The following is a 576,716-nucleotide window of genomic DNA, read 5'->3' as shown; positions in this document are numbered from 1 at the left end:
GAAGGTCCGCAGATATTGTAACTGCTGACTGTTAAGCACAAGGAGTGCTGGGACATTTACTTTTATGTTTATTTGCTTATTTCTTCTTCAGGGTCCATAGGGATCCACAGGGATACAATGTGGAAATGTAGTTGGAGTGATCCAGGCACCAAACAGTTAAGCTTTCAACTTCCATAATGCCTCTGGTCCTCCTCCGCATATACCCCGCCCCTGGCCACTGGCAACCTCCTGCTGAGGTTTTCCCACATCTGGGTTGCTCCTCCTATCCTCCTCTGTGTATGAGACTCACAGCGACCACTATCATTGTTGTGCTGAAGCTGCTGGTCTCAGGAGGCTTGGGTCTAGTCTCCCTGTATAGCTCTCCCGAGAGGTCAGGTTATACAGTGCTCAAAATCCTACCTTGTGTTTTTGAGTAGTTGATTCAGGGCCCATTGCAAGTATATTTGTATATGCATTGTATGTGACTTTTGCCAGTTCTGCTGTGTTGTTGCTGCCTTTATTTTCTGTACTCTCAGATATAACTATCACTACTATTTCTACTCAACCCTTTGATACAGGTGTGTTGGTGAATATTTTTTTTTTTTCAAATTGTACTTCACATTTATTGTTATTTGTGAAGGCAGTCACATTTGCACTTATTTTATTATGTCTAAGAATAAGGGTAGACAGAAAACTGATGCCCCGGTGCTGGTTTCATGTAAAAGTTGTTTGGCAGGCTTGTACCCTCAGGTCTTTATACAGGATGGTTTGTGTGCTGTCTGTTATAAAGAACCACCTCACCAGTCTAGTCTACCAGCCCCTGTACATGAGCCATCTTGGGTGTCCTCCTTGTCTCAGGTTATGGCACAGCTAGTGGACCGTTTTACTACTCCCACGCTGCCTCTCTTAATGGAATACCCACAGCAGTTACAGCCTGCTATGTTTGTTCCCCTTGTCATCTTTCCTGGATGGATGTTTATGCCCACTCAAGTCAGGGTATTGCTCAGTCAGCTGCTGCATTTCAACAAATGTTGCAAGCGAACAGACCAGTAGCCACTAAAGCACCTAAGCAAACGATATAATTTTATCAGTCTGCTCAGCATGTAGATTCAGACGCATCATCGGAGGAATCAGATGATGCGCCAGGTTCTTCTCAAAGGGTCTATCTCAGGAGAGGAGGACCATCCTTCTACAGTGGATGATCCTTCTTTGGTGAGAGCAGTCAAATCAATCTTAAATATATAGGATGATGAGCCAGCTCCTATACCTAGGGCTCCAGTGTTTAAATGCCAGAAAGTGATAAAAGCTGAGTTTCCTAAGTCTGAACAGCTCACTGAACTTATGGAAGAAGCATGGAGTAACCCGGATAAATGGTTCCATGTTACAAAAAGATTATTGTTATTGTATCCTTTCCCACCTACTGAATGTACTAAGTGGGAGGTCCCTCCTACTGTTGAATGCTCATGTGACACATTTAGTCAAGAGTGCTATGTTGCCTATACTGTCAGCATCCTCCATTAAAGATCCTACAGATAGAAAACTTGAAACATGTCTTAAATCTGTGTTTTCATTGTCTGGAGCTGTTTCCTCGGCCAGCTATTGCTGAGGCTTGGGTATCCAAGGCTGTTGAAGAATCGACGGGGGCATTGGAGGATACTCTACCAAATGCTACCAGAGAACAGCTGTCATATATCTTCCACATACAGGAAGCGGCCTACTATTTGGGAGAAGCTGCAATAGATGCTGGGCTCCTGGCTTTTAAAGCATCGGCAGCTTCGATTGTTGCTCGTAGGGCCCTTTGGTTAAGGTCCTTGAAAGAAGATATGGGATCCAAAAATGCTCTGGAATCCTTACCTTTTTATGAAAACTTTTTGGAGCAGAATTGGATAAGAAAGTGGCTTCTCTGGTAGCTTCAAATGTACAGGTCTGTCATCAACAGCTACTTCAAAGTCTAGGCAGTCTTCTTTTTGGTCCTTTTGCCCTCAGGGAAGAGCAAAAGGACAGTCTTCCTCCAGACTCTTTAGTTCTTGCAGGACCACCAAGCAGCAAGCTAAGAGGTCCTGGCCCGTCAGACGTCCAGCCTCTAAGCAGGGTGACAAACCCTCTGCCTGATGGGGCGGGCCTCCTCCTGGGGGATCCCAGGATGTGAGGCTGACTTCTTCAATTTGCGGACCACTGGTATCAAACAATAACAAATGCCTGGGTCCAAGAACTGGTCTCTCAGGGGTATGCCCTCTCTTTCCGGAGGCATCCTCCTCAGAAATGTTTTTGCACAACTACCCCATCAGATTCTATCAAGGCCTTGGCCCTCCAGGAAGCTATTTGCTCCCTGCTGAGGGCAGGGGTGATAATTCTGGTTCCTGTGGGACAACAAGGAAGGGGTTATTATTCCAATCCAATTTTTGTTCAGAAACCAAATAGGTCTCATAGACCTATTCTAAATCTGTAAACCCTCAACAAGTGTATCCGTGTACCCAAGTTCCATATGGAAACTCTTCGGTCAATTATTTTGGCGATGAAATCTGGGGATTTTATGGCTTCCCTGGAAATTCAGGATGTGTATCTGCATGTGCCTATTACCCCATCCCACCAACAATTTCTTAAGGTTTGCTGTCCTGGAACAACATTACAAAGTTTAGGCACTGCACTTTGGTCTTTCAACTGCCCCTCGGGTCTTCAGCAAAATAATGGTGGTTATGACATCCTACCTCAGGCGTCAAGGAATCAGAAAACTGCCATACCTGGATGACCTTCTGATATTGGCACAGTCTCCAGCTGTTCTACAACACCATCTCCAACTGACCATTGCCTGCCTACAGAAGCATGGCTGGATCATTAATTGAAAGAAATCTTCTCTTTCTCCAAATACAGCAAATGGTACATCTGGGGGCACTTTTGGATTCTCAAGCACAAAGGGTGTTTCTGCCAGAGGACAAGATTTTGGACCTAATATTGTGAGTATGCAAATTGCTCCGCAAGCGAAAGGTATCGATTCTAGCAGTGATGCAGGTCCTGGGGTTAATGGTATCCACCTTCGACATGATGGAATATGCTCAGTTCCACTCCAGGCCTCTACAACAATTGATCATTTCCTGGTGGAACGGGTAGTATCCTCTAATATGGTCCCAAAGGATCCTTCTCACTCCAGAGCTACGTCTCTCTCTCTTGTGGTGGCTACAAAAGGCTCATCTGGACAAGGGTCGCCCATTTTGGATTCTAAATTGGGTGCTCCTCACCATGGATGCCAGTCTTCATGAATGGGGGTGGTGACAGGTCATCATACCTTTCAGGGAAGACGGATAAAGCAGGAAAGTCACTTGCCCATAAACATTCTGGAGCTGTGCACAGTATACAAAGCACTCATCCTGGCACAGGACCTACTCCAAGGCAGGTCGGTCTAGATCCAGTCCGACAACGCGACCACAGTAGCCTATCTCAGTCACCAAGGAGGCGCACAAAGTCATGCAGCAAAGAGGGAAGTGACAAACATTCTGATCTGGGTGGAACATCATCTTCTGGCTATCTCTGCAATATTCATCCCGGGAATCCTTAACTGGGAAGCAGACTTCCTAAGTCATCAGGACATATATGCTGAAGAGTGGGCTCTCCACCTGGGGGTTTTTCAACTCCTAGTGAACAAATGAGGCCTACCATACTTGGCCTCACGTCACAATCACAAGGTCCCCAGGTAAGGGCCCAGAACCAGAGACCCTTCAGCTACCTTTGTGGACGCACTGGCAGTAAGATGGGACTTCAAGCTGGTGTATCTCTTTCCTCCAATTTCTCTCCTCCCAAGGGTCCTCAGGAAATTCAAGCAGGAAGGCGGAACAGTGATACTAGTAGTTCCTGTTTGGCCCAGATGCCATTGGTTCACCGACATACGGAATCTATCCATAGACACTCCATTTCCTCTTTGTTCTTCCTTCTCCTCTTTCCTTCTCATGCCTTGGGCTTATTTACAAAACTAAATGCCTGTGGCCAGGGGCGGGGTATATGTGAAGGAGAACCGGAGGCATCCTGGGAGCTTAACTGTTTGGTGCCTGGATCACCCCAATCACATTTTCCCATGGTATCCCTGTGGACCCTATGGAAGAAAAAGAGTTAACAAAGGTAAGTCTACCATAACTCTTATTTTTCTGTCGTCTGCCTGTGTGTATCCAGGCCTATGCTCACGTATAAAAGGTGCAGTGTTTACTGCCATTAAAAAAACACTGCTTCACCAAGTACCTGCCTGTCTGGAGTTCTCATTTCTATACCCCATGTTACAAAGGACAATGGAATATTGCATCACATAAGCTGTTTTACTGCTGTCACTTTAAGAGGGAAGCGCCAAATCCTCACAATTGTAAACAAAGGAAAAGTGGTGCTAAGTAGTATAGAAAAGATGATAAAAAAATAACTATAAAGTAACTAGATGAAATGGTTTATACTATAAGGGTAGATGTACTAAGCCTGGGAGAGAGATAAAGTGGACGGAGATAAAGTACCAACCAATCAGCTCCTAATTGCTTGTAAAGTGACAGAAGCTGATTGGTTGGTACTTTGGGGTCTATTTACTAAGCCTTGGATGGAGATAAAGTGCCAACCAATCAGCTCCTAACTGTCATTTTTCAAACACAGTCTGTGAGATGACAGTTAGGAGCTGATTGGTTGGTACTTTATCCCTCTCCACTTTATCTCTCTCCAAGGCTTTGTACCTCTCCCCCAAAGGATGAATAAATAATTCCTGGTATCAGGTGAAGATATGAATCCAATGTACATCAATGTAAAGAACTCTGCACTAGTTAGTAATGAGGAGAGAGCCTCCCTACTGCAAAGGACCATAGACAGCATGTGACTATACATAGCAGCTATTCTCATTCTCCATGCTACAAAGATACTATTACCTGACAGAACCATAACATTAGGAATGTATTTGTCAGGAATGGTTATTAGAGCCATGTAGATCACTCATAATATGTCCAATCAGCAGGGGCATATCTGTAATGGCTCCAGGGTACTCGATGCCCACACTGCACCCACTACAATTTTTTACCCGGTGGCTGCTGGTGCCATTTTTCCGGTGATTACTTTAAATATCTGGCGCCCGCATCCTATTTCTGAAGAAATTGCCAGAAATATAGTGAATGCACAGAAAATAGCTAAAAGTCTGCGACTCTGCCAGAGACCTTGTTACCTTCTGCACATGCGCCTTATTTTCGGGTTGAAAGGGTCACCTATCATTTGTACACCATTATGCGCCTATTTATCAAATCACAAGGGGTCTATTTACTAAGCCTTGGAGAGAGATAAAATGGAGAAAGATAAGTCCAAGCCAATCAGCTCCTACTGTACTGTCACTTTTCAAACACAGGGGAAGAGATGTACTAAGCTCTGAAAAGTGATAAAGTGGAGAGTGATAAATGACCAGCCACTCAGCTCCCAACTGTCATGTTACAGGCTGTGTTTGAAAAAATGACAGTTGGGAGCTGATTGGCTGGTGGTTTATCACTCTCCACTTTATCACTTTTCAGAGCTTAGTACATCTGGCCCACAACAGCCTGTAAACTCTCTCCGAGGCTTAATGAATAGACCCCAAGCTTATTGGTGGGATATCCCCGAAAAATTACCAGAATGAAGACACCAGAAAAAATAATAGTAATAAAATAGTTTATTTTTCTAAGAAAGCGATAGTCCATTTATATTCACAATAAATTACAATTCAAATCCAGATTGTAGGTTCTGCTACAATCTGGATTATGCAAGCAGGATAGGTTTTGGCATCAGCATAGGCAGCAGAGGAAGTTCTTCAGTCTACTATGGCTGTAGCCCACCTGAATGTCCTCAAAAAAACGCAGGTTGTTTTCCTCAGCAACTGTCTTCTTCTCTCTTATATAATATAAAAGATCGTCCTTTTCTTTACTACTAACGTTCCCTTTAATATTCAAAATGGTCGTCAGATGCTCTTCCCTAGTGATTAAAGTGTTTGTGGTTAGGCTACAAGTATACATCATATGAATCAGATAACAAAATTATTTAAGGGACCGTTTCACAAAATAAAGATAATTTTTCATTTCAAATGATTTGATGCAAACACATCTTATGTAAGGTGTCAGTAGATAGCAATCACTCAGTGGCAGCAGTCGCCAGGGGAGGATGTGTGGTCCAGGGTCCCACCTGGACCGCCCCTTATGCTATACGGATGCTGCCGCAGTGGTAGTGGGCAGAGAGAAGAGTTGTTACAGGTGGGGGCGATCGCTGACCTGCCCCCCCCCAACTGACCCAGTAAGTAGTATACCCGCCCCCCCCTAACAGCGCCCTTGTTTCCACACTATTTACAGGGCTTAATATATATTACTGAGCCCTGATTAGAGAACATTTCATGTCCATTCTACTAGCCACATCCCTGTTTAAGAGAACGCTATAGTAGAATAATCTGATGCTGGAAGTTTCACACCTCTGCAAAGTGTGCTCGTTGTGGGCAATTTTGATGCACCACAAGAAACTTATTACAATTAATTGCGCTAGTCCAGATATTGGTATTCTAATCAATTCAAAAATACATACGAATAATTATGCTAGTCTAAAATAGAATATCATATATTCATTAAGAGAAGTCTGGTTTAAAAATAACACATTTAATTGTATACTACAGATAAAATCTACTAAAACATCCCAATAAATCGCAATTAAATCACATTAATACAACCTAGACAATAAATTGCACTTATAAATCATAAAATATCACTTTTAAAATCAAGAATGCAGTGCTAGTAATTGACAAGACACAATGGACCTCATTCAGAGGCGGTCGTTAGTTGCAAGCGGTCGCACTGAATCAGGAAGGCCGCTTGCATCCTGAACGGCCGCCTCCTTGTCGATCGTTAAACTGTGGGTTACCACCCACAGCTTAACGACCGGCCAGGTTGATGGTCACGATGGTGATCACCATCGCGACCATCGGTGCTTACGACCAGACCCTAAGGTTGGGTCTGAGCACTTGTAAGCCCCAGGGAGCTTTCTGCTCTGATGGAGCAGGAAGCTCCCCACTGACATCACTGATGATGTCAGTGTGGCCGCCCACAAAACGATAGGCGTTCGTAAAGGAACGCCTCCGTTTTGGAAACCACCCCCCCGGCCCGCCTACCAAACGGGGGCAGCTGTCGAGTTTCTCTGTCGCTCCAGGGCTTGCGCACGCGCAGTGCGGCCGCTGCTCGTGCGCAGGCCAATCCATCGAGTCGGTTACAAGTGCATCGGCGCTCACGACCGACTCTGACTGAGGTCCAATGTATCAACAAATAATCTTATTGAGACACACTAGACAAATAGTATTGCTTTGTGCACATGAGATAATACCGGATTCTAAAGGCCCCCATACATCAGCAATCTTGCAATTTGCAATCGATTGTGTATAAAAATCTTTCCCTTTTTCAATTGATTGCAGATTGCAGAATTGCCACAATCGATTGAAAAAGGGAAAGATTTTTATACACAATAGATTGCAAATTGCACGATTGCTGCAATCAATTGCTGATGTATGGGGGCCTTAAGATGATTTGTGATCCATGTGAAGCTTCACTAGATAGTGGCTGTCCAGATTGCAGCTCCACAGGCCACAGCTATTTAAGGAACCAGTGGTAGTGGGGGTGAGGAAATATCTATGTATTCACCTTAAGTCTGGGTGCTCATAGGCAAAGCATGCCGTTGTTGTCTCTAGAGATTCGTGGTCTTCGGCTGTCAGAATTTCGGTTATCAAATTCAGTGGATTAGAATCCTCATCCTCATCTGGAACCTTCATAGGAGAAAACTCATTATCTTAACGAGAATAGACACTTTAATGGGCATAACATATGTGCATGCACTACTAAGAAAACATTTATATCATAAAGCAATAATAGTAACTAAAAGGGGGTGATTCTCAGTTGGGAAAAAAAAATCAAAAACCAAAAAAAAAGGAACTTTATTTGGACAAAGTTACTTGCTAATTTTGCGTTGCTCCCAACTGGGGCCTATTTATCATTTAATATTTTTTGCAACATATTCCCACAAATATTAGGTTTTACCCCAATGTATGAAGGAGGAACCACAGCAGGTATCGCCATATCTGCTGTGGTACCTCCATTTCTGATAGCAGCAGCCCCCATAGGGGGATGTAATGCTGTCAGATTTACCAAGGTGTGGAATCCCAAAAATGACCAGGAGTCGTTTCTTCTGTAGACCCCTCTGGTAAAGGCTGCCGGACATATATGGTCAGTTGTGCTGTGTGGAACCTGATAAAATAGTGAAGTGACCACTAATGCAAATCACTCCACTCCTAACACATCGCAAGGACGGGCTCCTTTCAGAGCCCCTGTACCTGCATGTGTATATTAATACATCCAGGCAAATGTTGATTTCTTATTGCCGCGATAACTGATAAATCTACCGCTCAGTGAGCTGGAGCTATTGCTGTCTTCCAGCTGGTATTCACCATGACAACCATTTCATGGGAGCATTTATCATCTCCAATCCCCCACCTTCCCCTACACACACTTCTTACTGCAGTGACTGCAAACTAGGGATTAATGTTGAAGCTGGAGAGTGCTACTGCACATCCTCCATGTTGGCTCCTTTAGGGAGGCTTCCCAAAATGGCCGCTGTCACGGTCTGTAGTTCCGAGCATGCATGGCGCCATCTTGTGGTTCCTTATTGCGTTGGACCTGTAAACAAAGTTGATACCTTGCGGAGAGCACTCCCTATCTCAGCAAAGTTCCATTTTTGTTTGTATTATCAGGAAAAGCTGGTCCAAAAGCAGATACCACCTATACTTTTTTCCATCTTGGGAAGTTTGTTGTGTGGAATACACTTTTCTGACCGCTCACTGTATTAGATTTCTTTTACGCATCGCTATTTACCAATGATACGGACCAGTATCTGATTTCCTTATCTTGTACCTCTTCTGAATTCATAGTACTGGATTTTTTTTATGGTGACTATATTGCTAAAAAGAGTCATGCCTTTATTACATATGATATCGCATAGAGGTATTGTGCTCTGACCGTGGTGCTGTTATATTTTAATTAGTGCTTCTCAGTTCACTGTATACCCTTCTATCATATGTTGCATATTTGTACAGTACTCTGGGTAAACATCTCTATCCAGAATATCCAGATTCTTCCTTTGCTTTTTTTATTTTGGTCAGAATGACTATCTTTTTCCCCAGGAACTATACCCGTGAGGTTATATACGCACAGTTGTTGGGATTTTTGTTTGCACCATATTATTTTAATATATATTGATATTAAAAGTTATATACAGTGCCTTTTTCATCTGTCTGATGTACAAAACATTACATTTTTGCAAGATTTTGAGTGTTTTAGGTCTTTAAAAATCTTAGTTCTTTATTTTTAATAATATTTTTATTATACATTTAAATATATTTGTGGATTATTTTTTTTTTTATTATTATAATTTTTTTTAGTACTTACCAAATTAGAGACAAATTCCTGCAATTTTTTGCTGCCTTTTAAAAACATTTCTTTTATACTTATATGGGATGACTTCTTGGTGGAGCACTTGAAAAATGATTGAATGTACAGAACAACAAGTCTGTGGTATATAAGTGTAATAAACATCTGTTGGGGAAAATATATATTTATTAATGTATTATTTAATACAAGTATTTTAATATTTGGGTTTTTTTGTTTTGACAACAAAGCACAAAAGAAAAATGGAAATGCACAATTACCCAAAGTAAATGTCAAGCACTTGTTTTTCATTGTGTTTGTGATGTTATTGCATTAGATATACTGTATGCTTAATATTTGTAACCCCATCATTTAAAGAAATTAAACACCCAAGGATAAATCTAATAGGCTGCAGCTTTACGAGATTGGCGAGTCCCGTGCAAGACTGCTCAATGTTTTAAAGTAACAGTGTTTTAATAGGCAAAATCAACCTGGTTTTGCCTACTAAAACATGGCTATTTTAAAAAATCGGGTAGTGTCGCATAGGACTCGCCAATGTTTCAAAGCTGCAGCCTATTACATTTATCCCCTAGTCTGCTCAGCAACAGTCTTGCACTTGGCCTCTAGGAAGGGTTTTTGAAACAATTATTTGGCCTCTCAGCTAGAGAATACTGACCTAATGCTGACCAGCACTGGGCCCCTCATAAAACCCCTGATCATTTGGTACAAAGGTAAAAATTATTAAATTTAGACTCCCCACCTATTGTGGCACTACAAGTATACATGTACATTTGTAGTGCTACATTTGTGTCCAATGTAAGTAGCCCCCAATGAACATTTGAGTACAGTTTTCAGAGACATTTTGACACTAGACGGGGAGAGTTATATACTTTGGTCATAACTCACTTTAGGTGACATAGTGGACCATGTATAAAGGCAAAATCATGTGGAAATGACTATTTTCACTTTTTAGGTATTGCGGCTATTTACTAAAAGCTGAACGCAGGAGATGTCGGTGATATATCTTACATTCAACTAAGTAATGCAGAATAACTGAATAACAGAATCATTTATCAACCTTTGTAAAGCTAATTTTGACCCCAATAACTAAAACCATCTTGTGATTGCATTAGCAATTACAACCTATAGAATTCAGTATTGCCGGAGAAAGGTCTGTCAAGACATACAGCACGCCAAGGTGATACTGAGGGGGTATGGCCAAATTCAGGAGGTGTGGCCACACTTACTGTGAAAGAGAGTATCTGTCCCTATAAATGCTGGTTTGAACAAGCCTGGGCCAAAGTAATTTAGTACCTGTCCCCCCCTTCTCTTGGTGCTCCTGGACAGAGAGGGATCTTCAGATCCTGTGTTTAGAAATAAATTGGTGTATTTTATTTACATAGTGCAAAACCCTTTAATACATTTTAATAAGAACAGACAATTGGGATTAAATCCAGCATTCAGTTTGGTCATGTGCAGGTGATCAGATTTATAGCAACAACAATTTGCAGGGACAATTGACAGTTTTGCCTTTATATTCTGTCATTTTTACATTTTTATAGTGACTGGTTATAGATTTTAAAAATGAATGGCAGCGTAAATGGTAAATGAATGTGCTCCATGGTTCATGACAAGATCACTAACATAGCTGGACCCAAGAAGCAGGACTGGCTTCACAATTAGGAGAACCTGGGCAGGTACCTAAAATGAATGAGTGAGGCAATGTCACTCGGAATGTTTTTGAAATGCCCCCCACAACCACCAGCGTAGTACCCACATATGGAGCCATAGCTCCAGGGAGTCACTGTGGTAGCTGGTGAACCCCCTGTGTGCGCCAAAAGGGGACGTGGCCTTGTGGCACACCCATGGTTTAATCACCCTGGGGCTGGGCCCAGCATTCGCGGAGATGCTGGTCTGCCCCCAGAGAGTCTCCCTGCACAGTCGGCTCCTCCTCAGTGATTGGGAGCTAGAATGTGCACACTAACGTCAAAGTGCCGCTTCTGGCTCATGCTCACTGAGAAAGAGTTGGCATTTAGGTGTTCATCCCTCAGCATGTGACACCCGGTGCAGTCTGCACCCCTCTAGTAATGCCACTGATAGCTACTGACATGAATGAGAAGCAGCCAATATCATCTTTTATGCGAACCCCTGGGGCTAGCGCCGGCCCTGCCAATAGGTGCGGACTTACTAGTGCGTAGTTGACGAAAAGTGCTTTAAGTTGGTGAATGTGTCCCCATTTTGTGGGAGTGGCTCACACAGTCTCTTATTTAGTGATAATTGTTATCTATCACTTTCCTACTCTATTTTTGAATAATTTTAAAATGAATAGTAATAAGTAATTTGTTTACTTTACCCTGTTGTTTTGCAGGTCTTCATTTTGCAATGTGCCTCGAAAGCGCCTGAGAATATATTCATAATTAGTGCAGTTTTTCTTAAAATGATTTTGGAAGGCTTCCTAAAATACAAAACACAGCTTAAAAATGCATGATAAATGTGGATATTTCTGTATAATAATATCAGACTACATAGTACTTGTTACAAATTACAATACAGTGATGCCCAATTGCCATATGTAGTTTGTATTGAAAGGTTTAGCTATATAGTGGAAAATACTGTACCTTTATTTCTGGCTTTAAAGCATTAAACATAAGGTCAGTCCCTTTGTTCTCACACTGTCCAAGAAGTCGCTGTATTTCTGTCTCTTGACAATCGTTTCCCAAATCTTTGGCTGTAACTCTGCATTGGAGGGAAACACAGATGGAGGTGCATGCAGTTAAGTTTTGTCATTATGTTATTACTGATGATTTAGATGAAGTTATGTTTACTCAGTGTAATACTGCCCTCTAGTGACAATATATTATGCTTAATGCTATTAATGATTATGCTAATTGTGAGTGGTATAAATATTGAAGTTTGTTGAGAATAAACCAGAGGGATTTGGAAGTGCAAGTTGTTTTCATTTCACCTCCCGGGTGGTATGCATACAAATGACTAATGACTGACTGCATATAGAGAGCTAAGGGCAACAGAGGTGGGTCTATTAAGATTCTCCTTTATCAGCATGGAGGTCCCACCGAGATCCCCAAGTTTTATCGGTGATGGACATTGAGATATGGAGACGCAGAAGTACAGACTCTAAAACCGCTCGGTGAGTAGGCTTCTGCTCTGCTCTGTTCCTCCGTGTCTTCCTATCTGTCATTAGGTATGCTTTGGGATAATTAAAATTATAAGCCTCAGTCATCAGTTTGTCTTTTGTCTCAAATATGCTTTTTTTTTCTTAATGTTTAAATTTGAGAATGATGCGGTGATTGAATATATATGCTTTGTCACAGTGTCAGCAGTATGGTAAAAATTAACTGACTTGTGGAACGGAATACTGTTTTTGTTTCATGGTTATTTATGTTTGGAAATGATTGTGGGAGAGGAGAACAGAAATGATGTCTGAACATTTGTGAGGAATGAAAGATCTTTGCCCTTATATCAATGTGTTGTGATGTTTGTTAAGCTTGCTGACTTACCTAGTAGTTAGTTTAAATTATGTATAGTTGGTAGAATAAGTTTTATTGTATACAGACATTTGGGAAGAGAGAAGTGATATTTTTATGTTTATTAGGCTGTTATTTTATGCCAGATCAAACAGATATAGTGAGAGACTGGTATGGAATAATTGCTGCAGCAGAAAATAAATTACATTCTTGTTTCTACTTCAGCGTCCATAGAAGGTCCACAGGAAACCTTGGGGTATAGGTGATGACGAAGACATCTGGGCACCATGCAGTTAAATTTTTTCTGTTATACCCCACCCCCGGGCCAGAGGCTCCTCAGTTTAGTTTGGTGCCCGGCCGGAGTCGGGTCACTGTATTGCGGTGCGGCTGTTGCTAACAGCCCTGAAAATGTCAAGTTTTTCTAAGTGGTCAGAGTGAACAGTCCAGTGGAAGTTCGTACGGCTGCATCATTACCCCGCTGGTGCTGAGACACCGGTACTGATCCATGCCTCTCGGCGGGCCTCAAAAGTCTTAGTTAGCAGGGACTCTGGAGGAGTCCTAGACTGCGGCTGGATGCTACAGGGTGCAGGTAAGCGACACACACCGCGGTGGTGCATGCCGAGATACAGTCTTTTTCCTCTAGGGTAGGTGGACACCCTGGGGATGACAGCAAGTGTGGCCAGGCACTGAGTCCTGTATCCACACACAGCCACGTGGGACTTGGGACTGGACTTCTGCGGAATAGTCCAGCATCCCAGGGTTTAATCGCTGGCCAAGGAGGCTCCCCATGAGTTCTTCGACAGTCATTCTCCTGACTCTGATCTCCACAGGCAGTGAGGAGTACGGGCCCCCCTACATACCTCTTCTCTGGTTGGTGGTTAGTGTATGTAGCACTTTTGTCCTGCTAGACGCGAAGTCTCTGTAGTTGACTTAAGGAAGTGCCATTAAGTGCAGGTATTATTGCTTTCTGCATTTGTTTGCGAATGTATGCTAGCACTGTCTGTCTGTTTTCTTTGCTAAAAACTATCATTCTTTTGTTGCTATCCCTGTACCTATTCTGCTATTCTGGGCCATAAGCATGGGTGTGGAACAAGTCACAGCTGAGACTCAGTCTGGTCAAAAGTCCAGGAATGATGATGTTTGTCCATGAAAGATGATGTTTTGCCTCTTTCTGAGACCCAATTTTGACGGGAAAAATCTGAATTTGGCGGGAAAATCTGAACTAATCCGAACCCGCTCATCTCTAGTTAGGGCTAGGGGGTAAATAGGACAGGGGAACACTACTTACCATTCCCCTGTCGGTATTGTAGCCATCGGGATGCCATTGCCAGTATACTGACAGCCGGCATTCTACACGTCGGTATATCATATCCAACCCGTCTCCAATACATCTCCCATACTGCTCACTCTTATAGGACTCACTACCCCCCCTTTCTGACCATCAGTCTTTTCCTATAGTCATATAGCAAGGCCTATCCCTACCTGATTCTACTCTGACTGCGCACTGCCAGCTACCTACCCACCCCTCTCATGACTATGTAAGCTTGCTGCATAATTCCAGGGGCAGCTCATTCTCTAGTCGGGGCGGTTTTCATATTTCAGTGCACTAGAAACTAATTACTGGTTGCAAGCTTGATAGTCATTGCTATGCTTTGGAAACAGACCTGTATTTAGAGTATATTTTTACATTAGCGTTGTACTGTTTAGCTGGCTGCTGTTTATAAAATAGTGTAGTGTTAGCACTGCTAATAACAGTAACTTGGTTTGGCAAGTAGTAAACACAGTAGTAATAAATACAGTCTACTGTAGCTGGATATATTTCAGTTCTTCAAGTGTGAACTTTTTGGGTGAGGCCATAGAGCCTATGGGAAAGTGCCCACTCTAACAAACACAGTGGTAGTGGAGGCAAAATGCTGACAAACCTTGGTGCTTGGATGGTGCCTGCCATGCTAGGTGAATATAGCAAAGAGGATAGGTAATATCATCCATAATTATTATTAGGCAGGCTCTGATATGATAGAAAGAAAAGAGAAAACAAAAAGAACAAAATAGTGTAGTAGTTCGTAACAAAGTCTCTCATATAGAAAATTGGGACATGAATTTCGTCCCCTGAATATGAACAGTGGAAATTATTGTACCGCACTCACGTTAAGGTGTATTTCTCTTCTTATTTTCCCAATTGGATCTTACAGAGTTTCTTCCCATCCTAGGGTTGTTCACCTTCATATCACTATAAAATCGCACTTTATTATTTCCTTTATCTCGAAGATATTTTTTCTTTTTTTTTTATCATAAATTCTTTTTCATTCTTTCTAATAATCTCTTCCTCCATTTCCTTAAAGTCAGGTAAGTCTGAGGAGGGTTCTACCATAATCCTCAATGATTCTATTTCAGTCTCTAAGTCTTTTAGTTCATTGTTTCTTTCCTTAACTATAAGTCTCATCAATCCTAATGAGCATGAATCTTATATATGGAGCCACTCCTTTTCGAAACTGGAGGATTTTGGGGGGAAGGACGGCAACTTATCAATCCTTAACCTTCTTGATATAATGTCCTCTGACAAATACCACTCTAGAGATATGAGTTCCCACCATACTTTATTCTCTCTAATGAGAGCATGTTCCTACTGCAAGTAGAGAATGTTCAACGTAGTACATGACATTTTAATTCTTCTTATAAGAAATCTTGTAAACAGAAAGAAAAGAGAAAACAAAAAGAACAAAATAGTGTAGTAGTTCGTAACAAAGTCTCTCATATAGAAAATTGGGACATGACTTCCTCCCCGGAATATGAACAGTGGAAACGATTGTACCGCACTCACGTTGAGGTGTTATAGATTCCTCGTATAAAGGTATCTTTACCTGGGAAGTCTTGTCACCACTGTGTAGTTAATCCAGCAATAGTGCTCACCATCCATGCAGTGTGTGAAATGAGGTATGAAGAGACGGGCATACCCCAACTCACATTGAGGAATAGGACTACCAGTCTTTAAAGATACCTTTATGAGCATATGAATCCACTATCAGTGTGAGTTGGGGTATCAGGGAAATGTCTAGCACTATTTTCATGTGATCAATCTCCCTTCTCATCATTATGCCCCCCAAAATGAGGAGAAGAGGGCCCAATAAATCATCTTGCCTACGGGACACCACAAGGTCTTAATCATGCCCCTGTAGTTCATCAACAGCAGCAATGTCAAATTAATAACATCCCTGATTTTGTGAGATTTATTTCTATTGGTAGATTGATTTTAATGGAATTATCTAATAACAGTAATTACCTTAGAATGGAGCAATTCTTTACAATCCTCACCCCTATGTCAATTCCATTTCCTGAAATGAGCCCATCAACTTTTTCTTTCAAAAAATATTCATACCTAAATAAAAAAACACATCATTATAAGTGCAGTAAACAGATCACTTTTCTCAACCATTTTAAATTGTCCGAAATATCAACAGTAGATGCAAAATAATGTGTTAATCTAAAATGGGAATATTGGTTGGGCCCACAATATTGCTGTATCCACTGTGTAAGCAATGGGTACACTTATAGGGGTATTCAATATGGAGCGAAAACTCAGTTTTTGCACAGATGACGTCATTTTCGCAGGTTTTGGTTTTACACTGTATTCAATTTCAAAGACTTTTCGCAGGTTCGAAAAGTCTTTGAAAAAAAAACAGGGATAACTTTTCACCGCTGAATAGGTGGCGAAAAAAAGTGCAGAATTGGGGTTTAGGGGTGCAGGCTTAAAAAAAAATAGCCTGCAACCCTGGGAATGACATTTTAAAAGTAACGGTGTCAAAAAAAAGTAAAAAAAAAAATAGGGACACCCCAAAAAATTGTTTAACAATAGGGAAATAGGTTCAGGGCTATTTAGCAAGTATGCGGCAGGTGTTTTCTAGAATAGATTATTAGCGACAGGTGCATAGTTGCAGAATTTTTTAAAACTTACTTTAGGGACATAAAAATATGCTAGTACCCATGTTCATATACCCCAAATTTGATGGGACCACTTAAAAAAACGAAAAAAATAACCTAAGTGCTCTTCTGCAACACTTCTTCAATGTTGGGAAAAAAACACCTGCTGCGGCTATTTAAATCCCTGACTCTCATTTGCAGGCTAAAACGGGGTTACCCATAGTGATCCCCCATGTTTTTTCAGTTTTAGGGGGGTCCTACAATTTATTCCAGATAAATTTCATTTTGTTTCACAGATCCCACTTCGCAGGTTCCCGTTTTCATAGGTTTTTTTATTGAATACGGGGATAAAGCGGGCGTGCACCTGATACTTTATCCCAGAAAAATCTCCGATGTGGAGCGAAAAGTCCAGCATGAACTTTTCGCTCCCATATTGAATACCCCTGTTAGATGCCAAAACATTATTTCACTTGTAGACATTATACTAATTTTATTGTACAATATAATTACTTTGGTACACTAATAGACACCTAAGGACTTTCCCACATTTTTATGATATGGTCCTAATGGGATCTGATGCAGGTCACACGGCCTGGGACTGCAGTCATTTGAGCTGCTGTGACATCACTGGCATGAATTCTAGCGATGTGAAAAAAAAGATGTCTCCAAGTCATGTCCCTGTAGAGTGTAAGGATTAATAAGTATATAGTTAACTCGGTAAATGTCCAGTTGAGTGCAACTCTGGTATTTTCTCATAGCCAAAAAAGCATATGTTGCATGACATATTCCTGAAATAAGAACTGTAAACAGACTGTGGAAACTCAGAATTATATTTAGCGAATGAAAATGGAGAAAAAAAAGGGATGTATAACGAAAATTTCCATTTTCTAGTCAAAACAGCTACATTTCTATTCAGCACTAACACCTACATTATCTACAGGCTGACCACATACAAGCTAAAGGAACTTTCAGTTCATTATTCCATTCTGTCTCCTCAGCTGTCATGTAACACTGAAATACTGTATAACAAAACCCACAATATGCTGTAAGGTGATTTATATTAAAAGATACAAATAGCATGACATGTATTGTATATATGGAAGTTAACATTTCAGAGTATATCATTATTAAATCCTGCCATTAAAAGGGAGTCTTTCATAGCTTATCATGGTGGCTAAAAGGACAATAGCTGATAAAGAAGTATATATTATGGTTACTTAAAAATTGAGATTAGTTTGCTAAGACATTTCTTTTTGGATTATATAACAGAATAGTGTTGCTGATCCCTTTCAAAGTGGTGTGTATTGACAGTTTTACCAGTATCAGTGTCATTTAATCCAAAGAGGTGGTGGTGTCATTAAAGAGAGACTTCTCCTTTAATCTTTTATACAACACTTTTAACTTTTTATTTATGTTTGTTTTACTTTTTTTTTTTTTACACTCTTTTTAAAACTTTTAGCAAACCTTGGAGAGAGAGATAAAGTTGTGAGTACCAACCAATCAGCTCCTAACTGTCATTTTTCAAACACAGCCTGTAACATGTAAGTTGGAAGCTGACTGGTACTTTATCTCTTACAATTGTATCTCTCTCTAAGCTTTGATAAATACCCCCTTATCTTTTATGTAATACTCCTCTGTCACAGTGTAATGGAGATGTGGCATCTTCACATGATTACTGGGGCAGTAGCTACTGAGGAACCAGTCATCATTTATGCTTTTGCAGCAAATTACATGGCCCCTATCACAGTTGTTTACTTCCATAAAAATCTATGTGCTATGCATTCATACTGTGTAATTCTGGCTCATCTTCAGAGATCCCAGTCTGCAATATCCCTTTAGGTAGGTCCGGCGCTATTTATTGTTTTAGTAACAATTTCTTATATAACTGGGTAGTAACAGACAGACATAAAGGTAAGAGGGCCCTGCTCGCAAGCTTACAATCTATAGGGAAATAGGTGTTGATACACAAGGATAGGGGCTACATATTGCAAATTGGTCCAGCCAGATTGCAGAGGTTCCTGGTGAGCTGTATGATCCAGTCACACAGTAAAAAATTGGCTTAGGGTTAGGATGATGTAAGAGACTCTTGGCTCTATTTATTAACATTATTTTTACTAAAATAAAGTAAAAAGGGTGTTTTCACACCCTTTTCACATTATTTTAGTATCACCTAAAGTTACTAAAGGGCAATTGGAGTAGAATTCATAAAATTCTACTCCAAGTGCTAATTATCACTTATTTGTAGTAAGCAGATCACATTTCTCATAATTGTAATGTGATCTGGCCAAAGTTACTCAAAATAAATTGTGAAAAAATACCAGACAAAGCCATGTGATAATAACGCCACCTGGAGGTGGCGTTATCCAGGGTCTCCCCCGTCCCCGGACTCCTGCTCTGCTCTAACAGGCAAAGCAGAGCCCGGAGCTGGCCCCAGTGATCAGCTGATACACTGTAAAAAAAAAAGAAAAAAAATTAGTAAAAAAAAAAAAAACCCAGAGTCCAGGGCCAGTGATCGGTGCTCCGGTGATGCCTTCCCTCCAGTCAGCTGGTCTCCCATCCTTCAATGGGGCCCGGTCGTCACCTGGCTGGGTCCCAGTGCAGGATGGGATGTCAGCTGACCGGAGCCACGGAGGATATCACGGGAGCACCGATCACCGGAGGCAAGTGTAATTAAGGGAGGGGGTGGTCATGATCATGATCATGGGGGCGGGGATTAGTGGCGGCCGGTCGGCGCATGCTCGGGCACTTGTCGCTGTATTTTTTGCAAAAATACCGTGATAAGGCTGCAGATGGGATTCGCAGGGACAGAGGGATTTTTAGTAAATTCCTGTGATATGGCCTGAATTCGCAATGCGAATTCAGTCGGTAATATCACACTACAATCTCCATTCAAAATGCGGATTGTAGTAAATAGAGCCCTTATGTGAGGTTATGTGTGGACTGTAAGAAGTATATATTATGGTTACTTAAAAATTGAGACATTTCTTTTTGGATTATATAACAGAATAGTGTTGCTGATCCCTTTCAAAGTGGTGTGTATTGACAGTTTTTACCAGTATCAGTGTCATTTAATCCAAAGAGGTGGTGGTGGCATTAAAGAGAGACTTGTTATTACATATGGAAAGCTATGAAGGTTATGTAGGTGGTTTTGGAATCTGATAGGCTTGTCTGAAGAAGTGAGTTTTCAGGGAATGCTTGAATGTTTGGAGACTAGCAGAAAGTCTTATTGTGCGTGGGAGGCTGGGGTGTATCTATAATGGGTGCATGGGTTTGTGGTGCACACGGTCCCCTGTCCAGTCCAGGGTGTGGCCCACACCACACACCCTGCATCCATTTATTCAGTAGATAAGAAATAAAAAATAAACAGCGCTAGCGTGGGAGGTGTTGTTCTAAGTGGGGTTCAGGAAATCACCCTGAATATTACTAATCTGTAACAAATATATTAGCATCTGGCTTGGTTAAAAAAAGCATTTATTCCATCATATATAAAACACAGTATTGATAAACTGCTCCCTGCATTGGAGTAGTAATATAGCTGCACAAATATGATATCACAAATATATATGTATCAGTCAATTGACTCTGATGTCTTACTCATAAGGGAGGCACTCGTGTGGGTATTAGACGTTAGTCTGTAGATTCCGGAGAATGTTCCAGTATTAAAAGAGACGTTACCAATCCTGGTTAGCAAGATGTCCTCGCAATAATGTCCTCCTATGGAGGGATATTCCGGTGGTGTCTCAGAGGAGAAATATGTACTGGTCCGGATCCTGTTGGAGTGTCCACAGTGATTTTAAGTCCTCCCAGAGTAGATTCAGCATAGGGATATCAGTAGGCACTGCACATGCACGATGTAGTTAGCAAGCTCAACGCGTTTCTGTGTGGAAATGCCCACACCTTCGTCAGGAGCGAGTGTGTAGATGTCTTTGACTGTGCCAAATATTTATACCTCTTAAATGAGTAGATCAGAAACAGATGTGCAGATTATCTAGATCAATTAACCAAGCCAGTGAACAAAAGACAATAACAGTACATAAAAATCTCTCTGAAGGCAATCATAATATGAAGTTATATATGTTCCAGTAAAAACGAGTAGTTTAAAATACTTAAAATACTATTTTTCATTATATCGCTATTGTGGTCATGTGACTTCAGTCCGATCATGTGACCAGTGACGTGGGTGAAGTGTAATGGGTCCTGATCGTGTCATATACTCACAGCCGTGACGTACAGTCACTTTACACCAATATACCCCATTCATTTGGGGTGGAGACCATTGCTACCTGTTGATCGAGAGATGGGAGCCTAACACAGGAACAAAAATCATTTTTGTTATCTTCCATATCCTTTATTCTTTCTCACAACTATTTTCTTTTTGATAATGTTTATTTTCTTCAAATCATGGGGACGGCCATGGGGACCAGATTTGCGCCGAGCTACGCCAACCTATACATGGGGGAGTTTGAGGACCTCCATGTGTGGTGCGGCGACTTCGGCGCATCTCTGGTCTTTTATGGCCGTTACATTGATGATCTTTTTATTATTTGGGATGGGGATTTTTCTTCAGCTGAGTGTTTTGTTTCTTCTTTAAATTCTAACACCTTTAATCTCACTTTTACTTTTACTTATGATAGAAAACGCATTGACTTCCTGGATGTGACCCTCGAAGCATTTGGGACCAGAATACATAGTTCCAATTTTATTAAACCGATGAATACTCAATCTTACCTTCATTTCCAAAGCTCACATCATAAACCATGGAAGGTGAACATCCCCAAGGGGCAGTTGATGCGATTACGCAGAAACTGCTCCTTGGATGATGTATTTAGGCAACAAGCTGATGAAATGTTGAAAGCCTTCAGACTGAGAGGTTATCCAGAGGGCATCCTTAATAAAGCTCTGAGAGAAGTTTTGGAGATGAATAGAATGGATCTTTTGATTCCGAAACTTCCTCATACAAAAAAGGACCAAACTCCAACTTTGGATCCGGCATTTATTTGTAAATATACATCTTGTCACAAAGAGATAAGTGATATCATTAGAAGAAACTATAAACTTTTGGGATATGATAATGTTTTGAAAAGTGTTCTACCAAAAACGCCACGCATTATTTTTAAAAAGAACAAATCCTTAAAAAACATATTGGCTCCTAGCCACCTTAAAACTGCTAAATCCACTGATGCACACATCAGTGGATGGCTAGGAGCCAAAATTGGAGTGGCCTCTTGGACGCTCGCATAGCTGTGGTAACCCACAGCTATGCGAGCGTCCAAGAGGCCGCTCCAATTTTAAGTAGGCCGGGCCTGATTCAGAGCGAGTGCTCTGGTCAGAGCGTCCGACTCTGAATCAGGCCCAGAGTCTACTGCTGCGCTCAGTGCGCTGTCAGTCGCCGGGTAGAGAGGAGGGGGCCCCAGACAGAGACTGCACATTGGTGCCCTGCTCTCTTAATATGCCCCTGGTGAGAGGGCATTCCACAGAGTGGGTGCAGACCAAAAAAAGTCCTGTAACCGTGCATGGGAACAAGTAATGTGTGTGGTTGAGAGACGCAGATCTTGTGCAGAGCGGAGATGTCAGGTTGGGATATATTTTGAGATAAGTGAAGAGATGTATGTAGGTGTGGTTTGAATAATAGCTTTATGTGTAAGTAAAAGTATTTTATATTGAATACGGTAGAAAACTGGTAACCAATGGAGGGACTGACAGAGTGGACCAGCAGACAATGAATGTTTGGCGAGGAATATCAGCCTTATAGCTGCATTCAAAATGGATTGTAGTAGTGAGAACCTGTCTTTGGGAAAACCAGTAAGGAGACTATTTGCACTAGTCAATGAGGGATATAATGAGTGCATGGATTAAAGTTTTTGCGTTGTCTAGTGAAAGATCAGGTCAAATTTTGGATATGTTTTTTAGATGTATGTAACATGATTTTGAGACAGATTGAATGTGGGGCGCAAAGGACATTTCAGTGCCGAGGATGACACATAGGCAGCGAGCACTGGGGTGGGGTTGATTGTCGAGTTATCAACAGTGATAGAGATATCAGGTTGGTAACTACTATTGGCCAGTGGAAATATAATTAATTGTTTTGGATATATTAAGTTTGAGGTGGCGAGATGACATCCAAGATGCGGTAAGTGGAGCATGCATTGCAGGGAGAAGCATTCCCCAATTCCCTGGCAATGTAGCTTTCTACTCTGTGAGTCCCGGCATCTCCTTTCTGCGTCTTATCACATCTCCTTCCCTTCAGTCAGCTACTTCACATTCTTATTAATTTACAATGCAGTCATACCAGGGATTCAAACCGAGCAGCTCAGTCATATCACCATTAAAGCCTTTTGCTATTATAATGGAAGCCAGTGAATTCTAACAATATCAAGCTACTTCACATTCTCCTTAATTTAAAATACAGTCATACCTGGGATTCAAACCTATCACCCCACACATTGTAGTCAGACACTTTACCAATGGAGCCATTTGCTGCTGCATTAGAAATGTGGGAATGCTAACTATATGAGGGCGCCAAACACCCTTAAACCGGCCCTGCCTTTAGGGTTATCAAATCAATTAAATAAGATGTCCAACTTGTAGACAGGAGCAGCGCAATTATATTTCCAGTAGGTGTTAGGCAGTGTGGTGACCTAGATTCATTTGCAAGTGGCAGTAAAGGAGATATACCCCCCACCAAATTACTTTGGAAGAGAGCGCGAGTATTTTTGGTGAAGTGGGTTGGGTTAATCAAGGTGGAGGTGTAGCCGAGTATTTCACTTATGGCTCAGCATTTTAAATATGTGAGTTATGTTATCGGCACTAGATATTAAAAAACCCTTCCCACAAAATGAAATCTCAGGGTTTATAATGGGGCACACCACTGGGGCCTTCTCACAGCAGGTATGGGACCATCCGTCCATGGGATGCAGTCGGGAAGCAGACAGTCGAAATGCTGACCGCCGGCTTCCCAACTGTCAAATCCCGGCAAGGTACTAATGACAGGCGTTGAAATCCTGACGCCTGTCATTAGACAACATTGGGCTTAGGTTTTAGGGCTCCCGGGGGGACTTGGGGTTAGGCACCCCTGGGGGGAGGTTAGGGTTAGACACTCCCCCGGGAGACTTAGGTTTAGGCTGTAAGGAAGGGGGGGTTAGGTTTAGGCACTAGGGAGGGAGGTTAGGGTTAGGGGGGAGTAAATACTTACCTTTGGAGCTGTCGGGATCGTCACTGCTGCCAGTCTTCCGGCGTCGGGATTTGAACTACCGGACCTACCGATCCCCCGTCCACCACCATTTAGAAAAAATTTGATCACTTTATAATGGATACCGTTTTGCTGCAAAATTTCTAAAAAAAAAATAGGCATTGGGGCACAAATTATATACACAGGTACGTCGCACACCTTGTTCACTGTTTTTGTATGTGACTTAACTTGCCTAGCAACAGGGTGATCACACGAGGGGCCAGGGGAGCAGCCAGGAGAAGGTGTAGCTGCCCAGATGCTCTGGGCGGCTTTACACACTGCAGGGTTCTTGCCCAGAGCATCCTGTGGCAGAGCAGAGATAGTGGCTGCAGGATGCCATTCCAGACACCATGCTAGCCAGATGCAGGGGCCGCAGGGCAGCGATGGGCCCTGTGCTCTGGGCGGCGGCACTGCTCGCACATCATTATTAAAAATAAAAAAAATAAAAAGAGTTGGGAGAGCCAATAGACAATCATTTTGATTAACTTTATTAATATCTTTTAGGTGTAGAACTAATATAATTGCATAGGATTGGAAATATACAATTTCTGATGCTTGTTACATCAAGAAGGGTTCATTGTCTATCTGTAGCATTATAGTTCACATTCATCGTCACATCCTCAAGTGCTATAAAGCAACTTGAGGATGAGAATATAACCTCGTCATATTCTTAGAATCCTCAATTCAAGGAAAAGCGGTCATCTTATTGCTGGCGATCAGCAAACTACGTTTTTTTTTTTTATTAAAAACAAATAAATTGTATTTTGCAACATGAGTGCACAGCAAGCGATATTATAACATGAGAAGTAGCTACTGTCAGTATTAACAATGACATAAATGCAAGCACAAATGTATAGATTATTACCTGGTCACAAAATGGATTAACTCCTCCAAATAGAAAGATTTCAGTGTAGAGTCTAATGTTTTCCCGAGGTCTTCAACTTCTTTGCATATGCTAGCTGCTCTCTACATTTGAAAGACAATATATGGGATCAAATGCCAATATATAACCTTTGTTACACAGAACTAGTTAGATAACTCACTGCGGGGGCCTATTCATCATCGGAGGCCGTATGGCCCCCGATGATTAAGTAATGAACTCGCTGCGAGGGATACTTAAGTATCTAACTCGCAGCGGGGGATCAATTCATCATTTGCTCCGGTGCAGGGACAGCTGCTCCGGAAAGCAGCTGTCCCCTCGGTTACTATCGCAGCTACAGGTGTAGTTGCGTTACTTACCTCCACCCTGTCGTCACGCATGCGCACAGCCGCCGGGGAGGTAGTGAGGAGGTGGCGGAGGGATCCGCTCTGTTCCCTCTTCACATCCCCGGAACTCCTTCCCATAGGAAGGAACGGGGATCCGAGAACAAGCGCCATCTGAAGATGGTGCTTGTTCTTGGAAGCAAACTCCGAAAACTGCAAATTCCGTAAATCACTTTTTATCTCCTCCACATCCTCTGTACTCTGAATATGGCTCTTACAAAATAGTACCCATGGTAAGCCTTATGAAAATCTAGCAGAGGATTACCACTAACAATTAACTTACCACATAATTTTATGGTAATTTGGACATGTACTATTGAGCCTTTTTATAAAGGGGGGACTGTGTGCAGTGGCGTAAGTTCATCCCAGACGCCCGGAGGCGAGTTATAATTTGGTGCCCCCCAACCGTCACAGCCACTGACACTGTAACGTAACAATGCGCATGCAGACAGGCTATAGATAGACTAAGCTAGCAGCTGATGGTCTGACATGGAGCTCTCCACTAGTGTATGGTGGCTTCTCAGGTTCCGGGAAGAGGTGCCATGTATTGGGTGGCCATGACGGTTCACTCCGGGTACACAGTTACAGCCCTAAGTGGGGTGAATATATTGTGGGCATTGGGGGAGGTGCCCCTTCAGAGCTGGAGCCCGGCGGCAGGCGCCTCCATTGTCTCCCATAGTTCTGCCCCTGACTGTGTGCCTACTAACATCGGCCTCCTCTGATAGTAGGACAAGGGATAGTCACCACATGATTTGGGGGAGTGATAACACCAATGAAGGCATGGTCTCATCAGGTAGATGTGTGATATATCCTCCGGGGGAATGTGTAGCACTGGGGAATTGCTAGGCCTAGGCCATCCTCAATCTCCCTCCTCTCTCCTATAAACGCACTTAAATTGTCACACCATTTTCAGTATGGGCATACGTCTCTATATACATGGAGCTGGCACTACAATGCCCAGTACTGGTACAGCCCCCTTGATTACGAAGTGTCCCTCCCCAATCAGCATAACTGGGAGGTGACAGTCACAAGCAACTTCTCTGCTTTTATAAATTCAACTTTTGACATTTGTTACCTCTGAGACATCATTGAAATAATACTGAATTTCTGGCTGCGGGTATGAATTCCACACAATTTCACTCTGAAGGATTTCCACAAGTGCTTGGAGAATTTTCTTCTGTAATGGGAACATGAGGCAATGAATCACTGTGTCACAAATAAAACAATAATTATGTATTATCATTATTATGTACTATATTTACGCCCATAATTAGCAATCTGTGTTGTTGGACTACCGGGCAAACGCCTTGTTTCCAGGAGTGTCCCCAGTTGGCGTATGTCATGTGTACTTTTCTTTGCTGATGATATTACAGTATTATACATTGATGCTTTTTGTACTGTATGATATAACATTATACTTGATGACACAATTTAGTTGTTTGCTATTTTTCAGTCTAACTTTTTCGGTATACATTCAGACATTGTTATCCTGACTAGGGATGAATGCCATGTCTAGACGCCTGTCATTTGACCGATGTCGGGAGACCGGCGCCCAGCATCCGCTCGATCGGGATGCCGTTCGCCGCAGCGGACAGCTGCGGTGGGGGAGGGTTAGGTTTAATGCTCCCGGGGGGGGACTTAGGGTTAAGCACCCACCCGGGAGGTTAGGGTTAGGCTAGGGGGAGGGAGGGTTAGGCACCCCCGGGGGGAGGTTAGGGTTAGGCACCCCCCCGGGGGACTTAGGTTTAGGTGGATGGAAGGGGGGGTTAGGTTTAGGCACTTAGAGGGTGGATTAGGGTTAGGCACAGGGGGGGAAGGTTAGGGTTAGGCACCCTAAAGGAGGGTTATGGTTAGGGGGTAGATTAGGTTAGTTAATACTTACCTAGGGACCATCGGGATTTCTTCCCCTGTCAGCCAGACGCTGTCGGGATTTGAACCGGGATTTGAATTCATACCGATTCCAACTTTTTCACCAAATCAGAATTAATGCCATCTTTAAAGGTAAAAGTATAGTTGCCGACTTTTTTGGGGCAGCCAGGTCGCTGATGCGAGGGCCATGACGTGACCATGTAAACTGGGAGGGGGGCATAATGGTGCACTTGTGTCATAGTGATCCCACTCCCACTATACAATGCCGCAATTACTAGCATTGTGAAACAGGGCGTGGATCACAATGATATGATTCGGCGCAAAAACGCCTCATCGCCCATCCAGACTGACAACTTTCTGCAGAGGTGTGTGGCCAGTCTCCGGGAGACTTGCCCACTCTTCGCGGCTTCCGGGAGAGCCAACCAAGATTCAGGAGTCCCCAGGACTAAAGGTGAAAGACACACACCTCTGATATCTAAAATTTTCCATATGAGAGCCACCAAAATAATATTCTAGGGCTAAGGAGAGGTTTATTAAATGGACAAACGTACTAATGCTATCAAAACAGGAGTTTCTACCAACAACGGGTTACAAAAGGTTATGCAGCACTAATTCTTCCGCTATAATATCTGTTCTATTATCATATCACCATCTGTTCTATTAAGGGATAGATTCAATTAATGCTCAGGGTTACGGCTCCAATTGAATAGGTGCAAGCAGAGCTTTGGCCGCAAGGTAAACCACGCGGCTAATTGACTCTGCCCCTATGTGTGTGACATCCAAACTCTGCAGAAAGAGGCCTTGGGCTGCCCAGCAGCTCCATGCAAGGCCATGTCCCCTCTTCAGCGCGTGCGATGTCCCTGCTCCCAAATGTTGTGTGCCTGCTTACTTCGGTTATTAAAGCCGAGGCACACAGTAACTCCAAAAGATAAATCCAAATCCACGATCAACAGAAGGCACACAGTTTAATTGAAATTGTGTTATTAACGTGGGTCTGTGGGTGAGTATAAAGTTTCATTACACTTGCCTACTCTCCCGCAGCGATCCCGAAAATCACGTGGTGCTTCCGCCCTTCCGAAAAAGTGGGCATGTCTCCCAGAGCCAGCCGCCACCCGCCCACATCCGCTACTTGCCGGGTGAAGTGGACAGACTATGCGGCAATTGATGCTGAATTGCGTTATCGTAATCGCGTACCCTGCTGTGCAATGCCGGTATCCTCTGCATTGTATAGCCCTCTATGGGGTGGCACCCCTGTTCGACTGCATTGGTCGAACATGCCTCGAGCCGGCCCTGTCCTCAGTAAAAATACAAGCGGTGCTCTGACCATAGTCAAACACACATAAAACTTCAGAATAGGTGAGGTCAGTATCATCTTAATATTAAAATCAAACTGTAAAAAAAGTGAACTTACTTTTCCAAAGGATTCTATCTTTTTCCCAGTGTTTTGAAACCACTTTTCAAATAGCATATGATCAAATTCCTCCGACATATACTGGGATTTGCACAGCCTGCAAGTAAATGTAGACATTATTCTATAAATAGAATACCAAACTTTGTGATTTTAATAAATATAGAGCTGAGCAGTCCTCCTGCTGATTATAACTGAGATACTTCATTTACAGGGAGATGTATCAATTATTAAACCAAGCCCTTTATACCCCTTTTACACTAAAATCCCGGGTTCTTAAAGACAGATATAGAAGAGAATGGAGGGAGATAGGTCTGAGGACCTTAGCGAAGGGCATTTTCAGTGGAGAGGGCATAATTCAGATTGAAGAGGTCGAGCAGAGGTTGGGAAAAAAGGAAAGTGGTCACACAAACCTCTCAAGGAACTTTGAGGCACAAGAGGGGGGAGAGGGATAGAGCAGCAGTAAGAGAGGGATTCTTCCCGTATCAGTTTTATAGGAACCTGCTATCAGCTGTTGCAGGATGATGCTCCGTCCACTACATAACTCTCAGTCTGAGGCTTCTGTGAGACCTGGGAGGTCCAGATGGGAGGGGTGAGAGGTGGCGCTACATATCACTGCATAAAGTCGCAGTGCCGCGGCTGAATTAACGCATTCATAGCTAATTACATCATCACACCCTTAGCCCTGACCGGAACTAGCAGGGGTATATATGGGAATCTCCTTGAAATTCCTGGAGAGTGATCAACTATGCCTGAAATAATAAGTTCTGCTGTGAGCATTATGACGAATTGATTGGCTACAGTTCGCTTTATCCTTATCCACTTCAGATTTGGGGACATAATGGGTGAGAAAGTGATGCAGATTGAATAGAAAAAGCTCTCTGACTCTAATCAAATGCAGCTTAAAAGGAATCAGAATATAATTGTAATCATTTAATTTTAAGATTGAACTGATGTATGATTACCAAATTAGTAACAAAATACGTGTGACTAAATGGCTCTAAAACAAAGGGCGAGCACAGCAGTCGCAAGTGGGTTGATGTTCCCCGACTGCGCATGCGCCGCCTCCGGTGTGCGCATGCACGAGCCCCGTACTGCGACGGCAGCTCTGTCGCAACGGGTCTCGCTACAAGAAGGAGTGGCTGTCGATGCTGATTGACAGCTCATCCCGTTTTTCAGGCGGGGAGGGGGGGTGGCTGCACAAATGCAGGCGTTCCCTTAGGAACGCCTGGCATTTGTGGGCGGCCCTACTGACAGCACTCGTGATGTCAATAGTGGACTTCCTGCTCTATTAGAGCAAGAAGTTCACTCAGGCTTGCGAGACCTGAGACCCTACCACAGGGTCTCCTCGCAAGCCCAATGGTCACGATAATTGCAGCCATCACCAGGCCGCTCGTAAAAGCTGTGGGTGGTCACCCACAGCTTAGCGAGCGGCCTGGAGGCCAAAAAATATAAATAAATCCCCTCCCTGATTCAGAGCGCCTCTGAATCAGGCCCAAAGTTCACTATTAAAATATCTTTCAGTGAGTGTATATAAAAAAACTGCAACTATTGGACCAGCAGCAAATGTGCCCGGTGCATATGTGCTTGGCAGGGCCAGCGCCAGATAAGAGAGGCGCTCTCCCTGTTAGTTCTTGCTGCTGTTGGTATGTTCACCATGGCCATTCCCCGTTAGTGTAGTGTGGACCGCACTGTGTTTGTTTGTGTCGTGTCTTTGTTCTATATATGTAAGGGGCACTGCATTGGGGGGGGGGGAAACTAATAATGGGGGCACTATATTAGGGGCACTGCATAGTGGGGACTACTACTTGGTGCACTATATAATGGGCACTATTGGGAGGACTACTACTGGGGGCACTATATAGGGGGCACTGCATAGGGGGACTACTACTGGGGGCACTGTATAAGGGGCACTACTGGGGGCACTGCATACGGTGCACTATATTGGGGGCACTGCATATGGGGACTACTACTGGGGGCACTATATAAGGGGCACTACATATGGGGACTACTACTGTGGGCCATACTTGCCTACCCTCCCGATTTGATCAGGAGCCTCCCACAAATCGGGTGCCCCTCCCGGGAAGGCAGGCAATCCTCCCGGCTGCCAGCGACCCCTCCTATCCCCCCGCACTTACATGTAAAGCCCCCGCAGCGGGGGACGGCGGTGACGCCATTCACGTGGAATCGCGTCATTTTGGCCCTGCCCCCTGCTTCACACTGCCTGTAATATTGACAGTGTGTAGCGGGGCCGGACCAAAATGATGTGATTGCATGGCTCCGCCCCCCTCCCCGCCCGCAACACTCATCGACTGGCTGGCCCCGCCCCCATTTGCTGGCCACGCCCCCAGTCATGCCAATCTAGCTGCTCCCTCCCGGAAGGGGCAGCCAGATTGTCGGCAAGTAAGCTGTGGGCACTATATAAGGGGCACTGCATAAGGGGACTACTACTGAGGGCACTATATAAAGAGCACTGCATAGGGGGTACCACTACTGGGGACACTGTATAAGGGGGACTACCAGAGGGGGCACTGCATAGGGGGACTACTACTGGGGGCACTATATAAGGGGCACTGTATAGGGGGGACCACTACTGGGGGCATTATATAAGGGGCACTGCATAGGTGGGACTACTACTGGGGGCATTATATAATGGGCACTGCATAGGTGGGACTACTACTGGGGGCATTATATAAGGGGCACTGCATAGGTGGGACTACTACTGGGGGCATTATATAAGGGGCACTGCATAGGTGGGACTACTATGGTGGGCATTATATAAAGGGCACTGCAAAGGTGGGACTACTACTGGGGGCACTGCATAATGGGGACCACTACCGGGGCTCTAATGAGTATTTGGCAGTCACTGTTACACTCTATGCATTATCTGACGCTCACTGTTAGGCTCTATGCATTATCTGGCGCTCACTGTTACGCTCTATGCATTATCTGGCGGTCACTGTTACGCTCTATGAATTATTTGGTGGTCACTATTACGCTCTATGCATTAACTGGAGGTCACTTACGCTCTATGCATTATCTGGCGGTCACTGTTACGCTCTATGCATTATCTGGTGCTCACTGTTACGCTCTATGCATTATCTGGCGGTCACTGTTACGCTCTATGCATTATCTGGCGGTCACTGTTACGCTCTATGAATTATTTGGTGGTCACTATTACGCTCTATGCATTAACTGGAGGTCACTTATGCTCTATGCATTATCGGGAGGTCACTGTTACGCTAAATGCATTATCTGGCGGTCACTGTTACGCTCTATGCATTATCTGGTGCTCACTGTTACGCTCTATGCATTATCTGGCGGTCACTGTTACGCTCTATGCATTATCTGGCGGTCACTGTTACGCTCTATGAATTATTTGGTGGTCACTATTACTCTCTATGCATTAACTGGAGGTCACTGTTACGCTCTATGAATTATTTGGTGGTCACTATTACGCTCTATGCATTAACTGGAGGTCACTTACGCTCTATGCATTATCTGGAGGTCACTGTTACGCTAAATGCATTATCTGGCGGTCACTGTTACGCTCTATGCATTATCTGGTGCTCACTGTTACGCTCTATGCATTATCTGGCGGTCAGTGTTACGCTCTATGCATTATCTGGCGGTCACTTTTTAAGCTCTATGAATTATTTGGTGGTCACTATTACGCTCTATGCATTATCTGGCGGTCACTGTTACGCTCTATGAATTATTTGGTGGTCACTATTACGCTCTATGCATTAACTGGAGGTCACTTACGCTCTATGCATTATCTGGCGGTCACTGTTACGCTCTATGCATTATCTGGCGGTCACTGTTACGCTCTATGAATTATTTGGTGGTCACTATTACGCTCTATGCATTAACTGGAGGTCACTGTTACGCTCTATGAATTATTTGGTGGTCACTATTACGCTCTATGCATTAACTGGAGGTCACTTACGCTCTATGCATTATCTGGAGGTCACTGTTACGCTAAATGCATTATCTGGCGGTCACTGTTACGCTCTATGTATTATCTGGCGCTCACTGTTACGCTCTATGCATTATCTGGCGGTCACTGTTACGCTCTATGCATTATCTGGCGGTCACTGTTACGCTCTATGAATTATTTGGTGGTCACTATTACGCTCTATGCATTAACTGGAGGTCACTTACGCTCTATGCATTATCTGGAGGTCACTGTTACGCTCTATGCATTATCTGGAGGTCACTGTTATGCTCTATGCATTATCTGGCGGTCACTGTTACGCTCTATGCATTATCTGGCGGTCACTGTTACGCTCTATGCATTATCTGACGGTCACTGTTACGCTCTATGAATTATTTGGTGGTCACTATTACGCTCTATGCATTATCTGGAGGTCACTGTTACGCTCTATGCATTATCTGGTGCTCACTGTTCCGCTCTATGCATTAGGGGGTACTGTATAAGGGGCACTACTGGGAGCACTGCATAGGGTGCACAATATTGGGGGCACTATATAGGGGCACTGCATATGGGGACTACTACTGGGGGCACCATATAAGGGGCATTGCATAAGGGGACTACTGCTGAGGGCACTATATAAAGGGCACTGGATAGGGGGGACCACTACTGGGGACACTGTATAAGGGGCACTGTATAGGGGGGACTACTACAGGGGGCACTGCATAGGGGGACTACTACTGGGGCACCGCATAGGTGGGACTACTACTGGGGGCATTATATAAGGGGCACTGCATAGGTGGGACTACTACGGGGGGCATTATATAAGGGGCACTGCATAGATGGGACTACTACTGGGGGCACTGCATAATGGGGACCACTACTGGGGCTCTATTTATTATTTAGTGGTCACTGTTACGCTCTATGCATTATCTGGCGCTCACTGTTATGCTCTATGCATTATTTGGCGCTCACTGTTACGCTCTATGCATTATCTGGCGCTCACTGTTATGCTCTATGCATTATCTGGCACTCACTGGTACGCTCTATGCATTATCTGGCACTCACTGTTACGCTCTATGCATTATCTGGCGCTCACTGTTATGCTCTATGCATTATCTGGCACTCACTGGTATGCTCTATGCATTATCCATCGCTCACTGTTACGCTCTATGCATTATCTGGCGGTCACTGTTACGCTCTATGCATTATCTGGCGGTCACTGTTACGCTCTATGCATTATCTGGCGGTCACTGTTACGCTCTATGCATTATCTGGCGGTCACTGTTACACTCTATGAATTATTTGGTGGTCACTGTTATGCTCTATGTATTTTCTGGCAGTCACTGTGATGGTCCCTGCATTATATGGTGGTCACTGCAATGTTCCCTGCAATATATGGTGGTCACTGCGATGTTCCCTGTATTATATGGTGGTCACTGCGATGTTCCCTGTATAATCTGACAGTCACTTCATTACAAATGCTACTTTATTTGCTGCAAAATGCGAAATGGTTTCTGCCATGGTGGTAAATGGAATAATAATGCAGCTGTCATTATGTTATATTTTGTATGTGTTACTGATACAAATGTTCCTGGTAGTTTGTGTTTCTGTAGATAGCAGCCATTCCACCAGGCACAGAGTAGGTGGAGATCATGTTCTTAAAGAAGATCCAAATGGAGACCACCCCCCCCATTACCGATGTGTAACCTATTTTGCTGATAATGTAAGAAGCTTCCTAAGGGTGTAAGTGGTGGTCTATGAGCCCCAGTAAAACTCTATTAAGCTGCCCATCCACTAGGCGATTATACCTAGCGATGGAGTGATAACGACGCTCCATCGCTTGGTAATTGCTCGCAAATCGGGCAGTAAAATGTTAAAACCGACCAGCGATGCACGAGCCCGCTGGTCGTTTTTAACATCAATCATCGCCCCAACATGACAATCAACCTGACAACCGCCGTCAGGTTGCCATGTTCTCGGATGATTGATCTGCATACACTGAACATCTGAACGTTCAGTGTATGCACTTCACCCCGCGGGAGATGACGGCGCCATGTTCGTGCCATCGTCCCCTGCATCACTAAATGGATGGGCAGCATTAGATTGACCACCAATCACCCTGCTCCTACCTAAGTGTCCTCCTGTATTGCTTTGACACATTTATTCTAAGTATTTTTATATGGTAATCTAGACACCATAGGCAACAAACATGTAAATGTTTGTTGCCTAAAGACTGCAACCCGGTAATAGAATTAGATCACATGACTGAAAGCGCTTGTCACATGATTTGCTTAAATTCTGCCGTAGGATGATGCCCCATTAACATCTGAGCCCTCTACAATTATTTGCAGCTGGTTGGTTTCCTATCAGTACTACTGTGACGTGTATAAGGGGCACTACTACTGTGACATGTGTATATAAGGGGCACTACTACTGTGATATGTGTATATAAGGGATTCTACTACTGTGACATGTGTATATAAGGGGCACTACTACTGTGATATGTGTATAAGGGGCACTACTACTGTGACATGTGTATAAGGGACTCTACTACTGTGACATGTGTATATAAGGGACTCTACTACTGTGACATGTGTATAAGGGACTCTAATACTGTGGCATTATGTATATAAGGGGCACTACTGTGTACCGTAACATGAATAAGGGGCACTACTGCGCGTCATAACATGAATAAGGGACACTACTATGTGGTGTAATGTGAATCGTGCACTACGTGCTTTGTAATGTTAATAAGACTGAGCTGCTGTGAGGCGTAATTTGAATTGGGGGTCCTTATGTGTTGTCAAGCCCTTTAATTGTGAGACCACACCTCTTCGGGGCACGCTGTCCCTTTATAGAATATGGGTGGGAGGGCGCAAATTTATAGTTTGTAGGGGGGCGCGGAACACCGTAGCACCGGTCCTGGTGCCCGGTTTACTCTAAGCAAAAGAAACTTGTTAAAATGTGCACAAAGTCATAATATATGCATGAGCAATGAAGACAGCACCTATCAGAGACAGCGGTGCACTTGCAAACAGCCAATCACAAGTAGTTCTCTAGTATTATTGATTGTGACTGTCATCCTCAGCTGCAAATATTTAGACTTTCTCACCATTATATGTGTCTGTTTCCATGGCGGAGATGTACGAAGCCGTGGAAAGAGATAAAGTACTAACCAATCAGCTCCTAACTGCCATTTTTCAAACACAGCCGGGAACATGACAGTTAGGAGCTGATTAGTTGGTACTTTCTCTCTTTCCACTTTATTACTCTACAAAGCGAGGAAATCTCCACCCCTGGTCTGTATGTGTTTGCATATACTATACAGGGCCTATGTCAGACCACCCTCCCTTCCCTAACTCATCTATCCTGGCACAAGAGGGCATAAGTACACTGATTTCACAGAAGGTATGCTTCTCACACTGTCATCACTCTCATTGTGTACCAGCCCCCAACGTTTCCTACAATAACATTGCTCACATCCTATCTCACACAGTTTAGAATGCCCTCCTACGGAAAGTATGTACAGCTTTTGGCAGCAGCTTTTGAAATCCAAATAATCAGCCAAATACAATTTGTGAGGGAGAGGGAAATTCCCAAACCACTGCAGCCTAGTCTGGGGGAAATTCCCAGTCACCAGACTGTTTCATTTTCTGTTTACATAGCTCACCAAATAGGTTCAACATACAGTATCACGCCAATATTTGCACACTATATTCCAATCTCCTTATGTCTGAGTGCTGACAAAACTGTTACATTGCACAATAAAGGTGAGCTTGGTAAACACTGAGCGATGTGTACCCAGCCGATATGTCGTCCCGACGGGCTGACATTACGAAAGGGTTCCCGAATTTCTGACTGCCCCTTCCTGAGAGGGAGCAGCCAGATTGACAAATCAAGGGGGGCGTGGCTGACATTTGTGGGTGGAGCGGGGGCGTGGCAACGCTATTACATCTTTTGGCCCCGCCCCCGCTACACAATGCCGAGATTACCGGCAGTGTGAAGCAGGGGGTGGGACCAAAATGACGTGATTCGTCGAGAATAGCGTCACCGCCCCCCCCTGCTGAGGGGTATTCTCTTATAACCACGGACGGGTGCCGGAGGGGTCAGGCTTGCCTGCCTTTCTGGGGGGACCACGGCACCCGATTTCCGGGAGACTCCCGGCCGAATCGGGAGGGTGGGCAGGTATGTATAACTGATCCTGGGTACATATCGATGTAATGAACGACGGAACAATCCCTCGTTCTGCCCTTCATTAACATGCATGGAGCGGCAAGTGATTTCGTCATGGTTAATGTGCAGCACATAAAGCCTGCCGGTGTTGTATGCGACTGCGGGAGCGCCCATATTGTGCATACACACTGTCACCATATTGGACAAATCGTAATAACAATGTCTCAGTGTGTCCCCAGCTTTACTTTTCAGACTCATGTAGGGAAGTGCTTGGCAATCATTGCCCACCTGGCTGCCCATTTGCGTTATTTATACCCCCAGCATTTGCAAAGCAATATGAGATGTGGCTGTTAAATTAGGGGACTGTAATTGTAAAAAATAAACCATACTGCGTGAGTTAAATGAGAGTGGGGGACAATGACCGTGGACTATCCCAAAACATTTTTGCAAGTTTCACCCCTCTTGCACAGATAGTTTGCTGTCACACAGCATTCGAAGAAGTTGTGTTTTTTCCTGTGCGTCATAAAAATGCTTAGTTCAAGAGTAGAGCGACGTGTTAACTTGAACATTTTTAGTTAAATTGAACAAAACGCCCACCAAATCTTTCCGTATGCTAACCGAAGCTTACGGGGCAGATTGTGTGTCCCATGCATGTTTGTGTTTGAGTGGCACAAAATATTTAGTGACGGTTTGTGAGGATGTCGAAGATGATGAACATCCCGGAAGGCCTTGCACATCAAAAACGAATGAAAATGAGGAAAAAATTTAGAAAATTATTTGAATCTACCATCGAAATGGTAGCAGAAATGGTAAACAGTGAGAAAGAAACTGTTGGTAAAGTTTCGCATTAAGATCTTAACATGACAAAGGTTTGTGCTATGGTGGTTCCAAGGCTTCTCAATGGTGAGCAGACAGAAAATTGAAAGCAAATTTGTACAGATTATTTGGAACAAATGGAAGCGGATTTGTATTTATTAGAAAAAGTTATTACCTGTAATGAAACATGGATCTTCCAGTACAACCCTGAGACAAAATGCCAGCTCATTCACTGGAAAACACCGTCATCACCAAGAATGAAGACAGCATGTCAAAGGCAGCAAATCCAAATTCAAAGCCATGTTAATTGTTTTCTTTGATATTAAGGGTGTTATTATGGGAGACGCTGGGCTCTATTTATTAACATTATTTTTACTAAAATAAAGTGAAAAAGGGTGTTTTCACACCCTTTTCACATTATTTTAGTTTCACCTATAGTTATTACAGGGCAATTGGAGTAGAATTAGTAAAATTCTACTCCAACCCCTAGGTATCACTTATTTTTAGTAAAGCAGATCGCATTTCCCATAATTGTAATGGGAAATGTGATCCGACCAGAGTTACTAAAAATAAATTTAAAATAAATACCGGGGGAAGCCCTGTGATAATAACGCCATCTGGAGGTGGCGTTATCCAGGGTCTCCCCCGGTTAACGGGCTCCCACTCTGCTCTAACGGGGAGAGCAGAGCCGGGAGTTGGTCCCTGTAATCAGCTATGTGGTCTAAACAGACCGCAAGCTGATTGCTGTAAAAAAAAGAAAAAAAAAATTGAAACATATTTTTTTTACTTACCTGAATCCAGGGACCGGTGATCGGGCCTCCGGTGATGGCTCCTCTCCGGTCAGCTGGTCTCCCACAGTGCACTGCTGCCCGGTCATCAGGTGATCGGGTCCCAGTGCAGTATGGGAGCCCACCTGATCGGGAAGCCCGGAGAAGATCACCGGAGGCCAGGAGGATGCAGGTAAGTGTAATGAAGGGAGGGGGGGGTCGCGGGGGTCCGCGATCGCTGGGGGCGGGGCTTAGCATCGGTGGGGGGTAGCAGCAATGGTGGGTCGGCGCATGCGCGGGCTCTTAGTCGCGGTATTTTTTCCGAAAATACCGCGACTAGAGTGAGGATGGGATCTGTCCCTGCGAGGGATTTATAATAAATCCCTGTGATATTGCCTGAATTCGCAATGCGAATTCACTCGGTAATATCACACTACAATCCGCATTCAAAATGCGGATTGTAGTAAATAGAGCCCTCTGTACCAGAATTCGCAACAGTGAATCAACATTACTACAAACATGTTCTAGCAACTTTGCCAGAGTTGTAGAAAAATGGTTTCATCCTCAATCAGGACAGTGCATCGGCCACCACAGCTCTCTCTGTGAAGCAGGATTGGCAGAGAAACATATTGCAGTGCTAGAACACCCTCCATACTCGCCAGACCTAGCACCGTGTGACTTCTTTCTTTTCCCTAAAGTCAAATCTGTACTCAGGAGAACTTGTTTTACATCAGTTTCTAAGGTAAAGAAGAAAACAACGGAGCTGTTGAGACAGCTTACAGATAATGAGCTACAACACTGCTTTGACCAATGGAATTAAGAATACAGCAGTGTGTGGATGCAGAAGGTGAGTACATAGAAAGGGAAAGGAGTTAAAATGTACTTAATATAATTAAACCTAATTTATAGCATCAGTCTCGTTATTTAGTAGCCACACCTCGTACATTTGTAATAAATGCAGTTGCTATTAAATAAAACGTTTAGGTACCACTATATATGAAAACAATAACTCTGCTATAAACAAGATTTTTTTAAAGAATTACACAATAATAGAAAGATTTTTCGATATATAGTTCTCACATATTACAATAGAAAAAAAATAAAATTGACCATAACATTATAGTCCACATCTGCTTTCATTTACAGTACAGTCATACAGGAATAGACTTTCTCTTTTTGCTGTCAGGGTCCTACTGTGGTGCTTGGGGCTAGAAATCCCTAGGACACTGCTTTTCCTAAGTGTCTACTTATCACCAAGTTGCATTACGCTGGGTACACACCTGGTCGATTGTTTGGTAAGTGCGTATGCACTTACCAAACAGTCGGCCAAGGTGTATGGCCAGCAGAGCCATTTATATATGCCCACCCACTTGTGATGTTATATCCATGGCCGCTGCAACTGACATATTGAGTGATCGGCGGGTTTGTCCATACAGACTGGGAGCTGAAACAATATATCCGCTACACATATAGTCATCGACTGTGCTCCAGGGCCGATCAGATATGTACACACCCGCCGATGCACCATCGATATATCCAGCTTTACAGAAGTAATTTTTTTAAGTACCGCTGAATGTCACTGTGGGTATGTTTTTTGGGATACTAGAACCTCTGGTTGAAAACCACTCATGTGGGGCCATTTCTAGGTGCAAAAGATAATTTCCAAAAGTGCAAAGCAGTAGATCATGCAAGGATTTGTACAGTGGCAGAACTCCCGGAGGTAATGGCAGCATATGTGGGCCTGTGCCAGGTGTGTGTGGGGAGAGGGGGGGTTTTGCGGAGAGGGGAGAAATACTGGCACCTGCAATCCTGGATCATTTGCACACTACATACCCATTCCTGGGAATAGCCTCAAATGGTTGGCCGGGGAATGCAGGAGGGGGGAGCGGAGGAATCAGTTGATACTGACTCTAGTTCACAAGATTCTCTCTGAACACTTTTTCTCACCTATCTCCTATTGCTGTGGAAGCAGCAGGCAGCACAACACAGTAACTGAATGCTTGGAACTTTCTGACATTTTACTCTGGTTCCTCTGGAGGTGATGAAGGGGGAGGTCCATCAGGGAAGTTCTGGGGTGCTACGAATCATCATGGCCCTGGTCCCTGTTGTATGATGCCACAGTTTTCAGGGCAACTTTAGTGCATTTCACCGAGTTCTCTTTCATGTCATGTAGGCGAGACCTTGATGATGTGATTTGCATCATCAGGTCATTCGTGCGTTGCATAAAGATGTGATTCCGAAAGGGAGTTTCAAAGTAGCTGCCTATGCTTTATATTAGACTGTATGCTACACTACACTTCATTATAAACAACCAACAGTAATAATATTACACTAGCTAGAGAGAATACTCGATAACATTGGCCCACTCCTGTCTTCTGTTTGTCTCCCCCTTCCCTGTAGAGTACACTGTTAGCCAGGGGTTCCCAACCACGGTCCTTAAGGCACACTAACAGTCCAGGTTTTAAGGATAGTCATACTTGAGCACAGGTGTCTTAATTAGTACCTCAGTTATTTTGATTTAACCATCTGTGCTCAAGCATGGAAATCACTAAATCCTGGACTGTTAAGGCTCATACACACTTAACGATATGCTCCATGAGTGTTAAGTGTTAAACCTTGTTTGCCCGGGCTCTCCCGGGCAAATGACTTTGGGCATACGCACTGAACGATATCGTTCAGCTACGTCACCTTGCCACATCCCTGAACTTGCAAGTCCTGCAAGTTCGGGCGATGGAAGACATCATTAATGATCCGCGGGAGTTCGCATCGTTAACACACACATGAACGATATGGATGATATGAACGATAACGATATTGTTATCGTCCATGTCGTTTACTTTATTGTCTAGTGTGTATGAGCCTTTAGTGTGCCTTGAGGACCGAGGTTAGGAAACACTATCTGACTCTGGTCCTGATTCAGAGAGGGATGGAATTACAGAGCAGCACGCAAGCCATATTGTTTGCACAGTTCATAGTGGAAGCCAATAAGCCATATCTATATTGTTTGCATAGGTCACACTAAAAGCCACATTGTTTGCATAGGTCACACTGGAAGCCATATTGTTTGCAGAGGTCACACTGGAAGCCATATTGTTTGCAGAGGTCACACTGGAAGCCATATTGTTTGCAGAGGTCACACTGGCAGCCATACTGTTTGCTTATTTCACAATGTAAGCCATATTGTTTAGACACAGCCCTGTTGTGCATAGCATAACAACACAAGTCAAATCAGAACTCACCTTCTTTGTAGACTCTTGGCCCTTTTATACAGCAAAACATGTTCTTCATAATTTAATTGTGTATCTGACAAAGAGGTTAGGTGGATACACATGTAATCACACAAGCATGTCAAACAACTGGCAGACATATCATTTGGAAGCAGATCCAGTTTAGTTATGATCTCTGACAATTTTGTTTTAAGTTCATCCAAATGATTTACTAGACACCCTTTATTCATTTCTCTGTGAACAAACTTTGGCATGTGCTTCATGATGTAGTTTTCAAAAAGAACCTCCAGGTCATTCTGCCATTCACGTGGGATCCAGTCAGGCGCGCTGGGACATTTTTCCTGCTTAGCCCATCTGATGCAGACAGCGACGGACTGAAGCCCTGCAGACTGGCTGTTATCTCCATCAAGGGCCTGGATCACAGTCTCCCACATCTTCTGAGCTACCTCCTTATATAATTCGCTTCCGTCCTCTGTGCCATTCTGCTCCAAATTATAGATGAATAAACAGGCATCGCAAAATTGCATTTTGGTCATGAAACGCCTGAAGTTTTTATCTAGAACAGAATTAATAATTAAATATTAAATATCGCTGGAAAAGCAGTGTATTGTTTACAAAACATCTGACATACTTGCACAACTGAGCATATGGGTTGTGCTATGTGATGTGCAGAGTGGTTGGGCAAAGGGGTAAGTAACATAGATGTCAGGTCTGGGTTATATTTGAACCCAGGGTGGATGCAGGAGAAGAAATAGGAATGGGTGTGCAGTATAGAAATGCAGCAGGTTTAATTGAAGTATTATTATTCACAAAATGGTAGTAAACAGGTAACTGGCAGTAAATGATCAAGTCCGAGTGATGTGAGGCAGAAACAAAAGTCTTGGCAGAAAAGCAAATCCAAATAGTGCAGCTGAAAATCAGTGACAGGCAGAGAAGCAGCAAGTCCAATGGAGGGGTTGCTGCATACTTGCCTACCCTCCCGATTTGGTCTGGAGCCTCCCGAAAATCGTGTGCCGCTCCCGACCTCCTGGGAAGGCAGGCAATTCTCCCCTCCTATCCCCCCGCAATAACCCCTGCAGTGGGGGGGGTGACGTGATTCGCATCATTTTGGCCCCGCCCCCTGCTTCACAATGCCTATTTTATTGTCATTGTGTAGCGGGGGCAGGGCCAGACTGATGCAATCGTGTTACCCTGCCACGCTTACAAGTGCTGTCACCCGCATGGCCACTCCCCCTTGTCCCGGCCACACACCCCATCCTGACGATCTGGCTGCTCCCTCCCGGAAGCAGCAGCCAGAAAGTCGGCAGGTATGGGTTACTGAGGAACAGAAGTCTGTGTTATAGGAGTGGGCTCTGAATCCGGAGAGCTGACGGAGTCACAACAGTGAGGTAAGTATCAGGGTATAGCAGGGTAGATGCGGGTATCCAGGAACAGCCTGAGAAGGAGACAGAGCAGGTAACGAGTCACAGCTGGGACTGCAATAACAAACGAGCTAGGGAGCACAGAGACCTCTCACACAGCTATGCTGTGTATACATTGCACTGACAACTAGAGGGTGTGCTGAACACCCTTAAGTACCATGGGAATGTACATGATTGGCTGCTGAGAGTTCACACCAGAAGCTCCGACCTAATTGGCCCATTCAGGTCACATGCCCAAAACCAAGATGGCGGCGCCCAGCCGCCCCAAGCGTGACATCGCTGCCAGTGTCACCTATCACCACTTGGCCTGTACCTTTAGGACATCCATGCTCACCTCGCGCCAACTTCCAGAAACCAGCACCCCCACCGGTAGGACTGCGCCAAAGCACCCGCACAGGCAGAGACCACGACTCACCAGGTAAAACAGCTCTGGTCGTGACAATAGATAGGCAATGTGGTCTGTAGTGAGGCTGAGATATGTATTGGGCAGTGCAATAAGTCTGGGAGATGGATAATGCAATGTGACTGATAATGAGCTGTGTAATAGGGCTTGACATGGAGACCCCAAATCTAGGAGCCTACTTAAGGCTACATCTGGTCTTAATATCATGCTTGCCGTCTTATAAATTCTCCTCCCCGGGAGAAGCCTGGGGAGGAGAAACAGGTGGGCGGAGTTGGGATGGGGCCGGTCGGCTCGCTTCTTTAAGCCTCACCCCCTTGCAGGAAATCGCCACGAATGTCGGATATTTTAATTACAGGGCGAGGCTAAATGAGGCGATTCTCGTATAACCGCATCTTAGGCCCCGCCCCCAATGCACGGACCCGCCGAACTCACTAGGAAGTGAGCAGAATGCGGGAGAAGTGCCTACCCTTCCGGGGATGTTGGGGGTTACCCGAAAAATCAGGAGACTTCGGGGGGGTAGGCAATTATGCTTAATATGGCTCTAAACAGGGCAAAATGTAAAGGGGCCTATCCATTAGCAGATGTTTTTCTGAAAGATGAAAGACAAAAGATATACCTTGAAAATTCCAGTGGGCCCCTTAAGAGTTGAGAATAGTGGTAATTATCATCAGCATCAGCTAGAGAGGCATAATTTAAATAATATAAAAAATAAAGTAAGGCTTCTAGAATACAGTGTTAAACATAATACTGTTTACTGTAGATAACTTTTTTTTAGACATATCAAAGAAGGGTGTTTGAAGACATGGGGCTCTATTTATTATCACTTCATTTCTACAAAAGCAGGTGATAATGAACATTTTCACCTGCTTTTGTAGAAATTAAGTTTTCAGGCCATTTATCAAAAAGGTAATGCAGAAGATATATGGCCCGCTGTCCCCTTACACTGGTATGGGGACAGAAATTAATCAAGCCCCGAAAAATACAATATTTTCTGAGCTTGACTACGGGAGCATTCGCTATCTTCAGTCACGGGGTGCGAAGAGGGATCCTTTTTTATCCCTCCACCCCTGTCCGGCTATTACCGCTGGACGCCTGGGCTTTTATGCGCCTGCGTGAACTCTAGGTCATGCAGGCGCACTGGTTTCACAGCTCTGTAAGCAGCAGTGAAAAGATTCACTCTGGAGCAATTATGAATTTCTCCTTCGCTCGCATCGAGTTGCAATGTTAATTATCGGGGTATCACAATGAATAGACCCCAGAAACATTTTTGATACAAACTGAAGTCTAAAGCAGGACATTCCCTTTAAATCTTTAGTATTTATTAAATAAAACATTTTCATTGTATGAAGGTTTTAAAAATAAGGGAACTCACGCATGCGCCCAGCTGCAAACACTAGTGTAGGACAGTGCAATACTCAGTGGTCCCTGCAACATTTTTTATGAAATCAGTAATACATTTTTGTTGTACTGTTTGCTGCAGTGGGGCTCTCAGTGATGCCTACAAATGGAAGGAAGTGAGTCTGTAGTAACCATGGGGAATATGTTTCAAGCATGCCAACGAGTGGAGAAGTGGACCAGTGGAGAAGTTTCCCCTAGCAACCAATCAGCTCCTAGTTATCATATTTTACAATGAACTTCATACTTTCCTACTCTCCTGGAATAGTCAGGAGGCTCCTAAAAAATCATGTGGCGGTCCTGGGTGTCTGGAAAAGTGGGCAAGTCCATTTACCCAGTGATAATGACATTGTGTGTCAGGGGCCACGATGATGTGATCACATCACCACGCCTATCGTACCACCCACTTTCCCGTGACACGCCCTCATGCTGAGCTGACAGAGGGGGCAGAAATGAAAAAAAAAAGTACAGAAGTAAACTTTTAATTAATTAATTAAGCAGGCCTTAAATTCAGCAAAAGGACAGTGAGCATATTGAAAAATCCCCTGCACAAGCACTGCGGGACAAATGCCACAGAAGTGCTGTGGGACCGGGACCACAGTATCGTGAGTAATCTAGGCTCCTGGAGACCACCCCTGAGTCTTGTTCATTGTTAATCTGTTGCTACTGCATCTAGCATTGGTTTATAATACTGACTAAAAAAAGATACAAAGTAATCGATTCCCAACACCTTACGGGGATATATAAGGTTCTCACTATGGAGAGCAGGATCCTGCATTAATCACATTACCCAATCGGAGAGATCTCTCACAGTGAGGACTGATTACTGTACCAGACTACATGCTGTAGTAATAACCTATAAAAACATTGGACATTTATTATTCACTTTTTCTATGTTGATCTTTTTTATGTGAAAGTTTGTTTTTACATTTGACTCATTCCACTTTTTATTCTCTCATTTTTTGTATTTTATTATCCGTTTTATCATTATATGCAAGTGATATTTTAATTAAGGTATAGGAATAAATACTGTGTTAATTTTATCCTTTTGCGCTCATTTCTTCCATATCTTTTTCTTATCGGTGCTCACCTTCCGGCAAGAGCCTATTTCTAGATATTCATTTCATTTACACAAAAAATATTTATCAACCCAAAGTGTTTTACATTTGCATAAAAAAAATATATATATATAAAATAAGCTTAACAGAAAGGACAACTAAGCATTTGGGTTGTATTTTTTTTTTATTAGCAACTAAAGGGAAGGGTTCATTGTGTCAGCAAAGTGCTCTCTTATGTACAGCAATAGCATCAGTGCCACTTGCTCTAAACAATAATGAACTTTCTAACAAGTGGAAAAACACTAACAAAATGAAGATTTTTACTTGCTTCTCTAATTAAATGAACTGAAAGATCTGCAGTTAATACAGCCTCAAAATGCCGCCTAAATTTGAAATAAGATGATTTACAACTTATGTTTATTCATTCTGTCAGCAATAAATCTTTTCACCTGTGTGCTGAATAATTTAGATAACATGTATTAAGTAAACCAGAAATCAGATTGGCATGAGTTCTCACAATCCTAGTTGCTATCAGGGCTTGCTGGGACACGTAGTTACCCCTCATCTGAGCCTGCACTAGGCTATGAATGTTGTAAACAATAAATGCCGCGTATTAGACATGTCCGCCCTTACCTGTGGATTTGCATTGCTCACTCCACTCAGAAATGAATTCCTTTTTTTTCTTCGGAATTACAAGATCCTTAAAAAATTCTTTCATTTTAATTACAGTGGAGGTTCTGTTGGGTTGGCTTCCAGCAAGAAGATGATCACGTTCTGTCTGAGGAGCATCTTTGCCCTTAAATATATTCATGCATTTCTTTATGTATTTCTTTTTGCTGGCCATGTGTACAGATGCATGTGAGGTAAATGGGCTGTAATACACGTGTGGATTTGTCGCTGCTCTCCCTGGAGTTTCTTCTTGTACAGTGCAGGTGCAGCTTGCCAAATGCTCTGTTTAATGTCTGTAGAAAGCGAAACCTAAATTCCCACAAGGATGCGCCACACCCATTAATTTGTATTTCATGAAGTAAAGAGTATAAAGTACAGTTTGTAGAAACTGTGGACTTAAGGTAAAATCCGACACTTCTCCTTTTTGTCTCCTAACTACTTATTTTGTACTCCAAAAAGCGCTCAGAAATGGTGGTTTTTTTAGTTTTTTTTGTTTGTCTTTGTTTTTTTTTAATGGCTGAACTATGTCAAGAATATCTATTTAAAACTTATCCAAAACTTTTAGTATTATACTTTTATTTAAGATTTTATAAAAAAATTAAATTTATATATATATTTTGAAACACATAACAATAACATCTATTTTTATTATATCGGTCAATCGATGATCGGAACTTTGATTTCCCCAGTGGCTGCTCCTCTGAGCAGCCGCCAGCTACACTGGGGGGTTCGGGGGTGGTTAATTTACATTTCCCCGGCAGCTGCTTCTGTCTGCAGATGCCAGGTGGGAGGTGTGGCCGGACTGCCAGATGCCCGATGGCAGACACTGGGGGAGGGTGCAGGGATGCAGAGGGGCTTGGAGGAAACCCCCCTCCCCAGCCCACACCATGACCTCAGTAGAAATAGTAATATAATAGAATTTTACTAGTGCTGCGTGTTCTTCTCAGTATCACAAATAAAATAGTTAGTACCACCTGTGAATCTTTTAACATGTGTCAGCCAGTGATAAATGCACCTGTGTACCAACTAGGAGATCTGGAAAACATGCACTGTAAAGATTGCACTGCTATAGACCATCAACAGGGTGACTTATTAATACTGTATAATGATAGAGTGCATAATAAAGCTGGATAAGTGCGAATTATGCCCTCTTCATATACTGGCCACACTTGCTCTAAAATCAACCATTTCGAGCCCCCCCTCTAGAAATCCTGCGTTTGACTCTGCTATGATCTGATTGCTATGGACAACATCTCCACTTGTCCTCTGTATAAGCTAAGATATATTTCTTTTTTTAAATCTTTTATTTTAAAGACACTACATGACAGTTAAAGATACAGTAAGTATCAAATATCAAAAAGTGGGATACAAAATATTATAAAAAGTAACATTCAGAGGATCTCACCAATCTTACATTACAACATAACAACAACTTGTACAGTAGTCATGTTTACATTTTCTTACAGAACAACAGATATTCCAAAAATGAAACAATGCGTCAGAGACTCTTGTTAAAGCAAAAATAAATAAAAAGAAAAATGAGAGGAAACAGAAGTTAATTGTATAAAAATCAATAAAGAAAAAGGAAATAATGGGTGGGGGAGGAAGAAAGATAGGATATGGCAGTGCTGAGACACAATAAGAGTATCACAGAGAGGCTCCTGGCAGGAAGAAGTGTGAAAAGTAAACCAAGGATTCCATACATGTTGGTATGCGGACACAGTATTGTTTAAAAGGGAGGTAATGTAATCCATAGAGGAAACATACCATCATCTGTTGATTAGAGCAGTTTTGGAAGGAGATTGAGGCGATTTCCAGTGTTTAGCTATTAAGAGTTTAGAGGCATTATACATATGTACAATCATTTTATTCTCAACTTTTGACGCCGAACGTAAGGGCTCATGAAGCAAAAGTACAAGCGGGTCCATGGGAACAGCACATGAAGTAACCGCTGACATTAAATTTACTGTCATAGACCAAGACTGTTGGATCACAGGGCAGTCCCACCAAATGTGGAAAAAAGAGCCCACCATGCCACAGTTGCGTCAACGCTGATCAGAAGAATGTGGATACAAACGATGTGACCTTTCAGGAGTTAAGTACCATCGGGTATATACTTTGAAAGCTGTTTCTCTGATGCTGACACTAATGGAAGCTTTAGCAATCCGCTGTCAGATGCGGGACCATCCCTTATCGTCCAATTGTAACCCGAGGTCACGTTCCCTGGCTACTTCAAAAGTTTCTTTAGGGGGTTGTTCAGGAGCTATGATAGCATGCTATAACACGGCGAGAGCACCCTTACGTCCCACAGAGTACAGGCACTGGCGTTCAAACGGGGTAGGCCGGTGGAGATTCCTGGAATGGCATTGGGTTTGGATGAAATGGGTAATTTGTAAATAGGGGTAATGAAGTGTGGAGGGGAGGTTAGAGCATTCCTGAAGGTCTGCAAATGTGGGTGGAGCAAACTCTCCAGAAAAAAGCAAAAAAAGCGTAATCCCAGAAGAGAGCCAAGGTGCTGCCCATCTAGTAGAAAAACCCGGGGGGAATAGAGGGTGTTTCCAAAGAGGTGTTAAGGGAGACGGGTAGGATGTCAGTGAGAAACGTCTATTAATTGCGTCCCAAGTCGACAGTGTAAATTGGATAGAAGGATGAGTGTAGGTCGAGGCCGGTTTGTGAATACGCGGTAGCCAGGGGAGAAAGTCTACACCCAAATTTGGGGATGAAGCACTTTCGATATCTACCCATTTCTTGGTACGAGGAGGAGAGTGCCACAAGATGATATGTCTCAATTGGGTGGCATAGGAATAGTTCTGCAGCTAATGAAGGCCTAAACCGCCAGTATCCGTAGACTTGGACAAAGTCAAATGGCTCAAGTGTGTTTTTTTGCCCCCCCAGATAAACTTCCCAAACAAAGTTTGCAGGGACTGTAGTACATGCATAGGGACTCGTACGGGAAGTGTTTGGAATAGATATAAAAGTCTAGGGAGGTCGTTCATTTTCACTGCATTTAACCTACCTACTCAAGATATGTACAATGAGTTCCAGGTTGATATGTCCTGCTTTAGCCTCTGAAGAAGGGGGGTATAGTTTGCATGATATAAATGGGAGTGCTGTTTTGTGATATAGATTCCTAAATATCGAATCTTTGTGGGACGCCATTGAAATTTATAGGTGGATTCCAAGCCAGCCCTAATTTGACGCGGGACATGCAGGGAGAGCGCTTCAGACTTTTCTTCGTTAACCTTGTAACCTGAAAGAGCACCAAATTGGTGCTACTCCTGAAACAAGGATGGGAGAGACACAGTCGGGTTGGAAAGTGTGAGTAGCACATCATCAGCAAATAGCGATATCTTATACTGGTGACACACCAAGGATACTCCAGTGATATTAGGATTAGTTCTAATGCGTGCAGCGAATGGATCGATGCAAAGTGCAAACAACAGAGGCGAGAGAGGGCATCCTGCCTAGTCCCATTTCCCAACCTGAAAACTTCTGAACAAATACCATTAGATGTGATCATAGAGAATGGATGTTGATAGAGAGACTGGACAGCGTGTAGAAAACGATCACAGAAACCAAATGCTTCTAACGTGTAGAACAAAAACGGCCAGGAAACCTAGTTGAACGCTTTCTCTCCGTCAATCGCGAGAATCACCGAAGGTAATTGGGAGCGATTGATACTGTGGATAAGATCGATAGTTCTACGAGTATTGTCCAGTCCCTGGTGATGTGGTATAAAACCTACTTGATCCGGATCAATTAATATAGGCAAAATCTCATTTAGTCTGTTCGCCAAAATCTTGGCAAATAATTTGATGTCTGTGTTCAAGAGGGAAATGGGTCTGAAGTTAGAGCACAAGGTATGGGCCTTGTCAGGCTTAGGAATGACAATGATTTTGGATTTGGTAGATTCAGAATGGAAAAGAGACCCCTCTAAGATATAATTAAATAGGTTTGTTAGACGAAGGATTAAAGTGGTCACAAAGGATTTGTAATAAATCACTGGGAAGCCATCTGGGCCAAGGGCCTTCAAAGACTTTTGGGTTTTAAGAGCCTGAGAAACTTCTTCTATTGAAATATCCCAATCAAGAATAAGTGCCGTGTGGGAGCTAATGGATGGGAGGTTACATGAAGCAAGGTATTCCTTACAGTGCCGTGCAGATGTGGAAGGATCAGAGGATGTGGGCAGATTATATAATGCTCATAGTACACTTTGAATGTCTGATTAATAACTTTAGGATCATAAGACAATCTACCTGAGCTATCTTTCAGAGAAACTATTGCTTGAGCAGCACTTTTAGCTCTCAATTTATTAGCTAACAGGGTGTTCGTTTTGTTGCCTTTTTCATAAAATTTCTGCCCAAGCCAGCAAAGACTTTTTTCAGTTTTTTTCAGCTAAGATATTATGTAGCTCACCTCTGGCCTTATCAAGTTGTCGCAGTATCGAAGCAGAATGAGTGCGTTTATGTTCTGCTTCCAATTGTTGAATCCGACCATTCAAAATCCTCCCTAATCACTGCTTTATGTGCCTCCCACACTGTCCCCATAGAAACATCAGGGGTAGAATTGGTCTCAAAGCGGCGAGGAGGAGAGGAGAAGGGAGATGAGATCAGAGATGTATATGGGGGAAGATTGGGTGAGGGCTTTGTAAGCGAGCGTGAGAACCTTAAATTGGGTTCTAAAAGGGAAGGGGAGCCAGTGGAGGGCTTGTAGGAGGGGAAGGCAGATGTAGAGCATTTGGAGAGAAAGATAAGCCATGCAGCAGCATTAAGGATAGACTGGAGAGGAGAGAGATGAGATTTGGGGAGGCCAGATAGGAGGAGGTTACAGTAGTCCAATCTGGAGGTGACCAGTGAGTGTATGAGGGTCTTTGTAGCATCCTGGGTGAGATAGGGTCTGATCTTAGAAATATTTTTGAGATGGAAACGACAGGACTGCGAGAGGTTCTGGATATGTGGTTTGAAGGAGAGGGATGAGTAACTCCAAGACAGCACACCTTGGGACTAGATGAGATAGTTATTCCATCAATTGATAAACAATCCAGGGTTTTTGAGAGAATTGTGTTGAAATCACCCCTTAATATGACCTGTGGCAGAAATTCTGGAGCTCTAAAAAGAAGCTATGGAAAAAAGCAGACTGACCTGAGTTTGGAGCATGCACTGTCTCTGAGGTGATGTCTTTTCCACTGATGTGACCCTTCAACATGAGGAAACGGCCATTCTCATCATGGAGCCAGTCAAGCAGCTTAAAAGGAACAGAATAAAGGAATCAGGATTGCTACCCTGCAACGCTTGGATCTATGGCTCAAATAGTGAGCTGCTGGGAACCGTCAAGTAGAGGGATGACCCGCCTGCTTAAAATGTGTCTCCTGCAAAAAAAAAAAATGTCACCACAGTGGGAATGGACATAAGAAAACAACATAGAGCGCTTATGGGGAGGGGAGGGAGAGAGAGAGAGAGAAAAATAAAAAGAAAGAAAGAAAACTAAAAGGGAGGGGTGGAGGAAATGATAACAGATAAAAGAACCAAGACATAGAGATATGCTTCCAGGGCCATGAAATATAGCAGAAGTAGCAAGCACAAACATATTAAACATAGAACAGTCAAACACTAGTGTAATAAGAATTACAAAATGGAAAGGATAATTAGGCGGTACCCAAACGATGGATTCCCAGGTGTACGGGGGCATATAGCCAACATAGCATGGCACAAAAGGGAGGCATATTCAGTGACAAAGCCACCAAAACCCACAGGCATCAGCACGACAAAATTAGGTATGTATAGATCACAACATTTCAAGTAATTGGATCATCTTCTCCAACAGTCGAAGAAGGGTCAGGAGGAGCAGAGCGCAGATGCAACTGTTGGAGCAATTATTTGCCTTCATCTGGGGATCGGTTAACATGTTGATGACCTCCAATCTCCACAAAAAGATGAAAAGGGAATCACAAGCGGTATTTGTAGCCATGTTCTCGGAGGGCAAGTGTAACTTCCCTGAGATCCCTACGTTTGGCTATGGTAATAGGGGCAAGATCTTGAAAAATTTGAAGTTTCAAAGGTTATGAAAGCAGCATTACGGCTCACATATAGAATTTGTTCCTTAGTACGAAAGGACAGAAAACATAGGACCACATCTCTAGGAGGCTCAAATTCTTTAGGTTTGGGGCGTAGAGCACGGTGTGCACGTTCAATGCCTATATCTAAAGGGGACAGGGAAGGCACCACTGAGTCGTTCTCTATTCTCAAGATCCTCATTCTTCTCCTTCATAAAATCAAGTTCGCGGCTAAGATATTCCAAATCTCTGCAGGTTTCAGATTGGAAGGTAGAATGCTGGGAGGTGGTGGCTTCTAACAGTGTAGTACATTTATCAAGAACGGAGATGTTCTGCTTCAATTCGCCTACCAGCTTGTGGAGTTCAGCGATAAGGGTGTTGTTAAGAGTCACAAGCAGGATCCTGAGATCTGAGATATTTTTCTTAGTAGCCGGTGCTTCCTCTTGGTCCATGACGGAGTCAGTGGAGTGGCAGGGGGAGACAGATTGAGAATTGGTGGATCCCGATTTATCCTGTTTACTAAAATGATGTGTGATTTGCGGCTTGAGCCTCTTTCCTCCCCCTAGGTTGGGTTTTATTCATGTCGATTAAAAAAACAATGACGTGTTCCAATAATACAGCTGATGAAGGGTAAACTTGCTAGGAGAAAGAAGCTCAGGAAGCGACACTCAATGACTAGCAAGGCATTGGTATGGTGAAATATAAAAAAACAACAACAAAAAAACCAGTGGTACTACTGTTGAAGTCTGGGACATCTCACCCTGGCAATGGAAAGTGAGTAAAATGAGAGTGCAGCAATAAGAGAGCCATGGTAGGGATACAGTATCCAACAGAGGTGAACACCAGAAAATTGAACAAGCTGGTGGATACTGCCCAGATGCTGCTGACATAGAAAAATAGCTGTGCTCTGAATAACAGTAATTGGTGAAGTGCACAGTACCTGGATTGGAGAAGGATGTCTGGATGGATTCCACTGGGGAAGACAGCAAGCTGCAGCTCAGCAGGACATACTGTAGGCAGCTGCTGAGATCCAGAGCCTCAAGTCGGAGTTCAGTGGGTGTGATATCCTAGGTGACTGGTCCTGCAGATCCCTGGGGCCTCTGAGTAGGCGTGTGCTGAGAGCTGGATTGATAGGGAGCACTGCAGCAGCAGATCCACAGCAAACAGGAGCCACAGGCCCAGCTGATAAGGGCACAGCCACCCGGCAGCAGAGGAGGGGGAAACCTGGATGAGCAGGAGCCACAGATGAAGTGAGCGGAGATGCAGCCACCTAGCCGGTAGAAGCAGGAGCTCACGGGGGGGTAGCTGTGAGGAGTCTCAATGCTCCCGCGATTGATAGGAGGGGGGGCTTCTGTCTCAGGCTGGCACTTTAGTCCGTGACTGTGTGCTGCGGGACAGGCTGCCACATGTAGGAAGAAATGAAACTAAATAAAATCTAGGATGATATATGGAATGGGATATAAATGAGCAAAGTGATACTATGTAAATATCGGCAATGTCTGACACACTGTAAACTTAATATGAACCATGAAAAAAAAGAGATCTAAAAAGCTCCTTATAAGTATGAAACAAACAAAATTAAATGACGTTAATGACAATGATGTTTAAAACTCCTTGGATATATGTGTGTGTGTTTGTTCAGGAATCCCGCATCTGTGAACTTTAAAGACTGAATCCGGAGCACCGGTTGACTCACCCTACCTTTCCCTAACGGCAGCAAGGTCTGAGGTGTCCTGGCAGTTCTTGGAGCAGGTGCACTCCGCTGTATGCTCGGTATGTCCTGCTTCTGCTGGTCCAGGCTGTGCCTTTCTCCCTGGCTCTATGCTGCAAGCCGGAATTGGGAGTCTTTGCCGCCTCGTGCGTTCACGCTTGCTCAGTCTATGACGTCAGTACGGGGACCCACTTACACCAACGCGTTTCGTCACTTAGTGACTTTTTCAAGGTGTCTGCGATGTGGAATTAGCCTCCTTAAATCCCTGGAGAAATGTTCTAATTCGCTCCTTTGTTGGGATTTTCAATTAACGGCTTAATTCCTTCTGAAATGTCACTTCTTGCTAAAATTAATCTTTATTAATATAAAAAGTATGTTTTGGAAAATATATATATATTGATGATGTAGTAGAAAAAATATGTAAATATAAATAAAATAAAATAAAAAATAAAAATAAATAAAAATATCGGATATGGTGGAAAGTAATAATATAATGATAATAATAAAATGTGAAACTACAAATAAAAATTCTATTAAAATTAAAATTAAAAGGAGCTGTAAGTAATATTTCATTTAGGATACCAATCAAGCACAATAGTATGTACAGATTATTGCCAGGTTTTGAATGAAAAAGGTCAACCGTGGTTATATAAAAATTGGGCTGATTTTGTCTTCGGAATTCTTCAGACCTTAAGGAAAGCTCCTAAGTCAAAATCAATGTTTAGACTTTTTGGGTGGAGGGGGCCCATTCTGTAGATCCATTCTGTTTCACATTTTGAAATTCTTTCTATAAACTGGCCTCCTCTCCAATCCCTCTCTACTCTTTTGATTGCTAGGAATTTTAATCCTCTTGGATTCTTCTGATGGTGCAGTAAAAAATGGTTTGACACACTGTGTGCTGTAAAGCCTTTTTTGATGTTAATGATATGTTCTCCTAATCCTGTCTTTAATTTCCTAATGGTACGACCAATGTATTGTAATCCACAAGGACATTCTAATAAATAAACAACACCTTCTGTATTACAACAGAGGTTTTGTTTTATTTCAAATTCCAAATTCCTAGTGTTGGTGCGAAAGGTTTTCGTTGCTTTCGTACTGTTAGTTCCAGTTTCTTTGCAAACCTTGCAATCTAAACAGAAGTGGAATCCCTTCTGAAGTCAGGTGGAGGATGGTTTTTCTGGTGGTATGCAACTGGCTGTTAGCATGTTCTGAAGAGTTTGTGCTCTCTTGTACACAATTTTTGGTTTAATCGGTAATAAGTCCTTTGTATCTGAATCTAATTTTAGTAGATGCCAGTGTCTTTGTTAGTGGCTTTGTTCTAAACCTTCAGTGTAGCTATTATATTGTGTAATAAATAAGATGCTGTTCGGATTTTCCTTCTTTTTCTTGTATAGTAGTAGATCTTCCCTGTTCAATTTTTTGATCTTTTCAAGGCTGATATCAATTTGTTTCTCTGGGTAATCCCTCTCAAGAAATCTTTGCTTTAAAAGTTCCGTTTGTGTTATAAATTCTTCATTCTTTGTGCAATTTCTTTTTATTCTTTGAAACTGCCCTCCTGGGATATTTCCAATCCATTTGGGATGGTGGTTGCTTGATGAGAGTAGATAGTTATTGCAGTCTACTTTTTTGAAGAAGGTCCGCATGTGTAATAAGTTCTCCTCTATATATATTTCTAGGTCCAAGAATTGTATTGACCTCTTGCTGTAATTGTGGGTGAACTCAAGATTAAGGTCGTTGTTATTCAGATATTCCAAGAATTGCATTAAAGTGTTTTCATCTCCTTCCCAGATAAAGATGATGTAATCTATTAATCTCTTCCAGTGTCTCAAGTGATTCTGAAATGGGTTATTATGCCAAATGAAGTCGTCCTCCCATTTGGCGATGAAAAGATTTGCGTAACTGGGTGCGAATCGACTACCCATCGCGGTACCGGTTACTTGTTTGAAAAATTGGTTCTGATGCCAGAAATAGTTATGGTTGAGTATGAATTCTATACTACTCATGATGAAATTAATTTGTGGGTTTGGAAGATCCGATTTTTGATTTAAGTAGTGATAAGTGTGAGCACATCCGTCAGCATGACATATATAGGTATACAGTGATTTCACATCACAAGTCACTAAAAAGAAGGAATCTTTCCAGATAATACTATTCAGATCTTGTAGTACTGCTGTGGTGTCTTTGATGTAGCTTGTTTGTTGAGTCACTAGTGGTTGTAAAAAGATATCTAGATACCCTGACAGGTTGGAGGTTAGAGATTGTATTCCAGACACTATCTGTCTGCCTGGTGGATTGTGTGGATCTTTAAGTAATTTGGGCAACTGATAAAACACTGGTATTCTTGGTGTAACGATGTTCAGGTATTCGAACTCTCTCTTATTCAGGATACCTATGTTAAAACCTTCTTCCAGGTGTTCATTTAATTCCCTTTTGAACTGTTCCGTGGGATCTTGTTCTAATTTCTCATAGGTTGTGTTGTCTGATAAAAGTATTTCTGTTTCAGTTATGTATGAATGCTTGTCCATAATTACAAGCCCTCCACCCTTATCTGCTCCTTTGTTGATGATGTCTTTGTTTTTCTTAAGTGTCTCTAAAGCCTTTTTTTCCCCTTTGTTTAGGTCCATCTTCATCTTTGGTTTGTCGGGTATGTTCTCTATATCTGCTTCAACAAGACATTGGAAAGTTTCCAGAATAGGTCCTTTCATGTGGCTTGGAAAGAAATTGCTTTGTGGCTTCAATTGTGTATGTTGAATCTCCAGTTCTCCGTTTAAAGTGTCCGTATGGTTTCTAATGATAGGATTCTTTAGGAAGTATTTTTTTAAACAGAGTTTCCTCATGAATTTATGTAGGTCTATATACATTTCAAACTTGTTAGGGGTAGATTGAGGCGCAAATTTGAGACCTTTCTTCAGGAGATTCAGTTGATCTTTGGTAAGTTCTATTGAACTTAGGTTAAAAATTCAGTTTGTTTCATGATTCACGGTTGATGTGGTGTTGGTACCTGCTACATGTGAATGGGATCTTCTATGTGACAATCTCCTTCCTCCTCTTTTTCCTCTTCTATTGAATTTCTTCGTAGTTTCTTCCACTGGGGGATAATACCTGGGTCTTCCACAGTTTCCAGAAATTCTAAAAAATCTTCTGTTGAAGATAATCTGGTTCTTTTCTTTAAGCTGGCATTTTCTATAGGAATATTAATTGAATCCCGATTTGCAATTCTCTGTCTTAACTGGTACGCTTCTTTTTCATTGTGTTTGATGGCTTCCTTCTTTCCTGTCTCAAATGCTGTTCTTGATCTATTGTTCTGTGAATTCTCTCTCGCTTGGTGGGTTTTATTGTAACTGAAATTTCTGTGGTTGAAAGGTAAATAGGTTCTGTTCCTCTGTGAGTAAACTGGGGTTTTGAGTAGATAATTCTTCTGTGTTGCACGTGTTTGTTGTGTGAAATTGTCTTTCTTAGGTGGTTGCTTTTGTTCAATATCATTCCTGTTAATTTTTCTGCAAATTGTGGGGTCGTACCTTTTCTTGTCCTCCAAATCTCTCCAGAATTTCCTTCTCTTTCTTTCGTTAATGTCTCCTTCCATTTCATCGATTTTATTGTTGGTGAATTGTATCAGTTTTTTGTAGTCCTCCATGTTTTTAACTGGTTCATATTTCTTTATTTCATCTTGTGTGTCTTGTAAAGATTCACTTCTGTCTTTGATAATTAGTTCCATAAGTTCTGTAGATGTTTTGTCCAAAATTTTGTTCCAATCCATGTAGAACTGACTATTGCTGGGGATGAACGTGGGGTTCTTTTGTATTTGCAAACCTCTCGGTATTAGATTGCAATCTATATATCTTCTTAGTGTGGTAATCTCCCACCATTGTTTAGCTTCTGCTATACACAATTTCTCAAACTCTAGGAAGCGGGCACAAAATCCCTTTTCCTTGTTAGGTAGATCATTAGCTTTAAGGTCTAAGCTAAAGAAATCATCACTGATAACATTTCTATGAATATGTGTGATATCCGACATAGTTGATAATTAGATGCAGCACCAATTTGATACAATGAAGTATCCTCAAGATTACATACGTGTTGTCGTGCGCTCCTAATGTTGTTCTCAGCAGCTGTTTAATATGTTAAATCAGTGAAACTGATTATAACTCAATAATTTTTCTGTATGTTTAGACGCGCTTATAGTGATCTTTTGTGCCAATAAGTGGTTAAAAGAAATTAAACTAAATAAAATCTAGGATGATATATGGAATGGGATATAAATGAGCAAAGTGATACTATGTAAATACCGGCAATGTCTGACACACTGTAAACTTAATATGAACCATGAAAAAAAGAGATCTAAAAAGCTCCTTATAAGTATGAAACAAACAAAATGAAATTACGTTAATGACGAAATAAATACAATGATGTTTAAAACTCCTTGGATATATGTGTGTGTGTTTGTTCAGGAATCCCGCATCTGTGAACTTTAAAGACTGAATCCGGAGCACCGGTTGACTCACCCTACCTTTCCCTAACGGCAGCAAGGTCTGAGGTGTCCTGGCAGTTCTCGGAGCAGGTGCACTCCGCTGTATGCTCGGTACGTCCTGCTTCTGCTGGTCCAGGCTGTGCATGCGCAAAACGACATAAAAATGGCCGACATGGCCATTTTCCAGCGCTGACACCGGCGCCGACTCCGGAAAGAGGTAAGTATAATATGGGTGCAAGGTGTGCACACACTGCACCCATTATAAATACGCCCCTGCAATCCTTAGTGATTCAGTCCCTCAGTCCATGCCCAGCAGAGAAGCAAGGGTTTCCCAACCAGACACAGACAATTTGTGTATGCAGACGCCCACCAGCCTGTCTTAAGATGCCCACTTGCGCACGTCATCTCCAGGAAGTGTATGCAACCATCGGTACATTGGATACCATCGGATGCGTTTGCGGCGCTTGAGGTTGACTATACCCTGCCGCAAGCACTGCGATCACTTCAGTGTGAAATACAACCAGGTGATGTGTACTATGATGCTGCCTGTTAATTTTGCACGCCTCTGAAACGGCGTTGAGACGCTGAGGCATGCCTGCGTTCGCACCTCCAATCTCCCATTTCTAGTGGCCAGTCCCTGTCACCACCCACAAACGGCTTCTCCTGTCACTCACTCTGCTGGGCTGTCTTTGCGCAACGAGTGACTACTTCCCGATCTCTCGCACTGGTTCGCACACGCGCAGAAAGCGACAATAGGCCAGCTACAAGCGAATGCATCCTAGCGAGCGGGTCTGAATCAGGTCCTTTGTGCACATGTTGGGGCCCTTAAAGTGTAGTTACAACTGAAGGTTAAATTGCAATGTTGCAGCATTGATATATAAAGTAAGGTCATACTTGTCAACTCCCTCATTGTCAGGGAGACTCCCTGACATAGCAGCAATCTCCCTGACTCCCTGAAGAGCCTAGTAATCTCCCTGATTGCACCTTACCCCCATTATGAAACTGTTATATAAGGAAAAAAACAGAGATATATACATTCAAATGGGATCATTAGTATCATGTCCCTGCATTGGATATAAGGCACAATGATCCCTATGGCTATATGCATTTTCTGAAGAGTATCAGTGTGTTTTCATCAACAAGTAGATCTTACTAACTGCTTTGGGCTCGTTTACATTTGGATGTAAATCAAGTTTGTGACACGCCCCTCAGATGTAGCAGGACACGCCCACTTTACTGCCGCGCTCATAGGTGCTGCTTTCACACTCTCCCTGAAATGCTTATTCAAAAGTAGGAAAGTATAAGAAAGAGCAGTGTCTCTATATCACCCATAGAAGTTGTGTGTAATAATGGGCTCTCTCACCAGATCTGAGGACCTAAATCTGGATGCGGCTTCCCCTCCTAAAGGAAGCCACAGCAAACAATTGGACAGGACTTTCTGCTTGGCTTACTATGTGGCACTACAAGTTCCAGCCACTCTTCTATTTTTTCCTCTGCTTCTCTCTCAGCTGCTTATCACTGTGCAGTGGCGCCCCCTCAGCTCTCCTCTCTCCACAGCTCCGACTCATCTTTTTTTTTTTAAATCAACTTTATTTTAAAATGACACTGGCTTCAACCCCTTTCAAAAAATGGCAACTGTGGGGTATCACTGGAAGATGTACTAAGCTCTGTACTAAAGTCGATTAAAAAAAAAAAACAGCTCTAGAAAGTGATAAATTAGAGAGTGATATACCACCAGCCACTCAGCTCCTAACTGTCATGTTACAGACTGTGGGGCCTATTCATCAACACTAAAATAAAGTTTTTAAGGACATTTTCCTTAAATAACGTTATTTTAGTATTCATGTAGCCACTTAGCACAGGAGATATCACAGATATCTCCTTGCTAAGTTCCCCTGCGTTAATTTCCACACTCCCCATACATTAGTACATTAGTACATTAGTATGGGGATGTGGAAATTATGGTATTCATCAAATTCCGAAAATTATAAATTTTCGGAATTTGATGCAGTTACTATTCGCCACTGTGAGGTGGCGAATAGCAGAATCGACTTACCTGTATCCGCGTGTGCAGGTCCCCCGACGAGTCCCTCCGGCGCTCTGCTCCGTCCTCAGGCTCCGGAGGCTGGTCGGACATGTGTGCTCCCCAGCAGAGCACAAGAAAGTTTAGAAAAAAAAAAAAGTAGGTTTTTTTTTTCTAGTCTGTCATGTGGTCTGCTGGGAAACCACATGACAGACCAGCAGGACGGAGCCGGAGGCTGCTGCGCGGACAGGTAAGTCGGAGGGGGGGGAAGGTGAGCGGAGGGGGGAGGGGGGTGGGGGGGATCGGGAGGGGTACGAAACTTAACGCATCTGTAGGCAGTGCTGCGCATGCGCTGGTTTTACAGATGTAACAGCGCATGCGCAGCACTGTTTCCAGCTGCGATACGGTAGTGTAGGCAGGGAAAAGTATCTATTTCCCGAAAAGCTGTCATCGCAAAAATGACAGCTTTTCGGAATAGATACTTATGGAGAGGTGGAATGATGAATTCCACCTATAATTAGCTAGAACTCCATGAGAGTTCTAAAGCTAATTATCTCTAGAGACTTTTTAGGTTTAATGAATAGGCCCCTCAGTTTGAAAAATGCCAGGAGCTGATAGGTTGGTAATTTATCACTGTAAAATTTATTACTTTCCAGAGCTTAGTACATCTGCCACAAAATGCTAAAATAAACTTAAACATACTGTGGTGAGAGGGGTTGTCTCTCACCTGAATTGCCCACATTCTGGTGGAAACAGTTCCCTCCAAGGGAGGCTGGAGTGAAACCTGTGTGTTCTGCATTAGCAGAGGAGGTGTGGAATTCCAGGTTTTCACATTTACACAGACCCAGCTGGAATAATCACTGGAGTACAGAAAGGGTTTAAAACTCCCACACACCTGATGCTTCTTGCTCCTGATGCCGGACAAACTGGCAAGGCGATAGGCCTGGGGGTGGTGGTTAGCATTAGGGTGCCAGGACCTGGAAGGTCCAAAGAGATTGTGATCACAGACATAAGCACAAGGAGTGCTGGAACATATACTTTTATGTTTGTTTGCTTATTTTCTGCTATGTGCCTCTGTGTATCCAGGCCTAACCTCATGTATGCTAAGGTGCAGTGTCTGCTGCAATTAAAAGACACTACTTTACCAAATACCTGCCTGTCTGAAGTCCTCATTTTTATACCCCGTGTTACAATACTTTTTCTCATAATTATTTTTGGATGTATTTATCAAAATGGCCCACTATTGAAGGTATATTTTGTTTTGTACGTATTATTATATCATCAGCAATTTATCACTTGATTACCTCTTCCACTTTGTGCAGCGGACCAGTGGTCTCCTCTTCTTGGTTACCGCCAGCCCAACACTCTCAGGGATAGGCATAAAACGTAATTGTGTATAGTTGTTTACAGGGATTGGCTGGTCCCCACTATAGGATATAATGCCACCTCAATGCTTGACAAATTTCCTGATTCCACCAGACCAATAGAAGTCTACGAGGATGGTGGGAAGCACCGGTATATGGGTTAAGGTCTTCGTAAAATAAAAAAAAATGAGAAAATCTGACCCAAGCAACAGGGTTGATACCGCCTGAATGAAGAGCTCAGACGCGGCATTACCCTTTCTAGTGCTGTGTCTGAGCGAGGTCAGCCCCCGCCTCTCTCAACCAATGAATGGCTCCCACCATTAAAATGATGGGAACCGTTCATTGGCTGAGAGGTGGAAGGCTCACCTTTCTCAGCAAATGAACGCTCAGCGGCGGGGTTTCCATGGTGAAATCCCGCTGCTAAGCTTTCATTCGGGAAGTACCGTTCTTATAGAGCTGTACTTAAGTACGTGGGTCAGCGCTTTTCGTTTTTTTATTTTGCCAAGTCCGGGGATGCCTACTTTGGACCGTAGAGAACACGAACTTCGCGAAGGAGACTGTAAGTATGGATATTTTTTCACAGGTACTCTATGGATATTCTACATGGAGAAAAGGACCGATGCTACAGGGATACATAGGTGAGTATGTGTGCATGTGTGTGTACATGTGTGAGTGCATGTATGTTTTATAAGCTTATACTTTGTACAATGTGTGTGTCCTGTGTTTATTTTAATATTGCTTTGCAGTGGAACTACAGGTACCAGCAGGCCCGTAATGCCCTGAATGCTGGTACTTGTGGTTCTTCAAGTACCAGCATATGGGGGAGGCTTGCTGGGACCTGCAGTTCCACAGCAAAAGACAATATTTTCAATGATTTGAAATGCACTAAACTACATAATCAACCCGGCACCCACCACCCAGGGGTGCCGGGGATAGCCCTGGGCTGTCAGCCTAGTCCTAAGGTGCCCTGGAGAGGAGGACCGTATGCATTTTTTCCCCCCTGTATTTTCAGAGCCCAGTGCTGGTTGCGCAGAATACAGGGGACCCCTACGTCGTTTGTCCCCCCGTATTTTGGCAACCAGGGCTGGTTCTGACTAGCCCGGTGCTGGTTGTGCTTACATCGTTTATCCCCGTATGTTGCACAACCAGCCCTGGGTCATTAAAGGCCCGGGGCTGGTTGCTCTTTGGGGGGGGAGGGCACGCCATTTATTTTTTAAAAACACTTTTATTTACTTTTTTTTCATAGATGCATGGATGGCTCTCACTGAACCATCCCTGCATCTGTGTTTATTTTATTACAGACAGATGCATGCATCACGGATCTCCCCATGTGTGTATCAGTGTTTTTTTTTAAATGACACCGCTCGGGTGGTCGGACGCACAATGTATCGTATCGTGAGATCGTGTGTACATCGTGTGTCAATAGTGTGGCCGGGACTGCCAGGGAGCTGCCGGGGAATTCAAGGGAAATCGAAAGATGAATCTTATCTTGTGCTGGTCGTACTAGTGTATGGCCAGCATAAAGCTGGGTACACATCAGATGATGCATACACACTTGCCAATGCCGGGTCCGATGTGGGGAGGGATGAGCCATGCTGCATTGTGCAGCATGACATCGTTAGCGACATCCTCATCGGCCCTGCATTAAGGCCGAAGGGCAATGTCGCTAACGACCCACAGGAGCGCGCATATCATGGGTACACACTAGACGATGTACCCGATACGGCACTCCGATCTGCGGGATTGGACGACATATCGTCTAGTGTGTACCCAGCTTAAGGCCCTTGTAGACAGACGGGAACAGTGATTCCAAAAAAACATTGTACAAGGTTGTAAAGTACATATTAACTATGTAACACTGATTACACAACACAGGTCTCTATTTAATCACAAAGACAACAACGTTAAGTCTTTGTTTGCTAATGGCTATGTAAAAATTTATAAATATGCTGCCACAGGCTCTCCTTCTGTTTCCAGCGCGGTGTTGGCATGCTCAATGAGTTGGAAGGTACAATGCAGGAATTATCATGTGACTGGTATATTGGATAGATGGGCCAGGGCTCTCCAGATGAAAGCTTCCAAACGCAAAGCTTCAAAGTCTAATTAACAACGATAGCAGCTTATACATGTAAAGTTCTGATTAATTAAAGTGATAACAAAAATAAGAACAGGGCAGCATATTGAATGACAATACACATCTCTGAACATTGAAATATCATGTTGTAGGTCTTTATAATTGTGAGGGGTTGACGGGAGATGAATAGAACAATAAAAAAGAAAAAGAAACAAATAGTGGGGGGGTGGATTGATCATGCTGAGAGAACTTACATACCAGCGATAACATAAATTTAAAGAAAAAGCAAAACATTGAATAGTGTCAAACACTGCATAAAAAAATATTCTCATTAGCGAAATTTGTCAAGGGTATAACATTTCTTTAACGATATTCATCAAGGGTGAAAATACAGTAGGGTAACCTCTTTAAGAAATGTTTTAACTGTATATATTTTTGTGGAACTGGAAGATCAATTTAAAGCTTCCCATTCATGCATGCGCCATTGCATAAAAGTTTGACTGATGATGCGGTAAGACAGTTTTGCCGACGGTATTTTCTGGGTAAATCTTGGTGACAGGAGGTTTTCTATCACTGCGGTAGACAGAAATAGGAAACCACTGGTATTTAATAGTGCTCCAGCCAATCAGCTCCCAACTGTCATCTGTTTGAAAAAATGACAGTTGGGAGCTGATTGGCTGGAGCACCATTTATCATACGCAATAAGTTTTATCACACGTTGTGAATGATAAAACTCGTTGATAGATGAGGCCCTAAATCTGCTAAATAGTTGTGACTTAAGCTGGGTACTGTGACAGATACATTGGCTGATCAATTGATCGGCCAATGTATCTGCTGCCCGTCGGGCAGTGTGTACTCGCGATATGTCGGTGAACGCTGGTGTTCACCGACATATTGTATTGGCGGTGCTGCACAGCCGATGGACAGATATGTCTGCAGACATATCTGTCCATCAGCAGGTGTGTACGGGCAGTCTGCAGACTGCCCATACACACACAGCGGCAGCCGCGAGGAGGGGGGTGGGACACGCACCCCCGCCCACCAGGACACGCCCCAGACATGCCCCCTGGTCGCCGGGACCCACAGCAAGACACAGATGATGGCCGTTCAGTGTGTATGATCGACCATCACCTGCAGATATATCTGTTAGGTATGTACCAACTTTTAGGGTATACTGTCTCACCTTCAGTTGATTGATCAGATAGAGAGAAATTACATTTTTCAAACTCTCCTCCCAAGAAGAGATACGCCTTAAATAAGAGAATTGGCATGCCTGAGCATTACATAGCAAGCTTATATTAAGAGGGAGTTAAGTTTAAGGCGCTATATTCTGCATGATTGTTATGCTGAAATGATTGCCTGTTCTACTGATGCTGATCGGCGATCAAAAACGCTAATCCGCGGACATTGATGATGAACATTCATGATAGATGATCCATCTGAGAATTGGGGATCCCCAACTTGCCGATGCTGACCATTTTTGGGTTGGAATCGGGGAATCTCGAATTCCCAGACCCTGGCAGAACGTGGAATTGGGGCAATGCTTTGCAGATGTATGGGCACCATTACTCTAAACCTCTGGATTGGTCATACTACCCCCTACATGATTAACTAAAGGAACTTGCCCCTCATTACCATCTGCTGGATTATTTACTTTGATAACAATTTACAGCCCTCTTCTGTTTGGAAGATCTGTCAGGGGCAGAACTATGGGAGACACTGGAGGCGCCTGTTGCTGGGCTCCAGCTCTGAAGGGGCACCTCCTCCATTGCCCACAATATATTCACCCCACCTAGGGCTATAACTATGTACCCGGAGTGAACCATCACGGCCGCCCAATACACGGCACCTGGGAAGCCACCATACACTAGTGGAGAGCTCCGTGTCAGACCATCAGCTGCTGCCTCTGTCTATCTATAGCCTGTCCCTTCTCAGTGGTGTTGCTGCTCCTCAGCAGCTTCTTCTGTCAGTGTGACATTTCCGGTGGCCCCCTCACCCACAACTCTCATTCTCACTCCTCCATGGCATGCCTATATTCTGTGTGCAACTGCGGGTGTATCTGCTTGCAAAATGCTACTTTACAGTATCAGTGGCTGTGACAGGGAGGCATCAAATTATAACTTGTCTCCGAGCAGTGGCATCCCTACCTATGCACCTGATGCGGATAGGAGTGTGCAGGTTAGCAATACGTACCGGCAAAAGGGAGTGTGGCCTCGTGCCACTGGGGTGGGGCCTCATGGGTTGGGGCGGGGCCACACACCTGAACCCCGGTATTAGTCTCTCTGGGGGGTCCCGGAGGTGTGAGCTGCCCCCGGGGACCAGTGTATTTGTAGTGCCAGCTCCATCCCTGTGACAGGAGCCGAGTGCTGCACGTAATTCTACAGTGTAGCACCTGGCTCCTGTCACTGAGGGGGGAGTCTGCACTTTGGTGTCACCCCTTGGCGGGTGACACTCGGGTGCAGCACACACACCCTCTTTGTGATGCCACTGCCTCCGAGCATCTGGGAGGAACTGAGATCTGTAATAGATGATTTTGTTACTGGTCTGATTTACTCTGATAATTTACTCTGCACTCTTTGGTCCCTGTATTTCTTCTCACTTTTTCCCCCTCCATCTGTGACAGAGTTTCCTTTATGGGCACTCGCTATATCCATCCCAGAACCATATTCTCACAGTGTCTGGCAGCGACCAGCAGGTGCGCAGGGGGGGGAGCAGGTACTAAGTACCCGGGCCTGGGTCTGTTGGAGGGACCCAGGCTATCTGTTGAGGAAGACAAATGCCTCCCTTTGCAGCATGTGGTACCGGTTTGCGGTGGCATACATAGTATGTTACATATGTTTTGGAAAGGGGCATGGACACACCTCCTGGATTTGGCCACAAACTCTCAGTATTACCCGTGGTCCGCAGATTTCTCAATGGCCCTTGCGACCGGGACTACATAGCTTGTCCTATCCTAGAACGTCCAGGTGTGAACAGAGGGTCAGTGCTTGGTGTGCATAAGTCAGTTCATGCTACATAACATATAAGTGCTGAATTTGTTCTGAAAATCGGGTGGGGGAGGGGGAGATGCATTCATACAAATTGCTGGCATTCTTTTTCAATGTACAATTAGGTTGTGAGATATAATATTTTTCAAACTTTACTCTCTGCCATGTAGTCACCGATGCTTGCCATGTAGACACCGATGCTCGCCATGTAGACAACGATGCTCGCCATGTAGTCACTGATGCTGCCATGTAGTCACTAGGGGTGTGCACCGGCCCCTTTTCGTGTTTTGTGTTTTGGTTTTGGATCTGGATCTTTCTTCGTGTTTTGGATCTGGATTGGTTTTGCCAAAACCACCCTTCCGTGTTTTGGGTCCTTGGTTTTGTGTTTTGGATCTGTATTTTTTTTTAAAAAGCATAAAAACAGCTAAAATCACAGAATGTGTTGGTTTTTCTGCTCCTATGCTATTATTAACCTCAATAACCTTAATTTCCACTAATTTCCAGTCTATTCTGAACACCTCACACCTCACAATAGTGTTTTTATGTCCAAAAGGTTGCACCGAGGTAGCTGGATGACTATGCTAAGCGACACGAGTGGGCGGCACAAACACGTGACCCATCTAGGAGTGACACTGCAGTGGCAGACAGGATGGCAGTTAGAAAAACTAGGCCCCAAACTGTACATAATGCAAAGAAAAAAAAGAGGTGCAAGATGGAATTGTCCTTGGGCCCTCCCACCCACCCTTATGTTGTGTAAACAGGACATGCACACTTTAACAAATCAATCATTTCAGCGCCAGGGTCTGCCACACAACTGTGGCTGAAATGATTGGTTCGTTTGGGCCCCCACAAAAGAAGCTGGCAATTAATCTGTCCCTGCACAAACTGGCTCTACGGAGGCAAGATGTCATCCTCATCCTCCTCATCCACCGATTCCTCACCCTCTTCAGTGTGTACATCCTCATCCTCACAAAGTATTAACTCGTCCCCACTTGAATCCACCACCACAGGTCCCTCTGTACCTTCTGGAGGCTGGTCTCCCTGGAAGAGCTGATAATTCATTTTGATGAACATCATCTTCTCCACATTCTGTGGAAGCAACCTCCTACGCCTTTCGCTGACAAGGTTCCCGGCTGCACTAAACACTCTTTCGGAGTACACACTGGAGGGGGGGCAACTCAGGTAAAATAGAGCCAGTTTGTACAGGGGCCTCCAAATTGCCTCTTTTTCCTGCCAGTACAGGTATGGACTGTCTGACATGCCTACTTGGATGCTGTCACCGATGTAATCCTCCACCATTCTGTCAATGGTGACAGTATCATATGCAGTGACAGTAGACATGTCAGAAATTGTTGCCAGGTCCTTCAGTCCGGACCAGATGTCCAAACTTGGTCCTGCCTGCCCTGCATCACCGCCAGCGGGTTGCTTAGGATACCTAAGTTTTTTCCTGGCAGCCCCAGTTGCGGGAGAAAATGAAGAAGGAGCCGTTGACGTGTCACGTTCCGCTTCAGCTGACAGTGTGTTCACCAGCAGGTCTTTGCACCTCTGCAGGCTTGTGTCGGCCGGAAAGAGAGACACCACATAGGCTTTAAACCTAGGATCGAGCACGGTGGCCAAAATGTAGTGGTCTGATTTCAACAGATTGACCACCCTGGAATCCTGGCAAAGCGAATGAAGGGCTTCATCCACAAGTCCCACATGCCGAGCGGAATCGCTCCGTCTTAGCTCCTCCTTCACTTTCTCCAGCTGCTTCTGCAAAAGCCTGATGATGGGAATGACCTGACTCAAGCTGGCAGTGTCTGAACTGACTTCACGTGTGGCAAGTTCGAAGGGCTGGAGAACCTTGCACAACACGGAAATCATTCTCCACTGCGCTTGAGTCAGGTGCATACCCCCTCCTTTGCCTATGTCATAGGTGGATGTATAGGCTTGTATGGCCTTTTGCTGCTCCTCCATCCTCTGAAGCATATAGAGGGTTGAGTTCCACCGCGTCACAACCTCTTGCTTCAGGTGATGGCGGGGCAGGTTCAAGAGTGTTTGCTGGCGCTCCAGTCTTCGGCACGCAGTCGCTGAATGGCGAAAGTGGCCAGAAATTTTTCGGGCCACCCAAAGCGTCTCCTGCACGCCCCTGTCGCTTTTCAGAAAATTCTGCACCACCAAGTTTATTGTGTGAGCAAAACATGGGACGTGCTGGAATTTGCCCAGATGTAATGCCCGCACAATATTGGTGGTGTTGTCAGATATCACAAATCCCCAGGAGAGTCTAAGTGGGGTAAGCCACTGGGCGATGATTTCCCTCAGTTTCTCTAAGAGGTTGTCGGCGGTGTGCCTCTTACTGAAACCGGTGATACACAGCGTAGCCTGCCTTGTAACGAGCTGGCGTTTCTGAGATGCTGCTACTGGTGACGCTGCTGCTGTTGCTGCGTAAGGTGATACATCTACCCAGTGGGCTGTCACAGTCATATAGTCCTTAGTCTGCCCTGTTCCACTTGTCCACATGTCCGTGGTTAAGTGGACATTGTGTACAACGGCATTTTTCAGGACACTGAGGACACTTTTTCTGACGTTTCTGTACAGTCTCGGTATCGCCTGCCTAGTGAAGTGGAATCTAGACGGGATTTGGAACCGGGGACACACTACCTCCATCAATTGTCTAAATCCCACTGCACTAATGGCGGATCCCGGACGCACGTCTAACACCAACATAGCAGTCAAGGCCTCAGTTATACGTTTTGCTTCAGGATGACTGCTGTCGTACTTCATCCTCCTCGCTAAGGACTGTTGGAGGGTCAATTGTTTAGTAAAAGTAGTGGTGTTCCTACTTCCTCTCTGGGATGATGAACGACTCCCAGCAGCAGCAACAGCAGCAGCGGCAGCAGTAGGCGTAGCAATGCAGGATCCTCCGGAGGAATCCCGGATAGGAGAGTCAGTCATGCCAGTGACATGGCCTGCAGGACTACTTCCGATCCTGACTAAGGAGGAAATTGACGAGGAGGGAGTTGACGGTGTGGTTTGCAGGCGCTTGGATACAACAGGACAACGGGATTTAGGTGTCCCTGGACTGCTTACTGTCTTAGCCAAAGTTTCTGAACTTGACAGTAACTTTTTATGAACGCGCTGCAGGTGCCGTATAAGGGAGGATGTTCCTAGGTGGTTGACGTCCCTACCCCTACTTATTTCACCTTTACATATGGTACATATGGCAAGACAGTTGTTGTCCGGATTTGGATAGAAATATTGCCAGACCAAAGAGGTGGAATGTTTGGTCTTCTGCCCAGGCATGACCGTGATGGGCTTTTTCATCCCACGGACAACAACTGTCTCCCCCGGAGCCTGATTTAAACAAACCACATCACCATCAGAATCCTCCTCGCCAACTTCCTCCTCAGCGCCAGCTACACCAGTATCCTCATCCTGTTGTACTTCAACAGTGACATCTTCAATTTGCATATCAGCAAGTGGACTGTGGGTGCTCCTTTCAGCACTTGCAGGGGGCGTGCAAATGGTGGAAAGAGCCACCTCTTCCCGTCCAGTGCTGGGAAGGTCAGGCATCGCAACCACCACCACACTTGGACTCTCCTTGGGGATTTGTGATATCTTCTTAGAAAGCACAGTTCTTCGCTGTGCTTTTGCCAGCTTAACTCTTTTGATTATTTTAGTGGGAGGAGGGCTTCCATCGTCATGTGAAGCTGAACCACTAGTCATGAACATACTAGGGATTGACCTTAGCCGTTCCTTGCCACTCCGTGTCGTAAATGGCATATTGGCAAGTTTACGTTTCTCTTCAGCTGATTTAAATGTCTTTTTCAAGGTCATTTTCCTGAACTTTGCCATTTGGGATTGTATGTGCCCTCTACTATGACATTGGGCATCGGCCTTGGCAGACGACGTTGATGGCATGTTATTGTCTATGTCATGACTAGTGGCAGCAGCTTCAGCACTAGGAGGAAGTGGTTCTTGATCTTTCTCTATTTTATTTTTATCGGAGAAAGTTTGGTCCTCCATTTATGTTATATCAATTTGATATATACGTGCGGCTAAACACAGAAAATAATTTTTTTTTTGGTTTGGACTGGAGTGTACTTTCGGGGGTTACAGTACCCTTAACGGTCAAGCCAGCCGGCCCTTTACTTATGACACAGGCGCACGCTTGGCACTACTTTGTTGATGCACGTGCGGCTACTGCGCACACAATTCACAAACACAGAAAATAATTTTTTTTTTGGTTTGGACTGGAGTGTACTTTCGGGGGTTACAGCACCCTTAACGGTCAAGCCAGCCGGCCCTTTACTTATGACACAGGCGCACGCTTGGCACTACTTTGTTGATGCACGTGCGGCTACTGCGTACACAATTCACAAACACAGAAAATATTTTTTTTTTTGGTTTGGACTGGAGTGTACTTTGGGGGTTACAGCACCCTTTAACGGTCAAGCCAGCCGGCCCTTTACTTATGACACAGGCGCACGCTTGGCACTACTTTGTTGATGCACGTGCGGCTACTGCGCACACAATTCACAAACACAGAAAATAATTTTTTTTTTGGTTTGGACTGGAGTGTACTTTGGGGGTTACAGCACCCTTTAACGGTCAAGCCAGCCGACCCTTTACTTATGACACAGGCGCACGCTTGGCACTACTTTGTTGATGCACGTGCGGCTACAGCGCACACAATTCACAAACACAGAAAATATTTTTTTTTTTGGTTTGGACTGGAGTGTACTTTCGGGGGTTACAGCACCCTTTAACGGTCAAGCCAGCCGGTCCTTTACTTATGACACAGGCGCACGCTTGGCACTACTTTGTTGATGCACGTGCGGCTACTGCGCACACAATTCACAAACACAGAAAATAATTATTTTTTTGGTTTGGACTGGAGTGTACTTTGGGGGTTACAGCACCCTTTAACGGTCAAGCCAGCCGGCCCTTTACTTATGACACAGGCGCACGCTTGTCACTACTTTGTTGATGCACGTGCGGCTACTGCGCACACAATTCACAAACACAGAAAATATATTATTTTTTTAGCACTTGGGGGGAGCACCCCTGATGGACAGTGCACCCCCTGGACAACACTACAGCACCCCTTTAGGACTGGGACACTGCACAGGACTTTGGAGTGGACACAGCCCCTATGGAGAACTGACTGCACAACACAGTCCAGCCAGCCCCTATGGACTTTGAAGTAGTGGACACAGCCCCTATTAACAACAGCAGCACAGCACAACACAGCCAGCCCCTATGGACTTTGAAGTAGTGGACAACAGCAGCACTACACTACACTACACTACACAGCCCTAACTCCCACCCTCCCTCTTCACTGTCCACAGCCGAGTGAGAAAATGGCGCCGACGCGGGTACCTTATATAGGATCCAAAACCCGCGAGACTCGGAAGGCGGGATGATGACGTTTTGCCTCGATTTCAGATCCGAGTCAGGCGGGAAAAGTCGAGCCTGACTCGGATCGGACTCGGATCGGGGGGGCTCGGGGGGGTTCGGATTTCAGAAATCCGAACCCGCTCACCCCTAGTAGTCACCTGTGAAAGTATTTGCTGTTTCAAACTAGGGATGTGCAGGCTCGGTTCTACTCGGTTCCGTTCGTTTTTTTTTACCGAATCTTATTGGGTTTCAGCTGTCACGAGTTTTGGATAGCCAATAAGATTCGGTAAAAAAAACGAACAGAACCGAGTAGAACCGAGCCTGCACATCCCTATTTCAAACATGCGCAAATGCGTCCAGACTGGTGTGAAAAGCAACAAGTTCAGATATACCACTTCCAGCCATTGTCGCCGGGCAGCTGAGTACCACTCAACTTCTACTGGCAATATTACAAAAGTATATTTTAGCAATACAAGATTTAGTATCTCTGCAAAATCTCTGTTAACACCACATTATAACCTAAATGACTAACGATATCTTGCTTACTGCCACTTATCTATCAAGACTAAGGGGTCTATTTACTAAGCAGTGTTAGGAGACAGAGTGAAAAGTGATAAGGTGCCAGCCAATCAGCTCCCAACTGTCATCTCACAGGCTGTGTTTGAAAAATGACAGTTGGGAGCTGATTGGCTGGCACCTTATCACTTTCTTATCACTTTTCACTCTGTCTCCTAACACTGCTTAGTAAATAGACCCCTAAATCACATCTCACAACTGCCCTTATGTCAGTGAGACTGTACTGTAATGCTAGTGGCCAATGCGGGTGTGGTTTGGGTGGACCAGGAGTGGCTTACGGTGCATATCCACTACACGAGTGCAGAACGACTGTACGATTGCAACATCGTAATCGTTCAATTGTTCATCATCCTGTGCAGTGGATATTGTACCCACTCTGAACAATATGTCGTTCAGTACAGGCACCCTCCCTCATCCCCGAACATGCACAAAGAGGTGATATCGGCAGGTTGGCCTGCATGTTCAGGCGATGACAAATGCTGACAACGACCAGCGGGAGCGCGCATTGCTGGTCATTGCCGGCATATTCACTGCACGATTAATGAACAATAACGATGTCGTAATCGTTCAATCGTTCATTTTTATTGTGTAGTGGATATGCTCCTTTAGACTTATTTGCCCATACTGTGGGATGATCTTATTTGTGTGGTTTCCAATTTAGTGGTTTAATGGGCATATGTATCAAAGCTTGATGTGAGATAAAATTGTGAAATATGTATCGCCAACCAATCAGCTCCAAACTATCATTTCTTAAACACAGCCTGCAAAATGTAAGTTAGAAGCTGATTGGTTGGTGATATATATCTCACAATTTTATCTCACATCAAGCTTTGATACATATGCCCCTAAATGTTGGGAGCAATGCTAAATGACTAAACATATTTTAATTATTTTGTGAAGTGGTTTCGGCGCTTCCTGTGATCTAATGAAAGTTTTTTCTTTTTGGTATTTCTCTCCACAAAAATATATGAAAAATAAAACCGTATCAATATTTTATCATGTTTTAATGTTACACTATATATTATCCACTTCACAATACAATTATCCTTTTGAGGGGCCTTGCTCAAAGCTCCTGCTGTTCCTGGCTGCATTCTGGGTCTATCGTTAGACTTCGCAGGGAACGTAGTGCCAGCCTCTTACACTGTATCCCATATCTTAATTATTGACAAGTAAATGTCTGACTGGCTATTTAAATTTCGCTCTCTCCTGTGCTCCCTTATGCTGATGTAATTTTCAAAGGGGAGATGTACTAAGCTCTGAGCTGTGATAAACTGGAGAGTGATAAATGAGCAGCCACTCAGCTCCCAACTGTCATGTTACAGGCTATGTTTGAAAAAATGACAGTTGGGAGCTGATTGGCTGGTGGTTTATCACTCTCCACTTTATCACAGCTCAGAGCTTAGTACATCTGGCCCCAGGTCTACTATGTTACCCTCTCCGCACTACTACTGCTATGCTTTTATTTATTCTTACTGTTTCTCCCTCTTTATAGGAGCTTTTTCCAGTCCTTAATCTTCCTTTGTACTCTTCATCAGACTTTCCCATTGCCTCTGACACATTAGTCTCCCCTGACATTCTTATAACTTTTTCTCACATAACATGCAATAACACCACACTGGGGGTGTGGTCAAATCACATGGGGGAGTGGCTTCTTAAGAGCTAGTTTGTTATTACCCCCCATCCCTGCCCTCCATTGCCACTGTATGTGGAACAAATATCCTAAGTATCCTGGTAATCAGGGCTAAAGTCAAATTGAGACAGGAGTATGCATATGGGAGCTCTAGTATCAGACAAGAGCAACTGTGTGTCCAGCGAGCTCCAGTATCAGACACGAGCAACTGTGTGACCGGGGAGCTCCAGTATCAGACAGGAGCAACTGTGTGGCCGGGGAGCTCCAGTATCAGGCAGGAGCAACTGTGTGGCCGGGGAGCTCCAGTATCAGACAGGAGCGACTGTGTGGCCGGGGAGCTCCAGTATCAGACAGGAGCAACTGTGTGGCCGGGGAGCTCCAGTATCAGACAGGAGCAACTGTGTGGGCGGGGAGCTCCAGTATCAGACAGGAGCAACTGTGTGTCCGAAGTTTACAGGAGGCTATAAAACAAAGAATGTGCAAAGATAATAGGCTTTGATCAGACTAATCAGCAGACAGAAAACATATACAACTGGGGGTCTGAGCACCAACTAGCAATATCCTTTATTGTATAATACATGTAGAGTTATATTAGTATAGTCTGTGTTATCTAACATAAAACTGTGTCTACACACATTGTAATTTAATCAATTCCTTTCTTTTATGGCCAACGTTCATTGTTTGTTTTGTGCAAACAAGAATGCAGTAGTATCATAGGCACACTTCCAATTATCCCACAGTCGGTATTTCTAAGGGTTTGAAGGAGTAAAGCCTGGTCAAGACATGTCCAGGAGGAGTGATCCTTATCTTTAGCAGTGAGAAGTTTATTGGTGACCTTGGTGACGGCAATCTCCATGAAATTAAGGTAATAAAAGCCAGATGAGGGTGTGGGAGGCAGCTCCATGAGGGTGTGGGAGGAAAAGGAAAGTGAATATATGTCTCAAGAGTTTGGAAAAATAGGGGAGACAAGAGATGGGGCAAAAGTTAGGCAAGATATTGGTAGAATGGGTAAGACAAGGGCGTGTTTGTAGGAGAGTGAGGTTAGAGGGGTGAACAAGGTGGGAGCAAGCATTGAGAAAGAGGGAACGGTGATGGTAGGAAGGAATGGAGTATAGGGGGAAGGTGGAAGGGGAGGAGGATGAGAGGAAGGGAAGAACTTCATTGCGGGAGGTAGAGAAGGAGGAAAATGTGGGTTGGCCAGTATTAAGAAGTGGGGAAGATTTTGGGAGGAATTGCCCAGATAGATAGAAGCAAGTAGAGTTAGCAGGATTCAGCTGCGTGGAAACAGTTTTGGAGATAGCATGTCAGTCTAGAGAGTCAAAGTTGTGGTGTGCGCCATTGCAGATTAAGAGTAAGTGCCAAGGCAATGGTGTCCAGAGTAGATGTTTGGGTGGAGTAGGTAGGTGTAACATTGCTGGGACAGGAATGGGTGGAGATAGGGGAGCTAAACAAGTCAAGGGAAGAGAACAAAGTGTAGGAGTTGAGGTTGTCAAGGTATTAAAGTCACTCAAGGGGTGTGTGACTTTTCAAGAATGCATCCTTGAAAAAGGCTGATATCACGCCCAAAACGTGTTCACCACACACCCTCTGGCAAGAGATACAGGTGACTATACCCACATCCGGAGCCAGACAGCAAAAGTGTACAAGTCTGTGAAGTGTATGTTTCAACATTCAGCTGGCACTGTTTCATAGACTCTGGGGGTCACAGGCAGATCGTGTCAGTCACACACTGCTGCATATTCACAGACTCACTCTTCCACTACCACTTGGCCCCTCTGGATCTCTCCCAATAACCTCTGCACCTGGACTCTGCTGCTCGTACACGGCTGCTACTCATCTTCAAGACAGGCTCTCCCCTGTTACCCAATTCCCTTCTCCTAGTTTTGTGCTGTGAGAGTGCTCTCTGCTGTGAGGATCAGGTGAGCCATAGAGATGACAGGAAGAAAGGACACCAGCAGAGAATGCAGGCACCCTTCCATTAGCAGGGAGCCCCATGCAATAAAGACAGCAAAGGGGCAGGTCACGGGTACTGGAGGTCTCAGCTTCTAGAGTGGACCAGGCCGCATGTGATAATAAGGGTCCAGTGCAATAGGTCCGATAGGAAATATCTTGAAAAGTACCCCCTGAACTCCAGAGCGACAGGATGCAGGTGCCACAGCTAGTATGGCAGTCATGTTCTCCAGGCACAACGTGATGACATAATTTTTATCAGCAGTCATCTTTATTATATATATATATTCCAATACATTATGTGTCAATAAACACACCACAGGTGCAGCGCTACGATACACCCCCTCCTCTTTTCTATTAGATCGCATTGGATTTTGATTACCTTATTATCTTTTTTTTGTCTGTTAGAGGCTGTAACATATGTTTTTGTTTTATGTAATATGTGTACTGTGAAAGCTGTTGCTACTACCCAAGGGATGGAATTTTTTAGTTTTTTTTGTAAAGTTATATTCTATTAAAAAATATGTAATTTTTAGATATATGAGTTTTTGATTCTAAATATTTTTTTATGTATACATTTTTTTTAAGGGGGCGATAGACCTACTACACGTTTATGGTAATTACACAGTGCCATTGGGTATAAGAAGGCTCCCTAGGTAAAGTGCAGAAGGCCTTGGTAGCACGGGGCATGCCCATTCCCTTTCGCTAATGTCCAAGTGTTTTTTTTTAGTCTTGTGTTCTTGCCTGATGTGCGTGCCCTTTGATTGCATTCTTCACTGTACTTTGTCTTTTGTGTAAAGAATAGTAGCTAGAACATTTGGGTATTATTAACTAGATAGGGTAGTGAGCAGACCTGACCTGTAAGTTTTTTCTGGATGGACTGAGGGCGTTCCTGTAGGTCAGATGAGTTGTCAGGTAGGCACCCATCGCTTCAGGGTGTGAGGGAACATAGGTAATTGCTGGTCATCTGAGGTGCTAGCACTGAGGGCGGGATGTACTAACATTGTGCGGTACATCCTGCCAGACATCGCATCCCTACTGACCGCATATGTACTAACAAATGCGATCAGTACCGCAAAGGACAGCTCTTCTGATAAGCGCTGTCCTTTGCGATCAGCTCCGCAACCTCTACATCAGGGTTTATGAGCCAGGAGTTCACCTGCGAATGCGCAGAGTGACGCTGCGGCTGCGGGGTATGTTGGGAGGGATCCTGTCGGATCCCTCATACCAGCACGATGCAGTAGAAGCCTATAGGCATCTATAGGGTAACACCCCGGGGCCCACCCAATAGTACATATGGAAAATGCGGTAAAACACAGAAACTGAGTTTTTATTGCATTTTCCATTTAGTACATCCCGCCCTCAGTATGATGATAATACGACCCATCTGCTGAATAGATTATTTTCTTTGTTGTCCATGTCATACCATTGTGTGGTTTCTTGGGGGACTATTTACTAAGCAGTGTTAGGAGACAGAGTGAAAAGTGATAAGGTGCCAGCCAATCAGCTCACAACTGTCATCTCACAGCCTGTTTGAAAAATGACAGTTGGGAGCTGATTGGCTGGCACCTTATCACTTTTCACTCTTTCTCCTAACACTGCTTAGTAAATAGACCCCTTGGTCCTCATCTCTATCTCTTCCCTAGAGGCAGAGCCGAATTTACAACTCATGGGGCCCTAGGCAAGATAGCAGTTTTGGGGCCCCCCTCCCTCAAACAATGCATAGTACTATATTTTCATTCCTGATTTATGCCCCTGTACAGCACCCTGAAGAAAAGGTCCGCCGCAGCACAGACCCCCTCTCCCCTCACAGCACAGACCCCCTCTCCCCTCACAGCAGAGAAACCCTCTTCTCTCACAGCACAGGCCCCCTCTCCCCTCACAGCACAGAACCCCAATTCTCTCACAGCAAAGACCCCTTCTCCCCACACAGTACAGATCCCCTCTCCTCTGACAGCACAGACCCCCTCTCCCCTCACAGCACAGAACCCCATTTATCTCACAGCATAGCCCCCTTCTCACCACACAGTACAGATCCCCTCTACCCTAACAGCACAGACCCCCTCACCCATTTACAGCACAGACCCCATCACAGCATAGACCTCCTCTCCTCTCACAGCACAGACCCCCTCTCCTTGCACTGCACAGACCCCCCTCACAGACCCCCTCACAGCAGAGCCCCTCTCCTTGCACAGCATAGACCCCCCTCCCCTCACAGACCCCCTCACCCCTCACAGCACAGAGCTCCTCCTTTTACAGCACAGACCCCCTCACCCCTCACAGCACAGACCCCCTCACCCCTCACAGCATAGACCCCCACACCCCTCACAGCACAGTCCCCCTCTATAAGCACAGACCCCCTCCCCTCGCAGAATAGACACTCTCTTCTCTCACAGAGCAGACTTCCCTCCCCTCACTGCACAGACCCCCTCTCCTCATAGCACAGACCCATTCCTCTTACAGCACAGACACCCTCTCCTCTCTCAGCGCAGACCACCCTCCCCACTTCTCACAGCACTTTTCTTCCCTCCCTGGCAAACGTACCTGCAGTGGATTTTTTGTATTTGCGCTGCGTACCTGCATGGCAGAATGGTCATGGCTCCTCGAGTGGCTCTTCTCTGCCAGTGGCTCCCAGTCAGTGTACTAGTTGTGACCTGAGGTGATGATGTCACGTCGCCCTTAGCAATGCCAAGCCTCCTGAACAACGGGGATGGGGCAAGTAAGTGACAGTGACATGTGACTCACCGTGACCATCTACTAGTACTTGGCCTAATGATAGGGCCAGCCCTGACTGTAGCTCCACCTCCTCCTCCCCCGCCTCCTTCCCTGTGGCTGTGCTGCTGCTTCCATACTGTGCCAAACTTCTATACTGTGGCAGCCACAGTGTGGTTTGCGTCCTCTCTCCCGGGCTGGAGGCAGTGCAGCAGGTTCTCTCCAGGGCCGGGTTTTAGGGGGACCCGATCACAGGCCCCTTGGGACCTGCCGGGCCCTAGGCAGCTGCTTAGGTTGCCTAGCAGTAAATCCGCCCCTGCCTAGAGGGAGTTATCTGATCTGTGCTTCAGAACAACCAGTAACACCTCACCGGCCAGGAGGAGCGAGTGGAAGGAGGTAAGTGTACGGCTACCATGCCACACAACAGCTAAGTGTACGGCTACCATGCCACACAATGACCACCCACAGCTATAGCGAGCGTCCATGATGATGGTCGCGATGGTCAAGACCATCGCGACCATCGGGCTTGCGACGGAGACCCTGCGGTAGGGTCTCGCTGCCGCAAGCCCTGGAGTGATTTTGGCGCTATCAGAGCCAAAATCACTCCCACTGACATCACTAGTGATGTCAGTGGGGCCGGCTTCAGACGGTAGGCGTTCCCATGGGAACGCCTCCGTCTGGCCACCACGCCCACCAAAGGGGGCGTGCTGTCAATCATCGACAGCACGCCCCCTTTGGTGCGAGACCCGGAGCGACAGCTTGGCTGTCGCAGTCCGGGTCTCGGGCATGCGCACGACGGAGCTCCCTCCGTCGTGCGCATGCGCAGTGGGGCAACATCGACCCGTTTGCGAGCATCCTTTGCTCGCGAACGGGTCTGAATGACCCCCAAAGTCCTCCAACTCTCATGCACTCTGGCATCCCCAAGCAATCTCGCCTGGTCTGCCACCGGAGCCCTCTCATGAGAACCCCTTGCCCGCAATTTCCCCACTCTCACCTCCGCTACTCTCTTGCTTTCTACTCCGATGGGGTTAGGATAGCGCAGCTGCTCTCCTTATTCTTGGGCCCTTCTGACACTCACTAAGCTGTATGCTATCGCAGGGGCTTGCTGACAGCCACAGACAGTCTTGCCCAGTTGGCCACCGAGACTTCGCTCTGGGGGCCTCACTCTGCCATCTTGCATTGCACTGGTGAGAGATGTCTCCTCTCCCCTCCCTGCAGCGCACTCTTCCAATCTGTCAGAGCTCTTCCAATGACATTAGCAGTCCTGTCTTCTGCCACCATCTTGAGTAGCAGCTTGTGGAAGGCCCCATATACGAGTCCAGATTGCGGCTGGCCGATCTAACCCCTGCCAGCTGTGAGTGTTACAAAAAGATATCGGAACCTTTTGATCGCGAAAAGCCCTTTCGTGGCGATATGTAATATTTTTTTTTTCACTGCTTATCTTTGCAATATTGAGGACTTTTATAAATATCAAAATGCTTTAACTTGATATATAGCTTTGGCTACACTTGGACACAGGGGCAAAACTATGGGAGACAATGGAGGCACCTGCCGCCGACCGCCAGCACTGAAGGGGCACCTCCTCCATTGCCCACAATATATTCAACCCACTTAGGGTTTTAAATATGTACCCTGAGTGTACCGTCAAGGGCAGCCCAATACATGGCACCTCTTCCCGGCATAGGCATGTATTCAATTTGAGCCAAGCCGTGATAATTTAACGCGGCCCGGACTTAACGCTGCCTTCGCCTGTTTTGTAGGCATTAAAGTATCGCGCGTGTGCCCGCGTATCCCCGTATTCAATTTGAAATTAGGCGAAAACGGGACCCGGCGATACTTGGATTGGCGTTAAAAAAGCGGGAATTTTCGGGAAACAATCCTAGGACCCCCCTAAAGATGTCCAGACATGGGGGATCACTATGGGTACCCCCATTTTTGGCTGCAAAAGAAAGTCGGGTTTTTAAATAGCTGCGGCAGGTGTTTTTTTTCCCGACTTTGAAGAAGTGATGCAGAAGAGCACTTAGCTTATTTTTTTCGATTTTAAAAATGGTCCCATCAAATTTGGGGTACATGAAAATGGGTACTAGCACATTTTTAAGTCCCAAAACACATTTTTTTAAATTTCTGCAAAAATGCAACTGCCACAGCTATTTGAAACTCCGACTTCCTTCAGGAGTTAAAAATGGGGGTACCCATAGTGATCCCCCATGTCTACACATCAATAGGGGGGTCCCTAGAATATTTCCCGAAAATTCCCATTGTGTTGTACCTGTAAAAAAAATTTGTAAAAAGTTACAAAAAAAATGACATAAGGTCCCCCCCAAAAGCCAAACCAGCCCCAGGCTTGCCAGCCAGTGGTGGTTTCTAAAAATATGGGGAACAAAAAGTGTAGGGTTCCACCGTATTTTAGAAACCAACCCAAGGCTGCAGGGACCAGTTCTGGTTTTAAATATAGGGGTAAAAAAAAACGTGGGGATCCCCCTGTATTTAAGACCAGCACCAGACCCAACTGACTGGGGTGTAATGCCACAGCCCGGAGACCCAATCACTGGGGCTCCAGGTCCAAAGCATTAGCACCTCAAATCGGTCAGTGCAAGCCGGTGATCTCGGCGGAGTCGGGGACCCCCCAAAGAAGGGTCCCCCCCCCTCCCGAGCATTACAGGCTTACGCTGAAGCCCGGGGCTCTTCCCCATACCCCTGGCTTGGTGGGTATGGAGGTAATGGGGGGCCAAATAATGTAAAACTAATGTGTTTTACAGTGGATCTACAAGTGCCAGCATGCCTGCCATTTTGCACTTGTGGAACAACAAGTGCCAGCAGACATGCGGCACCTGTAACTTCACTGTAAAATAAATAGTTAAAAAAAGACAAAACACACACACCGTGACAGTATAACTTTATTACACACACCTACCCATTCACACAAACTTACCTATACCAGATGTATCTGTCCCCTTGTCCATATCCTTAATACATGGCTCTGCAAAGAAAAATTCATACTCACCTATATCCTGGCGCTGGTCTCCGCAGTAATCCAGGTGCTTGGCAAAACAAAAAAATGAGTTTACACGACCCACGCAACTGCTATCAGTATGTGTGTTGCCACACATACTCATAATTCCCGAATGCCAGCTGACGGAACATACACGGAGCTGGCAGTCCCGAGAGCCAATCAGCGGCCGTGCTGACTGCAGAGAGACGCTGATTGGCTCCGGCTACTGTCAGTTCCCACGTGGTGTGACTCGCCCACGTGGGAACTGTCAGTCTCTTTTCCGAGATCACCAGCTTGTGCTGACCAATTTGGGGTGCTAATGCTTTGGACCTGGAGCCCCAGTGATCGGGTCTCCAGGCTCTGGCATTACACCCCAGTCAGTTGGGTCTGGTGCTGGTCTTAAATATAGGGGGATCCCCATGTTTTTTTTTTACCCCTATATTTAAAACCAGAACTGCTCTCTGCAGCCTTGGGTTGGTTTCTAAAATACGGTGGAACCCTACACTTTTTGTTCCCCATATTTTTAGAAGCCACCACTGGCTGGCAAGCCTGGGGCTGGTTTGGCTTTTGTCATTTTTTTTCTAAAGTTTTACCCAGTTTTTTCACAGGTTAAACAAAACGGGAATTTTTGGGAAATATTCTAGGGACCCCCCTAAAGAAGTGTAGACATAGGGGAGGACAAAGGGTGCCCCCATTTTTAAATCCTGAAGGAAGTAGGGGTTTCTAATAGCCACGGCAGGTGCATAAATACGGCTTTGAATAAGGTGATGCAGAAGAGCATTTAGAAGTTTTTTTAGGGCAAAACAACTATGGGCATCTAATTTGGGGTACATGAAATGGGGTTCAGCATATTTTAAAGTTGCTAAAGTTTCTTTAAAAAATCGTGAAAAAACCCACCTGCCGCAAACACCTGCAATCAAAAAAACACTTGGGGCATACTTGGGGACCCCCCCAGAGTCAAGTTCGCTATGTTTTAAGTTTGTCCCCCAACTTTTTTTTTTTCGCCCCCTTTTTCAAAGTAAATTTTTGGGGTGTCCTTAATTTTTAAAAAACATTTTTTTGACACAGATTACCTTTGGGGGACTGTCTGAAGGCTGCGCGGGGGTTCCCGAAATGTTGCACCCCAAAACCCCAATTCTGCACTTTTTAACGCCTGCCATTCATAGGCGATACTTTACCGCCTATTACATTGCATTGAGGCGGAAAGTCTTTCGAATTGAATATGGGGTAAAACTAAAACAGGCAATAATGACATCATCGGCGGTAAATTACTGCGAATCCGGAATTAACGCCTCAAATTAAATATGGCCCATACATAGATAGATAGATATGAGATAGATAGATAGATAGATAGATAGATAGATAGATAGATAGATATGGGATAGATAGATAGATAGATAGATAGATAGATAGATAGATATGGGATAGATAGATAGATAGATAGATAGATAGATAGAAATGGGATAGATAGATAGATAGATAGATAGATAGATAGATAGATAGATAGATAGATAGATAGATATGGGATAGATAGATAGATAGATAGAAATGGGATAGATAGATAGATAGATAGATAGATAGATAGATAGATAGATAGATAGATAGATATGCACCATATTTATTTTCCTTTTGGGGGGGGGCACCAAATTATAACGTGCCTCCGGGTGCCAGGGATGAACTTACGCCACTGCTTGGACATATACAATTAAAAAAGTTTTTATGTACAAAGCTATTAGCAGTTGCACTTCTCCATTATATTACAGAACTTCACAGGAGAAAATCATACTTATTCGATGTGGCTGTTTCACAAGGTGTAACCAGACCCACAAACCGTTCAGGTTATTAGAATTGCACCATCTGATACAGGGACTTTTTATTTTGCACATGTTTAGTAACATAAATAAGACAGTTCCTGCTTTTGGTTATTTGGCCTGCAAATGAGTACAATAGGTGTTCTGTTATTATTACACAATTAACATGGGGGATTTCTACCTTGTACTTTATTTTGCTTAAAGAGAATGACCTTCATTGATCGGATCTGCTGTGGCTGCAATAGCTTTTAAAAAAAAAAAAAGATTTATTACAGCTTTATTTTATATTGCCAACTGTGAATTCATGCAGATGACAAGTTTTATTTCATATTATACAATTGATAATAACTTTATAACTATAAGGGCTTCTCTTTATAACCAGACCCTGAAGCCAAAAAAAGCTGTCACCAAGTCTCGATGGCAAATCATGCAGAAGCCAATTTATGTCTGATTTTGCTGGTTCCTGTACCCTGCAATCCTCTGATCACTATCACCATCTCAGGATGGCAAAAGCAGCGGTGATCACTTAAGTATTTTACATTCAGATGGCATCGGATCTATTATTATATTTTATTTATTTATATGTAACCATAAAGTATCTGTAGCGCCGCACAGGGAAAATTACAAAAAATATACAAACATTGCAATATATTTAAACAGGGTACTCAAACAATAAGATTTCTATACAACTGAGTGACAGATTATAACTGCAGCACTCTGTGGGGTATATTTACTAAAGTGAGGGTTTTTGGAAGTGGAGATGTTGCCCATAGCAACCAATCAGATTCTACATAACATTTGTCTAGCACCTTCTTGAAGATAATGGACGGGATGTACTAAAGGCAAAAATGCGGTAAAACCCCTGAAAATGCTGTTTTGGGGGCTTTTACTGCATTCCCCAATGTACTAAGCACCGGAATGCATCGCTTCGTCCTGATGAGCAATGTCACCTTATCCAATAGAAGCCTATGGGCTTCTTATCGGGATGCTCCCCCTGGCAGAGACCTGATCGGATCCCTCCAATCACCCCTCATGCCACGCGTACTTCTGCGCAAGTGGAGGACGACACCAGAGGGACTTCTGGGTGTTAAACCCGGAAGTTCCTCTGTCCGGAGCCATCGCAAAGGACATGTCTTATCAGGAGAGCTGTAATTTGCGATATTCTTGGTACACACCACAGTGTACATATCAAATAGTGCCCGTACCTAAAATATAACTATGTATTCTGATTACCACAGGCTTCAGAACAAAATCCACCAGGCAATGCACCACCTACTATCACCACGTCCTCCGGTCACATAACCCATGCTCTAAGGCAGTTTCCCAACCACGGTCTTCAAGGCACACTAACAGTCCAGGTTTTAAGGATAGCCATACTTGATCACAGGTATCTTAATTAGAACCTCCCTCAGGGTTGGACTGGCCCATAGAGGTACAGGGGAAATCCCCGGTGGGCCCCACTGCCAGTGGGCCTACCCCTGTCCTCTAGGTGTCAGGTTTCAGACACAAATTATAAATTGTTACACTATTAGACAGTCAGTTACCTGGTGGAGCAGGACCACCTGATTAACAAGGGGGCTTGGTTCACTTCTATAGAATCTACACCAAGATTTGCCTAATGGTTAACCAACTGTCTGTGGTGGCAGGCCACACCCCCTCTGGTGGATGACCACTCCCCTTAAGCATGGGGCCTTACCACTGATTATCCCGGTGGGCCCCTCATGCTCCAGTCTGATACTGACCTCCGTTATTTTGATTTAACCATCTGTGCTCAAGCATGAATATCACTAAAACCAGGACTGTTAGGGGTATATTTACTAAAGTGAGAGTTTTTAGAAGTGAGTTTTAAAAGTGATGTTGCCCATAGCAACCAATCAGATTCTAGCTATTATCTTCTAGAAGGTGCTAGTTAAATGTTAAGTAGAATCTGATTGGTTGCTATGTGCAACATCACTTTTAAACCTCACTTCTAAAAACTCTCAATTTAGTAAATTTACCCCTTAGTGTGCCTTGAGGACCGAGGCTGGGAAACACTGCTCTAACGTGTTATATGGATTTTCTCCCACCTTTCTACATCAATCACACACTGATTACTGCAAGTGTCCACCTACACCAGATTCTTCTAACATCTGTTTAGTCTCAGGTGCTGCGCTCATATACCGACAGCTAGCATCCACTCCCCCAGATTACCCACATCAAGATCTCAACTAACAAACACAACACTTCTTCCATATAACCCTCCTACTAATCCCCCCTGACCGACATCCACATTTTCTAGTTAGATTCATTATTTTTTAAATCAACCCAGCCAGATCTGGCATTAAAAAATCTAGCAATAAATGAGGGGGGCGGTCTGCGCTTCACAATTGTGGTGTGGTGGTGGGGTTAGGGTGGGGGGACTGTGAGGGAGGTGGGATGAGGAAATGGTAGGTGCAGCAGCGTGAATACAGGAGTACCTGTGCCTGTTGGTTCAAACGGAGGAATATGTGGTACACGTGCGCTCCTAAGGGTGTGTGTGTGGGAGAAAGGGAAGGTGAAAGAAGGGGGGGAGGGGAAAAAAAGGAGGGGGGGTTATGGGATAAGAAGAGAGTGGAAATGTGGGGCTGTTGGGGATATGGAAGTGTGGGTATGTGGCTGTTGTGTAGATAATGTTTGTGGGTGTACATGGGTGAATACAAATGAGGTAGACAATAAGTGTAGGATCCAACCTTTTATTGGGTAAGGCACAAAGCTTCCCTGGGTAGTTCCGTTATATGGTGCGGGGATTAGCAGATAAGTATTGTGATCCACGGTTGGGGAGCGGGTGTATCCTTTCAGGGGGCTCCTTTCTGTGCGGTCCTTAGTCCTGCACGTTCCCCTGCTGGACCTATGGTCTACAGTCTTACTGAACCGGGATGTGGGGTGTGAATAAAGTCCAGTACTTAGTGCAGTAGCGGCGTCCCGCTCTGACTCTGGGATCTTTGTACCTACCGGTAGGTGTGGATTGTCCTATGGTTCTTTGCAGCTTTGGCTGTGATCCCAGGTGTTAGCCGGATGTTACGTGCCACCTCCGCGAGCCCGCGGGGTATCTGGCAGCTGTGCGCCCTTCGACGTTCTTTGGTGGTGTGATGCGATGTGGAGAGCCGCGTGGTGGGGTTGATCCATGGTCCCGTGGGGTCAATGGGTGGTATTGGGCACAGTGATGAGGCTGGTGGCGGGGACCAGGCTCTGCCTTGCGGCATGGTGCTGGATCCTCTGCAGCCTTTCTTTGTGGTGTGGTAATGAGTACAATGGTCAGAGTTCTGGTGGTTGATGGGGGGGTGCTGATTCTCCAATGCGTTTCAGCACTGGTGCCTTCTTCAAGGACTCTTATGTTCATGAAGCTTCACATCTATTAAGTGATGAAGTTGCCTATAAAAAGCTTAGTGGGGATCCGACTAAAGAATTTCTGAATGAGTTGTAGGTTATCTTAAATAAGGGGCTTCAAAATGGTAGCATAACCCTAGAGGAATATAAAATGGCTACTATCACATACCGAAAATCCACAAGGATATGGAAAGGCCTCCAGGTCGTCAAATAATCTTAGGTAATGTGTCATCTGTCTACATATGAGAATCTACACATATTGTAAAAGCTATGAATTAAATTGAATGTTGCCCCCTGCATCTCATAACACCCAACCTACGCCATGTTACCACAGTCCCCTGTATCTCACAAAAGCCTCCTATTTCTTACTCCTGCCCCCTGCATCTCATAACTGCCTCCTGCTTCTCACTCCTACATGTCACCAGTGTCACCACGACCTCCCTGCTGCTGCCCTGCAGCTGTCTGGGGCCCGGCCAATGGGAAGGGCTGGAGGATCATGGATGAGAGATTTGTATTGCAGCTACTGTAAGCATTATCAGCAGTATGTCATCGGGGCTGGGGTACCTGTGCATATTTCCACAGCCGCCATGCACACCTCTCCTCAGCTGCCGAACATGGTAATGAGCAGTGATCTCTTTGCACAATGTACCCTGTATTTCCTGGTCTTCCTGCTAAGCTTCCTCGCCGTGGTGCCCCCGTCCGAGAACAGCGCTGACTTCCATGGGAGGTTCCTTCTATTCATTAAGGGCGTGTGGCTGAGCAGGAAGATCACGCTGTAGAGGGAGCACTTCATGGTGGAGTGGTGGCCAGAGTCCGCCTGCAGGTTTGTTTTCTGTGACTGCTTCACTCCTTTCTTGACCAATGCTGTATAGAATAAGTAGCGCACAGTCAATATAAAAATTAAATATAATATAAAATATAATAATATAAATATACATCACACAGTTTTACCATTCCATTTCTAAAACTTCACAATCAGCTCCTCTCTCCTTACTGGAGTCACTTCGCTGCCTCTGCTCTGCTTCTAAAGGTCTCATTTCTACCCTGCATCAGTTGTTGCTGTCTCAAAACCAACCACTAAAAGATCTACACGAAGAGCATCAGAGAGGTACGCGGTGGAGACAATGGACTCAGAGAAATGACTCAAAATTCGAACTAACCTAGCTAAGGCGTCACTTTCCATTAGTATAAAGGAAAATTAATTTAAAATGTATTATATTTAGTACTGGCTGCCGACACTCCTCTGCTCCATATTACCTGACTCCTGTGTGTTGTAGGTCGTGCAGATGGAGAGACGCCCAGCTGCACATTTGGTGCACTTACCCCAAACTCACAATTTTATCCTTACACTCTATTACTGGCATACAGATTCCCAGTGCCAAATGTAATAGTGCGAGACACTTTGTAAACTTGGCCAATGTAATAGAGTCTGAGAACAGGCAAAGTCGCATGTTTTTATTAGACACACTCTCACGATTAAAACTCTCATCTAGATGTTTTCCCATTTTGAAGATAAAACTCCACCAATGTAATAGTTTGAGAATTTACTGCTAAACTCACATTTTGTAATCTCTCACCTTATTACATTTGGCCACTTTACTCACTGATTCTCAGGCCCCTTCCAGATGTCTCACGATACCCCCGGTGACTTGTTCTCCATACCTTACATGTGGCTAAATGCCAGTTTGCATCCTCTTGGAAACAAATTGAGTCTCCTTGATACACTGCCACTATTTATGGCATTTGTCTGACTTATGCAAAGCATTACTGCTAGGGTCCATAATACACCTGAATGATTTACAAAAAACCTGGTCCCGTTGGACTAACCACCTTAAGGCAGAACCTCGTTTGTCTACTGCTTAGATTTCTCAGCAGCCAAGTGAACCCCCTCACAAGACATCGGTTTATCCCTTTCTCCCTGGTAGCCCTTCTCCAAAATTTTTAGTAATATTGCACTGTACCCTTTTTTGAATGGCTCATTATTTTAATTTGTTATCAATAATTGCCATAATTGCCAAGTTGTGTTAACTGTATGTGATATATTCCATGGGGATGTCGTTGGCATCCCAGTGGTCGTGATGCCAGCACCGAAATCCCGACACCAGTCAGAATCCCGGCACCAGCATTCCGACCACTGACAGCCCGGTAAGTATGAGGGTTAGGGTCAGGCACAAGGGGGAGGGTTAGGGTTAGGCTGCGGGTGGAGGGTTAGGATGCTTACATTTAGGCTGTGGTTAGGGGGTGGTTAGCTTGAGGCTGCAGGGGGGGAGGGTTAGATTTAGGGTTAGTGTTAGGATACTTACCTCCAGGTGTCAGCATTCTCACCTAGCCGGGATTCTGACGTTGGTATTTTGAGCGCTGGGGTCATGAGTGCCGTCAACCCGTACCCAACCCATTCCTAGTGTTCATTCCTTGCACCGTTGTCTCTAATCAACCCCCAGCAATCCCCTCTCCTTTGCCTCCCTCATCCCACCCACATATGACCTATTCCTTTGAAATGTTTTCATATTATTGCTTCCTTGTTTTACTTTTTCACGCCTTGCTACAAAAATAATTAAAACTTAATAAAGTTAATTAATATAACGGTTTAAACCACTTAATTTAAACTAGAACAAATACATAACAATGGAAAATCATGTATGCACATTGGCGGGTATTGTACCCTGTGATACACAAATAGAAAACATACAGTGGTAACAATAAAGCAGTTTCTGCTTCTGGTTATTGCTGACAGGCAGATGAATACAATAGGCGATTGTTGAATCATTGCTTAATCCAGATTTGAGAAGTTAAAGACAATTGTGCACCTGTTACAGCATTTGGATGGAGATTTTGTACCAGGACCCAGTGATGAAAGTGGCAGGAAGGAAAATGTACGTGGGTAAAGTTTGATAGCATTACAATAGAAGCATTAGAGGAAGTGGTGGCATAGCATATCATTGCATACAGGCCCAATGCGATTACTGCCTGAACCTTGACCATTATTACATTGTTTTACAAGAATGGCCTACATTGATCACAATAATGTATTACATGTTTATTTAACATGGACAACTGTAAATGAAAGGATATACATTTTTTTTTATTATTTCACATTTTACAATTGAGAATACATTGATTACCAACATTTACTTGAATCTTTTTTGGCTGAAAAACAACATTACCGGGTTCGTTGAAGTACTGTAGCAAGGAGAACATTTATCAAAGTGCATATTTTCTTGCAGTTGTAAACGTGCCAAATATTTTGTGATTTGGAGGCTGCAACTATAAGCGGCATGTGGTTTATATCAAACTGCCTGTAAATACTGGATGAAAAGCATCTGGCTTTAACCCCTTTATTTTATAAACACCCAGGGTCTATGTATCAAATAATATTTGCGGGATATCCATCGAAAATTGATATTTTGGGGGATAACTGCAAGTATTAAGTATCAGGCCAACACTCTTTAGATCCTTATTGTTTTGGCAGGCAGCTAAAATTGTTATGAGAAGTGAAATAATATCTTACGTAAGTAAATACCGCAGGGAGCGTTCTGCATTATTTTTACAGGCTCAGGCTGAGTTAACCACTTCTTATGCTGCTTTTAAGTAATCTCCTATTCCAAGTAATAAGATACTTTATCTTCAAGCTAAGGCCCACTTTGATGCTATCCTGGTTGAACAAACTGCTCAGTATATTTCTAATGCAAATGATCAAAAAAAAGGGAAAATGACATTATTACAGTATTTCCCGATTTTTATGCCAAATTGTATTCGCAAGAACCCATAGATCATATGCAAAAATTTATTTTTGGGACAATATTTCAATTCCAAAGGTGCCTGATTCTCAGTCTGCATCTCTTTTGGCACCGATCACCACTCAGGAAGTTTTGCAATAAATTACTAAGCTAAAGCCGTTGAAAGCGCCGGGTCCTGATGGACTGACAGGTGAATTCTTTAAGATATTGGCTAGCATGATAAATGGCACCTTATGTGAAGTCTTTAATATTTATTTGACTGGTAGTCAGGGCCGCCAAGAGGGGCGGGTGGGGTACTAATTACCTGGGATTACTAATTACTCTTACATCACAGCAGCTGTGTGCTGGGCTGCACTGGGAGACTGCTTGTGGCTGCTAAGAAGCAGCCACAGCAGTCTCCTATGCCTGATCGCGCCCCCCACTGGTTATGCGCCGGGCTGAAGAGGCTCACTGGGCCCCCTCGCAAGCGAGGCGGCGCGGCAAACTATTTTTTAAACCTAAGGGATCGTGGTCACATCTCCCGAGATTAGGCCACGCCCCTTTTTTACCGGAGCCTGACGCGGCTCTTGGCGGGCCTGCTGGTAGTAAACCACCTCTGTATTTCAATTCAGCAGTGATTAAAGTGTTGCCAAAACCTAGAAGAGGTTTGGAAGATCCTGGGTCCTACCGCCCTATCTCCCTTCTTAATGTAGATTATAAATTGTTTACTAAGCTCTTAGCTGATAGGTAAAAATACATTTTGCCTACTGTCATATCCTCTGACCAAACAGGGTTTATCCATGGCCAACACTCAGTGGTAAATGTGCTAAACGTTTTGGCTGTAGTGCAAAAGCTAAGTCGAGCAGGTGGTTCTGGTGATCAAATAGCCCTTTCCTTAGACGCAGTAAAAACTTTTGATCTGGTCACTTGGGACCACCTGTGCGAGTCTGAATGTACTCCGTGCAGGGCCGGCTCCAGAGGTAGGCACGCCCTGTGCCGGATGGGTAAAATACGCCCTATAGTCACACGCTAAAATGGGGGTGAGGCCTAATTACCACAGGCCATGCCCCCTAAGTGATGTTATTTGGGGGCGTGCCCGCATTGCACGCCTCCCGTGTAACATCAGGCTGGGGGCGAACCCAGCACTTTCTTCACTAGCTGGACTTCCCCCAGCCCTCTCCCGGCACTGAATGCACGCAGCATCCAATCAGCTACTCCGGGGTCCGGCACTGCCGCACAGCTGTGATGGTGGGGGTGCCCAACCTCCCGACCAGACCACCCGCGAGACACTTCACCCCATGGCTGGAACAGCGAGACAGTGCTGTCCTGCTGAAATCGGGATGTTGGGAGGGGTGCGCCCTCTATGGGGTGACGTCCCTGTTCGACCGCACTGGTCGAACACCCCAAGAGCCGGCCCTGAGTCTATGCATTGTATTGTGACCCTTTTACTCAGGTCTCTAGTAATGGGTATATTTCTTCACCCTTTACAGTTCAGAAGAGCACTAGACAGGGATGTCCATTGTCACCATTATTATTTGCCCTGGCATTGGATCCCCATGCTATTGCTTTGCGGCCTAGTCATTAATTACAAGGAATAACCATTGGCTCTACTACTTTGAAAACTTGTCTGTTCGCAGACGACATGTTGTTATTTGTTTCTAATCTACATAGCTCCATTCCAGCCATTTTACATATTCTTCAAAGTTTTGGCTCTTTTGCAGGATACAAGGTCAATTAACAAAAGTCTGAAATACTGCAAATTAAAGGTTCTAACCCTTCTTCACTCCCATCTCAATTACTTAGTAGCTTCAAGATAGCATCTCAGTCTATTACATACAGTCAGGTCCATAAATATTTCGACATTGACAGAATTTTCATATTTTGGCCTCTATTCACCACCACAATGGCTTTGAAATGAAAAAAACAAGATGTGATTTAACTGCAGACTTTCAGATTTAATTTGAGGGTAATTACATCCAAATCAGGTGAACGGTGTAGGAATTACAACAGTTTCTATATGTGCCTCCCACTTTTTAAGGGGCCAAAAGTAATGGGACAAACTAAACAATCCTAAATCTAACTTTCACTTTTTAATACTTTGTTGCAAATCCTTTGCAGGCAATTACAGCCTGAAGTCTGGAATGCATAGATATCACCAGACGCTGGGTTTCATCCCTGGTGATGCTCTGCCAGGCCTCTACTGCAAATGTCTTCAGTTCCTACTTGTTCTTGGGGCATTTTCCCTTCAGTTTTGTCTTCATCAAGTGAAATGCATGCTCAATCGGTTTCAGGTCAGGGGATTGACTTGGCCATTGCATAACATTCCACTTTTTAGCCTTTAAAAACTCTATGGTTGCTTTTACCGTATGCTTCGGGTCATTGTCCATCTGCACTGTGAAGCGCCGTCCAATGAGTTCTGAAGCATTTGACTGAATATGAGCATATAATATTGCCCGAAACACTTCAGAATTCATTCTGCTGCTTTTGTCAGCAGTCACATCATCAATAAATACAAGGGAACCAGTTCCATTGGCAGCCATACATGCCCACGCCATGACACTACCACCACCATGCTTCACTGATGAGGTGGTATGTTTTGGATCATGAGCAGTTCCTTTCCTTCTCCGTACTCTTCTCTTCCCATCACTCTGGTACAAGTTGATCTTTGTCTCATCTGTCCATAGGATGTTGTTCCAGAACTGTAATGGCTTTTTTTAGATGTTGTTTGGCAAACTCTAATCTGGTCTTCCTGTTTTTGTGGCTCACCAATGGTTTGCATCTTGTGGTGAACCCTCTATATTCACTCTTGTGAAGTCTTCTCTTGATTGTTGACTTTGACACATATACATCTACCTCCTGGAGAGTGTTCTTGATTTGGCCAACTGTTGTGAAGGGGTTTTTCTTCACCAGGGAAATAATTCTTCTGTCATCCACCACAGTTGTTTTCCGTGGTCTTCCGGGTCTTTTGGTGTTGCTGAGAGCTCCGGTGCATTCTTTCTTTTTAAGAATGTTCCAAACAGTTGATTTGGCCACACCTAATGTTTTTGCTATCTCTCTTATGGGTTTGTTTTGATTTTTCAGCCTAATGATGGCTTGCTTCACTGATAGTGACAGCTCTTTGGATCTCAAATTGAGAGTCGACATCAACTGATTCCAAATGCAAATGTCACACCTAGAATCAACTCCAGACCTTTTACCTGCTTAATTGATAATGAAATAACGAGAGAATAGCCCACACCTGTCCATGAAATAGCTTCTGAGTTGATAGTCCCATTACTTTTGGCCCCTTAAAAAGTGGGAGGCACATACAGAAACCGTTGTAATTCCTACACCGTTCACCCGATTTGGATGTAATTACCCTCAAATTAAATCTGAAAGTCTGCAGTTAAAGCACATCTTGTTTGTTTCATTTCAAAACCATTGTGGTGGTGAATAGAGGCCAAAATCTGAAAATTCTGTCAATGTCCCAATATTTATGGACCTAACTGTATCTAGGCATGATAATTCCTAGTCGTATCTCTCAGTTGTATCGTGTCAACTTCATCCCTGTTATTCGTAAAGTGCAAAACTTTTGGATACATGGCGACTCCTTCCCTTATCTCTTTTGGGCAGGGCTGCAGTGTTGAAATCAGGTATTTTTCCTAAGATATCATACAAAGATGTCTAATTCAGATATTCTAACAGTGATTAGAGACTTTTTTAAATTCCTTCGGCAAAGTAAGAGCCTTGTACAGCCAAACACAGATTATTTCTTAGTACAAAATGAGGATGGTTTGGGAGTGCCAAATATTTAGCATTTTCACAATCTGTATTTATGTGTTATATCTCGGATTGGTTCCAGGGTACTGAATTTTACACTCACAAATCCCTTGAGGAAAACATATTGTTTCCCTGCTCCCTGGCAGCTCTTCCTCATGTCTACCGTGCTTCTTTATCTCCTCAGGTTTTTGATAATGTGTTGTTTGCTGACATGTATGCTGCCCAGATCTCTATTAACTTGAAGCTGGGCTGCAGACACTCGTTTACTAAATATGCAACTTTGTGGGGTAATCCAAACCTCCAGCTGGGATTGGAGAACAGCGGTTTTCTTAAGATGGCCATCCACTATACAATGTTCTGTCAGATATCTGTCCAATCTGGCTGGTTGGAGTGAAAACCTGGTACTGTATGGGAGCAAATGACAGTCGATCATATGGTTTTAAACACTGAAAATAGGACATAAAAAAATTCAAATTGGTTCAATTTGTGTGTTTTATCCAATTCGTCTGAACGACCATTTTTGGCTATTTTTCAGTGTTTGTGAGCAAATGGACAACTGTCATTTGCTCCCATACATTACCAGATTTTCATTCCAACCAGCCAGATTGGACAGATATCTGACAGATAATTATATAGTGGATGCCCAGCATTAGGTGGAGAAGCAGGGGGATATCTGCTATTAAAGACATATTTGATCCAGGAGGCACTATACTCACTTTTCAGTTACTTAGTACTAAGTTTTCTATATCTAAAAAGGACTTTTATATGTTTCTCCAAGTGAGACACTACGTGCAATCTTTCTTATCGTCAATGCTATGCCAGATGTGTTGCAACCACTTTTTAATTTATGTGCTTCTGCGCCGTATAAAACCAGGTATAATTATTCAAATTTGTTGCCTATGAAATCTGAAGCAGTGTAGTCTAGAGTTGCAAATAAATGGAAGACTGAAATTCCACATATTCAGTCTACAGGTGTCTTGTTTAAACATATGGAAAAAACTGTGAAAGTCCTTCACTCTGCAATGTTATAGGAGGGTCATATAAAAAGCCTTTATTGAGCGTATCTCTCTCAAGCCCAAAGGAAACATATTGTTCCAGGAGAGACGGGTGCCTGTCTAAAATGTCATTGTTTGCAAGCATCTTTCTTTCACAGAATGTGGGAGTGCAGGAAGATCAGAAAATTCTGGGATAAAGTGATGGTGTATACAGTGGCGTCACAAAGGGGGTGCGGGCCACACCCGGGTGTCACCCTCCCCTCTGCTGCCGACTCGCATGTGCTAACTGACGTCAGCGCATGCGTAGCTGGCCAAAATAGAAAGTAAAGTGATCATGGAGGCGATCACTTTTCTTCTACTGACCAGGCGCAACGACAGCCGTGCCAGGCCCGGGTGAAGGGGGCGTTGCCTGAAATGATGTGTTTGTCTTGTTTCTATGGCAACAACATCAAGATTTGCCCTCCTGACAGTCAAAGTGGCATTCTTGACACACCCTACCCCCTCCTTTATAAAGGTGTCCTGTTCATTGCATGTCCTCTCTAGAGGTTGGCCAAGTTCCTCTGTGGTGGCTGGCCACACCCATCTGGAGGCTGGCCACACCCCTTACGCTTGGGCCACTACCACTGCAATTCCTGGCGGGATCTTCATGCCCTAGTCTGACACTGCTCTTATATTTTAGCAGCAGAAATAAGAATATGGAATTGGAATTAAGTATTTCAATTATTGCATTTTTATTTTATGGGGTTCCTTTTGTTTTTGATTAACTTTATCATATTATCTAATGGTGAAAGATTAGCTGAAAATATAATACTGGCAGTTGGGAAGTCTCCTATTAAAATACCGACAATGGCATCCCGATGGTCGGTATCCCGACAGGGGTCGGGTAAGTATACTAACCCTCCCCCCTTCTCCCCCTAACCCTCCCTGCTTGTAGGCTAACCCTAATCCTCTCCGTCCCGCACCCTAACCCTCCCCATCAGTGCTTAAACCTAACCATTCCCCCTTAGTGCCTAAACCTAACCCTTCCCCCTTAGTGCGTAACGCCCCCAAGTGGTGCCTAACCCCCCCGGGGGTGTCTAACCCTAACCTCCGCCCCCAAAACCTAACCCTAACCCCACTACGCTGGCTAAACCTAATGTCCCCCACCCCGCGGCTAACAGCTAAAATGCCCGCCTTACCTCGTTCATGATGCGTCAGTCCTCATGTCCTCTCTAGATGTTGGGATTAAGCTAGGCGTCGGTATATCATTGAAATTTATCTGTGGTGGAAAGACCAAAAAATTAAATTTTAGTTGGATGTGTTAAACCATCAATCTTCTAAGGCATGTACAGTATAATTCTGTTATCAGTATGTGTGCCTGTATACGATTATACCACTTGTCTGTATACTTGGTTTCTAGTCAGGTACTTGGTGAGAACTGAAGGCATTTTTTACATAGGCTGCAAATTGAGAGAGAACTTTTTCATGGGGGGGGGGCTGTCTCTGGTTTTTGATCATAGCCCACAGAACATGCCCCCCATCAATCCTGGCCTCTACTGCTGATATGACCCATTTGAAGACAAGGACCGAAGGTGTCTGGCGATAGAGAGAGCACCGGGCATAGGAGTATCCCTGCACTGCACAGACAGACTTAGGGCCTGATTCAGACCCACTCGCTAGATGCGATCGCTTGCTCCCAGTGTATGGAAGTTCGGCTAACTCACGTCAAGGCAGACGCTCGCAGGACAAGTCATAAGCACGCCCACTATGTATTGGTGAGCGATCACTTTTTGTTTGTAGATGCCCACCGCCCACTTGCGTACGTTATCTCCAGGAAGTGCAAGAAACCATTGGTACATCGAGCACCATCGGATGCGATCGCAGCACTTGAGGTTGACTATACCCTGCCACAAGCACTGCGAGACTTCAGTGTAGATTTCAAGCAAGTGACGTGTCCTATGACGCTGGCTGTCAATTATGCACGCCTCTGAAACGGCGTTGAATTTCTCAGGCACGCCTGCGTTCGCACTTCCACTCCCCCGTTCCCAGTGGCCTGCCCCTGTTACCACCCACAAACGGCCTCTCCTGTCACTCATTCAGCTGTGCTGTCTATGCTTGGCGAGCAAGAGTTTCCCCATTGCTCGTACCAGTTCGCGCACACGCAATACGAAGCGTACGCAGATTGAAAAATATTGCTCACTCTGAACGAGCGGCCACTTGCGAGAGGGTCTGAATCAGGCCCTTAATTTGATATATTAATGGGTGGGGGGCAGTGGGGAGTCAATAAAGGGACCTTTTAGGGAATAGGAGCAGATTATATATAAAGAGTCCTTCATTCAGAGGCGGTCGCAAGAAGCGAGCGCTCTCTCTGAATGAGGGCGGCCGCTTCACGTTTAAAGTGCGGCCTCCTGGTCACTAGCTAAGCTGTGGGTTAACACCCACAGCTTTAGCGACCGAGCACGTTGATGGTCGCGATGGTCAAGACTATTGCGCCCATCGGGGCTTGCGACGAGACCCTAAGGTTGGGTCTCGGCAACCGCAAGCCCCAGGGAGCTTCCTGCTCTGATCCAGCAGGAAACTCCCCACTGATATCACTGCTGATGTCAGTGCAACCACTCACAAAACGGCAGACGTTCCATCAGCCATCCCTTTTGTAGTGAGCTCCGGAGCGAGAGAATTTCTCTCTCGCTCCGGGGCTTGCGCACGCGCAGTGCGGCCGCTGTGTGTGCGCAGGGCCTTAACATCAACCCGGTTGCGAGCGCTCAGCGCTTGCGACCGGGTCGGAATGAGGGCCGGAGTCCTACAGGTATATTGATTAAAGATTGATTTTAATCAATTTAATATCGATAAAAATTGGTAAACATCGATGTTGTGTTTCTGGGACTAAATCAAGTATTAGTAAATGTGTGATTTAGCCCCAGAAACAACATCGATGTTGATCAATTTTTAGCAATTTTACATTTTTCGTAAATATATCCCCAAATCTGCTGAAATTTGTCATCTGTATCTTGTGATCCTCTCCATGCAAGCAAAGAACCAAATGTATGATTTTAATGAAGAGACACGGGGAAGCTTATATTGCTTCCAAGTTTTAGCAAACAAGCGGCAGCAAGACAATATATTTTTGATCTACTTGCTTTGTTTGTTCAAGAAACAAAACCTTTTGCACGGTGGTATTATTATACTGAGATGGGAGTATTATGTTCCAGGGCAAGACAGGTTGTGAAGGTGAAGATAGCCCATCAAATAACGTTCATTTTGTGGCTATACCCAGGAGAAAGAGGATGAATAGAAACACTGATAAAGATGAACATGTATGCTATAATAACAGTATTGATACGAGCAATTACAGAACCAGTTAATGAGGTGTGCTGAGAAGTTTCCATGTGGAGACAATGAGTGACTGTTTTCCTGTTTTGGGCAGACAGGAGCACAGTGTAAACATCAGGTAAGATATGTACGATGGTAAACTATAGGGGAACCTTTTTATTATTGAAATTCAGAAAATGAATATGGATTGAAGTAGAGCATTTACTAAAATATTTCAGCTATTTCTACTGGTGTTTCCTAAAATAATTTTCTTAAGGCCCATACACACTAGACGATGTGTGTTGTGAGCGATATCGATGAAAGACTTCCCTTGAACTTGCTGGAGTGCAGGACAAACGATATCGTTCAGTGACGTCATCCCGCCACATCCCTGAACAGGCACTTTCTGACAATATCATCAGATTGGCCTGCATGTTTGCATGACGGCAAACTTTGTTATCGACCCACAGGAACGTGTATCATTGGTCGTTTGGTGCATACACACTGGATGATATGAACGATATATCGTTGAACAATATCATTATCGTTCATATCGCTCACTTTTATCGTCAAGTGTGTATACCCAATTAGCATCAAAACTAACGATCGCGTCATAATGCCAAAAATTAAGGGCATTGTGAAGCAGGCAGCGGGGCCACAATACCGCGATTCTGCCCAAATCACCACAAAACTTTTTTGGGTAGCCCACCGCAAACCTGGAGGTGTAAGCAGATCTCCCACATCCTGCCCACTTCCTAGTGATGGGGAATTTGCGGGTCCGCGAGGAGGGGCGGGGCTAAATGACGGGATTTGCATAATTTAGTCCCTGCCCCTCACGGACCCACGAATTGTGAATTTTTCCGGGATTACAGAAACAGTCCATCCCCATCCCCCGAACCAGCCTGCCACAGCAGCTCTTCGGGCTGCTCCCGGAAAGCACTTCTACAAAGTCGGTAAGTATGAGTTATTCATGAAGGATGATCCCAGCTAAGGCTACATTGTCTTTTGATTTCTCCCAGGAAACCTCAGCCATGTGTCTATGCCCATTTGTCATTTTGCTGCCCTCTTACGCCCTTCCCGTTTGTTAGTTCTCTCCTTTTCACACTGCTATCTTTACCCTTGGTCGTCAGCTGGGGTTGTGGGCATCGTCACGCTTGGGTCTGCCGGATAGCTGAACACTGATACTGAAGCTTATTCATGTAAAATAGCTGTATGCAGCCAGCAATAGGGAATATCAGGCTAGAAGATAATGGGCAACATCAGATATGTCAAAGTTAGCTGATGGGAAAACAGAAATCCTTACACAATGTCTGTCAGAGAATAAATGAAGCGCCCTCTGCTGGCCGCCCCTCTTTGTTGGATTTGTGCAGGGATTCCAGCCAAGTTTTAATAAAAAAAAAAAAAAACGGAACAATGCAAATTTTTACATCTCATTTAGCTGTGTTCCCATCATCTCTTAGGTAACGTTCTGATGGCCAATCCACTTGCTGACTGCTCAGGTAGCTTCACGCATTCCATCGTAAAGCGGTGTACAATGTTTTGGTCAAAACACTGCTTGTATACTTTAATACTTTACATCGGGTAATTTACAAACCAGGATAAGTGTAAAGGTGCACTGCATTATTTTGGAACAAATTTACTTCTTTGAGTGCCATGTGTATAGGCAGGGGCATTTTGCAATAATAATTTCAATTGTGACTTCTACTGGTAAAAGCTGCCAATTATTTACTTTTCACAGAGGAATCTGAATTCACTTGCATTTGAAAATTGAGTACAAAATAATAATTATTAATAGTTTTGAATAGTCTGAACAGTGGTATATAAGGTGTGCAGAGCACACGACCCATTCACCTACAGTTGTACTGGTATGGTGGGAGGGAGTTAATGTATGAAACAGTGGGGGTCATTCAGACCCGCTCATGAGCGGCAGTACGCTCGCAAGCGGGTCGATGTTCCCCCACTGCGCATGCGCACGTCGGAGGGAGCTCCGTCGTGCGCATGCGTGAGACCCGGCGAGCGACGGGCTCTCCATCGCTCCGGGTCTCGCACCAAAGGGGGCGTGCTGTCGATGTTGATTGATAGCACGCCCCCTTTGGTGGGCGTGCCTGCCAGACGGAGGCGTTCCCATGGGATAGAGCCAAAATCACTCCAGGGCTTGCGGCAGCGAGACCCTACCGCAGGGTCTCCGTCGTAAGCCCGATGGTCGCGATGGTCTTGACCATCGCGACCATCATCATGGACGCTCCTAAAACAGGTAGGAGGGCCCTGATTCAGAGCGAGCGCTCTGGTCAGAGCGTTCAGCTCTGAATCAGGCCCAGTGTCAATAGCAAATAATCAGCATCTATCATTATATAGAGTGTGCTTGATAAATGCTACCTAAAAGCTGATTGGTTGTCATGGACAACTTCTCCGCTGGTCCACATCTCCACTCTTTTCAGTGCTTGATACGCTGGTGGTATGCTAAAGTTCTCCACCCGACCCTCCGCGATCCGTATGGTGTCGCGGAATGCAGGGGGCCTAAATTCTGCTGTTAAGAGAACATGTGTGGTTACTCACCTTAAAATGCTTACGTCTGATATTGCCCTCATCCAGGAAACACATTAGTGCTCAGACCATCCCACTACTTTGCAGGCAGCTTGGATAGGTGAATGTGTGACTGCCTGTTATAGTAAAAAAAAAACATAGGGGTTGTGGTACCTTTCAATGGAAAATTAGACTATATTATTGATCATATGATTGCTGACTTGGGAGGATGATTTTTGCTGCTCGATCATGGAAAAAAGTCACTTTACTCAATGTTTATGCACCAAGAACCTAATCACAAATTTTTCTTAGCCCTTGCTCAATTATTGTTACAACGCAACACACCAAACTTGATTTTGGGAGGTGACCTTAACTCCGTTGATGATCCCCAGTTTGGTAAATCTACCCCTCAGTGTCCCGATCCCCCAACACTGGCATAATATCCAATTAGTTCTCATTCACTTTTGGACCGTGGTGCCTTCATAATCCTTGTGATAAAAGCTAAAAGGTCATTTTCATGAATTGATTATCTATTGGTTGTTGATCATCCTTTTTCTCTTGGTCTTTCTGTCTCACATCATGATATTGCAATTTCCGACCCAGCCCCCGTATCACGAACCGATACTAGGAATTCCTCTGTGGAGGACAGGGATGGCTAGGAGACAGCTAGAGGAGTGACAGTACTAGTTTCCACAATAAAGGTCAAACCCAGATGTTGGCTAGACCTAACCAGAGGCGTGGAGTCTAACCCACTCGGTGGTCTTCACCAGTGACCCCTTCTATTGGGATTTGGGTTTCGCTGCACCAAGGGAGCAGGTCGCGGCCCTCTGGTTAGGTACCTTGGAGTGACGAGGAGACTAGTGACTGACACTAGTATAATGAGTGGATTATGCACTGGTATGCTCTATAAAACGTTGCAGGATTCAGGGGCAGGGTACGCCAGGAAATGACACAGGAGATATAAAGCACAGACTAGTTGGGAATGACAAGGACTAATGAAAGGCCAGATACTGGATACTTGGGTTACTCTGAAGATCCAGAAGCAGGGTAGTGTAAAGACACTTTGTAGATCCAGTGCACATAACTCAGACGCTGTTTAGTGCATAGGCACTCTGTAGATTCAGTCACAGAACACAAGTAACTGTGCAGGGAACTCAGACGCAGGTAAGTGAACTTGATACACTGCAGATCCAGTCATGGAATACAAGTAACTCTACAGGGAACACAGACGCAGGTGAATGAACTTGATACACTGTAGATCAGGGATGGGGAACCTCAGGCCCGGGGGCCATATAAGGCTCCCGGAATCATTTGGTCTGGCCCTCTTAGCTTTTTTCTGCTAGCCTCATCTGGAATGGCACCCTGCAGCCAGAATCTATAGAGCAGTGCCGCCTGGAGCATCCTTAGGACGCTTCAGACAGTCACACCGCTGCCCTTGCAGTTCCCCAGAGCATCCTCAGGATGCTCCGGGCATTGCAGTAATCACCAGCAATTGTTGACCCACCCCTATGTGAAATCACACAGAGGGGGAGTGGCCTGCACCAGGCCCACGAATAGTGTTATATATATATATCAAAATGGCCCTCGGCAGAAGAAAGGAAACCCCTGCTGTAGATAGTCATGGAATACAAGTAACTGTGCAGGGAACATAGATGCAGGAGAATGAACTTGACACACTGTAGATCCAGTCGTGGGGAATAACGGAAGGTGCTTTGTGAATCCAAATGCAGGGAACTGACACTAGTGCTTGGGAATGGTACAGGAGGAGACACAGGAAACTGGTAAATGAGGCAAAGCTGGGTAAACACAAGAGGATTAATTGAAGTAAAACTTGAGGTTAAACTGGAGTTTCAGCACAGAGCCAGGCGCAGACAAATAAACAAGAGAATTAGATGCTGATTAGTACTGGAGTTTCAGCAAAGAGACAAATATTGGAGAAATCTAATCCTGGAAAACTCTGGAAACAGAATAAAGCTAGGAGCGAATCCAGACGCTAGGATATAACACTGGTAGGAAAGAACATGGAACTTGGAAAGCTGCAACAGCTAGTAAACACAGTCACTGGAAAAGCGAAGTTGAACAGCAACTTCCTGTTCCTGGAGTCAGGCTAAATACCCTTAGGTAGTTGGTAATTGGATCAGAGGATCAGCTGAGTGACCGCAGGACAACCATTGGGAGAGACTAGTCAGGTGATATGGACCAACATAGCTGCACCTATGCCCACCACCACGGGAAACAGGACGCATGCATGGAGGCCCTAGCAGACCCCGGGGGGAATACTTCCAGTGACTGAACACCTAAGCCCAAGGACGCTGGCGCAGAGGTGAGTAGCGGCCGCATCCTAACACCCTGTGTCATTGATCTTGCAGTCCAAGGTCCCGCGTCCTAACTTCTCTCGTTGACGTTCTCCATTATATTTAGTCCACTCTGGCAATTTCAAAGGTTTTTTTCTATATGGAAGTGGCAAGAGTACGTTGATGATAATATTGAGGGGATCAGATCATATTTTGGGAAATGGCTACAGTGGTCCTCAATGGACATAACATTTCCTATCTAGCTCAACATAAAAAGCAATATCGTACCAGGTGGGAGGAATGACACCGAGCATCCCAACAAACTGTGCGGCTAATTTGGAATTGTACACTGCATCACGGCATTAATGAATACTTTTCTGCTTACAAATGCCCAGCTTTACTTGGATTACACTAAAAACATATACAGTATATATATTTGGTGCGGTAGCAGGGCAGGTAGAATACTTGCTAATAAGTCACAACTCAGACAGTACCGCATGTTGACTGTTCATGATCCAATTATGGGCATGACTCACTCTAATGCTTTAGCAATTATATTTGCATCTCACAAATATTGGGGTTAATGTACTAAGCCTTGGAGAGAGATAAGGTGGAGAGGGATAAAGTACCAACCAATCAGCTCCTGTCATTTTTCAAACACAGCCTGTAAACTGACAGTTAGGAGCTGATTGGTTGGGTATTTATCTCTTTAAACTTTATTCCTCTCCAAGACTTAGTACATCTCCCCCATTATGAGTCACCATAAGCTGCGACACCTACCCATTCTTTTGTTACATGATGCACAGCTACCTAAACTGTCTCCGTATCAGAGAGCTTCTAAACTAAGAAGTTACTGAAACTGAGGCTGCGGATGTTATAGGCTCACTCCATAATAGTAAGTCCCCGGGCCCAGATGGATATAGTGCAGAGTTTTATAAGCTTCTATGTCCTCCCGTTCCCTTCCTCACTACGCTTTTTCATAAATTGCACACAGCATGCCCTCCCTATCTGCAATGTAATTACTACACACTGTACCCGATCACGTTACTTAATCAGGACTATAAAATCTTAGCAAAGGTTTTGGCAAATAGATTGCAGCGGGTCCTGCTTTCTCTGTTAACCCCCCACCCCACCAATTGGGCTTTACTCGCAATTGATATGCAGTGAAGGGGGTATGACCGGAAATAGCAGCTATTATTGCCTCATCTTGTACCTGCCACCTCTTGGTTCCTGATTTTCTCCTTAAAGCCCTATTTACCCCAATCCGCATCTCAGATGTGAATGTATTGTGATAAATTCACCAGGACTGTGATGCCTCCTCGCCCCCAATTCCCTGCCACCCCACCCCGCTTGCGCTCTTAATGACTTAGGGTATGAGGCTGGGATGTCTTTCCCCACTTTTATTTCATTTAGCACTTGAGCCTTTGATTCATATTTTTCACGTTACCTCCCATTATTAGGACATCACTATATTAAATTTGCAGATGATATTTTGCTTTTTGGTACTAATCCCTCTCTTCACTATATTTTTTGATACTATCTCTTAATTTGGCTCTGGTCTTCAGTTTTACAGTAAGCTGGGATAAATCAATTGTGCTATAGCTTCACGCGGACACTAAACTCCATAACTCAATTGTGCTATAGCTTCACGCGGACACTAAGCTCCATAAATCAATTGTGCTATAGCTTCACACGGACACTAAACTCCATAAATCAATTGTGCTATAGCTTCACGCGGACACTAAACTCCATAAATCAATTGTGCTATAGCTTCACGCGGACACTAAGCTCCATAAATCAATTGTGCTATAGCTTCACGTGGACACTAAGCTCCATAAATCAATTGTGCTATAGCTTCACACGGACACTAAGCTCCATAAATCAATTGTGCTATAGCTTCACACGGACACTAAGCTCCATAAATCAATTGTGCTATAGCTTCACGCGGACACTAAGCTCCATAAATCAATTGTGCTATAACTTCACATGGACACTAAGCTCCATAAATCAATTGTGCTATAGCTTCACGTGGACACTAAGCTCCATAAATCAATTGTGCTATAGCTTCACACGGACACTAAGCTCCATAAATCAATTGTGCTATAGCTTCACGCGGACACTAAGCTCCATAAATCAATTGTGCTATAGCTTCACGTGGACACTAAGCTCCATAAATCAATTGTGCTATAGCTTCACGCGGACACTAAGCTCCATAAATCAATTGTGCTATAACTTCACATGGACACTTAGCTCCATAAATCAATTGTGCTATAGCTTCACGTGGACACTAAGCTCCATAAATCAATTGTGCTATAGCTTCACGCGGACACTAAGCTCCATAAATCAATTGTGCTATAGCTTCACGCGGACACTAAGCTCCATAAATCAATTGTGCTATAGCTTCACGCGGACACTAAGCTCCATTGGCATGTCTGTCCCCCACTGACCTGGGCCTCTAATTCTCTAGAGCACCCATGTCTTCAAATCCTGAAAAATGTCCACAGGCTTTACTCTCTTAACATTAGCCTACTGATTACATCCACCCCAGCGGAACTCCATAAGTGGCAGAATCTTCCTCTCTTACATGGGCAGGGCTAGTTTAATTAAGATGACTCTCTTTCCTAGACTGTTATATCCTCTTCAGGTTCTTCCAATTCTACTCAAAATGGGAAGCACTCGATAAAGAGTTTAGGAATTTATCTGGCAGGATAAACGTCTGCGTGTAACCTTATTTAAACGTCAACAGCATTGTAAGCTCCACTGGGGCAGGGACGGATGTGGTTGGCCAAATATTCTCTGTGAAGCGCTGCGGAATGTGCGTGCGCTATATAAATAACTGGTAATAAATAAATAGATAAATAAAACAACAGGCATCGGAGGGGGCATACATTTTCCTAACCTCTTGGTGTCTAATTTTGTTAGCATTATAAACTACTTCGGGGCTGGTTGCATTGTTCAGAGAATCATGCTAACACTCCGCTTGAGCAGTCTTTCCTTCCTACGTCTTCAGTTTCCTTTCACTGGGCTTGATTCACTACTGTTCGCAACTGCGATTACGCACGCAATTGGCCAATTGCTGCGTTATGCGTATGCATTGCAGTGCGCATGCACGAACCTACCACTGCGATTGGGACTGTGATCACAGTGACTACGCAGATCCATCGCAGAGTGATTGACAGGAAGTGCCATTTGTGGGTGGTGACGGGGAGTGGTCGGCGAGCGTGCCAGTGCATTTGAATGCCGTTGCAGGGGCGTGCATAAAATATCCACTGCGATACCATACGCAGCCTGAGGTCACATAGCGTGCGTGGAAGTTAGCAATTTCTGAGTAAGGTCAGACCTTGTGCAAGTGTGCGTGATGCTGCGATGGTACTCGATTGTACCGATGGTTTCGCAGTCTTGCTAAACATTACGGATGTGTGTAAGGTAAAGTGGGCATCCTTATGTAGTGCTGCGAGGGCATAGCGATCGCAGTGGATTAGCTGTGTTTGAAAAATGAAATGAGCTGATTACTTGGTAATTTATCTCTCTGCAATTTATCACTTTCCAGAGCTTAGTACATCCCACCCCAGTGGCAAACGCAGGATTTCCAGAGGGGGGTTTCCAAATGCTTAATTTTAGAGTGAGTGTGGCCAGTCAATGAAGAGGGCAGAACTAGTACTTAACCAGCATTAATAAGCGTCATACAAAGTGCTATGTGTGTAATAATCCCAGCATATACAGGACCAGTGATCACAGTAAGCCATTAAGTGTGTCAGTAGGCCTTCCTGCCTGAGCTGAATGTATTTATTTTAGATGTGGGCACCATTCCAGACTATTGGAGCAAGTCCGGGAGCCTGGAGGAGCAGCAGAAGAACCTAGCACTGCCCTGGACATATATGTACTGTACATATTGGGCTCTGTAGCAGTGTATCTCTAACAGTGCATTTTTTCCAGATCTCCTAGTTGGTGCACAGATTATTTATTACTGGCTGATACATTTTAAAAGATCCACAGGTGGTGCTAATTATTTCATTTGTGATACTGAGAAGAACATGCAGCACTAGTAAAATTCTATTATATTACTATTTCTATTGTGGTCATGTGTGGGCTGGGGAGGGGGGTTTCTAGGCAGACGGAAACCCCCCCTGCGTTTGCCTATGCACCCCCTCTCAAATCATAAGCCCTTGACAGTCACTGACATTTTAAAGGAAATTTGATTTACCTCTTACTCATTTCTTTGCATTAAATCAAGCATTGAATCTCGTGGTATGATACTAGAATTGTATGGTCTTATTTGACCCTTGTTAGTATCTGTGTATATGTAATTACATCTGTAGTTTCTGCAGCTGCGTCCAGGACACTTCTTTCTGTTATTCTTTTTTTATTTCCGTGTTTGTATATTATAATTGATGATTACTGTCTGGTCTGCTGCATCTGTTGTTCTCTTTTAAACTTTTGTATGATCTTGTATATTCGATATCTGTTTTGTATTTTATTAGTCCAATAAATAAAAATGATTATAAGAATAAATGAGAATAGTTGTGACTTCTACTGAAAAAAAAAAAAACTTTGCCATTTAATTACTTTTCACAGAGCAAATTGAATTCACTTTTTTTTGACAATTGAGTACAAATGAATTATTACTAATAATTTTGTATAGTAGGAATACTGGTTCAGGGTGTGCAGTGCACACAGGGCCCTGCGCGCACAGTTGTACTGGTATGGTGGGAGGAAGGCACAGGGACCTTACTGGTCTTGCTGGTTCAGGCCTTAGGAGGTCAGCCCTAGAATTGTGGTCTTTCCTGGTGACTAGCCCCTCCTCTGACAGCGCCCACCATACTAAATGCACTCCAGCATACAGCAGCAATCAGCCCCCTGTCCTGTCTGGCTCTGCTTATGGTCTATCAACCTAGGGTACAGCGCCTCGGCTGACAAACATTCCTCCTCCTCTTTAACCACTTAACTTACAATTTTTATTTTACCAAAAACAGCTTAAAAAAAAAAACTCCCAATGTTCCCATCAGAAATAGCCCCCCACCCCAGTGTAAAAAGATCCCCAGCATTATCACCTTCTACCAGTGGTAATAGAACCCCATGTCAGAGCCCCTGTCCTCAACCCGCATGATAATGGGCCCCCACTGTTTAGTGCTCCCCTCCCCATGTGTCACTGTACAGTCATTTTTATTTTTTAATATATACCCAGGCCAAACAGTTATAGTGAGGCATAACCCATCCCCCTACCCCTCTCCAGTGCCAAATTTACCCCCACCCATTACTCACCCTCCCTATGGCATAGCCCCAACCCCTCACCTAATTGCAGAGCACAGTGGATTGTGGGGCACCTGCTGCATCTGACCTCTGCACATCCTCTCTCACCCTGGAGGCAACTAAGACCCTCATCCATTCACTGGTCATCTCGAGGTTGGACTACTGTACTTTCCTCCTATCTTGCCTCTCTCACTCCCACCTCTCTCCACTCCAGTCTGTTCTCAATGCTGCTGCCCAGCTCATCTTCCTCTCTATACATACTACATCTGCCTCCCCTCTCCTACAGGCTCCCCTTCTCCTTTAGAACCCAAATCAAGATTCTCACACTCACTTACAAAGCCCTTACCCAATCCTCTCCTATTTACATCTGATATTTTCTCCCTTCTATGCACAAATACATGCTGCCTCTCTTACCAACTGATTACTTCCTCCGACTACCGCCTCCAAGATTTTGCTGCTCCACACCTCTGCAATTCTCTCCCTCTCCCTATCAGACAGTATGCAATCGGGAAACCGGCTGTCTTAATCCCGACAGCTGGCTTCCCGACTGCTTTATCCCGGTGAGGGTTAAATAGCAGGCGTCTATATCTAGACGCCTGTCATTTTCCCCATCATTCTCCTGATCGAAGGGATGCCAGGTGCAGCGAGCGGACAGCCGTTTGGGGGGGTTAGGTTTAGTACTCCTGGGGGGGACTTAGGTTTAGGCACCCCCCAGGTGGGTTATACTTACGCAAGGGGGAGGGAGGGTTAGGGTTAGGCACCCCCGGGGGGACTTAGGTTTAGGCAGCGGGGAAGGGGGTGGTTAGGGTTAGGCACTTAGAGGGGGAGGTTAGGGTTAGGCACCCCTAAGGAGGGTTAGGGGCATTGGTTAGGTTAGTTTTTACTTACCTACGGACGATCAAGATTTCCAGCGCTGTCGGGCTTCCGCTGCCGAGATCTCTGCTTCTGCCGGCCTGACACTGCCGGGATTCGAACTGCCGGCCAGAGGGCAGGCGGTATTTCATACCGATTCCCTATCAGACTCCCCGCCTCTCTGCTCAACTTCAAAAAGGCTTTCAAAACTCACTTCTTTATCAAAGCCCAGAAGCTTTTATCCTAAACCACTGCTCCTTGCTCCTTCCTCACTGTCTACCCTATCTGTGTCTCCCCTGTCTGTCTGCCCCTCCCCTTTAGATTGTAAGCTCTCATGAGCAGGGCCCTCTTCCCTCATGTGCTTCTCCTTTCCCTTACTTACACTATCTTATACATCCATCAGTGGCACCTAACCTTTGCTTGCTGCCAGCCTGCTGCTTATTTGAAAGTTATTATCGCTAATGCAGCAATGTCAGAAAACCATGACCTAGTCCTGCATAGTTTTCTACTGTAAGATAAGGTTTTCCTGATTTGCTCATTTAAAAGCTGCTCCTGAGCCACTATGACTTCAAAAAAATGAAGGATAACAATGAGAGTAATACTCGATGTTCTATATAAGTGTCAAATATTGCTTATACTGTACAGTCACTATAATTACTGATTGTCAGCACGGGCAGCTTTAGGAGCCTCTGTCCCTGTAGTATTCATGCTGCTCTATACAAATTATAAAAAATATTATTTGACACACTAAGAGTTGTTATAGCCTTCAGCATTGTGAGCGAATACTCTGCCTAAATATAAATGTGCACTGCTCATACCACTGTGCCCCACAATCGCTCATCCATTAGTTTTACTGGTATATATTTTTAAAGCTTGTTCCACTATCTAACTCTTGCTTTGTGCTATTCCGCTCACCTCTATCCCTCTCCTCACATCATTGCCTCTATCCCCATCCACATATCTCACTCCACCCACATCACATGAAAAACATCCCTAACTAACATGATTTCACTGGTTGGTAAGTCACTGATGCCCACAAGAAGAACAGCACCCATGTCTCCTTAAATACTCTGTGCAGCAGTCATTATTTTGATGATCTGATGGGACATGTGCATGAAGCTGAAGCCATAAAAGTGGTAAATGTGCGAGTATGGGACCAGCCTACAGAATTCTAGAAGAATATGTATATTTCATCATACTGGACATTATATAATAACAGTATTATGTTCATGGGCAAATTATAAAAAAACTTTATTTAAATAGTTACTGTGTAGTTAGCAACAAATGGGTTACTGTATATAGTCAGTGGGAAATGGGTAACTTTAATGTTCATCATTATTTTTGCTTACAAAATGATGCACATCATCTAAGAATGACAGTTCTGAAAAAAAAAATACTCAATAATATAAAACAAGAAAACTTACAGTAATGATACAATGGAGCTGTGTTGTTCATGCTGCTCTATATACAAATTATAATAAATATTTTTTACCACTCTGGTATCAAATTATCATAAATATTAATGAGTAAAACAACATAATAAAGAAACTGTGTTGTGCTTTGTTGTCCAGGTTGCTCTACACTGGCTATTCACAGGTGCAATCCCACTACTGATAAGCACAGGGGGTTTGACCTGCTCTGTTTCCAACCTGGGCCGGTTCACCTCTTTTTAAGCAACCTGGTAGCTCTGAGGTCCCCCACTGTCACCATATTGATGCTGAACTTAGTGTGGACACCCAATCAACACAGCTCAATAGGGACCAGAACTCCTGAACTTAAACACTCCTCTAGCCTCAGCCTCCCAAGTAACTGGGATTACAGACACACACCACAGTGCCAGACAAGGAAAACAGCCTGCTCTCTAACATAGGAATCTCTCTCAGTGTGATGTCATTACAATGAGAAAAACAACTTATCAATGCCATGTACTGGCCATTACTATAACTACATCCTTTATATTTTAATGGCCAATGGCTTATTTAGATTTTGTATAGCCTTTAGCATTATGAGCGAATTCTCTGCCTAAATATAAATGTGCACTGCTCATGCCACTGTGCCCCACAATCGCTCATCCATTAGTTTTACTGGTATATATTTTTTAAAGCTTATTCCACTATCTAACTCTTGCTTTGTGCTATTCCGCTCACCTCTATCCCTCTCCTCACATCATTGCCTCTATCCCCATCCACATATCTCACTCCACCCACATCACATGCAAAACATCCCTAACTAACATGATTTCACTGGTTGGTAAGTCACTGATGCCCACAAGAAGAACAGCACCCATGTCTCCTTAAATACTCTGTGCAGAAGTCATTATTTTGATGATCTGATGGGACATGTGCATGAAGCTGGAGCCATAAAATTGGTAAATGTGCGAGTATGGGACCAGCCTACAGAATTCTAGTAGAATATTTATATTTCATCATACTGGACATTATATAATAACAGTATTATGTTCATGGGCAAATGAAAAAAAACTTTATTTAAATAGTAACTGTGTAGTTAGCAACAAATGGGTTACTGTATATAGTCAGTGGGAAATGGGTAACTTTAATGTTCATCATTATTTTTGCTTACAAAATGATGCACATCATGTAAGAATGACAGTTCTGAAAAAAAACAAAACTCAATAATATAAAACAAGAAAACTTACAGTAATGATGCAATGGAGCTGTGTTGTTCATGCTGCTCTATATACAAATTTTAATAAATATTTTTTACCACTCTGGTATCAAATTATCATAAATATTAATGAGTTAAACAACATAATAAAGAAACTGTGTTGTGATTTGTTGTCCAGGCTGCTCTACACTGGCTATTCACAGGTGCAATCCCACTACTGATAAGCACAGGGGGTTTGACCTGCTCTGTTTCCAACCTGGGCCGGTTCACCTCTTTTTAAGCAACCTGGTAGCTCTGAGCTCCCCCAGAGTCACCATATTGATGCTGAACTTAGTGTGGACACCCAATCAACATAGCTCAATGGGGACCAGAACTCCTGGACTCAAACACTCCTCCAGCCTCAGCCTCCCAAGTAGCTGGGATCACAGACACACACCACAGTGCCCGGCAGAGAAAACAGCCTGCTCTCTAACATACCGTGTTTCCCCGATAATAAGACACTGTCTTATTTTTTTTTTTGTTAACAAAAACACCATTGGGCTTATTTTCGTGGTAGGTCTTATATTAATTTATTTACAGCAGTGCCCTTATGCAGGCCCCCCCCTTGCAGGCCCCCTTGCAGAAGTGCCCCTTATGCAGGCCCCCCCCTTGCAGAAGTGCCCCTTATGCATGCCTACCTTGTGGAAGTGCCGCTTATGCATGCCCCCACCTTGCAGGTCCCCTTGTGGAAGTGCCGCTTATGCAGGTCCCCCCCTGTAGCAGTGTCCCTTACTGTAGTGAACTTACCTGTCTCGCCGCCATCTGGGATGTCGCTCTCACCTGCGCGCTGACTGGATCTAACATGATCCACCAGGCGCGGCCGCACAGGATCCTCAGCGCGCGGGTGACGTCATGACGTCACCCGCGCACTACATGACTGGGAACGCTGGTCTCTGCAGCATTCCCAGCTGAAAATGAGTTCAGGTAGGTCTTATTTTTGGGGTAGGGCTTAATTTGGACTGGGTTTCAAAATTAAGGGTAGGTCTTATTTTCGGGGTAGGTCTTATTATCGGGGAAACACGGTAGGAATCTCTCTCAGTGTGATGTCATTACAATGAGAAAAACAGCTTATCAATGCCATCTACTGGCCATTACTATAACTACATCCTTTATATTTTAATGGCCAATGGCTTATTTAGATTTTGTATAGCCTTTTGCATTATGAGCGAATACTCTGCCTAAATATAAATGTGCACTGCTTATGCCGCTGTGCCCCACAATCGCTCATCCATTAGTTTTACTGGTATATATTTTTTAAAGCTTATTCCACTATCTAACTCTTGCTTTGTGCTATTCCGCTCACCTCTATCCCTCTCCTCACATCATTGCCTCTATCCCCATCCACATATCTCACTCCACCCACATCACATGCAAAACATCCCTAACTAACATGATTTCACTGGTTGGCATGTCACTGATGCCCACAAGAAGAACAGCACCCATGTCTCCTTAAATACTCTGTGCAGAAGTCAAATTTTTTGATGATCTGATGGGACATGTGCATGAAGATGGAGCCATAAAAGTGGTAAATGTGCGAGTATGGGACCAGCCTACAGAATTCTAGTAGAATATTTATATTTCATCATACTGGACATTATATAATAACAGTATTATGTTTATGGGCAAATGATAAAAAAGCTTTATTTAAAAAGTAACTGTGTAGTTAGCAACAAATGGGTTACTGTATATAGTCAGTGGGAAATGGGTAACTTTAATGTTCATCATTATTTTTGCTTACAAAATGATGCACATCATCTAAGAATGACAGTTCTGAAAAAAAAATACTCAATAATATAAAACAAGAAAATTTACAGTAATGATACAATGGAGCTGTGTTGTTCATGCTGCTCTATATACAAATTATAATAAATATTTTTTACCACTCTGGTATCAAATTATCATAAAAATTAATAAGTAAAACAACAAAATAAAGAAACTGTGTTGTGATTTGTTGTCCTGGCTGCTCTTCACTGGCTATTCACAGGTGCAATCCCACTACTGATAAGCACAGGGGGTTTGACCTGCTCTGTTTCCAACCTGGACCGGTTCACCTCTTTGTAAGCAACCTGGTAGCTCTGAGCTCCCTCAGAGTCACCATATTGATGCTGAACTTAGTGTGGACACCCAATCAACATAGCTCAATGGGGACCAGAACTCCTGGACTCAAACACTCCTCCAGCCTCAGCCTCCCAAATAACTGGGATTACAGACACACACCACAGTACCCGACAAGGAAAACAGCCTGCTCTCTAACATAGGAATCTCTCTCAGTGTGATGTCATTACAATGAGAAAAACAGCTTATCAATGCCATCTACTGGCCATTACTATAACTGCATCCTTTATATTTTAATGGCCAATGGCTTATTTAGATTTTGTATAGCCTTTAGCATTATGAGCGAATACTCTGCCTAAATATAAATGTGCACTGCTCATGCCACTGTGCCACACAATTGCTCATCCACTAGTTTTACTGGTATATATTTTTTTAAAGCTTATTCCACTATCTAACTCTTGCTTTGTGCTATTCCGCTCACTTCTATCCCTCTCCTCACATCATTGCCTCTATCCCCATCCACATATCTCACTCCACCCACATCACATGCAAAACATCCCTAACTAACATGATTTCACTGGTTGGCAAGTTACTGATGCCCACAAGAAGAACAGCACCCATGTCTCCTTAAATACTCTGTGCAGAAGTCATTATTTGATGATCTGAAGGGACATGTGCATGAAGCTGAAGCCATAAAAGTGGTAAATGTGCGAGTATGGGACCAGCCTACAGAATTCTAGAAGAATATTTATATTTCATCATACTGGACATTATATAATAACAGTATTATGTTCATGGGCAAATGATAAAAAAACTTTATTTAAATAGTAACTGTGTACTTAGCAACAAATGGGTTACTGTGTATAGTCAGTGGGAAATGGGTAACTTTAATGTTCATCATTATTTTTGCTTACAAAATGATGCACATCATCTAAGAATGACAGTTCTGAAACAAAAAATACTCAATAAAATAAAACAAGAAAACTTACAGTAATTATACAATGGAGCTGTGTTGTTCATGCTGCTCTATATACAAATTATAATAAATATTTTTTACCACTCTGGTATCAAATTATCATAAATATTAATGAGTAAAACAACATAATAAAGAAACTGTGTTGTGCTTTGTTGTCCAGGCTGCTCTACACTGGCTATTCACAGGTGCAATCCCACTACTGATAAGCACAGGGGGTTTGACCTGCTCTGTTTCCAATCTGGGCCGATTCACCTCTTTTTAAGCAACCTGGTAGCTCTGAGCTCCCCCAGAGTCACCATATTGATGCTGAACTTAGTGTGGACACCCAATCAACATAGCTCAATGGGGACCAGAACTCCTGGACTCAAACACTCCTCCAGCTTCAGCCTCCCAAGTAGGTGGGATCACAGACACACGCCACAGTGCCCAGCAAGGAAAACAGCCTGCTCTCTAACATAGGAATCTCTCTCAGTGTGATGTCATTACAATGAGAAAAACAGCTTATCAATGCCATGTACTGGCCATTACTATAACTACATCCTTTATATTTTAATGGCCAATGGCTTATTTTGATTTTGTATAGCCTTTAGCATTATGAGCGAATTCTCTGCCTAAATATAAATGTGCACTGCTTATGCCACTGTGCCCCACAATCGCTCATCCATTAGTTTTACTGGTATATATTTTTTAAAGCTTATTCCACTATCTAACTCTTGCTTTGTGCTATTCCGCTCACCTCTATCCCTCTCCTCACATCATTGCCTCTATCCCCATCCACATATCTCACTCCACCCACATCACATGCAAAACATCCCTAATTAACATGATTTCACTGGTTGGCAAGTTACTGATGCCCACAAGAAGAACAGCACCCATGTCTCCTTAAATACTCTGTGCAGAAGTCATTATTTGGATGATTGATGGGACATGTGCATGAAGCTGGAGCCATAAAAGTGGTAAATGTGCGAGTATGGGACCAGCCTACAGAATTCTAGAAGAAAATATATATTTCATCATACTGGACATTATATAATAACAGTATTATGTTCATGGGCAAATTATAAAAAAACTTTATTTAAATAGTTACTGTGTAGTTAGCAACAAATGGGTTACTGTATATAGTCAGTGGGAAATGGGTAACTTTAATGTTCATCATTATTTTTGCTTACAAAATGATGCACATCATCTAAGAATGACAGTTCTGAAAAAAAAAATACTCAATAATATAAAACAAGAAAACTTACAGTAATGATACAATGGAGCTGTGTTGTTCATGCTGCTCTATATACAAATTATAATAAATATTTTTAACCACTCTGGTATCAAATTATCATAAATATTAATGAGTTAAACTACATAATAAAGAAACTGTGTTGTGATTTGTTGTCCAGGCTGCTCTACACTGGCTATTCACAGGTGCATTCCCACTACTGATAAGCACAGGGGGTTTGACCTGCTCTGTTTCCAACCTGGGCCGGTTCACCTCTTTTTAAGCAACCTGGTAGCTCTGAGCTCCCCCAGAGTCACCATATTGATGCTGAACTTAGTGTGGACACCCAATCAACATAGCTCAATGGGGACCAGAACTCCTGGACTCAAACACTCCTCCAGCCTCAGCCTCCCAAGTAGCTGGGATCACAGACACACACCACAGTGCCCGGCAGAGAAAACAGCCTGCTCTCTAACATACCGTGTTTCCCCGATAATAAGACACTGTCTTATTTTTTTTTTGTTAACAAAAACACCATTGGGCTTATTTTCGGGGTAGGTCTTATATTAATTTTTTTACAGCAGTGCCCTTATGCAGGCCCCCCCTTGCAGGCCCCCTTGCAGAAGTGCCCCTTATGCAGGCCCCCCCTTGCAGAAGTGCCCCTTATGCATGCCCCCCTTGTGGAAGTGCCGCTTATGCATGCCCCCACCTTGCAGGTCCCCTTGTGGAAGTGCCGCTTATGCAGGTCCCCCCCTGTAGCAGTGTCCCTTACTGTAGTAAACTTACCTGTCTCGCCGCAATCCGGGATGTCGCTCTCACCTGCGCGCTGACTGGATCTAACATGATCCACCAGGCGCGGCCGCACAGGATCCTCAGCGCGCGGGTGACGTCATGACGTCACCCGCGCACTGCATGACTGGGAACGCTGGTCTCTGCAGCATTCCCAGCTGAAAATGAGTTCAGGTAGGTCTTATTTTTGGGGTAGGGCTTAATTTGGACCGGGTTTCAAAATTAAGGGTAGGTCTTATTTTCGGGGTAGGTCTTATTATCGGGGAAACACGGTAGGAATCTCTCTCAGTGTGATGTCATTACAATGAGAAAAACAGCTTATCAATGCCATCTACTGGCCATTACTATAACTGCATCCTTTATATTTTAATGGCCAATGGCTTATTTAGATTTTGTATAGCCTTTAGCATTATGAGCGAATACTCTGCCTAAATATAAATGTGCACTGCTCATGCCACTGTGCCACACAATTGCTCATCCACTAGTTTTACTGGTATATATTTTTTTAAAGCTTATTCCACTATCTAACTCTTGCTTTGTGCTATTCCGCTCACCTCTATCCCTCTCCTCACATCATTGCCTCTATCCCCATCCACATATCTCACTCCAACCACATCACATGCAAAACATCCCTAACTAACATGATTTCACTGGTTGGCAAGTTACTGATGCCCACAAGAAGAACAGCACCCATGTCTCCTTAAATACCCTGTGCAGAAGTCATTATTTGATGATCTGAAGGGACATGTGCATGAAGCTGAAGCCATAAAAGTGGTAAATGTGCGAGTATGGGACCAGCCTACAGAATTCTAGAAGAATATTTATATTTCATCATACTGGACATTATATAATAACAGTATTATGTTCATGGGCAAATGATAAAAAAACTTTATTTAAATAGTAACTGTGTACTTAGCAACAAATGGGTTACTGTGTATAGTCAGTGGGAAATGGGTAACTTTAATGTTCATCATTATTTTTGCTTACAAAATGATGCACATCATCTAAGAATGACAGTTCTGAAACAAAAAATACTCAATAAAATAAAACAAGAAAACTTACAGTAATGATACAATGGAGCTGTGTTGTTCATGCTGCTCTATATACAAATTATAATAAATATTTTTAACCACTCTGGTATCAAATTATCATAAAAATTAATGAGTAAAACAACATAATAAAGAAACTGTGTTGTGCTTTGTTGTCGAGGCTGCTCTACACTGGCTATTCACAGGTGCAATCCCACTACTGATAAGCACAGGGGGTTTGACCTGCTCTGTTTCCAACCTGGGCCGGTTCACCTCTTTTTAAGCAACCTGGTAGGTCTGAGCTCCCCCAGAGTCACCATATTGATGTTGAACTTAGTGTGGACACCCAATCAACATAGCTCAATGGGGACCAGAACTCCTGGACTCAAACACTCCACCAGCCTCAACCTCCCAAGTAGCTGGGATCACACACACCACAGTGCCCAGCAAGGAAAACAGCCTGCTCCCTAACATAAGAATCTCTCTCAGTGTGATGTCATTACAATGAGAAAAACAGCTTATCAATGCCATCTACTGGCCATTACTATAACTACATCCTTTATATTTTAAAGGCCAATGGCTTATTTAGATTTTGTATAGCCTTTAGCATTATGAGCAAATACTCTGCCTAAATATAAATGTGCACTGCTCATGCCACTGTGCCCCACAATTGCTCATCCATTAGTTTTACTGGTATATATTTTTTAAAGCTTATTCCACTATCTAACTCTTGCTTTGTGCTATTCCGCTCACCTCTATCCCTCTCCTCACATCATTGCCTCTATCCCCATCCACATATCTCACTCCAACCACATCACATGCAAAACATCCCTAACTAACATGATTTCACTGGTTGGTAAATCACTGATGCCCACAAGAAAAACAGCACCCATGTCACCTTAAATACTCTGTGCAGAAGTCATTATTTTGATGATCTGATGGGACATGTGCATGAAGCTGGAGCCATAAAAGTGGTAAATGTGCGAGTATGGGACCAGCCTACAGAATTCTAGTAGAATATTTATATTTCATCATACTGGACATTATATAATAACAGTATTATGTTCATGGGAAAATGATAAAAAAACTTTATTTAAATAGTAACTGTGTAGTTAGCAACAAATGGGTTACTGTATATAGTCAGTGGGAAATGGGTAACTAATGTTCATCATTATTTTTGCTTACAAAATGATGCACATCATCTAAGAATGACAGTTCTGAAAAAAAAAATACTCAATAATATAAAACAAGAAAACTTACAGTAATGATACAATGGAGCTGTGTTGTTCATGTTGCTCTATATACAAATTATAATAAATATTTTTTACCACGCTGGTATCAAATTATCATAAAAATTAATGAGTAAAACAACATAATAAAGAAACTGTGTTGTGCTTTGTTGTCCAGGTTGCTTTACACTGGCTATTCACAGGTGCAATCCCACTACTGATAAGCACAGGGGGTTTGACCTGCTCTGTTTCCAACCTGGACCGGTTCACCTCTTTTTAAGCAACCTGGTAGGTCTGAGCCCCCCCAGAGTCACCATATTGATGCTGAACGTAGTGTGAACACCCAATCAACATAGCTCAATAGGGACCAGAACTCCTGGACTCAAACACTCCTCCACCCTTAACCTCCCAAGTAACTGGGATTACAGACACACACCATAGTGCCCTACAAGAAAAACAGCCTGCTCTCTAACATAGGAATCTATCTCAGTGTGATGTCATTGCAATGAGAAAAACAGCTTATCAGTGCCATCTACTGGCCATTACTATAACTACATCCTTTATATTTTAATGGCCAATGGCTTATTTAGATTTTCTATAGCCTTTAGCATTATGAGCGAATACTCTGCCTAAATATAAATGTGCACTGCTCATGCCACTGTGCCCCACAATTGCTCATCCATTAGTTTTACTGGTATATATTTTTTAAAGCTTGCTCCACTATCAAACTCTTGCTTTGTGCTATTCCGCTCACCTCTATCCCTCTCCTCACATCATTGCCTCTATCCCCATCCACATATCTCACTCCACCCACATCACATGCAAAACATCCCTAACTAACATGATTTCACTGGTTGGCAAGTCACTGATGCCCACAAGAAGAACAGCACCCATGTCTCCTTAAATACTCTGTGCAGAAGTCATTATTTTGATGATCTGATGGGACATGTGCATGAAGCTGGAGCCATAAAAGTGGTAAATGTGCGAGTATGGGACCAGCCTAAAGAATTCTAGTAGAATATTTATATTTCATCATACTGGACATTATATAATAACAGTATTATGTTCATGGGCAAATGATAAAAAAACTTTATTTAAATAGTAACTGTGTAGTTAGCAACAAATGGGTTACTGTATATAGTCAGTGGGAAATGGGTAACTTTAATGTTCATCATTAGTTTTGCTTACAAAATGATGCACATCTTCTAAGAATGACAGTTCTGAAAAAAAAAATACTCAATAATATAACACTAGAAAACTTACAGTAATGATACAATGGAGCTGTGTTGTTCATGCTGCTCTATATACAAATTATAATAAATATTTTTAACCACTCTGGTATCAAATTATCATAAAAATTAATGAGTAAAACAACATATTAAAGAAACTGTGTTGTGCTTTGTTGTCCAGGCTGCTCTACACTGGCTATTCACAGGTGCAATCCCACTACTGATAAGCACAGGGGGGTTTGACCTGCTCTGTTTCCAACCTGGGCCGGGTCACCTCTTTTTAAGCAACCTGGTAGGTAGCTCTGAGCTCCCCCAGAGTCACCATATTGATGCTGAACTTAGTGTGGACATCCAATCAACATAGCTCAATGGGGACCAGAACTCCTGGACTCAAACACTTCTTCAGCCTCAGCCTCCCAAGTAGCTGGGATTACAGACACACACCACAGTGCCCAGCAAGGAAAACAGCCTGCCCTCTAACATAGGAATCTCTCTCAGTGTGATGTCATTACAATGAGAAAAACAGCTTATCAATGCCATCTACTGGCCATTACTATAACTACATCCTTTATATTTTAATGGCCAATGGCTTATTTAGATTTTGTATAGCCTTTAGCATTATCAGCGAATACTCTGCCTAAATATAAATGTGCACTGCTCATGCCACTGTGCCCCACAATTGCTCATCCGTTAGTTTTACAGGTAAATATTTTTAAAGCTTGTTCCACTTTCTAACTCTTGCTTTGTGGTATTCCGCTTACCTGTATCCCTCTCCTCACATCATTGCCTCTATCCCCATCCACATATCTCACTTCACCCACATCACATGCAAAACATCCCTAACTAACATGATTTCACTGGTTGGCAAGTTACTGATGCCCACAAGAAGAACAGCACCCATGTCTCCTTAAATACTCTGTGCAGAAGTCATTATTTTGATGATCTGATGGGACATGTGCATGAAGCTGGAGCCATAAAAGTGGTAAATGTGCGAGTTTGGGACCAGCCTACAGAATTCTAGAAGAATATTTATATTTCATCATACTGGACATTATATAATAACAGTATTATGTTCATGGGCAAATGAAAAAAAAACTTTATTTAAATAGTAACTGTGTAGTTAGCAACAAATGGGTTACTGTATATAGTCAGTGGGAAATGGGTAACTTTAATGTTCATCATTATTTTTGCTTACAAAATGATGCACATCATCTAAGAATGACAGTTCTGAAAAAAAAAATACTCAATAATATAACACAAGAAAACTTACAGTAATGATACAATGGAGCTGTGTTGTTCATGCTGCTCTATATACAAATTATAATAAATATTTTTAACCACTCTGGTATCAAATTATCATAAAAATTAATGAGTAAAACAACATAATAAAGAAACTGTGTTGTGCTTTGTTGTCCAGGTTGCTCTACACTGGCTATTCACAGGTGCAATCCCACTACTGATAAGCACAGGGGGTTTGACCTGCTCTGTTTCCAACCTGGGCCGGTTCATCTCTTTTTAAGCAACCTGGTAGCTCTGAGCTCCCCCAGAGTCTTCATATTGATGCTGAACTTAGTGTGGACACCCAATCAACATAGCTTAATGGGGACCAGAACTCCTGGACTCAAACACTCCTCCAGCCTCAGCCTCCCAAGTAACTGGGATTACAGACACACACCATAGTGCCCGGCAAGGAAAACAGCCTGCTCTCTAACATAGGAATCTATCTCAGTGTGATGTCATTGCAATGAGAAAAACAGCTTATCAGTGCCATCTACTGGCCATTACTATAACTACATCCTTTATATTTTAATGGCCAATGGCTTATTTAGATTTTCTATAGCCTTTAGTATTATGAGCGAATACTCTGCCTAAATATAAATGTGCACTGCTCATGCCACTGTGCCCCACAATTGCTCATCCATTAGTTTTACTGGTATATATTTTTTAAAGCTTGCTCCACTATCAAACTCTTGCTTTGTGCTATTCCGCTCACCTCTATCCCTCTCCTCACATCATTGCCTCTATCCCCATCCACATATCTCACTCCACCCACATCACATGCAAAACATCCCTAACTAACATGATTTCACTGGTTGGCAAGTCACTGATGCCCACAAGAAGAACAGCACCCATGTCTCCTTAAATACTCTGTGCAGAAGTAATTATTTTGATGATCTGATGGGACATGTGCATGAAGCTGGAGCCATAAAAGTGGTAAATGTGCGAGTATGGGACCAGCCTAAAGAATTCTAGTAGAATATTTATATTTCATCATACTGGACATTATATAATAACAGTATTATGTTCATGGGCAAATGATAAAAAAACTTTATTTAAATAGTAACTGTGTAGTTAGCAACAAATGGGTTACTGTATATAGTCAGTGGGAAATGGGTAACTTTAATGTTCATCATTAGTTTTGCTTACAAAATGATGCACATCTTCTAAGAATGACAGTTCTGAAAAAAAAATACTCAATAATATAACACAAGAAAACTTACAGTAATGATACAATGGAGCTGTGTTGTTCATGCTGCTCTATATACAAATTATAATAAATATTTTTAACCACTCTGGTATCAAATTACAATAAAAATTAATGAGTAAAACAACATAATAAAGAAACTGTGTTGTGCTTTGTTGTCCAGGCTGCTCTACACTGGCTATTCACAGGTGCAATCCCACTACTGATAAGCACAGGGGGGTTTGACCTGCTCTGTTTCCAACCTGGGCCGGGTCACCTCTTTTTAAGCAACCTGGTAGCTCTGAGCTCCCCCAGAGTCACCATATTGATGCTGAATTTAGTGTGGACACCCAATCAACATAGCTCAATGGGGACCAGAACTCCTGGACTCAAACACTCCTCCAGCCTCAACCTCCCAAGTAGCTGGGATCACAGACACACACCACAGTGCCCAGCAAGGAAAACAGCCTGCTCCCTAACATAGGAATCTCTCTCAGTGTGATGTCATTACAATGAGAAAAACAGCTTATCAATGCCATCTACTGGCCATTACTATAACTACATCCTTTATATTTTAAAGGCCAATGGCTTATTTAGATTTTGTATAGCCTTTAGCATTATGAGCAAATACTCTGCCTAAATATAAATGTGCACTGCTCATGCCACTGTGCCCCACAATCGCTCATCCATTAGTTTTACTGGTATTTATTTTTTAAAGCTTATTCCACTATCTAACTCTTGCTTTGTGCTATTCCGCTCAACTCTATCCCTCTCCTCACATCATTGCCTCTATCCCCATCCACATATCTCACTCCACCCACATCACATGCAAAACATCCCTAACTAACATGATTTCACTGGTTGACAAGTTACTGATGCCCACAAGAAGAACAGCACCCATGTCTCCTTAAATACTCTGTGCAGAAGTCATTATTTTGATGATCTGATGGGACATGTGCATGAAGCTGGAGCCATAAAAGTGGTAAATGTGCGAGTTTGGGACCAGCCTACAGAATTCTAGAAGAATATTTATATTTCATCATACTGGACATTATATAAAAACAGTATTATGTTCATGGGCAAATGAAAAAAAAACTTTATTTAAATAGTAACTGTGTAGTTAGCAACAAATGGGTTACTGTATATAGTCAGAGGGAAATGGGTAACTTTAATGTTCATCATTATTTTTGCTTACAAAATGATGCACATCATCTAAGAATGACAGTTCTGAAAAAAAAAATACTCAATAATATAAAACAAGAAAACTTACAGTAATGATGCAATGGAGCTGTGTTGTTCATGCTGCTCTATATACAAATTATAATAAATATTTTTTACCACTCTGGTATCAAATTATCATAACAATTAATGAGTAAAACAACATAATAAAGAAACTGTGTTGTGCTTTGTTGTCCAGGCTGTTCTACACTGGCTATTCACAGGTGCAATCCCACTACTGATAAGCACAGGGGGTTTGACCTGCTCTGTTTCCAACCTGGGCCGGTTCACCTCTTTTTAAGCAACCTGGTAGGTCTGAGCTCCCCCAGAGTCACCATATTGATGTTGAACTTAGTGTGGACACCCAATCAACATAGCTCAATGCGGACCAGAACTCCTGGACTCAAACACTCCTCCACCCTTAACCTCCCAAGTAACTGGGATTACAGACACACACCATAGTGCCCACAAGAAAAACAGCCTGCTCTCTAACATAGGAATCTATCTCAGTGTGATGTCATTACAATGAGAAAAACAGCTTAACAGTGCCATCTACTGGCCATTACTATAACTACATCCTTTATATTTTAATGGCCAATGGCTTATTTAGATTTTCTATAGCCTTTAGCATTATGAGCGAATACTCTGCCTAAATATAAATGTGCACTGCTCATGCCACTGTGCCCCACAATTGCTCATCCATTAGTTTTACTGGTATATATTTTTTAAAGCTTGCTCCACTATCAAACTCTTGCTTTGTGCTATTCCGCTCACCTCTATCCCTCTCCTCACATCATTGCCTCTATCCCCATCCACATATCTCACTCCACCCACATCACATGCAAAACATCCCTAACTAACATGATTTCACTGGTTGGCAAGTCACTGATGCCCACAAGAAGAACAGCACCCATGTCTCCTTAAATACTCTGTGCAGAAGTCATTATTTTGATGATCTGATGGGACATGTGCATGAAGCTGGAGCCATAAAAGTGGTAAATGTGCGAGTATGGGACCAGCCTAAAGAATTCTAGTAGAATATTTATATTTCATCATACTGGACATTATATAATAACAGTATTATGTTCATGGGCAAATGATAAAAAAACTTTATTTAAATAGTAACTGTGTAGTTAGCAACAAATGGGTTACTGTATATAGTCAGTGGGAAATGGGTAACTTTAATGTTCATCATTATTTTTGCTTACAAAATGATGCACATCATCTAAGAATGACAGTTCTGAAAAAAAAAATACTCAATAATATAACACAAGAAAACTTACAGTAATGATACAATGGAGCTGTGTTGTTCATGCTGCTCTATATACAAATTATAATAAATATTTTTTACCACTCTGGTATCAAATTATCATAAAAATTAATGAGTAAAACAACATAATAAAGAAACTGTGTTGTGCTTTGTTGTCCAGGCTGCTCTACACTGGCTATTCACAGGTGCAATCCCACTACTGATAAGCACAGGGGGTTTGACCTGCTCTGTTTCCAACCTGGGCTGGGTCACCTCTTTTTAAGCAACCGGGTAGCGCTGAGCTCCCCCAGAATCACCATATTGATGCTGAACTTAGTGTGGACACCCAATCAACATAGCTCAATGGGGACCAGAACTCCTGGACTCAAACACTCCTTCAGCCTCAGCCTCCCAAGTAGCTGGGATTACAGACACACACCACAGTGCCCAGCAAGGAAAACAGCCTGCTCTCTAACATAGGAATCTCTCTCAGTGTGATTTCATTACAATGAGAAAAACAGCTTATCAATGCCATCTACTGGCCATTACTATAACTACATCCTTTATATTTTAATGGCCAATGGCTTATTTAGATTTTGTATAGCCTTTAGCATTAAGAGCGAATACTCTGCCTAAATATAAATGTGCACTGCTCATGCCACTGTGCCCCACAATTGCTCATCCATTAGTTTTACAGGTAAATATTTTTAAAGCTTGTTCCACTTTCTAACTCTTGCTTTGTGGTATTCCGCTTACCTGTATCCCTCTCCTCACATCATTGCCTCTATCCCCATCCACATATCTCACTCCACCCACATCACATGCAAAACATCCCTAACTAACATGATTTCACTGGTTGGCAAGTCACTGATGCCCACCAGAACAGCACCTATGTCTCCTTAAACACTCTGTGCAGAATTCATTATTTTGATGATCTGATGGGACATGTGCATGAAGCTGGAGCCATAAAAGTCGTAAATGTGCGAGTATGGGACCAGCCTACAGAATTCTAGTAGAATATTTATATTTCATCATACTGGACATTATATAATAACAGTATTATGTTCATGGGCAAATGATAAAAAAGCTTTATTTAAATAGTAACTGTGTAGTTAGCAATAAATGGGTTACTGTATATAGTCAGTGGGAAATGGGTAACTTTAATGTTCATCATTATTTTTGATTACAAAATGATGCACATCATCTAAGAATGACAGTTCTGATAAAAAAAATACTCAATAATATAAAACAAGAAAACTTACAGTAATGATACAATGGAGCTGTGTTGTTCATGCTGCTCTATATAAAAATTATAATGAATATTTTTAACCACTCTGGTATCAAATTATCATAAAAATGAATGAGTAAAACAACATAATAAAGAAACTGTGTTGTGCTTTGTTGTCCAGGCTGCTCTACACTGGCTATTCACAGGTACAATCCCACTACTGATAAGCACAGGGGGTTTGACCTGCTCTGTTTCCAACCTGGGCTGGTTCACCTCTTTTTAAGCAACCTGGTAGCTCTGAGCTCCTCCAGAGTCACCATATTGATGCTGAACTTAGTGTGGACACCCAATCAACATAGCTCAATGGGGACCAGAACTCCTGGACTCAAACACTCCTCCAGCCTCAGCCTCCCAAGTAACTGGGATTACAGACACACACCACAGTGCCCGGCAACAAAAACCGCCTGCTCTCTAACATAGGAATCTCTCTCAGTGTGATGTCATTACAATGAGAAAAACAGCTTATCAATGCCATCTACTAGCCATTACTATAACTACATCCTTTATATTTTAATGGCCAATGGCTTATTTAGATTTTGTATAGCCTTTAGCATTATGAGCGAATACTCTGCCTAAATATAAATGTGCACTGCTCATGCCACTGTGCCCCACAATCGCTCATCCATTAGTTTTACTGGTATATATTTTTTAAAGCTTATTCCACTATCTAACTCTTGCTTTGTGCTATTCCGCTCACCTCTATCCCTCTCCTCACATCATTGCCTCTATCCCCATCCACATATCTCACTCCAACCACTTCACATGCAAAACATCCCTAACTAACATGATTTCACTGGTTGGTAAGTCACTGATGCCCACAAGAAGAACAGCACCCATGTCTCCTTAAATACTCTGTGCAGAAGTCATTATTTTGATGATCTGATGGGACATGTGCATGAAGCTGGAGCCATAAAAGTTGTAAATGTGCGAGTATGGGACCAGCCTACAGAATTCTAGTAGAATATTTATATTTCATCATACTGGACATTATATAATAACAGTATTATGTTCAAGGGAAAATGATAAAAAAAACTTTATTTAAAAAGTAACTGTGTAGTTAGCAACAAATGGGTTACTGTATATAGTCAGTGGGAAATGGGTATCTAATGTTCATCATTATTTTTGCTTACAAAATGATGCACATCATCTAAGAATGACAGTTCTGAAAAAAAAAAATACTCAATAATATAACACAAGAAAACTTACAGTAATGATACACTGGAGCTGTGTTGTTCATGTTGCTCTATATACAAATTATAATAAATATTTTTTACCACGCTGGTATCAAATTATCATAAAAATTAATGAGTAAAGCAACATAATAAAGAAACTGTGTTGTGCTTTGTTGTCCAGGTTGCTCTACACTGGCTATTCACAGGTGCAATCCCACTACTGATAAGCACAGGGGGTTTGACCTGCTCTGTTTCCAACCTGGACCGGTTCACCTCTTTTTAAGCAACCTGGTAGCTCTGAGCCCCCCCAGAGTCACCATATTGATGCTGAACTTAGTGTGGACACCCTATCAACATAGCTCAATGGGGACCAGAATTCCTGGACTCAAACACTCCTCCACCCTTAACCTCCCAAGTAGCTGGGATTACAGACACACACCACAGTGCCCAGCAAGGAAAACAGCCTGCTCTCTAACATAGGAATCTCTCTCAGTGAGATGTCATTACAATGAGAAAAACAGCTTAACAGTGCCATCTACTGGCCATTACTATAACTACATCCTTTATATTTTAATGGCCAATGGCTTATTTAGATTTTGTATAGCCTTTAGCATTATGAGCGAATACTCTGCCTAAATATAAATGTGCACTGCTCATGCCACTGTGCCCCACAATCGCTCATCCATTAGTTTTACTGGTATATATTTTTTAAAGCTTATTCCACTATCTAACTCTTGCTTTGGGCTATTCCGCTCACCTCTATCCCTCTCCTCACATCATTGCCTCTATCCCCATCCACATATCCCACTCCACCCACATCACATGCAAAACATCCCTAACTAACATGATTTCACTGATTGGCATTTTACTGATGCCCACAAGAAGAACAGCACCCATGTCTCCTTAAATACTCTGTGCAGAAGTCATTATTTTGATGATCTGATGGGACATGTGCTTGAAGCTGGAGCCATAAAAGTGGTAAATGTGCGAGTATGGGACCAGCCTAAAGAATTCTAGTAGAATATTTATATTTCATCATACTGGACATTATATAATAACAGTATTATGTTCATGGGCAAATGATAAAAAACCTTTATTTAAATAGTAACTGTAGATAGTAACAAATGGGTTACTGTATATAGTCAGTGGGAAATGGGTAACTTTAATGTTCATCATTATTTTTGCTTACAAAATGATGCACATCATCTAAGAATGACAGTTCTGAAACAAAAAATACTCAATCATATAAAACAAGAAAACTTACAGTAATGATACAATGGAGCTGTGTTGTTCATGCTGCTCTATATACAAATTATAATGAATATTTTTAACCACTCTGGTATCAAATTATCATAAAAATGAATGAGTAAAACAACATAATAAAGAAACTGTGTTGTGCTTTGTTGTCCAGGCTGCTCTACACTGGCTATTCACAGGTACAATCCCTCTACTGATAAGCACAGGGGGTTTGACCTGCTCTGTTTCCAACCTGGACCGGTTCACCTCTTTTTAAGCAACCTGGTAGCTCTGAGCCCCCCCAGAGTCACCATATTGATGCTGAACTTAGTGTGGACACCCTATCAACATAGCTCAATGGGGACCAGAATTCCTGGACTCAAACACTCCTCCACCCTTAACCTCCCAAGTAGCTGGGATTACAGACACACACCACAGTGCCCAGCAAGGAAAACAGCCTGCTCTCTAACATAGGAATCTCTCTCAGTGTGATGTCATTACAATGAGAAAAACAGCTTATCAATGCCATCTACTGGCCATTACTATAACTACATCCTTTATATTTTAATGGCCAATGGCTTATTTAGATTTTGTATAGCCTTTAGCATTAGAGGCGAATACTCTGCCTAAATATAAATGTGCACTGCTCATGCCACTGTGCCCCACAATCGCTCATCCATTAGTTTTACTGGTATATATTTTTTAAAGCTTATTCCACTATCCAACTCTTGCTTTGTGCTATTCCGCTCACCTCTATCCCTCTCCTCACATCATTGCCTCTATCCCCATCCACATATCTCACTCCAACCACATCACATGCAAAACATCCCTAACTAACATGATTTCACTGGTTGGTAAGTCACTGATGCCCACAAGAAAAACAGCACCCATGTCTCCTTAAACACTCTGTGCAGAGGTCATTATTTTGATGATCTGATGGGACATGTGCATGAAGCTGGAGCCATAAAAGTGGTAAATGTGCGAGTATGGGACCAGCCTACAGAATTCTAGTAGAATATTTATATTTCATCATACTGGACATTATATAATAACAGTATTATGTTCATGGGCAAATGATAAAAAAACTTTATTTAAATAGTAACTGTGTAGTTAGCAACAAATGGGTTACTGTATATAGTCAGTGGGAAATGGGTAACTTTAATGTTCATCATTATTTTTGCTTACAAAATGATGCACATCATCTAAGAATGACAGTTCTGAAAAAAAAAATACTCAATAATATAAAACAAGAAAACTTACAGTAATGATACAATGGAGCTGTGTTGTTCATGCTGCTCTATATACAAATTATAATAAATATTTTTAACCACTCTGGTATCAAATTATCATAAAAATGAATGAGTAAAACAACATAATAAAGAAACTGTGTTGTGCTTTGTTGTCCAGGCTGCTCTACACTGGCTATTCACAGGTGCAATCCCACTACTGATAAGCACAGGGGGTTTGACCTGCTCTGTTTCCAACCTGGGCCGGTTCACCTCTTTTTAAGCAACCTGGTAGCTCTGAGCTCCCCCAGAGTCACCATATTGATGCTGAACTTAGTGTGGACACCCAATCAACATAGCTCAATGGGGACCAGAACTCCTGGACTCAAACACTCCTCTAGCCTCAGCCTCCCAAGTAACTGGGATTACAGACACACACTACAGTGCCCGGCAACGAAAACAGCCTGCTCTCTAACATAGGAATCTCTCTCAGTGTGATGTCATTACAATGAGAAAAACAGCTTATCAATGCCATCTACTGGCCATTACTATAACTACATCCTTTATATTTTAATGGCCAATGGCTTATTTAGATTTTGTATAGCCTTTTGCATTATGAGCGAATACTCTGCCTAAATATAAATGTGCACTGCTCATGCCACTGTGCCCCACAATCGCTCATCCATTAGTTTTACTGGTATATATTTTTTAAAGCTTATTCCACTATCCAACTCTTGCTTTGTGCTATTCCGCTCACCTCTATCCCTCTCCTCACATCATTGCCTCTATCCCCATCCACATATCTCACTCCAACCACATCACATGCAAAACATCCCTAACTAACATGATTTCACTGGTTGGTAAGTCACTGATGCCCACAAGAAAAACAGCACCCATGTCTCCTTAAACACTCTGTGCAGAAGTCATTATTTTGATGATCTGATGGGACATGTGCATGAAGCTGGAGCCATAAAAGTGGTAAATGTGCGAGTATGGGACCAGCCTAAAGAATTCTAGTAGAATATTTATATTTCATCATACTGGACATTATATAATAACAGTATTATGTTCATGGGCAAATGATAAAAAACCTTTATTTAAATAGTAACTGTAGATAGCAACAAATGGGTTACTGTATATAGTCAGTGGGAAATGGGTATCTAATGTTCATCATTATTTTTGCTTACAAAATGATGCACATCATCTAAGAATGACAGTTCTGAAAAAAAAAATACTCAATAATATAACACAAGAAAACTTACAGTAATGATACACTGGAGCTGTGTTGTTCATGTTGCTCTATATACAAATTATAATAAATATTTTTTACCACGCTGGTTTCAAATTATCATAAAAATTAATGAGTAAAGCAACATAATAAAGAAACTGTGTTGTGCTTTGTTGTCCAGGCTGCTCTACACTGGCTATTCACAGGTGCAATCCCACTACTGATAAGCACAGGGGGTTTGACCTGCTCTGTTTCCAACCTGGGCCGGTTCACCTCTTTTTAAGCAACCTGGTAGCTCTGAGCTCCCCCAGAGTCACCATATTGATGCTGAACTTAGTGTGGACACCCAATCAACATAGCTCAAAGGGGACCAGAACTCCTGGACTCAAACACTCCTCCAGCCTCAGCCTCCCAAGTAACTGGGATTACAGACACACACTACAGTGCCCGACAACGAAAACAGCCTGCTCTCTAACATAGGAATCTCTCTCAGTGTGATGTCATTACAATGAGAAAAACAGCTTATCAATGCCATCTACTGGCCATTACTATAACTACATCCTTTATATTTTAATGGCCAATGGCTTATTTAGATTTTGTATAGCCTTTTGCATTATGAGCGAATACTCTGCCTAAATATAAATGTGCACTGCTCATGCCACTGTGCCCCACAATCGCTCATCCATTAGTTTTACTGGTATATAATTTTTAAAGCTTATTCCACTATCCAACTCTTGCTTTGTGCTATTCCGCTCACCTCTATCCCTCTCCTCACATCATTGCCTCTATCCCCATCCACATATCTCACTCCAACCACATCACATGCAAAACATCCCTAACTAACATGATTTCACTGGTTGGTAAGTCACTGATGCCCACAAGAAAAACAGCACCCATGTCTCCTTAAACACTCTGTGCAGAAGTCATTATTTTGATGATCTGATGGGACATGTGCATGAAGCTGGAGCCATAAAAGTGGTAAATGTGCGAGTATGGGACCAGCCTACAGAATTCTAGTAGAATATTTATATTTCATCATACTGGACATTATATAATAACAGTATTATGTTCATGGGCAAATGATAAAAAACCTTTATTTAAATAGTAACTGTAGATAGCAACAAATGGGTTACTGTATATAGTCAGTGGGAAATGGGTAACTTTAATGTTCATCATTATTTTTGCTTACAAAATGATGCACATCATCTAAGAATGACAGTTCTGAAAAAAAAAATACTCAATAATATAAAACAAGAAAACTTACAGTAATGATACAATGGAGCTGTGTTGTTCATGCTGCTCTATATACAAATTATAATAAATATTTTTAACCACTCTGGTATCAAATTATCATAAAAATGAATGAGTAAAACAACATAATAAAGAAACTGTGTTGTGCTTTGTTGTCCAGGCTGCTCTACACTGGCTATTCACAGGTGCAATCCCACTACTGATAAGCACAGGGGGTTTGACCTGCTCTGTTTCCAACCTGGGCCGGTTCACCTCTTTTTAAGCAACCTGGTAGCTCTGAGCTCACCCAGAGTCACCATATTGATGCTGAACTTAGTGTGGACACCCAATCAACATAGCTCAATGGGGACCAGAACTCCTGGACTCAAACACTCCTCCAGCCTCAGCCTCCCAAGTAACTGGGATTACAGACACACACTACAGTGCCCGGCAATGAAAACAGCCTGCTCTCTAACATAGGAATCTCTCTCAGTGTGATGTCATTACAATGAGAAAAACAGCTTATCAATGCCATCTACTGGCCATTACTATAACTACATCCTTTATATTTTAATGGCCAATGGCTTATTTAGATTTTGTATAGCCTTTTGCATTATGAGCGAATACTCTGCCTAAATATAAATGTGCACCGCTCATGCCACTGTGCCCCACAATCGCTCATCCATTAGTTTTACTGGTATATATTTTTTAAAGCTTATTCCACTATCCAACTCTTGCTTTGTGCTATTCCGCTCACCTCTATCCCTCTCCTCACATCATTGCCTCTATCCCCATCCACATATCTCACTCCAACCACATCACATGCAAAACATCCCTAACTAACATGATTTCACTGGTTGGTAAGTCACTGATGCCCACAAGAAAAACAGCACCCATGTCTCCTTAAACACTCTGTGCAGAAGTCATTATTTTGATGATCTGATGGGACATGTGCATGAAGCTGGAGCCATAAAAGTGGTAAATGTGCGAGTATGGGACCAGCCTACAGAATTCTAGTAGAATATTTATATTTCATCATACTGGACATTATATAATAACAGTATTATGTTCATGGGCAAATGATAAAAAAACTTTATTTAAATAGTAACTGTAGATAGCAACAAATGGGTTACTGTATATAGTCAGTGGGAAATGGGTAACTTTAATGTTCATCATTATTTTTGCTTACAAAATAATGCACATCATCTAAGAATGACAGTTCTGAAAAAAAAAATACTCAATAATATAAAACAAGAAAACTTACAGTAATGATACAATGGAGCTGTGTTGTTCATGCTGCTCTATATACAAATTATAATAAATATTTTTAACCACTCTGGTATCAAATTATCAAAAATGAATGAGTAAAACAACATAATAAAGAAACTGTGTTGTGTTGTCCAGGCTGTTCTACACTGGCTATTCACAGGTGTAATCCCACTACTGATAAGCACAGGGGGTTTGACCTGCTCTGTTTTCAACCTGGGCCGGTTCACCTCTTTTTAAGCAACCTGGTAGCTCTGAGCTCCCCCAGAGTCACCATATTGATGCAGAACTTAGTGTGGACACCCAATCAACATAGCTCAATGGGGACCAGAACTCCTGGACTCAAACACTCCTCCAACCTCAGCCTCCCAAGTAACTGGGATTACAGACACACACCACAGTGCCTGGCAACGAAAACAGCCTGCTCTCTAACATAGGAATCTCTCTCAGTGTGATGTCATTACAATGAGAAAAACAGCTTATCAATGCCATCTACTGGCCATTACTATAACTACATCCTTTATATTTTAATGGCCAATGGCTTATTTAGATTTTGTATAGCCTTTTGCATTATGAGCGAATACTCTGCCTAAATATAAATGTGCACTGCTCATGCCACTGTGACCAACAATCGCTCATCCATTAGTTTTACTGGTATATATTTTTTAAAGCTTATTCCACTATCTAACTCTTGCTTTGTGCTATTCCGCTCACCTCTATCCCTCTCCTCACATCATTGCCTCTATCCCCATCCACATATCTCACTCCAACCACATCACATGCAAAACATCCCTAACTAACATGATTTCACTGGTTGGTAAGTCACTGATGCCCACAAGAAAAACAGCACCCATGTCTCCTTAAATACTCTGTGCAGAAGTCATTATTTTGATGATCTGATGGGACATGTGCATGAAGCTGGAGCCATAAAAGTGGTAAATGTGCGAGTATGAGACCAGCCTACAGAATTCTAGTAGAATATTTATATTTCATCATACTGGACATTATATAATAACAGTATTATGTTCATGGGCAAATGATAAAAAAACTTTATTTAAATAGTAACTGTGTAGTTAGCAACAAATGGGTTACTGTATATAGTCAGTGGGAAATGGGTAACTTTAATGTTCATCATTATTTTTGCTTACAAAATGATGCACATCATCTAAGAATGAAAGTTCTGAAAAAAAAAATACTCAATAATATAACACAAGAAAACTTACAGTAATGATACAATGGAGCTGTGTTGTTCATGCTGCTCTATATACAAATTATAATAAATATTTTTAACCACTCTGGTATCAAATTATCATAAAAATTAATGAGTAAAACAACATAATAAAGAAACTGTGTTGTGCTTTGTTGTCCAGGCTGCTCTACACTGGCTATTCACGGGTGCAATCCCACTACTGATAAGCACAGGGGGTTTGACCTGCTCTGTTCCAACCTGGGCCGGGTCACCTCTTTTTAAGCAACCTGGTAGCTCTGAGCTCCCCCAGATTCACCATATTGATGCTGAACTTAGTGTGGACACCCAATCAACATAGCTCAATGGGGACCAGAACTCCTGGACTCAAACACTCCTTCAGCCTCAGCCTCCCAAACAGCTGGGATTACAGACACACACCACAGTGCCCAGCAAGGAAAACAGCCTGCTCTCTAACATAGGAATCTCTCTCAGTGTGATGTCATTACAATGAGAAAAACAGCTTATCAATGCCATCTACTGGCCATTACTATAACTACATCCTTTATATTTTAATGGCCAATGGCTTATTTAGATTTTGTATAGCCTTTTGCATTATGAGCGAATACTCTGCCTAAATATAAATGTGCACTGCTCATGCCACTGTGCCCCACAATCGCTCATCCATTAGTTTTACTGGTATATATTTTTTAAAGCTTATTCCACTATCCAACTCTTGCTTTGTGCTATTCCGCTCACCTCTATCCCTCTCCTCACATCATTGCCTCTATCCCCATCCACATATCTCACTCCAACCACATCACATGCAAAACATCCCTAACTAACATGATTTCACTGGGTGGTAAGTCACTGATGCCCACAAGAAAAACAGCACCCATGTCTCCTTAAACACTCTGTGCAGAAGTCATTATTTTGATGATCTGATGGGACATGTGCATGAAGCTGGAGCCATAAAAGTGGTAAATGTGCGAGTATGGGACCAGCCTACAGAATTCTAGTAGAATATTTATATTTCATCATACTGGACATTATATAATAACAGTATTATGTTCATGGGCAAATGATAAAAAACCTTTATTTAAATAGTAACTGTAGATAGCAACAAATGGGTTACTGTATATAGTCAGTGGGAAATGGGTAACTTTAATGTTCATCATTATTTTTGCTTACAAAATGATGCACATCATCTAAGAATGACAGTTCTGAAAAAAAAAATACTCAATAATATAAAACAAGAAAACTTACAGTAATGATACAATGGAGCTGTGTTGTTCATGCTGCTCTATATACAAATTATAATAAATATTTTTAACCACTCTGGTATCAAATTATCATAAAAATGAATGAGTAAAACAACATAATAAAGAAACTGTGTTGTGCTTTGTTGTCCAGGCTGCTCTACACTGGCTATTCACAGGTGCAATCCCACTACTGATAAGCACAGGGGGTTTGACCTGCTCTGTTTCCAACCTGGGCCGGTTCACCTCTTTTTAAGCAACCTGGTAGCTCTGAGCTCCCCCAGAGTCACCATATTGATGCAGAACTTAGTGTGGACACCCAATCAACATAGCTCAATGGGGACCAGAACTCCTGGACTCAAACACTCCTCCAACCTCAGCCTCCCAAGTAACTGGGATTACAGACACACACCACAGTGCCTGGCAACGAAAACAGCCTGCTCTCTAACATAGGAATCTCTCTCAGTGTGATGTCATTACAATGAGAAAAACAGCTTATCAATGCCATCTACTGGCCATTACTATAACTACATCCTTTATATTTTAATGGCCAATGGCTTATTTAGATTTTGTATAGGCTTTTGCATTATGAGCGAATACTCTGCCTAAATATAAATGTGCACTGCTCATGCCACTGTGACCAACAATCGCTCATCCATTAGTTTTACTGGTATATATTTTTTAAAGCTTATTCCACTATCTAACTCTTGCTTTGTGCTATTCCGCTCACCTCTATCCCTCTCCTCACATCATTGCCTCTATCCCCATCCACATATCTCACTCCAACCACATCACATGCAAAACATCCCTAACTAACATGATTTCACTGGTTGGTAAGTCACTGATGCCCACAAGAAAAACAGCACCCATGTCTCCTTAAATACTCTGTGCAGAAGTCATCATTTTGATGATCTGATGGGACATGTGCATGAAGCTGGAGCCATAAAAGTGGTAAATGTGCGAGTATGGGACCAGCCTACAGAATTCGAGTAGAATATTTATATTTCATCATACTGGACATTATATAATAACAGTATTATGTTCATGGGCAAATGATAAAAAAACTTTATTTAAATAGTAACTGTGTAGTTAGCAACAAATGGGTTACTGTATATAGTCAGTGGGAAATGGGTAACTTTAATGTTCATCATTATTTTTACTTACAAAATGATGCACATTATCTAAGAATGAAAGTTCTGAAAAAAAATACTCAATAATATAACGCAAGAAAACTTACAGTAATGATACAATGGAGCTGTGTTGTTCATGCTGCTCTATATACAAATTATAATAAATATTTTTAACCACTCTGGTATCAAATTATCATAAAAATTAATGAGTAAAACAACATAATAAAGAAACTGTGTTGTGCTTTGTTGTCCAGGCTGCTCTACACTGGCTATTCACAGGTACAATCCCACTACTGATAAGCACAGGGGGTTTGACCTGCTCTGTTTCCAACCTGGGCCGGTTCACCTCTTTTTAAGCAACCTGGTAGCTCTGAGCTCCCCCAGAGTCACCATATTGATGCTGAACTTAGTGTGGACACCCAATCAACATAGCTCAATGGGGACCAGAACTCCTGGACTCAAACACTCCTCCAGCCTCAGCCTCCCAAGTAACTGGGATTACAGACACACACCACAGTGCCCAGCAAGGAAAACAGCCTGCTCTCTAACATAGGAATCTCTCTCAGTGTGATGTCATTACAATGAGAAAAACAGCTTATCAATGCCATCTACTGGCCATTACTATAACTACATCCTTTATATTTTAATGGCCAATGGCTTATTTAGATTTTGTATAGCCTTTTGCATTATGAGCGAATACTCTGCCTAAATATAAATGTGCACTGCTCATGCCACTGTGCCCCACAATCGCTCATCCATTAGTTTTACTGGTATATATTTTTTAAAGCTTATTCCACTATCCAACTCTTGCTTTGTGCTATTCCGCTCACCTCTATCCCTCTCCTCACATCATTGCCTCTATCCCCATCCACATATCTCACTCCAACCACATCACATGCAAAACATCCCTAACTAACATGATTTCACTGGTTGGTAAGTCACTGATGCCCACAAGAAAAACAGCACCCATGTCTCCTTAAACACTCTGTGCAGAAGTCATTATTTTGATGATCTGATGGGACATGTGCATGAAGCTGGAGCCATAAAAGTGGTAAATGTGCGAGTATGGGACCAGCCTACAGAATTCTAGTAGAATATTTATATTTCATCATACTGGACATTATATAATAACAGTATTATGTTCATGGGCAAATGATAAAAAACCTTTATTTAAATAGTAACTGTAGATAGCAACAAATGGGTTACTGTATATAGTCAGTGGGAAATGGGTAACTTTAATGTTCATCATTATTTTTGCTTACAAAATGATGCACATCATCTAAGAATGACAGTTCTGAAAAAAAAAATACTCAATAATATAAAACAAGAAAACTTACAGTAATGATACAATGGAGCTGTGTTGTTCATGCTGCTCTATATACAAATTATAATAAATATTTTTAACCACTCTGGTATCAAATTATCATAAAAATGAATGAGTAAAACAACATAATAAAGAAATTGTGTTGTGCTTTGTTGTCCAGGCTGCTCTACACTGGCTATTCACAGGTGCAATCCCACTACTGATAAGCACAGGGGGTTTGACCTGCTCTGTTTCCAACCTGGGCCGGTTCACCTCTTTTTAAGCAACCTGGTAGCTCTGAGCTCCCCCAGAGTCACCATATTGATGCTGAACTTAGTGTGGACACCCAATCAACATAGCTCAATGGGGACCAGAACTCCTGGACTCAAACACTCCTCCAGCCTCAGCCTCCCAAGTAACTGGGATTACAGACACACACTACAGTGCCCGGCAATGAAAACAGCCTGCTCTCTAACATAGGAATCTCTCTCAGTGTGATGTCATTACAATGAGAAAAACAGCTTATCAATGCCATCTACTGGCCATTACTATAACTACATCCTTTATATTTTAATGGCCAATGGCTTATTTAGATTTTGTATAGCCTTTTGCATTATGAGCGAATACTCTGCCTAAATATAAATGTGCACTGCTCATGCCACTGTGCCCCACAATCGCTCATCCATTAGTTTTACTGGTATATATTTTTTAAAGCTTATTCCACTATCCAACTCTTGCTTTGTGCTATTCCGCTCACCTCTATCCCTCTCCTCACATCATTGCCTCTATCCCCATCCACATATCTCACTCCAACCAGATCACATGCAAAACATCCCTAACTAACATGATTTCACTGGTTGGTAAGTCACTGATGCCCACAAGAAAAACAGCACCCATGTCTCCTTAAACACTCTGTGCAGAAGTCATTATTTTGATGATCTGATGGGACATGTGCATGAAGCTGGAGCCATAAAAGTGGTAAATGTGCGAGTATGGGACCAGCCTACAGAATTCTAGTAGAATATTTATATTTCATCATACTGGACATTATATAATAACAGTATTATGTTCATGGGCAAATGATAAAAAAACTTTATTTAAATAGTAACTGTAGATAGCAACAAATGGGTTACTGTATATAGTCAGTGGGAAATGGGTAACTTTAATGTTCATCATTATTTTTGCTTACAAAATAATGCACATCATCTAAGAATGACAGTTCTGAAAAAAAAAATACTCAATAATATAAAACAAGAAAACTTACAGTAATGATACAATGGAGCTGTGTTGTTCATGCTGCTCTATATACAAATTATAATAAATATTTTTAACCACTCTGGTATCAAATTATCATAAAAATGAATGAGTAAAACAACATAATAAAGAAACTGTGTTGTGCTTTGTTGTCCAGGCTGTTCTACACTGGCTATTCACAGGTGCAATCCCACTACTGATAAGCACAGGGGGTTTGACCTGCTCTGTTTCCAACCTGGGCCGGTTCACCTCTTTTTAAGCAACCTGGTAGCTCTGAGCTCCCCCAGAGTCACCATATTGATGCAGAACTTAGTGTGGACACCCAATCAACATAGCTCAATGGGGACCAGAACTCCTGGACTCAAACACTCCTCCAACCTCAGCCTCCCAAGTAACTGGGATTACAGACACACACCACAGTGCCTGGCAACGAAAACAGCCTGCTCTCTAACATAGGAATCTCTCTCAGTGTGATGTCATTACAATGAGAAAAACAGCTTATCAATGCCATCTACTGGCCATTACTATAACTACATCCTTTATATTTTAATGGCCAATGGCTTATTTAGATTTTGTATAGGCTTTTGCATTATGAGCGAATACTCTGCCTAAATATAAATGTGCACTGCTCATGCCACTGTGACCAACAATCGCTCATCCATTAGTTTTACTGGTATATATTTTTTAAAGCTTATTCCACTATCTAACTCTTGCTTTGTGCTATTCCGCTCACCTCTATCCCTCTCCTCACATCATTGCCTCTATCCCCATCCACATATCTCACTCCAACCACATCACATGCAAAACATCCCTAACTAACATGATTTCACTGGTTGGTAAGTCACTGATGCCCACAAGAAAAACAGCACCCATGTCTCCTTAAATACTCTGTGCAGAAGTCATCATTTTGATGATCTGATGGGACATGTGCATGAAGCTGGAGCCATAAAAGTGGTAAATGTGCGAGTATGGGACCAGCCTACAGAATTCTAGTAGAATATTTATATTTCATCATACTGGACATTATATAATAACAGTATTATGTTCATGGGCAAATGATAAAAAAACTTTATTTAAATAGTAACTGTGTAGTTAGCAACAAATGGGTTACTGTATATAGTCAGTGGGAAATGGGTAACTTTAATGTTCATCATTATTTTTACTTACAAAATGATGCACATCATCTAAGAATGAAAGTTCTGAAAAAAAATACTCAATAATATAACGCAAGAAAACTTACAGTAATGATACAATGGAGCTGTGTTGTTCATGCTGCTCTATATACAAATTATAATAAATATTTTTAACCACTCTGGTATCAAATTATCATAAAAATTAATGAGTAAAACAACATAATAAAGAAACTGTGTTGTGCTTTGTTGTCCAGGCTGCTCTACACTGGCTATTCACGGGTGCAATCCCACTACTGATAAGCACAGGGGGTTTGACCTGCTCTGTTTCCAACCTGGGCCGGGTCACCTCTTTTTAAGCAACCTGGTAGCTCTGAGCTCCCCCAGATTCACCATATTGATGCTGAACTTAGTGTGGACACCCAATCAACATAGCTCAATGGGGACCAGAACTTCTGGACTCAAACACTCCTTCAGCCTCAGCCTCCCAAACAGCTGGGATTACAGACACACACCACAGTGCCCAGCAAGGAAAACAGCCTGCTCTCTAACATAGGAATCTCTCTCAGTGTGATGTCATTACAATGAGAAAAACAGCTTATCAATGCCATCTACTGGCCATTACTATAAGTACATCCATTATATTTTAATGGCCAATGGCTTATTTAGATTTTGTATAGCCTTTTGCATTATGAGCGAATACTCTGCCTAAATATAAATGTGCACTGCTCATGCCACTGTGCCCCACAATCGCTCATCCATTAGTTTTACTGGTATATATTTTTTAAAGCTTATTCCACTATCTAACTCTTGCTTTGGGCTATTCCGCTCACCTCTATCCCTCTCCTCACATCATTGCCTCTATCCCCATCCACATATCCCACTCCACCCACATCACATGCAAAACATCCCTAACTAACATGATTTCACTGATTGGCATTTTACTGATGCCCACAAGAAGAACAGCACCCATGTCTCCTTAAATACTCTGTGCAGAAGTCATTATTTTGATGATCTGATGGGACATGTGCTTGAAGCTGGAGCCATAAAAGTGGTAAATGTGCGAGTATGGGACCAGCCTAAAGAATTCTAGTAGAATATTTATATTTCATCATACTGGACATTATATAATAACAGTATTATGTTCATGGGCAAATGATAAAAAACCTTTATTTAAATAGTAACTGTAGATAGTAACAAATGGGTTACTGTATATAGTCAGTGGGAAATGGGTAACTTTAATGTTCATCATTATTTTTGCTTACAAAATGATGTACATCATCTAAGAATGACAGTTCTGAAAAAAAAAATACTCAATCATATAAAACAAGAAAACTTACAGTAATGATACAATGGAGCTGTGTTGTTCATGCTGCTCTATATACAAATTATAATGAATATTTTTAACCACTCTGGTATCAAATTATCATAAAAATGAATGAGTAAAACAACATAATAAAGAAACTGTGTTGTGCTTTGTTGTCCAGGCTGCTCTACACTGGCTATTCACAGGTACAATCCCTCTACTGATAAGCACAGGGGGTTTGACCTGCTCTGTTTCCAACCTGGACCGGTTCACCTCTTTTTAAGCAACCTGGTAGCTCTGAGCCCCCCCAGAGTCACCATATTGATGCTGAACTTAGTGTGGACACCCTATCAACATAGCTCAATGGGGACCAGAATTCCTGGACTCAAACACTCCTCCACCCTTAACCTCCCAAGTAGCTGGGATTACAGACACACACCACAGTGCCCAGCAAGGAAAACAGCCTGCTCTCTAACATAGGAATCTCTCTCAGTGTGATGTCATTACAATGAGAAAAACAGCTTATCAATGCCATCTACTGGCCATTACTATAACTACATCCTTTATATTTTAATGGCCAATGGCTTATTTAGATTTTGTATAGCCTTTAGCATTAGAGGCGAATACTCTGCCTAAATATAAATGTGCACTGCTCATGCCACTGTGCCCCACAATCGCTCATCCATTAGTTTTACTGGTATATATTTTTTAAAGCTTATTCCACTATCTAACTCTTGCTTTGTGCTATTCCGCTCACCTCTATCCCTCTCCTCACATCATTGCCTCTATCCCCATCCACATATCCCACTCCACCCACATCACATGCAAAACATCCCTAACTAACATGATTTCACTGATTGGCATTTTACTGATGCCCACAAGAAGAACAGCACCCATGTCTCCTTAAATACTCTGTGCAGAAGTCATTATTTTGATGATCTGATGGGACATGTGCATGAAGCTGGAGCCATAAAAGTGGTAAATGTGCGAGTATGGGACCAGCCTACAGAATTCTAGTAGAATATTTATATTTCATCATACTGGACATTATATAAAAACAGTATTATGTTCATGGGCAAATGATAAAAAACCTTTATTTAAATAGTAACTGTAGATAGCAACAAATGGGTTACTGTATATAGTCAGTGGGAAATGGGTAACTTTAATGTTCATCATTATTTTTGCTTACAAAATGATGCACATCATCTAAGAATGACAGTTCTGAAAAAAAAAATACTCAATAATATAAAACAAGAAAACTTACAGTAATGATACAATGGAGCTGTGTTGTTCATGCTGCTCTATATACAAATTATAATGAATATTTTTAACCACTCTGGTATCAAATTACCATAAAAATGAATGAGTAAAACAACATAATAAAGAAACTGTGTTGTGCTTTGTTGTCCAGGCTGCTCTACACTGGCTATTCACAGGTACAATCCCACTACTGATAAGCACAGGGGGTTTGACCTGCTCTGTTTCCAACCTGGGCCGGTTCACCTCTTTTTAAGCAACCTGGTAGCTCTGAGCTCCTCCAGAGTCACCATATTGATGCTGAACTTAGTGTGGACACCCAATCAACATAGCTCAATGGGGACCAGAACTCCTGGACTCAAACACTCCTCCAGCCTCAGCCTCCCAAGTAACTGGGATTACAGACACACACCACAGTGCCCGACAACGAAAACAGCCTGCTCTCTAACATAGGAATCTCTCTCAGTGTGATGTCATTACAATGAGAAAAACAGCTTATCAATGCCATCTACTGGCCATTACTATAACTACATCCTTTATATTTTAATGGCCAATGGCTTATTTAGATTTTGTATAGCCTTTTGCATTATGAGCGAATACTCTGCCTAAATATAAATGTGCACTGCTCATGCCACTGTGCCCCACAATCGCTCATCCATTAGTTTTACTGGTATATATTTTTTAAAGCTTATTCCACTATCCAACTCTTGCTTTGTGCTATTCCGCTCACCTCTATCCCTCTCCTCACATCATTGCCTCTATCCCCATCCACATATCTCACTCCAACCACATCACATGCAAAACATCCCTAACTAACATGATTTCACTGGTTGGTAAGTCACTGATGCCCACAAGAAAAACAGCACCCATGTCTCCTTAAACACTCTGTGCAGAGGTCATTATTTTGATGATCTGATGGGACATGTGCATGAAGCTGGAGCCATAAAAGTGGTAAATGTGCGAGTATGGGACCAGCCTACAGAATTCTAGTAGAATATTTATATTTCATCATACTGGACATTATATAATAACAGTATTATGTTCATGGGCAAATGATAAAAAAACTTTATTTAAATAGTAACTGTGTAGTTAGCAACAAATGGGTTACTGTATATAGTCAGTGGGAAATGGGTAACTTTAATGTTCATCATTATTTTTGATTACAAAATGATGCACATCATCTAAGAATCACAGTTCTGAAAAAAAAAATACTCAATAATATAAAACAAGAAAACTTACAGTAATGATACAATGGAGCTGTGTTGTTCATGCTGCTCTATATACAAATTATAATAAATAGTTTTAACCACTCTGGTATCAAATTATCATAAAAATGAATGAGTAAAACAACATAATAAAGAAACTATGTTGTGCTTTGTTGTCCAGGCTGCTCTACACTGGCTATTCACAGGTGCAATCTCACTACTGATAAGCACAGGAGGTTTGACCTGCTCTGTTTCCAACCTGGGCCGGGTCACCTCTTTTTAAGCAACCTGGTAGCTCTGAGCTCCCCCAGAGTCACCATATTGATGCTGAACTTAGTGTTGACACCCAATCAACATAGCTCAATGGGGACCAGAACTCCTGGACTCAAACACTCCTCCAGCCTCAGCCTCCCAAGTAACTGGGATTACAGACACACACCACAGTGCCCGGCAATGAAAACAGCCTGCTCTCTAACATAGGAATCTCTCTCAGTGTGATGTCATTACAATGAGAAAAACAGCTTATCAATGCCATCTACTGGCCATTACTATAACTACATCCTTTATATTTTAATGGCCAATGGCTTATTTAGATTTTGTATAGCCTTTTGCATTATGAGCGAATACTCTGCCTAAATATAAATGTGCACTGCTCATGCCACTGTGCCCCACAATCGCTCATCCATTAGTTTTACTGGTATATATTTTTTAAAGCTTATTCCACTATCTAACTCTTGCTTTGTGCTATTCCGCTCACCTCTATCCCTCTCCTCACATCATTGCCTCTATCCCCATCCACATATCTCACTCCAACCACTTCACATGCAAAACATCCATAACTAACATGATTTCACTGGTTGGTAAGTCACTGATGCCCACAAGAAGAACAGCACCCATGTCTCCTTAAATACTCTGTACAGAAGTCATTATTTTGATGATCTGATGGGACATGTGCATGAAGCTGGAGCCATAAAAGTTGTAAATGTGCGAGTATGGGACCAGCCTACAGAATTCTAGTAGAATATTTATATTTCATCATACTGGACATTATATAATAACAGTATTATGTTCATGGGAAATGATAAAAAACCTTTATTTAAATAGTAACTGTAGATAGCAACAAATGGGTTACTGTATATAGTCAGTGGGAAATGGGTAACTTTAATGTTCATCATTATTTTTGCTTACAAAATGATGCACATCATCTAAGAATGACAGTTCTGAAAAAAAAAATACTCAATAATATAAAACAAGAAAACTTACAGTAATGATACAATGGAGCTGTGTTGTTCATGCTGCTCTATATACAAATTATAATAAATATTTTTAACCACTCTGGTATCAAATTATCATAAAAATGAATGAGTAAAACAACATAATAAAGAAACTGTGTTGTGCTTTGTTGTCCAGGCTGCTCTACACTGGCTATTCACAGGTGCAATCCCACTACTGATAAGCACAGGGGGTTTGACCTGCTCTGTTTCCAACCTGGGCCGGTTCACCTCTTTTTAAGCAACCTGGTAGCTCTGAGCTCCCCCAGAGTCACCATATTGATGCTGAACTTAGTGTGGACACCCAATCAACATAGCTCAATGGGGACCAGAACTCCTGGACTCAAACACTCCTCTAGCCTCAGCCTCCCAAGTAACTGGGATTACAGACACACACTACAGTGCCCGGCAACGAAAACAGCCTGCTCTCTAACATAGGAATCTCTCTCAGTGTGATGTCATTACAATGAGAAAAACAGCTTATCAATGCCATCTACTGGCCATTACTATAACTACATCCTTTATATTTTAATGGCCAATGGCTTATTTAGATTTTGTATAGCCTTTTGCATTATGAGCGAATACTCTGCCTAAATATAAATGTGCACTGCTCATGCCACTGTGCCCCACAATCGCTCATCCATTAGTTTTACTGGTATATATTTTTTAAAGCTTATTCCACTATCCAACTCTTGCTTTGTGCTATTCCGCTCACCTCTATCCCTCTCCTCACATCATTGCCTCTATCCCCATCCACATATCTCACTCCAACCACATCACATGCAAAACATCCCTAACTAACATGATTTCACTGGTTGGTAAGTCACTGATGCCCACAAGAAAAACAGCACCCATGTCTCCTTAAACACTCTGTGCAGAAGTCATTATTTTGATGATCTGATGGGACATGTGCATGAAGCTGGAGCCATAAAAGTGGTAAATGTGCGAGTATGGGACCAGCCTAAAGAATTCTAGTAGAATATTTATATTTCATCATACTGGACATTATATAATAACAGTATTATGTTCATGGGCAAATGATAAAAAACCTTTATTTAAATAGTAACTGTAGATAGCAACAAATGGGTTACTGTATATAGTCAGTAGGAAATGGGTATCTAATGTTCATCATTATTTTTGCTTACAAAATGATGCACATCATCTAAGAATGACAGTTCTGAAAAAAAAAAATACTCAATAATATAACACAAGAAAACTTACAGTAATGATACACTGGAGCTGTGTTGTTCATGTTGCTCTATATACAAATTATAATAAATATTTTTTACCACGCTGGTTTCAAATTATCATAAAAATTAATGAGTAAAGCAACATAATAAAGAAACTGTGTTGTGCTTTGTTGTCCAGGCTGCTCTACACTGGCTATTCACAGGTGCAATCCCACTACTGATAAGCACAGGGGGTTTGACCTGCTCTGTTTCCAACCTGGGCCGGTTCACCTCTTTTTAAGCAACCTGGTAGCTCTGAGCTCCCCCAGAGTCACCATATTGATGCTGAACTTAGTGTGGACACCCAATCAACATAGCTCAATGGGGACCAGAACTCCTGGACTCAAACACTCCTCCAGCCTCAGCCTCCCAAGTAACTGGGATTACAGACACACACTACAGTGCCCGACAACGAAAACAGCCTGCTCTCTAACATAGGAATCTCTCTCAGTGTGATGTCATTACAATGAGAAAAACAGCTTATCAATGCCATCTACTGGCCATTACTATAACTACATCCTTTATATTTTAATGGCCAATGGCTTATTTAGATTTTGTATAGCCTTTTGCATTATGAGCGAATACTCTGCCTAAATATAAATGTGCACTGCTCATGCCACTGTGCCCCACAATCGCTCATCCATTAGTTTTACTGGTATATAATTTTTAAAGCTTATTCCACTATCCAACTCTTGCTTTGTGCTATTCCGCTCACCTCTATCCCTCTCCTCACATCATTGCCTCTATCCCCATCCACATATCTCACTCCAACCACATCACATGCAAAACATCCCTAACTAACATGATTTCACTGGTTGGTAAGTCACTGATGCCCACAAGAAAAACAGCACCCATGTCTCCTTAAACACTCTGTGCAGAAGTCATTATTTTGATGATCTGATGGGACATGTGCATGAAGCTGGAGCCATAAAAGTGGTAAATGTGCGAGTATGGGACCAGCCTACAGAATTCTAGTAGAATATTTATATTTCATCATACTGGACATTATATAATAACAGTATTATGTTCATGGGCAAATGATAAAAAACCTTTATTTAAATAGTAACTGTAGATAGCAACAAATGGGTTACTGTATATAGTCAGTGGGAAATGGGTAACTTTAATGTTCATCATTATTTTTGCTTACAAAATGATGCACATCATCTAAGAATGACAGTTCTGGAAAAAAAAATACTCAATAATATAAAACAAGAAAACTTACAGTAATGATACAATGGAGCTGTGTTGTTCATGCTGCTCTATATACAAATTATAATAAATATTTTTAACCACTCTGGTATCAAATTATCATAAAAATGAATGAGTAAAACAACATAATAAAGAAACTGTGTTGTGCTTTGTTGTCCAGGCTGCTCTACACTGGCTATTCACAGGTGCAATCCCACTACTGATAAGCACAGGGGGTTTGACCTGCTCTGTTTCCAACCTGGGCCGGTTCACCTCTTTTTAAGCAACCTGGTAGCTCTGAGCTCACCCAGAGTCACCATATTGATGCTGAACTTAGTGTGGACACCCAATCAACATAGCTCAATGGGGACCAGAACTCCTGGACTCAAACACTCCTCCAGCCTCAGCCTCCCAAGTAACTGGGATTACAGACACACACTACAGTGCCCGGCAATGAAAACAGCCTGCTCTCTAACATAGGAATCTCTCTCAGTGTGATGTCATTACAATGAGAAAAACAGCTTATCAATGCCATCTACTGGCCATTACTATAACTACATCCTTTATATTTTAATGGCCAATGGCTTATTTAGATTTTGTATAGCCTTTTGCATTATGAGCGAATACTCTGCCTAAATATAAATGTGCACCGCTCATGCCACTGTGCCCCACAATCGCTCATCCATTAGTTTTACTGGTATATATTTTTTAAAGCTTATTCCACTATCCAACTCTTGCTTTGTGCTATTCCGCTCACCTCTATCCCTCTCCTCACATCATTGCCTCTATCCCCATCCACATATCTCACTCCAACCACATCACATGCAAAACATCCCTAACTAACATGATTTCACTGGTTGGTAAGTCACTGATGCCCACAAGAAAAACAGCACCCATGTCTCCTTAAACACTCTGTGCAGAAGTCATTATTTTGATGATCTGATGGGACATGTGCATGAAGCTGGAGCCATAAAAGTGGTAAATGTGCGAGTATGGGACCAGCCTACAGAATTCTAGTAGAATATTTATATTTCATCATACTGGACATTATATAATAACAGTATTATGTTCATGGGCAAATGATAAAAAAACTTTATTTAAATAGTAACTGTAGATAGCAACAAATGGGTTACTGTATATAGTCAGTGGGAAATGGGTAACTTTAATGTTCATCATTATTTTTGCTTACAAAATAATGCACATCATCTAAGAATGACAGTTCTGAAAAAAAAAATACTCAATAATATAAAACAAGAAAACTTACAGTAATGATACAATGGAGCTGTGTTGTTCATGCTGCTCTATATACAAATTATAATACATATTTTTAACCACTCTGGTATCAAATTATCATAAAAATGAATGAGTAAAACAACATAATAAAGAAACTGTGTTGTGCTTTGTTGTCCAGGCTGCTCTACACTGGCTATTCACAGGTACAATCCCTCTACTGATAAGCACAGGGGGTTTGACCTGCTCTGTTTCCAACCTGGACCGGTTCACCTCTTTTTAAGCAACCTGGTAGCTCTGAGCCCCCCCAGAGTCACCATATTGATGCTGAACTTAGTGTGGACACCCTATCAACATAGCTCAATGGGGACCAGAATTCCTGGACTCAAACACTCCTCCACCCTTAACCTCCCAAGTAGCTGGGATTACAGACACACACCACAGTGCCCAGCAAGGAAAACAGCCTGCTCTCTAACATAGGAATCTCTCTCAGTGTGATGTCATTACAATGAGAAAAACAGCTTATCAATGCCATCTACTGGCCATTACTATAACTACATCCTTTATATTTTAATGGCCAATGGCTTATTTAGATTTTGTATAGCCTTTAGCATTAGAGGCGAATACTCTGCCTAAATATAAATGTGCACTGCTCATGCCACTGTGCCCCACAATCGCTCATCCATTAGTTTTACTGGTATATATTTTTTAAAGCTTATTCCACTATCTAACTCTTGCTTTGTGCTATTCCGCTCACCTCTATCCCTCTCCTCACATCATTGCCTCTATCCCCATCCACATATCCCACTCCACCCACATCACATGCAAAACATCCCTAACTAACATGATTTCACTGATTGGCATTTTACTGATGCCCACAAGAAGAACAGCACCCATGGCTCCTTAAATACTCTGTGCAGAAGTCATTATTTTGATGATCTGATGGGACATGTGCATGAAGCTGGAGCCATAAAAGTGGTAAATGTGCGAGTATGGGACCAGCCTACAGAATTCTAGTAGAATATTTATATTTCATCATACTGGACATTATATAAAAACAGTATTATGTTCATGGGCAAATGATAAAAAACCTTTATTTAAATAGTAACTGTAGATAGCAACAAATGGGTTACTGTATATAGTCAGTGGGAAATGGGTAACTTTAATGTTCATCATTATTTTTGCTTACAAAATGATGCACATCATCTAAGAATGACAGTTCTGAAAAAAAAAATACTCAATAATATAAAACAAGAAAACTTACAGTAATGATACAATGGAGCTGTGTTGTTCATGCTGCTCTATATACAAATTATAATGAATATTTTTAACCACTCTGGTATCAAATTATCATAAAAATGAATGAGTAAAACAACATAATAAAGAAACTGTGTTGTGCTTTGTTGTCCAGGCTGCTCTACACTGGCTATTCACAGGTACAATCCCACTACTGATAAGCACAGGGGGTTTGACCTGCTCTGTTTCCAACCTGGGCCAGTTCACCTCTTTTTAAGCAAACTGGTAGCTCTGAGCTCCTCCAGAGTCACCATATTGATGCTGAACTTAGTGTGGACACCCAATCAACATAGCTCAATGGGGACCAGAACTCCTGGACTCAAACACTCCTCCAGCCTCAGCCTCCCAAGTAACTGGGATTACAGACACACACCACAGTGCCCGACAACGAAAACAGCCTGCTCTCTAACATAGGAATCTCTCTCAGTGTGATGTCATTACAATGAGAAAAACAGCTTATCAATGCCATCTACTGGCCATTACTATAACTACATCCTTTATATTTTAATGGCCAATGGCTTATTTAGATTTTGTATAGCCTTTTGCATTATGAGCGAATACTCTGCCTAAATATAAATGTGCACTGCTCATGCCACTGTGCCCCACAATCGCTCATCCATTAGTTTTACTGGTATATATTTTTTAAAGCTTATTCCACTATCCAACTCTTGCTTTGTGCTATTCCGCTCACCTCTATCCCTCTCCTCACATCATTGCCTCTATCCCCATCCACATATCTCACTCCAACCACATCACATGCAAAACATCCCTAACTAACATGATTTCACTGGTTGGTAAGTCACTGATGCCCACAAGAAAAAACAGCACCCATGTCTCCTTAAACACTCTGTGCAGAGGTCATTATTTTGATGATCTGATGGGACATGTGCATGAAGCTGGAGCCATAAAAGTGGTAAATGTGCGAGTATGGGACCAGCCTACAGAATTCTAGTAGAATATTTATATTTCATCATACTGGACATTATATAATAACAGTATTATGTTCATGGGCAAATGATAAAAAACCTTTATTTAAATAGTAACTGTGTAGTTAGCAACAAATGGGTTACTGTATATAGTCAGTGGGAAATGGGTAACTTTAATGTTCATCATTATTTTTGATTACAAAATGATGCACATCATCTAAGAATCACAGTTCTGAAAAAAAAAATACTCAATAATATAAAACAAGAAAACTTACAGTAATGATACAATGGAGCTGTGTTGTTCATGCTGCTCTATATACAAATTATAATAAATAGTTTTAACCACTCTGGTATCAAATTATCATAAAAATGAATGAGTAAAACAACATAATAAAGAAACTATGTTGTGCTTTGTTGTCCAGGCTGCTCTACACTGGCTATTCACAGGTGCAATCTCACTACTGATAAGCACAGGAGGTTTGACCTGCTCTGTTTCCAACCTGGGCCGGGTCACCTCTTTTTAAGCAACCTGGTAGCTCTGAGCTCCCCCAGAGTCACCATATTGATGCTGAACTTAGTGTTGACACCCAATCAACATAGCTCAATGGGGACCAGAACTCGTGGACTCAAACACTCCACCAGCCTCAGCCTCCCAAGTAACTGGGATTACAGACACACACCACAGTGCCCGGCAATGAAAACAGCCTGCTCTCTAACATAGGAATCTCTCTCAGTGTGATGTCATTACAATGAGAAAAACAGCTTATCAATGCCATCTACTGGCCATTACTATAACTACATCCTTTATATTTTAATGGCCAATGGCTTATTTAGATTTTGTATAGCCTTTTGCATTATGAGCGAATACTCTGCCTAAATATAAATGTGCACTGCTCATGCCACTGTGCCCCACAATCGCTCATCCATTAGTTTTACTGGTATATATTTTTTAAAGCTTATTCCACTATCTAACTCTTGCTTTGTGCTATTCCGCTCACCTCTATCCCTCTCCTCACATCATTGCCTCTATCCCCATCCACATATCTCACTCCAACCACTTCACATGCAAAACATCCCTAACTAACATGATTTCACTGGTTGGTAAGTCACTGATGCCCACAAGAAGAACAGCACCCATGTCTCCTTAAATACTCTGTACAGAAGTCATTATTTTGATGATCTGATGGGACATGTGCATGAAGCTGGAGCCATAAAAGTTGTAAATGTGCGAGTATGGGACCAGCCTACAGAATTCTAGTAGAATATTTATATTTCATCATACTGGACATTATATAATAACAGTATTATGTTCATGGGAAATGATAAAAAACCTTTATTTAAATAGTAACTGTAGATAGCAACAAATGGGTTACTGTATATAGTCAGTGGGAAATGGGTAACTTTAATGTTCATCATTATTTTTGCTTACAAAATGATGCACATCATCTAAGAATGACAGTTCTGAAAAAAAAAATACTCAATAATATAAAACAAGAAAACTTACAGTAATGATACAATGGAGCTGTGTTGTTCATGCTGCTCTATATACAAATTATAATAAATATTTTTAACCACTCTGGTATCAAATTATCATAAAAATGAATGAGTAAAACAACATAATAAAGAAACTGTGTTGTGCTTTGTTGTCCAGGCTGCTCTACACTGGCTATTCACAGGTGCAATCCCACTACTGATAAGCACAGGGGGTTTGACCTGCTCTGTTTCCAACCTGGGCCGGTTCACCTCTTTTTAAGCAACCTGGTAGCTCTGAGCTCCCCCAGAGTCACCATATTGATGCTGAACTTAGTGTGGACACCCAATCAACATAGCTCAATGGGGACCAGAACTCCTGGACTCAAACACTCCTCTAGCCTCAGCCTCCCAAGTAACTGGGATTACAGACACACACTACAGTGCCCGGCAATGAAAACAGCCTGCTCTCTAACATAGGAATCTCTCTCAGTGTGATGTCATTACAATGAGAAAAACAGCTTATCAATGCCATCTACTGGCCATTACTATAACTACATCCTTTATATTTTAATGGCCAATGGCTTATTTAGATTTTGTATAGCCTTTTGCATTATGAGCGAATACTCTGCCTAAATATAAATGTGCACTGCTCATGCCACTGTGCCCCACAATCGCTCATCCATTAGTTTTACTGGTATATATTTTTTAAAGCTTATTCCACTATCCAACTCTTGCTTTGTGCTATTCCGCTCACCTCTATCCCTCTCCTCACATCATTGCCTCTATCCCCATCCACATATCTCACTCCAACCACATCACATGCAAAACATCCCTAACTAACATGATTTCACTGGTTGGTAAGTCACTGATGCCCACAAGAAAAACAGCACCCATGTCTCCTTAAACACTCTGTGCAGAAGTCATTATTTTGATGATCTGATGGGACATGTGCATGAAGCTGGAGCCATAAAAGTGGTAAATGTGCGAGTATGGGACCAGCCTAAAGAATTCTAGTAGAATATTTATATTTCATCATACTGGACATTATATAATAACAGTATTATGTTCATGGGCAAATGATAAAAAACCTTTATTTAAATAGTAACTGTAGATAGCAACAAATGGGTTACTGTATATAGTCAGTAGGAAATGGGTATCTAATGTTCATCATTATTTTTGCTTACAAAATGATGCACATCATCTAAGAATGACAGTTCTGAAAAAAAAAAATACTCAATAATATAACACAAGAAAACTTACAGTAATGATACACTGGAGCTGTGTTGTTCATGTTGCTCTATATACAAATTATAATAAATATTTTTTACCACGCTGGTTTCAAATTATCATAAAAATTAATGAGTAAAGCAACATAATAAAGAAACTGTGTTGTGCTTTGTTGTCCAGGCTGCTCTACACTGGCTATTCACAGGTGCAATCCCACTACTGATAAGCACAGGGGGTTTGACCTGCTCTGTTTCCAACCTGGGCCGGTTCACCTCTTTTTAAGCAACCTGGTAGCTCTGAGCTCCCCCAGAGTCACCATATTGATGCTGAACTTAGTGTGGACACCCAATCAACATAGCTCAATGGGGACCAGAACTCCTGGACTCAAACACTCCTCCAGCCTCAGCCTCCCAAGTAACTGGGATTACAGACACACACTACAGTGCCCGACAACGAAAACAGCCTGCTCTCTAACATAGGAATCTCTCTCAGTGTGATGTCATTACAATGAGAAAAACAGCTTATCAATGCCATCTACTGGCCATTACTATAACTACATCCTTTATATTTTAATGGCCAATGGCTTATTTAGATTTTGTATAGCCTTTTGCATTATGAGCGAATACTCTGCCTAAATATAAATGTGCACTGCTCATGCCACTGTGCCCCACAATCGCTCATCCATTAGTTTTACTGGTATATAATTTTTAAAGCTTATTCCACTATCCAACTCTTGCTTTGTGCTATTCCGCTCACCTCTATCCCTCTCCTCACATCATTGCCTCTATCCCCATCCACATATCTCACTCCAACCACATCACATGCAAAACATCCCTAACTAACATGATTTCACTGGTTGGTAAGTCACTGATGCCCACAAGAAAAACAGCACCCATGTCTCCTTAAACACTCTGTGCAGAAGTCATTATTTTGATGATCTGATGGGACATGTGCATGAAGCTGGAGCCATAAAAGTGGTAAATGTGCGAGTATGGGACCAGCCTACAGAATTCTAGTAGAATATTTATATTTCATCATACTGGACATTATATAATAACAGTATTATGTTCATGGGCAAATGATAAAAAACCTTTATTTAAATAGTAACTGTAGATAGCAACAAATGGGTTACTGTATATAGTCAGTGGGAAATGGGTAACTTTAATGTTCATCATTATTTTTGCTTACAAAATGATGCACATCATCTAAGAATGACAGTTCTGGAAAAAAAAATACTCAATAATATAAAACAAGAAAACTTACAGTAATGATACAATGGAGCTGTGTTGTTCATGCTGCTCTATATACAAATTATAATAAATATTTTTAACCACTCTGGTATCAAATTATCATAAAAATGAATGAGTAAAACAACATAATAAAGAAACTGTGTTGTGCTTTGTTGTCCAGGCTGCTCTACACTGGCTATTCACAGGTGCAATCCCACTACTGATAAGCACAGGGGGTTTGACCTGCTCTGTTTCCAACCTGGGCCGGTTCACCTCTTTTTAAGCAACCTGGTAGCTCTGAGCTCACCCAGAGTCACCATATTGATGCTGAACTTAGTGTGGACACCCAATCAACATAGCTCAATGGGGACCAGAACTCCTGGACTCAAACACTCCTCCAGCCTCAGCCTCCCAAGTAACTGGGATTACAGACACACACTACAGTGCCCGGCAATGAAAACAGCCTGCTCTCTAACATAGGAATCTCTCTCAGTGTGATGTCATTACAATGAGAAAAACAGCTTATCAATGCCATCTACTGGCCATTACTATAACTACATCCTTTATATTTTAATGGCCAATGGCTTATTTAGATTTTGTATAGCCTTTTGCATTATGAGCGAATACTCTGCCTAAATATAAATGTGCACCGCTCATGCCACTGTGCCCCACAATCGCTCATCCATTAGTTTTACTGGTATATATTTTTTAAAGTTTATTCCACTATCCAACTCTTGCTTTGTGCTATTCCGCTCACCTCTATCCCTCTCCTCACATCATTGCCTCTATCCCCATCCACATATCTCACTCCAACCACATCACATGCAAAACATCCCTAACTAACATGATTTCACTGGTTGGTAAGTCACTGATGCCCACAAGAAAAACAGCACCCATGTCTCCTTAAACACTCTGTGCAGAAGTCATTATTTTGATGATCTGATGGGACATGTGCATGAAGCTGGAGCCATAAAAGTGGTAAATGTGCGAGTATGGGACCAGCCTACAGAATTCTAGTAGAATATTTATATTTCATCATACTGGACATTATATAATAACAGTATTATGTTCATGGGCAAATGATAAAAAAACTTTATTTAAATAGTAACTGTAGATAGCAACAAATGGGTTACTGTATATAGTCAGTGGGAAATGGGTAACTTTAATGTTCATCATTATTTTTGCTTACAAAATAATGCACATCATCTAAGAATGACAGTTCTGAAAAAAAAAATACTCAATAATATAAAACAAGAAAACTTACAGTAATGATACAATGGAGCTGTGTTGTTCATGCTGCTCTATATACAAATTATAATACATATTTTTAACCACTCTGGTATCAAATTATCATAAAAATGAATGAGTAAAACAACATAATAAAGAAACTGTGTTGTGTTGTCCAGGCTGTTCTACACTGGCTATTCACAGGTGCAATCCCACTACTGATAAGCACAGGGGGTTTGACCTGCTCTGTTTTCAACCTTGGCCGGTTCACCTCTTTTTAAGCAACCTGGTAGCTCTGAGCTCCCCCAGAGTCACCATATTGATGCAGAACTTAGTGTGGACACCCAATCAACATAGCTCAATGGGGACCAGAACTCCTGGACTCAAACACTCCTCCAACCTCAGCCTCCCAAGTAACTGGGATTACAGACACACACCACAGTGCCTGGCAACGAAAACAGCCTGCTCTCTAACATAGGAATCTCTCTCAGTGTGATGTCATTACAATGAGAAAAACAGCTTATCAATGCCATCTACTGGCCATTACTATAACTACATCCTTTATATTTTAATGGCCAATGGCTTATTTAGATTTTGTATAGCCTTTTGCATTATGAGCGAATACTCTTCCTAAATATAAATGTGCACTGCTCATGCCACTGTGACCAACAATCGCTCATCCATTAGTTTTACTGGTATATATTTTTTAAAGCTTATTCCACTATCTAACTCTTGCTTTGTGCTATTCCGCTCACCTCTATCCCTCTCCTCACATCATTGCCTCTATCCCCATCCACATATCTCACTCCAACCACATCACATGCAAAACATCCCTAACTAACATGATTTCACTGGTTGGTAAGTCACTGATGCCCACAAGAAAAACAGCACCCATGTCTCCTTAAATACTCTGTGCAGAAGTCATTATTTTGATGATCTGATGGGACATGTGCATGAAGCTGGAGCCATAAAAGTGGTAAATGTGCGAGTATGAGACCAGCCTACAGAATTCTAGTAGAATATTTATATTTCATCATACTGGACATTATATAATAACAGTATTATGTTCATGGGCAAATGATAAAAAAACTTTATTTAAATAGTAACTGTGTAGTTAGCAACAAATGGGTTACTGTATATAGTCAGTGGGAAATGGGTAACTTTAATGTTCATCATTATTTTTGCTTACAAAATGATGCACATCATCTAAGAATGAAAGTTCTGAAAAAAAAAATACTCAATAATATAACACAAGAAAACTTACAGTAATGATACAATGGAGCTGTGTTGTTCATGCTGCTCTATATACAAATTATAATAAATATTTTTAACCACTCTGGTATCAAATTATCATAAAAATTAATGAGTAAAACAACATAATAAAGAAACTGTGTTGTGCTTTGTTGTCCAGGCTGCTCTACACTGGCTATTCATGGGTGCAATCCCACTACTGATAAGCACAGGGGGTTTGACCTGCTCTGTTCCAACCTGGGCCGGGTCACCTCTTTTTAAGCAACCTGGTAGCTCTGAGCTCCCCCAGATTCACCATATTGATGCTGAACTTAGTGTGGACACCCAATCAACATAGCTCAATGGGGACCAGAACTCCTGGACTCAAACACTCCTTCAGCCTCAGCCTCCCAAACAGCTGGGATTACAGACACACACCACAGTGCCCAGCAAGGAAAACAGCCTGCTCTCTAACATAGGAATCTCTCTCAGTGTGATGTCATTACAATGAGAAAAACAGCTTATCAATGCCATCTACTGGCCATTACTATAACTACATCCTTTATATTTTAATGGCCAATGGCTTATTTAGATTTTGTATAGCCTTTTGCATTATGAGCGAATACTCTGCCTAAATATAAATGTGCACTGCTCATGCCACTGTGCCCCACAATCGCTCATCCATTAGTTTTACTGGTATATATTTTTTAAAGCTTATTCCACTATCCAACTCTTGCTTTGTGCTATTCCGCTCACCTCTATCCCTCTCCTCACATCATTGCCTCTATCCCCATCCACATATCTCACTCCAACCACATCACATGCAAAACATCCCTAACTAACATGATTTCACTGGTTGGTAAGTCACTGATGCCCACAAGAAAAACAGCACCCATGTCTCCTTAAACACTCTGTGCAGAAGTCATTATTTTGATGATCTGATGGGACATGTGCATGAAGCTGGAGCCATAAAAGTGGTAAATGTGCGAGTATGGGACCAGCCTACAGAATTCTAGTAGAATATTTATATTTCATCATACTGGACATTATATAATAACAGTATTATGTTCATGGGCAAATGATAAAAAACCTTTATTTAAATAGTAACTGTAGATAGCAACAAATGGGTTACTGTATATAGTCAGTGGGAAATGGGTAACTTTAATGTTCATCATTATTTTTGCTTACAAAATGATGCACATCATCTAAGAATGACAGTTCTGAAAAAAAAATACTCAATAATATAAAACAAGAAAACTTACAGTAATGATACAATGGAGCTGTGTTGTTCATGCTGCTCTATATACAAATTATAATAAATATTTTTAACCACTCTGGTATCAAATTATCATAAAAATGAATGAGTAAAACAACATAATAAAGAAACTGTGTTGTGCTTTGTTGTCCAGGCTGCTCTACACTGGCTATTCACAGGTGCAATCCCACTACTGATAAGCACAGGGGGTTTGACCTGCTCTGTTTCCAACCTGGGCCGGTTCACCTCTTTTTAAGCAACCTGGTAGCTCTGAGCTCCCCCAGAGTCACCATATTGATGCAGAACTTAGTGTGGACACCCAATCAACATAGCTCAATGGGGACCAGAACTCCTGGACTCAAACACTCCTCCAACCTCAGCCTCCCAAGTAACTGGGATTACAGACACACACCACAGTGCCTGGCAACGAAAACAGCCTGCTCTCTAACATAGGAATCTCTCTCAGTGTGATGTCATTACAATGAGAAAAACAGCTTATCAATGCCATCTACTGGCCATTACTATAACTACATCCTTTATATTTTAATGGCCAATGGCTTATTTAGATTTTGTATAGGCTTTTGCATTATGAGCGAATAGTCTGCCTAAATATAAATGTGCACTGCTCATGCCACTGTGACCAACAATCGCTCATCCATTAGTTTTACTGGTATATATTTTTTAAAGCTTATTCCACTATCTAACTCTTGCTTTGTGCTATTCCGCTCACCTCTATCCCTCTCCTCACATCATTGCCTCTATCCCCATCCACATATCTCACTCCAACCACATCACATGCAAAACATCCCTAACTAACATGATTTCACTGGTTGGTAAGTCACTGATGCCCACAAGAAAAACAGCACCCATGTCTCCTTAAATACTCTGTGCAGAAGTCATCATTTTGATGATCTGATGGGACATGTGCATGAAGCTGGAGCCATAAAAGTGGTAAATGTGCGAGTATGGGACCAGCCTACAGAATTCGAGTAGAATATTTATATTTCATCATACTGGACATTATATAATAACAGTATTATGTTCATGGGCAAATGATAAAAAAACTTTATTTAAATAGTAACTGTGTAGTTAGCAACAAATGGGTTACTGTATATAGTCAGTGGGAAATGGGTAACTTTAATGTTCATCATTATTTTTACTTACAAAATGATGCACATCATCTAAGAATGAAAGTTCTGAAAAAAAATACTCAATAATATAACGCAAGAAAACTTACAGTAATGATACAATGGAGCTGTGTTGTTCATGCTGCTCTATATACAAATTATAATAAATATTTTTAACCACTCTGGTATCAAATTATCATAAAAATTAATGAGTAAAACAACATAATAAAGAAACTGTGTTGTGCTTTGTTGTCCAGGCTGCTCTACACTGGCTATTCACAGGTACAATCCCACTACTGATAAGCACAGGGGGTTTGACCTGCTCTGTTTCCAACCTGGGCCGGTTCACCTCTTTTTAAGCAACCTGGTAGCTCTGAGCTCCCCCAGAGTCAGCATATTGATGCTGAACTTAGTGTGGACACCCAATCAACATAGCTCAATGGGGACCAGAACTCCTGGACTCAAACACTCCTCCAGCCTCAGCCTCCCAAGTAACTGGGATTACAGACACACACCACAGTGCCCAGCAAGGAAAACAGCCTGCTCTCTAACATAGGAATCTCTCTCAGTGTGATGTCATTACAATGAGAAAAACAGCTTATCAATGCCATCTACTGGCCATTACTATAACTACATCCTTTATATTTTAATGGCCAATGGCTTATTTAGATTTTGTATAGCCTTTTGCATTATGAGCGAATACTCTGCCTAAATATAAATGTGCACTGCTCATGCCACTGTGCCCCACAATCGCTCATCCATTAGTTTTACTGGTATATATTTTTTAAAGCTTATTCCACTATCCAACTCTTGCTTTGTGCTATTCCGCTCACCTCTATCCCTCTCCTCACATCATTGCCTCTATCCCCATCCACATATCTCACTCCAACCACATCACATGCAAAACATCCCTAACTAACATGATTTCACTGGTTGGTAAGTCACTGATGCCCACAAGAAAAACAGCACCCATGTCTCCTTAAACACTCTGTGCAGAAGTCATTATTTTGATGATCTGATGGGACATGTGCATGAAGCTGGAGCCATAAAAGTGGTAAATGTGCGAGTATGGGACCAGCCTACAGAATTCTAGTAGAATATTTATATTTCATCATACTGGACATTATATAATAACAGTATTATGTTCATGGGCAAATGATAAAAAACCTTTATTTAAATAGTAACTGTAGATAGCAACAAATGGGTTACTGTATATAGTCAGTGGGAAATGGGTAACTTTAATGTTCATCATTATTTTTGCTTACAAAATGATGCACATCATCTAAGAATGACAGTTCTGAAAAAAAAAATACTCAATAATATAAAACAAGAAAACTTACAGTAATGATACAATGGAGCTGTGTTGTTCATGCTGCTCTATATACAAATTATAATAAATATTTTTAACCACTCTGGTATCAAATTATCATAAAAATGAATGAGTAAAACAACATAATAAAGAAACTGTGTTGTGCTTTGTTGTCCAGGCTGCTCTACACTGGCTATTCACAGGTGCAATCCCACTACTGATAAGCACAGGGGGTTTGACCTGCTCTGTTTCCAACCTGGGCCGGTTCACCTCTTTTTAAGCAACCTGGTAGCTCTGAGCTCCCCCAGAGTCACCATATTGATGCTGAACTTAGTGTGGACACCCAATCAACATAGCTCAATGGGGACCAGAACTCCTGGACTCAAACACTCCTCCAGCCTCAGCCTCCCAAGTAACTGGGATTACAGACACACACTACAGTGCCCGGCAATGAAAACAGCCTGCTCTCTAACATAGGAATCTCTCTCAGTGTGATGTCATTACAATGAGAAAAACAGCTTATCAATGCCATCTACTGGCCATTACTATAACTACATCCTTTATATTTTAATGGCCAATGGCTTATTTAGATTTTGTATAGCCTTTTGCATTATGAGCGAATACTCTGCCTAAATATAAATGTGCACTGCTCATGCCACTGTGCCCCACAATCGCTCATCCATTAGTTTTACTGGTATATATTTTTTAAAGCTTATTCCACTATCCAACTCTTGCTTTGTGCTATTCCGCTCACCTCTATCCCTCTCCTCACATCATTGCCTCTATCCCCATCCACATATCTCACTCCAACCAGATCACATGCAAAACATCCCTAACTAACATGATTTCACTGGTTGGTAAGTCACTGATGCCCACAAGAAAAACAGCACCCATGTCTCCTTAAACACTCTGTGCAGAAGTTATTATTTTGATGATCTGATGGGACATGTGCATGAAGCTGGAGCCATAAAAGTGGTAAATGTGCGAGTATGGGACCAGCCTACAGAATTCTAGTAGAATATTTATATTTCATCATACTGGACATTATATAATAACAGTATTATGTTCATGGGCAAATGATAAAAAAACTTTATTTAAATAGTAACTGTAGATAGCAACAAATGGGTTACTGTATATAGTCAGTGGGAAATGGGTAACTTTAATGTTCATCATTATTTTTGCTTACAAAATAATGCACATCATCTAAGAATGACAGTTCTGAAAAAAAAAATACTCAATAATATAAAACAAGAAAACTTACAGTAATGATACAATGGAGCTGTGTTGTTCATGCTGCTCTATATACAAATTATAATAAATATTTTTAACCACTCTGGTATCAAATTATCATAAAAATGAATGAGTAAAACAACATAATAAAGAAACTGTGTTGTGCTTTGTTGTCCAGGCTGTTCTACACTGGCTATTCACAGGTGCAATCCCACTACTGATAAGCACAGGGGGTTTGACCTGCTCTGTTTCCAACCTGGGCCGGTTCACCTCTTTTTAAGCAACCTGGTAGCTCTGAGCTCCCCCAGAGTCACCATATTGATGCAGAACTTAGTGTGGACACCCAATCAACATAGCTCAATGGGGACCAGAACTCCTGGACTCAAACACTCCTCCAACCTCAGCCTCCCAAGTAACTGGGATTACAGACACACACCACAGTGCCTGGCAATGAAAACAGCCTGCTCTCTAACATAGGAATCTCTCTCAGTGTGATGTCATTACAATGAGAAAAACAGCTTATCAATGCCATCTACTGGCCATTACTATAACTACATCCTTTATATTTTAATGGCCAATGGCTTATTTAGATTTTGTATAGGCTTTTGCATTATGAGCGAATACTCTGCCTAAATATAAATGTGCACTGCTCATGCCACTGTGACCAACAATCGCTCATCCATTAGTTTTACTGGTATATATTTTTTAAAGCTTATTCCACTATCTAACTCTTGCTTTGTGCTATTCCGCTCACCTCTATCCCTCTCCTCACATCATTGCCTCTATCCCCATCCACATATCTCACTCCAACCACATCACATGCAAAACATCCCTAACTAACATGATTTCACTGGTTGGTAAGTCACTGATGCCCACAAGAAAAACAGCACCCATGTCTCCTTAAATACTCTGTGCAGAAGTCATCATTTTGATGATCTGATGGGACATGTGCATGAAGCTGGAGCCATAAAAGTGGTAAATGTGCGAGTATGGGACCAGCCTACAGAATTCGAGTAGAATATTTATATTTCATCATACTGGACATTATATAATAACAGTATTATGTTCATGGGCAAATGATAAAAAAACTTTATTTAAATAGTAACTGTGTAGTTAGCAACAAATGGGTTACTGTATATAGTCAGTGGGAAATGGGTAACTTTAATGTTCATCATTATTTTTACTTACAAAATGATGCACATCATCTAAGAATGAAAGTTCTGAAAAAAAATACTCAATAATATAACGCAAGAAAACTTACAGTAATGATACAATGGAGCTGTGTTGTTCATGCTGCTCTATATACAAATTATAATAAATATTTTTAACCACTCTGGTATCAAATTATCATAAAAATTAATGAGTAAAACAACATAATAAAGAAACTGTGTTGTGCTTTGTTGTCCAGGCTGCTCTACACTGGCTATTCACGGGTGCAATCCCACTACTGATAAGCACAGGGGGTTTGACCTGCTCTGTTTCCAACCTGGGCCGGGTCACCTCTTTTTAAGCAACCTGGTAGCTCTGAGCTCCCCCAGATTCACCATATTGATGCTGAACTTAGTGTGGACACCCAATCAACATAGCTCAATGGGGACCAGAACTCCTGGACTCAAACACTCCTTCAGCCTCAGCCTCCCAAACAGCTGGGATTACAGACACACACCACAGTGCCCAGCAAGGAAAACAGCCTGCTCTCTAACATAGGAATCTCTCTCAGTGTGATGTCATTACAATGAGAAAAACAGCTTATCAATGCCATCTACTGGCCATTACTATAAGTACATCCATTATATTTTAATGGCCAATGGCTTATTTAGATTTTGTATAGCCTTTTGCATTATGAGCGAATACTCTGCCTAAATATAAATGTGCACTGCTCATGCCACTGTGCACCTCAATCGCTCATCCATTAGTTTTACTGGTATATATTTTTTAAAGCTTATTCCACTATCTAACTCTTGCTTTGTGCTATTCCGCTCACCTCTATCCCTCTCCTCACATCATTGCCTCTATCCCCATCCACATATCTCACTCCACCCACATCACATGCAAAACATCCCTAACTAACATGATTTCACTGGTTGGCAAGTCACTGATGCCAACAAGAAGAACAGCACCTATGTCTCCTTAAACACTCTGTGCAGAAGTCATTATTTTGATGATCTGATGGGACATGTGCATGAAGCAGGAGCCATAAAAGTGGTAAATGTGCGAGTATGGGACCAGCCTAAAGAATTCTAGTAGAATATTTATATTTCATCATACTGGACATTATATAATAACAGTATTATGTTCATGGGCAAATGATAAAAAAACTTTATTTAAATAGTAACTGTAGATAGCAACAAATGGGTTACTGTATATAGTCAGTGGGAAATGGGTAACTTTAATGTTCATCATTATTTTTGCTTACAAAATAATGCACATCATCTAAGAATGACAGTTCTGAAAAAAAAAATACTCAATAATATAAAACAAGAAAACTTACAGTAATGATACAATGGAGCTGTGTTGTTCATGCTGCTCTATATACAAATTATAATAAATATTTTTAACCACTCTGGTATCAAATTATCATAAAAATGAATGAGTAAAACAACATAATAAAGAAACTGTGTTGTGCTTTGTTGTCCAGGCTGTTCTACACTGGCTATTCACAGGTGCAATCCCACTACTGATAAGCACAGGGGGTTTGACCTGCTCTGTTTCCAACCTGTGCCGGTTCACCTCTTTTTAAGCAACCTGGTAGCTCTGAGCTCCCCCAGAGTCACCATATTGATGCTGAACTTAGTGTGGACACCCAATCAACATAGCTCAATGGGGACCAGAACTCCTGGACTCAAACACTCCTCCAGCCTCAGCCTCCCAAGAAACTGGGATTACAGACACACACCACAGTGCCCGGCAACGAAAACAGCCTGCTCTCTAACATAGGAATCTCTCTCAGTGTGATGTCATTACAATGAGAAAAACAGCTTATCAATGCCATCTACTGGCCATTACTATAACTACATCCTTTATATTTTAATGGCCAATGGCTTATTTAGATTTTGTATAGCCTTTTGCATTATGAGCGAATACTCTGCCTAAATATAAATGTGCACTGCTCATGCCACTGTGCCCCACAATCGCTCATCCATTAGTTTTACTGGTATATATTTTTTAAAGCTTATTCCACTATCCAACTCTTGCTTTGTGCTATTCCGCTCACCTCTATCCCTCTCCTCACATCATTGCCTCTATCCCCATCCACATATCTCACTCCAACCACATCACATGCAAAACATCCCTAACTAACATGATTTCACTGGTTGGTAAGTCACTGATGCCCACAAGAAAAACAGCACCCATGTCTCCTTAAACACTCTATGCAGAAGTCATTATTTTGATGATCTGATGGGACATGTGCATGAAGCTGGAGCCATAAAAGTGGTAAATGTGCGAGTATGGGACCAGCCTACAGAATTCTAGTAGAATATTTATATTTCATCATACTGGACATTATATAATAACAGTATTATGTTCATGGGCAAATGATAAAAAACCTTTATTTAAATAGTAACTGTAGATAGCAACAAATGGGTTACTGTATATAGTCAGTGGGAAATGGGTAACTTTAATGTTCATCATTATTTTGCTTACAAAATGATGCACATCATCTAAGAATGACAGTTCTGAAAAAAAAAATACTCAATAATATAAAACAAGAAAACTTACAGTAATGATACAATGGAGCTGTGTTGTTCATGCTGCTCTATATACAAATTATAATAAATATTTTTAACCACTCTGGTATCAAATTATCATAAAAATGAATGAGTAAAACAACATAATAAAGAAACTGTGTTGTGCTTTGTTGTCCAGGCTGCTCTACACTGGCTATTCACAGGTGCAATCCCACTACTGATAAGCACAGGGGGTTTGACCTGCTCTGTTTCCAACCTGGGCCGGTTCACCTCTTTTTAAGCAACCTGGTAGCTCTGAGCTCCCCCAGAGTCACCATATTGATGCTGAACTTAGTGTGGACACCCAATCAACATAGCTCAATGGGGACCAGAACTCCTGGACTCAAACACTCCTCCAGCCTCAGCCTCCCAAGTAACTGGGATTACAGACACACACTACAGTGCCCGGCAACGAAAACAGCCTGCTCTCTAACATAGGAATCTCTCTCAGTGTGATGTCATTACAATGAGAAAAACAGCTTATCAATGCCATCTACTGGCCATTACTATAACTACATCCTTTATATTTTAATGGCCAATGGCTTATTTAGATTTTGTATAGCCTTTTGCATTATGAGCGAATACTCTGCCTAAATATAAATGTGCACTGCTCATGCCACTGTGCCCCACAATCGCTCATCCATTAGTTTTACTGGTATATATTTTTTAAAGCTTATTCCACTATCCAACTCTTGCTTTGTGCTATTCCGCTCACCTCTATCCCTCTCCTCACATCATTGCCTCTATCCCCATCCACATATCTCACTCCAACCACATCACATGCAAAACATCCCTAACTAACATGATTTCACTGGTTGGTAAGTCACTGATGCCCACAAGAAAAACAGCACCCATGTCTCCTTAAACACTTTGTGCAGAAGTCATTATTTTGATGATCTGATGGGACATGTGCATGAAGCTGGAGCCATAAAAGTGGTAAATGTGCGAGTATGGGACCAGCCTACAGAATTCTAGTAGAATATTTATATTTCATCATACTGGACATTATATAATAACAGTATTATGTTCATGGGCAAATGATAAAAAAACTTTATTTAAATAGGAACTGTAGATAGCAGCAAATGGGTTACTGTATATAGTCAGTGGGAAATGGGTAAGTTTAATGTTCATCATTATTTTTGCTTACAAAATGATGCACATCATCTAAGAATCACAGTTCTGAAAAAAAAAAAACTCAATAATATAAAACAAGAAAACTTACAGTAATGATACAATGGAGCTGTGTTGTTCATGCTGCTCTATATACAAATTATAATGAATATTTTTAACCACTCTGGTATCAAATTATCATAAAAATGAATGAGTAAAACAACATAATAAAGAAACTGTGTTGTGCTTTGTTGTCCAGGCTGCTCTACACTGGCTATTCACAGGTTCAATCCCACTACTGATAAGCACAGGGGGTTTGACCTGCTCTGTTTCCAACCTGGGCCGGTTCACCTCTTTTTAAGCAACCTGGTAGCTCTGAGCTCCCCCAGAGTCACCATATTGATGCTGAACTTAGTGTGGACACCCAATCAATATAGCTCAATGGGGACCAGAACTCCTGGACTCAAACACTCCTCCAACCTCAGCTTCCCAAGTAAATGGGATTACAGACACACACCACAGTGCCTGGCAATGAAAACAGCCTGCTCTCTAACATAGGAATCTCTCTCAGTGTGATGTCATTACAATGAGAAAAACAGCTTATCAATGCCATCTACTGGCCATTACTATAACTACATCCTTTATATTTTAATGGCCAATGGCTTATTTAGATTTTGTATAGCCTTTTGCATTATGAGCGAATACTCTGCCTAAATATAAATGTGCACTGCTCATGCCACTGTGACCAACAATCGCTCATCCATTAGTTTTACTGGTATATATTTTTTAAAGCTTATTCCACTATCTAACTCTTGCTTTTTGCTGTTCCGCTCACCTCTATCCCTCTCCTCACATCATTGCCTCTATCCCCATCCACATATCTCACTCCAACCACATCACATGCAAAACATCCCTAACTAACATGATTTCACTGGTTGGTAAGTCACTGATGCCCACAAGAAAAACAGCACCCATGTCTCCTTAAATACTCTGTGCAGAAGTCATTATTTTGATGATCTGATGGGACATGTGCATGAAGCTGGAGCCATAAAAGTGGTAAATGTGCGAGTATGAGACCAGCCTACAGAATTCTAGTAGAATATTTATATTTCATCATACTGGACATTATATAATAACAGTATTATGTTCATGGGCAAATGATAAAAAAAACTTTATTTAAATAGTAACTGTGTAGTTAGCAACAAATGGGTTACTGTATATAGTCAGTGGGAAATGGGTAACTTTAATGTTCATCATTATTTTTGCTTACAAAATGATGCACATCATCTAAGAATGAAAGTTCTGAAAAAAAAATACTCAATAATATAACACAAGAAAACTTACAGTAATGATACAATGGAGCTGTGTTGTTCATGCTGCTCTATATACAAATTATAATAAATATTTTTAACCACTCTGGTATCAAATTATCATAAAAATTAATGAGTAAAACAACATAATAAAGAAACTGTGTTGTGCTTTGTTGTCCAGGCTGCTCTACACTGGCTATTCACGGGTGCAATCCCACTACTGATAAGCACAGGGGGTTTGACCTGCTCTGTTTCCAACCTGGGCCGGGTCACCTCTTTTTAAGCAACCTGGTAGCTCTGAGCTCCCCCAGAGTCACCATATTGATGCTGAACTTAGTGTGGACACCCAATCAACATAGCTCAATGGGGACCAGAACTCCTGGACTCAAACACTCTTTCAGCCTCAGCCTCCCTAACAGCTGGGATTACAGACACACACCACAGTGCCCGGCAACAAAAACAGCCTGCTCTCTAACATAGGAATCTCTCTCAGTGTGATGTCATTACAATGAGAAAAACAGCTTATCAATGCCATCTACTGGCCATTACTATAACTACATCCTTTATATTTTAATGGCCAATGGCTTATTTAGATTTTGTATAGCCTTTTGCATTATGAGCGAATACTCTGCCTAAATATAAATGTGCACTGCTCATGCCACTGTGCCCCACAATCGCTCATCCATTAGTTTTACTGGTATATATTTTTTAAAGCTTATTCCACTATCTAACTCTTGCTTTGTGCTATTCCGCTCACCTCTATCCCTCTCCTCACATCATTGCCTCTATCCCCATCCACATATCTCACTCCACCCACATCACATGCAAAACATCCCTAACTAACATGATTTCACTGGTTGGCAAGTCACTGATGCCAACAAGAAGAATAGCACCTATGTCTCCTTAAACACTCTCTGCAGAAGTCATTATTTTGATGATCTGATGGGACATGTGCATGAAGCAGGAGCCATAAAAGTGGTAAACATGCGCGTATGGGACCAGCCTAAAGAATTCTAGTAGAATATTTATATTTCATCATACTGGACATTATATAATAACAGTATTATGTTCATGGGCAAATGATAAAAAACCTTTATTTAAATAGTAACTGTAGATAGCAACAAATGGGTTACTGTATATAGTCAGTGGGAAATGGGTAACTTTAATGTTCATCATTATTTTTGCTTACAAAATAATGCACATCATCTAAGAATGACAGTTCTGAAAAAAAAAATACTCAATAATATAAAACAAGAAAACTTACAGTAATGATACAATGGAGCTGTGTTGTTCATGCTGCTCTATATACAAATTATAATAAATATTTTTAACCACTCTGGTATCAAATTATCATAAAAATGAATGAGTAAAACAACATAATAAAGAAACTGTGTTGTGCTTTGTTGTCCAGGCTGCTCTACACTGGCTATTCACAGGTGCAATCCCACTACTGATAAGCACAGGGGGTTTGACCTGCTCTGTTTCCAACCTGGACCGGTTCACCTCTTTTTAAGCAACCTGGTAGCTCTGAGCCCCCCCAGAGTCACCATATTGATGCTGAACTTAGTGTGGACACCCTATCAACATAGCTCAATGGGGACCAGAATTCCTGGACTCAAACACTCCTCCACCCTTAACCTCCCAAGTAGCTGGGATTACAGACACACACCACAGTGCCCAGCAAGTAAAACAGCCTGCTCTCTAACATAGGAATCTCTCTCAGTGTGATGTCATTACAATGAGAAAAACAGCTTAACAGTGCCATCTACTGGCCATTACTATAACTACATCCTTTATATTTTAATGGCCAATGGCTTATTTAGATTTTGTATAGCCTTTTGCATTATGAGCGAATACTCTGCCTAAATATAAATGTGCACTGCTCATGCCACTGTGACCAACAATCGCTCATCCATTAGTTTTACTGGTATATATTTTTTAAAGCTTATTCCACTATCTAACTCTTGCTTTGTGCTGTTCCGCTCACCTCTATCCCTCTCCTCACATCATTGCCTCTATCCCCATCCACATATCTCACTCCAACCACATCACATGCAAAACATCCCTAACTAACATGATTTCACTGGTTGGTAAGTCACTGATGCCCACAAGAAAAACAGCACCCATGTCTCCTTAAATACTCTGTGCAGAAGTCATTATTTTGATGATCTGATGGGACATGTGCATGAAGCTGGAGCCATAAAAGTGGTAAATGTGCGAGTATGAGAACAGCCTACAGAATTCTAGTAGAATATTTATATTTCATCATACTGGACATTATATAATAACAGTATTATGTTCATGGGCAGATGATAAAAAAACTTTATTTAAATAGTAACTGTGTAGTTAGCAACAAATGGGTTACTGTATATAGTCAGTGGGAAATGGGTAACTTTAATGTTCATCATTATTTTTCCTTACAAAATGATGCACATCATCTAAGAATGACAGTTCTGAAAAAAAAAATACTCAATAATATAAAACAAGAAAACTTACAGTAATGATACAATGGAGCTGTGTTGTTCATGCTGCTCTATATACAAATTATAATAAATATTTTTTACCACGCTGGTATCAAATTATCATAAAAATTAATGAGTAAAACAACATAATAAAGAAACTGTGTTGTGTTGTCCAGGCTGCTCTACACTGGCTATTCACAGGTGCAATCCCACTACTGATAAGCACAGGGGGGTTTGACCTGCTCTGTTTCCAACCTGGGCCGGGTCACCTCTTTTTAAGCAACCTGGTAGCTCTGAGCTCCCCCAGAGTCACCATATTGATGCTGAACTTAGTGTGGACACCCAATCAACATAGCTCAATGGGGACCAGAACTCCTGGACTCAAACACTCCTTCAGCCTCAGCCTCCCAAGTAGCTGGGATTACAGACACACACCACAGTGCCCAGCAAGGAAAACAGCCTGCTCTCTAACATAGGAATCTCTCTCAGTGTGATGTCATTACAATGAGAAAAACAGCTTATCAATGACATCTACTGGCCATTACTATAACTACATCCTTTATATTTTAATGGCCAATGGCTTATTTAGATTTTGTATAGCCTTTAGCATTATCAGCGAATACTCTGCCTAAATATAAATGTGCACTGCTCATGCCACTGTGCCCCACAATTGCTCATCCGTTAGTTTTACAGGTAAATATTTTTAAAGCTTGTTCCACTTTCTAACTCTTGCTTTGTGGTATTCCGCTTACCTGTATCCCTCTCCTCACATCATTGCCTCTATCCCCATCCACATATCTCACTCCACCCACATCACATGCAAAACATCCCTAACTAACATGATTTCACTGGTTGGCAAGTCACTGTTGCCCACAAGAAGAACAGAACCTATGTCTCCTTAAACACTCTGTGCAGAAGTCATTAATTTGATGATCTGATGGGACATGTGCATGAAGCTGGAGCCATAAAAGTCGTAAATGTGCGAGTATGGGACCAGCCAACAGAATTCTAGTAGAATATTTATATTTCATCATACTGGACATTATATAATAACAGTATTATGTTCATGGGCAGATGATAAAAAAACTTTATTTAAATAGTAACTGTGTAGTTAGCAACAAATGGGTTACTGTATATAGTCAGTGGGAAATGGGTAACTTTAATGTTCATCATTATTTTTGCTTACAAAATGATGCACATCATCTAAGAATGAAAGTTCTGAAAAAAAAAATACTCAATAATATAACACAAGAAAACTTACAGTAATGATACAATGGAGCTGTGTTGTTCATGCTGCTCTATATACAAATTATAATAAATATTTTTAACCACTCTGGTATCAAATTATCATAAAAATTAATGAGTAAAACAACATAATAAAGAAACTGTGTTATTCTTTGTTTTCCAGGCTGCTCTACACTGGCTATTCACGGGTGCAATCCCACTACTGATAAGCACAGGGGGTTTGACCTGCTCTGTTTCCAACCTGGGTCGGGTCACCTCTTTTTAAGCAACCTGGTAGCTCTGAGCTCCCCCAGAGTCACCATATTGATGCTGAACTTAGTGTGGACATCCAATCAACATAGCTCAATGGGGACCAGAACTCCTGGACTCAAACACTCTTTCAGCCTCAGCCTCCCAAACAGCTGGGATTACAGACACACACCACAGTGCCCGGCAACAAAAACAGCCTGCTCTCTAACATAGGAATCTCTCTCAGTGTGATGTCATTACAATGAGAAAAACAGCTTATCAATGCCATCTACTGGCCATTACTATAACTACATCCTTTATATTTTAATGGCCAATGGCTTATTTAGATTTTGTATAGCCTTTTGCATTATGAGCGAATACTCTGCCTAAATATAAATGTGCACTGCTCATGCCACTGTGCCCCACAATCGCTCATCCATTAGTTTTACTGGTATATATTTTTTAAAGCTTATTCCACTATCTAAGTCTTGCTTTGTGCTATTCCGCTCACCTCTTTCCCTCTCCTCACATCATTGCCTCTATCCCCATCCACATATCTCACTCCACCCACATCACATGCAAAACATCCCTAACTAACATGATTTCACTGGTTGGCAAGTCACTGATGCCAACAAGAAGAACAGCACCTATGTCTCCTTAAACACTCTGTGCAGAAGTCATTATTTTGATGATCTGATGGGACATGTGCATGAAGCAGGAGCCATAAAAGTGGTAAATGTGCGAGTATGGGACCAGCCTAAAGAATTCTAGTAGATTATTTATATTTCATCATACTGGACATTATATAATAACAGTATTATGTTCATGGGCAAATGATAAAAAACCTTTATTTAAATAGTAACTGTAGATAGCAACAAATGGGTTACTGTATATAGTCAGTGGGAAATGGGTAACTTTAATGTTCATCATTATTTTTGCTTACAAAATAATGCACATCATCTAAGAATGACAGTTCTGAAAAAAAAATACTCAATAATATAAAACAAGAAAACTTACAGTAATGATACAATGGAGCTGTGTTGTTCATGCTGCTCTATATACAAATTATAATAAAATTTTTTAACCACTCTGGTATCAAATTATCATAAAAATGAAGGAGTAAAACAACATAATAAAAAAACTGTGTTGTGCTTTGTTGTCCAGGCTGCTCTACACTGGCTATTCACAGGTGCAATCCCACTACTGATAAGCACAGGGGGTTTGACCTGCTCTGTTTCCAACCTGGGCCGGTTCACCTCTTTTTAAGCAATCTGGTAGCTCTGAGCTCCCCCAGAGTCACCATATTGATGCTGAACTTAGTGTGGACACCCAATCAACATAGCTCAATGGGGACCAGAACTCCTGGACTCAAACACTCCTTCAGCGTCAGCCTCCCAAGTAGCTGGGATTACAGACACACACCACAGTGCCCAGCAAGGAAAACAGCCTGCTCTCTAACATAGGAATCTCTCTCAGTGTGATGTCATTACAATGAGAAAAACAGCTTATCAATGACATCTACTGGCCATTACTATAACTACATCCTTTATATTTTAATGGCCAATGGCTTATTTAGATTTTGTATAGCCTTTAGCATTATCAGCGAATTCTCTGCCTAAATATAAATGTGCACTGCTCATGCCACTGTGCCCCACAATTGCTCATCCGTTAGTTTTACAGGTAAATATTTTTAAAGCTTGTTCCACTTTCTAACTCTTGCTTTGTGGTATTCCGCTTACCTGTATCCCTCTCCTCACATCATTGCCTCTATCCCCATCCACATATCTCACTTCACCCACATCACATGCAAAACATCCCTAACTAACATGATTTCACTGGTTGGCAAGTCACTGATGCCCACAAGAAGAACAGCACCTATGTCTCCTTAAACACTCTGTGCAGAATTCATTATTTTGATGATCTGATGGGACATGTGCATGAAGCTGGAGCCATAAAAGTCGTAAATGTGCGAGTATGGGACCAGCCTACAGAATTCTAGTAGAATATTTATATTTCATCATACTGGACATTATATAATAACAGTATTATGTTCATGGGCAAATGATAAAAAAGCTTTATTTAAGTAGCAACTGTGTAGTTAGCAACAAATGGGTTACTGTATATAGTCAGTGGGAAATGGGTAACTTTAATGTTAATCATTATTTTTGCTTACAAAATGATGCACATCATCTAAGAATGACAGTTCTGAAAAAAAAAATACTCAATAATATAACACAAGAAAACTTACAGTAATGATACAATGGAGCTGTGTTGTTCATGCTGCTCTATATACAAATTATAATAAATATTTTTAACCACTCTGGTATCAAATTATCATAAAAATTAATGAGTAAAACAACATAATAAAGAAACTGTGTTGTGCTTTGTTGTCCAGGCTGCTCTACACTGGCTATTCACAGGTGCAATCTCCCTACTGATAAGCACAGGGGGTTTGACCTGCTCTGTTTCCAACCTGGGCCGGGTCACCTCTTTTTAAGCAACCTGGTAGCTCTGAGCTCCCCCAGAGTCACCATATTGATGCTGAATTTAGTGTGGACACCCAATCAACATAGCTCAATGGGGACCAGAACTCCTGGACTCAAACACTCCTCCAGCCTCAACCTCCCAAGTAGCTGGGATCACAGACACACACCACAGTGCCCAGCAAGGAAAACAGCCTGCTCCCTAACATAGGAATCTCTCTCAGTGTGATGTCATTACAATGAGAAAAACAGCTTATCAATGCCATCTACTGGCCATTACTATAACTACATCCTTTATATTTTAAAGGCCAATGGCTTATTTAGATTTTGTATAGCCTTTAGCATTATGAGCAAATACTCTGCCTAAATATAAATGTGCACTGCTCATGCCACTGTGCCCCACAATCGCTCATCCATTAATTTTACTGGTATTTATTTTTTAAAGCTTATTCCACTATCTAACTCTTGCTTTGTGCTATTCCGCTCAACTCTATCCCTCTCCTCACATCATTGCCTCTATCCCCATCCACATATCTCACTCCACCCACATCACATGCAAAACATCCCTAACTAACATGATTTCACTGGTTGACAAGTTACTGATGCCCACAAGAAGAACAGCACCCATGTCTCCTTAAATACTCTGTGCAGAAGTCATTATTTTGATGATCTGATGGGACATGTGCATGAAGCTGGAGCCATAAAAGTGGTAAATGTGCGAGTTTGGGACCAGCCTACAGAATTCTAGAAGAATATTTATATTTCATCATACTGGACATTATATAATAACAGTACTATGTTCATGGGCAAATGAAAAAAAAACTTTATTTAAATAGTAACTGTGTAGTTAGCAACAAATGGGTTACTGTATATAGTCAGTGGGAAATGGGTAACTTTAATGTTCATCATTATTTTTGCTTACAAAATGATGCACATCATCTAAGAATGACAGTTCTGAAAAAAAAAATACTCAATAATATAAAACAAGAAAACTTACAGTAATGATGCAATGGAGCTGTGTTGTTCATGCTGCTCTATATACAAATTATAATAAATATTTTTTACCACTCTGGTATCAAATTATCATAACAATTAATGAGTAAAACAACATAATAAAGAAACTGTGTTGTGCTTTGTTGTCCAGGCTGTTCTACACTGGCTATTCACAGGTGCAATCCCACTACTGATAAGCACAGGGGGTTTGACCTGCTCTGTTTCCAACCTGGGCCGGTTCACCTCTTTTTAAGCAATCTGGTAGCTCTGAGGTCCCCCAGAATCACCATAATGATGCTGAATATAGTGTGGACACCTAATCAACATAGCTCAATGGGGACCAGAACTCCTGGACTCAAACATTCTTCCAGCCTCAACCTCCCAAATAACTGGGATTACAGACACACACCACAGTACCCGGCAAGGAAAACAGCCTGCTCTCTAACATAGGAATCTCTCTCAGTGCGATGTCATTACAATGAGAAAAACAGCTTATCAATGCCATCTACTGGCCATTACTATAACTGCATCCTTTATATTTTAATGGCCAATGGCTTATTTAGATTTTGTATAGCCTTTAGCATTATGATCGAATACTCTGCCTAAATATAAATGTGCACTGCTCATGCCACTGTGCCACCCAATTGCTCATCCACTAGTTTTACTGGTATATATTTTTTTAAAGCTTATTCCACTATCTAACTCTTGCTTTGAGCTATTCCGCTCACCTCTATCCCTCTCCTCACATCATTGCCTCTATCCCCATCCACATATCTCACTCCACCCACATCACATGCAAAACATCCCTAACTTACATGATTTCACTGGTTGGCAAGTTACTGATGCCCACAAGAAGAACAGCACCCATGTCTCCTTACATACTCTGTGCAGAAGTCATTATTTGATGATCTGAAGGGACATGTGCATGAAGCTGAAGCCATAAAAGTGGTAAATGTGCGAGTATGGGAACAGCCTACAGAATTCTAGAAGAATATTTATATTTCATCATACTGGACATTATATAATAACAGTATTATGTTCATGGGCAAATGATAAAAAAACTTTATTTAAATAGTAACTGTGTAGTTAGCAACAATTGGGTTACTGTGTATAGTCAGTGGGAAATGGGTAACTTTAATGTTCATCATTATTTTTGCTTACAAAATGATGCACATCATCTAAGAATGACAGTTCTGAAACAAAAAATACTCAATAAAATAAAACAAGAAAACTTACAGTAATGATACAATGGAGCTGTGTTGTTCATGCTGCTCTATATACAAATTATAATAAATATTTTTAACCACTCTGGTATCAAATTATCATAAAAATTAATGAGTAAAACAACATAATAAAGAAACTGTGTTGTGCTTTGTTGTCCAGGCTGCTCTACACTGGCTATTCACAGGTGCAATCTCCCTACTGATAAGCACAGGGGGTTTGACCTGCTCTGTTTCCAACCTGGGCCGGGTCACCTCTTTTTAAGCAACCTGGTAGGTCTGAGCTCCCCCAGAGTCACCATATTGATGTTGAACTTAGTGTGGACACCCAATCAACATAGCTCAATGCGGACCAGAACTCCTGGACTCAAACACTCCTCCACCCTTAACCTCCCAAGTAACTGGGATTACAGACACACACCATAGTGCCCTACAAGAAAAACAGCCTGCTCTCTAACATAGGAATCTATCTCAGTGTGATGTCATTACAATGAGAAAAACAGCTTAACAGTGCCATCTACTGGCCATTACTATAACTACATCCTTTATATTTTAATGGCCAATGGCTTATTTAGATTTTCTATAGCCTTTAGCATTATCAGCGAATACTCTGCCTAAATATAAATGTGCACTGCTCATGCCACTGTGCCCCACAATTGCTCATCCATTAGTTTTACTGGTATATATTTTTTAAAGCTTGCTCCACTATCAAACTCTTGCTTTGTGCTATTCCGCTCACCTCTATCCCTCTCCTCACATCATTGCCTCTATCCCCATCCACATATCTCACTCCACCCACATCACATGCAAAACATCCCTAACTAACATGATTTCACTGGTTGGCAAGTCACTGATGCCCACAAGAAGAACAGCACCCATGTCTCCTTAAATACTCTGTGCAGAAGTCATTATTTTGATGATCTGATGGGACATGTGCATGAAGCTGGAGCCATAAAAGTGGTAAATGTGCGAGTATGGGACCAGCCTAAAGAATTCTAGTAGAATATTTATATTTCATCATACTGGACATTATATAATAACAGTATTATGTTCATGGGCAAATGATAAAAAAACTTTATTTAAATAGTAACTGTGTAGTTAGCAACAAATGGGTTACTGTATATAGTCAGTGGGAAATGGGTAACTTTAATGTTCATCATTATTTTTGCTTACAAAATGATGCACATCATCTAAGAATGACAGTTCTGAAAAAAAAAATACTCAATAATATAACACAAGAAAACTTACAGTAATGATACAATGGAGCTGTGTTGTTCATGCTGCTCTATATACAAATTATAATAAATATTTTTTACCACTCTGGTATCAAATTATCATAAAAATTAATGAGTAAAACAACATAATAAAGAAACTGTGTTGTGCTTTGTTGTCCAGGCTGCTCTACACTGGCTATTCACAGGTGCAATCCCACTACTGATAAGCACAGGGGGTTTGACCTGCTCTGTTTCCAACCTGGGCTGGGTCACCTCTTTTTAAGCAACCGGGTAGCGCTGAGCTCCCCCAGAATCACCATATTGATGCTGAACTTAGTGTGGACACCCAATCAACATAGCTCAATGGGGACCAGAACTCCTGGACTCAAACACTCCTTCAGCCTCAGCCTCCCAAGTAGCTGGGATTACAGACACACACCACAGTGCCCAGCAAGGAAAACAGCCTGCTCTCTAACATAGGAATCTCTCTCAGTGTGATGTCATTACAATGAGAAAAACAGCTTATCAATGCCATCTACTGGCCATTACTATAACTACATCCTTTATATTTTAATGGCCAATGGCTTATTTAGATTTTGTATAGCCTTTAGCATTAAGAGCGAATACTCTGCCTAAATATAAATGTGCACTGCTCATGCCACTGTGCCCCACAATTGCTCATCCATTAGTTTTACAGGTAAATATTTTTAAAGCTTGTTCCACTTTCTAACTCTTGCTTTGTGGTATTCCGCTTACCTGTATCCCTCTCCTCACATCATTGCCTCTATCCCCATCCACATATCTCACTCCACCCACATCACATGCAAAACATCCCTAACTAACATGATTTCACTGGTTGGCAAGTCACTGATGCCCACAAGAACAGCACCTATGTCTCCTTAAACACTGTGCAGAATTCATTATTTTGATGATCTGATGGGACATGTGCATGAAGCTGGAGCCATAAAAGTCGTAAATGTGCGAGTATGGGACCAGCCTACAGAATTCTAGTAGAATATTTATATTTCATCATACTGGACATTATATAATAACAGTATTATGTTCATGGGCAAATGATAAAAAAGCTTTATTTAAATAGTAACTGTGTAGTTAGCAATAAATGGGTTACTGTATATAGTCAGTGGGAAATGGGTAACTTTAATGTTCATCATTATTTTTGATTACAAAATGATGCACATCATCTAAGAATGACAGTTCTGAAAAAAAAAATACTCAATAATATAACACAAGAAAACTTACAGTAATGATACAATGGAGCTATGTTGTTCATGCTGCTCTATATACAAATTATAATAAATATTTTTAACCACTCTGGTATCAAATTATCATAAAAATGAATGAGTAAAACAACAAAATAAAGAAACTGTGTTGTGCTTTGTTGTCCAGGCTGCTTTACACTGGCTATTCACAGGTGCAATCTCCCTACTGATAAGCACAGGGGGTTTGACCTGCTCTGTTTCCAACCTGGGCCGGGTCACCTCTTTTTAAGCAACCTGGTAGCTCTGAGCTCCCCCAGAGTCACCATATTGATGCTGAATTTAGTGTGGACACCCAATCAACATAGCTCAATGGGGACCAGAACTCCTGGACTCAAACACTCCTCCAGCCTCAACCTCCCAAGTAGCTGGGATCACAGACACACACCACAGTGCCCAGCAAGGAAAACAGCCTGCTCCCTAACATAGGAATCTCTCTCAGTGTGATGTCATTACAATGAGAAAAACAGCTTATCAATGCCATCTACTGGCCATTACTATAACTACATCCTTTATATTTTAAAGGCCAATGGCTTATTTAGATTTTATATAGCTTTAGCATTATGAGCAAATACTCTGCCTAAATATAAATGTGCACTGCTCATGCCACTGTGCCCCACAATCGCTCATCCATTAGTTTTACTGGTATTTATTTTTTAAAGCTTATTCCACTATCTAACTCTTGCTTTGTGCTATTCCGCTCAACTCTATCCCTCTCCTCACATCATTGCCTCTATCCCCATCCACATATCTCACTCCAACCACATCACATGCAAAACATCAATAACTAACATGATTTCACTGGTTGACAAGTTACTGATGCCCACAAGAAGAACAGAACCCATGTCTCCTTAAATACTCTGTGCAGAAGTCATTATTTTGATGATCTGATGGGACATGTGCATGAAGCTGGAGCCATAAAAGTGGTAAATGTGCGAGTTTGGGACCAGCCTACAGAATTCTAGAAGAATATTTATATTTCATCATACTGGACATTATATAATAACAGTATTATGTTCATGGGCAAATGATAAAAAAACTTTATTTAAATAGTAACTGTGTAGTTAGCAACAAATGGGTTACTGTATATAGTCAGTGGGAAATGGGTAACTTTAATGTTCATCATTATTTTTGCTTACAAAATGATGCACATCATCTAAGAATGAAAGTTCTGAAAAAAAAAATACTCAATAATATAACACAAGAAAACTTACAGTAATGATACAATGGAGCTGTGTTGTTCATGCTGCTCTATATACAAATTATAATAAATATTTTTAACCACTTTGGTATCAAATTATCATAAAAATTAATGAGTAAAACAACATAATAAAGAAACTGTGTTGTGCTTTGTTGTCCAGGCTGCTCTACACTGGCTATTCACGGGTGCAATCCCACTACTGATAAGCACAGGGGGTTTGACCTGCTCTGTTCCAACCTGGGCCGGGTCACCTCTTTTTAAGCAACCTGGTAGCTCTGAGCTCCCCCAGATTCACCATATTGATGCTGAACTTAGTGTGGACACCCAATCAACATAGCTCAATGGGGACCAGAACTCCTGGACTCAAACACTCCTTCAGCCTCAGCCTCCCAAACAGCTGGGATTACAGACACACACCACAGTGCCCAGCAAGGAAAAGAGCCTGCTCTCTAACATAGGAATCTCTCTCAGTGTGATGTCATTACAATGAGAAAAACAGCTTATCAATGCCATCTACTGGCCATTACTATAACTACATCCTTTATATTTTAATGGCCAATGGCTTATTTAGATTTTGTATAGCCTTTTGCATTATGAGCGAATACTCTGCCTAAATATAAATGTGCACTGCTCATGCCACTGTGCCCCACAATCGCTCATCCATTAGTTTTACTGGTATATATTTTTTAAAGCTTATTCCACTATCCAACTCTTGCTTTGTGCTATTCCGCTCACCTCTATCCCTCTCCTCACATCATTGCCTCTATCCCCATCCACATATCTCACTCCAACCACATCACATGCAAAACATCCCTAACTAACATGATTTCACTGGTTGGTAAGTCACTGATGCCCACAAGAAAAACAGCACCCATGTCTCCTTAAACACTCTGTGCAGAAGTCATTATTTTGATGATCTGATGGGACATGTGCATGAAGCTGGAGCCATAAAAGTGGTAAATGTGCGAGTTTGGGACCAGCCTACAGAATTCTAGAAGAATATTTATATTTCATCATACTGGACATTATATAATAACAGTATTATGTTCATGGGCAAATGATAAAAAAACTTTATTTAAATAGTAACTGTGTAGTTAGCAACAAATGGGTTACTGTATATAGTCAGTGGGAAATGGGTAACTTTAATGTTCATCATTATTTTTGCTTACAAAATGATGCACATCATCTAAGAATGACAGTTCTGAAACAAAAAATACTCAATAATATAAAACAAGAAAACTTACAGTAATGATGCAATAGAGCTGTGTTGTTCATGCTGCTCTATATACAAATTATAATAAATATTTTTTACCACTCTGGTATCAAATTATCATAACAATTAATGAGTAAAACAACATAATAAAGAAACTGTGTTGTGCTTTGTTGTCCAGGCTGTTCTACACTGGCTATTCACAGGTGCAATCCCACTACTGATCAGCACAGGAGATTTGACCTGCTCTGTTTCGAACCTGGGCCGGTTCACCTCTTTGTAAGCAACCTGGCAGCTCTGAGCTCCCCCAGAGTCACCATATTAATGCTGAATTTAGTGTGGACACCCAATCAACATAGCTCAATGGGGACCAGAACTCCTGGACTCAAACACTCCTCCAGCCTCAAACTCCCAAGTAGCTGGGATCACAGACACACACCACAGTGCCCAGCAAGGAAAACAGCCTGCTCCCTAACATAGGAATCTCTCTCAGTGTGATGTCATTACAATGAGAAAAACAGCTTATCAATGCCATCTACTGGCCATTACTATAACTACATCCTTTATATTTTAAAGGCCAATGGCTTATTTAGATTTTGTATAGCCTTTAGCATTATGAGCAAATACTCTGCCTAAATATAAATGTGCACTGCTCATGCCACTGTGCCCCACAATCGCTCATCCATTAGTTTTACTGGTATTTATTTTTTAAAGCTTATTCCACTATCTAACTCTTGCTTTGTGCTATTCCGCTCACCTCTATCCCTCTCCTCACATCATTGCCTCTATCCCCATCCACATATCTCACTCCAACCACATCACATGCAAAACATCCCTAACTAACATGATTTCACTGGTTGGTAAGTCACTGATGCCCACAAGAAAAACAGCACCCATGTCTCCTTAAATACTCTGTGCAGAAGTCATTATTTTGATGATCTGATGGGACATGTGCATGAAGCTGGAGCCATAAAAGTGGTAAATGTGCGAGTATGGGACCAGCCTACAGAATTCTAGTAGAATATTTATATTTCATCATGCTGGACATTATATAATAACAGTATTATGTTCATGGGCAAATGATAAAAAAACTTTATTTAAATAGTAACTGTGTAGTTAGCAACAAATGGTTTACTGTATATAGTCAGTGGGAAATGGGTAACTTTAATGTTCATCATTATTTTTGCTTACAAAATGATGCACATCATCTAAGAATGATAGTTCTGAAAAAAAAATACTCAATAATATAAAACAAGAAAACTTACAGTAATGATACAATGGAGCTGTGTTGTTCATGCTGCTCTATATACAAATTATAATAAATATTTTTTACCACTCTGGTATCAAATTATCATAAAAATGAATGAGTAAAACAACATAATAAAGAAACTGTGTTGTGCTTTGTTGTCCAGGCTGCTCTACACTGGATATTCACAGGTGCAATCCCACTACTGATAAGCATAGGGGGTTTGACCTGCTCTGTTTCCAACCTGGGCCGGTTCACCTCTTTTTAAGCAACCTGGTAGCTCTGAGCTCCCCCAGAGTCACCATATTGATGCTGAACTTAGTGTGGACACCCAATCAACATAGCTCAATGGGGACCAGAACTCCTGGACTCAAACACTCCTTCAGCCTCAGCCTCCCAAATAGCTGGGATTACAGACACACACCACAGTGCCCAGCAAGGAAAACAGCCTGCTCTCTAACATAGGAATCTCTCTCAGTGTGATGTCATTACAATGAGAAAAAAAGCTTATCAATGCCATCTACTGGCCATTACTATAACTACATCCATTATATTTTAATGGCTAATGGCTTATTTAGATTTTGTATAGCCTTTTGCATTATGAGCGAATACTCTGCCTAAATATAAATGTGCACTGCTCATGCCACTGTGCCCCACAATCGCTCATCCATTAGTTTTACTGGTATATATTTTTTAAAGCTTATTCCACTATCTAACTCTTGCTTTGTGCTATTCCGCTCACCTCTATCCCTCTCCTCACATCATTGCCTCTATCCCCATCCACATATCTCACTCCAACCACATCACATGCAAAACATCCCTAACTAACATGATTTCACTGGTTGGCAAGTCACTGATGCCCACAAGAAGAACAGCACCCATGTCTCCTTAAACACTCTGTGCAGAAGTCATTATTTTGATGATCTGATGGGACATGTGCATGAAGCTGGAGCCATAAAAGTGGTAAATGTGCGAGTATGGGACCAGCCTACAGAATTCTAGTAGAATATTTATATTTCATCATACTGGACATTATATAATAACAGTATTATGTTCATGGGCAAATGATAAAAAACCTTTATTTAAATAGTAACTGTAGATAGCAACAAATGGGTTACTGTATATAGTCAGTGGGAAATGGGTAACTTTAATGTTCATCATTATTTTTGCTTACAAAATGATGCACATCATCTAAGAATGACAGTTCTGAAAAAAAAAATACTCAATAATATAAAACAAGAAAACTTACAGTAATGATACAATGGAGCTGTGTTGTTCATGCTGCTCTATATACAAATTATAATAAATATTTTTAACCACTCTGATATCAAATTATCATAAAAATGAATGAGTAAAACAACGTAATAAAGAAACTGTGTTGTGCTTTGTTGTCCAGGCTGCTCTACACTGGCTATTCACAGGTGCAATCCCACTACTGATAAGCACAGGGGGTTTGACCTGCTCTGTTTCCAACCTGGGCCGGTTCACCTCTTTTTAAGCAACCTGGTAGCTCTGAGCTCCCCCAGAGTCACCATATTGATGCTGAACTTAGTGTGGACACCCAATCAACATAGCTCAATGGGGACCAGAACTCCTGGACTCAAACACTCCTCCAGCCTCAGCCTCCCAAGTAACTGGGATTACAGACACACACTACAGTGCCCGGCAATAAAAACAGCCTGCTCTCTAACATAGGAATCTCTCTCAGTGTGATGTCATTACAATGAGAAAAACAGCTTATCAATGCCATCTACTGGCCATTACTATAACTACATCCTTTATATTTTAATGGCCAATGGCTTATTTAGATTTTGTATAGCCTTTTGCATTATGAGCGAATACTCTGCCTAAATATAAATGTGCACTGCTCATGCCACTGTGCCCCACAATCGCTCATCCATTAGTTTTACTGGTATATATTTTTTAAAGCTTATTCCACTATCCAACTCTTGCTTTGTGCTATTCCGCTCACCTCTATCCCTCTCCTCACATCATTGCCTCTATCCCCATCCACATATCTCACTCCAACCAGATCACATGCAAAACATCCCTAACTAACATGATTTCACTGGTTGGTAAGTCACTGATGCCCACAAGAAAAACAGCACCCATGTCTCCTTAAACACTCTGTGCAGAAGTCATTATTTTGATGATCTGATGGGACATGTGCATGAAGCTGGAGCCATAAAAGTGGTAAATGTGCGAGTATGGGACCAGCCTACAGAATTCTAGTAGAATATTTATATTTCATCATACTGGACATTATATAATAACAGTATTATGTTCATGGGCAAATGATAAAAAACCTTTATTTAAATAGTAACTGTAGATAGCAACAAATGGGTTACTGTATATAGTCAGTGGGAAATGGGTAACTTTAATGTTCATCATTATTTTTGCTTACAAAATAATGCACATCATCTAAGAATGACAGTTCTGAAAAAAAAAATACTCAATAATATAAAACAAGAAAACTTACAGTAATGATACAATGGAGCTGTGTTGTTCATGCTGCTCTATATACAAATTATAATAAATATTTTTAACCACTCTGGTATCAAATTATCATAAAAATGAATGAGTAAAACAACATAATAAAGAAACTGTGTTGTGCTTTGTTGTCCAGGCTGTTCTACACTGGCTATTCACAGGTGCAATCCCACTACTGATAAGCACAGGGGGTTTGACCTGCTCTGTTTCCAACCTGGGCCGGTTCACCTCTTTTTAAGCAACCTGGTAGCTCTGAGCTCCCCCAGAGTCGCCATATTGATGCTGAACTTAGTGTGGACACCCAATCAACATAGCTCAATGGGGACCAGAACTCCTGGACTCAAACACTCCTCCAGCCTCAGCCTCCCAAGAAACTGGGATTACAGACACACACCACAGTGCCCGGCAACGAAAACAGCCTGCTCTCTAACATAGGAATCTCTCTCAGTGTGATGTCATTACAATGAGAAAAACAGCTTATCAATGCCATCTACTGGCCATTACTATAACTACATCCTTTATATTTTAATGGCCAATGGCTTATTTAGATTTTGTATAGCCTTTTGCATTATGAGCGAATACTCTGCCTAAATATAAATGTGCACTGCTCATGCCACTGTGCCCCACAATCGCTCATCCATTAGTTTTACTGGTATATATTTTTTAAAGCTTATTCCACTATCCAACTCTTGCTTTGTGCTATTCCGCTCACCTCTATCCCTCTCCTCACATCATTGCCTCTATCCCCATCCACATATCTCACTCCAACCACATCACATGCAAAACATCCCTAACTAACATGATTTCACTGGTTGGTAAGTCACTGATGCCCACAAGAAAAACAGCACCCATGTCTCCTTAAACACTTTGTGCAGAAGTCATTATTTTGATGATCTGATGGGACATGTGCATGAAGCTGGAGCCATAAAAGTGGTAAATGTGCGAGTATGGGACCAGCCTACAGAATTCTAGTAGAATATTTATATTTCATCATACTGGACATTATATAATAACAGTATTATGTTCATGGGCAAATGATAAAAAAACTTTATTTAAATAGTAACTGTAGATAGCAGCAAATGGGTTACTGTATATAGTCAGTGGGAAATGGGTAACTTTAATGTTCATCATTATTTTTGCTTACAAAATGATGCACATCATCTAAGAATCACAGTTCTGAAAAAAAAAACAACTCAATAATATAAAACAAGAAAACTTACAGTAATGATACAATGGAGCTGTGTTGTTCATGCTGCTCTATATACAAATTATAATGAATATTTTTAACCACTCTGGTATCAAATTATCATAAAAATGAATGAGTAAAACAACATAATAAAGAAACTGTGTTGTGCTTTGTTGTCCAGGCTGCTCTACACTGGCTATTCACAGGTTCAATCCCACTACTGATAAGCACAGGGGGTTTGACCTGCTCTGTTTCCAACCTGGGCCGGTTCACCTCTTTTTAAGCAACCTGGTAGCTCTGAGCTCCCCCAGAGTCACCATATTGATGCTGAACTTAGTGTGGACACCCAATCAATATAGCTCAATGGGGACCAGAACTCCTGGACTCAAACACTCCTCCAACCTCAGCTTCCCAAGTAAATGGGATTACAGACACACACCACAGTGCCTGGCAATGAAAACAGCCTGCTCTCTAACATAGGAATCTCTCTCAGTGTGATGTCATTACAATGAGAAAAACAGCTTATCAATGCCATCTACTGGCCATTACTATAACTACATCCTTTATATTTTAATGGCCAATGGCTTATTTAGATTTTGTATAGCCTTTTGCATTATGAGCGAATACTCTGCCTAAATATAAATGTGCACTGCTCATGCCACTGTGACCAACAATCGCTCATCCATTAGTTTTACTGGTATATATTTTTTAAAGCTTATTCCACTATCTAACTCTTGCTTTTTGCTGTTCCGCTCACCTCTATCCCTCTCCTCACATCATTGCCTCTATCCCCATCCACATATCTCACTCCAACCACATCACATGCAAAACATCCCTAACTAACATGATTTCACTGGTTGGTAAGTCACTGATGCCCACAAGAAAAACAGCACCCATGTCTCCTTAAATACTCTGTGCAGAAGTCATTATTTTGATGATCTGATGGGACATGTGCATGAAGCTGGAGCCATAAAAGTGGTAAATGTGCGAGTATGAGACCAGCCTACAGAATTCTAGTAGAATATTTATATTTCATCATACTGGACATTATATAATAACAGTATTATGTTCATGGGCAAATGATAAAAAAACTTTATTTAAATAGTAACTGTGTAGTTAGCAACAAATGGGTTACTGTATATAGTCAGTGGGAAATGGGTAACTTTAATGTTCATCATTATTTTTGCTTACAAAATGATGCACATCATCTAAGAATGAAAGTTCTGAAAAAAAAATACTCAATAATATAACACAAGAAAACTTACAGTAATGATACAATGGAGCTGTGTTGTTCATGCTGCTCTATATACAAATTATAATAAATATTTTTAACCACTCTGGTATCAAATTATCATAAAAATTAATGAGTAAAACAACATAATAAAGAAACTGTGTTGTGCTTTGTTGTCCAGGCTGCTCTACACTGGCTATTCACGGGTGCAATCCCACTACTGATAAGCACAGGGGGTTTGACCTGCTCTGTTTCCAACCTGGGCCGGGTCACCTCTTTTTAAGCAACCTGGTAGCTCTGAGCTCCCCCAGAGTCACCATATTGATGCTGAACTTAGTGTGGACACCCAATCAACATAGCTCAATGGGGACCAGAACTCCTGGACTCAAACACTCTTTCAGCCTCAGCCTCCCTAACAGCTGGGATTACAGACACACACCACAGTGCCCAGCAACAAAAACAGCCTGCTCTCTAACATAGGAATCTCTCTCAGTGTGATGTCATTACAATGAGAAAAACAGCTTATCAATGCCATCTACTGGCCATTACTATAACTAAATCCTTTATATTTTAATGGCCAATGGCTTATTTAGATTTTGTATAGCCTTTTGCATTATGAGCGAATACTCTGCCTAAATATAAATGTGCACTGCTCATGCCACTGTGCCCCACAATCGCTCATCCATTAGTTTTACTGGTATATATTTTTTAAAGCTTATTCCACTATCTAACTCTTGCTTTGTGCTATTCCGCTCACCTCTATCCCTCTCCTCACATCATTGCCTCTATCCCCATTCACATATCTCACTCCACCCACATCACATGCAAAACATCCCTAACTAACATGATTTCACTGGTTGGCAAGTCACTGATGCCAACAAGAAGAACAGCACCTATGTCTCCTTAAACACTCTCTGCAGAAGTCATTATTTTGATGATCTGATGGGACATGTGCATGAAGCAGGAGCCATAAAAGTGGTAAAAATGCGCGTATGGGACCAGCCTAAAGAATTCTAGTAGAATATTTATATTTCATCATACTGGACATTATATAATAACAGTATTATGTTCATGGGCAAATGATAAAAAACCTTTATTAAAATAGTAACTGTAGATAGCAACAAATGGGTTACTGTATATAGTCAGTGGGAAATGGGTAACTTTAATGTTCATCATTATTTTTGCTTACAAAATAATGCACATCATCTAAGAATGACAGTTCTGAAAAAAAAATACTCAATAATATAAAACAAGAAAACTTACAGTAATGATACAATGGAGCTGTGTTGTTCATGCTGCTCTATATACAAATTATAATAAATATTTTTAACCACTCTGGTATCAAATTATCATAAAAATGAATGAGTAAAACAACATAATAAAGAAACTGTGTTGTGCTTTGTTGTCCAGGCTGCTCTACACTGGCTATTCACAGGTGCAATCCCACTACTGATAAGCACAGGAGGTTTGACCTGCTCTGTTTCCAACCTGGACCGGTTCACCTCTTTTTAAGCAACCTGGTAGCTCTGAGCCCCCCCAGAGTCACCATATTGATGCTGAACTTAGTGTGGACACCCTATCAACATAGCTCAATGGGGACCAGAATTCCTGGACTCAAACACTCCTCCACCCTTAACCTCCCAAGTAGCTGGGATTACAGACACACACCACAGTGCCCAGCAAGGAAAACAGCCTGCTCTCTAACATAGGAATCTCTCTCAGTGTGATGTCATTACAATGAGAAAAACAGCTTAACAGTGCCATCTACTGGCCATTACTATAACTACATCCTTTATATTTTAATGGCCAATGGCTTATTTAGATTTTGTATAGCCTTTTGCATTATGAGCGAATACTCTGCCTAAATATAAATGTGCACTGCTCATGCCACTGTGACCAACAATCGCTCATCCATTAGTTTTACTGGTATATATTTTTTAAAGCTTATTCCACTATCTAACTCTTGCTTTGTGCTGTTCCGCTCACCTCTATCCCTCTCCTCACATCATTGCCTCTATCCCCATCCACATATCTCACTCCAACCACATCACATGCAAAACATCCCTAACTAACATGATTTCACTGGTTGGTAAGTCACTGATGCCCACAAGAAAAACAGCACCCATGTCTCCTTAAATACTCTGTGCAGAAGTCATTATTTTGATGATCTGATGGGACATGTGCATGAAGCTGGAGCCATAAAAGTGGTAAATGTGCGAGTATGAGACCAGCCTACAGAATTCTAGTAGAATATTTATATTTCATCATACTGGACATTATATAATAACAGTATTATGTTCATGGGCAGATGATAAAAAAAACTTTATTTAAATAGTAACTGTGTAGTTAGCAACAAATGGGTTACTGTATATAGTCAGTGGGAAATGGGTAACTTTAATGTTCATCATTATTTTTGCTTACAAAATGATGCACATCATCTAAGAATGACAGTTCTGAAAAAAAAAATACTCAATAATATAAAACAAGAAAACTTACAGTAATGATACAATGGAGCTGTGTTGTTCATGCTGCTCTATATACAAATTATAATAAATATTTTTTACCACGCTGGTATCAAATTATCATAAAAATTAATGAGTAAAACAACATAATAAAGAAACTGTGTTGTGTTTTGTTGTCCAGGCTGCTCTACACTGGCTATTCACAGGTGCAATCCCACTACTGATAAGCACAGGGGGGTTTGACCTGCTCTGTTTCCAACCTGGGCCGGGTCACCTCTTTTTAAGCAACCTGGTAGCTCTGAGCTCCCCCAGAGTCACCATATTGATGCTGAACTTAGTGTGGACACCCAATCAACATAGCTCAATGGGGACCAGAACTCCTGGACTCAAACACTCCTTCAGCCTCAGCCTCCCAAGTAGCTGGGATTACAGACACACACCACAGTGCCCAGCAAGGAAAACAGCCTGCTCTCTAACATAGGAATCTCTCTCAGTGTGATGTCATTACAATGAGAAAAACAGCTTATCAATGACATCTACTGGCCATTACTATAACTACATCCTTTATATTTTAATGGCCAATGGCTTATTTAGATTTTGTATAGCCTTTAGCATTATCAGCGAATACTCTGCCTAAATATAAATGTGCACTGCTCATGCCACTGTGCCCCACAATTGCTCATCCGTTAGTTTTACAGGTAAATATTTTTAAAGCTTGTTCCACTTTCTAACTCTTGCTTTGTGGTATTCCGCTTACCTGTATCCCTCTCCTCACATCATTGCCTCTATCCCCATCCACATATCTCACTCCACCCACATCACATGCAAAACATGCCTAACTAACATGATTTCACTGGTTGGCAAGTCACTGTTGCCCACAAGAAGAACAGAACCTATGTCTCCTTAAACACTCTGTGCAGAAGTCATTAATTTGATGATCTGATGGGACATGTGCATGAAGCTGGAGCCATAAAAGTCGTAAATGTGCGAGTATGGGACCAGCCAACAGAATTCTAGTAGAATATTTATATTTCATCATACTGGACATTATATAATAACAGTATTATGTTCATGGGCAGATGATAAAAAAACTTTATTTAAATAGTAACTGTGTAGTTAGCAACAAATGGGTTACTGTATATAGTCAGTGGGAAATGGGTAACTTTAATGTTCATCATTATTTTTGCTTACAAAATGATGCACATCATCTAAGAATGAAAGTTCTGAAAAAAAAAATACTCAATAATATAACACAAGAAAACTTACAGTAATTATACAATGGAGCTGTGTTGTTCATGCTGCTCTATATACAAATTATAATAAATATTTTTAACCACTCTGGTATCAAATTATCATAAAAATTAATGAGTAAAACAACATAATAAAGAAACTGTGTTATTCTTTGTTGTCCAGGCTGCTCTACACTGGCTATTCACGGGTGCAATCCCACTACTGATAAGCACAGGGGGTTTGACCTGCTCTGTTTCCAACCTGGGTCGGGTCACCTCTTTTTAAGCAACCTGGTAGCTCTGAGCTCCCCCAGAGTCACCATATTGATGCTGAACTTAGTGTGGACATCCAATCAACATAGCTCAATGGGGACCAGAACTCCTGGACTCAAACACTCTTTCAGCCTCAGCCTCTCAAACAGCTGGGATTACAGACACACACCACAGTGCCCGGCAACAAAAACAGCCTGCTCTCTAACATAGGAATCTCTCTCAGTGTGATGTCATTACAATGAGAAAAACAGCTTATCAATGCCATCTACTGGCCATTACTATAACTACATCCTTTATATTTTAATGGCCAATGGCTTATTTAGATTTTGTATAGCCTTTTGCATTATGAGCGAATACTCTGCCTAAATATAAATGTGCACTGCTCATGCCACTGTGCCCCACAATCGCTCATCCATTAGTTTTACTGGTATATATTTTTTAAAGCTTATTCCACTATCTAAGTCTTGCTTTGTGCTATTCCGCTCACCTCTTTCCCTCTCCTCACATCATTGCCTCTATCCCCATCCACATATCTCACTCCACCCACATCACATGCAAAACATCCCTAACTAACATGATTTCACTGGTTGGCAAGTCACTGATGCCAACAAGAAGAACAGCACCTATGTCTCCTTAAACACTCTGTGCAGAAGTCATTATTTTGATGATCTGATGGGACATGTGCATGAAGCAGGAGCCATAAAAGTGGTAAATGTGCGAGTATGGGACCAGCCTAAAGAATTCTAGTAGATTATTTATATTTCATCATACTGGACATTATATAATAACAGTATTATGTTCATGGGCAAATGATAAAAAACCTTTATTTAAATAGTAACTGTAGATAGCAACAAATGGGTTACTGTATATAGTCAGTGGGAAATGGGTAACTTTAATGTTCATCATTATTTTTGCTTACAAAATAATGCACATCATCTAAGAATGACAGTTCTGAAAAAAAAATACTCAATAATATAAAACAAGAAAACTTACAGTAATGATACAATGGAGCTGTGTTGTTCATGCTGCTCTATATACAAATTATAATAAAAATTTTTAACCACTCTGGTATCAAATTATCATAAAAATGAAGGAGTAAAACAACATAATAAAAAAACTGTGTTGTGCTTTGTTGTCCAGGCTGCTCTACACTGGCTATTCACAGGTGCAATCCCACTACTGATAAGCACAGGGGGTTTGACCTGCTCTGTTTCCAACCTGGGCCGGTTCACCTCTTTTTTAAGCAACCTGGTAGCTCTGAGCTCCCCCAGAGTCACCATATTGATGCTGAACTTAGTGTGGACACCCAATCAACATAGCTCAATGGGGACCAGAACTCCTGGACTCAAACACTCCTCCAGCCTCAGCCTCCCAAGAAACTGGGATTACAGACACACACCACAGTGCCCGGCAACAAAAACACCCTGCTCTCTAACATAGGAATCTCTCTCAGTGTGATGTCATTACAATGAGAAAAACAGCTTATCAATGCCATCTACTGGCCATTACTATAACTACATCCTTTATATTTTAATGGCCAATGGCTTATTTAGATTTTGTATAGCCTTTTGCATTATGAGCGAATACTCTGCCTAAATATAAATGTGTACTGCTCATGCCACTGTGCCCCACAATCGCTCATCCATTAGTTTTACTGGTATATATTTTTTAAAGCTTATTCCACTATCCAACTCTTGCTTTGTGCTATTCCGCTCACCTCTATCCCTCTCCTCACATCATTGCCTCTATCCCCATCCACATATCTCACTTCACCCACATCACATGCAAAACATCCCTAACTAACATGATTTCACTGGTTGGCAAGTCACTGATGCCCACAAGAAGAACAGCACCTATGTCTCCTTAAACACTCTGTGCAGAATTCATTATTTTGATGATCTGATGGGACATGTGCATGAAGCTGGAGCCATAAAAGTCGTAAATGTGCGAGTATGGGACCAGCCTACAGAATTCTAGTAGAATATTTATATTTCATCATACTGGACATTATATAATAACAGTATTATGTTCATGGGCAAATGATAAAAAAGCTTTATTTAAATAGTAACTGTGTAGTTAGCAACAAATGGGTTACTGTATATAGTCAGTGGGAAATGGGTAACTTTAATGTTAATCATTATTTTTGCTTACAAAATGATGCACATCATCTAAGAATGACAGTTCTGAAAAAAAAAATACTCAATAATATAACACAAGAAAACTTACAGTAATGATACAATGGAGCTGTGTTGTTCATGCTGCTCTATATACAAATTATAATAAATATTTTTAACCACTCTGGTATCAAATTATCATAAAAATTAATGAGTAAAACAACATAATAAAGAAACTGTGTTGTGCTTTGTTGTCCAGGCTGCTCTACACTGGCTATTCACAGGTGCAATCTCCCTACTGATAAGCACAGGGGGTTTGACCTGCTCTGTTTCCAACCTGGGCCGGGTCACCTCTTTTTAAGCAACCTGGTAGCTCTGAGCTCCCCCAGAGTCACCATATTGATGCTGAATTTAGTGTGGACACCCAATCAACATAGCTCAATGGGGACCAGAACTCCTGGACTCAAACACTCCTCCAGCCTCAACCTCCCAAGTAGCTGGGATCACGGACACACACCACAGTGCCCAGCAAGGAAAACAGCCTGCTCCCTAACATAGGAATCTCTCTCAGTGTGATGTCATTACAATGAGAAAAACAGCTTATCAATGCCATCTACTGGCCATTACTATAACTACATCCTTTATATTTTAAAGGCCAATGGCTTATTTAGATTTTGTATAGCCTTTAGCATTATGAGCAAATACTCTGCCTAAATATAAATGTGCACTGCTCATGCCACTGGGCCCCACAATCGCTCATCCATTAGTTTTACTGGTATTTATTTTTTAAAGCTTATTCCACTATCTAACTCTTGCTTTGTGCTATTCCGCTCACCTCTATCCCTCTCCTCACATCATTGCCTCTATCCCCATCCACATATCTCACTCCACCCACATCACATGCAAAACATCCCTAACTAACATGATTTCACTGGTTGACAAGTTACTGATGCCCACAAGAAGAACAGCACCCATGTCTCCTTAAATACTCTGTGCAGAAGTCATTATTTTGATGATCTGATGGGACATGTGCATGAAGCTGGAGCCATAAAAGTGGTAAATGTGCGAGTTTGGGACCAGCCTACAGAATTCTAGAAGAATATTTATATTTCATCATACTGGACATTATATAATAACAGTATTATGTTCATGGGCAAATGAAAAAAAAACTTTATTTAAATAGTAACTGTGTAGTTAGCAACAAATGGGTTACTGTATATAGTCAGTGGGAAATGGGTAACTTTAAGGTTCATCATTATTTTTGCTTACAAAATGATGCACATCATCTAAGAATGACAGTTCTGAAAAAAAAAAAACTCAATAATATAAAACAAGAAAACTTACAGTAATGATACAATGGAGCTGTGTTGTTCATGCTGCTCTATATACAAATTATAATAAATATTTTTTACCACGCTGGTATCAAATTATCATAAAAATGAATGAGTAAAACAACATAATAAAGAAACTGTGTTGTGCTTTGTTGTCCAGGTTGCTCTACACTGGCTATTCACAGGTGCAATCCCACTACTGATAAGCACAGGGGGTTTGACCTGCTCTGTTTCCAACCTGGGTCGGTTCACCTCTTTTTAAGCAATCTGGTAGCTCTGAGCTCCCCCAGAATCACCATATTGATGCTGAATATAGTGTGGACACCTAATCAACATAGCTCAATGGGGACCAGAACTCCTGGACTCAAACATTCTTCCAGCCTCAACCTCTCAAATAACTGGGATTACAGACACACACCACAGTATCCGGCAAGGAAAACAGCCTGCTCTCTAACATAGGAATCTCTCTCAGTGCGATGTCATTACAATGAGAAAAACAGCTTATCAATGCCATCTACTGGCCATTACTATAACTGCATCCTTTATATTTTAATGGCCAATGGCTTATTTAGATTTTGTATAGCCTTTAGCATTATGATCGAATACTCTGCCTAAATATAAATGTGCACTGCTCATGCCACTGTGCCACCCAATTGCTCATCCACTAGTTTTACTGGTATATATTTTTTTAAAGCTTATTCCACTATCTAACTCTTGCTTTGAGCTATTCCGCTCACCTCTATCCCTCTCCTCACATCATTGCCTCTATCCCCATCCACATATCTCACTCCACCCACATCACATGCAAAACATCCCTAACTTACATGATTTCACTGGTTGGCAAGTTACTGATGCCCACAAGAAGAACAGCACCCATGTCTCCTTACATACTCTGTGCAGAAGTCATTATTTGATGATCTGAAGGGACATGTGCATGAAGCTGAAGCCATAAAAGTGGTAAATGTGCGAGTATGGGACCAGCCTACAGAATTCTAGAAGAATATTTATATTTCATCATACTGGACATTATATAATAACAGTATTATGTTCATGGGCAAATGATAAAAAAACTTTATTTAAATAGTAACTGTGTAGTTAGCAACAATTGGGTTACTGTGTATAGTCAGTGGGAAATGGGTAACTTTAATGTTCATCATTATTTTTGCTTACAAAATGATGCACATCATCTAAGAATGACAGTTCTGAAACAAAAAATACTCAATAAAATAAAACAAGAAAACTTACAGTAATGATACAATGGAGCTGTGTTGTTCATGCTGCTCTATATACAAATTATAATAAATATTTTTAACCACTCTGGTATCAAATTATCATAAAAATTAATGAGTAAAACAACATAATAAAGAAACTGTGTTGTGCAGGCTGCTCTACACTGGCTATTCACAGGTGCAATCTCCCTACTGATAAGCACAGGGGGTTTGACCTGCTCTGTTTCCAACCTGGGCCGGGTCACCTCTTTTTAAGCAACCTGGTAGGTCTGAGCTCCCCCAGAGTCACCATATTGATGTTGAACTTAGTGTGGACACCCAATCAACATAGCTCAATGCGGACCAGAACTCCTGGACTCAAACACTCCTCCACCCTTAACCTCCCAAGTAACTGGGATTACAGACACACACCATAGTGCCCTACAAGAAAAACAGCCTGCTCTCTAACATAGGAATCTATCTCAGTGTGATGTCATTACAATGAGAAAAACAGCTTAACAGTGCCATCTACTGGCCATTACTATAACTACATCCTTTATATTTTAATGGCCAATGGCTTATTTAGATTTTCTATAGCCTTTAGCATTATGAGCGAATACTCTGCCTAAATATAAATGTGCACTGCTCATGCCACTGTGCCCCACAATTGCTCATCCATTAGTTTTAATGGTATATATTTTTTAAAGCTTGCTCCACTATCAAACTCTTGCTTTGTGCTATTCCGCTCACCTCTATCCCTCTCCTCACATCATTGCCTCTATCCCCATCCACATATCTCACTCCACCCACATCACATGCAAAACATCCCTAACTAACATGATTTCACTGGTTGGTAAGTCACTGATGCCCACAAGAAGAACAGCACCCATGTCTCCTTAAATACTCTGTGCAGAAGTCATTATTTTGATGATCTGATGGGACATGTGCATGAAGCTGGAGCCATAAAAGTGGTAAATGTGCGAGTATGGGACCAGCCTAAAGAATTCTAGTAGAATATTTATATTTCATCATACTGGACATTATATAATAACAGTATTATGTTCATGGGCAAATGATAAAAAAACTTTATTTAAATAGTAACTGTGTAGTTAGCAACAAATGGGTTACTGTATATAGTCAGTGGGAAATGGGTAACTTTAATGTTCATCATTATTTTTGCTTACAAAATGATGCACATCATCTAAGAATGACAGTTCTGAAACAAAAAATACTCAATAATATAACACAAGAAAACTTACAGTAATGATACAATGGAGCTGTGTTCATGCTGCTCTATATACAAATTATAATAAATATTTTTTACCACTCTGGTATCAAATTATCATAAAAATTAATGAGTAAAACAACATAATAAAGAAACTGTGTTGTGCTTTGTTGTCCAGGCTGCTCTACACTGGCTATTCACAGGTGCAATCCCACTACTGATAAGCACAGGGGGTTTGACCTGCTCTGTTTCCAACCTGGGCTGGGTCACCTCTTTTTAAGTAACCGGGTAGCACTGAGCTCCCCCAGAATCACCATATTGATGCTGAACTTAGTGTGGACACCCAATCAACATAGCTCAATGGGGACCAGAACTCCTGGACTCAAACACTCCTTCAGCCTCAGCCTCCCAAGTAGCTGGGATTACAGACACACACCACAGTGCCCAGCAAGGAAAACAGCCTGCTCTCTAACATAGGAATCTCTCTCAGTGTGATGTCATTACAATGAGAAAAACAGCTTATCAATGCCTTCTACTGGCCATTACTATAACTACATCCTTTATATTTTAATGGCCAATGGCTTATTTAGATTTTGTATAGCCTTTAGCATTAAGAGCGAATACTCTGCCTAAATATAAATGTGCACTGCTCATGCCACTGTGCCCCACAATTGCTCATCCATTAGTTTTACAGGTAAATATTTTTAAAGCTTGTTCCACTTTCTAACTCTTGCTTTGTGGTATTCCGCTTACCTGTATCCCTCTCCTCACATCATTGCCTCTATCCCCATCCACATATCTCACTCCACCCACATCACATGCAAAACATCCCTAACTAACATGATTTCACTGGTTGGCAAGTCACTGATGCCCACAAGAACAGCACCTATGTCTCCTTAAACACTCTGTGCAGAATTCATTATTTTGATGATCTGATGGGACATGTGCATGAAGCTGGAGCCATAAAAGTGGTAAATGTGCGAGTTTGGGACCAGCCTACAGAATTCTAGAAGAATATTTATATTTCATCATACTGGACATTATATAATAACAGTATTATGTTCATGGGCAAATGATAAAAAAACTTTATTTAAATAGTAACTGTGTAGTTAGCAACAAATGGGTTACTGTATATAGTCAGTGGGAAATGGGTAACTTTAATGTTCATCATTATTTTTGCTTACAAAATGATGCACATCATCTAAGAATGACAGTTCTGAAACAAAAAATACTCAATAATATAAAACAAGAAAACTTACAGTAATGATGCAATAGAGCTGTGTTGTTCATGCTGCTCTATATACAAATTATAATAAATATTTTTTACCACTCTGGTATCAAATTATCATAACAATTAATGAGTAAAACAACATAATAAAGAAACTGTGTTGTGCTTTGTTGTCCAGGCTGTTCTACACTGGCTATTCACAGGTGCAATCCCACTACTGATCAGCACAGGAGATTTGACCTGCTCTGTTTCGAACCTGGGCCGGTTCACCTCTTTGTAAGCAACCTGGCAGCTCTGAGCTCCCCCAGAGTCACCATATTAATGCTGAATTTAGTGTGGACACCCAATCAACATAGCTCAATGGGGACCAGAACTCCTGGACTCAAACACTCCTCCAGCCTCAAACTCCCAAGTAGCTGGGATCACAGACACACACCACAGTGCCCAGCAAGGAAAACAGCCTGCTCCCTAACATAGGAATCTCTCTCAGTGTGATGTCATTACAATGAGAAAAACAGCTTATCAATGCCATCTACTGGCCATTACTATAACTACATCCTTTATATTTTAAAGGCCAATGGCTTATTTAGATTTTGTATAGCCTTTAGCATTATGAGCAAATACTCTGCCTAAATATAAATGTGCACTGCTCATGCCACTGTGCCCCACAATCGCTCATCCATTAGTTTTACTGGTATTTATTTTTTAAAGCTTATTCCACTATCTAACTCTTGCTTTGTGCTATTCCGCTCACCTCTATCCCTCTCCTCACATCATTGCCTCTATCCCCATCCACATATCTCACTCCAACCACATCACATGCAAAACATCCCTAACTAACATGATTTCACTGGTTGGTAAGTCACTGATGCCCACAAGAAAAACAGCACCCATGTCTCCTTAAATACTCTGTGCAGAAGTCATTATTTTGATGATCTGATGGGACATGTGCATGAAGCTGGAGCCATAAAAGTGGTAAATGTGCGAGTATGGGACCAGCCTACAGAATTCTAGTAGAATATTTATATTTCATCATGCTGGACATTATATAATAACAGTATTATGTTCATGGGCAAATGATAAAAAAACTTTATTTAAATAGTAACTGTGTAGTTAGCAACAAATGGTTTACTGTATATAGTCAGTGGGAAATGGGTAACTTTAATGTTCATCATTATTTTTGCTTACAAAATGATGCACATCATCTAAGAATGATAGTTCTGAAAAAAAAATACTCAATAATATAAAACAAGAAAACTTACAGTAATGATACAATGGAGCTGTGTTGTTCATGCTGCTCTATATACAAATTATAATAAATATTTTTTACCACTCTGGTATCAAATTATCATAAAAATGAATGAGTAAAACAACATAATAAAGAAACTGTGTTGTGCTTTGTTGTCCAGGCTGCTCTACACTGGATATTCACAGGTGCAATCCCACTACTGATAAGCATAGGGGGTTTGACCTGCTCTGTTTCCAACCTGGGCCGGTTCACCTCTTTTTAAGCAACCTGGTAGCTCTGAGCTCCCCCAGAGTCACCATATTGACGCTGAACTTAGTGTGGACACCCAATCAACATAGCTCAATGGGGACCAGAACTCCTGGACTCAAACACTCCTTCAGCCTCAGCCTCCCAAATAGCTGGGATTACAGACACACACCACAGTGCCCAGCAAGGAAAACAGCCTGCTCTCTAACATAGGAATCTCTCTCAGTGTGATGTCATTACAATGAGAAAAAAAGCTTATCAATGCCATCTACTGGCCATTACTATAACTACATCCATTATATTTTAATGGCTAATGGCTTATTTAGATTTTGTATAGCCTTTTGCATTATGAGCGAATACTCTGCCTAAATATAAATGTGCACTGCTCATGCCACTGTGCCCCACAATCGCTCATCCATTAGTTTTACTGGTATATATTTTTTAAAGCTTATTCCACTATCTAACTCTTGCTTTGTGCTATTCCGCTCACCTCTATCCCTCTCCTCACATCATTGCCTCTATCCCCATCCACATATCTCACTCCACCCACATCACATGCAAAACATCCCTAACTAACATGATTTCACTGGTTGGCAAGTCACTGATGCCCACAAGAAGAACAGCACCCATGTCTCCTTAAACACTCTGTGCAGAAGTCATTATTTTGATGATCTGATGGGACATGTGCATGAAGCTGGAGCCATAAAAGTGGTAAATGTGCGAGTATGGGACCAGCCTAAAGAATTCTAGTAGAATATTTATATTTCATCATACTGGACATTATATAATAACAGTATTATGTTCATGGGCAAATGATAAAAAAACTTTATTTAAATAGTAACTGTAGATAGCAACAAATGGGTTACTGTATATAGTCAGTGGGAAATGGGTAACTTTAATGTTCATCATTATTTTTGCTTACAAAATGATGCACATCATCTAAGAATGACAGTTCTGAAAAAAAAAATACTCAATAATATAAAACAAGAAAACTTACGGTAATGATACAATGGAGCTGTGTTGTTCATGCTGCTCTATATACAAATTATAATAAATATTTTTGACCACTCTGGTATCAAACTATCATAAAAATTAATGAGTAAAACAACATAATAAAGAAACTGTGTTGTGCTTTGTTGTCCAGGCTGCTCTACACGGGTTATCCACAGGTGCAATCCCACTACTGATAAGCACAGGGGGTTTGACCTGCTCTGTTTCCAACCTGGGCCGGTTCACCTCTTTTTAAGCAACCTGGTAGCTCTGAGCTCCCCCAGAGTCACCATATTGATGCTGAACTTAGTGTGGACACCCAATCAACATAGCTCAATGGGGACCAGAACTCCTGGACTCAAACACTCCTCCAGCCTCAGCCTCCCAAGTAACTGGGATTACAGACACACACTACAGTGCCCGGCAATAAAAACAGCCTGCTCTCTAACATAGGAATCTCTCTCAGTGTGATGTCATTACAATGAGAAAAACAGCTTATCAATGCCATCTACTGGCCATTACTATAACTACATCCTTTATATTTTAATGGCCAATGGCTTATTTAGATTTTGTATAGCCTTTTGCATTATGAGCGAATACTCTGCCTAAATATAAATGTGCACTGCTCATGCCACTGTGCCCCACAATCGCTCATCCATTAGTTTTACTGGTATATATTTTTTAAAGCTTATTCCACTATCCAACTCTTGCTTTGTGCTATTCCGCTCACCTCTATCCCTCTCCTCACATCATTGCCTCTATCCCCATCCACATATCTCACTCCAACCAGATCACATGCAAAACATCCCTAACTAACATGATTTCACTGGTTGGTAAGTCACTGATGCCCACAAGAAAAACAGCACCCATGTCTCCTTAAACACTCTGTGCAGAAGTCATTATTTTGATGATCTGATGGGACATGTGCATGAAGCTGGAGCCATAAAAGTGGTAAATGTGCGAGTATGGGACCAGCCTACAGAATTCTAGTAGAATATTTATATTTCATCATACTGGACATTATATAATAACAGTATTATGTTCATGGGCAAATGATAAAAAACCTTTATTTAAATAGTAACTGTAGATAGCAACAAATGGGTTACTGTATATAGTCAGTGGGAAATGGGTAACTTTAATGTTCATCATTATTTTTGCTTACAAAATAATGCACATCATCTAAGAATGACAGTTCTGAAAAAAAAAATACTCAATAATATAAAACAAGAAAACTTACAGTAATGATACAATGGAGCTGTGTTGTTCATGCTGCTCTATATACAAATTATAATAAATATTTTTAACCACTCTGGTATCAAATTATCATAAAAATGAATGAGTAAAACAACATAATAAAGAAACTGTGTTGTGCTTTGTTGTCCAGGCTGTTCTACACTGGCTATTCACAGGTGCAATCCCACTACTGATAAGCACAGGGGGTTTGACCTGCTCTGTTTCCAACCTGGGCCGGTTCACCTCTTTTTAAGCAACCTGGTAGCTCTGAGCTCCCCCAGAGTCGCCATATTGATGCTGAACTTAGTGTGGACACCCAATCAACATAGCTCAATGGGGACCAGAACTCCTGGACTCAAACACTCCTCCAGCCTCAGCCTCCCAAGAAACTGGGATTACAGACACACACCACAGTGCCCGGCAACGAAAACAGCCTGCTCTCTAACATAGGAATCTCTCTCAGTGTGATGTCATTACAATGAGAAAAACAGCTTATCAATGCCATCTACTGGCCATTACTATAACTACATCCTTTATATTTTAATGGCCAATGGCTTATTTAGATTTTGTATAGCCTTTTGCATTATGAGCGAATACTCTGCCTAAATATAAATGTGCACTGCTCATGCCACTGTGCCCCACAATCGCTCATCCATTAGTTTTACTGGTATATATTTTTTAAAGCTTATTCCACTATCCAACTCTTGCTTTGTGCTATTCCGCTCACCTCTATCCCTCTCCTCACATCATTGCCTCTATCCCCATCCACATATCTCACTCCAACCACATCACATGCAAAACATCCCTAACTAACATGATTTCACTGGTTGGTAAGTCACTGATGCCCACAAGAAAAACAGCACCCATGTCTCCTTAAACACTTTGTGCAGAAGTCATTATTTTGATGATCTGATGGGACATGTGCATGAAGCTGGAGCCATAAAAGTGGTAAATGTGCGAGTATGGGACCAGCCTACAGAATTCTAGTAGAATATTTATATTTCATCATACTGGACATTATATAATAACAGTATTATGTTCATGGGCAAATGATAAAAAAACTTTATTTAAATAGTAACTGTAGATAGCAGCAAATGGGTTACTGTATATAGTCAGTGGGAAATGGGTAACTTTAATGTTCATCATTATTTTTGCTTACAAAATGATGCACATCATCTAAGAATCACAGTTCTGAAAAAAAAAACAACTCAATAATATAAAACAAGAAAACTTACAGTAATGATACAATGGAGCTGTGTTGTTCATGCTGCTCTATATACAAATTATAATGAATATTTTTAACCACTCTGGTATCAAATTATCATAAAAATGAATGAGTAAAACAACATAATAAAGAAACTGTGTTGTGCTTTGTTGTCCAGGCTGCTCTACACTGGCTATTCACAGGTTCAATCCCACTACTGATAAGCACAGGGGGTTTGACCTGCTCTGTTTCCAACCTGGGCCGGTTCACCTCTTTTTAAGCAACCTGGTAGCTCTGAGCTCCCCCAGAGTCACCATATTGATGCTGAACTTAGTGTGGACACCCAATCAATATAGCTCAATGGGGACCAGAACTCCTGGACTCAAACACTCCTCCAACCTCAGCTTCCCAAGTAAATGGGATTACAGACACACACCACAGTGCCTGGCAATGAAAACAGCCTGCTCTCTAACATAGGAATCTCTCTCAGTGTGATGTCATTACAATGAGAAAAACAGCTTATCAATGCCATCTACTGGCCATTACTATAACTACATCCTTTATATTTTAATGGCCAATGGCTTATTTAGATTTTGTATAGCCTTTTGCATTATGAGCGAATACTCTGCCTAAATATAAATGTGCACTGCTCATGCCACTGTGACCAACAATCGCTCATCCATTAGTTTTACTGGTATATATTTTTTAAAGCTTATTCCACTATCTAACTCTTGCTTTTTGCTGTTCCGCTCACCTCTATCCCTCTCCTCACATCATTGCCTCTATCCCCATCCACATATCTCACTCCAACCACATCACATGCAAAACATCCCTAACTAACATGATTTCACTGGTTGGTAAGTCACTGATGCCCACAAGAAAAACAGCACCCATGTCTCCTTAAATACTCTGTGCAGAAGTCATTATTTTGATGATCTGATGGGACATGTGCATGAAGCTGGAGCCATAAAAGTGGTAAATGTGCGAGTATGAGACCAGCCTACAGAATTCTAGTAGAATATTTATATTTCATCATACTGGACATTATATAATAACAGTATTATGTTCATGGGCAAATGATAAAAAAACTTTATTTAAATAGTAACTGTGTAGTTAGCAACAAATGGGTTACTGTATATAGTCAGTGGGAAATGGGTAACTTTAATGTTCATCATTATTTTTGCTTACAAAATGATGCACATCATCTAAGAATGAAAGTTCTGAAAAAAAAATACTCAATAATATAACACAAGAAAACTTACAGTAATGATACAATGGAGCTGTGTTGTTCATGCTGCTCTATATACAAATTATAATAAATATTTTTAACCACTCTGGTATCAAATTATCATAAAAATTAATGAGTAAAACAACATAATAAAGAAACTGTGTTGTGCTTTGTTGTCCAGGCTGCTCTACACTGGCTATTCACGGGTGCAATCCCACTACTGATAAGCACAGGGGGTTTGACCTGCTCTGTTTCCAACCTGGGCCGGGTCACCTCTTTTTAAGCAACCTGGTAGCTCTGAGCTCCCCCAGAGTCACCATATTGATGCTGAACTTAGTGTGGACACCCAATCAACATAGCTCAATGGGGACCAGAACTCCTGGACTCAAACACTCTTTCAGCCTCAGCCTCCCTAACAGCTGGGATTACAGACACACACCACAGTGCCCAGCAACAAAAACAGCCTGCTCTCTAACATAGGAATCTCTCTCAGTGTGATGTCATTACAATGAGAAAAACAGCTTATCAATGCCATCTACTGGCCATTACTATAACTAAATCCTTTATATTTTAATGGCCAATGGCTTATTTAGATTTTGTATAGCCTTTTGCATTATGAGCGAATACTCTGCCTAAATATAAATGTGCACTGCTCATGCCACTGTGCCCCACAATCGCTCATCCATTAGTTTTACTGGTATATATTTTTTAAAGCTTATTCCACTATCTAACTCTTGCTTTGTGCTATTCCGCTCACCTCTATCCCTCTCCTCACATCATTGCCTCTATCCCCATTCACATATCTCACTCCACCCACATCACATGCAAAACATCCCTAACTAACATGATTTCACTGGTTGGCAAGTCACTGATGCCAACAAGAAGAACAGCACCTATGTCTCCTTAAACACTCTCTGCAGAAGTCATTATTTTGATGATCTGATGGGACATGTGCATGAAGCAGGAGCCATAAAAGTGGTAAAAATGCGCGTATGGGACCAGCCTAAAGAATTCTAGTAGAATATTTATATTTCATCATACTGGACATTATATAATAACAGTATTATGTTCATGGGCAAATGATAAAAAACCTTTATTAAAATAGTAACTGTAGATAGCAACAAATGGGTTACTGTATATAGTCAGTGGGAAATGGGTAACTTTAATGTTCATCATTATTTTTGCTTACAAAATAATGCACATCATCTAAGAATGACAGTTCTGAAAAAAAAATACTCAATAATATAAAACAAGAAAACTTACAGTAATGATACAATGGAGCTGTGTTGTTCATGCTGCTCTATATACAAATTATAATAAATATTTTTAACCACTCTGGTATCAAATTATCATAAAAATGAATGAGTAAAACAACATAATAAAGAAACTGTGTTGTGCTTTGTTGTCCAGGCTGCTCTACACTGGCTATTCACAGGTGCAATCCCACTACTGATAAGCACAGGAGGTTTGACCTGCTCTGTTTCCAACCTGGACCGGTTCACCTCTTTTTAAGCAACCTGGTAGCTCTGAGCCCCCCCAGAGTCACCATATTGATGCTGAACTTAGTGTGGACACCCTATCAACATAGCTCAATGGGGACCAGAATTCCTGGACTCAAACACTCCTCCACCCTTAACCTCCCAAGTAGCTGGGATTACAGACACACACCACAGTGCCCAGCAAGGAAAACAGCCTGCTCTCTAACATAGGAATCTCTCTCAGTGTGATGTCATTACAATGAGAAAAACAGCTTAACAGTGCCATCTACTGGCCATTACTATAACTACATCCTTTATATTTTAATGGCCAATGGCTTATTTAGATTTTGTATAGCCTTTTGCATTATGAGCGAATACTCTGCCTAAATATAAATGTGCACTGCTCATGCCACTGTGACCAACAATCGCTCATCCATTAGTTTTACTGGTATATATTTTTTAAAGCTTATTCCACTATCTAACTCTTGCTTTGTGCTGTTCCGCTCACCTCTATCCCTCTCCTCACATCATTGCCTCTATCCCCATCCACATATCTCACTCCAACCACATCACATGCAAAACATCCCTAACTAACATGATTTCACTGGTTGGTAAGTCACTGATGCCCACAAGAAAAACAGCACCCATGTCTCCTTAAATACTCTGTGCAGAAGTCATTATTTTGATGATCTGATGGGACATGTGCATGAAGCTGGAGCCATAAAAGTGGTAAATGTGCGAGTATGAGACCAGCCTACAGAATTCTAGTAGAATATTTATATTTCATCATACTGGACATTATATAATAACAGTATTATGTTCATGGGCAGATGATAAAAAAAACTTTATTTAAATAGTAACTGTGTAGTTAGCAACAAATGGGTTACTGTATATAGTCAGTGGGAAATGGGTAACTTTAATGTTCATCATTATTTTTGCTTACAAAATGATGCACATCATCTAAGAATGACAGTTCTGAAAAAAAAAATACTCAATAATATAAAACAAGAAAACTTACAGTAATGATACAATGGAGCTGTGTTGTTCATGCTGCTCTATATACAAATTATAATAAATATTTTTTACCACGCTGGTATCAAATTATCATAAAAATTAATGAGTAAAACAACATAATAAAGAAACTGTGTTGTGTTTTGTTGTCCAGGCTGCTCTACACTGGCTATTCACAGGTGCAATCCCACTACTGATAAGCACAGGGGGGTTTGACCTGCTCTGTTTCCAACCTGGGCCGGGTCACCTCTTTTTAAGCAACCTGGTAGCTCTGAGCTCCCCCAGAGTCACCATATTGATGCTGAACTTAGTGTGGACACCCAATCAACATAGCTCAATGGGGACCAGAACTCCTGGACTCAAACACTCCTTCAGCCTCAGCCTCCCAAGTAGCTGGGATTACAGACACACACCACAGTGCCCAGCAAGGAAAACAGCCTGCTCTCTAACATAGGAATCTCTCTCAGTGTGATGTCATTACAATGAGAAAAACAGCTTATCAATGACATCTACTGGCCATTACTATAACTACATCCTTTATATTTTAATGGCCAATGGCTTATTTAGATTTTGTATAGCCTTTAGCATTATCAGCGAATACTCTGCCTAAATATAAATGTGCACTGCTCATGCCACTGTGCCCCACAATTGCTCATCCGTTAGTTTTACAGGTAAATATTTTTAAAGCTTGTTCCACTTTCTAACTCTTGCTTTGTGGTATTCCGCTTACCTGTATCCCTCTCCTCACATCATTGCCTCTATCCCCATCCACATATCTCACTCCACCCACATCACATGCAAAACATGCCTAACTAACATGATTTCACTGGTTGGCAAGTCACTGTTGCCCACAAGAAGAACAGAACCTATGTCTCCTTAAACACTCTGTGCAGAAGTCATTAATTTGATGATCTGATGGGACATGTGCATGAAGCTGGAGCCATAAAAGTCGTAAATGTGCGAGTATGGGACCAGCCAACAGAATTCTAGTAGAATATTTATATTTCATCATACTGGACATTATATAATAACAGTATTATGTTCATGGGCAGATGATAAAAAAACTTTATTTAAATAGTAACTGTGTAGTTAGCAACAAATGGGTTACTGTATATAGTCAGTGGGAAATGGGTAACTTTAATGTTCATCATTATTTTTGCTTACAAAATGATGCACATCATCTAAGAATGAAAGTTCTGAAAAAAAAAATACTCAATAATATAACACAAGAAAACTTACAGTAATGATACAATGGAGCTGTGTTGTTCATGCTGCTCTATATACAAATTATAATAAATATTTTTAACCACTCTGGTATCAAATTATCATAAAAATTAATGAGTAAAACAACATAATAAAGAAACTGTGTTATTCTTTGTTGTCCAGGCTGCTCTACACTGGCTATTCACGGGTGCAATCCCACTACTGATAAGCACAGGGGGTTTGACCTGCTCTGTTTCCAACCTGGGTCGGGTCACCTCTTTTTAAGCAACCTGGTAGCTCTGAGCTCCCCCAGAGTCACCATATTGATGCTGAACTTAGTGTGGACATCCAATCAACATAGCTCAATGGGGACCAGAACTCCTGGACTCAAACACTCTTTCAGCATCAGCCTCCCAAACAGCTGGGATTACAGACACACACCACAGTGCCCGGCAACAAAAACAGCCTGCTCTCTAACATAGGAATCTCTCTCAGTGTGATGTCATTACAATGAGAAAAACAGCTTATCAATGCCATCTACTGGCCATTACTATAACTACATCCTTTATATTTTAATGGCCAATGGCTTATTTAGATTTTGTATAGCCTTTTGCATTATGAGCGAATACTCTGCCTAAATATAAATGTGCACTGCTCATGCCACTGTGCCCCACAATCGCTCATCCATTAGTTTTACTGGTATATATTTTTTAAAGCTTATTCCACTATCTAAGTCTTGCTTTGTGCTATTCCGCTCACCTCTTTCCCTCTCCTCACATCATTGCCTCTATCCCCATCCACATATCTCACTCCACCCACATCACATGCAAAACATCCCTAACTAACATGATTTCACTGGTTGGCAAGTCACTGATGCCAACAAGAAGAACAGCACCTATGTCTCCTTAAACACTCTGTGCAGAAGTCATTATTTTGATGATCTGATGGGACATGTGCATGAAGCAGGAGCCATAAAAGTGGTAAATGTGCGAGTATGGGACCAGCCTAAAGAATTCTAGTAGATTATTTATATTTCATCATACTGGACATTATATAATAACAGTATTATGTTCATGGGCAAATGATAAAAAACCTTTATTTAAATAGTAACTGTAGATAGCAACAAATGGGTTACTGTATATAGTCAGTGGGAAATGGGTAACTTTAATGTTCATCATTATTTTTGCTTACAAAATAATGCACATCATCTAAGAATGACAGTTCTGAAAAAAAAATACTCAATAATATAAAACAAGAAAACTTACAGTAATGATACAATGGAGCTGTGTTGTTCATGCTGCTCTATATACAAATTATAATAAAAATTTTTAACCACTCTGGTATCAAATTATCATAAAAATGAAGGAGTAAAACAACATAATAAAAAAACTGTGTTGTGCTTTGTTGTCCAGGCTGCTCTACACTGGCTATTCACAGGTGCAATCCCACTACTGATAAGCACAGGGGGTTTGACCTGCTCTGTTTCCAACCTGGGCCGGTTCACCTCTTTTTTAAGCAACCTGGTAGCTCTGAGCTCCCCCAGAGTCACCATATTGATGCTGAACTTAGTGTGGACACCCAATCAACATAGCTCAATGGGGACCAGAACTCCTGGACTCAAACACTCCTCCAGCCTCAGCCTCCCAAGAAACTGGGATTACAGACACACACCACAGTGCCCGGCAACAAAAACACCCTGCTCTCTAACATAGGAATCTCTCTCAGTGTGATGTCATTACAATGAGAAAAACAGCTTATCAATGCCATCTACTGGCCATTACTATAACTACATCCTTTATATTTTAATGGCCAATGGCTTATTTAGATTTTGTATAGCCTTTTGCATTATGAGCGAATACTCTGCCTAAATATAAATGTGTACTGCTCATGCCACTGTGCCCCACAATCGCTCATCCATTAGTTTTACTGGTATATATTTTTTAAAGCTTATTCCACTATCCAACTCTTGCTTTGTGCTATTCCGCTCACCTCTATCCCTCTCCTCACATCATTGCCTCTATCCCCATCCACATATCTCACTTCACCCACATCACATGCAAAACATCCCTAACTAACATGATTTCACTGGTTGGCAAGTCACTGATGCCCACAAGAAGAACAGCACCTATGTCTCCTTAAACACTCTGTGCAGAATTCATTATTTTGATGATCTGATGGGACATGTGCATGAAGCTGGAGCCATAAAAGTCGTAAATGTGCGAGTATGGGACCAGCCTACAGAATTCTAGTAGAATATTTATATTTCATCATACTGGACATTATATAATAACAGTATTATGTTCATGGGCAAATGATAAAAAAGCTTTATTTAAATAGTAACTGTGTAGTTAGCAACAAATGGGTTACTGTATATAGTCAGTGGGAAATGGGTAACTTTAATGTTAATCATTATTTTTGCTTACAAAATGATGCACATCATCTAAGAATGACAGTTCTGAAAAAAAAAATACTCAATAATATAACACAAGAAAACTTACAGTAATGATACAATGGAGCTGTGTTGTTCATGCTGCTCTATATACAAATTATAATAAATATTTTTAACCACTCTGGTATCAAATTATCATAAAAATGAATGAGTAAAACAACATAATAAAGAAACTGTGTTGTGCTTTGTTGTCCAGGCTGCTCTACACTGGCTATTCACAGGTGCAATCTCCCTACTGATAAGCACAGGGGGTTTGACCTGCTCTGTTTCCAACCTGGGCCGGGTCACCTCTTTTTAAGCAACCTGGTAGCTCTGAGCTCCCCCAGAGTCACCATATTGATGCTGAATTTAGTGTGGACACCCAATCAACATAGCTCAATGGGGACCAGAACTCCTGGACTCAAACACTCCTCCAGCCTCAACCTCCCAAGTAGCTGGGATCACGGACACACACCACAGTGCCCAGCAAGGAAAACAGCCTGCTCCCTAACATAGGAATCTCTCTCAGTGTGATGTCATTACAATGAGAAAAACAGCTTATCAATGCCATCTACTGGCCATTACTATAACTACATCCTTTATATTTTAAAGGCCAATGGCTTATTTAGATTTTGTATAGCCTTTAGCATTATGAGCAAATACTCTGCCTAAATATAAATGTGCACTGCTCATGCCACTGGGCCCCACAATCGCTCATCCATTAGTTTTACTGGTATTTATTTTTTAAAGCTTATTCCACTATCTAACTCTTGCTTTGTGCTATTCCGCTCACCTCTATCCCTCTCCTCACATCATTGCCTCTATCCCCATCCACATATCTCACTCCACCCACATCACATGCAAAACATCCCTAACTAACATGATTTCACTGGTTGACAAGTTACTGATGCCCACAAGAAGAACAGCACCCATGTCTCCTTAAATACTCTGTGCAGAAGTCATTATTTTGATGATCTGATGGGACATGTGCATGAAGCTGGAGCCATAAAAGTGGTAAATGTGCGAGTTTGGGACCAGCCTACAGAATTCTAGAAGAATATTTATATTTCATCATACTGGACATTATATAATAACAGTATTATGTTCATGGGCAAATGAAAAAAAAACTTTATTTAAATAGTAACTGTGTAGTTAGCAACAAATGGGTTACTGTATATAGTCAGTGGGAAATGGGTAACTTTAAGGTTCATCATTATTTTTGCTTACAAAATGATGCACATCATCTAAGAATGACAGTTCTGAAAAAAAAAAAACTCAATAATATAAAACAAGAAAACTTACAGTAATGATACAATGGAGCTGTGTTGTTCATGCTGCTCTATATACAAATTATAATAAATATTTTTTACCACGCTGGTATCAAATTATCATAAAAATGAATGAGTAAAACAACATAATAAAGAAACTGTGTTGTGCTTTGTTGTCCAGGTTGCTCTACACTGGCTATTCACAGGTGCAATCCCACTACTGATAAGCACAGGGGGTTTGACCTGCTCTGTTTCCAACCTGGGTCGGTTCACCTCTTTTTAAGCAATCTGGTAGCTCTGAGCTCCCCCAGAATCACCATATTGATGCTGAATATAGTGTGGACACCTAATCAACATAGCTCAATGGGGACCAGAACTCCTGGACTCAAACATTCTTCCAGCCTCAACCTCTCAAATAACTGGGATTACAGACACACACCACAGTATCCGGCAAGGAAAACAGCCTGCTCTCTAACATAGGAATCTCTCTCAGTGCGATGTCATTACAATGAGAAAAACAGCTTATCAATGCCATCTACTGGCCATTACTATAACTGCATCCTTTATATTTTAATGGCCAATGGCTTATTTAGATTTTGTATAGCCTTTAGCATTATGATCGAATACTCTGCCTAAATATAAATGTGCACTGCTCATGCCACTGTGCCACCCAATTGCTCATCCACTAGTTTTACTGGTATATATTTTTTTAAAGCTTATTCCACTATCTAACTCTTGCTTTGAGCTATTCCGCTCACCTCTATCCCTCTCCTCACATCATTGCCTCTATCCCCATCCACATATCTCACTCCACCCACATCACATGCAAAACATCCCTAACTTACATGATTTCACTGGTTGGCAAGTTACTGATGCCCACAAGAAGAATAGCACCCATGTCTCCTTACATACTCTGTGCAGAAGTCATTATTTGATGATCTGAAGGGACATGTGCATGAAGCTGAAGCCATAAAAGTGGTAAATGTGCGAGTATGGGACCAGCCTACAGAATTCTAGAAGAATATTTATATTTCATCATACTGGACATTATATAATAACAGTATTATGTTCATGGGCAAATGATAAAAAAACTTTATTTAAATAGTAACTGTGTAGTTAGCAACAATTGGGTTACTGTGTATAGTCAGTGGGAAATGGGTAACTTTAATGTTCATCATTATTTTTGCTTACAAAATGATGCACATCATCTAAGAATGACAGTTCTGAAACAAAAAATACTCAATAAAATAAAACAAGAAAACTTACAGTAATGATACAATGGAGCTGTGTTGTTCATGCTGCTCTATATACAAATTATAATAAATATTTTTAACCACTCTGGTATCAAATTATCATAAAAATTAATGAGTAAAACAACATAATAAAGAAACTGTGTTGTGCAGGCTGCTCTACACTGGCTATTCACAGGTGCAATCTCCCTACTGATAAGCACAGGGGGTTTGACCTGCTCTGTTTCCAACCTGGGCCGGGTCACCTCTTTTTAAGCAACCTGGTAGGTCTGAGCTCCCCCAGAGTCACCATATTGATGTTGAACTTAGTGTGGACACCCAATCAACATAGCTCAATGCGGACCAGAACTCCTGGACTCAAACACTCCTCCACCCTTAACCTCCCAAGTAACTGGGATTACAGACACACACCATAGTGCCCTACAAGAAAAACAGCCTGCTCTCTAACATAGGAATCTATCTCAGTGTGATGTCATTACAATGAGAAAAACAGCTTAACAGTGCCATCTACTGGCCATTACTATAACTACATCCTTTATATTTTAATGGCCAATGGCTTATTTAGATTTTCTATAGCCTTTAGCATTATGAGCGAATACTCTGCCTAAATATAAATGTGCACTGCTCATGCCACTGTGCCCCACAATTGCTCATCCATTAGTTTTACTGGTATATATTTTTTAAAGCTTGCTCCACTATCAAACTCTTGCTTTGTGCTATTCCGCTCACCTCTATCCCTCTCCTCACATCATTGCCTCTATCCCCATCCACATATCTCACTCCACCCACATCACATGCAAAACATCCCTAACTAACATGATTTCACTGGTTGGTAAGTCACTGATGCCCACAAGAAGAACAGCACCCATGTCTCCTTAAATACTCTGTGCAGAAGTCATTATTTTGATGATCTGATGGGACATGTGCATGAAGCTGGAGCCATAAAAGTGGTAAATGTGCGAGTATGGGACCAGCCTAAAGAATTCTAGTAGAATATTTATATTTCATCATACTGGACATTATATAATAACAGTATTATGTTCATGGGCAAATGATAAAAAAACTTTATTTAAATAGTAACTGTGTAGTTAGCAACAAATGGGTTACTGTATATAGTCAGTGGGAAATGGGTAACTTTAATGTTCATCATTATTTTTGCTTACAAAATGATGCACATCATCTAAGAATGACAGTTCTGAAACAAAAAATACTCAATAATATAACACAAGAAAACTTACAGTAATGATACAATGGAGCTGTGTTCATGCTGCTCTATATACAAATTATAATAAATATTTTTTACCACTCTGGTATCAAATTATCATAAAAATTAATGAGTAAAACAACATAATAAAGAAACTGTGTTGTGCTTTGTTGTCCAGGCTGCTCTACACTGGCTATTCACAGGTGCAATCCCACTACTGATAAGCACAGGGGGTTTGACCTGCTCTGTTTCCAACCTGGGCTGGGTCACCTCTTTTTAAGTAACCGGGTAGCACTGAGCTCCCCCAGAATCACCATATTGATGCTGAACTTAGTGTGGACACCCAATCAACATAGCTCAATGGGGACCAGAACTCCTGGACTCAAACACTCCTTCAGCCTCAGCCTCCCAAGTAGCTGGGATTACAGACACACACCACAGTGCCCAGCAAGGAAAACAGCCTGCTCTCTAACATAGGAATCTCTCTCAGTGTGATGTCATTACAATGAGAAAAACAGCTTATCAATGCCTTCTACTGGCCATTACTATAACTACATCCTTTATATTTTAATGGCCAATGGCTTATTTAGATTTTGTATAGCCTTTAGCATTAAGAGCGAATACTCTGCCTAAATATAAATGTGCACTGCTCATGCCACTGTGCCCCACAATTGCTCATCCATTAGTTTTACAGGTAAATATTTTTAAAGCTTGTTCCACTTTCTAACTCTTGCTTTGTGGTATTCCGCTTACCTGTATCCCTCTCCTCACATCATTGCCTCTATCCCCATCCACATATCTCACTCCACCCACATCACATGCAAAACATCCCTAACTAACATGATTTCACTGGTTGGCAAGTCACTGATGCCCACAAGAACAGCACCTATGTCTCCTTAAACACTCTGTGCAGAATTCATTATTTTGATGATCTGATGGGACATGTGCATGAAGCTGGAGCCATAAAAGTGGTAAATGTGCGAGTTTGGGACCAGCCTACAGAATTCTAGAAGAATATTTATATTTCATCATACTGGACATTATATAATAACAGTATTATGTTCATGGGCAAATGATAAAAAAACTTTATTTAAATAGTAACTGTGTAGTTAGCAACAAATGGGTTACTGTATATAGTCAGTGGGAAATGGGTAACTTTAATGTTCATCATTATTTTTGCTTACAAAATGATGCACATCATCTAAGAATGACAGTTCTGAAACAAAAAATACTCAATAATATAAAACAAGAAAACTTACAGTAATGATGCAATAGAGCTGTGTTGTTCATGCTGCTCTATATACAAATTATAATAAATATTTTTTACCACTCTGGTATCAAATTATCATAACAATTAATGAGTAAAACAACATAATAAAGAAACTGTGTTGTGCTTTGTTGTCCAGGCTGTTCTACACTGGCTATTCACAGGTGCAATCCCACTACTGATCAGCACAGGAGATTTGACCTGCTCTGTTTCGAACCTGGGCCGGTTCACCTCTTTGTAAGCAACCTGGCAGCTCTGAGCTCCCCCAGAGTCACCATATTAATGCTGAATTTAGTGTGGACACCCAATCAACATAGCTCAATGGGGACCAGAACTCCTGGACTCAAACACTCCTCCAGCCTCAAACTCCCAAGTAGCTGGGATCACAGACACACACCACAGTGCCCAGCAAGGAAAACAGCCTGCTCCCTAACATAGGAATCTCTCTCAGTGTGATGTCATTACAATGAGAAAAACAGCTTATCAATGCCATCTACTGGCCATTACTATAACTACATCCTTTATATTTTAAAGGCCAATGGCTTATTTAGATTTTGTATAGCCTTTAGCATTATGAGCAAATACTCTGCCTAAATATAAATGTGCACTGCTCATGCCACTGTGCCCCACAATCGCTCATCCATTAGTTTTACTGGTATTTATTTTTTAAAGCTTATTCCACTATCTAACTCTTGCTTTGTGCTATTCCGCTCACCTCTATCCCTCTCCTCACATCATTGCCTCTATCCCCATCCACATATCTCACTCCAACCACATCACATGCAAAACATCCCTAACTAACATGATTTCACTGGTTGGTAAGTCACTGATGCCCACAAGAAAAACAGCACCCATGTCTCCTTAAATACTCTGTGCAGAAGTCATTATTTTGATGATCTGATGGGACATGTGCATGAAGCTGGAGCCATAAAAGTGGTAAATGTGCGAGTATGGGACCAGCCTACAGAATTCTAGTAGAATATTTATATTTCATCATGCTGGACATTATATAATAACAGTATTATGTTCATGGGCAAATGATAAAAAAACTTTATTTAAATAGTAACTGTGTAGTTAGCAACAAATGGTTTACTGTATATAGTCAGTGGGAAATGGGTAACTTTAATGTTCATCATTATTTTTGCTTACAAAATGATGCACATCATCTAAGAATGATAGTTCTGAAAAAAAAATACTCAATAATATAAAACAAGAAAACTTACAGTAATGATACAATGGAGCTGTGTTGTTCATGCTGCTCTATATACAAATTATAATAAATATTTTTTACCACTCTGGTATCAAATTATCATAAAAATGAATGAGTAAAACAACATAATAAAGAAACTGTGTTGTGCTTTGTTGTCCAGGCTGCTCTACACTGGATATTCACAGGTGCAATCCCACTACTGATAAGCATAGGGGGTTTGACCTGCTCTGTTTCCAACCTGGGCCGGTTCACCTCTTTTTAAGCAACCTGGTAGCTCTGAGCTCCCCCAGAGTCACCATATTGACGCTGAACTTAGTGTGGACACCCAATCAACATAGCTCAATGGGGACCAGAACTCCTGGACTCAAACACTCCTTCAGCCTCAGCCTCCCAAATAGCTGGGATTACAGACACACACCACAGTGCCCAGCAAGGAAAACAGCCTGCTCTCTAACATAGGAATCTCTCTCAGTGTGATGTCATTACAATGAGAAAAAAAGCTTATCAATGCCATCTACTGGCCATTACTATAACTACATCCATTATATTTTAATGGCTAATGGCTTATTTAGATTTTGTATAGCCTTTTGCATTATGAGCGAATACTCTGCCTAAATATAAATGTGCACTGCTCATGCCACTGTGCCCCACAATCGCTCATCCATTAGTTTTACTGGTATATATTTTTTAAAGCTTATTCCACTATCTAACTCTTGCTTTGTGCTATTCCGCTCACCTCTATCCCTCTCCTCACATCATTGCCTCTATCCCCATCCACATATCTCACTCCACCCACATCACATGCAAAACATCCCTAACTAACATGATTTCACTGGTTGGCAAGTCACTGATGCCCACAAGAAGAACAGCACCCATGTCTCCTTAAACACTCTGTGCAGAAGTCATTATTTTGATGATCTGATGGGACATGTGCATGAAGCTGGAGCCATAAAAGTGGTAAATGTGCGAGTATGGGACCAGCCTAAAGAATTCTAGTAGAATATTTATATTTCATCATACTGGACATTATATAATAACAGTATTATGTTCATGGGCAAATGATAAAAAAACTTTATTTAAATAGTAACTGTAGATAGCAACAAATGGGTTACTGTATATAGTCAGTGGGAAATGGGTAACTTTAATGTTCATCATTATTTTTGCTTACAAAATGATGCACATCATCTAAGAATGACAGTTCTGAAAAAAAAAATACTCAATAATATAAAACAAGAAAACTTACGGTAATGATACAATGGAGCTGTGTTGTTCATGCTGCTCTATATACAAATTATAATAAATATTTTTGACCACTCTGGTATCAAACTATCATAAAAATTAATGAGTAAAACAACATAATAAAGAAACTGTGTTGTGCTTTGTTGTCCAGGCTGCTCTACACGGGTTATCCACAGGTGCAATCCCACTACTGATAAGCACAGGGGGTTTGACCTGCTCTGTTCCAACCTGGGCCGGTTCACCTCTTTTTAAGCAACCTGGTAGTTCTGAGCTCCCCCAGAGTCACCATATTGATGCTGAACTTAGTGTGGACACCCAATCAACATAGCTCAATGGGGACCAGAACTCCTGGACTCAAACACTCCTCCAGCCTCAGCCTCCCAAGTAACTGGGATTACAGACACACACCACAGTGCCCGGCAACGAAAACAGCCTGCTCTCTAACATAGGAATCTCTCTCAGTGTGATGTCATTACAATGAGAAAAACAGCTTATCAATGCCATCTACTGGCCATTACTATAACTACATCCTTTATATTTTAATGGCCAATGGCTTATTTAGATTTTGTATAGCCTTTTGCATTATGAGCGAATACTCTGCCTAAATATAAATGTGCACTGCTCATGCCACTGTGCCCCACAATCGCTCATCCATTAGTTTTACTGGTATATATTTTTTAAATCTTATTCCACTATCCAACTCTTGCTTTGTGCTATTCCGCTCACCTCTATCCCTCTCCTCACATCATTGCCTCTATCCCCATCCACATATCTCACTCCAACCACATCACATGCAAAACATCCCTAACTAACATGATTTCACTGGTTGGTAAGTCACTGATGCCCACAAGAAAAACAGCACCCATGTCTCCTTAAACACTCTGTGCAGAGGTCATTATTTTGATGATCTGATGGGACATGTGCATGAAGCTGGAGCCATAAAAGTGGTAAATGTGCGAGTATGGGACCAACCTACAGAATTCTAGTAGAATATTTATATTTCATCATACTGGACATTATATAATAACAGTATTATGTTCATGGGCAAATGATAAAAAAAACTTTATTTAAATAGTAACTGTGTAGTTAGCAACAAATGGGTTACTGTATATAGTCAGTGGGAAATGGGTAACTTTAATGTTCATCATTATTTTTGATTACAAAATGATGCACATCATCTAAGAATCACAGTTCTGAAAAAAAAAATACTCAATAATATAAAACAAGAAAACTTACAGTAATGATACAATGGAGCTGTGTTGTTCATGCTGCTCTTTATACAAATTATAATAAATATTTTTAACCACTCTGGTATCAAATTATCATAAAAATGAATGAGTAAAACAACGTAATAAAGAAACTGTGTTGTGCTTTGTTGTCCAGGTTGCTCTACACTGGCTATTCACAGGTGCAATCTCACTACTGATAAGCACAGGGGGTTTGACCTGCTCTGTTTCCAACCTGGGCCGGTTCACCTCTTTTTAAGCAACCTGGTAGCTCTGAGCTCCCCCAGAGTCACCATATTGATGCTGAACTTAGTGTGGACACCCAATCAACATAGCTCAATGGGGACCAGAACTCCTGGACTCAAACACTCCTCCAGCCTCAACCTCCCAAGTAGCTGGGATCACAGACACACACCACAGTGCCCAGCAAGGAAAACAGCCTGCTCCCTAACATAGGAATCTCTCTCAGTGTGATGTCATTACAATGAGAAAAACAGCTTATCAATGCCATCTACTGGCCATTACTATAACTACATCCTTTATATTTTAAAGGCCAATGGCTTATTTAGATTTTGTATAGCTTTAGCATTATGAGCAAATACTCTGCCTAAATATAAATGTGCACTGCTCATGCCACTGTGCCCCACAATCGCTCATCCATTAGTTTTACTGGTATTTATTTTTTAAAGCTTATTCCACTATCTAACTCTTGCTTTGTGCTATTCCGCTCAACTCTATCCCTCTCCTCACATCATTGCCTCTATCCCCATCCACATATCTCACTCCAACCACATCACATGCAAAACATCAATAACTAACATGATTTCACTGGTTGACAAGTTACTGATGCCCACAAGAAGAACAGAACCCATGTCTCCTTAAATACTCTGTGCAGAAGTCATTATTTTGATGATCTGATGGGACATGTGCATGAAGCTGGAGCCATAAAAGTGGTAAATGTGCGAGTTTGGGACCAGCCTACAGAATTCTAGAAGAATATTTATATTTCATCATACTGGACATTATATAATAACAGTATTATGTTCATGGGCAAATGATAAAAAAACTTTATTTAAATAGTAACTGTGTAGTTAGCAACAAATGGGTTACTGTATATAGTCAGTGGGAAATGGGTAACTTTAATGTTCATCATTATTTTTGCTTACAAAATGATGCACATCATCTAAGAATGACAGTTCTGAAACAAAAAATACTCAATAATATAAAACAAGAAAACTTACAGTAATGATGCAATAGAGCTGTGTTGTTCATGCTGCTCTATATACAAATTATAATAAATATTTTTTACCACTCTGGTATCAAATTATCATAACAATTAATGAGTAAAACAATATAATAAAGAAACTGTGTTGTGCTTTGTTGTCCAGGCTGTTCTACACTGGCTATTCACAGGTGCAATCCCACTACTGATCAGCACAGGAGATTTGACCTGCTCTGTTTCGAACCTGGGCCGATTCACCTCTTTGTAAGCAACCTGGCAGCTCTGAGCTCCCCCAGAGTCACCATATTAATGCTGAATTTAGTGTGGACACCCAATCAACATAGCTCAATGGGGACCAGAACTCCTGGACTCAAACACTCCTCCAGCCTCAAACTCCCAAGTAGCTGGGATCACAGACACACACCACAGTGCCCAGCAAGGAAAACAGCCTGCTCCCTAACATAGGAATCTCTCTCAGTGTGATGTCATTACAATGAGAAAAACAGCTTATCAATGCCATCTACTGGCCATTACTATAACTACATCCTTTATATTTTAAAGGCCAATGGCTTATTTAGATTTTGTATAGCCTTTAGCATTATGAGCAAATACTCTGCCTAAATATAAATGTGCACTGCTCATGCCACTGTGCCCCACAATCACTCATCCATTAGTTTTACTGGTATTTATTTTTTAAAGCTTATTCCACTATCTAACTCTTGCTTTGTGCTATTCCGCTCACCTCTATCCCTCTCCTCACATCATTGCCTCTATCCCCATCCACATATCTCACTCCAACCACATCACATGCAAAACATCCCTAACTAACATGATTTCACTGGTTGGTAAGTCACTGATGCCCACAAGAAAAACAGCACCCATGTCTCCTTAAATACTCTGTGCAGAAGTCATTATTTTGATGATCTGATGGGACATGTGCATGAAGCTGGAGCCATAAAAGTGGTAAATGTGCGAGTATGGGACCAGCCTACAGAATTCTAGTAGAATATTTATATTTCATCATGCTGGACATTATATAATAACAGTATTATGTTCATGGGCAAATGATAAAAAAACTTTATTTAAATAGTAACTGTGTAGTTAGCAACAAATGTTTTACTGTATATAGTCAGTGGGAAATGGGTAACTTTAATGTTCATCATTATTTTTGCTTACAAAATGATGCACATCATCTAAGAATGATAGTTCTGAAAAAAAAATACTCAATAATATAAAACAAGAAAACTTACAGTAATGATACAATGGAGCTGTGTTGTTCATGCTGCTCTATATACAAATTATAATAAATATTTTTTACCACTCTGGTATCAAATTATCATAAAAATGAATGAGTAAAACAACATAACAAAGAAACTGTGTTGTGCTTTGTTGTCCAGGCTGCTCTACACTGGCTATTCACAGGTACAATCCCACTACTGATAAGCACAGGGGGTTTGACCTGCTCTGTTTCCAACCTGGGCCGGTTCACCTCTTTTTAAGGAACACTGGTAGCTCTGAGCTCCCCTAGAGTCACCATATTGATGCTGAACTTAGTGTGGACACCCAATCAACATAGCTCAATGGGGACCAGAACTCCTGGACTCAAACACTCCTCCAGCCTCAGCCTCCCAAGTAACTGGGATTACAGACACACACCACAGTGCCCGGCAACGAAAACAGCCTGCTCTCTAACATAGGAATCTCTCTCAGTGTGATGTCATTACAATGAGAAAAACAGCTTATCAATGCCATCTACTGGCCATTACTATAACTACATCCTTTATATTTTAATGGCCAATGGCTTATTTAGATTTTGTATAGCCTTTTGCATTATGAGCGAATACTCTGCCTAAATATAAATGTGCACTGCTCATGCCACTGTGCCCCACAATCGCTCATCCATTAGTTTTACTGGTATATATTTTTTAAAGCTTATTCCACTATCCAACTCTTGCTTTGTGCTATTCCGCTCACCTCTATCCCTCTCCTCACATCATTGCCTCTATCCCCATCCACATATCTCACTCCAACCACATCACATGCAAAACATCCCTAACTAACATGATTTCACTGGTTGGTAAGTCACTGATGCCCACAAGAAAAACAGCACCCATGTCTCCTTAAACACTCTGTGCAGAGGTCATTATTTTGATGATCTGATGGGACATGTGCATGAAGCTGGAGCCATAAAAGTGGTAAATGTGCGAGTATGGGACCAACCTACAGAATTCTAGTAGAATATTTATATTTCATCATACTGGACATTATATAATAACAGTATTATGTTCATGGGCAAATGATAAAAAAAACTTTATTTAAATAGTAACTGTGTAGTTAGCAACAAATGGGTTACTGTATATAGTCAGTGGGAAATGGGTAACTTTAATGTTCATCATTATTTTTGATTACAAAATGATGCACATCATCTAAGAATCACAGTTCTGAAAAAAAAAATACTCAATAATATAAAACAAGAAAACTTACAGTAATGATACAATGGAGCTGTGTTGTTCATGCTGCTCTTTATACAAATTATAATAAATATTTTTAACCACTCTGGTATCAAATTATCATAAAAATGAATGAGTAAAACAACGTAATAAAGAAACTGTGTTGTGCTTTGTTGTCCAGGTTGCTCTACACTGGCTATTCACAGGTGCAATCTCACTACTGATAAGCACAGGGGGTTTGACCTGCTCTGTTTCCAACCTGGGCCGGTTCACCTCTTTTTAAGCAACCTGGTAGCTCTGAGCTCCCCCAGAGTCACCATATTGATGCTGAACTTAGTGTGGACACCCAATCAACATAGCTCAATGGGGACCAGAACTCCTGGACTCAAACACTCCTCCAGCCTCAGCCTCCCAAGTAACTGGGATTACAGACACACACCACCGTGCCCGGCAACAAAAACAGCCTGCTCTCTAACATAGGAATCTCTCTCAGTGTGATGTCATTACAATGAGAAAAACAGCTTATCAATGCCATCTACTGGCCATTACTATAACTACATCCTTTATATTTTAATGGCCAATGGCTTATTTAGATTTTGTATAGCCTTTTGCATTATGAGCGAATACTCTGCCTAAATATAAATGTGCACTGCTCATGCCACTGTGCCCCACAATCGCTCATCCATTAGTTTTACTGGTATATATTTTTTAAAGCTTATTCCACTATCTAACTCTTGCTTTGTGCTATTCCGCTCACCTCTATCCCTCTCCTCACATCATTGCCTCTATCCCCATCCACATATCTCACTCCAACCACATCACATGCAAAACATCCCTAACTAACATGATTTCACTGGTTGGTAAGTCACTGATACCCACAAGAAGAACAGCACCCATGTCTCCTTAAATACTCTGTGCAGAAGTCATTATTTTGATGATCTGATGGGACATGTGCATGAAGCTGGAGCCATAAAAGTTGTAAATGTGCGAGTATGGGACCAGCCTACAGAATTCTAGTAGAATAATAATATTTCATCATACTGGACATTATGTAATAGCAGTATTATGTTCATGGGAAAATGATAAAAAAAACTTTATTTAAAAAGTAACTGTGTAGTTAGCAACAAATGGGTTACTGTATATAGTCAGTGGGAAATGGGTATCTAATGTTCATCATTATTTTTGCTTACAAAATGATGCACATCATCTAAGAATGACAGTTCTGAAAAAAAAAAATACTCAATAATATAAAACAAGAAAATTTGCAGTAATGATACAATGGAGCTGTGTTGTTCATGCTGCTCTATATACAAATTATAATAAATATTTTTTACCACGCTGGTATCAAATTATCATAAAAATTAATGAGTAAAGCAACATAATAAAGAAACTGTGTTGTGCTTTGTTGTCCAGGTTGCTCTACACTGGCTATTCACAGGTGCAATCCCACTACTGATAAGCACAGGGGGTTTGACCTGCTCTGTTTCCAACCTGGACCGGTTCACCTCTTTTTAAGCAACCTGGTAGCTCTGAGCCCCCCCAGAGTCACCATATTGATGCTGAACTTAGTGTGGACACCCTATCAACATAGCTCAATGGGGACCAGAATTCCTGGACTCAAACACTCCTCCACCCTTAACCTCCCAAGTAGCTGGGATTACAGACACACACCACAGTGCCCAGCAAGGAAAACAGCCTGCTCTCTAACATAGGAATCTCTCTCAGTGTGATGTCATTACAATGAGAAAAACAGCTTAACAGTGCCATCTACTGGCCATTACTATAACTACATCCTTTATATTTTAATGGCCAATGGCTTATTTAGATTTTGTATAGCCTTTTGCATTATGAGCGAATACTCTGCCTAAATATAAATGTGCACTGCTCATGCCACTGTGCCCCACAATCGCTCATCCATTAGTTTTACTGGTATATATTTTTTAAAGCTTATTCCACTATCTAACTCTTGCTTTGTGCTATTCCGCTCACCTCTATCCCTCTCCTCACATCATTGCCTCTATCCCCATCCACATATCCCACTCCACCCACATCACATGCAAAACATCCCTAACTAACATGATTTCACTGATTGGCATTTTACTGATGCCCACAAGAAGAACAGCACCCATGTCTCCTTAAATACTCTGTGCAGAAGTCATTATTTTGATGATCTGATGGGACATGTGCATGAAGCTGGAGCCATAAAAGTGGTAAATGTGCGAGTATGGGACCAGCCTAAAGAATTCTAGTAGAATATTTATATTTCATCACACTGGACATTATATAATAACAGTATTATGTTCATGGGCAAATGATAAAAAACCTTTATTTAAATAGTAACTGTAGATAGCAACAAATGGGTTACTGTATATAGTCAGTGGGAAATGGGTAACTTTAATGTTCATCATTATTTTTGCTTACAAAATGATGCACATCATCTAAGAATGACAGTTCTGAAAAAAAAAATACTCAATAATATAAAACAAGAAAACTTACAGTAATGATACAATGGAGCTGTGTTGTTCATGCTGCTCTATATACAAATTATAATGAATATTTTTAACCACTCTGGTATCAAATTATCATAAAAATGAATGAGTAAAACAACATAATAAAGAAACTGTGTTGTGCTTTGTTGTCCAGGCTGCTCTACACTGGCTATTCACAGGTACAATCCCACTACTGATAAGCACAGGGGGTTTGACCTGCTCTGTTTCCATCCTGGACCGGTTCACCTCTTTTTAAGCAACCTGGTAGCTCTGAGCCCCCCCAGAGTCACCATATTGATGCTGAACTTAGTGTGGACACCCTATCAACATAGCTCAATGGGGACCAGAATTCCTGGACTCAAACACTCCTCCACCCTTAACCTCCCAAGTAGCTGGGATTACAGACACACACCACAGTGCCCAGCAAGGAAAACAGCCTGCTCTCTAACATAGGAATCTCTCTCAGTGTGATGTCATTACAATGAGAAAAACAGCTTAACAGTGCCATCTACTGGCCATTACTATAACTACATCCTTTATATTTTAATGGCCAATGGCTTATTTAGATTTTGTATAGCCTTTAGCATTATGAGCGAATACTCTGGCTAAATATAAATGTGCACTGCTCATGCCACTGTGCCCCACAATCGCTCATCCATTAGTTTTACTGGTATATATTTTTTAAAGCTTATTCCACTATCTAACTCTTGCTTTGTGCTATTCCGCTCACCTCTATCCCTCTCCTCACATCATTGCCTCTATCCCCATCCACATATCCCACTCCACCCACATCACATGCAAAACATCCCTAACTAACATGATTTCACTGATTGGCATTTTACTGATGCCCACAAGAAGAACAGCACCCATGTCTCCTTAAATACTCTGTGCAGAAGTCATTATTTTGATGATCTGATGGGACATGTGCATGAAGCTGGAGCCATAAAAGTGGTAAAAGTGCGAGTATGGGACCAGCCTAAAGAATTCTAGTAGAATATTTATATTTCATCATACTGGACATTATATAATAACAGTATTATGTTCATGGGCAAATGATAAAAAACCTTTATTTAAATAGTAACTGTACAAAGCAACAAATGGGATACTGTATATAGTCAGTGGGAAATGGGTATCTAATGTTCATCATTATTTTTGCTTACAAAATGATGCACATCATCTAAGAATGACAGTTCTGAAAAAAAAAATACTCAATAATATAAAACAAGAAAACTTACAGTAATGATACAATGGAGCTGTGTTGTTCATGTTGCTCTATATACAAATTATAATAAATATTTTTTACCACGCTGGTATCAAATTATCATAAAAATTAATGAGTAAAGCAACATAATAAAGAAACTGTGTTGTGCTTTGATGTCCAGGTTGCTCTACACTGGCTATTCACAGGTGCAATCCCACTACTGATAAGCACAGGGGGTTTGACCTACTCTGTTTCCAACCTGGACCGGTTCACCTCTTTTTAAGCAACCTGGTAGCTCTGAGCCCCCCCAGAGTCACCATGTTGATGTTGAACTTAGTGTGGACACCCTATCAACATAGCTCAATGGGGACCAGAACTCCTGGACTCAAACACTCCTCCACCCTTAACCTCCCAAGTAGCTGGGATTACAGACACACCACAGTGCCCAGCAAGGAAAACAGCCTGCTCTCTAACATAGGAATCTCTCTCAGTGTGATGTCATTACAATGAGAAAAACAGCTTAACAGTGCCATCTACTGGCCATTACTATAACTACATCCTTTATATTTTAATGGCCAATGGCTTATTTAGATTTTGTATAGCCTTTAGCATTATGAGCGAATACTCTGCCTAAATATAAATGTGCACTGCTCATGCCACTGTGCCCCACAATCGCTCATCCATTAGTTTTACTGGTATATATTTTTTAAAGCTTATTCCACTATCTAACTCTTGCTTTGTGCTATTCCGCTCACCTCTATCCCTCTCCTCACATCATTGCCTCTATCCCCATCCACATATCCCACTCCACCCACATCACATGCAAAACATCCCTAACTAACTTGATTTCACTGATTGGCATTTTACTGATGCCCACAAGAAGAACAGCACCCATGTCTCCTTAAATACTCTGTGCAGAAGTAATTATTTTGATGATCTGATGGGACATGTGCATGAAGCTGGAGCCATAAAAGTTGTAAATGTGCGAGTATGGGACCAGCCTACAGAATTCTAGTAGAATATTTATATTTCATCATACTGGACATTATATAATAACAGTATTATGTTCATGGGCAAATGATAAAAAAACTTTATTTAAATAGTAACTGTGAAGTTAGCAACAAATGGGTTACTGTATATAGTCAGTGGGAAATGGGTAACTTTAATGTTCATCATTATTTTTGATTACAAAATGATGCACATCATCTAAGAATCACAGTTCTGAAAAAAAAAATACTCAATAATATAAAACAAGCAAACTTACAGTAATGATACAATGGAGCTGTGTTGTTCATGCTGCTCTATATACAAATTATAATAAATATTTTTAACCACTCTGGTATCAAATTATCATAAAAATGAATGAGTAAAACAACATAATAAAGAAACTGTGTTGTGCTTTGTTGTCCAGGCTGCTCTACACTGGCTATTCACAGGTGCAATCTCACTACTGATAAGCACAGGGGGTTTGACCTGCTCTGTTTCCAACCTGGGCCGGGTCACCTCTTTTTAAGCAACCTGGTAGCTCTGAGCTCCCCAGAGTCTCCATATTGATGTTGAACTTAGTGTGGACACCCAATCAACATAGCTCAATGGGGACCAGAACTCCTGGACTCAAACACTCCTCCAGCCTCAGCCTCCCAAGTAACTGGGATTACAGACACACACCACAGTGCCCAGCAATGAAAACAGCCTGCTCTCTAACATAGGAATCTCTCTCAGTGTGATGTCATTACAATGAGAAAAACAGCTTATCAATGCCATCTACTGGCCATTACTATAACAACATCCTTTATATTTTAATGGCCAATGGCTTATTTAGATTTTGTATAGCCTTTTGCATTATGAGCGAATACTCTGCCTAAATATAAATGTGCACTGCTCATGCCACTGTGCCCCACAATCGCTCATCCATTAGTTTTACTGGTATATATTTTTTAAAGCTTATTCCACTATCTAACTCTTGCCTTGTGCTATTCCGCTCACCTCTATCCCTCTCCTCACATCATTGCCTCTATCCCCATCCACATATCTCACTCCAACCACATCACATGCAAAACATCCCTAACTAACATGATTTCACTGGTTGGTAAGTCACTGATGCCCACAAGAAGAACAGCACCCTTGTCTCCTTAAATACTCTGTGCAGAAGTCATTATTTTGATGATCTGATGGGACATGTGCATGAAGCTGGAGCCATAAAAGTTGTAAATGTGCGAGTATGGGACCAGCCTACAGAATTCTAGTAGAATATTTATATTTCATCATACTGGACATTATATAATAACAGTATTATGTTCATGGGAAAATGATAAAAAAAAATTTATTTAAAAAGTAACTGTGTAGTTAGCAACAAATGGGTTACTGTATATAGTCAGAGGGAAATGGGTATCTAATGTTCATCATTATTTTTGCTTACAAAATGATGCACATCATCTAAGAATGACAGTTCTGAAAAAAAAAAATACTCAATAATATAACACAAGAAAACTTACAGTAATGATACACTGGAGCTGTGTTGTTCATGTTGCTCTATATACAAATTATAATAAATATTTTTTACCACGCTGGTATCAAATTATCATAAAAATTAATGAGTAAAGCAACATAATAATGAAACTGTGTTGTGCTTTGTTGTCCAGGTTGCTCTACACTGGCTATTCACAGGTGCAATCCCACTACTGATAAGCACAGGGGGTTTGACCTGCTCTGTTTCCAACCTGGACCGGTTCACCTCTTTTTAAGCAACCTGGTAGCTCTGAGCCCCCCCAGAGTCACCATATTGATGCTGAACTTAGTGTGGACACCCTATCAACATAGCTCAATGGGGACCAGAATTCCTGGACTCAAACACTCCTCCACCCTTAACCTCCCAAGTAGCTGGGATTACAGACACACACCACAGTGCCCAGCAAGGAAAACAGCATGCTCTCTAACATAGGAATCTCTCTCAGTGTGATGTCATTACAATGAGAAAAACAGCTTAACAGTGCCATTATTGGCCATTACTATAACTACATCCTTTATATTTTAATGGCCAATGGCTTATTTAGATATTGTATAGCCTTTTGCATTATGAGAGAATACTCTGCCTAAATATAAATGTGCACTGCTCATGCCACTGTGCCCCACAATCGCTCATCCATTAGTTTTACTGGTATATATTTATTAAAGCTTATTCCGCTATCTAACTCTTGCTTTGTGCTATTCCGCTCACCTCTATCCCTCTCCTCACATCATTGCCTCTATCCCCATCCACATATCTCACTCCAACCACATCACATGCAAAACATCCCTAACTAACATGATTTCACTGGTTGGTAAGTCACTGATGCCCACAAGAAGAACAGCACCCATGTCTCCTTAAATACTCTGTGCAGAAGTCATTATTTTGATGATCTGATGGGACATGTGCATGAAGCTGGAGCCATAAAAGTTGTAAATGTGCGAGTATGGGACCAGCCTACAAAATTCTAGTAGAATATTTATATTTCATCATACTGGACATTATATAATAACAGTATTATGTTCATGGGCAAATGATAAAAAACCTTTATTTAAATAGTAACTGTAGATAGCAACAAATGGGTTACTGTATATAGTCAGTGGGAAATGGGTAACTTTAATGTTCATCATTATTTTTGCTTACAAAATGATGCACATCATCTAAGAATGACAGTTCTGATAAAAAAAATACTCAATAATATAAAACAAGAAAACTTACAGTAATGATACAATGGAGCTGTGTTGTTCATGTTGCTCTATATACAAATTATAATAAATATTTTTTACCACGCTGGTATCAAATTATCATAAAAATTAATGAGTAAAGCAACATAATAAAGAAACTGTGTTGTGCTTTGTTGTCCAGGTTGCTCTACACTGGCTATTCACAGGTGCAATCCCACTACTGATAAGCACAGGGGGTTTGACCTGCTCTGTTTCCAACCTGGACCGGTTCACCTCTTTTTAAGCAACCTGGTAGCTCTGAGCCCCCCCAGAGTCACCATATTGATGCTGAACTTAGTGTGGACACCCTATCAACATAGCTCAATGGGGACCAGAATTCCTGGACTCAAACACTCCTCCACCCTTAACCTCCCAAGTAGCTGGGATTACAGACACACACCACAGTGCCCAGCAAGGAAAACAGCCTGCTCTCTAACATAGGAATCTCTCTCAGTGAGATGTCATTACAATGAGAAAAACAGCTTAACAGTGCCATCTACTGGCCATTACTATAACTACATCCTTTATATTTTAATGGCCAATGGCTTATTTAGATTTTGTATAGCCTTTAGCATTATGAGCGAATACTCTGCCTAAATATAAATGTGCACTGCTCATGCCACTGTGCCCCACAATCGCTCATCCATTAGTTTTACTGGTATATATTTTTTAAAGCTTATTCCACTATCTAACTCTTGCTTTGGGCTATTCCGCTCACCTCTATCCCTCTCCTCACATCATTGCCTCTATCCCCATCCACATATCCCACTCCACCCACATCACATGCAAAACATCCCTAACTAACATGATTTCACTGATTGGCATTTTACTGATGCCCACAAGAAGAACAGCACCCATGTCTCCTTAAATACTCTGTGCAGAAGTCATTATTTTGATGATCTGATGGGACATGTGCTTGAAGCTGGAGCCATAAAAGTGGTAAATGTGCGAGTATGGGACCAGCCTAAAGAATTCTAGTAGAATATTTATATTTCATCATACTGGACATTATATAATAACAGTATTATGTTCATGGGCAAATGATAAGAAACCTTTATTTAAATAGTAACTGTAGATAGCAACAAATGGGTTACTGTATATAGTCAGTGGGAAATGGGTAACTTTAATGTTCATCATTATTTTTGCTTACAAAATGATGCACATCATCTAAGAATGACAGTTCTGATAAAAAAAATACTCAATAATATAAAACAAGAAAACTTACAGTAATGATACAATGGAGCTGTGTTGTTCATGCTGCTCTATATACAAATTATAATTAATATTTTTAACCACTCTGGTATCAAATTATCATAAAAATGAATGAGTAAAACAACATAATAAAGAAACTGTGTTGTGCTTTGTTGTCCAGGCTGCTCTACACTGGCTATTCACAGGTACAATCCCACTACTGATAAGCACAGGGGGTTTGACCTGCTCTGTTTCCAACCTGGGCCGGTTCACCTCTTTTTAAGCAACCTGGTAGCTCTGAGCTCCTCCAGAGTCACCATATTGATGCTGAACTTAGTGTGGACACCCAATCAACATAGCTCAATGGGGACCAGAACTCCTGGACTCAAACACTCCTCCAGCCTCAGCCTCCCAAATAACTGGGATTACAGACACACACCACAGTGCCCGGCAACGAAAACCGCCTGCTCTCTAACATAGGAATCTCTCTCAGTGTGATGTCATTACAATGAGAAAAACAGCTTATCAATGCCATCTACTAGCCATTACTATAACTACATCCTTTATATTTTAATGGCCAATGGCTTATTTAGATTTTGTATAGCCTTTAGCATTATGAGCGAATACTCTGCCTAAATATAAATGTGCACTGCTCATGCCACTGTGCCCCACAATCGCTCATCCATTAGTTTTACTGGTATATATTTTTTAAAGCTTATTCCACTATCTAACTCTTGCTTTGTGCTATTCCGCTCACCTCTATCCCTCTCCTCACATCATTGCCTCTATCCCCATCCACATATCTCACTCCAACCACTTCACATGCAAAACATCCCTAACTAACATGATTTCACTGGTTGGTAAGTCACTGATGCCCACAAGAAGAACAGCACCCATGTCTCCTTAAATACTCTGTGCAGAAGTCATTATTTTGATGATCTGATGGGACATGTGCATGAAGCTGGAGCCATAAAAGTTGTAAATGTGCGAGAATGGGACCAGCCTACAGAATTCTAGTAGAATATTTATATTTCATCATACTGGACATTATATAATAACAGTATTATGTTCAAGGGAAAATGATAAAAAAAACTTTATTTAAAAAGTAACTGTGTAGTTAGCAACAAATGGGTTACTGTATATAGTCAGTGGGAAATGGGTATCTAATGTTCATCATTATTTTTGCTTACAAAATGATGCACATCATCTAAGAATGACAGTTCTGAAAAAAAAAAATACTCAATAATATAACACAAGAAAACTTACAGTAATGATACACTGGAGCTGTGTTGTTCATGTTGCTCTATATACAAATTATAATAAATATTTTTTACCACGCTGGTATCAAATTATCATAAAAATTAATGAGTAAAGCAACATAATAAAGAAACTGTGTTGTGCTTTGTTGTCCAGGTTGCTCTACACTGGCTATTCACAGGTGCAATCCCACTACTGATAAGCACAGGGGGTTTGACCTGCTCTGTTTCCAACCTGGACCGGTTCACCTCTTTTTAAGCAACCTGGTAGCTCTGAGCCCCCCCAGAGTCACCATATTGATGCTGAACTTAGTGTGGACACCCTATCAACATAGCTCAATGGGGACCAGAATTCCTGGACTCAAACACTCCTCCACCCTTAACCTCCCAAGTAGCTGGGATTACAGACACACACCACAGTGCCCAGCAAGGAAAACAGCCTGCTCTCTAACATAGGAATCTCTCTCAGTGAGATGTCATTACAATGAGAAAAACAGCTTAACAGTGCCATCTACTGGCCATTACTATAACTACATCCTTTATATTTTAATGGCCAATGGCTTATTTAGATTTTGTATAGCCTTTAGCATTATGAGCGAATACTCTGCCTAAATATAAATGTGCACTGCTCATGCCACTGTGCCCCACAATCGCTCATCCATTAGTTTTACTGGTATATATTTTTTAAAGCTTATTCCACTATCTAACTCTTGCTTTGGGCTATTCCGCTCACCTCTATCCCTCTCCTCACATCATTGCCTCTATCCCCATCCACATATCCCACTCCACCCACATCACATGCAAAACATCCCTAACTAACATGATTTCACTGATTGGCATTTTACTGATGCCCACAAGAAGAACAGCACCCATGTCTCCTTAAATACTCTGTGCAGAAGTCATTATTTTGATGATCTGATGGGACATGTGCTTGAAGCTGGAGCCATAAAAGTGGTAAATGTGCGAGTATGGGACCAGCCTAAAGAATTCTAGTAGAATATTTATATTTCATCATACTGGACATTATATAATAACAGTATTATGTTCATGGGCAAATGATAAAAAACCTTTATTTAAATAGTAACTGTAGATAGTAACAAATGGGTTACTGTATATAGTCAGTGGGAAATGGGTAACTTTAATGTTCATCATTATTTTTGCTTACAAAATGATGCACATCATCTAAGAATGACAGTTCTGAAAAAAAAAATACTCAATCATATAAAACAAGAAAACTTACAGTAATGATACAATGGAGCTGTGTTGTTCATGCTGCTCTATATACAAATTATAATGAATATTTTTAACCACTCTGGTATCAAATTATCATAAAAATGAATGAGTAAAACAACATAATAAAGAAACTGTGTTGTGCTTTGTTGTCCAGGCTGCTCTACACTGGCTATTCACAGGTACAATCCCTCTACTGATAAGCACAGGGGGTTTGACCTGCTCTGTTTCCAACCTGGACCGGTTCACCTCTTTTTAAGCAACCTGGTAGCTCTGAGCCCCCCCAGAGTCACCATATTGATGCTGAACTTAGTGTGGACACCCTATCAACATAGCTCAATGGGGACCAGAATTCCTGGACTCAAACACTCCTCCACCCTTAACCTCCCAAGTAGCTGGGATTACAGACACACACCACAGTGCCCAGCAAGGAAAACAGCCTGCTCTCTAACATAGGAATCTCTCTCAGTGTGATGTCATTACAATGAGAAAAACAGCTTATCAATGCCATCTACTGGCCATTACTATAACTACATCCTTTATATTTTAATGGCCAATGGCTTATTTAGATTTTGTATAGCCTTTAGCATTAGAGGCGAATACTCTGCCTAAATATAAATGTGCACTGCTCATGCCACTGTGCCCCACAATCGCTCATCCATTAGTTTTACTGGTATATATTTTTTAAAGCTTATTCCACTATCTAACTCTTGCTTTGTGCTATTCCGCTCACCTCTATCCCTCTCCTCACATCATTGCCTCTATCCCCATCCACATATCCCACTCCACCCACATCACATGCAAAACATCCCTAACTAACATGATTTCACTGATTGGCATTTTACTGATGCCCACAAGAAGAACAGCACCCATGTCTCCTTAAATACTCTGTGCAGAAGTCATTATTTTGATGATCTGATGGGACATGTGCATGAAGCTGGAGCCATAAAAGTGGTAAATGTGCGAGTATGGGACCAGCCTACAGAATTCTAGTAGAATATTTATATTTCATCATACTGGACATTATATAATAACAGTATTATGTTCATGGGCAAATGATAAAAAACCTTTATTTAAATAGTAACTGTAGATAGCAACAAATGGGTTACTGTATATAGTCAGTGGGAAATGGGTAACTTTAATGTTCATCATTATTTTTGCTTACAAAATGATGCACATCATCTAAAAATGACAGTTCTGAAAAAAAAAATACTCAATAATATAAAACAAGAAAACTTACAGTAATGATACAATGGAGCTGTGTTGTTCATGCTGCTCTATATACAAATTATAATGAATATTTTTAACCACTCTGGTATCAAATTATCATAAAAATGAATGAGTAAAACAACATAATAAAGGAACTGTGTTGTGCTTTATTGTCCAGGCTGCTCTACACTGGCTATTCACAGGTACAATCCCACTACTGATAAGCACAGGGGGTTTGACCTGCTCTGTTTGCAACCTGGGCCGGTTCACCTCTTTTTAAGCAACCTGGTAGCTCTGAGCTCCTCCAGAGTCACCATATTGCTGCTGAACTTAGTGTGGACACCCAATCAACATAGCTCAATGGGGACCAGAACTCCTGGACTCAAACACTCCTCCAGCCTCAGCCTTCCAAGTAACTGGGATTACAGACACACACCACAGTGCCCGACAACGAAAACAGCCTGCTCTCTAACATAGGAATCTCTCTCAGTGTGATGTCATTACAATGAGAAAAACAGCTTATCAATGCCATCTACTGGCCATTACTATAACTACATCCTTTATATTTTAATGGCCAATGGCTTATTTAGATTTTGTATAGCCTTTTGCATTATGAGCGAATACTCTGCCTAAATATAAATGTGCACTGCTCATGCCACTGTGCCCCACAATCGCTCATCCATTAGTTTTACTGGTATATATTTTTTAAAGCTTATTCCACTATCCAACTCTTGCTTTGTGCTATTCCGCTCACCTCTATCCCTCTCCTCACATCATTGCCTCTATCCCCATCCACATATCTCACTCCAACCACATCACATGCAAAACATCCCTAACTAACATGATTTCACTGGTTGGTAAGTCACTGATGCCCACAAGAAAAACAGCACCCATGTCTCCTTAAACACTCTGTGCAGAAGTCATTATTTTGATGATCTGATGGGACATGTGCATGAAGCTGGAGCCATAAAAGTGGTAAATGTGCGAGTATGGGACCAGCCTACAGAATTCTAGTAGAATATTTATATTTCATCATACTGGACATTATATAATAACAGTATTATGTTCATGGGCAAATGATAAAAAACCTTTATTTAAATAGTAACTGTAGATAGCAACAAATGGGTTACTGTATATAGTCAGTGGGAAATGGGTAACTTTAATGTTCATCATTATTTTTGCTTACAAAATGATGCACATCATCTAAAAATGACAGTTCTGAAAAAAAAAATACTCAATCATATAAAACAAGAAAACTTACAGTAATGATACAATGGAGCTGTGTTGTTCATGCTGCTCTATATACAAATTATAATGAATATTTTTAACCACTCTGGTATCAAATTATCATAAAAATGAATGAGTAAAACAACATAATAAAGAAACTGTGTTGTGCTTTGTTGTCCAGGCTGCTCTACACTGGCTATTCACAGGTACAATCCCTCTACTGATAAGCACAGGGGGTTTGACCTGCTCTGTTTCCAACCTGGACCGGTTCACCTCTTTTTAAGCAACCTGGTAGCTCTGAGCCCCCCCAGAGTCACCATATTGATGCTGAACTTAGTGTGGACACCCTATCAACATAGCTCAATGGGGACCAGAATTCCTGGACTCAAACACTCCTCCACCCTTAACCTCCCAAGTAGCTGGGATTACAGACACACACCACAGTGCCCAGCAAGGAAAACAGCCTGCTCTCTAACATAGGAATCTCTCTCAGTGTGATGTCATTACAATGAGAAAAACAGCTTATCAATGCCATCTACTGGCCATTACTATAACTACATCCTTTATATTTTAATGGCCAATGGCTTATTTAGATTTTGTATAGCCTTTAGCATTAGAGGCGAATACTCTGCCTAAATATAAATGTGCACTGCTCATGCCACTGTGCCCCACAATCGCTCATCCATTAGTTTTACTGGTATATATTTTTTAAAGCTTATTCCACTATCTAACTCTTGCTTTGTGCTATTCCGCTCACCTCTATCCCTCTCCTCACATCATTGCCTCTATCCCCATCCACATATCCCACTCCACCCACATCACATGCAAAACATCCCTAACTAACATGATTTCACTGATTGGCATTTTACTGATGCCCACAAGAAGAACAGCACCCATGTCTCCTTAAATACTCTGTGCAGAAGTCATTATTTTGATGATCTGATGGGACATGTGCATGAAGCTGGAGCCATAAAAGTGGTAAATGTGCGAGTATGGGACCAGCCTACAGAATTCTAGTAGAATATTTATATTTCATCATACTGGACATTATATAATAACAGTATTATGTTCATGGGCAAATGATAAAAAACCTTTATTTAAATAGTAACTGTAGATAGCAACAAATGGGTTACTGTATATAGTCAGTGGGAAATGGGTAACTTTAATGTTCATCATTATTTTTGCTTACAAAATGATGCACATCATCTAAAAATGACAGTTCTGAAAAAAAAAATACTCAATAATATAAAACAAGAAAACTTACAGTAATGATACAATGGAGCTGTGTTGTTCATGCTGCTCTATATACAAATTATAATGAATATTTTTAACCACTCTGGTATCAAATTATCATAAAAATGAATGAGTAAAACAACATAATAAAGGAACTGTGTTGTGCTTTATTGTCCAGGCTGCTCTACACTGGCTATTCACAGGTACAATCCCACTACTGATAAGCACAGGGGGTTTGACCTGCTCTGTTTGCAACCTGGGCCGGTTCACCTCTTTTTAAGCAACCTGGTAGCTCTGAGCTCCTCCAGAGTCACCATATTGCTGCTGAACTTAGTGTGGACACCCAATCAACATAGCTCAATGGGGACCAGAACTCCTGGACTCAAACACTCCTCCAGCCTCAGCCTTCCAAGTAACTGGGATTACAGACACACACCACAGTGCCCGACAACGAAAACAGCCTGCTCTCTAACATAGGAATCTCTCTCAGTGTGATGTCATTACAATGAGAAAAACAGCTTATCAATGCCATCTACTGGCCATTACTATAACTACATCCTTTATATTTTAATGGCCAATGGCTTATTTAGATTTTGTATAGCCTTTTGCATTATGAGCGAATACTCTGCCTAAATATAAATGTGCACTGCTCATGCCACTGTGCCCCACAATCGCTCATCCATTAGTTTTACTGGTATATATTTTTTAAAGCTTATTCCACTATCCAACTCTTGCTTTGTGCTATTCCGCTCACCTCTATCCCTCTCCTCACATCATTGCCTCTATCCCCATCCACATATCTCACTCCAACCACATCACATGCAAAACATCCCTAACTAACATGATTTCACTGGTTGGTAAGTCACTGATGCCCACAAGAAAAACAGCACCCATGTCTCCTTAAACACTCTGTGCAGAGGTCATTATTTTGATGATCTGATGGGACATGTGCATGAAGCTGGAGCCATAAAAGTGGTAAATGTGCGAGTATGGGACCAGCCTACAGAATTCTAGTAGAATATTTATATTTCATCATACTGGACATTATATAATAACAGTATTATGTTCATGGGCAAATGATAAAAAAACTTTATTTAAATAGTAACTGTGTAGTTAGCAACAAATGGGTTACTGTATATAGTCAGTGGGAAATGGGTAACTTTAATGTTCATCATTATTTTTGATTACAAAATGATGCACATCATCTAAGAATCACAGTTCTGAAAAAAAAAATACTCAATAATATAAAACAAGAAAACTTACAGTAATGATACAATGGAGCTGTGTTGTTCATGCTGCTCTATATACAAATTATAATAAATATTTTTAACCACTCTGGTATCAAATTATCATAAAAATGAATGAGTAAAACAACATAATAAAGAAACTATGTTGTGCAGGCTGCTCTACACTGGCTATTCACAGGTGCAATCTCACTACTGATAAGCACAGGAGGTTTGACCTGCTCTGTTTCCAACCTGGGCCGGGTCACCTCTTTTTAAGCAACCTGGTAGCTCTGAGCTCCCCCAGAGTCACCATATTGATGCTGAACTTAGTGTTGACACCCAATCAACATAGCTCAATGGGGACCAGAACTCCTGGACTCAAACACTCCTCCAGCCTCAGCCTCCCAAGTAACTGGGATTACAGACACACACCACAGTGCCCGGCAATGAAAACAGCCTGCTCTCTAACATAGGAATCTCTCTCAGTGTGATGTCATTACAATGAGAAAAACAGCTTATCAATGCCATCTACTGGCCATTACTATAACTACATCCTTTATATTTTAATGGCCAATGGCTTATTTAGATTTTGTATAGCCTTTTGCATTATGAGCGAATACTCTGCCTAAATATAAATGTGCACTGCTCATGCCACTGTGCCCCACAATCGCTCATCCATTAGTTTTACTGGTATATATTTTTTAAAGCTTATTCCACTATCTAACTCTTGCTTTGTGCTATTCCGCTCACCTCTATCCCTCTCCTCACATCATTGCCTCTATCCCCATCCACATATCTCACTCCAACCACTTCACATGCAAAACATCCCTAACTAACATGATTTCACTGGTTGGTAAGTCACTGATGCCCACAAGAAGAACAGCACCCATGTCTCCTTAAATACTCTGTACAGAAGTCATTATTTTGATGATCTGATGGGACATGTGCATGAAGCTGGAGCCATAAAAGTTGTAAATGTGCGAGTATGGGACCAGCCTACAGAATTCTAGTAGAATATTTGTATTTCATCATACTGGACATTATATAATAACAGTATTATGTTCATGGGAAATGATAAAAAACCTTTATTTAAATAGTAACTGTAGATAGCAACAAATGGGTTACTGTATATAGTCAGTGGGAAATGGGTAACTTTAATGTTCATCATTATTTTTGCTTACAAAATGATGCACATCATCTAAGAATGACAGTTCTGAAAAAAAAAATACTCAATCATATAAAACAAGAAAACTTACAGTAATGATACAATGGAGCTGTGTTGTTCATGCTGCTCTATATACAAATTATAATGAATATTTTTAACCACTCTGGTATCAAATTATCATAAAAATGAATGAGTAAAACAACATAATAAAGAAACTGTGTTGTGCTTTGTTGTCCAGGCTGCTCTACACTGGCTATTCACAGGTACAATCCCTCTACTGATAAGCACAGGGGATTTGACCTGCTCTGTTTCCAACCTGGACCGGTTCACCTCTTTTTAAGCAACCTGGTAGCTCTGAGCCCCCCCAGAGTCACCATATTGATGCTGAACTTAGTGTGGACACCCTATCAACATAGCTCAATGGGGACCAGAATTCCTGGACTCAAACACTCCTCCACCCTTAACCTCCCAAGTAACTGGGATTACAGACACACACCACAGTGCCCAGCAAGGAAAACAGCCTGCTCTCTAACATAGGAATCTCTCTCAGTGTGATGTCATTACAATGAGAAAAACAGCTTATCAATGCCATCTACTGGCCATTACTATAACTACATCCTTTATATTTTAATGGCCAATGGCTTATTTAGATTTTGTATAGCCTTTAGCATTAAAGGCGAATACTCTGCCTAAATATAAATGTGCACTGCTCATGCCACTGTGCCCCACAATCGCTCATCCATTAGTTTTACTGGTATATATTTTTTAAAGCTTATTCCACTATCTAACTCTTGCTTTGTGCTATTCCGCTCACCTCTATCCCTCTCCTCACATCATTGCCTCTATCCCCATCCACATATCCCACTCCACCCACATCACATGCAAAACATCCCTAACTAACATGATTTCACTGATTGGCATTTTACTGATGCCCACAAGAAGAACAGCACCCATGTCTCCTTAAATACTCTGTGCAGAAGTCATTATTTTGATGATCTGATGGGACATGTGCATGAAGCTGGAGCCATAAAAGTGGTAAATGTGCGAGTATGGGACCAGCCTAAAGAATTCTAGTAGAATATTTATATTTCATCATACTGGACATTATATAATAACAGTATTATGTTCATGGGCAAATGATAAAAAACCTTTATTTAAATAGTAACTGTAGATAGCAACAAATGGGTTACTGTATATAGTCAGTGGGAAATGGGTAACTTTAATGTTCATCATTATTTTTGCTTACAAAATGATGCACATCATCTAAGAATGACAGTTCTGAAAAAAAAAATACTCAATAATATAAAACAAGAAAACTTACAGTAATGATACAATGGAGCTGTGTTGTTCATGCTGCTCTATATACAAATTATAATGAATATTTTTTACCACTCTGGTATCAAATTATCATAAAAATGAATGAGTAAAACAACATAATAAAGAAACTGTGTTGTGCTTTGTTGTCCAGGCTGCTCTACACTGGCTATTCACAGGTACAATCCCACTACTGATAAGCACAGAGGGTTTGACCTGCTCTGTTTCCAACCTGGGCCGGTTCACCTCTTTTTAAGCAACCTGGTAGCTCTGAGCTCCCCCAGAGTCACCATATTGATGCTGAACTTAGTGTGGACACCCAATCAACATAGCTCAATGGGGACCAGAACTCCTGGACTCAAACACTCCTCCAGCCTCAGCCTCCCAAGTAACTGGGATTACAGACACACACCACAGTGCCCGGCGACGAAAACAGCCTGCTCTCTAACATAGGAATCTCTCTCAGTGTGATGTCATTACAATGAGAAAAACAGCTTATCAATGCCATCTACTGGCCATTACTATAACTACATCCTTTATATTTTAATGGCCAATGGCTTATTTAGATTTTGTATAGCCTTTTGCATTATGAGCGAATACTCTGCCTAAATATAAATGTGCACTGCTCATGCCACTGTGACCAACAATCGCTCATCCATTAGTTTTACTGGTATATATTTTTTAAAGCTTATTCCACTATCTAACTCTTGCTTTGTGCTATTCCGCTCACCTCTATCCCTCTCCTCACATCATTGCCTCTATCCCCATCCACATATCTCACTCCAACCACATCACATGCAAAACATCCCTAACTAACATGATTTCACTGGTTGGTAATTCACTGATGCCCACAAGAAAAACAGCACCCATGTCTCCTTAAACACTCTGTGCAGAAGTCATTATTTTGATGATCTGATGGGACATGTGCATGAAGCAGGAGCCATAAAAGTGGTAAATGTGCGAGTATGGGACCAGCCTACAGAATTCTAGTAGAATATTTATATTTCATCATACTGGACATTATATAATAACAGTATTATGTTCATGGGCAAATGATAAAAAACCTTTATTTAAATAGTAACTGTAGATAGCAACAAATGGGTTACTGTATATAGTCAGTGGGAAATGGGTAACTTTAATGTTCATCATTATTTTTGCTTACAAAATGATGCACATCATCTATGAATGACAGTTCTGAAAAAAAAAATACTCAATAATATAAAACAAGAAAACTTACAGTAATGATACAATGGAGCTGTGTTGTTCATGCTGCTCTATATACAAATTATAATAAATATTTTTAACCACTCTGGTATCAAATTATCATAAAAATGAATGAGTAAAACAACATAATAAAGAAACTGTGTTGTGCTTTGTTGTCCAGGCTGCTCTACACTGGCTATTCACAGGTGCAATCCCACTACTGATAAGCACAGGGGGTTTGACCTGTTCTGTTTCCAACCTGGGCCGGTTCACCTCTTTTTAAGCAACCTGGTAGCTCTGAGCTCCCCCAGAGTCACCATATTGATGCTGAACTTAGTGTGGACACCCAATCAACATAGCTCAATGGGGACCAGAACTCCTGGACTCAAACACTCCTCTAGCCTCAGCCTCCCAAGTAACTGGGATTACAGACACACACTACAGTGCCCGGCAACGAAAACAGCCTGCTCTCTAACATAGGAATCTCTCTCAGTGTGATGTCATTACAATGAGAAAAACAGCTTATCAATGCCATCTACTGGCCATTACTATAACTACATCCTTTATATTTTAATGGCCAATGGCTTATTTAGATTTTGTATAGCCTTTTGCATTATGAGCGAATACTCTGCCTAAATATAAATGTGCACTGCTCATGCCACTGTGCCCCACAATTGCTCATCCATTAGTTTTTCTGGTATATATTTTTTAAAGCTTATTCCACTATCCAACTCTTGCTTTGTGCTATTCCGCTCACCTCTATCCCTCTCCTCACATCATTGCCTCTATCCCCATCCACATATCTCACTCCAACCACATCACATGCAAAACATCCCTAACTAACATGATTTCACTGGTTGGTAAGTCACTGATGCCCACAAGAAAAACAGCACCCATGTCTCCTTAAACACTCTGTGCAGAAGTCATTATTTTGATGATCTGATGGGACATGTGCATGAAGCTGGTGCCATAAAAGTGGTAAATGTGCGAGTATGGGACCAGCCTAAAGAATTCTAGTAGAATATTTATATTTCATCATACTGGACATTATATAATAACAGTATTATGTTCATGGGCAAATGATAAAAAAACTTTATTTAAATAGTAACTGTAGATAGCAACAAATGGGTTACTGTATATAGTCAGTGGGAAATGGGTATCTAATGTTCATCATTATTTTTGCTTACAAAATGATGCACATCATCTAAGAATGACAGTTCTGAAAAAAAAAAATACTCAATAATATAACACAAGAAAACTTACAGTAATGATACACTGGAGCTGTGTTGTTCATGTTGCTCTATATACAAATTATAATAAATATTTTTTACCACGCTGGTTTCAAATTATCATAAAAATTAATGAGTAAAGCAACATAATAAAGAAACTGTGTTGTGCTTTGTTGTCCAGGCTGCTCTACACTGGCTATTCACAGGTGCAATCCCACTACTGATAAGCACAGGGGGTTTGACCTGCTCTGTTTCCAACCTGGGCCGGTTCACCTCTTTTTAAGCAACCTGGTAGCTCTGAGCTCCCCCAGAGTCACCATATTGATGCTGAACTTAGTGTGGACACCCAATCAACATAGCTCAATGGGGACCAGAACTCCTGGACTCAAACACTCCTCCAGCCTCAGCCTCCCAAGTAACTGGGATTACAGACACACACTACAGTGCCCGACAACGAAAACAGCCTGCTCTCTAACATAGGAATCTCTCTCAGTGTGATGTCATTACAATGAGAAAAACAGCTTATCAATGCCATCTACTGGCCATTACTATAACTACATCCTTTATATTTTAATGGCCAATGGCTTATTTAGATTTTGTATAGCCTTTTGCATTATGAGCGAATACTCTGCCTAAATATAAATGTGCACTGCTCATGCCACTGTGCCCCACAATCGCTCATCCATTAGTTTTACTGGTATATAATTTTTAAAGCTTATTCCACTATCCAACTCTTGCTTTGTGCTATTCCGCTCACCTCTATCCCTCTCCTCACATCATTGCCTCTATCCCCATCCACATATCTCACTCCAACCACATCACATGCAAAACATCCCTAACTAACATGATTTCACTGGTTGGTAAGTCACTGATGCCCACAAGAAAAACAGCACCCATGTCTCCTTAAACACTCTGTGCAGAAGTCATTATTTTGATGATCTGATGGGACATGTGCATGAAGCTGGAGCCATAAAAGTGGTAAATGTGCGAGTATGGGACCAGCCTACAGAATTCTAGTAGAATATTTATATTTCATCATACTGGACATTATATAATAACAGTATTATGTTCATGGGCAAATGATAAAAAACCTTTATTTAAATAGTAACTGTAGATAGCAACAAATGGGTTACTGTATATAGTCAGTGGGAAATGGGTAACTTTAATGTTCATCATTATTTTTGCTTACAAAATGATGCACATCATCTAAGAATGACAGTTCTGAAAAAAAAAATACTCAATCATATAAAACAAGAAAACTTACAGTAATGATACAATGGAGCTGTGTTGTTCATGCTGCTCTATATACAAATTATAATAAATATTTTTAACCACTCTTGTATCAAATTATCATAAAAATGAATGAGTAAAACAACATAATAAAGAAACTGTGTTGTGCTTTGTTGTCCAGGCTGCTCTACACTGGCTATTCACAGGTGCAATCCCACTACTGATAAGCACAGGGGGTTTGACCTGCTCTGTTTCCAACCTGGGCTGGTTCACCTCTTTTTAAGCAACCTCGTAGCTCTGAGCTCCCCCAGAGTCACCATATTGATGCTGAACTTAGTGTGGACACCCAATCAACATAGCTCAATGGGGACCAGAACTCCTGGACTCAAACACTCCTCCAGCCTCAGCCTCCCAAGTAACTGGGATTACAGACACACACTACAGTGCCCGACAACGAAAACAGCCTGCTCTCTAACATAGGAATCTCTCTCAGTGTGATGTCATTACAATGAGAAAAACAGCTTATCAATGCCATCTACTGGCCATTACTATAACTACATCCTTTATATTTTAATGGCCAATGGCTTATTTAGATTTTGTATAGCCTTTTGCATTATGAGCGAATACTCTGCCTAAATATAAATGTGCACTGCTCATGCCACTGTGCCCCACAATCGCTCATCCATTAGTTTTACTGGTATATATTTTTTAAAGCTTATTCCACTATCCAACTCTTGCTTTGTGCTATTCCGCTCACCTCTATCCCTCTCCTCACATCATTGCCTCTATCCCCATCCACATATCTCACTCCAACCACATCACATGCAAAACATCCCTAACTAACATGATTTCACTGGTTGGTAAGTCACTGATGCCCACAAGAAAAACAGCACCCATGTCTCCTTAAAAACTGTGTGCAGAAGTCATTATTTTGATGATCTGATGGGACATGTGCATGAAGCTGGAGCCATAAAAGTGGTAAATGTGCGAGTATGGGACCAGCCTAAAGAATTCTAGTAGAATATTTATATTTCATCATACTGGACATTATATAATAACAGTATTATGTTCATGGGCAAATGATAAAAAACCTTTATTTAAATAGTAACTGTAGATAGCAACAAATGGGTTACTGTATATAGTCAGTGGGAAATGGGTAACTTTAATGTTCATCATTATTTTTGCTTACAAAATGATGCACATCATCTAAGAATGACAGTTCTGAAAAAAAAAATACTCAATAATATAAAACAAGAAAACTTACAGTAATGATACAATGGAGCTGTGTTGTTCATGCTGCTCTATATACAAATTATAATAAATATTTTTAACCACTCTGGTATCAAATTATCATAAAAATGAATGAGTAAAACAACATAATAAAGAAACTGTGTTGTGCTTTGTTGTCCAGGCTGCTCTACACTGGCTATTCACAGGTGCAATCCCACTACTGATAAGCACAGGGGGTTTGACCTGCTCTGTTTCCAACCTGGGCCGGTTCACCTCTTTTTAAGCAACCTGGTAGCTCTGAGCTCCCCCAGAGTCACCATATTGATGCAGAACTTAGTGTGGACACCCATTCAACATAGCTCAATGGGGACCAGAACTCCTGGACTCAAACACTCCTCCAACCTCAGCCTCCCAAGTAACTGGGATTACAGACACACACCACAGTGCCTGGCAACGAAAACAGCCTGCTCTCTAACATAGGAATCTCTCTCAGTGTGATGTCATTACAATGAGAAAAACAGCTTATCAATGCCATCTACTGGCCATTACTATAACTACATCCTTTATATTTTAATGGCCAATGGCTTATTTAGATTTTGTATAGCCTTTTGCATTATGAGCGAATACTCTGCCTAAATATAAATGTGCACTGCTCATGCCACTGTGACCAACAATCGCTCATCCATTAGTTTTACTGGTATATATTTTTTAAAGCTTATTCCACTATCTAACTCTTGCTTTGTGCTATTCCGCTCACCTCTATCCCTCTCCTCACATCATTGCCTCTATCCCCATCCACATATCTCACTCCAACCACATCACATGCAAAACATCCCTAACTAACATGATTTCACTGGTTGGTAAGTCACTGATGCCCACAAGAAAAACAGCACCCATGTCTCCTTAAATACTCTGTGCAGAAGTCATTATTTTGATGATCTGATGGGACATGTGCATGAAGCTGGAGCCATAAAAGTGGTAAATGTGCGAGTATGAGACCAGCCTACAGAATTCTAGTAGAATATTTATATTTCATCATACTGGACATTATATAATAACAGTATTATGTTCATGGGCAAATGATAAAAAAACTTTATTTAAATAGTAACTGTGTAGTTAGCAACAAATGGGTTACTGTATATAGTCAGTGGGAAATGGGTAACTTTAATGTTCATCATTATTTTTGCTTACAAAATGATGCACATCATCTAAGAATGAAAGTTCTGAAAAAAAAAATACTCAATAATATAACACAAGAAAACTTACAGTAATGATACAATGGAGCTGTGTTGTTCATGCTGCTCTATATACAAATTATAATAAATATTTTTAACCACTCTGGTATCAAATTATCATAAAAATTAATGAGTAAAACAACATAATAAAGAAACTGTGTTGTGCTTTGTTGTCCAGGCTGCTCTACACTGGCTATTCACGGGTGCAATCCCACTACTGATAAGCACAGGGGGTTTGACCTGCTCTGTTTCCAACCTGGGCCGGGTCACCTCTTTTTAAGCAACCTGGTAGCTCTGAGCTCCCCCAGATTCACCATATTGATGCTGAACTTAGTGTGGACACCCAATCAACATAGCTCAATGGGGACCAGAACTCCTGGACTCAAACACTCCTTCAGCCTCAGCCTCCCAAACAGCTGGGATTACAGACACACACCACAGTGCCCAGCAAGGAAAACAGCCTGCTCTCTAACATAGGAATCTCTCTCAGTGTGATGTCATTACAATGAGAAAAACAGCTTATCAATGCCATCTACTGGCCATTACTATAAGTACATCCATTATATTTTAATGGCCAATGGCTTATTTAGATTTTGTATAGCCTTTTGCATTATGAGCGAATACTCTGCCTAAATATAAATGTGCACTGCTCATGCCACTGTGCACCTCAATCGCTCATCCATTAGTTTTACTGGTATATATTTTTTAAAGCTTATTCCACTATCTAACTCTTGCTTTGTGCTATTCCGCTCACCTCTATCCCTCTCCTCACATCATTGCCTCTATCCCCATCCACATATCTCACTCCACCCACATCACATGCAAAACATCCCTAACTAACATGATTTCACTGGTTGGCAAGTCACTGATGCCAACAAGAAGAACAGCACCTATGTCTCCTTAAACACTCTGTGCAGAAGTCATTATTTTGATGATCTGATGGGACATGTGCATGAAGCAGGAGCCATAAAAGTGGTAAATGTGCGAGTATGGGACCAGCCTAAAGAATTCTAGTAGAATATTTATATTTCATCATACTGGACATTATATAATAACAGTATTATGTTCATGGGCAAATGATAAAAAACCTTTATTTAAATAGTAACTGTAGATAGCAACAAATGGGTTACTGTATATAGTCAGTGGGAAATGGGTAACTTTAATGTTCATCATTATTTTTGCTTACAAAATGATGCACATCATCTAAGAATGACAGTTCTGAAAAAAAAAATACTCAATAATATAAAACAAGAAAACTTACAGTAATGATACAATGGAGCTGTGTTGTTCATGCTGCTCTATATACAAATTATAATGAATATTTTTAACCACTCTGGTATCAAATTATCATAAAAATGAATGAGTAAAACAACATAATAAAGAAACTGTGTTGTGCTTTGTTGTCCAGGCTGCTCTACACTGGCTATTCACAGGTACAATCCCACTACTGATAAGCACAGGGGGTTTGACCTGCTCTGTTTCCAACCTGGGCCGGTTCACCTCTTTTTAAGCAACCTGGTAGCTCTGAGCTCCCCCAGAGTCACCATATTGATGCTGAACTTAGTGTGGACACCCAATCAACATAGCTCAATGGGGACCAGAACTCCTGGACTCAAACACTCCTCCAGCCTCAGCCTCCCAAGTAACTGGGATTACAGACACACACCACAGTGTCCAGCAAGGAAAACAGCCTGCTCTCTAACATAGGAATCTCTCTCAGTGTGATGTCATTACAATGAGAAAAACAGCTTATCAATGCCATCTACTGGCCATTACTATAACTACATCCTTTATATTTTAATGGCCAATGGCTTATTTAGATTTTGTATAGCCTTTTGCATTATGAGCGAATACTCTGCCTAAATATAAATGTGCACTGCTCATGCCACTGTGCCCCACAATCGCTCATCCATTAGTTTTACTGGTATATATTTTTTAAAGCTTATTCCACTATCCAACTCTTGCTTTGTGCTATTCCGCTCACCTCTATCCCTCTCCTCACATCATTGCCTCTATCCCCATCCACATATCTCACTCCAACCACATCACATGCAAAACATCCCTAACTAACATGATTTCACTGGTTGGTAAGTCACTGATGCCCACAAGAAAAACAGCACCCATGTCTCCTTAAACACTCTGTGCAGAAGTCATTATTTTGATGATCTGATGGGACATGTGCATGAAGCTGGAGCCATAAAAGTGGTAAATGTGCGAGTATGGGACCAGCCTACAGAATTCTAGTAGAATATTTATATTTCATCATACTGGACATTATATAATAACAGTATTATGTTCATGGGCAAATGATAAAAAACCTTTATTTAAATAGTAACTGTAGATAGCAACAAATGGGTTACTGTATATAGTCAGTGGGAAATGGGTAACTTTAATGTTCATCATTATTTTTGCTTACAAAATGATGCACATCATCTAAGAATGACAGTTCTGAAAAAAAAAATACTCAATAATATAAAACAAGAAAACTTACAGTAATGATACAATGGAGCTGTGTTGTTCATGCTGCTCTATATACAAATTATAATAAATATTTTTAACCACTCTGGTATCAAATTATCATAAAAATGAATGAGTAAAACAACATAATAAAGAAACTGTGTTGTGCTTTGTTGTCCAGGCTGCTCTACACTGGCTATTCACAGGTGCAATCCCACTACTTATAAGCACAGGGGGTTTGACCTGCTCTGTTTCCAACCTGGGCCGGTTCACCTCTTTTTAAGCAACCTGGTAGCTCTGAGCTCCCCCAGAGTCACCATATTGATGCTGAACTTAGTGTGGACACCCAATCAACATAGCTCAATGGGGACCAGAACTCCTGGACTCAAACACTCCTCCAGCCTCAGCCTCCCAAGTAACTGGGATTACAGACACACACTACAGTGCCCGGCAATGAAAACAGCCTGCTCTCTAACATAGGAATCTCTCTCAGTGTGATGTCATTACAATGAGAAAAACAGCTTATCAATGCCATCTACTGGCCATTACTATAACTACATCCTTTATATTTTAATGGCCAATGGCTTATTTAGATTTTGTATAGCCTTTTGCATTATGAACGAATACTCTGCCTAAATATAAATGTGCACTGCTCATGCCACTGTGCCCCACAATCGCTCATCCATTAGTTTTACTGGTATATATTTTTTAAAGCTTATTCCACTATCCAACTCTTGCTTTGTGCTATTCCGCTCACCTCTATCCCTCTCCTCACATCATTGCCTCTATCCCCATCCACATATCTCACTCCAACCAGATCACATGCAAAACATCCCTAACTAACATGATTTCACTGGTTGGTAAGTCACTGATGCCCACAAGAAAAACAGCACCCATGTCTCCTTAAACACTCTGTGCAGAAGTCATTATTTTGATGATCTGATGGGACATGTGCATGAAGCTGGAGCCATAAAAGTGGTAAATGTGCGAGTATGGGACCAGCCTACAGAATTCTAGTAGAATATTTATATTTCATCATACTGGACATTATATAATAACAGTATTATGTTCATGGGCAAATGATAAAAAAACTTTATTTAAATAGTAACTGTAGATAGCAACAAATGGGTTACTGTATATAGTCAGTGGGAAATGGGTAACTTTAATGTTCATCATTATTTTTGCTTACAAAATAATGCACATCATCTAAGAATGACAGTTCTGAAAAAAAAAATACTCAATAATATAAAACAAGAAAACTTACAGTAATGATACAATGGAGCTGTGTTGTTCATGCTGCTCTATATACAAATTATAATAAATATTTTTAACCACTCTGGTATCAAATTATCATAAAAATGAATGAGTAAAACAACATAATAAAGAAACTGTGTTGTGCTTTGTTGTCCAGGCTGTTCTACACTGGCTATTCACAGGTGCAATCCCACTACTGATAAGCACAGGGGGTTTGACCTGCTCTGTTTCCAACCTGGGCCGGTTCACCTCTTTTTAAGCAACCTGGTAGCTCTGAGCTCCCCCAGAGTCACCATATTGATGCAGAACTTAGTGTGGACACCCAATCAACATAGCTCAATGGGGACCAGAACTCCTGGACTCAAACACTCCTCCAACCTCAGCCTCCCAAGTAACTGGGATTACAGACACACACCACAGTGCCTGGCAACGAAAACAGCCTGCTCTCTAACATAGGAATCTCTCTCAGTGTGATGTCATTACAATGAGAAAAACAGCTTATCAATGCCATCTACTGGCCATTACTATAACTACATCCTTTATATTTTAATGGCCAATGGCTTATTTAGATTTTGTATAGGCTTTTGCATTATGAGCGAATACTCTGCCTAAATATAAATGTGCACTGCTCATGCCACTGTGACCAACAATCGCTCATCCATTAGTTTTACTGGTATATATTTTTTAAAGCTTATTCCACTATCTAACTCTTGCTTTGTGCTATTCCGCTCACCTCTATCCCTCTCCTCACATCATTGCCTCTATCCCCATCCACATATCTCACTCCACCCACATCACATGCAAAACATCCCTAACTAACATGATTTCACTGGTTGGTAAGTCACTGATGCCCACAAGAAAAACAGCACCCATGTCTCCTTAAATACTCTGTGCAGAAGTCATCATTTTGATGATCTGATGGGACATGTGCATGAAGCTGGAGCCATAAAAGTGGTAAATGTGCGAGTATGGGACCAGCCTACAGAATTCTAGTAGAATATTTATATTTCATCATACTGGACATTATATAATAACAGTATTATGTTCATGGGCAAATGATAAAAAAACTTTATTTAAATAGTAACTGTGTAGTTAGCAACAAATGGGTTACTGTATATAGTCAGTGGGAAATGGGTAACTTTAATGTTCATCATTATTTTTACTTACAAAATGATGCACATCATCTAAGAATGAAAGTTCTGAAAAAAAATACTCAATAATATAACGCAAGAAAACTTACAGTAATGATACAATGGAGCTGTGTTGTTCATGCTGCTCTATATACAAATTATAATAAATATTTTTAACCACTCTGGTATCAAATTATCATAAAAATTAATGAGTAAAACAACATAATAAAGAAACTGTGTTGTGCTTTTTTGTCCAGGCTGCTCTACACTGGCTATTCACGGGTGCAATCCCACTACTGATAAGCACAGGGGGTTTGACCTGCTCTGTTTCCAACCTGGGCCGGGTCACCTCTTTTTAAGCAACCTGGTAGCTCTGAGCTCCCCCAGATTCACCATATTGATGCTGAACTTAGTGTGGACACCCAATCAACATAGCTCAATGGGGACCAGAACTCCTGGACTCAAACACTCCTTCAGCCTCAGCCTCCCAAACAGCTGGGATTACAGACACACACCACAGTGCCCAGCAAGGAAAACAGCCTGCTCTCTAACATAGGAATCTCTCTCAGTGTGATGTCATTACAATGAGAAAAACAGCTTATCAATGCCATCTACTGGCCATTACTATAAGTACATCCATTATATTTTAATGGCCAATGGCTTATTTAGATTTTGTATAGCCTTTTGCATTATGAGCGAATACTCTGCCTAAATATAAATGTGCACTGCTCATGCCACTGTGCACCTCAATCGCTCATCCATTAGTTTTACTGGTATATATTTTTTAAAGCTTATTCCACTATCTAACTCTTGCTTTGTGCTATTCCGCTCACCTCTATCCCTCTCCTCACATCATTGCCTCTATCCCCATCCACATATCTCACTCCACCCACATCACATGCAAAACATCCCTAACTAACATGATTTCACTGGTTGGCAAGTCACTGATGCCAACAAGAAGAACAGCACCTATGTCTCCTTAAACACTCTGTGCAGAAGTCATTATTTTGATGATCTGATGGGACATGTGCATGAAGCAGGAGCCATAAAAGTGGTAAATGTGCGAGTATGGGACCAGCCTACAGAATTCTAGTAGAATATTTATATTTCATCATACTGGACATTATATAATAACAGTATTATGTTCATGGGCAAATGATAAAAAACCTTTATTTAAATAGTAACTGTAGATAGCAACAAATGGGTTACTGTATATAGTCAGTGGGAAATGGGTAACTTTAATGTTCATCATTATTTTGCTTACAAAATGATGCACATCATCTAAGAATGACAGTTCTGAAAAAAAAAATACTCAATAATATAAAACAAGAAAACTTACAGTAATGATACAATGGAGCTGTGTTGTTCATGCTGCTCTATATACAAATTATAATAAATATTTTTAACCACTCTGGTATCAAATTATCATAAAAATGAATGAGTAAAACAACATAATAAAGAAACTGTGTTGTGCTTTGTTGTCCAGGCTGCTCTACACTGGCTATTCACAGGTGCAATCCCACTACTGATAAGCACAGGGGGTTTGACCTGCTCTGTTTCCAACCTGGGCCGGTTCACCTCTTTTTAAGCAACCTGGTAGCTCTGAGCTCCCCCAGAGTCACCATATTGATGCTGAACTTAGTGTGGACACCCAATCAACATAGCTCAATGGGGACCAGAACTCCTGGACTCAAACACTCCTCCAGCCTCAGCCTCCCAAGTAACTGGGATTACAGACACACACTACAGTGCCCGACAGCGAAAACAGCCTGCTCTCTAACATAGGAATCTCTCTCAGTGTGATGTCATTACAATGAGAAAAACAGCTTATCAATGCCATCTACTGGCCATTACTATAACTACATCCTTTATATTTTAATGGCCAATGGCTTATTTAGATTTTGTATAGCCTTTTGCATTATGAGCGAATACTCTGCCTAAATATAAATGTGCACTGCTCATGCCACTGTGACCAACAATCGCTCATCCATTAGTTTTACTGGTATATATTTTTTAAAGCTTATTCCACTATCTAACTCTTGCTTTTTGCTGTTCCGCTCACCTCTATCCCTCTCCTCACATCATTGCCTCTATCCCCATCCACATATCTCACTCCAACCACATCACATGCAAAACATCCCTAACTAACATGATTTCACTGGTTGGTAAGTCACTGATGCCCACAAGAAAAACAGCACCCATGTCTCCTTAAATACTCTGTGCAGAAGTCATTATTTTGATGATCTGATGGGACATGTGCATGAAGCTGGAGCCATAAAAGTGGTAAATGTGCGAGTATGAGACCAGCCTACAGAATTCTAGTAGAATATTTATATTTCATCATACTGGACATTATATAATAACAGTATTATGTTCATGGGCAAATGATAAAAAAACTTTATTTAAATAGTAACTGTGTAGTTAGCAACAAATGGGTTACTGTATATAGTCAGTGGGAAATGGGTAACTTTAATGTTCATCATTATTTTTGCTTACAAAATGATGCACATCATCTAAGAATGAAAGTTCTGAAAAAAAAATACTCAATAATATAACACAAGAAAACTTACAGTAATGATACAATGGAGCTGTGTTGTTCATGCTGCTCTATATACAAATTATAATAAATATTTTTAACCACTCTGGTATCAAATTATCATAAAAATTAATGAGTAAAACAACATAATAAAGAAACTGTGTTGTGCTTTGTTGTCCAGGCTGCTCTACACTGGCTATTCACGGGTGCAATCCCACTACTGATAAGCACAGGGGGTTTGACCTGCTCTGTTTCCAACCTGGACCGGTTCACCTCTTTTTAAGCAACCTGGTAGCTCTGAGCCCCCCCAGAGTCACCATATTGATGCTGAACTTAGTGTGGACACCCTATCAACATAGCTCAATGGGGACCAGAATTCCTGGACTCAAACACTCCTCCACCCTTAACCTCCCAAGTAGCTGGGATTACAGACACACACCACAGTGCCCAGCAAGGAAAACAGCCTGCTCTCTAACATAGGAATCTCTCTCAGTGTGATGTCATTACAATGAGAAAAACAGCTTATCAATGCCATCTACTGGCCATTACTATAACTACATCCTTTATATTTTAATGGCCAATGGCTTATTTAGATTTTGTATAGCCTTTAGCATTAGAGGCGAATACTCTGCCTAAATATAAATGTGCACTGCTCATGCCACTGTGCCCCACAATCGCTCATCCATTAGTTTTACTGGTATATATTTTTTAAAGCTTATTCCACTATCTAACTCTTGCTTTGTGCTATTCCGCTCACCTCTATCCCTCTCCTCACATCATTGCCTCTATCCCCATCCACATATCCCACTCCACCCACATCACATGCAAAACATCCCTAACTAACATGATTTCACTGATTGGCATTTTACTGATGCCCACAAGAAGAACAGCACCCATGTCTCCTTAAATACTCTGTGCAGAAGTCATTATTTTGATGATCTGATGGGACATGTGCATGAAGCTGGAGCCATAAAAGTGGTAAATGTGCGAGTATGGGACCAGCCTAAAGAATTCTAGTAGAATATTTATATTTCATCATACTGGACATTATATAATAACAGTATTATGTTCATGGGCAAATGATAAAAAACCTTTATTTAAATAGTAACTGTAGATAGCAACAAATGGGTTACTGTATATAGTCAGTGGGAAATGGGTAACTTTAATGTTCATCATTATTTTTGCTTACAAAATGATGCACATCATCTAAGAATGACAGTTCTGAAAAAAAAAATACTCAATAATATAAAACAAGAAAACTTACAGTAATGATACAATGGAGCTGTGTTGTTCATGCTGCTCTATATACAAATTATAATGAATATTTTTAACCACTCTGGTATCAAATTATCATAAAAATGAATGAGTAAAACAACATAATAAAGAAACTGTGTTGTGCTTTGTTGTCCAGGCTGCTCTACACTGGCTATTCACAGGTACAATCCCACTACTGATAAGCACAGAGGGTTTGACCTGCTCTGTTTCCAACCTGGGCCGGTTCACCTCTTTTTAAGCAACCTGGTAGCTCTGAGCTCCCCCAGAGTCACCATATTGATGCTGAACTTAGTGTGGACACCCAATCAACATAGCTCAATGGGGACCAGAACTCCTGGACTCAAACACTCCTCCAGCCTCAGCCTCCCAAGTAACTGGGATTACAGACACACACCACAGTGCCCGGCGACAAAAACAGCCTGCTCTCTAACATAGGAATCTCTCTCAGTGTGATGTCATTACAATGAGAAAAACAGCTTATCAATGCCATCTACTGGCCATTACTATAACTACATCCTTTATATTTTAATGGCCAATGGCTTATTTAGATTTTGTATAGCCTTTTGCATTATGAGCGAATACTCTGCCTAAATATAAATGTGCACTGCTCATGCCACTGTGACCAACAATCGCTCATCCATTAGTTTTACTGGTATATATTTTTTAAAGCTTATTCCACTATCTAACTCTTGCTTTGTGCTATTCCGCTCACCTCTATCCCTCTCCTCACATCATTGCCTCTATCCCCATCCACATATCTCACTCCAACCACATCACATGCAAAACATCCCTAACTAACATGATTTCACTGGTTGGTAAGTCACTGATGCCCACAAGAAAAACAGCACCCATGTCTCCTTAAACACTCTGTGCAGAAGTCATTATTTTGATGATCTGATGGGACATGTGCATGAAGCAGGAGCCATAAAAGTGGTAAATGTGCGAGTATGGGACCAGCCTACAGAATTCTAGTAGAATATTTATATTTCATCATACTGGACATTATATAATAACAGTATTATGTTCATGGGCAAATGATAAAAAACCTTTATTTAAATAGTAACTGTAGATAGCAACAAATGGGTTACTGTATATAGTCAGTGGGAAATGGGTAACTTTAATGTTCATCATTATTTTTGCTTACAAAATGATGCACATCATCTAAGAATGACAGTTCTGAAAAAAAAAATACTCAATAATATAAAACAAGAAAACTTACAGTAATGATACAATGGAGCTGTGTTGTTCATGCTGCTCTATATACAAATTATAATAAATATTTTTAACCACTCTGGTATCAAATTATCATAAAAATGAATGAGTAAAACAACATAATAAAGAAACTGTGTTGTGCTTTGTTGTCCAGGCTGCTCTACACTGGCTATTCACAGGTGCAATCCCACTACTGATAAGCACAGGGGGTTTGACCTGCTCTGTTTCCAACCTGGGCCGGTTCACCTCTTTTTAAGCAACCTGGTAGCTCTGAGCTCCCCCAGAGTCACCATATTGATGCTGAACTTAGTGTGGACACCCAATCAACATAGCTCAATGGGGACCAGAACTCCTGGACTCAAACACTCCTCTAGCCTCAGCCTCCCAAGTAACTGGGATTACAGACACACACTACAGTGCCCGGCAACGAAAACAGCCTGCTCTCTAACATAGGAATCTCTCTCAGTGTGATGTCATTACAATGAGAAAAACAGCTTATCAATGCCATCTACTGGCCATTACTATAACTACATCCTTTATATTTTAATGGCCAATGGCTTATTTAGATTTTGTATAGCCTTTTGCATTATGAGCGAATACTCTGCCTAAATATAAATGTGCACTGCTCATGCCACTGTGCCCCACAATTGCTCATCCATTAGTTTTACTGGTATATATTTTTTAAAGCTTATTCCACTATCCAACTCTTGCTTTGTGCTATTCCGCTCACCTCTATCCCTCTCCTCACATCATTGCCTCTATCCCCATCCACATATCTCACTCCAACCACATCACATGCAAAACATCCCTAACTAACATGATTTCACTGGTTGGTAAGTCACTGATGCCCACAAGAAAAACAGCACCCATGTCTCCTTAAACACTCTGTGCAGAAGTCATTATTTTGATGATCTGATGGGACATGTGCATGAAGCTGGAGCCATAAAAGTGGTAAATGTGCGAGTATGGGACCAGCCTAAAGAATTCTAGTAGAATATTTATATTTCATCATACTGGACATTATATAATAACAGTATTATGTTCATGGGCAAATGATAAAAAAACTTTATTTAAATAGTAACTGTAGATAGCAACAAATGGGTTACTGTATATAGTCAGTGGGAAATGGGTATCTAATGTTCATCATTATTTTTGCTTACAAAATGATGCACATCATCTAAGAATGACAGTTCTGAAAAAAAAAAATACTCAATAATATAACACAAGAAAACTTACAGTAATGATACACTGGAGCTGTGTTGTTCATGTTGCTCTATATACAAATTATAATAAATATTTTTTACCACGCTGGTTTCAAATTATCATAAAAATTAATGAGTAAAGCAACATAATAAAGAAACTGTGTTGTGCTTTGTTGTCCAGGCTGCTCTACACTGGCTATTCACAGGTGCAATCCCACTACTGATAAGCACAGGGGGTTTGACCTGCTCTGTTTCCAACCTGGGCCGGTTCACCTCTTTTTAAGCAACCTGGTAGCTCTGAGCTCCCCCAGAGTCACCATATTGATGCTGAACTTAGTGTGGACACCCAATCAACATAGCTCAATGGGGACCAGAACTCCTGGACTCAAACACTCCTCCAGCCTCAGCCTCCCAAGTAACTGGGATTACAGACACACACTACAGTGCCCGACAACGAAAACAGCCTGCTCTCTAACATAGGAATCTCTCTCAGTGTGATGTCATTACAATGAGAAAAACAGCTTATCAATGCCATCTACTGGCCATTACTATAACTACATCCTTTATATTTTAATGGCCAATGGCTTATTTAGATTTTGTATAGCCTTTTGCATTATGAGCGAATACTCTGCCTAAATATAAATGTGCACTGCTCATGCCACTGTGCCCCACAATCGCTCATCCATTAGTTTTACTGGTATATAATTTTTAAAGCTTATTCCACTATCCAACTCTTGCTTTGTGCTATTCCGCTCACCTCTATCCCTCTCCTCACATCATTGCCTCTATCCCCATCCACATATCTCACTCCAACCACATCACATGCAAAACATCCCTAACTAACATGATTTCACTGGTTGGTAAGTCACTGATGCCCACAAGAAAAACAGCACCCATGTCTCCTTAAACACTCTGTGCAGAAGTCATTATTTTGATGATCTGATGGGACATGTGCATGAAGCTGGAGCCATAAAAGTGGTAAATGTGCGAGTATGGGACCAGCCTACAGAATTCTAGTAGAATATTTATATTTCATCATACTGGACATTATATAATAACAGTATTATGTTCATGGGCAAATGATAAAAAACCTTTATTTAAATAGTAACTGTAGATAGCAACAAATGGGTTACTGTATATAGTCAGTGGGAAATGGGTAACTTTAATGTTCATCATTATTTTTGCTTACAAAATGATGCACATCATCTAAGAATGACAGTTCTGAAAAAAAAAATACTCAATCATATAAAACAAGAAAACTTACAGTAATGATACAATGGAGCTGTGTTGTTCATGCTGCTCTATATACAAATTATAATAAATATTTTTAACCACTCTGGTATCAAATTATCATAAAAATGAATGAGTAAAACAACATAATAAAGAAACTGTGTTGTGCTTTGTTGTCCAGGCTGCTCTACACTGGCTATTCACAGGTGCAATCCCACTACTGATAAGCACAGGGGGTTTGACCTGCTCTGTTTCCAACCTGGGCCGGTTCACCTCTTTTTAAGCAACCTGGTAGCACTGAGCTCCCCCAGAGTCACCATATTGATGCTGAACTTAGTGTGGACACCCAATCAACATAGCTCAATGGGGACCAGAACTCCTGGACTCAAACACTCCTCCAACCTCAGCCTCCCAAGTAACTGGGATTACAGACACACACCACAGTGCCTGGCAACGAAAACAGCCTGCTCTCTAACATAGGAATCTCTCTCAGTGTGATGTCATTACAATGAGAAAAACAGCTTATCAATGCCATCTACTGGCCATTACTATAACTACATCCTTTATATTTTAATGGCCAATGGCTTATTTAGATTTTGTATAGCCTTTTGCATTATGAGCGAATACTCTGCCTAAATATAAATGTGCACTGCTCATGCCACTGTGACCAACAATCGCTCATCCATTAGTTTTACTGGTATATATTTTTTAAAGCTTATTCCACTATCTAACTCTTGCTTTGTGCTATTCCGCTCACCTCTATCCCTCTCCTCACATCATTGCCTCTATCCCCATCCACATATCTCACTCCAACCACATCACATGCAAAACATCCCTAACTAACATGATTTCACTGGTTGGTAAGTCACTGATGCCCACAAGAAAAACAGCACCCATGTCTCCTTAAATACTCTGTGCAGAAGTCATTATTTTGATGATCTGATGGGACATGTGCATGAAGCTGGAGCCATAAAAGTGGTAAATGTGCGAGTATGAGACCAGCCTACAGAATTCTAGTAGAATATTTATATTTCATCATACTGGACATTATATAATAACAGTATTATGTTCATGGGCAAATGATAAAAAAACTTTATTTAAATAGTAACTGTGTAGTTAGCAACAAATGGGTTACTGTATATAGTCAGTGGGAAATGGGTAACTTTAATGTTCATCATTATTTTTGCTTACAAAATGATGCACATCATCTAAGAATGAAAGTTCTGAAAAAAAAAATACTCAATAATATAACACAAGAAAACTTACAGTAATGATACAATGGAGCTGTGTTGTTCATGCTGCTCTATATACAAATTATAATAAATATTTTTAACCACTCTGGCATCAAATTATCATAAAAATTAATGAGTAAAACAACATAATAAAGAAACTGTGTTGTGCTTTGTTGTCCAGGCTGCTCTACACTGGCTATTCACGGGTGCAATCCCACTACTGATAAGCACAGGGGGTTTGACCTGCTCTGTTCCAACCTGGGCCGGGTCACCTCTTTTTAAGCAACCTGGTAGCTCTGAGCTCCCCCAGATTCACCATATTGATGCTGAACTTAGTGTGGACACCCAATCAACATAGCTCAATGGGGACCAGAACTCCTGGACTCAAACACTCCTTCAGCCTCAGCCTCCCAAACAGCTGGGATTACAGACACACACCACAGTGCCCAGCAAGGAAAACAGCCTGCTCTCTAACATAGGAATCTCTCTCAGTGTGATGTCATTACAATGAGAAAAACAGCTTATCAATGCCATCTACTGGCCATTACTATAACTACATCCTTTATATTTTAATGGCCAATGGCTTATTTAGATTTTGTATAGCCTTTTGCATTATGAGCGAATACTCTGCCTAAATATAAATGTGCACTGCTCATGCCACTGTGCCCCACAATCGCTCATCCATTAGTTTTACTGGTATATATTTTTTAAAGCTTATTCCACTATCCAACTCTTGCTTTGTGCTATTCCGCTCACCTCTATCCCTCTCCTCACATCATTGCCTCTATCCCCATCCACATATCTCACTCCAACCACATCACATGCAAAACATCCCTAACTAACATGATTTCACTGGTTGGTAAGTCACTGATGCCCACAAGAAAAACAGCACCCATGTCTCCTTAAACACTCTGTGCAGAAGTCATTATTTTGATGATCTGATGGGACATGTGCATGAAGCTGGAGCCATAAAAGTGGTAAATGTGCGAGTATGGGACCAGCCTACAGAATTCTAGTAGAATATTTATATTTCATCATACTGGACATTATATAATAACAGTATTATGTTCATGGGCAAATGATAAAAAACCTTTATTTAAATAGTAACTGTAGATAGCAACAAATGGGTTACTGTATATAGTCAGTGGGAAATGGGTAACTTTAATGTTCATCATTATTTTTGCTTACAAAATGATGCACATCATCTAAGAATGACAGTTCTGAAAAAAAAAATACTCAATAATATAAAACAAGAAAACTTACAGTAATGATACAATGGAGCTGTATTGTTCATGCTGCTCTATATACAAATTATAATAAATATTTTTAACCACTCTGGTATCAAATTATCATAAAAATGAATGAGTAAAACAACATAATAAAGAAACTGTGTTGTGCTTTGTTGTCCAGGCTGCTCTACACTGGCTATTCACAGGTGCAATCCCACTACTGATAAGCACAGGGGGTTTGACCTGCTCTGTTTCCAACCTGGGCCGGTTCACCTCTTTTTAAGCAACCTGGTAGCTCTGAGCTCCCCCAGAGTCACTATATTGATGCAGAACTTAGTGTGGACACCCAATCAACATAGCTCAATGGGGACCAGAACTCCTGGACTCAAACACTCCTCCAACCTCAGCCTCCCAAGTAACTGGGATTACAGACACACACCACAGTGCCTGGCAACAAAAACAGCCTGCTCTCTAACATAGGAATCTCTCTCAGTGTGATGTCATTACAATGAGAAAAACAGCTTATCAATGCCATCTACTGGCCATTACTATAACTACATCCTTTATATTTTAATGGCCAATGGCTTATTTAGATTTTGTATAGGCTTTTGCATTATGAGCGAATACTCTGCCTAAATATAAATGTGCACTGCTCATGCCACTGTGACCAACAATCGCTCATCCATTAGTTTTACTGGTATATATTTTTTAAAGCTTATTCCACTATCTAACTCTTGCTTTGTGCTATTCCGCTCACCTCTATCCCTCTCCTCACATCATTGCCTCTATCCCCATCCACATATCTCACTCCAACCACATCACATGCAAAACATCCCTAACTAACATGATTTCACTGGTTGGTAAGTCACTGATGCCCACAAGAAAAACAGCACCCATGTCTCCTTAAATACTCTGTGCAGAAGTCATCATTTTGATGATCTGATGGGACATGTGCATGAAGCTGGAGCCATAAAAGTGGTAAATGTGCGAGTATGGGACCAGCCTACAGAATTCGAGTAGAATATTTATATTTCATCATACTGGACATTATATAATAACAGTATTATGTTCATGGGCAAATGATAAAAAAACTTTATTTAAATAGTAACTGTGTAGTTAGCAACAAATGGGTTACTGTATATAGTCAGTGGGAAATGGGTAACTTTAATGTTCATCATTATTTTTACTTACAAAATGATGCACATCATCTAAGAATGAAAGTTCTGAAAAAAAATACTCAATAATATAACGCAAGAAAACTTACAGTAATGATACAATGGAGCTGTGTTGTTCATGCTGCTCTATATACAAATTATAATAAATATTTTTAACCACTCTGGTATCAAATTATCATAAAAATTAATGAGTAAAACAACATAATAAAGAAACTGTGTTGTGCTTTGTTGTCCAGGCTGCTCTACACTGGCTATTCACGGGTGCAATCCCACTACTGATAAGCACAGGGGGTTTGACCTGCTCTGTTTCCAACCTGGGCCGGGTCACCTCTTTTTAAGCAACCTGGTAGCTCTGAGCTCCCCCAGATTCACCATATTGATGCTGAACTTAGTGTGGACACCCAATCAACATAGCTCAATGGGGACCAGAACTCCTGGACTCAAACACTCCTTCAGCCTCAGCCTCCCAAACAGCTGGGATTACAGACACACACCACAGTGCCCAGCAAGGAAAACAGCCTGCTCTCTAACATAGGAATCTCTCTCAGTGTGATGTCATTACAATGAGAAAAACAGCTTATCAATGCCATCTACTGGCCATTACTATAAGTACATCCATTATATTTTAATGGCCAATGGCTTATTTAGATTTTGTATAGCCTTTTGCATTATGAGCGAATACTCTGCCTAAATATAAATGTGCACTGCTCATGCCACTGTGCACCTCAATCGCTCATCCATTAGTTTTACTGGTATATATTTTTTAAAGCTTATTCCACTATCTAACTCTTGCTTTGTGCTATTCCGCTCACCTCTATCCCTCTCCTCACATCATTGCCTCTATCCCCATCCACATATCTCACTCCACCCACATCACATGCAAAACATCCCTAACTAACATGATTTCACTGGTTGGCAAGTCACTGATGCCAACAAGAAGAACAGCACCTATGTCTCCTTAAACACTCTGTGCAGAAGTCATTATTTTGATGATCTGATGGGACATGTGCATGAAGCAGGAGCCATAAAAGTGGTAAATGTGCGAGTATGGGACCAGCCTAAAGAATTCTAGTAGAATATTTATATTTCATCATACTGGACATTATATAATAACAGTATTATGTTCATGGGCAAATGATAAAAAACCTTTATTTAAATAGTAACTGTAGATAGCAACAAATGGGTTACTGTATATAGTCAGTGGGAAATGGGTAACTTTAATGTTCATCATTATTTTTGCTTACAAAATGATGCACATCATCTAAGAATGACAGTTCTGAAAAAAAAAATACTCAATAATATAAAACAAGAAAACTTACAGTAATGATACAATGGAGCTGTGTTGTTCATGCTGCTCTATATACAAATTATAATGAATATTTTTAACCACTCTGGTATCAAATTATCATAAAAATGAATGAGTAAAACATAATAAAGAAACTGTGTTGTGCTTTGTTGTCCAGGCTGCTCTACACTGGCTATTCACAGGTACAATCCCACTACTGATAAGCACAGGGGGTTTGACCTGCTCTGTTTCCAACCTGGGCCGGTTCACCTCTTTTTAAGCAACCTGGTAGCTCTGAGCTCCCCCAGAGTCACCATATTGATGCTGAACTTAGTGTGGACACCCAATCAACATAGCTCAATGGGGACCAGAACTCCTGGACTCAAACACTCCTCCAGCCTCAGCCTCCCAAGAAACTGGGATTACAGACACACACCACAGTGCCCAGCAAGGAAAACAGCCTGCTCTCTAACATAGGAATCTCTCTCAGTGTGATGTCATTACAATGAGAAAAACAGCTTATCAATGCCATCTACTGGCCATTACTATAACTACATCCTTTATATTTTAATGGCCAATGGCTTATTTAGATTTTGTATAGCCTTTTGCATTATGAGCGAATACTCTGCCTAAATATAAATGTGCACTGCTCATGCCACTGTGCCCCACAATCGCTCATCCATTAGTTTTACTGGTATATATTTTTTAAAGCTTATTCCACTATCCAACTCTTGCTTTGTGCTATTCCGCTCACCTCTATCCCTCTCCTCACATCATTGCCTCTATCCCCATCCACATATCTCACTCCAACCACATCACATGCAAAACATCCCTAACTAACATGATTTCACTGGTTGGTAAGTCACTGATGCCCACAAGAAAAACAGCACCCATGTCTCCTTAAACACTCTGTGCAGAAGTCATTATTTTGATGATCTGATGGGACATGTGCATGAAGCTGGAGCCATAAAAGTGGTAAATGTGCGAGTATGGGACCAGCCTACAGAATTCTAGTAGAATATTTATATTTCATCATACTGGACATTATATAATAACAGTATTATGTTCATGGGCAAATGATAAAAAACCTTTATTTAAATAGTAACTGTAGATAGCAACAAATGGGTTACTGTATATAGTCAGTGGGAAATGGGTAACTTTAATGTTCATCATTATTTTTGCTTACAAAATGATGCACATCATCTAAGAATGACAGTTCTGAAAAAAAAAATACTCAATAATATAAAACAAGAAAACTTACAGTAATGATACAATGGAGCTGTGTTGTTCATGCTGCTCTATATACAAATTATAATAAATATTTTTAACCACTCTGGTATCAAATTATCATAAAAATGAATGAGTAAAACAACATAATAAAGAAACTGTGTTGTGCTTTGTTGTCCAGGCTGCTCTACACTGGCTATTCACAGGTGCAATCCCACTACTGATAAGCACAGGGGGTTTGACCTGCTCTGTTTCCAACCTGGGCCGATTCACCTCTTTTTAAGCAACCTGGTAGCTCTGAGCTCCCCCAGAGTCACCATATTGATGCTGAACTTAGTGTGGACACCCAATCAACATAGCTCAATGGGGACCAGAACTCATGGACTCAAACACTCCTCCAGCCTCAGCCTCCCAAGTAACTGGGATTACAGACACACACTACAGTGCCCGGCAATGAAAACAGCCTGCTCTCTAACATAGGAATCTCTCTCAGTGTGATGTCATTACAATGAGAAAAACAGCTTATCAATGCCATCTACTGGCCATTACTATAACTACATCCTTTATATTTTAATGGCCAATGGCTTATTTAGATTTTGTATAGCCTTTTGCATTATGAGCGAATACTCTGCCTAAATATAAATGTGCACTGCTCATGCCACTGTGCCCCACAATCGCTCATCCATTAGTTTTACTGGTATATATTTTTTAAAGCTTATTCCACTATCCAACTCTTGCTTTGTGCTATTCTGCTCACCTCTATCCCTCTCCTCACATCATTGCCTCTATCCCCATCCACATATCTCACTCCAACCACATCACATGCAAAACATCCCTAACTAACATGATTTCACTGGTTGGTAAGTCACTGATGCCCACAAGAAAAACAGCACCCATGTCTCCTTAAACACTCTGTGCAGAAGTCATTATTTTGATGATCTGATGGGACATGTGCATGAAGCTGGAGCCATAAAAGTGGTAAATGTGCGAGTATGGGACCAGCCTACAGAATTCTAGTAGAATATTTATATTTCATCATACTGGACATTATATAATAACAGTATTATGTTCATGGGCAAATGATAAAAAAACTTTATTTAAATAGTAACTGTAGATAGCAACAAATGGGTTACTGTATATAGTCAGTGGGAAATGGGTAACTTTAATGTTCATCATTATTTTTGCTTACAAAATGATGCACATCATCTAAGAATGAAAGTTCTGAAAAAAAAAATACTCAATAATATAAAACAAGAAAACTTACAGTAATGATACAATGGAGCTGTGTTGTTCATGCTGCTCTATATACAAATTATAATAAATATTTTTAACCACTCTGGTATCAAATTATCATAAAAATGAATGAGTAAAACAACATAATAAAGAAACTGTGTTGTGCTTTGTTGTCCAGGCTGTTCTACACTGGCTATTCACAGGTGCAATCCCACTACTGATAAGCACAGGGGGTTTGACCTGCTCTGTTTCCAACCTGGGCCGGTTCACCTCTTTTTAAGCAACCTGGTAGCTCTGAGCTCCCCCAGATTCACCATATTGATGCAGAACTTAGTGTGGACACCCAATCAACATAGCTCAATGGGGACCAGAACTCCTGGACTCAAACACTCCTCCAACCTCAGCCTCCCAAGTAACTGGGATTACAGACACACACCACAGTGCCTGGCAACGAAAACAGCCTGCTCTCTAACATAGGAATCTCTCTCAGTGTGATGTCATTACAATGAGAAAAACAGCTTATCAATGCCATCTACTGGCCATTACTATAACTACATCCTTTATATTTTAATGGCCAATGGCTTATTTAGATTTTGTATAGCCTTTTGCATTATGAGCGAATACTCTGCCTAAATATAAATGTGCACTGCTCATGCCACTGTGCCCCACAATCGCTCATCCATTAGTTTTACTGGTATATATTTTTTAAAGCTTATTCCACTATCCAACTCTTGCTTTGTGCTATTCCGCTCACCTCTATCCCTCTCCTCACATCATTGCCTCTATCCCCATCCACATATCTCACTCCAACCACATCACATGCAAAACATCCCTAACTAACATGATTTCACTGGTTGGTAAGTCACTGATGCCCACAAGAAAAACAGCACCCATGTCTCCTTAAACACTCTGTGCAGAAGTCATTATTTTGATGATCTGATGGGACATGTGCATGAAGCTGGAGCCATAAAAGTGGTAAATGTGCGCGTATGGGACCAGCCTACAGAATTCTAGTAGAATATTTATATTTCATCATACTGGACATTATATAATAACAGTATTATGTTCATGGGCAAATGATAAAAAACCTTTATTTAAATAGTAACTGTAGATAGCAACAAATGGGTTACTGTATATAGTCAGTGGGAAATGGGTAACTTTAATGTTCATCATTATTTTGCTTACAAAATGATGCACATCATCTAAGAATGACAGTTCTGAAAAAAAAAATACTCAATAATATAAAACAAGAAAACTTACAGTAATGATACAATGGAGCTGTGTTGTTCATGCTGCTCTATATACAAATTATAATAAATATTTTTAACCACTCTGGTATCAAATTATCATAAAAATGAATGAGTAAAACAACATAATAAAGAAACTGTGTTGTGCTTTGTTGTCCAGGCTGCTCTACACTGGCTATTCACAGGTGCAATCCCACTACTGATAAGCACAGGGGGTTTGACCTGCTCTGTTTCCAACCTGGGCCGGTTCACCTCTTTTTAAGCAACCTGGTAGCTCTGAGCTCCCCCAGAGTCACCATATTGATGCTGAACTTAGTGTGGACACCCAATCAACATAGCTCAATGGGGACCAGAACTCCTGGACTCAAACACTCCTCCAGCCTCAGCCTCCCAAGTAACTGGGATTACAGACACACACTACAGTGCCCGCCAACGAAAACAGCCTGCTCTCTAACATAGGAATCTCTCTCAGTGTGATGTCATTACAATGAGAAAAACAGCTTATCAATGCCATCTACTGGCCATTACTATAACTACATCCTTTATATTTTAATGGCCAATGGCTTATTTAGATTTTCTATAGCCTTTTGCATTATGAGCGAATACTCTGCCTAAATATAAATGTGCACTGCTCATGCCACTGTGCCCCACAATCGCTCATCCATTAGTTTTACTGGTATATATTTTTTAAAGCTTATTCCACTATCCAACTCTTGCTTTGTGCTATTCCGCTCACCTCTATCCCTCTCCTCACATCATTGCCTCTATCCCCATCCACATATCTCACTCCAACCACATCACATGCAAAACATCCCTAACTAACATGATTTCACTGGTTGGTAAGTCACTGATGCCCACAAGAAAAACAGCACCCATGTCTCCTTAAACACTTTGTGCAGAAGTCATTATTTTGATGATCTGATGGGACATGTGCATGAAGCTGGAGCCATAAAAGTGGTAAATGTGCGAGTATGGGACCAGCCTACAGAATTCTAGTAGAATATTTATATTTCATCATACTGGACATTATATAATAACAGTATTATGTTCATGGGCAAATGATAAAAAAACTTTATTTAAATAGTAACTGTAGATAGCAGCAAATGGGTTACTGTATATAGTCAGTGGGAAATGGGTAACTTTAATGTTCATCATTATTTTTGCTTACAAAATGATGCACATCATCTAAGAATCACAGTTCTGAAAAAAAAAAACCTCAATAATATAAAACAAGAAAACTTACAGTAATGATACAATGGAGCTGTGTTGTTCATGCTGCTCTATATACAAATTATAATGAATATTTTTAACCACTCTGGTATCAAATTATCATAAAAATGAATGAGTAAAACAACATAATAAAGAAACTGTGTTGTGCTTTGTTGTCCAGGCTGCTCTACACTGGCTATTCACAGGTGCAATCCCACTACTGATAAGCACAGGGGGTTTGACCTGCTCTGTTTCCAACCTGGGCCGGTTCACCTCTTTTTAAGCAACCTGGTAGCTCTGAGCTCCCCCAGAGTCACCATATTGATGCTGAACTTAGTGTGGACACCCAATCAATATAGCTCAATGGGGACCAGAACTCCTGGACTCAAACACTCCTCCAACCTCAGCTTCCCAAGTAAATGGGATTACAGACACACACCACAGTGCCTGGCAATGAAAACAGCCTGCTCTCTAACATAGGAATCTCTCTCAGTGTGATGTCATTACAATGAGAAAAACAGCTTATCAATGCCATCTACTGGCCATTACTATAACTACATCCTTTATATTTTAATGGCCAATGGCTTATTTAGATTTTGTATAGCCTTTTGCATTATGAGCGAATACTCTGCCTAAATCTAAATGTGCACTGCTCATGCCACTGTGACCAACAATCGCTCATCCATTAGTTTTACTGGTATATATTTTTTAAAGCTTATTCCACTATCTAACTCTTGCTTTGTGCTGTTCCGCTCACCTCTATCCCTCTCCTCACATCATTGCCTCTATCCCCATCCACATATCTCACTCCAACCACATCACATGCAAAACATCCCTAACTAACATGATTTCACTGGTTGGTAAGTCACTGATGCCCACAAGAAAAACAGCACCCATGTCTCCTTAAATACTCTGTGCAGAAGTCATTATTTTGATGATCTGATGGGACATGTGCATGAAGCTGGAGCCATAAAAGTGGTAAATGTGCGAGTATGAGACCAGCCTACAGAATTCTAGTAGAATATTTATATTTCATCATACTGGACATTATATAATAACAGTATTATGTTCATGGGCAGATGATAAAAAAACTTTATTTAAATAGTAACTGTGTAGTTAGCAACAAATGGGTTACTGTATATAGTCAGTGGGAAATGGGTAACTTTAATGTTCATCATTATTTTTGCTTACAAAATGATGCACATCATCTAAGAATGAAAGTTCTGAAAAAAAAAATACTCAATAATATAACACAAGAAAACTTACAGTAATGATACAATGGAGCTGTGTTCATGCTGCTCTATATACAAATTATAATAAATATTTTTAACCACTCTGGTATCAAATTATCATAAAAATTAATGAGTAAAACAACATAATAAAGAAACTGTGTTATTCTTTGCTGTCCAGGCTGCTCTACACTGGCTATTCACGGGTGCAATCCCACTACTGATAAGCACAGGGGGTTTGACCTGCTCTGTTTCCAACCTGGGTCGGGTCACCTCTTTTTAAGCAACCTGGTAGCTCTGAGCTCCCCCAGAGTCACCATATTGATGCTGAACTTAGTGTGGACATCCAATCAACATAGCTCAATGGGGACCAGAACTCCTGGACTCAAACACTCTTTCAGCCTCAGCCTCCCAAACAGCTGGGATTACAGACACACACCACAGTGCCCGGCAACAAAAACAGCCTGCTGTCTAACATAGGAATCTCTCTCAGTGTGATGTCATTACAATGAGAAAAACAGCTTATCAATGCCATCTACTGGCCATTACTATAACTACATCCTTTATATTTTAATGGCCAATGGCTTATTTAGATTTTGTATAGCCTTTTGCATTATGAGCGAATACTCTGCCTAAATATAAATGTGCACTGCTCATGCCACTGTGCCCCACAATCGCTCATCCATTAGTTTTACTGGTATATATTTTTTAAAGCTTATTCCACTATCTAAGTCTTGCTTTGTGCTATTCCGCTCACCTCTTTCCCTCTCCTCACATCATTGCCTCTATCCCCATCCACATATCTCACTCCACCCACATCACATGCAAAACATCCCTAACTAACATGATTTCACTGGTTGGCAAGTCACTGATGCCAACAAGAAGAACAGCACCTATGTCTCCTTAAACACTCTGTGCAGAAGTCATTATTTTGATGATCTGATGGGACATGTGCATGAAGCAGGAGCCATAAAAGTGGTAAATGTGCGAGTATGGGACCAGCCTAAAGAATTCTAGTAGAATATTTATATTTCATCATACTGGACATTATATAATAACAGTATTATGTTCATGGGCAAATGATAAAAAACCTTTATTTAAATAGTAACTGTAGATAGCAACAAATGGGTTACTGTATATAGTCAGTGGGAAATGGGTAACTTTAATGTTCATCATTATTTTTGCTTACAAAATAATGCACATCATCTAAGAATGACAGTTCTGAAAAAAAAAATACTCAATAATATAAAACAAGAAAACTTACAGTAATGATACAATGGAGCTGTGTTGTTCATGCTGCTCTATATACAAATTATAATAAACATTTTTAACCACTCTGGTATCAAATTATCATAAAAATGAAGGAGTAAAACAACATAATAAAAAAACTGTGTTGTGCTTTGTTGTCCAGGCTGCTCTACACTGGCTATTCACAGGTGCAATCCCACTACTGATAAGCACAGGGGGTTTGACCTGCTCTGTTTCCAACCTGGGCCAGGTCACCTCTTTTTAAGCAACCTGGTAGCTCTGAGCTCCCCCAGAGTCACCATATTGATGCTGAACTTAGTGTGGACACCCAATCAACATAGCTCAATGGGGACCAGAACTCCTGGACTCAAACACTCCTCCAGCCTCAGCCTCCCAAGAAACTGGGATTACAGACACACACCACAGTGCCCGGCAACAAAAACAGCCTGCTCTCTAACATAGGAATCTCTCTCAGTGTGATGTCATTACAATGAGAAAAACAGCTTATCAATGCCATCTACTGGCCATTACTATAACTACATCCTTTATATTTTAATGGCCAATGGCTTATTTAGATTTTCTATAGCCTTTTGCATTATGAGCGAATACTCTGCCTAAATATAAATGTGCACTGCTCATGCCACTGTGCCCCACAATCGCTCATCCATTAGTTTTACTGGTATATATTTTTTAAAGCTTATTCCACTATCCAACTCTTGCTTTGTGCTATTCCGCTCACCTCTATCCCTCTCCTCACATCATTGCCTCTATCCCCATCCACATATCTCACTCCAACCACATCACATGCAAAACATCCCTAACTAACATGATTTCACTGGTTGGTAAGTCACTGATGCCCACAAGAAAAACAGCACCCATGTCTCCTTAAACACTCTGTGCAGAAGTCATTATTTTGATGATCTGATGGGACATGTGCATGAAGCTGGAGCCATAAAAGTGGTAAATGTGCGAGTATGGGACCAGCCTACAGAATTCTAGTAGAATATTTATATTTCATCATACTGGACATTATATAATAACAGTATAATGTTCATGGGCAAATGATAAAAAAACTTTATTTAAATAGTAACTGTAGATAGCAACAAATGGGTTACTGTATATAGTCAGTGGGAAATGGGTAACTTTAATGTTCATCATTATTTTTGCTTACAAAATAATGCACATCATCTAAGAATGACAGTTCTGAAAAAAAAAATACTCAATAATATAAAACAAGAAAACTTACAGTAATGATACAATGGAGCTGTGTTGTTCATGCTGCTCTATATACAAATTATAATAAAAATTTTTAACCACTCTGGTATCAAATTATCATAAAAATGAAGGAGTAAAACAACATAATAAAAAAACTGTGTTGTGCTTTGTTGTCCAGGCTGCTCTACACTGGATATTCACAGGTGCAATCCCACTACTGATAAGCACAGGGGGTTTGACCTGCTCTGTTTCCAACCTGGGCCGGTTCACCTCTTTTTAAGCAACCTGGTAGCTCTGAGCTCCCCCAGAGTCACCATATTGATGCTGAACTTAGTGTGGACACCCAATCAACATAGCTCAATGGGGACCAGAACTCCTGGACTCAAACACTCCTCCAGCCTCAGCCTCCCAAGAAACTGGGATTACAGACACACACTACAGTGCCCGGCAATGAAAACAGCCTGCTCTCTAACATAGGAATCTCTCTCAGTGTGATGTCATTACAATGAGAAAAACAGCTTATCAATGCCATCTACTGGCCATTACTATAACTACATCCTTTATATTTTAATGGCCAATGGCTTATTTAGATTTTCTATAGCCTTTTGCATTATGAGCGAATACTCTGCCTAAATATAAATGTGCACTGCTCATGCCACTGTGCCCCACAATCGCTCATCCATTAGTTTTACTGGTATATATTTTTTAAAGCTTATTCCACTATCCAACTCTTGCTTTGTGCTATTCCGCTCACCTCTATCCCTCTCCTCACATCATTGCCTCTATCCCCATCCACATATCTCACTCCAACCACATCACATGCAAAACATCCCTAACTAACATGATTTCACTGGTTGGTAAGTCACTGATGCCCACAATAAAAACAGCACCCATGTCTCCTAAAACACTCTGTGCAGAAGTCATTATTTTGATGATCTGATGGGACATGTGCATGAAGCTGGAGCCATAAAAGTGGTAAATGTGCGAGTATGGGACCAGCCTACAGAATTCTAGTAGAATATTTATATTTCATCATACTGGACATTATATAATAACAGTATTATGTTCATGGGCAAATGATAAAAAACCTTTATTTAAATAGTAACTGTAGATAGCAACAAATGGGTTACTGTATATAGTCAGTGGGAAATGGGTAACTTTAATATTCATCATTATTTTTGCTTACAAAATAATGCACATCATCTAAGAATGACAGTTCTGAAAAAAAAACACACAATAATATAAAACAAGAAAACTTACAGTAATGATACAATGGAGCTGTGTTGTTCATGCTGCTCTATATACAAATTATAATAAATATTATGAACCACTCTGGTATCAAATTATCATAAAAATGAATGAGTAAAACAACATAATAAAGAAACTGTGTTGTGCTTTGTTGTCCAGGCTGCTCTACACTGGCTATTCACAGGTGCAATCCCACTACTGATAAGCACAGGGGGTTTGACCTGCTCTGTTTCCAACCTGGGCCGGTTCACCTCTTTTTAAGCAACCTGGTAGCTCTGAGCTCCCCCAGAGTCACCATATTGATGCTGAACTTAGTGTGGACACCCAATCAACATAGCTCAATGGGGACCAGAACTCCTGGACTCAAACACTCCTCCACCCCTCAGCCTCCCAAGAAACTGGGATTACAGACACACACCACAGTGCCCGGCAACGAAAACAGCCTGCTCTCTAACATAGGAATCTCTCTCAGTGTGATGTCATTACAATGAGAAAAACAGCTTATCAATGCCATCTACTGGCCATTACTATAACTACATCCTTTATATTTTAATGGCCAATGGCTTATTTAGATTTTGTATAGCCTTTTGCATTATGAGCGAATACTCTGCCTAAATATAAATGTGCACTGCTCATGCCACGGTGCCCCACAATCGCTCATCCATTAGTTTTACTGGTATATATTTTTTAAAGCTTATTCCACTCTCTAACTCTTGCTTTGTGCTATTCCGCTCACCTCTATCCCTCTCCTCACATCATTGCCTCTATCCCCATCCACATATCTCACTCCACCCACATCACATGCAAAACATCCCTAACTAACATGATTTCACTGGTTGGCAAGTCACTGATGCCAACAAGAAGAACAGCACCTATGTCTCCTTAAACACTCTGTGCAGAAGTCATTATTTTGATGATCTGATGGGACATGTGCATGAAGCAGGAGCCATAAAAGTGGTAAATGTGCGAGTATGGGACCAGCCTAAAGAATTCTAGTAGAATATTTATATTTCATCATACTGGACATTATATAATAACAGTATTATGTTCATGGGCAAATGATAAAAAACCTTTATTTAAATAGTAACTGTAGATAGCAACAAATGGGTTACTGTATATAGTCAGTGGGAAATGGGTAACTTTAATGTTCATCATTATTTTTGCTTACAAAATGATGCACATCATCTAAGAATGACAGTTCTGAAAAAAAACTACTCAATAATATAAAACAAGAAAACTTACAGTAATGATACAATGGAGCTGTGTTGTTCATGCTGCTCTATATACAAATTATAATAAATATTTTTAACCACTCTGGTATCAAATTATCATAAAAATGAATGAGTAAAACAACTTAATAAAGAAACTGTGTTGTGCTTTGTTGTCCAGGCTGCTCTACACTGGCTATTCACAGGTGCAATCCCACTACTGATAAGCACAGGGGGTTTGACCTGCTCTGTTTCCAACCTGGGCCGGTTCACCTCTTTTTAAGCAACCTGGTAGCTCTGAGCTCCCCCAGAGTCCCCATATTGATGCTGAACTTAGTGTGGACACCCAATCAACATAGCTCAATGGGGACCAGAACTCCTGGACTCAAACACTCCTCCAACCTCAGCCTCCCAAGTAACTGGGATTACAGACACACACCACAGTGCCTGGCAACGAAAACAGCCTGCTCTCTAACATAGGAATCTCTCTCAGTGTGATGTCATTACAATGAGAAAAACAGCTTATCAATGCCATCTACTGGCCATTACTATAACTACATCCTTTATATTTTAATGGCCAATGGCTTATTTAGATTTTATATAGCCTTTTGCATTATGAGCGAATACTCTGCCTAAATATAAATGTGCACTGCTCATGCCACTGTGACCAACAATCGCTCATCCATTAGTTTTACTGGTATATATTTTTTAAAGCTTATTCCACTATCTAACTCTTGCTTTGTGCTGTTCCGCTCACCTCTATCCCTCTCCTCACATCATTGCCTCTATCCCCATCCACATATCTCACTCCAACCACATCACATGCAAAACATCCCTAACTAACATGATTTCACTGGTTGGTAAGTCACTGATGCCCACAAGAAAAACAGCACCCATGTCTCCTTAAATACTCTGTGCAGAAGTCATTATTTTGATGATCTGATGGGACATGTGCATGAAGCTGGAGCCATAAAAGTGGTAAATGTGCGAGTATGAGACCAGCCTACAGAATTCTAGTAGAATATTTATATTTCATCATACTGGACATTATATAATAACAGTATTATGTTCATGGGCAGATGATAAAAAAACTTTATTTAAATAGTAACTGTGTAGTTAGCAACAAATGGGTTACTGTATATAGTCAGTGGGAAATGGGTAACTTTAATGTTCATCATTATTTTTGCTTACAAAATGATGCACATCATCTAAGAATGAAAGTTCTGAAAAAAAAAATACTCAATAATATAACACAAGAAAACTTACAGTAATGATACAATGGAGCTGTGTTGTTCATGCTGCTCTATATACAAATTATAATAAAAAATTTTAACCACTCTGGTATCAAATTATCATAAAAATGAAGGAGTAAAACAACATAATAAAAAAACTGTGTTGTGCTTTGTTGTCCAGGCTGCTCTACACTGGCTATTCACAGGTGCAATCCCACTACTGATAAGCACAGGGGGTTTGACCTGCTCTGTTTCCAACCTGGGCCGGTTCACCTCTTTTTAAGCAACCTGGTAGCTCTGAGCTCCCCCAGAGTCACCATATTGATGCTGAACTTAGTGTGGACACCCAATCAACATAGCTCAATGGGGACCAGAACTCCTGGACTCAAACACTCCTCCAGCCTCAGCCTCCCAAGAAACTGGGATTATAGACACACACCACAGTGCCCGGCAACGAAAACAGCCTGCTCTCTAACATAGGAATCTCTCTCAGTGTGATGTCATTACAATGAGAAAAACAGCTTATCAATGCCATCTACTGGCCATTACTATAACTACATCCTTTATATTTTAATGGCCAATGGCTTATTTAGATTTTGTATAGCCTTTTGCATTATGAGCGAATACTCTGCCTAAATATAAATGTGCACTGCTCATGCCACTGTGCCCCACAATCGCTCATCCATTAGTTTTACTGGTATATATTTTTTAAAGCTTATTCCACTATCCAACTCTTGCTTTGTGCTATTCCGCTCACCTCTATCCCTCTCCTCACATCATTGCCTCTATCCCCATCCACATATCTCACTCCAACCACATCACATGCAAAACATCCCTAACTAACATGATTTCACTGGTTGGTAAGTCACTGATGCCCACAAGAAAAACAGCACCCATGTCTCCTTAAACACTCTGTGCAGAAGTCATTATTTTGATGATCTGATGGGACATGTGCATGAAGCTGGAGCCATAAAAGTGGTAAATGTGCGAGTATGGGACCAGCCTACAGAATTCTAGTAGAATATTTATATTTCATCATACTGGACATTATATAATAACAGTATTATGTTCATGGGCAAATGATAAAAAAACTTTATTTAAATAGTAACTGTAGATAGCAACAAATGGGTTACTGTATATAGTCAGTGGGAAATGGGTAACTTTAATGTTCATCATTATTTTTGCTTACAAAATGATGCACATCATCTAAGAATGACAGTTCTGAAAAAAAAATACTCAATAATATAACACAAGAAAACTTACAGTAATGATACAATGGAGCTGTGTTGTTCATGCTGCTCTATATACAAATTATAATAAATATTTTTAACCACTCTGGTATCAAATTATCATAAAAATTAATGAGTAAAACAACATAATAAAGAAACTGTGTTATTCTTTGTTGTCCAGGCTGCTCTACACTGGCTATTCACGGGTGCAATCCCACTACTGATAAGCACAGGGGGTTTGACCTGCTCTGTTTCCAACCTGGGTCGGGTCACCTCTTTTTAAGCAACCTGGTAGCTCTGAGCTCCCCCAGAGTCACCATATTGATGCTGAACTTAGTGGGGACATCCAATCAACATAGCTCAATGGGGACCAGAACTCCTGGACTCAAACACTCTTTCAGCCTCAGCCTCCCAAACAGCTGGGATTACAGACACACACCACAGTGCCCGGCAACAAAAACAGCCTGCTCTCTAACATAGGAATCTCTCTCAGTGTGATGTCATTACAATGAGAAAAACAGCTTATCAATGCCATCTACTGGCCATTACTATAACTACATCCTTTATATTTTAATGGCCAATGGCTTATTTAGATTTTGTATAGCCTTTTGCATTATGAGCGAATACTCTGCCTAAATATAAATGTGCACTGCTCATGCCACTGTGCCCCACAATCGCTCATCCATTAGTTTTACTGGTATATATTTTTTAAAGCTTATTCCACTATCTAAGTCTTGCTTTGTGCTATTCCGCTCACCTCTTTCCCTCTCCTCACATCATTGCCTCTATCCCCATCCACATATCTCACTCCACCCACATCACATGCAAAACATCCCTAACTAACATGATTACACTGGTTGGCAAGTCACTGATGCCAACAAGAAGAACAGCACCTATGTCTCCTTAAACACTCTGTGCAGAAGTCATTATTTTGATGATCTGATGGGACATGTGCATGAAGCAGGAGCCATAAAAGTGGTAAATGTGCGAGTATGGGACCAGCCTAAAGAATTCTAGTAGAATATTTATATTTCATCATACTGGACATTATATAATAACAGTATTATGTTCATGGGCAAATGATAAAAAACCTTTATTTAAATAGTAACTGTAGATAGCAACAAATGGGTTACTGTATATAGTCAGTGGGAAATGGGTAACTTTAATGTTCATCATTATTTTTGCTTACAAAATAATGCACATCATCTAAGAATGACAGTTCTGAAAAAAAAAATACTCAATAATATAAAACAAGAAAACTTACAGTAATGATACAATGGAGCTGTGTTGTTCATGCTGCTCTATATACAAATTATAATAAAATTTTTTAACCACTCTGGTATCACATTATCATAAAAATGAAGGAGTAAAACAACATAATAAAAAAACTGTGTTGTGCTTTGTTGTCCAGGCTGCTCTACACTGGCTATTCACAGGTGCAATCCCACTACTGATAAGCACAGGGGGTTTGACCTGCTCTGTTTCCAACCTGGGCCGGTTCACCTCTTTTTAAGCAACCTGGTAGCTCTGAGCTCCCCCAGAGTCACCATATTGATGCTGAACTTAGTGTGGACACCCAATCAACATAGCTCAATGGGGACCAGAACTCCTGGACTCAAACACTCCTCCAGCCTCAGCCTCCCAAGAAACTGGGATTACAGACACACACCACAGTGCCCGGCAACAAAAACAGCCTGCTCTCTAACATAGGAATCTCTCTCAGTGTGATGTCATTACAATGAGAAAAACAGCTTATCAATGCCATCTACTGGCCATTACTATAACTAAATCCTTTATATTTTAATGGCCAATGGCTTATTTAGATTTTCTATAGCCTTTTGCATTATGAGCGAATACTCTGCCTAAATATAAATGTGCACTGCTCATGCCACTGTGCCCCACAATCGCTCATCCATTAGTTTTACTGGTATATATTTTTTAAAGCTTATTCCACTATCCAACTCTTGCTTTGTGCTATTCCGCTCACCTCTATCCCTCTCCTCACATCATTGCCTCTATCCCCATCCACATATCTCACTCCAACCACATCACATGCAAAACATCCCTAACTAACATGATTTCACTGGTTGGTAAGTCACTGATGCCCACAAGAAAAACAGCACCCATGTCTCCTTAAACACTCTGTGCAGAAGTCATTATTTTGATGATCTGATGGGACATGTGCATGAAGCTGGTGCCATAAAAGTGGTAAATGTGCGAGTATGGGACCAGCCTACAGAATTCTAGTAGAATATTTATATTTCATCATACTGGACATTATATAATAACAGTATTATGTTCATGGGCAAATGATAAAAAAACTTTATTTAAATAGTAACTGTAGATAGCAACAAATGGGTTACTGTATATAGTCAGTGGGAAATGGGTAACTTTAATGTTCATCATTATTTTTGCTTACAAAATGATGCACATCATCTAAGAATGACAGTTCTGAAAAAAAAATACTCAATAATATAACACAAGAAAACTTACAGTAATGATACAATGGAGCTGTGTTGTTCATGCTGCTCTATATACAAATTATAATAAATATTTTTAACCACTCTGGTATCAAATTATCATAAAAATTAATGAGTAAAACAACATAATAAAGAAACTGTGTTATTCTTTGTTGTCCAGGCTGCTCTACACTGGCTATTCACGGGTGCAATCCCACTACTGATAAGCACAGGGGGTTTGACCTGCTCTGTTTCCAACCTGCGTCAGGTCACCTCTTTTTAAGCAACCTGGTAGCTCTGAGCTCCCCCAGAGTCACCATATTGATGCTGAACTTAGTGGGGACATCCAATCAACATAGCTCAATGGGGACCAGAACTCCTGGACTCAAACACTCTTTCAGCCTCAGCCTCCCAAACAGCTGGGATTACAGACACACACCACAGTGCCCGGCAACAAAAACAGCCTGCTCTCTAACATAGGAATCTCTCTCAGTGTGATGTCATTACAATGAGAAAAACAGCTTATCAATGCCATCTACTGGCCATTACTATAACTACATCCTTTATATTTTAATGGCCAATGGCTTATTTAGATTTTGTATAGCCTTTTGCATTATGAGCGAATACTCTGCCTAAATATAAATGTGCACTGCTCATGCCACTGTGCCCCACAATCGCTCATCCATTAGTTTTACTGGTATATATTTTTTAAAGCTTATTCCACTATCTAAGTCTTGCTTTGTGCTATTCCGCTCACCTCTTTCCCTCTCCTCACATCATTGCCTCTATCCCCATCCACATATCTCACTCCACCCACATCACATGCAAAACATCCCTAACTAACATGATTACACTGGTTGGCAAGTCACTGATGCCAACAAGAAGAACAGCACCTATGTCTCCTTAAACACTCTGTGCAGAAGTCATTATTTTGATGATCTGATGGGACATGTGCATGAAGCAGGAGCCATAAAAGTGGTAAATGTGCGAGTATGGGACCAGCCTAAAGAATTCTAGTAGAATATTTATATTTCATCATACTGGACATTATATAATAACAGTATTATGTTCATGGGCAAATGATAAAAAACCTTTATTTAAATAGTAACTGTAGATAGCAACAAATGGGTTACTGTATATAGTCAGTGGGAAATGGGTAACTTTAATGTTCATCATTATTTTTGCTTACAAAATAATGCACATCATCTAAGAATGACAGTTCTGAAAAAAAAAATACTCAATAATATAAAACAAGAAAACTTACAGTAATGATACAATGGAGCTGTGTTGTTCATGCTGCTCTATATACAAATTATAATAAAATTTTTTAACCACTCTGGTATCACATTATCATAAAAATGAAGGAGTAAAACAACATAATAAAAAAACTGTGTTGTGCTTTGTTGTCCAGGCTGCTCTACACTGGCTATTCACAGGTGCAATCCCACTACTGATAAGCACAGGGGGTTTGACCTGCTCTGTTTCCAACCTGGGCCGGTTCACCTCTTTTTAAGCAACCTGGTAGCTCTGAGCTCCCCCAGAGTCACCATATTGATGCTGAACTTAGTGTGGACACCCAATCAACATAGCTCAATGGGGACCAGAACTCCTGGACTCAAACACTCCTCCAGCCTCAGCCTCCCAAGAAACTGGGATTACAGACACACACCACAGTGCCCGGCAACAAAAACAGCCTGCTCTCTAACATAGGAATCTCTCTCAGTGTGATGTCATTACAATGAGAAAAACAGCTTATCAATGCCATCTACTGGCCATTACTATAACTAAATCCTTTATATTTTAATGGCCAATGGCTTATTTAGATTTTCTATAGCCTTTTGCATTATGAGCGAATACTCTGCCTAAATATAAATGTGCACTGCTCATGCCACTGTGCCCCACAATCGCTCATCCATTAGTTTTACTGGTATATATTTTTTAAAGCTTATTCCACTATCCAACTCTTGCTTTGTGCTATTCCGCTCACCTCTATCCCTCTCCTCACATCATTGCCTCTATCCCCATCCACATATCTCACTCCAACCACATCACATGCAAAACATCCCTAACTAACATGATTTCACTGGTTGGTAAGTCACTGATGCCCACAAGAAAAACAGCACCCATGTCTCCTTAAACACTCTGTGCAGAAGTCATTATTTTGATGATCTGATGGGACATGTGCATGAAGCTGGAGCCATAAAAGTGGTAAATGTGCGAGTATGGGACCAGCCTACAGAATTCTAGTAGAATATTTATATTTCATCATACTGGACATTATATAATAACAGTATAATGTTCATGGGCAAATGATAAAAAAACTTTATTTAAATAGTAACTGTAGATAGCAACAAATGGGTTACTGTATATAGTCAGTGGGAAATGGGTAACTTTAATGTTCATCATTATTTTTGCTTACAAAATAATGCACATCATCTAAGAATGACAGTTCTGAAAAAAAAAATACTCAATAATATAAAACAAGAAAACTTACAGTAATGATACAATGGAGCTGTGTTGTTCATGCTGCTCTATATACAAATTATAATAAAAAATTTTAACCACTCTGGTATCAAATTATCATAAAAATGAAGGAGTAAAACAACATAATAAAAAAACAGTGTTGTGCTTTGTTGTCCAGGCTGCTCTACACTGGCTATTCACAGGTGCAATCCCACTACTGATAAGCACAGGGGGTTTGACCTGCTCTGTTTCCAACCTGGGCCGGTTCACCTCTTTTTAAGCAACCTGGTAGCTCTGAGCTCCCCCAGAGTCACCATATTGATGCTGAACTTAGTGTGGACACCCAATCAACATAGCTCAATGGGGACCAGAACTCCTGGACTCAAACACTCCTCCAGCCTCAGCCTCCCAAGAAACTGGGATTACAGACACACACTACAGTGCCCGGCAATGAAAACAGCCTGCTCTCTAACATAGGAATCTCTCTCAGTGTGATGTCATTACAATGAGAAAAACAGCTTATCAATGCCATCTACTGGCCATTACTATAACTACATCCTTTATATTTTAATGGCCAATGGCTTATTTAGATTTTCTATAGCCTTTTGCATTATGAGCGAATACTCTGCCTAAATATAAATGTGCACTGCTCATGACACTGTGCCCCACAATCGCTCATCCATTAGTTTTACTGGTATATATTTTTTAAAGCTTATTCCACTATCCAACTCTTGCTTTGTGCTATTCCGCTCACCTCTATCCCTCTCCTCACATCATTGCCTCTATCCCCATCCACATATCTCACTCCAACCACATCACATGCAAAACATCCCTAACTAACATGATTTCACTGGTTGGTAAGTCACTGATGCCCACAAGAAAAACAGCACCCATGTCTCCTAAAACACTCTGTGCAGAAGTCATTATTTTGATGATCTGATGGGACATGTGCATGAAGCTGGAGCCATAAAAGTGGTAAATGTGCGAGTATGGGACCAGCCTACAGAATTCTAGTAGAATATTTATATTTCATCATACTGGACATTATATAATAACAGTATTATGTTCATGGGCAAATGATAAAAAACCTTTATTTAAATAGTAACTGTAGATAGCAACAAATGGGTTACTGTATATAGTCAGTGGGAAATGGGTAACTTTAATATTCATCATTATTTTTGCTTACAAAATAATGCACATCATCTAAGAATGACAGTTCTGAAAAAAAAAAACACAATAATATAAAACAAGAAAACTTACAGTAATGATACAATGGAGCTGTGTTGTTCATGCTGCTCTATATACAAATTATAATAAATATTTTGAACCACTCTGGTATCAAATTATCATAAAAATGAATGAGTAAAACAACATAATAAAGAAACTGTGTTGTGCTTTGTTGTCCAGGCTGCTCTACACTGGCTATTCACAGGTGCAATCCCACTACTGATAAGCACAGGGGGTTTGACCTGCTCTGTTTCCAACCTGGGCCGGTTCACCTCTTTTTAAGCAACCTGGTAGCTCTGAGCTCCCCCAGAGTCACCATATTGATGCTGAACTTAGTGTGGACACCCAATCAACATAGCTCAATGGGGACCAGAACTCCTGGACTCAAACACTCCTCCAGCCCTCAGCCTCCCAAGAAACTGGGATTACAGACACACACCACAGTGCCCAGCAACGAAAACAGCCTGCTCTCTAACATAGGAATCTCTCTCAGTGTGATGTCATTACAATGAGAAAAACAGCTTATCAATGCCATCTACTGGCCATTACTATAACTACATCCTTTATATTTTAATGGCCAATGGCTTATTTAGATTTTGTATAGCCTTTTGCATTATGAGCGAATACTCTGCCTAAATATAAATGTGCACTGCTCATGCCACGGTGCCCCACAATCGCTCATCCATTAGTTTTACTGGTATATATTTTTTAAAGCTTATTCCACTCTCTAACTCTTGCTTTGTGCTATTCCGCTCACCTCTATCCCTCTCCTCACATCATTGCCTCTATCCCCATCCACATATCTCACTCCACCCACATCACATGCAAAACATCCCTAACTAACATGATTTCACTGGTTGGCAAGTCACTGATGCCAACAAGAAGAACAGCACCTATGTCTCCTTAAACACTCTGTGCAGAAGTCATTATTTTGATGATCTGATGGGACATGTGCATGAAGCAGGAGCCATAAAAGTGGTAAATGTGCGAGTATGGGACCAGCCTAAAGAATTCTAGTAGAATATTTATATTTCATCATACTGGACATTATATAATAACAGTATTATGTTCATGGGCAAATGATAAAAAACCTTTATTTAAATAGTAACTGTATATAGCAACAAATGGGTTACTGTATATAGTCAGTGGGAAATGGGTAACTTTAATGTTCATCATTATTTTTGCTTACAAAATGATGCACATCATCTAAGAATGACAGTTCTGAAAAAAAAAATACTCAATAATATAAAACAAGAAAACTTACAGTAATGATACAATGGAGCTGTGTTGTTCATGCTGCTCTATACACAAATTATAATAAATATTTTTAACCACTCTGGTATCAAATTATCATAAAAATGAATGAGTAAAACAACTTAATAAAGAAACTGTGTTGTGCTTTGTTGTCCAGGCTGCTCTACACTGGCTATTCACAGGTGCAATCCCACTACTGATAAGCACAGGGGGTTTGACCTGCTCTGTTTCCAACCTGGGCCGGTTCACCTCTTTTTAAGCAACCTGGTAGCTCTGAGCTCCCCCAGAGTCACCATATTGATGCTGAACTTAGTGTGGACACCCAATCAACATAGCTCAATGGGGACCAGAACTCCTGGACTCAAACACTCCTCCAACCTCAGCCTCCCAAGTAACTGGGATTACAGACACACACCACAGTGCCTGGCAACGAAAACAGCCTGCTCTCTAACATAGGAATCTCTCTCAGTGTGATGTCATTACAATGAGAAAAACAGCTTATCAATGCCATCTACTGGCCATTACTATAACTACATCCTTTATATTTTAATGGCCAATGGCTTATTTAGATTTTGTATAGCCTTTTGCATTATGAGCGAATACTCTGCCTAAATATAAATGTGCACTGCTCATGCCACTGTGACCAACAATCGCTCATCCATTAGTTTTACTGGTATATATTTTTTAAAGCTTATTCCACTATCTAACTCTTGCTTTGTGCTGTTCCGCTCACCTCTATCCCTCTCCTCACATCATTGCCTCTATCCCCATCCACATATCTCACTCCAACCACATCACATGCAAAACATCCCTAACTAACATGATTTCACTGGTTGGAAAGTCACTGATGCCCACAAGAAAAACAGCACCCATGTCTCCTTAAATACTCTGTGCAGAAGTCATTATTTTGATGATCTGATGGGACATGTGCATGAAGCTGGAGCCATAAAAGTGGTAAATGTGCGAGTATGAGACCAGCCTACAGAATTCTAGTAGAATATTTATATTTCATCATACTGGACATTATATAATAACAGTATTATGTTCATGGGCAGATGATAAAAAAACTTTATTTAAATAGTAACTGTGTAGTTAGCAACAAATGGGTTACTGTATATAGTCAGTGGGAAATGGGTAACTTTAATGTTCATCATTATTTTTGCTTACAAAATGATGCACATCATCTAAGAATGAAAGTTCTGAAAAAAAAAAAACTCAATAATATAACACAAGAAAACTTACAGTAATGATACATTGGAGCTGTGTTGTTCATGCTGCTCTATATACAAATTATAATAAAAATTTTTAACCACTCTGGTATCAAATTATCATAAAAATGAAGGAGTAAAACAACATAATAAAAAAACTGTGTTGTGCTTTGTTGTCCAGGCTGCTCTACACTGGCTATTCACAGGTGCAATCCCACTACTGATAAGCACAGGGGGTTTGACCTGCTCTGTTTCCAACCTGGGCCGGTTCACCTCTTTTTAAGCAACCTGGTAGCTCTGAGCTCCCCCAGAGTCACCATATTGATGCTGAACTTAGTGTGGACACCCAATCAACATAGCTCAATGGGGACCAGAACTCCTGGACTCAAACACTCCTCCAGCCTCAGCCTCCCAAGAAACTGGGATTATAGACACACACCACAGTGCCCGGCAACGAAAACAGCCTGCTCTCTAACATAGGAATCTCTCTCAGTGTGATGTCATTACAATGAGAAAAACAGCTTATCAATGCCATCTACTGGCCAATACTATAACTACATCCTTTATATTTTAATGGCCAATGGCTTTTTTAGATTTTGTATAGCCTTTTGCATTATGAGCGAATACTCTGCCTAAATATAAATGTGCACTGCTCATGCCACTGTGCCCCACAATCGCTCATCCATTAGTTTTACTGGTATATATTTTTTAAAGCTTATTCCACTATCCAACTCTTGCTTTGTGCTATTCCGCTCACCTCTATCCCTCTCCTCACATCATTGCCTCTATCCCCATCCACATATCTCACTCCAACCACATCACATGCAAAACATCCCTAACTAACATGATTTCACTGGTTGGTAAGTCACTGATGCCCACAAGAAAAACAGCACCCATGTCTCCTTAAACACTCTGTGCAGAAGTCATTATTTTGATGATCTGATGGGACATGTGCATGAAGCTGGAGCCATAAAAGTGGTAAATGTGCGAGTATGGGACCAGCCTACAGAATTCTAGTAGAATATTTATATTTCATCATACTGGACATTATATAATAACAGTATTATGTTCATGGGCAAATGATAAAAAAACTTTATTTAAATAGTAACTGTAGATAGCAACAAATGGGTTACTGTATATAGTCAGTGGGAAATGGGTAACTTTAATGTTCATCATTATTTTTGCTTACAAAATGATGCACATCATCTAAGAATGACAGTTCTGAAAAAAAAATACTCAATAATATAACACAAGAAAACTTACAGTAATGATACAATGGAGCTGTGTTGTTCATGCTGCTCTATATACAAATTATAATAAATATTTTTAACCACTCTGGTATCAAATTATCATAAAAATTAATGAGTAAAACAACATAATAAAGAAACTGTGTTATTCTTTGTTGTCCAGGCTGCTCTACACTGGCTATTCACGGGTGCAATCCCACTACTGATAAGCACAGGGGGTTTGACCTGCTCTGTTTCCAACCTGGGTCGGGTCACCTCTTTTTAAGCAACCTGGTAGCTCTGAGCTCCCCCAGAGTCACCATATTGATGCTGAACTTAGTGGGGACATCCAATCAACATAGCTCAATGGGGACCAGAACTCCTGGACTCAAACACTCTTTCAGCCTCAGTCTCCCAAACAGCTGGGATTACAGACACACACCACAGTGCCCGGCAACAAAAACAGCCTGCTCTCTAACATAGGAATCTCTCTCAGTGTGATGTCATTACAATGAGAAAAACAGCTTATCAATGCCATCTACTGGCCATTACTATAACTACATCCTTTATATTTTAATGGCCAATGGCTTATTTAGATTTTGTATAGCCTTTTGCATTATGAGCGAATACTCTGCCTAAATATAAATGTGCACTGCTCATGCCACTGTGCCCCACAATCGCTCATCCATTAGTTTTACTGGTATATATTTTTTAAAGCTTATTCCACTATCTAAGTCTTGCTTTGTGCTATTCCGCTCACCTCTTTCCCTCTCCTCACATCATTGCCTCTATCCCCATCCACATATCTCACTCCACCCACATCACATGCAAAACATCCCTAACTAACATGATTTCACTGGTTGGCAAGTCACTGATGCCAACAAGAAGAACAGCACCTATGTCTCCTTAAACACTCTGTGCAGAAGTCATTATTTTGATGATCTGATGGGACATGTGCATGAAGCAGGAGCCATAAAAGTGGTAAATGTGCGAGTATGGGACCAGCCTAAAGAATTCTAGTAGAATATTTATATTTCATCATACTGGACATTATATAATAACAGTATTATGTTCATGGGCAAATGATAAAAAACCTTTATTTAAATAGTAACTGTAGATAGCAACAAATGGGTTACTGTATATAGTCAGTGGGAAATGGGTAACTTTAATGTTCATCATTATTTTTGCTTACAAAATAATGCACATCATCTAAGAATGACAGTTCTGAAAAAAAAAATACTCAATAATATAAAACAAGAAAACTTACAGTAATGATACAATGGAGCTGTGTTGTTCATGCTGCTCTATATACAAATTATAATAAAAAATTTTAACCACTCTGGTATCAAATTATCATAAAAATGAAGGAGTAAAACAACATAATAAAAAAACTGTGTTGTGCTTTGTTGTCCAGGCTGCTCTACACTGGCTATTCACAGGTGCAATCCCACTACTGATAAGCACAGGGGGTTTGACCTGCTCTGTTTCCAACCTGGGCCGGTTCACCTCTTTTTAAGCAACCTGGTAGCTCTGAGCTCCCCCAGAGTCACCATATTGATGCTGAACTTAGTGTGGACACCCAATCAACATAGCTCAATGGGGACCAGAACTCCTGGACTCAAACACTCCTCCAGCCTCAGCCTCCCAAGAAACTGGGATTACAGACACACACCACAGTGCCCGGCAACAAAAACAGCCTGCTCTCTAACATAGGAATCTCTCTCAGTGTGATGTCATTACAATGAGAAAAACAGCTTATCAATGCCATCTACTGGCCATTACTATAACTACATCCTTTATATTTTAATGGCCAATGGCTTATTTAGATTTTCTATAGCCTTTTGCATTATGAGCGAATACTCTGCCTAAATATAAATGTGCACTGCTCATGCCACTGTGCCCCACAATCGCTCATCCATTAGTTTTACTGGTATATATTTTTTAAAGCTTATTCCACTATCCAACTCTTGCTTTGTGCTATTCCGCTCACCTCTATCCCTCTCCTCACATCATTGCCTCTATCCCCATCCACATATCTCACTCCACCCACATCACATGCAAAACATCCCTAACTAACATGATTTCACTGGTTGGCAAGTCACTGATGCCAACAAGAAGAACAGCACCTATGTCTCCTTAAACACTCTGTGCAGAAGTCATTATTTTGATGATCTGATGGGACATGTGCATGAAGCAGGAGCCATAAAAGTGGTAAATGTGCGAGTATGGGACCAGCCTAAAGAATTCTAGTAGAATATTTATATTTCATCATACTGGACATTATATAATAACAGTATTATGTTCATGGGCAAATGATAAAAAACCTTTATTTAAATAGTAACTGTAGATAGCAACAAATGGGTTACTGTATATAGTCAGTGGGAAATGGGTAACTTTAATGTTCATCATTATTTTTGCTTACAAAATAATGCACATCATCTAAGAATGACAGTTCTGAAAAAAAAAATACTCAATAATATAAAACAAGAAAACTTACAGTAATGATACAATGGAGCTGTGTTGTTCATGCTGCTCTATATACAAATTATAATAAAAAATTTTAACCACTCTGGTATCAAATTATCATAAAAATGAATGAGTAAAACAACTGTGTTGTGCTTTGTTGTCCAGGCTGCTCTACACTGGCTATTCACAGGTGCAATCCCATTACTGATAAGCACAGGGGGTTTGACCTGCTCTGTTTCCAACCTGGGCCGGTTCACCTCTTTTTAAGCAACCTGGTAGCTCTGAGCTCCCCCAGAGTCACCATATTGATGCTGAACTTAGTGTGGACACCCAATCAACATAGCTCAATGGGGACCAGAACTCCTGGACTCAAACACTCCTCCAGCCTCAGCCTCCCAAGAAACTGGGATTACAGACACACACCACAGTGCCCGGCAACAAAAACATCCTGCTCTCTAACATAGGAATCTCTCTCAGTGTGATGTCATTACAATGAGAAAAACAGCTTATCAATGCCATCTACTGGCCATTACTATAACTACATCCTTTATATTTTAATGGCCAATGGCTTATTTAGATTTTCTATAGCCTTTTGCATTATGAGCGAATACTCTGCCTAAATATAAATGTGCACTGCTCATGCCACTGTGACCAACAATCGCTCATCCATTAGTTTTACTGGTATATATTTTTTAAAGCTTATTCCACTATCTAACTCTTGCTTTGTGCTGTTCCGCTCACCTCTATCCCTCTCCTCACATCATTGCCTCTATCCCCATCCACATATCTCACTCCAACCACATCACATGCAAAACATCCCTAACTAACATGATTTCACTGGTTGGTAAGTCACTGATGCCCACAAGAAAAACAGCACCCATGTCTCCTTAAATACTCTGTGCAGAAGTCATTATTTTGATGATCTGATGGGACATGTGCATGAAGCTGGAGCCCTAAAAGTGGTAAATGTGCGAGTATGAGACCAGCCTACAGAATTCTAGTAGAATATTTATATTTCATCATACTGGACATTATATAATAACAGTATTATGTTCATGGGCAGATGATAAAAAAACTTTATTTAAATAGTAACTGTGTAGTTAGCAACAAATGGGTTACTGTATATAGTCAGTGGGAAATGGGTAACTTTAATGTTCATCATTATTTTTGCTTACAAAATGATGCACATCATCTAAGAATGAAAGTTCTGAAAAAAAAAAAACTCAATAATATAACACAAGAAAACTTACAGTAATGATACATTGGAGCTGTGTTGTTCATGCTGCTCTATATACAAATTATAATAAAAATTTTTAACCACTCTGGTATCAAATTATCATAAAAATGAAGGAGTAAAACAACATAATAAAAAAACTGTGTTGTGCTTTGTTGTCCAGGCTGCTCTACACTGGCTATTCACAGGTGCAATCCCACTACTGATAAGCACAGGGGGTTTGACCTGCTCTGTTTCCAACCTGGGCCGGTTCACCTCTTTTTAAGCAACCTGGTAGCTCTGAGCTCCCCCAGAGTCACCATATTGATGCTGAACTTAGTGTGGACACCCAATCAACATAGCTCAACGGGGACCAGAACTCCTGGACTCAAACACTCCTCCAGCCTCAGCCTCCCAAGAAACTGGGATTACAGACACACACCACAGTGCCCGGCAACGAAAACAGCCTGCTCTCTAACATAGGAATCTCTCTCAGTGTGATGTCATTACAATGAGAAAAACAGCTTATCAATGCCATCTACTGGCCATTACTATAACTACATCCTTTATATTTTAATGGCCAATGGCTTATTTAGATTTTGTATAGCCTTTTGCATTATGAGCGAATACTCTGCCTAAATATAAATGTGCACTGCTCATGCCACTGTGCCCCACAATCGCTCATCCATTAGTTTTACTGGTATATATTTTTTAAAGCTTATTCCACTATCCAACTCTTGCTTTGTGCTATTCCGCTCACCTCTATCCCTCTCCTCACATCATTGCCTCTATCCCCATCCACATATCTCACTCCAACCACATCACATGCAAAACATCCCTAACTAACATGATTTCACTGGTTGGTAAGTCACTGATGCCCACAAGAAAAACAGCACCCATGTCTCCTTAAACACTCTGTGCAGAAGTCATTATTTTGATGATCTGATGGGACATGTGCATGAAGCTGGAGCCATAAAAGTGGTAAATGTGCGAGTATGGGACCAGCCTACAGAATTCTAGTAGAATATTTATATTTCATCATACTGGACATTATATAATAACAGTATTATGTTCATGGGCAAATGATAAAAAAACTTTATTTAAATAGTAACTGTAGATAGCAACAAATGGGTTACTGTATATAGTCAGTGGGAAATGGGTAACTTTAATGTTCATCATTATTTTTGCTTACAAAATGATGCACATCATCTAAGAATGACAGTTCTGAAAAAAAAATACTCAATAATATAACACAAGAAAACTTACAGTAATGATACAATGGAGCTGTGTTGTTCATGCTGCTCTATATACAAATTATAATAAATATTTTTAACCACTCTGGTATCAAATTATCATAAAAATTAATGAGTAAAACAACATAATAAAGAAACTGTGTTGTGCTTTGTTGTCCAGGCTGCTCTACACTGGCTATTCACGGGTGCAATCCCACTACTGATAAGCACAGGGGGTTTGACCTGCTCTGTTTCCAACCTGGGTCGGGTCACCTCTTTTTAAGCAACCTGGTAGCTCTGAGCTCCCCCAGAGTCACCATATTGATGCTGAACTTAGTGTGGACACCCAATCAACATAGCTCAATGGGGACCAGAACTCCTGGACTCAAACTCTCCTTCAGCCTCAGCCTCCCAAATAGCTGGGATTACAGACACACACCACAGTGCCCAGCAAGGAAAACAGCCTGCTCTCTAACATAGGAATCTCTCTCAGTGTGATGTCATTACAATGAGAAAAACAGCTTATCAATGCCATCTACTGGCCATTACTATAACTACATCCATTATATTTTAATGGCCAATGGCTTATTTAGATTTTGTATAGCCTTTTGCATTATGAGCGAATACTCTGCCTAAATATAAATGTGCACTGCTCATGCCACTGTGCCCAACAATCGCTCATCCATTAGTTTTACTGGTATATATTTTTTAAAGCTTATTCCACTATCTAACTCTTGCTTTGTGCTATTCCGCTCACCTCTATCCCTCTCCTCGCATCATTGCCTCTATCCCCATCCACATATCTCACTCCACCCACATCACATGCAAAACATCCCTAACTAACATGATTTCACTGGTTGGCAAGTCACTGATGCCAACAAGAAGAACAGCACCTATGTCTCCTTAAACACTCTGTGCAGAAGTCATTATTTTGATGATCTGATGGGACATGTGCATGAAGCAGGAGCCATAAAAGTGGTAAATGTGCGAGTATGGGACCAGCCTAAAGAATTCTAGTAGAATATTTATATTTCATCATACTGGACATTATATAATAACAGTATTATGTTCATGGGCAAATGATAAAAAACCTTTATTTAAATAGTAACTGTAGATAGCAACAAATGGGTTACTGTATATAGTCAGTGGGAAATGGGTAACTTTAATGTTCATCATTATTTTTGCTTACAAAATAATGCACATCATCTAAGAATGACAGTTCTGAAAAAAAAAATACTCAATAATATAAAACAAGAAAACTTACAGTAATGATACAATGGAGCTGTGTTGTTCATGCTGCTCTATATACAAATTATAATAAATATTTTTAACCACTCTGGTATCAAATTATCATAAAAATGAATGAGTAAAACAACATAATAAAGAAACTGTGTTGTGCTTTGTTGTCCAGGCTGTTCTACACTGGCTATTCACAGGTGCAATCCCACTACTGATAAGCACAGGGGGTTTGACCTGCTCTGTTTCCAACCTGGGCCGGTTCACCTCTTTTTAAGCAACCTGGTAGCTCTGAGCTCCCCCAGAGTCACCATATTGATGCTGAACTTAGTGTGGACACCCAATCAACATAGCTCAATGGGGACCAGAACTCCTGGACTCAAACTCTCCTTCAGCCTCAGCCTCCCAAATAGCTGGGATTACAGACACACACCACAGTGCCCAGCAAGGAAAACAGCCTGCTCTCTAACATAGGAATCTCTCTCAGTGTGATGTCATTACAATGAGAAAAACAGCTTATCAATGCCATCTACTGGCCATTACTATAACTACATCCTTTATATTTTAATGGCCAATGGCTTATTTAGATTTTGTATAGCCTTTTGCATTATGAGCGAATACTCTGCCTAAATATAAATGTGCACTGCTCATGCCACTGTGCCCCACAATCGCTCATCCATTAGTTTTACTGGTATATATTTTTTAAAGCTTATTCCACTATCCAACTCTTGCTTTGTGCTATTCCGCTCACCTCTATCCCTCTCCTCACATCATTGCCTCTATCCCCATCCACATATCTCACTCCAACCACATCACATGCAAAACATCCCTAACTAACATGATTTCACTGGTTGGTAAGTCACTGATGCCCACAAGAAAAACAGCACCCATGTCTCCTTAAACACTCTGTGCAGAAGTCATTATTTTGATGATCTGATGGGACATGTGCATGAAGCTGGAGCCATAAAAGTGGTAAATGTGCGAGTATGGGACCAGCCTACAGAATTCTAGTAGAATATTTATATTTCATCATACTGGACATTATATAATAACAGTATTATGTTCATGGGCAAATGATAAAAAACCTTTATTTAAATAGTAACTGTAGATAGCAACAAATGGGTTACTGTATATAGTCAGTGGGAAATGGGTAACTTTAATGTTCATCATTATTTTTGCTTACAAAATAATGCACATCATCTAAGAATGACAGTTCTGGAAAAAAAAATACTCAATAATATAAAACAAGAAAACTTACAGTAATGATACAATGGAGCTGTGTTGTTCATGCTGCTCTATATACAAATTATAATAAATATTTTTAACCACTCTGGTATCAAATTATCATAAAAATGAATGAGTAAAACAACATAATAAAGAAACTGTGTTGTGCTTTGTTGTCCAGGCTGCTCTACACTGGCTATTCACAGGTGTAATCCCACTACTGATAAGCACAGGGGGTTTGATCTGCTCTGTTTCCAACCTGGGCCGGTTCACCTCTTTTTAAGCAACCTGGTAGCTCTGAGCTCCCCCAGAGTCACCATATTGATGCTGAACTTAGTGTGGACACCCAATCAACATAGCTCAATGGGGACCAGAACTCCTGGACTCAAACACTCCTCCAGCCTCAGCCTCCCAAGTAACTGGGATTACAGACACACACTACAGTGCCCGGCAACGAAAACAGCCTGCTCTCTAACATAGGAATCTCTCTCAGTGTGATGTCATTACAATAAGAAAAACAGCTTATCAATGCCATCTACTGGCCATTACTATAACTACATCCTTTATATTTTAATGGCCAATGGCTTTTTTAGATTTTGTATAGCCTTTTGCATTATGAGCGAATACTCTGCCTAAATATAAATGTGCACTGCTCATGCCACTGTGCCCCACAATCGCTCATCCATTAGTTTTACTGGTATATATTTTTTAAAGCTTATTCCACTATCCAACTCTTGCTTTGTGCTATTCCGCTCACCTCTATCCCTCTCCTCACATCATTGCCTCTATCCCCATCCACATATCTCACTCCAACCACATCACATGCAAAACATCCCTAACTAACATGATTTCACTGGTTGGTAAGTCACTGATGCCCACAAGAAAAACAGCACCCATGTCTCCTTAAACACTTTGTGCAGAAGTCATTATTTTGATGATCTGATGGGACATGTGCATGAAGCTGGAGCTATAAAAGTGGTAAATGTGCGAGTATGGGACCAGCCTACAGAATTCTAGTAGAATATTTATATTTCATCATACTGGACATTATATAATAACAGTATTATGTTCATGGGCAAATGATAAAAAAAACTTTATTTAAATAGTAACTGTAGATAGCAACAAATGGGTTACTGTATATAGTCAGTAGGAAATGGGTAACTTTAATGTTCATCATTATTTTTGCTTACAAAATGATGCACATCATCTAAGAATGACAGTTCTGAAAAAAAAATACTCAATAATATAAAACAAGAAAACTTACAGTAATGATACAATGGAGCTGTGTTGTTCATGCTGCTCTATATACAAATTATAATAATTTTTTTTAACCACTCTGGTATCAAATTATCATAAAAATGAATGAGTAAAACAACATAATAAAGAAACTGTGTTGTGCTTTGTTGTCCAGGCTGCTCTACACTGGCTATTCACAGGTGCAATCCCACTACTGATAAGCACAGGACGTTTGACCTGCTCTGTTTCCAACCTGGGCCAGTTCACCTCTTTTTAAGCAACCTGGTAGCTCTGAGCTCCCCCAGAGTCACCATATTGATGCTGAACTTAGTGTGGACACCCAATCAACATAGCTCAATGGGGACCAGAACTCCTGGACTCAAACACTCCTCCAATCTCAGCCTCCCAAGTAACTGGGATTACAGACACACACCACAGTGCCTGGCAATGAAAACAGTCTGCTCTCTAACATAGGAATCTCTCTCAGTGTGATGTCATTACAATGAGAAAAACAGCTTATCAATGCCATCTACTGGCCATTACTATAACTACATCCTTTATATTTTAATGGCCAATGGCTTATTTAGATTTTGTATAGCCTTTTGCATTATGAGCGAATACTCTGCCTAAATATAAATGTGCACTGCTCATGCCACTGTGACCAACAATCGCTCATCCATTAGTTTTACTGGTATATATTTTTTAAAGCTTATTCCACTATCTAACTCTTGCTTTGTGCCATTCCGCTCACCTCTATCACTCTCCTCACATCATTGCTTCTATCCCCATCCACATATCTCACTCCCACCACATCACATGCAAAACATCCCTAACTAACATGATTTCACTGGTTGGTAAGTCACTGATGCCCACAAGAAAAACAGCACCCATGTCTCCTTAAATACTCTGTGCAGAAGTCATTATTTTGATGATCTGATGGGACATGTGCATGAAGCTGGAGCCATAAAAGTGGTAAATGTGCGAGTATGAGACCAGCCTACAGAATTCTAGTAGAATATTTATATTTCATCATACTGGACATTATATAATAACAGTATTATGTTCATGGGCAAATGATAAAAAAACTTTATTTAAATAGTAACTGTGTAGTTAGCAACAAATGGGTTACTGTATATAGTCAGTGGGAAATGGGTAACTTTAATGTTCATCATTATTTTTGCTTACAAAATGATGCACATCATCTAAGAATGAAAGTTCTGAAAAAAAAAATACTCAATAATATAACACAAGAAAACTTACAGTAATGATACAATGGAGCTGTGTTGTTCATGCTGCTCTATATACAAATTATAATAAATATTTTTAACCACTCTGGTATCAAATTATCATAAAAATTAATGAGTAAAACAACATAATAAAGAAACTGTGTTGTGCTTTGTTGTCCAGGCTGCTCTACACTGGCTATTCACGGGTGCAATCCCACTACTGATAAGCACAGGGGGTTTGACCTGCTCTGTTTCCAACCTGGGCCGGGTCACCTCTTTTTAAGCAACCTGGTAGCTCTGAGCTCCCCCAGAGTCACCATATTGATGCTGAACTTAGTGTGGACACCCAATCAACATAGCTCAATGGGGACCAGAACTCCTGGACTCAAACACTCTTTCAGCCTCAGCCTCCCAAACAGCTGGGATTACAGACACACACCACAGTGCCCAGCAAGGAAAACAGCCTGCTCTCTAACATAGGAATCTCTCTCAGTGTGATGTCATTACAATGAGAAAAACAGCTTATCAATGCCATCTACTGGCCATTACTATAACTACATCCATTATATTTTAATGGCCAATGGCTTATTTAGATTTTGTATAGCCTTTTGCATTATGAGCGAATACTCTGCCTAAATATAAATGTGCACTGCTCATGCCACTGTGCCCCACAATCGCTCATCCATTAGTTTTACTGGTATATATTTTTTAAAGCTTATTCCACTGTCTAACTCTTGCTTTGTGCTATTCCGCTCACCTCTATCCCTCTCCTCACATCATTGCCTCTATCCCCATCCACATATCTTACTCCACCCACATCACATGCAAAACATCCCTAACTAACATGATTTCACTGGTTGGCAAGTCACTGATGCCAACAAGAAGAACAGCACCTATGTCTCCTTAAACACTCTGTGCAGATGTCATTATTTTGATGATCTGATGGGACATGTGCATGAAGCAGGAGCCATAAAAGTGGTAAATGTGCGAGTATGGGACCAGCCTAAAGAATTCTAGTAGAATATTTATATTTCATCATACTGGACATTATATAATAACAGTATTATGTTCATGGGCAAATGATAAAAAACCGTTATTTAAATAGTAACTGTAGATAGCAACAAATGGGTTACTGTATATAGTCAGTGGGAAATGGGTAACTTTAATGTTCATCATTATTTTTGCTTACAAAATAATGCACATCATCTAAGAATGACAGTTCTGAAAAAAAAAATACTCAATAATATAAAACAAGAAAACTTACAGTAATGATACAATGGAGCTGTGTTGTTCATGCTGCTCTATATACAAATTATAATAAATATTTTTAACCACTCTGGTATCAAATTATCATAAAAATGAATGAGTAAAACAACATAATAAAGAAACTGTGTTGTGCTTTGTTGTCCAGGCTGTTCTACACTGGTTATTCACAGGTGCAATCCCACTACTGATAAGCACAGGGGGTTTGACCTGCTCTGTTTCCAACCTGGGCCGGTTCACCTCTTTTTAAGCAACCTGGTAGCTCTGAGCTCCCCCAGAGTCACCATATTGATGCTAAACTTAGTGTGGACACCCAATCAACATAGCTCAATGGGGACCAGAACTCCTGGACTCAAACACTCCTCCAGCCTCAGCCTCCCAAGAAACTGGGATTACAGACACACACCACAGTGCCCGGCAATGAAAACAGCCTGCTCTCTAACATAGGAATCTCTCTCAGTGTGATGTCATTACAATGAGAAAAACAGCTTATCAATGCCATCTACTGGCCATTACTATAACTACATCCTTTATATTTTAATGGCCAATGGCTTATTTAGATTTTGTATAGCCTTTTGCATTATGAGCGAATACTCTGCCTAAATATAAATGTGCACTGCTCATGCCACTGTGCCCCACAATCGCTCATCCATTAGTTTTACTGGTATATATTTTTTAAAGCTTATTCCACTATCTAACTCTTGCTTTGTGCTATTCCGCTCCCCTTTATCCCTCTCCTCACATCATTGCCTCTATCCCCATCCACATATCTCACTCCACCCACATCACATGGAAAACATCCCTAACTAACATGATTTCACTGATTGGCAAGTTACTGATGCCCACAAGAAAAACAGCACCCATGTCTCCTTAAATACTCTGTGCAGAAGTCATTATTTTGATGATCTGATGGGACATGTGCATGAAGCTGGAGCCATAAAAGTGGTAAATGTGCGAGTATGGGACCAGCCTACAGAATTCTAGTAGAATATTTATATTTCATCATACTGGACATTACATAATAACAGTATTATGTTCATGGGCAAATGATAAAAAAACTTTATTTAAATAGTAACTGTGTAGTTATCAACAAATGGGTTACTGTATATAGTCAGTGGGAAATGGGTAACTTTAATGTTCATCATTATTTTTGCTTACAAAATGATGCACATCATCTAAGAATCACAGTTCTGGAAAAAAAAAATCAATAATATAAAACAAGAAAACTTACAGTAATGATACAATGGAGCTGTGTTGTTCATGCTGCTCTATATACAAATTATAATAAATATTTTTAACCACTCTGGTATCAAATTATCATAAAAATTAATGAGTAAAACAACATAATAAAGTAACTGTGGTGTGCTTTGTTGTCCAGGCTGCTCTATACAGGTGCAATCCCACTACTGATAAGCACAGGGGGTTTGACCTGCTCTGTTTCCAACCTGGGCCGGTTCACCTCTTTTTAAGCAACCTGGTAGCTCTGAGCTCCCCCAGAGTCACCATATTGATGCTGAACTTAGTGTGGACACCCAATCAACATAGCTCAATGGGGACCAGAACTCCTGGACTCAAACACTCCTCCAGCCTCAGCCTCCCAAGTAACTGGGATTACAGACACACACTACAGTGCCCGGCAACGAAAACAGCCTGCTCTCTAACATAGGAATCTCTCTCAGTGTGATGTCATTACAATAAGAAAAACAGCTTATCAATGCCATCTACTGGCCATTACTATAACTACATCCTTTATATTTTAATGGCCAATGGCTTTTTTAGATTTTGTATAGCCTTTTGCATTATGAGCGAATACTCTGCCTAAATATAAATGTGCACTGCTCATGCCACTGTGCCCCACAATCGCTCATCCATTAGTTTTACTGGTATATATTTTTTAAAGCTTATTCCACTATCCAACTCTTGCTTTGTGCTATTCCGCTCACCTCTATCCCTCTCCTCACATCATTGCCTCTATCCCCATCCACATATCTCACTCCAACCACATCACATGCAAAACATCCCTAACTAACATGATTTCACTGGTTGGTAAGTCACTGATGCCCACAAGAAAAACAGCACCCATGTCTCCTTAAACACTTTGTGCAGAAGTCATTATTTTGATGATCTGATGGGACATGTGCATGAAGCTGGAGCTATAAAAGTGGTAAATGTGCGAGTATGGGACCAGCCTACAGAATTCTAGTAGAATATTTATATTTCATCATACTGGACATTATATAATAACAGTATTATGTTCATGGGCAAATGATAAAAAAAACTTTATTTAAATAGTAACTGTAGATAGCAACAAATGGGTTACTGTATATAGTCAGTAGGAAATGGGTAACTTTAATGTTCATCATTATTTTTGCTTACAAAATGATGCACATCATCTAAGAATGACAGTTCTGAAAAAAAAATACTCAATAATATAAAACAAGAAAACTTACAGTAATGATACAATGGAGCTGTGTTGTTCATGCTGCTCTATATACAAATTATAATAATTTTTTTTAACCACTCTGGTATCAAATTATCATAAAAATGAATGAGTAAAACAACATAATAAAGAAACTGTGTTGTGCTTTGTTGTCCAGGCTGCTCTACACTGGCTATTCACAGGTGCAATCCCACTACTGATAAGCACAGGACGTTTGACCTGCTCTGTTTCCAACCTGGGCCAGTTCACCTCTTTTTAAGCAACCTGGTAGCTCTGAGCTCCCCCAGAGTCACCATATTGATGCTGAACTTAGTGTGGACACCCAATCAACATAGCTCAATGGGGACCAGAACTCCTGGACTCAAACACTCCTCCAACCTCAGCCTCCCAAGTAACTGGGATTACAGACACACACCACAGTGCCTGGCAATGAAAACAGTCTGCTCTCTAACATAGGAATCTCTCTCAGTGTGATGTCATTACAATGAGAAAAACAGCTTATCAATGCCATCTACTGGCCATTACTATAACTACATCCTTTATATTTTAATGGCCAATGGCTTATTTAGATTTTGTATAGCCTTTTGCATTATGAGCGAATACTCTGCCTAAATATAAATGTGCACTGCTCATGCCACTGTGACCAACAATCGCTCATCCATTAGTTTTACTGGTATATATTTTTTAAAGCTTATTCCACTATCTAACTCTTGCTTTGTGCTATTCCGCTCACCTCTATCACTCTCCTCACATCATTGCCTCTATCCCCATCCACATATCTCACTCCCACCACATCACATGCAAAACATCCCTAACTAACATGATTTCACTGGTTGGTAAGTCACTGATGCCCACAAGAAAAACAGCACCCATGTCTCCTTAAATACTCTGTGCAGAAGTCATTATTTTGATGATCTGATGGGACATGTGCATGAAGCTGGAGCCATAAAAGTGGTAAATGTGCGAGTATGAGACCAGCCTACAGAATTCTAGTAGAATATTTATATTTCATCATACTGGACATTATATAATAACAGTATTATGTTCATGGGCAAATGATAAAAAAACTTTATTTAAATAGTAACTGTGTAGTTAGCAACAAATGGGTTACTGTATATAGTCAGTGGGAAATGGGTAACTTTAATGTTCATCATTATTTTTGCTTACAAAATGATGCACATCATCTAAGAATGAAAGTTCTGAAAAAAAAAATACTCAATAATATAACACAAGAAAACTTACAGTAATGATACAATGGAGCTGTGTTGTTCATGCTGCTCTATATACAAATTATAATAAATATTTTTAACCACTCTGGTATCAAATTATCATAAAAATTAATGAGTAAAACAACATAATAAAGAAACTGTGTTGTGCTTTGTTGTCCAGGCTGCTCTACACTGGCTATTCACGGGTGCAATCCCACTACTGATAAGCACAGGGGGTTTGACCTGCTCTGTTTCCAACCTGGGCCGGGTCACCTCTTTTTAAGCAACCTGGTAGCTCTGAGCTCCCCCAGAGTCACCATATTGATGCTGAACTTAGTGTGGACACCCAATCAACATAGCTCAATGGGGACCAGAACTCCTGGACTCAAACACTCTTTCAGCCTCAGCCTCACAAACAGCTGGGATTACAGACACACACCACAGTGCCCAGCAAGGAAAACAGCCTGCTCTCTAACATAGGAATCTCTCTCAGTGTGATGTCATTACAATGAGAAAAACAGCTTATCAATGCCATCTACTGGCCATTACTATAACTACATCCATTATATTTTAATGGCCAATGGCTTATTTAGATTTTGTATAGCCTTTTGCATTATGAGCGAATACTCTGCCTAAATATAAATGTGCACTGCTCATGCCACTGTGCCCCACAATCGCTCATCCATTAGTTTTACTGGTATATATTTTTTAAAGCTTATTCCACTGTCTAACTCTTGCTTTGTGCTATTCCGCTCACCTCTATCCCTCTCCTCACATCATTGCCTCTATCCCCATCCACATATCTTACTCCACCCACATCACATGCAAAACATCCCTAACTAACATGATTTCACTGGTTGGCAAGTCACTGATGCCAACAAGAAGAACAGCACCTATGTCTCCTTAAACACTCTGTGCAGATGTCATTATTTTGATGATCTGATGGGACATGTGCATGAAGCAGGAGCCATAAAAGTGGTAAATGTGCGAGTATGGGACCAGCCTAAAGAATTCTAGTAGAATATTTATATTTCATCATACTGGACATTATATAATAACAGTATTATGTTCATGGGCAAATGATAAAAAACCGTTATTTAAATAGTAACTGTAGATAGCAACAAATGGGTTACTGTATATAGTCAGTGGGAAATGGGTAACTTTAATGTTCATCATTATTTTTGCTTACAAAATAATGCACATCATCTAAGAATGACAGTTCTGAAAAAAAAAATACTCAATAATATAAAACAAGAAAACTTACAGTAATGATACAATGGAGCTGTGTTGTTCATGCTGCTCTATATACAAATTATAATAAATATTTTTAACCACTCTGGTATCAAATTATCATAAAAATGAATGAGTAAAACAACATAATAAAGAAACTGTGTTGTGCTTTGTTGTCCAGGCTGTTCTACACTGGTTATTCACAGGTGCAATCCCACTACTGATAAGCACAGGGGGTTTGACCTGCTCTGTTTCCAACCTGGGCCGGTTCACCTCTTTTTAAGCAACCTGGTAGCTCTGAGCTCCCCCAGAGTCACCATATTGATGCTAAACTTAGTGTGGACACCCAATCAACATAGCTCAATGGGGACCAGAACTCCTGGACTCAAACACTCCTCCAGCCTCAGCCTCCCAAGAAACTGGGATTACAGACACACACCACAGTGCCCGGCAACGAAAACAGCCTGCTCTCTAACATAGGAATCTCTCTCAGTGTGATGTCATTACAATGAGAAAAACAGCTTATCAATGCCATCTACTGGCCATTACTATAACTACATCCTTTATATTTTAATGGCCAATGGCTTATTTAGATTTTGTATAGCCTTTTGCATTATGAGCGAATACTCTGCCTAAATATAAATGTGCACTGCTCATGCCACTGTGCCCCACAATCGCTCATCCATTAGTTTTACTGGTATATATTTTTTAAAGCTTATTCCACTATCTAACTCTTGCTTTGTGCTATTCCGCTCCCCTTTATCCCTCTCCTCACATCATTGCCTCTATCCCCATCCACATATCTCACTCCACCCACATCACATGGAAAACATCCCTAACTAACATGATTTCACTGATTGGCAAGTTACTGATGCCCACAAGAAAAACAGCACCCATGTCTCCTTAAATACTCTGTGCAGAAGTCATTATTTTGATGATCTGATGGGACATGTGCATGAAGCTGGAGCCATAAAAGTGGTAAATGTGCGAGTATGGGACCAGCCTACAGAATTCTAGTAGAATATTTATATTTCATCATACTGGACATTATATAATAACAGTATTATGTTCATGGGCAAATGATAAAAAAACTTTATTTAAATAGTAACTGTGTAGTTATCAACAAATGGGTTACTGTATATAGTCAGTGGGAAATGGGTAACTTTAATGTTCATCATTATTTTTGCTTACAAAATGATGCACATCATCTAAGAATCACAGTTCTGGAAAAAAAAAATCAATAATATAAAACAAGAAAACTTACAGTAATGATACAATGGAGCTGTGTTGTTCATGCTGCTCTATATACAAATTATAATAAATATTTTTAACCACTCTGGTATCAAATTATCATAAAAATTAATGAGTAAAACAACATAATAAAGTAACTGTGGTGTGCTTTGTTGTCCAGGCTGCTCTATACAGGTGCAATCCCACTACTGATAAGCACAGGGGGTTTGACCTGCTCTGTTTCCAACCTGGGCCGGTTCACCTCTTTTTAAGCAACCTGGTAGCTCTGAGCTCCCCCAGAGTCACCATATTGATGCTGAACTTAGTGTGAACACCCAATCAACATAGCTCAATGGGGACCAGAACTCCTGGACTCAAACACTCCTCCAACCTCAGCCTCCCAAGTAACTGGGATTACAGACACACACCACAGTGCCTGGCAACAAAAACAGCCTGCTCTCTAACATAGGAATCTCTCTCAGTGTGATGTCATTACAATGAGAAAAACAGCTTATCAGTGCCATCTACTGGCCATTACTATAACTACATCCTTTATATTTTAATGGCCAATGGCTTATTTAGATTTTGTATAGCCTTTTGCATTATGAGCGAATACTCTGCCTAAATATAAATGTGCACTGCTCATGCCACTGTGACCAACAATCGCTCATCCATTAGTTTTACTGGTATATATTTTTTAAAGCTTATTCCACTATCTAACTCTTGCTTTGTGCTATTCCGCTCACCTCTATCCCTCTCCTCACATCATTGCCTCTATCCCCATCCACATATCTCACTCCACCCACATCACATGCAAAACATCCCTAACTAACATGATTTCACTGGTTGGCAAGTCACTGATGCCAACAAGAAGAACAGCACCTATGTCTCCTTAAACACTCTGTGCAGAAGTCATTATTTTAATGATCTGATGGGAATGTGCATGAAGCAGGAGCCATAAAAGTGGTAAATGTGCGAGTATGGGACCAGCCTAAAGAATTCTAGTAGAATATTTATATTTCATCATACTGGACATTATATAATAACAGTATTATGTTCATGGGCAAATGATAAAAAACCTTTATTTAAATAGTAACTGTAGATAGCAACAAATTGGTTACTGTATATAGTCAGTGGGAAATGGGTAACTTTAATGTTCATCATTATTTTTGCTTACAAAATAATGCACATCATCTAAGAATGACAGTTCTGAAAAAAAAAATACTCAATAATATAAAACAAGAAAACTTACAGTAATGATACAATGGAGCTGTGTTGTTCATGCTGCTCTATATACAAATTATAATAAATATTTTTAACCACTCTGGTATCAAATTATCATAAAAATGAATGAGTAAAACAACATAATAAAGTAACTGTGTTGTGCTTTGTTGTCCAGGCTGCTCTATACAGGTGCAATCCCACTACTGATAAGCACAGGGGGTTTGACCTGCTCTGTTTCCAACCTGGGCCGGTTCACCTCTTTTTAAGCAACCTGGTAGCTCTGAGCTCCCCCAGAGTCACCATATTGATGCTGAACTTAGTGTGGACACCCAATCAACATAGCTCAATGGGGACCAGAACTCCTGGACTCAAACACTCCTCCAACCGCAGCCTCCCAAGTAACTGGGATTACAGACACACACCACAGTGCCTGGCAACAAAAACAGCCTGCTCTCTAACATAGGAATCTCTCTCAGTGTGATGTCATTACAATGAGAAAAACAGCTTATCAATGCCATCTACTGGCCATTACTATAACTACATCCTTTATATTTTAATGGCCAATGGCTTATTTAGATTTTGTATAGCCTTTTGCATTATGAGTGAATACTCTGCCTAAATATAAATGTGCACTGCTCATGCCACTGTGACCAGCAATCGCTCATCCATTAGTTTTACTGGTATATATTTTTTAAAGCTTATTCCACTATCTAACTCTTGCTTTGTGCTATTCCGCTCACCTCTATCCCTCTCCTCACATCATTGCCTCTATCCCCATCCACATATCTCACTCCACCCACATCACATGCAAAACATCCCTAACTAACATGATTTCACTGGTTGGCAAGTCACTGATGCCAACAAGAAGAACAGCACCTATGTCTCCTTAAACACTCTGTGCAGAAGTCATTATTTTAATGATCTGATGGGACACGTGCATGAAGCAGGAGCCATAAAAGTGGTAAATGTGCGAGTATGGGACCAGCCTAAAGAATTCTAGTAGAATATTTATATTTCATCATACTGGACATTATATAATAACAGTATTATGTTCATGGGCAAATGATAAAAAACCTTTATTTAAATAGTAACTGTAGATAGCAATAAATGGGTTACTGTATATAGTCAGTGGGAAATGGGTAACTTTAATGTTCATCATTATTTTTGCTTACAAATTAATGCACATCATCTAAGAATGACAGTTCTGAAAAAAAAAATACTCAATAATATAAAACAAGAAAACTTACAGTAATGATACAATGGAGCTGTGTTGTTCATGCTGCTCTATATACAAATTATAATAAATATTTTTAACCACTTTGGTATCAAATTATCATAAAAATGAATGAGTAAAACAACATAATAAAGAAACTGTGTTGTGCTTTGTTGTCCAGGCTGTTCTACACTGGCTATTCACAGGTGCAATCCCACTACTGATAAGCACAGGGGGTTTGACCTGCTCTGTTTCCAACCTGGGCCGGTTCACCTCTTTTTAAGCAACCTGGTAGCTCTGAGCTCCCCCAGAGTCACCATATTGATGCTGAACTTAGTGTGGACACCCAATCAACATAGCTCAATGGTGACCAGAACTCCTGGACTCAAACACTCCTCCAGCCTCAGCCTCCCAAGAAACTGGGATTACAGACACACACCACAGTGCCCGGCAACGAAAACAGCCTGCTCTCTAACATAGGAATCTCTCTCAGTGTGATGTCATTACAATGAGAAAAACAGCTTATCAATGCCATCTACTGGCCATTACTATAACTACATCCTTTATATTTTAATGGCCAATGGCTTATTTAGATTTTGTATAGCCTTTTGCATTATGAGCGAATACTTTGCCTAAATATAAATGTGCACTGCTCATGCCACTGTGCCCCACAATCGCTCATCCATTAGTTTTACTGGTATATATTTTTTAAAGCTTATTCCACTATCTAACTCTTGCTTTGTGCTATTCCGCTCACCTCTATCCCTCTACTCACATCATTGCCTCTATCCCCATCCACATATCTCACTCCACCCACATCACATGCAAAACATCCCTAACTAACATGATTTCACTGGTTGGCAAGTCACTGATGCCAACAAGAAGAACAGCAACTATGTCTCCTTAAACACTCTGTGCATAAGTCATTATTTTGATGATCTGATGGGACATGTGCATGAAGCAGGAGCCATAAAAGTGGTAAATGTGCGAGTATGGGACCAGCCTAAAGAATTCTAGTAGAATATTTATATTTCATCATACTGGACATTATATAATAACAGTATTATGTTCATGGGCAAATGATAAAAAACCTTTATTTAAATAGTAACTGTAGATAGCAACAAATGGGTTACTGTATATAGTCAGTGGGAAATGGGTAACTTTAATGTTCATCATTATTTTTGCTTACAAAATAATGCACATCATCTAAGAATGACAGTTCTGAAAAAAAAATACTCAATAATATAAAACAAGAAAACTTACAGTAATGATACAATGGAGCTGTGTTGTTCATGCTGCTCTATATACAAATTATAATAAATTTTTTTAACCACTCTGGTATCAAATTATCATAAAAATGAAGGAGTAAAACAACATAATAAAAAAACTGTGTTGTGCTTTGTTGTCCAGGCTGCTCTACACTGGCTATTCACAGGTGCAATCCCACTACTGATAAGCACAGGGGGTTTGACCTGCTCTGTTTCCAACCTGGGCCGGTTCACCTCTTTTTAAGCAACCTGGTAGCTCTGAGCTCCCCCAGAGTCACCATATTGATGCTGAACTTAGTGTGGACACCCAATCAACATAGCTCAATGGGGACCAGAACTCCTGGACTCAAACACTCCTCCAGCCTCAGCCTCCCAAGAAACTGGGATTACAGACACACACCACAGTGCCCGGCAACAAAAACAGCCTGCTCTCTAACATAGGAATCTCTCTCAGTGTGATGTCATTACAATGAGAAAAACATCTTATCAATGCCATCTACTGGCCATTACTATAACTACATCCTTTATATTTTAATGGCCAATGGCTTATTTAGATTTTGTATAGCCTTTTGCATTATGAGCGAATACTCTGCTTAAATATAAATGTGCACTGCTCATGCCACTGTGCCCCACAATCGCTCATCCATTAGTTTTACTGGTATATATTTTTTAAAGCTTATTCCACTATCTAACTCTTGCTTTGTGCTATTCCGCTCACCTCTATCCCTCTCCTCACATCATTGCCTCTATCCCCATCCACATATCTCACTCCACCCACATCACATGCAAAACATCCCTAACTAACATGATTTCACTGGTTGGCAAGTCACTGATGCCAACAAGAAGAACAGCACCTATGTCTCCTTAAACACTCTGTGCACAAGTCATTATTTTGATGATCTGATGGGACATGTGCATGAAGCAGGAGCCATAAAAGTGGTAAATGTGCGAGTATGGGACCAGCCTAAAGAATTCTAGTAGAATATTTATATTTCATCATACTGGACATTATATAATAACAGTATTATGTTCATGGGCAAATGATAAAAAACCTTTATTTAAATAGTAACTGTAGATAGCAACAAATGGGTTACTGTATATAGTCAGTGGGAAATGGGTAACTTTAATGTTCATCATTATTTTTGCTTCCAAAATAATGCACATCATCTAAGAATGACAGTTCTGAAAAAAAAAATACTCAATAATATAAAACAAGAAAACTTACAGTAATGATACAATGGAGCTGTGTTGTTCATGCTGCTCTATATACAAATTATAATAAATTTTTTTAACCACTCTGGTATCAAATTATCATAAAAATGAAGGAGTAAAACAACATAATAAAAAAACTGTGTTGTGCTTTGTTGTCCAGGCTGCTCTACACTGGCTATTCACAGGTGCAATCCCACTACTGATAAGCACAGGGGGTTTGACCTGCTCTGTTTCCAACCTGGGCCGGTTCACCTCTTTTTAAGCAACCTGGTAGCTCTGAGCTCCCCCAGAGTCACCATATTGATGCTGAACTTAGTGTGGACACCCAATCAACATAGCTCAATGGGGACCAGAGCTCCTGGACTCAAACACTCCTCCAGCCTCAGCCTCCCAAGAAACTGGGATTACAGACACACACCACAGTGCCCGGCAACGAAAACAGCCTGCTCTCTAACATAGGAATCTCTCTCAGTGTGATGTCATTACAATGAGAAAAACAGCTTATCAATGCCATCTACTGGCCATTACTATAACTACATCCTTTATATTTTAATGGCCAATGGCTTATTTAGATTTTGTATAGCCTTTTGCATTATGAGCGAATACTCTGCCTAAATATAAATGTGCACTGCTCATGCCACTGTGCCCCACAATCGCTCATCCATTAGTTTTACTGGTATATATTTTTTAAAGCTTATTCCACTATCCAACTCTTGCTTTGTGCTATTCCGCTCACCTCTATCCCTCTCCTCACATCATTGCCTCTATCCCCATCCACATATCTCACTCCAACCACATCACATGCAAAACATCCCTAACTAACATGATTTCACTGGTTGGTAAGTCACTGATGCCCACAAGAAAAACAGCACCCATGTCTCCTTAAACACTCTGTGCAGAAGTCATTATTTTGATGATCTGATGGGACATGTGCATGAAGCTGGAGCCATAAAAGTGGTAAATGTGCGAGTATGGGACCAGCCTTCAGAATTCTAGTAGAATATTTATATTTCATCATACTGGACATTATATAATAACAGTATTATGTTCATGGGCAAATGATAAAAAAACTTTATTTAAATAGTAAATGTAGATAGCAACAAATGGGTTACTGTATATAGTCAGTGGGAAATGGGTAACTTTAATGTTCATCATTATTTTTGCTTACAAAATGATGCACATCATCTAAGAATCACAGTTCTGAAAAAAAAAATACTCAATAATATAAAACAAGAAAATTTACAGTAATGATACAATGGAGCTGTGTTGTTCATGCTGCTCTATATACAAATTATAATGAATATTTTTAACCACTCTGGTATCAAATTATCATAAAAATGAATGAGTAAAACAACATAATAAAGAAACTGTGTTGTGCTTTGTTGTTCAGGCTGCTCTACACTGGCTATTCACAGGTGCAATCCCACTACTGATAAGCACAGGGGGTTTGACCTGCTCTGTTTCTAACCTGGTCCGGTTCACCTCTTTTTAAGCAACCTGGTAGCTCTGAGCTCCCCCAGAGTCACCATATTGATGCTGAACTTAGTGTGGACACCCAATCAACATAGCTCAATGGGGACCAGAACTCCTGGACTCAAACACTCCTCCAACCTCAGCCTCCCAAGTAACTGGGATTACAGGCTCACACCACAGTGCCTGGCAACGAAAACAGCCTGCTCTCTAACATAGGAATCTCTCTCAGTGTGATGTCATTACAATGAGAAAAACAGCTTATCAATGCCATCTACTGGCCATTACTATAACTACATCCTTTATATTTTAATGGCCAATGGCTTATTTAGATTTTGTATAGCCTTTTGCATTATGAGCGAATACTCTGCCTAAATATAAATGTGCACTGCTCATGCCACTGTGACCAACAATCGCTCATCCATTAGTTTTACTGGTATATATTTTTTAAAGCTTATTCCACTATCTAACTCTTGCTTTGTGCTATTCCGCTCACCTCTATCCCTCTCCTCACATCATTGCCTCTATCCCCATCCACATATCTCACTCCAACCACATCACATGCAAAACATCCCTAACTAACATGATTTCACTGGTTGGTAAGTCACTGATGCCCACAAGAAAAACAGCACCCATGTCTCCTTAAATACTCTGTGCAGAAGTCATTATTTTGATGATCTGATGGGACATGTGCATGAAGCTGGAGCCATAAAAGTGGTAAATGTGCGAGTATGAGATCAGCCTACAGAATTCTAGTAGAATATTTAAATTTCATCATACTGGACATTATATAATAACAGTATTATGTTCATGGGCAAATGATAAAAAACCTTTATTTAAATAGTAACTGTGTAGTTAGCAACAAATGGGTTACTGTATATAGTCAGTGGGAAATGGGTAACTTTAATGTTCATCATTATTTTTGCTTACAAAATAATGCACATCATCTAAGAATGACAGTTCTGAAAAAAAAAATACTCAATAATATAAAACAAGAAAACTTACAGTAATGATACAATGGAGCTGTGTTGTTCATGCTGCTCTATATACAAATTATAATAAATATTTTTAACCACTCTGGTATCAAATTATCATAAAAATGAATGAGTAAAACAACATAATAAAGTAACTGTGTTGTGCTTTGTTGTCCAGGCTGCTCTATACAGGTGCAATCCCACTACTGATAAGCACAGGGGGTTTGACCTGCTCTGTTTCCAACCTGGGCCGGTTCACCTCATTTTAAGCAACCTGGTAGCTCTGAGCTCCCCCAGAGTCACCATATTGATGCTGAACTTAGTGTGGACACCCAATCAACATAGCTCAATGGGGACCAGAACTCCTGGACTCAAATACTCCTCCAGCCTCAGCCTCCCAAGAAACTGGGATTACAGACACACACCACAGTGCCCGGCAACGAAAACAGCCTGCTCTCTAACATAGGAATCTCTCTCAGTGTGATGTCATTACAATGAGAAAAACAGCTTATCAATGCCATCTACTGGCCATTACTATAACTACATCCTTTATATTTTAATGGCCAATGGCTTATTTAGATTTTGTATAGCCTTTTGCATTATGAGCGAATACTTTGCCTAAATATAAATGTGCACTGCTCATGCCACTGTGCCCCACAATCGCTCATCCATTAGTTTTACTGGTATATATTTTTTAAAGCTTATTCCACTATCTAACTCTTGCTTTGTGCTATTCCGCTCACCTCTATCCCTCTACTCACATCATTGCCTCTATCCCCATCCACATATCTCACTCCACCCACATCACATGCAAAACATCCCTAACTAACATGATTTCACTGGTTGGCAAGTCACTGATGCCAACAAGAAGAACAGCACCTATGTCTCCTTAAACACTCTGTGCATAAGTCATTATTTTGATGATCTGATGGGACATGTGCATGAAGCAGGAGCCATAAAAGTGGTAAATGTGCGAGTATGGGACCAGCCTAAAGAATTCTAGTAGAATATTTATATTTCATCATACTGGACATTATATAATAACAGTATTATGTTCATGGGCAAATGATAAAAAACCTTTATTTAAATAGTAACTGTAGATAGCAACAAATGGGTTACTGTATATAGTCAGTGGGAAATGGGTAACTTTAATGTTCATCATTATTTTTGCTTACAAAATAATGCACATCATCTAAGAATGACAGTTCTGAAAAAAAAATACTCAATAATATAAAACAAGAAAACTTACAGTAATGATACAATGGAGCTGTGTTGTTCATGCTGCTCTATATACAAATTATAATAAATTTTTTTAACCACTCTGGTATCAAATTATCATAAAAATGAAGGAGTAAAACAACATAATAAAAAAACTGTGTTGTGCTTTGTTGTCCAGGCTGCTCTACACTGGCTATTCACAGGTGCAATCCCACTACTGATAAGCACAGGGGGTTTGACCTGCTCTGTTTCCAACCTGGGCCGGTTCACCTCTTTTTAAGCAACCTGGTAGCTCTGAGCTCCCCCAGAGTCACCATATTGATGCTGAATTTAGTGTGGACACCCAATCAACATAGCTCAATGGGGACCAGAACTCCTGGACTCAAACACTCCTCCAGCCTCAGCCTCCCAAGAAACTGGGATTACAGACACACACCACAGTGCCCGGCAACGAAAACAGCCTGCTCTCTAACATAGGAATCTCTCTCAGTGTGATGTCATTACAATGAGAAAAACATCTTATCAATGCCATCTACTGGCCATTACTATAACTACATCCTTTATATTTTAATGGCCAATGGCTTATTTAGATTTTGTATAGCCTTTTGCATTATGAGCGAATACTCTGCCTAAATATAAATGTGCACTGCTCATGCCACTGTGCCCCACAATCGCTCATCCATTAGTTTTACTGGTATATATTTTTTAAAGCTTATTCCACTATCTAACTCTTGCTTTGTGCTATTCCGCTCACCTCTATCCCTCTCCTCACATCATTGCCTCTATCCCCATCCACATATCTCACTCCACCCACATCACATGCAAAACATCCCTAACTAACATGATATCACTGGTTGGCAAGTCACTGATGCCAACAAGAAGAACAGCACCTATGTCTCCTTAAACACTCTGTGCACAAGTCATTATTTTGATGATCTGATGGGACATGTGCATGAAGCAGGAGCCATAAAAGTGGTAAATGTGCGAGTATGGGACCAGCCTAAAGAATTCTAGTAGAATATTTATATTTCATCATACTGGACATTATATAATAACAGTATTATGTTCATGGGCAAATGATAAAAAACCTTTATTTAAATAGTAACTGTAGATAGCAACAAATGGGTTACTGTATATAGTCAGTGGGAAATGGGTAACTTTAATGTTCATCATTATTTTTGCTTCCAAAATAATGCACATCATCTAAGAATGACAGTTCTGAAAAAAAAAATACTCAATAATATAAAACAAGAAAACTTACAGTAATGATACAATGGAGCTGTGTTGTTCATGCTGCTCTATATACAAATTATAATAAATTTTTTTAACCACTCTGGTATCAAATTATCATAAAAATGAAGGAGTAAAACAACATAATAAAAAAACTGTGTTGTGCTTTGTTGTCCAGGCTGCTCTACACTGGCTATTCACAGGTGCAATCCCACTACTGATAAGCACAGGGGGTTTGACCTGCTCTGTTTCCAACCTGGGCCGGTTCACCTCTTTTTAAGCAACCTGGTAGCTCTGAGCTCCCCAGAGTCACCATATTGATGCTGAACTTAGTGTGGACACCCAATCAACATAGCTCAATGGGGACCAGAGCTCCTGGACTCAAACACTCCTCCAGCCTCAGCCTCCCAAGAAACTGGGATTACAGACACACACCACAGTGCCCGGCAACGAAAACAGCCTGCTCTCTAACATAGGAATCTCTCTCAGTGTGATGTCATTACAATGAGAAAAACAGCTTATCAATGCCATCTACTGGCCATTACTATAACTACATCCTTTATATTTTAATGGCCAATGGCTTATTTAGATTTTGTATAGCCTTTTGCATTATGAGCGAATACTCTGCCTAAATATAAATGTGCACTGCTCATGCCACTGTGCCCCACAATCGCTCATCCATTAGTTTTACTGGTATATATTTTTTAAAGCTTATTCCACTATCCAACTCTTGCTTTGTGCTATTCCGCTCACCTCTATCCCTCTCCTCACATCATTGCCTCTATCCCCATCCACATATCTCACTCCAACCACATCACATGCAAAACATCCCTAACTAACATGATTTCACTGGTTGGTAAGTCACTGATGCCCACAAGAAAAACAGCACCCATGTCTCCTTAAACACTCTGTGCAGAAGTCATTATTTTGATGATCTGATGGGACATGTGCATGAAGCTGGAGCCATAAAAGTGGTAAATGTGCGAGTATGGGACCAGCCTTCAGAATTCTAGTAGAATATTTATATTTCATCATACTGGACATTATATAATAACAGTATTATGTTCATGGGCAAATGATAAAAAAACTTTATTTAAATAGTAACTGTAGATAGCAACAAATGGGTTACTGTATATAGTCAGTGGGAAATGGGTAACTTTAATGTTCATCATTATTTTTGCTTACAAAATGATGCACATCATCTAAGAATCACAGTTCTGAAAAAAAAAATACTCAATAATATAAAACAAGAAAATTTACAGTAATGATACAATGGAGCTGTGTTGTTCATGCTGCTCTATATACAAATTATAATGAATATTTTTAACCACTCTGGTATCAAATTATCATAAAAATGAATGAGTAAAACAACATAATAAAGAAACTGTGTTGTGCTTTGTTGTTCAGGCTGCTCTACACTGGCTATTCACAGGTGCAATCCCACTACTGATAAGCACAGGGGGTTTGACCTGCTCTGTTTCTAACCTGGTCCGGTTCACCTCTTTTTAAGCAACCTGGTAGCTCTGAGCTCCCCCAGAGTCACCATATTGATGCTGAACTTAGTGTGGACACCCAATCAACATAGCTCAATGGGGACCAGAACTCCTGGACTCAAACACTCCTCCAACCTCAGCCTCCCAAGTAACTGGGATTACAGACTCACACCACAGTGCCTGGCAACGAAAACAGCCTGCTCTCTAACATAGGAATCTCTCTCAGTGTGATGTCATTACAATGAGAAAAACAGCTTATCAATGCCATCTACTGGCCATTACTATAACTACATCCTTTATATTTTAATGGCCAATGGCTTATTTAGATTTTGTATAGCCTTTTGCATTATGAGCGAATACTCTGCCTAAATATAAATGTGCACTGCTCATGCCACTGTGACCAACAATCGCTCATCCATTAGTTTTACTGGTATATATTTTTTAAAGCTTATTCCACTATCTAACTCTTGCTTTGTGCTATTCCGCTCACCTCTATCCCTCTCCTCACATCATTGCCTCTATCCCCATCCACATATCTCACTCCAACCACATCACATGCAAAACATCCCTAACTAACATGATTTCACTGGTTGGTAAGTCACTGATGCCCACAAGAAAAACAGCACCCATGTCTCCTTAAATACTCTGTGCAGAAGTCATTATTTTGATGATCTGATGGGACATGTGCATGAAGCTGGAGCCATAAAAGTGGTAAATGTGCGAGTATGAGATCAGCCTACAGAATTCTAGTAGAATATTTAAATTTCATCATACTGGACATTATATAATAACAGTATTATGTTCATGGGCAAATGATAAAAAACCTTTATTTAAATAGTAACTGTGTAGTTAGCAACAAATGGGTTACTGTATATAGTCAGTGGGAAATGGGTAACTTTAATGTTCATCATTATTTTTGCTTACAAAATAATGCACATCATCTAAGAATGACAGTTCTGAAAAAAAAAATACTCAATAATATAAAACAAGAAAACTTACAGTAATGATACAATGGAGCTGTGTTGTTCATGCTGCTCTATATACAAATTATAATAAATATTTTTAACCACTCTGGTATCAAATTATCATAAAAATGAATGAGTAAAACAACATAATAAAGTAACTGTGTTGTGCTTTGTTGTCCAGGCTGCTCTATACAGGTGCAATCCCACTACTGATAAGCACAGGGGGTTTGACCTGCTCTGTTTCCAACCTGGGCCGGTTCACCTCTTTTTAAGCAACCTGGTAGCTCTGAGCTCCCCCAGAGTCACCATATTGATGCTGAACTTAGTGTGGACACCCAATCAACATAGCTCAATGGGGACCAGAACTCCTGGACTCAAACACTCCTCCAGCCTCAGCCTCCCAAGAAACTGGGATTACAGACACACACCACAGTGCCCGGCAACGAAAACAGCCTGCTCTCTAACATAGGAATCTCTCTCAGTGTGATGTCATTACAATGAGAAAAACAGCTTATCAATGCCATCTACTGGCCATTACTATAACTACATCCTTTATATTTTAATGGCCAATGGCTTATTTAGATTTTGTATAGCCTTTTGCATTATGAGCGAATACTGTGCCTAAATATAAATGTGCACTGCTCATGCCACTGTGCCCCACAATCGCTCATCCATTAGTTTTACTGGTATATATTTTTTAAAGCTTATTCCACTATCTAACTCTTGCTTTGTGCTATTCCGCTCACCTCTATCCCTCTACTCACATCATTGCCTCTATCCCCATCCACATATCTCACTCCACCCACATCACATGCAAAACATCCCTAACTAACATGATTTCACTGGTTGGCAAGTCACTGATGCCAACAAGAAGAACAGCACCTATGTCTCCTTAAACACTCTGTGCATAAGTCATTATTTTGATGATCTGATGGGACATGTGCATGAAGCAGGAGCCATAAAAGTGGTAAATGTGCGAGTATGGGACCAGCCTAAAGAATTCTAGTAGAATATTTATATTTCATCATACTGGACATTATATAATAACAGTATTATGTTCATGGGCAAATGATAAAAAACCTTTATTTAAATAGTAACTGTAGATAGCAACAAATGGGTTACTGTATATAGTCAGTGGGAAATGGGTAACTTTAATGTTCATCATTATTTTTGCTTACAAAATAATGCACATCATCTAAGAATGACAGTTCTGAAAAAAAAATACTCAATAATATAAAACAAGAAAACTTACAGTAATGATACAATGGAGCTGTGTTGTTCATGCTGCTCTATATACAAATTATAATAAATTTTTTTAACCACTCTGGTATCAAATTATCATAAAAATGAAGGAGTAAAACAACATAATAAAAAAACTGTGTTGTGCTTTGTTGTCCAGGCTGCTCTACACTGGCTATTCACAGGTGCAATCCCACTACTGATAAGCACAGGGGGTTTGACCTGCTCTGTTTCCAACCTGGGCCGGTTCACCTCTTTTTAAGCAACCTGGTAGCTCTGAGCTCCCCCAGAGTCACCATATTGATGCTGAACTTAGTGTGGACACCCAATCAACATAGCTCAATGGGGACCAGAACTCCTGGACTCAAACACTCCTCCAGCCTCAGCCTCCCAAGAAACTGGGATTACAGACACACACCACAGTGCCCGGCAACGAAAACAGCCTGCTCTCTAACATAGGAATCTCTCTCAGTGTGATGTCATTACAATGAGAAAAACATCTTATCAATGCCATCTACTGGCCATTACTATAACTACATCCTTTATATTTTAATGGCCAATGGCTTATTTAGATTTTGTATAGCCTTTTGCATTATGAGCGAATACTCTGCCTAAATATAAATGTGCACTGCTCATGCCACTGTGCCCCACAATCGCTCATCCATTAGTTTTACTGGTATATATTTTTTAAAGCTTATTCCACTATCTAACTCTTGCTTTGTGCTATTCCGCTCACCTCTATCCCTCTCCTCACATCATTGCCTCTATCCCCATCCACATATCTCACTCCACCCACATCACATGCAAAACATCCCTAACTAACATGATTTCACTGGTTGGCAAGTCACTGATGCCAACAAGAAGAACAGCACCTATGTCTCCTTAAACACTCTGTGCACAAGTCATTATTTTGATGATCTGATGGGACATGTGCATGAAGCAGGAGCCATAAAAGTGGTAAATGTGCGAGTATGGGACCAGCCTAAAGAATTCTAGTAGAATATTTATATTTCATCATACTGGACATTATATAATAACAGTATTATGTTCATGGGCAAATGATAAAAAACCTTTATTTAAATAGTAACTGTAGATAGCAACAAATGGGTTACTGTATATAGTCAGTGGGAAATGGGTAACTTTAATGTTCATCATTATTTTTGCTTCCAAAATAATGCACATCATCTAAGAATGACAGTTCTGAAAAAAAAAATACTCAATAATATAAAACAAGAAAACTTACAGTAATGATACAATGGAGCTGTGTTGTTCATGCTGCTCTATATACAAATTATAATAAATTTTTTTAACCACTCTGGTATCAAATTATCATAAAAATGAAGGAGTAAAACAACATAATAAAAAAACTGTGTTGTGCTTTGTTGTCCAGGCTGCTCTACACTGGCTATTCACAGGTGCAATCCCACTACTGATAAGCACAGGGGGTTTGACCTGCTCTGTTTCCAACCTGGGCCGGTTCACCTCTTTTTAAGCAACCTGGTAGCTCTGAGCTCCCCCAGAGTCACCATATTGATGCTGAACTTAGTGTGGACACCCAATCAACATAGCTCAATGGGGACCAGAGCTCCTGGACTCAAACACTCCTCCAGCCTCAGCCTCCCAAGAAACTGGGATTACAGACACACACCACAGTGCCCGGCAACGAAAACAGCCTGCTCTCTAACATAGGAATCTCTCTCAGTGTGATGTCATTACAATGAGAAAAACAGCTTATCAATGCCATCTACTGGCCATTACTATAACTACATCCTTTATATTTTAATGGCCAATGGCTTATTTAGATTTTGTATAGCCTTTTGCATTATGAGCGAATACTCTGCCTAAATATAAATGTGCACTGCTCATGCCACTGTGCCCCACAATCGCTCATCCATTAGTTTTACTGGTATATATTTTTTAAAGCTTATTCCACTATCCAACTCTTGCTTTGTGCTATTCCGCTCACCTCTATCCCTCTCCTCACATCATTGCCTCTATCCCCATCCACATATCTCACTCCAACCACATCACATGCAAAACATCCCTAACTAACATGATTTCACTGGTTGGTAAGTCACTGATGCCCACAAGAAAAACAGCACCCATGTCTCCTTAAACACTCTGTGCAGAAGTCATTATTTTGATGATCTGATGGGACATGTGCATGAAGCTGGAGCCATAAAAGTGGTAAATGTGCGAGTATGGGACCAGCCTTCAGAATTCTAGTAGAATATTTATATTTCATCATACTGGACATTATATAATAACAGTATTATGTTCATGGGCAAATGATAAAAAAACTTTATTTAAATAGTAACTGTAGATAGCAACAAATGGGTTACTGTATATAGTCAGTGGGAAATGGGTAACTTTAATGTTCATCATTATTTTTGCTTACAAAATGATGCACATCATCTAAGAATCACAGTTCTGAAAAAAAAAATACTCAATAATATAAAACAAGAAAATTTACAGTAATGATACAATGGAGCTGTGTTGTTCATGCTGCTCTATATACAAATTATAATGAATATTTTTAACCACTCTGGTATCAAATTATCATAAAAATGAATGAGTAAAACAACATAATAAAGAAACTGTGTTGTGCTTTGTTGTTCAGGCTGCTCTACACTGGCTATTCACAGGTGCAATCCCACTACTGATAAGCACAGGGGGTTTGACCTGCTCTGTTTCTAACCTGGTCCGGTTCACCTCTTTTTAAGCAACCTGGTAGCTCTGAGCTCCCCCAGAGTCACCATATTGATGCTGAACTTAGTGTGGACACCCAATCAACATAGCTCAATGGGGACCAGAACTCCTGGACTCAAACACTCCTCCAACCTCAGCCTCCCAAGTAACTGGGATTACAGACTCACACCACAGTGCCTGGCAACGAAAACAGCCTGCTCTCTAACATAGGAATCTCTCTCAGTGTGATGTCATTACAATGAGAAAAACAGCTTATCAATGCCATCTACTGGCCATTACTATAACTACATCCTTTATATTTTAATGGCCAATGGCTTATTTAGATTTTGTATAGCCTTTTGCATTATGAGCGAATACTCTGCCTAAATATAAATGTGCACTGCTCATGCCACTGTGACCAACAATCGCTCATCCATTAGTTTTACTGGTATATATTTTTTAAAGCTTATTCCACTATCTAACTCTTGCTTTGTGCTATTCCGCTCACCTCTATCCCTCTCCTCACATCATTGCCTCTATCCCCATCCACATATCTCACTCCAACCACATCACATGCAAAACATCCCTAACTAACATGATTTCACTGGTTGGTAAGTCACTGATGCCCACAAGAAAAACAGCACCCATGTCTCCTTAAATACTCTGTGCAGAAGTCATTATTTTGATGATCTGATGGGACATGTGCATGAAGCTGGAGCCATAAAAGTGGTAAATGTGCGAGTATGAGATCAGCCTACAGAATTCTAGTAGAATATTTAAATTTCATCATACTGGACATTATATAATAACAGTATTATGTTCATGGGCAAATGATAAAAAACCTTTATTTAAATAGTAACTGTGTAGTTAGCAACAAATGGGTTACTGTATATAGTCAGTGGGAAATGGGTAACTTTAATGTTCATCATTATTTTTGCTTACAAAATAATGCACATCATCTAAGAATGACAGTTCTGAAAAAAAAAATACTCAATAATATAAAACAAGAAAACTTACAGTAATGATACAATGGAGCTGTGTTGTTCATGCTGCTCTATATACAAATTATAATAAATATTTTTAACCACTCTGGTATCAAATTATCATAAAAATGAATGAGTAAAACAACATAATAAAGTAACTGTGTTGTGCTTTGTTGTCCAGGCTGCTCTATACAGGTGCAATCCCACTACTGATAAGCACAGGGGGTTTGACCTGCTCCGTTTCCAACCTGGGCCGGTTCACCTCTTTTTAAGCAACCTGGTAGTTCTGAGCTCCCCCAGAGTCACCATATTGATGCTGAACTTAGTGTGGACACCCAATCAACATAGCTCAATGGGGACCAGAACTCCTGGACTCAAACACTCCTCCAGCCTCAGCCTCCCAAGAAACTGGGATTACAGACACACACCACAGTGCCCGGCAACGAAAACAGCCTGCTCTCTAACATAGGAATCTCTCTCAGTGTGATGTCATTACAATGAGAAAAACAGCTTATCAATGCCATCTACTGGCCATTACTATAACTACATCCTTTATATTTTAATGGCCAATGGCTTATTTAGATTTTGTATAGCCTTTTGCATTATGAGCGAATACTTTGCCTAAATATAAATGTGCACTGCTCATGCCACTGTGCCCCACAATCGCTCATCCATTAGTTTTACTGGTATATATTTTTTAAAGCTTATTCCACTATCTAACTCTTGCTTTGTGCTATTCCGCTCACCTCTATCCCTCTACTCACATCATTGCCTCTATCCCCATCCACATATCTCACTCCACCCACATCACATGCAAAACATCCCTAACTAACATGATTTCACTGGTTGGCAAGTCACTGATGCCAACAAGAAGAACAGCACCTATGTCTCCTTAAACACTCTGTGCATAAGTCATTATTTTGATGATCTGATGGGACATGTGCATGAAGCAGGAGCCATAAAAGTGGTAAATGTGCGAGTATGGGACCAGCCTAAAGAATTCTAGTAGAATATTTATATTTCATCATACTGGACATTATATAATAACAGTATTATGTTCATGGGCAAATGATAAAAAACCTTTATTTAAATAGTAACTGTAGATAGCAACAAATGGGTTACTGTATATAGTCAGTGGGAAATGGGTAAGTTTAATGTTCATCATTATTTTTGCTTACAAAATAATGCACATCATCTAAGAATGACAGTTCTGAAAAAAAAATACTCAATAATATAAAACAAGAAAACTTACAGTAATGATACAATGGAGCTGTGTTGTTCATGCTGCTCTATATACAAATTATAATACATTTTTTTAACCACTCTGGTATCAAATTATCATAAAAATGAAGGAGTAAAACAACATAATAAAAAAACTGTGTTGTGCTTTGTTGTCCAGGCTGCTCTACACTGGCTATTCACAGGTGCAATCCCACTACTGATAAGCACAGGGGGTTTGACCTGCTCTGTTTCCAACCTGGGCCGGTTCACCTCTTTTTAAGCAACCTGGTAGCTCTGAGCTCCCCCAGAGTCACCATATTGATGCTGAACTTAGTGTGGACACCCAATCAACATAGCTCAATGGGGACCAGAACTCCTGGACTCAAACACTCCTCCAGCCTCAGCCTCCCAAGAAACTGGGATTACAGACACACACCACAGTGCCCGGCAACGAAAACAGCCTGCTCTCTAACATAGGAATCTCTCTCAGTGTGATGTCATTACAATGAGAAAAACATCTTATCAATGCCATCTACTGGCCATTACTATAACTACATCCTTTATATTTTAATGGCCAATGGCTTATTTAGATTTTGTATAGCCTTTTGCATTATGAGCGAATACTCTGCCTAAATATAAATGTGCACTGCTCATGCCACTGTGCCCCACAATCGCTCATCCATTAGTTTTACTGGTATATATTTTTTAAAGCTTATTCCACTATCTAACTCTTGCTTTGTGCTATTCCGCTCACCTCTATCCCTCTCCTCACATCATTGCCTCTATCCCCATCCACATATCTCACTCCACCCACATCACATGCAAAACATCCCTAACTAACATGATTTCACTGGTTGGCAAGTCACTGATGCCAACAAGAAGAACAGCACCTATGTCTCCTTAAACACTCTGTGCACAAGTCATTATTTTGATGATCTGATGGGACATGTGCACGAAGCAGGAGCCATAAAAGTGGTAAATGTGCGAGTATGGGACCAGCCTAAAGAATTCTAGTAGAATATTTATATTTCATCATACTGGACATTATATAATAACAGTATTATGTTCATGGGCAAATGATAAAAAACCTTTATTTAAATAGTAACTGTAGATAGCAACAAATGGGTTACTGTATATAGTCAGTGGGAAATGGGTAACTTTAATGTTCATCATTATTTTTGCTTCCAAAATAATGCACATCATCTAAGAATGACAGTTCTGAAAAAAAAAATACTCAATAATATAAAACAAGAAAACTTACAGTAATGATACAATGGAGCTGTGTTGTTCATGCTGCTCTATATACAAATTATAATAAATTTTGTTAACCACTCTGGTATCAAATTATCATAAAAATGAAGGAGTAAAACAACATAATAAAAAAAACTGTGTTGTGCTTTGTTGTCCAGGCTGCTCTACACTGGCTATTCACAGGTGCAATCCCACTACTGATAAGCACAGGGGGTTTGACCTGCTCTGTTTCCAACCTGGGCCGGTTCACCTCTTTTTAAGCAACCTGGTAGCTCTGAGCTCCCCCAGAGTCACCATATTGATGCTGAACTTAGTGTGGACACCCAAACAACATAGCTCAATGGGGACCAGAGCTCCTGGACTCAAACACTCCTCCAGCCTCAGCCTCCCAAGAAACTGGGATTACAGACACACACCACAGTGCCCGGCAACGAAAACAGCCTGCTCTCTAACATAGGAATCTCTCTCAGTGTGATGTCATTACAATGAGAAAAACAGCTTATCAATGCCATCTACTGGCCATTACTATAACTACATCCTTTATATTTTAATGGCCAATGGCTTATTTAGATTTTGTATAGCCTTTTGCATTATGAGCGAATACTCTGCCTAAATATAAATGTGCACTGCTCATGCCACTGTGCCCCACAATCGCTCATCCATTAGTTTTACTGGTATATATTTTTTAAAGCTTATTCCACTATCCAACTCTTGCTTTGTGCTATTCCGCTCACCTCTATCCCTCTCCTCACATCATTGCCTCTATCCCCATCCACATATCTCACTCCAACCACATCACATGCAAAACATCCCTAACTAACATGATTTCACTGGTTGGTAAGTCACTGATGCCCACAAGAAAAACAGCACCCATGTCTCCTTAAACACTCTGTGCAGAAGTCATTATTTTGATGATCTGATGGGACATGTGCATGAAGCTGGAGCCATAAAAGTGGTAAATGTGCGAGTATGGGACCAGCCTTCAGAATTCTAGTAGAATATTTATATTTCATCATACTGGACATTATATAATAACAGTATTATGTTCATGGGCAAATGATAAAAAAACTTTATTTAAATAGTAACTGTAGATAGCAACAAATGGGTTACTGTATATAGTCAGTGGGAAATGGGTAACTTTAATGTTCATCATTATTTTTGCTTACAAAATGATGCACATCATCTAAGAATGACAGTTCTGAAAAAAAAATACTCAATAATATAAAACAAGAAAACTTACAGTAATGATACAATGGAGCTGTGTTGTTCATGCTGCTCTATATACAAATTATAATAAATTTTTTTAACCACTCTGGTATCAAATTATCATAAAAATGAATGAGTAAAACAACATAATAAAAAAACTGTGTTGTGCTTTGTTGTCCAGGCTGCTCTACACTGGCTATTCACAGGTGCAATCCCACTACTGATAAGCACAGGGGGTTTGACCTGCTCTGTTTCCAACCTGGGCCGGTTCACCTCTTTTTAAGCAACCTGGTAGCTCTGAGCTCCCCCAGAGTCACCATATTGATGCTGAACTTAGTGTGGACACCCAATCAACATAGCTCAATGGGGACCAGAACTCCTGGACTCAAACACTCCTCCAGCCTCAGCCTCCCAAGAAACTGGGATTACAGACACACACCACAGTGCCCGGCAACGAAAACAGCCTGCTCTCTAACATAGGAATCTCTCTCAGTGTGATGTCATTACAATGAGAAAAACAGCTTATCAATGCCATCTACTGGCCATTACTATAACTACATCCTTTATATTTTAATGGCCAATGGCTTAATTAGATTTTGTATAGCCTTTTGCATTATGAGCGAATACTCTGCCTAAATATAAATGTGCACTGCTCATGCCACTGTGCCCCACAATCGCTCATCCATTAGTTTTACTGGTATATATTTTTTAAAGCTTATTCCACTATCTAACTCTTGCTTTGTGCTATTCCGCTCCCCTCTATCCCTCTCCTCACATCATTGCCTCTATCCCCATCCACATATCTCACTCCACCCACATCACATGGAAAACATCCCTAACTAACATGATTTCACTGATTGGCAAGTTACTGATGCCCACAAGAAAAACAGCACCCATGTTTCCTTAAATACTCTGTGCAGAAGTCATTATTTTGATGATCTGATGGGACATGTGCATGAAGCTGGAGCCATAAAAGTGGTAAATGTGCGAGTATGGGACCAGCCTACAGAATTCTAGTAGAATATTTATATTTCATCATACTGGACATTATATAATAACAGTATTATGTTCATGGGCAAATGATAAAAAAACTTTATTTAAATAGTAACTGTGTAGTTAGCAACAAATGGGTTACTGTATATAGTCAGTGGGAAATGGGTAACTTTAATGTTCATCATTATTTTTGCTTACAAAATGATGCACATCATCTAAGAATCACAGTTCTGAAAAAAAAAATACTCAATAATATAAAACAAGAAAATTTACAGTAATGATACAATGGAGCTGTGTTGTTCATGCTGCTCTATATACAAATTATAATGAATATTTTTAACCACTCTGGTATCAAATTATCATAAAAATGAATGAGTAAAACAACATAATAAAGAAACTGTGTTGTGCTTTGTTGTTCAGGCTTCTCTACACTGGCTATTCACAGGTGCAATCCCACTACTGATAAGCACAGGGGGTTTGACCTGCTCTGTTTCTAACCTGGTCCGGTTCACCTCTTTTTAAGCAACCTGGTAGCTCTGAGCTCCCCCAGAGTCACCATATTGATGCTGAACTTAGTGTGGACACCCAATCAACATAGCTCAATGGGGACCAGAACTCCTGGACTCAAACACTCCTCCAACCTCAGCCTCCCAAGTAACTGGGATTACAGACTCACACCACAGTGCCTGGCAACGAAAACAGCCTGCTCTCTAACATAGGAATCTCTCTCAGTGTGATGTCATTACAATGAGAAAAACAGCTTATCAATGCCATCTACTGGCCATTACTATAACTACATCCTTTATATTTTAATGGCCAATGGCTTATTTAGATTTTGTATAGCCTTTTGCATTATGAGCGAATACTCTGCCTAAATATAAATGTGCACTGCTCATGCCACTGTGACCAACAATCGCTCATCCATTAGTTTTACTGGTATATATTTTTTAAAGCTTATTCCACTATCTAACTCTTGCTTTGTGCTATTCCGCTCACCTCTATCCCTCTCCTCACATCATTGCCTCTATCCCCATCCACATATCTCACTCCAACCACATCACATGCAAAACATCCCTAACTAACATGATTTCACTGGTTGGTAAGTCACTGATGCCCACAAGAAAAACAGCACCCATGTCTCCTTAAATACTCTGTGCAGAAGTCATTATTTTGATGATCTGATGGGACATGTGCATGAAGCTGGAGCCATAAAAGTGGTAAATGTGCGAGTATGAGATCAGCCTACAGAATTCTAGTAGAATATTTAAATTTCATCATACTGGACATTATATAATAACAGTATTATGTTCATGGGCAAATGATAAAAAACCTTTATTTAAATAGTAACTGTGTAGTTAGCAACAAATGGGTTACTGTATATAGTCAGTGGGAAATGGGTAACTTTAATGTTCATCATTATTTTTGCTTACAAAATAATGCACATCATCTAAGAATGACAGTTCTGAAAAAAAAAATACTCAATAATATAAAACAAGAAAACTTACAGTAATGATACAATGGAGCTGTGTTGTTCATGCTGCTCTATATACAAATTATAATAAATATTTTTAACCACTCTGGTATCAAATGATCATAAAAATGAATGAGTAAAACAACATAATAAAGTAACTGTGTTGTGCTTTGTTGTCCAGGCTGCTCTACACTGGCTATTCACAGGTGCAATCCCACTACTGATAAGCACAGGGGGTTTGACCTGCTCTGTTTCCAACCTGGGCCGGTTCACCTCTTTTTAAGCAACCTGGTAGCTCTGAGCTCCCCCAGAGTCACCATATTGATGCTGAACTTAGTGTGGACACCCAATCAACATAGCTCAATGGGGACCAGAACTCCTGGACTCAAACACTCCTCCAGCCTCAGCCTCCCAAGAAACTGGGATTACAGACACACACCACAGTGCCCGGCAACGAAAACAGCCTGCTCTCTAACATAGGAATCTCTCTCAGTGTGATGTCATTACAATGAGAAAAACATCTTATCAATGCCATCTACTGGCCATTACTATAACTACATCCTTTATATTTTAATGGCCAATGGCTTATTTAGATTTTGTATAGCCTTTTGCATTATGAGCGAATACTCTGCCTAAATATAAATGTGCACTGCTCATGCCACTGTGCCCCACAATCGCTCATCCATTAGTTTTACTGGTATATATTTTTTAAAGCTTATTCCACTATCTAACTCTTGCTTTGTGCTATTCCGCTCACCTCTATCCCTCTCCTCACATCATTGCCTCTATCCCCATCCACATATCTCACTCCACCCACATCACATGCAAAACATCCCTAACTAACATGATTTCACTGGTTGGCAAGTCACTGATGCCAACAAGAAGAACAGCACCTATGTCTCCTTAAACACTCTGTGCACAAGTCATTATTTTGATGATCTGATGGGACATGTGCATGAAGCAGGAGCCATAAAAGTGGTAAATGTGCGAGTATGGGACCAGCCTAAAGAATTCTAGTAGAATATTTATATTTCATCATACTGGACATTATATAATAACAGTATTATGTTCATGGGCAAATGATAAAAAACCTTTATTTAAATAGTAACTGTAGATAGCAACAAATGGGTTACTGTATATAGTCAGTGGGAAATGGGTAACTTTAATGTTCATCATTATTTTTGCTTCCAAAATAATGCACATCATCTAAGAATGACAGTTCTGAAAAAAAAAATACTCAATAATATAAAACAAGAAAACTTACAGTAATGATACAATGGAGCTGTGTTGTTCATGCTGCTCTATATACAAATTATAATAAATTTTTTTAACCACTCTGGTATCAAATTATCATAAAAATGAAGGAGTAAAACAACATAATAAAAAAACTGTGTTGTGCTTTGTTGTCCAGGCTGCTCTACACTGGCTATTCACAGGTGCAATCCCACTACTGATAAGCACAGGGGGTTTGACCTGCTCTGTTTCCAACCTGGGCCGGTTCACCTCTTTTTAAGCAACCTGGTAGCTCTGAGCTCCCCCAGAGTCACCATATTGATGCTGAACTTAGTGTGGACACCCAATCAACATAGCTCAATGGGGACCAGAACTCCTGGACTCAAACACTCCTCCAGCCTCAGCCTCCCAAGAAACTGGGATTACAGACACACACCACAGTGCCCGGCAACAAAAACAGCCTGCTCTCTAACATAGGAATCTCTCTCAGTGTGATGTCATTACAATGAGAAAAACAGCTTATCAATGCCATCTACTGGCCATTACTATAACTACATCCTTTATATTTGAATGGCCAATGGCTTATTTAGATTTTGTATAGCCTTTTGCATTATGAGCGAATACTCTGCCTAAATATAAATGTGCACTGCTCATGCCACTGTGCCCCACAATCGCTCATCCATTAGTTTTACTGGTATATATTTTTTAAAGCTTATTCCACTATCTAACTCTTGCTTTGTGCTATTCCGCTCACCTCTATCCCTCTCCTCACATCATTGCCTCTATCCCCATCCACATATCTCACTCCAACCACATCACATGCAAAACATCCCTAACTAACATGATTTCACTGGTTGGTAAGTCACTGATGCCCACAAGAAAAACAGCACCCATGTCTCCTTAAATACTCTGTGCAGAAGTCATTATTTTGATGATCTGATGGGACATGTGCATGAAGCTGGGGCCATAAAAGTGGTAAATGTGCGAGTATGAGACCAGCCTACAGAATTCTAGTAGAATATTTATATTTCATCATACTGGACATTATATAATAACAGTATTATGTTCATGGGCAAATGATAAAAAAACTTTATTTAAATAGTAACTGTGTAGTTAGCAACAAATGGGTTACTGTATATAGTCAGTGGGAAATGGGTAACTTTAATGTTCATCATTATTTTTGCTTACAAAATGATGCACATCATCTAAGAATGAAAGTTCTGAAAAAAAAAATACTCAATAATATAACACAAGAAAACTTACAGTAATGATACAATGGAGCTGTGTTGTTCATGCTGCTCTATATACAAATTATAATAAATATTTTTAACCACTCTGGTATCAAATTATCATAAAAATTAATGAGTAAAACAACATAATAAAGAAACTGTGTTGTGCTTTGTTGTCCAGGCTGCTCTACACTGGCTATTCACGGGTGCAATCCCACTACTGATAAGCACAGGGGGTTTGACCTGCTCTGTTTCCAACCTGGGCCGGGTCACCTCTTTTTAAGCAACCTGGTAGCTCTGAGCTCCCCCAGAGTCACCATATTGATGCTGAACTTAGTGTGGACACCCAATCAACATAGCTCAATGGGGACCAGAACTCCTGGACTCAAACACTCCTTCAGCCTCAGCCTCCCAAACAGCTGGGATTACAGACACACACCACAGTGCCCAGCAAGGAAAACAGCCTGCTCTATAACATAGGAATCTCTCTCAGTGTGATGTCATTACAATGAGAAAAACAGCTTATCAATGCCATCTACTGGCCATTACTATAACTACATCCATTATATTTTAATGGCCAATGGCTTATTTAGATTTTGTATAGCCTTTTGCATAATGAGCGAATACTCTGCCTAAATATAAATGTGCACTGCTCATGCCACTGTGCCCCACAATCGCTCATCCATTAGTTTTACTGGTATATATTTTTTAAAGCTTATTCCACTATCCAACTCTTGCTTTGTGCTATTCCGCTCACCTCTATCCCTCTCCTCACATCATTGCCTCTATCCCCATCCACATATCTCACTCCACCCACATCACATGCAAAACATCCCTAACTAATATGATTTCACTGGTTGGCAAGTCACTGATGCCAACAAGAAGAACAGCACCTATGTCTCCTTAAACACTCTGTGCAGAAGTCATTATTTTGATGATCTGATGGGACATGTGCATGAAGCAGGAGCCATAAAAGTGGTAAATGTGCGAGTATGGGACCAGCCTAAAGAATTCTAGTAGAATATTTATATTTCATCATACTGGACATTATATAATAACAGTATTATGTTCATGGGCAAATGATAAAAAACCTTTATTTAAATAGTAACTGTAGATAGCAACAAATGGGTTACTGTATATAGTCAGTGGGAAATGGGTAACTTTAATGTTCATCATTATTTTTGCTTACAAAATAATGCACATCATCTAAGAATGACAGTTCTGAAAAAAAAAATACTCAATAATATAAAACAAGAAAACTTACAGTAATGATACAATGGAGCTGTGTTGTTCATGCTGCTCTATATACAAATTATAATAAATATTTTTAACCACTCTGGTATCAAATTATCATAAAAATGAATGAGTAAAACAACATAATAAAGAAACTGTGTTGTGCTTTGTTGTCCAGGCTGTTCTACACTGGTTATTCACAGGTGCAATCCCACTACTGATAAGCACAGGGGGTTTGACCTGCTCTGTTTCCAACCTGGGCCGGTTCACCTCTTTTTAAGCAACCTGGTAGCTCTGAGCTCCCCCAGAGTCACCATATTGATGCTAAACTTAGTGTGGACACCCAATCAACATAGCTCAATGGGGACCAGAACTCCTGGACTCAAACACTTCTCCAGCCTCAGCCTCCCAAGAAACTGGGATTACAGACACACACCACAGTGCCCGGCAACGAAAACAGCCTGCTCTCTAACATAGGAATCTCTCTCAGTGTGATGTCATTACAATGAGAAAAACAGCTTATCAATGCCATCTACTGGCCATTACTATAACTACATCCTTTATATTTTAATGGCCAATGGCTTATTTAGATTTTGTATAGCCTTTTGCATTATGAGCGAATACTCTGCCTAAATATAAATGTGCACTGCTCATGCCACTGTGCCCCACAATCGCTCATCCATTAGTTTTACTGGTATATATTTTTTAAAGCTTATTCCACTATCTAACTCTTGCTTTGTGCTATTCCGCTCCCCTTTATCCCTCTCCTCACATCATTGCCTCTATCCCCATCCACATATCTCACTCCACCCACATCACATGGAAAACATCCCTAACTAACATGATTTCACTGATTGGCAAGTTACTGATGCCCACAAGAAAAACAGCGCCCATGTCTCCTTAAATACTCTGTGCAGAAGTCATTATTTTGATGATCTGATGGGACATGTGCATGAAGCTGGAGCCATAAAAGTGGTAAATGTGCGAGTATGGGACCAGCCTACAGAATTCTAGTAGAATATTTATATTTCATCATACTGGACATTATATAATAACAGTATTATGTTCATGGGCAAATGATAAAAAAACTTTATTTAAATAGTAACTGTGTAGTTATCAACAAATGGGTTACTGTATATAGTCAGTGGGAAATGGGTAACTTTAATGTTCATCATTATTTTTGCTTACAAAATGATGCACATCATCTAAGAATGACAGTTCTGGAAAAAAAAAATCAATAATATAAAACAAAAAAACTTACAGTAATGATACAATGGAGCTGTGTTGTTCATGCTGCTCTATATACAAATTATAATAAATATTTTTAACCACTCTGGTATCAAATTATCATAAAAATTAATGAGTAAAACAACATAATAAAGTAACTGTGTTGTGCTTTGTTGTCCAGGCTGCTCTATACAGGTGCAATCCCACTACTGATAAGCACAGGGGGTTTGACCTGCTCTGTTTCCAACCTGGGCCGGTTCACCTCTTTTTAAGCAACCTGGTAGCTCTGAGCTCCCCCAGAGTCACCATATTGATGCTGAACTTAGTGTGGACACCCAATCAACATAGCTCAATGGGGACCAGAACTCCTGGACTCAAACACTCCTCCAGCCTCAGCCTCCCAAGAAACTGGGATTACAGACACACACCACAGTGCCCGGCAACGAAAACAGCCTGCTCTCTAACATAGGAATCTCTCTCAGTGTGATGTCATTACAATGAGAAAAACAGCTTATCAATGCCATCTACTGGCCATTACTATAACTACATCCTTTATATTTTAATGGCCAATGGCTTATTTAGATTTTGTATAGCCTTTTGCATTATGAGCGAATACTCTGCCTAAATATAAATGTGCACTGCTCATGCCACTGTGCCCCACAATCGCTCATCCATTAGTTTTACTGGTATATATTTTTTAAAGCTTATTCCACTATCTAACTCTTGCTTTGTGCTATTCCGCTCACCTCTATCCCTCTCCTCACATCATTGCCTCTATCCCCATCCACATATCTCACTCCACCCACATCACATGCAAAACATCCCTAACTAACATGATTTCACTGGTTGGCAAGTCACTGATGCCAACAAGAAGAACAGCACCTATGTCTCCTTAAACACTCTGTGCACAAGTCATTATTTTGATGATCTGATGGGACATGTGCATGAAGCAGGAGCCATAAAAGTGGTAAATGTGCGAGTATGGGACCAGCCTAAAGAATTCTAGTAGAATATTTATATTTCATCATACTGGACATTATATAATAACAGTATTATGTTCATGGGCAAATGATAAAAAACCTTTATTTAAATAGTAACTGTAGATAGCAACAAATGGGTTACTGTATATAGTCAGTGGGAAATGGGTAACTTTAATGTTCATCATTATTTTTGCTTCCAAAATAATGCACATCATCTAAGAATGACAGTTCTGAAAAAAAAAATACTCAATAATATAAAACAAGAAAACTTACAGTAATGATACAATGGAGCTGTGTTGTTCATGCTGCTCTATATACAAATTATAATAAATTTTTTTAACCACTCTGGTATCAAATTATCATAAAAATGGAGTAAAACAACATAATAAAAAAACTGTGTTGTGCTTTGTTGTCCAGGCTGCTCTACACTGGCTATTCACAGGTGCAATCCCACTACTGATAAGCACAGGGGGTTTGACCTGCTCTGTTTCCAACCTGGGCCGGTTCACCTCTTTTTAAGCAACCTGGTAGCTCTGAGCTCCCCCAGAGTCACCATATTGATGCTGAACTTAGTGTGGACACCCAATCAACATAGCTCAATGGGGACCAGAACTCCTGGACTCAAACACTCCTCCAGCCTCAGCCTCCCAAGAAACTGGGATTACAGACACACACCACAGTGCCCGGCGACAAAAACAGCCTGCTCTCTAACATAGGAATCTCTCTCAGTGTGATGTCATTACAATGAGAAAAACAGCTTATCAATGCCATCTACTGGCCATTACTATAACTACATCCTTTATATTTTAATGGCCAATGGCTTATTTAGATTTTGTATAGCCTTTTGCATTATGAGCGAATACTCTGCCTAAATATAAATGTGCACTGCTCATGCCACTGTGCCCCACAATCGCTCATCCATTAGTTTTACTGGTATATATTTTTTAAAGCTTATTCCACTATCCAACTCTTGCTTTGTGCTATTCCGCTCACCTCTATCCCTCTCCTCACATCATTGCCTCTATCCCCATCCACATATCTCACTCCAACCACATCACATGCAAAACATCCCTAACTAACATGATTTCACTGGTTGGTAAGTCACTGATGCCCACAAGAAAAACAGCACCCATGTCTCCTTAAACACTCTGTGCAGAAGTCATTATTTTGATGATCTGATGGGACATGTGCATGAAGCTGGAGCCATAAAAGTGGTAAATGTGCGAGTATGGGACCAGTCTACAGAATTCTAGTAGAATATTTATAATTCATCATACTGGACATTATATAATAACAGTATTATGTTCATGGGCAAATGATAAAAAAACTTTATTTAAATAGTAACTGTAGATAGCAACAAATGGGTTACTGTATATAGTCAGTGGGAAATGGGTAACTTTAATGTTCATCATTATTTTTGCTTACAAAATAATGCACATCATCTAAGAATGACAGTTCTGAAAAAAAAAATACTCAATAATATAAAACAAGAAAACTTACAGTAATGATACAATGGAGCTGTGTTGTTCATGATGCTCTATATACAAATTATAATAAATATTTTTAACCACTCTGGTATCAAATTATCATAAAAATGAATGAGTAAAACAACATAATAAAGAAACTGTGTTGTGCTTTGTTGTCCAGGTTGCTCTACACTGGCTATTCACAGGTGCAATCCCACTACTGATAAGCACAGGGGGTTTGACCTGCTCTGTTTCCAACCTGGGCCGGTTCACCTCTTTTTAAGCAACCTGGTAGCTCTGAGCTCCCCCAGAGTCACCATATTGATGCTGAATTTAGTGTGGACACCCAATCAACATAGCTCAATGGGGACCAGAACTCCTGGACTCAAACACTCCTCCAGCCTCAGCCTCCCAAGTAACTGGGATTACAGACACACACTACAGTGCCCGGCAACAAAAACAGCCTGCTCTCTAACATAGGAATCTCTCTCAGTGTGATGTCATTACAATGAGAAAATCAGCTTATCAATGCCATCTACTGGCCATTACTATAACTACATCCTTTATATTTTAATGGCCAATGGCTTATTTAGATTTTGTATAGCCTTTTGCATTATGAGCGAATACTCTGCCTAAATATAAATGTGCACTGCTCATGCCACTGTGCCCCACAATCGCTCATCCATTAGTTTTACTGGTATATATTTTTTAAAGCTTATTCCACTATCTAACTCTTGCTTTGTGCTATTCCGCTCACCTCTATCCCTCTCCTCACATCATTGCCTCTATCCCCATCCACATATCTCACTCCACCCACATCACATGCAAAACATCCCTAACTAACATGATTTCACTGGTTGGCAAGTCACTGATGCCAACAAGAAGAACAGCACCTATGTCTCCTTAAACACTCTGTGCACAAGTCATTATTTTGATGATCTGATGGGACATGTGCATGAAGCAGGAGCCATAAAAGTGGTAAATGTGCGAGTATGGGACCAGCCTAAAGAATTCTAGTCGAATATTTATATTTCATCATACTGGACATTATATAATAACAGTATTATGTTCATGGGCAAATGATAAAAAACCTTTTTTTAAATAGTAACTGTAGATAGCAACAAATGGGTTACTGTATATAGTCAGTGGGAAATGGGTAACTTTAATGTTCATCATTATTTTTGCTTCCAAAATAATGCACATCATCTAAGAATGACAGTTCTGAAAAAAAAAATACTCAATAATATAAAACAAGAAAACTTACAGTAATGATACAATGGAGCTGTGTTGTTCATGCTGCTCTATATACAAATTATAATAAATTTTTTTAACCACTCTGGTATCAAATTATCATAAAAATGGAGTAAAACAACATAATAAAAAAACTGTGTTGTGCTTTGTTGTCCAGGCTGCTCTACACTGGCTATTCACAGGTGCAATCCCACTACTGATAAGCACAGGGGGTTTGACCTGCTCTGTTTCCAACCTGGGCCGGTTCACCTCTTTTTAAGCAACCTGGTAGCTCTGAGCTCCCCCAGAGTCACCATATTGATGCTGAACTTAGTGTGGACACCCAATCAACATAGCTCAATGGGGACCAGAACTCCTGGACTCAAACACTCCTCCAGCCTCAGCCTCCCAAGAAACTGGGATTACAGACACACACCACAGTGCCCGGCGACAAAAACAGCCTGCTCTCTAACATAGGAATCTCTCTCAGTGTGATGTCATTACAATGAGAAAAACAGCTTATCAATGCCATCTACTGGCCATTACTATAACTACATCCTTTATATTTTAATGGCCAATGGCTTATTTAGATTTTGTATAGCCTTTTGCATTATGAGCGAATACTCTGCCTAAATATAAATGTGCACTGCTCATGCCACTGTGCCCCACAATCGCTCATCCATTAGTTTTACTGGTATATATTTTTTAAAGCTTATTCCACTATCCAACTCTTGCTTTGTGCTATTCCGCTCACCTCTATCCCTCTCCTCACATCATTGCCTCTATCCCCATCCACATATCTCACTCCAACCACATCACATGCAAAACATCCCTAACTAACATGATTTCACTGGTTGGTAAGTCACTGATGCCCACAAGAAAAACAGCACCCATGTCTCCTTAAACACTCTGTGCAGAAGTCATTATTTTGATGATCTGATGGGACATGTGCATGAAGCTGGAGCCATAAAAGTGGTAAATGTGCGAGTATGGGACCAGTCTACAGAATTCTAGTAGAATATTTATATTTCATCATACTGGACATTATATAATAACAGTATTATGTTCATGGGCAAATGATAAAAAAACTTTATTTAAATAGTAACTGTAGATAGCAACAAATGGGTTACTGTATATAGTCAGTGGGAAATGGGTAACTTTAATGTTCATCATTATTTTTGCTTACAAAATAATGCACATCATCTAAGAATGACAGTTCTGAAAAAAAAAATACTCAATAATATAAAACAAGAAAACTTACAGTAATGATACAATGGAGCTGTGTTGTTCATGATGCTCTATATACAAATTATAATAAATATTTTTAACCACTCTGGTATCAAATTATCATAAAAATGAATGAGTAAAACAACATAATAAAGAAACTGTGTTGTGCTTTGTTGTCCAGGCTGCTCTACACTGGCTATTCACAGGTGCAATCCCACTACTGATAAGCACAGGGGGTTTGACCTGCTCTGTTTCCAACCTGGGCCGGTTCACCTCTTTTTAAGCAACCTGGTAGCTCTGAGCTCCCCCAGAGTCACCATATTGATGCTGAATTTAGTGTGGACACCCAATCAACATAGCTCAATGGGGACCAGAACTCCTGGACTCAAACACTCCTCCAGCCTCAGCCTCCCAAGTAACTGGGATTACAGACACACACTACAGTGCCCGGCAACAAAAACAGCCTGCTCTCTAACATAGGAATCTCTCTCAGTGTGATGTCATTACAATGAGAAAATCAGCTTATCAATGCCATCTACTGGCCATTACTATAACTACATCCTTTATATTTTAATGGCCAATGGCTTATTTAGATTTTGTATAGCCTTTTGCATTATGAGCGAATACTCTGCCTAAATATAAATGTGCACTGCTCATGCCACTGTGACCAACAATCGCTCATCCATTAGTTTTACTGGTATATATTTTTTAAAGCTTATTCCACTATCCAACTCTTGCTTTGTGCTATTCCGCTCACCTCTATCCCTCTCCTCACATCATTGCCTCTATCCCCATCCACATATCTCACTCCAACCACATCACATGCAAAACATCCCTAACTAACATGATTTCACTGGTTGGTAAGTCACTGATGCCCACAAGAAAAACAGCACCCATGTCTCCTTAAACACTCTGTGCAGAAGTCATTATTTTGATGATCTGATGGGACATGTGCATGAAGCTGGAGCCATAAAAGTGGTAAATGTGCGAGTATGGGACCAGCCTACAGAATTCTAGTAGAATATTTATATTTCATCATACTGGACATTATATAATAACAGTATTATGTTCATGGGCAAATGATAAAAAAACTTTATTTAAATAGTAATTGTGTAGTTAGCAACAAATGGGTTACTGTATATAGTCAGTGGGAAATGGGTAACTTTAATGTTCATCATTATTTTTGCTTACAAAATGATGCACATCATCTAAGAATCACAGTTCTGGAAAAAAAAAATCAATAATATAAAACAAGAAAACTTACAGTAATGATACAATGGAGCTGTGTTGTTCATGCTGCTCTATATACAAATTATAATAAATATTTTTAACCACTCTGGTATCAAATTATCATAAAAATTAATGAGTAAAACAACATAATAAAGAAACTGTGTTGTGCTTTGTTGTCCAGGCTGCTCTACACTGGCTATTCACGGGTGCAATCCCACTACTGATAAGCACAGGGGGTTTGACCTGCTCTGTTTCCAACCTGGGCCGGGTCACCTCTTTTTAAGCAACCTGGTAGCTCTGAGCTCCCCCAGAGTCACCATATTGATGCCGAACTTAGTGTGGACACCCAATCAACATAGCTCAATGGGGACCAGAACTCCTGGACTCAAACACTCCTTCAGCCTCAGCCTCCCAAACAGCTGGGATTACAGACACACACCACAGTGCCCAGGAAGGAAAACAGCCTGCTCTCTAACATAGGAATCTCTCTCAGTGTGATGTCATTACAATGAGAAAAACAGCTTATCAATGCCATCTACTGGCCATTACTATAACTACATCCATTATATTTTAATGGCCAATGGCTTATTTAGATTTTGTATAGCCTTTTGCATTATGAGCGAATACTCTGCCTAAATATAAATGTGCACTGCTCATGCCACTGTGCCCCACAATCGCTCATCCATTAGTTTTACTGGTATATATTTTTTAAAGCTTATTCCACTATCTAACTCTTGCTTTGTGCTATTCCGCTCCCCTTTATCCCTCTCCTCACATCATTGCCTCTATCCCCATCCACATATCTCACACCACCCACATCACATGGAAAACATCCCTAACTAACATGATTTCACTGATTGGCAAGTTACTGATGCCCACAAGAAAAACAGCACCCATGTCTCCTTAAATACTCTGTGCAGAAGTCAATATTTTGATGATCTGATGGGACATGTGCATGAAGCTGGAGCCATAAAAGTGGTAAATGTGCGAGTATGGGACCAGCCTACAGAATTCTAGTAGAATATTTATATTTCATCATACTGGACATTATATAATAACAGTATTATGTTCATGGGCAAATGATAAAAAAACTTTATTTAAATAGTAACTGTGTAGTTATCAACAAATGGGTTACTGTATATAGTCAGTGGGAAATGGGTAACTTTAATGTTCATCATTATTTTTGCTTACAAAATGATGCACATCATCTAAGAATGACAGTTCTGGAAAAAAAAAATCAATAATATAAAACAAGAAAACTTACAGTAATGATACAATGGAGCTGTGTTGTTCATGCTGCTCTATATACAAATTATAATAAATATTTTTAACCACTCTGGTATCAAATTATCATAAAAATTAATGAGTAAAACAACATAATAAAGAAACTGTGTTGTGCTTTGTTGTCCAGGCTGCTCTATACAGGTGCAATCCCACTACTGATAAGCACAGGGGGTTTGACCTGCTCTGTTTCCAACCTGGGCCGGTTCACCTCTTTTTAAGCAACCTGGTAGCTCTGAGCTCCCCCAGAGTCACCATATTGATGCAGAACTTAGTGTGGACACCCAATCAACATAGCTCAATAGGGACCAGAACTCCTGGACTCAAACACTCCTCCAACCTCAGCCTCCCAAGTAACTGGGATTACAGACACACACCACAGTGCCTGGCAACGAAAACAGCCTGCTCTCTAATATAGGAATCTCTCTCAGTGTGATGTCATTACAATGAGAAAAACAGCTTATCAATGCCATCTACTGGCCATTACTATAACTACATCCTTTATATTTTAATGGCCAATGGCTTATTTAGATTTTGTATAGCCTTTTGCATTATGAGCGAATACTCTGCCTAAATACAAATGTGCACTGCTCATGCCACTGTGACCAACAATCGCTCATCCATTAGTTTTACTGGTATATATTTTTTAAAGCTTATTCCACTATCTAACTCTTGCTTTGTGCTATTCCGCTCACCTCTATCCCTCTCCTCACATCATTGCCTCTATCCCCATCCACATATCTCAGTCCAACCAAATCACATGCAAAACATCCCTAACTAACATGATTTCACTGGTTGGTAAGTCACTGATGCCCACAAGAAAAACAGCACCCATGTCTCCTTAAATACTCTGTGCAGAAGTCATTATTTTGATGATCTGATGGGACATGTGCATGAAGCTGGAGCCATAAAAGTGGTAAATGTGCGAGTATGAGACCAGCCTACAGAATTCTAGTAGAATATTTATATTTCATCATACTGGACATTATATAATAACAGTATTATGTTCATGGGCAAATGATAAAAAAACTTTATTTAAATAGTAACTGTGTAGTTAGCAACAAATGGGTTACTGTATATAGTCAGTGGGAAATGGGTAACTTTAATTTTCATCATTATTTTTGCTTACAAAATGATGCACATCATCTAAGAATGAAAGTTCTGAAAAAAAAAATACTCAATAATATAACACAAGAAAACTTACAGTAATGATACAATGGAGCTGTGTTGTTCATGCTGCTCTATATACAAATTATAATAAATATTTTTAACCACTCTGGTATCAAATTATCATAAAAATTAATGAGTAAAACAACATAACAAAGAAACTGTGTTGTGCTTTGTTGTTCAGGCTGCTCTACACTGGCTATTCACGGGTGCAATCCCACTACTGATAAGCACAGGGGGTTTGACCTGCTCTGTTTCCAACCTGGGCCGGGTCACCTCTTTTTAAGCAACCTGGTAGCTCTGAGCTCCCCCAGAGTCACCATATTGATGCCGAACTTAGTGTGGACACCCAATCAACATAGCTCAATGGGGACCAGAACTCCTGGACTCAAACACTCCTTCAGCCTCAGCCTCTCAAACAGCTGGGATTACATACACACACCACAGTGTCCAGCAAGGAAAACAGCCTGCTCTCTAACATATGAATCTCTCTCAGTGTGATGTCATTACAATGAGAAAAACAGCTTATCAATGCCATCTACTGGCCATTACTATAACTACATCCATTATATTTTAATGGCCAATGGCTTATTTAGATTTTGTATAGCCTTTTGCATTATGAGCGAATACTCTGCCTAAATATAAATGTGCACTGCTCATGCCACTGTGCCCCACAATCGCTCATCCATTAGTTTTACTGGTATATATTATTTAAAGCTTATTCCACTACCTAACTCTTGCTTTGTGCTTTTCCGCTCACCTCTATCCCTCTCCTCACATCATTGCCTCTATCCCCATCCACATATCTCACTCCAACCACATCACATGCAAAACATCCCTAACTAACATGATTTCACTGGTTGGTAAGTCACTGATGCCCACAAGAAAAATAGCACCCATGTCTCCTTAAATACTCTGTGCAGAAGTCATTATTTTGATGATCTGATGGGACATGTGCATGAAGCTGGAGCCATAAAAGTGGTAAATGTGCGAGAATGAGACCAGCCTACAGAATTCTAGTAGAATATTTATATTTCATCATACTGGACATTATATAATAACAGTATTATGTTCATGGGCAAATGATAAAAAAACTTTATTTAAATAGTAACTGTGTAGTTATCAACAAATGGGTTACTGTATATAGTCAGTGGGAAATGGGTAACTTTAATGTTCATCATTATTTTTGCTTACAAAATGATGCACATCATCTAAGAATCACAGTTCTGGAAAAAAAAAATCAATAATATAAAACAAGAAAACTTACAGTAATGATACAATGGAGCTGTGTTGTTCATGCTGCTCTATATACAAATTATAATAAATATTTTTAACCACTCTGGTATCAAATTATCATAAAAATTAATGAGTAAAACAACATAATAAAGAAACTGTGTTGTGCTTTGTTGTCCAGGCTGCTCTACACTGGCTATTCACGGGTGCAATCCCACTACTGATAAGCACAGGGGGTTTGACCTGCTCTGTTTCCAACCTGGGCCGGGTCACCTCTTTTTAAGCAACCTGGTAGCTCTGAGCTCCCCCAGAGTCACCATATTGATGCTGAACTTAGTGTGGACACCCAATCAACATAGCTCAATGGGGACCAGAACTCCTGGACTCAAACACTCCTTCAGCCTCAGCCTCCCAAACAGCTGGGATTACAGACACACACCACAGTGCCCAGCAAGGAAAACAGCCTGCTCTCTAACATAGGAATCTCTCTCAGTGTGATGTCATTACAATGAGAAAAACAGCTTATCAATGCCATCTACTGGCCATTACTATAACTACATCCATTATATTTTAATGGCCAATGGCTTATTTAGCCTTTTGCATTATGAGCGAATACTCTGCCTAAATATAAATGTGCACTGCTCATGCCACTGTGCCCCACAATCGCTCATCCATTAGTTTTACTGGTATATATTTTTTAAAGCTTATTCCACTATCTAACTCTTGCTTTGTGCTATTCCGCTCACCTCTATCCCTCTCCTCGCATCATTGCCTCTATCCCCATCCACATATCTCACTCCACCCACATCACATGCAAAACATCCCTAACTAACATGATTTCACTGGTTGGCAAGTCACTGATGCCCACAAGAAGAACAGCACCTATGTCTCCTTAAACACTCTGTGCAGAAGTCATTATTTTGATGATCTGATGGGACATGTGCATGAAGCTGGAGCCATAAAAGTGGTAAATGTGCGAGTATGGGACCAGCCTAAAGAATTTTAGTAGAATATTTATATTTCATCATACTGGACATTATATAATAACAGTATTATGTTCATGGGCAAATGATAAAAAAACTTTATTTAAATAGTAACTGTAGATAGCAACAAATGGGTTACTGTATATAGTCAGTGGGAAATGGGTAACTTTAATGTTTATCATTATTTTTGCTTACAAAATGATGCACATCATCTAAGAATGACAGTTCTGAAAAAAAAATACTCAATAATATAAAACAAGAAAACTTACAGTAATGATACAATGGAGCTGTGTTGTTCATGCTGCTCTATATACAAATTATAATAAATATTTTTAACCACGCTGGTATCAAATTATCATAAAAATGAATGAGTAAAACAACATAATAAAGAAACTGTGTTGTGCTTTGTTGTCCAGGCTGCTCTACACTGGCTATTCACAGGTGCAATCCCACTACTGATAAGCACAGGGGGTTTGAACTGCTCTGTTTCCAACCGGGGCTGGTTCACCTCTTTTTAAGCAACCTGGTAGCTCTGAGCTCTCCCAGAGTCACAATATTGATGCTGAACTTAGTGTGGACACCCAATCAACATAGCTCAATGGGGACCAGAACTCCTGGACTCAAACACTCCTCCAGCCTCAGCCTCCCAAGTAACTGGGATTACAGACACACACCACAGTGCCCGGCAACGAAAACAGCCTGCTCTCTAACATAGGAATCTCTCTCAGTGTGATGTCATTACAATGAGAAAAACAGCTTATCAATGCCATCTACTGGCCATTACTATAACTACATCCTTTATATTTTAATGGCCAATGGCTTATTTAGATTTTGTATAGCCTTTTGCATTATGAGCGAATACTCTGCCTAAATATAAATGTGCACTGCTCATGCCACTGTGCCCCACAATCGCTCATCCATTAGTTTTACTGGTATATATTTTTTAAAGCTTATTCCACTATCTAACTCTTGCTTTGTGCTATTCCGCTCACCTCTATCCCTCTCCTCACATCATTGCCTCTATCCCCATCCACATATCTCACTCCAACCACATCACATGCAAAACATCCCTAACTAACATGATTTCACTGGTTGGTAAGTCACTGATGCCCACAAGAAAAACAGCACCCATGTCTCCTTAAATACTCTGTGCAGAAGTCATTATTTTGATGATCTGATGGGACATGTGCATGAAGCTGGAGCCATAAAAGTGGTAAATGTGCGAGTATGGGACCAGCCTACAGAATTCTAGTAGAATATTTATATTTCATCATAATGGACATTATATAATAACAGTATTATGTTCATGGGCAAATGATAAAAAAACTTTATTTAAATAGTAACTGTGTAGTTAGCAACAAATGGGTTACTGGATATAGTCAGTGGGAAATGGGTAACTTTAATGTTCATCATTATTTTTGCTTACAAAATGATGCACATCATCTAAGAATGACAGTTCTGAAAAAAAAAATCCTCAATAATATAAAACAAGAAAACTTACAGTAATGATACAATGGAGATGTGTTGTTCATGCTGCTCTATATACAAATTATAATAAATATTTTTTACCACTCTGGTATCAAATTATCATAAAAATTAATGAGTAAAACAACATAATAAAGAAACTGTGTTGTGCTTTATTGTCCAGGCTGCTCTACACCGGCTATTCACAGGTGCTATCCCACTACTGATAAGCACAGGGGGTTTGACCTGCTCTGTTTCCAACCTGGGGCGGGTCACCTCTTTTTAAGCAACCTGGTAGCTCTGAGCTCCCCCAGAGTCACCATATTGACGCTGAACATAGTGTGGACACCCAATCAACATAGCTCAATGGGGACCAGAACACCTGGACTCAAACACTCCTCCAGCCTCAGCCTCCCATGTAACTGGGATTACAGACACACACCACAGTGTCCGGCAACGAAAACAGCCTGCTCTCTAACATAGGAATCTCTCTCAGTGTGATGTCATTACAATGAGAAAAACAGCTTATCACTGCCATCTACTGGCCATTACTATAACTACATCCTTTATATTTTAATGGCCAATGGCTTATTTAGATTTTGTATAGCCTTTTGCATTATGAGCGAATACTCTGCCTAAATATAAATGTGCACTGCTCATGCCACTGTGCTCCACAATCGCTCATCCATTAGTTTTACTGGTATATATTTTTTAAAGCTTACTCCACTATCTAACTCTTGCTTTGTGCTATTCCGCTCACCTCTATCCCTCTCCTCACATCATTGCCTCTATCCCCATCCACATATCTCACTCCAACCACATCACATGCAAAACATCCCTAACTAACATGATTTCACTGGTTGGTAAGTCACTGATGCCCACAAGAAAAACAGCACCCATGTCTCCTTAAATACTCTGTGCAGAAGTCATTATTTTGATGATCTGATGGGACATGTGCATGAAGCTGGAGCCATAAAAGTGGTAAATGTGCGAGTATGGGACCAGCCTACAGAATTCTAGTAGAATATTTATATTTCATCATACTGGACATTATATAATAACAGTATTATGTTCATGGGCAAATGATAAAAAAACTTTATTTAAATAGTAACTGTGTAGTTAGCAACAAATGGGTTACTGTATATAGTCAGTGGGAAATGGGTAACTTTAATGTTCATCATTATTTTTGCTTACAAAATGATGCACATCATCTAAGAATGACAGTTCTGAAAAAAAAATACTCAATAATTTAAAACAATAAAACTTACAGTAATGATACAATGGAGCTGTGTTGTTCATGCTGCTCTATATACAAATTATAATAAATATTTTTTACCACTCTGGTCTCAAATTATCATAAAAATGAATGAGTAAAACAACATAATAAAGAAACTCTGTTGTGCTTTGTTGTCCAGGTTGCTCTACACTGGCTATTCACAGGTGCAATCCCACTACTGATAAGCACAGGGGGTTTGACCTGCTCTGTTTCCAACCTGGGCCGGTTCACCTCTTTTTAAGCAACCTGGTAGCTCTGAGCTCCCCCAGAGTCACCATATTGATGCTAAACTTAGTGTGGACACCCAATCAACATAGCTCAATGGGGACCAGAACTCCTGGACTCAAACACTCCTTCAGCCTCAGCCTCCCAAATAGCTGGGATTACAGACACACACTACAATGCCCAGCAAGGAAAACAGCCTGCTCTCTAACATAGGAATCTCTCTCAGTGTGATGTCATTACAATGAGAAAAACAGCTTATCAATGCCATCTACTGGCCATTACTATAACTACATCCATTATATTTTAATGGCCAATGGCTTATTTAGATTTTGTATAGCCTTTTGCATTATGAGCGAATACTCTGCCTAAATATAAATGTGCACTGCTCATTCCACTGTGCCCAACAATCGCTCATCCATTAGTTTTACTGGTATATATTTTTTAAAGCTTATTCCACTATCTAACTCTTGCTTTGTGCTATTCCGCTCACCTCTATCCCTCTCCTCACATCATTGCCTCTATCCCCATCCACATATCTCACTCCACCCACATCACATGCAAAACATCCCTAACTAACATGATTTCACTGGTTGGCAAGTCACTGATGCCCACAAGAAGAACAGCACCTATGTCTCCTTAAACACTCTGTGCAGAAGTCATTATTTTGATGATCTGATGGGACATGTGCATGAAGCTGGAGCCATAAAAGTGGTAAATGTGCGAGTATGGGACCAGCCTAAAGAATTCTAGTAGAATATTTATATTTCATCATACTGGACATTATATAATAACAGTATTATGTTCATGGGCAAATGATAAAAAACCTTTATTTAAATAGTAACTGTAGATAGCAACAAATGGGTTACTGTACATAGTCAGTGGGAAATGGGTAACTTTAATGTTTATCATTATTTTTGCTTACAAAATGATGCACATCATCTAAGAATGACAGTTCTGAAAAAAAAATACTCAATAATATAAAACAAGAAAACTTACAGTAATGATACAATGGAGCTGTGTTGTTCATGCTGCTCTATATACAAATTATAATAAATATTTTTAACCACGCTGGTATCAAATTATCATAAAAATGAATGAGTAAAACAACATAATAAAGAAACTGTGTTGTGCTTTGTTGTCCAGGCTGCTCTACACTGGCTATTCACAGGTGCAATCCCACTACTGATAAGCACAGGGGGTTTGAACTGCTCTGTTTCCAACCGGGGCCGGTTCACCACTTTTTAAGCAACCTGGTAGCTCTGAGCTCTCCCAGAGTCACAATATTGATGCTGAACTTAGTGTGGACACCCAATCAACATAGCTCAATGGGGACCAGAACTCCTGGACTCAAACACTCCTCCAGCCTCAGCCTCCCAAGTAACTGGGATTACAGACACACACCACAGTGCCCAGCAAGGAAAACAGCCTGCTCTCTAACATAGGAATCTCTCTCAGTGTGATGTCATTACAATGAGAAAAACAGCTTATCAATGCCATCTACTGGCCATTACTATAACTACATCCTTTATATTTTAATGGCCAATGGCTTATTTAGATTTTGTATAGCCTTTTGCATTATGAGCGAATACTCTGCCTAAATATAAATGTGCACTGCTCATGCCACTGTGCCCCACAATCGCTCATCCATTAGTTTTACTGGTATATATTTTTTAAAGCTTATTCCACTATCTAACTCTTGCTTTGTGCTATTCCGCTCACCTCTATCCCTCTCCTCGCATCATTGCCTCTATCCCCATCCACATATCTCACTCCACCCACATCACATGCAAAACATCCCTAACTAACATGATTTCACTGGTTGGCAAGTCACTGATGCCCACAAGAAGAACAGCACCTATGTCTCCTTAAACACTCTGTGCAGAAGTCATTATTTTGATGATCTGATGGGACATGTGCATGAAGCTGGAGCCATAAAAGTGGTAAATGTGCGAGTATGGGACCAGCCTAAAGAATTTTAGTAGAATATTTATATTTCATCATACTGGACATTATATAATAACAGTATTATGTTCATGGGCAAATGATAAAAAACCTTTATTTAAATAGTAACTGTAGATAGCAACAAATGGGTTACTGTATATAGTCAGTGGGAAATGGGTAACTTTAATGTTTATCATTATTTTTGCTTACAAAATGATGCACATCATCTAAGAATGACAGTTCTGAAAAAAAAATACTCAATAATATAAAACAAGAAAACTTACAGTAATGATACAATGGAGCTGTGTTGTTCATGCTGCTCTATATACAAATTATAATAAATATTTTTAACCACGCTGGTATCAAATTATCATAAAAATGAATGAGTAAAACAACATAATAAAGAAACTGTGTTGTGCTTTGTTGTCCAGGCTGCTCTACACTGGCTATTCACAGGTGCAATCCCACTACTGATAAGCACAGGGGGTTTGAACTGCTCTGTTTCCAACCGGGGCTGGTTCACCTCTTTTTAAGCAACCTGGTAGCTCTGAGCTCTCCCAGAGTCACAATATTGATGCTGAACTTAGTGTGGACACCCAATCAACATAGCTCAATGGGGACCAGAACTCCTGGACTCAAACACTCCTCCAGCCTCAGCCTCCCAAGTAACTGGGATTACAGACACACACCACAGTGCCCGGCAACGAAAACAGCCTGCTCTCTAACATAGGAATCTCTCTCAGTGTGATGTCATTACAATGAGAAAAACAGCTTATCAATGCCATCTACTGGCCATTACTATAACTACATCCTTTATATTTTAATGGCCAATGGCTTATTTAGATTTTGTATAGCCTTTTGCATTATGAGCGAATACTCTGCCTAAATATAAATGTGCACTGCTCATGCCACTGTGCCCCACAATCGCTCATCCATTAGTTTTACTGGTATATATTTTTTAAAGCTTATTCCACTATCTAACTCTTGCTTTGTGCTATTCCGCTCACCTCTATCCCTCTCCTCACATCATTGCCTCTATCCCCATCCACATATCTCACTCCAACCACATCACATGCAAAACATCCCTAACTAACATGATTTCACTGGTTGGTAAGTCACTGATGCCCACAAGAAAAACAGCACCCATGTCTCCTTAAATACTCTGTGCAGAAGTCATTATTTTGATGATCTGATGGGACATGTGCATGAAGCTGGAGCCATAAAAGTGGTAAATGTGCGAGTATGGGACCAGCCTACAGAATTCTAGTAGAATATTTATATTTCATCATAATGGACATTATATAATAACAGTATTATGTTCATGGGCAAATGATATAAAAAACTTTATTTAAATAGTAACTGTGTAGTTAGCAACAAATGGGTTACTGTATATAGTCAGTGGGAAATGGGTAACTTTAATGTTCATCATTATTTTTGCTTACAAAATGATGCACATCATCTAAGAATGACAGTTCTGAAAAAAAAATACTCAATAATATAAACAAGAAAACTTACAGTAATGATACAATGGAGATGTGTTGTTCATGCTGCTCTATATACAAATTATAATAAATATTTTTTACCACTCTGGTATCAAATTATCATAAAAATTAATGAGTAAAACAACATAATAAAGAAACTGTGTTGTGCTTTATTGTCCAGGCTGCTCTACACCGGCTATTCACAGGTGCTATCCCACTACTGATAAGCACAGGGGGTTTGACCTGCTCTGTTTCCAACCTGGGGCGGGTCACCTCTTTTTAAGCAACCTGGTAGCTCTGAGCTCCCCCAGAGTCACCATATTGACGCTGAACATAGTGTGGACACCCAATCAACATAGCTCAATGGGGACCAGAACACCTGGACTCAAACACTCCTCCAGCCTCAGCCTCCCATGTAACTGGGATTACAGACACACACCACAGTGTCCGGCAACGAAAACAGCCTGCTCTCTAACATAGGAATCTCTCTCAGTGTGATGTCATTACAATGAGAAAAACAGCTTATCACTGCCATCTACTGGCCATTACTATAACTACATCCTTTATATTTTAATGGCCAATGGCTTATTTAGATTTTGTATAGCCTTTTGCATTATGAGCGAATACTCTGCCTAAATATAAATGTGCACTGCTCATGCCACTGTGCTCCACAATCGCTCATCCATTAGTTTTACTGGTATATATTTTTTAAAGCTTACTCCACTATCTAACTCTTGCTTTGTGCTATTCCGCTCACCTCTATCCCTCTCCTCACATCATTGCCTCTATCCCCATCCACATATCTCACTCCAACCACATCACATGCAAAACATCCCTAACTAACATGATTTCACTGGTTGGTAAGTCACTGATGCCCACAAGAAAAACAGCACCCATGTCTCCTTAAATACTCTGTGCAGAAGTCATTATTTTGATGATCTGATGGGACATGTGCATGAAGCTGGAGCCATAAAAGTGGTAAATGTGCGAGTATGGGACCAGCCTAAAGAATTCTAGTAGAATATTTATATTTCATCATACTGGACATTATATAATAACAGTATTATGTTCATGGGCAAATGATAAAAAACCTTTATTTAAATAGTAACTGTAGATAGCAACAAATGGGTTACTGTATATAGTCAGTGGGAAATGGGTAACTTTAATGTTTATCATTATTTTTGCTTACAAAATGATGCACATCATCTAAGAATGACAGTTCTGAAAAAAAAATACTCAATAATATAAAACAAGAAAACTTACAGTAATGATACAATGGAGCTGTGTTGTTCATGCTGCTCTATATACAAATTATAATAAATATTTTTAACCACGCTGGTATCAAATTATCATAAAAATGAATGAGTAAAACAACATAATAAAGAAACTGTGTTGTGCTTTGTTGTCCAGGCTGCTCTACACTGGCTATTCACAGGTGCAATCCCACTACTGATAAGCACAGGGGGTTTGAACTGCTCTGTTTCCAACCGGGGCCGGTTCACCACTTTTTAAGCAACCTGGTAGCTCTGAGCTCTCCCAGAGTCACAATATTGATGCTGAACTTAGTGTGGACACCCAATCAACATAGCTCAATGGGGACCAGAACTCCTGGACTCAAACACTCCTCCAGCCTCAGCCTCCCAAGTAACTGGGATTACAGACACACACCACAGTGCCCGGCAAGGAAAACAGCCTGCTCTCTAACATAGGAATCTCTCTCAGTGTGATGTCATTACAATGAGAAAAACAGCTTATCAATGCCATCTACTGGCCATTACTATAACTACATCCTTAATATTTTAATGGCCAATGGCTTATTTAGATTTTGTATAGCCTTTTGCATTATGAGCGAATACTCTGCCTAAATATAAATGTGCACTGCTCATGCCACTGTGCCCCACAATCGCTCATCCATTAGTTTTACTGGTATATATTTTTTAAAGCTTATTCCACTATCTAACTCTTGCTTTGTGCTATTCCGCTCACCTCTATCCCTCTCCTCGCATCATTGCCTCTATCCCCATCCACATATCTCACTCCACCCACATCACATGCAAAACATCCCTAACTAACATGATTTCACTGGTTGGCAAGTCACTGATGCCCACAAGAAGAACAGCACCTATGTCTCCTTAAACACTCTGTGCAGAAGTCATTATTTTGATGATCTGATGGGACATGTGCATGAAGCTGGAGCCATAAAAGTGGTAAATGTGCGAGTATGGGACCAGCCTAAAGAATTCTAGTAGAATATTTATATTTCATCATATTGGACATTATATAATAACAGTATTATGTTCATGGGCAAATGATAAAAAACCTTTATTTAAATAGTAACTGTAGATAGCAACAAATGGGTTACTGTATATAGTCAGTGGGAAATGGGTAACTTTAATGTTTATCATTATTTTTGCTTACAAAATGATGCACATCATCTAAGAATGACAGTTCTGAAAAAAAAATACTCAATAATATAAAACTAGAAAACTTACAGTAATGATACAATGGAGCTGTGTTGTTCATGCTGCTCTATATACAAATTATAATAAATATTTTTAACCACGCTGGTATCAAATTATCATAAAAATGAATGAGTAAAACAACATAATAAAGAAACTGTGTTGTGCTTTGTTGTCCAGGCTGCTCTACACTGGCTATTCACAGGTGCAATCCCACTACTGATAAGCACAGGGGGTTTGAACTGCTCTGTTTCCAACCGGGGCCGGTTCACCTCTTTTTAAGCAACCTGGTAGCTCTGAGCTCTCCCAGAGTCACAATATTGATGCTGAACTTAGTGTGGACACCCAATCAACATAGCTCAATGGGGACCAGAACTCCTGGACTCAAACACTCCTCCAGCCTCAGCCTCCCAAGTAACTGGGATTACAGACACACACCACAGTGCCCGGCAAGGAAAACAGCCTGCTCTCTAACATAGGAATCTCTCTCAGTGTGATGTCATTACAATGAGAAAAACAGCTTATCAATGCCATCTACTGGCCATTACTATAACTACATCCTTTATATTTTAATGGCCAATGGCTTATTTAGATTTTGTATAGCCTTTTGCATTATGAGCGAATACTCTGCCTAAATATAAATGTGCACTGCTCATGCCACTGTGCCCCACAATCGCTCATCCATTAGTTTTACTGGTATATATTTTTTAACGCTTATTCCACTATCTAACTCTTGCTTTGTGCTATTCCGCTCACCTCTATCCCTCTCCTCACATCATTGCCTCTATCCCCATCCACATATCTCACTCCAACCACATCACATGCAAAACATCCCTAACTAACATGATTTCACTGGTTGGTAAGTCACTGATGCCCACAAGAAAAACAGCACCCATGTCTCCTTAAATACTCTGTGCAGAAGTCATTATTTTGATGATCTGATGGGACATGTGCATGAAGCTGGAGCCATAAAAGTGGTAAATGTGCGAGTATGGGACCAGCCTACAGAATTCTAGTAGAATATTTATATTTCATCATAATGGACATTATATAATAACAGTATTATGTTCATGGGCAAATGATAAAAAAACTTTATTTAAATAGTAACTGTGTAGTTAGCAACAAATGGGTTACTGTATATAGTCAGTGGGAAATGGGTAACTTTAATGTTCATCATTATTTTTGCTTACAAAATGATGCACATCATCTAAGAATGACAGTTCTGAAAAAAAAAATATTCAATAATATAAAACAAGAAAACTTACAGTAATGATACAATGGAGATGTGTTGTTCATGCTGCTCTATATACAAATTATAATAAATATTTTTTACCACTCTGGTATCAAATTATCATAAAAATTAATGAGTAAAACAACATAATAAAGAAACTGTGTTGTGCTTTATTGTCCAGGCTGCTCTACACTGGCTATTCACAGGTGCTATCCCACTACTGATAAGCACAGGGGGTTTGACCTGCTCTGTTTCCAACCTGGGGCGGGTCACCTCTTTTTAAGCAACCTGGTAGCTCTGAGCTCCCCCAGAGTCACCATATTGACGCTGAACATAGTGTGGACACCCAATCAACATAGCTCAATGGGGACCAGAACACCTGGACTCAAACACTCCTCCAGCCTCAGCCTCCCATGTAACTGGGATTACAGACACACACCACAGTGTCCGGCAACGAAAACAGCCTGCTCTCTAACATAGGAATCTCTCTCAGTGTGATGTCATTACAATGAGAAAAACAGCTTATCACTGCCATCTACTGGCCATTACTATAACTACATCCTTTATATTTTAATGGCCAATGGCTTATTTAGATTTTGTATAGCCTTTTGCATTATGAGCGAATACTCTGCCTAAATATAAATGTGCACTGCTCATGCCACTGTGCTCCACAATCGCTCATCCATTAGTTTTACTGGTATATATTTTTTAAAGCTTACTCCACTATCTAACTCTTGCTTTGTGCTATTCCGCTCACCTCTATCCCTCTCCTCACATCATTGCCTCTATCCCCATCCACATATCTCACTCCAACCACATCACATGCAAAACATCCCTAACTAACATGATTTCACTGGTTGGTAAGTCACTGATGCCCACAAGAAAAACAGCACCCATGTCTCCTTAAATACTCTGTGCAGAAGTCATTATTTTGATGATCTGATGGGACATGTGCATGAAGCTGGAGCCATAAAAGTGGTAAATGTGCGAGTATGGGACCAGCCTACAGAATTCTAGTAGAATATTTATATTTCATCATACTGGACATTATATAATAACAGTATTATGTTCATGGGCAAATGATAAAAAAACTTTATTTAAATAGTAACTGTGTAGTTAGCAACAAATGGGTTACTGTATATAGTCAGTGGGAAATGGGTAACTTTAATGTTCATCATTATTTTTGCTTACAAAATGATGCACATCATCTAAGAATGACAGTTCTGAAGAAAAAATACTCAATAATTTAAAACAATAAAACTTACAGTAATGATACAATGGAGCTGTGTTGTTCATGCTGCTCTATATACAAATTATAATAAATATTTTTTACCACTCTGGTCTCAAATTATCATAAAAATGAATGAGTAAAACAACATAATAAAGAAACTCTGTTGTGCTTTGTTGTCCAGGTTGCTCTACACTGGCTATTCACAGGTGCAATCCCACTACTGATAAGCACAGGGGGTTTGACCTGCTCTGTTTCCAACCTGGGCCGGTTCACCTCTTTTTAAGCAACCTGGTAGCTCTGAGCTCCCCCAGAGTCACCATATTGATGCTAAACTTAGTGTGGACACCCAATCAACATAGCTCAATGGGGACCAGAACTCCTGGACTCAAACACTCCTTCAGCCTCAGCCTCCCAAATAGCTGGGATTACAGACACACACTACAATGCCCAGCAAGGAAAACAGCCTGCTCTCTAACATAGGAATCTCTCTCAGTGTGATGTCATTACAATGAGAAAAACAGCTTATCAATGCCATCTACTGGCCATTACTATAACTACATCCATTATATTTTAATGGCCAATGGCTTATTTAGATTTTGTATAGCCTTTTGCATTATGAGCGAATACTCTGCCTAAATATAAATGTGCACTGCTCATTCCACTGTGCCCAACAATCGCTCATCCATTAGTTTTACTGGTATATATTTTTTAAAGCTTATTCCACTATCTAACTCTTGCTTTGTGCTATTCCGCTCACCTCTATCCCTCTCCTCACATCATTGCCTCTATCCCCATCCACATATCTCACTCCACCCACATCACATGCAAAACATCCCTAACTAACATGATTTCACTGGTTGGCAAGTCACTGATGCCCACAAGAAGAACAGCACCTATGTCTCCTTAAACACTCTGTGCAGAAGTCATTATTTTGATGATCTGATGGGACATGTGCATGAAGCTGGAGCCATAAAAGTGGTAAATGTGCGAGTATGGGACCAGCCTAAAGAATTCTAGTAGAATATTTATATTTCATCATACTGGACATTATATAATAACAGTATTATGTTCATGGGCAAATGATAAAAAACCTTTATTTAAATAGTAACTGTAGATAGCAACAAATGGGTTACTGTACATAGTCAGTGGGAAATGGGTAACTTTAATGTTTATCATTATTTTTGCTTACAAAATGATGCACATCATCTAAGAATGACAGTTCTGAAAAAAAAATACTCAATAATATAAAACAAGAAAACTTACAGTAATGATACAATGGAGCTGTGTTGTTCATGCTGCTCTATATACAAATTATAATAAATATTTTTAACCACGCTGGTATCAAATTATCATAAAAATGAATGAGTAAAACAACATAATAAAGAAACTGTGTTGTGCTTTGTTGTCCAGGCTGCTCTACACTGGCTATTCACAGGTGCAATCCCACTACTGATAAGCACAGGGGGTTTGAACTGCTCTGTTTCCAACCGGGGCCGGTTCACCACTTTTTAAGCAACCTGGTAGCTCTGAGCTCTCCCAGAGTCACAATATTGATGCTGAACTTAGTGTGGACACCCAATCAACATAGCTCAATGGGGACCAGAACTCCTGGACTCAAACACTCCTCCAGCCTCAGCCTCCCAAGTAACTGGGATTACAGACACACACCACAGTGCCCAGCAAGGAAAACAGCCTGCTCTCTAACATAGGAATCTCTCTCAGTGTGATGTCATTACAATGAGAAAAACAGCTTATCAATGCCATCTACTGGCCATTACTATAACTACATCCTTTATATTTTAATGGCCAATGGCTTATTTAGATTTTGTATAGCCTTTTGCATTATGAGCGAATACTCTGCCTAAATATAAATGTGCACTGCTCATGCCACTGTGCCCCACAATCGCTCATCCATTAGTTTTACTGGTATATATTTTTTAAAGCTTATTCCACTATCTAACTCTTGCTTTGTGCTATTCCGCTCACCTCTATCCCTCTCCTCGCATCATTGCCTCTATCCCCATCCACATATCTCACTCCACCCACATCACATGCAAAACATCCCTAACTAACATGATTTCACTGGTTGGCAAGTCACTGATGCCCACAAGAAGAACAGCACCTATGTCTCCTTAAACACTCTGTGCAGAAGTCATTATTTTGATGATCTGATGGGACATGTGCATGAAGCTGGAGCCATAAAAGTGGTAAATGTGCGAGTATGGGACCAGCCTAAAGAATTTTAGTAGAATATTTATATTTCATCATACTGGACATTATATAATAACAGTATTATGTTCATGGGCAAATGATAAAAAACCTTTATTTAAATAGTAACTGTAGATAGCAACAAATGGGTTACTGTATATAGTCAGTGGGAAATGGGTAACTTTAATGTTTATCATTATTTTTGCTTACAAAATGATGCACATCATCTAAGAATGACAGTTCTGAAAAAAAAATACTCAATAATATAAAACAAGAAAACTTACAGTAATGATACAATGGAGCTGTGTTGTTCATGCTGCTCTATATACAAATTATAATAAATATTTTTAACCACGCTGGTATCAAATTATCATAAAAATGAATGAGTAAAACAACATAATAAAGAAACTGTGTTGTGCTTTGTTGTCCAGGCTGCTCTACACTGGCTATTCACAGGTGCAATCCCACTACTGATAAGCACAGGGGGTTTGAACTGCTCTGTTTCCAACCGGGGCTGGTTCACCTCTTTTTAAGCAACCTGGTAGCTCTGAGCTCTCCCAGAGTCACAATATTGATGCTGAACTTAGTGTGGACACCCAATCAACATAGCTCAATGGGGACCAGAACTCCTGGACTCAAACACTCCTCTAGCCTCAGCCTCCCAAGTAACTGGGATTACAGACACACACCACAGTGCCCGGCAACGAAAACAGCCTGCTCTCTAACATAGGAATCTCTCTCAGTGTGATGTCATTACAATGAGAAAAACAGCTTATCAATGCCATCTACTGGCCATTACTATAACTACATCCTTTATATTTTAATGGCCAATGGCTTATTTAGATTTTGTATAGCCTTTTGCATTATGAGCGAATACTCTGCCTAAATATAAATGTGCACTGCTCATGCCACTGTGCCCCACAATCGCTCATCCATTAGTTTTACTGGTATATATTTTTTAAAGCTTATTCCACTATCTAACTCTTGCTTTGTGCTATTCCGCTCACCTCTATCCCTCTCCTCACATCATTGCCTCTATCCCCATCCACATATCTCACTCCAACCACATCACATGCAAAACATCCCTAACTAACATGATTTCACTGGTTGGTAAGTCACTGATGCCCACAAGAAAAACAGCACCCATGTCTCCTTAAATACTCTGTGCAGAAGTCATTATTTTGATGATCTGATGGGACATGTGCATGAAGCTGGAGCCATAAAAGTGGTAAATGTGCGAGTATGGGACCAGCCTACAGAATTCTAGTAGAATATTTATATTTCATCATACTGGACATTATATAATAACAGTATTATGTTCATGGGCAAATGATAAAAAAACTTTATTTAAATAGTAACTGTGTAGTTAGCAACAAATGGGTTACTGTATATAGTCAGTGGGAAATGGGTAACTTTAATGTTCATCACTATTTTTGCTTACAAAATGATGCACATCATCTAAGAAAGACAGTTCTGAAAAAAAAAATACTCAATAAAATAACACAAGAAAACTTACAGTAATGATACAATGGAGCTGTGTTGTTCATGCTGCTCTATATACAAATTATAATAAATATTTTTAACCACTCTGGTATCAAATTATCATAAAAATTAATGAGTAAAACAACATAATAAAGAAACTGTGTTGTGCTTTGTTGTCCAGGCTGCTCTACACTGGCTATTCACAGGTGCAATCCCACTACTGATAAGCACAGGGAGTTTGATCTGCTCTGTTTCCAACCTGGGCCGGTTCACCTCTTTTTAAGCAACCTGGTAGCTCTGAGCTCCCCCAGAGTCACCATATTGATGCTGAACTTAGTGTGGACACCCAATCAACATAGCTCAATGGGGACCAGAACTCCTGGACTCAAACACTCCTCCAGCTTCAGCCTCCCAAGTAACTGGGATTACAGACACACACCACAGCGCCCGGCAATGAAAACAGCCTGCTCTCTAACATAGGAATCTCTCTCAGTGTGATGTCATTACAATGAGAAAAACAGCTTATCAATGCCATCTACTGGCCATTACTATAACTACATCCATTATATTTTAATGGCCAATGGCTTATTTAGATTTTGTATAGCCTTTTGCATTATGAGCGAATACTCTGCCTAAATATAAATGTGCACTGCTCATTCCACTGTGCCCAACAATCGCTCATCCATTAGTTTTACTGGTATATATTTTTTAAAGCTTATTCCACTATCTAACTCTTGCTTTGTGCTATTCCGCTCACCTCTATCCCTCTCCTCACATCATTGCCTCTATCCCCATCCACATATCTCACTCCACCCACATCACATGCAAAACATCCCTAACTAACATGATTTCACTGGTTGGCAAGTCACTGATGCCCACAAGAAGAACAGCACCTATGTCTCCTTAAACACTCTGTGCAGAAGTCATTATTTTGATGATCTGATGGGACATGTGCATGAAGCTGGAGCCATAAAAGTGGTAAATGTGCGAGTATGGGACCAGCCTAAAGAATTCTAGTAGAATATTTATATTTCATCATACTGGACATTATATAATAACAGTATTATGTTCATGGGCAAATGATAAAAAACCTTTATTTAAATAGTAACTGTAGATAGCAACAAATGGGTTACTGTATATAGTCAGTGGGAAATGGGTAACTTTAATGTTTATCATTATTTTTGCTTACAAAATGATGCACATCATCTAAGAATGACAGTTCTGAAAAAAAAATACTCAATAATATAAAACAAGAAAACTTACAGTAATGATACAATGGAGCTGTGTTGTTCATGCTGCTCTATATACAAATTATAATAAATATTTTTAACCACGCTGGTATCAAATTATCATAAAAATGAATGAGTAAAACAACATAATAAAGAAACTGTGTTGTGCTTTGTTGTCCAGGCTGCTCTACACTGGCTATTCACAGGTGCAATCCCACTACTGATAAGCACAGGGGGTTTGAACTGCTCTGTTTCCAACCGGGGCCGGTTCACCACTTTTTAAGCAACCTGGTAGCTCTGAGCTCTCCCAGAGTCACAATATTGATGCTGAACTTAGTGTGGACACCCAATCAACATAGCTCAATGGGGACCAGAACTCCTGGACTCAAACACTCCTCCAGCCTCAGCCTCCCAAGTAACTGGGATTACAGACACACACCACAGTGCCCGGCAAGGAAAACAGCCTGCTCTCTAACATAGGAATCTCTCTCAGTGTGATGTCATTACAATGAGAAAAACAGCTTATCAATGCCATCTACTGGCCATTACTATAACTACATCCTTAATATTTTAATGGCCAATGGCTTATTTAGATTTTGTATAGCCTTTTGCATTATGAGCGAATACTCTGCCTAAATATAAATGTGCACTGCTCATGCCACTGTGCCCCACAATCGCTCATCCATTAGTTTTACTGGTATATATTTTTTAAAGCTTATTCCACTATCTAACTCTTGCTTTGTGCTATTCCGCTCACCTCTATCCCTCTCCTCGCATCATTGCCTCTATCCCCATCCACATATCTCACTCCACCCACATCACATGCAAAACATCCCTAACTAACATGATTTCACTGGTTGGCAAGTCACTGATGCCCACAAGAAGAACAGCACCTATGTCTCCTTAAACACTCTGTGCAGAAGTCATTATTTTGATGATCTGATGGGACATGTGCATGAAGCTGGAGCCATAAAAGTGGTAAATGTGCGAGTATGGGACCAGCCTAAAGAATTCTAGTAGAATATTTATATTTCATCATATTGGACATTATATAATAACAGTATTATGTTCATGGGCAAATGATAAAAAACCTTTATTTAAATAGTAACTGTAGATAGCAACAAATGGGTTACTGTATATAGTCAGTGGGAAATGGGTAACTTTAATGTTTATCATTATTTTTGCTTACAAAATGATGCACATCATCTAAGAATGACAGTTCTGAAAAAAAAATACTCAATAATATAAAACTAGAAAACTTACAGTAATGATACAATGGAGCTGTGTTGTTCATGCTGCTCTATATACAAATTATAATAAATATTTTTAACCACGCTGGTATCAAATTATCATAAAAATGAATGAGTAAAACAACATAATAAAGAAACTGTGTTGTGCTTTGTTGTCCAGGCTGCTCTACACTGGCTATTCACAGGTGCAATCCCACTACTGATAAGCACAGGGGGTTTGAACTGCTCTGTTTCCAACCGGGGCCGGTTCACCTCTTTTTAAGCAACCTGGTAGCTCTGAGCTCTCCCAGAGTCACAATATTGATGCTGAACTTAGTGTGGACACCCAATCAACATAGCTCAATGGGGACCAGAACTCCTGGACTCAAACACTCCTCCAGCCTCAGCCTCCCAAGTAACTGGGATTACAGACACACACCACAGTGCCCGGCAAGGAAAACAGCCTGCTCTCTAACATAGGAATCTCTCTCAGTGTGATGTCATTACAATGAGAAAAACAGCTTATCAATGCCATCTACTGGCCATTACTATAACTACATCCTTTATATTTTAATGGCCAATGGCTTATTTAGATTTTGTATAGCCTTTTGCATTATGAGCGAATACTCTGCCTAAATATAAATGTGCACTGCTCATGCCACTGTGCCCCACAATCGCTCATCCATTAGTTTTACTGGTATATATTTTTTAACGCTTATTCCACTATCTAACTCTTGCTTTGTGCTATTCCGCTCACCTCTATCCCTCTCCTCACATCATTGCCTCTATCCCCATCCACATATCTCACTCCAACCACATCACATGCAAAACATCCCTAACTAACATGATTTCACTGGTTGGTAAGTCACTGATGCCCACAAGAAAAACAGCACCCATGTCTCCTTAAATACTCTGTGCAGAAGTCATTATTTTGATGATCTGATGGGACATGTGCATGAAGCTGGAGCCATAAAAGTGGTAAATGTGCGAGTATGGGACCAGCCTACAGAATTCTAGTAGAATATTTATATTTCATCATAATGGACATTATATAATAACAGTATTATGTTCATGGGCAAATGATAAAAAAACTTTATTTAAATAGTAACTGTGTAGTTAGCAACAAATGGGTTACTGTATATAGTCAGTGGGAAATGGGTAACTTTAATGTTCATCATTATTTTTGCTTACAAAATGATGCACATCATCTAAGAATGACAGTTCTGAAAAAAAAAATACTCAATAATATAAAACAAGAAAACTTACAGTAATGATACAATGGAGATGTGTTGTTCATGCTGCTCTATATACAAATTATAATAAATATTTTTTACCACTCTGGTATCAAATTATCATAAAAATTAATGAGTAAAACAACATAATAAAGAAACTGTGTTGTGCTTTATTGTCCAGGCTGCTCTACACTGGCTATTCACAGGTGCTATCCCACTACTGATAAGCACAGGGGGTTTGACCTGCTCTGTTTCCAACCTGGGACGGGTCACCTCTTTTTAAGCAACCTGGTAGCTCTGAGCTCCCCCAGAGTCACCATATTGACGCTGAACATAGTGTGGACACCCAATCAACATAGCTCAATGGGGACCAGAACACCTGGACTCAAACACTCCTCCAGCCTCAGCCTCCCAAGTAACTGGGATTACAGACACACACCACAGTGTCCGGCAACGAAAACAGCCTGCTCTCTAACATAGGAATCTCTCTCAGTGTGATGTCATTACAATGAGAAAAACAGCTTATCACTGCCATCTACTGGCCATTACTATAACTACATCCTTTATATTTTAATGGCCAATGGCTTATTTAGATTTTGTATAGCCTTTTGCATTATGAGCGAATACTCTGCCTAAATATAAATGTGCACTGCTCATGCCACTGTGCTCCACAATCGCTCATCCATTAGTTTTACTGGTATATATTTTTTAAAGCTTACTCCACTATCTAACTCTTGCTTTGTGCTATTCCGCTCACCTCTATCCCTCTCCTCACATCATTGCCTCTATCCCCATCCACATATCTCACTCCAACCACATCACATGCAAAACATCCCTAACTAACATGATTTCACTGGTTGGTAAGTCACTGATGCCCACAAGAAAAACAGCACCCATGTCTCCTTAAATACTCTGTGCAGAAGTCATTATTTTGATGATCTGATGGGACATGTGCATGAAGCTGGAGCCATAAAAGTGGTAAATGTGCGAGTATGGGACCAGCCTACAGAATTCTAGTAGAATATTTATATTTCATCATACTGGACATTATATAATAACAGTATTATGTTCATGGGCAAATGATAAAAAAACTTTATTTAAATAGTAACTGTGTAGTTAGCAACAAATGGGTTACTGTATATAGTCAGTGGGAAATGGGTAACTTTAATGTTCATCACTATTTTTGCTTACAAAATGATGCACATCATCTAAGAAAGACAGTTCTGAAAAAAAAAATACTCAATAAAATAACACAAGAAAACTTACAGTAATGATACAATGGAGCTGTGTTGTTCATGCTGCTCTATATACAAATTATAATAAATATTTTTAACCACTCTGGTATCAAATTATCATAAAAATTAATGAGTAAAACAACATAATAAAGAAACTGTGTTGTGCTTTGTTGTCCAGGCTGCTCTACACTGGCTATTCACAGGTGCAATCCCACTACTGATAAGCACAGGGGGTTTGATCTGCTCTGTTTCCAACCTGGGCCGGTTCACCTCTTTTTAAGCAACCTGGTAGCTCTGAGCTCCCCCAGAGTCACCATATTGATGCTGAACTTAGTGTGGACACCCAATCAACATAGCTCAATGGGGACCAGAACTCCTGGACTCAAACACTCCTCCAGCCTCAGCCTCCCAAGTAACTGGGATTACAGACACACACCACAGCGCCCGGCAATGAAAACAGCCTGCTCTCTAACATAGGAATCTCTCTCAGTGTGATGTCATTACAATGAGAAAAACAGCTTATCAATGCCATCTACTGGCCATTACTATAACTACATCCTTTATATTTTAATGGCCAATGGCTTATTTAGATTTTGTATAGCCTTTAGCATTATGAGCGAATACTCTGCCTAAATATAAATGTGCACTGCTCATGCCACTGTGCCCCACAATCGCTCATCCATTAGTTTTACTGGTATATATTTTTTAAAGCTTATTCCACTATCTAACTCTTGCTTTGTGCTATTCCGCTCACCTCTATCCCTCTCCTCACATCATTGCCTCTATCCCCATCCACATATCTCACTCCAACCACATCACATGCAAAACATCCCTAACTAACATTATTTTACTGGTTGGTAAGTCACTGATGCCCACAAGAAAAACAGCACCCATGTCTCCTTAAATACTCTGTGCAGAAGTCATTATTTTGATGATCTGATGGGACATGTGCATGAAGCTGGAGCCATAAAAGTGGTAAATGTGCGAGTATGGGACCAGCCTACAGAATTCTAGTAGAATATTTATATTTCATCATACTGGACATTATATAATAACAGTATTATGTTCATGGGCAAATGATAAAAAAACTTTATTTAAATAGTAACTGTGTAGTTAGCAACAAATGGGTTACTGTATATAGTCAGTGGGAAATGGGTAACTTTAATGTTCATCACTATTTTTGCTTACAAAATGATGCACATCATCTAAGAAAGACAGTTCTGAAAAAAAAAATACTCAATAAAATAACACAAGAAAACTTACAGTAATGATACAATGGAGCTGTGTTGTTCATGCTGCTCTATATACAAATTATAATAAATATTTTTAACCACTCTGGTATCAAATTATCATAAAAATGAATGAGTAAAACAACATAGTAAAGAAACTGTGTTGTGCTTTGTTGTCCAGGCTGCTCTACACTGGCTATTCACAGGTGCAATCCCACTACTGATAAGCACAGGGGGTTTGACCTGCTCTGTTTCCAACCTGGGCCGGTTCACCTCTTTTTAAGCAACCTGGTAGCTCTGAGCTCCCCCAGAGTCACCATATTGACGCTGAACTTAGTGTGGACACCCAATCAACATAGCTCAATGGGGACCAGAACACCAGGACTCAAACACTCCTCCAGCCTCAGCCTCCCATGTAACTGGGATTACAGACACACACCACAGTGTCCGGCAACGAAAACAGCCTGCTCTCTAACATAGGAATCTCTCTCAGTGTGATGTCATTACAATGAGAAAAACAGCTTATCACTGCCATCTACTGGCCATTACTATAACTACATCCTTTATATTTTAATGGCCAATGGCTTATTTAGATTTTGTATAGCCTTTTGCATTATGAGCGAATACTCTGCCTAAATATAAATGTGCACTGCTCATGCCACTGTGCCCCACAATCGCTCATCCATTAGTTTTACTGTTATATATTTTTTAAAGCTTATTCCACTATCTAACTCTTGCTTTGTGCTATTCCGCTCACCTCTATCCCTCTCCTCACATCATTGCCTCTATCCCCATCCACATATCTCACTCCAACCACATCACATGCAAAACATCCCTAACTAACATGATTTCACTGGTTGGTAAGTCACTGATGCCCACAAGAAAAACAGCACCCATGTCTCCTTAAATATTCTGTGCAGAAGTCATTATTTTGATGATCTGATGGGACATGTGCATGAAGCTGGAGCCATAAAAGTGGTAAATGTGTGAGTATGGTACCAGCCTACAGAATTCTAGTAGAATATTTATATTTCATCATACTGCACATTATATAATAACAGTATTATGTTCATGGGCAAATGATAAAAAAACTTTATTTAAATAGTAACTGTGTAGTTAGCAACAAATGGGTTACTGTATATAGTCAGTGGGAAATGGGTAACTTTAATGTTCATCACTATTTTTGCTTACGAAATGATGCACATCATCTAAGAAAGACAGTTCTGAAAAAAAAATACTCAATAAAATAACACAAGAAAACTTACAGTAATGATACAATGGAGCTGTCTTGTTCATGCTGCTCTATATACAAATTATAATAAATATTTTTAACCACTCTGGTATCAAATTATCATAAAACTGAATAAGTAAAACAACATAATAAAGAAACTGTGTTGTGCTTTGTTGTCCAGGTTGCTCTACACTGGCTATTCACAGGTGCAATCCCACTACTGATAAGAACAGGGGGTTTGACCTGCTCTGTTTCCAACCTGGGCCGGTTCACCTCTTTTTAAGCAACCTGGTAGCTCTGAGCTCCCCCAGAGTCACCATATTGACACTGAACTTAGTGTGGACACCCAATCAACATAGCTCAATGGTGACCAGAACACCTGGACTCAAACACTCCTCCAGCCTCAGCCTCCCATGTAACTGGGATTACAGACACACACCACAGTGCCCGGCAACGAAAACAGCCTGCTCTCTAACATAGGAATCTCTCTCAGTGTGATGTCATTACAATGAGAAAAACAGCTTATCAATGCCATCTACTGGCCATTACTATAACTACATCCTTTATATTTTAATGGCCAATGGCTTATTTAGATTTTGTATAGCCTTTTGCATTATGAGCGAATACTCTGCCTAAATATAAATGTGCACTGCTCATGCCACTGTGCCCCACAATCGCTCATCCATTAGTTTTACTGGTATATATTTTTTAAAGCTTACTCCACTATCTAACTCTTGCTTTGTGCTATTCCGCTCACCTCTATCCCTCTCCTCACATCATTGCCTCTATCCCCATCCACATATCTCACTCCAACCACATCACATGCAAAACATCCCTAACTAACATGATTTCACTGGTTGGTAAGTCACTGATGCCCACAAGAAAAACAGCACCCATGTCTCCTTAAATACTCTGTGCAGAAGTCATTATTTTGATGATCTGATGGGACATGTGCATGAAGCTGGAGCCATAAAAGTGGTAAATGTGCGAGTATGGGACCAGCCTACAGAATTCTAGTAGAATATTTATATTTCATCATACTGGACATTATATAATAATAGTATTATGTTCATGGGCAAATGATAAAAAAACTTTATTTAAATAGTAACTGTGTAGTTAGCAACAAATGGGTTACTGTATATAGTCAGTGGGAAATGGGTAACTTTAATGTTCATCACTATTTTTGCTTACAAAATGATGCACATCATCTAAGAAAGACAGTTCTGAAAAAAAAAATACTCAATAAAATAACACAAGAAAACTTACAGTAATGATACAATGGAGCTGTGTTGTTCATGCTGCTCTATATACAAATTATAATAAATATTTTTAACCACTCTGGTATCAAATTATCATAAAAATTAATGAGTAAAACAACATAAAAAAGAAACTGTGTTGTGCTTTGTTGTCCAGGCTGCTCTACACTGGCTATTCACAGGTGCAATCCCACTACTGATAAGCACAGGGGGTTTGACCTGCTCTGTTTCCAACCTGGGCCGGGTCACCTCTTTTTAAGCAACCTGGTAGCTCTGAGCTCCCGCAGAGTCACCATAATGATGCTGAACTTAGTGTGGACACCCAATCAACATAGCTCAATGGGGACCAGAACTCCTGGACTCAAACACTCCTCCAGCCTCAGCCTCCCAAGTAACTGGGATTACAGACACACACCACAGTGCCCGGCAATGAAAACAGCCTGCTCTCTAACATAGGAATCTCTCTCAGTGTGATGTCATTACAATGAGAAAAACAGCTTATCAATGCCATCTACTGGCCATTACTATAACTACATCCTTTATATTTTAATGGCCAATGGCTTATTTAGATTTTGTATAGCTTTTTGCATTATGAGCGAATACTCTGCCTAAATATAAATGTGCACTGCTCATGCCACTGTGCCCCACAATCGCTCATCCATTAGTTTTACTGGTATATATTTTTTAAAGCTTACTCCACTATCTAACTCTTGCTTTGTGCTATTCCGCTCACCTCTATCCCTCTCCTCACATCATTGCCTCTATCCCCATCCACATATCTCACTCCAACCACATCACATGCAAAACATCCCTAACTAACATGATTTCACTGGTTGGTAAGTCACTGATGCCCACAAGAAAAACAGCACCCATGTCTCCTTAAATATTCTGTGCAGAAGTCATTATTTTGATGATCTGATGGGACATGTGCATGAAGCTGGAGCCATAAAAGTGGTAAATGTGTGAGTATGGTACCAGCCTACAGAATTCTAGTAGAATATTTATATTTCATCATACTGCACATTATATAATAACAGTATTATGTTCATGGGCAAATGATAAAAAAACTTTATTTAAATAGTAACTGTGTAGTTAGCAACAAATGGGTTACTGTATATAGTCAGTGGGAAATGGGTAACTTTAATGTTCATCACTATTTTTGCTTACGAAATGATGCACATCATCTAAGAAAGACAGTTCTGAAAAAAAAATACTCAATAAAATAACACAAGAAAACTTACAGTAATGATACAATGGAGCTGTCATGTTCATGCTGCTCTATATACAAATTATAATAAATATTTTTAACCACTCTGGTATCAAATTATCATAAAACTGAATAAGTAAAACAACATAATAAAGAAACTGTGTTGTGCTTTGTTGTCCAGGTTGCTCTACACTGGCTATTCACAGGTGCAATCCCACTACTGATAAGAACAGGGGGTTTGACCTGCTCTGTTTCCAACCTGGGCCGGTTCACCTCTTTTTAAGCAACCTGGTAGCTCTGAGCTCCCCCAGAGTCACCATATTGACACTGAACTTAGTGTGGACACCCAATCAACATAGCTCAATGGTGACCAGAACACCTGGACTCAAACACTCCTCCAGCCTCAGCCTCCCATGTAACTGGGATTACAGACACACACCACAGTGCCCGGCAACGAAAACAGCCTGCTCTCTAACATAGGAATCTCTCTCAGTGTGATGTCATTACAATGAGAAAAACAGCTTATCAATGCCATCTACTGGCCATTACTATAACTACATCCTTTATATTTTAATGGCCAATGGCTTATTTAGATTTTGTATAGCCTTTTGCATTATGAGCGAATACTCTGCCTAAATATAAATGTGCACTGCTCATGCCACTGTGCCCCACAATCGCTCATCCATTAGTTTTACTGGTATATATTTTTTAAAGCTTACTCCACTATCTAACTCTTGATTTGTGCTATTCCGCTCACCTCTATCCCTCTCCTCACATCATTGCCTCTATCCCCATCCACATATCTCACTCCAACCACATCACATGCAAAACATCCCTAACTAACATGATTTCACTGGTTGGTAAGTCACTGATGCCCACAAGAAAAACAGCACCCATGTCTCCTTAAATACTCTGTGCAGAAGTCATTATTTTGATGATCTGATGGGACATGTGCATGAAGCTGGAGCCATAAAAGTGGTAAATGTGCGAGTATGGGACCAGCCTACAGAATTCTAGTAGAATATTTATATTTCATCATACTGGACATTATATAATAATAGTATTATGTTCATGGGCAAATGATAAAAAAACTTTATTTAAATAGTAACTGTGTAGTTAGCAACAAATGGGTTACTGTATATAGTCAGTGGGAAATGGGTAACTTTAATGTTCATCACTATTTTTGCTTACAAAATGATGCACATCATCTAAGAAAGACAGTTCTGAAAAAAAAAATACTCAATAAAATAACACAAGAAAACTTACAGTAATGATACAATGGAGCTGTGTTGTTCATGCTGCTCTATATACAAATTATAATAAATATTTTTAACCACTCTGGTATCAAATTATCATAAAAATTAATGAGTAAAACAACATAAAAAAGAAACTGTGTTGTGCTTTGTTGTCCAGGCTGCTCTACACTGGCTATTCACAGGTGCAATCCCACTACTGATAAGCACAGGGGGTTTGACCTGCTCTGTTTCCAACCTGGGCCGGGTCACCTCTTTTTAAGCAACCTGGTAGCTCTGAGCTCCCCCAGAGTCACCATAATGATGCTGAACTTAGTGTGGACACCCAATCAACATAGCTCAATGGGGACCAGAACTCCTGGACTCAAACACTCCTCCAGCCTCAGCCTCCCAAGTAACTGGGATTACAGACACACACCACAGTGCCCGGCAATGAAAACAGCCTGCTCTCTAACATAGGAATCTCTCTCAGTGTGATGTCATTACAATGAGAAAAACAGCTTATCAATGCCATCTACTGGCCATTACTATAACTACATCCTTTATATTTTAATGGCCAATGGCTTATTTAGATTTTGTATAGCTTTTTGCATTATGAGCGAATACTCTGCCTAAATATAAATGTGCACTGCTCATGCCACTGTGCCCCACAATCGCTCATCCATTAGTTTTACTGGTATATATTTTTTAAAGCTTACTCCACTATCTAACTCTTGCTTTGTGCTATTCCGCTCACCTCTATCCCTCTCCTCACATCATTGCCTCTATCCCCATCCACATATCTCACTCCAACCACATCACATGCAAAACATCCCTAACTAACATGATTTCACTGGTTGGTAAGTCACTGATGCCCACAAGAAAAACAGCACCCATGTCTCCTTAAATACTCTGTGCAGAAATCATTATTTTGATGATCTGATGGGACATGTGCATGAAGCTGGAGCCATAAAAGTGGTAAATGTGCGAGTATGGGACCAGCCTACAGAATTCTAGTAGAATATTTATATTTCATCATACTGGACATTATATAATAACAGTATTATGTTCATGGGCAAATGATAAAAAAACTTTATTTAAATAGTAACTGTGTAGTTAGCAACAAATGGGTTACTGTATATAGTCAGTGGGAAATGGGTAACTTTAATGTTCATCACTATTTTTGCTTACAAAATGATGCACATCATCTAAGAAAGACAGTTCTGAAAAAAAAAATACTCAATAAAATAACACAAGAAAACTTACAGTAATGATACAATGGAGCTGTGTTGTTCATGCTGCTCTATATACAAATTATAATAAATATTTTTAACCACTCTGGTATCAAATTATCATAAAAATTAATGAGTAAAACAACATAATAAAGAAACTGTGTTGTGCTTTGTTGTCCAGGCTGCTCTACACTGGCTATTCACAGGTGCAATCCCACTACTGATAAGCACAGGGGGTTTGACCTGCTCTGTTTCCAACCAGGGCCGGGTCACCTCTTTTTAAGCAACCTGGTAGCTCTGAGCTCCCCCAGAGTCACCATATTGATGCTGAACTTAGTGTGGACACCCAATCAACATAGCTCAATGGGGACCAGAACTCCTGGACTCAAACACTCCTCCAGCCTCAGCCTCTCAAGTAACTGGGATTACAGACACACACCACAGTGCCCGGCAATGAAAACAGCCTGCTCTCTAACATAGGAATCTCTCTCAGTGTGATGTCATTACAATGAGAAAAACAGCTTATCAATGCCATCTACTGGCCATTACTATAACTACATCCTTTATATTTTAATGGCCAATGGCTTATTTAGATTTTGTATAGCCTTTTGCATTATGAGCGAATACTCTGCCTAAATATAAATGTGCACTGCTCATGCCACTGTGCCCCACAATCGCTCATCCATTAGTTTTACTGGTATATATTTTTTAAAGCTTATTCCACTATCTAACTCTTGCTTTGTGCTATTCCGCTCACCTCTATCCCTCTCCTCACATCATTGCCTCTATCCCCATCCACATATCTCACTCCAACCACATCACATGCAAAACATCCCTAACTAACATTATTTTACTGGTTGGTAAGTCACTGATTCCCACAAGAAAAACAGCACCCATGTCTCCTTAAATACTCTGTGCAGAAGTCATTATTTTGATGATCTGATGGGACATGTGCATGAAGCTGGAGCCATAAAAGTGGTAAATGTGCGAGTATGGGACCAGCCTACAGAATTCTAGTAGAATATTTATATTTCATCATACTGGACATTATATAATAACAGTATTATGTTCATGGGAAAATGATAAAAAAACTTTATTTAAATAGTAACTGTGTAGTTAGCAACAAATGGGTTACTGTATATAGTCAGTGGGAAATGGGTAACTTTAATGTTCATCACTATTTTTGCTTACAAAATGATGCACATCATCTAAGAAAGACAGTTCTGAAAAAAAAAATACTCAATAAAATAACACAAGAAAACTTACAGTAATGATACAATGGAGCTGTGTTGTTCATGCTGCTCTATATACAAATTATAATAAATATTTTTAACCACTCTGGTATCAAATTATCATAAAAATGAATGAGTAAAACAACATAGTAAAGAAACTGTGTTGTGCTTTGTTGTCCAGGCTGCTCTACACTGGCGCAATCCCACTACTGATAAGCACAGGGGGTTTGACCTGCTCTGTTTCCAACCTGGGCCGGTTCACCTCTTTTTAAGCAACCTGGTAGCTCTGAGCTCCCCCAGAGTCACCATATTGACGCTGAACTTAGTGTGGACACCCAATCAACATAGCTCAATGGGGACCAGAACACCAGGACTCAAACACTCCTCCAGCCTCAGCCTCCCATGTAACTGGGATTACAGACACACACCACAGTGCCCGGCAACGAAAACAGCCTGCTCTCTAACATAGGAATCTCTCTCAGTGTGATGTCATTACAATGAGAAAAACAGCTTATCACTGCCATCTACTGGCCATTACTATAACTACATCCTTTATATTTTAATGGCCAATGGCTTATTTAGATTTTGTATAGCCTTTTGCATTATGAGCGAATACTCTGCCTAAATATAAATGTGCACTGCTCATGCCACTGTGCCCCACAATCGCTCATCCATTAGTTTTACTGTTATATATTTTTTAAAGCTTATTCCACTATCTAACTCTTGCTTTCTGCTATTCCGCTCACCTCTATCCCTCTCCTCACATCATTGCCTCTATCCCCATCCACATATCTCACTCCAACCACATCACATGCAAAACATCCCTAACTAACATGATTTCACTGGTTGGCAAGTCACTGTTGCCCACAAGAAAAACAGCACCCATGTCTCCTTAAATATTCTGTGCAGAAGTCATTATTTTGATGATCTGATGGGACATGTGCATGAAGCTGGAGCCATAAAAGTGGTAAATGTGCGAGTATGGGACCAGCCTACAGAATTCTAGTAGAATATTTATATTTCATCATACTGCACATTATATAATAACAGTATTATGTTCATGGGCAAATGATAAAAAAACTTTATTTAAATAGTAACTGTGTAGTTAGCAACAAATGGGTTACTGTATATAGTCAGTGGGAAATGGGTAACTTTAATGTTCATCACTATTTTTGCTTACGAAATGATGCACATCATCTAAGAAAGACAGTTCTGAAAAAAAAAATACTCAATAAAATAACACAAGAAAACTTACAGTAATGATACAATGGAGCTGTGTTGTTCATGCTGCTCTATATACAAATAATAATAAATATTTTTTACCACTCTGGTATCAAATTATCATAAAAATGAATGAGTAAAACAACATAATAAAGAAACTGTGTTGTGCTTTGTTGTCCAGGCTGCTCTACACTGGCTATTCACAGGTGCAATCCCACTACTGAGAAGCACAGGGGGTTTGACCTGCTCTGTTTCCGACCTGGGCCGGTTCACCTCTTTTTAAGCAACCTGGTAGCTCTGAGCTCCCCCAGAGTCACCATATTGACGCTGAACTTAGTGTGGACACCCAATCAACATAGCTCAATGGGGACCAGAACACCTGGACTCAAACACTCCTCCAGCCTCAGCCTCCCATGTAACTGGGATTACAGACACACACCACAGTGCCCGGCAACGAAAACAGCCTGCTCTCTAACATAGGAATCTCTCTCAGTGTGATGTCATTACAATGAGAAAAACAGCTTATCAATGCCATCTACTGGCCATTACTATAACTACATCCTTTATATTTTAATGGCCAATGGCTTATTTAGATTTTGTATAGCCTTTTGCATTATGAGCGAATACTCTGCCTAAATATAAATGTGCACTGCTCATGCCACTGTGCCCCACAATCGCTCATCCATTAGTTTTACTGGTATATATTTTTTAAAGCTTACTCCACTATCTAACTCTTGCTTTGTGCTATTCCGCTCACCTCTATCCCTCTCCTCACATCATTGCCTCTATCCCCATCCACATATCTCACTCCAACCACATCACATGCAAAACATCCCTAACTAACATGATTTCACTGGTTGGTAAGTCACTGATGCCCACAAGAAAAACAGCACCCATGTCTCCTTAAATACTCTGTGCAGAAGTCATTATTTTGATGATCTGATGGGACATGTGCATTAAGCTGGAGCCATAAAAGTGGTAAATGTGCGAGTATGGGACCAGCCTACAGAATTCTAGTAGAATATTTATATTTCATCATACTGGACATTATATAATAATAGTATTATGTTCATGGGCAAATGATAAAAAAACTTTATTTAAATAGTAACTGTGTAGTTAGCAACAAATGGGTTACTGTATATAGTCAGTGGGAAATGGGTAACTTTAATGTTCATCACTATTTTTGCTTACAAAATGATGCACATCATCTAAGAAAGACAGTTCTGAAAAAAAAAATACTCAATAAAATAACACAAGAAAACTTACAGTAATGATACAATGGAGCTGTGTTGTTCATGCTGCTCTATATACAAATTATAATAAATATTTTTAACCACTCTGGTATCAAATTATCATAAAAATTAATGAGTAAAACAACATAAAAAAGAAACTGTGTTGTGCTTTGTTGTCCAGGCTGCTCTACACTGGCTATTCACAGGTGCAATCCCACTACTGATAAGCACAGGGGGTTTGACCTGCTCTGTTTCCAACCTGGGCCGGGTCACCTCTTTTTAAGCAACCTGGTAGCTCTGAGCTCCCCCAGAGTCACCATATTGATGCTGAACTTAGTGTGGACACCCAATCAACATAGCTCAATGGGGACCAGAACTCCTGGACTCAAACACTCCTCCAGCCTCAGCCTCCCAAGTAACTGGGATTACAGACACACACCACAGTGCCCGGCAATGAAAACAGCCTGCTCTCTAACATAGGAATCTCTCTCAGTGTGATGTCATTACAATGAGAAAAACAGCTTATCAATGCCATCTACTGGCCATTACTATAACTACATCCTTTATATTTTAATGGCCAATGGCTTATTTAGATTTTGTATAGCCTTTTGCATTATGAGCGAATACTCTGCCTAAATATAAATGTGCACTGCTCATGCCACTGTGCCCCACAATCGCTCATCCATTAGTTTTACTGGTATATATTTTTTAAAGCTTATTCCACTATCTAACTCTTGCTTTGTGCTATTCCGCTCACCTCTATCCCTCTCCTCACATCATTGCCTCTATCCCCATCCACATATCTCACTCCAACCACATCACATGCAAAACATCCCTAACTAACATTATTTTACTGGTTGGTAAGTCACTGATGCCCACAAGAAAAACAGCACCCATGTCTCCTTAAATACTCTGTGCAGAAGTCATTATTTTGATGATCTGATGGGACATGTGCATGAAGCTGGAGCCATAAAAGTGGTAAATGTGCGAGTATGGGACCAGCCTACAGAATTCTAGTAGAATATTTATATTTCATCATACTGGACATTATATAATAACAGTATTATGTTCATGGGCAAATGATAAAAAAACTTTATTTAAATAGTAACTGTGTAGTTAGCAACAAATGGGTTACTGTATATAGTCAGTGGGAAATGGGTAACTTTAATGTTCATCACTATTTTTGCTTACAAAATGATGCACATCATCTAAGAAAGACAGTTCTGGAAAAAAAAATACTCAATAAAATAACACAAGAAAACTTACAGTAATGATACAATGGAGCTGTGTTGTTCATGCTGCTCTATATACAAATTATAATAAATATTTTTAACCACTCTGGTATCAAATTATCATAAAAATGAATGAGTAAAACAACATAGTAAAGAAACTGTGTTGTGCTTTGTTGTCCAGGCTGCTCTACACTGGCGCAATCCCACTACTGATAAGCACAGGGGGTTTGACCTGCTCTGTTTCCAACCTGGGCCGGTTCACCTCTTTTTAAGCAACCTGGTAGCTCTGAGCTCCCCCAGAGTCACCATATTGACGCTGAACTTAGTGTGGACACCCAATCAACATAGCTCAATGGGGACCAGAACACCAGGACTCAAACACTCCTCCAGCCTCAGCCTCCCAAGTAATTGGGATTACAGACACACACCACAGTGCCCGGCAACGAAAACAGCCTGCTCTCTAACATAGGAATCTCTCTCAGTGTGATGTCATTACAATGAGAAAAAAGCTTATCACTGCCATCTACTGGCCATTACTATAACTACATCCTTTATATTTTAATGGCCAATGGCTTATTTAGATTTTGTATAGCCTTTTGCATTATGAGCGAATACTCTGCCTAAATATAAATGTGCACTGCTCATGCCACTGTGCCCCACAATCGCTCATCCATTAGTTTTACTGTTATATATTTTTTAAAGCTTATTCCACTATCTAACTCTTGCTTTCTGCTATTCCGCTCACCTCTATCCCTCTCCTCACATCATTGCCTCTATCCCCATCCACATATCTCACTCCAACCACATCACATGCAAAACATCCCTAACTAACATGATTTCACTGGTTGGCAAGTCACTGTTGCCCACAAGAAAAACAGCACCCATGTCTCCTTAAATATTCTGTGCAGAAGTCATTATTTTGATGATCTGATGGGACATGTGCATGAAGCTGGAGCCATAAAAGTGGTAAATGTGCGAGTATGGGACCAGCCTACAGAATTCTAGTAGAATATTTATATTTCATCATACTGCACATTATATAATAACAGTATTATGTTCATGGGCAAATGATAAAAAAACTTTATTTAAATAGTAACTGTGTAGTTAGCAACAAATGGGTTACTGTATATAGTCAGTGGGAAATGGGTAACTTTCATGTTCATCACTATTTTTGCTTACGAAATGATGCACATCATCTAAGAAAGACAGTTCTGAAAAAAAAAATACTCAATAAAATAACACAAGAAAACTTACAGTAATGATACAATGGAGCTGTGTTGTTCATGCTGCTCTATATACAAATAATAATAAATATTTTTTACCACTCTGGTATCAAATTATCATAAAAATGAATGAGTAAAACAACATAATAAAGAAACTGTGTTGTGCTTTGTTGTCCAGGCTGCTCTACACTGGCTATTCACAGGTGCAATCCCACTACTGAGAAGCACAGGGGGTTTGACCTGCTCTGTTTCCGACCTGGGCCGGTTCACCTCTTTTTAAGCAACCTGGTAGCTCTGAGCTCCCCCAGAGTCACCATATTGACGCTGAACTTAGTGTGGACACCCAATCAACATAGCTCAATGGGGACCAGAACACCTGGACTCAAACACTCCTCCAGCCTCAGCCTCCCAAGTAACTGGGATTACAAACACACCACAGTGCCCAGCAACGAAAACAGCCTGCTCTCTAACATAGGAATCTCTCTCAGTGTGATGTCATTACAATGAGAAAAACAGCTTATCAATGCCATCTACTGGCCATTACTATAACTACATCCTTTATATTTTAATGGCCAATGGCTTATTTAGATTTTGTATAGCCTTTTGCATTATGAGCGAATACTCTGCCTAAATATAAATGTGCACTGCTCATGCCACTGTGACCCTCAATCGCTCATCCATTTGTTTTACTGGTATATATTTTTTAAAGCTTATTCCACTATCTAACTCTTGCTTTGTGCTATTCCGCTCACCTCTATCCCTCTCCTCACATCATTGCCTCTATCCCCATCCACATATCTCACTCCAACCACATCACATGCAAAACATCCCTAACTAACATGATTTCACTGGTTGGTAAGTCACTGATGCCCACAAGAAAAACAGCACCCATGTCTCCTTAAATATTCTGTGCAGAAGTCATTATTTTGATGATCTGATGGGACATGTGCATGAAGCTGGAGCCATAAAAGTGGTAAATGTGCGAGTATGGGACCAGCCTACAGAATTCTAGTAGAATATTTATATTTCATCATACTGGACATTATATAATAACAGTATTATGTTCATGGGAAAATGATAAAAAAACTTTATTTAAATAGTAACTGTGTAGTTAGCAACAAATGGGTTACTGTATATAGTCAGTGGGAAAAGGGTAACTTTAATGTTCATCACTATTTTTGCTTACAAAATGATGCACATCATCTAAGAATGACAGTTCTGAAAAAAAAAATACTCAATAATATAACATAAGAAAACTTACAGTAATGTTACAATGGAGCTGTGTTGTTCATGCTGCTCTATATACAAATTATAATAAATATTTTTTACCACTCTGGTATCAAATTATCATAAAAATGAATGAGTAAAACAACATAGTAAAGAAAATGTGTTGTGCTTTGTTGTCCAGGTTGCTCTACACTGGCTATTCACAGGTGCAATCCCACTACTGATAAGCACAGGGGGTTTGACCTGCTCTGTTTCCAACCTGGGCCGGTTCACCTCTTTTTAAGCAACCTGGTAGCTCTGAGCTCCCCCAGAGTCACCATATTGACGCTGAACTTAGTGTGGACACCCAATCAACATAGCTCAATGGGGACCAGAACACCTGGACTCAAACACTCCTCCAGCCTCAGCCTCCCAAGTAACTGGGATTACAGACACACACCACAGTGCCCGGCAACGAAAACAGCCTGCTCTCTAACATAGGAATCTCTCTCAGTGTGATGTCATTACAATGAGAAAAACAGCTTATCAATGCCATCTACTGGCCATTACTATAACTACATCCTTTATATTTTAATGGCCAATGGCTTATTTAGATTTTGTATAGCCTTTTGCATTATGAGCGAATACTCTGCCTAAATATAAATGTGCACTGCTCATGCCACTGTGACCAACAATCGCTCATCCATTAGTTTTACTGGTAAATATTTTTAAAGCTTGTTCCACTTTCTAACTCTTGCTTTGTGGTATTCTGCTTACCTGTATCCCTCTCCTCACATCATTGCCTCTATCCCCATCCACATATCTCACTCCACCCACATCACATGCAAAACATCCCTAACTAACATGATTTCACTGGTTGGCAAGTCACTGATGCCCACAAGAAGAACAGCACCTATGTCTCCTTAAACACTCTGTGCAGAAGTCATTATTATGATGATCTGATGGGACATGTGCATGAAGCTGGAGCCATAAAAGTGGTAAATGTGTGAGTATGGGACCAGCCTACAGAATTCTAGAAGAATATTTATATTTCATCATACTGGACATTATATAATAACAGTAATATGTTCATGGGCAAATGATAAAAAAACTTTATTTACATAGTAACTGTGTAGTTATCAACAAATGTGTTACTGTATATAGTCAGTGGGAAATGGGTAACTAATGTTCATCATTATTTTTGCTTACAAAATGATGCACATCATCTAAGAATGACAGTTCTGAAAAAAAAAAAATCAATAATATAAAACAAGAAAACTTACAGTAATGATACAATGGAGCTGGGTTGTTCATGCTGCTCTATATACAAATTATACTAAATATTTTTTACCACACTGGTATCAAATTATCATAAAAATTAATGAGTAAAACAACATAATAAAGAAACTGTGTTGTGCAAGCTACTCTACACTGGCTATTCACAGGTGCAATCCCACTACTGATAAGCACAGGGGGTTTGACCTGCTCTGTTTCCAACCTGGTCAGGTTCACCTCTTTTTAAGCAACCTGGTAGCTCTGAGCTCACCCAGAGTCACCATATTGATGATGAACTTAGTGTGGACACCCAATGAACATAGCTCAATGGGGACCAGAACTCCTGGACTCAAACACTCCTCCAGTCTTAGCCTCCCAAGAAGCTGGGATTACAGACACACACCACAGTGCCCAGCAAGGAAAACAGCCTGCTCTCTAACATAGAAATCTCTCTCAGTGTGATGTCATTACAATGAGAAAAACAGCTTATCAATGCCATCTACTGGCCATTACTATAACTACATCCTTTATATTTTAATGGCCAATGGCTTATTTAGATTTTGTATAGCCTTTAGCATTATGAGCGAATACTCTGCCTAAATATAAATGTGCACTGCTCATGCCACTGTGCCCAACAATTGCTCATCCATTAGTTTTACTGGTAAATATTTTTATAGCTTGTCCCACTTTCTAACTCTTGCTTTGTGGTATTCCGCTTACCTGTATCCCTCTCCTCACATCATTGCCTCTATCCCCATCCACATATCTCACTCCACCCACATCACATGCAAAACATCCCTAACTAACATGATTTCACTGGTTGGCAAGTCACTGTTGCCCACAAGAAGAACAGAACCTATGTCTCCTTAAACACTCTGTGCAGAAGTCATTAATTTGATGATCTGATGGGACATGTGCATGAAGCTGGAGCCATAAAAGTCATAAATGTGCGAGTATGGGACCAGCCAACAGAATTCTAGTAGAATATTTATATTTCATCATACTGGACATTATATAATAACAGTATTATGTTCATGGGCAAATGATAAAAAAGCTTTATTTAAATAGTAACTGTGTAGTTATCAACAAATGGGTTACTGTATATAGTCAGTGGGAAATGGGTAACTTTAATGTTCATCATTATTTTTGCTTACAAAATGATGCACATCATCTAAGAATGACAGTTCTGAAAAAAAATACTCAATAATTTAAAACAATAAAACTTACAGTAATGATACAATGGAGCTGTGTTGTTCATGCTGCTCTATATACAAATTATAATAAATATTTTTTACCACTCTGGTATCAAATTATCATAAAAATAAATGAGTAAAACAACATAATAAAGAAACTGTGTTGTGCTTTGTTGTCCAGGCTGCTCTACACAGGTGCAATCCCACTACTGATCAGCACAGGGGGTTTGACCTGCTCTGTTTCCAACCTGGACCAGTTCACCTCTTTTTAAGCAACCAGGTACCTCTGAGCTCCCCCAGAGTCACCATATTGATGCTGAACTTAGTGTGGACACCCAATCAACATAGCTCAATGGGGACCACATCTCCTGGACTCAAACACTCCTCTAGCCTCAGCCTCCCAAGTAGCTGGGATTACAGACACACACAACAGTGCCCAGAGAGGAAAACCGCCTGCTCTCTGACATAGGAATCTCTATCTGTGTGATGTCATTACAATGAGAAAAACAGCTTATCAATGCAATCTACAGGCCATTACTATAACTACATCCTTTATATTTGAATGGCCAATGGCTTATTTAGATTTTGTATAGCCTTTAGCATTATGAGCGAATACTCTGCCTAAATATAAATGTGCACTGCTCATGCCACTGTGCCCCACAATCGCTCATCCATTAGTTTTACTGGTATATATTTTTTAAAGCTTATTCCACTATCTAACTCTTGTTTTGTGCTATTCCGCTCACCTCTATCCCTCTCCTCACATCATTGCCTCTATCTCCATCCACATATCTCACTCCACCCACATCACATGCAAAACATCCCTAACTAACATGATTTCACTGATTGGCATGTTACTGATGCCCACAAGAAAAACAGCACCCATGTCTCCTTAAATACTCTGTGCAGAAGTCATTATTTTGATGATCTGATGGGACATGTGCATGAAGCTGGAGCAATAAAAGTGGTAAATGTGCGAGTATGGGACTAGCCTACAGAATTCTAAAAGAATATTTATATTTCATCATACTGGACATTATATAATAACAGTATTATGTTCATGGGCAAATGATAAAAAAACTTTATTTAAATAGCAACTGTGTAGTTAGCAACAAATGGGTTACTGTATATAGTCAGTGGGAAACGGGTAACTTTAATGTTCATCATTATTTTTGCTTACAAAATGATGCACATCATCTAAGAATGACAGTTCTGAAAAAAAAAATACTCAATAATATAAAACAAGAAAACTTACAGTAATGATACAATGGAGCTGTGTTGTTCATGCTGCTCTATATACAAATTATAATAAATATTTTTTACCACTCTGGTATCAAATTATCATAAAAATTAATGAGTAAAACAACATAATAAAGAAACTGTGTTGTGCTTTGTTGTCCAGGCTGCTCTACACTGGCTATTCACAGGTGCAATCCCACTACTGATCAGCACAGGGGGTTTGATCTGCTCTGTTTCCAACGTGGTCCGGTTCACCTCTTTTTAAGCAACCTGGTAGCTCTGAGCTCCCCCAGAGTCACCATATTGATGCTGAACTTAGTGTGGACACCCAATCAACATAGCTCAATGGGGACCAGAACTCCTGGACTCAAACACTCCTTCAGCCTCAGCCTCACAAGTAGCTGGGATTACAGACACACACCACAGCGCCCAGCAAGGAAAACAGCCTGCTCTCTAACATAGGAATCTCTCTCAGTGTGATGTCATTACAATGAGAAAAACAGCTTATCAATGCCATCTACTGGCCATTACTATAACTACATCCTTTATATTTTAATGGCCAATGGCTTATTTAGATTTTGTATAGCCTTTAGCATTATGAGCGAATACTCTGCCTAAATATAAATGTGCACTGCTCATGCCACTGTGCCCGACAATTGCTCATCCATTAGTTTTACTGGTAAATATTTTTAAAGCTTGTTCCACTTTCTAACTCTTGCTTTGTGGTATTCCGCTTACCTGTATCCCTCTCCTCACATCATTGCCTCTATCCCCATCCACATATCTCACTCCACCCACATCACATGCAAAACATCCCTAACTAACATGATTTCACTGGTTGGCAAGTCACTGATGCCCTCAAGAAGAACAGCACCTATGTCTCCTTAAACACTCTGTGTAGAAGTCATTATTTTGATGATCTGATGGGACATGTGCATGAAGCTGGAGCCATAAAAGTGGTAAATGTGCGACTATGGGACCAGCCTAAAGAATTCTAGTAGAATATTTATATTTCATCATACTGGACATTATATAATAACAGTATTATGTTCATGGGCAAATGATAAAAAAGCTTTTTTTAAATAGTAACTGTAGTTAGCAACAAATAGGTTACTGTATATAGTCAGTGGGAAATGGGTAACTTTAAGGTTCATCATTATTTTTGCTTACAAAATGATGCACATCATCTAAGAATGACAGTTCTGAAAAAAAAAATACTCAATAATATAAAACAAGAAAACTTACAGTAATGATACAATGGAGCTGTGTTGTTCATGCTGCTCTATATACAAATTATAATAAATATTTTTAACCACTCTGGTATCAAATTATCAAAAAAATTAATGAGTAAAACAACATAATAAAGAAACTGTGTTGTGCTTTGTTGTCCAGGCTACTCTACACTGGCTATTCACAGGTGCAATCCCACTACTGATAAGCACAGGGGGTTTGACCTGCTCTGTTTCCAACCTGGTCCGGTTCACCTCTTTTTAAGCAACCTGATAGCTCTGAGCTCCCCCAGAGTCACCATAGTGATGCTGAACTTAGTGTGGACACCCAATGAACATAGCTCAATGGGGACCAGAACTCCTGGACTCAAACACTCCTCCAGTCTTAGCCTCCCAAGAAGCTGGGATTACAGACACACACACCACAGTGCCCAGCAAGGAAAACAGCCTGCTCTCTAACATAGAAATCTCTCTCAGTGTGATGTCATTACAATGAGAAAAACAGCTTATCAATGCCATCTACTGGCCATTACTATAACTACATCCTTTATATTTTAATGGCCAATGGTTTATTTAGATTTTGTATAGCCTTTAGCATTATGAGCGAATACTCTGCCTAAATATAAATGTGCACTGCTCATGCCACTGTGCCCCACAATTGCTCATCCATTAGTTTTACTGGTAAATATTTTTAAAGCTTGTTCCACTTTCTAACTCTTGCTTTGTGGTATTCCGCTTACCTGTATCCCTCTCCTCACATCATTGCCTCTATCCCCATCCACATATCTCACTCCACCCACATCACATGCAAAACATCCCTAACTAACATGATTTCACTGGTTGGCAAGTCACTGTTGCCCACAAGAAGAACAGAACCTATGTCTCCTTAAACACTCTGTGCAGAAGTCATTATTTTGATGATCTGATGGGACATGTGCATGAAGCTGGAGCCATAAAAGTCGTAAATGTGCGAGTATGGGACCAGCCAACAGAATTCTAGTCGAATATTTATATTTCATCATACTGGACATTATATAATAACAGTATTATGTTCATGGGCAAATGATAAAAAAGCTTTATTTAAATAGTAACTGTGTAGTTATCAACAAATGGGTTACTGTATATAGTCAGTGGGAAATGGGTAACTTTAATGTTCATCATTATTTTTGCTTACAAAATGATGCACATCATCTAAGAATGACAGTTCTGAAAAAAAAATACTCAATAATATAAAACAAGAAAACTTACAGTAATGATACAATGGAGCTGTGTTGTTCATGCTGCTCTATATACAAATTATAATAAATATTTTTTACCACTCTGGTATCAAATTATCATAAAAATCAATGAGTAAAACAACATAATAAAGAAACTGTGTTGTGCTTTGTTGTCCAGGTTGCTCTACACTGGCTAATCACAGGTGCAATCCCACTACTGATAAGCACACGAGGTTTGACCTGCTCTGTTTCCAACCTGGGCTGGTCCACCTCTTTTTAAGCAACCTGGTAGCTCTGAGCTCCCCCAGAGTCACCATATTGATGCTGAACTTAGTGTGGACACCCAAACAACAAAGCTCAATGGGGACCAGAACTCCTGGACTCAAACACTCCTCCAGCCTCAGCCTCCCAAGTAGCTGGGATTACAGACACACACCACAGTGCCCGAAAAGGAAAACAGCCTGCTCTCTAACATAGGAATCTCTCTCAGTGAGATATCATTACAATGAGAAAAACAGCTTATCAATGACATCTACTGGCCATTACTATAACTACATCCTTTATATTTTAATGGCCAATGGCTTATTTAGATTTTGTATAGCCTTTAGCATTATGAGCGAATACTCAGCCTAAATATAAATGTGCACTGCTCATGCCACTGTGCCCCACAATCGCTCATCCATTAGTTTTACTGGTATATATTTTTTAAAGCTTATTCCACTATCTAACTCTTGCTTTGTGCTATTCCGCTCACCTCTATCCCTCTCCTCACATCATTGCCTCTATCCCCATCCACATATCTCACTCCACCCACATCACATGCAAAACATCCCTAACTAACATGATTTCACTGGTTGGTAAGTCACTGATGCCCACAAGAAGAACAGCACCCATGTCTCCTTAAATACTCTGTGCAGAAGTCATTATTTTGATGATCTGATGGGACATGTGCATGAAGCTGGAGCCATAAAAGTGGTAAATGTGCGAGTATGGGACCAGCCTACAGAATTCTAGAAGAATATTTATATTTCATCATACTGGACATTATATAATCACAGTATTATGTTCATGGGCAAATGGTAAAAAAAACTTTATTTAAATAGTAACTGTGTAGTTAGCAACAAATGGGTTACTGTATATAGTCAGTGGGAAATGGGTAACTAATGTTCATCATTATTTTTGCTTACAAAATGATGCACATCATCTTAGAATGACAGTTGTGAAAAAAAAAATACTCAATAATTTAAAACAATAAAACTTACAGTAATGATACAATGGAGCTGTGTTGTTCATGCTGCTCTATATACAAATTATAATAAATATTTTTTACCACTCTGGTATCAAATTATCATAAAAATTAAAGAGTAAAACAACATAATAAAGAAACTGTGTTGTGCTTTGTTGTCCAGGCTGCTCTACACTGGCTTTTCACAGGTGCAATCCCACTACTGATAAGCACAGGTGGATTGACCTGCTCTGTTTCCAACCTGGGCCATCTCATCTCTTTTTAAGCAACCTGGTAGAGCTCTGAGCTTCCCCAGAGTCACCATATTGATGCTGAACTTAGTGTGGACACCCAATCAACATAGCTCAATGGGGACCAGAACTCCTGGACTCAAACACTCCTCCAGCCTCAGTCTCCCAAGTAGCTGGGATTACAGACACACACCACAGTGCCCGGCAAGGAAAACAGCCTGCTCTCTAACATAGAAATCTCTCTCAGTGTGATGTCATTACAATGAGAAAAACAGCTTATCAATGCCATCTACTGGCCATTACTATAACTACATCCTTTATATTTTAATGGCCAATGGCTTATTTAGATTTTGTATAGCCTTTAGCATTATGAGCGAATACTCTGCCTAAATATAAATGTGCACTGCTCATGCCACTGTGCCCCACAATTGCTCATCCATTAGTTTTACTGGTATATATTTTTTAAAGCTTATTCCACTATCTAACTCTTGCTTTGTGTTATTACGCTCACCTCTATCCCTCTCCTCACATCATTGCCCCTATCCCCATCCACATATCTCACTCCACCCACATCACATGCAAAACATCCCTAACTAACATGATTTCACTGGTTGGTAAGTCACTGATGCCCACAAGAAGAACAGCACCCATGTCTCCTTAAATACTCTGTGCATAAGTCATTATTTTGATGATCTGATGGAACATGTGCATGAAGCTGGAGCCATAAAAGTGGTAAATGTGCGAGTATGGGACCAGCCTACAGAATTCTAGAAGAATATTTATATTTCATCATACTGGACATTATATAATAACAGTATTATGTTCATGGGCAAATGATAAAAAAAACTTTATTTAAATAGTAACTGTGTAGTTAGCAACAAATGGGTTACCGTATATAGTCAGTGTGAAATGGGTAACTAATGTTCATCATTATTTTTGCTTACAAAATGATGCACAACATCTAAGAATGACAGTTGTGAAAAAAAAAAATACTCAATAATATAAAACAAAGAAACTTACAGTAATGGTACAATGGAGCTGTGTTGTTCATGCTGCTCTATATACAATTTATAATAAATATTTTTTACCACTCTGGTATCAAATTATCATAAAAATTAATGAGTAAAACAACATAATAAAGAAACTGTGTTGTGCTTTGTTGTCCAGGTTGCTCTACACTGGCTATTCACAGGTGCAATCCCACTACTGACAAGCACAGGGGGTTTGACCTGCTCTGTTTCCAACCTGGGCCGGTTCACCTCTTTTTAAGCAACCTGGTAGCTCTGAGCTCCCCCAGAGTCACCATATTGATGCTGAACTTAGTGTGGATACCCAATCAACATAGCTCAATGGGGACCAGAACTCCTGGACTCAAACACTCCTCCAGCCTCAGCCTCCCAAGTAGCTGGGATTACAGACACACACCACAGTGCCCGACAAGGAAAACAGTGGGCTCTCTAACATAGGAATCTCTCTCAGTGTGATATCATTACAATGAGAAACACAGCTTATCAATGCCATCTACTGGCCATTACTATAACTACATCCTTTCTATTTTAATGGCCAATGGCTTATTTAGATTTTGTATAGCCTTTAGCATTATGAGCGAATACTCTGCCTAAATATAAATGTGCACTGCTCATGCCACTGTGCCCCACAATCGCTCATCCATTAGTTTTACTGGTATATATTTTTTAAAGCTTATTCCACTATCTAACTCTTGCTTTGTGCTATTCCGCTCACCTCTATCCCTCTCCTCACATCATTGCCTCTATCCCAATCCACATATCTCACTCCACCCACATCACATGCAAAACACCCCTAACTAACATGATTTCACTGGTTGGTAAGTCACTGATGCCCACAAGAAGAACAGCTCCCATGTCTCCTTAAATACTCTGTGCAGAAGTCATTATTTTGATGATCTGATGGAACATGTGCATGAAGCTGGAGCCATAAAAGTGGTAAATGTGCGAGCATGGGACCAGCCTACAGAATTCTAGAAGAATATTTATATTTCATCATACTGGACATTATATAATAACAGTATTATGTTCATGGGCAAATGATAAAAAAAACTTTATTTAAATAGTAACTGTGTAGTTAGCAACAAATGGGTTACTGTATATAGTCAGTGTGAAATGGGTAACTAATGTTCATAATTATTTTTGCTTACAAAATGATGCACATCATCTAAGAATGACAGTTGTGAAAAAAAAAAATACTCAATAATATAAAACAAAGAAACTTACAGTAATGATACAATGGAGCTGTGTTGTTCATGCTGCTCTATATACAAATTATAATAAATATTTTTTACCACTCTGGTATCAAATTATCATAAAAATTAATGAGTAAAACAACATAATAAAGAAACTGTGTTGTGCTTTGTTGTCCAGGTTGCTCTACACTGGCTATTCACAGGTGCAATCCCACTACTGATAAGCACAGGGGGTTTGACCTGCTCTGTTTCCAACCTGGGCCGGTTCACCTCTTTTTAAGCAACCTGGTAGCTCTGAGCTCCCCCAGAGTCACCATATTGATGCTGAACTTAGTGTGGACACCCAATCAACATAGCTCAATGGGGACCAGAACTCCTGGACTCAAACACTCCTCCAGCCTCAGCCTCCCAAGTAGCTGGGATTACAGACACACACCACAGTGCCCGGCAAGGAAAACAGTGGGCTCTCTAACATAGGAATCTCTCTCAGTGTGATATCATTACAATGAGAAAAACATCTTATCAATGCCATCTACTGGCGATTACTATAACTACATCCTTTATATTTTAATGGCCAATGGCTTATTTAGATTTTGTATAGCCTTTAGCATTATGAGCGAATACTCTGCCTAAATATAAATGTGCACTGCTCATGCCACTGTGCCCCACAATCGCTCATCCATTAGTTTTACTGGTATTTATTTTTTAAAGCTTGTTCCACTATCAAACTCTTGCTTTGTGCTATTCCGCTCACCTCTATCCCTCTCGTCACATCATTGCCTCTATCCCCATCCACATATCTCACTCCACCCACGTCACATGCAAAACATCCCTAACTAACATGATTTCACTAGTTGGTTAGTCACTGATGCCCACAAGAAGAACAGCACCCATGTCTCCTTAAATACTCTGTGCAGAAGTCATTATTTTGATGATCTGATGGGACATGTGCATGAAGCTGGAGCCATAAAAGTGGTAAATGTGCGAGTATGGGACCAGCCTACAGAATTCTAGAAGAATATTTATATTTCATCATACTGGACATTATATAATAACAGTATTATGTTCATGGGCAAATGATAAAAAAAACTGTATTTAAATAGTAACTGTGTAGTTAGCAACAAATGGGTTACTGCATATAGTCAGTGGGAAATGGGTAACTAATGTTCATCATTATTTTTGCTTACAAAATGATGCACATCATCTAAGAATGACAGTTGTGAAAAAAAAAATACTCAATAATATAAAACAAGAAAACTTACAGTAATGATACAATGGAGCTGTGTTGTTCATGTTGCTCTATATACAAATTATAATTAATATTTTTTACCACGCTGGTATCAAATTATCATAAAAATTAATGAGTAAAACAACATAATAAAGAAACTGTGTTGTGCTTTGTTGTCCAGGCTGCTCTACACTGGCTATTCACAGGTGCAATCCCACTACTGATAAGCACAGGGGGTTTGACCTGCTCTGTTTCCAACCTGGGCCGGTTCAACTCTTTTTAAGCAACCTGGTAGCTCTGAGCTCCCCCAGAGTCACCATATTGATGCTGAACTTTGTGGGGACACCCAATCAACATAGCTCAATGGGGACAAGAACTCGTGGACTCAAACACTCCTCCAGCCCCAGCCTCCCAAGTAGCTGGAATTACAGACACACACCACAGTGCCCAGCAATGAAAACAGCCTGCTCTCTAACATAGGAATCTCTCTCAGTGTGATGTCATTACAATGAGAGAAATAGCTTATCAATGCCATCTGCTGGCCATTACTATAACTACATCCTTTATATTTTAATGGCCAATGGCTTATTTAGATTTTGTATAGCCTTTAGCATTATGAGCGAGTACTCTGCCTAAATATAAATGTGCACTGCTCATGCCACTGTGCCCCACAATCGCTTATCCGTTAGTTTTACTGGTATTTATTTTTTAAAGCTTGTTCCACTATCTAACTCTTGCTTTGTGGTATTCCGCTCACCTCTATCCCTCTCCTCACATCATTGCCTCTATCCCCATCCACATATCTCACTCCACCCACATCACATGCAAAACATCCCTAACTAACATGATTTCACTGGTTGGTAAGTCACTGATGCCCACAAGAAGAAAAGCACCCATGTCTCCTTAAATACTCTGTGCATAAGTCATTATTTTGATGATCTGATGGAACATGTGCATGAAGCTGGAGCCATAAAAGTGGTAAATGTGTGAGTATGGGACCAGCCTACAGAATTCTAGAAGAATATTTATATTTCATCATACTGGACATTATATAATAACAGTATTATGTTCATGGGCAAATGATAAAAAAAACTTTATTTAAATAGTAACTGTGTAGTTAGCAACAAATGGGTTACTGTATATAGTCAGTGGGAAATGGGTAACTTTAATGTTCATCATTATTTATGCTTACAAAATGATGCACATCATCTAAGAAAGACAGTTCTAAAAAAAATAATACTCAATAATATAAAACAAGAAAACTTACAGTAATGATACAATGGAGCTGTGTTGTTCATGCTGCTCTATATACAAATTATAATAAATATTTTTTACCACTCTGGTATCAAATTATCATAAAAATTTATGAGCTAATCAACATAATAAAGAAACTGTGTTGTGCTTTGTTATCCAGGCTGCTCTACACTGGCGCAATCCCACTACTGATAAGCACAGGGGGTTTGACCTGCTCTGTTTCCAACCTGGGCCGGTTAACCTCTTTTTAAGCAACCTGGTAGCTCTGAGCTCCCCCAGAATCACCATATTGATGCTGAACTTAGTGTGGACACCCAATCAACATAGCTTAATGGGGACCAGAACTCCTGGACTCAAACACTCCTCCAGCCTCAGCCTCCCAAGTAACTAGGATTACAGACACACACCACAGTGCCCGGCAAGGAAAATAGCCTGCTCTCTAACATAGGAATCTCTCTCAGTGTGATGTCATTACAATGAGAAAAACAGCTTATCAATGCCATCTACTGGCCATTACTATAACTACATCCTTTATATTTTAATGGCCAATGGCTTATTTAGATTTTGTATAGCCTTTTGCATTATGAGCGAATACTCTGCCTAAATATAAATGTGCACTGCTCATGCCACTGTGACCAACAATCGCTCATCCATTAGTTTTACTGGTATATATTTTTTAAAGCTTATTCCACTATCTAACTCTTGCTTTGTGCTATTCCGCTCACCTCTATCCCTCTCCTCACATCATTGCCTCTATCCCAATCCACATATCTCACTCCACCCACATCACATGCAAAACACCCCTAACTAACATGATTTCACTGGTTGGTAAGTCACTGATGCCCACAAGAAGAACAGCTCCCATGTCTCCTTAAATACTCTGTGCAGAAGTCATTATTTTGATGATCTGATGGAACATGTGCATGAAGCTGGAGCCATAAAAGTGGTAAATGTGCGAGCATGGGACCAGCCTACAGAATTCTAGAAGAATATTTATATTTCATCATACTGGACATTATATAATAACAGTATTATGTTCATGGGCAAATGATAAAAAAAACTTTATTTAAATAGTAACTGTGTAGTTAGCAACAAATGGGTTACTGTATATAGTCAGTGTGAAATGGGTAACTAATGTTCATAATTATTTTTGCTTACAAAATGATGCACATCATCTAAGAATGACAGTTGTGAAAAAAAAAAATACTCAATAATATAAAACAAAGAAACTTACAGTAATGATACAATGGAGCTGTGTTGTTCATGCTGCTCTATATACAAATTATAATAAATATTTTTTACCACTCTGGTATCAAATTATCATAAAAATTAATGAGTAAAACAACATAATAAAGAAACTGTGTTGTGCTTTGTTGTCCAGGTTGCTCTACACTGGCTATTCACAGGTGCAATCCCACTACTGATAAGCACAGGGGGTTTGACCTGCTCTGTTTCCAACCTGGGCCGGTTCACCTCTTTTTAAGCAACCTGGTAGCTCTGAGCTCCCCCAGAGTCACCATATTGATGCTGAACTTAGTGTGGACACCCAATCAACATAGCTCAATGGGGACCAGAACTCCTGGACTCAAACACTCCTCCAGCCTCAGCCTCCCAAGTAGCTGGGATTACAGACACACACCACAGTGCCCGGCAAGGAAAACAGTGGGCTCTCTAACATAGGAATCTCTCTCAGTGTGATATCATTACAATGAGAAAAACATCTTATCAATGCCATCTACTGGCCATTACTATAACTACATCCTTTATATTTTAATGGCCAATGGCTTATTTAGATTTTGTATAGCCTTTAGCATTATGAGCGAATACTCTGCCTAAATATAAATGTGCACTGCTCATGCCACTGTGCCCCACAATCGCTCATCCATTAGTTTTACTGGTATTTATTTTTTAAAGCTTGTTCCACTATCAAACTCTTGCTTTGTGCTATTCCGCTCACCTCTATCCCTCTCGTCACATCATTGCCTCTATCCCCATCCACATATCTCACTCCACCCACGTCACATGCAAAACATCCCTAACTAACATGATTTCACTAGTTGATTAGTCACTGATGCCCACAAGAAGAACAGCACCCATGTCTCCTTAAATACTCTGTGCAGAAGTCATTATTTTGATGATCTGATGGGACATGTGCATGAAGCTGGAGCCATAAAAGTGGTAAATGTGCAAGTATGGGACCAGCCTACAGAATTCTAGAAGAATATTTATATTTCATCATACTGGACATTATATAATAACAGTATTATGTTCATGGGCAAATGATAAAAAAAACTGTATTTAAATAGTAACTGTGTAGTTAGCAACAAATGGGTTACTGCATATAGTCAGTGGGAAATGGGTAACTAATGTTCATCATTATTTTTGCTTACAAAATGATGCACATCATCTAAGAATGACAGTTGTGAAAAAAAAAATACTCAATAATATAAAACAAGAAAACTTACAGTAATGATACAATGGAGCTGTGTTGTTCATGTTGCTCTATATACAAATTATAATTAATATTTTTTACCACGCTGGTATCAAATTATCATAAAAATTAATGAGTAAAACAACATAATAAAGAAACTGTGTTGTGCTTTGTTGTCCAGGCTGCTCTACACTGGCTATTCACAGGTGCAATCCCACTACTGATAAGCACAGGGGGTTTGACCTGCTCTGTTTCCAACCTGGGCCGGTTCAATTCTTTTTAAGCAACCTGGTAGCTCTGAGCTCCCCCAGAGTCACCATATTGAAGCTGAACTTTGTGGGGACACCCAATCAACATAGCTCAATGGGGACAAGAACTCGTGGACTCAAACACTCCTCCAGCCCCAGCCTCCCAAGTAGCTGGAATTACAGACACACACCACAGTGCCCAGCAATGAAAACAGCCTGCTCTCTTACATAGGAATCTCTCTCAGTGTGATGTCATTACAATGAGAGAAATAGCTTATCAATGCCATCTGCTGGCCATTACTATAACTACATCCTTTATATTTTAATGGCCAATGGCTTATTTAGATTTTGTATAGCCTTTAGCATTATGAGCGAGTACTCTGCCTAAATATAAATGTGCACTGCTCATGCCACTGTGCCCCACAATCGCTTATCCGTTAGTTTTACTGGTATTTATTTTTTAAAGCTTGTTCCACTATCTAACTCTTGCTTTGTGGTATTCCGCTCACCTCTATCCCTCTCCTCACATCATTGCCTCTATCCCCATCCACATATCTCACTCCACCCACATCACATGCAAAACATCCCTAACTAACATGATTTCACTGGTTGGTAAGTCACTGATGCCCACAAGAAGAAAAGCACCCATGTCTCCTTAAATACTCTGTGCATAAGTCATTATTTTGATGATCTGATGGAACATGTGCATGAAGCTGGAGCCATAAAAGTGGTAAATGTGTGAGTATGGGACCAGCCTACAGAATTCTAGAAGAATATTTATATTTCATCATACTGGACATTATATAATAACAGTATTATGTTCATGGGCAAATGATAAAAAAAACTTTATTTAAATAGTAACTGTGTAGTTAGCAACAAATGGGTTACTGTATATAGTCAGTGGGAAATGGGTAACTTTAATGTTCATCATTATTTATGCTTACAAAATGATGCACATCATCTAAGAAAGACAGTTCTAAAAAAAATAATACTCAATAATATAAAACAAGAAAACTTACAGTAATGATACAATGGAGCTGTGTTGTTCATGCTGCTCTATATACAAATTATAATAAATATTTTTTACCACTCTGGTATCAAATTATCATAAAAATTTATGAGCTAATCAACATAATAAAGAAACTGTGTTGTGCTTTGTTATCCAGGCTGCTCTACACTGGCGCAATCCCACTACTGATAAGCACAGGGGGTTTGACCTGCTCTGTTTCCAACCTGGGCCGGTTAACCTCTTTTTAAGCAACCTGGTAGCTCTGAGCTCCCCCAGAATCACCATATTGATGCTGAACTTAGTGTGGACACCCAATCAACATAGCTTAATGGGGACCAGAACTCCTGGACTCAAACACTCCTCCAGCCTCAGCCTCCCAAGTAACTGGGATTACAGACACACACCACAGTGCCCGGCAAGGAAAATAGCCTGCTCTCTAACATAGGAATCTCTCTCAGTGTGATGTCATTACAATGAGAAAAACAGCTTATCAATGCCATCTACTGGCCATTACTATAACTACATCCTTTATATTTTAATGGCCAATGGCTTATTTAGATTTTGTATAGCCTTTTGCATTATGAGCGAATACTCTGCCTAAATATAAATGTGCACTGCTCATGCCACTGTGACCAACAATCGCTCATCCATTAGTTTTACTGGTATATATTTTTTAAAGCTTATTCCACTATCTAACTCTTGCTTTGTGCTATTCCGCTCACCTCTATCCCTCTCCTCACATCATTGCCTCTATCCCCATCCACATATCTCACTCCAACCACATCACATGCAAAACATCCCTAACTAACATGATTTCACTGGTTGGTAAGTCACTGATGCCCACAAGAAAAACAGCACCCATGTCTCCTTAAATACTCTGTGCAGAAGTCATTATTTTGATGATCTGTTGGGACACGTGCATTAAGCTGGAGCCATAAAAGTGGTAAATGTGCGAGTATGGGACCAGCCTACAGAATTCTGGTAGAATATTTATATTTCATCATGCTGGACATTATATAATAACAGTATTATGTTCATGGGCAAATGATAAAAAAACTTTATTTAAATAGTAACTGTGTAGTTAGCAACAAATGGGTTACTGTATATAGTCAGTGGGAAATGGGTAACTTTAATGTTCATCATTATTTTTGCTTACAAAATGATGCACATCATCTAAGAATGACAGTTCTGAAAAAAAAATACTCAATAATATAAAACAAGAAAACTTACAGTAATGATAAAATGGAGCTGTGTTGTTCATGCTGCTCTATATACAAATTATAATAAATATTTTTTACCACTCTGGTATCAAATTATCATAAAAATGAATTAGTAAAACAACATAGTAAAGAAACTGTGTTGTGCTTTGTTGTCCAGGTTGCTCTACACTGGCTATTCACAGGTGCAATTCCACTACTGATAAGCACAGGGGGTTTGACATGCTCTGTTTCCAACCTGGGCCGGTTCACCTCTTTTTAAGCAACCTGGTAGCTCTGAGCTCCCCCAGAGTCACCATATTGATGCTGAATTTAGTGTGGACACCCAATCAACATAGCTTAATGGGGACCAGAATTCTTGGACTCAAAAACTCCTCCAGCCTCAGCCTCCCAAGTAACTGGGATTATAGACACACACCACAGTGCCCGGCAAGGAAAATAGCCTGCTCTCTAACATAGGAATCTCTCTCAGTGTGATGTCATTACAATGAGAAAAACAGCTTATCAATGCCATCTACTGGCCATTACTATAACTACATCCTTTATATTTTAATGGCCAATGGCTTATTTAGATTTTGTATAGCCTTTTGCATTATGAGCGAATACTCTGCCTAAATATAAATGTGCACTGCTCATGCCACTGTGACCAACAATCGCTCATCCATTAATATTACTGGTATATATTTTTTAAAGCTTATTCCACTATCTAACTCTTGCTTTGTGCTATTCCGCTCACCTCTATCCCTCTCCTCACATCATTGCCTCTATCTCCATCCACATATCTCACTCCAACCACATCACATGCAAAACATCCCTAACTAACATGATTTCACTGGTTGGTAAGTCACTGATGACCACAAGAAAAACAGCACCCATGTCTCCTTAAATACTCTGTGCAGAAGTCATTATTTTGATGATCTGATGGGACATGTGCATGAAGCTGGAGCCATAAAAGTGGTAAATGTGCGAGTATGGGACCAGCCTACAGAATTCTAGTAGAATATTTATATTTCATCATACTGGACATTATATAATAACAGTATTATGTTCATGGGCAAATGATAAAAAAACTTTATTTAAATAGTAACTGTGTAGTTAGCAACAAATGGGTTACTGTATATAGTCAGTGGGAAATGGGTAACTTTAATGTTCATCATTATTTTTGCTTACAAAATGATGCACATCATCTAAGAACGACAGTTCTGAAAAAAAAAACTCAATAATATAAAACAAGAAAACTTACAGTAATGATACAATGGAGCTGTGTTGTTCATGCTGCTCTATATACAAATTATAATAAATATTTTTTACCACTCTGGTATCAAATTATCATAAAAATTAATGAGTAAAACAACATAATAAAGAAACTGTGTTGTGCTTTGTTGTCCAGGCTGCTCTACACTGGCTATTCACAGGTGCAATCCCACTACTGATAAGCACAGAGGGTTTGACCTGCTCTGTTTCCAACCTGGGCCAGGTCACCTCTTTTTAAGCAACCTGGTAGCTCTGAGCTCCCCCAGAGTCACCATATTGATGCTGAACATAGTGTGGACACCCAATCAACATAGCTCAATGGGGACCAGAACACCTGGACTCAAACACTCCTCCAGCCTCAGCCTCCCAAGTAACTGGGATTACAGACACACACCACAGTGCCCGGCAATGAAACCAGCCTGCTCTCTAACATAGGAATCTCTCTCAGTGTGATGTCATTACAATGAGAAAAACAGCTTATCAATGCCATCTACTGGCCATTACTATAACTACATCCTTTATATTTTAATGGCCATTGGCTTATTTAGATTTTGTATAGCCTTTTGCATTATGAGCGAATACTCTGCCTAAATATAAATGTGCACTGCTCATGCCACTGTGACCAACAATCGCTCATCCATTAATTTTACTGGTATATATTTTTTTAAAGCTTATTCCACTATCTAACTCTTGCTTTGTGCTATTCCGCTCACCTCTATCCCTCTCCTCACATCATTGCCTCTATCCCCATCCACATATCTCACTCCAACCACATCACATGCAAAACATCCCTAACTAACATGATTTCACTGGTTGGTAAGTCACTGATGCCCACAAGAAAAACAGCACCCATGTCTCCTTAAATACTCTGTGCAGAAGTCATTATTTTGATGATCTGATGGGACATGTGCATGAAGCTGGAGCCATAAAAGTGGTAAATGTGCGAGTATGGGACCAGCCTACAGAATTCTAGTAGAATATTTATATTTCATCATACTGGACATTATATAATAACAGTATTATGTTCATGGGCAAATGATAAAAAAACTTTATTTAAATAGTAACTGTGTAGTTAGCAACAAATGGGTTACTGTATATAGTCAGTGGGAAATGGGTAACTTTAATGTTCATCACTATTTTTGCTTACAAAATGATGCACATCATCTAAGAAAGACAGTTCTGAAAAAAAAATACTCAATAAAATAACACAAGAAAACTTACAGTAATGATACAATGGAGCTGTGTTGTTCATGCTGCTCTATATACAAATTATAATAAATATTTGTAACCACTCTGGTATCAAATTATCATAAAAATGAATGAGTAAAACAACATAGTAAAGAAACTGTGTTGTGCTTTGTTGTCCAGGCTGCTCTACACTGGCTATTCACAGGTGCATTCCCACTACTGATAAGCACAGGGGTTTTGACCTGCTCTGTTTCCAACCTGGGCCGGTTCACCTCTTTTTAAGCAACCTGGTAGCTCTGAGCTCCCCCAGAGTCACCATATTGATGCTGAACTTAGTGTGGACACCCAATCAACATAGCTCAATGGAGACCAGAACACCTGGACTCAAACACTCCTCCAGCCTCAGCCTCCCAAGTAACTGGGATTACAGACACACACCACAGTGCCCGGCAACGAAAACAGCCTACTCTCTAACATAGGAATCTCTCTCAGTGTGATGTCATTACAATGAGAAAAACAGCTTATCAATGCCATCTACTGGACATTACTATAACTACATCCTTTATATTTTAATGGCCAATGGCTTATTTAGATTTTGTATAGCCTTTTGCATTATGAGCGAATACTCTGCCTAAATATAAATGTGCACTGCTCATGCCACTGTGACCAACAATCGCTCATCCATTAATTTTACTGGTATATATTTTTTTAAAGCTTATTCCACTATCTAACTCTTGCTTTGTGCTATTCCGCTCACCTCTATCCCTCTCCTCACATCATTGCCTCTATCCCCATCCACATATCTCACTCCAACCACATCACATGCAAAACATCCCTAACTAACATGATTTCACTGGTTGGTAAGTCACTGATGCCCACAAGAAAAACAGCACCCATGTCTCCTTAAATACTCTGTGCAGAAGTCATTATTTTGATGATCTGATGGGACATGTGCATGAAGCTGGAGCCATAAAAGTGGTAAATGTGCGAGTATGGGACCAGCCTACAGAATTCTAGTAGAATATTTATATTTCATCATAATGGACATTATATAATAACAGTATTATGTTCATGGGCAAATGATAAAAAAACTTTATTTAAATAGTAACTGTGTAGTTAGCAACAAATGGGTTACTGTATATAGTCAGTGGGAAATGGGTAACTTTAATGTTCATCATTATTTTTGCTTACAAAATGATGCACATCATCTAAGAATGACAGTTCTGAAAAAAAAAATACTCAATAATATAAAACAAGAAAACTTACAGTAATGATACAATGGAGCTGTGTTGTTCATGCTGCTCTATATACAAATTATAATAAATATTTTTTACCACTCTGGTATCAAATTATCATAAAAATTAATGAGTAAAACAACATTATAAAGAAACTGTGTTGTGCTTTGTTGTCCAGGCTGCTCTACACTGGCTATTCACAGGTGCAATCCCACTACTGATAAGCACAGGGGGTTTGACCTGCTCTGTTTCCAACCTGGGCCAGGTCACCTCTTTTTAAGCAACCTGGTAGCTCTGAGCTCCCGCAGAGTCACCATATTGATACTGAACATAGTGTGGACACCCAATCAACATAGCTCAATGGGGACCAGAACACCTGGACTCAAACACTCCTCCAGCCTCAGCCTCCCAAGTAATTGGGATTACAGACACACACCACAGTGCCCGGCAATGAAAACAGCCTGCTCTCTAACATAGGAATCTCTCTCAGTGTGATGTCATTACAATGAGAAAAACAGCTTATCAATGCCATCTACTGGCCATTACTATAACTACATCCTTTATATTTTAATGGCCATTGGCTTATTTAGATTTTGTATAGCCTTTTGCATTATGAGCGAATACTCTGCCTAAATATAAATGTGCACTGCTCATGCCACTGTGACCAACAATCGCTCATCCATTAATTTTACTGGTATATATTTTTTTAAAGCTTATTCCACTATCTAACTCTTGCTTTGTGCTATTCCGCTCACCTCTATCCCTCTCCTCACATCATTGCCTCTATCCCCATCCACATATCTCACTCCAACCACATCACATGCAAAATATCCCTAACTAACATGATTTCACTGGTTGGTAAGTCACTGATGCCCACAAGAAAAACAGCACCCATGTCTCCTTAAATACTCTGTGCAGAAGTCATTATTTTGATGATCTGATGGGACATGTGCATGAAGCTGGAGCCATAAAAGTGGTAAATGTGCGAGTATGGGACCAGCCCACAGAATTCTAGTAGAATATTTATATTTCATCATACTGGACATTATATAATAACAGTATTATGTTCATGGGCAAATGATAAAAAAACTTTATTTAAATAGTAACTGTGTAGTTAGCAACAAATGGGTTACTGTATATAGTCAGTGGGAAATGGGTAACTTTAATGTTCATCACTATTTTTGCTTACAAAATGATGCACATCATCTAAGAAAGACAGTTCTGAAAAAAAAATACTCAATAAAATAACACAAGAAAACTTACAGTAATGATACAATGGAGCTGTGTTGTTCATGCTGCTCTATATACAAATTATAATAAATATTTGTAACCACTCTGGTATCAAATTATCATAAAAATGAATGAGTAAAACAACATAGTAAAGAAACCGTGTTGTGCTATGTTGTCCAGGCTGCTCTACACTGGCTATTCACAGGTGCAATCCCACTACTGATAAGCACAGGGGGTTTGACCTGCTCTGTTTCCATCCTGGGCCGGTTCACCACTTTTTAAGCAACCTGGTAGCTCTGAGCTCCCCCAGAGTCACCATATTGATGCTGAACTTAGTGTGGACACCCAATCAACATAGCTCAATGGGGACCAGAACACCTGGACTCAAACACTCCTCCAGCCTCAGCCTCCCAAGTAACTGGGATTACAGACACACACCACAGTGCCCGGCAACGAAAACAGCCTGCTCTCTAACATAGGAATCTCTCTCAGTGTGATGTCATTACAATGAGAAAAACAGCTTATCAATGCCATCTACTGGCCATTACTATAACTACATCCTTTATATTTTAATGGCCAATGGCTTATTTAGATTTTGTATAGCCTTTTGCATTATGAGCGAATACTCTGCCTAAATATAAATGTGCACTGCTCATGTCACTGTGACCAACAATCGCTCATCCATTAATTTTACTGGTATATATTTTTTTAAAGCTTATTCCACTATCTAACTCTTGCTTTGTGCTATTCCGCTCACCTCTATCCCTCTCCTCACATCATTGCCTCTATCCCCATCCACATATCTCACTCCAACCACATCACATGCAAAACATCCCTAACTAACATGATTTCACTGGTTGGTAAGTCACTGATGCCCACAAGAAAAACAGCACCCATGTCTCCTTAAATACTCTGTGCAGAAGTCATTATTTTGATGATCTGATGGGACATGTGCATGAAGCTGGAGCCATAAAAGTGGTAAATGTGCGAGTATGGGACCAGCCTACAGAATTCTAGTAGAATATTTATATTTCATCATAATGGACATTATATAATAACAGTATTATGTTCATGGGCAAATGATAAAAAAACTTTATTTAAATAGTAACTGTGTAGTTAGCAACAAATGGGTTACTGTATATAGTCAGTGGGAAATGGGTAACTTTAATGTTCATCATTATTTTTGCTTACAAAATGATGCACATCATCTAAGAATGACAGTTCTGAAAAAAAAAATACTCAATAATATAAAACAAGAAAACTTACAGTAATGATACAATGGAGCTGTGTTGTTCATGCTGCTCTATATACAAATTATAATAAATATTTTTTACCACTCTGGTATCAAATTATCATAAAAATTAATGAGTAAAACAACATAATAAAGAAACTGTGTTGTGCTTTGTTGTCCAGGCTGCTCTACACTGGCTATTCACAGGTGCAATCCCACTACTGATAAGCACAGGGGGTTTGACCTGCTCTGTTTCCAACCTGGGCCAGGTCACCTCTTTTTAAGCAACCTGGTAGCTCTGAGCTCCCCCAGAGTCACCATATTGACGCTGAACATAGTGTGGACACCCAATCAACATAGCTCAATGGGGACCAAAACACCTGGACTCAAACACTCCTCCAGCCTCAGCCTCCCAAGTAATTGGGATTACAGACACACACCACAGTGCCCGGCAATGAAACCAGCCTGCTCTCTAACATAGGAATCTCTCTCAGTGTGATGTCATTACAATGAGAAAAACAGCTTATCAATGCCATCTACTGGCCATTACTATAACTACATCCTTTATATTTTAATGGCCATTGGCTTATTTAGATTTTGTATAGCCTTTTGCATTATGAGCGAATACTCTGCCTAAATATAAATGTGCACTGCTCATGCCACTGTGACCAACAATCGCTCATCCATTAATTTTACTGGTATATATTTTTTTAAAGCTTATTCCACTATCTAACTCTTGCTTTGTGCTATTCCGCTCACCTCTATCCCTCTCCTCACATCATTGCCTCTATCCCCATCCACATATCTCACTCCAACCACATCACATGCAAAACATCCCTAACTAACATGATTTCACTGGTTGGTAAGTCACTGATGCCCACAAGAAAAACAGCACCCATGTCTCCTTAAATACTCTGTGCAGAAGTCATTATTTTGATGATCTGATGGGACATGTGCATGAAGCTGGAGCCATAAAAGTGTTAAATGTGCGAGTATGGGACCAGCCTACAGAATTCTAGTAGAATATTTATATTTCATCATACTGGACATTATATAATAACAGTATTATGTTCATGGGCAAATGATAAAAAAACTTTATTTAAATAGTAACTGTGTAGTTAGCAACAAATGGGTTACTGTATATAGTCAGTGGGAAATGGGTAACTTTAATGTTCATCACTATTTTTGCTTACAAAATGATGCACATCATCTAAGAAAGACAGTTCTGAAAAATAAATACTCAATAAAATAACACAAGAAAACTTACAGTAATGATACAATGGAGCTGTGTTGTTCATGCTGCTCTATATACAAATTATAATAAATATTTGTAACCACTCTGGTATCAAATTATCATAAAAATGAATGAGTAAAACAACATAGTAAAGAAACCGTGTTGTGCTTTGTTGTCCAGGCTGCTCTACACTGGCTATTCACAGGTGCAATACCACTACTGATAAGCACAGGGGGTTTGACCTGCTCTGTTTCCAACCTGGGCTGGTTCACCACTTTTTAAGCAACCTGGTAGCTTTGAGCTCCCCCAGAGTCACCATATTGATGCTGAACTTAGTGTGGACACCCAATCAACATAGCTCAATGGGGACCAGAACACCTGGACTCAAACACTCCTCCAGCCTCAGCCTCCCAAGTAACTGGGATTACAGACACACACCACAGTGCCCGGCAACGAAAACAGCCTGCTCTCTAACATAGGAATCTCTCTCAGTGTGATGTCATTACAATGAGAAAAACAGCTTATCAATGCCATCTACTGGCCATTACTATAACTACATCCTTTATATTTTAATGGCCAATGGCTTATTTAGATTTTGTATAGCCTTTTGCATTATGAGCGAATACTCTGCCTAAATATAAATGTGCACTGCTCATGCCACTGTGACCAACAATCGCTCATCCATTAATTTTACTGGTATATATTTTTTTAAAGCTTATTCCACTATCTAACTCTTGCTTTGTGCTATTCCGCTCACCTCTATCCCTCTCCTCACATCATTGCCTCTATCCCCATCCACATATCTCACTCCAACCACATCACATGCAAAACATCCCTAACTAACATGATTTCACTGGTTGGTAAGTCACTGATGCCCACAAGAAAAACAGCACCCATGTCTCCTTAAATACTCTGTGCAGAAGTCATTATTTTGATGATCTGATGGGACATGTGCATGAAGCTGGAGCCATAAAAGTGGTAAATGTGCGAGTATGGGACCAGCCTACAGAATTCTAGTAGAATATTTATATTTCATCATACTGGACATTATATAATAACAGTATTATGTTCATGGGCAAATGATAAAAAAATTTTATTTAAATAGTAACTGTGTAGTTAGCAACAAATGGGTTACTGTATATAGTCAGTGGGAAATGGGTAACTTTAATGTTCATCACTATTTTTGCTTACAAAATGATGCACATCATCTAAGAAAGACAGTTCTGAAAAAAAAATACTCAATAAAATAACACAAGAAAACTTACAGTAATGATACAATGGAGCTGTGTTGTTCATGCTGCTCTATATACAAATTATAATAAATATTTGTAACCACTCTGGTATCAAATTATCATAAAAATGAATGAGTAAAACAACATAGTAAAGAAACCGTGTTGTGCTTTGTTGTCCAGGCTGCTCTACACTGGCTATTCACAGGTGCAATCCCACTACTGATAAGCACAGGGGGTTTGACCTGCTCTGTTTCCAACCTGGGCCGGTTCACCACTTTTTAAGCAACCTGGTAGCTCTGAGCTCCCCCAGAGTCACCATATTGATGCTGAACTTAGTGTGGACACCCAATCAACATAGCTCAATGGGGACCAGAACACCTGGACTCAAACACTCCTCCAGCCTCAGCCTCCCAAGTAACTGGGATTACAGACACACACCACAGTGCCCGGCAACGAAAACAGCCTGCTCTCTAACATAGGAATCTCTCTCAGTGTGATGTCATTACAATGAGAAAAACAGCTTATCAATGCCATCTACTGGCCATTACTATAACTACATCTTTTATATTTTAATGGCCAATGGCTTATTTAGATTTTGTATAGCCTTTTGCATTATGAGCGAATACTCTGCCTAAATATAAATGTGCACTGCTCATGCCACTGTGACCAACAATCGCTCATCCATTAATTTTACTGGTATATATTTTTTTAAAGCTTATTCCACTATCTAACTCTTGCTTTGTGCTATTCCGCTCACCTCTATCCCTCTCCTCACATCATTGCCTCTATCCCCATCCACATATCTCACTCCAACCACATCACATGCAAAACATCCCTAACTAACATGATTTCACTGGTTGGTAAGTCACTGATGCCCACAAGAAAAACAGCACCCATGTCTCCTTAAATACTCTGTGCAGAAGTCATTATTTTGATGATCTGATGGGACATGTGCATGAAGCTGGAGCCATAAAAGTGGTAAATGTGCGAGTATGGGACCAGCCTACAGAATTCTAGTAGAATATTTATATTTCATCATAATGGACATTATATAATAACAGTATTATGTTCATGGGCAAATGATAAAAAAACTTTATTTAAATAGTAACTGTGTAGTTAGCAACAAATGGGTTACTGTATATAGTCAGTGGGAAATGGGTAACTTTAATGTTCATCATTATTTTTGCTTACAAAATGATGCACATCATCTAAGAATGACAGTTCTGAAAAAAAAAATACTCAATAATATAAAACAAGAAAACTTACAGTAATGATACAATGGAGCTGTGTTGTTCATGCTGCTCTATATACAAATTATAATAAATATTTTTTACCACTCTGGTATCAAATTATCATAAAAATTAATGAGTAAAACAACATAATAAAGAAACTGTGTTGTGCTTTGTTGTCCAGGCTGCTCTACACTGGCTAATCACAGGTGCAATCCCACTACTGATAAGCACAGGGGGTTTGACCTGCTCTGTTTCCAACCTGGGCCAGGTCACCTCTTTTTAAGCAACCTGGTAGCTCTGAGCTCCCCCAGAGTCACCATATTGATGCTGAACATAGTGTGGACACCCAATCAACATAGCTCAATGGGGACCAAAACACCTGGACTCAAACACTCCTCCAGCCTCAGCCTCCCAAGTAATTGGGATTACAGACACACACCACAGTGCCCGGCAATGAAAACAGCCTGCTCTCTAACATAGGAATCTCTCTCAGTGTGATGTCATTACAATGAGAAAAACAGCTTATCAATGCCATCTACTGGCCATTACTATAACTACATCCTTTATATTTTAATGGCCATTGGCTTATTTAGATTTTGTATAGCCTTTTGCATTATGAGCGAATACTCTGCCTAAATATAAATGTGCACTGCTCATGCCACTGTGACCAACAATCGCTCATCCATTAATTTTACTGGTATATATTTTTTTTAAAGCTTATTCCACTATCTAACTCTTGCTTTGTGCTATTCCGCTCACCTCTATCCCTCTCCTCACATCATTGCCTCTATCCCCATCCACATATCTCACTCCAACCACATCACATGCAAAACATCCCTAACTAACATGATTTCACTGGTTGGTAAGTCACTGATGCCCACAAGAAAAACAGCACCCATGTCTCCTTAAATACTCTGTGCAGAAGTCATTATTTTGATGATCTGATGGGACATGTGCATGAAGCTGGAGCCATAAAAGTGGTAAATGTGCGAGTATGGGACCAGCCTACAGAATTCTAGTAGAATATTTATATTTCATCATACTGGACATTATATAATAACAGTATTATGTTCATGGGCAAATGATAAAAAAACTTTATTTAAATAGTAACTGTGTAGTTAGCAACAAATGGGTTACTGTATATAGTCAGTGGGAAATGGGTAACTTTAATGTTCATCACTATTTTTGCTTACAAAATGATGCACATCATCTAAGAAAGACAGTTCTGAAAAAAAAATACTCAATAAAATAACACAAGAAAACTTACAGTAATTGTACAATGGAGCTGTGTTGTTCATGCTGCTCTATATACAAATTATAATAAATATTTGTAACCACTCTGGTATCAAATTATCATAAAAATGAATGAGTAAAACAACAAAGTAAAGAAACCGTGTTGTGCTTTGTTGTCCAGGCTGCTCTACACTGGCTATTCACAGGTGCAATCCCACTACTGATAAGCACAGGGGGTTTGACCTGCTCTGTTTCCAACCTGGGCCGGTTCACCACTTTTTAAGCAACCTGGTAGCTCTGAGCTCCCCCAGAGTCACCATATTGATGCTGAACTTAGTGTGGACACCCAATCAACATAGCTCAATGGGGACCAGAACACCTGGACTCAAACACTCCTCCAGCCTCAGCCTCCCAAGTAACTGGGATTACAGACACACACCACAGTGCCCGGCAACGAAAACAGCCTGCTCTCTAACATAGGAATCTCTCTCAGTGTGATGTCATTACAATGAGAAAAACAGCTTATCAGTGCCATCTACTGGCCATTACTATAACTACATCCTTTATATTTTAATGGCCAATGGCTTATTTAGATTTTGTATAGCCTTTTGCATTATGAGCGAATACTCTGCCTAAATATAAATGTGCACTGCTCATGCCACTGTGACCAACAATCGCTCATCCATTAATTTTACTGGTATATATTTTTTTAAAGCTTATTCCACTATCTAACTCTTGCTTTGTGCTATTCCGCTCACCTCTATCCCTCTCCTCACATCATTGCCTCTATCCCCATCCACATATCTCACTCCAACCACATCACATGCAAAACATCCCTAACTAACATGATTTCACTGGTTGGTAAGTCACTGATGCCCACAAGAAAAACAGCACCCATGTCTCCTTAAATACTCTGTGCAGAAGTCATTATTTTGATGATCTGATGGGACATGTGCATGAAGTTGGAGCCATAAAAGTGGTAAATGTGCGAGTATGGGACCAGCCTACAGAATTCTAGTAGAATATTTATATTTCATCATAATGGACATTATATAATAACAGTATTATGTTCATGGGCAAATGATAAAAAAACTTTATTTAAATAGTAACTGTGTAGTTAGCAACAAATGGGTTACTGTATATAGTCAGTGGGAAATGGGTAACTTTAATGTTCATCATTATTTTTGCTTACAAAATGATGCACATCATCTAAGAATGACAGTTCTGAAAAAAAAAATACTCAATAATATAAAACTAGAAAACTTACAGTAATGATACAATGGAGCTGTGTTGTTCATGCTGCTCTATATACAAATTATAATAAATATTTTTTACCACTCTGGTATCAAATTATCATAAAAATTAATGAGTAAAACAACATAATAAAGAAACTGTGTTGTGCTTTGTTGTCCAGGCTGCTCTACACTGGCTATTCACAGGTGCAATCCCACTACTGATAAGCACAGGGGGTTTGACCTGCTCTGTTTCCAACCTGGGCCGGGTGACCTCTTTTTAAGCAACCTGGTAGCTCTGAGCTCCCCCAGAGTCACCATATTGATGCTGAACATAGTGTGGACACCCAATCAACATAGCTCAATGGGGACCAGAACACCTGGACTCAAACACTCCTCCAGCCTCAGCCTCCCAAGTAACTGGGATTACAGACACACACCACAGTGCCCAGCAATGAAAACAGCCTGCTCTCTAACATAGGAATCTCTCTCAGTGTGATGTCATTACAATGAGAAAAACAGCTTATCAATGCCATCTACTGGCCATTACTATAACTACATCCTTTATATTTTAATGGCCATTGGCTTATTTAGATTTTGTATAGCCTTTTGCATTATGAGCGAATACTCTGCATAAATATAAATGTGCACTGCTCATGCCACTGTGACCAACAATCGCTCATCCATTAACTTTACTGGTATATATTTTTTTAAAGCTTATTCCACTATCTAACTCTTGCTTTGTGCTATTCCGCTCACCTCTATCCCTCTCCTCACATCATTGCCTCTATCCCCATCCACATATCTCACTCCAACCACATCACATGCAAAACATCCCTAACTAACATGATTTCACTGGTTGGTAAGTCACTGATGCCCACAAGAAAAACAGCACCCATGTCTCCTTAAATACTCTGTGCAGAAGTCATTATTTTGATGATCTGATGGGACATGTGCATGAAGCTGGAGCCATAAAAGTGGTAAATGTGCGAGTATGGGACCAGCCTACAGAATTCTAGTAGAATATTTATATTTCATCATAATGGACATTATATAATAACAGTATTATGTTCATGGGCAAATGATAAAAAAACTTTATTTAAATAGTAACTGTGTAGTTAGCAACAAATGGGTTACTGTATATAGTCAGTGGGAAATGGGTAACTTTAATGTTCATCATTATTTTTGCTTACAAAATGATGCACATCATCTAAGAATGACAGTTCTGAAAAAAAAAATACTCAATAATATAAAACTAGAAAACTTACAGTAATGATACAATGGAGCTGTGTTGTTCATGCTGCTCTATATACAAATTATAATAAATATTTGTAACCACTCTGGTATCAAATTATCATAAAAATGAATGAGTAAAACAACATAGTAAAGAAACCGTGTTGTGCTTTGTTGTCCAGGCTGCTCTACACTGGCTATTCACAGGTGCAATCCCACTACTGATAAGCACAGGGGGTTTGACCTGCTCTGTTTCCAACCTGGGCCGGTTCACCACTTTTTAAGCAACCTGGTAGCTCTGAGCTCCCCCAGAGTCACCATATTGATGCTGAACTTAGTGTGGACACCCAATCAACATAGCTCAATGGGGACCAGAACACCTGGACTCAAACACTCCTCCAGCCTCAGCCTCCCAAGTAACTGGGATTACAGACACACACCACAGTGCCCGGCAACGAAAACAGCCTGCTCTCTAACATAGGAATCTCTCTCAGTGTGATGTCATTACAATGAGAAAAACAGCTTATCAATGCCATCTACTGGCCATTACTATAACTACATCTTTTATATTTTAATGGCCAATGGCTTATTTAGATTTTGTATAGCCTTTTGCATTATGAGCGAATACTCTGCCTAAATATAAATGTGCACTGCTCATGCCACTGTGACCAACAATCGCTCATCCATTAATTTTACTGGTATATATTTTTTTAAAGCTTATTCCACTATCTAACTCTTGCTTTGTGCTATTCCGCTCACCTCTATCCCTCTCCTCACATCATTGCCTCTATCCCCATCCACATATCTCACTCCAACCACATCACATGCAAAACATCCCTAACTAACATGATTTCACTGGTTGGTAAGTCACTGATGCCCACAAGAAAAACAGCACCCATGTCTCCTTAAATACTCTGTGCAGAAGTCATTATTTTGATGATCTGATGGGACATGTGCATGAAGCTGGAGCCATAAAAGTGGTAAATGTGCGAGTATGGGACCAGCCTACAGAATTCTAGTAGAATATTTATATTTCATCATAATGGACATTATATAATAACAGTATTATGTTCATGGGCAAATGATAAAAAAACTTTATTTAAATAGTAACTGTGTAGTTAGCAACAAATGGGTTACTGTATATAGTCAGTGGGAAATGGGTAACTTTAATGTTCATCATTATTTTTGCTTACAAAATGATGCACATCATCTAAGAATGACAGTTCTGAAAAAAAAAATACTCAATAATATAAAACAAGAAAACTTACAGTAATGATACAATGGAGCTGTGTTGTTCATGCTGCTCTATATACAAATTATAATAAATATTTTTTACCACTCTGGTATCAAATTATCATAAAAATTAATGAGTAAAACAACATAATAAAGAAACTGTGTTGTGCTTTGTTGTCCAGGCTGCTCTACACTGGCTAATCACAGGTGCAATCCCACTACTGATAAGCACAGGGGGTTTGACCTGCTCTGTTTCCAACCTGGGCCAGGTCACCTCTTTTTAAGCAACCTGGTAGCTCTGAGCTCCCCCAGAGTCACCATATTGATGCTGAACATAGTGTGGACACCCAATCAACATAGCTCAATGGGGACCAAAACACCTGGACTCAAACACTCCTCCAGCCTCAGCCTCCCAAGTAATTGGGATTACAGACACACACCACAGTGCCCGGCAATGAAAACAGCCTGCTCTCTAACATAGGAATCTCTCTCAGTGTGATGTCATTACAATGAGAAAAACAGCTTATCAATGCCATCTACTGGCCATTACTATAACTACATCCTTTATATTTTAATGGCCATTGGCTTATTTAGATTTTGTATAGCCTTTTGCATTATGAGCGAATACTCTGCCTAAATATAAATGTGCACTGCTCATGCCACTGTGACCAACAATCGCTCATCCATTAATTTTACTGGTATATATTTTTTTTAAAGCTTATTCCACTATCTAACTCTTGCTTTGTGCTATTCCGCTCACCTCTATCCCTCTCCTCACATCATTGCCTCTATCCCCATCCACATATCTCACTCCAACCACATCACATGCAAAACATCCCTAACTAACATGATTTCACTGGTTGGTAAGTCACTGATGCCCACAAGAAAAACAGCACCCATGTCTCCTTAAATACTCTGTGCAGAAGTCATTATTTTGATGATCTGATGGGACATGTGCATGAAGCTGGAGCCATAAAAGTGGTAAATGTGCGAGTATGGGACCAGCCTACAGAATTCTAGTAGAATATTTATATTTCATCATACTGGACATTATATAATAACAGTATTATGTTCATGGGCAAATGATAAAAAAACTTTATTTAAATAGTAACTGTGTAGTTAGCAACAAATGGGTTACTGTATATAGTCAGTGGGAAATGGGTAACTTTAATGTTCATCACTATTTTTGCTTACAAAATGATGCACATCATCTAAGAAAGACAGTTCTGAAAAAAAAATACTCAATAAAATAACACAAGAAAACTTACAGTAATTGTACAATGGAGCTGTGTTGTTCATGCTGCTCTATATACAAATTATAATAAATATTTGTAACCACTCTGGTATCAAATTATCATAAAAATGAATGAGTAAAACAACAAAGTAAAGAAACCGTGTTGTGCTTTGTTGTCCAGGCTGCTCTACACTGGCTATTCACAGGTGCAATCCCACTACTGATAAGCACAGGGGGTTTGACCTGCTCTGTTTCCAACCTGGGCCGGTTCACCACTTTTTAAGCAACCTGGTAGCTCTGAGCTCCCCCAGAGTCACCATATTGATGCTGAACTTAGTGTGGACACCCAATCAACATAGCTCAATGGGGACCAGAACACCTGGACTCAAACACTCCTCCAGCCTCAGCCTCCCAAGTAACTGGGATTACAGACACACACCACAGTGCCCGGCAACGAAAACAGCCTGCTCTCTAACATAGGAATCTCTCTCAGTGTGATGTCATTACAATGAGAAAAACAGCTTATCAGTGCCATCTACTGGCCATTACTATAACTACATCCTTTATATTTTAATGGCCAATGGCTTATTTAGATTTTGTATAGCCTTTTGCATTATGAGCGAATACTCTGCCTAAATATAAATGTGCACTGCTCATGCCACTGTGACCAACAATCGCTCATCCATTAATTTTACTGGTATATATTTTTTTAAAGCTTATTCCACTATCTAACTCTTGCTTTGTGCTATTCCGCTCACCTCTATCCCTCTCCTCACATCATTGCCTCTATCCCCATCCACATATCTCACTCCAACCACATCACATGCAAAACATCCCTAACTAACATGATTTCACTGGTTGGTAAGTCACTGATGCCCACAAGAAAAACAGCACCCATGTCTCCTTAAATACTCTGTGCAGAAGTCATTATTTTGATGATCTGATGGGACATGTGCATGAAGTTGGAGCCATAAAAGTGGTAAATGTGCGAGTATGGGACCAGCCTACAGAATTCTAGTAGAATATTTATATTTCATCATAATGGACATTATATAATAACAGTATTATGTTCATGGGCAAATGATAAAAAAACTTTATTTAAATAGTAACTGTGTAGTTAGCAACAAATGGGTTACTGTATATAGTCAGTGGGAAATGGGTAACTTTAATGTTCATCATTATTTTTGCTTACAAAATGATGCACATCATCTAAGAATGACAGTTCTGAAAAAAAAAATACTCAATAATATAAAACTAGAAAACTTACAGTAATGATACAATGGAGCTGTGTTGTTCATGCTGCTCTATATACAAATTATAATAAATATTTTTTACCACTCTGGTATCAAATTATCATAAAAATTAATGAGTAAAACAACATAATAAAGAAACTGTGTTGTGCTTTGTTGTCCAGGCTGCTCTACACTGGCTATTCACAGGTGCAATCCCACTACTGATAAGCACAGGGGGTTTGACCTGCTCTGTTTCCAACCTGGGCCGGGTGACCTCTTTTTAAGCAACCTGGTAGCTCTGAGCTCCCCCAGAGTCACCATATTGATGCTGAACATAGTGTGGACACCCAATCAACATAGCTCAATGGGGACCAGAACACCTGGACTCAAACACTCCTCCAGCCTCAGCCTCCCAAGTAACTGGGATTACAGACACACACCACAGTGCCCAGCAATGAAAACAGCCTGCTCTCTAACATAGGAATCTCTCTCAGTGTGATGTCATTACAATGAGAAAAACAGCTTATCAATGCCATCTACTGGCCATTACTATAACTACATCCTTTATATTTTAATGGCCATTGGCTTATTTAGATTTTGTATAGCCTTTTGCATTATGAGCGAATACTCTGCATAAATATAAATGTGCACTGCTCATGCCACTGTGACCAACAATCGCTCATCCATTAACTTTACTGGTATATATTTTTTTAAAGCTTATTCCACTATCTAACTCTTGCTTTGTGCTATTCCGCTCACCTCTATCCCTCTCCTCACATCATTGCCTCTATCCCCATCCACATATCTCACTCCAACCACATCACATGCAAAACATCCCTAACTAACATGATTTCACTGGTTGGTAAGTCACTGATGCCCACAAGAAAAACAGCACCCATGTCTCCTTAAATACTCTGTGCAGAAGTCATTATTTTGATGATCTGATGGGACATGTGCATGAAGCTGGAGCCATAAAAGTGGTAAATGTGCGAGTATGGGACCAGCCTACAGAATTCTAGTAGAATATTTATATTTCATCATAATGGACATTATATAATAACAGTATTATGTTCATGGGCAAATGATAAAAAAACTTTATTTAAATAGTAACTGTGTAGTTAGCAACAAATGGGTTACTGTATATAGTCAGTGGGAAATGGGTAACTTTAATGTTCATCATTATTTTTGCTTACAAAATGATGCACATCATCTAAGAATGACAGTTCTGAAAAAAAAAATACTCAATAATATAAAACTAGAAAACTTACAGTAATGATACAATGGAGCTGTGTTGTTCATGCTGCTCTATATACAAATTATAATAAATATTTTTTACCACTCTGGTATCAAATTATCATAAAAATTAATGAGTAAAACAACATAATAAAGAAACTGTGTTGTGCTTTGTTGTCCAGGCTGCTCTACACTGGCTATTCACAGGTGCAATCCCACTACTGATAAGCACAGGGGGTTTGACCTGCTCTGTTTCCAACCTGGGCCGGGTGACCTCTTTTTAAGCAACCTGGTAGCTCTGAGCTCCCCCAGAGTCACCATATTGATGCTGAACATAGTGTGGACACCCAATCAACATAGCTCAATGGGGACCAGAACACCTGGACTCAAACACTCCTCCAGCCTCAGCCTCCCAAGTAACTGGGATTACAGACACACACCACAGTGCCCGGCAATGAAAACAGCCTGCTCTCTAACATAGGAATCTCTCTCAGTGTGATGTCATTACAATGAGAAAAACAGCTTATCAATGCCATCTACTGGCCATTACTATAACTACATCCTTTATATTTTAATGGCCATTGGCTTATTTAGATTTTGTATAGCCTTTTGCATTATGAGCGAATACTCTGCATAAATATAAATGTGCACTGCTCATGCCACTGTGACCAACAATCGCTCATCCATTAATTTTACTGGTATATATTTTTTTAAAGCTTATTCCACTATCTAACTCTTGCTTTGTGCTATTCCGCTCACCTCTATCCCTCTCCTCACATCATTGCCTCTATCCCCATCCACATATCTCACTCCAACCACATCACATGCAAAACATCCCTAACTAACATGATTTCACTGGTTGGTAAGTCACTGATGCCCACAAGAAAAACAGCACCCATGTCTCCTTAAATACTCTGTGCAGAAGTCATTATTTTGATGATCTGATGGGACATGTGCATGAAGCTGGAGCCATAAAAGTGGTAAATGTGCGAGTATGGGACCAGCCTACAGAATTCTAGTAGAATATTTATATTTCATCATACTGGACATTATATAATAACAGTATTATGTTCATGGGCAAATGATAAAAAAAACTTTATTTAAATAGTAACTGTGTAGTTAGCAACAAATGGGTTACTGTATATAGTCAGTGGGAAATGGGTAACTTTAATGTTCATCATTATTTTTGCTTACAAAATGATGCACATCATCTAAGAATGACAGTTCTGAAAAAAAAAATACTCAATAATATAAAACTAGAAAACTTACAGTAATGATACAATGGAGCTGTGTTGTTCATGCTGCTCTATATACAAATTATAATAAATATTTTTTACCACTCTGGTATCAAATTATCATAAAAATTAATGAGTAAAACAACATAATAAAGAAACTGTGTTGTGCTTTGTTGTCCAGGCTGCTCTACACTGGCTATTCACAGGTGCAATCCCACTACTGATAAGCACAGGGGGTTTGACCTGCTCTGTTTCCAACCTGGGCCGGGTGACCTCTTTTTAAGCAACCTGGTAGCTCTGAGCTCCCCCAGAGTCACCATATTGATGCTGAACATAGTGTGGACACCCAATCAACATAGCTCAATGGGGACCAGAACACCTGGACTCAAACACTCCTCCAGCCTCAGCCTCCCAAGTAACTGGGATTACAGACACACACCACAGTGCCCAGCAATGAAAACAGCCTGCTCTCTAACATAGGAATCTCTCTCAGTGTGATGTCATTACAATGAGAAAAACAGCTTATCAATGCCATCTACTGGCCATTACTATAACTACATCCTTTATATTTTAATGGCCATTGGCTTATTTAGATTTTGTATAGCCTTTTGCATTATGAGCGAATACTCTGCATAAATATAAATGTGCACTGCTCATGCCACTGTGACCAACAATCGCTCATCCATTAACTTTACTGGTATATATTTTTTTAAAGCTTATTCCACTATCTAACTCTTGCTTTGTGCTATTCCGCTCACCTCTATCCCTCTCCTCACATCATTGCCTCTATCCCCATCCACATATCTCACTCCAACCACATCACATGCAAAACATCCCTAACTAACATGATTTCACTGGTTGGTAAGTCACTGATGCCCACAAGAAAAACAGCACCCATGTCTCCTTAAATACTCTGTGCAGAAGTCATTATTTTGATGATCTGATGGGACATGTGCATGAAGCTGGAGCCATAAAAGTGGTAAATGTGCGAGTATGGGACCAGCCTACAGAATTCTAGTAGAATATTTATATTTCATCATAATGGACATTATATAATAACAGTATTATGTTCATGGGCAAATGATAAAAAAACTTTATTTAAATAGTAACTGTGTAGTTAGCAACAAATGGGTTACTGTATATAGTCAGTGGGAAATGGGTAACTTTAATGTTCATCATTATTTTTGCTTACAAAATGATGCACATCATCTAAGAATGACAGTTCTGAAAAAAAAAATACTCAATAATATAAAACTAGAAAACTTACAGTAATGATACAATGGAGCTGTGTTGTTCATGCTGCTCTATATACAAATTATAATAAATATTTTTTACCACTCTGGTATCAAATTATCATAAAAATTAATGAGTAAAACAACATAATAAAGAAACTGTGTTGTGCTTTGTTGTCCAGGCTGCTCTACACTGGCTATTCACAGGTGCAATCCCACTACTGATAAGCACAGGGGGTTTGACCTGCTCTGTTTCCAACCTGGGCCGGGTGACCTCTTTTTAAGCAACCTGGTAGCTCTGAGCTCCCCCAGAGTCACCATATTGATGCTGAACATAGTGTGGACACCCAATCAACATAGCTCAATGGGGACCAGAACACCTGGACTTAAACACTCCTCCAGCCTCAGCCTCCCAAGTAACTGGGATTACAGACACACACCACAGTGCCCGGCAATGAAAACAGCCTGCTCTCTAACATAGGAATCTCTCTCAGTGTGATGTCATTACAATGAGAAAAACAGCTTATCAATGCCATCTACTGGCCATTACTATAACTACATCCTTTATATTTTAATGGCCATTGGCTTATTTAGATTTTGTATAGCCTTTTGCATTATGAGCGAATACTCTGCATAAATATAAATGTGCACTGCTCATGCCACTGTGACCAACAATCGCTCATCCATTAATTTTACTGGTATATATTTTTTTAAAGCTTATTCCACTATCTAACTCTTGCTTTGTGCTATTCCGCTCACCTCTATCCCTCTCCTCACATCATTGCCTCTATCCCCATCCACATATCTCACTCCAACCACATCACATGCAAAACATCCCTAACTAACATGATTTCACTGGTTGGTAAGTCACTGATGCCCACAAGAAAAACAGCACCCATGTCTCCTTAAATACTCTGTGCAGAAGTCATTATTTTGATGATCTGATGGGACATGTGCATGAAGCTGGAGCCATAAAAGTGGTAAATGTGCGAGTATGGGACCAGCCTACAGAATTCTAGTAGAATATTTATATTTCATCATACTGGACATTATATAATAACAGTATTATGTTCATGGGCAAATGATAAAAAAAACTTTATTTAAATAGTAACTGTGTAGTTAGCAACAAATGGGTTACTGTATATAGTCAGTGGGAAATGGGTAACTTTAATGTTCATCATTATTTTTGTTTACAAAATGATGCACATCATCTAAGAAAGACAGTTCTGAAAAAAAAATACTCAATAAAATAACACAAGAAAACTTACAGTAATGATACAATGGAGCTGTGTTGTTCATGCTGCTCTATATACAAATTATAATAAATATTTGTAACCACTCTGGTATCAAATTATCATAAAAATGAATGAGTAAAACAACATAGTAAAGAAACTGTGTTGTCCAGGCTGCTCTACACTGGCTATTCACAGGTGCAATCCCACTACTGATAAGCACAGGGGGTTTGACCTGCTCTGTTTCCAACCTGGGCCGGTTCACCTCTTTTTAAGCAACCTGGTAGCTCTGAGCTCCCCCAGAGTCACCCTATTGATGCTGAACTTAGTGTGGACACCCAATCAACATAGCTCAATGGGGACCAGAACACCTGGACTCAAACACTCCTCCAGCCTCAGCCTCCCAAGTAACTGGGATTACAGACACACACCACAGTGCCCGGCAACGAAAACAGCCTGCTCTCTAACATAGGAATCTCTCTCAGTGTGATGTCATTACAATGAGAAAAACAGCTTATCAATGCCATCTACTGGCCATTACTATAACTACATCCTTTATATTTTAATGGCCAATGGCTTATTTAGATTTTGTATAGCCTTTTGCATTATGAGCGAATACTCTGCCTAAATATAAATGTGCACTGCTCATGCCACTGTGACCAACAATCGCTCATCCATTAATTTTACTGGTATATATTTTTTTAAAGCTTATTCCACTATCTAACTCTTGCTTTGTGCTATTCCGCTCACCTCTATCCCTCTCCTCACATCATTGCCTCTATCCCCATCCACATATCTCACTCCAACCACATCACATGCAAAACATCCCTAACTAACATGATTTCACTGGTTGGTAAGTCACTGATGCCCACAAGAAAAACAGCACCCATGTCTCCTTAAATACTCTGTGCAGAAGTCATTATTTTGATGATCTGATGGGACATGTGCATGAAGTTGGAGCCATAAAAGTGGTAAATGTGCGAGTATGGGACCAGCCTACAGAATTCTAGTAGAATATTTATATTTCATCATACTGGACATTATATAATAACAGTATTATGTTCATGGGCAAATGATAAAAAAACTTTATTTAAATAGTAACTGTGTAGTTAGCAACAAATGGGTTACTGTATATAGTCAGTGGGAAATGGGTAACTTTAATGTTCATCATTATTTTTGCTTACAAAATGATGCACATCATCTAAGAATGACAGTTCTGAAAAAAAAAATACTCAATAATATAAAACAAGAAAACTTACAGTAATGATACAATGGAGCTGTGTTGTTCATGCTGCTCTATATACAAATTATAATAAATATTTTTTACCACTCTGGTATCAAATTATCATAAAAATTAATGAGTAAAACAACATAATAAAGAAACTGTGTTGTGCTTTGTTGTCAAGGCTGCTTTACACTGGCTATTCACAGGTGCAATCCCACTACTGATAAGCACAAGGGGTTTGACCTGCTCTGTTTCCAACCTGGGCAGGTTGACCTCTTTTTAAGCAACCTGGTAGCTCTGAGCTCCCCCAGAGTCACCATATTGACGTTGAACTTAGTGTGGACACCCAATCAACATAGCTCAATGGGGACCAGAACACCTGGACTCAAACACTCCTCCAGCCTCAGCCTCCCAAGTAACTGGGATTACAGACACACACCACAGTGCCCGGCAATGAAAACGGCCTGCTCTCTAACATAGGAATCTCTCTCAGTGTGATGTCATTACAATGAGAAAAACAGCTTATCAATGCCATCTACTGGCCATTACTATAACTACATCCTTTATATTTTAATGGCCAATGGCTTATTTAGATTTTGTATAGCCTTTTGCATTATGAGCGAATACTCTGCCTAAATATAAATGTGCACAGCTCATGCCACTGTGCCCCACAATCGCTCATCCATTAGTTTTACTGGTATATATTTTTTAAAGCTTATTCCACTATCTAACTCTTGCTTTGTGCTATTCCACTCACCTCTATCCCTCTCCTCACATCATTGCCTCTATCCCCATCCACATATCTCACTCCAACCACATCACATGCAAAACATCCCTAACTAACATGATTTCACTGGTTGGTAAGTCACTGATGCCCACAAGAAAAACAGCACCCATGTCTCCTTAAATACTCTGTGCAGAAGTCATTATTTTGATGATCTGATGGGACATGTGCATGAAGTTGGAGCCATAAAAGTGGTAAATGTGCGAGTATGGGACCAGCCTACAGAATTCTAGTAGAATATTTATATTTCATCATAATGGACATTATATAATAACAGTATTATGTTCATGGGCAAATGATAAAAAAACTTTATTTAAATAGTAACTGTGTAGTTAGCAACAAATGGGTTACTGTATATAGTCAGTGGGAAATGGGTAACTTTAATGTTCATCATTATTTTTGCTTACAAAATGATGCACATCATCTAAGAATGACAGTTCTGAAAAAAAAAATACTCAATAATATAAAACTAGAAAACTTACAGTAATGATACAATGGAGCTGTGTTGTTCATGCTGCTCTATATACAAATTATAATAAATATTTTTTACCACTCTGGTATCAAATTATCATAAAAATTAATGAGTAAAACAACATAATAAAGAAACTGTGTTGTGCTTTGTTGTCCAGGCTGCTCTACACTGGCTATTCACAGGTGCAATCCCACTACTGATAAGCACAGGGGGTTTGACCTGCTCTGTTTCCAACCTGGGCCGGTTCACCTCTTTTTAAGCAACCTGGTAGCTCTGAGCTCCCCAAGAGTCACCCTATTGATGCTGAACTTAGTGTGGACACCCAATCAACATAGCTCAATGGGGACCAGAACACCTGGACTCAAACACTCCTCCAGCCTCAGCCTCCCAAGTAACTGGGATTACAGACACACACCACAGTGCCCGGCAACGAAAACAGCCTGCTCTCTAACATAGGAATCTCTCTCAGTGTGATGTCATTACAATGAGAAAAACAGCTTATCAATGCCATCTACTGGCCATTACTATAACTACATCCTTTATATTTTAATGGCCAATGGCTTATTTAGATTTTGTATAGCCTTTTGCATTATGAGCGAATACTCTGCCTAAATATAAATGTGCACTGCTCATGCCACTGTGACCAACAATCGCTCATCCATTAATTTTACTGGTATATATTTTTTTAAAGCTTATTCCACTATCTAACTCTTGCTTTGTGCTATTCCGCTCACCTCTATCCCTCTCCTCACATCATTGCCTCTATCCCCATCCACATATCTCACTCCAACCACATCACATGCAAAACATCCCTAACTAACATGATTTCACTGGTTGGTAAGTCACTGATGCCCACAAGAAAAACAGCACCCATGTCTCCTTAAATACTCTGTGCAGAAGTCATTATTTTGATGATCTGATGGGACATGTGCATGAAGTTGGAGCCATAAAAGTGGTAAATGTGCGAGTATGGGACCAGCCTACAGAATTCTAGTAGAATATTTATATTTCATCATACTGGACATTATATAATAACAGTATTATGTTCATGGGCAAATGATAAAAAAACTTTATTTAAATAGTAACTGTGTAGTTAGCAACAAATGGGTTACTGTATATAGTCAGTGGGAAATGGGTAACTTTAATGTTCATCATTATTTTTGCTTACAAAATGATGCACATCATCTAAGAATGACAGTTCTGAAAAAAAAAATACTCAATAATATAAAACAAGAAAACTTACAGTAATGATACAATGGAGCTGTGTTGTTCATGCTGCTCTATATACAAATTATAATAAATATTTTTTACCACTCTGGTATCAAATTATCATAAAAATTAATGAGTAAAACAACATAATAAAGAAACTGTGTTGTGCTTTGTTGTCAAGGCTGCTTTACACTGGCTATTCACAGGTGCAATCCCACTACTGATAAGCACAAGGGGTTTGACCTGCTCTGTTTCCAACCTGGGCCGGTTGACCTCTTTTTAAGCAACCTGGTAGCTCTGAGCTCCCCCAGAGTCACCATATTGACGTTGAACTTAGTGTGGACACCCAATCAACATAGCTCAATGGGGACCAGAACACCTGGACTCAAACACTCCTCCAGCCTCAGCCTCCCAAGTAACTGGGATTACAGACACACACCACAGTGCCCGGCAATGAAAACGGCCTGCTCTCTAACATAGGAATCTCTCTCAGTGTGATGTCATTACAATGAGAAAAACAGCTTATCAATGCCATCTACTGGCCATTACTATAACTACATCCTTTATATTTTAATGGCCAATGGCTTATTTAGATTTTGTATAGCCTTTTGCATTATGAGCGAATACTCTGCCTAAATATAAATGTGCACAGCTCATGCCACTGTGCCCCACAATCGCTCATCCATTAGTTTTACTGGTATATATTTTTTAAAGCTTATTCCACTATCTAACTCTTGCTTTGTGCTATTCCACTCACCTCTATCCCTCTCCTCACATCATTGCCTCTATCCCCATCCACATATCTCACTCCAACCACATCACATGCAAAACATCCCTAACTAACATGATTTCACTGGTTGGTAAGTCACTGATGCCCACAAGAAAAACAGCACCCATGTCTCCTTAAATACTCTGTGCAGAAGTCATTATTTTGATGATCTGATGGGACATGTGCATGAAGCTGGAGCCATAAAAGTGGTAAATGTGCGAGTATGGGACCAGCCTTCAGAATTCTAGTAGAATATTTATATTTCATCATACTGGACATTATATAATAACAGTATTATGTTCATGGGCAAATGATAAAAAAACTTTATTTAAATAGTAACTGTGTAGTTAGCAACAAATGGGTTACTGTATATAGTCAGTGGGAAATGGGTAACTTTAATGTTCATCATTATTTTTGCTTACAAAATGATGCACATCATCTAAGAATGACAGTTCTGAAAAAAAAAATACTCAATAATATAAAACAAGAAAACTTACAGTAATGATACAATGGAGCTGTGTTGTTCATGCTGCTCTATATACAAATTATAATAAATATTTTTTACCACTCTGGTATCAAATTATCATAAAAATTAATGAGTAAAACAACATAATAAAGAAACTGTGTTGTGCTTTGTTGTCCAGGCTGCTCTACACTGGCTATTCACAGGTGCAATCCCACTACTGATAAGCACAGGGGGTTTGACCTGCTCTGTTTCCAACCTGGGCCAGGTCACCTCTTTTTAAGCAACCTGGTAGCTCTGAGCTCCCCCAGAGTCACCATATTGATGCTGAACATAGTGTGGACACCCAATCAACATAGCTCAATGGGGACCAGAACACCTGGACTCAAACACTCCTCCAGCCTCAGCCTCCCAAGTAACTGGAATTACAGACACACACCACAGTGCCCGGCAAAGAAAACAGCCTGCTCTCTAACATAGGAATCTCTCTCAGTGTGATGTCATTACAATGAGAAAAACAGCTTATCAATGCCATCTACTGGCCATTACTATAACTACATCCTTTATATTTTAATGGCCATTGGCTTATTTAGATTTTGTATAGCCTTTTGCATTATTAGCGAATACTCTGCCTAAATATAAATGTGCACTGCTCATGCCACTGTGACCAACAATCGCTCATCCATTAATTTTACTGGTATATATTTTTTTAAAGCTTATTCCACTATCTAACTCTTGCTTTGTGCTCTTCCGCTCACCTCTATCCCTCTCCTCACATCATTGCCTCTATCCCCATCCACATATCTCACTCCAACCACATCACATGCAAAACATCCCTAACTAACATGATTTCACTGGTTGGTAAGTCACTGATGCCCACAAGAAAAACAGCACCCATGTCTCCTTAAATACTCTGTGCAGAAGTCATTATTTTGATGATCTGATGGGACATGTGCATGAAGTTGGAGCCATAAAAGTGGTAAATGTGCGAGTATGGGACCAGCCTACAGAATTCTAGTAGAATATTTATATTTCATCATACTGGACATTATATAATAACAGTATTATGTTCATGGGCAAATGATAAAAAAACTTTATTTAAATAGTAACTGTGTAGTTAGCAACAAATGGGTTACTGTATATAGTCAGTGGGAAATGGGTAACTTTAATGTTCATCATTATTTTTGCTTACAAAATGATGCACATCATCTAAGAATGACAGTTCTGAAAAAAAAAATACTCAATAATATAAAACAAGAAAACTTACAGTAATGATACAATGGAGCTGTGTTGTTCATGCTGCTCTATATACAAATTATAATAAATATTTTTTACCACTCTGGTATCAAATTATCATAAAAATTAATGAGTAAAACAACATAATAAAGAAACTGTGTTGTGCTTTGTTGTCCAGGCTGCTCTACACTGGCTATTCACAGGTGCAATCCCACTACTGATAAGCACAGGGGGTTTGACCTGCTCTGTTTCCAACCTGGGCCAGGTCACCTCTTTTTAAGCAACCTGGTAGCTCTGAGCTCCCCCAGAGTCATCATGTTGACGCAGAACATAGTGTGGACACCCAATCAACATAGCTCAATGGGGACCAGAACATCTGGACTCAAACACTCCTCCAGCCTCAGCCTCCCAAGTAACTGGGATTACAGACACACACCACAGTGCCCGGCAACGAAAACAGCCTGCTCTCTAACATAGGAATCTCTCTCAGTGTGATGTCATTACAATGAGAAAAACAGCTTATCAGTGCCATCTACTGGCCATTACTATAACTACATCCTTTATATTTTAATGGCCAATGGCTTATTTAGATTTTGTATAGCCTTTTGCATTATGAGCGAATACTCTGCCTAAATATAAATGTGCACTGCTCATGCCACTGTGACCAACAATCGCTCATCCATTAATTTTACTGGTATATATTTTTTTAGAGCTTATTCCACTATCTAACTCTTGCTTTGTGCTATTCCGCTCACCTCTATCCCTCTCCTCACATCATTGCCTCTATCCCCATCCACATATCTCACTCCAACCACATCACATGCAAAACATCCCTAACTAACATGATTTCACTGGTTGGTAAGTCACTGATGCCCACAAGAAAAACAGCACCCATGTCTCCTTAAATACTCTGTGCAGAAGTCATTATTTTGATGATCTGATGGGACATGTGCATGAAGCTGGAGCCATAAAAGTGGTAAATGTGCGAGTATGGGACCAGCCTACAGAATTCTAGTAGAATATTTATATTTCATCATAATGGACATTATATAATAACAGTATTATGTTCATGGGCAAATGATAAAAAAACTTTATTTAAATAGTAACTGTGTAGTTAGCAACAAATGGGTTACTGTATATAGTCAGTGGGAAATGGGTAACTTTAATGTTCATCATTATTTTTGCTTACAAAATGATGCACATCATCTAAGAATGACAGTTCTGAAAAAAAAAATACTCAATAATATAAAACAAGAAAACTTACAGTAATGATACAATGGAGCTGTGTTGTTCATGCTGCTCTATATACAAATTATAATAAATATTTTTTACCACTCTGGTATCAAATTATCATAAAAATTAATGAGTAAAGCAACATAATATAGAAACTGTGTTGTGCTTTGTTGTCCAGGCTGCTCTACACTGGCTATTCACAGGTGCAATCCCACTACTGATAAGCACAGGGGGTTTGACCTGCTCTGTTTCCAACCTGGGCCAGGTCACCTCTTTTTAAGCAACCTGGTAGCTCTGAGCTCCCCCAGAGTCACCATATTGATGCTGAACATAGTGTGGACACCCAATCAACATAGCTCAATGGGGACCAGAACACCTGGACTCAAACACTCCTCCAGCCTCAGCCTCCCAAGTAACTGGGATTACAGACACACACCACAGTGCCCGGCAACGAAAACAGCCTGCTCTCTAACATAGGAATCTCTCTCAGTGTGATGTCATTACAATGAGAAAAACAGCTTATCAATGCTATCTACTGGCCATTACTATAACTACATCCTTTATATTTTAATGGCCAATGGCTTATTTAGATTTTGTATAGCCTTTTGCATTATGAGCGAATACTCTGCTAAATATAAATGTGCACTGCTCATGCCACTGTGACCAACAATCGCTCATCCATTAATTTTACTGGTATATATTTTTTTAAAGCTTATTCCACTATCTAACTCTTGCTTTGTGCTATTCCGCTCACCTCTATCCCTCTCCTCACATCATTGCCTCTATCCCCATCCACATATCTCACTCCAACCACATCACATGCAAAACATCCCTAACTAACATGATTTCACTGGTTGGTAAGTCACTGATGCCCACAAGAAAAACAGCACCCATGTATCCTTAAATACTCTGTGCAGAAGTCATTATTTTGATGATCTGATGGGACATGTGCATGAAGCTGGAGCCATAAAAAGTGGTAAATGTGTGAGTATGGGACCAGCCTACAGAATTCTAGAAGAATATTTATATTTCATCATACTGGACATTATATAATAACAGTAATATGTTCATGGGCAAATGATAAAAAAAACTTTATTTACATAGTAACTGTGTAGTTATCAACAAATGGGTTACTGTATATAGTCAGTGGGAAATGGGTAACTAATGTTCATCATTATTTTTGCTTACAAAATGATGCACATCATCTAAGAATGACAGTTCTGAAAAAAAAAAAATCAATAATATAAAACAAGAAAACTTACAGTAATGATACAATGGAGCTGGGTTGTTCATGCTGCTCTATATTGCTGCTCTATATACAAATTATACTAAATATTTTTTTACCACACTGGTATCAAATTATCATAAAAATTAATGAGTAAAACAACATAATAAAGAAACTGTGTTGTGCTTTGTTGTCCAGGCTACTCTACACTGGCTATTCACAGGTGCAATCCCACTACTGATAAGCACAGGGGGTTTGACCTGCTCTGTTTCCAACCTGGTCAGGTTCACCTCTTTTTAAGCAACCTGGTAGCTCTGAGCTCACCCAGAGTCACCATATTGATGATGAACTTAGTGTGGACACCCAATGAACATAGCTCAATGGGGACCAGAACTCCTGGACTCAAACACTCCTCCAGTCTTAGCCTCCCAAGAAGCTGGGATTACAGACACACACCACAGTGCCCAGCAATGAAAACAGCCTGCTCTCTAACATAGAAATCTCTCTCAGTGTGATGTCATTACAATGAGAAAAACAGCTTATCAATGCCATCTACTGGCCATTACTATAACTACATCCTTTATATTTTAATGGCCAATGGCTTATTTAGATTTTGTATAGCCTTTAGCATTATGAGCGAATACTCTGCCTAAATATAAATGTGCACTGCTCATGCCACTGTGCCCAACAATTGCTCATCCATTAGTTTTACTGGTAAATATTTTTAAAGCTTGTCCCACTTTCTAACTCTTGCTTTGTGGTATTCCGCTTACCTGTATCCCTCTCCTCACATCATTGCCTCTATCCCCATCCACATATCTCACTCCACCCACATCACATGCAAAACATCCCTAACTAACATGATTTCACTGGTTGGCAAGTGACTGTTGCCCACAAGAAGAACAGAACCTATGTCTCCTTAAACACTCTGTGCAGAAGTCATTAATTTGATGATCTGATGGGACATGTGCATGAAGCTGGAGCCATAAAAGTCGTAAATGTGCGAGTATGGGACCAGCCAACAGAATTCTAGTAGAATATTTATATTTCATCATACTGGACATTATATAATAATAGTATTATGTTCATGGGCAAATGATAAAAAAGCTTTATTTAAATAGTAACTGTGTAGTTATCAACAAATGGGTTACTGTATATAGTCAGTGGGAAATGGGTAACTTTAATGTTCATCATTATTTTTGCTTACAAAATGATGCACATCATCTAAGAATGACAGTTCTGAAAAAAAATACTCAATAATTTAAAACAATAAAACTTACAGTAATGATACAATGGAGCTGTGTTGTTCATGCTGCTCTATATACAAATTATAATAAATATTTTTTACCACTCTGGTATCAAATTATCATAAAAATAAATGAGTAAAACAACATAATAAAGAAACTGTGTTGTGCTTTGTTGTCCAGGCTGCTCTACACAGGTGCAATCCCACTACTGATCAGCACAGGGGGTTTGACCTGCTCTGTTTCCAACCTGGACCAGTTCACCTCTTTTTAAGCAACCAGGTACCTCTGAGCTCCCCCAGAGTCACCATATTGATGCTGAACTTAGTGTGGACACCCAATCAACATAGCTCAATAGGGACCACATCTCCTGGACTCAAACACTCCTCTAGCCTCAGCCTCCCAAGTAGCTGGGATTACAGACACACACAACAGTGCCCAGAGAGGAAAACCGCCTGCTCTCTGACATAGGAATCTCTATCTGTGTGATGTCATTACAATGAGAAAAACAGCTTATCAATGCAATCTACTGGCCATTACTATAACTACATCCTATATATTTGAATGGCCAATGGCTTATTTAGATTTTGTATAGCCTTTAGCATTATGAGCGAATACTCTGCCTAAATATAAATGTGCACTGCTCATGCCACTGTGCCCCACAATCGCTCATCCATTAGTTTTACTGGTATTTATTTTTTAAAGCTTATTCCACTATCTAACTCTTGTTTTGTGCTATTCCGCTCACCTCTATCCCTCTCCTCACATCATTGCCTCTATCTCCATCCACATATCTCACTCCACCCACATCACATGCAAAACATCCCTAACTAACATGATTTCACTGATTGGCATGTTACTGATGCCCACAAGAAGAACAGCACCCATGTCTCCTTAAATACTCTGTGCAGAAGTCATTATTTTGATGATCTGATGGGACATGTGCATGAAGCTGGAGCAATAAAAGTGGTAAATGTGCGAGTATGGGACCAGCCTACAGAATTCTAAAAGAATATTTATATTTCATCATACTGGACATTATATAATAACAGTATTATGTTCATGGGCAAATGATAAAAAAACTTTATTTAAATAGCAACTGTGTAGTTAGCAACAAATGGGTTACTGTATATAGTCAGTGGGAAACGGGTAACTTTAATGTTCATCATTATTTTTGCTTACAAAATGATGCACATCATCTAAGAATGACAGTTCTGAAAAAAAAAATACTCAATAATATAAAACAAGAAAACTTACAGTAATGATACAATGGAGCTGTGTTGTTCATGCTGCTCTATATACAAATTATAATAAATATTTTTTACCACTCTGGTATCAAATTATCATAAAAATTAATGAGTAAAACAACATAATAAAGAAACTGTGTTGTGCTTTGTTGTCCAGGCTGCTCTACACTGGCTATTCACAGGTGCAATCCCACTACTGATCAGCACAGGGGGTTTGATCTGCTCTGTTTCCAACGTGGCCGGTTCACCTCTTTTTAAGCAACCTGGTAGCTCTGAGCTCCCCCAGAGTCACCATATTGATGCTGAACTTAGTGTGGACACCCAATCAACATAGCTCAATGGGGACCACAACTCCTGGACTCAAACACGCCTTCAGCCTCAGCCTCACAAGTAGCTGGGATTACAGACACACACCACAGCGCCCAGCAAGGAAAACAGCCTGCTCTCTAACATAGGAATCTCTCTCAGTGTGATGTCATTACAATGAGAAAAACAGCTTATCAATGCCATCTACTGGCCATTACTATAACTACATCCTTTATATTTTAATGGCCAATGGCTTATTTAGATTTTGTATAGCCTTTAGCATTATGAGCGAATACTCTGCCTAAATATAAATGTGCACTGCTCATGCCACTGTGCCTGACAATTGCTCATCCATTAGTTTTACTGGTAAATATTTTTAAAGCTTGTTCCACTTTCTAACTCTTGCTTTGTGGTATTCCGCTTACCTGTATCCCTCTCCTCACATCATTGCCTCTATCCCCATCCACATATCTCACTCCACCCACATCACATGCAAAACATCCCTAACTAACATGATTTCACTGGTTGGCAAGTCACTGATGCCCTCAAGAAGAACAGCACCTATGTCTCCTTAAACACTCTGTGTAGAAGTCATTATTTTGATGATCTGATGGGACATGTGCATGAAGCTGGAGCCATAAAAGTGGTAAATGTGCGACTATGGGACCAGCCTAAAGAATTCTAGTAGAATATTTATATTTCATCATACTGGACATTATATAATAACAGTATTATGTTCATGGGCAAATGATAAAAAAGCTTTTTTTAAATAGTAACTGTAGTTAGCAACAAATAGGTTACTGTATATAGTCAGTGGGAAATGGGTAACTTTAAGGTTCATCATTATTTTTGCTTACAAAATGATGCACATCATCTAAGAATGACAGTTCTGAAAAAAAAAATACTCAATAATATAAAACAAGAAAACTTACAGTAATGATACAATGGAGCTGTGTTCATGCTGCTCTATATACAAATTATAATAAATATTTTTAACCACTCTGGTATCAAATTATCAAAAAAATTAATGAGTAAAACAACATAATAAAGAAACTGTGTTGTGCTTTGTTGTCCAGGCTACTCTACACTGGCTATTCACAGGTGCAATCCCACTACTGATAAGCACAGGGGGTTTGACCTGCTCTGTTTCCAACCTTGTCCGGTTCACCTCTTTTTAAGCAACCTGATAGCTCTGAGCTCCCCCAGAGTCACCATAGTGATGCTGAACTTAGTGTGGACACCCAATGAACATAGCTCAATGGGGACCAGAACTCCTGGACTCAAACACTCCTCCAGTCTTAGCCTCCCAAGAAGCTGGGATTACAGACACACACACCACAGTGCCCAGCAAGGAAAACAGCCTGCTCTCTAACATAGAAATCTCTCTCAGTGTGATGTCATTACAATGAGAAAAACAGCTTATCAATGCCATCTACTGGCCATTACTATAACTACATCCTTTATATTTTAATGGCCAATGGTTTATTTAGATTTTGTATAGCCTTTAGCATTATGAGCGAATACTCTGCCTAAATATAATTGTGCACTGCTCATGCCACTGTGCCCCACAATTGCTCATCCATTAGTTTTACTGGTAAATATTTTTAAAGCTTGTTCCACTCTCTAACTCTTGCTTTGTGGTATTCCGCTTACCTGTATCCCTCTCCTCACATCATTGCCTCTATCCCCATCCACATATCTCACTCCACCCACATCACATGCAAAACATCCCTAACTAACATGATTTCACTGGTTGGCAAGTCACTGTTGCCCACAAGAAGAACAGAACCTATGTCTCCTTAAACACTCTGTGCAGAAGTCATTATTTTGATGATCTGATGGGACATGTGCATGAAGCTGGAGCCATAAAAGTCGTAAATGTGCGAGTATGGGACCAGCCAACAGAATTCTAGTCGAATATTTATATTTCATCATACTGGACATTATATAATAACAGTATTATGTTCATGGGCAAATGATAAAAAAGCTTTATTTAAATAGTAACTGTGTAGTTATCAACAAATGGGTTACTGTATATAGTCAGTGGGAAATGGGTAACTTTAATGTTCATCATTATTTTTGCTTACAAAATGATGCACATCATCTAAGAATGACAGTTCTGAAAAAAAAATACTCAATAATATAAAACAAGAAAACTTACAGTAATGATACAATGGAGCTGTGTTGTTCATGCTGCTCTATATACAAATTATAATAAATATTTTTTACCACTCTGGTATCAAATTATCATAAAAATCAATGAGTAAAACAACATAATAAAGAAACTGTGTTGTGCTTTGTTGTCCAGGCTGCTCTACACTGGCTATTCACAGGTGCAATCTCACTACTGATAAGCACACGAGGTTTGACCTGCTCTGTTTCCAACCTGGGCTGGTCCACCTCTTTTTAAGCAACCTGGTAGCTCTGAGCTCCCCCAGAGTCACCATATTGATGCTGAACTTAGTGTGGACACCCAAACAACAAAGCTCAATGGGGACCAGAACTCCTGGACTCAAACACTCCTCCAGCCTCAGCCTCCCAAGTAGCTGGGATTACAGACACACACCACAGTGCCCGGAAAGGAAAACAGCCTGCTCTCTAACATAGGAATCTCTCTCAGTGAGATATCATTACAATGAGAAAAACAGCTTATCAATGACATCTACTGGCCATTACTATAACTACATCCTTTCTATTTTAATGGCCAATGGCTTATTTAGATTTTGTATAGCCTTTAGCATTATGAGCGAATACTCAGCCTAAATATAAATGTGCACTGCTCATGCCACTGTGCCCCACAATCGCTCATCCATTAGTTTTACTGGTATATATTTTTTAAAGCTTATTCCACTATCTAACTCTTGCTTTGTGCTATTCCGCTCACCTCTATCCCTCTCCTCACATCATTGCCTCTATCCCCATCCACATATCTCACTCCACCCACATCACATGCAAAACATCCCTAACTAACATGATTTCACTGGTTGGTAAGTCACTGATGCCCACAAGAAGAACAGCACCCATGTCTCCTTAAATACTCTGTGCAGAAGTCATTATTTTGATGATCTGATGGGACATGTGCATGAAGCTGGAGCCATAAAAGTGGTAAATGTGCGAGTATGGGACCAGCCTACAGAATTCTAGAAGAATATTTATATTTCATCATACTGGACATTATATAATCACAGTATTATGTTCATGGGCAAATGGTAAAAAAAACTTTATTTAAATAGTAACTGTGTAGTTAGCAACAAATGGGTTACTGTATATAGTCAGTGGGAAATGGGTAACTAATGTTCATCATTATTTTTGCTTACAAAATGATGCACATCATCTTAGAATGACAGTTGTGAAAAAAAAAATACTCAATAATTTAAAACAATAAAACTTACAGTAATGATACAATGGAGCTGTGTTGTTCATGCTGCTCTATATACAAATTATAATAAATATTTTTTACCACTCTGGTATCAAATTATCATAAAAATTAAAGAGTAAAACAACATAATAAAGAAACTGTGTTGTGCTTTGTTGTCCAGGCTGCTCTACACTGGCTTTTCACAGGTGCAATCCCACTACTGATAAGCACAGGGGGTTTGACCTGCTCTGTTTCCAACCTGGTCCGGTTCACCTCTTTTTAAGCAACCTGATAGCTCTGAGCTCCCCCAGAGTCACCATAGTGATGCTGAACTTAGTGTGGACACCCAATGAACATAGCTCAATGGGGACCAGAACTCCTGGACTCAAACACTCCTCCAGTCTTAGCCTCCCAAGAAGCTGGGATTACAGACACACACACCACAGTGCCCAGCAAGGAAAACAGCCTGCTCTCTAACATAGAAATCTCTCTCAGTGTGATGTCATTACAATGAGAAAAACAGCTTATCAATGCCATCTACTGGCCATTACTATAACTACATCCTTTATATTTTAATGGCCAATGGCTTATTTAGATTTTGTATAGCCTTTAGCATTATGAGCGAATACTCTGCCTAAATATAAATGTGCACTGCTCATGCCACTGTGCCCCACAATCGCTCATCCATTAGTTTTACTGGTATATATTTTTTAAAGCTTATTCCACTATCTAACTCTTGCTTTGTGTTATTACGCTCACCTCTATCCCTCTCCTCACATCATTGCCCCTATCCCCATCCACATATCTCTCTCCACCCACATCACATGCAAAACATCCCTAACTAACATGATTTCACTGGTTGGTAAGTCACTGATGCCCACAAGAAGAACAGCACCCATGTCTCCTTAAATACTCTGTGCATAAATCATTATTTTGATGATCTGTTGGAACATGTGCATGAAGCTGGAGCCATAAAAGTGGTAAATGTGCGAGTATGGGACCAGCCTACAGAATTCTAGAAGAATATTTATATTTCATCATACTGGACATTATATAATAACAGTATTATGTTCATGGGCAAATGATAAAAAAAACTTTATTTAAATAGTAACTGTGTAGTTAGCAACAAATGGGTTACCGTATATAGTCAGTGTGAAATGGGTAACTAATGTTCATCATTATTTTTGCTTACAAAATGATGCACATCATCTAAGAATGACAGTTGTGAAAAAAAAAAATACTCAATAATATAAAACAAAGAAACTTACAGTAATGATACAATGGAGCTGTGTTGTTCATGCTGCTCTATATACAAATTATAATAAATATTTTTTACCACTCTGGTATCAAATTATCATAAAAATTAATGAGTAAAACAACATAATAAAGAAACTGTGTTGTGCTTTGTTGTCCAGGTTGCTCTACACTGGCTATTCACAGGTGCAATCCCACTACTGATAAGCACAGGGGGTTTGACCTGCTCTGTTTCCAACCTGGGCCGGTTCACCTCTTTTTAAGCAACCTGGTAGCTCTGAGCTCCCCCAGAGTCACCATATTGATGCTGAACATAGTGTGGACACCCAATCAACATAGCTCAATGGGGACCAGAACTCCTGGACTCAAACACTCCTCCAGCCTCAGCCTCCCAAGTAGCTGGGATTACAGACACACACCACAGTGCCCGGCAAGGAAAACAGTGGGCTCTCTAACATAGGAATCTCTCTCAGTGTGATATCATTACAATGAGAAACACAGCTTATCAATGCCATCTACTGGCCATTACTATAACTACATCCTTTCTATTTTAATGGCCAATGGCTTATTTAGATTTTGTATAGCCTTTAGCATTATGAGCGAATACTCTGCCTAAATATAAATGTGCACTGCTCATGCCACTGTGCCCCACAATCGCTCATCCATTAGTTTTACTGGTATATATTTTTTAAAGCTTATTCCACTATCTAACTCTTGCTTTGTGCTATTCCGCTCACCTCTATCCCTCTCCTCACATCATTGCCTCTATCCCAATCCACATATCTCACTCCACCCACATCACATGCAAAACACCCCTAACTAACATGATTTCACTGGTTGGTAAGTCACTGATGCCCACAAGAAGAACAGCTCCCATGTCTCCTTAAATACTCTGTGCAGAAGTCATTATTTTGATGATCTGATGGAACATGTGCATGAAGCTGGAGCCATAAAAGTGGTAAATGTGCGAGCATGGGACCAGCCTACAGAATTCTAGAAGAATATTTATATTTCATCATACTGGACATTATATAATAACAGTATTATGTTCATGGGCAAATGATAAAAAAAACTTTATTTAAATAGTAACTATGTAGTTAGCAACAAATGGGTTACTGTATATAGTCAGTGTGAAATGGGTAACTAATGTTCATCATTATTTTTGCTTACAAAATGATGCACATCATCTAAGAATGACAGTTGTGAAAAAAAAAAATACTCAATAATATAAAACAAAGAAACTTACAGTAATGATACAATGGAGCTGTGTTGTTCATGCTGCTCTATATACAAATTATAATAAATATTTTTTACCACTCTGGTATCAAATTATCATAAAAATTAATGAGTAAAACAACATAATAAAGAAACTGTGTTGTGCTTTGTTGTCCATGATGCTCTACACTGGCTATTCACAGGTGCAATCCCACTACTGATAAGCACAGGGGGTTTGACCTGCTCTGTTTACAACCTGGGCCGGTTCAACTCTTTTTAAGCAACCTGGTAGCTCTGAGCTCCCCCAGAGTCACCATATTGATGCTGAACTTAGTGTGGACACCCAATCAACATAGCTCAAAGGGGACCAGAACTCCTGGACTCAAACACTCCTCCAGCCTCAGCCTCCCAAGTAGCTGGGATCACAGACACACACCACAGTGCCCGGCAAGGAAAACAGCCTGCTCTCTAACATAGGAATCTCTCTCAGTGTGATATCATTACAATGAGAAAAACAGCTTATCAATGCCAACTACTGGCCATTACTATAACTACATATTTTATATTTTAATGGCCAATGGCTTATTAAGATTTTGTATAGCCTTTAGCATTATGAGCGAGTACTCTGCCTAAATATAAATGTGCACTGCTCATGCCACTGTGCCCTACAATCGCTCATCCATTAGTTTTACTGGTATATATTTTTTAAAGCTTATTCTACTATCTAACTCTTGCTTTGTGCTATTCCGCTCACCTCTATCCCTCTCCTCACATCATTGCCTCTATCCCCATCCACATATCTCACTCCACCCACATCACATGCAAAACATCCCTAACTAACATGATTTCACTAGTTGGTTAGTCACTGATGCCCACAAGAAGAACAGCACCAATGTCTCCTTAAATACTCTGTGCAGAAGTCATTATTTTGATGATCTGATGGGACATGTGCATGAAGCTGGAGCCATAAAAGTGGTAAATGTGCGAGTAAGGGACCAGCCTACAGAATTCTAGAAGAATATTTATATTTCATCATACTGGACATTATATAATAACAGTATTATGTTCATGGGCAAATGATAAAAAAAACTTTATTTAAATAGTAACTGTGTAGTTAGCAACAAATGGGTTACTGTATATAGTCAGTGGGAAATGGGTAACTAATGTTCATCATTATTTTTGCTTACAAAATGATGCACATCATCTAAGAATGACAGTTGTGAAAAAAAAAAATACTCAATAATATAAAACAAGAAAACTTACAGTAATGATACAATGGAGCTGTGTTGTTCATGCTGCTCTATATACAAATTATAATAAATATTTTTTACCACTCTGGTATCAAATTATCATAAAAATTAATGAGTAAAACAACATAATAAAGAAACTGTGTTCTGCTTTGTTATCCAGGTTGCTCTACACTGGCTATTCACAGGTGCAATCCCACTACTGATAAGCACAGGGGGTTTGACATGCTCTGTTTCCAACCTGGGCCGGTTCACCTCTTTTTAAGCAACCTGGTAGCTCTGAGCTCCCCCAGAGTCACCATATTGACGCTGAACTTAGTGTGGACAACCAATCAACATAGCTCAATGGGGACCAGAACTCCTGGACTCAAACACTCCTCAAGCCTCAGCCTCCCAAGTAGCTGGGATTACAGACACACACCACAGTGCCCGGCAAGGAAAATAGCCTGCTCTCTAACATAGGAATCTCTCTCAGTGTGATATCATTACAATGAGAAAAACATCTTATCAATGCCATCTACTGGCCATTACTATAACTACATCCTTTATATTTTAATGGCCAATGGCTTATTTAGATTTTGTATAGCCTTTAGCATTATGAGCGAATACTCTGCCTAAATATAAATGTGCACTGCTCATGCCACTGTGCCCCACAATCGCTCATCCATTAGTTTAACTGGTATTTATTTTTTAAAGCTTGTTCCACTATCAAACTCTTGCTTTGTGGTATTCCGCTCACCTCTATCCCTCTCCTCACATCATTGCCTCTATCCCCATCCACATATCTCACTCCACCCACATCACATGCAAAACATCCCTAACTAACATGATTTCACTAGTTGGTTAGTCACTGATGCCCACAAGAAGAACAGCACCCATGTCTCCTTAAATACTCTGTGCAGAAGTCATTATTTTGATGATCTGATGGGACATGTGCATGAAGCTGGAGCCATAAAAGTGGTAAATGTGCGAGTATGGGACCAGCCTACAGAATTCTAGAAGAATATTTATATTTCATCATACTGGACATTATATAATAACAGTATTATGTTCATGGGCAAATGATAAAAAAAACTGTATTTAAATAGTAACTGTGTAGTTAGCAACAAATGGGTTACTGCATATAGTCAGTGGGAAATGGGTAACTAATGTTCATCATTATTTTTGCTTACAAAATGATGCACATCATCTAAGAATGACAGTTGTGAAAAAAAAAATACTCAATAATATAAAACAAGAAAACTTACAGTAATGATACAATGGAGCTGTGTTGTTCATGTTGCTCTATATACAAATTATAATTAATATTTTTGACCACGCTGGTATCAAATTATCATAAAAATTAATGAGTAAAACAACATAATAAAGAAACTGTGTTGTGCTTTGTTGTCCAGGCTGCTCTACACTGGCTATTCACAGGTGCAATCCCACTACTGATAAGCACAGGGGGTTTGACCTGCTCTGTTTCCAACCTGGGCAGGTTCAACTCTTTTTAAGCAACCTGGTAGCTCTGAGCTCCCCCAGAGTCACCATATTGATGCTGAACTTTGTGGGGACACCCAATCAACATAGCTCAATGGGGACAAGAACTCGTGGACTCAAACACTCCTCCAGCCCCAGCCTCCCAAGTAGCTGGAATTACAGACACACACCACAGTGCCCAGCAATGAAAACAGCCTGCTCTCTAACATAGGAATCTCTCTCAGTGTGATGTCATTACAATGAGAGAAATAGCTTATCAATGCCATCTACTGGCCATTACTATAACTACATCCTTTATATTTTAATGGCCAATGGCTTATTTAGATTTTGTATAGCCTTTAGCATTATGAGCGAGTACTCTGCCTAAATATAAATGTGCACTGCTCATGCCACTGTGCCCCACAATCGCTTATCCGTTAGTTTTACTGGTATTTATTTTTTAAAGCTTGTTCCACTATCTAACTCTTGCTTTGTGCTATTCCGCTCACCTCTATCCCTCTCCTCACATCATTGCCTCTATCCCCATCCACATATCTCACTCCACCCACATCACATGCAAAACATCCCTAACTAACATGATTTCACTGGTTGGTAAGTCACTGATGCCCACAAGAAAAACAGCACCCATGTCTCCTTAAATACTCTGTGCATAAGTCATTATTTTGATGATCTGATGGAACATGTGCATGAAGCTGGAGCCATAAAAGTGGTAAATGTGTGAGTATGGGACCAGCCTACAGAATTCTAGAAGAATATTTATATTTAATCATACTGGACATTATATAATAACAGTATTATGTTCATGGGCAAATGATAAAAAAAACTTTATTTAAATAGTAACTGTGTAGTTAGCAACAAATGGGTTACTGTATATAGTCAGTGGGAAATGGGTAACTTTAATGTTCGTCATTATTTATGCTTACAAAATGATGCACATCATCTAAGAAAGACAGTTCTAAAAAAAATAATACTCAATAATATAAAACAAGAAAACTTACAGTAATGATATAATGGAGCTGTGTTGTTCATGCTGCTCTATATACAAATTATAATAAATATTTTTTACCACTCTGGTATCAAATTATCATAAAAATTTATGAGCTAATCAACATAATAAAGAAACTGTGTTGTGCTTTGTTGTCCAGGCTGCTCTACACTGGCTATTCACAGGTGCAATCCCACTACTGATAAGCACAGGGGGTTTGACCTGCTCTGTTTCCAACCTGGGCCAGGTCACCTCTTTTTAAGCAACCTGGTAGCTCTGAGCTCCCCCAGAGTCACCATATTGATGCTGAACATAGTGTGGACACCCAATCAACATAGCTCAATGGGGACCAGAACACCTGGACTCAAACACTCCTCCAGCCTCAGCCTCCCAAGTAACTGGGATTACAGACACACACCACAGTGCCCGGCAATGAAAACAGCCTGCTCTCTAACATAGGAATCTCTCTCAGTGTGATGTCATTACAATGAGAAAAACAGCTTATCAATGCCATCTACTGGCCATTACTATAACTACATCCTTTATATTTTAATGGCCATTGGCTTATTTAGATTTTGTATAGCCTTTTGCATTATGAGCGAATACTCTGCCTAAATATAAATGTGCACTGCTCATGCCACTGTGACCAACAATCGCTCATCCATTAATTTTACTGGTATATATTTTTTTAAAGCTTACTCCACTATCTAACTCTTGCTTTGTGCTATTCCGCTCACCTCTATCCCTCTCCTCACATCATTGCCTCTATCCCCATCCACATATCTCACTCCAACCACATCACATGCAAAACATCCCTAACTAACATGATTTCACTGGTTGGTAAGTCACTGATGCCCACAAGAAAAACAGCACCCATGTCTCCTTAAATACTCTGTGCAGAAGTCATTATTTTGATGATCTGATGGGACATGTGCATGAAGCTGGAGCCATAAAAGTGGTAAATGTGCGAGTATGGGACCAGCCTACAGAATTCTAGTAGAATATTTATATTTCATCATACTGGACATTATATAATAACAGTATTATGTTCATGGGCAAATGATAAAAAAACTTTATTTAAATAGTAACTGTGTAGTTAGCAACAAATGGGTTACTGTATATAGTCAGTGGGAAATGGGTAACTTTAATGTTCATCACTATTTTTGCTTACAAAATGATGCACATCATCTAAGAAAGACAGTTCTGAAAAAAAAATACTCAATAAAATAACACAAGAAAACTTACAGTAATGATACAATGGAGCTGTGTTGTTCATGCTGCTCTATATACAAATTATAATAAATATTTGTAACCACTCTGGTATCAAATTATCATAAAAATGAATGAGTAAAACAACATAGTAAAGAAACTGTGTTGTGCTTTGTTGTCCAGGCTGCTCTACACTGGCTATTCACAGATGCAATCCCACTACTGATAAGCACAGGGGTTTTGACCTGCTCTGTTTCCAACCTGGGCCGGTTCACCTCTTTTTAAGCAACCTGGTAGCTCTGAGCTCCCCCAGAGTCACCATATTGATGCTGAACTTAGTGTGGACACCCAATCAACATAGCTCAATGGAGACCAGAACACCTGGACTCAAACACTCCTCCAGCCTCAGCCTCCCAAGTAACTGGGATTACAGACACACACCACAGTGCCCGGCAACGAAAACAGCCTGCTCTCTAACATAGGAATCTCTCTCAGTGTGATGTCATTACAATGAGAAAAACAGCTTATCAATGCCATCTACTGGACATTACTATAACTACATCCTTTATATTTTAATGGCCAATGGCTTATTTAGATTTTGTATAGCCTTTTGCATTATGAGCGAATACTCTGCCTAAATATAAATGTGCACTGCTCATGCCACTGTGACCAACAATCGCTCATCCATTAATTTTACTGGTATATATTTTTTTAAAGCTTATTCCACTATCTAACTCTTGCTTTGTGCTATTCCGCTCACCTCTATCCCTCTCCTCACATCATTGCCTCTATCCCCATCCACATATCTCACTCCAACCACATCACATGCAAAACATCCCTAACTAACATGATTTCACTGGTTGGTAAGTCACTGATGCCCACAAGAAAAACAGCACCCATGTCTCCTTAAATACTCTGTGCAGAAGTCATTATTTTGATGATCTGATGGGACATGTGCATGAAGCTGGAGCCATAAAAGTGGTAAATGTGCGAGTATGGGACCAGCCTACAGAATTCTAGTAGAATATTTATATTTCATCATAATGGACATTATATAATAACAGTATTATGTTCATGGGCAAATGATAAAAAAACTTTATTTAAATAGTAACTGTGTAGTTAGCAACAAATGGGTTACTGTATATAGTCAGTGGGAAATGGGTAACTTTAATGTTCATCATTATTTTTGCTTACAAAATGATGCACATCATCTAAGAATGACAGTTCTGAAAAAAAAAATACTCAATAATATAAAACAAGAAAACTTACAGTAATGATACAATGGAGCTGTGTTGTTCATGCTGCTCTATATACAAATTATAATAAATATTTTTTACCACTCTGGTATCAAATTATCATAAAAATTAATGAGTAAAACAACATTATAAAGAAACTGTGTTGTGATTTGTTGTCCAGGCTGCTCTACACTGGCTATTCACAGGTGCAATCCCACTACTGATAAGCACAGGGGGTTTGACCTGCTCTGTTTCCAACCTGGGCCGGTTCACCTCTTTTTAAGCAACCTGGTAGCTCTGAGCTCCCCCAGAGTCACCATATTGATGCTGAACATAGTGTGGACACCCAATCAACATAGCTCAATGGGGACCAGAACACCTGGACTCAAACACTCCTCCAGCCTCAGCCTCCCAAGTAACTGGGATTACAGACACACACCACAGTGCCCGGCAATGAAAACAGCCTGCTCTCTAACATAGGAATCTCTCTCAGTGTGATGTCATTACAATGAGAAAAACAGCTTATCAATGCCATCTACTGGCCATTACTATAACTACATCCTTTATATTTTAATGGCCATTGGCTTATTTAGATTTTGTATAGCCTTTTGCATTATGAGCGAATACTCTGCCTAAATATAAATGTGCACTGCTCATGCCACTGTGACCAACAATCGCTCATCCATTAATTTTACTGGTATATATTTTTTTAAAGCTTATTCCACTATCTAACTCTTGCTTTGTGCTATTCCGCTCACCTCTATCCCTCTCCTCACATCATTGCCTCTATCCCCATCCACATATCTCACTCCAACCACATCACATGCAAAACATCCCTAACTAACATGATTTCACTGGTTGGTAAGTCACTGATGCCCACAAGAAAAACAGCACCCATGTCTCCTTAAATACTCTGTGCAGAAGTCATTATTTTGATGATCTGATGGGACATGTGCATGAAGCTGGAGCCATAAAAGTGGTAAATGTGCGAGTATGGGACCAGCCTACAGAATTCTAGTAGAATATTTATATTTCATCATACTGGACATTATATAATAACAGTATTATGTTCATAGGCAAATGATAAAAAAACTTTATTTAAATAGTAACTGTGTAGTTAGCAACAAATGGGTTACTGTATATAGTCAGTGGGAAATGGGTAACTTTAATGTTCATCACTATTTTTGCTTACAAAATGATGCACATCATCTAAGAAAGACAGTTCTGAATAAAAAATACTCAATAAAATAACACAAGAAAACTTACAGTAATGATACAATGGAGCTGTGTTGTTCATGCTGCTCTATATACAAATTATAATAAATATTTGTAACCACTCTGGTATCAAATTATCATAAAAATGAATGAGTAAAACAACATAGTAAAGAAACCGTGTTGTGCTTTGTTGTCCAGGCTGCTCTACACTGGCTATTCACAGGTGCAATCCCACTACTGATAAGCACAGGGGGTTTGACCTGCTCTGTTTCCAACCTGGGCCGGTTCACCACTTTTTAAGCAACCTGGTAGCTCTGAGCTCCCCCAGAGTCACCATATTGATGCTGAACTTAGTGTGGACACCCAATCAACATAGCTCAATGGGGACCAGAACACCTGGACTCAAACACTCCTCCAGCCTCAGCCTCCCAAGTAACTGGGATTACAGACACACACCACAGTGCCCGGCAATGAAAACGGCCTGCTCTCTAACATAGGAATCTCTCTCAGTGTGATGTCATTACAATGAGAAAAACAGCTTATCAATGCCATCTACTGGCCATTACTATAACTACATCCTTTATATTTTAATGGCCAATGGCTTATTTAGATTTTGTATAGCCTTTTGCATTATGAGCGAATACTCTGCCTAAATATAAATGTGCACAGCTCATGCCACTGTGCCCCACAATCGCTCATCCATTAGTTTTACTGGTATATATTTTTTAAAGCTTATTCCACTATCTAACTCTTGCTTTGTGCTATTCCACTCACCTCTATCCCTCTCCTCACATCATTGCCTCTATCCCCATCCACATATCTCACTCCAACCACATCACATGCAAAACATCCCTAACTAACATGATTTCACTGGTTGGTAAGTCACTGATGCCCACAAGAAAAACAGCACCCATGTCTCCTTAAATACTCTGTGCAGAAGTCATTATTTTGATGATCTGATGGGACATGTGCATGAAGCTGGAGCCATAAAAGTGGTAAATGTGCGAGTATGGGACCAGCCTACAGAATTCTAGTAGAATATTTATATTTCATCATAATGGACATTATATAATAACAGTATTATGTTCATGGGCAAATGATAAAAAAACTTTATTTAAATAGTAACTGTGTAGTTAGCAACAAATGGGTTACTGTATATAGTCAGTGGGAAATGGGTAACTTTAATGTTCATCATTATGTTTGCTTACAAAATGATGCACATCATCTAAGAATGACAGTTCTGAAAAAAAAAATACTCAATAATATAAAACAAGAAAACTTACAGTAATGATACAATGGAGCTGTGTTGTTCATGCTGCTCTATATACAAATTATAATAAATATTTTTTACCACTCTGGTATCAAATTATCATAAAAATTAATGAGTAAAACAACATAATAAAGAAACTGTGTTGTGCTTTGTTGTCCAGGCTGCTCTACACTGGCTATTCACAGGTGCAATCCCACTACTGATAAGCACAGGGGGTTTGACCTGCTCTGTTTCCAACCTGGGCCAGGTCACCTCTTTTTAAGCAACCTGGTAGCTCTGAGCTCCCCCAGAGTCACCATATTGATGCTGAACATAGTGTGGACACCCAATCAACATAGCTCAATGGGGACCAGAACACCTGGACTCAAACACTCCTCCAGCCTCAGCCTCCCAAGTAACTGTAATTACAGACACACACCACAGTGCCCGGCAATGAAAACAGCCTGCTCTCTAACATAGGAATCTCTCTCAGTGTGATGTCATTACAATGAGAAAAACAGCTTATCAATGCCATCTACTGGCCATTACTATAACTACATCCTTTATATTTTAATGGCCATTGGCTTATTTAGATTTTGTATAGCCTTTTGCATTATGAGCGAATACTCTGCCTAAATATAAATGTGCACTGCTCATGCCACTGTGACCAACAATCGCTCATCCATTAATTTTACTGGTATATATTTTTTTAAAGCTTATTCCACTATCTAACTCTTGCTTTGTGCTCTTCCGCTCACCTCTATCCCTCTCCTCACATCATTGCCTCTATCCCCATCCACATATCTCACTCCAACCACATCACATGCAAAACATCCCTAACTAACATGATTTCACTGGTTGGTAAGTCACTGATGCCCACAAGAAAAACAGCACCCATGTCTCCTTAAATACTCTGTGCAGAAGTCATTATTTTGATGATCTGATGGGACATGTGCATGAAGTTGGAGCCATAAAAGTGGTAAATGTGCGAGTATGGGACCAGCCTACAGAATTCTAGTAGAATATTTATATTTCATCATACTGGACATTATATAATAACAGTATTATGTTCTTGGGCAAATGATAAAAAAACTTTATTTAAATAGTAACTGTGTAGTTAGCAACAAATGGGTTACTGTATATAGTCAGTGGGAAATGGGTAACTTTAATGTTCATCATTATTTTTGCTTACAAAATGATGCACATCATCTAAGAATGACAGTTCTGAAAAAAAAAATACTCAATAATATAAAACAAGAAAACTTACAGTAATGATACAATGGAGCTGTGTTGTTCATGCTGCTCTATATACAAATTATAATAAATATTTTTTACCACTCTGGTATCAAATTATCATAAAAATTAATGAGTAAAACAACATAATAAAGAAACTGTGTTGTGCTTTGTTGTCCAGGCTGCTCTACACTGGCTATTCACAGGTGCAATCCCACTACTGATCAGCACAGGGGGTTTGACCTGCTCTGTTTCCAACCTGGGCCGGTTCACCTCTTTTTAAGAAATCTGGTAGCTCTGAGCTCCCCCAGAATCACCATATTGATGCTGAATTTAGTGTGGACACCCAATCAACATAGCTCAATGGGGACCAGAACTCCTGGACTCAAACACTCCTCCAGCCTCAGCCTCCCAAGTAACTGGGATTACAGACACACACCACAGTGCCCGGCAAGGAAAATAGCCTGCTCTCTAACAAAGTAATCTCTCTCAGTGTGATGTCATTACAATGAGAAAAACAGCTTATCAATGCCATCTACTGGCCATTACTATAACTACATCCTTTATATTTTAATGGCCAATGGCTTATTTAGATTTTGTATAGCCTTTTGCATTATGAGCGAATACTCTGCCTAAATATAAATGTGCACTGCTCATGCCACTGTGACCAACAATCGCTCATCCATTAGTTTTACTGGTATATATTTTTTAAAGCTTATTCCACTATCTAACTCTTGCTTTGTGCTATTCCGCTCACCTCTATCCCTCTCCTCACATCATTGCCTCTATCCCCATCCACATATCTCACTCCAACCACATCACATGTAAAATATCCCTAACTAACATGATTTCACTGGTTGGTAAGTCACTGATGCCCACAAGAAAAACAGCACCCATGTCTCCTTAAATACTCTGTGCAGAAGTCATTATTTTGATGATCTGATGGGACATGTGCATGAAGCTGGAGCCATAAAAGTGGTAAATGTGCGAGTATGGGACCAGCCTACAGAATTCTAGTAGAATATTTATATTTTATCATACTGGACATTATATAATAACAGTATTATGTTCATGGGCAAATGATAAAAAAACTTTATTTAAATAGTAACTGTGTAGTTAGCAACAAATGGGTTACTGTATATAGTCAGTGGGAAATGGGTAACTTTAATGTTCATCACTATTTTTGCTTACAAAATGATGCACATCATCTAAGAATGACAGTTCTGAAAAAAAAAATACTCAATAATATAACACAAGAAAACTTACAGTAATGATACAATGGAACTGTGTTGTTCATGCTGCTCTATATACAAATTATAATAAATATTTTTAACCACTCTGGTATCAAATTATCATAAAAATTAATGAGTAAAACAACATAATAAAGAAACTGTGTTGTGCTTTGTTGTCCAGGCTGCTCTACACTGGCTATTCACAGGTGCAATCCCACTACTGATAAGCACAGGGGGTTTGACCTGCTCTGTTTCCAACCTGGACCGGGTCACCTCTTTTTAAGCAATCTGGTAGCTCTGAGCTCCCCAAGAGTCACCATATTGATGCTAAATTTAGTGTGGACACCCAATCAACATAGCTCAATGGGGACCAGAACTCCCGGACTCAAACACTCCTCCAGCCTCAGCCTCCCAAGTAACTGGGATTACAGACACACACCACAGTGCCCGGCAATGAAAACAGCCTGCTCTCTAACATAGGAATCTCTCTCAGTGTGATGTCATTACAATGAGAAAAACAGCTTATCAATGCCATCTACTGGCCATTACTATAACTACATCCTTTATATTTTAATGGCCAATGGCTTATTTAGATTTTGTATAGCCTTTTGCATTATGAGCGAATACTCTGCCTAAATATAAATGTGCACTGCTCATGGCACTGTGACCAACAATCGCTCATCCATTAATTTTACTGGTATATATTTTTTTAAAGCTTATTCCACTATCTAACTCTTGCTTTGTGCTATTCCGCTCACCTCTATCCCTCTCCTCACATCATTGCCTCTATCCCCATCCACATATCTCACTCCAACCACATCACATGCAAAACATCCCTAACTAACATGATTTCACTGGTTGGTAAGTCACTGATGCCCACAAGAAAAACAGCACCCATGTCTCCTTAAATACTCTGTGCAGAAGTCATTATTTTGATGATCTGATGGGACATGTGCATGAAGCTGGAGCCATAAAAGTGGTAAATGTGCGAGTATGGGACCAGCCTACAGAATTCTAGTAGAATATTTATATTTCATCATGCTGGACATTATATAATAACAGTATTATGTTCATGGGCAAATGATAAAAAATCTTTATTTAAATAGTAACTGTGTAGTTAGCAACAAATGGGTTACTGTATATAGTCAGTGGGAAATGGGTAACTTTAATGTTCATCATTATTTTTGCTTACAAAATGATGCACATCATCTAAGAATGACAGTTCTGAAAAAAAAATACTCAATAATATAAAACAAGAAAACTTACAGTAATGATAAAATGGAGCTGTGTTGTTCATGCTGCTCTATATACAAATTATAATAAATATTTTTTACCACTCTGGTATCAAATTATCATAAAAATGAATGAGTAAAACAACATAGTAAAGAAACTGTGTTGTGCTTTGTTGTCCAGGCTGCTCTACACTGGCTATTCACAGGTGCAATCCCACTACTGATAAGCAGAGGGGGTTTGACCTGCTCTGTTTCCAACCTGGGCCGGTTCACCTCTTTTTAAGCAACCTGGTAGCTCTGAGCTCCCCCAGAGTCACCATATTGACACTGAACTTAGTGTGGACACCCAATCAACATAGCTCAAAGGGGACCAGAACACCTGGACTCAAACACTCCTCCTGCCTCAGCCTCCCAAGTAACTGGGATTACAGACACACACCACAGTGCCCGGCAATGAAAACAGCCTGCTCTCTAACATAGGAATCTCTCTCAGTGTGATGTCATTACAATGAGAAAAACAGCTTATCAATGCCATCTACTGGCCATTACTATTACTACATCCTTTATATTTTAATGGCCAATGGCTTATTTAGATTTTGTATAGCCTTTTGCATTATGAGCGAATACTCTGCCTAAATATAAATGTGCACTGCTCATGCCACTGTGCCCCACAATCGCTCATCCATTAGTTTTACCGGTATATATTTTTTAAAGCTTATTCCACTATCTAACTCTTGCTTTGTGCTATTCCGCTCACCTCTATCCCTCTCCTCACATCATTGCCTCTATCCCCATCCACATATCTCACTCCAACCACATCACATGCAAAACATCCCTAACTAACATGATTTCACTGGTTGGTAAGTCACTGATGCCCACAAGAAAAACAGCACCCATGTCTCCTTAAATACTCTGTGCAGAAGTCATTATTTTGATGATCTGATGGGACATGTGCATGAAGCTGGAGCCATAAAAGTGGTAAATGTGCGAGTATGGGACCAGCCTACAGAATTCTAGTGGAATATTTATATTTCATCATACTGGACATTATATAATAACAGTATTATGTTCATGGGCAAATGATAAAAAAACTTTATTTAAATAGTAACTGTGTAGTTAGCAACAAATGGGTTACTGTATATAGTCAGTGGGAAATGGGTAACTTTAATGTTCATCATTATTTTTGCTTACAAAATGATGCACATCATCTAAGAACGACAGTTCTGAAAAAAAAAATACTCAATAATATAAAACAAGAAAACTTACAGTAATGATACAATGGAGCTGTGTTGTTCATGCTGCTCTATATACAAATTATAATAAATATTTTTTACCACTCTGGTATCAAATTATCATAAAAATTAATGAGTAAAACAACATAATAAAGAAACTGTGTTGTGCTTTGTTGTCCAGGCTGCTCTACACTGGCTATTCACAGGTGCAATCCCACTACTGATAAGCACAGGGGGTTTGACCTGCTCTGTTTCCAACCTGGGCCAGGTCACCTCTTTTTAAGCAACCTGGTAGCTCTGAGCTCCCCCAGAGTCACCATATTAATGCTGAACATAGTGTGGACACCCAATCAACATAGCTCAATGGGGACCAGAACTCCTGGACTCAAACACTCCTCCAGCCTCAGCCTCCCAAGTAACTGGGATTACAGACACACACCACAGTGCCCGGCAATGAAACCAGCCTGCTCTCTAACATAGGAATCTCTCTCAGTGTGATGTCATTACAATGAGAAAAACAGCTTATCAATGCCATCTACTGGCCATTACTATAACTACATCCTTTATATTTTAATGGCCATTGGCTTATTTAGATTTTGTATAGCCTTTTGCATTATGAGCGAATACTCTGCCTAAATATAAATGTGCACTGCTCATGCCACTGTGACCAACAATCGCTCATCCATTAATTTTACTGGTATATATTTTTTTAAAGCTTATTCCACTATCTAACTCTTGCTTTGTGCTATTCCGCTCACCTCTATCCCTCTCCTCACATCATTGCCTCTATCCCCATCCACATATCTCACTCCAACCACATCACATGCAAAACATCCCTAACTAACATGATTTCACTGGTTGGTAAGTCACTGATGCCCACAAGAAAAACAGCACCCATGTCTCCTTAAATACTCTGTGCAGAAGTCATTATTTTGATGATCTGATGGGACATGTGCATGAAGCTGGAGCCATAAAAGTGGTAAATGTGCGAGTATGGGACCAGCCTACAGAATTCTAGTAGAATATTTATATTTCATCATACTGGACATTATATAATAACAGTATTATGTTCATGGGCAAATGATAAAAAAACTTTATTTAAATAGTAACTGTGTAGTTAGCAACAAATGGGTTACTGTATATAGTCAGTGGGAAATGGGTAACTTTAATGTTCATCACTATTTTTGCTTACAAAATGATGCACATCATCTAAGAAAGACAGTTCTGAAAAAAAAATACTCAATAAAATAACACAAGAAAACTTACAGTAATGATACAATGGAGCTGTGTTGTTCATGCTGCTCTATATACAAATTATAATAAATATTTGTAACCACTCTGGTATCAAATTATCATAAAAATGAATGAGTAAAACAACATAGTAAAGAAACTGTGTTGTGCTTTGTTGTCCAGGCTGCTCTACACTGGCTATTCACAGGTGCAATCCCACTACTGATAAGCACAGGGGTTTTGACCTGCTCTGTTTCCAACCTGGGCCGGTTCACCTCTTTTTAAGCAACCTGGTAGCTCTGAGCTCCCCCAGAGTCACCATATTGATGCTGAACTTAGTGTGGACACCCAATCAACATAGCTCAATGGAGACCAGAACACCTGGACTCAAACACTCCTCCAGCCTCAGCCTCCCAAGTAACTGGGATTACAGACACACACCACAGTGCCCGGCAACGAAAACAGCCTGCTCTCTAACATAGGAATCTCTCTCAGTGTGATGTCATTACAATGAGAAAAACAGCTTATCAATGCCATCTACTGGACATTACTATAACTACATCCTTTATATTTTAATGGCCAATGGCTTATTTAGATTTTGTATAGCCTTTTGCATTATGAGCGAATACTCTGCCTAAATATAAATGTGCACTGCTCATGCCACTGTGACCAACAATCGCTCATCCATTAATTTTACTGGTATATATTTTTTTAAAGCTTATTCCACTATCTAACTCTTGCTTTGTGCTATTCCGCTCACCTCTATCCCTCTCCTCACATCATTGCCTCTATCCCCATCCACATATCTCACTCCAACCACATCACATGCAAAACATCCCTAACTAACATGATTTCACTGGTTGGTAAGTCACTGATGCCCACAAGAAAAACAGCACCCATGTCTCCTTAAATACTCTGTGCAGAAGTCATTATTTTGATGATCTGATGGGACATGTGCATGAAGCTGGAGCCATAAAAGTGGTAAATGTGCGAGTATGGGACCAGCCTACAGAATTCTAGTAGAATATTTATATTTCATCATAATGGACATTATATAATAACAGTATTATGTTCATGGGCAAATGATAAAAAAACTTTATTTAAATAGTAACTGTGTAGTTAGCAACAAATGGGTTACTGTATATAGTCAGTGGGAAATGGGTTAATTTAATGTTCATCATTATTTTTGCTTACAAAATGATGCACATCATCTAAGAATGACAGTTCTGAAAAAAAAAATACTCAATAATATAAAACAAGAAAACTTACAGTAATGATACAATGGAGCTGTGTTGTTCATGCTGCTCTATATACAAATTATAATAAATATTTTTTACCACTCTGGTATCAAATTATCATAAAAATTAATGAGTAAAACAACATTATAAAGAAACTGTGTTGTGATTTGTTGTCCAGGCTGCTCTACACTGGCTATTCACAGGTGCAATCCCACTACTGATAAGCACAGGGGGTTTGACCTGCTCTGTTTCCAACCTGGGCCGGTTCACCTCTTTTTAAGCAACCTGGTAGCTCTGAGCTCCCCCAGAGTCACCATATTGATGCTGAACATAGTGTGGACACCCAATCAACATAGCTCAATGGGGACCAGAACACCTGGACTCAAACACTCCTCCAGCCTCAGCCTCCCAAGTAGGTGGGATTACAGACACACACCACAGTGCCCGGCAATGAAAACAGCCTGCTCTCTAACATAGGAATCTCTCTCAGTGTGATGTCATTACAATGAGAAAAACAGCTTATCAATGCCATCTACTGGCCATTACTATAACTACATCCTTTATATTTTAATGGCCATTGGCTTATTTAGATTTTGTATAGCCTTTTGCATTATGAGCGAATACTCTGCCTAAATATAAATGTGCACTGCTCATGCCACTGTGACCAACAATCGCTCATCCATTAATTTTACTGGTATATATTTTTTTAAAGCTTATTCCACTATCTAACTCTTGCTTTGTGCTATTCCGCTCACCTCTATCCCTCTCCTCACATCATTGCCTCTATCCCCATCCACATATCTCACTCCAACCACATCACATGCAAAACATCCCTAACTAACATGATTTCACTGGTTGGTAAGTCACTGATGCCCACAAGAAAAACAGCACCCATGTCTCCTTAAATACTCTGTGCAGAAGTCATTATTTTGATGATCTGATGGGACATGTGCATGAAGCTGGAGCCATAAAAGTGGTAAATGTGCGAGTATGGGACCAGCCTACAGAATTCTAGTAGAATATTTATATTTCATCATACTGGACATTATATAATAACAGTATTATGTTCATAGGCAAATGATAAAAAAACTTTATTTAAATAGTAACTGTGTAGTTAGCAACAAATGGGTTACTGTATATAGTCAGTGGGAAATGGGTAACTTTAATGTTCATCACTATTTTTGCTTACAAAATGATGCACATCATCTAAGAAAGACAGTTCTGAAAAAAAAATACTCAATAAAATAACACAAGAAAACTTACAGTAATGATACAATGGAGCTGTGTTGTTCATGCTGCTCTATATACAAATTATAATAAATATTTGTAACCACTCTGGTATCAAATTATCATAAAAATGAATGAGTAAAACAACATAATAAAGAAACTGTGTTGTGCTTTGTTGTCCAGGCTGTTCTACACTGGCTATTCACAGGTGCAATCCCACTACTGATAAGCACAGGGGGTTTGACCTGCTCTGTTTCCAACCTGGGCCAGGTCACCTCTTTTTAAGCAACCTGGTAGCTCTGAGCTCCCCCAGAGTCACCATATTGATGCTGAACATAGTGTGGACACCCAATCAACATAGCTCAATGGGGACCAGAACACCTGGACTCAAACACTCCTCCAGCCTCAGCCTCCCAAGTAACTGTAATTACAGACACACACCACAGTGCCCGGCAATGAAAACAGCCTGCTCTCTAACATAGGAATCTCTCTCAGTGTGATGTCATTACAATGAGAAAAACAGCTTATCAATGCCATCTACTGGCCATTACTATAACTACATCCTTTATATTTTAATGGCCATTGGCTTATTTAGATTTTGTATAGCCTTTTGCATTATGAGCGAATACTCTGCCTAAATATAAATGTGCACTGCTCATGCCACTGTGACCAACAATCGCTCATCCATTAATTTTACTGGTATATATTTTTTTAAAGCTTATTCCACTATCTAACTCTTGCTTTGTGCTCTTCCGCTCACCTCTATCCCTCTCCTCACATCATTGCCTCTATCCCCATCCACATATCTCACTCCAACCACATCACATGCAAAACATCCCTAACTAACATGATTTCACTGGTTGGTAAGTCACTGATGCCCACAAGAAAAACAGCACCCATGTCTCCTTAAATACTCTGTGCAGAAGTCATTATTTTGATGATCTGATGGGACATGTGCATGAAGTTGGAGCCATAAAAGTGGTAAATGTGCGAGTATGGGACCAGCCTACAGAATTCTAGTAGAATATTTATATTTCATCATACTGGACATTATATAATAACAGTATTATGTTCTTGGGCAAATGATAAAAAAACTTTATTTAAATAGTAACTGTGTAGTTAGCAACAAATGGGTTACTGTATATAGTCAGTGGGAAATGGGTAACTTTAATGTTCATCATTATTTTTGCTTACAAAATGATGCACATCATCTAAGAATGACAGTTCTGAAAAAAAAAATACTCAATAATATAAAACAAGAAAACTTACAGTAATGATACAATGGAGCTGTGTTGTTCATGCTGCTCTATATACAAATTATAATAAATATTTTTTACCACTCTGGTATCAAATTATCATAAAAATTAATGAGTAAAACAACATAATAAAGAAACTGTGTTGTGCTTTGTTGTCCAGGCTGCTCTACACTGGCTATTCACAGGTGCAATCCCACTACTGATAAGCACAGGGGGTTTGACCTGCTCTGTTTCCAACCTGGGCCAAGTCACCTCTTTTTAAGCAACCTGGTAGCTCTGAGCTCCCCCAGAGTCATCATATTGACGCTGAACATAGTGTGGACACCCAATCAACATAGCTCAATGGGGACCAGAACACCTGGACTCAAATACTCCTCCAGCCTCATCCTCCCAAGTAACTGGGATTACAGACACACACCACAGTGCCCGGCAACGAAAACAGCCTGCTCTCTAACATAGGAATCTCTCTCAGTGTGATGTCATTACAATGAGAAAAACAGCTTATCAGTGCCATCTACTGGCCATTACTATAACTACATCCTTTATATTTTAATGGCCAATGGCTTATTTAGATTTTGTATAGCCTTTTGCATTATGAGCGAATACTCTGCCTAAATATAAATGTGCACTGCTCATGCCACTGTGACCAACAATCGCTCATCCATTAATTTTACTGGTATATATTTTTTTAGAGCTTATTCCACTATCTAACTCTTGCTTTGTGCTATTCCGCTCACCTCTATCCCTCTCCTCACATCATTGCCTCTATCCCCATCCACATATCTCACTCCAACCACATCACATGCAAAACATCCCTAACTAACATGATTTCACTGGTTGGTAAGTCACTGATGCCCACAAGAAAAACAGCACCCATGTCTCCTTAAATACTCTGTGCAGAAGTCATTATTTTGATGATCTGATGGGACATGTGCATGAAGCTGGAGCCATAAAAGTGGTAAATGTGCGAGTATGGGACCAGCCTACAGAATTCTAGTAGAATATTTATATTTCATCATACTGGACATTATATAATAACAGTATTATGTTCATGGGCAAATGATAAAAAAACTTTATTTAAATAGTAACTGTGTAGTTAGCAACAAATGGGTTACTGTATATAGTCAGTGGGAAATGGGTAACTTTAATGTTCATCATTATTTTTGCTTACAAAGTGATGCACATCATCTAAGAATGACAGTTCTGAAAAAAAAAATACTCAATAATATAAAACAAGAAAACTTACAGTAATGATACAATGGAGCTGTGTTGTTCATGCTGCTCTATATACAAATTATAATAAATATTTTTTACCACTCTGGTATCAAATTATCATAAAAATTAATGAGTAAAACAACATAATAAAGAAACTGTGTTGTGCTTTGTTGTCCAGGCTGCTCTACACTGGCTATTCACAGGTGCAATCCCACTACTGATAAGCACAGGGGGTTTGACCTGCTCTGTTTCCAACCTGGGCCGGTTCACCTCTTTTTTAGCAATCTGGTAGCTCTGAGCTCCCCCAGAGTCACCATATTGACGTTGAACTTAGTGTGGACACCCAATCAACATAGCTCAATGGGGACCAGAACACCTGGACTCAAACACTCCTCCAGCCTCAGCCTCCCAAGTAACTGGGATTACAGACACACACCACAGTGCCCGGCAATGAAAACAGCCTGCTCTCTAACATAGGAATCTCTCTCAGTGTAATGTCATTACAATGAGAAAAACAGCTTATCAATGCCATCTACTGGCCATTACTATAACTACATCCTTTATATTTTAATGGCCAATGGCTTATTTAGATTTTGTATAGCCTTTTGCATTATGAGCGAATACTCTGCCTAAATATAAATGTGCACAGCTCATGCCACTGTGCCCCACAATCGCTCATCCATTAGTTTTACTGGTATATATCTTTTAAAGCTTATTCCACTATCTAACTCTTGCTTTGTGCTATTCCACTCACCTCTATCCCTCTCCTCACATCATTGCCTCTATCCCCATCCACATATCTCACTCCAACCACATCACATGCAAAACATCCCTAACTAACATGATTTCACTGGTTGGTAAGTCACTGATGCCCACAAGAAAAACAGCACCCATGTCTCCTTAAATACTCTCTGCAGAAGTCATTATTTTGATGATCTGATGGGACATGTGCATGATGCTGGAGCCATAAAAGTGGTAAATGTGCGAGTATGGGACCAGCCTACAGAATTCTAGTAGAATATTTATATTTCATCATACTGGACATTATATAATAACAGTATTATGTTCATGGGCAAATGATAAAAAAACTTTATTTAAATAGTAACTGTGTAGTTAGCAACAAAAGGGTTACTGTATATAGTCAGTGGGAAATGGGTAACTTTAATGTTCATCACTATTTTTGCTTACAAAATGATGCACATCATCTAAGAATGACAGTTTTGAAAAAAAAAGTACTCAATAAAATAACACAAGAAAACTTACAGTAATGATACAATGGAGCTGTGTTGTTCATACTGCTCTATATACAAATTATAATAAATATTTTTAACCACTCTGGTATCAAATTATCATAAAAATTAATGAGTAAAACAACATAATAAAGAAACTGTGTTGTGCTTTGTTGTCCAGGCTGCTCTACACTGGCTATTCACAGGTGCAATCCCACTACTGATAAGCACAGGGGGTTTGACCTGCTCTGTTTCCAACCTGGGCCGGGTCACCTCTTTTTAAGCAACCTGGTAGCTCTGAGCTCCCCCAGAGTCACCATATTGACGCTGAACATAGTGTGGACACCCAATCAACACAGCTCAATGGGGACCAGAACACCTGGACTCAAACACTCCTCCAGCCTCAGCCTCCCAAGTAACTGGGATTACAGACACACACCACAGTGCCCGGCAACGAAAACAGCCTGCTCTCTAACATAGGAATCTCTCTCAGTGTGATGTCATTACAATGAGAAAAACAGCTTATCAATGCTATCTACTGGCCATTACTATAACTACATCCTTTATATTTTAATGGCCAATGGCTTATTTAGATTTTGTATAGCCTTTTGCATTATGAGCGAATACTCTGCCTAAATATAAATGTGCACTGCTCATGCCACTGTGACCAACAATCGCTCATCCATTAATTTTACTGGTATATATTTTTTTAAAGCTTATTCCACTATCTAACTCTTGCTTTGTGCTATTCCGCTCACCTCTATCCCTCTCCTCACATCATTGCCTCTATCCCCATCCACATATCTCACTCCAACCACATCACATGCAAAACATCCCTAACTAACATGATTTCACTGGTTGGTAAGTCACTGATGCCCACAAGAAAAACAGCACCCATGTCTCCTTAAATACTCTGTGCAGAAGTCATTATTTTGATGATCTGATGGGACATGTGCATGAAGCTGGAGCCATAAAAGTGGTAAATGTGCGAGTATGGGACCAGCCTACAGAATTCTAGTAGAATATTTATATTTCATCATACTGGACATTATATAATAACAGTATTATGTTCATGGGCAAATGATAAAAAAACTTTATTTAAATAGTAACTGTGTAGTTAGCAACAAATGGGTTACTGTATATAGTCAGTGGGAAATGGGTAACTTTAATGTTCATCATTATTTTTGCTTACAAAATGATGCACATCATCTAAGAATGACAGTTCTGAAAAAAAAAATACTCAATAATATAAAACAAGAAAACTTACAGTAATGATACAATGGAGCTGTGTTGTTCATGCTGCTCTATATACAAATTATAATAAATATTTTTTACCACTCTAGTATCAAATTATCATAAAAATTAATGAGTAAAACAACATAATAAAGAAACTGTGTTGTGCAGGCTGCTCTACACTGGCTATTCACAGGTGCAATCCCACTACTGATAAGCACAGGGGGTTTGACCTGCTCTGTTTCCAACCTGGGCCGGGTCACCTCTTTTTAAGCAACCTGGTAGCTCTGAGCTCCCCCAGAGTCACCATATTAACGCTGAACATAGTGTGGACCCCCAATCAACATAGCTCAATGGGGACCAGAACACCTGGACTCAAACACTCCTCCAGCCTCAGCCTCCCAAGTAACTGGGATTACAGACACACACCACAGTGCCGGGCAACGTAAACAGCCTGCTCTCTAACATAGGAATCTCTCTCAGTGTGATGTCATTACAATGAGAAAAACAGCTTATCAATGCCATTTACTGGCCATTACTATAACTACATCCTTTATATTTTAATGGCCAATGGCTTATTTAGATTTTGTATAGCCTTTTGCATTATGAGCGAATACTCTGCCTAAATATAAATGTGCACTGCTCATGCCACTGTGACCAACAATCGCTCATCCATTAATTTTACTGGTATATATTTTTTTAAAGCTTATTCCACTATCTAACTCTTGCTTTGTGCTATTCCGCTCACCTCTATCCCTCTCCTCACATCATTGCCTCTATCCCCATCCACATATCTCACTCCAACCACATCACATGCAAAACATCCCTAACTAACATGATTTCACTGGTTGGTAAGTCACTGATGCCCACAAGAAAAACAGCACCCATGTCTCCTTAAATACTCTGTGCATAAGTCATTATTTTGATGATCTGATGGGACATGTGCATGAAGCTGGAGCCATAAAAGTGGTAAATGTGCGAGTATGGGACCAGCCTACAGAATTCTAGTAGAATATTTATATTTCATCATACTGGACATTATATAATAACAGTATTATGTTCTTGGGCAAATGATAAAAAAACTTTATTTAAATAGTAACTGTGTAGTTAGCAACAAATGGGTTACTGTATATAGTCAGTGGGAAATGGGTAACTTTAATGTTCATCATTATTTTTGCTTACAAAATGATGCACATCATCTAAGAATGACAGTTCTGAAAAAAAAAATACTCAATAATATAAAACAAGAAAACTTACAGTAATGATACAATGGAGCTGTGTTGTTCATGCTGCTCTATATACAAATTATAATAAATATTTTTTACCACTCTGGTATCAAATTATCATAAAAATTAATGAGTAAAACAACATAATAAAGAAACTGTGTTGTGCTTTGTTGTCCAGGCTGCTCTACAATGGCTATTCACAGGTGCAATCCCACTACTGATAAGCACAGGGGGGTTTGACCTGCTCTGTTTCCAACCTGGGCCGGTTCACCTCTTTTTAAGCAACCTGGTAGCTCTGAGCTCCCCCAGAGTCACCATATTGACGTGGAACTTAGTGTGGACACCCAATCAACATAGCTCAATGGGGACCAGAACACCTGGACTCAAACACTCTTCCAGCCTCAGCCTCCCAAGTAACTGGGATTACAGACACACACCACAGTGCCCGGCAATGAAAATAGCCTGCTCTCTAACATAGGAATCTCTCTCAGTGTGATGTCATTACAATGAGAAAAACAGCTTATCAATGCCATCTACTGGCCATTACTATAACTACATCCTTTATATTTTAATGGCCAATGGCTTATTTAGATTTTGTATAGCCTTTTGCATTATGAGCGAATACTCTGCCTAAATATAAATGTGCACAGCTCATGCCACTGTGCCCCATAATCGCTCATCCATTAGTTTTACTGGTATATATTTTTTAAAGCTTATTCCACTATCTAACTCTTGCTTTGTGCTATTCCACTCACCTCTATCTCTCTCCTCACATCATTGCCTCTATCCCCATCCACATATCTCACTCCAACCACATCACATGCAAAACATCCCTAACTAACATGATTTCACTGGTTGGTAAGTCACTGATGCCCACAAGAAAAACAGCACCCATGTCTCCTTAAATACTCTGTGCAGAAGTCATTATTTTGATGATCTGATGGGACATGTGCATGATGCTGGAGCCATAAAAGTGGTAAATGTGCGAGTATGGGACCAGCCTACAGAATTCTAGTAGAATATTTATATTTCATCATACTGGACATTATATAATTACAGTATTATGTTCATGGGCAAATGATAAAAAAACTTTATTTAAATAGTAACTGTGTAGTTAGCAACAAATGGGTTACTGTATATAGTCAGTGGGAAATGGGTAACTTTAATGTTCATCACTATTTTTGCTTACAAAATGATGCACATCATCTAAGAATGACAGTTCTGAAAAAAAAAATACTCAATAAAATAACACAAGAAAACTTACAGTAATGATACAATGGAGCTGTGTTGTTCATACTGCTCTATATACAAATTATAATAAATATTTTTAACCACTCTGGTATCAAATTATCATAAAAATTAATGAGTAAAACAACATAATAAAGAAACTGTGTTGTGCTTTGTTGTCCAGGCTGCTCTACACTGGCTATTCACAGGTGCAATCCCACTACTGATAAGCACAGGGGGTTTGACCTGCTCTGTTTCCAACCTGGGCCAGGTCACCTCTTTTTAAGCAACCTGGTAGCTCTGAGCTCCCCCAGAGTCACCATATTGACGCTGAACATAGTGTGGACACCCAATCAACACAGCTCAATGGGGACCAGAACACCTGGACTCAAACACTCCTCCAGCCTCAGCCTCCCAAGTAACTGGGATTACAGACACACACCACAGTGCCCGGCAACAAAAACAGCCTGCTCTCTAACATAGGAATCTCTCTCAGTGTGATGTCATTACAATGAGAAAAACAGCTTCTCAATGCTATCTACTGGCCATTACTATAACTACATCCTTTATATTTTAATGGCCAATGGCTTATTTAGATTTTGTATAGCCTTTTGCATTATGAGCGAATACTCTGCCTAAATATAAATGTGCACTGCTCATGCCACTGTGACAAACAATCGCTCATCCATTAATTTTACTGGTATATATTTTTTTAAAGCTTATTCCACTATCTAACTCTTGCTTTGTGCTATTCCGCTCACCTCTATCCCTCTCCTCACATCATTGCCTCTATCCCCATCCACATATCTCACTCCAACCACATCACATGCAAAACATCCCTAACTAACATGATTTCACTGGTTGGTAAGTCACTGATGCCCACAAGAAAAACAGCACCCATGTCTCCTTAAATACTCTGTGCAGAAGTCATTATTTTGATGATCTGATGGGACATGTGCATGAAGCTGGAGCCATAAAAGTGGTAAATGTGCGAGTATGGGACCAGCCTACAGAATTCTAGTAGAATATTTATATTTCATCATACTGGACATTATATAATAACAGTATTATGTTCATGGGCAAATGATAAAAAAACTTTATTTAAATAGTAACTGTGTAGTTAGCAACAAATGGGTTACTGTATATAGTCAGTGGGAAATGGGTAACTTTAATGTTCATCATTATTTTTGCTTACAAAATGATGCACATCATCTAAGAATGACAGTTCTGAAAAAAAAAATACTCAATAATATAAAACAAGAAAACTTACAGTAATGATACAATGGAGCTGTGTTGTTCATGCTGCTCTATATACAAATTATAATAAATATTTTTTACCACTCTGGTATCAAATTATCATAAAAATTAATGAGTAAAACAACATAATAAAGAAACTGTGTTGTGCTTTGTTGTCCAGGCTGCTCTACACTGGCTATTCACAGGTGCAATCCCACTACTGATAAGCACAGGGGGTTTGACCTGCTCTGTTTCCAACCTGGGCCGGGTCACCTCTTTTTAAGCAACCTGGTAGCTCTGAGCTCCCCCAGAGTCACCATATTGATGCTGAACTTAGTGTGGACACCCAATCAACATAGCTCAATGGGGACCAGATCTCCTGGACTCAAACACTCCTCCAGCCTCAGCCTCCCAAATAACTGGGATTACAGACACACACCACAGTGCCCAGCAATGAAAACAGCCTGCTCTCTAACATAGGAATCTCTCTCAGTGTGATGTCATTACAATGAGAAAAACAGCTTATCAATGCCATCTACTGGCCATTACTATAACTACATCCTTTATATTTTAATGGCCAATGGCTTATTTAGATTTTGTATAGCCTTTTGCATTATGAGCGAATACTCTGCCTAAATATAAATGTGCACTGCTCATGCCACTGTGCCCCACAATCGCTCATCCATTAGTTTTACTGGTATATATTTTTTAAAGCTTATTCCACTATCTAACTCTTGCTTTGTGCTATTCCGCTCACCTCTATCCCTCTCCTCACATCATTGCCTCTATCCCCATCCACATATCTCACTCCAACCACATCACATGCAAAACATCCCTAACTAACATGATTTCACTGGTTGGTAAGTCACTGATGCCCACAAAAAAAAACAGCACCCATGTCTCCTTAAATACTCTGTGCAGAAGTCATTATTTTGATGATCTGAAGGGACATGTGCATGAAGCTGGAGCCATAAAAGTGGTAAATGTGCGAGTATGGGACCAGCCTACAGAATTCTAGTAGAATATTTATATTTCATCATAATGGACATTATATAATAACAGTATTATGTTCATGGGCAAATGATAAAAAAACTTTATTTAAATAGTAACTGTGTAGTTAGCAACAAATGGGTTACTGTATATTGTCAGTGGGAAATGGGTAACTTTAATGTTCATCATTATTTTTGCTTACAAAATGATGCATATCATCTAAGAATGACAGTTCTGAAAAAAAAAATACTCAATAATATAAAACAAGAAAACTTACAGTAATGATACAATGGAGCTGTGTTGTTCATGCTGCTCTATATACAAATTATAATAAATATTTTTTACCACTCTAGTATCAAATTATCATAAAAATTAATGAGTAAAACAACATAATAAAGAAACTGTGTTGTGCAGGCTGCTCTACACTGGCTATTCACATGTGCAATCCCACTACTGATAAGCACAGGGGGTTTGACCTGCTCTGTTTCCAACCTGGGCCGGGTCACCTCTTTTTAAGCAACCTGGTAGCTCTGAGCTCCCCCAGAGTCACCATATTAACGCTGAACATAGTGTGGACCCCCAATCAACATAGCTCAATGGGGACCAGAACACCTGGACTCAAACACTCCTCCAGCCTCAGCCTCCCAAGTAACTGGGATTACAGACACACACCACAGTGCCGGGCAACGTAAACAGCCTGCTCTCTAACATAGGAATCTCTCTCAGTGTGATGTCATTACAATGAGAAAAACAGCTTATCAATGCCATTTACTGGCCATTACTATAACTACATCCTTTATATTTTAATGGCCAATGGCTTATTTAGATTTTGTATAGCCTTTTGCATTATGAGCGAATACTCTGCCTAAATATAAATGTGCACTGCTCATGCCACTGTGACCAACAATCGCTCATCCATTAATTTTACTGGTATATATTTTTTTAAAGCTTATTCCACTATCTAACTCTTGCTTTGTGCTATTCCGCTCACCTCTATCCCTCTCCTCACATCATTGCCTCTATCCCCATCCACATATCTCACTCCAACCACATCACATGCAAAACATCCCTAACTAACATGATTTCACTGGTTGGTAAGTCACTGATGCCCACAAGAAAAACAGCACCCATGTCTCCTTAAATACTCTGTGCATAAGTCATTATTTTGATGATCTGATGGGACATGTGCATGAAGCTGGAGCCATAAAAGTGGTAAATGTGCGAGTATGGGACCAGCCTACAGAATTCTAGTAGAATATTTATATTTCATCATACTGGACATTATATAATAACAGTATTATGTTCATGGGCAAATGATAAAAAAACTTTATTTAAATAGTAACTGTGTAGTTAGCAACAAATGGGTTACTGTATATAGTCAGTGGGAAATGGGTAACTTTAATGTTCATCATTATTTTTGCTTACAAAATGATGCACATCATCTAAGAATGACAGTTCTGAAAAAAAAAATACTCAATAATATAAAACAAGAAAACTTACAGTAATGATACAATGGAGCTGTGTTGTTCATGCTGCTCTATATACAAATTATAATAAATATTTTTTACCACTCTGGTATCAAATTATCATAAAAATTAATGAGTAAAACAACATAATAAAGAAACTGTGTTGTGCTTTGTTGTCCAGGCTGCTCTACAATGGCTATTCACAGGTGCAATCCCACTACTGATAAGCACAGGGGGTTTGACCTGCTCTGTTTCCAACCTGGGCCGGTTCACCTCTTTTTAAGCAACCTGGTAGCTCTGAGCTCCCCCAGAGTCACCATATTGACGTGGAACTTAGTGTGGACACCCAATCAACATAGCTCAATGGGGACCAGAACACCTGGACTCAAACACTCTTCCAGCCTCAGCCTCCCAAGTAACTGGGATTACAGACACACACCACAGTGCCCGGCAATGAAAATAGCCTGCTCTCTAACTCTCTCAGTGTGATGTCATTACAATGAGAAAAACAGCTTATCAATGCATCTACTGGCCATTACTATAACTACATCCTTTATATTTTAATGGCCAATGGCTTATTTAGATTTTGTATAGCCTTTTGCATTATGAGCGAATACTCTGCCTAAATATAAATGTGCACAGCTCATGCCACTGTGCCCCATAATCGCTCATCCATTAGTTTTACTGGTATATATTTTTTAAAGCTTATTCCACTATCTAACTCTTGCTTTGTGCTATTCCACTCACCTCTATCTCTCTCCTCACATCATTGCCTCTATCCCCATCCACATATCTCACTCCAACCACATCACATGCAAAACATCCCTAACTAACATGATTTCACTGGTTGGTAAGTCACTGATGCCCACAAGAAAAACAGCACCCATGTCTCCTTAAATACTCTGTGCAGAAGTCATTATTTTGATGATCTGATGGGACATGTGCATGATGCTGGAGCCATAAAAGTGGTAAATGTGCGAGTATGGGACCAGCCTACAGAATTCTAGTAGAATATTTATATTTCATCATACTGGACATTATATAATAACAGTATTATGTTCATGGGCAAATGATAAAAAAACTTTATTTAAATAGTAACTGTGTAGTTAGCAACAAATGGGTTACTGTATATAGTCAGTGGGAAATGGGTAACTTTAATGTTCATCACTATTTTTGCTTACAAAATGATGCACATCATCTAAGAATGACAGTTCTGAAAAAAAAAATACTCAATAAAATAACACAAGAAAACTTACAGTAATGATACAATGGAGCTGTGTTGTTCATACTGCTCTATATACAAATTATAATAAATATTTTTAACCACTCTGGTATCAAATTATCATAAAAATTAATGAGTAAAACAACATAATAAAGAAACTGTGTTGTGCTTTGTTGTCCAGGCTGCTCTACACTGGCTATTCACAGGTGCAATCCCACTACTGATAAGCACAGGGGGTTTGACCTGCTCTGTTTCCAACCTGGGCCGGGTCACCTCTTTTTAAGCAACCTGGTAGCTCTGAGCTCCCCCAGAGTCACCATATTGATGCTGAACTTAGTGTGGACACCCAATCAACATAGCTCAATGGGGACCAGAACTCCTGGACTCAAACACTCCTCCAGCCTCAGCCTCCCAAGTAACTGGGATTACAGACACACACCACAGTGCCCAGCAATGAAAACAGCCTGCTCTCTAACATAGGAATCTCTCTCAGTGTGATGTCATTACAATGAGAAAAACAGCTTATCAATGCCATCTACTGGCCTTTACTATAACTACATCTTTTATATTTTAATGGCCAATGGCTTATTTAGATTTTGTATAGCCTTTTGCATTATGAGCGAATACTCTGCCTAAATATAAATGTGCACTGCTCATGCCACTGTGCCCCACAATCGCTCATCCATTAGTTTTACTGGTATATATTTTTTAAAGCTTATTCCACTATCTAACTCTTGCTTTGTGCTCTTCCGCTCACCTCTATCCCTCTCCTCACATCATTGCCTCTATCCCCATCCACATATCTCACTCCAACCACATCACATGCAAAACATCCCTAACTAACATGATTTCACTGGTTGGTAAGTCACTGAAGCCCACAAGAAAAACAGCACCCATGTCTCCTTAAATACTCTGTGCAGAAGTCATTATTTTGATGATCTGATGGGACATGTGCATGAAGCTGGAGCCATAAAAGTGGTAAATGTGCGAGTATGGGACCAGCCTACAGAATTCTAGTAGAATATTTATATTTCATCATACTGGACATTATATAATAACAGTATTATTTTCATGGGCAAATGATAAAAAAACTTTATTTAAATAGTAACTGTGTAGTTAGCAACAAATGGGTTACTGTATATAGTCAGTGGGAAATGGGTAACTTTAATGTTCATCATTATTTTTGCTTACAAAATGATGCACATCATCTAAGAATGACAGTTCTGAAAAAAAAAATACTCAATAATATAAAACAAGAAAACTTACAGTAATGATACAATGGAGCTGTGTTGTTCATGCTGCTCTATATACAAATTAAAATAAATATTTTTTACCACTCTGGTATCAAATTATCATAAAAATTAATGAGTAAAACAACATAATAAAGAAACTGTGTTGTGCTTTGCTGTCCAGGCTGCTCTACACTGGCTATTCACAGGTGCAATCCCACTACTGATAAGCACAGGGGGTTTGACCTGCTCTGTTTCCAACCTGGGCCGGTTCACCTCTTTTTAAGCAACCTGGTAGCTCTGAGCTCCCCCAGAGTCACCATATTGACGTGGAACTTTGTGTGGACACCCAATCAACATAGCTCAATGGGGAGCAGAACACCTGGACCCAAACACTCCTCCAGCCTCAGCCTCCCAAGTAACTGGGATTACAGACACACACCACAGTGCCAGGCAATGAAAACAGCCTGCTCTCTAACATAGGAATCTCTCTCAGTGTGATGTCATTACAATGAGAAAAACAGCTTATCAATGCCATCTACTGGCCATTACTATAACTACATCCTTTATATTTTAATGGCCAATGGCTTATTTAGATTTTGTATAGCCTTTTGCATTATGAGCGAATACTCTGCCTAAATATAAATGTGCACAGCTCATGCCACTGTGCCCCACAATCGCTCATCCATTAGTTTTACTGGTATATATTTTTTAAAGCTTATTCCACTATCTAACTCTTGCTTTGAGCTATTCCACTCACCTTTATCCCTCTCCTCACATCATTGCCTCTATCCCCATCCACATATCTCACTCCAACCACATCACATGCAAAACATCCCTAACTAACATGATTTCACTGGTTGGTAAGTCACTGATGCCCACAAGAAAAACAGCACCCATATCTCCTTAAATATTCTGTGCAGAAGTCATTATTTTGAAGATCTGATGGGACATGTGCATGATGCTGGAGCCATAAAAGTGGTAAATGTGCGAGTATGGGACCAGCCTACAGAATTCTAGTAGAATATTTATATTTCATCATACTGGACATTATATAATAACAGTATTATGTTCATGGGCAAATGATAAAAAAACTTTATTTAAATAGTAACTGTGTAGTTAGCAACAAATGGGTTACTGTATATAGTCAGTGGGAAATGGGTAACTTTAATGTTCATCACTATTTTTGCTTACAAAATGATGCACATCATCTAAGAATGACAGTTCTGAAAAAAAAAATACTCAATAAAATAACACAAGAAAACTTACAGTAATGATACAATGGAGCTGTGTTGTTCATACTGCTCTATATACAAATTATAATAAATATTTTTAACCACTCTGGTATCAAATTATCATAAAAATTAATGAGTAATACAACATAATAAAGAAACTGTGTTGTGCTTTGTTGTCCAGGCTGCTCTACACTGGCTATTCACAGGTGCAATCCCACTACTGATAAGCACAGGGGGTTTGACCTGCTCTGTTTCCAACCTGGGCCAGGTCACCTCTTTTTAAGCAACCTGGTAGCTCTGAGCTCCCCCAGAGTCACCATATTGATGCAGAACATAGTGTGGACACCCAATCAACATAGCTCAATGGGGACCAGAACACCTAGACTCAAACACTCCTCCAGCCTCAGCCTCCCAAGTAACTGGGATTACAGACACACACCACAGTGCCCGGCAACAAAAACAGCCTGCTCTCTAACATAGGAATCTCTCTCAGTGTGATGTCATTACAATGAGAAAAACAGCTTATCAATGCCATCTACTGGCCATTACTATAACTACATCCTTTATATTTTATTGGCCAATGGCTTATTTAGATTTTGTATAGCCTTTTGCATTATGAGCGAATACTCTGCCTAAATATAAATGTGCACTGCTCATGCCACTGTGACCAACAATCGCTCATCCATTAATTTTACTGGTATATATTTTTTTAAAGCTTATTCCACTATCTAACTCTTGCTTTGTGCTATTCCGCTCACCTCTATCCCTCTCCTCACATCATTGCCTCTATCCCCATCCACATATCTCACTCCAACCACATCACATGCAAAACATCCCTAACTAACATGATTTCACTGGTTGGTAAGTCACTGATGCCCACAAGAAAAACAGCACCCATGTCTCCTTAAATACTCTGTGCAGAAGTCATTATTTTGATGATCTGATGGGACAAGTGCATGAAGCTGGAGCCATAAAAGTGGTAAATGTGCGAGTATGGGACCAGCCTACAGAATTCTAGTAGAATATTTATATTTCATCATAATGGACATTATATAATAACAGTATTATGTTCATGGGCAAATGATAAAAAAACTTTATTTAAATAGTAACTGTGTAGTTAGCAACAAATGGGTTACTGTATATAGTCAGTGGGAAATGGGTAACTTTAATGTTCATCATTATTTTTGCTTACAAAATGATGCACATCATCTAAGAATGACAGTTCTGAAAAAAAAAATACTCAATAATATAAAACAAGAAAACTTACAGTAATGATACAATGGAGCTGTGTTGTTCATGCTGCTCTATATACAAATTATAATAAATATTTTTTACCACTCTGGTATCAAATTATCATAAAAATTAATGAGTAAAACAACATAATAAAGAAACTGTGTTGTGCTTTGTTGTCCAGGCTGCTCTACACTGGCTATTCACAGGTGCAATCCCACTACTGATAAGCACAGGGGGTTTGACCTGCTCTGTTTCCAACCTGGGCCAGGTCACCTCTTTTTAAGCAACCTGGTAGCTCTGAGCTCCCCCAGAGTCACCATATTGACGCTGAACATAGTGTGGACACCCAATCAACATAGCTCAATGGGGACCAGAACACCTGGACTCAAACACTCCTCCAGCCTCAGCCTCCCAAGTAACTGGGATTACAGACACACACCACAGTGCCCGGCAACAAAAATAGCCTGCTCTCTAACATAGGAATCTCTCTCAGTGTGATGTCATTACAATGAGAAAAACAGCTTATCAATGCCATCTACTGGCCATTACTATAACTACATCCTTTATATTTTAATGGCCAATGGCTTATTTAGATTTTGTATAGCCTTTTGCATTATGAGCGAATACTCTGCCTAAATATAAATGTGCACTGCTCATGCCACTGTGACCAACAATCGCTCATCCATTAATTTTACTGGTATATATTTTTTTAAAGCTTATTCCACTATCTAACTCTTGCTTTGTGCTATTCCGCTCACCTCTATCCCTCTCCTCACATCATTGCCTCTATCCCCATCCACATATCTCACTCCAACCACATCACATGCAAAACATCCCTAACTAACATGATTTCACTGGTTGGTAAGTCACTGATGCCCACAAGAAAAACAGCACCCATGTCTCCTTAAATACTCTGTGCAGAAGTCATTATTTTGATGATCTGATGGGACATGTGCATGAAGCTGGAGCCATAAAAGTGGTAAATGTGCGAGTATGGGACCAGCCTACAGGATTCTAGTAGAATATTTATATTTCATCATAATGGACATTATATAATAACAGTATTATGTTCATGGGCAAATGATAAAAAAACTTTATTTAAATAGTAACTGTGTAGTTAGCAACAAATGGGTTACTGTATATAGTCAGTGGGAAATGGGTAACTTTAATGTTCATCATTATTTTTGCTTACAAAATGATGCACATCATCTAAGAATGACAGTTCTGAAAAAAAAATACTCAATAATATAAAACAAGAAAACTTACAGTAATGATACAATGGAGCTGTGTTGTTCATGCTGCTCTATATACAAATTATAATAAATATTTTTTACCACTCTGGTATCAAATTATCATAAAAATTAATGAGTAAAACAACATAATAAAGAAACTGTATTGTGCTTTGTTGTCCAGGCTGCTCTACACTGGCTATTCACAGGTGCAATCCCACTACTGATAAGCACAGGGGGTTTGACCTGCTCTGTTTCCAACCTGGGCCAGGTCACCTCTTTTTAAGCAACCTGGTAGCTCTGAGCTCCCCCAGAGTCACCATATTGACGCTGAACATAGTGTGGACACCCAATCAACATAGCTCAATGGGGACCAGAACACCTGGACTCAAACACTCCTCCAGCCTCAGCCTCCCAAGTAACTGGGATTACAGACACACACCACAGTGCCCGGCAACAAAAACAGCCTGCTCTCTAACATAGGAATCTCTCTCAGTGTGATGTAATTACAATGAGAAAAACAGCTTATCAATGCTATCTACTGGCCATTACTATAACTACATCCTTTATATTTTAATGGCCAATGGCTTATTTAGATTTTGTATAGCCTTTTGCATTATGAGTGAATACTCTGCCTAAATATAAATGTGCACTGCTCATGCCACTGTGACCAACAATCGCTCATCCATTAATTTTACTGGTATATATTTTTTTAAAGCTTATTCCACTATCTAACTCTTGCTTTGTGCTATTCCGCTCACCTCTATCCCTCTCCTCACATCATTGCCTCTATCCCCATCCACATATCTCACTCCAACCACATCACATGCAAAACATCCCTAACTAACATGATTTCACTGGTTGGTAAGTCACTGATGCCCACAAGAAAAACAGCACCCATGTCTCCTTAAATACTCTGTGCAGAAGTAATTATTTTGATGATCTGATGGGACATGTGCATGAAGCTGGAGCCATAAAAGTGGTAAATGTGCGAGTATGGGACCAGCCTACAGAATTCTAGTAGAATATTTATATTTAATCTTACTGGACATTATATAATAACAGTATTATGTTCATGGGCAAATGATAAAAAAACTTTATTTAAATAGTAACTGTGTAGTTAGCAACAAATGGGTTACCGTATATAGTCAGTGGGAAATGGGTAACTTTAATGTTCATCATTATTTTTGCTTACAAAATGATGCACATCATCTAAGAATGACAGTTCTGAAAAAAAAAATACTCAATAATATAAAACAAGAAAACTTACAGTAATGATACAATGGAGCTGTGTTGTTCATGCTGCTCTATATACAAATTATAATAAATATTTTTTACCACTCTGGTATCAAATTATCATAAAAATTAATGAGTAAAACAACATAATAAAGAAACTGTGTTGTGCTTTGTTGTCCAGGCTGCTCTACACTGGCTATTCACAGGTGCAATCCCACTACTGATAAGCACAGGGGGTTTGACCTGCTCTGTTTCCAACCTGGGCCGGTTCACCTCTTTTTAAGCAACCTGGTAGCTCTGAGCTCCCCCAGAGTCACCATATTGACGTTGAACTTAGTGTGGACACCCAATCAACATAGCTCAATGGGAACCAGAACACCTGGACTCAAACACTCCTCCAGCCTCAGCCTCCCAAGTAACTGGGATTACAGACACACACCACAGTGCCCGGCAATGAAAACAGCCTGCTCTCTAACATAGGAATCTCTCTCAGTGTGATGTCATTACAATGAGAAAAACAGCTTATCAAAGCCATCTACTGGCCATTACTATAACTACATCCTTTATATTTTAATGGCCAATGGCTTATTTAGATTTTGTATAGCCTTTTGCATTATGAGCGAATACTCTGCCTAAATATAAATGTGCACAGCTCATGCCACTGTGCCCCACAATCGCTCATCCATTAGTTTTACTGGTATATATTTTTTAAAGCTTATTCCACTATCTAACTCTTGCTTTGTGCTATTCCACTCACCTCTATCCCTCTCCTCACATCATTGCCTCTATCCCCATCCACATATCTCACTCCAACCACATCACATGCAAAACATCCCTAACTAACATGATTTCACTAGTTGGTAAGTCACTGATGCCCACAAGAAAAACAGCACCCATGTCTCCTTAAATACTCTGTGCAGAAGTCATTATTTTGATGATCTGATGGGACATGTGCATGATGCTGGAGCCATAAAAGTGGTAAATGTGCGAGTATGGGACCAGCCTACAGAATTCTAGTAGAATATTTATATTTCATCATACTGGACATTATATAATAACAGTATTATGTTCATGGGCAAATGATAAAAAAACTTTATTTAAATAGTAACTGTGTAGTTAGCAACAAATGGGTTACTGTATATAGTCAGTGGGAAATGGGTAACTTTAATGTTCATCACTATTTTTGCTTACAAAATGATGCACATCATCTAAGAATGACAGTTCTGAAAAAAAAAATACTCAATAATATAAAACAAGAAAACTTACAGTAATGATACAATGGAGCTGTGTTGTTCATGCTGCTCTATATACAAATTATAATAAATATTTTTTACCACTCTGGTATCAAATTATCATAAAAATTAATGAGTAAAACAACATAATAAAGAAACTGTGTTGTGCTTTGTTGTCCAGGCTGCTCTACACTGGCTATTCACAGGTGCAATCCCACTACTGATAAGCACAGGGGGTTTGACCTGCTCTGTTTCCAACCTGGGCCGGTTCACCTCTTTTTAAGCAACCTGGTAGCTCTGAGCTCCCCCAGAGTCACCATATTGACGTTGAACTTAGTGTGGACACCCAATCAACATAGCTCAATGGGGACCAGAACACCTGGACTCAAACACTCCTCCAGCCTCAGCCTCCCAAGTAACTGGGATTACAGACACACACCACAGTGCCCGGCAATGAAAACAGCCTGCTCTCTAACATAGGAATCTCTCTCAGTGTGATGTCATTACAATGAGAAAAACAGCTTATCAAAGCCATCTACTGGCCATTACTATAACTACATCCTTTATATTTTAATGGCCAATGGCTTATTTAGATTTTGTATAGCCTTTTGCATTATGAGCGAATACTCTGCCTAAATATAAATGTGCACAGCTCATGCCACTGTGCCCCACAATCGCTCATCCATTAGTTTTACTGGTATATATTTTTTAAAGCTTATTCCACTATCTAACTCTTGCTTTGTGCTATTCCACTCACCTCTATCCCTCTCCTCACATCATTGCCTCTATCCCCATCCACATATCTCACTCCAACCACATCACATGCAAAACATCCCTAACTAACATGATTTCACTAGTTGGTAAGTCACTGATGCCCACAAGAAAAACAGCACCCATGTCTCCTTAAATACTCTGTGCAGAAGTCATTATTTTGATGATCTGATGGGACATGTGCATGATGCTGGAGCCATAAAAGTGGTAAATGTGCGAGTATGGGACCAGCCTACAGAATTCTAGTAGAATATTTATATTTCATCATACTGGACATTATATAATAACAGTATTATGTTCATGGGCAAATGATAAAAAAACTTTATTTAAATAGTAACTGTGTAGTTAGCAACAAATGGGTTACTGTATATAGTCAGTGGGAAATGGGTAACTTTAATGTTCATCACTATTTTTGCTTACAAAATGATGCACATCATCTAAGAATGACAGTTCTGAAAAAAAAAATACTCAATAAAATAACACAAGAAAACTTACAGTAATGATACAATGGAGCTGTGTTGTTCATACTGCTCTATATACAAATTATAATAAATATTTTTTACCACTCTGGTATCAAATTATCATAAAAATTAATGAGTAAAACAACATAATAAAGAAACTGTGTTGTGCTTTGTTGTCCAGGCTGCTCTACACTGGCTATTCACAGGTGCAATCCCACTACTGATAAGCACAGGGGGTTTGACCTGCTCTGTTTCCAACCTGGGCCGGGTCACCTCTTTTTAAGCAACCTGGTAGCTCTGAGCTCCCCCAGAGTCACCATATTGATGCTGAACTTAGTGTGGACACCCAATCAACATAGCTCAATAGGGACCAGAACTTCTGGACTCAAACACTCCTCCAGCCTCAGCCTCCCAAGTAACTGGGATTACAGACACACACCACAGTGCCCGGCAATGAAAACAGCCTGCTCTCTAACATAGGAATCTCTCTCAGTGTGATGTCATTACAATGAGAAAAACAGCTTATCAATGCCATCTACTGGCCATTACTATAACTACATCCTTTATATTTGAATGGCCAATGGCTTATTTAGATTTTGTATAGCCTTTTGCATTATGAGCGAATACTCTGCCTAAATATAAATGTGCACAGCTCATGCCACTGTGCCCCACAATCGCTCATCCATTAGTTTTACTGGTATATATTTTTTAAAGCTTATTCCACTATCTAACTCTTGCTTTGTGCTATTCCACTCACCTCTATCCCTCTCCTCACATCATTGCCTCTATCCCCATCCACATATCTCACTCCAACCACATCACATGCAAAACATCCCTAACTAACATGATTTCACTGGTTGGTAAGTCACTGATGCCCACAAGAAAAACAGCACCCATGTCTCCTTAAATACTCTGTGCAGAAGTCATTATTTTGATGATCTGATGGGACATGTGCATGAAGCTGGAGCCATAAAAGTGGTAAATGTGCGAGTATGGGACCAGCCTACAGAATTCTAGTAGAATATTTATATTTCATCATACTGGACATTATATAATAACAGTATTATGTTCATGGGCAAATGATAAAAAAACTTTATTTAAATAGTAACTGTGTAGTTAGCAACAAATGGGTTACTGTATATAGTCAGTGGGAAATGGGTAACTTTAATGTTCATCATTATTTTTGCTTACAAAATGATGCACATCATCTAAGAATGACAGTTCTGAAAAAAAAAATACTCAATAATATAAAACAAGAAAACTTACAGTAATGATACAATGGAGCTGTGTTGTTCATGCTGCTCTATATACAAATTATAATAAATATTTTTTACCACTCTGGTATCAAATTATCATAAAAATTAATGAGTAAAACAACATAATAAAGAAACTGTGTTGTGCTTTGTTGTCCAGGCTGCTCTACACTGGCTATTCACAGGTGCAATCCCACTACTGATAAGCACAGGGGGTTTGACCTGCTCTGTTTCCAACCTGGGCCGGTTCACCTCTTTTTAAGCAACCTGGTAGCTCTGAGCTCCCCCAGAGTCACCATATTGATGTTGAACTTAGTGTGGACACCCAATCAACATAGCTCAATGGGGACCAGAACACCTGGACTCAAACACTCCTCCAGCCTCAGCCTCCCAAGTAACTGGGATTACAGACACACACCACAGTGCCCGGCAATGAAAACAGCCTGCTCTCTAACATAGGAATCTCTCTCAGTGTGATGTCATTACAATGAGAAAAACAGCTTATCAATGCCATCTACTGGCCATTACTATAACTACATCCTTTATATTTTAATGGCCAATGGCTTATTTAGATTTTGTATAGCCTTTTGCATTATGAGCGAATACTCTGCCTAAATATAAATGTGCACAGCTCATGCCACTGTGCCCCACAATCGCTCATCCATTAGTTTTACTGGTATATATTTTTTAAAGCTTATTCCACTATCTAACTCTTGCTTTGTGCTATTCCACTCACCTCTATCCCTCTCCTCACATCATTGCCTCTATCCCCATCCACATATCTCACTCCAACCACATCACATGCAAAACATCCCTAACTAACATGATTTCACTGGTTGGTAAGTCACTGATGCCCACAAGAAAAACAGCACCCATGTCTCCTTAAATACTCTGTGCAGAAGTCATTATTTTGATGATCTGATGGGACAAGTGCATGAAGCTGGAGCCATAAAAGTGGTAAATGTGCGAGTATGGGACCAGCCTACAGAATTCTAGTAGAATATTTATATTTCATCATAATGGACATTATATAATAACAGTATTATGTTCATGGGCAAATGATAAAAAAACTTTATTTAAATAGTAACTGTGTAGTTAGCAACAAATGGGTTACTGTATATAGTCAGTGGGAAATGGGTAACTTTAATGTTCATCATTATTTTTGCTTACAAAATGATGCACATCATCTAAGAATGACAGTTCTGAAAAAAAAAATACTCAATAATATAAAACAAGAAAACTTACAGTAATGATACAATGGAGCTGTGTTGTTCATGCTGCTCTATATACAAATTATAATAAATATTTTTTACCACTCTGGTATCAAATTATCATAAAAATTAATGAGTAAAACAACATAATAAAGAAACTGTGTTGTGCTTTGTTGTCCAGGCTGCTCTACAATGGCTATTCACAGGTGCAATCCCACTACTGATAAGCACAGGGGGTTTGACCTGCTCTGTTTCCAACCTGGGCCGGTTCACCTCTTTTTAAGCAACCTGGTAGCTCTGAGCTCCCCCAGAGTCACCATATTGACGTGGAACTTAGTGTGGACACCCAATCAACATAGCTCAATGGGGACCAGAACACCTGGACTCAAACACTCCTCCAGCCTCAGCCTCCCAAGTAACTGGGATTACAGACACACACCACAGTGCCCGGCAATGAAAATAGCCTGCTCTCTAACTCTCTCAGTGTGATGTCATTACAATGAGAAAAACAGCTTATCAATGCCATCTACTGGCCATTACTATAACTACATCCTTTATATTTTAATGGCCAATGGCTTATTTAGATTTTGTATAGCCTTTTGCATTATGAGCGAATACTCTGCCTAAATATAAATGTGCACAGCTCATGCCACTGTGCCCCACAATCGCTCATCCATTAGTTTTACTGGTATATATTTTTTAAAGCTTATTCCACTATCTAACTCTTGCTTTGTGCTATTCCACTCACCTCTATCCCTCTCCTCACATCATTGCCTCTATCCCCATCCACATATCTCACTCCAACCACATCACATGCAAAACATCCCTAACTAACATGATTTCACTAGTTGGTAAGTCACTGATGCCCACAAGAAAAACAGCACCCATGTCTCCTTAAATACTCTGTGCAGAAGTCATTATTTTGATGATCTGATGGGACATGTGCATGATGCTGGAGCCATAAAAGTGGTAAATGTGCGAGTATGGGACCAGCCTACAGAATTCTAGTAGAATATTTATATTTCATCATACTGGACATTATATAATAACAGTATTATGTTCATGGGCAAATGATAAAAAAACTTTATTTAAATAGTAACTGTGTAGTTAGCAACAAATGGGTTACTGTATATAGTCAGTGGGAAATGGGTAACTTTAATGTTCATCACTATTTTTGCTTACAAAATGATGCACATCATCTAAGAATGACAGTTCTGAAAAAAAAAATACTCAATAAAATAACACAAGAAAACTTACAGTAATGATACAATGGAGCTGTGTTGTTCATACTGCTCTATATACAAATTATAATAAATATTTTTTACCACTCTGGTATCAAATTATCATAAAAATTAATGAGTAAAACAACATAATAAAGAAACTGTGTTGTGCTTTGTTGTCCAGGCTGCTCTACACTGGCTATTCACAGGTGCAATCCCACTACTGATAAGCACAGGGGGTTTGACCTGCTCTGTTTCCAACCTGGGCCGGGTCACCTCTTTTTAAGCAACCTGGTAGCTCTGAGCTCCCCCAGAGTCACCATATTGATGCTGAACTTAGTGTGGACACCCAATCAACATAGCTCAATAGGGACCAGAACTTCTGGACTCAAACACTCCTCCAGCCTCAGCCTCCCAAGTAACTGGGATTACAGACACACACCACAGTGCCCGGCAATGAAAACAGCCTGCTCTCTAACATAGGAATCTCTCTCAGTGTGATGTCATTACAATGAGAAAAACAGCTTATCAATGCCATCTACTGGCCATTACTATAACTACATCCTTTATATTTTAATGGCCAATGGCTTATTTAGATTTTGTATAGCCTTTTGCATTATGAGCGAATACTCTGCCTAAATATAAATGTGCACAGCTCATGCCACTGTGCCCCACAATCGCTCATCCATTAGTTTTACTGGTATATATTTTTTAAAGCTTATTCCACTATCTAACTCTTGCTTTGTGCTATTCCACTCACCTCTATCCCTCTCCTCACATCATTGCCTCTATCCCCATCCACATATCTCACTCCAACCACATCACATGCAAAACATCCCTAACTAACATGATTTCACTGGTTGGTAAGTCACTGATGCCCACAAGAAAAACAGCACCCATGTCTCCTTAAATACTCTGTGCAGAAGTCATTATTTTGATGATCTGATGGGACATGTGCATGAAGCTGGAGCCATAAAAGTGGTAAATGTGCGAGTATGGGACCAGCCTACAGAATTCTAGTAGAATATTTATATTTCATCATACTGGACATTATATAATAACAGTATTATGTTCATGGGCAAATGATAAAAAAACTTTATTTAAATAGTAACTGTGTAGTTAGCAACAAATGGGTTACTGTATATAGTCAGTGGGAAATGGGTAACTTTAATGTTCATCATTATTTTTGCTTACAAAATGATGCACATCATCTAAGAATGACAGTTCTGAAAAAAAAAATACTCAATAATATAAAACAAGAAAACTTACAGTAATGATACAATGGAGCTGTGTTGTTCATGCTGCTCTATATACAAATTATAATAAATATTTTTTACCACTCTGGTATCAAATTATCATAAAAATTAATGAGTAAAACAACATAATAAAGAAACTGTGTTGTGCTTTGTTGTCCAGGCTGCTCTACACTGGCTATTCACAGGTGCAATCCCACTACTGATAAGCACAGGGGGTTTGACCTGCTCTGTTTCCAACCTGGGCCGGTTCACCTCTTTTTAAGCAACCTGGTAGCTCTGAGCTCCCCCAGAGTCACCATATTGATGTTGAACTTAGTGTGGACACCCAATCAACATAGCTCAATGGGGACCAGAACACCTGGACTCAAACACTCCTCCAGCCTCAGCCTCCCAAGTAACTGGGATTACAGACACACACCACAGTGCCCGGCAATGAAAACAGCCTGCTCTCTAACATAGGAATCTCTCTCAGTGTGATGTCATTACAATGAGAAAAACAGCTTATCAATGCCATCTACTGGCCATTACTATAACTACATCCTTTATATTTTAATGGCCAATGGCTTATTTAGATTTTGTATAGCCTTTTGCATTATGAGCGAATACTCTGCCTAAATATAAATGTGCACAGCTCATGCCACTGTGCCCCACAATCGCTCATCCATTAGTTTTACTGGTATATATTTTTTAAAGCTTATTCCACTATCTAACTCTTGCTTTGTGCTATTCCACTCACCTCTATCCCTCTCCTCACATCATTGCCTCTATCCCCATCCACATATCTCACTCCAACCACATCACATGCAAAACATCCCTAACTAACATGATTTCACTGGTTGGTAAGTCACTGATGCCCACAAGAAAAACAGCACCCATGTCTCCTTAAATACTCTGTGCAGAAGTCATTATTTTGATGATCTGATGGGACAAGTGCATGAAGCTGGAGCCATAAAAGTGGTAAATGTGCGAGTATGGGACCAGCCTACAGAATTCTAGTAGAATATTTATATTTCATCATAATGGACATTATATAATAACAGTATTATGTTCATGGGCAAATGATAAAAAAACTTTATTTAAATAGTAACTGTGTAGTTAGCAACAAATGGGTTACTGTATATAGTCAGTGGGAAATGGGTAACTTTAATGTTCATCATTATTTTTGCTTACAAAATGATGCACATCATCTAAGAATGACAGTTCTGAAAAAAAAAATACTCAATAATATAAAACAAGAAAACTTACAGTAATGATACAATGGAGCTGTGTTGTTCATGCTGCTCTATATACAAATTATAATAAATATTTTTTACCACTCTGGTATCAAATTATCATAAAAATTAATGAGTAAAACAACATAATAAAGAAACTGTGTTGTGCTTTGTTGTCCAGGCTGCTCTACAATGGCTATTCACAGGTGCAATCCCACTACTGATAAGCACAGGGGGTTTGACCTGCTCTGTTTCCAACCTGGGCCGGTTCACCTCTTTTTAAGCAACCTGGTAGCTCTGAGCTCCCCCAGAGTCACCATATTGACGTGGAACTTAGTGTGGACACCCAATCAACATAGCTCAATGGGGACCAGAACACCTGGACTCAAACACTCCTCCAGCCTCAGCCTCCCAAGTAACTGGGATTACAGACACACACCACAGTGCCCGGCAATGAAAATAGCCTGCTCTCTAACTCTCTCAGTGTGATGTCATTACAATGAGAAAAACAGCTTATCAATGCCATCTACTGGCCATTACTATAACTACATCCTTTATATTTTAATGGCCAATGGCTTATTTAGATTTTGTATAGCCTTTTGCATTATGAGCGAATACTCTGCCTAAATATAAATGTGCACAGCTCATGCCACTGTGCCCCACAATCGCTCATCCATTAGTTTTACTGGTATATATTTTTTAAAGCTTATTCCACTATCTAACTCTTGCTTTGTGCTATTCCACTCACCTCTATCCCTCTCCTCACATCATTGCCTCTATCCCCATCCACATATCTCACTCCAACCACATCACATGCAAAACATCCCTAACTAACATGATTTCACTAGTTGGTAAGTCACTGATGCCCACAAGAAAAACAGCACCCATGTCTCCTTAAATACTCTGTGCAGAAGTCATTATTTTGATGATCTGATGGGACATGTGCATGATGCTGGAGCCATAAAAGTGGTAAATGTGCGAGTATGGGACCAGCCTACAGAATTCTAGTAGAATATTTATATTTCATCATACTGGACATTATATAATAACAGTATTATGTTCATGGGCAAATGATAAAAAAACTTTATTTAAATAGTAACTGTGTAGTTAGCAACAAATGGGTTACTGTATATAGTCAGTGGGAAATGGGTAACTTTAATGTTCATCACTATTTTTGCTTACAAAATGATGCACATCATCTAAGAATGACAGTTCTGAAAAAAAAAATACTCAATAAAATAACACAAGAAAACTTACAGTAATGATACAATGGAGCTGTGTTGTTCATACTGCTCTATATACAAATTATAATAAATATTTTTTACCACTCTGGTATCAAATTATCATAAAAATTAATGAGTAAAACAACATAATAAAGAAACTGTGTTGTGCTTTGTTGTCCAGGCTGCTCTACACTGGCTATTCACAGGTGCAATCCCACTACTGATAAGCACAGGGGGTTTGACCTGCTCTGTTTCCAACCTGGGCCGGGTCACCTCTTTTTAAGCAACCTGGTAGCTCTGAGCTCCCCCAGAGTCACCATATTGATGCTGAACTTAGTGTGGACACCCAATCAACATAGCTCAATAGGGACCAGAACTTCTGGACTCAAACACTCCTCCAGCCTCAGCCTCCCAAGTAACTGGGATTACAGACACACACCACAGTGCCCGGCAATGAAAACAGCCTGCTCTCTAACATAGGAATCTCTCTCAGTGTGATGTCATTACAATGAGAAAAACAGCTTATCAATGCCATCTACTGGCCATTACTATAACTACATCCTTTATATTTTAATGGCCAATGGCTTATTTAGATTTTGTATAGCCTTTTGCATTATGAGCGAATACTCTGCCTAAATATAAATGTGCACAGCTCATGCCACTGTGCCCCACAATCGCTCATCCATTAGTTTTACTGGTATATATTTTTTAAAGCTTATTCCACTATCTAACTCTTGCTTTGTGCTATTCCACTCACCTCTATCCCTCTCCTCACATCATTGCCTCTATCCCCATCCACATATCTCACTCCAACCACATCACATGCAAAACATCCCTAACTAACATGATTTCACTGGTTGGTAAGTCACTGATGCCCACAAGAAAAACAGCACCCATGTCTCCTTAAATACTCTGTGCAGAAGTCATTATTTTGATGATCTGATGGGACATGTGCATGAAGCTGGAGCCATAAAAGTGGTAAATGTGCGAGTATGGGACCAGCCTACAGAATTCTAGTAGAATATTTATATTTCATCATACTGGACATTATATAATAACAGTATTATGTTCATGGGCAAATGATAAAAAAACTTTATTTAAATAGTAACTGTGTAGTTAGCAACAAATGGGTTACTGTATATAGTCAGTGGGAAATGGGTAACTTTAATGTTCATCATTATTTTTGCTTACAAAATGATGCACATCATCTAAGAATGACAGTTCTGAAAAAAAAAATACTCAATAATATAAAACAAGAAAACTTACAGTAATGATACAATGGAGCTGTGTTGTTCATGCTGCTCTATATACAAATTATAATAAATATTTTTTACCACTCTGGTATCAAATTATCATAAAAATTAATGAGTAAAACAACATAATAAAGAAACTGTGTTGTGCTTTGTTGTCCAGGCTGCTCTACACTGGCTATTCACAGGTGCAATCCCACTACTGATAAGCACAGGGGGTTTGACCTGCTCTGTTTCCAACCTGGGCCGGTTCACCTCTTTTTAAGCAACCTGGTAGCTCTGAGCTCCCCCAGAGTCACCATATTGATGTTGAACTTAGTGTGGACACCCAATCAACATAGCTCAATGGGGACCAGAACACCTGGACTCAAACACTCCTCCAGCCTCAGCCTCCCAAGTAACTGGGATTACAGACACACACCACAGTGCCCGGCAATGAAAACAGCCTGCTCTCTAACATAGGAATCTCTCTCAGTGTGATGTCATTACAATGAGAAAAACAGCTTATCAATGCCATCTACTGGCCATTACTATAACTACATCCTTTATATTTTAATGGCCAATGGCTTATTTAGATTTTGTATAGCCTTTTGCATTATGAGCGAATACTCTGCCTAAATATAAATGTGCACAGCTCATGCCACTGTGCCCCACAATCGCTCATCCATTAGTTTTACTGGTATATATTTTTTAAAGCTTATTCCACTATCTAACTCTTGCTTTGTGCTATTCCACTCACCTCTATCCCTCTCCTCACATCATTGCCTCTATCCCCATCCACATATCTCACTCCAACCACATCACATGCAAAACATCCCTAACTAACATGATTTCACTGGTTGGTAAGTCACTGATGCCCACAAGAAAAACAGCACCCATGTCTCCTTAAATACTCTGTGCAGAAGTCATTATTTTGATGATCTGATGGGACAAGTGCATGAAGCTGGAGCCATAAAAGTGGTAAATGTGCGAGTATGGGACCAGCCTACAGAATTCTAGTAGAATATTTATATTTCATCATAATGGACATTATATAATAACAGTATTATGTTCATGGGAAAATGATAAAAAAACTTTATTTAAATAGTAACTGTGTAGTTAGCAACAAATGGGTTACTGTATATAGTCAGTGGGAAATGGGTAACTTTAATGTTCATCATTATTTTTGCTTACAAAATGATGCACATCATCTAAGAATGACAGTTCTGAAAAAAAAAATACTCAATAATATAAAACAAGAAAACTTACAGTAATGATACAATGGAGCTGTGTTGTTCATGCTGCTCTATATACAAATTATAATAAATATTTTTTACCACTCTGGTATCAAATTATCATAAAAATTAATGAGTAAAACAACATAATAAAGAAACTGTGTTGTGCTTTGTTGTCCAGGCTGCTCTACACTGGCTATTCACAGGTGCAATCCCACTACTGATAAGCACAGGGGGTTTGACCTGCTCTGTTTCCAACCTGGGCCGGGTCACCTCTTTTTAAGCAACCTGGTAGCTCTGAGCTCCCCCAGAGTCACCATATTGACGTTGAACTTAGTGTGGACACCCAATCAACATAGCTCAATGGGGACCAGAACACCTGGACTCAAACACTCCTCCAGCCTCAGCCTCCCAAGTAACTGGGATTACAGACACACACCACAGTGCCCGGCAATGAAAACAGCCTGCTCTCTAACATAGGAATCTCTCTCAGTGTGATGTCATTACAATGAGAAAAACAGCTTATCAATGCCATCTACTGGCCATTACTATAACTACATCCTTTATATTTTAATGGCCAATGGCTTATTTAGATTTTGTATAGCCTTTTGCATTATGAGCGAATACTCTGCCTAAATATAAATGTGCACAGCTCATGCCACTGTGCCCCACAATCGCTCATCCATTAGTTTTACTGGTATATATTTTTTAAAGCTTATTCCACTATCTAACTCTTGCTTTGTGCTATTCCACTCACCTCTATCCCTCTCCTCACATCATTGCCTCTATCCCCATCCACATATCTCACTCCAACCACATCACATGCAAAACATCCCTAACTAACATGATTTCACTGGTTGGTAAGTCACTGATGCCCACAAGAAAAACAGCACCCATGTCTCCTTAAATACTCTGTGCAGAAGTCATTATTTTGATGATCTGATGGGACAAGTGCATGAAGCTGGAGCCATAAAAGTGGTAAATGTGCGAGTATGGGACCAGCCTACAGAATTCTAGTAGAATATTTATATTTCATCATAATGGACATTATATAATAACAGTATTATGTTCATGGGCAAATGATAAAAAAACTTTATTTAAATAGTAACTGTGTAGTTAGCAACAAATGGGTTACTGTATATAGTCAGTGGGAAATGGGTAACTTTAATGTTCATCATTATTTTTGCTTACAAAATGATGCACATCATCTAAGAATGACAGTTCTGAAAAAAAAAATACTCAATAATATAAAACAAGAAAACTTACAGTAATGATACAATGGAGCTGTGTTGTTCATGCTGCTCTATATACAAATTATAATAAATATTTTTTACCACTCTGGTATCAAATTATCATAAAAATTAATGAGTAAAACAACATAATAAAGAAACTGTGTTGTGCTTTGTTGTCCAGGCTGCTCTACAATGGCTATTCACAGGTGCAATCCCACTACTGATAAGCACAGGGGGTTTGACCTGCTCTGTTTCCAACCTGGGCCGGTTCACCTCTTTTTAAGCAACCTGGTAGCTCTGAGCTCCCCCAGAGTCACCATATTGACGTGGAACTTAGTGTGGACACCCAATCAACATAGCTCAATGGGGACCAGAACACCTGGACTCAAACACTCTTCCAGCCTCAGCCTCCCAAGTAACTGGGATTACAGACACACACCACAGTGCCCGGCAATGAAAATAGCCTGCTCTCTAACTCTCTCAGTGTGATGTCATTACAATGAGAAAAACAGCTTATCAATGCCATCTACTGGCCATTACTATAACTACATCCTTTATATTTTAATGGCCAATGGCTTATTTAGATTTTGTATAGCCTTTTGCATTATGAGCGAATACTCTGCCTAAATATAAATGTGCACAGCTCATGCCACTGTGCCCCATAATCGCTCATCCATTAGTTTTACTGGTATATATTTTTTAAAGCTTATTCCACTATCTAACTCTTGCTTTGTGCTATTCCACTCACCTCTATCTCTCTCCTCACATCATTGCCTCTATCCCCATCCACATATCTCACTCCAACCACATCACATGCAAAACATCCCTAACTAACATGTTTTCACTGGTTGGTAAGTCACTGATGCCCACAAGAAAAACAGCACCCATGTCTCCTTAAATACTCTGTGCAGAAGTCATTATTTTGATGATCTGATGGGACATGTGCATGATGCTGGAGCCATAAAAGTGGTAAATGTGCGAGTATGGGACCAGCCTACAGAATTCTAGTAGAATATTTATATTTCATCATACTGGACATTATATAATAACAGTATTATGTTCATGGGCAAATGATAAAAAAACTTTATTTAAATAGTAACTGTGTAGTTAGCAACAAATGGGTTACTGTATATAGTCAGTGGGAAATGGGTAACTTTAATGTTCATCACTATTTTTGCTTACAAAATGATGCACATCATCTAAGAATGACAGTTCTGAAAAAAAAAATACTCAATAAAATAACACAAGAAAACTTACAGTAATGATACAATGGAGCTGTGTTGTTCATACTGCTCTATATACAAATTATAATAAATATTTTTAACCACTCTGGTATCAAATTATCATAAAAATTAATGAGTAAAACAACATAATAAAGAAACTGTGTTGTGCTTTGTTGTCCAGGCTGCTCTACACTGGCTATTCACAGGTGCAATCCCACTACTGATAAGCACAGGGGGTTTGACCTGCTCTGTTTCCAACCTGGGCCGGGTCACCTCTTTTTAAGCAACCTGGTAGCTCTGAGCTCCCCCAGAGTCACCATATTGATGCTGAACTTAGTGTGGACACCCAATCAACATAGCTCAATGGGGACCAGAACTCCTGGACTCAAACACTCCTCCAGCCTCAGCCTCCCAAGTAACTGGGATTACAGACACACACCACAGTGCCCAGCAATGAAAACAGCCTGCTCTCTAACATAGGAATCTCTCTCAGTGTGATGTCATTACAATGAGAAAAACAGCTTATCAATGCCATCTACTGGCCTTTACTATAACTACATCTTTTATATTTTAATGGCCAATGGCTTATTTAGATTTTGTATAGCCTTTTGCATTATGAGCGAATACTCTGCCTAAATATAAATGTGCACTGCTCATGCCACTGTGCCCCACAATCGCTCATCCATTAGTTTTACTGGTATATATTTTTTAAAGCTTATTCCACTATCTAACTCTTGCTTTGTGCTCTTCCGCTCACCTCTATCCCTCTCCTCACATCATTGCCTCTATCCCCATCCACATATCTCACTCCAACCACATCACATGCAAAACATCCCTAACTAACATGATTTCACTGGTTGGTAAGTCACTGAAGCCCACAAGAAAAACAGCACCCATGTCTCCTTAAATACTCTGTGCAGAAGTCATTATTTTGATGATCTGATGGGACATGTGCATGAAGCTGGAGCCATAAAAGTGGTAAATGTGCGAGTATGGGACCAGCCTACAGAATTCTAGTAGAATATTTATATTTCATCATACTGGACATTATATAATAACAGTATTATTTTCATGGGCAAATGATAAAAAAACTTTATTTAAATAGTAACTGTGTAGTTAGCAACAAATGGGTTACTGTATATAGTCAGTGGGAAATGGGTAACTTTAATGTTCATCATTATTTTTGCTTACAAAATGATGCACATCATCTAAGAATGACAGTTCTGAAAAAAAAAATACTCAATAATATAAAACAAGAAAACTTACAGTAATGATACAATGGAGCTGTGTTGTTCATGCTGCTCTATATACAAATTAAAATAAATATTTTTTACCACTCTGGTATCAAATTATCATAAAAATTAATGAGTAAAACAACATAATAAAGAAACTGTGTTGTGCTTTGCTGTCCAGGCTGCTCTACACTGGCTATTCACAGGTGCAATCCCACTACTGATAAGCACAGGGGGTTTGACCTGCTCTGTTTCCAACCTGGGCCGGTTCACCTCTTTTTAAGCAACCTGGTAGCTCTGAGCTCCCCCAGAGTCACCATATTGACGTGGAACTTTGTGTGGACACCCAATCAACATAGCTCAATGGGGAGCAGAACACCTGGACCCAAACACTCCTCCAGCCTCAGCCTCCCAAGTAACTGGGATTACAGACACACACCACAGTGCCAGGCAATGAAAACAGCCTGCTCTCTAACATAGGAATCTCTCTCAGTGTGATGTCATTACAATGAGAAAAACAGCTTATCAATGCCATCTACTGGCCATTACTATAACTACATCCTTTATATTTTATTGGCCAATGGCTTATTTAGATTTTGTATAGCCTTTTGCATTATGAGCGAATACTCTGCCTAAATATAAATGTGCACTGCTCATGCCACTGTGACCAACAATCGCTCATCCATTAATTTTACTGGTATATATTTTTTTAAAGCTTATTCCACTATCTAACTCTTGCTTTGTGCTATTCCACTCACCTCTATCCCTCTCCTCACATCATTGCCTCTATCCCCATCCACATATCTCACTCCAACCACATCACATGCAAAACATCCCTAACTAACATGATTTCACTGGTTGGTAAGTCACTGATGCCCACAAGAAAAACAGCACCCATGTCTCCTTAAATACTCTGTGCAGAAGTCATTATTTTGATGATCTGATGGGACAAGTGCATGAAGCTGGAGCCATAAAAGTGGTAAATGTGCGAGTATGGGACCAGCCTACAGAATTCTAGTAGAATATTTATATTTCATCATAATGGACATTATATAATAACAGTATTATGTTCATGGGCAAATGATAAAAAAACTTTATTTAAATAGTAACTGTGTAGTTAGCAACAAATGGGTTACTGTATATAGTCAGTGGGAAATGGGTAACTTTAATGTTCATCATTATTTTTGCTTACAAAATGATGCACATCATCTAAGAATGACAGTTCTGAAAAAAAAAAAACTCAATAATATAAAACAAGAAAACTTACAGTAATGATACAATGGAGCTGTGTTGTTCATGCTGCTCTATATACAAATTATAATAAATATTTTTTACCACTCTGGTATCAAATTATCATAAAAATTAATGAGTAAAACAACATAATAAAGAAACTGTGTTGTGCTTTGTTGTCCAGGCTGCTCTACACTGGCTATTCACAGGTGCAATCCCACTACTGATAAGCACAGGGGGTTTGACCTCCTCTGTTTCCAACCTGGGCCAGGTCACCTCTTTTTAAGCAACCTGGTAGCTCTGAGCTCCCCCAGAGTCACCATATTGACGCTGAACATAGTGTGGACACCCAATCAACATAGCTCAATGGGGACCAGAACACCTGGACTCAAACACTCCTCCAGCCTCAGCCTCCCAAGTAACTGGGATTACAGACACACACCACAGTGCCCGGCAACAAAAACTGCCTGCTCTCTAACATAGGAATCTCTCTCAGTGTGATGTCATTACAATGAGAAAAACAGCTTATCAATGCCATCTACTGGCCATTACTATAACTACATCCTTTATATTTTAATGGCCAATGGCTTATTTAGATTTTGTATAGCCTTTTGCATTATGAGCGAATACTCTGCCTAAATATAAATGTGCACTGCTCATGCCACTGTGACCAACAATCGCTCATCCATTAATTTTACTGGTATATATTTTTTTAAAGCTTATTCCACTATCTAACTCTTGCTTTGTGCTATTCCGCTCACCTCTATCCCTCTCCTCACATCATTGCCTCTATCCCCATCCACATATCTCACTCCAACCACATCACATGCAAAACATCCCTAACTAACATGATTTCACTGGTTGGTAAGTCACTGATGCCCACAAGAAAAACAGCACCCATGTCTCCTTAAATACTCTGTGCAGAAGTCATTATTTTGATGATCTGATGGGACATGTGCATGAAGCTGGAGCCATAAAAGTGGTAAATGTGCGAGTATGGGACCAGCCTACAGGATTCTAGTAGAATATTTATATTTCATCATAATGGACATTATATAATAACAGTATTATGTTCATGGGCAAATGATAAAAAAACTTTATTTAAATAGTAACTGTGTAGTTAGCAACAAATGGGTTACTGTATATAGTCAGTGGGAAATGGGTAACTTTAATGTTCATCATTATTTTTGCTTACAAAATGATGCACATCATCTAAGAATGACAGTTCTGAAAAAAAAATACTCAATAATATAAAACAAGAAAACTTACAGTAATGATACAATGGAGCTGTGTTGTTCATGCTGCTCTATATACAAATTATAATAAATATTTTTTACCACTCTGGTATCAAATTATCATAAAAATTAATGAGTAAAACAACATAATAAAGAAACTGTATTGTGCTTTGTTGTCCAGGCTGCTCTACACTGGTGCAATCCCACTACTGATAAGCACAGGGGGTTTGACCTGCTCTGTTTCCAACCTGGGCCAGGTCACCTCTTTTTAAGCAACCTGGTAGCTCTGAGCTCCCCCAGAGTCACCATATTGACGCTGAACATAGTGTGGACACCCAATCAACATAGCTCAATGGGGACCAGAACACCTGGACTCAAACACTCCTCCAGCCTCAGCCTCCCAAGTAACTGGGATTACAGACACACACCACAGTGCCCGGCAACAAAAACAGCCTGCTCTCTAACATAGGAATCTCTCTCAGTGTGATGTAATTACAATGAGAAAAACAGCTTATCAATGCTATCTACTGGCCATTACTATAACTACATCCTTTATATTTTAATGGCCAATGGCTTATTTAGATTTTGTATAGCCTTTTGCATTATGAGTGAATACTCTGCCTAAATATAAATGTGCACTGCTCATGCCACTGTGACCAACAATCGCTCATCCATTAATTTTACTGGTATATATTTTTTTAAAGCTTATTCCACTATCTAACTCTTGCTTTGTGCTATTCCGCTCACCTCTATCCCTCTCCTCACATCATTGCCTCTATCCCCATCCACATATCTCACTCCAACCACATCACATGCAAAACATCCCTAACTAACATGATTTCACTGGTTGATAAGTCACTGATGCCCATAAGAAAAACAGCACCCATGTCTCCTTAAATACTCTGTGCAGAAGTAATTATTTTGATGATCTGATGGGACATGTGCATGAAGCTGGAGCCATAAAAGTGGTAAATGTGCGAGTATGGGACCAGCCTACAGAATTCTAGTAGAATATTTATATTTCATCTTACTGGACATTATATAATAACAGTATTATGTTCATGGGCAAATGATAAAAAAACTTTATTTAAATAGTAACTGTGTAGTTAGCAACAAATGGGTTACCGTATATAGTCAGTGGGAAATGGGTAACTTTAATGTTCATCATTATTTTTGCTTACAAAATGATGCACATCATCTAAGAATGACAGTTCTGAAAAAAAAAATACTCAATAATATAAAACAAGAAAACTTACAGTAATGATACAATGGAGCTGTGTTGTTCATGCTGCTCTATATACAAATTATAATAAATATTTTTTACCACTCTGGTATCAAATTATCATAAAAATTAATGAGTAAAACAACATAATAAAGAAACTGTGTTGTGCTTTGTTGTCCAGGCTGCTCTACACTGGCTATTCACAGGTGCAATCCCACTACTGATAAGCACAGGGGGTTTGACCTGCTCTGTTTCCAACCTGGGCCGGTTCACCTCTTTTTAAGCAACCTGGTAGCTCTGAGCTCCCCCAGAGTCACCATATTGACGTTGAACTTAGTGTGGACACCCAATCAACATAGCTCAATGGGGACCAGAACACCTGGACTCAAACACTCCTCCAGCCTCAGCCTCCCAAGTAACTGGGATTACAGACACACACCACAGTGCCCGGCAATGAAAACAGCCTGCTCTCTAACATAGGAATCTCTCTCAGTGTGATGTCATTACAATGAGAAAAACAGCTTATCAATGCCATCTACTGGCCATTACTATAACTACATCCTTTATATTTTAATGGCCAATGGCTTATTTAGATTTTGTATAGCCTTTTGCATTATGAGCGAATACTCTGCCTAAATATAAATGTGCACAGCTCATGCCACTGTGCCCCACAATCGCTCATCCATTAGTTTTACTGGTATATATTTTTTAAAGCTTATTCCACTATCTAACTCTTGCTTTGTGCTATTCCACTCACCTCTATCCCTCTCCTCACATCATTGCCTCTATCCCCATCCACATATCTCACTCCAACCACATCACATGCAAAACATCCCTAACTAACATGATTTCACTGGTTGGTAAGTCACTGATGCCCACAAGAAAAACAGCACCCATGTCTCCTTAAATACTCTGTGCAGAAGTCATTATTTTGATGATCTGATGGGACAAGTGCATGAAGCTGGAGCCATAAAAGTGGTAAATGTGCGAGTATGGGACCAGCCTACAGAATTCTAGTAGAATATTTATATTTCATCATAATGGACATTATATAATAACAGTATTATGTTCATGGGCAAATGATAAAAAAACTTTATTTAAATAGTAACTGTGTAGTTAGCAACAAATGGGTTACTGTATATAGTCAGTGGGAAATGGGTAACTTTAATGTTCATCATTATTTTTGCTTACAAAATGATGCACATCATCTAAGAATGACAGTTCTGAAAAAAAAAATACTCAATAATATAAAACAAGAAAACTTACAGTAATGATACAATGGAGCTGTGTTGTTCATGCTGCTCTATATACAAATTATAATAAATATTTTTTACCACTCTGGTATCAAATTATCATAAAAATTAATGAGTAAAACAACATAATAAAGAAACTGTGTTGTGCTTTGTTGTCCAGGCTGCTCTACAATGGCTATTCACAGGTGCAATCCCACTACTGATAAGCACAGGGGGTTTGACCTGCTCTGTTTCCAACCTGGGCCGGTTCACCTCTTTTTAAGCAACCTGGTAGCTCTGAGCTCCCCCAGAGTCACCATATTGACGTGGAACTTAGTGTGGACACCCAATCAACATAGCTCAATGGGGACCAGAACACCTGGACTCAAACACTCTTCCAGCCTCAGCCTCCCAAGTAACTGGGATTACAGACACACACCACAGTGCCCGGCAATGAAAATAGCCTGCTCTCTAACTCTCTCAGTGTGATGTCATTACAATGAGAAAAACAGCTTATCAATGCCATCTACTGGCCATTACTATAACTACATCCTTTATATTTTAATGGCCAATGGCTTATTTAGATTTTGTATAGCCTTTTGCATTATGAGCGAATACTCTGCCTAAATATAAATGTGCACAGCTCATGCCACTGTGCCCCATAATCGCTCATCCATTAGTTTTACTGGTATATATTTTTTAAAGCTTATTCCACTATCTAACTCTTGCTTTGTGCTATTCCACTCACCTCTATCTCTCTCCTCACATCATTGCCTCTATCCCCATCCACATATCTCACTCCAACCACATCACATGCAAAACATCCCTAACTAACATGATTTCACTGGTTGGTAAGTCACTGATGCCCACAAGAAAAACAGCACCCATGTCTCCTTAAATACTCTGTGCAGAAGTCATTATTTTGATGATCTGATGGGACATGTGCATGATGCTGGAGCCATAAAAGTGGTAAATGTGCGAGTATGGGACCAGCCTACAGAATTCTAGTAGAATATTTATATTTCATCATACTGGACATTATATAATAACAGTATTATGTTCATGGGCAAATGATAAAAAAACTTTATTTAAATAGTAACTGTGTAGTTAGCAACAAATGGGTTACTGTATATAGTCAGTGGGAAATGGGTAACTTTAATGTTCATCACTATTTTTGCTTACAAAATGATGCACATCATCTAAGAATGACAGTTCTGAAAAAAAAAATACTCAATAAAATAACACAAGAAAACTTACAGTAATGATACAATGGAGCTGTGTTGTTCATACTGCTCTATATACAAATTATAATAAATATTTTTAACCACTCTGGTATCAAATTATCATAAAAATTAATGAGTAAAACAACATAATAAAGAAACTGTGTTGTGCTTTGTTGTCCAGGCTGCTCTACACTGGCTATTCACAGGTGCAATCCCACTACTGATAAGCACAGGGGGTTTGACCTGCTCTGTTTCCAACCTGGGCCGGGTCACCTCTTTTTAAGCAACCTGGTAGCTCTGAGCTCCCCCAGAGTCACCATATTGATGCTGAACTTAGTGTGGACACCCAATCAACATAGCTCAATGGGGACCAGAACTCCTGGACTCAAACACTCCTCCAGCCTCAGCCTCCCAAGTAACTGGGATTACAGACACACACCACAGTGCCCAGCAATGAAAACAGCCTGCTCTCTAACATAGGAATCTCTCTCAGTGTGATGTCATTACAATGAGAAAAACAGCTTATCAATGCCATCTACTGGCCTTTACTATAACTACATCTTTTATATTTTAATGGCCAATGGCTTATTTAGATTTTGTATAGCCTTTTGCATTATGAGCGAATACTCTGCCTAAATATAAATGTGCACTGCTCATGCCACTGTGCCCCACAATCGCTCATCCATTAGTTTTACTGGTATATATTTTTTAAAGCTTATTCCACTATCTAACTCTTGCTTTGTGCTCTTCCGCTCACCTCTATCCCTCTCCTCACATCATTGCCTCTATCCCCATCCACATATCTCACTCCAACCACATCACATGCAAAACATCCCTAACTAACATGATTTCACTGGTTGGTAAGTCACTGAAGCCCACAAGAAAAACAGCACCCATGTCTCCTTAAATACTCTGTGCAGAAGTCATTATTTTGATGATCTGATGGGACATGTGCATGAAGCTGGAGCCATAAAAGTGGTAAATGTGCGAGTATGGGACCAGCCTACAGAATTCTAGTAGAATATTTATATTTCATCATACTGGACATTATATAATAACAGTATTATTTTCATGGGCAAATGATAAAAAAACTTTATTTAAATAGTAACTGTGTAGTTAGCAACAAATGGGTTACTGTATATAGTCAGTGGGAAATGGGTAACTTTAATGTTCATCATTATTTTTGCTTACAAAATGATGCACATCATCTAAGAATGACAGTTCTGAAAAAAAAAATACTCAATAATATAAAACAAGAAAACTTACAGTAATGATACAATGGAGCTGTGTTGTTCATGCTGCTCTATATACAAATTAAAATAAATATTTTTTACCACTCTGGTATCAAATTATCATAAAAATTAATGAGTAAAACAACATAATAAAGAAACTGTGTTGTGCTTTGCTGTCCAGGCTGCTCTACACTGGCTATTCACAGGTGCAATCCCACTACTGATAAGCACAGGGGGTTTGACCTGCTCTGTTTCCAACCTGGGCCGGTTCACCTCTTTTTAAGCAACCTGGTAGCTCTGAGCTCCCCCAGAGTCACCATATTGACGTGGAACTTTGTGTGGACACCCAATCAACATAGCTCAATGGGGAGCAGAACACCTGGACCCAAACACTCCTCCAGCCTCAGCCTCCCAAGTAACTGGGATTACAGACACACACCACAGTGCCAGGCAATGAAAACAGCCTGCTCTCTAACATAGGAATCTCTCTCAGTGTGATGTCATTACAATGAGAAAAACAGCTTATCAATCCCATCTACTGGCCATTACTATAACTACATCCTTTATATTTTAATGGCCAATGGCTTATTTAGATTTTGTATAGCCTTTTGCATTATGAGCGAATACTCTGCCTAAATATAAATGTGCACAGCTCATGCCACTGTGCCCCACAATCGCTCATCCATTAGTTTTACTGGTATATATTTTTTAAAGCTTATTCCACTATCTAACTCTTGCTTTGAGCTATTCCACTCACCTTTATCCCTCTCCTCACATCATTGCCTCTATCCCCATCCACATATCTCACTCCAACCACATCACATGCAAAACATCCCTAACTAACATGATTTCACTGGTTGGTAAGTCACTGATGCCCACAAGAAAAACAGCACCCATATCTCCTTAAATATTCTGTGCAGAAGTCATTATTTTGAAGATCTGATGGGACATGTGCATGATGCTGGAGCCATAAAAGTGGTAAATGTGCGAGTATGGGACCAGCCTACAGAATTCTAGTAGAATATTTATATTTCATCATACTGGACATTATATAATAACAGTATTATGTTCATGGGCAAATGATAAAAAAACTTTATTTAAATAGTAACTGTGTAGTTAGCAACAAATGGGTTACTGTATATAGTCAGTGGGAAATGGGTAACTTTAATGTTCATCACTATTTTTGCTTACAAAATGATGCACATCATCTAAGAATGACAGTTCTGAAAAAAAAAATACTCAATAAAATAACACAAGAAAACTTACAGTAATGATACAATGGAGCTGTGTTGTTCATACTGCTCTATATACAAATTATAATAAATATTTTTAACCACTCTGGTATCAAATTATCATAAAAATTAATGAGTAAAACAACATAATAAAGAAACTGTGTTGTGCTTTGTTGTCCAGGCTGCTCTACACTGGCTATTCACAGGTGCAATCCCACTACTGATAAGCACAGGGGGTTTGACCTGCTCTGTTTCCAACCTGGGCCAGGTCACCTCTTTTTAAGCAACCTGGTAGCTCTGAGCTCCCCCAGAGTCACCATATTGATGCAGAACATAGTGTGGACACCCAATCAACATAGCTCAATGGGGACCAGAACACCTAGACTCAAACACTCCTCCAGCCTCAGCCTCCCAAGTAACTGGGATTACAGACACACACCACAGTGCCCGGCAACAAAAACAGCCTGCTCTCTAACATAGGAATCTCTCTCAGTGTGATGTCATTACAATGAGAAAAACAGCTTATCAATGCCATCTACTGGCCATTACTATAACTACATCCTTTATATTTTATTGGCCAATGGCTTATTTAGATTTTGTATAGCCTTTTGCATTATGAGCGAATACTCTGCCTAAATATAAATGTGCACTGCTCATGCCACTGTGACCAACAATCGCTCATCCATTAATTTTACTGGTATATATTTTTTTAAAGCTTATTCCACTATCTAACTCTTGCTTTGTGCTATTCCGCTCACCTCTATCCCTCTCCTCACATCATTGCCTCTATCCCCATCCACATATCTCACTCCAACCACATCACATGCAAAACATCCCTAACTAACATGATTTCACTGGTTGGTAAGTCACTGATGCCCACAAGAAAAACAGCACCCATGTCTCCTTAAATACTCTGTGCAGAAGTCATTATTTTGATGATCTGATGGGACAAGTGCATGAAGCTGGAGCCATAAAAGTGGTAAATGTGCGAGTATGGGACCAGCCTACAGAATTCTAGTAGAATATTTATATTTCATCATAATGGACATTATATAATAACAGTATTATGTTCATGGGCAAATGATAAAAAAACTTTATTTAAATAGTAACTGTGTAGTTAGCAACAAATGGGTTACTGTATATAGTCAGTGGGAAATGGGTAACTTTAATGTTCATCATTATTTTTGCTTACAAAATGATGCACATCATCTAAGAATGACAGTTCTGAAAAAAAAAAAACTCAATAATATAAAACAAGAAAACTTACAGTAATGATACAATGGAGCTGTGTTGTTCATGCTGCTCTATATACAAATTATAATAAATATTTTTTACCACTCTGGTATCAAATTATCATAAAAATTAATGAGTAAAACAACATAATAAAGAAACTGTGTTGTGCTTTGTTGTCCAGGCTGCTCTACACTGGCTATTCACAGGTGCAATCCCACTACTGATAAGCACAGGGGGTTTGACCTGCTCTGTTTCCAACCTGGGCCAGGTCACCTCTTTTTAAGCAACCTGGTAGCTCTGAGCTCCCCCAGAGTCACCATATTGACGCTGAACATAGTGTGGACACCCAATCAACATAGCTCAATGGGGACCAGAACACCTGGACTCAAACACTCCTCCAGCCTCAGCCTCCCAAGTAACTGGGATTACAGACACACACCACAGTGCCCGGCAACAAAAACAGCCTGCTCTCTAACATAGGAATCTCTCTCAGTGTGATGTCATTACAATGAGAAAAACAGCTTATCAATGCCATCTACTGGCCATTACTATAACTACATCCTTTATATTTTAATGGCCAATGGCTTATTTAGATTTTGTATAGCCTTTTGCATTATGAGCGAATACTCTGCCTAAATATAAATGTGCACTGCTCATGCCACTGTGACCAACAATCGCTCATCCATTAATTTTACTGGTATATATTTTTTTAAAGCTTATTCCACTATCTAACTCTTGCTTTGTGCTATTCCGCTCACCTCTATCCCTCTCCTCACATCATTGCCTCTATCCCCATCCACATATCTCACTCCAACCACATCACATGCAAAACATCCCTAACTAACATGATTTCACTGGTTGGTAAGTCACTGATGCCCACAAGAAAAACAGCACCCATGTCTCCTTAAATACTCTGTGCAGAAGTCATTATTTTGATGATCTGATGGGACATGTGCATGAAGCTGGAGCCATAAAAGTGGTAAATGTGCGAGTATGGGACCAGCCTACAGGATTCTAGTAGAATATTTATATTTCATCATAATGGACATTATATAATAACAGTATTATGTTCATGGGCAAATGATAAAAAAACTTTATTTAAATAGTAACTGTGTAGTTAGCAACAAATGGGTTACTGTATATAGTCAGTGGGAAATGGGTAACTTTAATGTTCATCATTATTTTTGCTTACAAAATGATGCACATCATCTAAGAATGACAGTTCTGAAAAAAAAATACTCAATAATATAAAACAAGAAAACTTACAGTAATGATACAATGGAGCTGTGTTGTTCATGCTGCTCTATATACAAATTATAATAAATATTTTTTACCACTCTGGTATCAAATTATCATAAAAATTAATGAGTAAAACAACATAATAAAGAAACTGTATTGTGCTTTGTTGTCCAGGCTGCTCTACACTGGCTATTCACAGGTGCAATCCCACTACTGATAAGCACAGGGGGTTTGACCTGCTCTGTTTCCAACCTGGGCCAGGTCACCTCTTTTTAAGCAACCTGGTAGCTCTGAGCTCCCCCAGAGTCACCATATTGACGCTGAACATAGTGTGGACACCCAATCAACATAGCTCAATGGGGACCAGAACACCTGGACTCAAACACTCCTCCAGCCTCAGCCTCCCAAGTAACTGGGATTACAGACACACACCACAGTGCCCGGCAACAAAAACAGCCTGCTCTCTAACATAGGAATCTCTCTCAGTGTGATGTAATTACAATGAGAAAAACAGCTTATCAATGCTATCTACTGGCCATTACTATAACTACATCCTTTATATTTTAATGGCCAATGGCTTATTTAGATTTTGTATAGCCTTTTGCATTATGAGTGAATACTCTGCCTAAATATAAATGTGCACTGCTCATGCCACTGTGACCAACAATCGCTCATCCATTAATTTTACTGGTATATATTTTTTTAAAGCTTATTCCACTATCTAACTCTTGCTTTGTGCTATTCCGCTCACCTCTATCCCTCTCCTCACATCATTGCCTCTATCCCCATCCACATATCTCACTCCAACCACATCACATGCAAAACATCCCTAACTAACATGATTTCACTGGTTGGTAAGTCACTGATGCCCACAAGAAAAACAGCACCCATGTCTCCTTAAATACTCTGTGCAGAAGTAATTATTTTGATGATCTGATGGGACATGTGCATGAAGCTGGAGCCATAAAAGTGGTAAATGTGCGAGTATGGGACCAGCCTACAGAATTCTAGTAGAATATTTATATTTCATCTTACTGGACATTATATAATAACAGTATTATGTTCATGGGCAAATGATAAAAAAACTTTATTTAAATAGTAACTGTGTAGTTAGCAACAAATGGGTTACCGTATATAGTCAGTGGGAAATGGGTAACTTTAATGTTCATCATTATTTTTGCTTACAAAATGATGCACATCATCTAAGAATGACAGTTCTGAAAAAAAAAATACTCAATAATATAAAACAAGAAAACTTACAGTAATGATACAATGGAGCTGTGTTGTTCATGCTGCTCTATATACAAATTATAATAAATATTTTTTACCACTCTGGTATCAAATTATCATAAAAATTAATGAGTAAAACAACATAATAAAGAAACTGTGTTGTGCTTTGTTGTCCAGGCTGCTCTACACTGGCTATTCACAGGTGCAATCCCACTACTGATAAGCACAGGGGGTTTGACCTGCTCTGTTTCCAACCTGGGCCGGTTCACCTCTTTTTAAGCAACCTGGTAGCTCTGAGCTCCCCCAGAGTCACCATATTGACGTTGAACTTAGTGTGGACACCCAATCAACATAGCTCAATGGGGACCAGAACACCTGGACTCAAACACTCCTCCAGCCTCAGCCTCCCAAGTAACTGGGATTACAGACACACACCACAGTGCCCGGCAATGAAAACAGCCTGCTCTCTAACATAGGAATCTCTCTCAGTGTGATGTCATTACAATGAGAAAAACAGCTTATCAAAGCCATCTACTGGCCATTACTATAACTACATCCTTTATATTTTAATGGCCAATGGCTTATTTAGATTTTGTATAGCCTTTTGCATTATGAGCGAATACTCTGCCTAAATATAAATGTGCACAGCTCATGCCACTGTGCCCCACAATCGCTCATCCATTAGTTTTACTGGTATATATTTTTTAAAGCTTATTCCACTATCTAACTCTTGCTTTGTGCTATTCCACTCACCTCTATCCCTCTCCTCACATCATTGCCTCTATCCCCATCCACATATCTCACTCCAACCACATCACATGCAAAACATCCCTAACTAACATGATTTCACTAGTTGGTAAGTCACTGATGCCCACAAGAAAAACAGCACCCATGTCTCCTTAAATACTCTGTGCAGAAGTCATTATTTTGATGATCTGATGGGACATGTGCATGATGCTGGAGCCATAAAAGTGGTAAATGTGCGAGTATGGGACCAGCCTACAGAATTCTAGTAGAATATTTATATTTCATCATACTGGACATTATATAATAACAGTATTATGTTCATGGGCAAATGATAAAAAAACTTTATTTAAATAGTAACTGTGTAGTTAGCAACAAATGGGTTACTGTATATAGTCAGTGGGAAATGGGTAACTTTAATGTTCATCACTATTTTTGCTTACAAAATGATGCACATCATCTAAGAATGACAGTTCTGAAAAAAAAAATACTCAATAATATAAAACAAGAAAACTTACAGTAATGATACAATGGAGCTGTGTTGTTCATGCTGCTCTATATACAAATTATAATAAATATTTTTTACCACTCTGGTATCAAATTATCATAAAAATTAATGAGTAAAACAACATAATAAAGAAACTGTGTTGTGCTTTGTTGTCCAGGCTGCTCTACACTGGCTATTCACAGGTGCAATCCCACTACTGATAAGCACAGGGGGTTTGACCTGCTCTGTTTCCAACCTGGGCCGGTTCACCTCTTTTTAAGCAACCTGGTAGCTCTGAGCTCCCCCAGAGTCACCATATTGACGTTGAACTTAGTGTGGACACCCAATCAACATAGCTCAATGGGGACCAGAACACCTGGACTCAAACACTCCTCCAGCCTCAGCCTCCCAAGTAACTGGGATTACAGACACACACCACAGTGCCCGGCAATGAAAACAGCCTGCTCTCTAACATAGGAATCTCTCTCAGTGTGATGTCATTACAATGAGAAAAACAGCTTATCAAAGCCATCTACTGGCCATTACTATAACTACATCCTTTATATTTTAATGGCCAATGGCTTATTTAGATTTTGTATAGCCTTTTGCATTATGAGCGAATACTCTGCCTAAATATAAATGTGCACAGCTCATGCCACTGTGCCCCACAATCGCTCATCCATTAGTTTTACTGGTATATATTTTTTAAAGCTTATTCCACTATCTAACTCTTGCTTTGTGCTATTCCACTCACCTCTATCCCTCTCCTCACATCATTGCCTCTATCCCCATCCACATATCTCACTCCAACCACATCACATGCAAAACATCCCTAACTAACATGATTTCACTAGTTGGTAAGTCACTGATGCCCACAAGAAAAACAGCACCCATGTCTCCTTAAATACTCTGTGCAGAAGTCATTATTTTGATGATCTGATGGGACATGTGCATGATGCTGGAGCCATAAAAGTGGTAAATGTGCGAGTATGGGACCAGCCTACAGAATTCTAGTAGAATATTTATATTTCATCATACTGGACATTATATAATAACAGTATTATGTTCATGGGCAAATGATAAAAAAACTTTATTTAAATAGTAACTGTGTAGTTAGCAACAAATGGGTTACTGTATATAGTCAGTGGGAAATGGGTAACTTTAATGTTCATCACTATTTTTGCTTACAAAATGATGCACATCATCTAAGAATGACAGTTCTGAAAAAAAAAATACTCAATAAAATAACACAAGAAAACTTACAGTAATGATACAATGGAGCTGTGTTGTTCATACTGCTCTATATACAAATTATAATAAATATTTTTTACCACTCTGGTATCAAATTATCATAAAAATTAATGAGTAAAACAACATAATAAAGAAACTGTGTTGTGCTTTGTTGTCCAGGCTGCTCTACACTGGCTATTCACAGGTGCAATCCCACTACTGATAAGCACAGGGGGTTTGACCTGCTCTGTTTCCAACCTGGGCCGGGTCACCTCTTTTTAAGCAACCTGGTAGCTCTGAGCTCCCCCAGAGTCACCATATTGATGCTGAACTTAGTGTGGACACCCAATCAACATAGCTCAATAGGGACCAGAACTTCTGGACTCAAACACTCCTCCAGCCTCAGCCTCCCAAGTAACTGGGATTACAGACACACACCACAGTGCCCAGCAATGAAAACAGCCTGCTCTCTAACATAGGAATCTCTCTCAGTGTGATGTCATTACAATGAGAAAAACAGCTTATCAATGCCATCTACTGGCCATTACTATAACTACATCCTTTATATTTTAATGGCCAATGGCTTATTTAGATTTTGTATAGCCTTTTGCATTATGAGCGAATACTCTGCCTAAATATAAATGTGCACAGCTCATGCCACTGTGCCCCACAATCGCTCATCCATTAGTTTTACTGGTATATATTTTTTAAAGCTTATTCCACTATCTAACTCTTGCTTTGTGCTATTCCACTCACCTCTATCCCTCTCCTCACATCATTGCCTCTATCCCCATCCACATATCTCACTCCAACCACATCACATGCAAAACATCCCTAACTAACATGATTTCACTGGTTGGTAAGTCACTGATGCCCACAAGAAAAACAGCACCCATGTCTCCTTAAATACTCTGTGCAGAAGTCATTATTTTGATGATCTGATGGGACATGTGCATGAAGCTGGAGCCATAAAAGTGGTAAATGTGCGAGTATGGGACCAGCCTACAGAATTCTAGTAGAATATTTATATTTCATCATACTGGACATTATATAATAACAGTATTATGTTCATGGGCAAATGATAAAAAAAACTTTATTTAAATAGTAACTGTGTAGTTAGCAACAAATGGGTTACTGTATATAGTCAGTGGGAAATGGGTAACTTTAATGTTCATCATTATTTTTGCTTACAAAATGATGCACATCATCTAAGAATGACAGTTCTGAAAAAAAAAATACTCAATAATATAAAACAAGAAAACTTACAGTAATGATACAAAGGAGCTGTGTTGTTCATGCTGCTCTATATACAAATTATAATAAATATTTTTTACCACTCTGGTATCAAATTATCATAAAAATTAATGAGTAAAACAACATAATAAAGAAACTGTGTTGTGCTTTGTTGTCCAGGCTGCTCTACACTGGCTATTCACAGGTGCAATCCCACTACTGATAAGCACAGGGGGTTTGACCTGCTCTGTTTCCAACCTGGGCCGGTTCACCTCTTTTTAAGCAACCTGGTAGCTCTGAGCTCCCCCAGAGTCACCATATTGACGTTGAACTTAGTGTGGACACCCAATCAACATAGCTCAATGGGGACCAGAACACCTGGACTCAAACACTCCTCCAGCCTCAGCCTCCCAAGTAACTGGGATTACAGACACACACCACAGTGCCCGGCAATGAAAACAGCCTGCTCTCTAACATAGGAATCTCTCTCAGTGTGATGTCATTACAATGAGAAAAACAGCTTATCAATGCCATCTACTGGCCATTACTATAACTACATCCTTTATATTTTAATGGCCAATGGCTTATTTAGATTTTGTATAGCCTTTTGCATTATGAGCGAATACTCTGCCTAAATATAAATGTGCACAGCTCATGCCACTGTGCCCCACAATCGCTCATCCATTAGTTTTACTGGTATATATTTTTTAAAGCTTATTCCACTATCTAACTCTTGCTTTGTGCTATTCCACTCACCTCTATCCCTCTCCTCACATCATTGCCTCTATCCCCATCCACATATCTCACTCCAACCACATCACATGCAAAACATCCCTAACTAACATGATTTCACTGGTTGGTAAGTCACTGATGCCCACAAGAAAAACAGCACCCATGTCTCCTTAAATACTCTGTGCAGAAGTCATTATTTTGATGATCTGATGGGACAAGTGCATGAAGCTGGAGCCATAAAAGTGGTAAATGTGCGAGTATGGGACCAGCCTACAGAATTCTAGTAGAATATTTATATTTCATCATAATGGACATTATATAATAACAGTATTATGTTCATGGGCAAATGATAAAAAAACTTTATTTAAATAGTAACTGTGTAGTTAGCAACAAATGGGTTACTGTATATAGTCAGTGGGAAATGGGTAACTTTAATGTTCATCATTATTTTTGCTTACAAAATGATGCACATCATCTAAGAATGACAGTTCTGAAAAAAAAAAAACTCAATAATATAAAACAAGAAAACTTACAGTAATGATACAATGGAGCTGTGTTGTTCATGCTGCTCTATATACAAATTATAATAAATATTTTTTACCACTCTGGTATCAAATTATCATAAAAATTAATGAGTAAAACAACATAATAAAGAAACTGTGTTGTGCTTTGTTGTCCAGGCTGCTCTACACTGGCTATTCACAGGTGCAATCCCACTACTGATAAGCACAGGGGGTTTGACCTGCTCTGTTTCCAACCTGGGCCAGGTCACCTCTTTTTAAGCAACCTGGTAGCTCTGAGCTCCCCCAGAGTCACCATATTGACGCTGAACATAGTGTGGACACCCAATCAACATAGCTCAATGGGGACCAGAACACCTGGACTCAAACACTCCTCCAGCCTCAGCCTCCCAAGTAACTGGGATTACAGACACACACCACAGTGCCCGGCAACAAAAACAGCCTGCTCTCTAACATAGGAATCTCTCTCAGTGTGATGTAATTACAATGAGAAAAACAGCTTATCAATGCTATCTACTGGCCATTACTATAACTACATCCTTTATATTTTAATGGCCAATGGCTTATTTAGATTTTGTATAGCCTTTTGCATTATGAGTGAATACTCTGCCTAAATATAAATGTGCACAGCTCATGCCACTGTGACCAACAATCGCTCATCCATTAATTTTACTGGTATATATTTTTTTAAAGCTTATTCCACTATCTAACTCTTGCTTTGTGCTATTCCGCTCACCTCTATCCCTCTCCTCACATCATTGCCTCTATCCCCATCCACATATCTCACTCCAACCACATCACATGCAAAACATCCCTAACTAACATGATTTCACTGGTTGGTAAGTCACTGATGCCCACAAGAAAAACAGCACCCATGTCTCCTTAAATACTCTGTGCAGAAGTAATTATTTTGATGATCTGATGGGACATGTGCATGAAGCTGGAGCCATAAAAGTGGTAAATGTGCGAGTATGGGACCAGCCTACAGAATTCTAGTAGAATATTTATATTTCATCTTACTGGACATTATATAATAACAGTATTATGTTCATGGGCAAATGATAAAAAAACTTTATTTAAATAGTAACTGTGTAGTTAGCAACAAATGGGTTACCGTATATAGTCAGTGGGAAATGGGTAACTTTAATGTTCATCATTATTTTTGCTTACAAAATGATGCACATCATCTAAGAATGACAGTTCTGAAAAAAAAAATACTCAATAATATAAAACAAGAAAACTTACAGTAATGATACAATGGAGCTGTGTTGTTCATGCTGCTCTATATACAAATTATAATAAATATTTTTTACCACTCTGGTATCAAATTATCATAAAAATTAATGAGTAAAACAACATAATAAAGAAACTGTGTTGTGCTTTGTTGTCCAGGCTGCTCTACACTGGCTATTCACAGGTGCAATCCCACTACTGATAAGCACAGGGGGTTTGACCTGCTCTGTTTCCAACCTGGGCCGGGTCACCTCTTTTTAAGCAACCTGGTAGCTCTGAGCTCCCCCAGAGTCACCATATTGACGTTGAACTTAGTGTGGACACCCAATCAACATAGCTCAATGAGGACCAGAACATCTGGACTCAAACACTCCTCCAGCCTCAGCCTCCCAAGTAACTGGGATTACAGACACACACCACAGTGCCCGGCAATGAAAACAGCCTGCTCTCTAACATAGGAATCTCTCTCAGTGTGATGTCATTACAATGAGAAAAACAGCTTATCAAAGCCATCTACTGGCCATTACTATAACTACATCCTTTATATTTTAATGGCCAATGGCTTATTTAGATTTTGTATAGCCTTTTGCATTATGAGCGAATACTCTGCCTAAATATAAATGTGCACAGCTCATGCCACTGTGCCCCACAATCGCTCATCCATTAGTTTTACTGGTATATATTTTTTAAAGCTTATTCCACTATCTAACTCTTGCTTTGTGCTATTCCACTCACCTCTATCCCTCTCCTCACATCATTGCCTCTATCCCCATCCACATATCTCACTCCAACCACATCACATGCAAAACATCCCTAACTAACATGATTTCACTAGTTGGTAAGTCACTGATGCCCACAAGAAAAACAGCACCCATGTCTCCTTAAATACTCTGTGCAGAAGTCATTATTTTGATGATCTGATGGGACATGTGCATGATGCTGGAGCCATAAAAGTGGTAAATGTGCGAGTATGGGACCAGCCTACAGAATTCTAGTAGAATATTTATATTTCATCATACTGGACATTATATAATAACAGTATTATGTTCATGGGCAAATGATAAAAAAACTTTATTTAAATAGTAACTGTGTAGTTAGCAACAAATGGGTTACTGTATATAGTCAGTGGGAAATGGGTAACTTTAATGTTCATCACTATTTTTGCTTACAAAATGATGCACATCATCTAAGAATGACAGTTCTGAAAAAAAAAATACTCAATAATATAAAACAAGAAAACTTACAGTAATGATACAATGGAGCTGTGTTGTTCATGCTGCTCTATATACAAATTATAATAAATATTTTTTACCACTCTGGTATCAAATTATCATAAAAATTAATGAGTAAAACAACATAATAAAGAAACTGTGTTGTGCTTTGTTGTCCAGGCTGCTCTACACTGGCTATTCACAGGTGCAATCCCACTACTGATAAGCACAGGGGGTTTGACCTGCTCTGTTTCCAACCTGGGCCGGTTCACCTCTTTTTAAGCAACCTGGTAGCTCTGAGCTCCCCCAGAGTCACCATATTGACGTTGAACTTAGTGTGGACACCCAATCAACATAGCTCAATGGGGACCAGAACACCTGGACTCAAACACTCCTCCAGCCTCAGCCTCCCAAGTAACTGGGATTACAGACACACACCACAGTGCCCGGCAATGAAAACAGCCTGCTCTCTAACATAGGAATCTCTCTCAGTGTGATGTCATTACAATGAGAAAAACAGCTTATCAAAGCCATCTACTGGCCATTACTATAACTACATCCTTTATATTTTAATGGCCAATGGCTTATTTAGATTTTGTATAGCCTTTTGCATTATGAGCGAATACTCTGCCTAAATATAAATGTGCACAGCTCATGCCACTGTGCCCCACAATCGCTCATCCATTAGTTTTACTGGTATATATTTTTTAAAGCTTATTCCACTATCTAACTCTTGCTTTGTGCTATTCCACTCACCTCTATCCCTCTCCTCACATCATTGCCTCTATCCCCATCCACATATCTCACTCCAACCACATCACATGCAAAACATCCCTAACTAACATGATTTCACTAGTTGGTAAGTCACTGATGCCCACAAGAAAAACAGCACCCATGTCTCCTTAAATACTCTGTGCAGAAGTCATTATTTTGATGATCTGATGGGACATGTGCATGATGCTGGAGCCATAAAAGTGGTAAATGTGCGAGTATGGGACCAGCCTACAGAATTCTAGTAGAATATTTATATTTCATCATACTGGACATTATATAATAACAGTATTATGTTCATGGGCAAATGATAAAAAAACTTTATTTAAATAGTAACTGTGTAGTTAGCAACAAATGGGTTACTGTATATAGTCAGTGGGAAATGGGTAACTTTAATGTTCATCACTATTTTTGCTTACAAAATGATGCACATCATCTAAGAATGACAGTTCTGAAAAAAAAAATACTCAATAAAATAACACAAGAAAACTTACAGTAATGATACAATGGAGCTGTGTTGTTCATACTGCTCTATATACAAATTATAATAAATATTTTTTACCACTCTGGTATCAAATTATCATAAAAATTAATGAGTAAAACAACATAATAAAGAAACTGTGTTGTGCTTTGTTGTCCAGGCTGCTCTACACTGGCTATTCACAGGTGCAATCCCACTACTGATAAGCACAGGGGGTTTGACCTGCTCTGTTTCCAACCTGGGCAGGGTCACCTCTTTTTAAGCAACCTGGTAGCTCTGAGCTCCCCCAGAGTCACCATATTGATGCTGAACTTAGTGTGGACACCCAATCAACATAGCTCAATAGGGACCAGAACTTCTGGACTCAAACACTCCTCCAGCCTCAGCCTCCCAAGTAACTGGGATTACAGACACACACCACAGTGCCCGGCAATGAAAACAGCCTGCTCTCTAACATAGGAATCTCTCTCAGTGTGATGTCATTACAATGAGAAAAACAGCTTATCAATGCCATCTACTGGCCATTACTATAACTACATCCTTTATATTTTAATGGCCAATGGCTTATTTAGATTTTGTATAGCCTTTTGCATTATGAGCGAATACTCTGCCTAAATATAAATGTGCACAGCTCATGCCACTGTGCCCCACAATCGCTCATCCATTAGTTTTACTGGTATATATTTTTTAAAGCTTATTCCACTATCTAACTCTTGCTTTGTGCTATTCCACTCACCTCTATCCCTCTCCTCACATCATTGCCTCTATCCCCATCCACATATCTCACTCCAACCACATCACATGCAAAACATCCCTAACTAACATGATTTCACTGGTTGGTAAGTCACTGATGCCCACAAGAAAAACAGCACCCATGTCTCCTTAAATACTCTGTGCAGAAGTCATTATTTTGATGATCTGATGGGACAAGTGCATGAAGCTGGAGCCATAAAAGTGGTAAATGTGCGAGTATGGGACCAGCCTACAGAATTCTAGTAGAATATTTATATTTCATCATAATGGACATTATATAATAACAGTATTATGTTCATGGGCAAATGATAAAAAAACTTTATTTAAATAGTAACTGTGTAGTTAGCAACAAATGGGTTACTGTATATAGTCAGTGGGAAATGGGTAACTTTAATGTTCATCATTATTTTTGCTTACAAAATGATGCACATCATCTAAGAATGACAGTTCTGAAAAAAAAAAAACTCAATAATATAAAACAAGAAAACTTACAGTAATGATACAATGGAGCTGTGTTGTTCATGCTGCTCTATATACAAATTATAATAAATATTTTTTACCACTCTGGTATCAAATTATCATAAAAATTAATGAGTAAAACAACATAATAAAGAAACTGTGTTGTGCTTTGTTGTCCAGGCTGCTCTACACTGGCTATTCACAGGTGCAATCCCACTACTGATAAGCACAGGGGGTTTGACCTGCTCTGTTTCCAACCTGGGCCAGGTCACCTCTTTTTAAGCAACCTGGTAGCTCTGAGCTCCCCCAGAGTCACCATATTGACGCTGAACATAGTGTGGACACCCAATCAACATAGCTCAATGGGGACCAGAACACCTGGACTCAAACACTCCTCCAGCCTCAGCCTCCCAAGTAACTGGGATTACAGACACACACCACAGTGCCCGGCAACAAAAACAGCCTGCTCTCTAACATAGGAATCTCTCTCAGTGTGATGTAATTACAATGAGAAAAACAGCTTATCAATGCTATCTACTGGCCATTACTATAACTACATCCTTTATATTTTAATGGCCAATGGCTTATTTAGATTTTGTATAGCCTTTTGCATTATGAGTGAATACTCTGCCTAAATATAAATGTGCACAGCTCATGCCACTGTGACCAACAATCGCTCATCCATTAATTTTACTGGTATATATTTTTTTAAAGCTTATTCCACTATCTAACTCTTGCTTTGTGCTATTCCGCTCACCTCTATCCCTCTCCTCACATCATTGCCTCTATCCCCATCCACATATCTCACTCCAACCACATCACATGCAAAACATCCCTAACTAACATGATTTCACTGGTTGGTAAGTCACTGATGCCCACAAGAAAAACAGCACCCATGTCTCCTTAAATACTCTGTGCAGAAGTAATTATTTTGATGATCTGATGGGACATGTGCATGAAGCTGGAGCCATAAAAGTGGTAAATGTGCGAGTATGGGACCAGCCTACAGAATTCTAGTAGAATATTTATATTTCATCTTACTGGACATTATATAATAACAGTATTATGTTCATGGGCAAATGATAAAAAAACTTTATTTAAATAGTAACTGTGTAGTTAGCAACAAATGGGTTACCGTATATAGTCAGTGGGAAATGGGTAACTTTAATGTTCATCATTATTTTTGCTTACAAAATGATGCACATCATCTAAGAATGACAGTTCTGAAAAAAAAAATACTCAATAATATAAAACAAGAAAACTTACAGTAATGATACAATGGAGCTGTGTTGTTCATGCTGCTCTATATACAAATTATAATAAATATTTTTTACCACTCTGGTATCAAATTATCATAAAAATTAATGAGTAAAACAACATAATAAAGAAACTGTGTTGTGCTTTGTTGTCCAGGCTGCTCTACACTGGCTATTCACAGGTGCAATCCCACTACTGATAAGCACAGGGGGTTTGACCTGCTCTGTTTCCAACCTGGGCCGGGTCACCTCTTTTTAAGCAACCTGGTAGCTCTGAGCTCCCCCAGAGTCACCATATTGACGTTGAACTTAGTGTGGACACCCAATCAACATAGCTCAATGAGGACCAGAACATCTGGACTCAAACACTCCTCCAGCCTCAGCCTCCCAAGTAACTGGGATTACAGACACACACCACAGTGCCCGGCAATGAAAACAGCCTGCTCTCTAACATAGGAATCTCTCTCAGTGTGATGTCATTACAATGAGAAAAACAGCTTATCAAAGCCATCTACTGGCCATTACTATAACTACATCCTTTATATTTTAATGGCCAATGGCTTATTTAGATTTTGTATAGCCTTTTGCATTATGAGCGAATACTCTGCCTAAATATAAATGTGCACAGCTCATGCCACTGTGCCCCACAATCGCTCATCCATTAGTTTTACTGGTATATATTTTTTAAAGCTTATTCCACTATCTAACTCTTGCTTTGTGCTATTCCACTCACCTCTATCCCTCTCCTCACATCATTGCCTCTATCCCCATCCACATATCTCACTCCAACCACATCACATGCAAAACATCCCTAACTAACATGATTTCACTAGTTGGTAAGTCACTGATGCCCACAAGAAAAACAGCACCCATGTCTCCTTAAATACTCTGTGCAGAAGTCATTATTTTGATGATCTGATGGGACATGTGCATGATGCTGGAGCCATAAAAGTGGTAAATGTGCGAGTATGGGACCAGCCTACAGAATTCTAGTAGAATATTTATATTTCATCATACTGGACATTATATAATAACAGTATTATGTTCATGGGCAAATGATAAAAAAACTTTATTTAAATAGTAACTGTGTAGTTAGCAACAAATGGGTTACTGTATATAGTCAGTGGGAAATGGGTAACTTTAATGTTCATCACTATTTTTGCTTACAAAATGATGCACATCATCTAAGAATGACAGTTCTGAAAAAAAAAATACTCAATAATATAAAACAAGAAAACTTACAGTAATGATACAATGGAGCTGTGTTGTTCATGCTGCTCTATATACAAATTATAATAAATATTTTTTACCACTCTGGTATCAAATTATCATAAAAATTAATGAGTAAAACAACATAATAAAGAAACTGTGTTGTGCTTTGTTGTCCAGGCTGCTCTACACTGGCTATTCACAGGTGCAATCCCACTACTGATAAGCACAGGGGGTTTGACCTGCTCTGTTTCCAACCTGGGCCGGTTCACCTCTTTTTAAGCAACCTGGTAGCTCTGAGCTCCCCCAGAGTCACCATATTGACGTTGAACTTAGTGTGGACACCCAATCAACATAGCTCAATGGGGACCAGAACACCTGGACTCAAACACTCCTCCAGCCTCAGCCTCCCAAGTAACTGGGATTACAGACACACACCACAGTGCCCGGCAATGAAAACAGCCTGCTCTCTAACATAGGAATCTCTCTCAGTGTGATGTCATTACAATGAGAAAAACAGCTTATCAAAGCCATCTACTGGCCATTACTATAACTACATCCTTTATATTTTAATGGCCAATGGCTTATTTAGATTTTGTATAGCCTTTTGCATTATGAGCGAATACTCTGCCTAAATATAAATGTGCACAGCTCATGCCACTGTGCCCCACAATCGCTCATCCATTAGTTTTACTGGTATATATTTTTTAAAGCTTATTCCACTATCTAACTCTTGCTTTGTGCTATTCCACTCACCTCTATCCCTCTCCTCACATCATTGCCTCTATCCCCATCCACATATCTCACTCCAACCACATCACATGCAAAACATCCCTAACTAACATGATTTCACTAGTTGGTAAGTCACTGATGCCCACAAGAAAAACAGCACCCATGTCTCCTTAAATACTCTGTGCAGAAGTCATTATTTTGATGATCTGATGGGACATGTGCATGATGCTGGAGCCATAAAAGTGGTAAATGTGCGAGTATGGGACCAGCCTACAGAATTCTAGTAGAATATTTATATTTCATCATACTGGACATTATATAATAACAGTATTATGTTCATGGGCAAATGATAAAAAAACTTTATTTAAATAGTAACTGTGTAGTTAGCAACAAATGGGTTACTGTATATAGTCAGTGGGAAATGGGTAACTTTAATGTTCATCACTATTTTTGCTTACAAAATGATGCACATCATCTAAGAATGACAGTTCTGAAAAAAAAAATACTCAATAAAATAACACAAGAAAACTTACAGTAATGATACAATGGAGCTGTGTTGTTCATACTGCTCTATATACAAATTATAATAAATATTTTTTACCACTCTGGTATCAAATTATCATAAAAATTAATGAGTAAAACAACATAATAAAGAAACTGTGTTGTGCTTTGTTGTCCAGGCTGCTCTACACTGGCTATTCACAGGTGCAATCCCACTACTGATAAGCACAGGGGGTTTGACCTGCTCTGTTTCCAACCTGGGCAGGGTCACCTCTTTTTAAGCAACCTGGTAGCTCTGAGCTCCCCCAGAGTCACCATATTGATGCTGAACTTAGTGTGGACACCCAATCAACATAGCTCAATAGGGACCAGAACTTCTGGACTCAAACACTCCTCCAGCCTCAGCCTCCCAAGTAACTGGGATTACAGACACACACCACAGTGCCCGGCAATGAAAACAGCCTGCTCTCTAACATAGGAATCTCTCTCAGTGTGATGTCATTACAATGAGAAAAACAGCTTATCAATGCCATCTACTGGCCATTACTATAACTACATCCTTTATATTTTAATGGCCAATGGCTTATTTAGATTTTGTATAGCCTTTTGCATTATGAGCGAATACTCTGCCTAAATATAAATGTGCACAGCTCATGCCACTGTGCCCCACAATCGCTCATCCATTAGTTTTACTGGTATATATTTTTTAAAGCTTATTCCACTATCTAACTCTTGCTTTGTGCTATTCCACTCACCTCTATCCCTCTCCTCACATCATTGCCTCTATCCCCATCCACATATCTCACTCCAACCACATCACATGCAAAACATCCCTAACTAACATGATTTCACTGGTTGGTAAGTCACTGATGCCCACAAGAAAAACAGCACCCATGTCTCCTTAAATACTCTGTGCAGAAGTCATTATTTTGATGATCTGATGGGACAAGTGCATGAAGCTGGAGCCATAAAAGTGGTAAATGTGCGAGTATGGGACCAGCCTACAGAATTCTAGTAGAATATTTATATTTCATCATAATGGACATTATATAATAACAGTATTATGTTCATGGGCAAATGATAAAAAAACTTTATTTAAATAGTAACTGTGTAGTTAGCAACAAATGGGTTACTGTATATAGTCAGTGGGAAATGGGTAACTTTAATGTTCATCATTATTTTTGCTTACAAAATGATGCACATCATCTAAGAATGACAGTTCTGAAAAAAAAAAAACTCAATAATATAAAACAAGAAAACTTACAGTAATGATACAATGGAGCTGTGTTGTTCATGCTGCTCTATATACAAATTATAATAAATATTTTTTACCACTCTGGTATCAAATTATCATAAAAATTAATGAGTAAAACAACATAATAAAGAAACTGTGTTGTGCTTTGTTGTCCAGGCTGCTCTACACTGGCTATTCACAGGTGCAATCCCACTACTGATAAGCACAGGGGGTTTGACCTGCTCTGTTTCCAACCTGGGCCAGGTCACCTCTTTTTAAGCAACCTGGTAGCTCTGAGCTCCCCCAGAGTCACCATATTGACGCTGAACATAGTGTGGACACCCAATCAACATAGCTCAATGGGGACCAGAACACCTGGACTCAAACACTCCTCCAGCCTCAGCCTCCCAAGTAACTGGGATTACAGACACACACCACAGTGCCCGGCAACAAAAACAGCCTGCTCTCTAACATAGGAATCTCTCTCAGTGTGATGTCATTACAATGAGAAAAACAGCTTATCAATGCCATCTACTGGCCATTACTATAACTACATCCTTTATATTTTAATGGCCAATGGCTTATTTAGATTTTGTATAGCCTTTTGCATTATGAGCGAATACTCTGCCTAAATATAAATGTGCACTGCTCATGCCACTGTGACCAACAATCGCTCATCCATTAATTTTACTGGTATATATTTTTTTAAAGCTTATTCCACTATCTAACTCTTGCTTTGTGCTATTCCGCTCACCTCTATCGCTCTCCTCACATCATTGCCTCTATCCCCATCCACATATCTCACTCCAACCACATCACATGCAAAACATCCCTAACTAACATGATTTCACTGGTTGGTAAGTCACTGATGCCCACAAGAAAAACAGCACCCATGTCTCCTTAAATACTCTGTGCAGAAGTCATTATTTTGATGATCTGATGGGACATGTGCATGAAGCTGGAGCCATAAAAGTGGTAAATGTGCGAGTATGGGACCAGCCTACAGAATTCTAGTAGAATATTTATATTTCATCATACTGGACATTATATAATAACAGTATTATGTTCATGGGCAAATGATAAAAAAACTTTATTTAAATAGTAACTGTGTAGTTAGCAACAAATGGGTTACTGTATATAGTCAGTGGGAAATGGGTAACTTTAATGTTCATCATTATTTTTGCTTACAAAATGATGCACATCATCTAAGAATGACAGTTCTGAAAAAAAAAATACTCAATAATATAAAACAAGAAAACTTACAGTAATGATACAATGGAGCTGTGTTGTTCATGCTGCTCTATATACAAATTATAATAAATATTTTTTACCACTCTGGTATCAAATTATCATAAAAATTAATGAGTAAAACAACATAATAAAGAAACTGTGTTGTGCTTTGTTGTCCAGGCTGCTCTACACTGGCTATTCACAGGTGCAATCCCACTACTGATAAGCACAGGGGGTTTGACCTGCTCTGTTTCCAACCTGGGCCGGTTCACCTCTTTTTAAGCAACCTGGTAGCTCTGAGCTCCCCCAGAGTCACCATATTGACGTTGAACTTAGTGTGGACACCCAATCAACATAGCTCAATGGGGACCAGAACACCTGGACTCAAACACTCCTCCAGCCTCAGCCTCCCAAGTAACTGGGATTACAGACACACACCACAGTGCCCGGCAATGAAAACAGCCTGCTCTCTAACATAGGAATCTCTCTCAGTGTGATGTCATTACAATGAGAAAAACAGCTTATCAATGCCATCTACTGGCCATTACTATAACTACATCCTTTATATTTTAATGGCCAATGGCTTATTTAGATTTTGTATAGCCTTTTGCATTATGAGCGAATACTCTGCCTAAATATAAATGTGCACAGCTCATGCCACTGTGCCCCACAATCGCTCATCCATTAGTTTTACTGGTATATATTTTTTAAAGCTTATTCCACTATCTAACTCTTGCTTTGTGCTATTCCACTCACCTCTATCCCTCTCCTCACATCATTGCCTCTATCCCCATCCACATATCTCACTCCAACCACATCACATGCAAAACATCCCTAACTAACATGATTTCACTGGTTGGTAAGTCACTGATGCCCACAAGAAAAACAGCACCCATGTCTCCTTAAATACTCTGTGCAGAAGTCATTATTTTGATGATCTGATGGGACAAGTGCATGAAGCTGGAGCCATAAAAGTGGTAAATGTGCGAGTATGGGACCAGCCTACAGAATTCTAGTAGAATATTTATATTTCATCATAATGGACATTATATAATAACAGTATTATGTTCATGGGCAAATGATAAAAAAACTTTATTTAAATAGTAACTGTGTAGTTAGCAACAAATGGGTTACTGTATATAGTCAGTGGGAAATGGGTAACTTTAATGTTCATCATTATTTTTGCTTACAAAATGATGCACATCATCTAAGAATGACAGTTCTGAAAAAAAAAAAACTCAATAATATAAAACAAGAAAACTTACAGTAATGATACAATGGAGCTGTGTTGTTCATGCTGCTCTATATACAAATTATAATAAATATTTTTTACCACTCTGGTATCAAATTATCATAAAAATTAATGAGTAAAACAACATAATAAAGAAACTGTGTTGTGCTTTGTTGTCCAGGCTGCTCTACACTGGCTATTCACAGGTGCAATCCCACTACTGATAAGCACAGGGGGTTTGACCTGCTCTGTTTCCAACCTGGGCCAGGTCACCTCTTTTTAAGCAACCTGGTAGCTCTGAGCTCCCCCAGAGTCACCATATTGACGCTGAACATAGTGTGGACACCCAATCAACATAGCTCAATGGGGACCAGAACACCTGGACTCAAACACTCCTCCAGCCTCAGCCTCCCAAGTAACTGGGATTACAGACACACACCACAGTGCCCGGCAACAAAAACAGCCTGCTCTCTAACATAGGAATCTCTCTCAGTGTGATGTAATTACAATGAGAAAAACAGCTTATCAATGCTATCTACTGGCCATTACTATAACTACATCCTTTATATTTTAATGGCCAATGGCTTATTTAGATTTTGTATAGCCTTTTGCATTATGAGTGAATACTCTGCCTAAATATAAATGTGCACTGCTCATGCCACTGTGACCAACAATCGCTCATCCATTAATTTTACTGGTATATATTTTTTTAAAGCTTATTCCACTATCTAACTCTTGCTTTGTGCTATTCCGCTCACCTCTATCCCTCTCCTCACATCATTGCCTCTATCCCCATCCACATATCTCACTCCAACCACATCACATGCAAAACATCCCTAACTAACATGATTTCACTGGTTGGTAAGTCACTGATGCCCACAAGAAAAACAGCACCCATGTCTCCTTAAATACTCTGTGCAGAAGTAATTATTTTGATGATCTGATGGGACATGTGCATGAAGCTGGAGCCATAAAAGTGGTAAATGTGCGAGTATGGGACCAGCCTACAGAATTCTAGTAGAATATTTATATTTCATCTTACTGGACATTATATAATAACAGTATTATGTTCATGGGCAAATGATAAAAAAACTTTATTTAAATAGTAACTGTGTAGTTAGCAACAAATGGGTTACCGTATATAGTCAGTGGGAAATGGGTAACTTTAATGTTCATCATTATTTTTGCTTACAAATTGATGCACATCATCTAAGAATGACAGTTCTGAAAAAAAAAATACTCAATAATATAAAACAAGAAAACTTACAGTAATGATACAATGGAGCTGTGTTGTTCATGCTGCTCTATATACAAATTATAATAAATATTTTTTACCACTCTGGTATCAAATTATCATAAAAATTAATGAGTAAAACAACATAATAAAGAAACTGTGTTGTGCTTTGTTGTCCAGGCTGCTCTACACTGGCTATTCACAGGTGCAATCCCACTACTGATAAGCACAGGGGGTTTGACCTGCTCTGTTTCCAACCTGGGCCGGGTCACCTCTTTTTAAGCAACCTGGTAGCTCTGAGCTCCCCCAGAGTCACCATATTGACGTTGAACTTAGTGTGGACACCCAATCAACATAGCTCAATGAGGACCAGAACACCTGGACTCAAACACTCCTCCAGCCTCAGCCTCCCAAGTAACTGGGATTACAGACACACACCACAGTGCCCGGCAATGAAAACAGCCTGCTCTCTAACATAGGAATCTCTCTCAGTGTGATGTCATTACAATGAGAAAAACAGCTTATCAAAGCCATCTACTGGCCATTACTATAACTACATCCTTTATATTTTAATGGCCAATGGCTTATTTAGATTTTGTATAGCCTTTTGCATTATGAGCGAATACTCTGCCTAAATATAAATGTGCACAGCTCATGCCACTGTGCCCCACAATCGCTCATCCATTAGTTTTACTGGTATATATTTTTTAAAGCTTATTCCACTATCTAACTCTTGCTTTGTGCTATTCCACTCACCTCTATCCCTCTCCTCACATCATTGCCTCTATCCCCATCCACATATCTCACTCCAACCACATCACATGCAAAACATCCCTAACTAACATGATTTCACTAGTTGGTAAGTCACTGATGCCCACAAGAAAAACAGCACCCATGTCTCCTTAAATACTCTGTGCAGAAGTCATTATTTTGATGATCTGATGGGACATGTGCATGATGCTGGAGCCATAAAAGTGGTAAATGTGCGAGTATGGGACCAGCCTACAGAATTCTAGTAGAATATTTATATTTCATCATACTGGACATTATATAATAACAGTATTATGTTCATGGGCAAATGATAAAAAAACTTTATTTAAATAGTAACTGTGTAGTTAGCAACAAATGGGTTACTGTATATAGTCAGTGGGAAATGGGTAACTTTAATGTTCATCACTATTTTTGCTTACAAAATGATGCACATCATCTAAGAATGACAGTTCTGAAAAAAAAAATACTCAATAATATAAAACAAGAAAACTTACAGTAATGATACAATGGAGCTGTGTTGTTCATGCTGCTCTATATACAAATTATAATAAATATTTTTTACCACTCTGGTATCAAATTATCATAAAAATTAATGAGTAAAACAACATAATAAAGAAACTGTGTTGTGCTTTGTTGTCCAGGCTGCTCTACACTGGCTATTCACAGGTGCAATCCCACTACTGATAAGCACAGGGGGTTTGACCTGCTCTGTTTCCAACCTGGGCCGGTTCACCTCTTTTTAAGCAACCTGGTAGCTCTGAGCTCCCCCAGAGTCACCATATTGACGTTGAACTTAGTGTGGACACCCAATCAACATAGCTCAATGGGGACCAGAACACCTGGACTCAAACACTCCTCCAGCCTCAGCCTCCCAAGTAACTGGGATTACAGACACACACCACAGTGCCCGGCAATGAAAACAGCCTGCTCTCTAACATAGGAATCTCTCTCAGTGTGATGTCATTACAATGAGAAAAACAGCTTATCAAAGCCATCTACTGGCCATTACTATAACTACATCCTTTATATTTTAATGGCCAATGGCTTATTTAGATTTTGTATAGCCTTTTGCATTATGAGCGAATACTCTGCCTAAATATAAATGTGCACAGCTCATGCCACTGTGCCCCACAATCGCTCATCCATTAGTTTTACTGGTATATATTTTTTAAAGCTTATTCCACTATCTAACTCTTGCTTTGTGCTATTCCACTCACCTCTATCCCTCTCCTCACATCATTGCCTCTATCCCCATCCACATATCTCACTCCAACCACATCACATGCAAAACATCCCTAACTAACATGATTTCACTAGTTGGTAAGTCACTGATGCCCACAAGAAAAACAGCACCCATGTCTCCTTAAATACTCTGTGCAGAAGTCATTATTTTGATGATCTGATGGGACATGTGCATGATGCTGGAGCCATAAAAGTGGTAAATGTGCGAGTATGGGACCAGCCTACAGAATTCTAGTAGAATATTTATATTTCATCATACTGGACATTATATAATAACAGTATTATGTTCATGGGCAAATGATAAAAAAACTTTATTTAAATAGTAACTGTGTAGTTAGCAACAAATGGGTTACTGTATATAGTCAGTGGGAAATGGGTAACTTTAATGTTCATCACTATTTTTGCTTACAAAATGATGCACATCATCTAAGAATGACAGTTCTGAAAAAAAAAATACTCAATAAAATAACACAAGAAAACTTACAGTAATGATACAATGGAGCTGTGTTGTTCATACTGCTCTATATACAAATTATAATAAATATTTTTTACCACTCTGGTATCAAATTATCATAAAAATTAATGAGTAAAACAACATAATAAAGAAACTGTGTTGTGCTTTGTTGTCCAGGCTGCTCTACACTGGCTATTCACAGGTGCAATCCCACTACTGATAAGCACAGGGGGTTTGACCTGCTCTGTTTCCAACCTGGGCAGGGTCACCTCTTTTTAAGCAACCTGGTAGCTCTGAGCTCCCCCAGAGTCACCATATTGATGCTGAACTTAGTGTGGACACCCAATCAACATAGCTCAATAGGGACCAGAACTTCTGGACTCAAACACTCCTCCAGCCTCAGCCTCCCAAGTAACTGGGATTACAGACACACACCACAGTGCCCGGCAATGAAAACAGCCTGCTCTCTAACATAGGAATCTCTCTCAGTGTGATGTCATTACAATGAGAAAAACAGCTTATCAATGCCATCTACTGGCCATTACTATAACTACATCCTTTATATTTTAATGGCCAATGGCTTATTTAGATTTTGTATAGCCTTTTGCATTATGAGCGAATACTCTGCCTAAATATAAATGTGCACAGCTCATGCCACTGTGCCCCACAATCGCTCATCCATTAGTTTTACTGGTATATATTTTTTAAAGCTTATTCCACTATCTAACTCTTGCTTTGTGCTATTCCACTCACCTCTATCCCTCTCCTCACATCATTGCCTCTATCCCCATCCACATATCTCACTCCAACCACATCACATGCAAAACATCCCTAACTAACATGATTTCACTGGTTGGTAAGTCACTGATGCCCACAAGAAAAACAGCACCCATGTCTCCTTAAATACTCTGTGCAGAAGTCATTATTTTGATGATCTGATGGGACAAGTGCATGAAGCTGGAGCCATAAAAGTGGTAAATGTGCGAGTATGGGACCAGCCTACAGAATTCTAGTAGAATATTTATATTTCATCATAATGGACATTATATAATAACAGTATTATGTTCATGGGCAAATGATAAAAAAACTTTATTTAAATAGTAACTGTGTAGTTAGCAACAAATGGGTTACTGTATATAGTCAGTGGGAAATGGGTAACTTTAATGTTCATCATTATTTTTGCTTACAAAATGATGCACATCATCTAAGAATGACAGTTCTGAAAAAAAAAAAACTCAATAATATAAAACAAGAAAACTTACAGTAATGATACAATGGAGCTGTGTTGTTCATGCTGCTCTATATACAAATTATAATAAATATTTTTTACCACTCTGGTATCAAATTATCATAAAAATTAATGAGTAAAACAACATAATAAAGAAACTGTGTTGTGCTTTGTTGTCCAGGCTGCTCTACACTGGCTATTCACAGGTGCAATCCCACTACTGATAAGCACAGGGGGTTTGACCTGCTCTGTTTCCAACCTGGGCCAGGTCACCTCTTTTTAAGCAACCTGGTAGCTCTGAGCTCCCCCAGAGTCACCATATTGACGCTGAACATAGTGTGGACACCCAATCAACATAGCTCAATGGGGACCAGAACACCTGGACTCAAACACTCCTCCAGCCTCAGCCTCCCAAGTAACTGGGATTACAGACACACACCACAGTGCCCGGCAACAAAAACAGCCTGCTCTCTAACATAGGAATCTCTCTCAGTGTGATGTCATTACAATGAGAAAAACAGCTTATCAATGCCATCTACTGGCCATTACTATAACTACATCCTTTATATTTTAATGGCCAATGGCTTATTTAGATTTTGTATAGCCTTTTGCATTATGAGCGAATACTCTGCCTAAATATAAATGTGCACTGCTCATGCCACTGTGACCAATAATCGCTCATCCATTAATTTTACTGGTATATATTTTTTTAAAGCTTATTCCACTATCTAACTCTTGCTTTGTGCTATTCCGCTCACCTCTATCCCTCTCCTCACATCATTGCCTCTATCCCCATCCACATATCTCACTCCAACCACATCACATGCAAAACATCCCTAACTAACATGATTTCACTGGTTGGTAAGTCACTGATGCCCACAAGAAAAACAGCACCCATGTCTCCTTAAATACTCTGTGCAGAAGTCATTATTTTGATGATCTGATGGGACATGTGCATGAAGCTGGAGCCATAAAAGTGGTAAATGTGCGAGTATGGGACCAGCCTACAGGATTCTAGTAGAATATTTATATTTCATCATAATGGACATTATATAATAACAGTATTATGTTCATGGGCAAATGATAAAAAAACTTTATTTAAATAGTAACTGTGTAGTTAGCAACAAATGGGTTACTGTATATAGTCAGTGGGAAATGGGTAACTTTAATGTTCATCATTATTTTTGCTTACAAAATGATGCACATCATCTAAGAATGACAGTTCTGAAAAAAAAATACTCAATAATATAAAACAAGAAAACTTACAGTAATGATACAATGGAGCTGTGTTGTTCATGCTGCTCTATATACAAATTATAATAAATATTTTTTACCACTCTGGTATCAAATTATCATAAAAATTAATGAGTAAAACAACATAATAAAGAAACTGTATTGTGCTTTGTTGTCCAGGCTGCTCTACACTGGCTATTCACAGGTGCAATCCCACTACTGATAAGCACAGGGGGTTTGACCTGCTCTGTTTCCAACCTGGGCCAGGTCACCTCTTTTTAAGCAACCTGGTAGCTCTGAGCTCCCCCAGAGTCACCATATTGACGCTGAACATAGTGTGGACACCCAATCAACATAGCTCAATGGGGACCAGAACACCTGGACTCAAACACTCCTCCAGCCTCAGCCTCCCAAGTAACTGGGATTACAGACACACACCACAGTGCCCGGCAACGAAAACAGCCTGCTCTCTAACATAGGAATCTCTCTCAGTGTGATGTCATTACAATGAGAAAAACAGCTTATCAATGCTATCTACTGGCCATTACTATAACTACATCCTTTATATTTTAATGGCCAATGGCTTATTTAGATTTTGTATAGCCTTTTGCATTATGAGTGAATACTCTGCCTAAATATAAATGTGCACTGCTCATGCCACTGTGACCAACAATCGCTCATGCATTAATTTTACTGGTATATATTTTTTTAAAGCTTATTCCACTATCTAACTCTTGCTTTGTGCTATTCCGCTCACCTCTATCCCTCTCCTCACATCATTGCCTCTATCCCCATCCACATATCTCACTCCAACCACATCACATGCAAAACATCCCTAACTAACATGATTTCACTGGTTGGTAAGTCACTGATGCCCACAAGAAAAACAGCACCCATGTCTCCTTAAATACTCTGTGCAGAAGTAATTATTTTGATGATCTGATGGGACATGTGCATGAAGCTGGAGCCATAAAAGTGGTAAATGTGCGAGTATGGGACCAGCCTACAGAATTCTAGTAGAATATTTATATTTCATCTTACTGGACATTATATAATAACAGTATTATGTTCATGGGCAAATGATAAAAAAACTTTATTTAAATAGTAACTGTGTAGTTAGCAACAAATGGGTTACCGTATATAGTCAGTGGGAAATGGGTAACTTTAATGTTCATCATTATTTTTGCTTACAAAATGATGCACATCATCTAAGAATGACAGTTCTGAAAAAAAAAATACTCAATAATATAAAACAAGAAAACTTACAGTAATGATACAATGGAGCTGTGTTGTTCATGCTGCTCTATATACAAATTATAATAAATATTTTTTACCACTCTGGTATCAAATTATCATAAAAATTAATGAGTAAAACAACATAATAAAGAAACTGTGTTGTGCTTTGTTGTCCAGGCTGCTCTACACTGGCTATTCACAGGTGCAATCCCACTACTGATAAGCACAGGGGGTTTGACCTGCTCTGTTTCCAACCTGGGCCGGTTCACCTCTTTTTAAGCAACCTGGTAGCTCTGAGCTCCCCCAGAGTCACCATATTGACGTTGAACTTAGTGTGGACACCCAATCAACATAGCTCAATGGGGACCAGAACACCTGGACTCAAACACTCCTCCAGCCTCAGCCTCCCAAGTAACTGGGATTACAGACACACACCACAGTGCCCGGCAATGAAAACAGCCTGCTCTCTAACATAGGAATCTCTCTCAGTGTGATGTCATTACAATGAGAAAAACAGCTTATCAAAGCCATCTACTGGCCATTACTATAACTACATCCTTTATATTTTAATGGCCAATGGCTTATTTAGATTTTGTATAGCCTTTTGCATTATGAGCGAATACTCTGCCTAAATATAAATGTGCACAGCTCATGCCACTGTGCCCCACAATCGCTCATCCATTAGTTTTACTGGTATATATTTTTTAAAGCTTATTCCACTATCTAACTCTTGCTTTGTGCTATTCCACTCACCTCTATCCCTCTCCTCACATCATTGCCTCTATCCCCATCCACATATCTCACTCCAACCACATCACATGCAAAACATCCCTAACTAACATGATTTCACTAGTTGGTAAGTCACTGATGCCCACAAGAAAAACAGCACCCATGTCTCCTTAAATATTCTGTGCAGAAGTCATTATTTTGATGATCTGATGGGACATGTGCATGATGCTGGAGCCATAAAAGTGGTAAATGTGCGAGTATGGGACCAGCCTACAGAATTCTAGTAGAATATTTATATTTCATCATACTGGACATTATATAATAACAGTATTATGTTCATGGGCAAATGATAAAAAAACTTTATTTAAATAGTAACTGTGTAGTTAGCAACAAATGGGTTACTGTATATAGTCAGTGGGAAATGGGTAACTTTAATGTTCATCACTATTTTTGCTTACAAAATGATGCACATCATCTAAGAATGACAGTTCTGAAAAAAAAAATACTCAATAATATAAAACAAGAAAACTTACAGTAATGATACAATGGAGCTGTGTTGTTCATGCTGCTCTATATACAAATTATAATAAATATTTTTTACCACTCTGGTATCAAATTATCATAAAAATTAATGAGTAAAACAACATAATAAAGAAACTGTGTTGTGCTTTGTTGTCCAGGCTGCTCTACACTGGCTATTCACAGGTGCAATCCCACTACTGATAAGCACAGGGGGTTTGACCTGCTCTGTTTCCAACCTGGGCCGGGTCACTTCTTTTTAAGCAACCTGGTAGCTCTGAGCTCCCCCAGAGTCACCATATTGATGCTGAACTTAGTGTGGACACCCAATCAACATAGCTCAATAGGGACCAGAACTTCTGGACTCAAACACTCCTCCAGCCTCAGCCTCCCAAGTAACTGGGAGTACAGACACACACCACAGTGCCCGGCAATGAAAACAGCCTGCTCTCTAACATAGGAATCTCTCTCAGTGTGATGTCATTACAATGAGAAAAACAGCTTATCAATGCCATCTACTGGCCATTACTATAACTACATCCTTTATATTTTAATGGCCAATGGCTTATTTAGATTTTGTATAGCCTTTTGCATTATGAGCGAATACTCTGCCTAAATATAAATGTGCACAGCTCATGCCACTGTGCCCCACAATCGCTCATCCATTAGTTTTACTGGTATATATTTTTTAAAGCTTATTCCACTATCTAACTCTTGCTTTGTGCTATTCCACTCACCTCTATCCCTCTCCTCACATCATTGCCTCTATCCCCATCCACATATCTCACTCCAACCACATCACATGCAAAACATCCCTAACTAACATGATTTCACTGGTTGGTAAGTCACTGATGCCCACAAGAAAAACAGCACCCATGTCTCCTTAAATACTCTGTGCAGAAGTCATTATTTTGATGATCTGATGGGACATGTGCATGAAGCTGGAGCCATAAAAGTGGTAAATGTGCGAGTATGGGACCAGCCTACAGAATTCTAGTAGAATATTTATATTTCATCATACTGGACATTATATAATAACAGTATTATGTTCATGGGCAAATGATAAAAAAACTTTATTTAAATAGTAACTGTGTAGTTAGCAACAAATGGGTTACTGTATATAGTCAGTGGGAAATGGGTAACTTTAATGTTCATCATTATTTTTGCTTACAAAATGATGCACATCATCTAAGAATGACAGTTCTGAAAAAAAAAATACTCAATAATATAAAACAAGAAAACTTACAGTAATGATACAATGGAGCTGTGTTGTTCATGCTGCTCTATATACAAATTATAATAAATATTTTTTACCACTCTGGTATCAAATTATCATAAAAATTAATGAGTAAAACAACATAATAAAGAAACTGTGTTGTGCTTTGTTGTCCAGGCTGCTCAACACTGGCTATTCACAGGTGCAATCCCACTACTGATAAGCACAGGGGGTTTGACCTGCTCTGTTTCCAACCTGGGCCGGTTCACCTCTTTTTAAGCAACCTGGTAGCTCTGAGCTCCCCCAGAGTCACCATATTGACATTGAACTTAGTGTGGACACCCAATCAACATAGCTCAATGGGGACCAGAACACCTGGACTCAAACACTCCTCTAGCCTCAGCCTCCCAAGTAACTGGGATTACAGACACACACCACAGTGCCCGGCAATGAAAACAGCCTGCTCTCTAACATAGGAATCTCTCTCAGTGTGATGTCATTACAATGAGAAAAACAGCTTATCAATGCCATCTACTGGCCATTACTATAACTACATCCTTTATATTTTAATGGCCAATGGCTTATTTAGATTTTGTATAGCCTTTTGCATTATGAGCGAATACTCTGCCTAAATATAAATGTGCACAGCTCATGCCACTGTGCCCCACAATCGCTCATCCATTAGTTTTACTGGTATATATTTTTTAAAGCTTATTCCACTATCTAACTCTTGCTTTGTGCTATTCCACTCACCTCTATCCCTCTCCTCACATCATTGCCTCTATCCCCATCCACATATCTCACTCCAACCACATCACATGCAAAACATCCCTAACTAACATGATTTCACTGGTTGGTAAGTCACTGATGCCCACAAGAAAAACAGCACCCATGTCTCCTTAAATACTCTGTGCAGAAGTCATTATTTTGATGATCTGATGGGACATGTGCATGATGCTGGAGCCATAAAAGTGGTAAATGTGCGAGTATGGGACCAGCCTACAGAATTCTAGTAGAATATTTATATTTCATCATACTGGACATTATATAATAACAGTATTATGTTCATGGGCAAATGATAAAAAAAACTTTATTTAAATAGTAACTGTGTAGTTAGCAACAAATGGGTTACTGTATATAGTCAGTGGGAAATGGGTAACTTTAATGTTCATCACTATTTTTGCTTACAAAATGATGCACATCATCTAAGAATGACAGTTCTGAAAAAAAAAATACTCAATAAAATAACACAAGAAAACTTACAGTAATGATACAATGGAGCTGTGTTGTTCATACTGCTCTATATACAAATTATAATAAATATTTTTAACCACTCTGGTATCAAATTATCATAAAAATTAATGAGTAAAACAACATAATAAAGAAACTGTGTTGTGCTTTGTTGTCCAGGCTGCTCTACACTGGCTATTCACAGGTGCAATCCCACTACTGATAAGCACAGGAGGTTTGACATGCTCTGTTTCCAACCGGGGCCGGTTCACCTCTTTTTAAGCAACCTGGTAGCTCTGAGCTCCCCCAGAGTCACCATATTGATGCTGAACTTAGTGTGGACACCCAATCAACATAGCTCAATGGGGACCAGAACTCCTGGACTCAAACACTCCTCCAGCCTCAGCCTCCCAAGTAACTGGGATTACAGACACACACCACAGTGCCCGGCAATGAAAACAGCCTGCTCTCTAACATAGGAATCTCTCTCAGTGTGATGTCAATACAATGAGAAAAACAGCTTATCAATGCCATCTACTGGCCATTACTATAACTACATCCTTTATATTTTAATGGCCAATGGCTTATTTAGATTTTGTATAGCCTTTTGCATTATGAGTGAATACTCTGCCTAAATATAAATGTACACTGCTCATGCCACTGTGCCCAACAATCGCTCATCCATTAATTTTACTGGTATATATTTTTTAAAGCTTATTCCACTATCTAACTCTTGCTTTGTGCTATTCCGCTCACCTCTATCCCTCTCCTCACATCATTGCCTCTATCCCCATCCACATATCTCACTCCAACCACATCACATGCAAAACATCCCTAACTAACATGATTTCACTGTTTGGTAAGTCACTGATGCCCACAAGAAAAACAGCACCCATGTCTCCTTAAATACTCTGTGCAGAAGTCATTATTTTGATGATCTGATGGGACATGTGCATGAAGCTGGAGCCATAAAAGTGGTAAATGTGCGAGTATGGGACCAGCCTACAGAATTCTAGTAGAATATTTATATTTCATCATAATGGACATTATATAATAACAGTATTATGTTAATGGGCAAATGATAAAAAAACTTTATTTAAATAGTAACTGTGTAGTTAGCAACAAATGGGTTACTGTATATAGTCAGTGGGAAATGGGTAACTTTAATGTTCATCATTATTTTTGCTTACAAAATTATGCACATCATCTAAGAATGACAGTTCTGAAAAAAAAAATACTCAATAATATAAAACAAGAAAACTTACAGTAATGATACAATGGAGCTGTGTTGTTCATGCTGCTCTATATACAAATTATAATAAATATTTTTTACCACTCTGGTATCAAATTATCATAAAAATTAATGAGTAAAACAACATAATAAAGAAACTGTGTTGTGCTTTGTTGTCCAGGCTGCTCTACACTGGCTATTCACAGGTGCAATCCCACTACTGATAAGCACAGGGGGTTTGACCTGCTCTGTTTCCAACCTGGGCCAGGTCAATTCTTTTTAAGCAACCTGGTAGCTCTGAGCTCCCCCAGAGTCACCATATTGACGCTGAACATAGTGTGGACACCCAATCAACATAGCTCAATGGGGACCAGAACACCTGGACTCAAACACTCCTCCAGCCTCAGCCTCCCAAGTAACTGGGATTACAGACACACACCACAGTGCCCGGCAACGAAAACAGCCTGCTCTCTAACATAGGAATCTCTCTCAGTGTGATGTCATTACAATGAGAAAAACAGCTTATCAATGCTATCTACTGGCCATTACTATAACTACATCCTTTATATTTTAGTGGCCAATGGCTTATTTAGATTTTGTATAGCCTTTTGCATTATGAGCGAATACTCTGCCTAAATATAAATGTGCACTGCTCATGCCACTGTGACCAACAATCGCTCATCCATTAATTTTACTGGTATATATTTTTTTAAAGCTTATTCCACTATCTAACTCTTGCTTTGTGCTATTCCGCTCACCTCTATCCCTCTCCTCACATCATTGCCTCTATCCCCATCCACATATCTCACTCCAACCACATCACATGCAAAACATCCCTAACTAACATGATTTCACTGGTTGGTAAGTCACTGATGCCCACAAGAAAAACAGCACCCATGTCTCCTTAAATACTCTGTGCAGAAGTCATTATTTTGATGATCTGATGGGACATGTGCATGAAGCTGGAGCCATAAAAGTGGTAAATGTGCGAGTATGGGACCAGCCTACAGAATTCTAGTAGAATATTTATATTTCATCATACTGGACATTATATAATAACAGTATTATGTTCATGGGCAAATGATAAAAAAACTTTATTTAAATAGTAACTGTGTAGTTAGCAACAAATGGGTTACTGTATATAGTCAGTGGGAAATGGGTAACTTTAATGTTCATCATTATTTTTGCTTACAAAATGATGCACATCATCTAAGAATGACAGTTCTGAAAAAAAAAATACTCAATAATATAAAACAAGAAAACTTACAGTAATGATACAATGGAGCTGTGTTGTTCATGCTGCTCTATATACAAATTATAATAAATATTTTTTACCACTCTGGTATCAAATTATCATAAAAATTAATGAGTAAAACAACATAATAAAGAAACTGTGTTGTGCTTTGTTGTCCAGGCTGCTCTACACTGGCTATTCACAGGTGCAATCCCACTACTGATAAGCACAGGGGGTTTGACCTGCTCTGTTTCCAACCTGGGCCGGTTCACCTCTTTTTAAGCAACCTGGTAGCTCTGAGCTCCCCCAGAGTCACCATATTGACATTGAACTTAGTGTGGACACCCAATCAACATAGCTCAATGGGGACCAGAACACCTGGACTCAAACACTCCTCTAGCCTCAGCCTCCCAAGTAACTGGGATTACAGACACACACCACAGTGCCTGGCAATGAAAACAGCCTGCTCTCTAACATAGGAATCTCTCTCAGTGTGATGTCATTACAATGAGAAAAACAGCTTATCAATGCCATCTACTGGCCATTACTATAACTACATCCTTTATATTTTAATGGCCAATGGCTTATTTAGATTTTCTATAGCCTTTTGCATTATGAGCGAATACTCTGCCTAAATATAAATGTGCACAGCTCATGCCACTGTGCCCCACAATCGCTCATCCATTAGTTTTACTGGTATATATTTTTTAAAGCTTATTCCACTATCTAACTCTTGCTTTGTGCTATTCCACTCACCTCTATCCCTCTCCTCACATCATTGCCTCTATCCCCATCCACATATCTCACTCCAACCACATCACATGCAAAACATCCCTAACTAACATGATTTCACTGGTTGGTAAGTCACTGATGCCCACAAGAAAAACAGCACCCATGTCTCCTTAAATACTCTGTGCAGAAGTCATTATTTTGATGATCTGATGGGACATGTGCATGATGCTGGAGCCATAAAAGTGGTAAATGTGCGAGTATGGGACCAGCCTACAGAATTCTAGTAGAATATTTATATTTCATCATACTGGACATTATATAATAACAGTATTATGTTCATGGGCAAATGATAAAAAAAACTTTATTTAAATAGTAACTGTGTAGTTAGCAACAAATGGGTTACTGTATATAGTCAGTGGGAAATGGGTAACTTTAATGTTCATCACTATTTCTGCTTACAAAATGATGCACATCATCTAAGAATGACAGTTCTGAAAAAAAAAATACTCAATAAAATAACACAAGAAAACTTACAGTAATGATACAATGGAGCTGTGTTGTTCATACTGCTCTATATACAAATTATAATAAATATTTTTAACCACTCTGGTATCAAATTATCATAAAAATTAATGAGTAAAACAACATAATAAAGAAACTGTGTTGTGCTTTGTTGTCCAGGCTGCTCTACACTGGCTATTCACAGGTGCAATCCCACTACTGATAAGCACAGGAGGTTTGACATGCTCTGTTTCCAACCGGGGCCGGTTCACCTCTTTTTAAGCAACCTGGTAGCTCTGAGCTCCCCCAGAGTCACCATATTGATGCTGAACTTAGTGTGGACACCCAATCAACATAGCTCAATGGGGACCAGAACTCCTGGACTCAAACACTCCTCCAGCCTCAGCCTCCCAAGTAACTGGGATTACAGACACACACCACAGTGCCCGGCAATGAAAACAGCCTGCTCTCTAACATAGGAATCTCTCTCAGTGTGATGTCATTACAATGAGAAAAACAGCTTATCAATGCCATCTACTGGCCATTACTATAACTACATCCTTTATATTTTAATGGCCAATGGCTTATTTAGATTTTGTATAGCCTTTTGCATTATGAGCGAATACTCTGCCTAAATATAAATGTACACTGCTCATGCCACTGTGCCCAACAATCGCTCATCCATTAATTTTACTGGTATATATTTTTTAAAGCTTATTCCACTATCTAACTCTTGCTTTGTGCTATTCCGCTCACCTCTATCCCTCTCCTCACATCATTGCCTCTATCCCCATCCACATATCTCACTCCAACCACATCACATGCAAAACATCCCTAACTAACATGATTTCACTGTTTGGTAAGTCACTGATGCCCACAAGAAAAACAGCACCCATGTCTCCTTAAATACTCTGTGCAGAAGTCATTATTTTGATGATCTGATGGGACATGTGCATGAAGCTGGAGCCATAAAAGTGGTAAATGTGCGAGTATGGGACCAGCCTACAGAATTCTAGTAGAATATTTATATTTCATCATAATGGACATTATATAATAACAGTATTATGTTAATGGGCAAATGATAAAAAAACTTTATTTAAATAGTAACTGTGTAGTTAGCAACAAATGGGTTACTGTATATAGTCAGTGGGAAATGGGTAACTTTAATGTTCATCATTATTTTTGCTTACAAAATGATGCACATCATCTAAGAATGACAGTTCTGAAAAAAAAAATACTCAATAATATAAAACAAGAAAACTTACAGTAATGATACAATGGAGCTGTGTTGTTCATGCTGCTCTATATACAAATTATAATAAATATTTTTTACCACTCTGGTATCAAATTATCATAAAAATTAATGAGTAAAACAACATAATAAAGAAACTGTGTTGTGCTTTGTTGTCCAGGCTGCTCTACACTGGCTATTCACAGGTGCAATCCCACTACTGATAAGCACAGGGGGTTTGACCTGCTCTGTTTCCAACCTGGGCCAGGTCACCTCTTTTTAAGCAACCTGGTAGCTCTGAGCTCCCCCAGAGTCACCATATTGACGCTGAACATAGTGTGGACACCCAATCAACATAGCTCAATGGGGACCAGAACACCTGGACTCAAACACTCCTCCAGCCTCAGCCTCCCAAGTAACTGGGATTACAGACACACACCACAGTGCCCGGCAACGAAAACAGCCTGCTCTCTAACATAGGAATCTCTCTCAGTGTGATGTCATTACAATGAGAAAAACAGCTTATCAATGCTATCTACTGGCCATTACTATAACTACATCCTTTATATTTTAGTGGCCAATGGCTTATTTAGATTTTGTATAGCCTTTTGCATTATGAGCGAATACTCTGCCTAAATATAAATGTGCACTGCTCATGCCACTGTGACCAACAATCGCTCATCCATTAATTTTACTGGTATATATTTTTTTAAAGCTTATTCCACTATCTAACTCTTGCTTTGTGCTATTCCGCTCACCTCTATCCCTCTCCTCACATCATTGCCTCTATCCCCATCCACATATCTCACTCCAACCACATCACATGCAAAACATCCCTAACTAACATGATTTCACTGGTTGGTAAGTCACTGATGCCCACAAGAAAAACAGCACCCATGTCTCCTTAAATACTCTGTGCAGAAGTCATTATTTTGATGATCTGATGGGACATGTGCATGAAGCTGGAGCCATAAAAGTGGTAAATGTGCGAGTATGGGACCAGCCTACAGAATTCTAGTAGAATATTTATATTTCATCATACAGGACATTATATAATAACAGTATTATGTTCATGGGCAAATGATAAAAAAACTTTATTTAAATAGTAACTGTGTAGTTAGCAACAAATGGGTTACTGTATATAGTCAGTGGGAAATGGGTAACTTTAATGTTCATCACTATTTTTGCTTACAAAATGATGCACATCATCTAAGAATGACAGTTCTGAAAAAAAAAATACTCAATAAAATAACACAAGAAAACTTACAGTAATGATACAATGGAGCTGTGTTGTTCATACTGCTCTATATACAAATTATAATAAATATTTTTAACCACTCTGGTATCAAATTATCATAAAAATTAATGAGTAAAACAACATAATAAAGAAACTGTGTTGTGCTTTGTTGTCCAGGCTGCTCTACACTGGCTATTCACAGGTGCAATCCCACTACTGATAAGCACAGGGGGTTTGACATGCTCTGTTTCCAACATGGGCCGGTTCACCTCTTTTTAAGCAACCTGGTAGCTCTGAGCTCCCCCAGAGTCACCATATTGATGCTGAACTTAGTGTGGACACCCAATCAACATAGCTCAATGGGGACCAGAACTCCTGGACTCAAACACTCCTCCAGCCTCAGCCTCCCAAGTAACTGGGATTACAGACACACACCACAGTGCCCGGCAATGAAAACAGCCTGCTCTCTAACATAGGAATCTCTCTCAGTGTGATGTCATTACAATGAGAAAAACAGCTTATCAATGCCATCTACTGGCCATTACTATAACTACATCCTTTATATTTTAATGGCCAATGGCTTATTTAGATTTTGTATAGCCTTTTGCATTATGAGCGAATACTCTGCCTAAATATAAATGTGCACTGCTCATGCCACTGTGCCCCACAATCGCTCATCCATTAGTTTTACTGGTATATATTTTTTAAAGCTTATTCCACTATCTAACTCTTGCTTTGTGCTATTCCGCTCACCTCTATCCCTCTCCTCACATCATTGCCTCTATCCCCATCCACATATCTCACTCCAACCACATCACATGCAAAACATCCCTAACTAACATGATTTCACTGGTTGGTAAGTCACTGATGCCCACAAAAAAAACAGCACCCATGTCTCCTTAAATACTCTGTGCAGAAGTCATTATTTTGATGATCTGATGGGACATGTGCATGAAGCTGGAGCCATAAAAGTGGTAAATGTGCGAGTATGGGACCAGCCTACAGAATTCTAGTAGAATATTTATATTTCATCATAATGGACATTATATAATAACAGTATTATGTTCATGGGCAAATGATAAAAAAACTTTATTTAAATAGTAACTGTGTAGTTAGCAACAAATGGGTTACTGTATATAGTCAGAGGGAAATGGGTAACTTTAATGTTCATCATTATTTTTGCTTACAAAATGATGCACATCATCTAAGAATGACAGTTCTGAAAAAAAAAATGCTCAATAATATAAAACAAGAAAACTTACAGTAATGATACAATGGAGCTGTGTTGTTCATGCTGCTCTATATACAAATTATAATAAATATTTTTTACCACTCTGGTATCAAATTATCATAAAAATTAATGAGTAAAACAACATAATAAAGAAACTGTGTTGTGCTTTGTTGTCCAGGCTGCTCTACACTGGCTATTCACAAGTGCAATCCCACTACTGATAAGCACAGGGGGTTTGACCTGCTCTGTTTCCAACCTGGGCCAGGTCACCTCTTTTTAAGCAACCTGGTAGCTCTGAGCTCCCCCAGAGTCACCATATTGACGCTGAACATAGTGTGGACACCCAATCAACATAGCTCAATGGGGACCAGAACACCTGGACTCAAACACTCCTCCAGCCTCAGCCTCCCAAGTAACTGGGATTACAGACACACACCACAGTGCCCGGCAATGAAAACAGCCTGCTCTCTAACATAGGAATCTCTCTCAGTGTGATGTCATTACAATGAGAAAAACAGCTTATCAATGCCATCTACTGGCCATTACTATAACTACATCCTTTATATTTTAATGGCCAATGGCTTATTTAGATTTTGTATAGCCTTTTGCATTATGAGTGAATACTCTGCCTAAATATAAATGTACACTGCTCATGCCACTGTGCCCAACAATCGCTCATCCATTAATTTTACTGGTATATATTTTTTAAAGCTTATTCCACTATCTAACTCTTGCTTTGTGCTATTCCGCTCACCTCTATCCCTCTCCTCACATCATTGCCTCTATCCCCATCCACATATCTCACTCCAACCACATCACATGCAAAACATCCCTAACTAACATGATTTCACTGTTTGGTAAGTCACTGATGCCCACAAGAAAAACAGCACCCATGTCTCCTTAAATACTCTGTGCAGAAGTCATTATTTTGATGATCTGATGGGACATGTGCATGAAGCTGGAGCCATAAAAGTGGTAAATGTGCGAGTATGGGACCAGCCTACAGAATTCTAGTAGAATATTTATATTTCATCATAATGGACATTATATAATAACAGTATTATGTTAATGGGCAAATGATAAAAAAACTTTATTTAAATAGTAACTGTGTAGTTAGCAACAAATGGGTTACTGTATATAGTCAGTGGGAAATGGGTAACTTTAATGTTCATCATTATTTTTGCTTACAAAATTATGCACATCATCTAAGAATGACAGTTCTGAAAAAAAAAATACTCAATAATATAAAACAAGAAAACTTACAGTAATGATACAATGGAGCTGTGTTGTTCATGCTGCTCTATATACAAATTATAATAAATATTTTTTACCACTCTGGTATCAAATTATCATAAAAATTAATGAGTAAAACAACATAATAAAGAAACTGTGTTGTGCTTTGTTGTCCAGGCTGCTCTACACTGGCTATTCACAGGTGCAATCCCACTACTGATAAGCACAGGGGGTTTGACCTGCTCTGTTTCCAACCTGGGCCAGGTCAATTCTTTTTAAGCAACCTGGTAGCTCTGAGCTCCCCCAGAGTCACCATATTGACGCTGAACATAGTGTGGACACCCAATCAACATAGCTCAATGGGGACCAGAACACCTGGACTCAAACACTCCTCCAGCCTCAGCCTCCCAAGTAACTGGGATTACAGACACACACCACAGTGCCCGGCAACGAAAACAGCCTGCTCTCTAACATAGGAATCTCTCTCAGTGTGATGTCATTACAATGAGAAAAACAGCTTATCAATGCTATCTACTGGCCATTACTATAACTACATCCTTTATATTTTAGTGGCCAATGGCTTATTTAGATTTTGTATAGCCTTTTGCATTATGAGCGAATACTCTGCCTAAATATAAATGTGCACTGCTCATGCCACTGTGACCAACAATCGCTCATCCATTAATTTTACTGGTATATATTTTTTTAAAGCTTATTCCACTATCTAACTCTTGCTTTGTGCTATTCCGCTCACCTCTATCCCTCTCCTCACATCATTGCCTCTATCCCCATCCACATATCTCACTCCAACCACATCACATGCAAAACATCCCTAACTAACATGATTTCACTGGTTGGTAAGTCACTGATGCCCACAAGAAAAACAGCACCCATGTCTCCTTAAATACTCTGTGCAGAAGTCATTATTTTGATGATCTGATGGGACATGTGCATGAAGCTGGAGCCATAAAAGTGGTAAATGTGCGAGTATGGGACCAGCCTACAGAATTCTAGTAGAATATTTATATTTCATCATACTGGACATTATATAATAACAGTATTATGTTCATGGGCAAATGATAAAAAAACTTTATTTAAATAGTAACTGTGTAGTTAGCAACAAATGGGTTACTGTATATAGTCAGTGGGAAATGGGTAACTTTAATGTTCATCATTATTTTTGCTTACAAAATGATGCACATCATCTAAGAATGACAGTTCTGAAAAAAAAAATACTCAATAATATAAAACAAGAAAACTTACAGTAATGATACAATGGAGCTGTGTTGTTCATGCTGCTCTATATACAAATTATAATAAATATTTTTTACCACTCTGGTATCAAATTATCATAAAAATTAATGAGTAAAACAACATAATAAAGAAACTGTGTTGTGCTTTGTTGTCCAGGCTGCTCTACACTGGCTATTCACAGGTGCAATCCCACTACTGATAAGCACAGGGGGTTTGACCTGCTCTGTTTCCAACCTGGGCCGGTTCACCTCTTTTTAAGCAACCTGGTAGCTCTGAGCTCCCCCAGAGTCACCATATTGACATTGAACTTAGTGTGGACACCCAATCAACATAGCTCAATGGGGACCAGAACACCTGGACTCAAACACTCCTCTAGCCTCAGCCTCCCAAGTAACTGGGATTACAGACACACACCACAGTGCCTGGCAATGAAAACAGCCTGCTCTCTAACATAGGAATCTCTCTCAGTGTGATGTCATTACAATGAGAAAAACAGCTTATCAATGCCATCTACTGGCCATTACTATAACTACATCCTTTATATTTTAATGGCCAATGGCTTATTTAGATTTTCTATAGCCTTTTGCATTATGAGCGAATACTCTGCCTAAATATAAATGTGCACAGCTCATGCCACTGTGCCCCACAATCGCTCATCCATTAGTTTTACTGGTATATATTTTTTAAAGCTTATTCCACTATCTAACTCTTGCTTTGTGCTATTCCACTCACCTCTATCCCTCTCCTCACATCATTGCCTCTATCCCCATCCACATATCTCACTCCAACCACATCACATGCAAAACATCCCTAACTAACATGATTTCACTGGTTGGTAAGTCACTGATGCCCACAAGAAAAACAGCACCCATGTCTCCTTAAATACTCTGTGCAGAAGTCATTATTTTGATGATCTGATGGGACATGTGCATGATGCTGGAGCCATAAAAGTGGTAAATGTGCGAGTATGGGACCAGCCTACAGAATTCTAGTAGAATATTTATATTTCATCATACTGGACATTATATAATAACAGTATTATGTTCATGGGCAAATGATAAAAAAAACTTTATTTAAATAGTAACTGTGTAGTTAGCAACAAATGGGTTACTGTATATAGTCAGTGGGAAATGGGTAACTTTAATGTTCATCACTATTTCTGCTTACAAAATGATGCACATCATCTAAGAATGACAGTTCTGAAAAAAAAAATACTCAATAAAATAACACAAGAAAACTTACAGTAATGATACAATGGAGCTGTGTTGTTCATACTGCTCTATATACAAATTATAATAAATATTTTTAACCACTCTGGTATCAAATTATCATAAAAATTAATGAGTAAAACAACATAATAAAGAAACTGTGTTGTGCTTTGTTGTCCAGGCTGCTCTACACTGGCTATTCACAGGTGCAATCCCACTACTGATAAGCACAGGAGGTTTGACATGCTCTGTTTCCAACCGGGGCCGGTTCACCTCTTTTTAAGCAACCTGGTAGCTCTGAGCTCCCCCAGAGTCACCATATTGATGCTGAACTTAGTGTGGACACCCAATCAACATAGCTCAATGGGGACCAGAACTCCTGGACTCAAACACTCCTCCAGCCTCAGCCTCCCAAGTAACTGGGATTACAGACACACACCACAGTGCCCGGCAATGAAAACAGCCTGCTCTCTAACATAGGAATCTCTCTCAGTGTGATGTCATTACAATGAGAAAAACAGCTTATCAATGCCATCTACTGGCCATTACTATAACTACATCCTTTATATTTTAATGGCCAATGGCTTATTTAGATTTTGTATAGCCTTTTGCATTATGAGCGAATACTCTGCCTAAATATAAATGTACACTGCTCATGCCACTGTGCCCAACAATCGCTCATCCATTAATTTTACTGGTATATATTTTTTAAAGCTTATTCCACTATCTAACTCTTGCTTTGTGCTATTCCGCTCACCTCTATCCCTCTCCTCACATCATTGCCTCTATCCCCATCCACATATCTCACTCCAACCACATCACATGCAAAACATCCCTAACTAACATGATTTCACTGTTTGGTAAGTCACTGATGCCCACAAGAAAAACAGCACCCATGTCTCCTTAAATACTCTGTGCAGAAGTCATTATTTTGATGATCTGATGGGACATGTGCATGAAGCTGGAGCCATAAAAGTGGTAAATGTGCGAGTATGGGACCAGCCTACAGAATTCTAGTAGAATATTTATATTTCATCATAATGGACATTATATAATAACAGTATTATGTTAATGGGCAAATGATAAAAAAACTTTATTTAAATAGTAACTGTGTAGTTAGCAACAAATGGGTTACTGTATATAGTCAGTGGGAAATGGGTAACTTTAATGTTCATCATTATTTTTGCTTACAAAATGATGCACATCATCTAAGAATGACAGTTCTGAAAAAAAAAATACTCAATAATATAAAACAAGAAAACTTACAGTAATGATACAATGGAGCTGTGTTGTTCATGCTGCTCTATATACAAATTATAATAAATATTTTTTACCACTCTGGTATCAAATTATCATAAAAATTAATGAGTAAAACAACATAATAAAGAAACTGTGTTGTGCTTTGTTGTCCAGGCTGCTCTACACTGGCTATTCACAGGTGCAATCCCACTACTGATAAGCACAGGGGGTTTGACCTGCTCTGTTTCCAACCTGGGCCAGGTCACCTCTTTTTAAGCAACCTGGTAGCTCTGAGCTCCCCCAGAGTCACCATATTGACGCTGAACATAGTGTGGACACCCAATCAACATAGCTCAATGGGGACCAGAACACCTGGACTCAAACACTCCTCCAGCCTCAGCCTCCCAAGTAACTGGGATTACAGACACACACCACAGTGCCCGGCAACGAAAACAGCCTGCTCTCTAACATAGGAATCTCTCTCAGTGTGATGTCATTACAATGAGAAAAACAGCTTATCAATGCTATCTACTGGCCATTACTATAACTACATCCTTTATATTTTAGTGGCCAATGGCTTATTTAGATTTTGTATAGCCTTTTGCATTATGAGCGAATACTCTGCCTAAATATAAATGTGCACTGCTCATGCCACTGTGACCAACAATCGCTCATCCATTAATTTTACTGGTATATATTTTTTTAAAGCTTATTCCATTATCTAACTCTTGCTTTGTGCTATTCCGCTCACCTCTATCCCTCTCCTCACATCATTGCCTCTATCCCCATCCACATATCTCACTCCAACCACATCACATGCAAAACATCCCTAACTAACATGATTTCACTGGTTGGTAAGTCACTGATGCCCACAAGAAAAACAGCACCCATGTCTCCTTAAATACTCTGTGCAGAAGTCATTATTTTGATGATCTGATGGGACATGTGCATGAAGCTGGAGCCATAAAAGTGGTAAATGTGCGAGTATGGGACCAGCCTACAGAATTCTAGTAGAATATTTATATTTCATCATACAGGACATTATATAATAACAGTATTATGTTCATGGGCAAATGATAAAAAAACTTTATTTAAATAGTAACTGTGTAGTTAGCAACAAATGGGTTACTGTATATAGTCAGTGGGAAATGGGTAACTTTAATGTTCATCACTATTTTTGCTTACAAAATGATGCACATCATCTAAGAATGACAGTTCTGAAAAAAAAAATACTCAATAAAATAACACAAGAAAACTTACAGTAATGATACAATGGAGCTGTGTTGTTCATACTGCTCTATATACAAATTATAATAAATATTTTTAACCACTCTGGTATCAAATTATCATAAAAATTAATGAGTAAAACAACATAATAAAGAAACTGTGTTGTGCTTTGTTGTCCAGGCTGCTCTACACTGGCTATTCACAGGTGCAATCCCACTACTGATAAGCACAGGGGGTTTGACATGCTCTGTTTCCAACATGGGCCGGTTCACCTCTTTTTAAGCAACCTGGTAGCTCTGAGCTCCCCCAGAGTCACCATATTGATGCTGAACTTAGTGTGGACACCCAATCAACATAGCTCAATGGGGACCAGAACTCCTGGACTCAAACACTCCTCCAGCCTCAGCCTCCCAAGTAACTGGGATTACAGACACACACCACAGTGCCCGGCAATGAAAACAGCCTGCTCTCTAACATAGGAATCTCTCTCAGTGTGATGTCATTACAATGAGAAAAACAGCTTATCAATGCCATCTACTGGCCATTACTATAACTACATCCTTTATATTTTAATGGCCAATGGCTTATTTAGATTTTGTATAGCCTTTTGCATTATGAGCGAATACTCTGCCTAAATATAAATGTGCACTGCTCATGCCACTGTGCCCCACAATCGCTCATCCATTAGTTTTACTGGTATATATTTTTTAAAGCTTATTCCACTATCTAACTCTTGCTTTGTGCTATTCCGCTCACCTCTATCCCTCTCCTCACATCATTGCCTCTATCCCCATCCACATATCTCACTCCAACCACATCACATGCAAAACATCCCTAACTAACATGATTTCACTGGTTGGTAAGTCACTGATGCCCACAAAAAAAACAGCACCCATGTCTCCTTAAATACTCTGTGCAGAAGTCATTATTTTGATGATCTGATGGGACATGTGCATGAAGCTGGAGCCATAAAAGTGGTAAATGTGCGAGTATGGGACCAGCCTACAGAATTCTAGTAGAATATTTATATTTCATCATAATGGACATTATATAATAACAGTATTATGTTCATGGGCAAATGATAAAAAAACTTTATTTAAATAGTAACTGTGTAGTTAGCAACAAATGGGTTACTGTATATAGTCAGAGGGAAATGGGTAACTTTAATGTTCATCATTATTTTTGCTTACAAAATGATGCACATCATCTAAGAATGACAGTTCTGAAAAAAAAAATGCTCAATAATATAAAACAAGAAAACTTACAGTAATGATACAATGGAGCTGTGTTGTTCATGCTGCTCTATATACAAATTATAATAAATATTTTTTACCACTCTGGTATCAAATTATCATAAAAATTAATGAGTAAAACAACATAATAAAGAAACTGTGTTGTGCTTTGTTGTCCAGGCTGCTCTACACTGGCTATTCACAAGTGCAATCCCACTACTGATAAGCACAGGGGGTTTGACCTGCTCTGTTTCCAACCTGGGCCAGGTCACCTCTTTTTAAGCAACCTGGTAGCTCTGAGCTCCCCCAGAGTCACCATATTGACGCTGAACATAGTGTGGACACCCAATCAACATAGCTCAATGGGGACCAGAACACCTGGACTCAAACACTCCTCCAGCCTCAGCCTCCCAAGTAACTGGGATTACAGACACACACCACAGTGCCCGGCAATGAAAACAGCCTGCTCTCTAACATAGGAATCTCTCTCAGTGTGATGTCATTACAATGAGAAAAACAGCTTATCAATGCTATCTACTGGCCATTACTATAACTACATCCTTTATATTTTAGTGGCCAATGGCTTATTTAGATTTTGTATAGCCTTTTGCATTATGAGCGAATACTCTGCCTAAATATAAATGTGCACTGCTCATGCCACTGTGACCAACAATCGCTCATCCATTAATTTTACTGGTATATATTTTTTTAAAGCTTATTCCACTATCTAACTCTTGCTTTGTGCTATTCCGCTCACCTCTATCCCTCTCCTCACATCATTGCCTCTATCCCCATCCACATATCTCACTCCAACCACATCACATGCAAAACATCCCTAACTAACATGATTTCACTGGTTGGTAAGTCACTGATGCCCACAAGAAAAACAGCACCCATGTCTCCTTAAATACTCTGTGCAGAAGTCATTATTTTGATGATCTGATGGGACATGTGCATGAAGCTGGAGCCATAAAAGTGGTAAATGTGCGAGTATGAGACCAGCCTACAGAATTCTAGTAGAATATTTATATTTCATCATAGAGGACATTATATAATAACAGTATTATGTTCATGGGCAAATGATAAAAAAACTTTATTTAAATAGTAACTGTGTAGTTAGCAACAAATGGGTTACTGTATATAGTCAGTGGGAAATGGGTAACTTTAATGTTCATCATTATTTTTGCTTACAAAATGATGCACATCATCTAAGAATGACAGTTCTGAAAAAAAAAATACTCAATAATATAAAACAAGAAAACTTACAGTAATGATACAATGGAGCTGTGTTGTTCATGCTGCTCTATATACAAATTATAATAAATATTTTTTACCACTCTGGTATCAAATTATCATAAAAATTAATGAGTAAAACAACATAATAAAGAAACTGTGTTGTGCAGGCTGCTCTACACTGGCTATTCACAGGTGCAATCCCACTACTGATAAGCACAGGGGGTTTGACATGCTCTGTTTCCAACCTGGGCCGGTTCACCTCTTTTTAAGTAACCTGGTAGCTCTGAGCTCCCCCAGAGTCACCATATTGATGCTGAACTTAGTGTGGACACCCAATCAACATAGCTCAATGGGGACCAGAACTCCTGGACTCAAACACTCCTCCAGCCTCAGCCTCCCAAGTAACTGGGATTACAGACACACACCACAGTGCCCGGCAATGAAAACAGCCTGCTCTCTAACATAGGAATCTCTCTCAGTGTGATGTCATTACAATGAGAAAAACAGCTTATCAATGCCATCTACTGGCCATTACTATAACTACATCCTTTATATTTTAATGGCCAATGGCTTATTTAGATTTTGTATAGCCTTTTGCATTATGAGCGAATACTCTGCCTAAATATAAATGTGCACTGCTCATGCCACTGTGCCCCACAATCGCTCATCCATTAGTTTTACTGGTATATATTTTTTAAAGCTTATTCCACTATCTAACTCTTGCTTTGTGCTATTCCGCTCACCTCTATCCCTCTCCTCACATCATTGCCTCTATCCCCATCCACATATCTCACTCCAACCACATCACATGCAAAACATCCCTAACTAACATGATTTCACTGGTTGGTAAGTCACTGATGCCAACAAAAAAAACAGCACCCATGTCTCCTTAAATACTCTGTGCAGAAGTCATTATTTTGATGATCTGATGGGACATGTGCATGAAGCTGGAGCCATAAAAGTGGTAAATGTGCGAGTATGGGACCAGCCTACAGAATTCTAGTAGAATATTTATATTTCATCATAATGGACATTATATAATAACAGTATTATGTTCATGGGCAAATGATAAAAAAACTTTATTTAAATAGTAACTGTGTAGTTAGCAACAAATGGGTTACTGTATATAGTCAGTGGGAAATGGGTAACTTTAATGTTCATCATTATTTTTGCTTACAAACTGATGCACATCATCTAAGAATGACAGTTCTGAAAAAAAAAATACTCAATATAAAACAAGAAAACTTACAGTAATGATACAATGGAGCTGTGTTGTTCATGCTGCTCTATATACAAATTATAATAAATATTTTTAACCACTCTGGTATCAAATTATCATAAAAATTAATGAGTAAAACAACATATTAAAGAAACTGTGTTGTGCTTTGTTGTCCAGGCTGCTCTACACTGGCTATTCACAGGTGCAATCCCACTACTGATAAGCACAGGGGGTTTGACATGCTCTGTTTCCAACCTGGGCCGGTTCACCTCTTTTTAAGCAACCTGGTAGCTCTGAGCTCCCCCAGAGTCACCATATTGATGCTGAACTTAGTGTGGACACCCAATCAACATAGCTCAATGGGGACCAGAACTCCTGGACTCAAACACTCCTCCAGCCTCAGCCTCCCAAGTAACTGGGATTACAGACACACACCACAGTGCCCGGCAATGAAAACAGCCTGCTCTCTAACATAGGAATCTCTCTCAGTGTGATGTCATTACAATGAGAAAAACAGCTTATCAATGCCATCTACTGGCCATTACTATAACTACATCCTTTATATTTTAATGGCCAATGGCTTATTTAGATTTTGTATAGCCTTTTGCATTATGAGCGAATACTCTGCCTAAATATAAATGTGCACTGCTCATGCCACTGTGCCCCACAATCGCTCATCCATTAGTTTTACTGGTATATATTTTTTAAAGCTTATTCCACTATCTAACTCTTGCTTTGTGCTATTCCGCTCACCTCTATCCCTCTCCTCACATCATTGCCTCTATCCCCATCCACATATCTCACTCCAACCACATCACATGCAAAACATCCCTAACTAACATGATTTCACTGGTTGGTAAGTCACTGATGCCCACAAAAAAAACAGCACCCATGTCTCCTTAAATACTCTGTGCAGAAGTCATTATTTTGATGATCTGATGGGACATGTGCATGAAGCTGGAGCCATAAAAGTGGTAAATGTGCGAGTATGGGACCAGCCTACAGAATTCTAGTAGAATATTTATATTTCATCATAATGGACATTATATAATAACAGTATTATGTTCATGGGCAAATGATAAAAAAACTTTATTTAAATAGTAACTGTGTAGTTAGCAACAAATGGGTTACTGTATATAGTCAGTGGGAAATGGGTAACTTTAATGTTCATCATTATTTTTGCTTACAAAATGATGCACATCATCTAAGAATGACAGTTCTGAAAAAAAAAATACTCAATAATATAAAACAAGAAAACTTACAGTAATGATACAATGGAGCTGTGTTGTTCATGCTGCTCTATATACAAATTATAATAAATATTTTTTACCACTCTGGTATCAAATTATCATAAAAATTAATGAGTAAAACAACATAATAAAGAAACTGTGTTGTGCTTTGTTGTCCAGGCTGCTCTACACTGGCTATTCACAGGTGCAATCCCACTACTGATAAGCACAGGGGGTTTGACCTGCTCTGTTTCCAACCTGGGCCAGGTCACCTCTTTTTAAGCAACCTGGTAGCTCTGAGCTCCCCCAGAGTCACCATATTGACGCTGAACATAGTGTGGACACCCAATCAACATAGCTCAATGGGGACCAGAACACCTGGACTCAAACACTCATCCAGCCTCAGCCTCCCAAGTAACTGGGATTACAGACACACACCACAGTGCCCGGCAACGAAAACAGCCTGCTCTCTAACATAGGAATCTCTCTCAGTGTGATGTCATTACAATGAGAAAAACAGCTTATCAATGCTATCTACTGGCCATTACTATAACTACATCCTTTATATTTTAGTGGCCAATGGCTTATTTAGATTTTGTATAGCCTTTTGCATTATGAGCGAATACTCTGCCTAAATATAAATGTGCACAGCTCATGCCACTGTGCCCCACAATCGCTCATCCATTAATTTTACTGGTATATATTTTTTTAAAGCTTATTCCACTATCTAACTCTTGCTTTGTGCTATTCCGCTCACCTCTATCCCTCTCCTCACATCATTGCCTCTATCCCCATCCACATATCTCACTCCAACCACATCACATGCAAAACATCCCTAACTAACATGATTTCACTGGTTGGTAAGTCACTGATGCCCACAAGAAAAACAGCACCCATGTCTCCTTAAATACTCTGTGCAGAAGTCATTATTTTGATGATCTGATGGGACATGTGCATGAAGCTGGAGCCATAAAAGTGGTAAATGTGCGAGTATGAGACCAGCCTACAGAATTCTAGTAGAATATTTATATTTCATCATAGAGGACATTATATAATAACAGTATTATGTTCATGGGCAAATGATAAAAAAACTTTATTTAAATAGTAACTGTGTAGTTAGCAACAAATGGGTTACTGTATATAGTCAGTGGGAAATGGGTAACTTTAATGTTCATCATTATTTTTGCTTACAAAATGATGCACATCATCTAAGAATGACAGTTCTGAAAAAAAAAATACTCAATAATATAAAACAAGAAAACTTACAGTAATGATACAATGGAGCTGTGTTGTTCATGCTGCTCTATATACAAATTATAATAAATATTTTTTACCACTCTGGTATCAAATTATCATAAAAATTAATGAGTAAAACAACATAATAAAGAAACTGTGTTGTGCAGGCTGCTCTACACTGGCTATTCACAGGTGCAATCCCACTACTGATAAGCACAGGGGGTTTGACATGCTCTGTTTCCAACCTGGGCCGGTTCACCTCTTTTTAAGTAACCTGGTAGCTCTGAGCTCCCCCAGAGTCACCATATTGATGCTGAACTTAGTGTGGACACCCAATCAACATAGCTCAATGGGGACCAGAACTCCTGGACTCAAACACTCCTCCAGCCTCAGCCTCCCAAGTAACTGGGATTACAGACACACACCACAGTGCCCGGCAATGAAAACAGCCTGCTCTCTAACATAGGAATCTCTCTCAGTGTGATGTCATTACAATGAGAAAAACAGCTTATCAATGCCATCTACTGGCCATTACTATAACTACATCCTTTATATTTTAATGGCCAATGGCTTATTTAGATTTTGTATAGCCTTTTGCATTATGAGCGAATACTCTGCCTAAATATAAATGTGCACTGCTCATGCCACTGTGCCCCACAATCGCTCATCCATTAGTTTTACTGGTATATATTTTTTAAAGCTTATTCCACTATCTAACTCTTGCTTTGTGCTATTCCGCTCACCTCTATCCCTCTCCTCACATCATTGCCTCTATCCCCATCCACATATCTCACTCCAACCACATCACATGCAAAACATCCCTAACTAACATGATTTCACTGGTTGGTAAGTCACTGATGCCAACAAAAAAAACAGCACCCATGTCTCCTTAAATACTCTGTGCAGAAGTCATTATTTTGATGATCTGATGGGACATGTGCATGAAGCTGGAGCCATAAAAGTGGTAAATGTGCGAGTATGGGACCAGCCTACAGAATTCTAGTAGAATATTTATATTTCATCATAATGGACATTATATAATAACAGTATTATGTTCATGGGCAAATAATAAAAAAACTTTATTTAAATAGTAACTGTGTAGTTAGCAACAAATGGGTTACTGTATATAGTCAGTGGGAAATGGGTAACTTTAATGTTCATCATTATTTTTGCTTACAAACTGATGCACATCATCTAAGAATGACAGTTCTGAAAAAAAAAATACTCAATAATATAAAACAAGAAAACTTACAGTAATGATACAATGGAGCTGTGTTGTTCATGCTGCTCTATATACAAATTATAATAAATATTTTTAACCACTCTGGTATCAAATTATCATAAAAATTAATGAGTAAAACAATATATTAAAGAAACTGTGTTGTGCTTTGTTGTCCAGGCTGCTCTACACTGGCTATTCACAGGTGCAATCCCACTACTGATAAGCACAGGGGGTTTGACATGCTCTGTTTCCAACCTGGGCCAGTTCACCTCTTTTTAAGCAACCTGGTAGCTCTGAGCTCCCCCAGAGTCACCATATTGATGCTGAACTTAGTGTGGACACCCAATCAACATAGCTCAATGGGGACCAGAACTCCTGGACTCAAACACTCCTCCAGCCTCAGCCTCCCAAGTAACTGGGATTACAGACACACACCACAGTGCCCGGCAATGAAAACAGCCTGCTCTCTAACATAGGAATCTCTCTCAGTGTGATGTCATTACAATGAGAAAAACAGCTTATCAATGCCATCTACTGGCCATTACTATAACTACATCCTTTATATTTTAATGGCCAATGGCTTATTTAGATTTTGTATAGCCTTTTGCATTATGAGCGAATACTCTGCCTAAATATAAATGTGCACTGCTCATGCCACTGTGCCCCACAATCACTCATCCATTAGTTTTACTGGTATATATTTTTTAAAGCTTATTCCACTATCTAACTCTTGCTTTGTGCTATTCCGCTCACCTCTATCCCTCTCCTCACATCATTGCCTCTATCCCCATCCACATATCTCACTTCAACCACATCACATGCAAAACATCCCTAACTAACATGATTTCACTGGTTGGTAAGTCACTGATGCCCACAAAAAAAACAGCACCCATGTCTCCTTAAATACTCTGTGCAGAAGTCATTATTTTGATGATCTGATGGGACATGTGCATGAAGCTGGAGCCATAAAAGTGGTAAATGTGCGAGTATGGGACCAGCCTACAGAATTCTAGTAGAATATTTATATTTCATCATAATGGACATTATATAATAACAGTATTATGTTCATGGGCAAATGATAAAAAAACTTTATTTAAATAGTAACTGTGTAGTTAGCAACAAATGGGTTACTGTATATAGTCAGTGGGAAATGGGTAACTTTAATGTTCATCATTATTTTTGCTTACAAAATGATGCACATCATCTAAGAATGACAGTTCTGAAATAAAAAATACTCAATAATATAAAACAAGAAAACTTACAGTAATGATACAATGGAGCTGTGTTGTTCATGCTGCTCTATATACAAATTATAATAAATATTTTTTACCACTCTGGTATCAAATTATCATAAAAATTAATGAGTAAAACAACATAATAAAGAAACCGTGTTCTGCTTTGTTGTCCAGGCTGCTCTACACTGGCTATTCACAGGTGCAATCCCACTACTGATAAGCACAGGGGGTTTGACCTGCTCTGTTTCCAACCTGGGCCAGGTCACCTCTTTTTAAGCAACCTGGTAGCTCTGAGCTCCCCCAGAGTCACCATATTGACGCTGAACATAGTGTGGACACCCAATCAACATAGCTCAATGGGGACCAGAACACCTGGACTCAAACACTCCTCCAGCCTCAGCCTCCCAAGTAACTGGGATTACAGACACACACCACAGTGCCCGGCAACGAAAACAGCCTGCTCTCTAACATAGGAATCTCTCTCAGTATGATGTCATTACAATGAGAAAAACAGCTTATCAATGCCATCTACTGGCCATTACTATAACTACATCCTTTATATTTTAGTGGCCAATGGCTTATTTAGATTTTGTATAGCCTTTTGCATTATGAGCGAATACTCTGCCTAAATATAAATGTGCACTGCTCATGCCACTGTGACCAACAATCGCTCATCCATTAATTTTACTGGTATATATTTTTTTAAAGCTTATTCCACTATCTAACTCTTGCTTTGTGCTATTCCGCTCACCTCTATCGCTCTACTCACATCATTGCCTCTATCCCCATCCACATATCTCACTCCAACCACATCACATGCAAAACATCCCTAACTAACATGATTTCACTGGTTGGTAAGTCACTGATGCCCACAAGAAAAACAGCACCCATGTCTCCTTAAATACTCTGTGCAGAAGTCATTATTTTGATGATCTGATGGGACATGTGCATGAAGCTGGAGCCATAAAAGTGGTAAATGTGCGAGTATGGGACCAGCCTACAGAATTCTAGTAGAATATTTATATTTCATCATACTGGACATTATATAATAACAGTATTATGTTCATGGGCAAATGATAAAAAAACTTTATTTAAATAGTAACTGTGTAGTTAGCAACAAATGGGTTACTGTATATAGTCAGTGGGAAATGAGTAACTTTAATGTTCATCATTATTTTTGCTTACAAAATGATGCACATCATCTAAGAATGACAGTTCTGAAAAAAAAAATACTCAATAATATAAAACAAGAAAACTTACAGTAATGATACAATGGAGCTGTGTTGTTCATGCTACTCTATATACAAATTATAATAAATATTTTTTACCACTCTGGTATCAAATTATCATAAAAATTAATGAGTAAAACAACATAATAAAGAAACTGTGTTGTGCTTTGTTGTCCAGGCTGCTCTACACTGGTGCAATCCCACTACTGATAAGCACAGGGGGTTTGACCTGCTCTGTTTCCAACCTGGGCCGGTTCACCTCTTTTTAAGCAACCTGGTAGCTCTGAGCTCCCCCAGAGTCACCATATTGACGTTGAACTTAGTGTGGACACCCAATCAACATAGCTCAATGGGGACCAGAACACCTGCACTCAAACACTCCTCCAGCCTCAGCCTCCCAAGTAACTGGGATTACAGACACACACCACAGTGCCCGGCAATGAAAACAGCCTGCTCTCTAACATAGGAATCTCTCTCAGTGTGATGTCATTACAATGAGAAAAACAGCTTATCAATGCCATCTACTGGCCATTACTATAACTACATCCTTTATATTTTAATGGCCAATGGCTTATTTAGATTTTGTATAGCCTTTTGCATTATGAGCGAATACTCTGCCTAAATATAAATGTGCACAGCTCATGCCACTGTGCCCCACAATCGCTCATCCATTAGTTTTACTGGTATATATTTTTTAAAGCTTATTCCACTATCTAACTCTTGCTTTGTGCTATTCCACTCACCTCTATCCCTCTCCTCACATCATTGCCTCTATCCCCATCCACATATCTCACTCCAACCACATCACATGCAAAACATCCCTAACTAACATGATTTCACTGGTTGGTAAGTCACTGATGCCCACAAGAAAAACAGCACCCATGTCTCCTTAAATACTCTGTGTAGAAGTCATTATTTTGATGATCTGATGGGACATGTGCATGATGCTGGAGCCATAAAAGTGGTAAATGTGCGAGTATGGGACCAGCCTACAGAATTCTAGTAGAATATTTATATTTCATCATACTGGACATTATATAATAACAGTATTATGTTCATGGGCAAATGATAAAAAAACTTTATTTAAATAGTAACTGTGTAGTTAGCAACAAATGGGTTACTGTATATAGTCAGTGGGAAATGGGTAACTTTAATGTTCATCACTATTTTTGCTTACAAAATGATGCACATCATCTAAGAATGACAGTTCTGAAAAAAAAAATACTCAATAAAATAACACAAGAAAACTTACAGTAATGATACAATGGAGCTGTGTTGTTCATACTGCTCTATATACAAATTATAATAAATATTTTTAACCACTCTGGTATCAAATTATTATAAAAATTAATGAGTAAAACAACATAATAAAGAAACTGTGTTGTGCTTTGTTGTCCAGGCTGCTCTACACTGGCTATTCACAGGTGCAATCCCACTACTGATAAGCACAGGGGGTTTGACATGCTCTGTTTCCAACCTGGGCCGGTTCACCTCTTTTTAAGCAACCTGGTAGCTCTGAGCTCCCCCAGAGTCACCATATTGATGCTGAACTTAGTGTGGACACCCAATCAACATAGCTCAATGGGGACCAGAACTCCTGGACTCAAACACTCCTCCAGCCTCAGCCTCCCAAGTAACTGGGATTACAGACACACACCACAGTGCCCGGCAATGAAAACAGCCTGCTCTCTAACATAGGAATCTCTCTCAGTGTGATGTCATTACAATGAGAAAAACAGCTTATCAATGCCATCTACTGGCCATTACTATAACTACATCCTTTATATTTTAATGGCCAATGGCTTATTTAGATTTTGTATAGCCTTTTGCATTATGAGCGAATACTCTGCCTAAATATAAATGTGCACTGCTCATGCCACTGTGCCCCACAATCGCTCATCCATTAGTTTTACTGGTATATATTTTTTAAAGCTTATTCCACTATCTAACTCTTGCTTTGTGCTATTCCGCTCACCTCTATCCCTCTCCTCACATCATTGCCTCTATCCCCATCCACATATCTCACTCCAACCACATCACATGCAAAACATCCCTAACTAACATGATTTCACTGGTTGGTAAGTCACTGATGCCCACAAGAAAAACAGCACCCATGTCTCCTTAAATACTCTGTGCAGAAGTCATTATTTTGATGATCTGATGGGACATGTGCATGAAGCTGGAGCCATAAAAGTGGTAAATGTGCGAGTATGGGACCAGCCTACAGAATTCTAGTAGAATATTTATATTTCATCATACTGGACATTATATAATAACAGTATTATGTTCATGGGCAAATGATAAAAAAACTTTATTTAAATAGTAACTGTGTAGTTAGCAACAAATGGGTTACTGTATATAGTCAGTGGGAAATGGGTAACTTTAATGTTCATCATTATTTTTGCTTACAAAATGATGCACATCATCTAAGAATGACAGTTCTGAAAAAAAAAATACTCAATAATATAAAACAAGAAAACTTACAGTAATGATACAAAGGAGCTGTGTTGTTCATGCTGCTCTATATAGAAATTATAATAAATATTTTTTACCACTCTGGTATCAAATTATCATAAAAATTAATGAGTAAAACAACATAATAAAGAAACTGTGTTGTGCTTTGTTGTCCAGGCTGCTCTACACTGGCTATTCACAGGTGCAATCCCACTACTGATAAGCACAGGGGGTTTGACCTGGTCTGTTTCCAACCTGGGCCGGTTCACCTCTTTTTAAGCAACCTGGTAGCTCTGAGCTCCCCCAGAGTCACCATATTGACGTTGAACTTAGTGTGGACACCCAATCAACATAGCTCAATGGGGACCAGAACACCTGGACTCAAACACTCCTCCAGCCTCAGCCTCCCAAGTAACTGGGATTACAGACACACACCACAGTGCCCAGCAATGAAAACAGCCTGCTCTCTAACATAGGAATCTCTCTCAGTGTGATGTCATTACAATGAGAAAAACAGCTTTTCAATGCCATCTACTGGCCATTACTATAACTACATCCTTTATATTTTAATGGCCAATGGCTTATTTAGATTTTGTATAGCCTTTTGCATTATGAGCGAATACTCTGCCTAAATATAAATGTGCACTGCTCATGCCACTGTGCCCCACAATCGCTCATCCATTAGTTTTATTGGTATTTATTTTTTAAAGCTTGTTCCACTATCTAACTCTTGCTTTGTGCTATTCCGCTCACCTCTATCCCTCTCCTCACATCATTGCCTCTATCCCCATCCACATATCTCACTCCACCCACATCACATGCAAAACATCCCTAACTAACATGATTTCACTGGTTGGTAAGTCACTGATGCCCACAAGAAAAACAGCACCCATGTCTCCCTAAATACTCTGTGCAGAAGTCATTATTTTGATAATCTGATGGGACATGTGCATGAAGCTGGAACCATAAAAGTGGTAAATGTGCGAGTATGGGACCAGCCTACAGAATTCTAGAAGAATATTTATATTTCATCATACTGGACATTATATAATAACAGTATTATGTTCATGGGCAAAAGATAAAAAAACTTTATTTAAATAGTAACTGTGTAGTTAGCAACAAATGGGGTACTGTATATAGTCAGTGGGAAATGGGTAACTTTAAGGTTCATCATTATTTTTGCTTACAAAATGATGCACATCATCTAAGAATGACAGTTCTGAAAAAAAAAATACTCAATAATATAAAACAAGAAAACTTACAGTAATGATACAATAGAGCTGTGTTGTTCATGCTGCTCTATATACAAATTATAATAAATATTTTTTACCACGCTGGTATCAAATTATCATAAAAATTAATGAGTAAAACAACATAATAAAGAAACTGTGTTGTGCTTTGTTGCCCAGGCTGCTCTACACTGGCTATTCACAGGTGCAATCCCACTACTGATAAGCACAGGGGGTTTGACCTGCTCTGTTTCAAACCTGGGCCGGTTCACTTCTTTTTAAGCAACCTGGTAGCTCTGAGCTCCCCCAGAGTCACCATATTGATGCTGAATTTAGTGTGGACACCCAATCAACATAGCTCAATGGGGACCAAAACTCCTGGACTCAAACACTCCTCCAGCCTCAGCTTCCCAAGTAGCTGGGATTACAGACACACACCACAGTGCAGGCAAGGAAAACAGCCTGCTCTCTAACATAGGAATCTCTCTCAGTGTGATGTCATTACAATGAGAAAAACAGCTTATCAATGCCATCTATTGGCCATTACTATAACTACATCCTTTATATTTTAATGGCCAATGGCTTATTTAGATTTTGTATAGCCTTTAGCATTATGAGCGAATACTCTGCCTAAATATAAATGTGCACTGCTCATGTCACTGTGCCCCACAATCGCTTATCCATTAGTTTTACTGGTATATATTTTTTAAAGCTTATTCCACTATCTAACACTTGCTTTGTGCTATTCCGCTCACCTCTATCCCTCTCCTCACATCATTGCCTCTATCCCCATCCACATATCTCACTCCACCCACATCACATGCAAAACATCCCTAACTAACATGATTTCACTGGTTGGTAAGTCACTGATGCCCACAAGAAAAACAGCACCCATGTCTCCTTAAATACTCTGTGCAGAAGTCATTATTTTGATGATCTGATGGGACATGTGCATGAAGCTGGAGCCATAAAAGTGGTAAATGTGCGAGTATGGGACCAGCCTACAGAATTCTAGAAGAATATTTATATTTCATCATATTAGACATTATATAATAACAGTATTATGTTCATGGGCAAATGATAAAAAAGCTTTATTTAAATAGTAACTGTGTAGTTAGCAACAAATGGGTTACTGTATATAGTCAGTGGGAAATGGGTAACTTTAATGTTCATCATTATTTTTGCTTACAAAATGATGCACATCATCTAAGAATGACAGTTCTGAAAAAAAAAATACTCAATAATATAAAACAAGAAAACTTACAGTAATGATACAATGGAGCTGTGTAGTTCATGCTGCTCTATATACAAATTATAGTAAATATTCTTTCAGACTCTGGTATCAAATTATCATAAAAATTAATGAGTAAAACAACATAATAAAGAAACTGTGTTGTGCTTTGTTGTCCAGGCTGCTCTACACTGGCTATTCACAGGTGCAATCCCACTACTGATAAGCACAGGGGGTTTGACCTGCTCTGTTTCCAACCTGGGCCACTTCACCTCTTTTTAAGCAACCTGGTAGCTCTGAGCTCCCCCAGAGTCACCATATTGATGCTGAACTTAGTGTGGACACCCAATCAACATAGTTCAATGGGGACCAGAACTCCTGGACTCAAACACTCCTCCAGCCTCAACTTCCCAAGTAGCTGGGATTACAGACACACACCACAGTGCCCGGCAAGGAAAACATCCTGCTCTCTAACATAGGAATCTCTCTCAGTGTGATGTCATTACAATGAGAAAAACAGCTTATCAATGCCATCTACTGGCCATTACTATAACTACATCCTTTATATTTTAATGGCCAATGGCTTATTTAGATTTTGTATAGCCTTTAGCATTATGAGCGAATACTCTGCCTAAATATAAATGTGCACTGCTCATGCCACTGTGCCCCACAATCGCTCATCCATTAGTTTTACTGGTATATATTTTTTAAAGCTTATTCCACTATCTAACTCTTGCTTTGTGCTATTCCGCTCACCTCTATCCCTCTCCTCACATCATTGCCTCTATCCTCATCCACATATCTCACTCCACCCACATCACATGCAAAACATCCCTAACTAACATGATTTCACTGGTTGGCAAGTCATGATTCCCACAAGAAGAACAGCACCCATGTCTCCTTAAATACTCTTTGCAGAAGTCATTATTTTGATGATCTGATGGGACATGTGCATGAAGCTGGAGCCATAAAAGTGGTAAATGTGCGAGTATGGGACCAGCCTACAGAATTCTAGAAGAATATTTATATTTCATCATAATGGACATTATATAATAACAGTATTATGTTCATGGGCAAATGATAAAAAAAACTTTATGTAAATAGTAACTGTGTAGTTAGCAACAAATGGGTTACTGTATATAGTCAGTGGGAAATGGGTAACTTCAATGTTCATCATTATTTTTGCTTACAAAATGATGCACATCATCTAAGAATTACAGTTCCGAAAATAAAATACTCAATAATATAAAACAAGAAAACTTACAGTAATTATACAATGGAGCTGTGTTGTTCATGCTGCTCTATACAAATTATAATATTTTTTACCACTCTGGTATCAAAGACAATTAAATACAAAATAAACGATACAGCCCAATACATATGATGGGACCAGCTTAGATTTATTATGCAGCGGGAAAAAGGACACAAAGGGCTGTTGGAGGCTGGTTTGTGCCCATTCAAATTGACCTATGAACTATACTGTAACAGAAGAACCAGGAAGAAGAACCAATGAAATCATGCCAAAGTGTTCTATTGTATTGCCTATCTCTGCTAGTGTATATATGTGGGCTTTCTAAACTTGGATGCCAGTTTTCTTGCCTTGCTATTGTCGGAGGTTTCTATATTGATGCCGGTATCTGGGTCCAGAGCGCGTGCGTATGTAACAACTGTACCTTGGGTCTGTATGATTTATTTGCGCTAATTGTATTTAGATCACATCATGTAACCATCTGTTTTTATATTGAATAATACGTTTTTTATGCTTTGGAACCACACTCAAAGTCTGAAAGCATTTATTTTCTTGTGCGACTCATAACGCTAAATAGCGACAATTTTAGAAGGTATAGGTAGGTAGGAATCGATAGGTAGGAATCTAGAGTTGGGGGCTCGCAGTGTGAATCACGCTACCAGTCACTTGTAACACTCGGTCAGCGAACTCTCAGCAAAAGGGTGAAGGCAGCATAGCAGGAGAATGCATTATGCCTTCGAAAATCTGCTACCACTTTGTTGACGAGAGTCCGCTACCCATTATTGTGGCTTAAGGAGCGCTGATTAGAACAGGGACAAAGGAGGAAAAGTTTGTTTTCCTTCATTGATAGATTTTTATGTTTAAAAGGGGAAGTCGCACAGTAGCGTAAGGGTAATAATATGTTTTGTGTAGTAGTCGCATCAGTGTGTATCAGACTAGTCGCACAATAGCGTATATGTATTTCCTGTATTGCTGCCACGTGTTTTAAACAAAGCCGTTGAGAGTGCACGGTGATATTGATAGATAGCATTGTTGTAAATACCTTGATCAGTGTTGCCCTAGTCTGGGAAAACGTGTATTTTTCTGCGCAGGAAAAGGGTGTGTAACAGTGAATATTTGTTGGTAGGGGTAACATGTTCCCTAGTTAAGGGTATGACCCTTAAGTGCTAGGCGTCTGGTGTCGGCCTAGTGGCTCGGTAGTAGATACCGCAGTCTATACACATAAGCAGGTGTAGTTGTTGTCTGTGTTGTAGTTTCGGCTCTCAGTGTGATTACAGTATTCAGTGATCAGTTAGGGTTATTTGAGCATTTGTAATTGAACCGCAGAGATTTGGCTAAATTGTGATTGTGAACTGTAGAGGGTGGATGAAATCACTGGAAAGGGTAGGTGTTATTGGAATGCCTACATGCTAGCAGTTGAAAGGTAGTCAAAAAGGAATTAGGTGCGTGGAAGCAGCCTGGTTATTCTTCCATAGGTGTGTGGGCGCATCCTGTTAATATCGTCCACCGGTAAGTGAAAGTATCTTTACTGTCTTTCACCAGTCTAAATCTCTATTGAAAAGCTTAGGTTCTCCCAGAATGGGAGCCAAGCAAACGCTAGAGATGTTAGATGATGTGCTGCTGTTGGAAGAGCCTGGGTCGGCACGGCATATTATGCATACTAAGTACAGTGCTGATGCGACTAAGTACTGTGATGTATGGTTTAAAATGACGATGAAGAGTGTTAGACCTTTCCCCAGAATTGGCAGCTTTGATAAGGAGGTATTGTACAATACACAGTATAGTAAAAGAGGTTTCCACCAGGTCTGCGCACAGCCGCCAATAACGGGAGTTCTCAATGATAGTGAGTGTTACCACACCCACAAATGAATAGTATTATACACAAATATCAAAAAAAAGAACTACACCTAGGCGCTATATAGATGTATTAAATATTCAGAGGTAGATACATCCCTTTTCAAAGTTGAAAACTTTACTCCTTCTCCTCTTCCTTTCTTTATTCAGCCAGCAGTTTGATGTTAAATGACCTTCTCCTCAAATTCAATTGACATGTGGAAAAATATATCCATGTATCAATATTCAAATGACGAATTCCAATCTTAGTTCATAAAGCAAAGAGGCCAATATCCCCAAATCCCTTGTGACACACCAGCGTATCCCACTCACAAAAATTTTTTAATTGTTAATTTCCGAATAAATTTTTGAGTGTCGGAAATTAACAATTAAAACATTTTTTCATAATGAGATACCGACGGAAGAGATGTCTGTCACTCCGTTTCGTCCAAAATCAATTTTTTATCCACAACATGTTAGGGTCCCATTTTTGGATACTTTCAATGCTTTAGTGTTAGGAGATTTCGAAAAATTTAATATAGAAGAACAATAATACATCTCAAAAAAATAGGTGCAATTTAACAGCGAAGGAAAGAAAAGCTTTAAAAAGTTTAAAAGATAATAAAGATCTTATTGTGAAACCCACCGATAAAGGTGGAGAAGTGGTATTATTAAATATAAAAGACTATGAGGGAGAAGTTTATAGACAATTACAAGATACACAAATTTATAAAACATTACGTGGAGATCCTACAAATACCATTTGCAATAAACTAAAGAATTTGATAGATAAATACAAACATAAGGGTACTTTAACACATAAGGAAGCATCATTCATTCTGATTGAAAAACCTGTCACACCAGTGATTTACGTGTTGCCAAAAGTGCATAAGAGTTTATGCAATCCACCAGGATGACCAATTATCTCTGGTATGGACTGTTTCCTCGAATTTGTCAGAATTTATCGATTTCTATCTCCAACCCCTAGTAGTCCATAATAGATCCCATTTGAGAGAAACAAAAGATTTTTTAATTTCTCTTGAAGATATTAAATGGGAGAATGATTTTTTCATGGTAACGTCAGATGTGAGTACAATCTATACCATCATTAGGCACGATTTAGGAATTGCAGCCGCTAAACATTTTCTTAACACCTCAGATCTATCAAAGGATTTACAATGCTTCCTTTTAGAAGGTATTGATTTCATTTTGATGAATAATTTTTTTCTGTTCAAAGATGAATACTTCTTACAGAAAACAGGTACCGCGATGGGCACCAAGTTTGCTCCGAGCTACGCCAACCTCTTCATGGGTATGTGGGAGGAGGAAGCCGTTTGGGGTAGTGGCACGCTCGGGGCGGGCTTGGTGTCCTATCGTAGGTATATAGATGACATATTTTTTGTGTGGAAGGGGGATAGGTCGAGTTTGGATAATTTTTGTAACTATTTAAATAACAATGACAGAAACATTTTTTTGACCTTTGAAATTAGTCAAATAAGTTTGAATTTCTTAGACATTACTGTATATATAAAAGACGGCAAAATGGAAACAAAAAACTATATTAAACCGACAGACTCAGGGACTTATATCAATACGACCAGGTGTCATCATAGTAACTGGCTTGACTCAATTCCATCAGGCCAACTAAAAAGGTTACGGAGGAATTGCTCAGACCCACAAACCTTTCATACACAAGCTGAAGAGATGAAAGTTAGATTTAAAGTGTGTGGGTATAATGAGGATAACATTAATGAATCCTTCAACAAAGTGAAGACGTTAGAACGGAAAGATCTCGTCAAAGAGAAGACAATCCAATCCTCTTCTAAAAATAACAAGTATCAATGGGCTTTTATTACCGATTTCTCTAGGCAACATAGGGATATCGAAAAAATCCTCAAAAAGCATTGGGGAATCCTCAAGAAAGATCCAATTTTAGGCACTTTAATACCAGATAAGCCAACATGTATATATAGAAAAGCCCCAAATCTTAAAAACAAATTGGTAAAAAGTTTTCTTGAACCATCTAACAGTAGAACTAAAATCCTCTCTAAAGGTTTCTTTAGATGTGGCTCTTGTTTAGGGTGTAAGTCCATCAAAGGGGATGGAAGAAATAAAATAGAAATAGTTAAAAGTAATGGAGATGATTATCGTGTCAAAGATTTTATAACCTGCAATAGTAAAAATATAGTATATGGGATCCAATGTAAATTCAATACATTTTATATTTGTCGTACTTCTAGACCATTAAAAGTCAGATTAAGTGAACACTTACGAAATATAAAGAAGGGTCTAGAGACCCATGCCCTAGCTATGCATTTCAAGGAATTTCATGGCAGTTCCTTGGATGGTATAATGGGTTTCTATGGATTAAAAGCAATAAAAGGTAACCTTAGATCAGGAGACATAGCCACTATGCTGGCTAAGGCTGAAATGAAATGTATTTTTTCCTTGAAGACTCTTGCACCCTTAGGGTTAAATAAAGATTTTGAGTTAAAATGGTTCCTATAATCTGTTCTTTTTGTATAAACTTTTTATTATGATATGATTCTTAATGTTTTTTTTGTTGTTCATTTTTATATTTTTCATGGCTTGGGACTTCATGAAGATCTATGGATTATACATTTAATCGGGAAAACTTTGAAAATGAAGATCTGAATACTACATATTTTGAATATATATAACTGTTTTATGACATTAGGTGAAATGCCGGCGTCATATTCTGTTACTATAGTGATAATAATTTAATTTGATCAATCATGTAGCAATATGAATGTAATAATTTATCCCGATAGATGTTTTATTTCATGTTTTTCATAATATGTGTTTCAGTTTTTGTAAATTGATATTTTTGCGTCATGTCCAGCCTTAATATCCGGGTTTGCCACTTACATTGTTGGGACTCAATACGCTTGCATTCCATTGCTAAGCGATAAGGAAATTCCGCTTCCGGCGGTAAGCGTCGCGTCACTTCCGCCCGACTTGTGATGCGACCTTGCTCTCTGATACTTGCGGGTAACGCTATATCCAGCCGCTTCCGGTAAATACATTATGCAAAGCAGTTACATTACCCAACACGTGAGTTTGGCATACTCGGATTGTTTTTTGTTTAGGGGGTTTGCCTCACGAGATAACGTGATTGGCGGACCTGAGCTTAAATAGTAGTCTGTATCACACTTCTCCACATGTCTTGAAAAAGGCTCTTGTATGAGCCGAAATGCGCGTCGACTAGGAAGTGTGAACTTGTTTTTCAGATCCCCTGTGGTGAGGTATGTCTTTCTAAGCTTTGGGTCCTTTTTGCGATCTATTTTTGCCCAAACCTTTTTCATATGACATTACCCACAAGGGAGATCATTTGCCATTGTTTATTTTAATGTGATTTTTATTTTATTTTTTGTACTATTGATGTATATGGTTTTAAATATGTTGTGGAACCAAGTTTGTTGGTAATAAACCGTTTTTTTTAACCCGGTATCTACTGATTCCATTTTTGGGAGATTACATTGCCCTGACGGAAGTAAAGAAACCATTATGAGTATATAACCACCATTTTGATTGTGAGTTTCGGTACGCCTGTTGTATCTTTCTACCAAAGAAACCTTTATATATGGTGTCTCTGTACGTTTTGATGTGAGTTATGGTACGCAAGATACTGTTTATATATCTCTCTGAATTTTCTGGGTGACGGGATCTTTAAAAGAAACCTTTTGAGGAGTACACATCGTGTTTCTGCTGTGAGTGGGGTACGCTGGTGTGTCACAAGGGATTTGGGGATATTGGCCTCTTTGCTTTATGAACTAAGATTGGAATTCGTCATTTGAATATTGATACATGGATATATTTTTCCACATGTCAACTGATTTTTAGAAGGTCATTTAACATCAAACTGCTGCCTGAATAAAGAAAGGAAGAGGAGAAGGAGTAAAGTTTTCAAATTTGAAAAGGGATGTATCTACCTCTGAATATTTAATACATCTATATAGCGCCTAGGTATTGTACAATGTCCGAGCTAGCATCTGTATGGTGCGCTCTCGAATGAAAAAGGTAAAATATAACTAGTGATTAAAGTTGTGGCAGTGTGAGGGGGATGCGTGGCTTAAAGGTGTGCACGCAACGCAAACTAGCATTGCGAGCACGTTACAGGAGAGAACACATGCAGCGCTAAACTGCGGTGCGTGCGTGCCGTGAGATAGCGCGCACGTGCAGCAAGGTAGCATTGCAGAAGGTACTGCCAGTGGTTCATGCACACCACCACCACCTAATGCAGATGGGGGTGCAGGTACAGTCATTGTAAAAACCCATAAAAATGTAACAAGTATCTTGTACCCTCTCTTGAGCAATCACAAAGAAAATGTTTATGATGCAGATGATGAACCTGTTGTTATGTCTGCCATTTCCCATGCTGTACACATGTTAGATGCTCCATCACAACAAGCACAAGTGGTGCCGCCATCTTCATCAGTGATAGTACAGGAAGTGTTAACATCCACTGGACCCGTAGAGGAAGTTGTTAATCACATACGTAGCAGTAATAGACTCAATCCCGTGCCAGGTAACAAAGTCAAAAGTAGCAGTGCGGCCGGTTTGCATCCCATCCGGACAATAACTGTTCCGAATGGGAATGCGGATGCGAACGGTGTAGTGCCCACAAGGGAGGTAGCAATGCATTGTCCTTGGACAAGAGCAGAGCTAAATTCCATAATGAATGATTTCCATGTTCCTAAAAAGGAATTAGCCAAGTGCCAAATATTTTTGAAAAATTTGGGTAGTGCTCATGAGCCAACCAATAAAGATTGGCGAGTGCTGTTAAGGGCTTGTCTTTCACACAATACCGACGTGAAAAAGTTTATCACGGATTGCGTATTGGATGGAGATGGTCCCATAACAGACGAGAGTAACCAAGGTAACATTACCCGCATAATAACTCAATTGGGTGTATATTTTCCTGTAGTAGTTAACTGGAGTAAAATTTTCACCATAAAACAAAAAGAGAGTGAATCTGCAGAAGATTATTGTAACTGAGCTCTGCAGGCTATCACCCAGTACACTGGGATAGAGAATATTAAAGATAGCACTCATCACAGGGGAATGATCATCACTGTACTTATGGATGGTCTAAAAGAGAATCTAAAGACCCGAGTTCAGACCTAACTACCTGGCTGGAGAGTAGTTACTGTAGACACACTCATAGAATCCGCTATTGAACATGATAAAAACATCCTCAAAAAGAGAGAGACCCAGAGCGAGAAGCTAATGGCTGTTAGTATTCAAGCTCTAGAAGGAATGACTGTAACATTACAGCCACCAGACACACATGCAACTGCACAGCTACACGTCCTCACCAAACCTGCTCCACCACAAACACAGCCCTAACCCACTTAACACACACAGCCTCAAACCCATACTATCCACAACCACCATTTTACCCTCAACATCCTTATCCACACCCACAATCTTTCCCTACCGCTCAACCCACACAGCAACCCTTTCACCCACCCTACTCACAAAGGTGCTTCAACTGCAACCAAGTGGGACATGTAAGTAGGAACTGTAAGGTGAAGAAGGTAGGACTCCCTAACCAGGGAGAACCTGGATATCCTCATAAGGGTTATACACAGAGTACAGGAAATTTCCCACAGTCACCAGCTCCAATTGTGGCCTTAAATACTGTATTGGAGAGTGAGAGTCAACGCTAGGGGTCAGGTCATACCTGTAGTCTACAGATAGTCAGGTTAACGGGAAGTACTAGGGAAGAACCGGTAATGATGGTTGATGTAGCTGGTACTAAATTTCCTTTTCTAGTAGACACAGGGGAGACCAGATCAGTGATAAATTCTCCAGCTAATTTACAGGTGACCAGCGAGACAGTACCAGCAATGGGTGTAACGAGTAAAGTGCAACATTATCCTTTAACCAAATCCACAGAGGTCACTATCGGGCCATTGCATACCAGGCATTCTTTTCTCCTGGCAGCAGTGGCTCCTACTAACCTACTGGGAAGGGATTTGTTATATATTGTACCCCTGATGGTATATTTCTAGATATCCCAGAGAGAGCTGCGCATGAGGTGAGGGATATGGTGGACACTCCCCAAAGGATAATGTATCACTCTACCGCTTCAGGTAAAAATCCATCACAGGTAGATCAAATGTTATCCCAAATTCCAGATTCACTTTGGACCAAGGATGGACAGGACACTGGATTAATGGCAAACGTAGCTCCAGTAATGGTAAATCTAAAAAGCGGTAGGCAAGCTCCAAAAATTCCCCAGTACCCAATAAAACAGGAGGTACAGTTAGGGATTTACCCCATAATTGAGCGATTATTACAGCAGGGAATTTTAGTCAGTACAGCAAGTGTAGCCAACAGTCCCATCTTTCCTGTGAAGAAGAGTGGTGGGAGGAGTTATAGGCTGGTACAAGACCTTAGAGGGGTTAATAAGGTAGTAGAGAACCAGTTTCCCATAGTGCCAAATCCAGCTGTCATTCTTATGCAGATCCCACTAAATGCAACCCATTTCACTATCATTGACCTCTGTTCTGCTTTCTTCTCTGTACCTCTTCATCCTGACTGTCAGTACCTATTCGCTTTTACATACAGGGGTGTACAATACACATGGACACGATTGCCCCAGGGTTTCATAGACAGCCCCAGTATCTTCTCCCAGGCCTTACATGACTGTTTACAATCTTTTCAACCTGCCAATGGATATGTTCTAATACAATATGTGGACGATTTATTGTTATGTTCTGATTTTTTTATGTCATGATTAAATGATACTAAGCTTTTATTGCTTCATCTCTTGCAAACAGGACACAAGGTTGCTAAGGACAAACTACAGCCATGCCAGTCCAGGGTTAAATTCTTGGGACATTGCCTAACCCAGGGGTTACAACATCTGACAATGACAGAATCCAAGCCATACAGAACATGACACTGCCGCAGAATCAACAGCAAATTCATACCTTCTTGGGAATGTGTGGATACTGCAGAATGTGGATGCCAGGTCTTTCTATTTTGGCCTTGCCATTACAGGATTTAGTCTCTTCCTCAAAGCCCGATCGTGTCATACACACAGAGGAATCAGAGCAGACTTTCCTTAATCTTAAGGATAGTCTGACAAGAGCACCTGCATTGGGAATACCTGATTATGAAAAACCTTTTGATTTGTATTGTACGGAAGCTGATGGTTGTGCAGCAGGTGTCCTCACACAAAAACATGGTGATGCCAGTAGGCCCGTAGCATACTACAGTGCACAATTGGACACTGTGGCAAGATCACTCCCAACGTGTTTAAGAAGTGTAGCAGCAACTGCTCTATTGGTCAGTAAGAGTGAGGATGTGGTACTAGGCCATGATAAGATTGTCTATACTCCCCATGCTGTATCTGCTTTGCTAAACTCTGCCCAAACCAGACATGTCTCCTCAGCTAAATTCACAAAATGGGAACTAGCCTTAATAGCACCTGCAAACATCACCATCAAAAGGTGCAGTACGTTAAATCCAGCTACGTATTTACCATATGTGCAACATGATGCACAAAGGGTGGAGAGAGGTGAGTCGCTGGCGAAAGGTGAGTTCTGCAGGTATATTGATGCACATGATTGTATGGAATATCTGAATCAAACCTTTACTGCAAGACCTGACATACGGGATACACCTTTAGAAAATGTAGATGTGACATTTTACATGGATGGGAGTTGTCATAGACAAACTGACACTGGAGAGTTATGTACAGGTTATGCTGTGGTAAATGACGAGGATGTTATAGAGGCCGAACCTTTAGGCCCACCACACTTGGCCCAAGTGGCGGAACTGGTGGCACTAAAGAAGGCGTGTGACTTAGCGGAAGGTAAATCTGCTAATATCTACACTGACTCTAGGTACGCCTTTGGGGTAGTACATGAATTCGGCGCTCTATTGGCGTCTGAGAAAATTTATGACAGCAGCAGGTACACCAATTGCACATTCCAGACATATAAAAGGACTATTGACAGCAATCCATTGACCAAGAGAGTAGCGGTAATTAAGTGTAAAGCCCATACATGTGAGGATGAGCCGGTGTCACTGGGCAACAACAGGGCAGATGAAGCTGCAAAATGGGCAGCAGGGTTAAAAAATTAATGTACCAACTGAACAAATGATGACTTTTCAAACAATTGATATGCTGAAATTAATTGAGATGCAAAATTTGTGTTCCATTCAGGAAAAGGCAGTCTGGAAGCCCAAGGGATGTGGGCAAGAGTCCTCTGGACTCTGGAGAGATGGACAAGGTAAGCCAGTGGCTCCCAAGGGGTACTACCCGAGCCTGGCTGAGGCAGCACATGGTCTGACTCACCTGGGAAAGCAAGGTATGTGCAAATTGGTGAGAGCATACTGGTGCGCACCGGGTTTTTCTTCTCAATCGGAGAAGAGAGCAATGTCCTGTCTGACCTGCTTGAGGAAAAACATTGGGAAAACGATCCCTACCGAACCATCCCACATTCCTCCGACTGACGGACCTTTTCAGGTAATACATATTGATTTCAACCAATTACCACCCTGCAGGAATCTCAAGTATGTATTAGTGTGCACGGATGTGTTTTCTAATTGGGTTGAGGCATACCCAGCTGCCACTAATACTGCTGTGTTTACTGCCAAGAAAATTGTTCAAGAGTTTGTATGCAGATACGGTATCCCTAGAATTATTGAAAGTGATAGGGGTACTCATTTCACAGGTGATGTTTTCCAAAATATGTGTAATCTGATGGGTATTAATAGTCAACTTCATACCCCCTACCGACCACAAGCCAGTGCTAAGGTGGAGAGGATGAACGGGACTATTAAAAACAAATTAAGTAAAATCATGGCGGAAACTGGACTATGTTGGCCAGAAGCACTACCACTTGTCCTTCATAGTATCAGGACAACTCCTAGGCCTCCTCTTAATCTGTCCCCCTTTGAAATACTGTTTGGTAGACAACCTCATTTGATTATAAGTCCGCAGGAAGATTTGAAAGGTAACAACGAGGTAACTGTAAGGTATCTTATAACAATGAGTAAACAGTTAAAACAGCAACAGCAGTAACTGAAATTATTGTCACATGATATGCCTGAAACAAACTGTCATGATTTTGAACCAGGGGAATTTGTTATGATCAGAAATTTCTTGCGTTCAGGTTGTTTGACTGATCGGTAGGAAGGTCCATATCAGGTGTTGTTGACAAGTACAACCTCATTGAAGGTGGTGGAGAGAGATACCTGGATCCATTAAACTCACTGTAAGAAGGTCAACCAACCGGTGGAGATACAAGGCGGAGATGAGGCAGATAACGTGGACCTGTCGATCGTGAGTTTGTTCCAGGAGGGTTAAAAGGTTGAAGTGAGATATCTGAACTAAAGCAATTTGTAGATCCTTGCTACGGCAATGGACTGGTCTGCTGTGTTCATTTTTGTATTCTCTTCCAGAGTTTCCATCATCCTGGTTTGTTCGGGGATTTCTGGTTTCTGTGACGGGGGACCGATAGAGGAGATGGGAGCTAATGGCAGTATTGATGGAGTGGAGTCGAGAGGAGGAGTGCTATCCCAATCAGGGGAGTGTCTGACCAATCTTAGTACAGTAATTGTTAATTGCTATTCTGGATACTCAGAGACAGTGTGAAGGTCTATCATCTGAGGATTATTGTATGTGTAAGTTCTGTGGGACCGTAGTCAACGAAAGATGAATCCAACAGTGCCAACCAAAGTATAACCAGTATTGGGGTGGGTATCCTTTAGAGGATTATCATACCATGGTGGGCAAGGTTTTGAACCAAACTGACTGTTGGGTGTGCTCTCACGTGCCCCAAGGACAGCATAATGTAGGGTTAGTGCCATTCCCATTAAATATCTCTGAAATTTTAGAATTGCAAAAAGAGAAGACACTGGATGGAAAATTTCTTAACACCAAACCACCCCATTTTAAACTCCACCAGTACCAGGTAGATAAAACACTTTTATGTTTAAACATCACCAACTCCAATAAACCAGGAAGTTGGGAGGTGACAGGGAATAACCAGACGATGACCTTCTCACAAAGAGCTGATCGCGAGCCTATGAATTATGAACTGTTACGCACAATTAGGTCAGGTGGAAGACACTTCCGTTATAAATATACACTGAGTAACACCAAGGAAATGGTTGGCAGAATACCAGAAGGGTACTGTGCCAGGGTTATACAACCAGAAACATGTATCAGCCAGATGGGAGAACCTGAGATAGGATTGTTTGTGAGGGAAATGTGTTGGATGATTATGATGCATTATATTCCTTATGTTCTCCCTGATGATGTATATTTTATATGTGGAAGGAAAGCGTATAAGTGGCTCTCTCCGAGTTCCGAAGGTTTATGTTACCTGGGAAGAGTAGTCCCAGAAGTTATGACCCTTACACATGGTGAAATGCTTGGTATTCATAAAAACACACCATCACCATATCTTCACACACAGTATGAACACAGAGACAAAAGAAATATGATACCTGGTGACGTGCATAAAGCCACACAGTTAATTAGTGAGACAACTGGCTTTCAAGTTTTGGTAGCATTGGATCCCACCAGGATCGCTCGGGGTACACTAAATTTCAGATATATCCAAGATCTTGCTAAATTAATAGATAATATCACCGAGATGTATGATGACACATTCAGGTATACAGGCAGGGAGTTGCAAGCTTACAAGAAAGAACTCATGCAACATAGATTAGTCTTAAATTATTTAACAGCTGCCACTGGAGGGTATTGCGTAACTTTGGCCACCCAATTTGGTGTAAAATGTTGCACTTACATTACAAACGATACCAGCAATCCCAAGGAGGTAATAGACCGGAAGATGGATGAAATTCTGCAGCTGAAATGGGAATTTTGAAAGAACCATAATGCTTCAGTGGCTGAAGTAGAGGAGAAGGTAGAGGAATGGGTTTCTTGGTTGAACCCTGTGAAATGGTTCTCTGGTCTAGGAGAGTTGGTCCAGGAAATGATTGCGAGTATAGGTAAACTCCGGATCCTCATACTGGTTGTCATCATAGTAATTGGCTTATGTGTCAGGTGTGTTGAAATGTGGAAAATTTAAAGATAAGGTAAACCGAAGGAATGAAATTATGATGGTGGTCAGTAGTAACAATATGAATACTGCGGTAAATGTAGGACTGCATTACAACCCTGAACTAGAAGGTACCATCATATGATGTATAAGATTTAGACATGCATAAAAAGTGTTATTAAAATGTTATTTTAAAACATCTTAAATAATGTACGTCCCTATCCCCCCTCAAGGCTTCCCTTATAGGATTGGTGCATCCCCACATCTTTCCCATGATCTCCCAAGATCCGCAGTGTGTGTATAAGGATAGTTTTATGTCCTCTCCTAGAGACACATTATTGATGGATTAAGAATCACTTTGTGCCATCCCATAAATTAACATTAAATAATATGTCATAATGTAAGCCTAAATTAATTTTAAAAATCAGAGTATGATAGCATGTTGTTTGCTATCAAAGGGTGGACTATCAAAACTGGATAATTGGCTGAGACAGGATCGGTTTAAAATTAAATCTGCACGATTTAATGGCCGCCCCAGTGCCATTTTAGTGAATCTTGCCCATTATAAGTACATACGGCGATGCTATTATTTAGCATTGTGTGAATCCCATGTAAAAGAAAGAAGTTAAAAGTCCTCACCATATAAATACAGACAGTCACTAAAACATAAAATGATCAACCCTGCAAAACACGTACCATGGTGTACTCCACAAACACGTAGTCGCACAACGCTAACTAGCGTCTTTTCCCAAAACACCAATACTTACACACTGCACACTTACATAAAAGGTTCCCTAGCATTAAAGTGTAATATTCAAGGTTTATTCAGTATTATTAATGTTGTGAAATAAATGTAATTTGATATCTAAGGTTTAGTACATGGTAAGCAGACTGTGTTTGGTGTTGTACTGATCCACTGTGTCTTTGCAGATTTCCGGTACCATCAGTGAGAAGATCGCAACATGTGTCTGCAAACTATGGACTATAGAGAGTTAAACATTAAAATGTACTCTGTAGTGTAACCAGCTTAGATTTATTATGCAGCGGGAAAAAGGACACAAAGGGCTGTTGGAGGCTAGTTTTTGCCCATTCGAATTGACCTATGAACTATACTGTAACAGAAGAACCATGAAGAAGAACCAATGGAATCATGCCAAACTGCTCTATTGTATTGCCTATCTCTGCTAGTGTATATATGTGGGCTCTCTAAACTTGGATGCCAGTCTTCTTACCTTGCTGTTGATGGAGGTTTCTATATTGATGCCAGTATCAGGGTCCAGAGCGCGTGCGTGTGTAACAACTGTACCTTGGGTCTGTATGATTTATTTGCGCTAATTGTATTTAGATCACAGTGTGTAATCATCTGTTTTTATATTGAATAATAACTTTTTGTGCTTTGGAACCACACTCTAAGTCTGAAAGCATTTATTTTCTTGTGCGACTTGTAACGCTAAATAGCAACAATTTTAGAAGGTATAGGTAGATGGGAATCGATAGGTAGGAATCGATAACTAGAACTAGCATGCAAGCTATATACCCTCCCAGAACAAAGAAACTAGTTAACGGATTTCCATTGGGTCTGGCTCCTGGACATTCTGGTACAATGCAGGTCATTGGATAGTTCAAATAGCATCATTAGGGGTATGTCCCAGTTCCTCAGATGTTTCTTTGTGTGGTTTTCCCGAACTGGTTTAAACTAGTAGAAACAATTCATACATTTTCACATTCTAACCACTATTTTCATATTGTTCATATTGTTCATATCTTGCGAACACATGATGCGATTTCCTTGTAGGTTGAACCAGAAATCTGCAAATAAACAGTGGTTTAGAATGGTACCAAACATGATATGTCTACTAGCTTATATACCTTAAATATCATATACCTTACATTTCACAACATAAGTATTTGCTAATAAAACCTCTAATATTTAGCTTTTAATGTGGAGGAACCTTTTTATAAGTTTTGGTATGTGTAAGTGTAAGGACATTGCATGGAGTCGCTAATATGCGTTGTGCGTTTATGTGTAGAGCGCTTTGGTAAACAACGCAACTGTGCACTGTGCATCTTGTATATTTTATGTTTTATTTAATGTGTGTATGGGGTATGGTAGGACTTTTAACAGTATGCGGTAGCAATGCGGACGTACAACGCTAATAATAGCATATAGCATCGCACACAATGGTTTCATGCTGACGACGCAAGATGGCGTCGTCAGGGGCAACACAAGATGGCGTCTCCCGATATTACTTTAAGATCTGGTATCAGCCAATCATCTGGCTTCGACAGTCCACCCTTTGATAGCAAACAATACGCTATCACACTCTGGTCTTAAATTTATTTGGTCATACACTATGAAATATTATTTAAAGTTATATTAGGGGATGGCACAATTTGGTCTTTAAACCATCAATAATGTGTCTCTGGGAGGGACATAAAACTACCCTTATACGCACACCGCAGATCTTGGAAGATCATTGGAAAGATGTGAGGATGCACCTACCCTATAAAGGAAGTCTTGAAAGGGGATAGGGACTTTAAGGTGTGTAAAATAACATTTCATAATACATTTCATGCATGTCTAAATCTATAGATCATCTGATGGTACATTCTAGTTCAGGGTTGTAATGCAGTCCTTCATTTATCTCAGTATTCATGTTGTTACTACTGCCACCATCATAATTTCATTCCTTTGATCCACCTTATCTTTACATTTTCAACATTTCAACATAGTAGGAACACATTTGACGCATAAGCCAATTACTATGATGACAACCAATATGAGGATCAGGAGTTTACCTATGCTAGCAACAATTTCCCGGACCCACTCTTCTAGACCGGAGAACCATTTCACAGGGTTCAACCATGAAACCCATTCTTCTACCTTCTCCTCTACTTCAGCCACTGAAGCATTATGGTTCTTCCGAAATTCCCATTTTAACAGAATTTCGTCCATCTTCCGGTCTATCACCTCCTTGGGGTCACTAGTATTATTTGTAATATATGTGCAACACTTTACACCAAATTGGGTGGCCAAAGTTAAACAATACCCTCAAGTGACAGCTGTTAATTAATTTAACACTAGCCTATGTTGCACAAGTTCTTTCTTGTAGGCCTGTAACTCCTTACCTGTGTACCTAAATGTGTCATCATACATCTCTGTGATATTATCTATTAATTTAGCAAGATCTTGGATATATCTGAAATTTAGTGTACCCTGAGCGATCCTGGTGGGATCCAATGCTACTACAACTTGAAAGCCAGTTGTTTCAC

At 39.6% G+C, this 576,716-nt stretch overlaps 1 protein-coding gene and 364 non-coding genes across 366 annotated transcripts; all 365 read right to left on the bottom strand.

Annotated features, from left to right (window-relative positions):
• Positions 1–5,672: 5,672 nt before the first annotated feature.
• On the bottom strand, positions 5,673–46,652 carry TNFAIP2 (TNF alpha induced protein 2). Of its 2 annotated transcripts, XM_088455318.1 has the most exons (11): positions 46,406–46,652; positions 41,508–42,051; positions 28,579–28,675; positions 26,374–26,475; positions 24,901–25,001; positions 16,170–16,265; positions 12,023–12,140; positions 11,758–11,859; positions 9,426–9,572; positions 7,629–7,750; positions 5,673–5,928 (listed from the first exon to the last, which is right to left on the bottom strand). In XM_088455318.1, exons 1-11 carry the CDS (start codon positions 46,614–46,616, stop codon positions 5,742–5,744), a joined length of 1,827 nt encoding a protein of 608 aa, XP_088311444.1. In that variant the 5' UTR covers positions 46,617–46,652; the 3' UTR covers positions 5,673–5,741. The 2 variants fall into 2 exon arrangements, with proteins under 2 accessions (XP_088311444.1, XP_088311445.1); XM_088455319.1 differs by lacking the exon at positions 9,426–9,572.
• Positions 46,653–111,734: 65,082 nt separating this feature from the next.
• Positions 111,735–112,034, bottom strand: LOC148478829 (signal recognition particle RNA). The gene has a single exon (XR_015872356.1).
• A 932-nt stretch (positions 112,035–112,966) lies between these two features.
• LOC148478828 (signal recognition particle RNA) lies at positions 112,967–113,266 on the bottom strand. The gene has a single exon (XR_015872296.1).
• Positions 113,267–114,786: 1,520 nt separating this feature from the next.
• On the bottom strand, positions 114,787–115,086 carry LOC148478827 (signal recognition particle RNA). Its single transcript, XR_015872254.1, has one exon.
• A 932-nt stretch (positions 115,087–116,018) lies between these two features.
• LOC148478826 (signal recognition particle RNA) lies at positions 116,019–116,318 on the bottom strand. The gene has a single exon (XR_015872060.1).
• A 931-nt stretch (positions 116,319–117,249) lies between these two features.
• Positions 117,250–117,549, bottom strand: LOC148478825 (signal recognition particle RNA). The gene has a single exon (XR_015872041.1).
• Positions 117,550–119,066: 1,517 nt separating this feature from the next.
• Positions 119,067–119,362, bottom strand: LOC148478824 (signal recognition particle RNA). The gene has a single exon (XR_015872349.1).
• Positions 119,363–120,292: 930 nt separating this feature from the next.
• LOC148478823 (signal recognition particle RNA) lies at positions 120,293–120,589 on the bottom strand. Its single transcript, XR_015872375.1, has one exon.
• A 935-nt stretch (positions 120,590–121,524) lies between these two features.
• On the bottom strand, positions 121,525–121,829 carry LOC148478822 (signal recognition particle RNA). Its single transcript, XR_015872311.1, has one exon.
• A 931-nt stretch (positions 121,830–122,760) lies between these two features.
• On the bottom strand, positions 122,761–123,060 carry LOC148478821 (signal recognition particle RNA). The gene has a single exon (XR_015872315.1).
• A 931-nt stretch (positions 123,061–123,991) lies between these two features.
• Positions 123,992–124,292, bottom strand: LOC148478820 (signal recognition particle RNA). Its single transcript, XR_015872251.1, has one exon.
• Positions 124,293–125,224: 932 nt separating this feature from the next.
• LOC148478819 (signal recognition particle RNA) lies at positions 125,225–125,521 on the bottom strand. The gene has a single exon (XR_015872337.1).
• A 934-nt stretch (positions 125,522–126,455) lies between these two features.
• LOC148478818 (signal recognition particle RNA) lies at positions 126,456–126,755 on the bottom strand. Its single transcript, XR_015872244.1, has one exon.
• A 928-nt stretch (positions 126,756–127,683) lies between these two features.
• LOC148478817 (signal recognition particle RNA) lies at positions 127,684–127,983 on the bottom strand. The gene has a single exon (XR_015872193.1).
• Positions 127,984–128,915: 932 nt separating this feature from the next.
• On the bottom strand, positions 128,916–129,215 carry LOC148478816 (signal recognition particle RNA). The gene has a single exon (XR_015872310.1).
• Positions 129,216–130,145: 930 nt separating this feature from the next.
• LOC148478815 (signal recognition particle RNA) lies at positions 130,146–130,445 on the bottom strand. Its single transcript, XR_015872332.1, has one exon.
• A 932-nt stretch (positions 130,446–131,377) lies between these two features.
• Positions 131,378–131,677, bottom strand: LOC148478814 (signal recognition particle RNA). Its single transcript, XR_015872390.1, has one exon.
• Positions 131,678–132,605: 928 nt separating this feature from the next.
• Positions 132,606–132,905, bottom strand: LOC148478813 (signal recognition particle RNA). Its single transcript, XR_015872081.1, has one exon.
• Positions 132,906–133,835: 930 nt separating this feature from the next.
• LOC148478812 (signal recognition particle RNA) lies at positions 133,836–134,135 on the bottom strand. Its single transcript, XR_015872058.1, has one exon.
• A 928-nt stretch (positions 134,136–135,063) lies between these two features.
• Positions 135,064–135,358, bottom strand: LOC148478811 (signal recognition particle RNA). Its single transcript, XR_015872248.1, has one exon.
• A 932-nt stretch (positions 135,359–136,290) lies between these two features.
• LOC148478810 (signal recognition particle RNA) lies at positions 136,291–136,589 on the bottom strand. The gene has a single exon (XR_015872238.1).
• Positions 136,590–137,519: 930 nt separating this feature from the next.
• Positions 137,520–137,819, bottom strand: LOC148478809 (signal recognition particle RNA). The gene has a single exon (XR_015872067.1).
• A 930-nt stretch (positions 137,820–138,749) lies between these two features.
• LOC148478808 (signal recognition particle RNA) lies at positions 138,750–139,049 on the bottom strand. The gene has a single exon (XR_015872035.1).
• A 930-nt stretch (positions 139,050–139,979) lies between these two features.
• On the bottom strand, positions 139,980–140,279 carry LOC148478807 (signal recognition particle RNA). The gene has a single exon (XR_015872049.1).
• Positions 140,280–141,209: 930 nt separating this feature from the next.
• LOC148478806 (signal recognition particle RNA) lies at positions 141,210–141,509 on the bottom strand. Its single transcript, XR_015872063.1, has one exon.
• Positions 141,510–142,439: 930 nt separating this feature from the next.
• LOC148478805 (signal recognition particle RNA) lies at positions 142,440–142,739 on the bottom strand. Its single transcript, XR_015872223.1, has one exon.
• Positions 142,740–143,669: 930 nt separating this feature from the next.
• Positions 143,670–143,969, bottom strand: LOC148478804 (signal recognition particle RNA). Its single transcript, XR_015872331.1, has one exon.
• Positions 143,970–144,899: 930 nt separating this feature from the next.
• On the bottom strand, positions 144,900–145,199 carry LOC148478803 (signal recognition particle RNA). The gene has a single exon (XR_015872166.1).
• A 932-nt stretch (positions 145,200–146,131) lies between these two features.
• Positions 146,132–146,431, bottom strand: LOC148478802 (signal recognition particle RNA). Its single transcript, XR_015872178.1, has one exon.
• Positions 146,432–147,360: 929 nt separating this feature from the next.
• Positions 147,361–147,660, bottom strand: LOC148478801 (signal recognition particle RNA). The gene has a single exon (XR_015872389.1).
• A 929-nt stretch (positions 147,661–148,589) lies between these two features.
• Positions 148,590–148,889, bottom strand: LOC148478800 (signal recognition particle RNA). Its single transcript, XR_015872034.1, has one exon.
• A 930-nt stretch (positions 148,890–149,819) lies between these two features.
• Positions 149,820–150,119, bottom strand: LOC148478799 (signal recognition particle RNA). Its single transcript, XR_015872057.1, has one exon.
• A 930-nt stretch (positions 150,120–151,049) lies between these two features.
• Positions 151,050–151,349, bottom strand: LOC148478798 (signal recognition particle RNA). The gene has a single exon (XR_015872330.1).
• Positions 151,350–152,279: 930 nt separating this feature from the next.
• LOC148478797 (signal recognition particle RNA) lies at positions 152,280–152,579 on the bottom strand. The gene has a single exon (XR_015872215.1).
• Positions 152,580–153,512: 933 nt separating this feature from the next.
• On the bottom strand, positions 153,513–153,812 carry LOC148478796 (signal recognition particle RNA). Its single transcript, XR_015872242.1, has one exon.
• Positions 153,813–154,741: 929 nt separating this feature from the next.
• On the bottom strand, positions 154,742–155,041 carry LOC148478795 (signal recognition particle RNA). The gene has a single exon (XR_015872388.1).
• A 929-nt stretch (positions 155,042–155,970) lies between these two features.
• Positions 155,971–156,270, bottom strand: LOC148478794 (signal recognition particle RNA). The gene has a single exon (XR_015872033.1).
• Positions 156,271–157,200: 930 nt separating this feature from the next.
• LOC148478793 (signal recognition particle RNA) lies at positions 157,201–157,500 on the bottom strand. Its single transcript, XR_015872056.1, has one exon.
• A 930-nt stretch (positions 157,501–158,430) lies between these two features.
• Positions 158,431–158,725, bottom strand: LOC148478792 (signal recognition particle RNA). The gene has a single exon (XR_015872255.1).
• A 932-nt stretch (positions 158,726–159,657) lies between these two features.
• LOC148478791 (signal recognition particle RNA) lies at positions 159,658–159,956 on the bottom strand. Its single transcript, XR_015872218.1, has one exon.
• Positions 159,957–160,885: 929 nt separating this feature from the next.
• LOC148478790 (signal recognition particle RNA) lies at positions 160,886–161,185 on the bottom strand. Its single transcript, XR_015872066.1, has one exon.
• Positions 161,186–162,115: 930 nt separating this feature from the next.
• LOC148478789 (signal recognition particle RNA) lies at positions 162,116–162,415 on the bottom strand. The gene has a single exon (XR_015872147.1).
• Positions 162,416–163,345: 930 nt separating this feature from the next.
• LOC148478788 (signal recognition particle RNA) lies at positions 163,346–163,645 on the bottom strand. The gene has a single exon (XR_015872120.1).
• A 930-nt stretch (positions 163,646–164,575) lies between these two features.
• On the bottom strand, positions 164,576–164,875 carry LOC148478787 (signal recognition particle RNA). Its single transcript, XR_015872062.1, has one exon.
• A 930-nt stretch (positions 164,876–165,805) lies between these two features.
• Positions 165,806–166,105, bottom strand: LOC148478786 (signal recognition particle RNA). Its single transcript, XR_015872146.1, has one exon.
• A 930-nt stretch (positions 166,106–167,035) lies between these two features.
• On the bottom strand, positions 167,036–167,335 carry LOC148478785 (signal recognition particle RNA). The gene has a single exon (XR_015872036.1).
• A 929-nt stretch (positions 167,336–168,264) lies between these two features.
• LOC148478784 (signal recognition particle RNA) lies at positions 168,265–168,564 on the bottom strand. The gene has a single exon (XR_015872109.1).
• Positions 168,565–169,494: 930 nt separating this feature from the next.
• Positions 169,495–169,794, bottom strand: LOC148478783 (signal recognition particle RNA). The gene has a single exon (XR_015872270.1).
• A 932-nt stretch (positions 169,795–170,726) lies between these two features.
• LOC148478782 (signal recognition particle RNA) lies at positions 170,727–171,026 on the bottom strand. Its single transcript, XR_015872161.1, has one exon.
• Positions 171,027–171,956: 930 nt separating this feature from the next.
• Positions 171,957–172,256, bottom strand: LOC148478781 (signal recognition particle RNA). The gene has a single exon (XR_015872271.1).
• Positions 172,257–173,188: 932 nt separating this feature from the next.
• On the bottom strand, positions 173,189–173,484 carry LOC148478780 (signal recognition particle RNA). Its single transcript, XR_015872240.1, has one exon.
• A 931-nt stretch (positions 173,485–174,415) lies between these two features.
• Positions 174,416–174,715, bottom strand: LOC148478779 (signal recognition particle RNA). The gene has a single exon (XR_015872290.1).
• Positions 174,716–175,644: 929 nt separating this feature from the next.
• Positions 175,645–175,944, bottom strand: LOC148478778 (signal recognition particle RNA). Its single transcript, XR_015872050.1, has one exon.
• Positions 175,945–176,875: 931 nt separating this feature from the next.
• LOC148478777 (signal recognition particle RNA) lies at positions 176,876–177,175 on the bottom strand. The gene has a single exon (XR_015872293.1).
• Positions 177,176–178,107: 932 nt separating this feature from the next.
• On the bottom strand, positions 178,108–178,407 carry LOC148478776 (signal recognition particle RNA). Its single transcript, XR_015872321.1, has one exon.
• Positions 178,408–179,339: 932 nt separating this feature from the next.
• On the bottom strand, positions 179,340–179,636 carry LOC148478775 (signal recognition particle RNA). Its single transcript, XR_015872369.1, has one exon.
• Positions 179,637–180,571: 935 nt separating this feature from the next.
• On the bottom strand, positions 180,572–180,871 carry LOC148478774 (signal recognition particle RNA). Its single transcript, XR_015872243.1, has one exon.
• A 926-nt stretch (positions 180,872–181,797) lies between these two features.
• On the bottom strand, positions 181,798–182,097 carry LOC148478773 (signal recognition particle RNA). The gene has a single exon (XR_015872314.1).
• A 931-nt stretch (positions 182,098–183,028) lies between these two features.
• Positions 183,029–183,327, bottom strand: LOC148478772 (signal recognition particle RNA). Its single transcript, XR_015872237.1, has one exon.
• A 932-nt stretch (positions 183,328–184,259) lies between these two features.
• Positions 184,260–184,559, bottom strand: LOC148478771 (signal recognition particle RNA). The gene has a single exon (XR_015872278.1).
• A 931-nt stretch (positions 184,560–185,490) lies between these two features.
• Positions 185,491–185,790, bottom strand: LOC148478770 (signal recognition particle RNA). The gene has a single exon (XR_015872136.1).
• Positions 185,791–186,720: 930 nt separating this feature from the next.
• LOC148478769 (signal recognition particle RNA) lies at positions 186,721–187,020 on the bottom strand. Its single transcript, XR_015872098.1, has one exon.
• Positions 187,021–187,950: 930 nt separating this feature from the next.
• LOC148478768 (signal recognition particle RNA) lies at positions 187,951–188,250 on the bottom strand. The gene has a single exon (XR_015872340.1).
• Positions 188,251–189,181: 931 nt separating this feature from the next.
• LOC148478767 (signal recognition particle RNA) lies at positions 189,182–189,481 on the bottom strand. Its single transcript, XR_015872269.1, has one exon.
• Positions 189,482–190,412: 931 nt separating this feature from the next.
• LOC148478766 (signal recognition particle RNA) lies at positions 190,413–190,712 on the bottom strand. Its single transcript, XR_015872189.1, has one exon.
• Positions 190,713–191,641: 929 nt separating this feature from the next.
• Positions 191,642–191,941, bottom strand: LOC148478765 (signal recognition particle RNA). Its single transcript, XR_015872281.1, has one exon.
• Positions 191,942–192,874: 933 nt separating this feature from the next.
• LOC148478764 (signal recognition particle RNA) lies at positions 192,875–193,175 on the bottom strand. Its single transcript, XR_015872122.1, has one exon.
• A 931-nt stretch (positions 193,176–194,106) lies between these two features.
• On the bottom strand, positions 194,107–194,406 carry LOC148478763 (signal recognition particle RNA). Its single transcript, XR_015872292.1, has one exon.
• A 929-nt stretch (positions 194,407–195,335) lies between these two features.
• On the bottom strand, positions 195,336–195,636 carry LOC148478762 (signal recognition particle RNA). The gene has a single exon (XR_015872052.1).
• A 932-nt stretch (positions 195,637–196,568) lies between these two features.
• LOC148478761 (signal recognition particle RNA) lies at positions 196,569–196,868 on the bottom strand. The gene has a single exon (XR_015872299.1).
• A 932-nt stretch (positions 196,869–197,800) lies between these two features.
• LOC148478760 (signal recognition particle RNA) lies at positions 197,801–198,100 on the bottom strand. The gene has a single exon (XR_015872324.1).
• Positions 198,101–199,026: 926 nt separating this feature from the next.
• On the bottom strand, positions 199,027–199,319 carry LOC148478759 (signal recognition particle RNA). Its single transcript, XR_015872377.1, has one exon.
• Positions 199,320–200,251: 932 nt separating this feature from the next.
• LOC148478758 (signal recognition particle RNA) lies at positions 200,252–200,551 on the bottom strand. Its single transcript, XR_015872275.1, has one exon.
• A 928-nt stretch (positions 200,552–201,479) lies between these two features.
• On the bottom strand, positions 201,480–201,779 carry LOC148478757 (signal recognition particle RNA). Its single transcript, XR_015872277.1, has one exon.
• A 931-nt stretch (positions 201,780–202,710) lies between these two features.
• On the bottom strand, positions 202,711–203,010 carry LOC148478756 (signal recognition particle RNA). The gene has a single exon (XR_015872182.1).
• A 930-nt stretch (positions 203,011–203,940) lies between these two features.
• LOC148478755 (signal recognition particle RNA) lies at positions 203,941–204,240 on the bottom strand. Its single transcript, XR_015872213.1, has one exon.
• Positions 204,241–205,170: 930 nt separating this feature from the next.
• On the bottom strand, positions 205,171–205,470 carry LOC148478754 (signal recognition particle RNA). Its single transcript, XR_015872329.1, has one exon.
• A 931-nt stretch (positions 205,471–206,401) lies between these two features.
• On the bottom strand, positions 206,402–206,701 carry LOC148478753 (signal recognition particle RNA). The gene has a single exon (XR_015872268.1).
• Positions 206,702–207,632: 931 nt separating this feature from the next.
• On the bottom strand, positions 207,633–207,932 carry LOC148478752 (signal recognition particle RNA). Its single transcript, XR_015872188.1, has one exon.
• A 929-nt stretch (positions 207,933–208,861) lies between these two features.
• LOC148478751 (signal recognition particle RNA) lies at positions 208,862–209,161 on the bottom strand. The gene has a single exon (XR_015872280.1).
• Positions 209,162–210,094: 933 nt separating this feature from the next.
• Positions 210,095–210,395, bottom strand: LOC148478750 (signal recognition particle RNA). Its single transcript, XR_015872121.1, has one exon.
• Positions 210,396–211,326: 931 nt separating this feature from the next.
• Positions 211,327–211,626, bottom strand: LOC148478749 (signal recognition particle RNA). Its single transcript, XR_015872266.1, has one exon.
• Positions 211,627–212,555: 929 nt separating this feature from the next.
• Positions 212,556–212,856, bottom strand: LOC148478748 (signal recognition particle RNA). Its single transcript, XR_015872051.1, has one exon.
• Positions 212,857–213,788: 932 nt separating this feature from the next.
• LOC148478747 (signal recognition particle RNA) lies at positions 213,789–214,088 on the bottom strand. Its single transcript, XR_015872298.1, has one exon.
• A 932-nt stretch (positions 214,089–215,020) lies between these two features.
• Positions 215,021–215,320, bottom strand: LOC148478746 (signal recognition particle RNA). The gene has a single exon (XR_015872323.1).
• A 926-nt stretch (positions 215,321–216,246) lies between these two features.
• On the bottom strand, positions 216,247–216,539 carry LOC148478745 (signal recognition particle RNA). Its single transcript, XR_015872376.1, has one exon.
• A 932-nt stretch (positions 216,540–217,471) lies between these two features.
• LOC148478744 (signal recognition particle RNA) lies at positions 217,472–217,771 on the bottom strand. Its single transcript, XR_015872273.1, has one exon.
• Positions 217,772–218,699: 928 nt separating this feature from the next.
• Positions 218,700–218,999, bottom strand: LOC148478743 (signal recognition particle RNA). The gene has a single exon (XR_015872276.1).
• Positions 219,000–219,930: 931 nt separating this feature from the next.
• On the bottom strand, positions 219,931–220,230 carry LOC148478742 (signal recognition particle RNA). Its single transcript, XR_015872181.1, has one exon.
• A 930-nt stretch (positions 220,231–221,160) lies between these two features.
• On the bottom strand, positions 221,161–221,459 carry LOC148478741 (signal recognition particle RNA). Its single transcript, XR_015872279.1, has one exon.
• Positions 221,460–222,392: 933 nt separating this feature from the next.
• LOC148478740 (signal recognition particle RNA) lies at positions 222,393–222,692 on the bottom strand. Its single transcript, XR_015872214.1, has one exon.
• Positions 222,693–223,623: 931 nt separating this feature from the next.
• LOC148478739 (signal recognition particle RNA) lies at positions 223,624–223,923 on the bottom strand. The gene has a single exon (XR_015872282.1).
• A 931-nt stretch (positions 223,924–224,854) lies between these two features.
• On the bottom strand, positions 224,855–225,155 carry LOC148478738 (signal recognition particle RNA). The gene has a single exon (XR_015872262.1).
• A 933-nt stretch (positions 225,156–226,088) lies between these two features.
• LOC148478737 (signal recognition particle RNA) lies at positions 226,089–226,388 on the bottom strand. The gene has a single exon (XR_015872129.1).
• A 932-nt stretch (positions 226,389–227,320) lies between these two features.
• On the bottom strand, positions 227,321–227,620 carry LOC148478736 (signal recognition particle RNA). The gene has a single exon (XR_015872309.1).
• Positions 227,621–228,550: 930 nt separating this feature from the next.
• LOC148478735 (signal recognition particle RNA) lies at positions 228,551–228,850 on the bottom strand. The gene has a single exon (XR_015872319.1).
• A 928-nt stretch (positions 228,851–229,778) lies between these two features.
• On the bottom strand, positions 229,779–230,076 carry LOC148478734 (signal recognition particle RNA). The gene has a single exon (XR_015872367.1).
• Positions 230,077–231,008: 932 nt separating this feature from the next.
• On the bottom strand, positions 231,009–231,307 carry LOC148478733 (signal recognition particle RNA). Its single transcript, XR_015872295.1, has one exon.
• A 932-nt stretch (positions 231,308–232,239) lies between these two features.
• LOC148478732 (signal recognition particle RNA) lies at positions 232,240–232,539 on the bottom strand. Its single transcript, XR_015872317.1, has one exon.
• A 929-nt stretch (positions 232,540–233,468) lies between these two features.
• On the bottom strand, positions 233,469–233,768 carry LOC148478731 (signal recognition particle RNA). The gene has a single exon (XR_015872308.1).
• Positions 233,769–234,698: 930 nt separating this feature from the next.
• LOC148478730 (signal recognition particle RNA) lies at positions 234,699–234,998 on the bottom strand. The gene has a single exon (XR_015872143.1).
• Positions 234,999–235,930: 932 nt separating this feature from the next.
• Positions 235,931–236,230, bottom strand: LOC148478729 (signal recognition particle RNA). Its single transcript, XR_015872306.1, has one exon.
• A 930-nt stretch (positions 236,231–237,160) lies between these two features.
• LOC148478728 (signal recognition particle RNA) lies at positions 237,161–237,460 on the bottom strand. Its single transcript, XR_015872328.1, has one exon.
• A 930-nt stretch (positions 237,461–238,390) lies between these two features.
• On the bottom strand, positions 238,391–238,690 carry LOC148478727 (signal recognition particle RNA). The gene has a single exon (XR_015872336.1).
• Positions 238,691–239,620: 930 nt separating this feature from the next.
• Positions 239,621–239,920, bottom strand: LOC148478726 (signal recognition particle RNA). The gene has a single exon (XR_015872327.1).
• A 930-nt stretch (positions 239,921–240,850) lies between these two features.
• On the bottom strand, positions 240,851–241,150 carry LOC148478725 (signal recognition particle RNA). The gene has a single exon (XR_015872335.1).
• Positions 241,151–242,082: 932 nt separating this feature from the next.
• On the bottom strand, positions 242,083–242,372 carry LOC148478724 (signal recognition particle RNA). The gene has a single exon (XR_015872341.1).
• Positions 242,373–243,301: 929 nt separating this feature from the next.
• Positions 243,302–243,601, bottom strand: LOC148478723 (signal recognition particle RNA). The gene has a single exon (XR_015872322.1).
• Positions 243,602–244,531: 930 nt separating this feature from the next.
• LOC148478722 (signal recognition particle RNA) lies at positions 244,532–244,831 on the bottom strand. Its single transcript, XR_015872087.1, has one exon.
• A 930-nt stretch (positions 244,832–245,761) lies between these two features.
• LOC148478721 (signal recognition particle RNA) lies at positions 245,762–246,061 on the bottom strand. The gene has a single exon (XR_015872096.1).
• A 929-nt stretch (positions 246,062–246,990) lies between these two features.
• On the bottom strand, positions 246,991–247,290 carry LOC148478720 (signal recognition particle RNA). The gene has a single exon (XR_015872031.1).
• Positions 247,291–248,220: 930 nt separating this feature from the next.
• On the bottom strand, positions 248,221–248,520 carry LOC148478719 (signal recognition particle RNA). Its single transcript, XR_015872220.1, has one exon.
• Positions 248,521–249,450: 930 nt separating this feature from the next.
• Positions 249,451–249,750, bottom strand: LOC148478718 (signal recognition particle RNA). The gene has a single exon (XR_015872048.1).
• Positions 249,751–250,682: 932 nt separating this feature from the next.
• On the bottom strand, positions 250,683–250,982 carry LOC148478717 (signal recognition particle RNA). The gene has a single exon (XR_015872145.1).
• A 930-nt stretch (positions 250,983–251,912) lies between these two features.
• Positions 251,913–252,212, bottom strand: LOC148478716 (signal recognition particle RNA). The gene has a single exon (XR_015872318.1).
• A 930-nt stretch (positions 252,213–253,142) lies between these two features.
• Positions 253,143–253,442, bottom strand: LOC148478715 (signal recognition particle RNA). The gene has a single exon (XR_015872091.1).
• A 930-nt stretch (positions 253,443–254,372) lies between these two features.
• LOC148478714 (signal recognition particle RNA) lies at positions 254,373–254,672 on the bottom strand. Its single transcript, XR_015872061.1, has one exon.
• Positions 254,673–255,602: 930 nt separating this feature from the next.
• Positions 255,603–255,902, bottom strand: LOC148478713 (signal recognition particle RNA). The gene has a single exon (XR_015872162.1).
• Positions 255,903–256,831: 929 nt separating this feature from the next.
• LOC148478712 (signal recognition particle RNA) lies at positions 256,832–257,131 on the bottom strand. The gene has a single exon (XR_015872030.1).
• Positions 257,132–258,062: 931 nt separating this feature from the next.
• On the bottom strand, positions 258,063–258,362 carry LOC148478711 (signal recognition particle RNA). The gene has a single exon (XR_015872260.1).
• A 930-nt stretch (positions 258,363–259,292) lies between these two features.
• Positions 259,293–259,592, bottom strand: LOC148478710 (signal recognition particle RNA). The gene has a single exon (XR_015872076.1).
• A 930-nt stretch (positions 259,593–260,522) lies between these two features.
• LOC148478709 (signal recognition particle RNA) lies at positions 260,523–260,822 on the bottom strand. Its single transcript, XR_015872387.1, has one exon.
• A 929-nt stretch (positions 260,823–261,751) lies between these two features.
• On the bottom strand, positions 261,752–262,051 carry LOC148478708 (signal recognition particle RNA). Its single transcript, XR_015872029.1, has one exon.
• Positions 262,052–262,981: 930 nt separating this feature from the next.
• On the bottom strand, positions 262,982–263,281 carry LOC148478707 (signal recognition particle RNA). Its single transcript, XR_015872068.1, has one exon.
• A 932-nt stretch (positions 263,282–264,213) lies between these two features.
• Positions 264,214–264,512, bottom strand: LOC148478706 (signal recognition particle RNA). Its single transcript, XR_015872236.1, has one exon.
• Positions 264,513–265,442: 930 nt separating this feature from the next.
• LOC148478705 (signal recognition particle RNA) lies at positions 265,443–265,742 on the bottom strand. Its single transcript, XR_015872167.1, has one exon.
• Positions 265,743–266,672: 930 nt separating this feature from the next.
• On the bottom strand, positions 266,673–266,972 carry LOC148478704 (signal recognition particle RNA). Its single transcript, XR_015872144.1, has one exon.
• A 927-nt stretch (positions 266,973–267,899) lies between these two features.
• Positions 267,900–268,199, bottom strand: LOC148478703 (signal recognition particle RNA). Its single transcript, XR_015872042.1, has one exon.
• Positions 268,200–269,129: 930 nt separating this feature from the next.
• LOC148478702 (signal recognition particle RNA) lies at positions 269,130–269,429 on the bottom strand. Its single transcript, XR_015872092.1, has one exon.
• A 930-nt stretch (positions 269,430–270,359) lies between these two features.
• Positions 270,360–270,659, bottom strand: LOC148478701 (signal recognition particle RNA). Its single transcript, XR_015872130.1, has one exon.
• Positions 270,660–271,588: 929 nt separating this feature from the next.
• Positions 271,589–271,888, bottom strand: LOC148478700 (signal recognition particle RNA). Its single transcript, XR_015872095.1, has one exon.
• Positions 271,889–272,818: 930 nt separating this feature from the next.
• On the bottom strand, positions 272,819–273,118 carry LOC148478699 (signal recognition particle RNA). The gene has a single exon (XR_015872211.1).
• Positions 273,119–274,047: 929 nt separating this feature from the next.
• On the bottom strand, positions 274,048–274,347 carry LOC148478698 (signal recognition particle RNA). The gene has a single exon (XR_015872291.1).
• A 930-nt stretch (positions 274,348–275,277) lies between these two features.
• LOC148478697 (signal recognition particle RNA) lies at positions 275,278–275,577 on the bottom strand. The gene has a single exon (XR_015872064.1).
• A 930-nt stretch (positions 275,578–276,507) lies between these two features.
• LOC148478696 (signal recognition particle RNA) lies at positions 276,508–276,807 on the bottom strand. Its single transcript, XR_015872125.1, has one exon.
• A 929-nt stretch (positions 276,808–277,736) lies between these two features.
• On the bottom strand, positions 277,737–278,037 carry LOC148478695 (signal recognition particle RNA). The gene has a single exon (XR_015872168.1).
• Positions 278,038–278,966: 929 nt separating this feature from the next.
• Positions 278,967–279,266, bottom strand: LOC148478694 (signal recognition particle RNA). The gene has a single exon (XR_015872086.1).
• Positions 279,267–280,198: 932 nt separating this feature from the next.
• On the bottom strand, positions 280,199–280,498 carry LOC148478693 (signal recognition particle RNA). Its single transcript, XR_015872047.1, has one exon.
• A 929-nt stretch (positions 280,499–281,427) lies between these two features.
• Positions 281,428–281,727, bottom strand: LOC148478692 (signal recognition particle RNA). Its single transcript, XR_015872261.1, has one exon.
• Positions 281,728–282,657: 930 nt separating this feature from the next.
• On the bottom strand, positions 282,658–282,957 carry LOC148478691 (signal recognition particle RNA). The gene has a single exon (XR_015872230.1).
• A 929-nt stretch (positions 282,958–283,886) lies between these two features.
• On the bottom strand, positions 283,887–284,186 carry LOC148478690 (signal recognition particle RNA). Its single transcript, XR_015872305.1, has one exon.
• Positions 284,187–285,116: 930 nt separating this feature from the next.
• Positions 285,117–285,416, bottom strand: LOC148478689 (signal recognition particle RNA). Its single transcript, XR_015872219.1, has one exon.
• Positions 285,417–286,346: 930 nt separating this feature from the next.
• Positions 286,347–286,646, bottom strand: LOC148478688 (signal recognition particle RNA). Its single transcript, XR_015872059.1, has one exon.
• Positions 286,647–287,575: 929 nt separating this feature from the next.
• On the bottom strand, positions 287,576–287,876 carry LOC148478687 (signal recognition particle RNA). Its single transcript, XR_015872124.1, has one exon.
• A 930-nt stretch (positions 287,877–288,806) lies between these two features.
• LOC148478686 (signal recognition particle RNA) lies at positions 288,807–289,106 on the bottom strand. The gene has a single exon (XR_015872351.1).
• A 932-nt stretch (positions 289,107–290,038) lies between these two features.
• LOC148478685 (signal recognition particle RNA) lies at positions 290,039–290,338 on the bottom strand. Its single transcript, XR_015872046.1, has one exon.
• A 929-nt stretch (positions 290,339–291,267) lies between these two features.
• LOC148478684 (signal recognition particle RNA) lies at positions 291,268–291,567 on the bottom strand. The gene has a single exon (XR_015872304.1).
• A 930-nt stretch (positions 291,568–292,497) lies between these two features.
• LOC148478683 (signal recognition particle RNA) lies at positions 292,498–292,797 on the bottom strand. Its single transcript, XR_015872208.1, has one exon.
• Positions 292,798–293,714: 917 nt separating this feature from the next.
• Positions 293,715–294,014, bottom strand: LOC148478682 (signal recognition particle RNA). The gene has a single exon (XR_015872160.1).
• A 932-nt stretch (positions 294,015–294,946) lies between these two features.
• On the bottom strand, positions 294,947–295,246 carry LOC148478681 (signal recognition particle RNA). Its single transcript, XR_015872307.1, has one exon.
• A 929-nt stretch (positions 295,247–296,175) lies between these two features.
• On the bottom strand, positions 296,176–296,475 carry LOC148478680 (signal recognition particle RNA). The gene has a single exon (XR_015872093.1).
• A 930-nt stretch (positions 296,476–297,405) lies between these two features.
• On the bottom strand, positions 297,406–297,705 carry LOC148478679 (signal recognition particle RNA). Its single transcript, XR_015872044.1, has one exon.
• A 930-nt stretch (positions 297,706–298,635) lies between these two features.
• Positions 298,636–298,935, bottom strand: LOC148478678 (signal recognition particle RNA). Its single transcript, XR_015872079.1, has one exon.
• A 930-nt stretch (positions 298,936–299,865) lies between these two features.
• Positions 299,866–300,165, bottom strand: LOC148478677 (signal recognition particle RNA). The gene has a single exon (XR_015872135.1).
• Positions 300,166–301,097: 932 nt separating this feature from the next.
• LOC148478676 (signal recognition particle RNA) lies at positions 301,098–301,397 on the bottom strand. The gene has a single exon (XR_015872171.1).
• A 930-nt stretch (positions 301,398–302,327) lies between these two features.
• LOC148478675 (signal recognition particle RNA) lies at positions 302,328–302,627 on the bottom strand. Its single transcript, XR_015872274.1, has one exon.
• A 930-nt stretch (positions 302,628–303,557) lies between these two features.
• LOC148478674 (signal recognition particle RNA) lies at positions 303,558–303,846 on the bottom strand. Its single transcript, XR_015872348.1, has one exon.
• A 930-nt stretch (positions 303,847–304,776) lies between these two features.
• LOC148478673 (signal recognition particle RNA) lies at positions 304,777–305,076 on the bottom strand. Its single transcript, XR_015872151.1, has one exon.
• Positions 305,077–306,008: 932 nt separating this feature from the next.
• LOC148478672 (signal recognition particle RNA) lies at positions 306,009–306,308 on the bottom strand. Its single transcript, XR_015872221.1, has one exon.
• Positions 306,309–307,238: 930 nt separating this feature from the next.
• On the bottom strand, positions 307,239–307,538 carry LOC148478671 (signal recognition particle RNA). The gene has a single exon (XR_015872263.1).
• A 930-nt stretch (positions 307,539–308,468) lies between these two features.
• On the bottom strand, positions 308,469–308,757 carry LOC148478670 (signal recognition particle RNA). Its single transcript, XR_015872364.1, has one exon.
• Positions 308,758–309,686: 929 nt separating this feature from the next.
• LOC148478669 (signal recognition particle RNA) lies at positions 309,687–309,975 on the bottom strand. Its single transcript, XR_015872354.1, has one exon.
• Positions 309,976–310,905: 930 nt separating this feature from the next.
• LOC148478668 (signal recognition particle RNA) lies at positions 310,906–311,205 on the bottom strand. Its single transcript, XR_015872065.1, has one exon.
• A 929-nt stretch (positions 311,206–312,134) lies between these two features.
• LOC148478667 (signal recognition particle RNA) lies at positions 312,135–312,434 on the bottom strand. Its single transcript, XR_015872197.1, has one exon.
• Positions 312,435–313,364: 930 nt separating this feature from the next.
• Positions 313,365–313,664, bottom strand: LOC148478666 (signal recognition particle RNA). Its single transcript, XR_015872252.1, has one exon.
• A 930-nt stretch (positions 313,665–314,594) lies between these two features.
• Positions 314,595–314,894, bottom strand: LOC148478665 (signal recognition particle RNA). The gene has a single exon (XR_015872227.1).
• Positions 314,895–315,826: 932 nt separating this feature from the next.
• Positions 315,827–316,115, bottom strand: LOC148478664 (signal recognition particle RNA). The gene has a single exon (XR_015872361.1).
• Positions 316,116–317,044: 929 nt separating this feature from the next.
• On the bottom strand, positions 317,045–317,344 carry LOC148478663 (signal recognition particle RNA). The gene has a single exon (XR_015872077.1).
• A 930-nt stretch (positions 317,345–318,274) lies between these two features.
• On the bottom strand, positions 318,275–318,573 carry LOC148478662 (signal recognition particle RNA). Its single transcript, XR_015872134.1, has one exon.
• A 930-nt stretch (positions 318,574–319,503) lies between these two features.
• Positions 319,504–319,803, bottom strand: LOC148478661 (signal recognition particle RNA). The gene has a single exon (XR_015872259.1).
• A 932-nt stretch (positions 319,804–320,735) lies between these two features.
• Positions 320,736–321,024, bottom strand: LOC148478660 (signal recognition particle RNA). Its single transcript, XR_015872344.1, has one exon.
• Positions 321,025–321,953: 929 nt separating this feature from the next.
• LOC148478659 (signal recognition particle RNA) lies at positions 321,954–322,253 on the bottom strand. The gene has a single exon (XR_015872186.1).
• A 930-nt stretch (positions 322,254–323,183) lies between these two features.
• Positions 323,184–323,483, bottom strand: LOC148478658 (signal recognition particle RNA). The gene has a single exon (XR_015872241.1).
• A 930-nt stretch (positions 323,484–324,413) lies between these two features.
• Positions 324,414–324,713, bottom strand: LOC148478657 (signal recognition particle RNA). The gene has a single exon (XR_015872258.1).
• Positions 324,714–325,645: 932 nt separating this feature from the next.
• On the bottom strand, positions 325,646–325,934 carry LOC148478656 (signal recognition particle RNA). The gene has a single exon (XR_015872353.1).
• A 929-nt stretch (positions 325,935–326,863) lies between these two features.
• Positions 326,864–327,163, bottom strand: LOC148478655 (signal recognition particle RNA). Its single transcript, XR_015872175.1, has one exon.
• Positions 327,164–328,094: 931 nt separating this feature from the next.
• LOC148478654 (signal recognition particle RNA) lies at positions 328,095–328,394 on the bottom strand. The gene has a single exon (XR_015872080.1).
• Positions 328,395–329,323: 929 nt separating this feature from the next.
• LOC148478653 (signal recognition particle RNA) lies at positions 329,324–329,623 on the bottom strand. The gene has a single exon (XR_015872164.1).
• A 932-nt stretch (positions 329,624–330,555) lies between these two features.
• On the bottom strand, positions 330,556–330,855 carry LOC148478652 (signal recognition particle RNA). The gene has a single exon (XR_015872303.1).
• A 932-nt stretch (positions 330,856–331,787) lies between these two features.
• On the bottom strand, positions 331,788–332,087 carry LOC148478651 (signal recognition particle RNA). Its single transcript, XR_015872045.1, has one exon.
• A 930-nt stretch (positions 332,088–333,017) lies between these two features.
• LOC148478650 (signal recognition particle RNA) lies at positions 333,018–333,317 on the bottom strand. The gene has a single exon (XR_015872153.1).
• Positions 333,318–334,249: 932 nt separating this feature from the next.
• Positions 334,250–334,549, bottom strand: LOC148478649 (signal recognition particle RNA). Its single transcript, XR_015872089.1, has one exon.
• Positions 334,550–335,479: 930 nt separating this feature from the next.
• LOC148478648 (signal recognition particle RNA) lies at positions 335,480–335,779 on the bottom strand. Its single transcript, XR_015872382.1, has one exon.
• A 930-nt stretch (positions 335,780–336,709) lies between these two features.
• Positions 336,710–336,998, bottom strand: LOC148478647 (signal recognition particle RNA). Its single transcript, XR_015872343.1, has one exon.
• Positions 336,999–337,925: 927 nt separating this feature from the next.
• On the bottom strand, positions 337,926–338,225 carry LOC148478646 (signal recognition particle RNA). Its single transcript, XR_015872142.1, has one exon.
• Positions 338,226–339,155: 930 nt separating this feature from the next.
• Positions 339,156–339,455, bottom strand: LOC148478645 (signal recognition particle RNA). Its single transcript, XR_015872170.1, has one exon.
• Positions 339,456–340,382: 927 nt separating this feature from the next.
• LOC148478644 (signal recognition particle RNA) lies at positions 340,383–340,682 on the bottom strand. The gene has a single exon (XR_015872131.1).
• A 930-nt stretch (positions 340,683–341,612) lies between these two features.
• On the bottom strand, positions 341,613–341,912 carry LOC148478643 (signal recognition particle RNA). Its single transcript, XR_015872074.1, has one exon.
• A 930-nt stretch (positions 341,913–342,842) lies between these two features.
• LOC148478642 (signal recognition particle RNA) lies at positions 342,843–343,142 on the bottom strand. The gene has a single exon (XR_015872180.1).
• A 930-nt stretch (positions 343,143–344,072) lies between these two features.
• On the bottom strand, positions 344,073–344,361 carry LOC148478641 (signal recognition particle RNA). The gene has a single exon (XR_015872345.1).
• Positions 344,362–345,293: 932 nt separating this feature from the next.
• Positions 345,294–345,593, bottom strand: LOC148478640 (signal recognition particle RNA). The gene has a single exon (XR_015872253.1).
• A 930-nt stretch (positions 345,594–346,523) lies between these two features.
• On the bottom strand, positions 346,524–346,823 carry LOC148478639 (signal recognition particle RNA). Its single transcript, XR_015872088.1, has one exon.
• A 918-nt stretch (positions 346,824–347,741) lies between these two features.
• On the bottom strand, positions 347,742–348,041 carry LOC148478638 (signal recognition particle RNA). Its single transcript, XR_015872289.1, has one exon.
• A 932-nt stretch (positions 348,042–348,973) lies between these two features.
• On the bottom strand, positions 348,974–349,273 carry LOC148478637 (signal recognition particle RNA). The gene has a single exon (XR_015872176.1).
• A 931-nt stretch (positions 349,274–350,204) lies between these two features.
• LOC148478636 (signal recognition particle RNA) lies at positions 350,205–350,504 on the bottom strand. Its single transcript, XR_015872207.1, has one exon.
• A 929-nt stretch (positions 350,505–351,433) lies between these two features.
• Positions 351,434–351,733, bottom strand: LOC148478635 (signal recognition particle RNA). Its single transcript, XR_015872265.1, has one exon.
• A 929-nt stretch (positions 351,734–352,662) lies between these two features.
• LOC148478634 (signal recognition particle RNA) lies at positions 352,663–352,962 on the bottom strand. Its single transcript, XR_015872288.1, has one exon.
• A 931-nt stretch (positions 352,963–353,893) lies between these two features.
• Positions 353,894–354,193, bottom strand: LOC148478633 (signal recognition particle RNA). Its single transcript, XR_015872174.1, has one exon.
• A 929-nt stretch (positions 354,194–355,122) lies between these two features.
• Positions 355,123–355,422, bottom strand: LOC148478632 (signal recognition particle RNA). The gene has a single exon (XR_015872257.1).
• A 929-nt stretch (positions 355,423–356,351) lies between these two features.
• Positions 356,352–356,651, bottom strand: LOC148478631 (signal recognition particle RNA). Its single transcript, XR_015872250.1, has one exon.
• Positions 356,652–357,583: 932 nt separating this feature from the next.
• LOC148478630 (signal recognition particle RNA) lies at positions 357,584–357,883 on the bottom strand. Its single transcript, XR_015872137.1, has one exon.
• A 931-nt stretch (positions 357,884–358,814) lies between these two features.
• LOC148478629 (signal recognition particle RNA) lies at positions 358,815–359,114 on the bottom strand. Its single transcript, XR_015872206.1, has one exon.
• A 929-nt stretch (positions 359,115–360,043) lies between these two features.
• On the bottom strand, positions 360,044–360,343 carry LOC148478628 (signal recognition particle RNA). The gene has a single exon (XR_015872264.1).
• Positions 360,344–361,272: 929 nt separating this feature from the next.
• Positions 361,273–361,572, bottom strand: LOC148478627 (signal recognition particle RNA). The gene has a single exon (XR_015872312.1).
• Positions 361,573–362,504: 932 nt separating this feature from the next.
• On the bottom strand, positions 362,505–362,804 carry LOC148478626 (signal recognition particle RNA). The gene has a single exon (XR_015872073.1).
• A 929-nt stretch (positions 362,805–363,733) lies between these two features.
• Positions 363,734–364,033, bottom strand: LOC148478625 (signal recognition particle RNA). The gene has a single exon (XR_015872256.1).
• Positions 364,034–364,962: 929 nt separating this feature from the next.
• Positions 364,963–365,262, bottom strand: LOC148478624 (signal recognition particle RNA). The gene has a single exon (XR_015872249.1).
• A 932-nt stretch (positions 365,263–366,194) lies between these two features.
• LOC148478623 (signal recognition particle RNA) lies at positions 366,195–366,494 on the bottom strand. Its single transcript, XR_015872119.1, has one exon.
• Positions 366,495–367,426: 932 nt separating this feature from the next.
• Positions 367,427–367,726, bottom strand: LOC148478622 (signal recognition particle RNA). Its single transcript, XR_015872055.1, has one exon.
• Positions 367,727–368,658: 932 nt separating this feature from the next.
• Positions 368,659–368,958, bottom strand: LOC148478621 (signal recognition particle RNA). Its single transcript, XR_015872078.1, has one exon.
• Positions 368,959–369,889: 931 nt separating this feature from the next.
• Positions 369,890–370,189, bottom strand: LOC148478620 (signal recognition particle RNA). The gene has a single exon (XR_015872205.1).
• Positions 370,190–371,121: 932 nt separating this feature from the next.
• Positions 371,122–371,421, bottom strand: LOC148478619 (signal recognition particle RNA). The gene has a single exon (XR_015872148.1).
• A 931-nt stretch (positions 371,422–372,352) lies between these two features.
• On the bottom strand, positions 372,353–372,652 carry LOC148478618 (signal recognition particle RNA). The gene has a single exon (XR_015872204.1).
• Positions 372,653–373,584: 932 nt separating this feature from the next.
• Positions 373,585–373,884, bottom strand: LOC148478617 (signal recognition particle RNA). The gene has a single exon (XR_015872094.1).
• A 932-nt stretch (positions 373,885–374,816) lies between these two features.
• LOC148478616 (signal recognition particle RNA) lies at positions 374,817–375,116 on the bottom strand. The gene has a single exon (XR_015872179.1).
• A 932-nt stretch (positions 375,117–376,048) lies between these two features.
• LOC148478615 (signal recognition particle RNA) lies at positions 376,049–376,337 on the bottom strand. Its single transcript, XR_015872363.1, has one exon.
• A 932-nt stretch (positions 376,338–377,269) lies between these two features.
• Positions 377,270–377,569, bottom strand: LOC148478614 (signal recognition particle RNA). The gene has a single exon (XR_015872177.1).
• A 932-nt stretch (positions 377,570–378,501) lies between these two features.
• LOC148478613 (signal recognition particle RNA) lies at positions 378,502–378,801 on the bottom strand. Its single transcript, XR_015872381.1, has one exon.
• A 932-nt stretch (positions 378,802–379,733) lies between these two features.
• On the bottom strand, positions 379,734–380,022 carry LOC148478612 (signal recognition particle RNA). Its single transcript, XR_015872365.1, has one exon.
• A 931-nt stretch (positions 380,023–380,953) lies between these two features.
• LOC148478611 (signal recognition particle RNA) lies at positions 380,954–381,251 on the bottom strand. Its single transcript, XR_015872272.1, has one exon.
• Positions 381,252–382,183: 932 nt separating this feature from the next.
• Positions 382,184–382,483, bottom strand: LOC148478610 (signal recognition particle RNA). Its single transcript, XR_015872195.1, has one exon.
• A 922-nt stretch (positions 382,484–383,405) lies between these two features.
• On the bottom strand, positions 383,406–383,701 carry LOC148478609 (signal recognition particle RNA). Its single transcript, XR_015872374.1, has one exon.
• Positions 383,702–384,630: 929 nt separating this feature from the next.
• Positions 384,631–384,919, bottom strand: LOC148478608 (signal recognition particle RNA). Its single transcript, XR_015872372.1, has one exon.
• Positions 384,920–385,851: 932 nt separating this feature from the next.
• LOC148478607 (signal recognition particle RNA) lies at positions 385,852–386,151 on the bottom strand. The gene has a single exon (XR_015872169.1).
• Positions 386,152–387,080: 929 nt separating this feature from the next.
• On the bottom strand, positions 387,081–387,382 carry LOC148478606 (signal recognition particle RNA). The gene has a single exon (XR_015872320.1).
• A 930-nt stretch (positions 387,383–388,312) lies between these two features.
• LOC148478605 (signal recognition particle RNA) lies at positions 388,313–388,612 on the bottom strand. The gene has a single exon (XR_015872357.1).
• A 931-nt stretch (positions 388,613–389,543) lies between these two features.
• Positions 389,544–389,845, bottom strand: LOC148478604 (signal recognition particle RNA). The gene has a single exon (XR_015872355.1).
• A 932-nt stretch (positions 389,846–390,777) lies between these two features.
• Positions 390,778–391,077, bottom strand: LOC148478603 (signal recognition particle RNA). Its single transcript, XR_015872212.1, has one exon.
• Positions 391,078–392,009: 932 nt separating this feature from the next.
• Positions 392,010–392,309, bottom strand: LOC148478602 (signal recognition particle RNA). The gene has a single exon (XR_015872385.1).
• Positions 392,310–393,240: 931 nt separating this feature from the next.
• LOC148478601 (signal recognition particle RNA) lies at positions 393,241–393,540 on the bottom strand. Its single transcript, XR_015872316.1, has one exon.
• A 933-nt stretch (positions 393,541–394,473) lies between these two features.
• On the bottom strand, positions 394,474–394,762 carry LOC148478600 (signal recognition particle RNA). Its single transcript, XR_015872359.1, has one exon.
• Positions 394,763–395,694: 932 nt separating this feature from the next.
• On the bottom strand, positions 395,695–395,994 carry LOC148478599 (signal recognition particle RNA). The gene has a single exon (XR_015872384.1).
• Positions 395,995–396,925: 931 nt separating this feature from the next.
• LOC148478598 (signal recognition particle RNA) lies at positions 396,926–397,225 on the bottom strand. The gene has a single exon (XR_015872350.1).
• Positions 397,226–398,158: 933 nt separating this feature from the next.
• Positions 398,159–398,447, bottom strand: LOC148478597 (signal recognition particle RNA). The gene has a single exon (XR_015872358.1).
• Positions 398,448–399,378: 931 nt separating this feature from the next.
• Positions 399,379–399,678, bottom strand: LOC148478596 (signal recognition particle RNA). The gene has a single exon (XR_015872352.1).
• Positions 399,679–400,608: 930 nt separating this feature from the next.
• Positions 400,609–400,908, bottom strand: LOC148478595 (signal recognition particle RNA). Its single transcript, XR_015872285.1, has one exon.
• Positions 400,909–401,840: 932 nt separating this feature from the next.
• LOC148478594 (signal recognition particle RNA) lies at positions 401,841–402,140 on the bottom strand. The gene has a single exon (XR_015872043.1).
• A 933-nt stretch (positions 402,141–403,073) lies between these two features.
• On the bottom strand, positions 403,074–403,373 carry LOC148478593 (signal recognition particle RNA). The gene has a single exon (XR_015872183.1).
• A 932-nt stretch (positions 403,374–404,305) lies between these two features.
• On the bottom strand, positions 404,306–404,605 carry LOC148478592 (signal recognition particle RNA). The gene has a single exon (XR_015872090.1).
• A 933-nt stretch (positions 404,606–405,538) lies between these two features.
• On the bottom strand, positions 405,539–405,838 carry LOC148478591 (signal recognition particle RNA). The gene has a single exon (XR_015872187.1).
• Positions 405,839–406,770: 932 nt separating this feature from the next.
• Positions 406,771–407,070, bottom strand: LOC148478590 (signal recognition particle RNA). The gene has a single exon (XR_015872239.1).
• A 932-nt stretch (positions 407,071–408,002) lies between these two features.
• LOC148478589 (signal recognition particle RNA) lies at positions 408,003–408,302 on the bottom strand. Its single transcript, XR_015872380.1, has one exon.
• Positions 408,303–409,235: 933 nt separating this feature from the next.
• On the bottom strand, positions 409,236–409,535 carry LOC148478588 (signal recognition particle RNA). Its single transcript, XR_015872200.1, has one exon.
• Positions 409,536–410,468: 933 nt separating this feature from the next.
• Positions 410,469–410,768, bottom strand: LOC148478587 (signal recognition particle RNA). Its single transcript, XR_015872379.1, has one exon.
• A 933-nt stretch (positions 410,769–411,701) lies between these two features.
• LOC148478586 (signal recognition particle RNA) lies at positions 411,702–412,001 on the bottom strand. Its single transcript, XR_015872192.1, has one exon.
• A 933-nt stretch (positions 412,002–412,934) lies between these two features.
• On the bottom strand, positions 412,935–413,234 carry LOC148478585 (signal recognition particle RNA). Its single transcript, XR_015872378.1, has one exon.
• A 933-nt stretch (positions 413,235–414,167) lies between these two features.
• LOC148478584 (signal recognition particle RNA) lies at positions 414,168–414,467 on the bottom strand. The gene has a single exon (XR_015872199.1).
• Positions 414,468–415,400: 933 nt separating this feature from the next.
• On the bottom strand, positions 415,401–415,700 carry LOC148478583 (signal recognition particle RNA). Its single transcript, XR_015872373.1, has one exon.
• A 933-nt stretch (positions 415,701–416,633) lies between these two features.
• On the bottom strand, positions 416,634–416,933 carry LOC148478582 (signal recognition particle RNA). Its single transcript, XR_015872191.1, has one exon.
• Positions 416,934–417,866: 933 nt separating this feature from the next.
• Positions 417,867–418,166, bottom strand: LOC148478581 (signal recognition particle RNA). Its single transcript, XR_015872163.1, has one exon.
• A 934-nt stretch (positions 418,167–419,100) lies between these two features.
• On the bottom strand, positions 419,101–419,400 carry LOC148478580 (signal recognition particle RNA). Its single transcript, XR_015872190.1, has one exon.
• A 933-nt stretch (positions 419,401–420,333) lies between these two features.
• Positions 420,334–420,633, bottom strand: LOC148478579 (signal recognition particle RNA). Its single transcript, XR_015872222.1, has one exon.
• A 933-nt stretch (positions 420,634–421,566) lies between these two features.
• On the bottom strand, positions 421,567–421,856 carry LOC148478578 (signal recognition particle RNA). Its single transcript, XR_015872294.1, has one exon.
• A 933-nt stretch (positions 421,857–422,789) lies between these two features.
• Positions 422,790–423,089, bottom strand: LOC148478577 (signal recognition particle RNA). Its single transcript, XR_015872326.1, has one exon.
• Positions 423,090–424,021: 932 nt separating this feature from the next.
• LOC148478576 (signal recognition particle RNA) lies at positions 424,022–424,321 on the bottom strand. Its single transcript, XR_015872159.1, has one exon.
• A 933-nt stretch (positions 424,322–425,254) lies between these two features.
• On the bottom strand, positions 425,255–425,554 carry LOC148478575 (signal recognition particle RNA). The gene has a single exon (XR_015872297.1).
• Positions 425,555–426,486: 932 nt separating this feature from the next.
• Positions 426,487–426,786, bottom strand: LOC148478574 (signal recognition particle RNA). Its single transcript, XR_015872123.1, has one exon.
• Positions 426,787–427,719: 933 nt separating this feature from the next.
• Positions 427,720–428,019, bottom strand: LOC148478573 (signal recognition particle RNA). Its single transcript, XR_015872267.1, has one exon.
• A 933-nt stretch (positions 428,020–428,952) lies between these two features.
• On the bottom strand, positions 428,953–429,252 carry LOC148478572 (signal recognition particle RNA). Its single transcript, XR_015872107.1, has one exon.
• Positions 429,253–430,197: 945 nt separating this feature from the next.
• Positions 430,198–430,497, bottom strand: LOC148478571 (signal recognition particle RNA). Its single transcript, XR_015872325.1, has one exon.
• Positions 430,498–431,426: 929 nt separating this feature from the next.
• LOC148478570 (signal recognition particle RNA) lies at positions 431,427–431,715 on the bottom strand. Its single transcript, XR_015872371.1, has one exon.
• Positions 431,716–432,647: 932 nt separating this feature from the next.
• Positions 432,648–432,946, bottom strand: LOC148478569 (signal recognition particle RNA). The gene has a single exon (XR_015872283.1).
• A 926-nt stretch (positions 432,947–433,872) lies between these two features.
• LOC148478568 (signal recognition particle RNA) lies at positions 433,873–434,174 on the bottom strand. The gene has a single exon (XR_015872334.1).
• Positions 434,175–435,104: 930 nt separating this feature from the next.
• Positions 435,105–435,404, bottom strand: LOC148478567 (signal recognition particle RNA). The gene has a single exon (XR_015872333.1).
• A 931-nt stretch (positions 435,405–436,335) lies between these two features.
• Positions 436,336–436,637, bottom strand: LOC148478566 (signal recognition particle RNA). Its single transcript, XR_015872342.1, has one exon.
• A 932-nt stretch (positions 436,638–437,569) lies between these two features.
• Positions 437,570–437,869, bottom strand: LOC148478565 (signal recognition particle RNA). Its single transcript, XR_015872386.1, has one exon.
• A 932-nt stretch (positions 437,870–438,801) lies between these two features.
• Positions 438,802–439,101, bottom strand: LOC148478564 (signal recognition particle RNA). Its single transcript, XR_015872287.1, has one exon.
• Positions 439,102–440,033: 932 nt separating this feature from the next.
• Positions 440,034–440,333, bottom strand: LOC148478563 (signal recognition particle RNA). The gene has a single exon (XR_015872313.1).
• Positions 440,334–441,264: 931 nt separating this feature from the next.
• LOC148478562 (signal recognition particle RNA) lies at positions 441,265–441,564 on the bottom strand. Its single transcript, XR_015872346.1, has one exon.
• Positions 441,565–442,497: 933 nt separating this feature from the next.
• Positions 442,498–442,797, bottom strand: LOC148478561 (signal recognition particle RNA). Its single transcript, XR_015872069.1, has one exon.
• A 932-nt stretch (positions 442,798–443,729) lies between these two features.
• LOC148478560 (signal recognition particle RNA) lies at positions 443,730–444,029 on the bottom strand. Its single transcript, XR_015872054.1, has one exon.
• A 933-nt stretch (positions 444,030–444,962) lies between these two features.
• On the bottom strand, positions 444,963–445,262 carry LOC148478559 (signal recognition particle RNA). The gene has a single exon (XR_015872383.1).
• Positions 445,263–446,194: 932 nt separating this feature from the next.
• LOC148478558 (signal recognition particle RNA) lies at positions 446,195–446,494 on the bottom strand. The gene has a single exon (XR_015872362.1).
• A 932-nt stretch (positions 446,495–447,426) lies between these two features.
• Positions 447,427–447,726, bottom strand: LOC148478557 (signal recognition particle RNA). Its single transcript, XR_015872198.1, has one exon.
• Positions 447,727–448,659: 933 nt separating this feature from the next.
• Positions 448,660–448,959, bottom strand: LOC148478556 (signal recognition particle RNA). The gene has a single exon (XR_015872082.1).
• Positions 448,960–449,891: 932 nt separating this feature from the next.
• Positions 449,892–450,191, bottom strand: LOC148478555 (signal recognition particle RNA). Its single transcript, XR_015872235.1, has one exon.
• A 932-nt stretch (positions 450,192–451,123) lies between these two features.
• On the bottom strand, positions 451,124–451,423 carry LOC148478554 (signal recognition particle RNA). Its single transcript, XR_015872234.1, has one exon.
• Positions 451,424–452,355: 932 nt separating this feature from the next.
• LOC148478553 (signal recognition particle RNA) lies at positions 452,356–452,655 on the bottom strand. The gene has a single exon (XR_015872075.1).
• Positions 452,656–453,587: 932 nt separating this feature from the next.
• LOC148478552 (signal recognition particle RNA) lies at positions 453,588–453,887 on the bottom strand. The gene has a single exon (XR_015872032.1).
• Positions 453,888–454,820: 933 nt separating this feature from the next.
• LOC148478551 (signal recognition particle RNA) lies at positions 454,821–455,120 on the bottom strand. The gene has a single exon (XR_015872053.1).
• A 932-nt stretch (positions 455,121–456,052) lies between these two features.
• Positions 456,053–456,352, bottom strand: LOC148478550 (signal recognition particle RNA). The gene has a single exon (XR_015872196.1).
• Positions 456,353–457,285: 933 nt separating this feature from the next.
• On the bottom strand, positions 457,286–457,585 carry LOC148478549 (signal recognition particle RNA). Its single transcript, XR_015872284.1, has one exon.
• A 933-nt stretch (positions 457,586–458,518) lies between these two features.
• On the bottom strand, positions 458,519–458,818 carry LOC148478548 (signal recognition particle RNA). Its single transcript, XR_015872138.1, has one exon.
• Positions 458,819–459,750: 932 nt separating this feature from the next.
• LOC148478547 (signal recognition particle RNA) lies at positions 459,751–460,050 on the bottom strand. Its single transcript, XR_015872165.1, has one exon.
• A 933-nt stretch (positions 460,051–460,983) lies between these two features.
• Positions 460,984–461,273, bottom strand: LOC148478546 (signal recognition particle RNA). Its single transcript, XR_015872366.1, has one exon.
• Positions 461,274–462,206: 933 nt separating this feature from the next.
• On the bottom strand, positions 462,207–462,507 carry LOC148478545 (signal recognition particle RNA). Its single transcript, XR_015872286.1, has one exon.
• A 932-nt stretch (positions 462,508–463,439) lies between these two features.
• Positions 463,440–463,739, bottom strand: LOC148478544 (signal recognition particle RNA). Its single transcript, XR_015872172.1, has one exon.
• A 933-nt stretch (positions 463,740–464,672) lies between these two features.
• On the bottom strand, positions 464,673–464,972 carry LOC148478543 (signal recognition particle RNA). The gene has a single exon (XR_015872126.1).
• A 933-nt stretch (positions 464,973–465,905) lies between these two features.
• LOC148478542 (signal recognition particle RNA) lies at positions 465,906–466,195 on the bottom strand. The gene has a single exon (XR_015872370.1).
• Positions 466,196–467,128: 933 nt separating this feature from the next.
• On the bottom strand, positions 467,129–467,428 carry LOC148478541 (signal recognition particle RNA). Its single transcript, XR_015872247.1, has one exon.
• Positions 467,429–468,350: 922 nt separating this feature from the next.
• On the bottom strand, positions 468,351–468,650 carry LOC148478540 (signal recognition particle RNA). The gene has a single exon (XR_015872039.1).
• Positions 468,651–469,582: 932 nt separating this feature from the next.
• On the bottom strand, positions 469,583–469,882 carry LOC148478539 (signal recognition particle RNA). The gene has a single exon (XR_015872302.1).
• A 932-nt stretch (positions 469,883–470,814) lies between these two features.
• Positions 470,815–471,114, bottom strand: LOC148478538 (signal recognition particle RNA). Its single transcript, XR_015872154.1, has one exon.
• Positions 471,115–472,047: 933 nt separating this feature from the next.
• Positions 472,048–472,347, bottom strand: LOC148478537 (signal recognition particle RNA). Its single transcript, XR_015872106.1, has one exon.
• A 932-nt stretch (positions 472,348–473,279) lies between these two features.
• Positions 473,280–473,579, bottom strand: LOC148478536 (signal recognition particle RNA). The gene has a single exon (XR_015872085.1).
• A 933-nt stretch (positions 473,580–474,512) lies between these two features.
• On the bottom strand, positions 474,513–474,812 carry LOC148478535 (signal recognition particle RNA). Its single transcript, XR_015872133.1, has one exon.
• A 932-nt stretch (positions 474,813–475,744) lies between these two features.
• LOC148478534 (signal recognition particle RNA) lies at positions 475,745–476,044 on the bottom strand. Its single transcript, XR_015872118.1, has one exon.
• Positions 476,045–476,976: 932 nt separating this feature from the next.
• LOC148478533 (signal recognition particle RNA) lies at positions 476,977–477,276 on the bottom strand. The gene has a single exon (XR_015872158.1).
• Positions 477,277–478,208: 932 nt separating this feature from the next.
• Positions 478,209–478,508, bottom strand: LOC148478532 (signal recognition particle RNA). The gene has a single exon (XR_015872072.1).
• Positions 478,509–479,440: 932 nt separating this feature from the next.
• LOC148478531 (signal recognition particle RNA) lies at positions 479,441–479,740 on the bottom strand. Its single transcript, XR_015872203.1, has one exon.
• Positions 479,741–480,663: 923 nt separating this feature from the next.
• LOC148478530 (signal recognition particle RNA) lies at positions 480,664–480,963 on the bottom strand. The gene has a single exon (XR_015872157.1).
• Positions 480,964–481,895: 932 nt separating this feature from the next.
• LOC148478529 (signal recognition particle RNA) lies at positions 481,896–482,195 on the bottom strand. The gene has a single exon (XR_015872071.1).
• A 932-nt stretch (positions 482,196–483,127) lies between these two features.
• LOC148478528 (signal recognition particle RNA) lies at positions 483,128–483,427 on the bottom strand. Its single transcript, XR_015872202.1, has one exon.
• A 923-nt stretch (positions 483,428–484,350) lies between these two features.
• Positions 484,351–484,650, bottom strand: LOC148478527 (signal recognition particle RNA). The gene has a single exon (XR_015872156.1).
• Positions 484,651–485,582: 932 nt separating this feature from the next.
• On the bottom strand, positions 485,583–485,882 carry LOC148478526 (signal recognition particle RNA). The gene has a single exon (XR_015872070.1).
• Positions 485,883–486,814: 932 nt separating this feature from the next.
• Positions 486,815–487,114, bottom strand: LOC148478525 (signal recognition particle RNA). Its single transcript, XR_015872185.1, has one exon.
• Positions 487,115–488,046: 932 nt separating this feature from the next.
• On the bottom strand, positions 488,047–488,346 carry LOC148478524 (signal recognition particle RNA). The gene has a single exon (XR_015872246.1).
• Positions 488,347–489,269: 923 nt separating this feature from the next.
• On the bottom strand, positions 489,270–489,569 carry LOC148478523 (signal recognition particle RNA). The gene has a single exon (XR_015872038.1).
• Positions 489,570–490,501: 932 nt separating this feature from the next.
• On the bottom strand, positions 490,502–490,801 carry LOC148478522 (signal recognition particle RNA). Its single transcript, XR_015872301.1, has one exon.
• A 933-nt stretch (positions 490,802–491,734) lies between these two features.
• LOC148478521 (signal recognition particle RNA) lies at positions 491,735–492,034 on the bottom strand. The gene has a single exon (XR_015872194.1).
• Positions 492,035–492,966: 932 nt separating this feature from the next.
• On the bottom strand, positions 492,967–493,255 carry LOC148478520 (signal recognition particle RNA). The gene has a single exon (XR_015872360.1).
• Positions 493,256–494,188: 933 nt separating this feature from the next.
• Positions 494,189–494,488, bottom strand: LOC148478519 (signal recognition particle RNA). Its single transcript, XR_015872117.1, has one exon.
• A 932-nt stretch (positions 494,489–495,420) lies between these two features.
• LOC148478518 (signal recognition particle RNA) lies at positions 495,421–495,720 on the bottom strand. Its single transcript, XR_015872245.1, has one exon.
• A 923-nt stretch (positions 495,721–496,643) lies between these two features.
• LOC148478517 (signal recognition particle RNA) lies at positions 496,644–496,943 on the bottom strand. Its single transcript, XR_015872037.1, has one exon.
• Positions 496,944–497,875: 932 nt separating this feature from the next.
• Positions 497,876–498,175, bottom strand: LOC148478516 (signal recognition particle RNA). The gene has a single exon (XR_015872300.1).
• A 932-nt stretch (positions 498,176–499,107) lies between these two features.
• On the bottom strand, positions 499,108–499,407 carry LOC148478515 (signal recognition particle RNA). Its single transcript, XR_015872152.1, has one exon.
• Positions 499,408–500,340: 933 nt separating this feature from the next.
• Positions 500,341–500,640, bottom strand: LOC148478514 (signal recognition particle RNA). Its single transcript, XR_015872105.1, has one exon.
• A 932-nt stretch (positions 500,641–501,572) lies between these two features.
• On the bottom strand, positions 501,573–501,872 carry LOC148478513 (signal recognition particle RNA). The gene has a single exon (XR_015872084.1).
• Positions 501,873–502,805: 933 nt separating this feature from the next.
• LOC148478512 (signal recognition particle RNA) lies at positions 502,806–503,105 on the bottom strand. The gene has a single exon (XR_015872116.1).
• A 932-nt stretch (positions 503,106–504,037) lies between these two features.
• Positions 504,038–504,337, bottom strand: LOC148478511 (signal recognition particle RNA). Its single transcript, XR_015872115.1, has one exon.
• A 932-nt stretch (positions 504,338–505,269) lies between these two features.
• LOC148478510 (signal recognition particle RNA) lies at positions 505,270–505,569 on the bottom strand. Its single transcript, XR_015872184.1, has one exon.
• Positions 505,570–506,502: 933 nt separating this feature from the next.
• On the bottom strand, positions 506,503–506,802 carry LOC148478509 (signal recognition particle RNA). Its single transcript, XR_015872114.1, has one exon.
• A 932-nt stretch (positions 506,803–507,734) lies between these two features.
• Positions 507,735–508,034, bottom strand: LOC148478508 (signal recognition particle RNA). The gene has a single exon (XR_015872104.1).
• A 933-nt stretch (positions 508,035–508,967) lies between these two features.
• On the bottom strand, positions 508,968–509,267 carry LOC148478507 (signal recognition particle RNA). The gene has a single exon (XR_015872229.1).
• Positions 509,268–510,199: 932 nt separating this feature from the next.
• Positions 510,200–510,499, bottom strand: LOC148478506 (signal recognition particle RNA). The gene has a single exon (XR_015872113.1).
• A 932-nt stretch (positions 510,500–511,431) lies between these two features.
• LOC148478505 (signal recognition particle RNA) lies at positions 511,432–511,731 on the bottom strand. The gene has a single exon (XR_015872226.1).
• A 932-nt stretch (positions 511,732–512,663) lies between these two features.
• On the bottom strand, positions 512,664–512,963 carry LOC148478504 (signal recognition particle RNA). The gene has a single exon (XR_015872103.1).
• A 933-nt stretch (positions 512,964–513,896) lies between these two features.
• On the bottom strand, positions 513,897–514,196 carry LOC148478503 (signal recognition particle RNA). The gene has a single exon (XR_015872228.1).
• A 932-nt stretch (positions 514,197–515,128) lies between these two features.
• LOC148478502 (signal recognition particle RNA) lies at positions 515,129–515,428 on the bottom strand. The gene has a single exon (XR_015872112.1).
• Positions 515,429–516,360: 932 nt separating this feature from the next.
• LOC148478501 (signal recognition particle RNA) lies at positions 516,361–516,660 on the bottom strand. The gene has a single exon (XR_015872225.1).
• Positions 516,661–517,592: 932 nt separating this feature from the next.
• On the bottom strand, positions 517,593–517,892 carry LOC148478500 (signal recognition particle RNA). The gene has a single exon (XR_015872102.1).
• Positions 517,893–518,825: 933 nt separating this feature from the next.
• LOC148478499 (signal recognition particle RNA) lies at positions 518,826–519,125 on the bottom strand. Its single transcript, XR_015872111.1, has one exon.
• Positions 519,126–520,057: 932 nt separating this feature from the next.
• LOC148478498 (signal recognition particle RNA) lies at positions 520,058–520,357 on the bottom strand. Its single transcript, XR_015872101.1, has one exon.
• Positions 520,358–521,290: 933 nt separating this feature from the next.
• On the bottom strand, positions 521,291–521,590 carry LOC148478497 (signal recognition particle RNA). The gene has a single exon (XR_015872155.1).
• Positions 521,591–522,522: 932 nt separating this feature from the next.
• LOC148478496 (signal recognition particle RNA) lies at positions 522,523–522,822 on the bottom strand. Its single transcript, XR_015872110.1, has one exon.
• Positions 522,823–523,754: 932 nt separating this feature from the next.
• LOC148478495 (signal recognition particle RNA) lies at positions 523,755–524,054 on the bottom strand. Its single transcript, XR_015872224.1, has one exon.
• Positions 524,055–524,986: 932 nt separating this feature from the next.
• LOC148478494 (signal recognition particle RNA) lies at positions 524,987–525,286 on the bottom strand. The gene has a single exon (XR_015872100.1).
• Positions 525,287–526,218: 932 nt separating this feature from the next.
• LOC148478493 (signal recognition particle RNA) lies at positions 526,219–526,518 on the bottom strand. Its single transcript, XR_015872083.1, has one exon.
• A 933-nt stretch (positions 526,519–527,451) lies between these two features.
• On the bottom strand, positions 527,452–527,751 carry LOC148478492 (signal recognition particle RNA). The gene has a single exon (XR_015872108.1).
• Positions 527,752–528,683: 932 nt separating this feature from the next.
• Positions 528,684–528,983, bottom strand: LOC148478491 (signal recognition particle RNA). Its single transcript, XR_015872231.1, has one exon.
• Positions 528,984–529,915: 932 nt separating this feature from the next.
• LOC148478490 (signal recognition particle RNA) lies at positions 529,916–530,215 on the bottom strand. The gene has a single exon (XR_015872209.1).
• A 933-nt stretch (positions 530,216–531,148) lies between these two features.
• Positions 531,149–531,448, bottom strand: LOC148478489 (signal recognition particle RNA). Its single transcript, XR_015872141.1, has one exon.
• A 932-nt stretch (positions 531,449–532,380) lies between these two features.
• LOC148478488 (signal recognition particle RNA) lies at positions 532,381–532,680 on the bottom strand. Its single transcript, XR_015872233.1, has one exon.
• Positions 532,681–533,613: 933 nt separating this feature from the next.
• LOC148478487 (signal recognition particle RNA) lies at positions 533,614–533,913 on the bottom strand. The gene has a single exon (XR_015872217.1).
• A 933-nt stretch (positions 533,914–534,846) lies between these two features.
• On the bottom strand, positions 534,847–535,146 carry LOC148478486 (signal recognition particle RNA). The gene has a single exon (XR_015872140.1).
• Positions 535,147–536,078: 932 nt separating this feature from the next.
• Positions 536,079–536,378, bottom strand: LOC148478485 (signal recognition particle RNA). Its single transcript, XR_015872099.1, has one exon.
• A 933-nt stretch (positions 536,379–537,311) lies between these two features.
• LOC148478484 (signal recognition particle RNA) lies at positions 537,312–537,611 on the bottom strand. Its single transcript, XR_015872128.1, has one exon.
• A 932-nt stretch (positions 537,612–538,543) lies between these two features.
• LOC148478483 (signal recognition particle RNA) lies at positions 538,544–538,843 on the bottom strand. Its single transcript, XR_015872150.1, has one exon.
• A 932-nt stretch (positions 538,844–539,775) lies between these two features.
• LOC148478482 (signal recognition particle RNA) lies at positions 539,776–540,075 on the bottom strand. Its single transcript, XR_015872232.1, has one exon.
• A 933-nt stretch (positions 540,076–541,008) lies between these two features.
• LOC148478481 (signal recognition particle RNA) lies at positions 541,009–541,308 on the bottom strand. The gene has a single exon (XR_015872216.1).
• A 933-nt stretch (positions 541,309–542,241) lies between these two features.
• LOC148478480 (signal recognition particle RNA) lies at positions 542,242–542,541 on the bottom strand. Its single transcript, XR_015872139.1, has one exon.
• Positions 542,542–543,473: 932 nt separating this feature from the next.
• LOC148478479 (signal recognition particle RNA) lies at positions 543,474–543,773 on the bottom strand. Its single transcript, XR_015872097.1, has one exon.
• A 933-nt stretch (positions 543,774–544,706) lies between these two features.
• LOC148478478 (signal recognition particle RNA) lies at positions 544,707–545,006 on the bottom strand. Its single transcript, XR_015872127.1, has one exon.
• Positions 545,007–545,938: 932 nt separating this feature from the next.
• Positions 545,939–546,238, bottom strand: LOC148478477 (signal recognition particle RNA). The gene has a single exon (XR_015872149.1).
• A 933-nt stretch (positions 546,239–547,171) lies between these two features.
• LOC148478476 (signal recognition particle RNA) lies at positions 547,172–547,461 on the bottom strand. The gene has a single exon (XR_015872339.1).
• Positions 547,462–548,390: 929 nt separating this feature from the next.
• On the bottom strand, positions 548,391–548,690 carry LOC148478475 (signal recognition particle RNA). Its single transcript, XR_015872028.1, has one exon.
• Positions 548,691–549,622: 932 nt separating this feature from the next.
• LOC148478474 (signal recognition particle RNA) lies at positions 549,623–549,922 on the bottom strand. Its single transcript, XR_015872132.1, has one exon.
• Positions 549,923–550,855: 933 nt separating this feature from the next.
• On the bottom strand, positions 550,856–551,145 carry LOC148478473 (signal recognition particle RNA). The gene has a single exon (XR_015872338.1).
• Positions 551,146–552,077: 932 nt separating this feature from the next.
• LOC148478472 (signal recognition particle RNA) lies at positions 552,078–552,377 on the bottom strand. The gene has a single exon (XR_015872040.1).
• Positions 552,378–553,309: 932 nt separating this feature from the next.
• On the bottom strand, positions 553,310–553,609 carry LOC148478471 (signal recognition particle RNA). The gene has a single exon (XR_015872201.1).
• Positions 553,610–554,542: 933 nt separating this feature from the next.
• Positions 554,543–554,831, bottom strand: LOC148478470 (signal recognition particle RNA). Its single transcript, XR_015872368.1, has one exon.
• Positions 554,832–555,763: 932 nt separating this feature from the next.
• LOC148478469 (signal recognition particle RNA) lies at positions 555,764–556,063 on the bottom strand. The gene has a single exon (XR_015872027.1).
• A 932-nt stretch (positions 556,064–556,995) lies between these two features.
• LOC148478468 (signal recognition particle RNA) lies at positions 556,996–557,295 on the bottom strand. The gene has a single exon (XR_015872210.1).
• Positions 557,296–558,227: 932 nt separating this feature from the next.
• On the bottom strand, positions 558,228–558,526 carry LOC148478467 (signal recognition particle RNA). The gene has a single exon (XR_015872347.1).
• A 932-nt stretch (positions 558,527–559,458) lies between these two features.
• Positions 559,459–559,758, bottom strand: LOC148478466 (signal recognition particle RNA). The gene has a single exon (XR_015872173.1).
• Between the last annotated feature and the right edge of the window lie 16,958 nt (positions 559,759–576,716).

This window comes from Taudactylus pleione, unplaced genomic scaffold (assembly GCF_031769625.1).
Source record: "Taudactylus pleione unplaced genomic scaffold, aTauple2 ptg000652l, whole genome shotgun sequence".
NCBI lineage: Eukaryota > Metazoa > Chordata > Amphibia > Anura > Myobatrachidae > Taudactylus > Taudactylus pleione.
Note: the sequence above shows the minus strand (reverse complement) of the source record. Positions and strands in the feature narration are given on the sequence as shown.

Coding starts and splice junctions, on each gene's coding strand:
- TNFAIP2 (XM_088455318.1), bottom strand. CDS start 46,616: ATGGCCAGCAAAAAGAAATACATAAAGAAATGCATGAATATATTTAAG. Junction 28,676..41,507: donor GCCAAGAGTCTACAAAGAAG/GTGAGTTCTGAT, acceptor ATTTACTTGCAG/GCTGTGCAAATCCCAGTATA. Junction 26,476..28,578: donor AGATAGAATCCTTTGGAAAA/GTAAGTTCACTT, acceptor TTCCCATTACAG/AAGAAAATTCTCCAAGCACT.